This window comes from Ictidomys tridecemlineatus, chromosome 11 (assembly GCF_052094955.1).
Source record: "Ictidomys tridecemlineatus isolate mIctTri1 chromosome 11, mIctTri1.hap1, whole genome shotgun sequence".
Lineage (NCBI taxonomy): Eukaryota > Metazoa > Chordata > Mammalia > Rodentia > Sciuridae > Ictidomys > Ictidomys tridecemlineatus.
Window position 1 is genome coordinate 126784030 of NC_135487.1, and position 566543 is coordinate 127350572.

A 566543-nucleotide genomic window follows, 5' to 3' on the forward strand; every position below is an offset into this window, starting at 1 on the left:
GCTGACCCCCTGTTCTGGGGATTGAACCCAGGGGTGCTCTACCATGCAGCTACATTCTCAGCCATTTTTATTTTTATTTTATTTTATTTTGGTACTGGGGATTGAACTCAGGGGCAGTCAACCACTGAGCCACATCCCCAGCCCTATTTTGCATTTTATTTAGAGACAGGGTCTCACTGAGTTGCTCAGTGCCTTGCTTTTTGCTGAGGCAGGCTTTGAATCGCAGATCCTCCTGCCTCAGCCTCCTGACCTGCTGAGATTATAGGTGTGCACCACTGCACCTAACTTGAATACTTATCATTTTTTGTGGTAAGAATGTTTGAAATTGACTCTTCCCAATTTGAAACATATAATACACTATTATTAATTTTAGTCACTAGGCTATGTCTAAAAAACTCTACATATAATACATCTAACTGAAACACTGTACCCTTTGACCAACATCTTCGTGGTCCCCTATTGGCCCAGCCTCTAGTAATCAACATTCTACTCTCTGATTCTATGAGTTCATTTGTTTTAATTTCAGCATGTGAGATCACACAGTATTTGTTTTATTTAGCATAATATCTTCTAGGTTCATCCATGTTGTTGCAAGTGATGAAAATTCCTTTCATTTTCATTTTATTTGAGATGGGCTTGAAATCTTGGGCTCAATGACCTCCCCTCCTCAGTCTCCTGAGTTGTTGGGACTTCAGGCATTCACCAGCACACGAGGCATTTTCTTTTTAAAGGCTGAATTGTGTTCATTGTCCACTATATTGCATTTTCTTCTTTTTGTAGCTGGGGATTTATCTCAGGGCCTTGCTTATGCTAGGCAGTCACTCTGACAATGAGTTCCATCCCTGGACCCCATTTTATTTTGAGAAGGCCTCATTAAATTGTCACAGCTGGCCTTGAACTTTTAATTCTCCTGCCTCAGGCCAGCTGGGATTATGGGCATGTGCCCTGACACAGACCCACCATGTTTTCCCTTTCTTTTCTTTCCTCCCTTTCCCTTTCCCTTCCTTTCTTTCTTCCTTCCTTTCTCTTCCTTCCCTTCCCTCCCCTCCCCTCCTCCCTCCCTCCCCTCTTTCTTTCAACCAGGGATTAAACCCAGGGGCACTTAACTACTGAGCCACATCCCCATCCCCAGCCCTTTTTATATTTTTATTTCTAGACACAGTCTCACTAAGTTGCTTATAGCCTCATTAAGTTGCCAAGGCTGGCTTTGAACTTGTGATCCTCCTGCCTCAGCCTCCCTAGCTGCTGGGATTAGGAGCCTGTGGCACCATGCCTGGCCCACCCTGTTTTCTTTATCCATCTATCTGTCGATGGGCCACTTACGTTGATTCCATAACTTGGGTATTGTTAATAATGCTGCAATGAACATGGAAATGCAGATATCTTTTTAACATACTTAATACAATTGCTTTGGCTATAAAAATAGAAATAAAACATATGGTATTTTTAGTTTTTTGAGAACTTCCATGCTGTTTTCCAAAATAGCTATACTTATTTACATTCCTTCAACAGCATGCAAGGATTACCTTTTCTAATTACCCTTACCAACACTTGGTATCTTTCATCTTTTTAAAAATTTTTTTTTTGGGCAGGGGATGTGGCTCAAGCGGTAGCGCGCTCGCCTGGCATGCGTGCGGCCCGGGTTCGATCCTCAGCACCACATACCAACAAAGATGTTGTGTCCGCCGAGAACTAAAAAAATAAATATTAAAAATTCTCTCTCTCTCTCTCTCTCTCTCTCTCTCTCTCTCTCTCTCTCTCTCTCTCTCCTCCTCTCTCACTCTCTCTTTAAAAAAAAAAAAAAAAAAAAAAAAAAAAAAAAAAAAAAATTTTTTTAATATTTTTTTTAGTTGTAGTTGGACACAATACCTTTATTTATTTTATGTGGTGCTGAGGATCGAAACCTAGGGCCTCACATGTGCTAGGCGCATGCTCTACTGCTGAGTCACATTCCCAGCCCCCCCCCTTATTTAAATGTATTTATACTTGTTGTTTTTGTTTTTTTTTTTAATATTTATTTTTTAGTTCTCGGCAGACACAACATCTTTGTTGGTATGTGGTGCTGAGGTTCGAACCCGGGCCGCACGCATGCCAGGGAGCACGCTACCACTTGAGCTACATCCCCAGCCCCTATTTATAGTTGTTGATGGACCTTATTTTATTAATTTTTATGTGGTGCTGACAACTGGAACCCAGTGCCTCACACATGCTAGGCAAGTGCTCTACCACTGAGCTACAGCCTTAGGCCTCTTTCATCTTTTTGATAGTAGTTATTCTGACAGGTGTGAGAAGATAATCTCATTTTGGTTTAATTTGAATTTCCCTAATGATAAGTGACATTCAGCTTTTTTGCATATATTTGTTGATTATTTGTATATCATCTTTTGAAAAATATCTATTTAGGCCCATTTTTTTATTTTTTACATCATTTATTTTTTATTATTTTTTGGTACTGAGAATTGAACCCAAGGGTGCTACCACTGAGCTGCACTCCCCAGCCCACTTTAGTTTTCACTTTGAGACAGAGTCTCACTAAGTTGTTAGGCCTTCTCACTAAATTACTGAGGCTGGCCTTGAACCTATAATCCTCCTCTCTCTCCTCCTGAGTCACTGGGATTTCAGGCATGTCCCTCTGCATCCAGCTCTTGCCCATTTTAAAATCAGTTCATTTATTTTCTTGCTATTGAGTTGTTTGAGTTCCTTATGTGTTTTGGATATCAGCCTCTTATCAGCTGTGATTTGTAAATATTTTCTCCCAATCTGTAGGTTGTTTCATCATACTGTCGATTGTTTGCTTTTCTCTTAAGAAGTTTTTTACTTTGATGTAATCCAGTGTGTCTGTTTTTGCTTTCACTGTCTGAGCCTCTGGAATTAAATCCAAATAATCTTTACCCAGACCATAGCTGTATAGTTTTTCCCTAGCAGAATTTTTAATTAAAAGGGAGAAAAGTAGGGCTGGGGCTGTAGCTCAGGGATAGAGTGCTCACCTCACTCGTGAGAGACCCTGGGTTCGATCCTCAGCACCACATAAAAATAAAGGGAGAAAGTAGACAAACCCTCTAGATCAGTACTATGGACCAGTCAAACTTTGAAGGTTATTTCGCATCCCCCAAGGCACACTGACAGGTACCCCATTAACACTGCAAGGGTAGTCAAAGCTGGTGACAAGGTATGTGACAGGACAAGTCAGTTCCCAGTACCAGTTGGGCAACCCACGTTCATTGAATCGATGTGAGTTCCTTGGTCAGAAAATTGGATTATGTCACAAATTTTGCTTACTAGGAAGTTTCTGTTTGCCACTACTCTTCAGATCATCCTTTTTTTTTTTTTTTTAACTTTTTTTTTGAGAGAGAGAGACAGAGAGAGTTTTTTTTTAATATTTATTTTTTTAGTTTTCGGCGGACAAATCTTTGTTTGTATGTGGTGCTGAGGATCAAACCAGGCCGCACGCATGCCAGGCAAGCGTGCTACCGCTTGAGCCACATCCCCAGCCCTTCAGATCATCCTTGAGAGGGTGACTGATGAAAATGTCCTCATATGAATTTAACTGTGGTAATGGTTCTTTTTTGCCATTATCCCTTGTACTTGAGATCATGATTTATTGGAGAGGCAGACATGCCCGTCACAGTGATTTGAGCCGAACCAAGACTCACCTGTTCAAGACTGGTGTTTTTCTGGCAATTCAATTCCCAAGGGGCTTCAGGCGGTTGTTTGTCCTTTTTACCGTTTTTCCCCTTTTCTTCTCTTTCTGTGATACTGGGGATCAAACCCAGGGACTATGTTCTATCACTGCACTATCCCCCAATACCTGTACTTTTTTACTTTAAAGGTTTGTTATTTTATTAATGTATTGCCTTATTTAATGTTTTCTTCCTGTTCTGGGTGCAGTGGCACACATCTATAATTCCAGTGACTCTGAAGGCTGTGGCAGGAGGATTACATGTGTGAGGCCAGCTGGCAACCTAAGGGATTTAGAGAGACCCTGTTTCAAAAGAAAAAATAACAAGGGTTGGGGACGTAGCTCAGTGGTAGCACACCTCCAGGTTCAATTCCCGGCCATACACACAAAAAATTTTAAAACATTTTTCCTTTTTAAATTTTTGGTAAAATTTTAGACTTACAGAGAAAGTACAAGAATAGTGCAAAGGGGGCTGGGGTTGTGGCTCAGTGGTAGAATGCTTGCCTAGCATGTGTGAGGCCCTGGGTTCGATCCTCAGCACTGCACATAAATAAATAAAGGTCTATTGACATCTAAAATATATATATATTAAAAAGGAAAAAAATTGGAAAAAAAAAAGAATAGTGCAAAGATAGCCAGGTGCAGTGATGTATACCTGTAATCCAAGCAACTTGGGAGGCTGAGGCAAGATTGCTACTTCAAAGTCAGCCTCAGTAATTTAGTGAGGCCCTAAGTAACTTAAAAAAATAAAAAGGATTGAGAATATGGCTCATAGTTTAGTGCCCCTGGATTCAATCCTGGTTTTAAAAAAATAATTGATAAAAATAAATTAACATGGAATTAATGAACAAATTGATGAATGTAACTAAAAGCTGGGTTTTATGAATAGACAAGACCTTAGCCAGGCTAAGGAAAATAAAGAGAAAACCAAAAAGAGAGAAAAGAAATAGCCATATAAATGATAAAAAGTGAGGGTCCTATGGTAAACTTCAAGCGAAGCATTTAAAATTCTAGGTAAAATGGATGAGCTTTTTTAAAGAAAATTATATGAGTAAAATTATTTTAAAAAAATAAGAATCTTGAACAGATGAATAACTACATAAGAAGTTGATCACCCATGCCTGGCTCTCCATGACCAGATAACACCCCTCTCTGAAACCTCAGCAGCATCTTATAAATTATGATGTTGGGATCTGAATTTAATCCCTACCTTGAAATATCAAGCCATGTAAATCATTAATCTGTTAACTGCTCTTGTATTGTGTTTGCCAGAACCCTGTTGGCTATAAATTCCTAAGACAACCCCCTTTGTAACTTTTCGTGCTATAAAGACCTTTTCTTCCCTGAGAGCTGGGCTGTTCTCTGTCCTGGGTTTTGGGTGAGATAGCCACTGGCCCACTCTCTTCGTGTACATAATATAAGCTTGATCTAATTTGGTTAAAAAAAAAAAAAAGAAGTTGAAAAGTTTTTAAAGTATCAAGGATCACTGTAAAGCTTCCAGATTCTGATGATTTTTAGAAGCCGGGTCAGTCTAACCTTTGTTGTCCTTGCAGTACTTGGGCTTTGCATAAGATATAGGTCCAGCACTCTACCGCTGAGCTATGTCCCTAGCTCTAGTCCAGCGCCCCCCCCTGCCCCCACAATCCCCATACCAGGGACTGAACCTAGGTACATTAACCACTAAGCCACACCCCACCCCTTTTTATTTTGCAACAACTTCTCCCTAAGTTGTTTAGGGCGTTGTTAAGTTGCTGAGGCTGGCTTTGAATTTGTGATCCTCCTGCCTCAGCCTCCCAAGCTGCTGGGATACAGGCATATGCCACATCGCCCACATCAAATCTAATCTAAATGGGACAATAATCCCTAGATTACTCAAAGAAGAGAAAAAAAAATTAAATGTTTGCCAAGTAATTTTTCAAAGCTAGCATAAATTCATAACTTTATTTTTTTAAGGAGAAGGGGTACTGGGGATTGAACCAAGGGCCTGGCCCATGCTAGGCAAACACTCTTATCACTGAGCTACATCCCTAGTCCCCACAATTACATTAAAAAAAATTATTTTTTTTTAGTTTTAGATGGACACAAAATCTTTATTTTTTGTTTTTATATGGTCCTGAGAATCGAACCCAGTGCCTCACGCATGCTAGGCAAGCGTGCTACCACTTGAGCCATATCCCCAGCCCCAATTACAATTTTTAAAATACCAAAAGCTCACCTGTGAATACTGATGCAAAACTCATAAACAAAATATCAGAAAATCAAATCCGGTCCTGTATTAAAAGAATGATGTCTCAAGATGAATAAGATTATTTGAAAATAGAAGGAGTGTTCAACATTAAGAAAACTACCATTAACATAGGTGATTTTGTGTACCTGTAATTCCAGTAACTGGGAGGCTGAGGCAGGAGGATCACAAGTTCCAGATTGGTCTTGGCAATTCAGTTTTGACTCTGTTTCAAAGAAAAAATACAAAAGAGCTGGGGTTTATAGCTTAGTGGTAGATGGCCCTGAGTTTAATCTGCAGTAAAAAAAAACACACATGCAGGGGGAAAAAAGTCTAGTATTAGAATTTTTGTAATAATACATAAAAAAGAATACATCAAGATTACATCAATCCTACCAAATTGCTAAAATTTAACACCTGTTCCCACAAAAAATTCTTTTTTTTTTTACTTTATATATTTATATGTGGTGCTGAGGTTCGAACCCAGAGCCTTGCACAAGCTAAGTAAGTGCTTTTACTGCTGAGCTACAACCCCAACCCGGCAAAAAATTCTTGTTAAACTAGGTGTAGTGGCATACACTTGAAATCCCTGTGACATGGGAGGTTGAGGCAGGAGGCCAGCCTGGGCATTTTAGCAAGACCCTGTCTCAAAATAAAATAAAATAAAAACAATCCAAATATAATGGCAGTCGTGCGTGCGTGCGTGCGTGCGTGTGTGTGTGTGTGTGTGTATGTATACACCTGCCGGTTCACATGATATAGATGACTTTTGTAAGGAATTCATTTTATTTATTAAATACTGAAAGTAAAACACCATAAATCGATTTTTAAATGAATTTGTATTCTATTAATCATATTTGCAATGTAAACATCTTTGAAAAAGAAAGCATTCTATATTATTTATTATTCCATCTAGATTTTCTGGCATCTCCAAGGTACCCTATATGTTGAAATCCCCTGGCCTTGCCTGGTTTGGTGGCGAAGGCCTGTCATCTTGTGATCCTAGGATTTGGGAGTCTGAGGAGGCTCACAGGTTGGAGGCCAGCCTCAACAATTTAGTGAGGCCCTAAGCAATTTAACGAAACCCTGTCTCAAAATTTAAAAAAAAAAAAAAAAAAATAGGGCTGGGGATGTAGCTCAGTGGGAAGGCTCCCCTGGGTTCAATTCCCTGTACCGAAAAGGAATAAAAAGAAAAACTAGTCTCCCGTATTAACTCAAACGCCTTGGCAGTCACGACTTTTCATTATCTAGCCCCGACAGCCGGCCGGCCAAACCAAACGTCGCAGACCCCAGAAGAGCCCGTTTCATAACTTAGGCCTCTCTGGGCCTCAACCGGCTGTTCAACTTCCTGTTCTCAATAGTTCCGCAACCCGAGCACCTTGTCCTGATGCTTACTATACAACTCTATTCTACGTCGGTGCCCGCGTGCTTTTCGGCCACGTCGACTACAGAACGGCCAGACGGCGGCGTATCTCGACACACGTTGCCGGGCGCACGGAAATGAAAAACAAAACCAGAGAGGCTTTAAATGACCTTTGGAACGAATTATTTCCCTTTCCCTTAACAGGTAACTGAAACGAAATGGGAGCCACAGGAAGGCTTTCGCCCTGGGTAGAGGTTTAGACGCCACGCAAACGCACTAGAATTCGAGGGGGGGGGGGGAAACCTTTTTAATTCCCTGAGTCATGCGTATTGTCTCCTCGTCTACCAATCTGCCCACAACAAAGATGGATTCTCGCAGGCAGCCCGCTCAGCCACCGACTCCCCCCGCCGCCCGAAAGCTATGCATTTAAATTAAGCATAGCAGCCATTTTTCTTGAGGGCAAAGCGCAAGCCGGAAAGTCACACCTTTTCTTGTCTCAGAAACTCCAGACGCCATTAAATCACCAAGTGTCCAATCGGAGTCGACATTTTTACCGGAACCGCTCGGCCTCGCGACCGGAAGAGGGTGTGCGTAAGGGCGTTGGGGGCGGAAGTGACGGGAAAGTGGTAGTGGGGTAGTTGGCGGGTGGTTGAGTAGAGCCGGTCGCCATGTCCGCGGGGAGCGCGACACATCCTGGAGCTGGAGGGTAAAGCTTTGTGGGCGAGGGCATCGTAGCGAGCTTGAGGGCATAGGAGAGGCGGAGGGACCGTGGGAAGCTGCATATGGGTGGAGGGGCACTTAAGCTTAATGGAAGGCCAGATTTTTAGGGGGAAGGGTATTGAGCAGGCCTCGGGCCCCTGAAAAGGGCTGGCAAGGATCGGAGGGGAAGGGAACCAGAAATTAATGGAAGTGCGAGGCAAGGAGAAGGCAAAAAACAAGGGCATGTGGGACCGAGAGAAGTCTTTCGATTGAGGTTACGGGAAGAGTTTAGGAAAGGATCAAAAGAAATGGGGTTTGAAGGAAATGCTGTACTTGTCTAAGGAGAGATGGGAATTTTAGACCTGGTAGGAGGTAGACGAATGTGGAACATGATAAGACGGTAAATGGGGTGCTGAGGCGTAGTAAGGGAAGAATGGTACACAAGAACGCTTTAGGGCTTAATGTTTTCCTTTTTCTACCTGTAGGCGCCGCAGCAAATGGGACCAACCTGCTCCAGCCCCACTTCTCTTCCTCCCACCGGCGGCCCCAGGTGGTGAGGTCTCTAGCAGTGGGGGAAGTCCTGGGGGTGCCACAGCTGCTCCCTCAGGAGCCTTGGATGCTGCTGCTGCTGTGGCTGCCAAGATCAATGCCATGCTCATGGCCAAAGGGAAGCTGAAACCAACACAGAATGCTGCTGAGAAGGTATTCAAAATCGACGTCTGGGCTAATTGCAATTTTAGGAGTTTTATAATGCTGTAATCTCATATTTGTTACTGTTAATGAAGGAGAATAGGGATGCCGTAATTTAAATATTGTTTAGTTTTGGAGCATTACTGATGGTATTTTAGATGGCAGTTTTGATTGGGCTGGTTTCATTTATGGACTGAGTAACTTGTGCTTGTATGCTTCACTCAAGTTCTATTGACTTAATCATTTAAAAGCAATGTAACCTGTTTTTGTTGTTGTTGTAGGAACTTTATTTTGTTTACTTATTTATATGTGGTCATGAGGATTGAACCCAGTGCCTCACTAGGCAAGCACTTGGCAAGCGCTCTACCACTGAGCCATAACCCCAGCCTCTGTAATCTTTTTTATTTTTTAGGTGTAGTTGTATACAATGCCTTTATTTTATCTATTTATTTTTATGTGGTTCTGAGGATCGAACCCAGGGCCTTGCACTAGGTGAGCGCTCTACTGCTGAGCTACAACCCCAGCCCTGAAATCTGTTTGTCAAGTAAATTAACTGAATTTAAGAGTGTTGCTTCTAATTAGAATCTAATAAAACTTGAACTAAAATAGTTATAATTTATATTTGGGTTAGTGTGTTATTTTCATATAGATTATGAGGGTGTTATTTTATAAAATTTCTGGTATAATTAGAATCTCACCCTTAGAAGGGGTCTGATTGAAACTTTTTGTGGGGGGAGTTACTGGGGATTGAACTCAGGGGCACTCAACCACTGAGCCACATCCCCAGCCCCATTTTGTATTTTATTTAGAGATAAGGTCTCACCTTGCTTTTTCGGATGCTGGCTTTGAACTTGAAGTTGTCCTGTCTCAGCCTCCAAAGCCCCTGGGATTACAGTGTGCACCACCGAACCTAGCTGATGAAAACTTTTTTTTTTTAAATATTTATTTATTTATTTTTAGTTGTAGTTGGATCCAATACCTTTATTGTATTTACTTATTTTTATGTAGTGCTGAGGATCGAACCCAGGGCCTCACACATGCAAGGCGAGCGCTCTGCTGCTGAGCCACAGCTCCATCCCTGAAACTTTTACTTAGCCATAGAAAGAAAGAATTTATGTACAGAATAATGATGATAATGGCTAGTGGTATAATTACAAAATATGCTTTGTGAACTTTTTAAACATTTTTTGGGGGGAAGGGGTACTGAGGATTTGACCCAGGTACTGAACTACATCCCCATCCCATTTTATATTTTGAGACAGAATCTCACAAGGTTGCTGAGACTGGCCTCAAACTTGTAATCCTCCTCCCTTGGCCTCCCCAGTTGCTAGGACTATAGGCATGCATCATCACCTGGGTCCTTTGTAAACTTTAAAAAAAAGAAAATCTTTGCGATCATGATTATTACTGGTTAACAAAGGAAGGCTCATGAGAGTAAAGTAACACATACAAGATTTGTTAATGGTGGGCACAGGCACAGGTGACTTCAAGGTCACCTCATACAATTGGTTGTTCATTTTTTTGGTTGAAAGCCTCTAGAATTGTGTTCCATAGTATCTCTTTCCCTTGTAATTCCTGCTTGAAAAAAAAATTGACTTAAATTAGTCTTTACAGTTCCATCCTTCCTGTGAAGATGTAAGTTCTGTGTTTGAATATGCAAATTTTTTTGAGCCTTCCAGTTCTATAGAATGTTTATCAGTAAGGCCAAAACAAATAACCTGTTTGGATGCTGAAATATTAAAGTTCTGAGAGTTGGAGAGAAATTTTAGTGAATTAAAAATTCAGTATGGAGGGCTAGGGATATAGCTCAGTTGGTAGAATGCTTGCCTTGCATGCACAAGGCCCTGGGTTCAATCCCAAGCACACACCACACACACAGACACACATACACACAATCAGTATTTTTATGATTTGCAAAGATTATATACGTCAGTTATCCCTTTCTAAGGTCTTTGAGGAATAAAATGAAAAATTAAAAGCACATTGACAGCTGGGAATGGTGGCACACACCTGTAATTCCAGCAACTCCAGAGCCTGTGGCAGGAGAATGGAAAGGTTGAGGCCATTCTGCGCAATGTAGCAAGGCCCTGTCTCAAAATTTAAACAATAAATAAATAAAAAGGGCTATGGATGTAGTTCAATGGTTAAGAACATCCTGGGTTCAGTCTCAGTACTGCAACAACAAAATTAGCATATTGGCAAAGGAATAGTACTTGAATATTTAGACTCATTTTTTTTTTTCTCTTAAAATTAATCTTTGGGGCTGGGGATGTGGCTCAAGCGGTAGCGCGCTCGCCTGGCATGCGTGCGGCCCGGGTTCGATCCTCAGCACCACATACCAACAAAGATGTTGTGTCCGCCGAGAACTAAAAAAAAAAATAAATGTTAAAAATTCTCTCTCTCTCTCTCTCTCTCTCTCTCTCTCTCTCTCTCTCTCTTTAAAAAAAATTAATCTTTAAAATGATAGTTGAGGCAGGGTGGTACATTCTTATAATCCCAGTGATTCAAGAGTCTGGGGCAGTAGTAACACGAGTTCAAGGCCAGCCTGGGCAACATAGTAGGACTTATCGCAGAATAACATAAAAAGGACCAGGAATGTAGCTTAGTGTTATATCACTTGCCTAGCACCTGCAAGGCCTTGGTTTCAATTCCTGGTTTCAACCCCCTCTACCCCTGGATAATTTCCTGGAAGCAACATGAAATATAAAAGTATACTGGATTTAGACGAAATACTACCTGGCTTTGACATCTTGAACCTCAGTTTTCTTTATTTAATTAGGTGTATATGATAGCAAAATGCGTTTTTGATGCATTGTACACAATTGCAGCACAACTTTTCATTTCTCAGTATATGATGTAGCATTGTACCATATATGCAGTCATACATATATCTAGGGTGATAATGTCCATCACATTCCACCATCTTTACTATCCCCAAATCCCTTCTTGAACCTCAGTTTTCTAATAGGTGATACATACTGGCACTGTCCAGTGTGGTAGTTGCAGTTATGTACAGCTATATAAATTAAATGTAATATAAAATCCTACTTTTTAGTCACATTAGCCACATTTAAAGAGCTATAGAGAAACATGTGGTTAATGGTAACCACATTGGACTGCTCAGATATAGAACACTTGATTATCACAAATTTCTGTCCAACAATATTGATATTTTGATATTTTACCTTTAGAAGTGTGTGTGTGTGTGTGTGTGTGTGTAATTGAACCCCGAGATGCTTTACCATTGAACACTAAACAACACCCCAACCCTTTTTATTTTTTGAGACCGGCTTGCTGAGTTGCTTATGTCCTTGCTAAATTACTGAGCCTGGCTTCAAATTTGGGATCCTCTTGCCTTAGCCTCCCATGTTGATGGGATTGTAGGCATGCACCATGCCCAGCTTGCCTCCACATTTAAAAAATGCATCTAACATCTACATTAAACAAGGTTTTTTTTACTTATTTATTTATTTATTTTTAAATTTTTTCTGCTGGTTCTAGAGATCGAACTTAGGGCCTCACTCATGGTAGGCATGTGCTGTAAAATAGCACTTTATTTTTCTTGAACAGCCCCTCCGCCCCCCGCCCCCCCCCCACCAGGTAACATTCAGACCCAGCTCTAGAGTTGTTCATGGTTTAAATTGAAATCAGATTAGGGGCTGGGTTGTAGTAGAGCAGATGCCTAACACATGTGAGGCCCTGGGTTCACTACCACATTAAAATAAAGGTATTGTGTCCAACTGCAACTAAAAAATAAATATTTAAAAATAAATTGAAATCAGATTAGATTTTTTTTTTCATATTGAAGGGATTTTGAGATTATTGCAAGGAGAGAATTAGTTGAATTTGGTGAGTTGTGATTAGGGGTTACCAGAAGGTAACTTGGCTATTGTATGAATGAGGTGTATGGGTTTGTGCATTCTTTCTATGCTATATATTTTACTATATGTACAGTCCCTGGATTGAACTGTAAATTTGGACCTTTAATTTTTCTTTCTAGAATTTTGCAGCTTCTAGCTCATAGAGTTTCCATGATGATGGGGTCATAAAAGTGCACACAGGGTCAAGGTCACAAATCTTGATGGTGGCCTTCAAATAAATTGTCTGTACTTGGTGTCATTGTTTATTTCCTTTTTATATCTTTTATGAAGACTGAATTTAAAAAGTGTTGATAGGTAAAGAATTAAAGAGGGGCTGGGGATGTGGCTCAAGCGGTAGCGTGCTTGCCTGGCATGTGTGCGGCCCGGGTTCGATCCTCAGCACCACATACAAACAAAGATGTTGTGTCCGCCGAGAACTAAAAAAATAAATATTAAAAATTCTCTCTCTCTCTCTCTCTCTCTCTCCCCCCTCTCTCACTCTCTCTTTAAAAAAAAAAAAAAGAATTAAAGAGATGATGGAAATAGTAAAGGGATAGTTTTAAACTAGACAACTGAATGATTATTTTTTATATAAACACCATAATCTAATTTCTTTGTCTTTGTAGCTTCAGGCCCCTGGCAAAGGCCTAACTAGCAATAAAAGCAAGGATGACCTGGTGGTAGCTGAAGTAGAAATCAATGATGTGCCCCTCACGTGTAGGAACTTGCTGACTCGAGGACAGACACAAGACGAGGTGGGAAAGAACTGGGACTCTTGGGAAAAGTGGCATGTGAATAAAGAAAAAAACATGTCTGAGCTCAAGTAGAAGTCAAATATCTATGAGGGGGATTTGGGTCCATGTTTTCAAAATCAGATCGAGTTTAATTTAACTGCAGAAGCAGTAATGAAACAGATGGGGTGAATCCCGTTTGTTTAAGAAACCATAGAAGAAGAATTTAAGGTATAGAAGTTTTTTCTGCCTTGATTGATAGAATGAATGAATTGTGATGGAAATTTATCTTGCTTCATTGAAATCCATTAAGTACCACATCTTTTTATTAACATAGTTATATATTCATAATTATGTATACATTCATATGTATCGTGACTTTTTGACATGTGTATATAATCTTTTTAATAGAATGTTTTCTTCTTTTAGATCAGCCGACTTAGTGGAGCTGCTGTGTCAACTCGAGGGAGGTTCATGACAACTGAGGAGAAAGCTAAAGTGGGACCAGGGTGTGTGTGTATGCTTGTCCTCTGGTTTGGGGAAGGATTGGGCATTTGACTCTCATTTCATATTTTTCATTTCTAGGTAATATATGTAAAGGATGTTTGGTTTGGAGTGGGGGTGCATGATTTGCAGCATAATGTTGGGCTTCTTAAATAGGTGTGAGAAATATTGGCAGCTAGCTGGGCATGGTGGTGCACGACTGTAATATCAGTTAATTGGGAAACTGCGGCAGGAGAATCATAAATTAACGTTAGCTTGGGCAATTTACACAAGACCCCGTCTCAAAATAAAAAGTAAAAGGACTAAAAAAAAAAAAAAAGAAAAAAAAAAGAAAGAAAAAAAAAGTAAAAGGACTGGGGATGTAGTAAAGTGCCCCTATGTTTAATCCTGGGTACTGAAAGTTTAATTTAAAAAAGATGTTGACAGGTATTTTTCTGTCACTTTTCCTATTTTATTTCACTTTTTTTAATTGTAAGAAACAAATTATAAGAAATCATACAAGAAGGTAATAATGGTCAACATTTTTTTTATTATTATTTTTATGTGGTGCTGAGGATCGAACCCAAGGTCTAGCACATGCCACTGAGGCACAACCCCTCTCCAAATGGTTAACATTTAACATGTATGCTTCTGAACTTTTTTCCTGTGGAATTTGTCCCCCCATAAATGGGTTAGGATTGAACCTGGGCTTCATGTATGCTAAGCACAGGCTTTACCATGACCTTATCTCTGATCCCTCCCTTTAAATAAGGAAAAGTTCAGTCAGGCTTGATGGTGCATGCCTATAATCCCAGTGGCTTGAGAGGCTGAGACAAAAGGATCACAGGTTCAAAGCCAGCCTCAGTAACTTAGTGAGAATGTGTCTTAAAATAAAAATACAAAGGACTGGAGATCTAGCTCAGTGGTAAAGTGCCTTTGGGTTCAATCCCCAGTACCTAAAATAAAATTTCAGCCTGGCGCAGTGGCACATGTCTTAATCCCAGTGATTTGGGATTGATCCAAGTTCAAAGCCAGCCTCAGCAATCTTGCCAGGCCCTAAGTAATTTAGCAAGACCCTGTCTCAAATTTTTAAAGAATTGAAAGGGCTGGCTCAATGGTTAAGTGTCCCTGAGTTTAATCAGCACCCCCCCCACACACACACTAAATGATGATCATTAGCTGTAGATTATCCAATTAATCTCAATTTAGATTTTTCTTTCTTTTTTTTTTTTTTTTTTTAAGAGGGGGAGAGAGAATTTAAATATTTTAGTTCTCGGCGGGCACACATCTTTGTTTATATATGGTGCTGAGGATCGAACCGGGGCTGCACGCATGCCAGGCGAGAGCGCTACCGCTCTCTACCCAGCCCTTTTCTTTCTTTTTTTAAAATTTTTTTATTAGTTGTTCAAACTATTACAAAGCTCTTGACATATCATTTCATACATTTGATTCAAGTGGGTTATGAACTCCCATTTTTACCCCGTATACAGATTGTAGAATCACATGGGTTACACATCCATGTTTTTACATAACTGCCATACTAGTATCTGTTGTATTCTACTGGGATAGGAACGGCAGCAGAATAGATTTTTTTCTTTCATTATTAATATTTTAGCTTTACTTTCAGTTGACAAGTATTCAAGAAATGAGACTCCCACTCCCACCAGTGATACTGGATTGAACCCAGGGTATTCTAACACCAAGCTGCATGCTACATTTTCAGACCTTTTTATTTTTTATTGAGACAAGGTCTTGCTAAGTTGCTGAGGCTGGCTTCCAACTTAGAATCCTCCTGCCTCAATCTCTTGAGTTGTTAAGGTAACAACTATGCACCACCATGCACTGTTTTGGGGGATTTGGGTGTTTGGTTATTGTTTTTTGTGGTTCTGGTGATTGAATCCAGGGCTTGTAAGGCAAGCATTCTACCAATTGAGCTATATCCCCAGCCCTGTGGGTTTTGTGTGTGTGTGTGTGTGTGTGTGTGTGCGCGCGCGCGCGCGCAATTGAACCTATGGCCTTGGTTATTTTTTATTGTGGTACTGGCAGTTGCACCCAGAGGCCCTTGAACATTGAGTTACAACTTATGTACTTATTGTGATCCTCCTGCCTCAGTTTTCCTAGTCCCTGAGATTACAAATAAAATTTTACCCTTTTTAAAATTTTTCCTATCTCTTCTTGCTGTCCTGGGGGGGTGGTTGAAGCTAGGGTCTGGTGAGTAATAAGCATGTGCTCTACCACTAAACTACATCCCCATCCCTTCTATATATATATATATATATAAATTTTTTTTTAGATGTTTTGTTAATTTATTTATATATGATGCTCTGAATTGAATCCAGTGCCTCATAATATGCTAGGCAAGCTACCACTGACACATCCCCAGCTCCTTAATTTTTTTTGGGACAGAGTCTTGGCTAAATTTTCTAGGCTTCTCTCAAATTTATCATCCCTCTTCCCTCAGCCTGCAGAGCAGCTGGGATTACAGGTCTGCGTCACCACGCCCAGCTGTTGTTTTGTTTTAAAACATATTTTCTTCTGCTGGGAATTAACCCTTCGGCCTGAAGCATGCTAAGCTTGTGCTCTCCACTCTGCTACATCACTAACAGGAAATTCAGTGTTTTTAATATTGGCTTTTAACTTTGAATGTGTTAGCTGCTGTTTTGGACTTGGTTATTAATTTTTTTTTTAAAACCTGCCATTTCTTAGCCATATGTAATTGTTGACTGCTTTCTTCATTATATAAATCTAAATTTTTAGACTTTTAGAATCTAAAGTGTCTTCTTAGTCAATGCAGGACCTTTTAAAAGTTTATGTGTTATCATCACTCTTTCCCCATTATTTTGGATACTCAAGCCCATATTTGCATGAATCCATATGAGCAGATTTGACCTCTCTGTGGGCCATTTAACAAGAAAAATTTATAGCCTCAGCTATAAAGCCATGTTCTTAGAAACTACCAGCAAAAGCTCCTGTTTCTTGTTTGTAAAGTTCAAACATTACAAATTAGATTTGGCCATGCCAGGCATGTTGGTGTACACCTGTAATCTTACAATTTGGGAGGCTGAGGCAGGAGAATTACAAGATCAAAGGGCTGGGGATAAAGCTTAGTGGTAAAGCCCCTCTGGGTTCAGTCCCTAATCCCCCCAGTCCTTTTTCCCTCAAAATTTTGGTGAACCATTTGGCTCCTTTGCTTTTGACCAGTTTGGGATCAGCCTTTTGCATTTCTCTTTGTAGGGATCGTCCATTATATCTTCATGTTCAGGGCCAGACACGGGAATTAGTGGACAGTAAGTAGTGTTTTTGGCTCACATTATTTCTGGGGAAGCACAAAGTTTGGGGCTGTGTATCTCAAACCTGCAAACTGTTCCTGATGGCTCTTCTAAAGTCTTTACCAGCTACACACCAGCATGTATGGGGAGCCACATATTTTGGCTAACCTAAAAAGTGGATTAGTGCTTTGAATAATTGAACATTTCTTCTGTCTTTGTCATTGGGCACCAGTCAGTTCATTCAGTTCTTTAGTATACTTACTATCTGTCTTTATTTTCCCCTAGGAGCTGTAAACCGAATCAAGGAAATTATCACCAATGGGGTGGTGAAGGCTGCCACAGGGACAAGTCCAACTTTTAATGGTGCAACAGTCACTGTCTATCACCAACCAGCACCCATTACTCAGCTGTCTCCAGCTGTTAGCCAGAAGCCTCCCTTCCAATCAGGGGTATGTTTTGGCGAGGGATTGTTGTTTCTATAAAAATGATATGTGCTATACAACATAATACGCGTGAAGGAAAACCCCTAAAATTCTGACCTGAGAGTTAATCTGCTACTGGTATCCTATTAGTGTGCTACTAATACATTCTCACTATATTTTTATTCTGATATAATGTAGGAAGGGGATTGAGAAGAGCAAAGGGTATAAACATAGTACAACGTGAAAATAGTTTTAATTTTGTATTTGTAAACTTCATGGCAACTGGAGGACCAAGAAGGCTGAGTCTGATGAAGCAAGACTTTGCTGATACACTCCTCCTAGAAAAAAGGGTTGGAGAGAGCAGCCCTCATTGGAGAAAATTTTGGGGCTGACTGTACGACCCAACATTCTACTCCAGTTTTACAGCCCACTCTGTGCTGTGATTTTTGATTGACTTGAATCAGTGGAAGGGAAGTGAATGTTTATTTGAATTTGGATCCTGGATTTTTGCTTTGCAAATATCTCTAGTTGAATAGAATAAGGTGTTTATTTTGTGGGTAAGGTAGATGCATGAATATGAAGGGGTTTTCTGATTTTGTTGTATGTTTTTTTGTGGTGCTGGGGATCGAACCCAGGGCCCAGAGATGCTAGGCATGTTATACTCGCAGCATCTGGAGTTTTTATTTAAATTAAGCTTTTTGATAGGATTTGTATTAGAAATTGTAGAGTATTCTTGTAGAAGTGATCAAATGTGTTTTGGGGATTAAAATATTTTGTGTAACAGTTTTCTACAGTATTAGGATTTTTGTATGTATTTGTGTGGGGAAGTAGTGGGGTTTGAACCCAAGGCCTCACATGCTAGGCAAACACTCTTAACACTGAGCTATATCCCCACCCCTAGGATTAGGATTTAATTATGTATTTTCTGTTTAATCTGATGTATTTTGTTCTTCCTACAGATGCATTATGTTCAAGATAAATTATTTGTGGGTCTAGAACATGCTGTGCCCACTTTTAATGTGAAGGAGAAAGTAGAAGGTCCAGGCTGCTCCTATTTGCAGCACATTCAGATTGAAACAGGTGCCAAAGTCTTCCTACGGGGCAAAGGTTCAGGCTGCATTGAGCCAGCATCAGGCCGAGAAGCTTTTGAACCTATGTATATTTACATCAGGTACGAATGGATCGGGCAAAATTCTTGTCATTTTGACTGTAACAGGCTACAATGAATCAGAACAAACAAGCAAAAAGGCTTAATAATATTAGGGATTTAGGTAAACACTAGGAGTAATCACTTAATATTTAGTTAATAAAAATAACTGAATTAAGTCTGTGTCTCTTTAATATTCAGGTCCTTAGGTCTTATATAAGTCTGTGATCATAAATGAGCTATGATAAGCTTAAAATAAATTCCAGTTAAAGCTAATATTTTATGACCTTAAGTATTTCTTATGCCAAGAAGTATCATTGCCCAGAGAAAGACAAAATAGCATGAAAAATGAGACAGAGTTATATGTTGTATTTTCTCCTTTGAATTCCTGCTTCATATTTCTTTGCAGTCATCCCAAACCAGAAGGTCTGGCTGCTGCCAAGAAGCTCTGTGAGAATCTCTTGCAAACAGTGAGTTACTGATATATAAATATGTATTATATATATTTATTTCTCTATATACGTATTCATTCTTCTTGGTGCTGGGGATTGAAAATGGGTGCCCACACAAGGCCCCTATCGTGCTTAGGTAAGTGTTCCTTAATATACATTTACCACTTATCCTCAGCCCTAACAGTCAGTTATATTTGTCTAATAATGATTCACAAGACCCGCTGCCATTTTGGAATGGATTGGACTTTTTTTCCCACCTGTATTAGTTTCCTGGGACTGCGTTACCAAAGTATTATGCATAGCCTTGACTAAAAGAACAGAAATTTATTCTGTGAGGGTTTAGCAACCCAGGAGTCTGAAACCCAGGTGCTGGTAGGATTGATTCCTTCTAGAGTTGTTTTTTGGTGGTTGCACTGGCATTCTTTGGCTATGTTAGCATAACAAAGAGCTCTGACACTATGCCTATTGTCCCAGCTGCTCAGGAGCAGTAGTGAAGATTGGTTTAGAGTCTGGGCAACCCCTGTGAGCTGGAAAAAAATAATGAAACAGAACCAAGTAGCAGTGTTTTGGGGATAGTTGCTCGATATTCATTCCACTTGCTTTATCTTTTTCAAATAAATTAGTTAATTAATTGTCATGGAGGGACACAGTATCTTTGTTTATTTTTATGTGGGGCTGAGGATCAAACCCAGTGCCTCACATGTGCAAGGCAAACGCTCTACCTCTGAGCCACAACCCCAGCCCATCCACTTGTTTTATTCTATAAACAAATAACTGAAAGGTAAATCATAGTATTTCTGTAGCACTTAATGGAAAATTGGGTTTCCTGTTGAATATATTGAACCTTGTGTTCTTTGGTATTGAAGGGTACCTTGTTGGGGAACTGTTGTTTGTTTTTGTGCATATAACCTGATTTACCAACACTTGAACTTCCTTGTTCTTTGTTAATACATGAAATTACAGTTCATAGGATGCTTGTAGTAAAGAAGAGATTGAAGGGACTGGGGATGTGGCTCAAGCAGTAGCGCGCTCGCCTGGCATGCTTGCGGCCCCGGTTCAGTCCTCAGCACCACATACCAATAACACAGACATGTTGTGTCTGCTGAGAACTAAAAAATAAATCTTAAAAATTCTCTCCCCCTCTCTCTTCTCTCACTCTCTCTTAAAAAAAAAAAAAAAGAAGAGATTGAAGAAAATTGGGAGCTTGAGGACACGTCAGCCAGTAGATATGATTAATTCTGACTAGTACTAGCAGTTTAGAAATTTCCTCGTTGTTGGGCTGGGGATGTGGCTCAAGCAGTAGCACGCTCGCCTAGCATGTGTGTGCAGCTGGGTTCGATCCTCAGCACCACATACAAACAAAGATGTTGTGTCTGCCGAAAAAAAGAAAACTAAAAAAAAAAAGAATAAATATTAAAAATTCTCTCTCTTAAAAAAAAAGAAATTTCCTCGTTGTTATGATTTTTTGGCTTTCTGGATGATTTTAATGCCACAGAATTAAATCTAGTTTGGGGGGATTTTGGATTATACATGCTTCTAATTCCAATGAGGTGGCTTAGTAGTTTGTAGATCTGCCTTATTCAAATTATTGATTTGTTTTTCCTTCTCTAGGTTCATGCTGAGTACTCTAGATTTGTGAATCAAATTAATACTGCTGTACCTTTACCAGGTGTGTATATCTTGAAGTGTTTAAGAACTATTTTGTTAATGATATTTTTGTGTGTGATACTTGAAGCTAGAGTAACTGTGCCAGGGCACTAATAATGTTCCTTCAACTTAGGGTAATTTGGAAAGCCAATCATGCCTCAGTATTTTTTTTTCCCTAGATGTTAAGTTTATATTCAGCTAAAATGTCTCATTCTGCTGCAGCTGATTAAACACTTTTTTTCTTCCCCCCTCAGGCTATACACAACCCTCTGCTATAAGTAGTGTCCCTCCTCAACCACCATATTATCCATCCAATGGCTATCAGTCTGGTTACCCTGTTGTTCCCCCTCCTCAGCAGCCAGTTCAACCTCCTTATGGAGTACCAAGCATAGTGCCACCAGCTGTTTCATTGGCACCTGGAGTCTTGCCAGCATTACCCACTGGAGTCCCACCTGTGCCAACACAATACCCGATAACACAAGTGCAACCTCCAGCTAGCACTGGACAGGTAGGATGCCAGGGAATGCATTATGCTGTCATTTGATTTAGGAGGGGGAAAAAAAAACTGGGGAAATGGTTGTCTTCTAGAAATAACTCCATGTAATGTGAGATTTTTTTTCCTTTTGTCTTATGTGTTTCTACTATTAACCTACCTGAATACTTTATCACAGTGTGTACATTTTTGTTTCTCATCCTAGAGTTAATTTAATTTCATAAGTCTTGTCACCAAATAGTAGCTTAAAGTGGGAATGGCCGGCCAAATTTTTGTAAAGAGCCTTATGTAAATATTTTAGGCTTTTTGGGTCAGGTAGTCTCTGTCACAGCTGCTCTTTATTCTGTTATTACAGCACCAAAGCAGCTATGGACACTGTCTGAATGAACAGTGGGTATACTTATATTAAAGCTTAATTTACAAAAATGATTGACAAGCCAGAATCATAGTTTGCCTACCCATAACTTTGTGGTAGAACTGAGTTCTTGGAGAAGGAAGCTGGCTACAGCCCTCCTTTGAAGGGTCAGAACTGATTTAGCAGCTCTAATCTTTTTCTGACAAATGTTCCTAGCCTAAAAGATATATGAACTTTCCAGGATTATAAATTTTGCTAGGTCTTTTATGTAAGAAAGTGAAATTTTATTTTTTTTATTTTTTAATTTTTTTTTTTTAGAGAGGAGAGAGAGAGAGAGAGAATTTTTAATATTTATTTTTTAGTTCTCGGCGGACACAACATCTTTGTTGGTATGTGGTGCTGAGGATCGAACCCGGGCCGCACGCATGCCAGGCGAGCACGCTACCGCTTGAGCCACATCCCCAGTCCAGAAAGTGAAATTTTAAGAAAAGAATAGATTTGTCTAGCTCTTCCATGTGGGTGATGTAGAACAGTTGGAGATGGGAGAGACTAATGGGAGCATGGTAATGGATTTATGGCAGGTCCTCCTCTGTGGGCCTCTCATAGTGTACCCATGCCAGAGTAAACTGCAGCCTTGAACCATTGCCCGGCTTCCTTGTCCGTGGGCTGTGAGCACTGAAGAAGGTTGCACAGTTTGTAACAAAAGCATGTAAACTAAATTCTGTTTTCAGGCTGTAGTCAAAAATTGTACTGTTGTTTTTTTCTTTCTGATACTGAGGAATGAACCTAGGAACACTGCCACTGAGCTACATCCCCAGCCTTTTGTTTATATTTTGAGACAAGTTCTCCCATAGTTGCCCAGGCTGGCCTCAAACTTGGATGCTTTAGGTTTACTCTACAGTGCCAGGTTCCTTTTTATATTCAGAAAGATCTGTGGTTCTGGGACTGGGGTAGCTCAGTGGTGGAGTGCTTGCCTAGCATGCGTGAGGCACTGCGTTCGAGTCTCAGCACTGCATTCGAGTCTCAGCACTGCATAAAAATAAATAAAAAATTATGTCCATGTACAACGAAAATAAATAAATATGAGATTTGTCGTCCTTGAGTTTGAGTTGAAACCCTTTTATAATTGTGAAGCAACATGGCACAGTAGTTAAGAGCTGGAGGTTTAGAGTTAGGTTGCCAGGGTACATCATGCTTTCCCCTTTTAAGCTGTTATATCTTGGGATATAACTTGAACTATCAAGAAAATGGTCATAAGGATAAAATCTCTGAGTGGTAATGATTAACTAAGATGATCCAAACAGTCTATAAATGTTAGCTGCTTGTTATTGATTGTGTGAATTTTCCTTTTAGAAATGCTATTTATCTCTAATGTATACTGTGTTTTGATCACTCTTTATTCTTTTTTTGGAATAACTACTTAAAACATTAGTCAAGGGGCTGGGGTTGTGGCTCAGCGGTAGAGCATTCGCCTAGCATGTGCAAGGCCCTGGGTTCGATCCTCAGCACCACGTAAAAATAAATAAATAAAAGTATGGCATCCAACTACAACTAAAAAAATAAATATTAAAAAAAATAGTCAAGGGGCTGGGGATGTGGCTCAAGCGGTAGCGCGCTCGCCTAGCTTGCGTGCAGCCCGGGTTCGATCCTCAGCAGCACCACATACCAACAAAGATGTTGTGTCCGCCGAGAACTAAGAAAAAATAAATAAATGTTAAAATTCTCTCTCTCTGTCCCCCTCTCTCTCTCACTCTCTCTTTAAAAAAAAAAAAAAATAGTCAAACTTGCTCTTTTTTAGTTTTAGGTGGACACAATACCTTTATTTAGTGGGGGTTTTTTTTTTTTTTTTATGCTATGCTGGGAATTGAACACGTGCTACGGTCTACCACAAGAGCCCCAGCCTTCTTTTTTGCTTTTTTTAAAGCAGGGATTGAACACAGGGTCAGTTAACCACTGAGCCACAGCCACAGTCCTTTTTTGTATTTCATTTATAGATGAGTCTCATGGAGTTGCTTAGGGCTTCACTAAATTGCTGAGGCTGGCTTTGAACTCATAATCTTCCTGCCTCAGCCTTCCTGAGCTGCTGGGATTACAGGCATGCATCATCATGCCAGATTTAGTACCAGGGATTGAACCCAGGGTCATTTAACCACTGAGCCACATCCCCAGCCCTTTTTATATTTTGAGACAGGATTTTGCCAAGTTGCTTAGGGCCTTGCTAAGTTATACTGGCTAGCTTTGAACTCCTCAGCTTTCGGAGCAGCTAGGGTTATAGACATGTGCTATTGAACGTAGCTTAAACTTGCTCTTGTTATAGCAACTTAATAATAACCATGGTAGTACTAAATGAAGTTGTCTCTGCCACACGCATTAGCTGCATGTATGGTTCAATCTGAGGAAAGGGCTTTAAATAAGAGAAAGTTCCTGCTTCATGACTTCAGAAGTAAGTGGCTAAAGTTGCTATTGTTTTTTAATGGTTATGTTTATTCCTAATACCTCAGAGATACACAATGAAAATTCAAAGAACTGTATATAGATTGTTATTTTCATGTCCCTAGGATGATGGTGGGAGGCTGGGTGAAACTGTTAAATTATATAGGAAGCAGATAAAACTGCATGTGATACATGAAGTATATTCTAATAAGTATTTACTTATTCATTAGTTGAGCAGTGTTACATTGTTTTTCCTCCTTGGTTTGTTTTGGTCCCAGAGTCCGATGAGTGGTCCTTTTATTCCTGCTGCTCCTGTCAAAACTGCCTTGCCTGCTGGCCCCCAGCCCCAGCCCCAGCCCCAGCCCCCACTCCCAACTCAACCCCAGGCACAGAAGAGACGATTCACAGAGGAGCTACCAGATGAACGGGAATCTGGACTTCTTGGATATCAGGTTAAATAAAATACCTTGTTTTCCTTTCCTCATCTTATTCTCCTACTATATTCTCCCTTTAAAGAAAGAAATAAATTTACATCTATATTGACTGTCCTTCTAGTATCGGGATTTATGCTTTCTGGAATCCATTTAGTTTAGGATTTTATTCTTGAGGAATTAATTTAAGCAAGTGTGATTTCCTTTGGGTGGGTTTTGCCTTTGGGTTCATTGTGATAAGAAAATACACAACTCTTGGGCTGGGGTGGTGGCTCAGTGGTAGTATGCTCGCCTAGCATGCATGAGGCACTGGGTTCGATCCTCAGCACCACATAAGATATTGTGTAAACCTAAAACTAAAATATTTTTAAAAAAGAAAAGAAAATACACAACTCTCCACCTGGAGAGAAGTTTACCATGAATAACTTCTAGAAAGAGTTGTATAGAACTCTGTTTTCTCTTACTCATACAAGACTCTTGAAAGCCTGTGATAGTTCTTACTTTGCAGCATATCTCACCAAAAGCTATCCATATACCAATATGTCTAAACCTTGGCTTTCAATTTGTTTTTTTTTTTTTTTTTACCCCTTTAAATTAAGGGGGGGTGTGTCCCATACTCCCCCTACACACACCTATTGGAAATGGAGTGATTTATACACATAATTACAAACATAATCATTCATAAAGTTAAAGATTAAGGGTTGGGGCTGAAGCTCAGTGGCAAAACATTTGCCTAGCGTGTGTGAGACCCTGGGTTTGATCTGTAGCACCACAGAAAGAAATAATTTTTTTAAAAAGTACATGGTTTTGGTACAGTTTTAACAGAAGCATCTATACATCTTACCAGAATCCTTCAATCATTGTTTTTTAGTTTTTAATTGTAGTTGGACAAATACCTTTATTTTTTATTTATTTTTATGTGGTGCTAAGGATTAAACCCAAGGCTTTGAATGTGCTAGGTAAGTGCTCTACTGCTGAGCCACAAACCCAGCTCGTCATTCTTTATAAGACAGCAAATTTTTTACAGTTTTGTAGAAACCAGTTGAATTATGGGTGGTTGGTTCAAAACGAAGCATGAATTGTAGTATCTTTAAATCCTAGAAATCCCTACTTGGCTACAGTTATCTTCCAAATCCGGAGTATATAGTACAGTTTAATTTATTTCAATTTATCAGAAAGATGAGGCACTTGACAGTTACATTAAGGAGCTAAAGTCATTACAGCAGTTGTAGGTTTGCTAATGCCACTGTATTTTTCTGCTCATAGCATGGACCCATTCATATGACTAATTTAGGTACAGGCTTCTCCAGTCAGAATGAAATTGAAGGCGCAGGATCGAAGCCAGCAAGTTCCTCAGGCAAAGAGCGAGAGAGGGACAGGTAAGTTAGTTTGATCAATTATACAAATACATTTAGTTGTCATTCTTATGCACCATTTTGTGTAAGTAATGGTTATTGCTATGAGCTGCAGTGTACTAAAGCTTGTACTAAAGCTCACATGAATCAAACTCTTCTTTGTTGTAATTGATGCAGTAATGGAAAATATTGCGATATATCTTTTACTGTTTAGAAGCAGATAAGTTAAAAATTGCATTCAAACGGATTTTCATTTTTTTAACAGGCAGTTGATGCCTCCACCAGCCTTTCCAGTGACTGGAATAAAAACTGAGTCTGATGAAAGGAATGGATCTGGGACCTTAACAGGGAGCCATGGTGAGTAAGGTGGAGCTGGGGGAACAGGGGACTAAGTAGGACTGGACTCAAGCTATAAGTTTTCCTAACCTGATATTCATTCAGGTGTTTAATCCACCCTCTATAATCTACTGTCTAATGAGAATACTTTTTTTTTTTTAATAAGGACAGCGTATAGTTACAGCCTTTTATTTTCAACCGACGTGTGTCTAGAAAAGAATCAGTCAACTTATTTTATATGTAGCATCAGTGACATTAAAACCCTAGGAAATACTAATAATTGGTAGGTCATTTCAAAATTCTATTGCTAATGTCGTCTCAATACCTGGAGGTGCTCTCATACAGATTTAATAGATTTTATTTTCCTTTAAAAGATCAGTTTCCTTTGTATTGGGAACTGAAGCACATCTCCCTGGCAGCCTGTGGCTGCCACAACATTCCCAAACTCTAAATCCATAGTGGTGCATGGGGTCATTTTGGTTCTTTGTCTGTAGTCATAATAAAAATGAACAGAAGAAAATACATATTTTTCTTTTCTTAACTTCCTTTCTTTTAACTCTAAAAGGTGAATATCATCCCCCCAAAGACTCATTTGCTAACTTTCCTTTTTTTCTTTTTTCTTTTTTTTTTTTTTTTGTGTGTTTCTTTTTCTTTCTCTGTTTTCTTACATGGTTCTGGTGGATTCACATTTGCTGATGCTGATGCTGTTTTTCGTGTGATCTTCAACGTTTTTGGGTGACCATTGACCTTGTGACCTCAAAATGGTGTCCAACTAACCACTTAAAATTAACGTCTTTTTTTTATTAACGAATTTATGGTATTATCTTTTTTTTTTTTTTTCCCTTGGTGGGGAATGGGGTTGGGGTTGTTTTCTCTATTCTAGATTATCCAGCAAAAAAAATGAAAACTACAGAGAAGGGATTTGGCTTGGTGGCTTATGCTGCAGATTCATCTGATGAAGAGGAGGAACATGGAGGTCATAAAAATGCAAGTAGTTTTCCACAGGGCTGGAGTTTGGGATATCAATACCCTTCATCACAACCACGAGCTAAACAACAGATGCCATTCTGGATGGCCCCATAGGAAACAGTGGAACAGTTTTGACCCTCGATGACTCTTCTTAGCAATAATGCATGCATTTGATTTAACAAGACTCTGGGGCCTGTACTGGGAGCCATCTTGGACCTTTGCAGAATTTAGAGGTGGAGTGCCCCCTTACTTAAAGGGGTTCCTTTTTTTTTTTTTTAAGAAATTCTCATTTCTGCAGTGGCATTAACATCTGTTAAAGTTTACTTAGAATCACAAATTTGTCTCAGAAGCTTTTTAACAGTTGGTGAAATGTGCTTGTCTAATGAAGCATCCCAACAGGGTCATTCCTGTAGATGTTTGGCCTGATCCAGCCTTTTCCAAATGAATAGCCTCTACTCTCAAATGAAGTTTTCTTTGTATTTTACTACTGTTGGGTCAGTTTTGATAACTGGTTACAAACAAAGCCTTACTATTTATTAGTGGGGAAATGATTTTAAGATCATCCTTTTCTTTTCAGTACTTAATTCTAAGAAATCCTCATCCCTGCTTCAGTTTGGATTCTGTTTTTGAAAATGCTATTTTACTAATTTAAAATTGTCAAATGCAGCTGGATCCTGACTAGGAAAATGAAGTTATTTTTTCATTGTGAGTTTTTATTGGGATGATCCAAAGCGGGTACCTTCAGGCACATTTGTCTTACATAGCCATTGCAGTTTTTATTGCCCTTCTAAGCTCCTTGTCTTCAGCTGGGTCAGAGAAAACTACTTGACTAAAATCTGGTGAGAACTCATCACAGAAATGAAACACAGTGGTCTGTCTCTCTGAGAACTGCTTGCAACTAAAATAGAGAGATTTGACTACACCAAATAGGATGGTGGACTTGGTGACTGAGATTGCAACTTGTCCTTTTTTCTTGGCATTACAGGTTTTGCCAAAAGAACTTTTTTGTATCAAATATTGATGTGTGAAAGTGAAGGAGCTAGTCTGCTGAACCAGGAGTAGTTTGAGATACTGAACTGTCATTTTTGCACATTTGAATACTTTGCAGGCTGGCTTTGTATAAACTTATCCTCTGGTTTCCTATATGTTGTAAATAATTAGACCATAATTTCATTATAAATAAATGTATAAATATTCTGCTTGTGGTTTCTTTTTTTTATCTTCTACAATCCATCCTTACATTAAAATTAACATTTTTACTCAGCATATTGCAGTTAAGAACCTCACCAAAAAATACATACACAGACTCCGAGGTTTGCACATAACTCCAGGAATTAATTTTAAAAGTTATTTATTTTTTATGGACATAATACCTTTATTTTATTTATTTTTATGTGGTGCTGAGGAATGAACCCAGTGCCTCCTACATGTGAGGCAAGTGTTCCATCACAGCTCTACAGCCCCAGCCCAACTCCAGGAACTTAAAGTCCAGATGAAAATTTTGAGGGATATTGAGCTCAATGTATTCCTTTTTTATATTTTGGACCTTTACAGTGACTTTAAAAGTTTACGTGAATGAAATATTTTAAGGCAGATTTAATATTTTCTTGGGAAGACAATCTTATAAGAGTGGTGGGCATCAGGAATTTTCCAATATAAAATTTTCTGTACGTGTGTGTGCTGCCTGGAGATGCATGTGCATTTATAAACTCTTTTGAGTTATATCCTTTCCTGCCAGAGAGAAGTAATTTCAAAAAATCAATTTTGAAGGGCAGTACTGAGAATGAAAGCCAGGGGCCAATGCATGCGGTTGCCCTGAAGCAGGTTTTTTAATGTTTTATAGATATATTTAAAATACATAAAGACCTGATTAGGATTACTAGGTGGTTGTGAACATCTGCCCTTTGACTCCTAATTTCAAGGATCTAAGTTGTGCTTGTGAAATGAAAGCTTTTTCTGCAATGGAGGAGAGTCGTCCCTAAATTCCATCTCGGTCCTCTGATTTGGGAGAATATTGAGGGGTGAGGTGGTCCCTTTCCTCATTTGCTCTGTTTTGGCCTTAAACTGGTTTAAGTTCTGTCTGCCCCACGACAACCACCAGCAAACGCCACCTTTGAAAGATCCCCTGCGTATCGCGTGCTGCCGCCTCCTGACTGGTCCGTTCACTTTATGCTGTTGCCTTAATGCCCACGTCTCTACGTGCAGACCTTGAAACTGGTACGTGACCAGTGGGCCTTTCTGGCCCATTGCGGAACTAGGTTTGGGGACCTGGAAGGGGCGATGTCCCGCCCCGCGAGGGCGGGGCACCCGCAGGCGTCACGGGGCGGCCCTGCCCCTCCCGTGGGGACGCAGTGCCGGTGGCGCCATCTTACCCGGCTGCGGGAGGGGTCACAGGTCAGAGCCCGATCCTCCCGCCAGCGAAGGAGCACCGGGTGGGTGCCCAGCCGGACTCAGGGCCTCCCTGCCCGCGGGGCCCAGCGGCCTGAGGTGACGGGGCGCCAGGGCCTGGGGAAGGGTGGGGCCGGGATGGGGAGGGGGCGGAACCCCGCGCCGCGGTGGAGGGAGCCGCTGCAGCCCAGCAGCAGCCTGCCTTTGGTCCCCAGACCCCAGGCTTCCCCCTTGGCTCCCTTTCTTGTCTTGGTGCCCCGTTCTGAAAAGATTGTACATTTCTTTGTCTCTTTTTCTTTGTGGGAGAAGTAAGTGGGGAGACCTGTGATGTGTCATACGACGGTAGCATCTTGGAGAGAGGGTGAGGATGTGGGGCTTCTTGGGGCCCCAGAAAGGTTTCTGAGGTGTTAGGAGCAATAGGCCATAATATGTCTGGGAAAGTAGGGTGCTTCGGACCGCCGGCACGGCGTGTCCACCCTGCATTAGATATCTTTTGCTTTCCTTCTAGGTGGCTTTTCCGTGGGGCCGCCCAGGATTTCCCAAAAGGACAATGGATTCTGGAACTCGCCCTGTTGGTAGCTGCTGTAGCAACCCTGCAGGGCTCTCACGGGAGTACAAATTAGTGATGCTGGGTGCTGGTGGTGTGGGGAAGAGTGGTAGGTGACATTTTCCATTTTTTAAGTAAGGATGAAAAGGAACTTCAAATAAATGACCTCTACCCAAGCCAGTGGGGTTACTGGCTATTTGTTGTGCAATGTTGATACTTTCAATCCTTTCTGTGGGTCACCTTGGTGAGGATTTTAACTTTCATTTCTTGTTTTGAAGCCATGACCATGCAGTTCATCAGCCACAGATTCCCAGAAGATCATGACCCCACCATTGGTAAGTCAGATTCTCTCTCAGGTTTCCAAATACACCTTGTAAAAGTATCTTAGAGCCAGGAGTGGTGGTGCCAACTTGTAAGCCCAACCACTTGGGAGGCTGACATGGGAGGATTGCAAATTCAAGACCAACCTCAGCAACTCTCAAAATAAAAATCAAAAGGTCTGGGTTTGTGGATCATGGTCAAGTGCCCCTGAGTTCAATCCCCAGTACAAAAAAAAGGGGGGGGGTATCTTGTTAAATGTTTGGTAAATGTCAATTTTAAAAAACAAATAATAATAAATACTCAGTTTTTCTTTGAAGAAACAAACCTCTCAAACATGTTTATTTGGTCCAATACCAGAAAGAGCATATTAACCTGAGGAAAAAAAACCCATGAAATATTGTTAAGTTTCTATTTATATTTTGAGCCTTTTTCATCATCTAATTCAGATTTATTTAGAAACAAGGATATAATAGTGATTGGTAAACAATTGAATAGTTCTTTTTCTAGATTTTTAAACATAAGCCTTCTTTAGTCTCTGTATTGAGCTGAGTATTGATGGGACAACTTTCTTTGTCATATTTTTTTTTGGTTGGTGTGCTGTATGGTTAGACTAAAGGCAAAGCTTAAAGGCCACTTACTATCACTTCTCTAAGGGTCTGACTTGAAACTGACTGTAAGTATGAGTCAGCTGGTTTGAACTTCCACAAAAGGAAGCAGAAAAACAAGTAGAGCCAGCCGCCTGAACTCTTACAACCCAGGCATGTACGGCCTGGACTTCTTCCACTTGAAGCCTTTCATTTACTTCCTTATACCTGAAGTTCATTATACAGTGGTATCGTTTTCCCTGTCATTTGTAGTCTTTAACTCTCTTATTGTCAGAATGCTGATAGAGTAAAAAAAGTCATTTTGTTTGTTTTGCCTTTTTAGTTTTAATTGTTCTTTTCTCCTAAGACTAATGTCATCCCTAAACCTTAAGGAAGCAGGTTTAATTCTAAGGGATTATATCTTAGTATAAATAAGTAAAGGTGAGGGAGGACACAGAAAGGCAGCCTTACCACTGTTATTTTCAGTATGTGGCACTTTGCCATGATACTGGGTCTCTAGAAAGACTTTCCATCAGGTCAGGCCCCTGCTGCTGAAAGAGTGTTCAGTGGTAGCCCAGCTTTGGATGTAGTCATTTTATACAATAGATACTTCTGTGGATTTGGGAAAAATAGAAACAGTTTTTGTTTTTCAGATATAATACCAGATTGATCTATCTATCTATCTATCTATTTTGGTGTTGGGGATCACACTCAGCCTTACAGTTGCTAAAATTAAATGGTCTGCCATAGAACTACATCCCTAACCATATGAAGTACTTTTTGATATTAGTGAATATTTTTTCCCATTATCTAATGACACTGTCTGATTCAACCGCAGCTACTTAGGTTTCTTGGGTTGCTGTTATGAGCCAAGAACTGGGGTAGGCCCTGGGGTACAGTGGCAAACAAAAAGATATGGTGTCTGTTCTTACCCAGTTTACATTTTGTTTTAAACTTTGCCTACAAACTATAAGAAGAAAAACTTTACATTGTAACTGATACAAATATAAGTATGAATATATTTTGCTGATGGATACGTATTATACATATGCAGGTATGTTTGTAGCAAATTAAAATATCATGAAATTTTGCTTACCTTTCTAAATATAATGTTCTCTAGGATTTTTGTCTCTTATTTAAGCTTTTGCTTTTCTATTTTATTTTGGTTTTGGTGGTACTGCGGATTGAACCCAAGGGTACTTAACCATTGAGCCACATCCCTAGTCCTTCCCACCCCCCCAGTTGTAGGTGGACACAATACCTTTATTTATTATATGGTGCTGAGAATTGAACCTAGTGCCTTACACGTGCTAGGGAAGCACCCTACCATGAGCCACAATGCCAGCTCCATCCATCCCCACTCCTTGTTATTTTATTTTTCTTTTTTGTGGTGCTGAGGATTGAACCCAGGGCCTTGTGCATGTGAGGCAGACACTCTACCAACTGAGCTATATCCCCAGCCCTCTATCATTACTATTATTATTATTATTTTTAATATTTACTTTTTAATTATGGACTGACACAATGTCTTTATTTTACCTTATGTGGTGCTGAGGATCGAACCCAGTGCCTCACATATGCCAGGCCAGCACTCTGCCTCTGAGTAACAACCCCAGCCCTTCTTTTTATTTTTTGAGACAAGGTCTCAAACTTGTATTCTAAGCCTCCAGCGTTGCTGGGATTGTAGGCACGTGCTACCATACCCATCTATTTTAATGTTGGCTCCCCCCCATTACGTTTATGTCACAACTTACTAATACTAAAGGACCATGACCTGTGGTTTGAGAAACACTGATTTAATAGGCTCTTCATCTCTGAAATAGGGATTCAAGAAAAAATATTAAAAGGTCAGAAATAGGGATTCAAGAAAAAATATTAAAAGGAAATATATTGGGATATAAATAGCAGTTGTTTTGGGGTATGAAAATATTGAGTGGTTTTTTTTTTTTTTTTTATGTTGTTGATAGTTTATTTATTTATTTATATGCGGTATTGAGAATTGATGCTAGTGCCTCACAATCCCAACCCCAATCCTTGAGTGGGTTTTTTATTCTTCTTTTCTATGATTTCCAAGGTTACTAAAATAACATACCTTAAAGAAACCAGGTGCATTAGCCTGCATGAGTAGACCTACTCAGGAGGCTGAGACATGAGGATTATTTGATCCTAGGAGACTGAGGCCATCTCCTTAAAATAATAATAATAATAATAATAGTAATAAGCATAAAATAAAATGTCTTACATAAGGGAAGAATTGTGACAATATGGATTATTTAGAAAGTGTAGTAAAGTAAGTTATGGTTTTTCTTTTATCTATACTGTTAATACAAAGAGCTGGGTACAGTGGCACATGTCTGTAATCACAGTGACTCAGAAGCAGGAGAATCTCAAATTCAAGGCCAGCCTTAGCAACTTAGCAAGACCCTATCTTAAAATAAAAAGGCCTAGAAATATAGCTCAGTGGTAAGCTTAAAAAAAAAAAAAAGTTTAGAGGTTGTGTGGTGACCTGGGAGGCTAAGGCAGAAGGATCACAAATTCAAGGCCAGCTTCAACAAGTTAGCTAGACCCTGTCTCAAAATGAAAAACACTGGGGATGTGCCCTGCTCCTCTGGGTGTAGTCCCTAGTACAGAAAAAGGGAGGGGGGGTGGAATCAACTTCAGTATCTTTATGAATTTTAAAATAGACACTTCATTCTGTGTGTATGGATTTATAGTACACCTTTCTTCCCTCCTGTAGAAGATGCTTATAAAATCCGAATCCGTATTGATGATGAGCCTGCCAATCTGGACATTTTGGATACAGCTGGACAGGTATTAAATCCCAGAAAGCTATGAGTAAAGGCTGTTTTACTCTAGTAAATGGGAGGGGAAGGCTTATGCAGAGATCACTAGTTTATCTCTCTTAATTTTTCATGCACTCTGACTCAGGATAGCAGGTAATCGACTTACCTCTTCTTTAAACTGAAATAAATAGCTAGTGTATATAGATCTAGGTTACATCAATACATTATTAATCTATGTGTTTCTTTAGGCAGAGTTTACAGCCATGCGGGATCAGTATATGAGGGCAGGAGAAGGGTTTATCATTTGTTATTCTATCACTGATCGCCGAAGTTTCCATGAAGTTCGGGAGTTCAAACAGCTCATCTATCGAGTTCGACGTACTGATGACACACCTGTGGTTCTTGTGGGAAACAAGTCTGACCTAAAACAGCTAAGACAGGTGAGGAAAGAGAAGAAAATGTTGTCTAACATCTTGTAGAATAAGTCATTTATGTTTCTTGGTTTACAGATTTCTTTGCCTTAAAATAGAAAATCAAAATTAGCTTCTCCCGGGGCTGGGGATGTGGCTCAAGTGGCAGCGCGCTCGCCTAGCATGCGTGCAGCCCGGGTTCGATCCTCAGCAGCACCACATACCAACAAAGATGTTGTGTCCGCCGAGAACTAAGAAAAAATAAATAAATGTTAAAATTCTCTCTCTCTCTCTCTGTCCCCCTCTCTCACTCTCTCTTTAAAAAAAAAAAAAAATTAGCTTCTCCCTAACCTTGAAAATTTTGCTGTATCTATTTGCTAATATTATGGATAAAGGGCTGGGGATGTGGCTCAAGCAGTAACAAGCTCTCCTGGCATGCGGGGGGCGCTGGGTTCGATCCTTAGCACCACATAAAAATAAAAAATAAAAATGTTGTGTTCACCAAAAACTGAAAAATATTGTTATTAAAATATTATTAAATATTATAAAATATTTATTAAATATTTTATAATATTTAATATTTATTAAATATTATTAAATATTATAAAATATTATTTAAAAAATCTCTCCCACTCTCTCTCTCTCTCTCTCTCTCTCTCTCAAAAAAAATTTAAAAAAAATATTATGGATAAAATCTGGATTAGAGACTCAGTTTACAGGAAGCCACAGGGTTATGATCAGAATAGAATAGAATATCCATCAAGTAAAAGATCGTGGAATGATCATTGACTAAAACTTCAGAAATAAATCTGTTTAAACAGTATAGGTGTGGTGGCACACATCTGTGATCCAGCAACTCAGGAACTGAGGCAGAAGGATCACAAGTTCAAGGCCAGCCTCAGCTACTTAGTGAGGCCTACCTGGTGAGACCCCTTCTCAAAATAAAAACTTAAAAAGGGCTGTGGATGTGGATCAGTGGTTGGCTAAGTGCCCCTGGATTGAATTCCCTATCATTAAAAAAAAAAAAGAAAGAAAAATAAGTGATAACTTTGAAGTTAGTGATAATACTTAAAATTGCTGTTTGTGGTAGAGGTTGAAAGTATAGTAAGACATTCATGACTACTAGTGAAAGCAATGAATGACACAAATCTTTTGAAAGTATTTTGACAGTTGTTAAATTTGTAATTTTATTTATTTTTACTGGTAACTGGAGATTAAACCCAGGTGTGGCTCTACCACTGAGCTCTATCCTCAGCCCTTTTTGTTTATTTTGAGATACATTGCTGAAGCTGACCTCAAACTTGCAATCCTACCTCAGCCTCCATAGTGGCTGGGATTACAGGCACGAACTACTACACCTGGGTCAATTTGTAATGCTTCTCTGTTAAGCCTTGGAAAAATCTGTTCAAGAGATTATATGCAAAGTGTTCATTGCCAGGCTATTTATGGTAGCAGAAAATCAGAAACAGTCTTACTGCCCAAAAGTAGGAGAAATTATGGCCTATCCAGAATTGGATATATTGATTTGGGGTTCCTTGAAATTTTCAGTATTATAGTTTAAGTATATATCTCTTTTTTTTTTTTTTAAATCTTTATTTTTATTTGTATGTGGTGCTGAGAATCGAACCCAGTGCCTCATGCATGGCAGGCAAGCGCCGCTACCACTTGAGCCACATCCCCAGCCCCAAGTATATATCTCTTTTGTTTGTGCTTTTCTTTCTTAAAATGGAAAGTGTGGAGAAAATTAGTCTTGCATATTGATGTCTATATCTATTTAGTAATCTGTTCTAAAAAGTTATCTTGAAAAAAGATCAGAAATAGAACCATATAATTTTAAGGCAGAAAAAGCCATGTAATCTAGTCCCCCCAAATTATAAAAGTGCCTGGATTCTGCCTGCATACCTTCAGAGTTGAGATGTTCTCCTCCTGTTAAGGTTGCCTATTTACTTTTTTTTTCCTAAAGTGTAAATGGATCTTTTTTTATTTTATTTACATATTTATATGTAGTGCTAAAGATCAAACCCAAGGCCTGATTCATGCCAGGCAAGTGCTCTGCCACTGAGCCACAATTCCGGCCCCGCCTATTTACTTTTATACAGTTGTAATGGTTTTTCTGTTAGCCCTCTAAATTTGCTCATGTTTGCACTTTTAAAGGTCACCAAGGAAGAAGGAATGGCTCTGGCCCGGGAGTTCAGCTGCCCTTTTTTTGAGACTTCTGCTGCATACCGCTATTACATTGATGATGTCTTCCATGCACTTGTACGGGAGATACGGAAGAAAGAGAAGGAGGCAGTGCTGGCTATGGAGAAAAAATCCAAACCCAAAAGCAGTGTATGGAAGAGGCTAAAATCCCCATTCCGGAAGAAGAAAGATTCAGTAACTTGAAGGGAAGATGTGAAGTGTTTTTATCTGTGAACTGCAGTGCTTGATCGAAGCAGTCCAGTAACCTGCAGTAGTAAGCATGGTGCTTGCTCTTTCTCCTGTTATGACCATTATTTTAAAAGTAACTGATGAGGGGGACCTGCCTACTAGGAGTTTTCAATAATGTGGTATTTAAAGTATTGTTTCTTAGTTGATTCTGATTTATTAACCCAGTGACGCACTGTCTGCTTTTAAATTGTCACATGAGAATTTGATCTACCATTGTTTTGGGTTATTTTGCTGATGTTAATTAATTAATGTAAATTTTTTATATCCTGGGAGAATATGTATACCATGTGTGTTTGATGATTTCGCAAGAGGAATGTGCTGTACACTCCCCAATCATCCTTTAACTTCAGTTTCTTGGGACTGTCCCAGAGAAGGACCTCAGTCTCATCTATTCATACTGAGCTTCCGTGTCACAGAATAAAAATCATACAGGGAAATCAGTGCTAAAGAGATCAGTGCTAAAGTTCAGCAAATAGCTATGGAGCTGACATCTGTTCAGATTATGGAGTGATGAGATTTGGGTAAATCAGATCAGATGCTTGCAGGAAGTTGGCTAGAAAAAGGTAGGGTCAGAACATCGTTCCCAGTACAAGCCTGGCTTTTCTGAGAAGTGCACCTTTGGTCCAGACACTGGGAGGGGTAAGAATAGACAGAAGCATATGAAAGGTCATGAAAATTTCTCCTAGGAGCTTCTTAAGTTCTTTTCAGGGTTTTGCCTTTCTTTACCTTCAAAGGTAAACACTGGATTGCTAAACTTTTGTTTGTCCTTAGTTGGGACAGCCATTGCCTCGTACAAATTTATTTTTTCTCCACAGTTACACACACTAAGACATTGTTTCCTAGTACTTTCCCTTATCTTTCTTGTACTCTTTGGAAGAGCAAGACCTGGCAAAATGATTTTTAAGCCCTTTGTTAACTGACTTTATTTTCAAAAGTTGGAGTAAAATCATGTGGCCTCCTTGACATCAACAGTCACTAGACTTTGCTCAAAGAAAGTCTGTGGTTTTTCTGCTTAATGGGTCAGTCATAAAGCTTTAATATTTATACATTGGGTTTGTAATCCTAAGATTTCCTTAAGAGGACCTTACTAAGTTCACCTCAGGGTTGTCTGAGCCTTGACAGTTTGGCCTAACCACTTTTCTCCATATATGTAGTTGAGAAACTATAGTCCTAGAAGAAACTGCTTTAAACATTGCTGATAACTTCTCTTTTGAGGATCAGAATCATTTTGCTATCCAAATAGACCTGTGGGGAGTAAATGCAAAAGTGCTAAGAGTAATGAGTCACGTGTTGAATATTCAACGTCACTGAAGCACTATTTGTGTCACTCTCAGAGGATGCTTTTGTGTAGCACCTCTTTGAAAGCTCAACCTACTGTTTTCTGTTGTTAGAAGCAGGACGACAGGGTTGTTATGTTTTTCTTTATAAACTAACTGTTTATGGTCTAGATTTAAAGAAAAGTTCTAACATTTTTTAGCTCTGAGTAGTGGTCCTTTTTGAAACTCCTGAAAACGTTTTTGCTACCAAATAAATCATGTTTTATGGTACTCAGCCATCTAAAAATGAAAGACCCAAAATTTGAGTCTACACAGAACAAAAATCTCACAGGAACCATTACACTTTGGAGAAGCATGGAAGTAGAAATACAGTGCAATTCTATTACAGTATTTTACCACATTTAGAGCCTTTTAAGTTTAATGCCTTAGTTTCTCATTACTAATGAACTAGGGAATTATTAGCATTAAGCAAGAAAATGACAGTTATATAATTGCAATGTAGAATGTTGCTAGGAAATCTGTAAGACTGAAGGAAATTTGTATTGCATATGCAAAAAATAAGATTAGTGTTTTTAAGACTTATTACTGACACATATTTGATTCCTGGATAAACTAGTCGCTTAGTTAGTACTGAGAATTCTGTTCATTCATGGTGCTAGATAGTTTGAGGGGTCTAATATGTGTAAGTCATATCTCTTTTCTTAGTGGTCATATAGTGTAGGTAATTTATGAGCTCTAAATAATCAGCTTTATCCAATTCAAGGGCATTAAGATTAATTATTGCCTGGAACTTTGAAGAGAGAAAAATTCAGGGACACATTGAAAGGCACTGGAACAGTTTATGTCCATATCAGATCAGCAAATTAAAAGATTCAGAAACTCATGTCTAAAATTAGCTGGTTAGAATTCAGAAAGGGACATGTTTTAACTTTATGATATATTAGCAAAATTTCATCTACTGTGATGTTTTGGGGGAAGTTTTCATTTATGCACTTGTATATGAAGACAATTTGTATGACAATACAAAACTCATAAAGAATTTGTTGGGCTTTTCTTTTACTTATATGAGTGGGTAGAAATATTTGGAATCATTTTAGAAAGCTCATTTTAAGGAAAAAATATAGCATGTCTGTGATCCGAGAAATGTGGAAGGCTGAGGTAGGAGGATTGCAAATTGTAGAACAGCCTCAGCAATTTGAGAAAGCTCTGAGCAATTCAGATAGATGCTGTCTCAAAAAAATATATATAGCCAAGTGCAGTAGCACATGCCTGCAATCAGGAGGATCACGAGTTCAAAGCCATCCTCAGCAACTTAGCGAGACCTTATCTCTAAATAAAATATAAAAAGAACTGAGGATGTAGTTCAGTGGTTAAGCACCCTGGGTTCGATCCCTGGTACCAAATAAATAAATAAAATTTAAAATGATTATATTGATTTTGTTAAATACATTACGTATTTCTGCCCTTTTCCCGTCTTCCCTCTTGTTCTCCACTTTGTACTACACTGATCTTCCCATTCAGTTTATGCTATCTGCAATCCCCCCCACACACCAACTTTCCCTCATTCTGCTGTAGCTTCCACATAGGACAGAAAACATTTTACCCTTGATTTTCTGAGTTTGGCTTATTTCACTTAGCATGATGTTCTCCATTTTCATCCACTTACCGGCAAATGTCATTATTTCATTCTTGATCCATTCATGTGTTCGTGGGCATTTGGGTTGATTCCATCATTCACAAATATTTGAGTGCCTACAACATACGGTCAACTGCTAGTGAGTATTGATTCAGAGATTACTTCTTTGTGAGGAGATAGGAAAACACAAATGGAAATCTATAGTACATTTGCCTCCTAATTGAAGATTATGCAGTTGTTTCAAATACATATAAACTAAGATGTGGGAGAATGAGAATAACTTTTTTTTTTGTACTGGAGATTAAACCACTGTGTGCTTTGTCCCTAAAATATATCCCCCATCCTTTATTTATTTATTTAGATAACAGGGATTGAACCCAAGGGCACTTGATAAGCCACATACCCAGCTCTTTTTTTTTTTTTTTTTTTAATCTTTTGTATTGAAACAGTGTCTTTCTAAGTTGCTTTGGAGCTTGCTAAATTGCTGAGGCTGGCCTTTAACTTGGTGATCCTCCTGCCTCAGCCTCCTGAGTCACTGGGATTACAGGTGTATACCACCACACCTGGTTCTTCTTTATTTATTTTGAGACAGGTGTCACCATATTGCTTAAGGCTTTGCTAAATTGCTGAGGCTGGTCTTGAATCTGGTGATCCTCCTGCTTCAGCCTCTCTAGTTGCTGGAGTTACAGGCATGCACTACTGCACTGAGCTTATGTGAAAGTCTTTGCTTTTATCTCCACTACTATAAATAGGTACTAGTGTTGGTAACCAACATGACCTAGTTTGGACATTGAAGACATATATTTGTTTACTCATTTTTTACCATTTTTTGAGTGATGGAATATTTTTTTTTTAAAGATAGAGTGAGAGAGAGGAGAGAGAGAGAGAGAGAGAATTTTTAATATTTATTTTTTAGTTCTCGGTGGACACAACATCTTTGTTGGTATGTGGTGCTGAGGATCGAACCCGGGCCGCACGCATGCCAGGCGAGCGCGCTACCGCTTGAGCCACATCCCCAGCCCCAATGGAATATTTTTGAATGATGGAATCAGCCCAAATGCCCTTGAACTCATGAATGAGTCTACCACTGAAACAAGGGTAATGGAGAAAGGGCCTTCCATTTTTTAATGTAATCTCTGTTAGCATAGGTAATGAAGTTCAGCCCAAGTGCCCCTTCTGTAAACATGAAGCATAGTAGGATTCAAAGGAATATAAAATACCATCTTTACTCTGGAGTTTAGATAAAATTTTTATACACAGGGCAAGCTCAGTGGTAGAGCACTTGCCTAGCATGCATGAGGCCTTGGGTTCAATTATTGCATATACCATCAATCTTCTTCCCTTCCTCCTACCCTACCCTTTCTGTAGTACTGGGGCTCAGGTGAACTGAGGACCTTGAGCATGCTAGGTAACTGACTCTGACTGACTACACCCCAGCCCTAAAACCAATCTTAAGGTGTAGTAGGTTATAGTATAGGAACTTATATGCTCCAAACTGAGAATGTTATGGGAATTCAGAAGAGGAAGGAATTAGTAAGGTCCATGGCAGATAAAAGGACCCCAACTCCTTAGGAGCTAATGGAAGAAGAAGGAAATTGGAGAGATTAATCAGAATTTTTTTTATAAATTTGATAAACACTTTATAAATAATTGTTGGTGTTACAAGTTTTCTAAACCTAATCTTGAGAAAGGCAAGACATAGATTTTGAAATCATTATTATTATTATTATTTTTTTTTTTTTTTGGTGATTCTGGGAATTAAACCCAGGGCTTTGTGGATGCTAGGCAAGCAAAAGAACTGCATCCCAAATGCTTTTTTTTTTTTTTTTTTTTTTTTATATTTATTTTTGGGCTGGGTTTGTGGCTCAGTGGTAAAGCACTTGCCTTGCATGTGTGAGGCACTGGGTTCAATCCTCGGCACCACATAAAAATAAATAAATAAATCTATTTTAAAAATATATATTTTTTAGTTGTAGTTGAACACAATACATTTATTTATTTTTATGTGGTGCCGAGGATCAAACCCAGAGCCTTGCACCTGCTAAGCGAGCACTTACCGGAGCACTCTACCGCTGAGCCACAACCCCAGCCCCCAAACACTTTTTTTAAAAATATTTTTTATAGTTGTTAATAGACCTTTATTTTATTCATACATGGTGCTGAGAATCAAACCCAGTGCCTCACACATACCCCTGAGCCACAGCCACAGCACCCCCAAACGCTTTTTATTTGAGATAGTTTCACCAAATTGCCAAGGTTGACCTCAAACTTGCAATCCTCCTGCCTCAGTTTCCTGAGTAGCTGAGATGACAGACATGTACCACCATGCCCAGCTGAAATCTTACTTTTTAGTTGTCCTTGTTAACTTTGACCTCCTTCTCTCCCTCTCTCCTTCCTCTCTATCTTCATTTCTTTTCTTTTCTTGGTGCTTTTTTTTTTTTTGTATTGGGGAATAAACCCAAAGGGTTTATTCTCTCTACCACTAAGGTATAGCACCAGCATTTTTTCCCCCTAGTATTGGGGATTTTACACAGGGAAACTCTACATTGAACAACATCGTTAGCCCTTTTTATTTTTTATTTGAGACAGGGTCTTGCTAAGTTGCTGAGGTTGGCCTGGAACAACTTTGAATTTTCCTGCCTGAGCCTCCCTGAGTCACTGAGATTACAGGTGTGTGCCACCAAGCCCAGACTTTTTTTTGAGGCAGGGTCTTAATTGCCCAGACTGGTCTCAAATTTGCCACTTTCCTGCCTTAACCTCTGGAGTCACTAGGATTACAGGTGTGCACTACTGTACCCTGTACTTAGTTTCAAATTAAAATTTATTTTCAAATTGTTCTTACCATATCTCATCGATTTAGCTAGAACAGAGATTTAGGTGGCATAAACATAAAAGAAAGTAATTGGAAGTCCTTGTTCTCTGATTCAAGAGATTATTGGCTATTCCTCAAAATATCTGAGAGTATTCAATCTCAGTGCACAAATTATTTTTGTCTTCCTCCTCACCATGAATTGCTGTCAAATAATTAGAAATAGTATGAATTAGAGTAGGAAATTAGAAGCCAGTTACCATGGTGCACACATGTAATCTCAGATATTCATGAGGCTAAGGCAGAAGGATACAAGTTTAAGGCCAGCCTGGGCAATTTCACAAGACCCTGTCTCAAAATATCAAAAGGGCTGGGAATGTAGCTCAGAGGAAAAGCACTCTGAGTTCAATCCCCATTACCACCATTAAAAAAAATAATAATAAGGGCTGGGGATGTGGCTCAGGCGGTAGTGCGCTCGTCTGGCATGTGTGCGGCCCGGGTTCGATCCTCAGCACCACATATAAACAAAGATGTTGTGTCCGCCGAGAACTAAAAAATAAATATTAAAAATTCTCTCTCTCTGCTCTCTCACTCTCTCTTAAAAAAAAAAAAAAGAGCCTTTAAAAAAAATAGTATAAACATAGTTGGTAGGAGCTGGGAGAAGGAATCTAGATATTAGAAGGTAAGGGTAAAGCCAGGGTTGCGGCTCATCGGTAGAGTGCTTGCCTCACGCATGCTCGGCTCTGGGTTTGATCCCCAGCACCACATAAAAATAAACAAATAAAATAAAGGTATTGTTCCATCTACAAGTAAAAAAAAAAAATAGTTTTTCAAAAAGGTAAGGACAACCTGGGCTCAGTGGAACCCACCTGGGATTACAGGTGGGAGGTTGATGTAAAAGGATTGATGTAAAATTCAAAGCCAGCCTTAGCAACAAGAGCAGGTATTAAAAAACAAAAAACAAAAACAAAACAAAACAAAACAAAAAAACGGGCTGGAGATGTAGCTCATTGGAAAATATCCCTGTGTTCAATCCCCAGCACTCCCTCCCCTGCAAAACCCCTTGTTTCCTCACTTGATCTCAATTATAGCATCCTTGTTATTGCTCACTCAACTATTCCCCATCATACACTATACTGGTTAAATTATTAAAATTTTCCACATCAATTAACTACAACCTTAACATGGCTTTACACAATCCTCCAAGGAGTTCCATAGACACTTCAACACCATCCAGCCCGGTGACTCCTAATCTTGTTATGGCTGCATGGCTGCAATCAGATTTATTTGGAGAGGTTTTTGTTTTAATATAGATTCCTGAATCCTATCTGAGTATCAGATTGAAATTTCCAGAGACTGGAAGTGAGAAATATTAGACAACTCTGTAGCTCTTCTGACCCAGAAGAAGCAGGTGTTTGGGAACCATGCACAACATTCCAGACCGGCTTTCAAGGTTTTCCACTCAAGTAGCTCAATCCTTATGATCTTTTGCTGACCTCTGCCCTTGCCTTTTTTTTTTTTTTTTTTGGTACCAGGGATTGAACCCAGAGGAGCTTAACAACTGAGCTACCTCCCAGCTCATCATATGTTTTATTTTGAGACAGGGCCTCACTAACTTACATGGGCTCTCCTTCAGTTGCTCAGGCTGGCTTTGAACTTGCAATCCTCCTGCCTCAGCCTCCCGAGCTGCTGGGATATAGGTGTGCTCTGCCACACCCAGTGAAACAAGGGATTTGACTGACAGGGACGAGTAAAATAAATAAATAAATAAACTCACATCTTGTTATGAAGGAAATCAATCACTGGATAGAACAAAGAACCATTAGGTCTTAATAGTTGGGGTATTCTGAAATTTCTAATCAGCTTTTAAACAGGAATTGGTCATGAGACAAAATTACTGAAATGTTCTAGCTTTGTCTAATAAATTAAAAAAAAAAAAGCCTTGATGAGCTTCTTCTGGTTCAGTACATACATTCCTCAGCACACATGATCATGTCATGAAGTCACCCAGTTTTCTGAACAAAAGCTGCTGGGGTGGGGACATGTCTCATTTCCTGCCCTTCCCAGAGCTGGTTATTGCCATAGAGTTTATTACAATCTGCCTTGAGCCAGAAAAACATCTGTAGCTCCTGAAACATCCCATACCAAATGCTTTCTTTCCCTCATTTCTTTGAAGAGGAGCGCACAGGTGAGGGGCAGAGAAACTTAAGGTTAATATGAAGGTGAGTCTAAATATATGCTCATAAATGGTGTAATCAAACAAAATCTCTGCTGATCAGAAGGTATGTACATCCAGCCAGTCAGTCAAAAGTACTTCTATAGGCTCATCCAGAACATTCTGGCTACATCATAATTATTATTATTTTGTACTTGTAAGGTCTTTATCACTAAGCTATATTGCCAGTTATTATTATTTTTTTTTAATTTTGAGACAGGGCCTCACTAATTTAGTGAGGGTCTTGCTGGGTTTTTGAGGTTGGCTTTGAACTTGACCTCTAACTGCTTCAAACTCCTGAGCAGGTGAGATTATGGGGGGTGGACACCAAATCCAGCTTTCACTCTTACAAATTTAGATTACTCAAGATAATTTGAAGCCTACGGAATGGGAGAAAATCCTTGTCACCTGCTCCTCAGTGCGTTGATATCCGGAACATTCGAAGAATTAAAAAAAGTTAATACAAAATAATGATAATAAGAAGAACCCAGGGTTGGGGTTTTAGCTCAGTGGTAGAGCTCTTGCCTCGTACGCTGTTTAAAAAAGAAAAAAGAAGAAGAAGAAGAACCCAATCAATAAATGGGCAAAAGAACTAAGTAGATACTTTTCAAAAGAGGAAATACAGCCAGGCACTGTGATGCATGCCTGTGATCCTAGAGGTTTAGGAGGCTAAGGCAGGAGGACCGAGAGTTCAAGACCAGCCTCAGCAATTTAGTGAGGCCCTAAGCAACTCGGTGAGACCCTGTCTCTAAATAAAGTACTGTTAAAAAGGGCTGGGGGATATGGCTCAGTGGTTAAGTACCCTTGGGTTTGATACCTAGTACCAAAAAAAAAAAAAAAAAATGAAGAAACAGAACCGGTGCAGGCAGTGGCACACGCCTGTTGTGCCTGTAATCCCCACAACTCAGAAGACTAAGGCAGGAGGATTGTAAATTCAAAACCAACCTCAGCAACTTAGTTAGAACTTGTCTCAAAAAATAAAAAGGGCTGGGGATGTAGGTTAGTAGTCAAGCACCCCTGAGATTGATCCCCCAGTACCCCTACCCCCGCAAAAAAATACAAATAATAACAACAAACATGGGGGCTGGGGATATAGCTCAGTGCTTGCCTCATATACACAAGCCCTGGGTTCAAGCCTTGGGTTCAATCCCCAGCACCACCAAAAAATAACAACAACAACAACAAACATTAGTGAAGATGTTGGGGGGGCAGGGTTACCGCTCATACATTGTTGGTGGGACTGCAAATTAGTGCAAAACCATTCTGCTTTTTTTTTTTTTTTTGTACCAGGGATTGGACCTAGGGGTGCTTAACTATTGAGGCACATCCTCAGCCTAAAAAAAAAAAAAAAAAAAAAACTTTATTTATTTATTTTTATGTGGTTCTGAGGATCAAACCCAGTGCCTCACACATAAGAGGCAAGCACTTTGCCACTGAGCCACAGCCCCAGTCCTCCCCAGCCCTTTAAATAATTTTTATTTAGGAACAGGGTCTCGTTAAGTTGCTCAGGCTGTTTTTGAATTCAAGACCCTCCTGCTCCTGCCTCCCTAGCTGCTGGGATTACAGGCATGAACCACCGCATACAGCTAGTGCAAACACTCTGAAAAGCAGTATAGAGATTCCTCAACATACTAGGAAATGAACCACCATTTGACCCAGCTATCCTCCTCCCCAGTATATATCCAAAAGGTTTAAAATTAACATACTACTGTGATGCAGCTGCATCAATATTTATAGCAGCACAATTCACAATAGCCAAGCTATGGAAGAAAACTAGGAGTCCTTCAACAGAAGAATGGATAAAGAAAATGTGATTGATATATATATACACATATACACACACACAATGGGTTGTTACTCAGACATAAAGAAGAATGACATTAAGGCATTTACCAATAAATGGGTGAAACTGGAGACTATCATGCTAAGTGAAATAAGCCAGTCTCAATAAGTCAATGGTCAAATGTTTTCTCTGACATGCAGAAATTAATCTAAAATAAGGGTGGGGAGATAAAAATTAATAAAATATCGGGCTGGGATTGTGGCTCAGAGATAGAGCGATTGCCTAGCACGTGCAAGGCCCTGGGTTCGATCCTAAGCACCACATAAAAATAAATAAATAGAGGTATTGTGTCCAACTACAATTAAAAATAAATAAAATAAAAAGTCAATAAACTAGATCAGTGGACTTGACAAAGGAGATCAAAGGGGAGGGAGGGAGGGAGGAGGGATGGCCTAAGGAAAGAACAGTGGAATGAGTCTGACCTAAGGCTCTCACAGTGATCTCACCATCTTATATATCCAAAGATACTAATTTAAAAGAAAACGATAAATAAATAGAAGAAAGGTCAGTAGAGTTCAGGGGAGGGAATAGGGAGGGAGAGGAAAGAAGGGAAGGAAAGGGGAAGTGCCGGGGAAAGAACTAGAACAAATTATATTCCATACTTTTATGATTACTTCAAAATGAATTCCAATGTTGTGTATAATTAAAAAGAAACAATAAAAAGAAAATACAAAACTTGATTTAAAAACAAGACTGTGAGCCTGCTTGCAGGTAATACACACCCACCACCACCAAAGACCCCAAATCAAAACTCAACTCTAAACCAGGCCCTGTGGAGCGTGCCGGTAATCCCAGCAATTTAGTGAAAAAGTGTCTCAAAAATAAAAAAAAAAATTAAAAAAAGACTAAGGATGTAGTTCAGTGGTAAAACATGCCTGGGTTTAATCCTCAATACCAAAACACTAGGCTGGGGCTATAGCTCAGGTGGTAGAGTGCCTGCCTCGCATGCACAGGGCCCTGGGTTCAATCCCCAGCACCACTTAAAAAAAAAGAAGAAAAGAAGAAAAGAAAGAAAGAATACAAAAAAAAAAAAAAAACAAACTCAACCCTAAACTAGGCCCAATAGTGCACAATTGTAACCCCAGATACTCAGGAAGGCTGAGACAGAAGGATCACAAATTCAAGACCAGCCTAGGCAACTTAGTGAGACCCTGTCTCAAAATAAAAAATAAAAAGGGCTGGAAATGTGACTCAGTGGTAGAGCGCCCCCTAGGTTCAATCCCTAATACTGCTAAAAAAAATTCAACTCTAGACCAAAACTTCTCTTTTGAAGAGAGGGGTAGTGCTTCTGCTAGGCAATTGCTCTACCACTGAACTGCAGCCCCAGCCCTAGACCAACCTTCTTTTGAAACTCCAACTCATAAGTAAAGAGAAGAGGAAAAATCTTTTCATGTTTTCTTAAATTCCGCTTCCCAGACAAGGCCTTGTTCTCTGCCTTCCTGCCTTTATTGAGCCCCTGCTGCATGCCAGGCATTGTGATGACACTGGAAATTCAAGTGAATAGAAATAAGCACACAGTTCTTGGAGTTCTGTTCTATGGGCACCTCTAATTATAAAGTGCAAAATCTGATGAGAGATCTTACAATGGGAAAGGCAGAGGAATAAGGGACAAGCAGTAACTTCAACTGCTCTGTAAACACTAATCCAATATTAACTTGCAAAAATGTTCAACAAGTGGTCAATTTGATGTGAGTGAACATTAATTATAAAAATGTTCAGCTTCATACTATTGCAGTTGATCCTCTGAAACATTCTTGAGGACATTGGCATCAAATCATGAGCACAATCTAATTTGCATTAGTTCCCATCAGGCTCTGTTTGAGTCTTTGAAATCTCCACCAGTAGCAATGGTGGAAATATACAGAAATTGGAGTCTGACTGCCACAGACTCCACTGTTTATGGACTATGTGAACTTGGAGCAAGTTATTTAACCTCTTGGAATTCATTATTCTCATCTGTTAAATGGGAATAATAATAGTATATTTCCAACAGGATTGTAAGATATAAATGAGTTTTATATGATTAAAATATATCCAAATTGGTAAATATTCAATCCATAGCTGAGGGCAGTGGCACATGCCTGTAATATCTCAGAGATTTGGGAAACTGAGGCAGGAGGATCACAAGTTCCAGGCTGGTCAGGGAAACTTAGTGAGACATATCTTGAAGAAAAAATAAAAAATACTGGGGCTGTAGCTGTAGCTAAGTGGTAGAGCGGCTGCCTTGCAAGTGTGAGGCCCTGGGTTCAATCCTTAATACCACATAAAAGCAAATAAACAAATAAAGATATTGTGTCCATCTACAACTAAACAAATATTTTTAAAAAAAGTACTGGGGATGTAGCTCAGTGATAGAAGACCCCTGGATTCAATTCCCAGTACTGAAAGAAAATTCAATCCTAGCTATTTTTGCTATTGTTATTAAAAAGAAAACAATGAGGGATATATATTGGGAAGATGTTGATTAAAGTATATAAAATCGCAGGAAGAATAAGTTCAAGAGATCTAATGTACAACATGATTATAGTTACATAACCATGTACTGTACACTTGAAAATTGCTGAATTTATGTGGTTCTCATCACCAATAAATGATAACTAGTGCATAAACAATGCAAGGTGTTATATATATGCTATTTGGCTTGATTTAGCCATTCCACAATGTGCACATATTATGAAACACTGTGCTGCACGTCATAAATATGTATAATTTTAAGTGTTAATTATAAAATAAAATATGAACTAGGACTGAGCATGGTGACACACACTTATAATACCAGCAATTTGAGAGACTGAAACAAGAGGATCTCTAAGTTCGGGGACAGACTGGGCAATTTAGCAAGGCCTCAGCAACTTAGTGAGACTCTGTCTAAAAAATAAAAAGAGTGGAGGGGCTGGGGATATAGCTCAGTTGGTAGAGAGCTTGCCTTGCACGCACAAGGCCCTGGGTTCAGTCCCCAGCACCACACACACACACACACAAAAAGTAGAGGTGTAGTTCAATGGTTAAGTGCACTTGGGTTCAGTCCTTAGTGTAAAAATAAAAAATTTTAAAAATTATTTAAAAAAAGAAGGGAAGAAAAAAAGGAAATATGAAATGTGGATGCAGTTGGGTTCAATCCCCAGCACAGGGCACAAGAGACAGAAAAGCACCCACCAGTGGTACATGCCTATAATCTCAGTTATCCTGGAAGCTGAAGCAGGAGGATTCACCATATATTAAGTATTAAACTCAGGGCACTCTACCACTGAATTATATCTCAGCCCTTTTATTTTTTATTTAAAAAATTTTTTTAGTTATACATGGACCCAATATTTTTATTTTGTTTATTTATTTTTATGGGGTGCTGAGGATTGAACCCAGTGCCTCACATGTGCAAAACAAGTGCTCTATCACTAAGCCACAACCCCAGCCCCTCTTTTGTTTTTATTTTTTTGAGATAGGGTCTTGCTAAATTGTCCAGACTGACTTCAGACTTTCAATTCTCCTGACTCAGCCTCCTGAGTCATTGGGATTATAGGCATACACCACCACACCTGGCTCGAATCTGCACTTGTAAACAAATGCCCCAGACGATTCGGAATCGGGTGGTCTTGGGAAAACATGCCCTAGGACATCCTTGGGGGTCTGAGTGTTAACTTCATTCATAGCCAACCAGTTTCCAAGAGAATCATGCTGACATTACTGTGACTATTTAATGTGAATCAGTCTTTATTTTGCACTGGTGTGGTGCATTAACAAATTCAACATACAAGATAGCATTACATATTGTAGGTTAGCGTTACAGCATTATGCAATTTCACACAATTCATGTTAGCTTTTTCATTTGTTTTTTTGTGTTTTTTTTTTGTTTTTTTTAATTTGACACATTTATTTTATTTTTGTTTCATTTTTACAAGAGAAGACACAAGGTAAAGAAAGACGACCACTTTGGAGAGGGATCATGGTGAGGGCAATGTCACTGTCATGGCCATAGTAAAAGCCTTCCAAAAGGGACTTGCATTTTCCCTCTCCTGAGCAAGCCACCCCTGTCCCTCAAACCAGCTCTGTTCTCATACCTAGAGCACGGTCCATCAACATGTACATCTTGGCTGTGCTCCTCTGAGAACTGAAATAAGGAATAACTCATACAGGGACTTCTGTTATTACGAAAAACTCTTGTCTCAAGGGAATCAAGATATACAGACAGAAGGACTGGCTCTTGGAAAATCAGAAGTGACCATTCCCTAACCTATTCCTGACCACGAGTGCTTTGTGCAAAACGTAGGATGTGACTCTCTTGTCTTTCAACTGACTCCACCCTTCCCAGTTAGCTCTGGAAAGAACAAATTCGAAAACCAAAGTTAGCTAAGAAACTTTGGGACAGCAAAATGCAGGGCACGATGGATCAGGCCTGAGGTAGGAGGGGGGAACCCTATACTGTCCACCTCTTCGCCTTTTTCTGGCAAAGACACCGAGGCAGCTCCTAGCCTACAGGACCACTGGTTCCTCCCCTGGCACCTCACCATCCTCTGCTCCGTAGACCCAAAGAATGAAAGGTATAAAGCTACAAGGAGGTGGGGAGAGAGGAGTGGGGTGAGGTTGTCTTCCCAGACTGACGTCAGGAGGAGCTACAGAGGCACACACAGCAGGGCAAAGACCAGACTACCTCCACCTGTTGCTTTGCATTGTTTCTGGGAAGGAAACAAAAGCGGGTTGCTTAGCGATTTCTGATCTTTAGACATTAAGGCGATGAAGAGGAACCATTTAAAAGTTTTCCTAATGGGGCTTCAGAGTGCTCCTGCCAAATTTACATTAAACTATCTTGAAATGCATTTTTAGAAAACAAAAATTATTTTCTTCTACGTATGATACAGTATTTACACTCTATAGATTAAAGGACAGAGACTAGTGGTGCGTGACCCCAAATGATGATGAATGAGATAGTGAGTTGGACTAGGGGGAATGTCAGGAATACAAACAGAGAGTGGGCTTTGTGCCTGCACAGAACTGCTCTACATTGTCAAGAAATATGGGTTCAAAAAAACCAAACAAACAAAAGAACTGGGGTGTGTGGGGGGTACAGATGGGATTTAAATCCACTAGAGCTAAGGGAACAACAAAGGCAATGTTACCATACCACCCTGTCCATGCAGACTCAACTCTTGTATTCCCTTCTCAGAAGCAAGTTGGAAAGGAAGGATCTTGTGGATTGAAGTGGACAATCCAATCTCGGTTACTCTTCCAGGCCCTGGATCAAGCTGTTGTTTATTTGATTGCGTTCCTCTTCAGACTGAAATAAAAATCTGTACTGCCTGTCCAAGCTCACCCGTGGGTAATGAGGCCTCTGCCATGTGAAAAGTCTCAACCGTGGAGACATGGCTGCACTAGGGGTGAGGAGTCCTGAATTCAAATTCCAGCACAACACTGAATCTCTCAACCTGTTCTGCCCAGTGTTTCCCTCATCCCTTTACCATGTCATGAGACTCAGAAGTTCCAAGAATGATGCACTTTGTTTTGAGGGAAAAGAGGTTCTGAAAACATTCAGGTTACTTTTCTTTTTATCTTGTGGTCCTAGGAATGGAACCCAGGGACTCTACCACTGAGCTACATCCTACCCCTTTTTATTTTTATTCATTTATATATATATATATATATATATATATATATATATATTTTGTGGTGCTGGGGATTGAACCCAGGGCCTTATGCCTGTGAGGCAAGCACTCTACCAACTGAGCTATATCCCCAGCCCCTTTATTTTTTATTTTGAGACAGGGTTTTGCTAAGTTGCCCAGGTTGGTCTCTAACTTGCAATCCTCCTGCCTCTGCCTCCTGAGTTGATGGGCACCAACTATGCCCACCTCAAGTTACCATTACTACTCAGCCACACTGTTATTTTTTTAAGAGCTATTATTGAAAATTTCAAGGAGAAATAATCATTTCTGAGGGCCTTTCAAGAAGCAAAACTGACTTCATTGTAACATCTGAGTCACCTGAGAAGATTCTAATTCTTCTCCATGTCAGCCTTCCTGGAAAAACAAAGGCCAATGTAATCCTTCCAACCTCTGAGGACTTCCAGCCCATCAGCTAAGGAACGGCTGTCACTACCGGATATAACTACCAAAGGGGATGGTAGTCCTCTCATTTCTCTCCTCCTTGTCCTCATACCTGCAAATAAAATTTGGAATCATCTGGATGAGTTCACTGGTAGTCTCCTAGAGCTGAATTTGAAGCCTCCAAAGCTCCTTTTAAAGAAATTGTCTAGTTTTGTAAATCCAAATTCTTCCTGGTAAGTCTGATGAGTTTTATGTGCTTTGCTGGGGCTACCAGTGAGTCACAGACTACCAACTACCCCTTCAGAGCAGGAAGACTAACAGCAAAAATACCCCCCTGCTCAATTACTCCTTCTCTTGCAAACCCTGCCTTTTCACTCAACCTTTGTTTCTTGGCTTACTATAGACCTCTGGACCTTGGTCTCAGCCAAAGAGCAGAGACGTGAGAGGTAACAGGGAGAAAAGATGGAGATAGTGAAAACATGAGGCTTTACAAGAGCAAAAATTTGTTTTCTGCCAAGGTGGGGAGAAGGACTAACTCTCCAGAGAAGCCCAGTAAAAAGAGGCCAATTTCAGGTAATCAGCAAATACGATTCGGCACAAAACACAATTTTCATGGATTAAAATCTGCAACTTGATATTGGCAATTAGGCTAATTTCTTCAGTTTGTATTAGACATGCAAGTATAAGGTTACAGTGTTATATATAGACTTGTAGGGGTCTTTCCCTCTCTTTCCCCGCCCCATTTAAAAAAACAAAAGAATTTCTAGTGCCTTGCAAAGGAGAAAAAAAAAAAATCGTCTTTGCTTAAGAACTGATCTGCGGCTGTGGTGATGTGGGATGTTCCTTGTCGGGTTTGTTTTTGTAAGAAATTTTCTTCTACAACTATAATGAGGTTTTGAGTCCGCTTCTCTGACATCTCTCCCCACCACGTCCCTCCCCAGCCTGGCCCCAGGGTTAGAGGCGAGAAGAACAGGATTAGTACTCGCTCAGACTGTGCCACTTGGCTACAGGCTTGCGGGGACTCTCGCAAACCTCTCTCCAGTGCTCGGCACCGCTGCTTGTGACACTGTGTGCCCCCAGGATCAGCCTCCCCACCACCTCGTTCTTGGTGGTGCGATCGAAGTCGATGACGAGGAACTCGATGCTGATGTCAGGCAGGAGGTCGGTTGGGATGTCATAGATGAAAGACTCATTGAAGATGGGGTTCAAAGTGCACTTCTTTACATGGGTTTTCTTCTTGGCAATGCGCTTTCTGCCGTAGTAGACGTTCACCTTGACGTAAGGATCTGGGGCCCCCAAGGAGACAAGAAAAAGAGAGACAAGCCTATGACACGGTCCTCTCATATAACCATCATTTCAGGTTGGGACTCTGCTACTCAGAGCTTTGGTGACCACCCCAACAAAGTCTCCAGGGACGGCTTCTAAATGCACACACACTGCGCGTGAGTCTGTCCGCTTGACAGAGGGCCAAGAAAACCAACAGGAGCAGGACAGAGCAACTTCCTTCATCAGGACGGAAGCAAGCATTTTCTTTCTCTTTTTGGTCACACTAGGGATTTTACCCAGGAGTGGTCTTTCACTGAGCTACATCCCGGGCCAAACTTTTATTTATTTTTATTTTTGGTACTGGGGATGGAAACCCAGGAGCACTTTACCACTGACTACATCTCCAGTCTTTTTATTCTTTATTTTGAAATGGATCTTCTTAAGTTGCTGAGGGCCTCACCAACTTACAGAGGCTGGCCTTAATTTACAATCTTTCTGTCTCATCCCACTTATTTTTATTTATTTATTTTTTATTTTGCTAAATTGCAGAGGCTGGCCTTGAACTTACAATTCTCCTATCTCAGCCTCCAAAGTCACTGGGATTATAAGCATATGCCACCAAGCCCAGTTAACAAAGAAGCAGTTTTATTTTTTTTTTTTTTTTTTTTTTTAAAGAGAGAGTGAGAGAGAGGGGGACAGAGAGAGAGAGAGAGAATTTTAACATTTATTTATTTTTTCTTAGTTCTTGGCGGACACAACATCTTTGTTGGTATGTGGTGCTGCTGAGGATCGAACCCGGGCCGCACGCATGCTAGGCGAGCGCGCTACCGCTTGAGCCACATCCCCAGCCCCCAAAGAAGCAGTTTTTTAAAAATATATTTTTAGTTGTAAATGGACACAATACCTTTATTTAATTATTTTTATGTGGCTCACATGTGCTAGGCAAGTGCTCCAAAACTGAGCTACAAACCCAGCCCTTTTTTTTTTTCTCCCCAAAGTTAAATATTTTGTTTTTAATTTTGTTGCAAAGCTGTTGCTTCAGTGTATAAAGATAACACCACATGAAGGCATTTATAAAGTTGTTCTTCTGACACTGTACAATAAACACTTTCCTCCACTCCCAGTTATTACCAATGGAAAAGTCATTAAGTATGTTGACCTAAATCAATGGGTCAGTAGTTGTAAGGAACTTACAATATTATCAATAGTATATAAGACTTACAACAAGAAGTTTATCCTTAAATTGCATAATTTTTTTTTTTTTTTTTGTACCAGGGATTGAACTCAGGGGCACTTAACCACTGAGCCACATCCCCAGCCCTTTTTCTTTCTTTCTTTTTTTTTTTTTTTTTAATGTTTGATGACTGTCCTTTATTTATTTATTTATTTATTTATTTATTTATATGTGGTGCTAAGACTTGAACCCAGTGCCTCACACATGCCAGGCAAGTGCGCTACCGCTGAGCCATAACCCCAGCCCTGTTGTTTTTGCTTTTGAGACAGGATCTCACTAAGTTGCTTAGGGCCTCACTACGTTGTTGAGGCTGGCTTCAAACTTGCAATTCTCCTGCCTCAGCCTCCCAAGCCACTAGGATTACAGTTATGCACCACCATACCCAGTGAATTACATGATTTTTTTTTTTAAGATTTTTTTTTTTTTTAGTTGTTGACAGACCTTTATTTTTATTTATTTATATGCGGTGCTGAGAATCGAACCCAGTGCTTCACACATGCCAGGCAAGTGCTCTACCACTGAGCCCCAGCCCCAGCCCTTACAGGATTTTTATAAGTATAATTTAATGAATTTACCACAGATAATTTAATGAATTCTGAATACCACAGCCTAAGGTCCACTCCAATAATCATAAGGTATTGTAAAAAAGATACAAATTGTGTTTATGCAATCAGTGGGAAGTTAAGGGGTATTTTCTTCCTGTATCGGGAAGTTTTGAGAAGTCATGGCTTCTGGAGCAATGCTCAGCTCCTGGCGTGCAGACCTTTTAGGATACCTAGTGAAATGTAAATACCTCCTTTGCTCACCCAGAGTACTTCCCCTCCTAGGGAAATCTATTGGACATAAAGTCAGAGGCAAGGGCTCCTGAAATGTGGGGTATGTCTGGGCCACAGGCAAGGAGTGTGGTTCAGATGGTCACACGTAGGTTGAAGTAAATAGCTGCTACCTGAGAGACCGGTGATATCCATCTTCGGCAAGTGTCTGGCTTTGAGGACCACCACTGTCATTCTCTGTGCCACCGGCTGATATGACAGAGACACCTGGAGCTCCCCTCTACTAATGCACTTCTGTAAGAGAGAAAGAGCAGGTGAGAACCCAGAAGGAGGGAGTAGGGCATGGCCCAGAAACTGTACAGAGGAGTGGAAAGAGAGGCAGGGATGAACAGGAAAGATGTACATTCTCTGCGAGGAAGTTATGATCCTGTTTAACACAGGGGAAAGGAAGCAGAATCTCTTCTGAAATTAAGTACGATCTTTGGCATGGAAGAGCGCACAGCCTCACAGTCAGGAGCATGGACTCCGGGGCCAGAGTGGCCTGCTGTTTCAGACTTAGACTGCTCTTTCTTTCTTTTTAAATTTTTTTCACATCAGGGAAGTTGAGGCAAGTGCTATTTCCTATCAATGACCTTGGACAAGTTACTCACCATCTCTGCACTTCAGTTTCCTAATAATACCTACCTCATAGGATTATTAGGATCAAATGGATTCAAATTTGGAAATTACAACACCGCCCAGCACTTAGTATTCTCTCATTTGATTCTAGGGAGAAAATAAAGTTTTGCCAGGTGTAGTGGTGCTGTCACCCTAGCAATCTGGGAGGATGAGGTAAGAGGACTGCAAGTTCAAAGCCAGACTCAGCAACTCAGTGAGACTCTGTCTCAAAATAAAAAACAAAAAAGGCCTCAGTGGTAGAGCACTTGCCTAGCATACACAAGGTCCTGGGTTCAATCCCCACACTAAAAAGGAAAAACAAAACTTTTTTTTTTTTTAATTGGAGCTGGGTGTGTATCTCAGTGGTAGGGTGCAAGCTTAGTGTGCACAAGGCCTGTCTTCAATCCTCAGCACAGAAAGCAAGAGAGAAAGAAAGAAAAAACAAAAAGTTTTGAAGACCTTGGTGAAGAGGTAGGAGATTTGGGTTTGAGTCTTTGCCACTTACCACGAGGCCACGGGCAAGACCTTGAACTTTCTGAAGCTTATTCCTCCATTTTGCAAGGTGAATACCCATACCTGTTCTACCCGCCTCAGTGCGTGCACTTCAGTACCTTTTCCAAGATGCCCTTTTACCTGCCTCTTCATCTTTGTTCTTATGTCTTTTCATTTATTCTAGGCTGTATTCTGAATTCTGGGGAAAACTCTATGCTTTGAAGAACTATTTTTTATTTATTTACCTTTTATTTTTGCAGTACTGGGGGTTGAACCTAGGAGTTCCTGAAGGCTAGGCAAACACTTTCTTACTTATATTCCATCCCAGTCCTCCTTCCCCCATCTCTATTTATCTATCAATCTATGCTAGGAATTGAACACAAGGGTGCTTTACAAATGATCTATATCCCCAGTCCTTTTTATTCCTTATTTTGAGACAGGGTCTTGCTAAGTTTCTTAGAGCCTCACTAAATTCCTGAGGCTGGCCTTGAACATGCAATCCTCTTGCATCAGTCTCCAGAGTGACTGGATTAAAGGCATGCACCATCATGTCCAACTGGCCCTTAACATTTGAACCACATTTGGATACTTACTACAAGTTACATACTAGGAATTCAGAGCTGACAGGACTCAGTTCTTGCTCCCCAGGAGTTTAGCATGCAAGACATAGAGATGCAAATATACGTATACTTGTCAGAATAATAAGAAGTCTGTTCTAAGTGCTCTGGGTACCCAAGAAGAATGAGGCTGACACGGCTTGGAGAAGCACAGTTGACTTTTCTAGCTGATATCTGGGCTAAATTGATAGAGGATAAAAAAAAAATATGAGGTAGCTTGGTGCAGTGGCACAAACCTGTGATTCCAGCGACTTAAGAGGCTGAGGCTGGAGGATCACAAGTTTGAGGCCAGCCTCAGCAATTTAGTGAGACACTGGCTTAAAGTTTTCCAAAGGGCTGAGGGATATAGTTCATACCCTGGGTTCAACTCCCAGTATTAGGGAAAAAAATAAGTCTGAGGCAATGAACAGATGAGCAGAAAGATAATGTATAGCCCCAGCAACAGGGACCTAAAAGTGTATGCAATGTTCAGAGAATGGTGAGAGGTGAGGGTGTGTGAAGTTGGGAAGTTTGTCAGAAACCTGGGAGGGTGAGTGGGCTACGCTAGGGCGATGAACTGTAGGGACAAAAATGACAGTTTGCCACTCACAGGCAAGAGGAGGTCTGTAAGAATACAAGTAGCAATGCTGTTATTTTATTAAAATGACCATGACTTTAGAGACAGTTGGAGAATGAAGTAAAGTAGGGAAAGGTCAAAGTCAGAGGCACCTGTAATGGGCCAAGGAAACAGAAATGAGGCTGAGACAAGAAAAAAAGTAAAAGGGAAGAATTTAGGACAGAAGTTAAATGTGGGACAATATTATCTCCCTGTTATCAAACTGCATTCTTTGTATTCTTTCAGACCCCAAAGAACTGTCACCTACTCCAGGATTGCTTTGATTGAGTAAAACAGACTGGCTGCGTTTGGCGCCACACACCTATAATCACAGCGACCCTGGAGGCTGAGGCAGGAGGATTGCAAGTTAAAGGCCTGTCTGGGCAAGTTGGCCAAACCCTGCCTCAAAATAAGAAAGACTTGGGATGTAGCTCAGAGGTAGAGTGCTCCTGGGCTCAATTTCTAGTACCAAAAAATAAAGAGAGAGAGAGAGAGAGAGAGAGAGGGAGAGAGAGAGAGAGGGAGAGAGAGAGAGAGGGAGAGAGAGAGAGAGAGAAAGAGAGCAGATGCTGTGTCCAGTTTGCCTCAAACAAGCTGGACCATAGTACTAGACCCTTCATTACATCAGGAACCTGGGGAGTAATTAATTAATTCTCCAAAATGATGTGATCTTCCTCCACTGAACTTATTTCTCACTACTGAGAAACTCAAAAAACTAGTTTGGGTGGATATGGTTGTGGTTGTGCACACTGCTAGTCCCAGTGAGTTGGAAGGATGAGGCAGGAGGAGTGCAAGTTCAAACCCAGCCTCAGCAACTTAGTGAGAACCTGTCTCAAAAGAAAAAATAAAAAGGGTTGGGGATGTAGCTCAATGGCTAACCACCCCTGGGATCTATCACCAGTACCAAAACAAAATAAAATAAAAACATAGTTTAGTAATTTTCCCTCAGATCCCTTTTCCCACCCCAAATGTAGGGGTATAAATAGTCTCATGTACCTGTCTTTTTATAAGTATTTTATACATCTTATTTAATGAATTACTTCACCCTTCCAGTCCCAACCCTTTGCCATATAGGCCTCTCCCTCTCCCTTCCTCCTTTCCCTGTTTGCATCAGAAGGAGAATGAGAGCCTTCTCTCTCTCTCTCTTCCCAGGGGGCCAACATTGGCTTGGGTTAGCTGAGGAATACAGGAAGTGTCTCTATCCCACCCCACTAGCTCATGGGTCCTTTCTTTCCTAACTGGGGAAGCAAACTAATGGTGCAGTTACACACTGGGCTTTCTCTAGAATTGGACTGCCTTCATTTTACAGCTTACTCCTTCCTCCTAGGTGACAATGGGTACATTACTCAACCCCTTTCAGCCTCTATTTTATTGTTATTATTGGTGTGTGTGTGTGTGTGTGTGTGTGTGTGTGTGTGTGTATGTGTGTGTGTGTGTATGGTACTGGATGCTGAACCCAGGGATGCTTTACCACTGGGCTACATCCCCAGTCCTTTTATTTATTTAAACTTTGAGATAGTGTCTCATTAATTTGCTGAGACTGACCTAGAACTTGTGACTCTCCTCCCAAGTTGCTGAAATTATCGGAGTGTGCCATTGTGTCTGGATACATTTTTTTTTTTTTTTTTGGTCAGGAATTGAACGCAGGGGCACTTAACCACTGACCAGCACGTCCAGCCCTTTTTGATATTTTATTTAGAGATAGGGTCTCACTGAGTTGCTTAAGGCCTTGCTCAATTGCTGAGGCTGGCTTTGGACTCAACCATCCTCCTGCCTCAGACTCCTGAGCCACTGGGATGACAAGCATGTGCAATCACACCTGGCTGCCTAGCTAAAATTTTATAGAGAGAGTTTTATTCCTTTTTCAGGGTAAACATAAGTGGCTAATAGTGACGACTCTGAAGTCAAACTGAGTCTAAATCCAAATTCCACCAGCTAAACAACCTTGGGCAAGCTGTTTAATTTCTCTAAGCCATAGTTTCTTATAGGAATAAAGTAAAATGGGTGACTTGACATGCTACCTAGCACGTAGTAAGACTTCAGTAAACTGTGACCATTACTATTATATCTATTATTAACCAACTTTGATACCTGGGAGCTATGTGTGGTTTGTAGATGTTCATATTCTGTTTTGACAAAGCAAAGAAAGATAAGGAAGCCTGAATCAGTGGAGAAGGAGGTTTAGAAAGGCCACTGAAAACCAACTGCACATCTTCTAGAAAGAGCTTTGCTATAGATGCTGCACGTCTCTCTTGGTGTCTTTTCCACCTGCAAGCCCACTCCAGACTCTGAGGAGAATCAGGGGGCTCGGAAATGGACAGAAGAATCTCCTAGACCAGCAGGGGTGGGGAGTGCAGTCAGTGTCCAGGAATGCTCGTCCACTGAAGCCTCACACTGCACCAGGGCTGTGGGTGGGGGAGCAGGAACGCACCCTCTGGATGTGTGTTCTTGCCTCTTTGCTATGTAGTAGGCACCTGTCCCACTGCAGTCAACTGGCCATGCCCAGAGAAACTGCTTCTGCCACCTGGCATATTCAGATCCAATCCCCGGGGGCCAGGGAAGTCCAAGAATTTGGAAGAATGTTGGAGGCATTCAGTCAGAGCATAAAGGGGGTGCTGGTTCAATGCCAGGTTACAATGAGACATCCTAGAGCCAAACACTGCGGGATCCTTGCATCCTCTGAGGTTGGAGTCAGAAGAATAGAGATGGAGAAAGTGACTTGTTTCATCCCCTTCTCTGCCTTCTCCTGTCCACCCGTCTCTTTTCCTCGGGCCTCTGTCACCCCTAGTCCCTTTTTGACACCCTTTTCAGCAGCTCTGCTGCTCCACTCCCTGCTTTCATCTATCCTCCTCTCCTTGTAGGAGGATCCTTTCAACAGTGTAGCCACGAACCTGGGAAAGCCACTGACCAGCCCGACTCCTCCGCACAGCTCATGCACTTGGCAGTCCAAGACTGCGAATGGAAGAGGATGGCTTCATGCCAGGCTGCCGCTGGGAAGAGACTGGCAAGGGAAGGGACTGATTTGGGCTGGGAACAAAACAGTCTCAAATCCAGGGCACTGGACAGAGGGACAGACAATGGCAATTGCTAAACTGCCAGGGGCTCTTGGCAACAGCCAAGTTTGTTTCCACTTTATTAATTCCTTTCATGAGGACTAAGCCAGGGCTGGGATCCTGAGCAACATATCTCCTAGGAGAAGCTCCAGACAAGACGTCTGGGCCTGTGCGGCCCCACAGCCGCACTCCTGTGTGTCCCTACCAATGCTTATAGACAGGACTATTTCATCTGACCCATGCTGGTCATGAATTCCCTGGTCATGAATCCTTGTGATTCCTAGGGGTGCAGTTCCAAATGTCTACCCCAGACCCTTCCGACTGTAGCCAAGAGTGAGTCTGCCTTTTCTGGTGAACATCAGCTAGACCTGCTCTGAACTATACACATGCAGGGAAGTCTTCTCCTGGTCTGTGTAGGGCATCCTCCCCATAGCGTGGGACCGAATTCTCTTCCTCCAAAGATACCTGGGTAGGGAATGGTAAGAATAACATTTTTATAGACAACCCCCTACCACAAGCAAAAAATTAATTTCTTGTCCTCATTATTACAACTTTTTTTTTTTTTTCCCCTGTATTGGAGATTGAACACAGGGGCACTCTACCCCCAAGCTAACCCTCAGATTTATTAATTTATTTAGGTACCAGGGATTGAACTCAGTAGCACTCGACCACTGAGCCACGTCCCAGCCCTGTTTTGTATTTTATTTAGAGACAGGGTCTCACTGAGCTGCTTAGTGCCTTGCAGTTGCCGAGGTTGGCTTTGAGCTTCGCCATGCCTCCTGTCTCAGCCTCCAGAGCCGCAGGGCTTACAGGTGTGCACCACCATGCCTGGTCAGTGTGTTCCATTTGAAGAAGCTCAGGACTGGTCATCATTTCCGACTGTCCATTTCACTGCCTGACTCTGAGCAAATAAATATTCTTTCCGGGCCTTAGTCTCCTTCTAGGCTGGATGATGAAAGCCAACGGGATCACTTTAGGAGCACAATTTTCTCTCTCATAAATATGCAGAAAGATATAAGAAGCTTCAGAAATTAACCGGAACTCAGCCACATGGTGTGTAGTCCCCAGCTACTCTGAGATTCTGAGGAGGGAGAATTACTTGAGCAGGAGTTTGAAACTAGCTTGGGCAACATAATGAGACACCTCCCTCTACTTTGCTGTCTAAAAGAGAATTGATTCTTGATGTAAGGAGGTAACAGTATTAGCAATAATGCCCAATATATTTGGGCTAGCTTCGTGGAACTAATTTTTAAAATTTTATTTATTTATTTATTTTTCAATACCTGGTACTCCACTTAGAGCCTCATGCATGCTATACAAGCACTGTACCGTGGAGCTACATCCATAGCCTGAAACTATTTTTTTTTAAAAGTGACAACTTTGTTTTCTTGCATTTTATCCCATAATAAACCCCCCATAAAGAGAAGGGAGGTGGTGCAGGCCAGGGATAAGGAGGGCACAGTGGGAAAGAAATGATTGACAAAGTAGATAATAGAGAGTTGTTAGAGTGCTCTGAATTTCTTCAGGTCATGTTGATGACCTGGGACAATGGTCATGGGAATGAGAGGGCTCTTAAAATCTCAAGATTTACAAAGGACCTTAGAGGCCATCCAGTCTAGCTATTGAGATTGAAAAGAGAGAAAGTAAAAGGAACAGTCAGTTTTCCTGGAACATAAAGAGAGTTGTCACATATGTGTTTTAAGGGGAGGGAAAAGGGGGATGTGGTGGAATTTTAAGGTTTTGTTTCTTTGTTTCTTCATGGTTGTGATTTAGGGCGGAGGTGGCTCTCAGGACTTCAGGCCCCAAGAAAGGTTTATTGAGGGTGCATGGGTTTGCTTGGGCAGACTCTGGCTAGAATATAACTCTGAAAGAGGCCGCTCTGCTAATTATAGGGAAACAGACTTACCCTCACCTAGTCTTTCTTTCGTCTGAATGCATTCCTCTGGTCCCTGCTCCTGGTCCTCTGTCTTACCAAGGAGCCCACCCTCTGAGAGCAGAAACTGTCAGGCATGGTTAAAATCCTTTCTCCCCCTTGTCTTTCTGCTTGCCTGCCCCACCCCCACAAGACCCTCTTTGCCTCACTAGGCCCAGGGGCTGGGAAACAGCCTCTCTCCCAGCCCTCAATGGCTCTTTTCACAGGAAAGAGCCATTGACAGTGCTGCTTGGAATGGGAATTGGGTGGAAAGAGAAAAGGAGGGAGAGAGAACTACATTAAGGTCTGGCCTTCACTGCAGAATGGAAGGGCATTCAGGTGGTGGCTGCAGACTTGGGCATCACAAAGGGGCAGCTGAGTGGGGATGGGCATTCTGCCCAAGTAAAATGGCCCAAAGTGAAAGAGGCAATCAGAAGAAGAAGTTCCTGAGAAGTGATTTTAGGGGAAAAAACAATCAAGAGGATAAATAGAAGTTATCTACTTTTCCAAAGAACAAGGGAAGGGACAGTCATTTTGATTCCGAAGATTTTGCTACAGGAGATGATTTCGAAAAACAGTTTAAACAAATAACCAGGGAACCTAAACTATAATCTTTTTTTTTTTTTTTTTTTGGTACCGGGGATTGAACTCAGGGGCATTCGGCCATTAAGCCAGATTAATTGTTTTATTTAGAGACAGGGTCTCACTGAGTTGCTTAGCATCTCAATGTTGCTGAGGTTGGCTTTGAACTCACAATCCTCCTGCCTCAGCCTTCCTGAGCTGCTGGGATTACAGGCTAAGCTATAATCTTATAATCAATATTATTCTTATAAATAAAACTATTCTTATAAATAAAACATGAGGCTGTGGGTTCAACCCCCTGAATCATTCACACATGCAGAAAAAAAAAAAAAACTTCTTTGTTTTTTAAACCAACTTTCCTTTCCCCCCAATCTATTCTTTTTCTACATGTAAAGTTAAAATTATATTCAAAGACTTTATATGAAGTATTTAGATACTCAGTATTCAAGCATGGCCCTAGAAATAGACATTAAACCTAGTTAACATTTTATTTTCCATGCAAACAGAGAAGAGCAGTAGCCAAATTAATCCAAATTTCTTTCCAGAGATGAGCACATGCTGTAATCCCAGTAACTCAGGAGACTGAGGCAGGAGGATCATAAGTAAACAACTTAGGGAGACCCTGTCTCAAAAAAAAAAGGATTGGGGATGTAGCTCCACAGCAAAGCTCCCCTACGTCGTTCAATCCTCAATACCAAAATTCTTTCTAGATCAGTGCTGTCCAATGTTCTATATTTGGACTGGCCAATATGGTAGTTACTACACACATGTGCCTATCCAGCAATTGAAATATGGCAAGTGTGATAGAGAAACTAAATTTTTTTGTGTGTGAGTGATGGGGATCGAACCCAGGGCCTTGCGCTTGCAAGGCAAGCACTCTACCAACTGAGCTATATCCCCAGCCTGAGAAACTAACATTTTAATGGAATTTAAGTTAAAACTTAAATAAACACGTAGCTAATGGCTACCATATTGGATGGCTGAGGTTTTCTTTTTCTTCTTTTCTTTCTGTTGTGCTAGGGATTGAACCCAGGGCCTTACCCAGGCTAGGCAAGCACTTTACCAGTAAGCCACACCCCTAGCTCAAAACAGCTTGGTTCTGGATATTTTAGCAGACATTTCATTTGCTTTTTCACAAGAGATTGCTTTCCATTTGGTTTTGGCCCATAGTGGGTTTACGTTCTCTGATCACATTCTGACAAGTTGCAAAATGAAACAGCCCAGAAGCATTCTGGTTGGCAAGGGCAACCAGCCTGTGATTTTAAACTGGCCGTGGGGACTTCCCATGGATACAATCAGGAACTGACAATATGTATGTTATGAGTAAGGACAAAATGCAGGGCTTTAATCTAGCAGAGAAAAACCATGAAAATCTTTTTAAAAGTCTACTTCCTCTTGAACTTCAATTTCAAAATCTAAAGGGTGGGACTGCGGGTGTAGTTCAGTGACAGAGTGTTTGCCTGGCATGCTCAAGGCCCTGGGTTAGATTCCCAGTACCATAAAAAACAAAATCAAAGTAAAATAATAAAAAGAGAGAGGACAGAGAGACAGAAAAAACACTGATGGCTAAGTTTACTTAACTCATGCCCTATGAGAGGTATTTCCATATGCTCCTTACATGAAATATTTTTAAAAAATTTTAAAGAGATATTTTAAAAATTCTATTTATTTTTGGTACTAGCAATTGTATCCATGGGTGCTTTACCACTAAGCTATATCCTCAATCTTGTTTATTTTTTGAGACAGGGTCTTATAAGTTGCTGAGGGTGGGTGGCCTTGAATTTGCATTCCTCCTGCCTCAACCTCCCAATTGCTAAAATTTCAGTCATTTTCCACTGCACCTGGCCTCGTTGCTACTTTCTAAGCTAGAAAGTAGAGTGCCACTGTGCTTTACTATTAAAAGTTGCTTCTTGGAGGAATTAAATCTTTTTTTTTTTTTTCCTCTTCACTTTTAAGTATTAGAAATTGAACCCAGAGCTTCATTGAACCCAGAGCTTCATGCTTGCGAGGCAAATGCTTTACCACTGAACTACATCCCCAGCCTCTGGAGGAAGTAATCCGCCACGACCTCTGTTTTATTTTGACCACTGCTTATCCTTGATAACCAAGAACTTGCGTTAACCTCTCTATAGCCCTTTTTGCTATCCTTCCCAATCCCCCTTCCCTATCCCCTTGTTTCCCCCAACCCACCTTCCCTCCCCAACATGCTCTTCCTCCTCACCTGGATGTTCCTCTTGATGATGTCCCTGGTCAGTTGTACCTTGCCTGTGCTGGGATCCACCCCAGCCAATGGCACCATCACCTCCCCAATGACGTCATCCCGAGAGAAGCGATCAAAGCTGAGGACGAGGAAATGTAGCACCAGGTCCTGCAACTGGCTGTAAGGAATTCCGTAGAAGGTGAAGGTCTCATCAAACACGGGGTCCAGGGTCTTCCGCAGCACTCTGGTCTTCACCCGATGCCGCTTGTCAGGAAGGATGGTCATTTTGATGTAGGGGTCAGAGCCCTGGGTCTGGTCATCCATCACTGGCAGCCCATGGGCCTCCTGGATTGTCACCACCAGGGCTTTTTTCGGGAAGTTATAGTCCACTGAGAAGGTGAGGGATCCTAGCATGACATCCTCCTCTGGAGATGATGGAGAGGTGGTTTTGCTCTCCCCAGGGGTCAGGCTTGTAATGGGGCTCCTCAGTTCTTCCCCATAGTCCATTTTGATGGGCAATTGGTCTATACAAGATCCAGAGGTGGGCCCCCTGGGATCCTTGTCTCGGCTCAGCAGGCCAGCCTCTGCTGCATCCACCAACAGGTTCCCGCGTCCACCTTCCCTCCCAGGGCCATCTTTGTCTCTCCGCACTTTGATGATTTTCTTCTTGTTGCTGAGGGTCTCTGGGTATATGCTGATGCCTTTGAGCATGTGAATAAACTTGTATGGTGGAGTCTTGTGCTTCTTCTCTGCCTGCTGATGGCAGCATGTCCAGACAAAGACAGTCACTGAAACACACACCACCAGTACAGAGGCCCCGATGAGGCCAGCCACCACTGGTGACACATCTGAAGGCAGAGACCAGAGATGCGTCAAGGCAGGTGGATTTCAAGCCCTGTCCAGAGCCTCCCGCTCAGTGCCTCTGCTGGAGCCAAGCTAACCTGCTACCTATCCTTTGAAGGAGAAGGTACTCATTTGGTCTTTGGAGCTTTTCCCTTCTCTTAGAGATGCCTTCACCCACCCTCTCCATCCAATTCATGCCTTTTCCTTTCTGCCAAACCTGGATGAGATGTTTAGCTTTCTTTGAAGTGCCCACCTGTCTCTCTGTTCTTTTCTTGATCTTCTCTCAGTAGTTACAGACTTGGTTTGATCATATTGATTTGTGCTTCCCATAAAGCTGCTCTGTCTATATTCTAAGGTCACCTTTCTCCCTGGGGACCTGTTCACCTCAACTCTTATACAAGGGCATAAGCTGCAACTTTGGTTTTAGGAGGACATTCCATAGCACCCAGTACAGGGTTTGCAAACAGTGATCCGGTGTAGACTGCCAGGTTGTGGGGGAAGTTGTAGCGTTAAATTTAGATGGTCTTGGTGGGATGACCAAGGGCAATATAAGACTATGGGTAGTTAAAACAACTCTGGATCTGCATACTTTCAAAATATATTCCAAAATTTCAGCTCCAAGATATTTAAAGTATTTTAAATAGAAAGAAATAGGGACTGGGGAAAATGTCACATCGTAATGTCCCCTTCTTAGCAAGATCTTTCCTGACTACCCTACTGATTTATTTATCATGGTGCTAGTGATGTATCCCAGGGCCTCTTGCATGCTGGGCAGGCACTCTACCACTGAGAGGCACCCCCAGTGTTGATTACCCTATTTAAAAAGTACAACCTTCTTCACCTTCAACACCTGCACTTCCTCATCCTGTTTAATGTTTTCATATGCCTCATCATTATCTCTCACATGCATGCAAGAAAAATACACACATCTGTAAGAAAAATAAATATATACACCACCCATAATTTTACTATTTATTGTTTTATCTTCTCTAGTATGTGAGCCTCAAGAGGGTAGGACTTTCTGTCTGCTCTGTTCATTGCTATATCCCCAGCGTTTAAAATACAGTGGATATATATGTGTTTGATGAACAAATAACTAATGAGAAACAGATCTTTTTAATCTTCACTTTTCCTCATTTTGTCTCTTTCCGCAACTACTGGACCCTGCTTTAGATAATCAGGTTTGGGCTCCTCCCTTTATCTCAAGTTCATTGAAGGGAAATTGGGTTTTGGCTTTTATAGATCTAGAAAGGGCTAGTAGCTTTCACCTTACTTTTTTTTTTTTTAACATTTTTAGTTGTAAATGGACATAGTACCTTTATTTTGTTTGTTTGTTTATTTATTAATTTTATGTGGTGCTAAGGATTGAACCCAGGGCCTCACGCATGCCAGGCTCTACCACTGAGCTGCAGCCCCAGCCCTCACTTTACTTTTTAAGGAAAGACTCGGGAGACAGGGAGAGCTAAGGAAATAAATGTGATTTCAGCATATTCCATATTTTTCCTGGAACATACTTCTCCCAGGTGTCTACATGGCTTATTGCTTATTGCTCTGCTCAAACCCTACCTTATCAGAGAAGCATTTCCTGTCTGCCTCAAGTGAGAAAATATCCCTATTACCCTCCTTAATTTTCGTCATAGTGTTTATTACCCTGACTTATGTTTGTCTAGCTTCCCTCACTAGATAAGTTTAATAACAGTGACATTGCCTGTTTTGTTCACGGCTCAGGTTCTAGAACCATGTCGTATATAGTAATTGCTCAATGAACAACTGAGTTAGTTAATTCAAACTAACCTCCAGAGATCAGAAAACGAGGATGAGGTCAGTATGATTACATATCAGGGATAAATATAAATTTCTACTTGGACTTAAAAACCTACCTATTGGCAATAACCTCACTTGATAAAGTTGGACAAAATGACTTAGTAGTTTCGGTGAGCAGAGGCTTGGATTAAATTTAGGTTAAATCAACTTGTACCATAAGCATGAAATCCAGATATAATTTCATCTGCACTGGTCACAGCACATATAGAACATTCTGTATAGCAATGATAATAATAAAACTGCTATTTTTTTTGATGTGTGTGTATGTATGTGTGTGTGTGTGTGCATTTATCATGTCCCTGCCAGGGATATGTCTGAATCAAAGAACTCATTGAATAGGATCATTAATATCTCTCCTTTTTAATTAAGAAATTTGGGAATTCAGAAATCTGTCTAAGGCTACATACTAAAAAATGGTACTAGATTTAAATTCTAGTCTGCCTGATACCATAGTCCATTCTCTACATCATGAATAATTACTATAGTAAAAAATTAGAAACTATATCAAATGAAAAATTGAAGCAACTGGAGCTGGGATATCTAGGAATAATAATCATCTTTAATTAAAATTACGTTAGATATTTTGATGGAAGGGTGCTGGATTTGATCCATTCAAGTACAGGGCCTGTACCAATGTGCACAGGTTATAGGAAGATATATTTAAAAAAAATTTTTTTTTTGTAGTAGTAGATGAACAGCATGTCTTTATTTTATTTCATTTTTATGTGGTGCTAAGAATCAAACCCAGTGTCTCACACATGCTAGGCAAGCACTCTGCCTCTGAACTACAGCTCCAGCCCCAAAGACAGAGTTTTGACTCAATGAAAAGAGTCAAATTATTATTAGAACTGCCTCACAACCAGGTGTGGTGATGCATGTCTGTAATCTCAGTGACTTGGGAGCCGGAGGCAGGAGGATAACAAGCTCAAGGCTAGCCTCAGCAACTTAGGGAGACCCTGTCTCAAAATAAAAAAAGAGATGGAGATGTAACTTGGTGGTAAAGTATCCCTGTGCCCAATCCCAAGTCCCAAAACCCAAATCAAGACAAAAACAAAGAACTGCCTCACAGTAACCTGGATGGCTTGATGAGAGCTATTCTCCAATAGAAAAATTTCAAACAAAGATGTTAGATCATGAAATTCGGGCATGTTTGAATAGGAATTGGAATAGACGGCTCAGAAATTCTACCTCAACATTCCATGGCTCTACAAAAGTTGGGAACCAATAAAAAAAGAAGGGGTTACATTTTAAAATGATATATCTGAGGAGTAAACAATTATTATTTTTCTTTGAGGTGTCTTACACATACTAAGCAAATGCTCTATCACTGAGCTACACCTCCAACCCCCAAAACCATCATTACCAAAATAAATTAATGTAACTATGTCTGTGTCCATGGATACAGTTCCGTCTCAAATATGAAATGAAATATGCAGATTTTAGGGGGTTTTCAAAAACTGGAGGCATCCTTGGTGGTAGGCTCCTTGAGGGCAAGCAGGAATAACACTTTGTTTGTCTCTGAATCCCTTAGAGTGTCTTACACATCTAATGGGAGATCAGTAAATATTTGAACAACTGATTAGATTCTCATTGTCAATCAGATCAGCCACATTCTGGAGTGGCTTTTCATTCCTCAATCAGGGGCTTTTCTACAAATTGCTTTCTACTGCTTAGTGAAACTCAACACTAATTGCCTGTAAAAAGAGAAAAGCTGACAACTACAAAGAAAGGTATATTTTTGAGAATGATTTGAAAGGGAAGACTAAAGGCCCAGATTGGAAAACATCTGTGCAATTCTTCTGGCACTAGCATAGATTTACTCTGGGATTGTGAAGGAACTAACTGCTGCTTAAATACATCCACTTTTTCAAGAAAATGGAGACAAGGTGGCAAAGAGAGATGAAAGAGTCTCATAATTTAGGACAGAGAAGGAAAGAAGAGAAACAGATGAACCCATCTATAGATTACCCAGGTGCTCTCCCTCATCCTGTTTCCCACCTTTGCCCTACTTTCTCTATTTCAGAATTTGTTAACTCCTGCCTCTGTCCTCAACACCCAAGGCAGTGAACGAGAAAAATCTGATATGTTGAAACTCAAAGCCTTCTGTCTTGCTTTACTCAAAAGCTTGGTGGGAAAGGAAGTTGGAATTAATGACTGAATTGAGTGATTTAAAGTGGCTGTACATTGCAGTGACCTGTGTTGCTTGCTCCTTTTGTCCTTCAAGGTCATGGATAATTTACTGTTGGCTTGGTGTGTTCACCTAATGCTCTGAGTGTTTTAAATGAAGTACTCAATGAGCTGTGAAGAAGCCAGAAGCCAGAAGCAGCAGTTCTCTATGGAGGAGACCCTCTGTAAGTGTCTAGAGAATTGCAAGACACATCTGGGCCAAATCCAACTACTCTAGCTACTTCATCTTTGAGAAGGCCCGATTTTTTTTGGCAGTGGGGGGTGGTTTACTGGGGATTGAAATCAAAGCTGCTTTGTCACTAAAATACATTCTCAAGCTCTTTTTATTTATTTTTTAAATTTTAGGACAGAGTTCTGCTAAGTTGCTTAGGACCCCACTAAATTGATGAGACCATCCTTAAATTTGGACCTGCCTGCTTCAGCTTCCTAGGTTGCTGGGATTACAGGCTTATGCCACACAACCAGCTCACACCAGCTTATTTACACTTCTTTTCCTAAACATAGCCCTTCACTGTCTAGTTGGCCATAATATAGTAAAATGAGAATGAATTTGGGCATCAGACATTGATTCAATTCTAGCACTACCCTCACTAGTTCCTTTGACTTTATCCAAGTTCCTTGAGCTTGTATGCTTATCTGTTATGTAATTATATCCACAACAGAAGGTACTTTTTAGGACGAAATAGAATGTTATATGCAAATGGCTGACATGTATTTTCCCCTTTTCTACTATTATTCCCTATAAAGGAAATAACTGTATTGTATTCTACATCATCTACTTTTCAAGGACTCTGGAACTGCACTTAGAGAAAGGTATCTTTTGGAAAGAGGACATAAGGAGAAAAACAGCAGGAAGAAATCATGGGTTGCTCATGTGATCACAAAAAGGGACTTCAGTTTTAGAAACTTAGGACTCAGGATAGAGATGCAGAAGGTGAAGGGGAAGAAAGAAATACCATCAAGATTCAGCCATGTGGAATAGATGGGAACAAGCAGTTAATGGGTGTGAAGATCTGTTATTTCCCCTAGTCTGATTGTTCTTCCTTATTTCCAGGGGCTAGAGAACATTAAGAGTCTGCTCTTTTCCATATAGTTCTTACTGGGGAGTGAGAAAAGCCATTTTCTATCTGGCTCATGTGCCTACCCTAAATACTGAAATCGGATGCCTCAAACCTTCTGTCTGAGGGATAGAAACCCTAAGGGACAGGAAGGTTCTTAGTCTGGCAGCAACTCTAATTCGCTTTCTCCAATCTAAACTGTAGCAGAAGAGAGGAAGGAGCAGGGCAATTTAATTTATTTATTTGACCAGGAAGCACAGCCTAAGAAGTTTGCTCTCCTAGTACGTTTTGGAGGAATTCACAAAGAGGAAAAAACTTGCTTCTTAACCTTGTCTTTCTCTCACATTTTCTCTATTTTTCACTCACTTTTTTTGCCCCAGGAGTGTAAAACTGATCTTGAAGCTCACAGGGCTGGGTCCGGGACCAGCCGCTCCGAGATGACGTAATGCTTTCTCTGGTACACAAAGCGGCCTCCCCAGGGCTGGGCCTCTCTCGCCCCTCCCCCTCCGGCCTGGAACGCACCCCCGCCAGCACCAGCGCGGGTGAGTCCCCTTTTTGAAAAGCTAGCCCGGGGAAACAGGGAACAAAGGCCCCGGAAGGAGAGCCTAGGCGCTGCCAGGAGGCCCAGAAATAGACATCACGTCATCCTCATCCCCCAGCCCAGCAGCGCCTAGCGCCATTTGGTAGCATCAGTCGGACCCCACCATTACGATGCAGAATGGAGCTTGCAGGGTTCACGCTTCCTCCCAGAACCAGCATCCAGCTGACCGGTTTAAGGAGTGGCTTCCTTTTTGCTCCCACCCCCGCACCCCTCTTCCCCGGAGGCCGCCGCCTCCCCTGGCTGCCAGCCAGACAGCCCACGGTCTCCAAGCTGCCATCTTGATGCCCCATCCCCCTGGCCACTTCCCTCCCCCGCAGTCCTTAGAAGTGGGAGGGGGAGGTAGGGGCACCGCCCTGCGTGCCCCAAGGGGGAGGGCTCGGCCTACCCCACCTCTCCTCCCCCAGAAGGAGGGTTCACGTCCTCCGCACCGTCGCCGGTTCTCACCTCCAGCAGTGCTGACCGTGCACCACACCAGGTTTTAGCACCCTGGACTTCCCCGCCCTCGCTGTCGCTCGGGCCTTGCCAGCCCCTGCAGCCCACAGCTCAAGTTCAGGCGCCGTCCACTCCCCGCTACCCGCCACCAGAGGCCCGATGCCAGCAGGGTTGGCACTTTGAAAGCTCTGTCTGGGCTTCCCTCCCAGCCCATGGCCGGGCCCTGTGGCTTTGCCACGGTTCTGACCACCTCAAGCTTAGTTTTCCCGACTCTACTTACCAAAGCTAGGTCGGATATTGGTGATCTCAGCCATGTCGTCGTAATCAGAGGCTGTGGCTATAAATGCTCTCGTAATGGTCAGACCACTCTGGGAACCCCTGGTCAGTACCGAGGTCGCCGCTGTGGAGCTGTCGGTCACGGGAGGGGGAAGGTATCTGGCGGACGTCCCCTGCGACGGTCCGATCCCTGGTTGCCAGCTGCGCCCTCCTCTTACGATGCTCCAGGGATGCTCTGAGCTAAGGATGCAGGTGCAGTCAGACTGGTCCTGATGAGAGATAGGCTCCGCCTTTTTTCCGAAAGGCCCTCGGTAGGAGACTCCGCCTCTGTCCGAAGGGTTCCGGAGTGCAGGTCCCTCCCCTTTCCGGAAGACCTCCGAAGGGAACCCCTCCCACCACCCAGTTTTCCTGGGCGTGAGGTCCCGCCCACTGGCGGGCTGTGGGTGACTGAGGCGAAAGTCCCTAAATCAGAGAAAGAAGGGTAGGAAGGTCCAGCTGTAATTCCAGCTACTCGGGAGCCTGAGGCAGAAGGGTTTCAAGTTCAAGGCCAGTCTCGGGCACTTAGCAAGACTTTGACTTGATATATTAAAAAAAATAATAATAAATAAAAAAGGGCTGGGATGCCCACTTAGTGGTAAAAAGCTGCGAGGTTCAATTCCCAGTACCCTGGGCTCTGGAGGCGGGGCAGGGAGAAAGTGTTGGTAGATTATTCTATGAGAGTCCATCGATTCTTTAATTCTGCTTCTCAGGGGTGTTTTATAGGAGCAGAATGTTCTGGGTTCAGGTTTTTGGAAAAATCCTATACTGCCTGGATTTCAGTATCTGATTGCCATTATTGTCTCACATTTCTGAGACCACTGAAGGTAATTGTGGAAAACTCTAGAAACTCTGATTAAAGACCAAACCTGGAGAGGAGGTGCAATGGTTCTGAAAATTTACAAAAATCATTGAACTCTTTATGGAAAACTGATGGATTTTTGTGGTTTATAAATTAAGAAAAAAAACAACAACTCACCATTAAAAAAATTATGAAAATGCCTAAGTGTTGAATTAGTGTTAAAGTGCCTAATTAGTGTTGAATATTCTTCTTCTATGAGTGGTAACTGCTTAGGGTTGAATAGGAAAGGAGGAGTAGGAGCAGTAACCCAAAAGATCTGTGTATTTTGTAGGTCAAAAAGACACAAGGCAGAAACGGTGGAAAATACCTGGAATTCCAGCTATCCAAAGGTCGAGGCAGGAGGATTATACATTGGAGGCCAGTCAGGGCAACTTCGGATCCCCAGACCTCTTGTCTTCTCAGACCTCTTGTCTTCCCCTCACTTGAAAAAAAAAAAAAAAAAAAAAAAAAAAAAAAAGGAGGACCCAAGTGAAACTTCTAGACTTTTGGACACTTCCTTGCTAATTTATGAGACAATGTGATTCTCGTCAAACTACTGGCGATTATAGCCATGATTACATTAATTTCACCCTTTATTTTGCTCATCTGTAAAATGAGGGAGCAAAATACTTTTTTTTGAGAGGGAAGGGGTATACCGGGGATTGAACCTAATGGTACTTAACCACTAAGCTACATACCCATCCCTTTTTATTTTGAAACAGGGTCTCCTAAATTGCTGAGGCTTGATTTGAGCTTCTAATTCTCCTGCCTCAGCTTCCCGACCTGCTGGAATTACAGGAGTGTGCCACTAAGCCTGTCACATTTTCCTAGTTTGGACATTCTGTCCTTCCAGAAAAGTGGAAAGAACCAGGAGTGTGGAGGCTGAAGCATGAGAATTGCAAGTTCAAAGCCAGCCTCTGCAATTAAGTGAGGCCCCCAAGGAATTCACCGAACCCAAAAGGGGTAGGGATATGGATATAGCTCAATAGTAAAGCGCCTCTGGGGTTCAAACCCCAGTTCTCACACACACACACACACACACACACACACACACACAAAGACCCTGGTCCTTGATGTCATTCATTCATTCAAAATACATGTATCGAATTATTGAATATTGACTATGCCCCCGGAAACTTTCCTTCATGAGTCACGCATTAGGAGATAAACTTAGGATGCCTGATGCCTGATTGCTCTTGATTTTCCTAGGGTGTACCTAGGCAAAATCACCTATTCAGCTAAGCCAGAACTTTGTCCTTTGCAAACTGGAAAATTTAATAATGTCCGTTGGCTCACAGTTTATTCTGAAGACCAAACTATCTAAGATGATGTAAATGAAAGCATTTTAAAAATGAAGAGTATTATATAGATCTAAATAATTTGCTGTAATTTGAATCCAAATCGACATTTGTTTGTTTTGTCCTGCTGGTCCCAGCCCCCCCACCGCTTACTGGGGATGGAATCCAGGGACGCTCTACCACTGAGCTACATTCCCAGCCTTTTTATTTCTTATTTTGATACAGGGTCTCGCCAAATTGCCATGCTGGCTTCGAACTTGCGACCCTCCTGCCTCAACCTCCCTGTGTTGAGGTGTGTGTTATTGCGCCCCAATTGGCCTTAGTTTTATTTAGGAATCTGGACCCCCTTCCCCCCAGGAATTGTATCCAAGGGGCTCTTTACCACCCTCAGCCCTATTTTATATTTTATTTATTTTACTGAGTTGCTTAGAGCCTCGCTTTTGCAGAGGCTGGCTTTGAACTCGCGATTCTCCTGCTTCACCAGTCGCTGGGATTACAGACTGGCGCGGCGCCGGCAGGAACTAATAATCTAGATCCCTCTTTCTGAAATTTTAGGTCTTGGTTTCTTCCTATGTCCCGGAAGTTTCGTAGGGATGTAGGGATGTTTTGAATCTCAATCCCCAGTTTTGAGCAAGATAGTTTCATCGATAGAAAAAGCGAAGTCATGCCTTTAATTTTTTTTGCCAGTAACCGACGTACTAGCGCTGGCTTCATTCGACCCTGAAGAGGATGGCGCCTAGCATGTTGCGCATGCTCCTTGACTTTCTTAGTCGCCGCCCACCGCGACTCGGGGGCGCGCACGTCAGTCGCTGCCGTTGCCTGACTTCCGCTGGTGCAGGAGCTGAGTTTCCGCGGGATTAGGTCGGTTTGTCAGGGTACTGGGTAGTGCGCGGTGGGGCGGGAAGAGGCAGGTGGGGTCCTTGGCGCCTGTGAATAGGGTGTCCAGAATGAGGGGCGTCGGGTGGGTAGGTGGGCGCCGAGTGCGGGACGGGAGTTAGGGGCAAGACGTTGTCTGGTTGGTATTGTGGACTTGGCCAGCGCTTGGCGCCGAGGCGAATAGCGCATTTTGGACCTCTTTTTGAAAAGCTTTCCCTGGAGGAGGCCGCGCCTCGGCTGCCTCTGGACTGGCATTCATTCATCCTGCGGTCGGACTCAGGCTCCCGAGGGAGTGGACTCTTGAGCTACTGCAGTGTGTGAGGTGCTTGGAGCCGACCCCTGCACGCTCCTGACTGAATAGTAGCAGCGTTTGCTTTTTCTAATTTCTTCCCTTTCTCTTCTGGCCCTCAGTAACTCATCTGTAAATGAAGGAGTCGTGTAGGTTACTCCCACGCCACTCCTTACTTCCTCACCACCCTCCCTCACAGGGACCAGACATCTTCCCATTATTGAAGTTTGTCAAGATAAGAACATTGGCTGATTTGGGCCTTTCCACCGATGTTCTAAAGAAACGGAATTAGGGAGGTTTAATACTAATCTTACAGGTCAAACTCTCAGAGGTAGTCCAGGCTTCCAGGCTTTCCCTATTAGGTGGGCATTCAGACTTGGGTTGAATATTGTCATTGATGGAGAACCCTCTGTTAACTCAAGGCAGCTTATTCTGTCTTGGGCCTACTTATGAGAGTAAAGTATTCCTGGATTGAACAATGCTGTTAGTTTTCACATAATGCTTAATCCAAGTGCTGCGCAGTCGTTCAAGCCCTCTTTCATTCATTCACTTACTCAGGAAACCATATATTGAGTATTTCCAATATCCAAATACTACTGGATACTAGGGATGCTAGGTGAAGGAGTCATTTTTCTCAAGAAGCTCATAGTTTTGGAGGAAGAAGACAGAAAAGTAAAGATATAATTACAAAGGTAGTAAATACTATAAAAGCAGTTTGCAAATAGATGCTCTAAGGATATAAAGGAAGGTGTGCTGCATTTAGGCTAGTTATTGTCCTTACAATATGATAACTAGAATTGAAGCCAAGAGTCCAGAGTAACAATGGAGAGAACAGTAGAAATCTCTTCCTTGTTCCAACAGAAATTTTGTGTTAATATAACTAAGCACACTTTGCTTTTGCTTTTGGATTGTTTCTGTTAAGGATATACTTGTTTATGAATACATAAGAAGCAAACATTTATTAATCTTTCTTAACAGCTAATGATGTGGGTGCACTTTTTATTTTTTTTAATAGCTGGAGAGACTAAACTTTAGGTTAATTTATTGATGCAAGATTACAAAGCTGGAGTGAAATTAACTTGAGAAACAAATCCAGTTAGAGTATATATTTGCTTTCAGCATCATACTGTTCTACCTTCTTGATGATAGTAACAATAATAACACATGTATTAATCACCACCATTTAATTTTTTTAAAAAAATATTATGCTACCATTTAATATTTGTAACAATTCAGGTGAGAATAATTTTTTGAACTTTTTTTTTTTTTTAACAGTTGAGAAAAAAGAAGTTTACAGAGTTTTAATCATTTGGCCAAGGTAACATACTAATCAGTTGTAAAGTTGGAATTTGAACTCAGGCACTCTAATCATTGTTTCTCTTCTTCTACCTAATGGAATACTGTGCATTTTGTGTAAAGAATTGTAATTGTGATTGGATGTGAATAAAATGAAAAGATAATTGATAAAATGTTATTATCATTAATTAATATGAAGTTGATAAGAACTTTTTTATCCTTTTAGGATGGAATAAAAGTGGGACTTTTAAAATGATGCCGTGTAAGAAGAGAAGAACTACAGCAACAGAATCTCCACAGCATAAGGGCAACCCAGAGGAAGACAACTTAGATGTAGAGTCAGCTGTTAAACCAGAATCTAACCAGACTAAAGACTTGGGGTCTGTGTCAATATCCTGGGGTCCAAATCATGGCAGAGCAGTTGGCCTCGAAGTTCAATCTTTGCAGGATGCAGGAAATCAGCTTGGTGTGGAGGATTCATCTTTAAGTTCTAGGACACTCATCCAGGACACAAATTTGCCAATTTTGGAAGCTGTTGATGTGGCTATCTCTCAGGAAATCACCCTACCTTCCTTGGTGTCTTCCCATCCCCTTAATATATCCATTGGTAAAGGAAAACTCCAGGCCAGTGCCTCAAAGAGAGGGAAAAAAACTGTCCTCAGGCCTGGGTCAGTTACCCAAGAAGACAGAAGTGATCATTCTATCATAAAGGAGCCTTTTACAGGACAGCCTAGTGAAGAAGTCAAGGAAGAAGAAGGTAAGATGTGTAAGGTCTCTAGGTTATATTTTCCTTGTTAATATAGGTTGAGTATCCCCAATCCGAAAATTGGAAATGTTCTGAAATTTGAAACTTTTGGAGTGCTGGCATGATGCTAACAAGTGGAAAATTCTAAGCTAACCTCATGTGAGGCATTGTGGTTAAAATGCAGGTGCACTAGAAATATTGTATAAAATTACCTTCAGGCTATACTAAAAAGGTGCATATGAAAACTGAATGAATTTTTTGTTTAGATTGGATCCTGTCATCAAGATAGATAACACATTATGTGCATTATATTCTGAGATCCTCCAAAATAAAAAAAATCCAAAAAGCTTCTGAATTCATGCATTTTGGATAAGGATTACTCAGCCTCTGTATTACTCTGTCATTGCTTTCTCTGTAGTGCCTTTACAGACACTGTTTCTGAAAGGGCTTACTAATTTGCTATGGAATGGGAGCCATGGAGCTTATTGTCAGCAGTGATCTATATGAATAGAGACTTCCTTTTCCCTTTTTATTCTTTTGATCTGTGTCCTTATCTCTTTACTTTCTCTCATGCTTTATTCTGCATGTCTGTAGAGGCAAACTGTGAATAATAGTCTTGTGATTAGATGGATGTCCACAAAGTGAGATTTGTGGGAAAAAGGCAACAGTGTAAGGGACTTAAAAGAGAGACTACTGTTAGAGATGTTGGGAGAAACTCAGTGGAGACAAGAAACTCTTAGGTCTTGAAGGCTGAGCTGCATTTGACAGAATGGTGACAGGGGCACCCAGGCCAAGAATAGTTCGTGCAAAGGTAGAAGAGGATGGGAACATAGTTGCTTGGAAAAAGTGGTAGGAGCTGTCTTCAGAGTGGTAGATTGTGCTTAGGTTGTCAAAGGTGTTGTTTTTTGTACTAAGGTGTTTGAACTTTTCTAGAAAGTAGGAAATAACTGTTTAATGGATAAGCAGAACACATGTATGCTTTAGAAAAGAAATCAACTCTTTTAATTATTTATTTTCAATATGTTTTATGCTTTTTTTTTAATACCTTTATTTTATTTATTTTTGTGTGGTGCTGAGGATCGAACCCAGGGCCTCACATGTTCTAGGCAAGCGCTCTACCACTGAGCCACAACCCCAGCCCCTATGCTGATTTTTTTTTTTTTTTTTTTTTTTTTGTGGTGCTGGGGATTGAACCAGGGCCTTGTACATGGGAGGCAAGCACTCTCCCATTTGAGCTATACTTCTCAGCCCCTTATGCTGTGTTCTTTTTTATTGCATTTTAAGTCGGCCCCCTTGGTCTTATTTTGTCCTTCTGGTGACTTTTTTCATAGTAAACATACTGTGTTAGTACTGATACTGTGTTTGTACAGCAAAATTTTGTGTTTCTGACTCTACTGTGTTTGAAAATTGATCAAGTAGATGAATTATCTGAAGCACATTGTCAAAGATGGAAGATCTTTGGGAAAAGTACCTTCCTATAGAATCAGCCCTTGTCAAGGCTGTGTCCCTCCGCCCCCCCCAGTTTTGATACTGGGAATTGAAGTGGCTCTATTGTTATAACCACATTCAGAGTAATTTGTATTGGCATATTGATTCTGGAGCACTATATTTCATTTGGAAGGAGAGGAGCAGCAGATTGAACACTACCTTGGTTTGAGGAGAAGTTACAGTAAAAATTCTAGGAGGACTGGGAGCAGTGGCGGCACATCTGTAATCACAGCTGTTTAGAAGACTGAGGCAGGAGGATGGCAAATGCAAGGTTACCCTGAGCAATTCAAATTCCCCACCCCCCCATACTGGGATTTAACCTAGGGACACTTTCCCACTGAGCTACATCCCTAGCTCTTTTTAAATCTTGGTTTGAAACAGAATCTCACTAAGTTGTTTAGGGCCTTGCTAAGTTGCTGAGCTGCCTTTGAACTTGTTGTCATCCTGTTTCAGCCTGGTATTACAGGCATATGCTACCTGGCTTTTTTTTTTTTTTTTTTGTACTGGGGCTTTAACCCAGGGGCATGGACCACTAAGCTCCATCCCCTAGGTCTTTAAATTTTTTACCTTGTGACATGGTCTCACTAAATTGCTGAGGTGGGCTTTGAACTTGTAACCGAATTTGCAATCCTCCTGTCTAACTTCCCGAGTTGCTCATTGCTCATGTGTGCCACTGTGCCTGGCTCACCCTCAGCAACTTAGCAAGAAAGAGAGGGGAGGGGAAAAAAAAAACAACAATGTCAAAGGCTGGAGGAAAGTTTAAAATTTAGTGGTAGGAATTGGGAGTGCACTCAGGGGTAGAATACCTGCCTAGAGTAAGGCCCTGGGTTTGATCCCCAGTGTTGCAAAAATAAATAAGTAGCAAAAGAGAGATAAGGACCTTCAAAAATAGATACAGAAGAGTTTTTTGGAAAGAGAATGTCATATTGGGGTTAAAGAGGTAGGGAAGAAAGCACTAATGATACTTTTTGCAATAGGAGAATGGGAATTTGCTAGAGGAAGCAGGAATATTATTGAATTTTCTTCAAGGTAGGTCACTTGAAGACAGGAGGAGCTAGAGGATAATATAAGATTAAAATGCTAGAGAAGGAATTGATAAATAACTAGGGATTCAAAGTTTGGTACCCAGGCATTTAATCACTGAGCCACATCCCCAGCCCTTTTTATTTATTTTTTTGAGACAGATCTTGCTAAATTGCTTAGGGCCTCGCTAAGTTGCTGAGGATGGCTTTGAACTTTCAATCTCCTCCCAGCCTCCTAAGCTGCTGGGGTTACAGGTATGTAAAACTATGCCCAGGGCTGGGGATGTGGCTCAAGCAGCAGGGCGTTCGCCTGGCATGTGCAGAGTACTGGTTTCGATCCTCAGCACCACATAAAAAAATAAAGATGTTGTGTCCACCAAAAACTAAAAAAAATATATAAAAACAAAAACAAAACAAAACTATGCCCAGCTAGAGATTTTTTTTTTAAATGGTTATTTTAGGGCTGGGGATGTGGCTCAAGTGGTAATGCGCTTGCCTGGCATGCTTAGGGCGCTGGGTTAGATCCTCAGCACCACATACAAATAGAAAAAGATGTTGTGTCCACCGAAAACTGAAAAATAAATATTAAAAATCTCTCTCTCTTTAAAAAAAAAAAGGTTATTTTATAGATATCCAAATGTAGATAAATTAAAAAAAAATTTGTTTAGGATTATCTGAAATATTGCTCTACTTCATTAAGTTGGGTAACCAAATTGATCCAGGGCCAGCCTAGGCAACATAGTGAGAACACCCACCCCCCAAATTAAAAAAACTAAAAAGAAAAAAGAAAAGAAAAAAATATATACATGTTGCATTTTGGAAGTATTGAAAATTTTGAAAAAAAGTATCACCCATAATCTTACATTTCTACTGAAGTGTTAGTGCATATTCTTATATTTGTTTTTCTTTTTTGTTTTTGATGATACAGGTGATTGAACCCAGGGGCACTCTACCACTAAGTTATACTCCTAGCCCTTTTTTATTTTTATTATTGTTTTTTATTTTGAGCCAGGTTCTTGCTAAGTTGCTGAGGTTGGCCTTGAATTTGCTATCCCTCTGTTTTAGCCTCTTGAATGTCTGTAATTATAGATGGGCTTGGTTTGCTTTCTTCCAAGTAACATTTTAGTTTTCTGATATGAAAGCAGCTCATCATATTTATTGTAGAAAAAGTGAACAAAATGTAGAAAAGACATCTGCACGATTTTGAAGTATTGTCATTTTGTTACAAGTTGCACATAGTTAAAGCAAGTTTCTAGACTGCAGGTATGAGTGGTGAAAACCACCCCCCCACACACCTTTTTTTTTTTTTTTTTTAAGACAGGAAAATGTTGCCTTGGCTGGCCTTGATTTCCTAGGCTCAAGTGGTCCCCCTGCTTCAGCTTCCACAGTTAGCTGGTACTATAGGCATTGAATCTCCATAGCTGACTAAATCTTGTTATTGTTTAAAAAAATTTTTTTGTGGCACTAATGGTTGAACTCAGGTCCTTACACATGCTGGGCAGGTACTGTATCATTGGGCTACATTCCCAGCCCCTAAATCTCTCTCTCTCTCTTTATTTTTTTCATGATGCTGGGGATTGAACTCAGGGACACTCTACTGCTGAGCTACTTCCCCTTTTTTGTTTTTTATTTTGAGTTTTGCTAAGTTGCCCAGGTTGGTATTGAATGGGATCCTCCAGCTTCAGACTTAAACCTTTTTCTTTCTCTCTTTTTTTAAAAAAATTTTAATTTGGGGGCTGGGGATGTGGCTCAAGCGGTAGCGCACTTGCCTGGCATGCGTGCGGCCCGGGTTCGATCCTCAGCACCACATACAAATGAAGATGTTGTGTCCGCTGAGAACTAAGAAAAAATAAATAAATATTAAAAAAAAAATTCTCTCTCTCTCTCTCTGTCTCCCTCTCTCTCTCACTCTCTCTTTAAAAAAAAAATTTTAATTTGTTATATATGATGCAGAATGCGTTACAATTCATATTATACATATAGAGCACAGTTTTTGATATCTCTGATTGTACACAAAGTAGAGTCACATCCTTCATGTCTTCATATATGTACTGAGGATAATGATGACCATTGCATTCCACCATCTTTACTTCCCCTATGCTTCTCCCCTACCTCTCCCTCCCCTTTTCCCCTTTGCCCTATCTAGAGTTCATTTAATCCTCCCACCCCCACCCCCTTAAACCTTTCTCTTTAATGGGCTTATTATAATAGAATTTTACTTATTCCCTTATGTATTTTTGTTTTTAATTTTTTTAATGCTGGGGATTGAACCCATGGCCTTGCACATGGTAAGCATGTGCTCTACTACTGACTGCACCCCCAGCCTTACTTGTTCTTTTTAAATTTATTTATGTACACTTAATTTATTCCTTCCTTTTTTTTCTTCCTTTTTTTTTTTTTTCTTTTTGTTTTTCTTTCCTTTTTCTCCTTGTGGTACTGGAAATTGAATCCAGGCTTTGCTTATGCTAAGTAAGTGCTCACCACTAAGCTCTATTTCTAATCCCTACTCTATTTTCTTTCATTTCATTTTAATTTGTTCTAATTAGTTATATATGACAGTAGAATTCATTTTGACACATCATACATAGAGTATAACTTCTCATTCTTTAAAATTTTTTTTTTTTTTTTTTTTTTAGTTGGACACGATACCTTTATTCTTTATTTTATTTATTTATTTTTATGTGGTGCTGAGGATTGAGCTCAGTGCTTCGCACATGCTAGGTGAGCGCTCTACCACTGAGCCACAACCCCAGCCCATAACTTCTTATTCTTCTTGTTGTACATGGTGTGGTGTTACATTGGTTGTATAATCATCTGTGCACAAAAGGTAATAATGTCTGATTCATTCTACTACCTTCCTACTCTCTTACCTCCTTACTTCCCTTTACTTCCTTCTGTCTAATCCAAAGTACCTCTATTCTTCCCTAGTCTTCCCTTATTGTGAATTAACACCTGCTTTTTTTAAAATTTGTTTTTAGTTGTAGATGGACACAATAACTTTTATGTGGTGCTGAGGATGGAACCCAGTGCCTTACATGTACTAGGCAAATACCCTACCACTGAGCCATAACCTCAGCCCTGTACTCTATTTTCTACTTATCCCTTTTTTTTCTTTACCTCTTAGAAGTGATTAGTATAGTCAGATTTCACCTTGATTTGTACAGTTCTCAGCTAATGATTTTTGTGTTATCAATTTACAATTATCAGGCTATTATTAAACAATTTATCAATGCTCTGTTTATTATTTTTTCTTCTGTCTCTCTCATACTACTTGGCTTCTCTTTCTGAAATCTTTAAGTACCTAACATTTAAAAAGTCAAGAAAGGGTGGGGATGTTAGAGTTTTTAAGCAAATGAATTAAATCGAAAACCAATGTGATGGAGTCTAAGGGAAAGAGGTTGCAGAGAAAAGGAATACTAATATAGATACATGAAAAATGATCTTGTGGTGCAGCTGACAAAATGTTTTTAGGGACTGTTTAGAGTAGTCCAAATATGTTGTTATTGGGCTGGGGATGTGGCTCAAGTGGTAGTGCGCTCGCCTGGCATGCATGCGGCCCAGGTTCAATCCTCAGCACCGCATACAAACAAAGATGTTGTGTCCGCCGAAAACTAAAAAAAAAAAAAAAAAAAAATTAAAAAATTAAAACAAACAAACAAAAAAACAAATATGTTGTTATTAGCTTTTTGTCAGTGGGACAACATACCTGAAAAAACAACTTTTTTTTTTTTTCCTTAATCAGTGATTTAACTCAGGGGCATTCAACCACTAAATGACATCTCCAGCCTATTTTTTATTTTATTTAGAAACAAGGTCTCACTGAATTGCTTAGCACCTTGCTGTTGCTGAGGCTGACTTTGAACTTATGATGCTCCTGTCTCAGCCTCCCAAGCCACTGGGATGTGGGAGTGGAAGAAGTTCTGTGTACCAAAGTAAACTTCTGTTTTTTTTTTTTCTTTTTTTTTTCAATAGTGCTAGGGATTGAACTCAGGTCTCCTGCATGCTATACCAGTGCTTAAAGTTCTCTATTTTGAAGGGTAATGCTTGCATAATTTGAAGTTTTTGGTATGTTTATTTAAAAAATTGTTTGCCTCAGTTTAGTTTTTAAAATGTAGACATCATTCATTCTAAAAATTATTAAAGATTATTGATTAAGCTATGCCATGATATGGATTGAGATTCCCAGTTTGGCTGAGAAGAACTTTTTATGGATTGATGTACAATCCTTGTTAAAGTGAAAGCCTTGGGGGCTGGGGCTGGGGCTGTACCTCAGTGACAGAGCACTTGCCTAGCATTTGTGAGGCACTGGGTTTGATCTTTAGTACCACATAAAAACAAACAAGTAAATAAAGGCATTCTGTCCATCTACAACTACAAAAAAAAAAAAAAAGGAATTTCTTAGCCTTTTGATCCTGTGAAGTAATTATGGGCTCCAGAAGTTTAAAAAATGACATAGTGACATTGATAGAATTCAGGACTGATTCTTGCTTTTTTTTTTTTGGTACACAAATTCAGGACTGATTCTTGCTTTTTTTTTTTTGGTACTGGGGATTGAACCCAGGCACATTTAAGCACTGAGCCACATCCCCAGCTCTTTTTAAAATATTTTATTTAGAGGCAATATCTCATGGAATTGCTTAGGGCTTTGCAAAGTTGCTGAGTGCTGAGGTTGACTTTGAACTTGTAATCCTCCTGCCTCACCCTCCTGAGCTGCTGGGATTATAGATATGCGCCACCATGCCTGGCTCTTGATTCGCTTTCTATATTGCATGAAGGTTTCTTTCCCTTTTTAAAGCTACCCGTGCCTCCCTTCCATCCCCAAGAAGAGTTAAGGTGAGAAAGTTGTCTAATGAACTGTAGAACTATGTAATTTATGGTGATATTTATAATGTTCTGTAACATTGGTTAATAGTCAAGACATTTTATATGTATATCATTTATAGTTGATAAATTTGGTTGTTTGATTTGGATAGTTAGTGTCCCCCAAAAGCTCATTTGTAAGACAATGCAAGAACATTCAGAGGTAAAATGATTAAGTTGTGAAAGTCATAACCTAGTCAGTGATCCACTGATTTGAATTAACTGCAGTAACGGTAGGCAGGTAAGCTGGAGGAGGCATGTTACTGGGGGCTTGCCTTTGAGTTTCCTATTTTTGTTACTGGTGAGCAGAGATATCTCTCTCCCTCTCTCCCCCCCTCCCTCTCCTTGTTGCCATGTTCTGGGGGGCTTTCCTCTGACATACCTGTTTGCCATGATGTTCTGCCTCACCTTGGGCACAGAGCTATGGAGTTGGCCTTCTGTAGATTGAGATCTCTAAAACCATAAACCCCAAATAAACTTCTGTATGTTGTTTTTTTTTTTTTTTTTGGTACTGGGGCACTCCACCACTGAGCCACATCCCCAGCCCTATTTTTGTACTTTATTGAGAGACAGGATCTCACTGAGTTGCTTAGTGCCCTACTTTTGCTGAGGCTGGCTTTGAACTTTCAATCCTCCTGCCTCAGCCTCCTGAGCTGCTGGGATTACAGGTATGCACCACTGTACCCAGCCAGCCCTTTATGTTGTTTTTGTCAGAACTTTTGGTCATAGTGATGAAAAAGCTGACTAAATCAGTAGTGTTAAGGGTTATCTATAAAAAATTTCCTTTGTTATCAGAACCCCTTTCCCAAATAAGAATCTGATTTTTCTTTTCTTCTTTTATTTTTGGTACTTGGGATTGAACCCAGGGGTGCTTAACTACTGAGCCTCATACCCAGACCTTTTTGTAGTTAATTTAGAGACAGGGTCTCATTTATTTGCTTAGGGCCTTGCTAAGTTGCTGAGGCTGGCTTTGGACTTGAGCTGCTATGATTCCAGGTGTGTGCCACTACACCTAGCTCCTTTTTATATTTTTATTTAGAAACAGATTCTTGCTAAGTTGCTTAGGGCCTTGTTAAGTTGCTCAGGCTGGCTTTGAACTCAAAATCCCCCTGCCTCAACTTCCCAAGCTGTTGGGATTACAGGCATGTGCCAGCATGCAGACTTGAATCTGATTTTTCTATAGGAAATATTATAAAGCTCAAAGCATCTTAGAACTGGAAGGATCTTTGCAATTATCTAGTTCAACTCCCTGGTATTACAGATGGGTCATTTGTGTCTGAACCTCGATTTCAGTGTTTTTCTTAGGTTCTTGCCTCTCAGAGAGGGGGAATACTTGTATGTATAGTAAACTTCATTCATGAAGTTGTTTAACAGAAAAGACTATAACAAGATGCTGATTTTTTACAACAGAGTATGATTGAGAATGGGCAAAGTATGGAGCAATGTTTGTGATTCTTCTAGGGAAACCTCAGATGCATTCTGGAGGGGAGATTCCTTTACCGCCCTCAGGCAGCCAATCTGCAAAACCAGGAGTCCAGCCTAGGAAACCATCCCAGCCAGATGTTTGTGCCTCTTCTCAAGAAAAGTCACTCAGGATTCTGGCTTACCAAGCTGAGGAAGAGATAGAGGATGGTGGACTCTTTATCCCAATGGGTAGGCTTTCTTTTTCTTTTCAACAAACTATTGAAGTATAATATGTAGAAAACTGCACATATTCTAAGATATCCTGAGTTTCTTTCTTGAGTTCAGAAGTCCATTTTATTCTCTTTCAGTTTCACCCCCACCTAATGGATAACTACTGTCCTGACTTCCAGTAGCATATATTGGTTCATCTGTTTTCTTTTGTATGAATAGAATCACATGTACATGCTTTTTGTGATTGCCTCTTTTTTCTTTTCTTTTTTTTTTTTTGTCTCGGGGGACTGGGGATTGAACTCAGGGGCATTCAACCACTGAGCCACATCCCCAGCCCTATTTTGTATTTTATTTAGACACAGGGTCTCATTGAGTTGCTTAGTGCCTCCCCGTTGCTGAGGCTGGTTTGAACTCTCAATCTGCCTGCCTCAGCTTCCTGAGCCACTGGGATTATAAGCATGTACCGAATAGGATTTGATTGCCTTTTTTCCACTCAACATTGGTGCAGAATGCTGTTTTATATTGTTTATTTTCATTGTCATTTAATGTTCTGTTGTTTGAATATTCTTTGTTTTCTTTATCCATCCAACTCTTGATGAGCATTTTGATAGTTTCTGGTTGTATGATGCGCTCAAAGGTGTTGCTGTGAATATGCTACCAGGATTTTTTTTGTGTGTGTGTGAACCTGCTCACTTTTTTTTTTTTTTAAAGAGAGAGTGAAAGAGGAGAGAGAGAGAGAGAATTTTTAATATTTATTTTCTAGTTCTCGGCGGACACAACATCTTTGTTGGTATGTGGTGCTGAGGATCGAACCTGGGCCGCACGCATGCCAGGCGAGCGCGCTACCGCTTGAGCCACATCCCCAGCCCGAATTTTATTATTATTTTAAATTCTATTATAAACTTTCTTTGTAATTCATTTAAATTGTATCTTGCGTTTTTGTTTTACTTTTATTTGGATTGTGCATTTTGGTGGAAATCGTAAAGCAGTGCAACTCAAAAGTGTGGTCTGAGGACTTGTATTAATCTGTATACTCTTACAGGTTTGATACAAAATAGCTAATGACAGCTGGGCAGAGTTGTGTCTACCTCTGATCCTAGGAATTTGGGAGACTGAGGCAGGAGGATCCCAAGTTGAAGGCCAGCCTTAGCAACTTTGCCAGAGCCTCAGCAACTTTAGCGAGACCTTTCTCAAAATATAAAGGGAAAAGGGCTGGGGACATAGCTCAGTGATTAAAGGTCTGTGGGTTTAATTCCCAGTGCTGAAACTGGGTTTTTTGCTGTTATGATTATGGCATGCAGGACCCATTTGTGTTAACAGCTGTCCCAGCTCCAGAGCAGGCCATGCCTGCTTGTGTTATAGTTCAGCAGTGGCTCTTCCTGAGATTCCTTTCTGTGTTCTTGGCTCATGAACTTGAAGAATGAAATTCAGGGGCAATGGAGTGTGAGTGTGAAAAGAGAAGAAACAGAGCTCTTGCCAAGTGAGAGGAGTTCAGAGAGTAGGCGGAAAAGCCAAATATTACAGAGCTGGGGGCTTCCAGGAAACTGAGGCAGCATGAAGGGCTTCTTTCAAATCCTGAAGTGATCAATTCAGAAGGATTTTAGACATGTTCCCCCAGTAACATGAGTTTATTTCAAGGTATGATAAAAGAAAAGGGGGCCACTCTCTAGGGAGAGTGTGGTTCTTCTCAGAGGGAAAGAGGGAGTGTGAGCCCTTCCTGCTCTCTAATTTTATTGGGAATTCCAGGAAAGCTTCCGGAGTTCCGCCCAAGTCCACCTTCTGACTTTTGACTGACAATCTAGGAGCTTGCATGTACCACCTCTGAGAATGGATGGTGTCGTACTCATAGGATAGGAGTTTTTAAAGAAATTGAGTCACCCTGTTTTTGCCTCAGTTTCCTGCTCCCTTAATTGGGGCTTCCTTTTTTTTAATATATATTTTTAGTTGTAAATGGATACAATACCTTTACCTTATTATTTATTTTTTTAATGTGGTGCTGAGGATCGAACCCAGTACCTTACACGTAACATGCTAGGCAAGCGCTTTACCACTGAGCCAAACCCCAGCTCAATTTTAGGGCTCCCTTTGAATAGCCTCATCAAATTTTGTGAAGGTCTTTTTTTTTTTTTTTTTTAAAGAGAAAGAGAGAGAGAATATTTTAATATTTATTTTTTAGTTTTCGGCGGACACAACATCTTTGTATGTGGTACTGAGGATTGAACCCGGGCCCACGCATGCCAGGCAAGCATGCCACTTGAGCCACATCCCCAGCCCCAATATCTTTATTTTATTTTTATGTGTTGTGAAGGTCTTGATGTTTGGTTGTCAGGGTGATTTGGGAGTTGTGACATAGTTTCAGTGATAAGGTAGGATTCTTAAGACTGGGGGAAGTTTTAACGTACCAAGCCCCCAGTATAAGGCTCTGTATGGCTTTCAGTGGTCTTTGCATGCTAATTCATTCGTGGCTGATGGCCTCCCAACAGTACCCATCCCCCCCAAGAAAAAAAGCAACCCCCAAAAACTAAGGGCAACTAAGAATAAAATTTAGAAAAAATGTAAAATATTTTAACAATGGCTACATTTTTATTTTGTAAAAATGTAAGTCTGCACTGAATTCGTACAAAGCAAAACTGGTTCTTTGCAATAAATAGTTTGAATAACAGTGTTTTAAAGGACAGTTTGATTCTTTTTTGGGGGGGAGGGGGGTGTTACTGGTGATTGAATTCAAGGGCACTTGACCACTGAGCCACATCTTCTAGCACAGCACTATTTTGTATTTTATTTAGAGACAGGGTCTCACTAAATTGCTTTGGGCCTTGTTTTTGCTTTTGAGGCTACCTTTGAATTATGATCCTCCTGCCTCATTCTCCCAAGCACTGGAATTACAGGCGTGCGCCACCCCACCTGGCTCATTTTGATTCTTTATCAGTTATTTATACAAAGTTTTATGAATTTTAGCTGCTTCTAAAACGTTCCCTTTTTGGCCTTTATTCCTATGAATTTTGTATATCTAATTTTTATAAAGAAGATTTGATTCCTCTGAGTCATTTTTAGTTAACATCAAATTTTATTGTTTACAGCATCATTTCATAGTTTTAATTTATATATTTTTTCAAAAATTTTTTTTAAATATTCATTTTTTTAGTTGCAATTGGACACAATACTTTTATTTTATTTATTTTTATGTGGAGGTACTAAGGATCAAATCCAGGTCCCTGAATGTGCTAGGTGAGCACTCTACTGCTGAGCCACAACCTCAGCCCCTCAAATTTTTATTTTTTGGATCAGTTTTACTGTTAACCATGTGACTTAACAACAGGATAGGATATGAGTGTAAAGCTGAATCAAAACTTCCTCCCTGGCCAGAAGTCCTTTTCTTACTCTGCAACTACCACGTCATTGTTACATTGCTGGTGAAATGAGGGAAAGGTGGATGGCAGAAACCAAGAACCAGCTAGGTTGGTCTATATGAGAAAAGATGTAAGAGAGAAGTGGGGACAGAGAGGAGATCTGAGTGGTGAAGAGAGAGAAGCTTTGGAATTTATGGAGAAAAGGAGTAATGAGGTGAGAACAGAGACTTTGGCGAAAGTAGTGTAAACCAAGGTTTATAGGAAGTTTTACTACGTGTTATGCCATGCAATTCGCCCTTTGCTGCTTCCTTAAATGATCACTAGTAAAGAGTTTTATTACTTTGGGGGTACTTTTTGAAATTTCCCCCTTAAAATCAATATTAGGATAATTTCCACTCTTTATTTACTTGGTTTTTTTTCTTCCCCATTGCTTAAAAAGATTATTAAAAAGTTATATTGGTTTGATTGGTGTTTTATGTTAATCTATATTATTTATTCCAAGGTGTAGTAGAATTTTAGAGTTCTTCCTTTGGTTATATATGTGGACCTTTCCCTGAAGAATAAAGATACTCAACTCTCTCCTTCCTTTCTTCCATTCTTCTTTCCTTTCTTCTCTTTCATCTTCCTTTCCTCTCTTTCTTTCCTTTTCTTTTTCCTTCCTTCCTGTAGATTTTTTATTGGTTTGTTTCTTGTTTTCCTTTTTTTTAATATATATACTCTTTATTTTATTTTTATGTGGTGCTAAGGATCGAACCGAGCGCCCCGCGCATGCCAGGCGAATGTGCTACGGCTTGAGCCACATCCCCAGCCCTTCTTGTTTTCGGTTTATAGTATAATAGTAATAATAAATTATATTTGTATGATATTTTATTGATTATAAAGTACTTTGATTATTAAATATTATTTGATCTGCATGATCACCCCAAAGGGTACATATCCAGTATTAAAAAAAAAAGTTGAAATCCTATTACCAAGGTAACCCATTTAGGTTGTAGGATTAGGGCACAAACCCGGGGCTTTGATATATTATCTGGATAGTATAGAGTAATAATTTCAGTTGTAGATTCTGTAACCAGCATGCTTGGATTCAACATATGACTTTGACATTTACTATTCTTAGGAAAGGTTCTTAACCTCTCTGCTTCAGTTTCTTCATCTTTATGGTAGCAAAATAATAGTCTCTACCAGATACAGCAAGTGAATTAATACCTCATAGGAGTAAATGAATTAAGATCTATAAAGTATGTACAAGAGTATTTGACAGCTGGGTGAGGTGGTGCATGCCTGTAATCCCAGTGGCTCTGGAGGTTGAGGTAGGAGGATCACGAGTTCAAAGCCACTCAGCAAAAGCAAGGCACTAAGCAACTCAGTGAGACCCTGTCTCTAAATAAAATACAAAATAGGGGGCTAGGGCTGTAGCTCAGCAGCAAAGTGCTTGCCTAACATGTGTGAGAAGGCACTGGGTTCAATCCTTAGCACCACATAAAAATTAACAAATGAAATAAAGGCATTCTGTCCATGTACAACTGCAAAATAAAATACAAAATAGGGCTGGAGACGTGACTCAGTGGTCAAGTGTCCCTGAATTCAATCCCTGGTATCCCATCCCCCAAGATGGTGGGTGGGCTGGGGATGTCTCTCAATGATTAAGCACTCTGGGTTTAATCCCTGGTACCAAAAAAAAAAAAAAAAGTGTCTGACAAAAAATATTCAGTGAATGTTAGTTATTATTGCTACTACAATACCATTAGCTTGATTTTCTTTTACTATTGCCTTTTTGGGCTTAGTTCTGAGAGCAGCTATTTTGGAGATTATGGTGATAATGTTGGTTTATTAACAGAAGAACAAGACAATGAAGAAAGTGAGAAAAGGAGAAAAAAGAAGAAGGGTACCAAGAGGAAACGAGATGGAAAGGGTCAAGAACAAAGGACCTTGGCCTGTGACCTGAAATTGGATGACATGCTTGATCGTACCTTAGAGGATGGTGCCAAGCAGCACAACCTGACAGCAGTCAATGTGCGAAACATTCTTCATGTGAGTAAGACTGGGCCGCTCTGTCATTGCAGTGGAAACTTTCATGGAAAGCAAATAAACAGACTCAGCAAATTCTTGACTCTTGGTAGATTAATTACCAGTTTTGTGGGTTACTGTGACAAAGCATTTTATATCTCAAGATAACTTTCTCTGCACCTAGCACAAATTTGAAATCTGAACACATATTAAAGAAGAACTTAATTGTGAAGATAACTGTCTTTGCTTCCTTCCACTGGTTTGCTAAATGTATTTAGCAGATTTGAAGATAAGAATGTTCATAGTGGATTTACTTATGTGGGGTGATACATCTGAAAAGAAACCCATTTAGCATTTGATTGTACTTAGCACACATATCAACAGTATTTTAGATATGTAGCAAACTCAGTTATTCATAAAGATTTTGCTGTTTCCTATAGCATATGGTTACTTTAGAATCACTTTTTATTGCTGTTCCTAGTAGCAGCTAATATGATTGATTTATTTGCTACTACATTGTTTCACACTCTGTGCTTCTATCTAAAACTTTTCTGTCTTCTTTGTGGTGAGTCAACATGCTTTATCCCAGTCTGAAGCTGGAGACTGGCTTTCATTAATCCTCCATATAGGTTTAACAGAGTTACATACAGATGAGTATTTTCTAGATGACAACATCTTTATGTGAACATAAAGTGAAATTTCATCTTTCTCCAGGAAGTAATCACAAATGAACATGTGGTAGCTATGATGAAAGCAGCCATCAGTGAAACAGAAGACATGCCAATGTTTGTAAGTAGTTGATGATCAGTCTTTTAATGTCATGGAAGAATTACCTGTAAACTGGCCAAGTGTAGGAAGTCACTTGGGAGTTTATAAACCTTTTAATAGCTTGGGGCAAAGTTAGTATCTCAAAACCTGTTTATGGCCAGGGTGGTGGTGCACACCTATAATCCCAATTTCTGGGGAAGTTGAAGCAGGAGGATTCCACATTTGAGGCCATCCTGGGAAACCTATCAAGACCCTGTCTCAAAAATAAAAAGGGCTGGGGATATAGCTCAGTGATAGAGTGCTGCTGGGTTTAGTTTGTACTACTGCAAAACAAAAACACCCAAACACAAAAGCCCTGATTTTTGATCCTGTTTCTCTTTCCTTAGGAGCCTAAAATGACTCGCTCTAAACTGAAGGAAGTGGTGGAGAAAGGAGTGGTAAGTGTTCTGTGTTTTATTTTGTTGTTATTTATTTAGCTTGGTAAATAGGATCTAATTCTAGGTTATTCATAGGGAAGAAATATGGAAAAATTATGGTCTGAGTTTGCTCCTTTAAAGATTTATTTGTAGTCCAGGTGTGGTAGGGCACATTTATAATCCCAGCAACTCAGGAAATTAAGCATAGGGTTGAGGCCAGCCTCATCAACTTAGTGAGACACTCAACAACTCAGTGAAACCTTGTCTCAAAATAAAAAGTAAAAAGAGCTGGTGATTTAGCTTAATGGTAACATGCCTCTGAGTTCAATCCCTAGTACCAAAAAAAAGTATGCCCCAAATGGAATCTACTAAACCAAATGTGGTTTAATAGTCTACATTAGTTAGATATCTCCTCAGCGTTCTAGAGACCATATTTTTCTTAATATAATCCAAGGCTATGTTGACTTTTTTTTGAGCAGGAGGGGCAGATATACCACACTTTTTGTCTAATTAAATAATCCTTGTTGTATAAATTGAAATTTCATCATTCTTCAGAAAATAATCATCAGTGAACATATGGTTGTGATGATGAAACAACCATCAATGAGTCAGAAGTTCTGTGAAATCTACATGACATAGAGTATAATTAACAATGATTTTGTGTTTGATTAGAAAAACAAAAACAGCCAATGAGATCCACATCAGGCTCTGGATTATGTTTTTGACCGTGAATGTAGTGTACAGATTTGAGGCCGTAAGATTAATTTATGTGGGAGAGCAAAGGTGAAGAGTCCAGGTCTTAATGTTTAATAGACTGACTCCAACACACTTTTAAATGCTGCTGGCTTTCTGGATGGGTTTGGCAATAGGTTAAGAAAATGACGTGGGAAGGGAACTGGACCTGAATCATAGTCATACCGCTGACCCTGTACTGGTCCGAGTTATACAGAACTACGTAAGTTGTCAGAATATGGTAGGACTGAGGAAATGTGAAGACCTAAGGTTCTTTAGAGACAGAACCTAGTAGTTGGTTGTCTTTGTTCATAAGATGATTTTGTTTGGGTCACAATTGAATGGCAAGAAATTATATATTCTCAGTGGCATCTTATCTGCACTATATAAGAGTTTTTAAAAAATTCAGTAACAGTCAGTAGTAAATGCCTATAATCCCAGTTACTCAGGAGGCTGAGGCAGGAGTAGTGAAAATGTGAGGCTAGTCTTGGCAACTTAGATCCTGTCTCAAAATTTAAAATATAAAAATAAGGGCTGGGGTTGTGGCACAGTGGTAGAGCACTTGCCTAGCATGTGTGAGGCACTGGGTTCCAGTTCTCAGCACCACATATGAATAAATAAATAAAGGTTCATTGACAATTTAAAAAAAAGAAGAAAAAGAAAATTAAATTAATAAATAAAGAGATTAAATAAATAAATAAGTAAATAAATGGATAGATAGAGCTGGATATGGTGGTGCCTGCCTGTAATCTTGGCAACTTGGGAAGCTGTTGCAGGAGAAAGACAAGTCCCCAAGGCTAGCCTCAGCAATTTATCCAGACCCTTCTCAAAATAAAAAATAAAAAGGACTAGGGATTTGGCTTAGTCGTAGAAAATCCCTGGGTTTAATTCCCAGCACCACAAAATAAAAACCAACCAACCTAAAAGAACAAAAAAGCCTTTCCTCCAACTCTGTGAAGCATGTCAAACAAAAAGTTGAAAGAGTATTACAATTTAGATTCCAAGATTAACATTTTATCATATTTGCTTTATGTTTATAATTATTGTTTTTTCTTATACTGTTTGAAAATAAGAGTGGACTAATATGATACTTCACCCTTAAATCTTTCTGTAAGAGCTATTTATGGTTGGATTTTTAGAGGCATACTGGTGGCAGATTTATGTAATTGATTAAAAGAAATACTGATGTCAAATGGCTGCTGTAACTATAATATCTTAAGTTTTTGTATAGTGTTGTAGTTAAATAGTTTTCCTATCCTTTGCCCCATATGAGCCTGAGCTGCAAGACACACATTTTTTTTTCTTCATTTATAGATAAAAGTGAATCTTACTAGGATTACAGCATAAATGCAAATGACAAAAAGATTCTTCCCTCTTTTTCTCCAGTTAAACTTTCACAGACATTTGAGAAGATACCGAGAATAATCAGCACCTCTAGATCACTATAGCTACTTGTTAGGTAGATGGCTCTTTGTAATGGTAAAGAGAAAGTAAAAAAGTAAGTTAATCTATTTCAATTAATTATTTATATTCTTTTTGGTAGGTAATTCCAACATGGAATATTTCACCAATTAAGAAGGCCAATGAAATTAAGGTAAACTTGGGAGAGGTCTTTGTCATTCTTTCCAGAAAGACTTCAGTTTTGAAGCCTCATTATTTCTCTTCTATTTGTTTTTAAACCTATTTTTTTTTCTTTAAATTTTGACTTTGATTTCCTCCCTTTCCACTGCTGTAGGGTTTGCATCTCATGGAGTCATTTAACCCCTGCTTTGTGTTGTTTGCTGTAGCTGCACATTATATTCTTAGAATTTGTTTTTCCGGCACTGCTTTCTTCACCTTCTTCTTTTTTTTAATATTTATTTTTTAGTTGTAAAGTTGGACACAATACCTTTATTTTATTAATTTATTTTTATGTGGTGCTGAGGATCAAACCCAGGGCCTTGCATGTGCTAGGCGAGAGCTCCACCACCGAGCAACAACCCTAGCCTTCTTCCCCTTCTTTACCAAATACTTATAATTTGTGTTTATTATTATTAGTCCATTTTTTGTGCTGTTTGGGATTGAATCCAGGACCTTGTGCATGTTAAGCACATACTCCACCCTTAAGTCCTACTCCATTTTTCTTTCTTTCTTTTTTTTGGATACCAGGGATTGAAGTCAGGGGCACTTGACCACTGAGCCACATCCCCAGTCCTATTTTGTATTTTATTTAGAGACAGGGTCTCACTGAGTTGCTGAGGCTAGCTTTGAACTCGCGATTGCTGGGATTACAGGCATGTGCCACTGTGCCCAGGCAGCTTGTCCTTCTTTCTTTCTAATATTTTTTACTTATAGATAGACACAATACCTTTATTTTATTTATTTATTTTTATGTGCTATTGAGGATTGAACCCAGTGTCTTACATGTGCTAGGCAAGCACTATACCACTGAGCTACAATTCCAGCCCTCCATTTCTTTCTAATTGTACTAATGTAGCCTCCACAGTTCGTGGATATCCACCTTGAAGAAGATGATTCCTCTGATGAAGAGTACCAGCCAGATGAAGAAGAGGAAGATGAGACTGCTGAAGAGGTTAGTGAGAAAACGTTTTGCTTAATATGACATGGTATGCTTTGCTTTCTTAGTATGGTTACCTCATCTATAAAGAGGATTGAAAAATTGTTATTTTTTTCTAATGAGTTTTTTTCTGTGAGGTATTTTTCTGCTCTTCATACTCCCTTCATTTTTTAGCACATATTATGAAACATAACACATAACACATAAATGAATACAGAATAAAATGTAAAGAAAGTCGAGAATTTTAATAATGCCAGGACTACCCCAGTATGTCCTTCCCAACCACTGTCACCTCCCTCCCCCTAAAAAGAATCATTATTTGGAAATTACTTGTTTGTCTTTCTTTGTAATTATATCACCTAAGTATGTATCTCTCTATAGTTCTATTTTTATTATTTATGAACTTTATGTAACTGGGACCTGTAGTGTATGTGTTCTTTTGTTTCTGGCTTTTGTTGTTTTTGTTCAAAATTATGCTTTTGAAATTCATGTGTGCTGTTGTTTGTAGCATACTTTGTTCATTTTTAAGGCTGTATTAATTTGTTCTTTGACTTGTTTGTAAAAGAATTTTAAACTGCTGCCTTATATTTTAAAAAAAATTTGTTTTGGTAGTTGTAAATAGCATGCCTTTATTTTTTTTAATTTTTATTTTTTTGTGTGTGTGATTATAGATTGGCAGAATGCCTTTATTTTATTTTTATGTCGTGCTGAGGATCAAACCCAGTGCCTCACGCATGCTAGAAAGCGCTCTGCTGCTGAGCTACAGCCCTAGCCCACAATATCTATTTTTATTTGTTTATGTGGTGCTGGGACTGAACCCAGGGCCTCACGCTTGCGAGACAGGTGCTCTACCACTGAGCTACAATACCAACCCTTATTTGTTTATTTTTATGTAGTTCTAAAGATCGAACCCAGTGCCTCACATATGCTAGGCAAGTGTTCTGCCACTGAACTATTGTCCCAACCCCTGCCTTATACTTTTATAGAATTTATAATACAAATGAGGATAGTGATCTGATCCATGACCTCCCCACCACTTTAGGATATTAAGCTATTTAAATTTTATTTTATCAAAAACAATTTTTATTTTCTCCTTCTTTTATTTATTCTGTTGAGATGTCAAACTAGGTAGATTGAGACAGAGGCATATGTATATAAAAGTGGCCTGAATTTGTCTTGTAGAGTTTATTGGAAAGTGATGTTGAAAGCACTGCTTCATCTCCACGTGGGGCAAAGAAATGCAAACTGAGGCAGTCTTCTGAGATGACTGAAACTGATGAGGAGAGTGGCATATTATCAGAGGTAAATCAGCATCAAATAAAGAGACTTAGATGTAACTGTATAAGCAGATTAATTAACCAATTAAGTAGATGATTTATTTTCGGGGATTCTGTGCTGTTACCATTTTTCCACGTCCCTTAGCTCAAGGAATAGTCAAGACTAGAACTTAGTATTAGGGAAAGAGCTTTTCAGAGTTCTCTTAAGGGGCAAAAAAAATGTACTAGCAGAGTGTCTTTTCTCCTGTCTATTTGATATTGTCCTTAAAGCCATTTTATTATATTTCCTATGTTTTGCTAACCTAAGTAGCATTGTGTTGACTTCACTGGAAATAGAATAAAACCTAGTTAGATCTATATGCTTGACAATGCATATTCTCATGTACCTCTGTCTAGATAAGAAGAAAAGGGTCAATAGGGTATGGAAGACCTGCTTCTTTCTCCTGTTTCTTAGTTCCTTCTCTTTTTCTCCTTTCCTTCATTTCTTTGTTCTTTCCTTCCTTCCTTAACGTGATGCCTCTTTTTAATCAGGCTGAGAAAGTCACCACACCAGCCGTCAGGCACATCAGTGCTGAGGTAGTGCCTATGGGGCCCCCGCCCCCTCCCAAACCAAAACAGACCAGGGATAGTACTTTCATGGAGAAGTTGCATGCTGTAGATGAGGAGCTGGCTTCCAGTCCTGTCTGCATGGATTCTTTTCAGGTAAATGTCTTAACTCCAAATCACTGACAAAGTGAAATGTGGTAATTTAGTTGTTGCTCATGTCTAGAGGAGAAGAGAAAGAGATTAAATTCTTATATGTAAGAGTCATGAAATTGTTAATCTTTGATATTCTTTTTGTTTTGTTCTGTCTTGCCTAAGTTGCAGTTTCTTTTTCTTTAAATTTTTTTTTTTTTTAGTTGTAGAAGGACACAATAACTTTATTTTATTTATTTCTATGGGGTGCCTGGGATTGAACCTAGTGTCTCAAGCATGTTAGGCAAGCTCTCTACCACTGAGCCACAACCTCAGCCCCTGAGTTGCAGTTTCTAAGGAAGGAGTAAACTTTGTGACAGCATTACGAAATGTGCATCATAGAAACAACCTTCACCTAGATTCTTGAGAATCACAATTGTTTTATCACAATTGTATTTTCTCTGTCTCTCTCTCTATATATACATTTAAAAAATTGTTTTGGAGCTGTGTTGCCGCCATGATTTTTTAAAAATATATTATCAATGAACCTTTATTTAATTTATTTATTTATATATGGTGCTGACAATTGAACCCAGTGCCTCATACATGCCAGGCAAGTGTTCTACCACTGAGCCACAACCCCAGCCGCCCCCCTCCCATGATGTTTTTTCACCCCTAAAAACTTTTGGTGTGTTTTCTAAAAATTAATTCTCTTATTATATTACCACAGTAGTTACTCAAGTCAGGATCCAGTAATTTAAAAAACATTACAGGGCTGGGGTTGTGGCTCAGTGGTAGAATACTGATACATGGTACAAGGATGAACTTTGAACATGTTATGCCAAGTGAAAGCAGCAAGAGACAGGCCACACATTGTATGAGTCCATTTTTGTGAAATGTCTAGTAGAAGAAAATCCATATAGATAGAAAGAAGATGAATGGTTAATAGGGGCTGGGAGGAAGAGCGAAAAAAAGGGTGACTGTTAATGGGTTTAGGACTTCTTTTTTTTCCTCCACATTTTTTATTGGTTCATTATAGTTAATACATACTGATGGGATTTTTGTTACACATGCACATAATATACAATATAACATTATAATTTGGTCAGTATCCCTCCCTAGCACTTTTGGTATGCAGTTTCTTTGTGGGATGATGAAAACATTTTGGAATTAATGGTGATGATTGTATAATTCTGTGATATATTGAATCCACTCAATTATACCCTTTAAAAGGATGAATTTTATGGTGTATAAATTACATATCTCAATAGATGTTCTTGAAATGTTTGTTTAAAACACATCGTTTTTCTTAATATTTTCAGATAAACAGCAAAAAACAAATTGTTTAGGGAAGAGTTCTTGTGGTTTTAGCTAGGATGAGGAATGGATGAAGTTCAGAGAATTTGGAAACATATTCGCTGAGTGGCTTTTTTTTCTTTCTCCACTGGTTAGCCCATGGATGATAGTCTCATTGCATTCCGAACCCGTTCTAAGATGCCCCTGAAAGATGTTCCCCTGGGGCAACTAGAGGCAGAACTCCGAGCTCCAGATATCACCCCAGATATGTATGATCCCAATACAGCTGATGATGAGGACTGGAAGATGTGGTTGGGGGGACTCATGAATGATGATGTGGGGAATGAAGGTAAGTGATGTTTGCCTTTACTATCTATTTCTGTCCACTGTCTATGTTGTAAAATTTTTGTTAATCATAAGCTTAAAGAATGGGATTGTAGCCAAGCATGGTAACATACAACTATAATCACAGCAGTTTGGGAGGCTGAGGCAGGAGGATGACAAGTTTGAGGTTGCCCTCAACAACTTAGTAAGGCCCTAAGCAATTTAGTGAGTCCCTTTCTCAAAACAGAAAGGGGCTAATAATATAGCTCAGTGGTGGAGCACTCCTAGATTTAATCCCCAATACTGAGAAAAAAAAAAAAAAGAATGGGATTGTGTTGAAAGAAAAAAAATAAGAAGATTTTCCCCCTTATTTTCACACTACAATCACACAGAGGACTTCTGGGACCTCAAAGGTATGGAAGTGTGGGGATTTCTCTTTACCAGTAAGTGAGCAATTCTGTGCAGTGGATACCAGCTGGATGTCCTCTAATCACATTCAGTTCTAATGCTGTCAACCTAGAGATGGTTCAGATTGGCCTCTTTGTAGAGCATTCATTCCTCCATGGAGGGTCTCATGGTTTACTGTCAAACAGGGTAGGTCAGAAAATTTCCTGTGGCCAGCTAAAGGCAGGGGAAGATTAGAGTTTCTGTGCCCTGATACGGAAGTTAATGAGCCAGGAATTGTGGTAAAAAACCCACAAGTGACACATACCTCTATTCTTAGATGACCTTAAAAAGATGCCCCCCAAAAAATTCTTAACAGAGAGAGAGAGAGAGAGAGAGAGAGAGACAGAAAACAGAGAAAGAGAGAAATTACTGATTTAAAGTAAATAACATATAAAAATTAAACGAACTCAAAACACACCTATGATATGTCAATATGTATAAATACTTGGATTTGGTTCTGTTTTGGTACTGAGCCCAGAGGAGGTTTACCACTGATCTACATCCCCAGTCCTCTTTGAGACAGGGTTTTGCTAAATTACCCAGGACAGCCTCAAATTTGCAATGCTCCTGCCTCGGCCTCCCAGGAAGGCTAGGAATGAATTCTTTTCTTTTTGGTAGTTTATTTATTTCTCTTAAATTAATTTCCTTAGTTTCACTAGCCACATTTCAAGTTGTCGGCAATCACATGTGGCTAGTGGCTGTCGTATTGCACAGTATATATGTAGACCATTTCCATGATTGCAGAAAGTCTTCTTAGAAAATACTGATCTAAAGTTGTCTGGGAAAAATATCACCTCAAATTCTGTAATCTAGGTCTGAGGATGTAGCTTGTGGTGGAGTACTTACCTAAGCATGTGCCAGCCCCTGGGTTCAATTTCTAGGAGTGAAAAAATATAATGTAATGACTCTACAGTTTTTATTAAGGAATTGAAAAGAAACTGGGCATAGTGGTGCCCAGCTGTAGTCCTGGCTGTTTGAGAGACTAAGGAAGGAGGATCACTTGAGCATAGGAATTAAGAGTTTGAAGAACATAGTGGGATGCCAGTGTAAAAAAAAATTTTGAAAAGACGTCATAATGTTCTTTTTTTTTTTAAAGAGAGAGAGAGAGAGAGAATTTTAATATTTTATTTTTAAGTTTTCGGCGGACACAACATCTTTGTTTGTATGTGGTGCTGAGGATCGAACCCAGGCCGCACGCATGCCAGGCGAGCGCGCTACCGCTTGAGCCACATCTCCAGCCCCCATAATGTTAACATTAAAGAAAATCATGGGGGCTGGGAATGTAGCTCAGCAATAGAGAGCTTGCCTAGTGTGCACAAAAAAAGAAAAGAAAAAAAAGAAAAACATTAGGCACAGTAGCAGCAGTAATCCTAGTGACTTGGGAGGCTGAAGTAGGAGGATGACAAATTTGATGCCACCCTGAGCAGCTTAGTGAGACCCTGTCTCAAAACTTAAAAATAAATAAATGAATACAGACCTAGAGATGTGGCTAAGTGGTAGACTGCCTCTGACTTTAGTCCCCAGTACTGCAAAAAAAAAACTATCAATGAATTAAAGAAAATTAGAAAAACACCTGTATTTCCAGTATTTCTACTACCCTAGCATAACATTTATTATTTTTGTACATTTTTATTTATTTATGATTCTTATCATTGCAGATATATAACTTTCATACTTATTGTTATTATATATGCAGAAATTATGCTCTACTGTCATGCATGTATTAAGCATTTATAGAATGCTGTATGTTCACATTTTTTATTTTATCACACCAAGATATTATAATTATATAGCCACTCCCTGATTGTTGGGAGTGGCTATGTAATTTATGCCATTCCTTTTTATTATTATTATTATCAATAGTGTAGAAATAGCTTTTACAAAAAGTTTTTTCTTTTTTTGATGGTATTATGGATTGAACACAAAGCCTCACATGTGGCAGGCAAGTATTCTACTACTGAGCTGTATCTCCAGCCCTTTTTAGTAATTTATTTATATTTTAAAATTTTAATTTTGAGACAGAATCTCACTTAGTTGAGGAGGGTAGCCTCAAACCTAGGACCCCCTGCCTCAGCCTCCTGAGATTACAGGCATATGGCACTGCATCCAGCTAAAAAGTACTAATTTTGAAAAACAGAGTGTGATGTCAGGTGGTTTCTTTGGCAGATTCAAAGAATGAGATCCATAGACAAATGTACAAGTGAAGGGTAGAAAAGCAAGATTATTTAAAGCAGAAAAGGCTCCCAGAATACAGGAGTGATTCTGAGGGAAGGTACAGTCTCAGAGGCCTGTCTTCTGTCTAAGGGGTTTTATGGGCTTGATCTGTCTCTGTAGGTGATTGGTGGGATGATATGTAAATATAGGATTCAGAAAGGGACCAATCAGTTCTATTTTGACTTCAGCTAATCTGGAGAGAGCAGTTTCTTTTCTTTCTTTCTTTCTTCTTCTTTTTTCTTTTTCTTCTTTTTATATCAGTTGTTGATGGACATTTATTTATTTATTTATTTATTGATTGATTGATTGATTGATTGGAATCAAACCCAGTGCCTCACAATAAGAGGCAAGTGCTCTACAGCTGAGCTCCAACTCCAGCCCCTGGAGAGAGTAGTTTCTGAGCCTTTATTAGCATAACAGTGGGGGTGAGTGTTCTCTAGGTAGGTCATTGCTAGGGGTAGTTAAGGAAATATCCTGTGGTTAGGACTAGGTGGAGTCTGAAGCTTGATTTTCTAATCATATCTTCCTCCTTCTCTGAGACTCTTTCCCTAACTGCCTGTGGGTGGTCTACCTTTCTGTGTCTCATTTTCATGGGAAGTACTACTCAAAGAGAGATTATCAGCTTTCTGTCTTCTGCTGCATATTGATAGCCTTAAGTTTATTTTGAAAGGAGGGGCAGAACCTGGTTTATTGGAGAAAGTAGGTGAGATGACAGTTGTAGGAAATGATCTGTGCAGAGGCACTGAGGAGAAAACCAGTTCTTTAAAAAGTTAAAAAATGTACATTATTTATTGGAACAGATTCTTAAGGTGTTGAAAATACCAAGATTTTAGATAGGAGAATGAATTGGACATTACTTTCCTGTTTTCATGTATGAATAAATGACCAGTGTGACTCCACATCATGTACAACCGCAAGAATGGGAAGTTATACTCCATGTATGTATAATATGTTAAAATATATTCTACTGTCATGTGAAACTAAAATGAATAAAAAATTTAAAAAGAGAAAATACTAAGATTTTATTGGTAATGAGTTCAGAACTTGGGAATAAATGTATAAAACATTTTTTTCCCCACTAGATGAAGCCGATGATGATGATGATCCAGAATATAATTTTCTAGAAGATCTTGATGAACCAGATACAGAGGATTTCCGTACTGACCGGGCAGTGAGAATTACCAGTGAGTATGTTTATTAAATCCTAGTTTTGTCTGTTCTGCATCTACCTTTGTTTATTTTGTAGATTTTTGTTGGTGAAATTTGCAGCATGTTTAAGTTAAGACATTTAAGTTTCCTCTACTGCTTATTTCTGCAATTCTTTAAATTTAGGTATATGTTCAGAATGCAGTACTTTATTTTTATATCCCATAGTGATGTATTGAGTTCTTATTATTTGGCAAAGATTGTAGTTGGGATACCAAGAAAAATTTGAGCAGTCCCTGCCCTGTGAGAGACTAGTCAAGGGAAAGAATTTTAGTATAACATGATAGGTGCCAAACAGGTTGAGTGTAAAGTACACTTGGTCACCTAAAGAGATTGTCATCTCCTAGAGTATGGTATGGAATAGGGTAGGAGGCTTAGGAAAGGATTCACAAATGTTTTAGCCAAGCTTTCAAGAAGGTATGAGAGATTTTTGATGATTGGGAACAGAGAGGGATAATGCAAACACAAGAGCATCTGCAAACCACAAAATTATCAAGCATCAAAAAAATGTGTTTAGAAAATATCTAATTAGGTGGAGTTGTGTGAGAGGTGGTACTAAACATAAGTAGTGTTCAGATCATGGGGAAGTTTTAAGTAGAAAATCAATAGAAACTGTGTTGGATTTTAGAAAGATTAAACTGGTATTTGATTTAATACTAGTTTAATGTATTTGATGGGTAAAATTAATATATTAAACTAGTCTGAGGACATAGGCCCAGATAAATTCCGTGGCAGATCACTTTTGCCACAACCTGCTGCAAGACTGTAGTATATAAAACAATCTTGATAACTTTGAGTAATTTGTTTAAAAAATTGTATCATTGGCTAGTCTTCCAGTCATGGAGAATTTATATTTCTGAAATCATTTATTTTTACTTGGAAGGCTGAGGTGGAAGATCACTTGAGTTTAGGAGTTGGAGTCAAGTCTGGGCAACATAGTGAGACCCTGTATCGAAAAAAAAAAAAAAAAAAAAGAAACATTGATTTTTATAAAGGGTCTACATGACCCTGTGCTGGAGTAATATGTACAATGTGGACAAAGCAAGGTCTTACCTTTTGACCAAGTTGTACAGAGATTTTTTTTAGGCCTCCAAAAATATTTACTGTGTGTCTAAATAATGCAATATATTTCCTACAGAATACCATCTCCTTTATGAAGGTCTTCTATTTATTTTGATAAATTAGCCAAATTATCTATTGTATCAATTAAGTTTAGAGCAGTAGGACTTAGTGGCACACAACTGTATTCCCAGCAACTCTGGAGCCTGAGGCAAGAGCTTTGCAAGTTTGAGCCTGGCCAATTGAGTGAGACCATGTCTCAAAATAAAAAGGGCTGGGGAGGGTTGTGGTTGTGGCTCAGTGGTGGAGCACTTGCCTAGCACATGTGAGGCCCTGGGTTTGATCCTCACCACCACATAAAAATAATAAAATAATAAAGGTATTGTGTCCATCTACAACTAAAAAAAAAAAAAAAAAGGCTGGGGATGTAACTCAGTGGTAGAATGCTTGCCTAAACATGTGGGGAGTCTCTGGATTCAATCTCTTGTACTGCAAGGGGAAAAAGAGTTAGAGGAAGCATTGGAAAGAAAGCACCAGAAGTTAAAGAGGATGCGTGGAATGAAAAGGCTGGAGGATTGATTTAGGCTTTAAGAAAACATCGAAGGAGGGACTAGGAAACCACAAGAAAATATAGTGTCATAGAAGACAAGGAAAGAATCTTTTTAAAAGGAGGAGCTTGTCTGTAGTGTCATTTGCAGGTAAGGAAATTTTCTGCTTCAAGCAGAAAAGCAGGCTATCTTATTTCTGTTCATCCGTCAGCTGGAATATACTTGTTTTCCCTTTTTGTTTATCTACTGTTATTTCTGGTTACATATAATTTCTCAGCGACACTCTCTTTAATTAGAATTGATCATCTTGCTTTGCACTCTCATACCATTTTTTAATGTTTTTTTTTTTTTTATATATACTCATTGCTCTGATAATTTCTTATTTAGCATCTCTCTTTTTCCCCTGGACTGGGAGCTTCTCCAGGGCTTTGTGTTATTTACTGCTGTAAAATCAACGTTTAGCACAGTGCTGGCAATATTTGCCAATTAAGTAAATAACTTTTTTGAGATGCCTGAATGAAGAGCCATCTTTCTAGTGAGAGTTCTGTGAAAACTAGGGTAAAATATAAATTTTCTTCCTACTCCTTTTCATAAAACAAATGTGACATTGTGATATCATTCAATTATAATCCCTTCTATTTTTTTCCCACTTGAGAATTTGTTTATAATTTCTGTGATATGACCTTTTTGTCTCTGTTTGTGTATCTTCAGTGAGAGGGAGTGCATCATTCTGCAAATACAGTGTGTTCTAGTCTGAACAACTGCTCAATTAACATTTCCATATTCTTCTCGTTTGTTCTTTCTTTGTTGTTTTTTTTTTTTGAGAGAGAGAGAGAGAATTTTAATATTTATTTTTTAGTTCTCGGCGGACACAACATCTTTGTTGGTATGTGGTGCTGAGGATCGAACCCGGGCCGCACGCATGCCAGGCGAGCGCGCTACTGCTTGAGCCACATCCCCAGCCCCGGGAAACCTTTTTTAAAAAATATTTTTAGGTGGGGCTGGGGATGTGGCTCAAGCGGTAGCGCACTCGCCTGGCATGCGTGCGGCCCGGGTTCGATCCTCAGCACCACATACCAACAAAGATGTTGTGTCCGCCGAGAACTAAAAAAAAAAAAAAAATAAATATTAAAAATTCTCTCTCTCTCTCTCTCTCTCTCTCTCTCTCTCTCTCTCTCCTCTCTCACTCTCTCTTAAAAAAAAAAAAAGAATTTAACCTTTAAAAAAATATATATATATTTTTAGGGGTTGGGGATGTGGCTCAAGCGGTAGCGCTCTTGCCTGGCATGCGTGCGGCCTGGGTTCAATCTTCAGAACCACATACAAACAAAGATGTTGTGTCCGCAGAGAACTAAAAAAAATAAATATTAAAAAAAATTCTTTCTCTCCTCCCTCTCTCTCTTTAAAAAAAATATTTTTAGTTGTAGATTAACACAATATCTTTCTTTTATTTTTTATTTATTTATTTTTAAAAATTAACTTATTTTAATTATGTATTTATATATTTATTTTTATGTAATGCTGAGGGTTGAATCCAGTGCCTCACCCATACAAGGCAAGCGCTGAGCTACAACTCCAGCCCTGGGGGAAACTTTGAATATGCATTTGTTTTATCATGCAGCTCTCCATTTCTCTCTGTTCATCTATGAATTCATCTTTTAAAAAATGCATTTAGGGCTGGGGTTGTGGCTCAGTGGCAGAGCACTTGCCTTGCATATGTGAGGCACTGGGTTCGATCCTCAGCACCACATAAAAACGAATAATTGAAATAAAGATATTGCATCCATCTGTAACTAAAAAAAAAAAATGCATTTAAGAGTGAGTTATATTTTGATTTCAAGCACTTCTCCAGCTGAATGTGGTGATGCACCCCTGTAGTCCCAGCAACTCAGGTAGAGGCTTGAGGTTCGCAAGTTCGAGGCTAGCCTCAGCAACTTAATGAGGCCCTAAGCAACTCAAGTGAGACCCTGTCTCAATATAAAAAAAGCAAAAATAAAAAGGACTGGGATATGGCTTGATAGTAAAGCGCCTCTGGGTTCAATCCCCAGTATCAAATAAGAAAAATAAAATAAAGAAAAACTTCTCTTTGCGTATCATGAACTAGAGCTCAATATTTGTTTGTGACTTCTCATTTATATAAATTTATATACAACGTATTACATATTTCTTAAGTATACCATTTAATGAATTTTGACATACTTTTATTTGTGTAACTCATATTCCTATCAGGACATAGAATCATCACTGTAGAAAGTTCCCTCATGCCCCTTCCAAGTCAGTCATTCCCCCCGCCTCCCTCCCTATTTCAGAACTTCATATAAATGAAATCATATGCGCTCTAGGTGTGAGGCTTCTTTTACTTAGTATATTTTTAAGAATCCTTCATAGCATATGTCATTAGTTTGTCCCCTTTTACTGAATTTCATGTATATATACAACAGTTTACAGAATTTTACAGAATTTCATGTATATATACAACAGTTTACAGAATTTTACAGAATTTCATGTATATATACAACAGTTTGTCTACTTTTGTGTTATTGGGCATGTGAATTCTTTTCAGTTTTGGGCTATCATTAATATATTCTGCTCAACTTTCTTGTGTTGGTTTCTGTGCTTATATGTGTAATTTCTCCTGAGTCAACTCTTTAGATGAGGAATCAGTAAATCCTTGATAGTTATATAACTTAGTTTTATAAGAAATTTCCAGATCATTTTCCAAAGCAGTTTTCCATTTTATATTGTTATTAGAGTTCTAATTGTTCCACATCCTCACCAAGGTGGTTTTTTTAAAAATTTTTTTTAGGGCTGGGGATGTGGCTCAAGCGGTAGCGCACTCGCCTGGCATGCGTGCGGCCCGGGTTCGATCCTCAGCACCACATACCAACAAAGATGTTGTGTCCGCCGAGAACTAAAAAATAAATATTAAAAATTCTCTCCTCTCTCTCTCTCCTCTCTCACTCTCTCTTAAAAAAAAAAAAAGAGAAATAAAATTTTTTTTAACTTTTAAAATGAGTTTTAGCTTTTGTTACTTACTAGTAAACATTTTTTTTTAAAATAAACATTTGGATTTTAACCTTTTCTTTTTTTCCAATCCTAGGAATCAAACCCAGGACCTCATACGTGCTAGGGAAGTGCTATACCACAGAACTATATCCCTAGCAGTTTTACACTTTTTTATGCTCTCTGAAGAAGGACTTTTATAGCTCAGAGTCCTCTAGATGTGGTCTAAGGCTCTGCTGTAGTTAGTGATATGCCTGTCTTCTTGCATATGAGCATCATTTTGGTGCAGCTGTATCATACTGACCTTGAAGTAAACTGAAACTTTTAGGTCTTTTTCAGACTAATTGTTTTTAAACCATGTCAACTTTTTATCTACTTAAGAAACTGACTTTTTAAAATCCTAAATGTAGGACTTTAAATTTATCCCCACCCATTCTATTTAGGTGATTTGAGAATACTGATTTTTAAATCTGTGATTAGTTGGATTGGCATTTCCTTCTAGCTTCCTGTTATCTACAGATTTAATAAAAGTGTTTTCTGAATCTTCTAAATCATTGATGTAATTGCTGAATGGTTTAGATTCAAAGATGCATCAATTTTGTGACACACTTTTGGAGACTTATGTCTCTCTCTCTCTTTTTTTTTTTTTTTTTGCATTCCTGGGGATTGAACCCAGGAACACTCTGCCACTGAGCTGTATTCCCAGTCATATTTATTTACCTTGCTATCTATCTATGTATTTAATTTTTTTGTAGTTGTATATGGACAGCATACATTTTTTTGTTTATTTTTATGTGGTGCTAAGGATCGAAACCATTGCCTCACACTTGCTAGACAAGTACTCTGCTACTGAGCTATAGCCCCAGCCCTTATGTATTTTTGATTTTGAGACAGAGTCTCACCAGGTTGCCCAGATTGTCCTTAAACTTGTCATCTTCCTGCCTCAATTTCCCCAGTATCCTGGGATTATAGGTATTCTGGGATTACAGGTATATATACCGGGCCCTGTAAGACTTGCTTCTTGAATCCAGTCAGTGCTGTATAATTAAACAGGCCAACCAACTATGAATGTATCTAATTGTAAAATCATTCAGGTCAGATTTTCTGATGTCTTCTCACTAAAATTTAAGCTTCATGAAAGGAGAACTTTCTCTTTCATTCTCTTCTGTATCCCAAATACCTTGAACGGGTAGTATAGTTGTTGTTCCATAAGTGTTTTTGATTTGAATGAATGAAGGATAGAGATGAGGATTTTGTTAGATGCTTTGTGGGAAACAGCATCCATTGTCTCCATAGATATTCCCTTACTCCAAAATGAAAATAATTTCTGCCAACAACCTACTTTTTGGCTTTTTCACAGAAAAGGAAGTGAATGAACTGATGGAAGAACTGTTTGAAACTGTGAGTAATGATCCTTGAGTGAGAACATGGGATGGCAAAAGTAGATTCTTGGGAATGTAGAATAGGGGGTTGGTTGGCACTGCCCTGTCTTGGAGGCTCAGCCATTGAAGGGGAAGGAATGGCTAATGTGTGTGTGCATGCATGCATGCATGTGTAGATAAGGAGGCGTGGGCAGCTGGAGTCCCAACTCCTTGGCTCCATATGCTAATTCTTTGTCCCCCACACCTATCTGGGGGTAGTGTGTGTTTATATTTATGTGTGTTTTTTTTCATTGATTTCCAAATGTTTTAAAATTTTAGGGTTGGGGGATAGTGGGAGTGGCAGGAATGGGGAAAGGAGGAGAGTAGCAAGGATTAAAGAACAAAGTGTGGAGGAGGTAGTGGAGTTAGGTCTTGATAATTACCTATGTGTCAGTGGGGAAATTGAGGGCCTAGATAACACTTTTAAAGAACTAGATTTTTTGAGTATAGCCAACATGAAATTAAGTTCTCTGGCCGAACTTATCAGCTTATCTAAACTTTGAAAGTTGGAACTTATTGACAATTTAATTTCTGGAGACTTGGAAGTCCTGGCAGAACGATGTCCAAATCTACCTCAGTCTGAATGGAAATAAAATCAAACATCTCAGTATAGTAGAAGCTCTGCAAAACATTAAAAATTTGAGGAGTTTCGACTTGTTTAACCCTGAGATCACAAACCTGGAAAATTATAAAGTATTTTTGAACTGCTGCAATAAGTTACATGCTCAGATAGAGTTGGTCAGGAGGGTGAGAAAGGACCAGACTCAGAAGAGGAAGATGAATAGGATGGAGATGAAGAAGATAAAGCTGGTTCATCTGAAGAGTATGAGAAAGAAGAGGAAGATAAGGAGGAAGATGAAGATGTAGCAGAGCCAGAATTGGGAGAGAGAGAAGAGGAAGTGAACTTATTATATTTAATGAAGGAATTCAGGATGGAGATGATGATGATTATTTTGAAGAAGGAGAAGAAGAGGAAGAAGGTCTTTTAGGGAAGAAGAAGAAATGAGATATTAAAGATAATAGATCAGGAACTGGAGTTGTAGCTCAGTGGTAGAGCGCTTGCCTAACATATGAGGCACTGGGTTTGATCCTCAGCACCACATAAAACTAACTAAATAAAATAAAGGTATGTGTCCATCTACAACTAAAAACAACAACAAAAAAAAAAAAAAGAAAGAAAGAAAGAAAAGGAAAAAAGAGGGCTGGGGATAAGGCTCAAGCGGTAGCGTGCTCGCCTGGCATGTGCGGGGCACTGGGTTCGATCCTCAGCACCACATAAAAAATAAAGATGTTGTGTCCACTGAAAACTAAAAAATAAATATTAAAAAATTCTCTCTTAAAAAAAAAAAAAGGAAAAGAAAAGATGATGGACAGGAAAAGGTAACTAAATCATTCTAAGACCAAATTCCCTAATGTTCCTGGGTGTGCAACATAGTGGTTACATCTTTATTTTTTCATGTACAACAGCTATTCCTATAGAAGATAATGTGTAATTTGTTATAGAAAAAGTGTGATTTTACTAATTTTGCTTATCATTCCAAGATTCACTAGTCTGTATGTAGAGAAAATTTTTCATCCTTTTCTCATTAAGAAATTCTTCGGGGCTGGGATTGTGACTCAGTGGTAGAGCACTCGCCTAGCCCGTGCAAGGCCCTGGGTTCGTTCCTCAGTGCCACATAAAAATAAATAAATAAAGTAAAGGTATTGTGTCCAACTACAACTAAAAAATAAATATTAAAAAAAAATTCTTGAGTTGGGGCTATGGCTCAGTGGTAGAGCATTTTCCTAGCATATGTGAGGCACTGGGTTTGATTCTCAGCACTGCATATAAATAAGTAAAATAAAGGTGCATTGACAACTAAAAAAAAGTATTTAAAAGACTATACAAGAACTCTAGGACCACATTAAGAGACCAAATTTAAGAATGATTGGAATTGAAGATGGTTGTAAGATGTAGGCCAATGGAATGGATAACCTCTTTAGGGAAATAATAGGAAATTTTTTAAACCTTAAGAATGAGATGGACATCCAGATACAGGAGGCATTAACCCCCATATAGACAAGTTTTTAAAAAAGAATCTCTCCATGACATATAACATACAGAAATAAGGACAGATTTTTAAAAGCCTCAAGAGAAAAACATCAGGTATCATTTAGACATAAGCCAATCAAAATTACTTCAGATTTCAGCTCAAAATCTAAAACCCTGAAGAGCTTGGAATGACGTTACAAGTCCTGAGGGGGTTATGGTGGGGGGAAAGGAATAACTGTCAACCAAGTTTCCTATAGCTAGCAAAGCTATCCTTCAAAATTATATAAGATCCAGTCATGGTGGTGCATACTTATAATCCCTTCCACTAGGGTAGCTAAGACAAGAGGACCATGAGTTCAAGATTAGCCTAAGCAACTTAATGAGACCCGGTCTCAAAGGAAAAATACAAGGAAGGGATTGGGGATTTGGCTCTGTTGTTACGCACCCCTGAATACAATCCCCGGTACCAAAATAATAATAATAAATCAAAAATAAATAAAAGACTTCCAAGATAAGCAGAAACTACTAGGCCAGTACCACAGAACTTAAGAAAAACTTAAGGATTGGATGGCTCAGTGATAGAATGCTTGCCTAGCACATGTGAGGTGCTGGGTTCGATCTTTAGTACCACATTAAAAAAAAATTGATAAATAAAATAAAAAAAGGTATTGTGTCCATCTATAACTAAAAAAATGTTAAAAAAAATAGTCAATGCAGAAGAAATAAAAATAAACCTAGAACTCACAAAAGAAGAAATTGCGGGCTGGGGATGTGGCTCAAGCGGTAGCGCGCTCGCCTAGCATGCGTGCGGCCCGGGTTCGATCCTCAGCAGCACCACATACCAACAAAGATGTTGTGTCCGCCGAGAACTAAGAAAAAATAAATAAATGTTAAAATTCTCTCTCTCTCTCTGTCCCCCTCTCTCACTCTCTCTTTAAAAAAAAAAAAAAAAAAAGAAGAAATTGCATTTCAAGAGTAACTAAGCAAATGAGAAACAGGACCAAATTAAACATTATCAATAAATCAAAAAGTCAGGAATTAATAAACTTCTCTTTATAATACTATTGAATGTAAATGGTCTCACTCTCCAATTAAATGACATGGGCTGTCAGAATGGATTAAAAAATAAGATCCCAGCCAGGCACAGTAGTGTATACCTGTAATCCCAGTAACTTGGGAGGCTGAGGCAGAAGGATCATGAGTTCAAAGCCAACCTCAGCAACTTATCGAGGCCCTAAGCAACCCAGCGAGACCTTGTCTCCAAATAAAATATAAAAAAGGGCTAGGGATGTGGCTCAGTGGTTAAGTGCTCCTGGGTTCAATCCTCAGTACCAAAAACAAAAGACCCAACTATATATTGTTTGTAGGAGATTCACCTTATAGGCAAAAACAGCCACAGGCTGAAAGTGAAAGGATGGAAATTGATTTTCCATGTGAATGGAGCCCCAGTATAAGCAGGAATAGCTATTCATATCTGATAAGGCAGACTTCAAACCAAAATTAATCAGAAGAGACAAAGAGGGTCACTTTATACTGGCAAAGGGAATAATAAAATATGATTTAACAATAACAATAAAGGGACAACTAATTGCAAAAAAGAGACACTACTCAAATTGAAGTGTCAGACCCCAGTATAATAATACTGGATGATTTCAATACTGGGTGATACCTTTCTCACCATTAGATAGGTCTTCCGGATATAAACTCAGTAAAGACTCTGGACCTGAAAAATAGTATGAATCAAATGAACTTAACAGATACCTATAGAATGTTTTATCCAACAACAACTGAGTATTCTTTCTTCTTAGCAGCTCATGGAACCTTCTCCAAAATAGACCACAATATTCTGGATCACAAAGCAACTCTTAGCAAATCCAAAAAAATTGATATAATTTCTTGTATGTTATCAGATCATAATAGAATGAAATTGGAAATCAATATAACAAAACATGACAAACTATGTAAATGCATGGAGATTGAACAGTGTATTTTTTAATGATGAATGGGTAGTAGAAGAAATTGGGGGGGGATTAAAAAATTCTTAGACTCAAATGAAAACAGTGATACAATATACAAGAATGTCTGGGACACTATGAAGACAATTCCAAGAGGAAACTTCATAGCTATTAGTGCCTACAGGAGAAAGTAAGAATGATCCTAAGTGCAACATACCTAGTGTTGCATATCAAAGTCCTTGGGGGGGGAGAAAAATCCAAAACCAGTAGAAAAAAGGAAATATTAAAATCAGAGCTGAGGGCTGGGGATGTGGCTCAAGCGGTAACGCGCTCGCCTGGCATGCTTGCGGCCCGGGTTCGATCCTCAGCACCACATACAAAGAAAGATGTTGTGCCTGCCGAAAACTAAAAAATAAATATTGAAAAATTCTCTCTCTCTCTCTCTTCTCTCACTCTATCTTAAAAAAAAAAAAAAAAAAGATCAGAGCTGAAATCACTGAAAATTGAGAGTAAAAAAACAAAGTATTATGAAACAATTGGTTCTTTGAAAAAATAAGCATGATTGATTGATAAGCCTCTTAGCTTTACTGACCAAAATAAGAGAGAAGTTCTGCTGGGTTTAGTGGTGCATGCCAGTAATCCCAGCGATCAGGAGGGTGAGGCAGGAGAATCACAAGGAAGGCCAACCTCAGCAACTTAGTGAGGCCCTACGCAACTTAGTGAGATCTTGTACAAAGAAAATAAGAAGGCCTGGGAACGTGTTCAGTGGTAAAGCACTCCAGGGTTTAATCCTTAGTACTATAGGGAGAGGAAGGGGGGAGGGAAAAGAAGAGGAGGAGGAGGAGGAGGAGGAGCTAAATTAATAAAATTAGAGATGAAAAAGAAGAAATCACCACAGACATCACAGATCATTAGGGAGTATGTTGAAAACAAATCTAGACATATACCATCTGCCAGAATTCAATCTAGAAGATAGAAAACATAGGGAGACTGGTGACTTAATGAGATAGGAGCAGTAATAACAAGACTTCCAACAAAGAAAAGCCCAGGACCAGATGGATTCTTGGTTGAATCTTACCAGACTTTGAAAAGACCTAATGCCAATACTCCTCAAATTATTCCATGAAATAGAAAGGGATGTAACACCTCCACATTCATTATATGAAGCTAGTATCACACTGATATCAAAACCAAACCAAGGATACATCAAAGAAAGAAAATTACAGAATAATATCCATGACAAACTTAGATGTAAAATTTTTTTAATATTAGCAAATTGTGTTCAACAACATATCAAAAAGATTGTGTATCATGACCAAGTAGGCTTTATCCTACACATGCAAGGATGGTTTAACCTATGCAAATCAGTAAATGTAATTCACCACCGAAATAGAGAAAAATCACTTAGGAGAAATGGTCATCTCCATAGATGGAGAGAAGGCCTTTGACAAAATTCAACACCCGTTCATGATTAAACAACAACAAAACACTGAAGAAACTAGGAATATAAGGAACTTACCTCAACATTACAAAGGCCATATATGAAAACCAAAGTCAATCTCATAGTAAAGGGAGAAAAACTGAAAGCATTTCCTTTAAAATCTGTATCAAGACCAGATGTCCACTCTCACCACTCCTATTTAGTATAGTGTTTGAAATTCTAATCATAGCAATTATGCAAGAGAAGGAAATAAAAGGGACAAAAATAATAAATAATAAAGGAAGAAGTCAAATTATCAGTGTTTGCACATGATAAATACTATATTTAGAAGATCCAAAAAACACCAAAAGACTACTACAGCTAATAAACAAATTCTGCAAAGTAGCAGGTTACAAAATCAACATACAAAAATCAATAACTTTCCTATATAACAATGAATCTGCTGAAAAAGAAATCAAAAAAACCGTTCGATTTATAGTAGCCTCAAATTCAAGACAACAACAGCAACAGAAAAGCTTCGAATAAATCTAACCAATGAGGTGAAAGATCTCTACAATGAAAACTATTGAACATTGAAGAAAGGAAGACCTCAGAAGTTGGAAAGACCTCCCATGTTCATGGATAGGCAGAATAAATTGTTAAAAATGGCCATACTGTTAAAAGAAGTATATATTTTCAATGCTGTCCCCATCAAAATACCCATGGTGTTCTTTATAGAACTAGGAAAAACAGTCCTAAAATTTATTTGGAAAAATAAAAGGCCCAGGATCCAGGATAACCAAAGCGACTAGAGCCAAAGAAGCAATGATGGGGGTATCACGATACCTGACTTACCATAATATGAAAAGAGTAGTCTTGTAAAGAAGTAGTTTGTTTTCTTAGAGGTGATCCAGGGATCTTTAGTTTGAAGGCATTGGCTTTTTTTATGGTTAAGTGTATTTGAGTGGTACCCCCCACCCTTCTACACAAATTTAGTTAGAAAATAGAAGTAGAATAATAAAGGTTCTATTCAGCAATAGAGTTTGTGGATTTGGGAGGAGGTTCTAGTCAGTAATATAGTTCATGGATTTTTTTTTGTGTGTGTGTGTGTGGTGCTGTAGATTGAATAGTTCGTGGATTTTGCAATGATTGATAAGATTTTTTTTTAAAGAAAAATTGCTTATATTAAGTGCAGAGACAGGCAGGTGTGCCCTTTCTTCAGGTTGCAAATCATAACATGCCGATGGTTGTTTATTTCGTTTGTTTTGGGTCTGCATTTTTCTCCTCTTAACAATTTTTTTATGATCACCTTCCCTTCTTTTTTTTTTTTTGAATATTTTTTTTAGTTGTAGATGGACACAATACCTTTATTTTATTTCTTTTTATGTGGTGCTAAGGAATGAACCCTGCACCTCCCATGTGCAAGTGCTCTTCCACTGAGGCACAACCCCAGCCCAATCACCTTAAAACCTTCTTGATTCATTCTCCTTTCTCTATACCAAAAGAATGTTAGGAACTTATGGATACACAGACAACCTTTAGTCTTATGCCTCTGCCACTTTTTCAGACCTGTTTGGGTTTTAAATAAAGTGGAAGAAATTGACAATTTTCTGAAATAATGAATATTATTATAGGTACAATTTTACGTAGCAAGCTCTCCTTACTGTAAATCTTTTATTTTTTATTTTTTTTTAATTTTTAAGTTGTAGATGGACACAATATCTTTATTTATTTATCTTTATGTGGTGCTAAGGATTGAACCCAGGGACTCATACATGCTCTACCACTGGGCCACAACCCCGCCCTGTAAATCTTTCTTTCTTTTTTTTTTTTATATTTATTTTTCAGCTTTCGATGGACACAATATCTTTATTTTATGTGGTGCTGAGGATTGAACCCAGTGCCCCGCGCATGCCAGACGAGCGCGTTACCACTTGAGCCACATCCACAGCCCTGTAAATCTTTCTTGACTGACAACATGTAAGACTGAATTAGTAGGAAAAAGAAAAGCAGGGGAGGCTTTGGAAGCACCAGCAGTGTTTCTCAATAGTCAGAATGATTGCCTGTTGATAATTAATGAGATGTTCAAATCATAAATCATATATATATATATATATTTTGTTTGTTTGTTTGTTTGTTTGGTACAAGGGATTGAAATCAGGGGCACTTAACCACTGAGACATATTCTTAGCCTTTTTTTAGATTTTAGACAAGGTCTTGCTAAGTTACTTAGCACCTCACCAAGTTGTTGAGGCTGGCTTTGAATACAGGATCTTCCTGCCTCAGCCTTAGAAGCTGCTGGCATTACAGCCATGCATTACCACATTTGGTTTCAAATCATATTTTTAAGTTGGCTTCACCAATGATATGGATATGAACCCTGCACACTACTTATAATTTCTGAATAGAACCATTAGTTATTATTATTATTGGTTTAAAACATTACCAGGTACAGCATTTAATTGGAATATAATAGATGTTGGGAAACTATTTGGGGCTAAATATTAAAATTCAGATATATTTTTAGCAAATGTCCATTAAAAATAGAAAAAAATATTTGGCCTAAGGGTAAGTGTATGCTTCCTTACATGGCTACTATAAAATATAATAAATAGGGGCTAGGGCTGTAGCTCAGTGGTAGAATGCTTGCCTAGCGTGCGTGAGGTACTAGGTTCGATCCCCAGCACCACATAAAAAATAAAATAAAGGTATTGTGTGCATTTACAACTAAAAAAACATTTAAAAAAAATAAAATATAATGAGTAGATAAGTACTTTTCCCTTCTTGTCATGCCAGCTCCATGTTTAAGATAAGTGCTTACTCTTGACTATCTAAAGTTTTTTCTCTTTAAATATTTGTAAGTTTCTTTAAAATATGTTTTTTAGTTGTAGATGGACACGGTTTATTATATTAATTTATTAGATTTTTTTTAGTTGTAGGTGGACACAATATCTTTTTATTTTATTTATGTGGTGCTGAACATCGAACCCAGGGCCTCACACATGCGAGATGAGTACTCTACCACCGAGCCCCAGCCCCTTATTTATTTATTCATTCATTCATTCATTCATTCATTCATTCATTCATTCATTTATTTATATGTGGTGCTAAGAATTGAACCCAGTGCGTCACACATGCCAGACAAGTGCACTATCACTGAGTCACAACCCCGGCCCAAGTATTTATAAGTTTTTAAAAAGTTAGTGCCAGGCAGGGTGGCACATGCCTGTAGTTCCAGTGACTCGGGAAACTGAAGCAGGAAGATCGCGAGCAACTTAGTGAGGCCCTGAGCAACTTAGTGAGGCCCTGAGCAACTTAGTGAGACCCTGTATCTAACAGCAACAAACTGTGAGTGTAGTTCAGTGGCAAAGAATCCTTGGCTTCCATACCCTGTACCAAAAAAAAAAAAGGCAAATTATTTGAAGTTATAATTCTGTACTGGAACATATTTAAAATATTTAGTATGGTACTGCTGCTGCTTATTTTTTAGTTTAAAATGTAGGGTTTGATATTTTAAAATAAAATTTATTAGATTATTTGTGGAGAAACTAAAACAATTGTACAATGGACTGAAGGAAGACACTTGGGATAAATTTTATGGAAGGATTGAAAACTACAAAAAGCTAACGTTTTGCTCCTAATTTTAACAATTGAAATGCCCTGTTTTTTGTTTTTTTTTTTAATTTTTTGGGGGGTGTAGGTGGACACAATACCTTTATTTTATTTATTTTTATGTGGTGCTGAGGATCAAACCCAGTGCCCTGCATGTGCTAGGAGAGCACTCTACCACTGAGCCACAACCCCAGCCCCCAAGTGCCCTGTTTTAATCTCAAAGATTCTCATTACATGCTGTGCCATATTATAAAATACCTATTTATTTATCTATTTATTTATTTTTGTACCAGGGATTGAACTCAGGGCACTCAGCCATTGAGCCACATCCCAGCCCTGTTTTGTATTTTATTTAGAGATAGGGTCTCACTGAGTTGCCTAGTACCTTACCATCACTGAGGGTGACATTGAACTGGAAATCCTCCTATCTCGCTGGGATTACAAGCATGTGCCAACGCACTGGGTAAAATACTTATTTTAAAATGAAATGCATATATTGATTTTTTAACAAACATCCTATTGTCCAATCAAAATTAAGAGTTTTTTTATTTTAAAACAAATCTTCCACATATACAGCCTATTTAGTTTTGTGGGTGGTGTTTTCTTTTTCTTCCATATTTTTTTATTGGTGCATTGTAGTTGTACATAATGATGGGGATTTGTCATTATGTATTTGCACATGTACACAATTTAACAATAGAGTTTGGCTAGTATCACTCCCCAGCACTTAACTTGCTCCTTGGTTGGTATTTTCATGTAAATGACTAGTGGTCCCATTTTAATGCTCTTGCAGTATGGATGTGGTATGTTAAGCTCCTTAAGAATCTCCCTTTTAGTGCTGGGGTTGTGGCTCACTTGTAGAGTGCTTACCTAGCACACGTGAGGCACTGGGTTTGATCCCAGAACCACATTAAAAACACATACACACACACACACACAAAAAAAAAAAAAAAAAAAAAAACCACAAAACTAAATAAAATAAAGGTATTGTGTCCATCTACAACTAAAAATTTTTAAAAAAGAATCTCCCTTTTAAAACTTCAAAGTTAATGCTTTTGTGCAACTGTGTTTTTTAATAAACCCATGACTGTTAAAAACAAAAAAAGCAGTATTCCTGATCATTCTTTTATTGTTTCTGACTCTGCCTTGTTTTTTTCTGTGACTGCTATAATTTAAAGTCTTTGAAACTGAATTGCTTCAAATAAATTGAAAATTTGTTATAATGGGGAAAAAAGAAAAAGAAAGGAAAGTAGATTCTCTAACAAGCTTTGACCTTTGGTCTATGGAATTCTTTCTCCAAAAGGATGATCTGCCTGAGTAATTCCCCTGTTAGTCCATCCAGAAATAAATACTGTGGTGAGAACATTTTACTAACTAGGAAATTCTTGATTTTTCATGTATAGTTTATTCCTAGTGAGATTTTCCTTACAAATTTTTGATGTCCTCTCCAACTATCATTTTGTGTTCCCTTAAAGATTATAGTTTAAATACTCGAGCAGAAATACTTAATCTTTTCATAAATTTGTCTCATGAAAGATATTTCTGTGTAAAAGATTGATGATTCTGAGTTACATATTTGCTAGTCTTTCTTATGCCCTTGAGGTTTGTAGGACCCCTGTGTGTCAGGGTTGAGACAGACTATTCTCCTGAGGCAGCTGACAACACATCTGTTTTCTTGAGAAAGCTGATTTTACCCCCCTCTGTGACTGTATCCCAATGTCTTTTCCTCCACCTTTGGTCATTCTTATCTTGGTCGATCTTTCTTATTAATTTTCACTTAATCATGTAACTGCTGGAGTGACTTAAATAGGCCCATTTCCCAGGAAAACTTAATTTTTCTTTCCCCATAGTTTCAAGATGAGATGGGATTCTCCAACATGGAAGATGATGGCCCAGAGGAGGAAGAACGAGTGGCTGAGTCTCGTCCTAACTTCAATACCCCTCAAGCCCTACGGTAGGCTAGCCAAGGACCTTGAGGCTTAAGAGTGGAGAAAAAGTCTATTTCTGAAAAAGTTTTTAGAAAATTACAATTAACAGTTTCCCCATCTTCAACTACCACATGTTACTTTTATAAGCATGCAGAGTCCTGTGGGAAATTAGGTGTGAAGTAAAAAGTCTCCTTGTTATGGGGCAGTGCAGCTATAGTGCAAGCTGTATCTGTTTGGGAAGGGAGAGAAAACAGTAGCTGGCATTCAGAGCAACCTTTCCAGGTGAGTGGTACTGGAGAGGTGTGAAGGACTCTGTGTGGCCAGCCACAGAAATTATCCTAAATTATAATATTCAGTGTGTCCCTTTTGTTTTCTTTATTTGCCATTAATATCTAGTAGATGTTATAAAAATTATCAGTCACCTACACATTGATTGAGCAAACCATGAAGCACTTGCAATAATGTCCTAGGAGCCTGAAACACATGTATTGACCTTTTCACATGAAGTTGGTGTTTCTTTTTTCTTTTCGGAACAGAGGTGCTTTTAAACTTTGAAGCAGGGTATCTTTAAGTTGCTTGAGGGTCTTGCTAAGTTGCCGAGCCTGGTCTTGCACTTGCCAGTCGTCTTCCCTCAGCCTCCTGGGTCTCTGGGATTGTAGGCATGTGTTATTGTGCTCAGTGAAGTTGGCATTTCTTAAACCCAGAAAATAATTTTGTAATAGTTTTGAATCTATACTTTAATCTATTGTTATCCATTGTGAGTAGCAGCATACAATTATTAGGTGGATGGCTAAAGGCTAGGATGCAGTGTATACCATGGGTGGAGCACAGCAAAAGCTAGCAGACCTCTCATTTGTCCAGTGTTGGTTTGCTTTTTGGTACCAGGGATTGAACTCAGGGGCACTTGACCACTTAGGCACATCCTCAGCCCTGTTTTGTATTTTATTTAGAGACGGGATCTCACTGAGTTGCTTAGTGCCTTCCCATTGCTGAGGCTGGCTTTGAACTCAGGATCCTCCTTTGTCAGCCTCCCAAGCCCTGGGATTATAGGCATGCACCACTGTGCCAGCTGTCCTGTGGTTTTTTTTTTTTTTTTTTTTTTTAATTTTTTTTTTAAAGAGAGAGTGAGAGAGAGGGGGACAGAGCGAGAGAATTTTAACATTTATTTATTTTTTCTTAGTTCTCGGCGGACACAACATCTTTGTTGGTATGTGGTGCTGCTGAGGATCGAACCCGGGCCGCACGCATGCTAGGCGAGCGCACTACCGCTTGAGCCACATCCCCAGCCCCTTAATTTATTATTTTTTAAAAAAACATTTTGGTTGTTGTAAATGGACAGATCACCTTTATTTTATTTGTATGTGATGCTAAGGATGGAACCCAGAGCCTTACACGTGAGAGGCAAGCGCTCTGCCACTGAGCTATAGACCCAGCCCTTTAATTTATCTTTTAGTTGTAATGGACACAATGTCTTTATTTATTTTTATGTGGTGCTGAGGATTGAACCCATTGCCTCACACGTGTGAAGCAAGTTCGCTACCACTGAGTTATAGCCCCAGCCCCTGTCCTGTGGTTTCACTTAACAATATTACCTTAGTAAAAAGCCTGGGATTCCTCTGAAAGCTATGCCTTCATAAACATTTCAATTTAGTGAAGAGACAAGATACAGTAATCAGTATATAAAATCATATGTTTTAATAATATTCTTTCTACTTTATTTAAGAAGGGCTTTGACTTTTTAAGAAGGGAAGGCTAGGAAGCCTTATGGAGAGGTACATGGGAGAAGCTAGACCTAAGATGGGAGTAGTAGGTAAATTAGAGAACAAATGCTGTTCATTTGGAAGATTCTGTATCACTGTTAGAACAAGTCACAGAGTAATATGAATGTGTCAGTATAATGCAAGAATAATGAGTGACCACAGCCTCTTTGCTGTTTTGTTGTTCCTATTTTTCTTTCCTTGCTTGTTTAATTTCCTCTCCATTTGTATACTACTTAGAGGAGTAATTGTAGAAAAATATGATGGGGACACAATTCATAATCATTTTATTTATTTAGAAAGTTTTATACATGTGGTGCTGGAGATCAAACCCAGAGCTTCAACCATGCTAGGCAAGCTGTCCGTCACTGAGCTGTATTCCCAGCCCCAGAATCATCTTACTGAATCTGTGTAATAGTATTGGGAGTTTGATGTCTAAAGTGAGATTTGAGGATTAGCAGTAAGTAGACAGGTTGTTTTAGCATACTATTAGGAGGAACTGAATGTTTTGATGACCTAGAGAAATATTTAAATAAATCATCTCCCTTTTGGGGATAGTTTTGAGGAACCACTGGCCAACCTGCTAAATGAACAACATCGGACAGTGAAGGAGCTACTTGAACAACTGAAGATGAAGAAATCTTCAGCCAAACAGCAACAGGAGGTGGAGAGGCTTAAGCCTCAGAGTGAGAAAGTTCATCAGACTCTGATTCTAGACTCTGCACAAAGGAAGAGACTCCAACAGCAAATGCAGCAGGTAACACTCTTCTTGGTCATGTGATTTTTGGATTATCTCATGGTCTGACACTGAAGCCCCAAATGAGCAACACTGTAAAAGTCAGAGATGGCCGTCTTACTACCCATTGAAACTGGGGAGCATCTCATCTTCACATCACTTAGGATTTTGGAGAGATCCTCATGTTCATTCCTAGATGGCTCAGGCAAGAATGAACATAAGGATCCTGATAATATTCAGAACTGGAGATTACAAAGAATCTTTAAACCATTCTGAAACTTAATAGCCTTCAATATCAGACATTGTTTTTTCTTCTTTCTGATCTCAGTCCCTCTGGTTTGAGGTTAAATTTTCTCTGGTTCTATCATTTTGCTCAAGGGAATATGTCTGAGAAATTCATGCCAAGATCCTGCATTGTTCTTTATATTTTCTCCAGAAAGCAAAATATGTGTGATAAATTTGCAACATCTTGGTAAGGTCTCCTTGTGTTCCTGAAATGGTAACATCATAACATGTCAATGTTTTATTTTCTTTTCCCTCCCCAGCATGTTCAGCTTTTGACCCAAATCCACCTTCTCGCTATCTCCAACCCCAACCTCAGTTTGGAGGCCAGTACCACCAGGATATTTCTTGTAAGGTTCCAGATATTTCTAACTCTAAAGACTTGAGTGTAAAATTAGCTTGGCAAGTCATTTCTCATGTTATTCACTGATTATAATCTACATTTGTTCTTCTTTTCTGCATGTCTTTGGTTGCTATTCCTACTCTGTCCTGCAGCTTCCTATTTGCTTACAGAACATAAGCCATTGATTCCAGGGAAATGATAGATGTGTATTCAATTTTCTTAATGTGTATTCAATTTCCTTATCTTTGGATCTATCCTGACTTCTTATTTATTTAGATACTGATGTATTTATAGATGTTGAAATAATTGTTCATTTGTTAGGCTCAATATCAGTGCTTTATGTATAGAATTAATTTTGCTTGTGATACTTTGGGGAAATTTTCTGAAATTTTGGATAGATAATGTTCCTTGGATAAACCTCTTTGGGATTTGAGTAGTATATTTGCTAGTGCTCCAAGGTCCCTTGGTGGTCCAGCAGGGTGTATTTCACCTCTGTGTTCAGAGATCATGAGGAGAATTTTTTTTTTTTTTTTTTTTTAGGTGATACTCAGAGAAACCAAAAGATTTAAAAAAATAGATAAAAATAATGACCTTTAATTTTAAGAGTCTTAATTCTACCTTGGTAATTAGACCATACATTGACAAGTCCGCTGAACATATAATCTGAGAATAAAACATGAACAAATCAAGTATTTGTTACACAATCCCTTAATATCTGAGAATTCAGCAGAAGAGAAGTCTTTTGGGACATGCCTGACATCCCAGTGGCTTGGGAGGCTTAGGCTGGAGGATTGTGAGTTCAACGCTATCCTCAGCAATTTAGCAAGGTCCTAATCAACTAAGACTCTGACTCTAAATTAAAAACAAAAAATGGGTGAGATGGCCTGGAGATGTGGCTCAGTGGTTAAATGCTCTTGGTTTCAATCCAAGAAAAAAAAGAATTCTTCATGGAATAATATTAATTATGAAAGAGTTTATAATTTCTACCTGTTTTTATTCTGAAGTAGGAGGGACAGTTTATCATTCAAAGGCCAAGGGCTGCTGGTATTAATTGTCAGGAATTTCTTATGTTCTTCTTTATGTTCTGTTTTCCCAGAAAGAGCTGGGAACCTTTGCTCAAAGCTCCATTGCCCTTCATCATCAGTTCAACCCCAAGTTTCAGACCTTGTTTCAACCCTGTAACTTAATGGGAGCTATGCAGCTCATTGAAGACTTCAACACACATGTCAGCATTGACTGGAGCCCTCGTAAAACTGTCAAGAAGACTGGTAGGGGACAAATATGTGAACTTCAAGTTTTTATTTGCAACAAAAATGGGAGCCTTAAATAATTTCCTAGGGATAATTTCCTAAGAAGGAGGACACAGAATACATATAATTTCTTTCTTTTCTCTTTTATCCTTCCTTTGCAGTCTATCTGTATTGTAGAGTTACATAAGATTTGTGCTTTGATAAGGCATGGAGTCAGTGGACAGAATACGAGTAGAGATGTGGGACTCTGCTAATAAGTGGACTTGAATGATATGTAGGTATTAGTTATCCTGTCTAGAAAATTAGGGTCTGGTAAAGATGTAAGTCAAGTGGTGAAATTTGTCCATGTTAAGATTTTTATTTTCGGGGCTGGGGATGTAGCTCAAGCGGTAGCGCGCTCGCCTGGAATGCGTGCGGCCCGGGTTCGATCCTCAGCACCACATACCAACAAAGATGTTGTGTCTGCCAAGAACTAAAAAATAAATATTAAAAATTCTCTCTCTCTCTGACTCTCTCTCCTCTCTCACTCTCTCTTTAAAAAAAAAAAGAAAAAAAAAAGATTTTTATTTTCTTCCTCATAAGACCATATTATTTTATTTCCCATAATGATTATAGAGAGAAGGTAATATCCTCATTTTGAATGAAATGCTGATAGGGCAGTTAGATCCCAAGTTAGAGATGTTGTACATTTGCCATGTTCAATATTTTGAAGAAATTTTCAGGTTTAGTTTCTATCTTGTGTAGGTTTAAATTTTTTTTTTTTTAATATTTATTTTTTAGTTTTCGGCGGACACAACATCTTTGTATGTGGTGCTGAGGATCAAACCTGGGCCACATGCATGCCAGGCGAGCGCGCTACCGCTTAAGCCACATCCCAAGCCCCGGTTTAAAATTTTTTAAGAAAATATTTTCTTTGTTTCCTAATACCAAATATTTGCTTCTTATTTGTTTTCTGATTTAGCAAATTATTTGTGTGTTGTTGTGGATTTGGGGTTGTGTATGGATTTGATTTTAAATCCCCATCTTGCTGGGTGTTGTGGCACATACCTGTAATCCCAGTGACTTGGAAGGCTGAAGCAGGAGAACTCCAAGTTCAAGGCCTGGTTAAGGAATTTAGTGAGGCACTGTCTCAAAAAAAATGAAAATAAAATAAATATATCCATGAGTTTTATAGTAACTGAATATAGTTAAATTTAAATATGGCACTGATGCCAACCTGCTTTCATAGATGTATTTTGGTAATGAAAACTTGACCAAATACCAGACATAGTAATAATTTTTACACCTAGTGTTCTGTGTTTTTATTGGTGATTTTAAAATAACAGTTTTGGAAGAAGTATTGAAAAGAGATAATCAACCTCTCCTTCTGTAGTTGATGGTGAGACTACCCCTTGGCTGTAGCTGTAGCTGTTTGCTACAAGTGATACCCTCACCATAGTGACTGGTCTCAGCCCACAGGACAGATTCTTGGGTGTTGGCGAGTTGGACCTGTGTTCCAGTTCTCTAGCATCACAGCAAACCCAGGCCACCTGCCAATGACTTTTAGGTTTTTGTCTCATGAATTCAAAGAGTGAAACCCATGGACAGTTGAGGGTGGGAGTGAAAGAGTAGGATTTATTCCAGCAAGAAGAGAAACAGAGGTCTTGCCAGGCGAGAGGGGACCTGATAGCAGGTTTCCATCCAGGTGTGCTAGTCTAGGGGTTAATATAGCTAGCAGGTAGGGTCATTGATTACTGTCTAGTGCTAAATAGGTATTTTTATTTGATAAAAATAAAAGTTATAAACAGTTAGAAGAGTTAGAAGAAGTTAGAAGAGTGCTAATTAAGGCTGTTGATTTGGCCCATGACCTCCTGATTAGTTGTGTTCTCCTAGCCCTTGAGTCTATACCCTTCATTCAGATCTGGCCCATTCTAATTTTCCCACCACTCCAGAATAAAGCAGTCAGCTGGAATGTTTGGAATATTTATACAGGTTAATTTTAGGGAGTGACTTTTACATTTAGAAAAGGCTTTATGGGGCTCATTGCCCTGACTGCCTGTTTTACGGTCTAAGTGCAAATATAATAGTTTCTGTCTCTGGAAAGTCAGAGGTACCTAAAATTAAGAGGCTAAGATAGGAAGACAGAAACGAATGAGACGGAATTGTCTCATTCCTTTTATGGTTTTTTTGTTCCCAACTTCAGGAGGAATCTGGGAGAACTTAATGAAAGTTAAGTAAGAATCAAATAAAAATAAAATTTGGAATACCAGATTTGTGAGGGAGATAAAAGAAGTTGGAATCTTATCCTGGAAGAAAGAAAGCATTGTTGAAGGTCTCTTATCTTTCAAGGATTTAAAGGGGGAAGGAGGTAAAATTTTTTTGAGTATCCACTATGTGCCAGGTATTACTAGATGCTTTGTGTTTATGTTACTTAGTGTGTTAAGTATCCCACATAGGAAAGAAAGAATCAACTTTTTATTGACTTTGGGACTTCCCTTAGGTGTATATTAGGTCGAGAAAAACTGGACACATTTTGGTGAGGGAAGGAGGGTGGGAGGGGACCAAGTCAGATAAGGGCAGCTCTACCTAAATACAAACATGCATTCATAAGCTTTTTTGAAGTTCTCTTTAGTCCTAGAATTCTATTTATCACAGGTGTTTTTTTCTTATAGCATGTGAATTGCCCTGTCTGCCCAAGCAAGTGGCCTGGGTCCTGGCCACAAGTAAGGTTTTCATGTATCCAGAGCTACTTCCAGTATGTTCCTTGAAGGCAAAGAATCCTCAGGATAAGATCATCTTCACCAAGGCTGAGGACAAGTAAGTGTTTACTGTGGGACTTCAGAAGAGCCAACTATTTTAAGAAGGCAGTTCCTCTTCAGGTGGTTAGGGGAAATAAAACTTGTATAATAAGTCAGGGTCACAAAAACAAAAAGAAAAGCAGTGTAGTGGATTGAGTTCTGTAGTGTGTACTTGTTCAAGCAGTGCTAAATACTGCTGATTTGAAATGTTTAAGAATCATTGTTTTATCTTTTACTTACCATAAGACCATCCTTGAAATACTATGCAAGGAAGCTGGGGATGTAGCTCAGATGGTAGAGTGCTTGCCCTGCATGCACAAAGCCCTGGGTTCCATCCCCAGCACCAAAAGAAAAAAAAAAAAATCAGACTTTTCATTTGACACAAATTGGTGTGAATATACTCTGTATATAACCAGAGATATGAAAAATTGTGCTGTATATATGTAATAAGAATTGTAATATGTTCCACTGTTATATAAATAAAAAAATACTATGCAAGGAAAAGCTTTGATGAGAAAGTTTTTATTCTCATACCACCCCAAACAATGGTTTGTATTTCTTGTATAACTACTGTCCATTTAAGTAGTTTTGTGCTTTGCTTTAAAAAAAAAAAAAAAAAAAGACTTGATATTGTTTTCCTGTTCTATGAAACATTGTCTTTTTTGAGTGTCTGTATGGTATTCTTTTAAAACAATATTTAATTGCCCCATTATAATCCTTTCATTGACCACGTTTTCCCTCTTTTTTAAAAATATTTTTTAGTTGTTTAGGGACCTTTATTTTATTTATTTTTATGTGGTGCTTCGGATGGAATCCAGTGCCTCACACATACTAGGCAAGCTGTCTTCCCTGAGCCACAACCCAGCTTTCCCTCCACCTTTTTTATTGTACGTGAGGCTTACTCTAGGATCTTTATGCATACAGCTTTTAAAAGTCTTTTCTCTCGGGGCTGGGGTTGTAGCTCAGTGGTAGAGTGTTCTCCTTGTATGTGGAGGGCACTGGGTTCCATCCTCAGCAACACGTATAAATGAAGGTCTTGTGTCCATCTACAACTAAAAAAATATTTAAAAAAAAAATCTTAATTATGATACACTATGATGATCATTACTATACAAAGTACATGTATAAAGACACGAACTAGTATGAATATACTATGTGTACAACCAGAGATATGAAAAATTGTGCTCTCTCTATATAATAAGAATTGTAATGCATTCTGCTGTCATATACAAATTTTAAAAAATATATTTTTAAAATCTTTTCTCTCAGACTGGGGTTGTGGCTCAATAGGAGAACGCTTGCCTAGCACATGGAAGGCCCTGGATTTGATCCTCCACACCACATAAAAATAATGAAATAATTGGGCTGAGATTGAGACTCAGTGGCAGAGCACTTGCCTTGCACATGTGGGGCACTGGGTTCCTCAGCGCCATATAAAAATAAATAAAGATATTAAAAAATTAAAAAGAATAATAAAATAATAAAGGTAATGTGTCCATCTTCAACTAAAGGAAAAAAAAAACTTTTCTCTCTTTCCCTCAGTGGAGATTGAACCAAGGGTTGCTATACACTGAGCTACACAATGCTATATAGTTGTTTATTTTAAGACAGGGTCTTGCCAGATTCCCCAGAATGGCCACACACTTGCAATCCTCCTGCCTCAGCCTCTCAAGTCACTGGGATTACAGGCATATACCACTATATCTGCCATTAAATTTTTTTAAGTTCTTTCCTGTCGGTAAATTTTCAATAGTGGAATTATTAAATAAAGTCTGTTATCATGGTTCTTGATATATAAACCAAACTGTCACCCCCACGTAATTATAATCTTGTAAGTGATGTTAGGGATCATGTTGTTGTTGATTTAATTGTCAGTTGCACCCATTATTAATTTTATGTTTGTTTTGTTAGAATAATTCTCTTTCCTTTGTATTCTCTTTGAATTTTCTTTGTATGGTTAATATAAAGCTCATCTAAGTCAGTGGTAGAGTGCTTGCCTAGCATGTGTGAAGCCTTAGGCTTGGTCTTACTACTGAATTTTTTTTTAAAAAGTGTAAAACTCATCATGATCTTATATTTATTAATGATTTTTTTCTGTTTTAAAAATGTTTCCCAGAGCTGGGAGTGGTGGCACATGCCTGTAATCCCAGTGGCTTGGAGGCTGAGGCAGGAAGATCATGAGTTCAAAGTCGTCTTAGCAAAGGTCAGGTGATAAGCAATTCAGTGAGACTCAGTCTCTAAATAAAATACAGAATAGAGGTGCAGATGTGGCTCAGTGGTCAAGTGCCCCTGAGTGCAATCCCTGGTAACTTCCTAAAAAAGTTGCCCAGGCTGGACCTAAACTGCTGGGCTCATGTGATCCTCCTTTCTCAACCTTCTGAGTAGCTGGGACAGTAGGCCCACACCACTGTGCCTGGCTTATTAATGCTTTATGCATTATTTCTCCTTTTCATACTTACTTGTGAAAACTCCTGTTTGATTCTTTTGCAAAAGCTCTCCACCCCTACTCCCATCCTGCTCTTTTTTTGTGTTGCTAGAAATTGATCCCAGCACTTAACACATACCATGCAGGCATTCTACCGTTGAGTTTATTGGTTTTTTTTTGGGGGGGGGTACCAGGGGTTGAACTCAGGGGCATTTGGCCACTGAGCTACATCCATAGCTCTATTTTGTATTTTTATTTATAGACAAGGTCTCACTGAGTTGCTTAGCACCTCATTGCTGAGGCTGGCTTTGAACTCTCAATCTTCCTACATCAGCCTTCTGAGCTGCTGGGATCACAGGTGTGTGCCCCCGAGCTCAGCTCAACCATTGAGTTTCATCCCCAGCCCTTTTGTTTGGTCTTACTCTCAGTTTTTAATTATTATTTTTTTTCGGGAGGAAGAGATACTAGGGATTGAAACCAAGGGATCTTTACCACTGAGCTACTTTCCCAGCCCTATTTATTTTTTATTTTGAGACAAGGTCTCACTAAGTTGCTGAGACTGGCCTTGAATTTGTTTCTCCTGAGTTCCTTGGGTTAGAGGCATGTGCCACTGTTCCCAGCTTACTCATAGTTCTTAGAGCTTTCTAAATAGCTGAACTTTTATATAGAGTAGCCATCAACATATATAAGAATTAGATGTAAAGAAGAGGACTGTAAATTGGATACAATGGCACATGGCTATACTTCCGGTGACTTGAGAGGTTAAAGCAAGGAGGTTAAAGCCAGCCTCAGCACCTTATTGAAACCTTGTCTCAAAAAATAAAAAGGGCTAGGAATGTAGTTCAATGGTGTACTTGTAATGCATCCTTGTGTTCAATCCCTAGTACTGGAAAGCAGAAGGAAGAAAACGTAAAAAAGTGGATTGTAAAATGTATGGAGTCGTCTGGGGAGGGTTTTTAGAAGAAAGGACTGCAAGGTGAGATTTAGCCTCATTGTACCTTTCTCAGTTTGTTAGCTTTAGGATTGAAGCATTTTGAAGGGACTGAGTCTCCAAAGCCTCTAATCAGCAAGTACCTAATAACCTGCAAGACTGCCCACCAGCTGACAGTGAGAATCAAGAACCTCAACTTGAACAAAGCTCCCGACAACATCATTAAAGTGAGTGCTTCCAGAAAGCTCCATCCACTACCTCACCTGTGTGTGTCTATCCTTCTCTCTTTTTAAAAGAAGGACCTTCTTATATGTAGGACTAATTCTTCCCATGTATACACTAGATTAATTCCCTTTTTGCCCTTTTGGGGGCATTAATCCATTATTTTCCTGTGGAATACCTTCAATATTCTTATGGATATTTCCCTTAAGTATGAAGATATTCAAGTCTTAAAAGATTTCACAAATCCTTGACTCCTTCTGGCCAGTCTCTGTTTCTTTCTTTCTTTCTTTTTTTTTTTTTAAGAGAGAGAGAGAGAATTTTTATATTTATTTTTTAGTTTTCGGAGAGAGAGAGAATTTTAATATTTATTTTTTAGTTTTCGGCGGACACAACATCTTTCTTTATATGTGGTGCTGAGGATCGAACCTAGGCTGCACGCATGCCAGGAGAGCGCGCTACCACTTGAGCCACATTCCCAGCCTAGTCTCTGTTTCTTTTACTTTAACCTTATAAATGTAGAAAAATATTCCACTTATATTCTTCCCCTTACTCTGCATTTTTATTTAGATATTTATACCAAACTTCTGTGTATATCAAAGGTCAAATATTTAAATGATTTAAGAGTGTTCTATGAAGCTTGTTATGGAGAAAAAAAAAGATTTTTTTTCTGCTAACCAGCATTTTTGGGGGGAGGAACGGTGTTTATCTCCACATATAATCTAGGTAGCAAGCTAATAATTCTCACTTTTTTTTTTTTTTAAGTCTCTGAGACATTTTTATTTCCAATCAAAATTTCTAGATCAGGGTTGGTGGAGCTGTAGTTCTGTGGCCCAGTGCTTGCCTAACATATGTGAAGCACTGGGTTCAATCCTTAGTACCACCTAAAAATAAAGAAACAAAATAAAGGTGTTCTGTCCATTTACAACTACAAAAAAAAAAAAAAAAATTAAAATAAATTTTCAGATCAGAGAAATAGTCTGCTTTAGGCCAATCCAGGACACAGTTATATTGAAGGTCAAAAACTCTTCTAGGGCTGGGGATGTGGCTCAAGCGGTAGCGCGCTTGCCTGGCATGCGTGCAGCCCGGGTTCGATCCTCAGCACCACATACAAACAAAGATGTTGTGTCCGCCAAAAACTAAGAAATAAAAATTAAAAAAAAAAAAAAAAAAAAAAAAACTCTTCTATGGTGTGTATCATTATATTGCTTCAAATACATAAACAATGTTTAGGACAATCGACTATTTAATAGTAATCAAAATTTTTTCTCAACTTCTATGATTTCTCTCTTTTTAAAAAAAATTTATCTGTTCTTTTTAGTAGAGTTTAGAGTATATTTTGACATATTATACATGCATAGAGTATAACTTCCTATTCTTGTGGTTGTACATGATGTAGAGTTACACTGGTCATGTATTCATATATGAACATAGGAAAGTTATGTCTGATTCATTGTACTATCTTTCCTATGCCCATCTCCTCTCCCTTCCCTTCATTCCCCTTGTCTAATCCAATGAACTTCTATTCTTCCCTCCACTCCCAGTTTAATTCTTTGTTTTTGGGTTATTTTTAGTTATACATGAAGGTAGAATATATTTTGAAATATTATACATCCATGGAGTATAACTTCCTATTCTTGTGGTTATGCATGGTTTGGAGCTACACTGGTCGTGAATTCATGTATGATCATAGGAGATTTATGTCTGAATCCATCTATTGTCTTTCCCATTCCTGTCCCCCATTCCCACAGTCTAATCCGGTGAACCTCCCCTGCCCCCCGCCCCCACATTTGTGAGTCAGCATCCGCCTATCAGAGAGAACATTTGGCCTTTGGTTTTTTGGGATTGGCCTACTTCACTTAGCTTGATAGCCTCCAGTTCTATCCATTTATGAGCAAATGGCATTTGCTCATAAATGGATAGAACTGGAGGCTATCTTCTTTATTGCTAATAGTCCATTGTGTATATGTACCACATTTTCTTTATCCATTCTTCTATTAAAGGGCACCTAGGTTGGTTCCATAGCTTAGCTATTTTGAATTGAGCTACTGTGAACATTGATGTCGCTGATCACAGTAGTGTGCTGATTTTAAGTTCTTTGGGTTTATGCCGAGAAGTGGGATAACTGGGTCAGATGGTGGTTCCATTCCAAGTTTTCTGAGGAATCTTCATACTGTTTTCCAGGGTGGTTGCACCAGTTTGCAATCCCACTAGCAATGTATAAGTATACCTATTCCCCCACATCCTTGCCAATATTTATTGTTACTTGTATTATAGATAATAGCCATTCTGACTGAAGTGAGATGAAATCTCGGTGTAGTTTAAATTTGCATTTCTCTAATTGCTAGTGATGTTGAACATTTTTTCCATATATTTGTTGATCATTCATATTTATTCTTCTGTGAAGTGTCTGTTCAGTTCCTTTGCCCTTTTGTTGACTGGGTTATTTGGGTTTTTTTGGTGTTAAGTTGTATCCCTTTTCTTTTTTTTTTTTGGTCCTTGTTTGCGGCATTACAGTCCATAAACCTGGGCCTTATCCTCGATGCTTTCTGCTTGATCACTCACAGGTTGTCTGTCACAATCCTCAGTGATCTTACTCTGTTTTCTGATTTGTTGCATACTGCCTTATTTAGGGCTTTATTATATCTAGATTAATGAAGTAGTTTTCTTATTGGTGTTTCTAATTCTTCTCCATTGATTCTGTCCTTCCTGTGGATGCCATAGACAGCTCTACTTCCAGGGTAATGATCAGCTTGCTTGGCCTGGCACACAGGCCTACTATCCTACCGCCCTCCCTGTGGCATTGTCTCCTGAAATTTCTCCTCCACATTGCTTTATTTCTAGCCAGACCAATTTCTTTTGATTCTTTAAACACATTCATGGTTTTGCCCATTTTGTAAACTTTTTTCTTTTCATGTTTCATGTAGCAAATTCTATTCCATTAAGATTCATTTTTAGGGCTGGGGTTGTGTCTCAGTGGTAGAGCACTTGCCTAGCATGCGCAAGGCCCTGGGTTTGATCCTCAGCACCACGTAAAAATAAACAAACAAAATAAAGGTATTGTGTACAATTAAATAATAATAATAATAATAATAATAATTAAAAGATCCATTTTTAGTTATACCTGTTGCAGAAAAAACTTTTTTTGTTCAATTTTGAATTGTGTAATTTTTTTATGAGCATCTTTGTATTTTCTTTATTATTTAGATTTTTTTTTTTTTAACTTTTGGTACCAGAGATTGAACCCAAGGTTGTTTAACCACTGAGCAACATCCCCAGCCCTATTTTTTAAAAATATTTTTATTAGTTGTTGATGGACCTTTATTTTATTTATTTATATGCAGTGCTGACAGTCAAACCCAGTGCCTCACACATGCTAGGCAAGCACTCTACCACTGAGTCACAACCCCAGCAACCCCAGCCCCATTTTTATATTTATTTAGAGACAAGATCTCACTGAGTTACTTAGGGACTCCTAAATTGCTGAGGCTGGCTTTGAACTCACAATCCTCCTGCCTCAGTCACGCAAGCCACTGGGATTACCTCACCCTGCTAGAATGTTTTTTTTTTCGGTCTACTTGCCTGACTGTCACCACTAGCCTGCAAGTGAGCTCCTTGAGTATGAATTGCTTCTCTTTTTGTATGCTCAGGTTGTGGCACAGGGCTTGGCACATAGAAAGCACTCATTATATGTGGAATTCATGGTGCTTCTTGTCAGAGGTTTAAATTCAGTTTTCCTTTCCATTTACTCTTAAAACAGGACTGCCACAGTCTTTTTTCTTCTTTCCCTTCCCTTCTAATGCCCTTCACACAATCATTTACCTAAAAGGAAGCTTTCATGTGTCCAAGATGACAGTTAAGATTCTGTTATTGCAGCTGCTAAGCAGGAGCAAATCTCATGTAAGATATTCTGACCATGTGTTTCCTTGACCTTAACTTTTTTCCCCCTTCCTGGTATCTGGAATGGAGATTGTCAGGTGGGGAAGATCAAGTAATTATATAATCATTATTAGTTATAGATGAGTTTAATTTGAAATGCAGAAACATTCAGCATATGCTACTGGTGTGTGTGTGCGTGTGTACCCAATACCCACCCCATGCCCCAGCCTGACAGAGGGTGATGTTTCTGGAAGGAATATAACTCATGCTTTATTTATACTCAGTTTTATAAGAAGACCAAACAGCTGCCAGTACTAGTAAAGTGCTGTGAGGAGATCCAGCCCCATCAGTGGAAGCCACCTGTAGAGAGGGAAGAACACCGGCTCCCATTCTGGCTAAAGGTACAGTTCTCTTTCTCAAAGTCTGTAGAGGGCTACTTTAAGGTTCTAATACTTGAGTCATAAAACTAGGACTTAAGAAACCTTCCTCATTCACCCTTCCTTCCTTTCCTCCCTTCCTCCAGCTGATTTTATAGCTTTTTTCAAATAACAGATTTTCTAAAGGAAACTCAGAGAAGAGGTATGTAGAATGTATGATTAGAATGAGGTCATCCTAGAAATTTGATATGCAGAAAAACCCTTCTTCTTCAAGTTATCTTGAAACTGTTTGAAAGGTTCCTAAAATGAAGAAAGCCCTGTTTTTCTCACCAAATTCTTTGATATAAATTGATCAGAGTATTCTTGTTTCCAATAGGCCAGTCTGCTTGATCAGAGTATTCTTGTTTCCAATAGGCCAGTCTGCCATCTATCCAGGATGAACTGCGGCACATGGCTGATCGTGCTAGAGAGCTAGGAAATGTGACTGGAACCACTGAGATCAAAGCAGAACAAGACCTTGAAAAAGCCAGATCAGAGTTGGGAAGTGAAACTCAGTACCCACTGCTGTTGCCCAAGGGTGTAGTACTGAAACTGAAGCCAGTTGCTGACCGTCTTTCCAGGAAGGCTTGGAGACAGAAGCGGTCATCGGTCTTGAAGCCCCTCTTGATCCGACCCAGCCCCTCTCTCCAGCCTAGTTTCAACCCTGGGAAAACACCAGCCAGGTCAACTCAATGCGAAGCCCCTCCAAGCAAAATGGTTGTTCGCTTCCCTCACCTTATCCAGCCAGCCACTGTCTTACAGCCAGTTTCAGGTGTCCCTACACTGGGGGTCACTGGGGACGACAGTTTTGAGTCTCCTGTAGCAATGTCTACGGTTCCCCCTAAGGCTAGGACTGGCTTCCCTCTGTCTGAGCCACAGACCTTGCTCTCCTCTGCCCCTGTGCCCAAAGTAATGCTGCCTGCACTTGCCCCTTCTAAGTTTCGAAAGCCATGTGTGAGACGGAAACCCTCAAGAAGAAAGGGGACCAAGGCCTCTCCCTGTCTGAAAACTGCCCACCTCATCCACCCTGCACCTGTTATCTTTACTGTTCCTGCCACCACTGTGAAGGTGGTAAGCCTTGCCAGTGGCTGTAATGTAATCCAGCCTGTCAATGCAGCTGTGGCCCCAAGTCCCCAGACCATTCCTATCACCACCCTCCTGGTCAACCCTACTTCCTTTTCCTGTCCATTGAACCAGCCTCTTGTGGCCTCCTCCATCTCACCCTTAATTGTTTCTGGCAATTCTGTAAATCTTCCTCCTGTACCATCCACCCCTGAAGATAAGGCCCAAAGGAATGTGGACATTGCTTGTCCTTTGACTGAAAGGAAAAATGCCTTTCAAACCCTGGAACCTAAATTAGAACCCCAGGAACTAGCTCCTTTGTGTGCTGCTGTCTTCCCCAAGGAGGAGCACAGCCCAGGGCCAATGCCAGCAGATGGAGAAAGCCAGGAGGCACTGTTGGAGAACAGTGCCTATCGCTGGACTCTTGTGAAAACAGAGGAGGGGAGGCAGGCTCTGGAGCCAGTGCCTCAAGGCTTCCAGGAATCTCTAAAGTCTCCGTGTGAGGATTTAAAGACAATCATCAAGATGGAACCTGAAGACCCTGGGGAGGAGATCTCCAGTAGGTCCACTGAGCAGGACGTTTGTAATGAAATCAAAGAAGAGCAGCTTTTGGAATTGGACACTGGTTCCCTAAGGGAAGAGTTGAGTGATGCTAGAGAGGTGAAGAAACAGGCGGGCCAGCAGGAAGAGGAGGAGAGGAGACAGTCAGCTCAACCCCCTGCCACTTGGCAAGCGCCTACTGCCCAGGGAAACACCGGGGGAGACATGAACAAAGGGTCTCCAAAGAATGTGCCCTCCTCCATGGACCCTGACATGGTGCTAAGCAGTCCCCCAGGGAAGCCTGAAGACTCATCCAGTGTTGATGGCCACTCAGTGGGGACCCCAGCTGGGCCAGAAACTGGGGGAGAGAAGGATGGGCCAGAGGAAGAGGAAGAAGAAGACTTTGATGACCTCACCCAAGATGAGGAAGACGAGATGTCATCAGCTTCTGAGGAATCTGTGCTTTCTGTCCCTGAACTACAAGTAAGAGCCAGGGAATACTTTTAAAAGATTTGGGGACTCAGTAGTATGTTTAATTTATTGACACGCCATCTGCTTGCATATTCTTATCTACTGATAGTTCCAAATTGGTTTGTATTTGGCTTTTGAATGTAGGACATAGTTTTGGGATTGAGGTTGAGGGAAAGGGTAGAATTTCACTCATTATGTTTGAGCTAAACTCATTAAAACATTAAATTGAATTACTTGAGCACACTTAAATCCCTAGCATTTAAAGCCCTGGGTTTGACCTCCAACAATACAGAAGAGAAGGGAGAAAAAAAATTAAAAACAAGTGTGGATGGTGGCAAAGGAAAACTTATCTTAAGGGAATAGAGAACCCTTTCAAAAGGCACATTCTTCTTCTCTCCTCTTCTCTCAGGCCCATTTCCTAACCCAGGGAGTAGTGGGCCCATTGATTAACCTCAGACTCTCCTGAGACAGCTCAATGCTTCAGCATTTGGGAGCTACCAGGAGCCCTTATAAACACTCTTTTGGTGGATGGCAGGAAACAATGGAGAAGCTGACTTGGCTGGCATCTGAAAGGCGCATGAGTCAGGAGGGTGAGTCTGAGGAAGAGAACTCCCAGGAGGAGAACTCTGAGCAGGAAGAAGAGGAGGAAGAAGAAGCTGAAGGAATGGAAAATCTACAGAAAGAGGATGAGATGACCGATGAAGCAGTTGGAGATGCTGCTGAGAAGCCCCCTTCCACCTTGGCCTCCCCACAGACTGCTCCAGAAGTGGAGACCAGCAGAACCCCACCAGGTGAGAGTGGCAGGCCTGTGCCTAGAGTCAGGTCTCACTGGGCCTCATTGTGAGGGTGTGCAGAGTGGGTTGCTTACAAATCAGCTGGATGATTCTAGAGGAAATCTTCTGAATCTTTCCTGTAGCCTCCCTTCCCCCAAACAGATGTTTAATGTGGTACCTTTGCAGAAAAGAGATGATTAGAAAATTTTGATTCTCATCAGCCGCAGGATTTGTAATAGTTTGTTCAAAGTTTTCAAACTGTTTCTTCCCTTGTTTATCATGGATGAGGCAAAGAGCTGTGTTTCCTCATCAAGTCTCTTGGGAGCCCAGCATAAAGTCACACTTACTTTTATACTTCCTTTCTCAAGATGTGGCTTGCCAGGTGTGGTGGCACATAATTGTAATCCCAGCTGCTGAGGAGACTGAGGCAGGGGGATCAAAGCTTGAGGACATCCTGGGCAACTTAATGAGATCCCATCTCAAAATAAAATGGTCTGGAATATAGCTCAGTGGTAGAGCACCCTTCATTCCCCACTACCACAAAAGCAAAAAACCAAACATATAAAAAAAAAAATACCTTGAAACTCCTCACCTTATTGTCCTAGTTAACCCACTTCTGCTGGAGCCTCTGCATGGAGCCGACTTGATAGAGGCCAATTTGCCTCTCCTACCACTTCCCCGCCACTCTTTTCCCAAGTTGCTCTGTGACATTGACTAGGATTGGAGAGGGGGCACATGTGGTAGATGGGAGGAGTAGAGATTGCAGGGACCAAGAAACAATCCTTTTCATATGTACTCCAAGGAGAAAGCATCAAAGCTGCTGGAAAGGCCCGGAGCAATCATCGATCTCGCAACAAGCGAGGAAGTCGGGCTCGGGCCAGCAAGGACACCTCCAAGCTGCTGTTGCTCTACGATGAGGACATTCTTGAGCGGGATCCACTGAGGGAGCAGAAGGACTTGGCCTTTGCCCAGGCTTATCTGACTAGGGTAGGCAAATGCTGCTTCTGTTATTGTTAGTCCCTATGAATGTGGTTGCTTCTCCTTTAAGGGAGATGCTTTATTTATTTATTTTGTTTGTTTGTTTTTGGTACTGGGGATTTTACCTGGGGTGCTTAACCACTAAGCCACATTCCACCTCTTCTTGTTTTTATTTTTAAATTTAGAGACAGTCTTATAAGTTGCTTAGGTCTTCTCTAAGTTACTGAGGCTGCTTTAAACTTGTGATCTTCCTCCCTCAGCTGCCTGAGCTGCTGGGATTACAGGTGTGTGTCACCTTGCCTGGCAAGGGAGATGTTTTAAAAATGAAGTTTGAGGGGCTGGGGTTGTGGCTCAGTGGAAGAGTACTGGCCTAGCATGTGTGAGGCACTGGGTTTGATCCCTGGCACCACATAAAAAATAATAATAATAAAATCAGGTTATTGTATCTATTTACAACTAAAAAAAAAAAAAACATTAAAAAAAATGAAAAATGAAGTCTGGGGTTGAGGGTATAACTCAGTGGTAGAGCACTCACCTAACACACAAAGCCCTGGGTATTGCAAAGAAGAAAAAAGGTGTTTTTTTGTTTTTGTTTTTTTTTAAAAGACTGTACAGCTGGCATTGTCTGTCTTTTCCTTAGCTTTCGTGGAACTACCAAAAGAGCTCTTGTGAGAGAGCCAAAGGCACAGAGCTTAGTGTGAGTTGATGATTAACACCAAAAATAATCCCCTTTTGCGCAGATTTTGAGAGGGGGGGTGATACCTTATCATCAGTAGAACATTGTGTCTTTACTAGCTATGGAGTAATAAAAACCTTCACTGAGCCCTTTGGCCTGAGAAAACAGACAGCTGGTACACTGGCCAGAGAGCAGATTTCAGGGAAGTACCTTGGTCTTCAGATGGGAGCCCACCTGTGTTTAATTGTGCCTTAGTAGCTGTCTTCTCTTTCAGTAACTAGCTGGTTCCTTTATCCTCCCAGCAAAGGAAGGTAGTAGCAGCATAGTTGAGGCTTTTTCTTATCTCCCAGTGTTCAACTAACATTTCAAATGTATGTATTATGTGCCCTCAGATGACACTATGCTGAAATACGAAACACTCCTTTTCTATATCATTATGGGACCGAAATCAGGAAGGAGAACTTAGAGCCTAGAGAAAAGCATTATCGGTTTTGAAGTCAGGGTTCTGGCCTTTGGAAATGAAGGTTTTCCTGTTGCCCACTATCAGAAAAAGAACTCTACCCTGCTCATTTCTCTGTGTCTTCTATTAACCATCAGATCTGAAAACGTGCTCAGGGCCTTGCTTCTGAAGGATACTTCTTGGAGCTCTTTTATTATGACCTCTCTTTCTCCCTTGTATCCTTACTTCTTGGGTCCCAAGGAAAGGGTGCTCATGATTGGAAGTCTCCCTGTGTAGGTACGAGAAGCCCTACAGCATATCCCTGGCAAGTACGAAGACTTTCTTCAAGTCATCTATGAATTTGAGTCGAGCACCCAGAGGCAGACTGCTGTGGATCTCTACAAAAGCTTGCAAATTCTGCTCCAAGACTGGCCTCAACTGTTGAAGGACTTTGCTGCTTTCCTGTTACCTGAGCAAGCTTTGGCCTGTGGATTAGTAAGTTGATGGGCAGAAACAATACACAGGACTCCAAAGTCAGAGTGACTGGGGTCGGATGAAGTCAAGTAAGACTGTCCCAGTCTCTTGACTGCTTCCAGACAGGCCTATCCCTTGCTCCTTGCCCCTTGCCCCTTTCCCCTTTCTTCGGGAGATGCTCTCTCCAACCCCATTCTTCCATTTTCTTTACTTGGGAAATGAGAGCATTTTACTTTGAGTTGCCAGTGGAGACCTTAGGTAAATCATGTGCTCTCTGCTCCTCACAGTTGTATAACAGGCATTCTTTTAATAAATGTTTATGGAATGTCAGGCAAAGTTTCAGGTGCTATGAATATAGAGTTTTTAAAAAAAAAATCCCTACCCTCATGGAACTTACATTTTCATGGGGAAACTCAGGTGATAATATGTACAATATATAAATTTTGCTACATCTATGTTATGAAAATAAAATGAATATAGACGGGCGCCGTGGCACATGCCTATAATCCCAGTGGCTCCAGAGGCTGAAGCAGGAGGATCACGAGTTCAAAGCCAGCCTCAGCAAAAGCGAGTCTCTAAGCAACTTAGAGAGACCCTGACTCTGAATAAAATACAAAATGGTGCTGAGGGTGTGGCTCAGTGGTTGAATACCCCTGAGTTCAATCCCCGGTACCAAAAAAAAAAAGAAAGAAAGAAAAAAAGCAGTGAATAGAATTTAGAATAAAATGGTTTATAGAAAACTAAAGAAAAGGGGACAAGTGAGTTGTAAGTAAAGGGAATGGGCTATGTTGGTAAGGCCCCTGCAGTAAGATGATATTTGCAATGTTGACAAATAAGCATGAGGGATATTCTCGTAGCCCTGGGCTTTTTTTTCTTAAGGGTGACAATACGAATAAAGGGAATATGAGGGCATTCTGATAGTCTTATGGCAGCTAAATGACATTGGAGTGATCATATAATGTTCATCTTGTCTTCTGGCATTATTGTGAGGATCAGATGAACATATATGCTAAAATTCTTTGTAAATTGTGAAGTACCATGTGAGAGTGTGTGTCTGATTTCACAACCCATAAAATAATAAACAACTTGAGACATGCACATCTCTTGAATCTTTCATTCACATCTTAGTTTTCTTAAGTTGGTAGATGCCAGGGGCCCAAGGTAGTTGGGTGTTAGAATTTATTAAATAGAGTCCTGTCATCCCCTAAGCCTGCAGGTCATTGCTCTTAGTTCTCATCCATGGGGCCCTCAAGTCCTGTTCTAGATGTGTGGGTGACTCCTCTCTTGCCCTCCTTCCACTTTGGTAGTTTGAGGAGCAGCAGGCTTTTGAGAAGAGTCGCAAGTTCCTTCGGCAGCTGGAGATTTGCTTTGCAGAGAACCCTTCCCATCACCAAAAGATCATCAAGGTCCTCCAGGGCTGTGCAGACTGTCTTCCTCAGGAGATCACTGAGGTATTCCTTCCTGTCCTGTTTCCTTACTATCGTCATTTGGACCTCAGGCCCTTCCCTTTTCTTTCTCCTTAACCTGTTCCATATCCTTTTGCCCCTGGAGTACCAGGGACTCCTGGAGGAGATGAAGAAGGTAGGGGTTTCTTAGGTTTACTTGAAGCATAAGGACAGAGAGGCTGGCCACTCAAATCCAGAGCCTGACTGACCCTCAGGGGTTCAGGCATGCTTTCAGTGCCCTGGAAGGGATGTTCCAGGAAGGAATGTTCCAGGAAGGAGGTGATGAGACCTGGAAGGGATTCAGCCTCCTTCCTCCACGTGAGCTCTACCCTAGCTGGGGACCAGTCAGGCAGCAGTAAAGAGTGCTATCATTGGGAATCACATCTGTGACTAAAACTCCTCTCCTGTGGGTGAGCAAGCAGAAGTTTGACAATTCTTACTTATCAAAGAGAGGCCTCCATGTGTCTAGGAAAGCAGAATGTAGGAGTGAAGAGAGTGGTTTGAAGGGTGGTCTGGGGAGGCTCTGGAGACCCATCTTTGCCTCTACAATTTTACTCAGCTCAAGACACAGATGTGGCAGCTCCTCAAGGGCCACGACCACTTACAGGATGAGTTCTCTGTCTTCTTTGACCATCTGCGCCCAGCAGCTAGCCGGATGGGTGACTTTGAAGAGATCAACTGGACTGAGGAGAAAGAGTATGAGGTACAGGCCCTGAGGCTGCCCTAGGGGTGTGAAGGGGAATGAGGGGGTTACTTGGCGCCACCTTCAGGAGGGAAATCAGCCTAGAGTCTGCACTCAGTGGCGCCAAATTCTCCTTAGTTTGATGGCTTTGAAGAGGTGGCATTGCCTGACGTGGAAGAGGAAGAAGAACCTCCCAAGATACCCTCAGCCTCCAAGAACAAGAGAAGAAAAGAGGTTGGGGTTCAAAATCATGATAAGGTACACCAGGCTCTAAGAAATAGTTTTTTAAATCCATGATTTTTTTGTTTTGTTTTTTTTTTTTTTTTTTTTTTTTTTTTTTTTTTTTTTTTTAAAGAGAGAGTGAGAGAGGAGAGAGAGAGAGAGAGAGAGAGAGAGGAAGAATTTTTTTAATATTTATTTTTTAGTTCTCGGCGGACACAACATCTTTGTTGGTATGTGGTGCTGAGGATCGAACCCGGGCCGCAAGCATGCCAGGCGAGCGCGCTACCGCTTGAGCCACATCCCCAGCCCCTTGTTTTGTTTTAATTATTGTATGTCTTTACTTTTTCTTGGGGAGAAACTGATTCTTAGTAGCTGAGTGATGTTGGACGACTTATTTAACCTGTATTTCAGTTTCTTCATCATGAATTGGGATAATAATGATAATTATGTCTTGGAATTATTAAGTAGAGAGTATATAGTTCAGGGAGCCTTCAGTATGTACAAAGCGCTCTCTCAAGGGACTTGGAAGGGGCAGGGAACTCAAGGCACAGGGAGTCAGAAACAAAGATGAGATCATATCTCACAGTGGAGCTCTCCAGGGACTGCCTCAAAATCTGTTTGACTTATATGTGTCTTGAAACATCTGGACAATTGGGATATGTGTCTTTGGGTCACTTAGAGGTTGTTTCAGGGATTCATAATAGGCTTCAATCCAGGTTGGGCATTGATTTTCCCAGGAAATGTAATGAGATGGTGTATTATGAAAGAGAAAGGGGAGGAGGTAGCGGGAAAGGACCTCTTCAGATGACTCACAGCCCAGCTTCCTCTTATAGTACTGAAAATACATGATTGCTAATCAAGCCCAGTTATCTCCTAGGAGACTGAGTGGACAGATGGGGCCAAGGACTGTTCCTGTTCCTGCCATGAAGGAGGCCCTGATTCCAAGCTTAAGAAGAGCAAGAGGAGAAATTGTAGCCACTGTAGCACCAAGGTGAGGAAGGTACCAGGGTGTTAGGACTCAGGGTATGGAGAGACATCAGGGCAACTCTAGGACATGCTTTCTGAGGTATTGCTTGCTACCACAGACTTGAACCTTCTTGAATTCTTAAAACAATAACATCTACAAATAACAAGCAGTATACACATAAGTGTACACACGTAAAATAAATAGAATCTTTTAGAAATACATGATGGATCTTGCTTTTTTTGTTGTTTTTTTTTTTTTTTTGTAGAGGGACACACAATGTCTTTGTTTATTACTTTATTTTTTTATGTGATGCTAAGGATTGAACCAGTGCCTCACACAAGTACTCTACCGCTGAGCTAGAGCCCCAGCTCCTGGATTTTGCATTCTAAAGAGAATTCTGTAAGGCTCGCTTTTGGAATTGGAAAAGAAAAAAGTCACAGTTCGAATATTTCCTTCTTATTTTTTAATGAAATGTAGATTCTTAAGGTCATTCTGGTTCTTTAGAGTTGGTTGGCAGCAAAAAGGCAACCCAAGAGAGGGAGTGACAGGTGGAACCCCACACTATACTCCGAGCCATTTAAATGTCCCTGGAGCCTGTACATATTTGTTGACTTGCTAAGCAGCATGACAGGGTTTCTTTTTGGTGGGTCCTCGAGACATAGGAGGTTTGGATACGCTTGACCAGAGAGCCATCCCTGCAGGTCTGTGACAGCAAATCCTACAAGAGCAAGGAGCTCCACGAGTTGGTGGGCAGCAGCCCCCACCGAGAGGCCAGTCCTATGCCTGGTGCTAAGGAAGCAGGGCAGGGCACGGATGTGGTGGAAGAGGAAGCCCCCGAGGAGCAGGAGAGCACTGAAGTAACCCAGAGCAGGACTAGTAGGACCACCAGGAAGGGAGAGGCGTCCATTCCAGGTGAGTGATCTCACTGCTGGCCCTTCTCCCCTTAGTTCTGTTTCATTCTCATAATTCAAGCAGGAACCTCTGAGCCTGGATGAGGAGCAGAATTTCCAGAAGTGGACATAGCCTCTCTCTCCCTGGTATACCGACGGAACTCTACTCCTACTCTGCCTGCATTTTCTCTTCTAAGGCTTTATTTCTCTTTGAGAATCAAGAGTGCTGTTGAGTCCACATGCTACAGCATTCTCTTTCTGTGTTTAATTCTGAAGCCCTTCCCCTTATATACAAATCCTTTCTACTTACATTCTAATGGCTGGATCCTTATCAGCTTGGTGTCCTTGTGTCAGTGACTTTACCCCTCACCTGCAACCCATTCTTTACAGTGGAAACTTTATCATAGTAGCTCACCACAATGTCTCTCTGGTAGTTTTCAGGCCCTGGGTGCATCCTGATCCTGCCCATAGCCTCAGATATTTTTAATTTTCCTCCAAAGCAGGATTATTAGTGGGAAGCAGTTTTTCATCCCCTCAAGAAGAAGTGACCCTTACACAACAGCTTCTGGACAGCCCACCACCTTGCTCACCAGAGACTCCTCAGCTTCCCCCACAAACTGGAGCTGTACTGCACCCTGGGAGGAAGAACCAGGCTGGGCCTGAGATTCTTTCCTGCCCCAGTGCACATTCTGGACTTCAGAATGAAGGGGAAGGCCAAAAGGTGGTAGGTGACTCAGAGGATTCCATGCTGGTTTGGGATACACCAGAAACTGAAAAATTACCTACTGCTGCTGAGACCCCTGCTTCCTTCCTGAGTCCTGTTTCCTCAAGGACCAGAGATGTAGGGAGAAGACATGTGTCTGGGAAACCAGATACTCAAGAGAGCTGGAAGCCCTCAGGTAGAGCTGAGGTGAAGACAGTAAACCGGATGTCTCCCGTCCCTGAATCTTCATCAGGAATTGACACCTCAAAGGCTTCTCCTGAAGCCCCAGGAGGGGTTTTGGCTAAAGACAGTAGAATACAGGGTAGGGGTCCAGAGTGGGAGCAGCAGCCAAAAGCCACAGAAGCTACAGTTTGTGCCAACAACAGCAAGGTCAGCTCCACTGGGGAGAAGGTTGTCCTATGGACAAGGTAGGTGAGGATACGGGAAGTATTTGAGAAGAGTGTAGAACACATCCATGAGGCTCTACAGGATTAATCCTGTTTGTGTGGGTTACAGGGAAGCTGATCGTGTGATTCTCACCATGTGCCAGGAGCAAGGAGCACAGCCACAGACCTTTAGCATCATCTCTCAGCAGCTGGGAAATAAGACCCCTGCTGAGGTAAGTGTGTGAGAGTGTGTGTGTGTGTGTGAAGGTGGGGATGTCCTGTTTGAGCCTCAAGCCCAGAGGAACCAAGAAGGTATGGCAAGGAGGGGAAGGGGTACCAACTGGAGAGAGAAGGGCTTTGTTAAGGGTGACCTCAGGGCCTGACTTCTTAGGTGGTGGTGGTTCTAGAAAAGAAAGGGCATTGGATTCAGAGGTAGAATCTGGTTTCCATTACTAGTTGTTTTGGGGAAATATTTAGTCCCTGGAGTTTCCTTATGTAGAAGGAGGACATAGTTCTCACAACCTTACTGTGTAAACAAACACAAAAGTTTTAAAAATTGGTACCTGGAGCTTGATAATATCACAGTGTTACCAACTGGGAACAGTGAACGCAGCCCTTCTCCTGTGCCAGGTTGCCCACCGTTTCCGAGAACTCATGCAGCTCTTCCACACAGCCTGTGAGGCCAGCTCTGAGGATGAGGACGATGCGACCAGCACCAGCAACACGGACCAACTATCTGATCATGGGGACTTGTTCTCTGAGGAGGATGCAGATGAGTGAGACTCTGGGGACACGTGGAGTTATCACATAGGACCAGCCCAGCAGGCCCCTGCACTCCAGGAGAGGCTGCTTGTACTTTGCTTGTGCTGTCCTTGAGCTCTGCAGATGGAACTAGAGAGCAGAGCTGAGGACCCGGACACACCAAGGCTGGAGGTGGGCCTTGGAGCTCCACATCCTGGGCCTCATTCAGGATCTTTCATGAAGAACCTATAAATCCACTCTGTAAATAGCATCAAGGGACAGCAGGGCTTACTCGACAGTTTTCTTTTTCTGATGGTACATATTTATTGTTCTGTGATCTACTCACAGTGTTTCCAAGTGTAATAAATGCCTGTGTTGTGTTGCCAGTCCCAAGACACTAAGCTCCTCTGCCTGAGGACACTGGGCTCTTAAATTCAGCAGCTTTTATTGCCAACTAGCTCTGGCCCTCCCCCTGCCCTACTCTAGTCCGTGAGGCCGCTGCCATCCTGGTAGCACTGGGCCAGACTGTGGAGCTCCTGCAGCAACTCCTCCATCTCATCCTGTTCCACCCCAGCATCCAAGAAGCTGGCCCAGCGTCGCAGGTCCAGTTTGGTGAGCTCTGTGGCCAAGCCTCCCAGGGTCTGGTGCAAGGACGAAGAGGAGCACAGAGCCCCAAACACTGGGATGCTGTGCACTGCTGTGGAGGAAGAGAGGAGTGAGACCAAGTGGATCATATTCTTTCCTGGGACTCTCATGTCTATAGGGAAGTCTGGGCACTTGACAGACTTGACTGTAAAGCACACTCGGTGAATTTTGTTTGCTGTCCCCTTAGTATATCAGTACTCCCGAGGAAGAACACTTCTCAGGAGCTCTAGGGCAATAAAGAAATGTTTTAACTGTGAACATTTTAAGCACTCTTAATCCAGGAAGAGAGAGTAAAACTACTCCCACGCTTGATATCTTTAGGTTTCTTCACCTCCTACGTACCTGTGCCCCTGGGGGGACCATCCAGAACCATACCCTGCTGGCCGAGGCTTGAGAAGAGGTAGGGGTAAGGAGGAGCCACCCTGCAGGGAGTCAGCAGCAGATGGGAAGAACTAGGGACAGAGAATGGCAGTTCGGTGAGCAAGAAGTCAGGGGAGGGTGGAGGTCCTTGAGGAGGGCAGAGGAAGCATCACACTGACCTTGTGACTCTAGGCTGCTGCTGATGTAAATATTGAGCCAAGACTTCTTCTCCAGTGGTACACGCATGGAGAGGAGAAGGCAGAGGTGTCCCTGGGGTGAGCTGACTATCAGAACAAAGCCAAAACCACCTTTAGTCTGTGGCTGCTTAATAAGAACTAAGAATTCTTGGATAGAATCAGCTGGATCAAGTTGTTCATTCTTTTTTTTTTTTTTTAAAGTAAGGGGGTGGTGGTGGTGGTGGTGGTGGTGGTGGTGGGAGGAAGCAATGTCATTAGAATGCCCGGATATTAGGGAGAAGAGGACATAAACAAAAACCTGCTGAGGGCTCCTAAGGACCAACAGTGCTCACCTGGTATGGCACGCTCTGTCTATACCTCTCAGCACCACTGACTGAGCAAAGCAGCGTGTTCCCAAGGGGTTCCCACATGCAGACAGTGGGGTCCATGAGGTGGCTCCTCCGAGCTGCACCAAGGCATCAGGGAGGGACTGGCCTGGAACCAAGGGGAAGGGGATGACTGCTCCTGCTGTCACCACCTAAAGAGCAGGAGGAGATAAGATTACAGATCTTTTTCTCAGTGCTGACCCAAGCCCCACACAGAGCTTCATACCTTTTTCCCAGAGAAGGTCAGCATATTAGCCAGGTGGACCATGGAAACTGGAGATGAACGGAGTCGATAAGGAACAGTGACGGTGTCCAGTGCTGTGGCCAGGATGGCACTACAGTGGAAGGGCAGAGTGGCCTACAAAGAGGATACAAGAGGAGCACTTAAGCCTTTGGGGCCTGGAAAAGGATGTGTGGAGGTAGGGCATTAATGACAGAGAGGTCCAGAGAGTGAAGCAAGGGTGTGCTTGGCCCAAGAGTGGACAAGCACAAGACAGAGGCCACATCACAGCTGATTTCAAGCTAAGTTTAAGAAGAGACCTACTAACAGAAGCTTCTTTGGGGAACATGAGGGTCAACTGTAGTCAGAACAAGCATTGAGCCTTACATCGTAATGCAGGTGAGGGAAGTTGACAGGTGGCTGGGGTCGCAGGCCCAGGCTCCCACCCAAGGATAAGGGGCAGACGAAAGAGCTGTAAGCAGTCAGGCGCACCAGTCCGAATGCTGTGTTCAACAGGCGATAGATGTTTTTCTGAGGCTCCTGGTGAAACGAGGGGTGTGCATCAGGCAACTTTCTCAATGGCGACTTTTCTCTTGTTGCTCCTCCCCACTGTGACTTCTTTTTCTCCCATGTTCTACTCACCCCAAGACTGTAGGAACCAGGGATCAGGCCCCAGGTTATTATTCCCCGCCCTGAATACTCGTCTTGTAGCAACTCTGCAGCCTTGGCACCTACCCCAGAGAAACCATCATGCAGGTCACACAGGATCTGGAAGCCCTGGAGAGAAGCAAAGGATCAAAGGCAGTAGAGAACAGGATGAGAAGAATTTATCCTTGCTGTGCACCTTGCCCACAGCTACCTGCAAGTAGTCACATTCCTCTACGTAGAAGTGCAGTCTGTCCTCCAGCTCTTCCAGATACCTGGGTTCCTTCAGGACACTCTCCCCTTGGCCAAAAGCCTCCAGCCGACCTGTTTCCCTGCCACAAACGAATAGGAGGCAAGACTTCCAATCCTCTCCCCACTCCAACTCCCAGATCTCTTGTTTTGGGGAAAGATGGCCTCAAAGAATCTTATCCCCAGCATTGGTGGCGGGTAAGCCTCTTGCCTCACAGCCTCTGAGGTCCCCGTACCCATCATGGTTGTACTTCTGAATCATACAGATGCTCCGGGGATGGAGATGGACTCTGAGGAAGTCTGACCAGACTCTGACACTGCTCTCCAGTGGTTTTGGAATTGCAGCAGTGGTGACTGGTGGGGGACCTGAAGAAAAAGCCGGAGAGATGTACCTTTGCCATGTTCCTTCTCTGCTTAGGTCCCCATCTGTACTGCCAAAATTTAATATCTGCAGAATTCTCACCTTTGCCATTAGGGATGGATTTGACCCTCCAGAAACCATCACTACTCCGCACTCCCTGGCACAGGTGAGAAAAATCTATATTTAGTTCCAGATAGTTTAGAAGCAAAGGCTGAAAATTTATATTCCCTGAGCATGTTGGCCATCCCTGCAGCCTCCTTCTGTTTAGGTTGAAACAATCCTTAGGAAAAGATGTGCTTTTTCTCAAAATGCCATTCTAAAGCATTTAAGGTGATTAAAATCCTCTTTTCTCTACCCCAGTGGAGGCACTCTGTTTGTAGCATGGGGTGAAAAGGTTCAGGATAGAGGCCCTCACCTCCGCACTCAGAAGGTCCTGGAGATGAGGGTTTTGGGGATACACTTCCTCTTTGTGTGTGGTAAGCTTCCCATGCCTTGAAAAGATTTCAAAATTAATCAAAGAAACTCATTGTGATGAGAGCTCTAGCTTTCTGTGCACATGCCTGTTCCCACCCCTTTCCATACATTAGGTACATACCAAGCTACTGCTGCGTCTAGCTGTTTGTCCCAGTAGAGGCCACCTTCCTGTTTTAGGGAGTTCAGACTGCCTGTACAGAGAGAATAGGCAATGCTTGATCAAATCCTAGGGCATCCTCTCTCTTCCCAGGGAAGGGGTAATCTTGATCTCCTGACAACCTGCTATCAACATCCCTCCTGCACTGGCTTTCCAGGCTTTCTTAGATGCCCATTTGCGCGGGTGGGTGGGGAGCTGGTTTAGGAGAATTCATCTTTCTGATCCCAGCTTAATCAGTAGATGTGGTACTTGGAGCAAAAAAAAAAAAAAAAAATTCCAACAGTCATACAGGAGTGTGGCATTTCTTAACACCTGTCTCCAGGCAAGCAGTCTATTCTAGAGATGGCTCTTTGAGCAGAGTAAAGTTTTGCCTTCCTGCGTACCTCTGGTGTTAGAATACTCATTTCTAGTCCTTCAACCTACAATGGTTAGAGGTCATTTTGGGGTTGGGTTGGGGTGGGAGGTGGATCCTTGGGATTGAACCCAGAGGCGCTTTAACACTGAGCTACATCCCTAGTTCTTTTTTGACAGAGGGTCTCACTAAGTTGCTGAGGTGGGTCTCACACTTGCGATCCTCCTGCTTCAGCCTCTCTAGTAGATGGAATTACAGGCGTGAGCCACCACGCCTGACTATAGAGTTGTAATTTAAGAGAGTGGATGCTAGAGACTCCGGAAGCGAAATGGAAACACTTGAGCACTGGCCGACCCCTGACACCGTCTCACCCTTCAGATCCATGAGGATGAGTCGCGGCGTGTACGTTTCCTGGCCATGCAGCGTCTGGCCCGTCCGGTACAGGACGTCAGGGCACAGTTCTCCCAGGGACTCCTGGGCGCTGGTTGCTCGGCCCAGCGCAGCATCCTGGAGGAGGCACGGAGGGAGGACTGCACTTAGAGGAGGCGAGCGGCGCAGGCCGCACGTCAGGACTGTGGATCCCCAAGGATTTCGCCGGGACAGCCACTAGGAGACCTCACCTGCTGGTTCCACCAGTGCGCTCCCACGAAACCCGCAAAATGTCCCAACTGCAGCGTAAGCACCTCTCGGGCCCCGCCCGCCATGCCTCGCCACTCCACTCGGTCGCACCGCCCCTGCCAGTCCGCTCGCTGCTCCTAGCCGATTGGCTCCACAGACCTGTGGGCGTGGCCCCGCTCACCGCATCCTATTGGTCCACAAACACGTCCCTTGCCATTGGGCAAATGACTTGGAGACCCTGCCCATCATTCCCGCCCCTCTTCCTTGACGTGGCCCAGTCTCGCTTTCCCGTGGTTGCCCCGCGGCCCCGCGGCCGCAGGCTGGGCCGGAAGTCGTGCGCCGCGGCGCCACGCTGCGAACTTTTTTTTTTTTTGGTCTTGGGGATTGGACCCAGGATGTTCTACCATGAGCTACATCCCATCCCCGGACCTTTTTATTTTTAAATTTGAGACAGGGTCTCGCTAAACTGCTGAAGCTGGTCTCGAACTTCTGACGCTCTGCCTGAGTCGCCGTGATTACAGGCCTGCGCGTCATCGCACATTCTTCGACGGTTTTCTTTGCGCCTCATCTGGCGCCACCAATGACTAGGGTCACAAAGGTTCTCACCTCTTGTCCCATCACATTTATGCCAGCTAATAAATAACTCCACAGACAACACCAGCCCCTGTCAGAGCCGGCGCGTGGCGCACGCCTGTAATCGCAGCAGCTCGGGAGGCTGAGGCAGGAGGATCAGGAGTTCAAAGCCAGCCTCTGCAGCTTAGCGAGGCCCTACGCAACTCAGCGAGACCCTGTCTCCCTGCCTCTAAATTAAATCTCCAAATGAAATATTTTTAAAAGACTCAGTGGTTGGGTTGCCTCCCCCCCTCCCACGAAAACAAACTCGCGAACAAAACACCTTGCCAGAAAACAAGCTCCTTTAAATCCCCCCCCACACACACACTCCTTCCAAAGTCAGCCTTACTGGATTTTAACCCAGGGGAGTGGTCTAGCTAGGACATTAGGTAACAGAGTATATGTTCTTTCTGTCAATATCGTTTATGAAATTCATCCGTATTCCATCACGTATCTACTTCATTTTCACTGCTGCAGACTAGTCCGTTGCATGAATATATCACAAATGATTTTTTGTATTTATATACATCCCCAGCCCTTTTTATTTTGAGATAGGGACTTGCTAAATTGCTGAGGCTGGCTATGAACATGTGATCTTCCTGCCTCAGCCTCCAGAAATGCTGAAACTACAGGTGTTTGCAATGACGCCCTCTTTATTTTGAGACGGGATCTTCCCTAGGTTCTCCAGCTGGCCAATGAACTTTACCACTGAGCCACATCGCCAGCCCTTTTTTATATTTTATTTCAAGACAGGGTCTCAACGAGTTGCTCAGGGCCTTGCTAAATTTCTTAGGCTGACTTTGAACTTGTGATCCTTCTGCCTGATCTGTCCGCTGATGCCCTGCTTAAAAAGGTACCTTACATCCCTAAATCTACATAATTAGACTAAGAAAGCTTGGGGGAGGAGGATAATAAATATTAGGAGTGATGGGGGGGGCGGGAAGGACAGCTAAAAAATGGTAGATTTAAATTTTTAAATTGCATTTATCAAGTTAAGAATTTATTCAGGTGCTTATCATCAATGCATGTTAAAACCATCAGGTGATAATTTCTTGGGAAACAGGACAGTGAGAGAATATCAAAGTAACACTCCAGATTGTTTAGTTAACAATTGGGGAAGTGGTAAATTTTTGATGGAGAAACTTAATGGATATCATACTTAACCAAGTGATCATCTTATCATCACCAATAATGCAACAAACTAAAATGACGTGGTGTGGCAAGTACAACATATAACCCATGACTTATGCATACCCAAACCGTTCAACTTGTATCTAATCTGAGGGAAACAACTAGACTGTGGGACAGTTTATAATACAACACTAAAGAGTATTTTATCTAAATGTAATGTGAAATCCTTGATTGGTACCTGAACTGGAGAAAGTGAGTCGTGCATCAAGATGAGTTTCTTGGGTATGATGATATAGTCATGTAGAATAACCTACCCCCCCTTTTTGTGGTGCTAAGGATTGAACCCAGGGACTATTTGCATGCTAGGCAAGCACTCTACCAACTGAGCTATATCCCCAGCCTGAGAATACCCTTCTTAAGATGTATGTACTGATGTACTTGCGGGTTATCCTGTGTCTCCAATTTACTTCCAAATGGTGCAACAAAATAAATGTGTATAAAAATAACTCGAATGTTAACAACTGAATGTAGGTGAGGATTACATTGTCTTTATTATTTTTTTGAGTATTCCAACATTCCTGTAGGATTGAAACATTTCAAAATAAAAAAAAATTATTGCAGTACTGGGGTTTGAACACAGGGCTTTACACATGTGAGGCAAGTGCTCCTATTACTGAGCTACAGCCGCAGCAGTATTTGCACAAATATTTTCAAATCATCTTGTCAAGATCAGCAAAATAAAAAACTCCTAGTATTTGGGTCAGGCAGGATAGCATCGTATCTTCATAAATCAATTTGGGGTGAATCAATGCCTCTAATCCATATTCTGCTATTTATTGAGGTTTAATTTTTTAAAATTTCTTTAATTTTGAACGACCAACAATCAAAAATAAATAAATAAATAAATAAATAAATAAAAATAAAATTTCTTTAAACAAATTAAAAATTTTTTACTTAAAATTTTTTGTTTTCTGTACATCATATACCTCCCTGTTCCTACCTCCCTGCAACAGAGAACCATTAATCTACCTTCTGTCTTTACAGATTTTTTTTTCTCAACATGACACATAATCATACCGCATATGGCCTTTTGTTCCAGTATATATATTTTTTAATCTTTGTTTATTTTTATGTGGTGCTGGGGACCGAACCCAGGACCTCATGCATTCAAGGCAAGAGCTCCACCACAGCCCTCCAGCGTGTTTTTAAGGCTCTTAATTTTTTGGAAGCATTATTTTCCTTTTGCTTATGAATTCACAATTTCAAGGATGTTTGGATTATTTCTAATGTTTAGCTATTATGAATAATGTTACCGTGAACAGTCTCATGCTACTTGAACATAACTCTCTGTGGACATATGTTCATTCAGGGTAGAATTGCTGGGTCACATGATAATGCTGTTTAATATTTTGAGGGACTCCCAAACCATATTCCAAAGTGGTTTATTTCAATATCTCCACACCCTAACAATTGTTATTGTTCATACCATTCCTGTGGGTGTAAAACTGTATGTTATCTGCCTTGGACTTGCATTTCCCTAGTAACTAGTGCTGGTGAGTCCCTTTTCATGAGCTTTTCATTCATCCATCTTTTTTTCCAAAAAGGTCCCAATCATTTCATTCATTTTTATATTGTCATTTGTCTTATTAGTGTGTCCTTCATGAGTGAATTATAACTATAACCTTTAAAAGCACATAAGAGCAAAAGTTAATTTGATGAAATCCAATTTATTAGATTTTTAATTTTTTAAAAATAAACGACAGCGGAATGTATACAGCACAATTTTTCATATCTCTGTATGTTGACACCAATTCATGCCTTCATACATGTACTTTGGACAATGATGACCATCACATTCCACCATCATTGTTAACCCTCTTGCCCCCTCCCACCCCTCTGCCCTATTTAGAGTTCCTCTGTTCCTCCCATGCTCCCCCTCCCTATCCCTCTGTGAATCAGCCTCCTTATATCAGAGAAAACATTCAGCATTTGGTTTTGGGGGATTGACTAACTTCACTTAGCATTACCTTCTCTAACTCCATCCATTTACTTGCAAATGTCATGCTTTTATTCTTTTATTGTTGAGTAAGTAAAATTCCATTGTGTGTGTGTGTGTTTCCAAGGAATCTCCATACTGCTTTCCATATTGGCTGCACCAATTTGCAGTCCCACCAGCAACACTTATTAGTAAATCTTTTCTTAAAATCACATCTTATGGATATTTTTGGCATCATATCTAAGAAATATTCACCCAATTCAAGATCAAGAAGATTGTCTATCTACTCGCTATGTTGCCTCGCTGGTCTTGGACTCCTGGACTCAAGCCATCCTCCTGCTTCAGCTCCCTAAGTAGCTGGGAGTACAGTCATATACCACCACATCTGGTATTTCTTTTGTTGAATTTGTTTCTAAATACTTTATTTTACTGCTATTGTGAATAGAATTATTTTAACTTCATTTCTGGATGATTCTTTAATAATATAAATACAATTGATTTTTATGTACTGGTCTTGTATTGTTGTGCCCTTGCTGAATTTGCTTTTAGTTTTAGTAGATATTTTTCGGGGGACAGCTTAAGGTTTTCTAGATGTCCAAGCTAATGCTATCTGAAAATAAAGGAAGTCTTCTTATTTCCTGATGTGGATCATGTCCAGTTGAGTGATGAGAAGGAGCCTCAAGAATCTAGCTGTGTAGTACCTTGGCATGAAGACAATAAAAAATGGGTATGAACATTAGGACTACAGAATAATCTTATGAAAAAAAGACTGCATAGGGTAGATTATGATAAAATATTTGGGAAACAATTAAGAATCTGTATTTAGTGACTAGAAAAGTGGGGTTATTCTTCCATAGGACTTTGTGTATCAGTGATGATATAGACAGACTTAACATGTCTGAGTTTACTCCCAAAGCTGCGTGTTGGATGTGAGAGTGATCTGGCAGCAGATTCACGTGATATCGCGATCTCCTGAAGATTCACCATTGGTAAAAGAGAATGACCTTCCCAATAAGAGGACAGTTCTTTGGTCAAGGCTATAGGAGTAGATGTACTCCAGAACCTCCTGCCAGAACCTATAAACAAGCTCCCAAGGTCCAAAGGTGGCAGTATTTCCCAGACTCATCTGCAGCTAAGAACCAAATTTGTCAACATGATTTGATCCTTCCCAAATCCTGTGTTTCTGGGGACTTGCTGCAACTGTCATTAACGCAGGCTAAGGTGAGACTATTATAGGGTCAGCCCACACTGCCTCCTCTGGTAGGGCTCAGGTGGTGTCTAGCTGCAGAGCCTATGATGTTGCCCTCTTGCCTTCTTTTTAAATAAATTGGTTCAAATGAGCATGTAAATTTACAGAGAATAAAAAGAAATTTATGAGGAAGAGGGTGGGCGCGGTGGCACACACCTGTAATCTCAGAAGCTCAGGAGGCTGAGATGGAGGGTTCCGAGTTCAAAGCCAGCCTCAGCAAAACGCAAGGCCCTAAGCAACTCAGTGAGGACCCTCCCTCCCCCCAGTCTCTAAATAAAATACAAAATAGCGCTGGGGATGTGGCTCAGTGGTTGAGTTGAGTGCCTTTGAGTTCAATCCTGGTACTCCCCAGCCCCGCCCCCAAAATTTACAAGAATGGTGACAGATAAAATTTCCTAGAGTTATGCAAAAAAACCAAAGTGTGGTTTCTTTCCTTTTTCTTTTGTGTGTGTGGTATGTGGTGCTGGGGATTGAACCCAGGGCCTTGTGCATGCAAGGCAAGCACTCTACCAACTGAGGTACATCCCTAGCCCCAGTGGGTTTCTTTTTGTATTTGAAAAATAATTCTAGTGACTTAGGAGGCTGAGGCAAGAGATCACAAGCTGGAGGTCAGCCTGGGCAACCGTAATGGACAACTTGAATCATCAACTTGATTGGATTAAGAGATGGCAAGGAATAAGAGGATTATGGGTGTGTCAATGAGGGTGTATCTAGGAGTGATTGGCATGTGGGATAGCCAACTGAAATGAAGACCCTCCCTAAGTGTGGGCAGCAGCGACCAATAGGATGATGGCTTGGATGGAATAAAAGTTGGAAGAACAAAGCAGCAGATGAAGCTCACTCCTTCTTGAATGGGTTCTTGATTGCTACTGCGATAGGATATCGGATTCTTGCCTCTTCATTCTTCCCAAGTGGACTCTCACAGAGATTCTCCAGAAGGCTTATATCTCAGATCAGGGTAGCACCATGGATCCCTCTGGATCTGGGGCTTCAGCCTCTAGACTGCAGCTACTGGTTCTCCCAGTTCTCCAGCCTGCAGACAGCCATTATGGACTATCCAGCTTCTGGTTGCATAAGACAACCTAATAAGTCCCTTTTGATAATTATACTTTCTGCTGATTCTAGAGAACCCTAATACAGCAACTTAGGAGGAGCCCCTGTCTCAAAATACAAAGGGCTGAGGATGTACATCAGTGCTAAGGCATACCTAGTATAAAAAAGTGTATAATTTTATCTCTAGAATTTGGTAATAGAGGTTGCTTCCAAAGAACTAGGGGAACGAGAAGGTGCCCGATTTTTCTCTTTTGTTTTTAAAATGTTGTTATTAGGTATTGATGGACCTTTATTTATATGTGGTGCTGAGACTTGAACCCAGTGCCTCATGCATGCTAGGCACGTGCTCTACCACTAAACCACAACCCCAGCCCTGGTTCATTAGATATTTTTGTATGGTTTGAAATTTATAAGACATATATGGCAAAATAAATTAGAATGAAGGCACAGAGGAGGCAACTGAACATCACCATCTAGAAGAATTTTAGAAAGTTCGCTCTGGCAACTTGTGAAAGATAAACCAATAGGAGGAAGAGTGATTGAAGGCCGAAAAACAAATTAATAAATGTTTTCAGTAACTCAAAAAAGAAGTGACATAGGCAGTGGTAATGAGGATGAAGAGGAGGAAGTGGTCTGAGATATTATAAATTCACAGGCTTAATGAGCCATATTGGGAGGTGTAGCAATCAGGGCTTCATAGAGAAGAGGACCATTAGGAGACACATACAAAGGGATCTGATACATGAATTCACCCTTCCTCACTGTAGGAGCTGGTTAAACATTCTCAGCACGACTGTTGTCCCTGTTTCTGATGCTAGTAAATGAGCCTAGTTAAACTGCAGCAGAGCAAAGTTACCACCATGGGTGACTGGGGATTGACTTACGGGTGGAAGTTCTGTTTCTGACAAGAATTGCTTCAAATAAAGCACAAAACCCATGTTATAAAGATGGGGCTGTGGCTCAGCACACATGTGAGGCACTGGGTTCAATCCTTCAGCACCACATAAAAATAAACAAAATAAAGGTAGGTATAAAAAAAGAGATAACACATTAAAAATAGCTACTTATATGGTAGGTGCTTTACATATGCTGTTTCTTTTTAAGTATTTTTTAAAGTTGTAATGAACACAATACCTTTATTTCATTTATTTTTATGTGGTGCTGAGGATTGAACCCAGCGTCTCATGTGAGGCAAGCGCTCTGCCTCTGAGCCACAATCCCAGCCCAATATGCTGTTTAATTCTCACAAAGCCTCTGCAAGTTTAGCACTATTGAAAGCAAAATGAAGGAGAAAGAAAAAGAAACAGAGACCTCAAAGGATCAGTGATGCTTTGTTAAGCACCAGAGGGGCAGAGGTTCAAGAGAGAGAATGACAACTGGTTACAATAGGGGTCTGAGTTTTATTGGGTTCAGCGAGACTGCATCCCAGCAGAATGTGTGGGTTGGCAGGCAGGGGAACAGTTGTAGAACAGGAAATGGTCAAAGCCCAGAGCCCACTGATGCTGGGAAATGGAGAAAGTCCACAGCCCATTGTTTTCTCTCTCCCTGGGACCCAATGTCCTCCTTTTCTTCCTGGGGATTGTTTTTCCATATCCTTCAATTGTTATCATCATTAGATGAGAGCAAATAAAGATAAGGTGAAATTAGAGAAGGAAATAGTAAAGCACTAAGAGACCTCCAATTAGCCAGCCAATAAGTAGCAGATCTGGGAATCAAAATTCCGACTCTTGGGCTGAGGATGTGGCTCAAGCGGTAGCGCGCTCGCCTGGCACGCATGCGGCCCGGTTGGATCCTCAGCACCACGTACAAACAAAGATGTTGTGTCTGCCGAGAACTAAAAAATAAATATTAAAAAAAATATTTTCTCTCTCTGTCTCCCATTCTCTCTTTAAAAAAAAAAAAAATTCCGACTCTTCAAACAATACTGATAACCTGAATACGGCAAGAGGATCCAACTCCACTGTAAGTGATCTGAATCACTATTTTCTCTATTCTCCCCTGGCGGTACTCAGATAATCTGACTCTGAGGGCATTAAAATAATTCACTCCACACGATGTATGCTGGTGGGATTTAGTGCTTAATTCTCCCAGAAACACATGGGAAAGAGCTGTACCAGATTAAAGCTGCCAGAGGCTCAGCTGGAGGCTCAGTCACCCCCTTAGAATCAAAGATAAAAGTGTAAGTAGGAAGTGAGCGGTGGGTTGGGAGGAGAAGTTAGGCTGTGAATCTTGAGCTCTTGATTAGTAGTCAGAACTACTGGAAATTTCTATAGAATTGAGTCAGATAAATTCAATTTGGGGGCTGGGGATGTGGCTCAAGCGGTAGCACGCTCGCCTGGCATGCGTGCAGCCCGAGTTTGATCCTCAGCACCACATACAAATAAAGATGTTGTGTCTGCCAAATACTAAAAAATAAATATTAAAAAATTCTCACTCTCTCTCACTCTCTTAAAAAAAAAATTCAATTTGGCTAATCTGAAGGCTCTTAAGTTGAATACAACACTTTAAGAAAAACATTTAATTTTATTTTTTTTAAGAAAAAGAACCATGGTTATCTTAAACATGTAAACCACATTTAAAAAATGATTTTATTTTTAGGAACAAGGGGAAATCTTACCATATGTTCACAGTCATTTTGTAAGGAACCCATTTCAAAGAAGGTCCATAGCCCACGGCAATCCTGGCTAATCCCATGTACAGGGGCCTGGCTGTTCTACCCGAGTGCTAGGGGAGTTCTCGGGACTGGGTGCAGCATTAAGGAAATGTCCATTGTCTTCCATCCACATAATGACCATGGCTCACAGGTAGGCACAGAGACGTTCCAGCTGCCCAGGGTTGGCATTACTTAGAAATAGCAGCTCCTTCTTCCCTTCTTCTGTAGGAGCTAAAATGGAGTCAAACATAGTGAAGTCAAAAATTCCTCCTGCTGTTCTGTATCCCTCCAGAAAACTCCAGTGGTCAGAGCCTACCTTATCTAGATTATTTATGTTCATACATATTCCTTCCCAGATCACACGTCTCTATGCTTCCCACCTACAATGCTGCAGCTACTTTTATTCTTTCCTCTCCAATATCCTAACTCTTTATTATCTAGCGATAGAAAAACCCTTTATTTTTCCTTTATATACCCTCGAATATCCAGAGGTGAGGCAAACCTAAATGAATACGTAAAATGCTTCCAGTCAAAGGGCATCAAATCTGGTAGTAAGAGGGCTGGGGTTGTGGCTCAGTGGTAGAGCGCTCACCTAGCATGTGTGAGGCCTTGGGGTCGATCCTCAGCGCCACAGAAAAATAAATAAATAAAATAAACCTATTGTGTCCATCTACAACTAAAAAATAAATATTAAAAAAAAAACCATCTGAGGGGGGGTTTTGCAAGGGCCTGGGTTCGATCCTCAGTACCACATAAAAATAAAATATACTGAGTAAAAACAACAACAACATAACAACAAACAAACAAAAGAAAACATTTGGTATTAAGAGGCAACAATTTCTTTACATATAATAGATCGCTATGGCAAAGATTTGCTTTGGTGCTGGGGTAGCCTCTTACACAAGGTGAATTATTGTGGGACTGTCACAGCACATGAATTTCTCAACTGAAATTTGTTGAATGAATAAATCAATAATGAGAGTATGGCATAATCCAAACACCTGGAAAACGCCCAGTGGCTGGACGGGTTTTTTTTTTTTTTTTTTAAGAGAGAGAGAGAGAATTTTTTTTTAATATTTATTTTTTAGTTTTCGGCAGACACAACATCTTTTTTGGCATGTGGTGCTGAGGATCGAACCCGGGCCCCAGGCATGCCAGCCGAGCGCGCTACCGCTTGAGCCACATCCCCAGCCCCGGCTGGACGGGGTTTTGCCTCCATTTTTTTTTTTTTTTTTTTGGTACTGCGCATTGAACCCAGGGGCACTCAACAACTGGGCCACATCCCAGCCCTTTTAAAAATATATTTTATTTAGAGACAGGGTCTTGCTGAGTTGCTTAAGGCTTCACTAAGGTGCTGAGTCTGGCTTTGAACTTCCTGAGCAGCTGGGATTACAGGCGAGCAACCCCCATGCCTGGCAGCTTTGCCTCCAGCTTTTTGCATTAACATTTTATTTTGGACCAGATGAGAATTTGGGGAGGGATATAATTTCCTTTGTAAATTATAAACTTAGGCTGAGGCTGGGGTATAGCACAGTTGGTAGAATGCTTGCCTTGCATGCACAAGGCCTTGGGTTCAATCCTCAGCATCACAAAAAGCACAACAAAACAAAAAAACTTAGGCTGTGTAGTGGTGCACAATCCCAGCAGCTTGGGAGGCTGAGACAGGAGGATTGTGAGTTCAAAGCCAGCCTCACCAAAAGCGAGGCGCTAAGCTACTCAGTGAGACCCTGTCTCTAAATAAAATACAAAATAGGGCTTGTGATGTAGCTCAGTGGTCAAGTAAACCCTGAGTTCAATCCCTAGGACTCTTCCCCGAAAAAGAAAATACCCCAACTTAGCTACCCACCAACACCTTTCTTCTCAGTGCTGATGGAACAAGAGGGTGAGGCTCTGAATGAGTGGGATTCTACTATGAACACCAAGCTCTGATAGGAGAATATTAAACAACTGACCTTTTTCATGTTGTAGCCAATTATTCTCTAAATAATACTGAATACAACTTTCAAATTCCTTTGGGTTATAACTGGAAACCAAAATGGGAAGAAAGGGATCCAGGGCATCAAATCCTTCCTGGAGAAGAGAAAGGGTACAATATTAGTTAAGTGACCTATCAGGAAAAAGAGAAATTCTACTTAAGCACTTTGAGGGCAGCGTTTTTGTTTTCTTCTACTCTTCTTTACTCTTTCTCTAGCTACCCCACTTTCTGCAGATCTGCAAAAATATGGGGGACACCGCTTGTCTGAGTAAACTGTATTTTTGAGAGCTCTTACTTCTGGAATCAAGTTAGGCCAAAATATTGTTATATTATATATGAATATGTAACAACCAATCCCATCATTATAACTATAATGAACTCATAAAAATTTTGGATGGGAAAAAAGACCCTAAGTGGAACATAATTAGAAATAGTAGATCAATCAAATTATATTCTGAATTTAACATAGGAGAAGGGGAGGGGAACTAGACCAAGTAATGTCTTTTTTTTTTTAATATTTTTTTTTAGTTGTAGAAGGACACAATCTTTATTTATTTTTATGTGTTGCTGAGGATCAAACCCAGTGCTTCACATGTTCAAGGCAAGTGCTCTACTACTGAGCTACAGCCCCAGCCCAAGCCAAGTAACTTCTGAAAAGAATATCTGACTACACATCTTTGACTCAAGATGAAAACTTGAAAATATTGAACTCTAGTTTGCAGCTTCTATATGAGTTGAGGGTGAGCAAATATGAAACTTTTTGTATATACAAAATATTGTGTAGATGGATACAATTACTTTATTTTGTTTATTTATTTTTTTATGTTATGCTGAGGATTGAACCCAGTGCCTCATACATGTAAGGCAAATGCTCTACCACTAAGCTTCAACTCCAACCCACAAATCTGAAACTTTTTAACCACATTTTAGCATTAAGTTAATAAGTAAATAAGTTGTGGCTAATGAGAAGAGATTTCTTATAGATGAGACAAATATGGAAAAGGGGAAGGGAACAATGAATGCTATTCTAGCATGGAACTGGCAAGTATCAGTATGAATTTATAGTTCACTAGAGAAGCAGTACGCACACTACATGCCTCGTTACTAGCTTTGCTGAGAAGGGCTAGAAGAAATGATAACCCAGTAGCTCTAAGGTCTTGGTTTCTGAAAACCATTTTCTGAAACAAACCAAGGCTAGAAATGACTAATTCTAGGAAGAGGGCATGGGAAGTACAAGGGAATCTGGAAACATTCTTGTGCCAGGAAATAAAGAAGTGCTAAAAGAAATGATGGGTCATAGCAACTAGCCTAAAGGAAGCATCCATGGTAACATTGGAATAATTTGAGCATGTAAATAAGGATGGTAAAGGCTCAGAACCTATTAAAAATGAATTTACAAATCTATACTGTAACAAATAAATATATAAGGGAAACAGAAAATTTCTAATAGAAAGCCAAGTGATATATTTAGAATAATAGGTTTGGAGAAATCTCCACTTGGCCATTACCATAATAATATTTAGCAAAGAATCACTAATCGAATGGATGAGTAGGTGGAAGTAATAGGAAATTTATCTAGCCTGAAAGTATATCTCCTCAAGATACTTATTAATTCTAAAGGGAGAATAATTACCGAGGAGAAGCCAGATGAATATCATCTAAAGTAGGTGTTCAAAATTAACATTATCAGTAATGGGATAAACAGATTTCATGCTCCTTTTTAATATATATATATATATTTTTAGTTGTAGATGGACACAATATCTTTATTTTATTTACATATTTTTATGTGGTGTTGAGGATCGAACCCAGTGCCTCATGAGTCAGAGGCAAGTACTCTACCCACTGAGTCACAACCCCAGCCCTTTCATGTTCCTTTTTATAAGCTGCACAGAGAAGACACATTTTTACTACTACTACTTTTTTTTTGGTATGGAAATTAAACCCAGGCGTACTTAACCACTGAGTCACATCCCCAGCCTTTTTTTAACATTTTATTTAGAGATAGGGTCAGCAAGACCCTAAGTTGTTGAGGCTGGCTTTGAACTCACAATCCTCCTGCCTCAGCCTCCTGAGATGCTGGGATTACAACCATGTGCCTGGCACAATTTTACTTCTATTATCACTTCTACTTGTGAGGAAACATCAGACAAGCTCATAAAACAACCTACAAAGAAAGTAGTGATGTACTTTGTTTTTGTTTTTTTGTAGTTGTAGATGGACGCATGCCTTCATTTTATTTATTTTCATGTGGTGTTAAGGATTGAACCCAGTGCCTCACACCTGCTAGGGAAGTACTCTGCCACTGAGCTACAGCCCCGGGCCCTGGCATGTACTTTTGAAAAATAGAAATCTTAAGATTATAAAAGATACAAGGCTGAGGAACACCACAGATTAAAGGAGACCAAACAGACATGACAAGTGAACATCATCCAGGATCTTCTTTTTCTATAATGGGATACTGGATTAACTGGCAAACTCTGAGTAAGACTTACAGATTAGATCAAAGGTTTATATCAGTTTCCTGACTGGATAAGAATACTATGGTTATGTATTAGAATTCTATCTTTGTTTTTTTAAGAAAGAGATATTGGGGTAGAAGAATATGATTTTCTGAAATAATGTCAAAATAAGTAGACTTAAAAAGAGCTCTCTCTCTACTCAGAATGGCCATCTAAGAGGCAATGAATTCTTTTATAACTTAACCTTTCCCAGCAACTCATGCGGCAGGTATGCTTTCTGGGGCTTAAAGAGAGATCCAGTCTGGCTTAAAGTCAACACAATGGCACCTCCGTGCTGAAATAAAGAAGAATAAGAAAAAGTCAAAGAAGACATAAAAGTAGAATTACAAATAAAATTAGGCCAATATTTAAATACTGTGTTTCACTGTATAATCATTGCAGATTTTATGCTATTTTTTTTTTTTTTTGGTGGGGGGAAAAACGTTGTGACCATTATGTGAAGCTTTTTAAAAAAAATCATGCACCAGTTTAGTAATGATTGGGGCCGGAGTTGTAGCTCAGTGGTAGAGCACTTGCCTAGCATGTGTGAGGCCATGGGTTCGATCCTCAGCACCATATAAATATAAATAAATAAAATAAAGGTATTGTATCCATTTATAGCTACAAAAAATATTAAATTTTCTTTTAGATTTAGGTGAATACAATACTTTTTTTTTTTAAAAGAAAGAGTGAGAGAATTTTAATATTTATTTTTTAGTTTTCGGCGGACACAACATCTTTGTTGGTATGGGGTGCTGAGGATCCAACCCAGGCCGCGCGCATGCCAGGAGAGCGCGCTACCGCTTGAGCCACATCCCCAGCCCCCAATATCTTTATTTTAAATTGTTTTTTTTTTTTTTTTTTTTTTTTTAGTTGTAGTTGGACATAATACCTTTATTTTGTTTATTTTTATGTGGTGCTGAGGATTGAACCCAGGGCCTCGCATGTGCTAGGCGAGCACTCTACCACTGAGCCACAACCCCAGCCCCAAACGAACAGATTTTAATACAGACCTAACTCCTAACTTGGTACAGTTGTAGGAATTACATAAAGTAAAAGAACATTCTGGCCATAAAATTAGTGACCTGAAGGTATTATTGGTTATGAAGTAGTAAAATATGTTTAAAATGAAGACCCAATCCTTCTGCAATGTGCAAATCGTTCATATGCACATACCCAGTCATTTTTCATCATCTTCCTCAGGTTGTGAATAAGTGCTAGTTCGTCTGGAGCAATCTGCATGTTGGTAAAGAGAAATAGATAATTACTTTTTTCCTAGAAGTTCTATTTAAACAACTGAATTGATAATAATAATAAAAAAATTCTCAATTATTATTATGCAGTCAAGGTACCTGAACATATCCCTTTGGGAGAAGCTATGTTAGTTTCTAGCCCAAGATTTGCTATGCTTCTGGAGATTAAAAATATTTACCAAGAGAGAAAAACAACTTCAGCACTACACCCACCCCCTTTTTCCTTGATGTTTCTGATCTTTTCCACTTAGAACCACAGCTTTTCTTTAAAAAGCTAACAGAAAGAAAAAATTAACAAAGAACTGGGTGCAGTGGTGCATGCCTATAATACCAGCAATTTGGGAAGCTGAGGCAGGAGGATCACAAGTTTAACGTCACACTTTGCAATTTAGTGAGATCCTCACCCACATAGTGATACCCAGTCTCAAAATAAAAAGGGCTGGCTGAGGATGAAGCTCCAGTCCTGCAAACAAAAGAAAAGAAAAGAAAAAGAAAGGCTGCTCAGTGGCACATGCCTGTAATCCCAATGATTGGGGATGTGGCTCAGTGGTAGGATCCTCCCGAGTTCAATCCCTGGTAGCAAGGGAAAACAACAAAAAAAGAGAACTCTCCCTCAGTTTTCAATGCATGGTGGTACCTTTCGTGTTCCCTTCTCCTTCTGAGTTATTTCCTCTCTGTATCTTAATTCAAACCCTCACAGCAAGTAAATACGTTGTCTAAGTCTACACGGCTAAGCCACAGCCTGTGTACATGATGCAGTCAGAAATCAGAGAAACCAGGATCAAGTCTTCTCACTGGGGTTTTATCTTCTCTTTTTAATGTGGTCCTTCCCCAAAGGGCATTGATTCCATCCACTGCCACCAGGAGGCGAAACATTCCCAAAGAACTTTGCATCTTTAGCTCCTTCATCACAATCCCAACTGCGTCTGTGGCGTTTCTCACACGGGTCAGACCCTGCAGGGAGACAGAGGCTTAGAGTGCCATGGGAGGCCTTCTTTGGTTATGACATGAACCACAGCTAATGTTTTTATACCTGTTCAATCACTTCTCCCAGAGGACTGCCTTTCTCAGTGATTTCTCTCTTATTCCAGACATATTTCTCTTGAACTTTTATCTAAAAAGAAGCAAAGTAAAAACAACAACAACAACAAAAGATTGTTTTGCCTAAGGTGGAACCCATCCACGGTCTAGAAGATGGGAGGCTAAGGTTAACAGAAATGAGTTTTAATCTATTTCTCAGTTCCTGTAAAAGACTCCATCACATAAGGGAATATTTTCCAAACCATTTCTGCCTGGAGCTTTGGAAAATGAAAGAAGGAAGGGAGGGATGGAGGGAGGGAGAATAGATTGATTCTGACTAAAAAAAAGTCCAAAACTTAACTTTAAGGCCTTAGCATCTGCTTTTTTTTCTTTCTTTTTTTTTTTGGAGACAGGGTCTCCCTATGTAGCCCAGATTGGTCTCAAACACATGAGATCAAATGTCCCTTCTGCCTTAGCTTCCTGAGTGCTGGATCTGCAAGAGTAGACCATCATGCCTAACTTTTTCTTTTGTGGTGTTGAAGAGTGAATCCAGGGCATTACACATGCTGGGCAAGTTCTCTACAATTCCCTAGCCCTTTTTAAAAATTTGAGACAAGGTCTTGCTGTGTTACCCAAACTGGCCTTTGATCTTCCTGCCTCAGACCCCCAAATTATTGGCATTATAGGTGTGTGCCACTATGCTTAGCCTAGGTGAGTCTTTGTACTCTGAGTTAAAGAGCTATAAGCTAGAGATCATATCCAATAAACTGGAATGAAGAACAATTTTCTCTATACATCTCCCCGCCCTGCCCCCATGACAATAAGGACTGAACTCAAGGGTACTTTAGCCACTGAACTACATTCCTAGATCTTTTTATGCTGAGACAGAGTCTCACTAAGTTGCTAAATCTGGCCTTGAACTTGTGATCCTCCTGTCTCAGCCTTCTAAGTTAATGGGATTCTAAGTATGTGCCTCTGTCTGGGCTCCCCAAAGTATCTTTTTTTTTCCTTTTGGGGTACTGGGGATTGAATTCAGACACTCAACCACTGAGCCACTGAGCCCTATTTTGTATTATACTTAGAGACAGGGTCCCACTGAGTTGCTTACTGCCTTGCTACTGCTGAGGGTGGCTTTGCATCAGCGATTCTCCAGTCTCAGCCACCCAAGCCCCTGGGCTTACAGGTGTGCACCACCATGTCTGGCTTCCCAAAGTATCTTATCTAAAGAAAATTATGTAAGTGGAAGTGTGCTTATGAAGAATGTGAGGCTATATCTTGGAAAAGTCAGTGAATCAATTTGGATTTTATTCTGCTCCCCACTATATGAGAACAGTTTACTGTTGTGTCTTTATTTCCCCTGGATAAATAAATTTCAAATTGTGAGCCCACTGTGAGAAAAATAAATGAAAGAAATAATAGTATATCTATTCAAAATCAAATTATCAATTCTTCATAGTCTACCATGTTTTCAGTACACAAAGAAGATAATCTATATAAAGACCATCTAGCTGGTAGGAGACCTTCATTGTTTTGCAAAATTACATATAAGATGGTGTGACGGGGAAGAAAAAAAGAGAGAGAAGTGTGTTACAATAGGCTGGGTAGAAAGAGGTGATGGGAGGGGAGGGGGGTATAGGAAGGGCAGTAGAATACAATAGACACTAGTATGGCCCTATGTATAATCGTGGCTGTATAACCAATGTGATCCTGCAAACTGTACACGTGGAAAAATAAGATTACATACCCCATTTGAATCAAATGTATGATATGTCAAGATCATTGTAATGTTCTGAGCAACTAAAAAAAAAAAAAAAAAAAGACCATCTAGCACCAAACTTGCCCAAGTCTAGTTACCTGGCTCAGGAAGCGTTCGTTTGCAGTTTTGAAATTCTTCAGCCAGGTTGAAGCCTCTAAAGGTTGATCAAAGCGCTGTTTATTGTAGGTAGACTGCAGAAGATCCCGGCAATTTTTCACCCAAAGATGAGCTAAAAAGTGGATGAAACAAACTAGGCAGGAACTGACTATCATTAACTCAAAATACTCTATACATCTTAAGTTATGGGAAATGACTTCAATTTTCTATATCTCTATCTAATCTATATCCCTATTTTTTTTTTTTTCAGCACTAAGAATGGAACCATGGTTTCAGTATGCCAGGCAAGTGCTTTACCACAGAACAACATTCCTTAGACCTCCATATCTATCTCTCTCCCTCTTAGTACTAGGGAGCGAACTCAGGAAAGCTTTACCACTGAGTTATATGCCCCAGTCCTTTCAATTTACTTTTAAAATTTTGAGAAAGGGGCTCAGAAAAGGCTGGCCTTGAACTTGCAATCTTCTGTCTCAGCCTCCTGAGTCACTCAGATTTACTTGGTCCCCAATATACATTTTTTAAAAAAATAGTTTTTTAGTTGTCGATAGACCTTTATTTATTTTAAAGGTGGTGCTGAGAATCAAACCCAGTGCCTCACACGTGCCAGGCAAGTGTGCTACTGCTGAGCCCCAGCCCATGCCCCCATATACATTTTTTAAAGTCGTCTTGCTTCAGAGATTTACTTTTTTTGATCTGGTCCACCTGAGACTAAACATTATCATTATAATCAACACACAAGACGTACCAAGTAGATTAAATGTCACTTCTGCTTACTGACAGTTTTTAAAGGCAAGTCAGAAAATGAGAATGCATACAACATTGAACAAAAAAGGATATTTGAGCCAGGTGTGGTGACTCAAACCTGTAATCCCAACTAGTCAGGAGGCTGAGGCAGGTTTGAGGTCATCCTGGGCAAATCAGGGAGACCCTGTTCTCACTATCAAATTAAAAAAAAAAAAAAGACTAGGGATATAATAGGACTAGAGTGCTTATATTGCATGTGGCGGGGTTTAATTCTAAGGACAAGAAAAAAAAAGTAATGGTCGCTGGGCTTGTTGGCATAGGAGTGTAGTCTGGAGGTGGAGGCAAGAAGATTGCTTGAGCCCAAGAGTTCAAAGGCAGCCCAGGTAACATAGGGAGACCTTGTCTCTTAAACCCTGTGGTGATCTTAAAGGTGGAACTTCATGCTCTTGGGCATTAAATATCAAAGGCTTTAGGAAGATTTTAGCCACATTTCCTCTTGTGACATTGACTATACCTTGTAACCTGCTTGACACTAACATCATGAAGAAATCATGATGAACTAGCAAAGGCTTTTCTTTCAGCAGATGAGCCCTATTGTAGATTAAAGTTGCACTGCTGCCACAGTGAGGGGACTGGCCCTGACATACACAAGACACACAGCAAGTTCTTACCATCTGGAATATGCAGTATCAACCAATCATGCTTGGCACAGAAATGAATAACATGACAAAGACTGAGGGTTTTGCCTGTTCCCTTCTCCCCATCTAATGTACTTCTTGTTAAAGAAAACATCACCAGAGGAGATACATTTACTATCAACAGCACTCTTACATTTCTTCTTTCTGCTCACGAGGGGAGAAAACATTGGTTCAAGATGACCCAGGCATGGGGCTGGGGATGTGGCTCAAGCGGTAGCGCGCTCGCCTGGCATACGTTAGGCCCGTGTTCGATCCTCAGCACCACATACCAACAAAGATGTTGTGTCTGCTGAGAACTAAAAAATAAATATTAAAAATTCTCTCTCTCCCCCCCCACTCTCTCTTAAAAACAAACAAACAAACAAAAAAAAGATGACCCAGGCAGGCAGGAAAGGATACAGAAAAGATACCGCACAGCTGGATGAGCAAAATTGGTGTTTTTCAGATAATGCAGAAGCTCTAGGGCTGGCTTTCGTATCATCAGGCAAGCTTCACCAAATGTTTTCACCTATTGAAAACAGAGAAGCAGGAAGGAGAAGGTGGGCTGTAGAACTTTACAACACTCAGTATATACACTAAGCCTAATATGGCAACTAAGAGCACTAAATTGAATATTTTAAATTTATTCAGTTAACAAAGGTTGGAGTGGTACTGAATTTGAAAATCAACCCATATGATTTAGCAGAACCCCAAAACATGTTATTCCACACCAAATAACATAACAGTCAGCTTTTGTTTATTCTTTGTTAATAATGCCTAAATATTACACTAGTTAAATGGAATCTAGGAATAACTAAGATCTTTTAATACTTAAGTATTAAAAGCATATAAAATGTTTAACAAACTATTTGATACATGTTGAACATTCAATAAATATTCTCCCACAGTTATTTTTAGTTAATTCTTATCATTACAACTAGCTATGCTTTTCTTTAGAACTTTATACATGGCAGCTCAGGAGGTCTGGTTAGCTATCCCTCACCTACCAGGACATATCCCACATCACAAGCATACATCAGTATGCATCAGATTTTTTGTGTTCATTACCTTTATGCCACCAGAATACTTTGGTAGAAAAATTTGGTAAGCACTGATTGATATGTTATGAAAGTATTTATATTAACTAAGAACAAATATTTAACAAATATTATTTGCAAATATATCAGATGAAGTTTAAAATAGTGTTAGAATACTTTTTTTCTGGTGCTGGGGACAGAACCCAGGGCCTCCCACTTGTAAGCACACCATCTACCAACAAGCTACATTTGCAGTACTAGTGCTGTTATTTTTGAAAGAAATCTCCCCTGAAAAAGAATTGGGTTTGTATAGGAATTGACGGCTAAGTCACTATGCCTGGAGAAGAAGGAATAATTTCTGGTGCTAAAAATAATTCAGCTTCTTGGGAGGCTTTAGACAGGAGGATCACTTGAGCCCAGGAGTTTGGCCTGAGCAACATAGGGAGACAATGTCTCAAAAACAAAACAAACAGTAACAAAAACCCAGTAGGTGCTAATAGGAAGAACAATTGTGCCAAAAAGCCAGGGTTGCATTTAATCATGAATTTTCCCAATGGCTTGCGCGCGCGCTCTCTCCCTCTCTCTCTATATGCTAGGAACTGAACCCAGGGCCTCACACATGCTAGGCAAATACTCTACCACTAAGCTATATCATATCCCAAACTCTAACATTACACTCTCTCCTTTGTTTTGTTTTTTTAGGTATTGGGATTGAACTCAGGGGTACTCGACCACTGAGCCACACCTCCAGGTCTATTTTGTATTTTATTTAGAGTCAGGGTCTCACTGAGTTGCTTAGCGCCTCACTTTTTGCTGAGGCTGGCTTTGAATTTGCGGTCCTCCTTTCTCAGCCTTCCAAGTGGCTGGGATAACAAACATGCACCATTGCGCCTGTTGGCTCCTAGGATTACATACTTCTGGATTAAAATTATGGCCACAAAACAATATTTTCTGAAAATATTTGAGAATGAAAACGAACAATGAAGCAGCTAATCAAAATAGCTTCTATTTAGCTCAGGAATATATTTTGCTTTTGTGTAGCACATTAATAATATTCTGCTAAGGCAAATATTAAATTCATTTAAAATAATTATTTGAACATCAGTGGATAATAAGGAAAAAAATGCCTTGTTATTTACATAAGAATATTTACCTAGTTCCACAAAGAACTTAAAGTGGTTGACAAAACATAAGATAAAACATTAGCTTTAAAATAAAGTAACTGTACCATTCACAAAATAGCTAAATTTATCAGTTTTCCTTTTTCTTTCTTTTTTTTTTTTTTAGAGAGAGAGAGAATTTTTTAATATTTATTTTTTAGTTACTGGCGGACACAACATCTTTGTTTGTATGTGGTGCTGAGGATTGAACTCGGGCCGCATGCATGCCAGGAGAGCGCACTACCGCTTGAGCCACATCCCCAGCCCAAATTTATCAGTTTTCAAGTTCAAATTTTATAGTTTTCTACTCATTTAATCCCTCCCCTTTGCTATCACTGGCTTGCGTTCTGGGACCTCACCAGTTCCATTCTGTTTTGCACACCTGCATTACAAATCGAGGAGGCAGGCCATGGGGAAATACAGTCTTCAAATCCTGGAGGGGGATGGTGTAGTGCTGGCCCTCTTGCTGCTCCCCATGCTTGGCCTAGGAAATAAAAATGTAAACAGCTATAATGGGGACACACAAGTGATACTGACTTTACAAAGTGAATAGGGTCTACTAGACCACACTGGGGAAACACTCATTTCTCAGAGCTGGAAAATATCTTTTACTTATCTTAGTCAAAACTGCTGGTTGTTGTCTCTAAGTCCTGTATATACTAGAAGGTTGTAACCTGAATGATAAAGCCAGTTGTTCAGCAAATAAACTCTAGATGTGGAGGTAACAGAGATAATTTTTGCCATCTGGATTCTTTGGTGTTGTGTATAGAGATGCTCCAGTCATGTGACAAAATCATCTGCATGCTGCTGTTTCCATAGAAACCCCAGATGAATTGGCAAAGAAAGGAACTACAATTATAGAAGAAGCTGAAAGATACATCAGTGACTTCATTCATTTATTCTATTTCATTCTGTGCTTGTGAAAAATAGATGAATGCTAGAGATGCATTTAAAATACATTCTATTGAGATGACATTTTGGATAGGGAGTTATTTTTTTTTAAAAGTTTAATTAGTTAATTATTTATTGGTACTGGGGATTGAACTCAGAGGTGCTTTACCACTGAGCTACATCCCCAGATCTTATTTATTTGGAGACAGGGTTTCACTAAGCTATTGAGTGAGACTGGCCTTGAATTTGTGATCCTCCTACCTCAGCCTCCCAAGCCACTGGAATTACAGGAGTGCAACACCATACCTTGTTTATTTTTTTAAAAATTGCACACAGCCATATTAAGATTGGAGGACTCAGAGGGGTAGGTGCAGGGACAAAAAAGGTGTCAGTTCCCTTCACATTAAAGCAGGGACCACACAACTAATTTCACTTATGAGAGGCAGCAACAACTCTGGGAAAGGAGAAAGGAAGTCAACCCATCTACTTTAATCGGACTGGAAAATGCAACTGGATCCTGCTGGAATCTGGATTCTGCTGATGAACTTCATTTCAGATGCCACTCTTCCAATAACAAATCAAGTTAGGTTTCTCTCCAGATACTTGGAAATCCATTTTACAGGTGGAAAATAATACCAGATTGGTTATTAGGAAAACTGGGTTATTTACCTGCCCTGCTGTGCAGTTTTGAGCAAGTAGTTTGATTTCTTTAGGATTTTCCGTATGAGGATTTGGTAAGCTATGGCTGGTTGTTTTTTTCTTTTTTCCTTCCTTCTGGTACTGAGGATTGAGCCCATTAAGCTACATCTCCAAACCTTTTATTTTTTTTTATTTGGAGATGAGATCCCACCAAGTTGCCCAGGTTGGTTTCAACTTGTGATCCTCTTGCCTCAGTCTCTCGAGTGCCTGGGACTATACACATGCACCACTGTGCAAGCTGGTCATCATTTTTTTTTTTCCGGGTCTGTGTGTGGTGGTGCTGGGGGTTCTATTGTTGAGGTACACCATAGCTGGGCCTTGGTCATGTGTTTTGTAAATAAAATTTTATTGGAATACAACCACACCTAATTTGTTCATGGTGGCACTGAGTAACCGTGACAGACATATTCTAGCCCATAAGCTTAAACTATTAAGATTGTCCTTTAAGGAGAATTTTGCCACCCTGCATACAATATCAATAACAATAATAAGTTTAGTACTTACTGAGTACTTTATATTACCTTAATATCAGACAGGGACAGGGAATATCTGGGTTACAGAGATTTGAATATATGTAAAATTGCTTAGTTTCCTTAAATTTCAGGTTTCCTAATATGTAAAAAGAAGACACCAGCACAAAGTATAATTCATGAAATACCTCACATATACATTAGCAACTCACCGGGTCACTTTCATTAGTGCGGGAAATGGCTCTGGGACTCTCAATTGGAACCTGGTTTTCTAGGTGAGCAGCAGCGATTCGGGGTGCCTGGGTCCCAGTGTGCAAGAAACATCTAGGATCCAACTATAAAAGAAAGCATTTTTAGTGTTTTGAAATTATTAGGCTTTTTATACTTGCTATAACATCAAGGACGTAAGCTGTATCTACAATAGGGAAAAATGTCACATATATATATCTATCTATCATACAACAAATACTAAGTACACGTGCCTACTAATAAATATTTCCTTAAAGAAATGTAATGAGGAAGTATATACAGCATCTAGCCAATGAAAACAAACTACCTAACAGGCAATGTAATAAACTGTAGAGGAAACCTCCGAACTATTACTTATAGATTTCAACTTAATAGGGTGTTCCAATTTTGTATGATTGTAAATTAACTCCACAGTAGATGAAGCACATCGAATAGTCCTCTACATTTCTCTGCCTCCACTGTAAATAGTTTGGGGTCAGGTGACTACTTTTGGCTAAAGAGCTGTGAGTGGAAATAACTTGTGTGTTAGTTCTACTCAAAACCAATTAAAAGTGGGTCTAAATTCTCTCCTTTTCCCGCTGAGGTGGCAACCTTAAAAGCTACATGTTACCGTGTGCAATGGCATGCTTGTAATCTAAGATACTTCAAGGGGGAAGCAGGAGGATCATTGAGCACAGGATTTTATCCAGTCTGGACAACACAGCAAGACTGCCTTGGGGGTGGTGGTGGGAAGAGCTACATGTTGAGAAGGTATCCCATGAAGATAAAACTTTGTCCCCAACCCTTATCTTGCCTCAAAACCCTTTGGAAATACAGGAACTGGAAAAAAGATCACTTACAGAGAACACAAAAACACAAACAAGAATTAAGGGCTTATTACCTCAATAAAGTAATGTGTCTAATCCACCTTTGTACTAATACTACTCAAGTTTATGTACTGGAGAGAAAGCATCTTTTAAAAGTGGAAAACCAAAAATATTCAAAGGCCACTTGGTGGTGCTATTTCTACAGTAATCTGATGACTTTTTAGTTACACCTTTTCTAGCAAATTAAAAGATATATGGATTCCTTAATTCTTAGAGTGTTATAATTGGCATCACTCAGCTAATCTTGTTTTTAGGAAAAACAACCAAATATACAATTGCCTCTGCACAGTTCCAGAATGCACATCATGCAATTTCTGCAAGAACAATATCCAATATATAAGATCAACATGAACCAAACTAAAATCACCAACAAAATTCTTGTCTTCAATATCTCATTATAGTATAGTCTCAAGTGTTATCTGGTATTAAGGAAGCAATTTTAGCCTTGTAATATTCAGCTGGGACCAGAGTTCATTCCACTGTTGATCTTTGCTTTTATTTCATTTTATAATAATACACTATTTTATGTATATAGACTTTTTCATAAATAAATCCTGGGGTTGGAGGGAGGGAGAGGAAAAAAATATACTGGAGGAAGTGCTCCTTTTCTAGAGAATTTAATCTGTAATTACATGCTCTTCTGGCTGTTTCTCATCCTCAGGATTTAGTTCTGGGAGGATTTCCTGTGGACTCAACTAATCTAGGATAGGTGCTCCTCCTGGGTGCTGCAACAGTACCATACTACACAAATTATTTATTCATGAATCTACTACTGGACTGTGAGGTTCTGGAGTATGTGGATTGTAAAGTACAATATGGCCCCATAATTAGGTCATAAGCTTTAAAGTCAGACAGATTTGGTATCTAGGCTTTATAACTTTGCAGCCAATTTCTTAGGTAAGTTACCTAGCCATTCTAATCTTTAGTTCCTACATATTTGAAATAGGGATATTATCTACTTCATGGGTTGCTCATGAGGATTAAAATAAGGCACTTAACACAGTATCCAGCACATAATGAAATGCTCTCTAAATAGTAACTATAATAGTGAAATGAGCCATTTTAGAATTCTGAGTACCCGCCATATAAAAGGTACTGAAAAAGCTATTTTGGTAAATAAATGAAAGGAATGAAGTAAAGCCACAAATTGCTCCCCAATATATGATTTCATTCTACCATTAGATTTATACGTCTAAATAGGCAAATTGTTTTTCTTTTAGATACTTCACTAAGGGAGATAATCATTAGTCCAATAAGAAAAAAATTAATAAGGATAAATGCAATTAAACTTAACTTTTTTTTTTTTTTTTTTGGTGCTGGGGATTGAACCCATGGCCTTGTGCATGCAAGGCAAGCACTCTACCAACTGAGCTATATCCTAAGCCCCGTAACCATGTTTTTTGAAAAACATTATTATCCTATCACATGGTAAATTCTCATGCACAACAATTCTACTGAGATCTGTTACCTGAAAACTTAGAGCAACTGGCAGTGAAGTTCATGGGTAGAAAATTGGAATTGTGCCTGTTCTTTTGAGTGCATACTTGTAAATTAAAATACTAGTCAGCTGAAGTTCTCCAGAGTATTTGTTCTGGATGTAATGAAGCTACCTAAAACCAAGAAATCTACCTACAGATAGTTTGCACAAAGTGTTCAGGTCTGTTAGGACTTACCCTCTGGCCCCTGGAGATAAGCTTTGTTATCCCATTCAGCATTGTCCCTGAACTCTTAAAAAAAAAAAAAAAAAAAAAAAAAAAAAAAAAAGTAAAAAGGTAAGCCACAACTGGGAAAGATACCTGAAACATGCAAAAAAGACAATGGATTAATATCTAGAATATGCACAAGAAAGTTTCCAGAAAAGGAAATATCAATGGTTAATAAACACAATAAATTTTCAATCTCATTACATTTCAGGGAGATGATAACTAAAATCCTGAAAACAAGATGACATTACAATGACCATCATGGGAAACTGAAAAAGTCAGACAACAGCAAATGTTACAAGAGCCTGAGAAATACTGGGAATTTTCATACACTGCCACTGGGAGTATAAATACAAATACCTTGAAAAAATATTTGGGGGGGCTGGGGATGTGGCTCAAGCGGTAGCGCGCTCGCCTGTCATGCGTGCGGCCCGGGTTCGATCCTCAGCACCACATACCAACAAAGATGTTGTGTCCACCAAATACTAAAAAATAAATATTAAAAAAATTCTCTCTCTCTCTCTCTCCCTCCCTCTCTCTAAAAAAAAAAAAAGAAAAAATATTTGGGATTATCTTTGCAAAAATGAAAATGTATAACTCTGTGACCCTGATATTTTACTTCTTGGTGTTTATACTAGAAAAACACATACATGTGCAATGAGTGAGAACTATTACATCTAGCATGATATAATTTCATTCATTATTTGGGGGATATAAACATATGCAGTAAAACTGAAGCAAGTGAAATGGAAGAAAAAAGTAAAAAAAAAAAAAAAAAAGGTACTCTTAAGGAAGGAAAGGGAAACAATTGGGGAAGGATGCACAAATGCACACAATCATCAGGTAATGATCTATTAACACTAGATAATGTGGGCTGGGGATGTGGCTCAAGCGGTAGCACGCTCGCCTGGCATGCGTGCAGGCCTGGGTTCGATCCTCAGCACCACATACAAAGATGTTGTGTCCGCCGATAACTAAAAAAAATAAATATTAAAAATTAAAAAAAAACCCTAGATAATGGATAAATGAGTATTTTATTACTTTATGTTATATTTATTTATTTTTGTTATAAATTTTAAATCTAGGGGTTGGGGTTATAGCTCAGCGGTAGAGCACTCGCCTAGCATGTGCAAGGCCCTGGGTTCGATCCTTGGCACCACATAAAAATAAATGAAATAAAGGTATTGTGTCCAACTACAACTAATAAATAATATATATATTATTATAATCGTTCTTTTCAGTTATTAGTTGTTAATCTGTTACTATGAATTGAACTTTATCATAGGGGTGTGTGTGTATTAAAAAAACGTATCTATATGGTATATATATAAATTTTAAATCTAAAAACCTCAATCTCTCAGGAGCTAAATGATGCGTGTGTGTGTGTGTGTGTGTGTATGTTTTTTTTTTTTTTTTTTTTTTTTTTTTTTACTGGGGATTGAACCCAGGGCTTTGCACATGCTGGGCAAGTGTTCTTTCATTGAAGTATACCCCCAATTCTTAAAGTTTAGAGTACAATATGCCCTCTGCCCCTTTTACATAAGGAACCAAGATCTCCAGTGGATGCCTGAAACCAGAAGTACCAAACCATATAGATACGTTTTTTTTTTTATACACACACACACCTATGATAAAGTTCAATTCATAGTAACAGATTAACAACTAATAACTGAAAAGAACAATTATAATAATATAATGTAATGTTATGTGAATGTTGTCTCTCTCCTTCTCAAAATATCTTATTGTGGAACTGGGGGCAAGGCCTGCGGTGGACTACTTGCCTACCATGTATAAGACCATGGATTCAATCTCTAGCACCCCTCAAAAACAAAAGAAAACAAAACCCAGGCTTACTGAATTTTCACTTAAAGAAAGCCCCCGACAGCTTTTCTTTGGTACATCTGAATTGCCAGTAGAATCACTACTCTTACACTTAGGGACTGTCACTAAGTAAAATAAGCATCACTTGAAAAGAAGCACTTCAACAATCAGGACATTCGGTCTCCTAACTGAGATGGCTACTAAGTGACTGATGGGTGGGTAGCGCATGTATTAGTATTATAGTTTGGATATACTAGACAGGGGGATGATTCAGTTGTAGGAAAGCAGAAAATTTCATCAAGCTTCTCAGAATGGTATACAATTTAAAACATGCAAACTGTTTATTTTTGTAATTTTTCATTCAAGATTTTTGAATCATGGTTTAACTTGGGTGACTGAAATTACAGAAAGTAAAACCACTATCTTGCCCTGATAGAATAAATTATTGTAGACGGTTAATTCATTTTGCTTAATCATTTCCACTTTTCTTATGACCAAAATTCTTAAAGCAACAACAGGCTGGGCATGGTGGTGTATGCCTATAATCCTAGTGAGTCAGGAGGCTGAGGCAGGAGGATGGAAAGTTCAAGGACAAGTCTTAGCAAGTCAGCAAGACCCTCAGAAACTTTTAGTGAGATCCAGTCACAAAATAAAAACTAAAAAGGACCAGGGGTGGAGTTCAGTGGTAGAGCATCCCTGGATTCAATCCCCAGTTGGAAATCAAAAACCAAACCAAACCAAACCAAACCAAACCAAACCAAACCAAACCAAACCCAAAAACAACAAAAAACAAACAAACAAAAAAAACCCCAAAACAAAACAAAAAAACCCCAAAGTCAAGTTACTGTGTGCCAAGTACCATGGTGAACACAATGGTAAACAAACTGTTAATAGTCTCTAACCTAATACTATTTCATTTGAGTTTTACCTCCTTTTACTTTTCAAGTTTACTTTTTGATAAAAATGACAAGGATTCCTTAATTTGTTCATTCAAGAAACACATAATGATGTGCTTCTGCATGCTTATATCATACAGAGTACATAGTGGTAAAATATATATATAGTCTCTAGGGACTGCCTCCTTTTTTATCTGTTGATTCCAGGGCTCCTTTGCTGCTTCTAAGAACCTGAGGCCTAGAGGCGCAGTTCCCAATATAAGTTTGGTAAATACTAACTAGTCCTATAAAATGCACCAAAGATCTACGGCTGAATAAAATTTGAGAACTGATACAAAGTAATTTCTTGATTAATTACAATACATATTAGCACATTAAAAGTTTTAGGGAAAACTATAATAGAGTTCATTTTATACTGTTTCCCAAATTTACTTGGCCTTAACATCCTTTATTGAAAAATAGTAGTATTAATACCATTCTTAGATAACAAGAGGGCCCCTGCTAAGGAGTAAGGTGGTGGCTTTGTGTTTCCAAGCCCAAGCATGAACCTCTACTAGGTCCCAGACTGGGTTAGGACCCATCTGCTTTACTTATTACCTGTTGTCCTTAACTTTCTTTGCCTTAAAAATGACTTCACTGGAGATAATTGCCCAATGCCTACACTTGGTTCCTAATACAACTATGCAGACAAGAGTTGACCTAGCAGGTCTGAAATTCCTAGCAGCAAGTTTGGCCCTGAACTTGAATTTCAGGATCACCACCCACCATGCGTACAACTGGCTAAGAATTTATGAAAGCTACGTGTTTTATAGTGAACATCTGCTTTCCTGCTGGGAATCTAGGAAGTCTGGAATTTTATACATGCTAAACAGTTGATGCCTACACAACCAACCCCCAATCAAAAACCTGGCACTGAGTTTCTAATAGGCTTCCCTAGTAGACAGCATTTCACAGGTACTGGCACAACTTTATTACTAGAGAAATTATGTGTATTCTTTATGATTCCATTGAGAAAGGAGTCTTGGAAGCGTCATTCGATGATTTTGCTTTGCTTCCTTTCACTGTAATTAATAACAGCCATAAATATAACTATATGCTGTTTTTTGAGTACTCCTATCAAATCACAGAATCTGAGGGCAATCTTGGTAATTACCAACACAAGCACTCAATGTCCAGTACCACCCAACACTTATCTCTACCTGGTGCCCAATACCATCTTTGACAAACTCAAGTTTCTTCACCCCAATTCTCAATTCTCCCCCATATCAACTACCCTCAACTCCTGTGCCTTTAGCACTATTTCCCTTGCACTCTCATGCCAATTCTGACACTACATGGCAAGTGATTTCCAACCCAAAGCCCTCCCACCCAATCTCATCTCTCCTGATCCCTAAACTACTTGTAGTACCAGTGTCATTCTAAAAATATCTGTCCAATTCTGCTCCCTAGGTCTTCCCAGTGCTCCCTGGAACAAATACTACTATGGAAGAGTTATGGGTTCTGGAGGGAATCTCAGTCCTGGAGACAAGAGTGAGCAACATGGTCTAGAAGTCACTTCTTTGTTTTCATGGTTCTGGGGATCAAACTCAGGTCCCTGTATGTGCAGGGCAAGTGCTGTGTGAATGAGCTATACTACTAGCTTGAGTCTACTTCTTCCCGTAGGTGTGCCAGTGGACTAGTATTCTGGCTATGTTATAGACATTATGGGAAATGTTGGTCAGGAAAATGATCTTGTATATAAATTAAAACAACAGATCTACTAGTCTTAACATTGAACATCTCTAACCCATTTTCTTCATTGAAGTCTTGCTTAAAATCCTTTAATATTTTCTCACTGTTTTTAACAGAAAAGATCTTGTTACTATATAACAGGGAGGGATGAATAACAAAAGTGTGATGCCCAAGCAGATAATCTCCAACCACATTTTTCAATGTCATTTAAAATACCTATAAGCAAAAACAAAATGCCTAAAAGCAGAAAGAATCCTATTGGTAAATCAAATGAATGTGAAAGATATTTGCTCATTCTGTTTTCTAGGGCATAAACAAACCAGAGCTTGGCATGATAAAGGCTGAAAGCCACTAATTCTATGAAAACTTGGGCACTATTTTCTGCTTTTGGGCTTTCATGTCATCTGAAGACTTATTTACAGAGCAAAGGAGTTTTTACTTGTAACTAGAAGATAGATAAGGACAGGCTTCCTATTAAAAATGAATGACAGTAAAAATTAAAGTAAACGATAATTATTTCAAGGATTGCAGGGAGCAAAAATGAAAAAAATTCTCAAAGATATCATTAAATACTTCTATTTTTCAATTGTCAACCACCTATTCCAAAAGTTCTGCCTCCACCCCTACCTCCTGTCATTTTTTATTTAAAATGTGAGTAACGTAGTTCCTTTAATCTTTAAGTTCTTTGAAGCTTTACCAAATGTTCTTGGAAAGGACAGTCACTATTGTATTATTTAGAAAATACACACACACACACACACACACACACACATTTTAATTAAGGAACCCAGAGGTATTTTACCACTGAGCCACATTCCCAGCCCTTTAAAATATTTCTTTCGAGACAGGGTCTCACTAAGTTGCTGAGGCTGGCCTCAAATTCGAACTCATACTTCCGAGTTGCTGGGATTACAGGTGTGCACCACCACACCTAACTAGTCACTACTGTATTTAAACTTCAACTACTATACAGATGAAACATTTAGCTAGATTTAGAACATTTCTTAAAAAAAGAAAAAAAGAAAGAAAAAAAGATAAACTTGTCTATATAGGTCAAATGTAACCTGAGAAGGAAGTCAGAAAAAGCCTGTCCAAATTTAGAAATTTATACCAACGACTGCATGCTAAAACTTCAGTATTCATAAAAATTGTTAAGTTCCATTTTTTTTTAGCTTGTACTGTTTTTTTTTTTTTTTTTTTTTTTAGGTACTAGGAATTGAACCCAAGGTTTCATACATGCTAGGCAAGGACTTTACCACTGAGCCTCGAACTTGTGATCCTTCTGCCTCATACTTCCCAGTAGCTGGGATTAAGGTATGTATCACCACACTAGGTAATAGTTTGTTATCTTTAATTACTGAATATTATTCCATGATATTGTGCCACAGTTTGTTTAAGCATTTAAACAAATTTCCATTGAAGGACATCTGGGTTGTTTCCAGTTCTTAACTATCATGAGAAAAGTAGTTATGAACATTCATGTACATGATTTTGTGCGAAGAGAATCATAGATCCTTTAGGTTAATTTGATCTAGTTTAAGAACTGAATGAATTCAGAACTAAATTATGTCTACATTAATTGAAACTATGATCACTGAATATTTTTCAGAAACAGGCTGTATTAGCCAGGAGGCTGAGGAATGAAGATCGAAAGTTCAAAGTCAGTCTCAGAAACTTAGCGAGATCCTAAGCAAATCAGTGAGACACTGTTTCAAAATAAAAAATAAATAGGGCTGGAGATGTGGCTCAGTGGTTGAGCATCCCTGGTTCTATCCCTGGTAACCCCCGCATCCCATTCTCAAAAAAGAAGCAGGATGTATGGTAAACAATTTGTAGTCATTATCTTACAACAATCCTATGAGGCAGATGTTATTATTATTATCCCCAAGTGAAAATAAGTATGAATAGAATATATAACTTCTCAAAGGTAGTTTTAGAATTGAAAGCTATACTTGAATATAAGACTTTCTTTCCCATTAGCCATGGTATATACTACACCATCAATCATCAATGTTTAATAATTTCTAGTGACGAGAAATAGTCCATGTAGTTTAAAAACTGAATATACTCTCACAATGAATGGTGAAATGTCTCCTTATAGCTTCCTTTTACTGTCAGTTTTTCTCTTGGATTTTACAAGTTATCTTCCACATGACAACTTTTCAAATATTAAAGGTAGTTATGTCCTATTTTTTTCTGTTGCTGGGTAAATGTCTTCAGTTTCTTAACTTAAAGTAATAATCGGGTAATATAAGTCCACTCTATATTATCTCAATACACTTGAGATATGATCTGTCCTTTCCTAATTATTACATTTCAGAGTGACTATTTGTAACTATCATACCACTGTTTCATGAGAACACATTTTACTAAAATCACCTCTTAAAAAACCCTCAAAACAGATCACTTGCATGTAAAATAAAATCTTAAATCACACGTGAAATCTTCATGACCTTAAGTTATGCAATGGCTTCTTAAATATGACACCAAAAGCACAAGTGACAAAAGTAAAAATATACACTTAAATTTCATAAATATTAAAACATGTGCTTTACAATTCACAATAACCAAATTATGGTTCAAATTATCAACTTATATACCCATCAATAATGAATAGACTAAGAAAATGTGATATATATACACAATGAAGTTTTTTCAGCCACAAAGAATAATGAAATTATGGCATTTGCTGGCAAATGAATGGAAATGGAGACCATCATGCTAAGTCAAATAAGCCAGTTTCAGAAAATCAAAGGTTGAATGTCTTCTCTCTATGTGGAGGTTAGAACAAAATAAGAGAAAGGAGGAGGGGAGGAAGTGCTACCATAAAGATATTGGGATAATCCATACAGTAGAAGGAAATCAAGAGGAAGGGAGGAAGGACAGGAAAGGGGAAGAAATGTGGAATGATTTTTTAAAAAATCATGCTATATGCATATATAAACACACCACAGGGAATTACACTTTCCATGTAAGTAGAAAGAACCCATCAAAATAAATAAATAGATGAGTCAAAGGAAGATCAGTAGAAGGGGTTAAGTGAGGAGGGGAAGGAAAGCAGGGATCAGGAACTGAAATGAAATTCCATGCATGTATAATTTTGTTGCAATGAACTTAGTTAACATGTATAAACTATAATGCTTTAAAAACAACAAAAGTAGGGCTGGGATTGTGGCTCAGCGGTGGAACGCCCTCCTAGCACGGGCCGGACCAGGGTTCGATCCTTAGTACCACATAAAAATAAAGGCATTGTGTTGTGTCCATGTACACCTAAAATATAAATATTAAAAAAAAAAGTCTTGTGCTTCAAAACATATCATCAAGAAAATGGAATAGGTGGGTGGGTGTTGTGGCTCAGCAGTAGAGTGCTCACCTAGAACATGTGAGGCCCTGGGCTCCATCCTTAGTACCACATAAAAATAAACAAATAAAATAAATGTACTGTGTCCAACTACAACTAAAAAATAAATATTAAAAAAAGAAAATGGAATAGGAGAAAATATTTGTAAATCACATATCTGACTAAGAACTTATATCTGTAATATAACTTCACACCCACTAGGATGGCTAAAATCAAAAGGTCAGACAGTAACAAGTATTAGAGAGGATCTGGAAAAACATTTCTGACACCAAATGTGTGGGTCTTCCAAACCAAGCAATTCTCCAATTCTGTCCACAGACACCAATTAATTAGATGTTCTACTCATGCTATTTACCCTCAGATCCTACCAGTTAATAGCTTTGTTCTGTAAGACTACCCCTCACTTCAGAAGACAATCACCTTTTACATTGCTGTTGGGATTACAAAACAGTGCTGCCACTTTGGAAAGTTTGGCAGTTTCTCAAAAGGTAAAAATGGATTTAACAGATGACCTTGCAATTCCACTCTTGGTTATATAAGAGAAATGAAAATATTCATACACAAAACTTGTGCACAAATGCTCACAGGAGTGTCATATACATAATGGCCAGAAAGGGAAAACAACTCAAATGTCCATCAACTGATATAGCTGTACAAGGAAATGTTATTTGGCAATAACAAAAAATGGAGTTCTGATACATGTTGTGACATGGAAAAACCCTAAAAACAAAAAAAGAAGACAGTCAATGAAGAAGATATATAGTATGATTCCAATTATATGAAATGTCCAGAATTGGCTTATTAATCATATAATTGAGTAGTGGTTGCTAAAGGATGGGGGGGGGAGAGAAATAAGGAGTGACTGCTGCCACAATTCTTCTGGGGTAATAAAAATGTTATAAGAGATGGGGATGTTGTTCATTGGTAGAGCACTTGCCTAGCATGCACAAGGCCTGGGTTCACACTGCATGTGCACACAAACATGTGGGCGTACAAACAAACAAAATCTAGGTAAAAATGTTCTAAAATTAGGTAGTGGGAATGGTTGAATACTTCTGTGAATATACTTAGAAAAGAGTGTATTTTAAGGTATGTTAATTGTATCTTAATAAAGCTGTGATTTAAAAATGTTGCTAGTTGGGGCTGGGGATGTGGCTCAAGCGGTAGCGCACTCGCCTGGCATGTGTGCGGCCCGGATTTGATCCTCAGCACCACATACAAAGATGTTGTGTCCGCCGAAAACTAAAAAATAAATATTAAAAATCTTAAAAAAAAAATGTTGCAAGTTAGCCACATTAAAATATATAACAGTAGTAGCAGTTAACATACATGGTTAATGTGCCGATGTAATATATATCTTACATATTAAAATTTTTTTTTAGTTGTAGATGAACAATGCCTTTATTTTTATTTATTTATTTGTATGCAGTGCTGAGGATCGAACCCAGTGCCTCACACATGCTAGGCAAGTGCTCAACACTGAGCTACAGCCCCAGCCCTTACATACTTTATTTTGTTACAGCATTCTCTGAAGCACTATTTTAGTGACTGCTGTATAAGGAGCCACACAGAACTCAAAAAGTTAAAAACAATAACTATTTATTACTGTGTACAAGTTTATAGCTATAGGTTATCTGGTTAATTTTTTGGCCCTGGGTTGATTTGGTGATCTCTGTTGGATTGGTTTAAGATGACTGATTTTGCTCCACACCATCTTTCATCCTTTAGCTGTGTGGCCTACACTTGTTCTCACAGCAGAGACAAATTAAAGATCCAAGAGAGCTAAATGACTTATGGCCTCTTGAATTCTAGGCTCCAAATTTGTAGAGTAACACTTCTATTCTTCTATTGAAGCCCCTTTGCTAGGCCAACTCAGAAAAAAGACTGCCTCTTAATGGAAGGAACTACAAAATTACCAATTTTCTGACACAAAAAGCATAGTGCAACATAGAATACATAAACATGATAAAAGAAAAATTGTTTCCTCTACTTCCAACATTTCTGACACCAAATGCATGGGTCTTCCAAACCAAGCAATTCTCCAATTTTCTGTGGACACCAATTAATTAGATGTTCTATGCACACTATTTACCTTCAGATCCCACCAGTTAATAGCTTTGTTCTGTAAGATTGCTCCTCACTTCAGAAGACAATCACAAGTAATGGGTTCCAAGGTTATCTATGCTTCTGATTTGCTACATACTAGGGATTCCCAGGACCATTCTTCAAGTTTGATAATTTGCTAAAATGACTCAGAGAAATCCAGGGGAAAAAATACTTATGTTTACTGGTTTATTACAAAGGATATGATGAAATGTACAAAAGAACAACTAGATTAAATATACAAGGATCCTATTGCAAGAGCTTTTGTACCCCTGGAATGTAGTGTGCATTCCTGGCTTGTGAATACTTTTGCTAACCTGAAAGCTCCTACCCCTATTTGTTCAGATTTGTATAGAGGCTTCATCATTAACTCAGTCTATAGCCCCATCTGGGGAACGGGTTTGAAAATTCTAATCATGGTTTGTTTTTTCTGGTGACCAGCCAACATCTGGAAACTATCCAGGAATTCAACAAAAGTCATCTCATTAAAACAAAAGATATTCCTACCATTCAAGAAATTCTAAGGAATTTAGGAACCAGCTCAAAGACCAGATACCGGAACAAAAATTGCTCCTGGCACCCCTCCCTATTACTTAGGATATTAGAAGGGTTTTAGAAACTGTGTCAGGAGCCAGGAGTAGTGACCAATATATGTATTCTTATTCTGTTTACAAACTGGAAACTGGACTCAAGAGCCCACATTCTGCATCACTGTACTGTATTTCCTCTAGGCAACTTCAATCCTTCATTTGTGCAGCTGTATGTTGAAAGTGATCTTAGTAAAGAAAGAATAACTGAGTTAATAAAATTCATTTAAATAATTACGAATCTAATTTCAGTTTGTTTAAAAATTTTTTAATAGAATTTTTATAAGTTTATGGTTTTGAACATTTATTTCTAAAGTTAATTAGACAACTAAAAGCTGTTCTGAGGGGCTGGCGATACAGCTTAGTGGTAGAGTGCTTGCCTAGCATGCATAAGGCCCCGAGTTCAATTCCTAATACTAAGGGGGAAAAAAGCTGTTTTGATAAAATTTTAAATCAGAAATTATGGAATGGTTGCAGTTTCCTACCTGTTTCAGCATCCAATAGAATTTGGCTTCTTTTTTGACAACACACTATTAAAAATCTTTTTTCTTCTTGGTGAATAATCACAAGGACTTATAGAAGCCCCGACCTATATACCTCCAGCCCCATAGACTTAAAAGTCTTGAGCCACACAGACAGCTGTTAACCATTTGTAATTAGTTAAAAAAAAACTTTTTTTAATTAAAAAAATTTAAACTAAGGCAGATGTGCTGACACAACCTTTAATCCCAGTCACTTGGGAGGCTGAGGCAGGAGGATCACAAATTCGAGGTCAGGCTAGACAATTTAGTGAGACCCTGACTCAAAATTAAAAGTGCTGGGGATGTAGCTAACCAGCAGAACAACCCTGGGTTCAATCCCCAGTAACCACCCCCACCACAGAAATCAACCTTATAGATACAATGACTGTATATTCATCATTTAGCTTCTCCAATGTTAACATCTAACATGATCATATACAATTATCAGAAATAAGAAATTAACATTGGGTAGCCAGGCTTAATGACACATGCCTATAATCCCAGCAGCTTTGGAGGCTGAGGCAGGAGGATCGAGAGTTCAAAGCCACCTCTGGAATGGTGGTAAAACTCTAAGCAACTTAATGACACCCTATCTCTAAAAAAAAAAAATGCAAAATAGGGCTGGGGATGTGGCTCAGTGGTGTACCTGAGTGGTGTACCCCCCAATTAAAAAAAAATAGAGAAATTAATATTGGTACAATACTATTAACTAAACCACAGGCTTTATTTGGAGTTTTCTCAGCTTTTGTGTTACAGACTTTAATCAAAGACCCCATATATGGTGCTCTTTTTGTTTTTCTAAATCTATCACCAACATATTACTTACAAAAAATTTGTGAAAACTATAAATTTGTAAAAACATATTCTTAATAAATTCATACAAGTCATTCATACAACTAATAAACAGAATAGAGTCTGCAGCATAGCCTAGATCAGTAGTTGAAAACTGTGGCCATATATTAGTTAGACCCTGGAATAACTAAAATTTCTGATGCTGAAATTGTATCTCAGAGTAGATCAATCAGTCTCTGGGAGTGTGACCCAGGCATCAGTTTTTAAAGGTCCTTAGCTCATTTAGTGTACAGTCCTTACTGAGAACCTCTGGACAGGTGTCAATGGTTAAGAGAATTTCAACCATTTAACTAATCCATAGTTTTTGGGTATGGTTAATCAATTAAACATTCACTATACGTTTCCCAAAAAACCATAGGGAGAGACAATCAAGTACCTTACTTTCATGAATGAAGACATAATACAAGTAATTAGATTCTTTTTATCTGCCACTCTAGGAATTCTAACAAGAAAAATATATTAGTCTGTCATGACTTTTCTTCTACTGAAACCAGACCAATTTCCTCTGTTAGTAATTTTTGAAATTAGTGGTTCTGAGCTAGGGTGATTTAGGTTTTCTCTCCCTAGAACATTTGGCCATGAATATCAAGGTACACTTCAGGTTATCAAAAGTGGAGGATGGGAGGGGGTGTCCTACTGGCATCTAATGAGTAGAGGTCAGGGATGCTGCTAAACATTCTACAATGTACAAGAGAGTCCCTCACAACCAATAATGACCCAGTCCCAAATGTCAATAGTATTGAGGATTAGAACGACTGTTCTAAATCTTGAGTCCTATAGGAAAAATTTGGTCATAAGACTAATCTCATTGCTTTGATAACTTCAGTTAAAAAAAACCAATTTGTAATATTGAATTTTCTAATCTTCAAATATTTATTTCCCCAGGTTTGGATTCCTAGAGCAACATTAGGACTATAGAAGTAAAGGAGTTCTGAAACATAGTAATGATAAACTTCAACAGTGTAAACTTCAAGTTCTCAACTCTGTACCTCTAGGTGGTTTTGCTAGGAATGACACACATCTAGTTTATAATTTTGATAACAATGCAAATGATGATGTAAGCATACTATCTCTTCTAATATGTAAAGCAAGAAGGAAGGAAATACCTGGGATTGGGATTGCTAAAGAATATTCTGGATATTCCTCAACAAACTGAACCTAGTGTTTAACTCCAGGCTATATTTCAGAGATCCCTAAACACTTTACAAAAAGCATATTAAGCATACACATGCCCAGGGTTAATATCTCAGAATTGTAGGGCTCACTGACATACCTAAACAATAGCAGCTCCATGAGACCTTGCTTCTAAATAAAATATAAAAACAGCTGGGGATGTGGTTCAGTGGTTAAGCGCCTCTGGGTTCAATCTCCAGTACCAAAAACCAAAACCAAAACCAAAACCAAGTAAACAACAACAACAACAAATAAAAACAAACCAGTAAATGCAGGAATAGGGAATATCTCCTTTGACTTCTTTCTTCTAGTTTAAAGCATATGGGAAAAAAAATTCCAAGGAATCCAAAAACATTAAGTAACTATGATAGCAACAGTTAACACTGAACATCTTTTATGTGCCAGTCACTGTTCTATGTGTTTAATATGAGTTAATTAATTTATCTTTACAACAATCCCACAGTGTAGGTGTTGTTATTATCTCCAATTTACAGATGAGGAGATGTGGGGCAATTGTAGCAGAATGATTACTGTTGGGATTTGATACCTGGCTTTCCCATTTAATAGCTGTATAACCTTGACCAAGTGTTTTAAACTTTTGTATATCTGCTTCTCCATTTATAAAATGAAGATAACGTTAGTTTCTAAATATAGGATTCTTTTAAGGGTTTAGTGACTTATAAATTACAGTTTACAATTACCACTAAGTCTTTAAAATTTACATAGCTACCCAGTGAAATGTTAAGCCTTGAATCTAGGCAGTCTGGGGCAATATTTCTGCTTTGTAGGCAGTCATCTAAGTGATGAGTAAAGTCTTGGTATCCAAAAAAAAACTTCAAAGTTCTTCCTTTGTTAAATGTAAAGTTATTTATATACTCTTATGTCTATATAGTATTTACCCACAATTTATCATTATATACTCAACCCTATATAGTCAATTCTACTCTTTTAACATTTGAAATGTTACTTACAAAGTTAATATCAAAGGTTTCCTGGGGATGGCATTGTGGCTCAACAGTAGAGCGCTTGCCTAGCATGTGTGAAGTACTGGGTTTGATCCTTAGTACCACATAAAAATAAGTAAATAAAATAAAGCTCTGTATCTATCTACAACTAAAAAAAAAAGTTTTCCTGTTTATCTATATTGCATTTAGACTCAGCAAGGAAGCATCATGAAATAAATATTTCTATCCTAATGGGCAAGTCTAAGGTGTTAGTTTAGCTAACACCACTGCAGTACAGCAGTATATAAAAGCCCTGTTGTGGATTTGGGGACTTAGCCCAGTGGCCAAGCTTGCTTACTATGTTCAAGGCCAAAGAAAACAAAGCCCAGTTGCCTATTTACAGTTTGAGGACTGATGTCAGTAAGGAAATATTGGAAACCTAGGTAGCTATGCTGTCCATCACTTTGAAGAAATTTCAGTTAAACTTCATTTTAAATAAAAAATCCACAATACAAGGTAGACTATTTTGGAGGTTATCCATGATTTGGCTACCATAACTTATTAGTTTCCCATTGTTCCTATAACAAATTACTACAAAGTTAGTGGTGTAAAACAACAAAATTTACTTTACTATAGTTCTGTTGTTCAGAAATTCAAAATGAAAGTGTATTAGGGTTGCATTCTTCCCCAGAGAGTATAGACAAGAGTCTTTTTGTCTTGCCTTTTCTAGCTTCTGGAGGCTGCTTGGCTCCTGGCTCCCTTTTATTCTCAAAATCTGCAATGGCTGGTTCAGAGTTTCTCTCACATTATATCATTCTGCCATGGGCTCTTCTGTCTCCCTCTTCTAGCTTTTATGGATTTGTAATTACAGCAGACCTAGCTGGGTAATCCAGGATAATCTCCTTAATTTAAGATCATCTGATTAGCAACCTTAATTCCATCTGTATCCTGATTTCTCTCTTGTCATGTAATCTAGTTCTAGGGAACTAGATTTATATCACAGGTTCCAGGGATTAGTATGTGGACACATCTGAGGAAACTATTATCTGTTTCTCTATCTTTATACGTTCAAATAATCCAAAGTTAATTCATTCTGTGAGGTCATTTTATTGTGCATTTAAGATGTATTTTAGTCTCTGAAAGACTCTGAGATCTGTAGTCATACTTAGCTGACAATTCATGAATCAGTATAATAACTGAAAGCTACTGATCCAGAGACCATAGCTTTTTTTTTTAATATACAGGTGATACCATTATTATTATTATTTTTTCTCTGTAGCAAGTGCAATTAGGCTGTTGACAAGAAATTTTGCACGAAGGCAATGAGGTTGGTGAAAAAGTCAGGTTTTTAAGAGACAGGCCTAAAGACCAAATTACTTGATTTCTGTGAGCCTCAGGCTTCTCATCGCTGACGACAGGATTATCTATCTCAAAGGTTGTTTATTATAAGGATTAAACAGGAAATATGTTCTCTTGGCATGACATTCCAACAACATTAGCTCTCATTCTCCTCTGGTATTTTAATTTTTTTAAAAAAATATTTTTTTCTTAGTTATACATGGGCACAATATCTTTATTTTGTTTATTTATTTTTATGTGGTGCTGAGGATCCAACCCAGGGTCTCACATGTGTAAGGCTCTACTACTGAGCCACAGCCCCAGCCCCTGGTATTTTAATTTTTAACTTTCATTTTAATATTTCCATGACTTGTTTTGCAACAGAGTATAAACAGTATGCAAAGAATTGTAAGACACAGTCTTTGCTTTCAACTAAAGTTGTCAGTAGCACAATACATTTGAATACATGAAATAAAGAAAGATGAGTTTAAGCCTAGGTGGGCTCCATGAATCAGCTGGGATGTGTCTAGGAAAAATATATAATTAAGTAATTAAGGCTGCTTTCTCCTTAATTTTAAAAAGAACAAAACAAGCAAACAAAATCTTATCCATATATTGTTAAGGGAGAAAATTTAAGACTATTTGAATTTTAGAGCTTGAATGGGCCTTTGAGATCTAGCAGGGATTTTCAAATTATTCCCTGGATCTCTCCACAAATGTAAAGGGAAGGAAACCCCCTAATTTATTTTGCTTTGAGTAAAACCAAAAAATACTAAACTTTGGAATTACATATAGACTTTTAGACAAATCAGTCTCCTGAATTCAATCATGAAAATGTCAGTGCAATTTTGATAAACAAGTAATCGATAGCCATAGAATCCTACAGGCTTGTTTTACATTATTTTATTAACTATTTGGAAGGATATAACACAAACAACCAATTGCGCTCACAAACCTTACCAACAGCCCTATAAAAGATAACAATAATACTCTGCACTTCCCCTGTGCCTAGGAGCTAATTATATTTTACATATATTAGCTCACTATTTTATAGACCAACCTTGAAGGTACATTTGGAGTTAAGCTATTATGTTCAGTTTTCGATAACAAAAATAACAACTTCCTGGGGGCCACACAAAACATGGAAGCTCATTTCCAGAACTTAATCAGAAACAGCTTCTTCTTTCTTTTTAAAATATTTTTTAGTTATTGATGGACCTTTATTTTATTTGTATGTGGTGTTGATAATTGAATCCAGCGCCTCATTCGTGCTAGGCAAGCGCACTACCACTGAGCCACAACCTCAGCCGCCAGAAACACCTTCTTTATCCTTTAATATCAGGCTATCGAACGTATACTGAAGATGCACAATTTCCGAGGACTATAAGGCACAATAACGTACACGTAGTTACGTGAAATTCGAGAAATTTAAACTGGGTTAAGAACATCAACAGCAAACAGACCCTCGCGCCAGATCTTCTTGGACTCCAGGTAGGCAACACAGAGCTGGAGAGAAAGCCCCTTCCAGGAAGGGCGCCGGCCCTACTGGTCTCACTCCCTACCTCATGGAGGTTTGGAATTTGCCTAAACCCCTTGCGCGGGTGCATTGCCTCACCGTGAATCGAAGATCAGTTCCCCTCACGCGGTGACTGTTACTCACTACCAGCAACCGAAGCGCTCGTCCCGCAACTGCAAAGAAACCTCAGGTCGTATGGCAGGAAGCTACTCAATGCGCAGCCGTCGCGGCCTCCAACCACTGGTCAGCAGAGGGGCGCTAGGCCGCCTCCGACCCGCTCACCGTGGCCAGCAGAAGTAAGTGATCAGCCAGCCTCGGCGCCGCAGCGAGGAGCCCAGGGAAGTGGGTAGTTTCGTAGGTCATTGCCATCCTCTCAGATAATCTTGTCTTAAGAGCAACCTCTACTTGCCTTTCCCTGTCCTTTTCTCCCCCGTCCTTGCAGTTAAGAATGGAACAGTCCCGCGGGGGGGATTGTGGGAGGCGCACGCGCGAGGGGTGGAGGGTGGGGGGGGCCGGAGGCGGCGGCGGCGGCGGCGGCCGTGGCGGCGGTTGGTGGCCGTGGGGGCGGGGAAGGGGGGGAGGAAAGAAGAGGAGGTGGAGGAGGAGGAGGAGGCCTGGGCTCGCGCCGCCGAAGGTACGCGTGAGGGCCTGCGCCACAGCCGGCTTGACAGGGGCCAGGGGTTGTGGGGGACCGCGCGAGAAGGCGCCTCGGAGCGAGCGCGTTAGGGCTGGCAGGCGCGCAGGGCGGCCGAGGTGGTGGTTGGTGGGAGCAGCGAACGACGAGACCAGATACACTCATACGCGTGCCGACGGGCGTGCGCGCTCGGCGGCCGGAGTCAGGTTGGGGGGAGCGGTGGGGAGAGCGCGAGGAAGGAGGAGTGGGAGGCGGGGGGGGGGCACGAGGCGCCCTTCGCCTGCTCCCTCCTGAGGAGCTGCCGCCGCCGCCGCCGCCGCTCTGCCGCTGCCGCCGCTCCCGCCGCCATTTTGGGTTCGCTTTGCGGAGGGGGAGACGATCCCCTTCTCGTTGCGGGACCCGCCTCCCCTCAGTTTTCCTCCTTTCGCCCTACGCCTTTTCCTTCTCCTCTTTCGCATTTCCGCCACTCCGCTTACCCTCTGACCGCCTCCTGACAAGCAGGAGAGATCCGCTGTGGACTAAGGGAAGCGGAGGCGCCTGGCGGCCACCCCCTCTTCCCCACTTCCCTGCACTCTCATCGTTCTCGGCCTCGGCCTCTGACACGGTGAGTAGAACGGTTTGGGCAGGCCTCTGGGCCTAAGCACTCTCTCGGCGGCTCCGTCCTGGGTTTCCTGGGATCTACTGTCATCTCCCGGACCTGGATCTCCAGGAGAGCGGTAGTAGGGATGGGGGAGGGGAGAGGAGGGCAGGGGATCCTGAGCCTCCCGGGAAGTCCCTCCAGGCGGGGTTGAAGGGGTGTCCCTGACAGGCGGGCTCCCGACTTGAGGGAGGGGGCGGGAAAGTAAGCCAGTGGAGGCGGAGCCGCCCATGCCCCTGACAGGTTGTGTGGATGGGCACGGTTGGAGCATCTCCTGAAGTCCCGTTTGTGCTTGTTTAAGGGACATGATCTTCAGAGGCAGTTTACCTGTATGGCAAGGTCTGGGGTGTCCCTGACACGCCGAGCTGTATGTAGGACCGACAGAACGGTCCCACTGTTAGAAGTTTAGTAAATGTCACTGGTTAGTTTGTGCACGGAAAGAGATGTTTTTGGTTCAGAAGACAGATGGTCTGTTGGTGTATAGCGGCTGTGTTTGTGTGTGTACGCGAGGATGGAAAGTGCTCCGGAAGAGTTTGCTTGTGTTTCTGAAAGTGTAATGGAGTTCCCCTTATAAGTTAGCTTATTTTTAAAATAAATATTGGGATGTTCCTTGCAGGTTGATAAGTGTGTTTTAGAGTTGGGGAGCACGTAATTACCTGTTGAGAAAGAATAGTTATGGCATTATTCTAGACAATAAAGCGCTTTAGTGTGGGGTCAGAGGTGGGGAGAAACTTGGTATGGCCAGTTGTGGTCTTAGGAATAGTTTGTGCCTTTTAATGATTGATTGGTAGGTACTAGGTATTGAAGCCAGGGGTGCTCTACCACTGAGCCCCATCCCCAACCCCATTTTATTTCTCATTTTGAGATGGTTTCGCTAAGTTACCTGGACAGGCCTCGAACTTGTGATCCTTCTGCCTCAGCCCCCTGAGTCGCTGGGATTACAGGCCTACAACAATGCGCCCGGTTAGTTTGTGCCTTTGAATGAATTGTGTAAATGTAAACATCTTTAACAGAATTATTAATCTAAGACTATAAGGATGGGTGACCTTTTTTGTTGATGTGGGTTTATAGTAGCACTTTATATTAGTATGAGGAGTTTACATTTAGAATGATTTTTCATTTTATTTGTCATTCTAAATTTCTGTAAAAATGGTGGAATAAATATTTTCTCCCATTTTATAAAAAAGGAAATTGAGGCATAAAGGTAAGTTTTCCTAGGTCACTTGGTAAATTGGTGACAAAGTTGGGACTATAACTCAGATTTTTGACTACTAATCCAATGATATATTCACTATATTATAATTAATCTAGAGATCTTTTTTGGCAAATATGAGTATGTTGGGAAAATAGGGGGATCTGTGACTGGTTGGATAGGCCAATAGTGTCAAAAGACATATATGAAATATATGTTTTCCTTGCCAGCCTTACCTGTATAAAATGGGTATCCATGACTATATCATTTTGTGTTTATGGAGAAAGCAGAGCATTTCTGATACTTCAGAGTGTATGTTTGAGGGAAGGATGGCTTTCACAGCCTAACATGTACCAGAACAGCTTCAGGGGTACTGACAGTTTAACTTTGTTTTTTTGGGTACTGGTGATTAAACCTTGCAGCAAGTGCTCTGCCACTGAGCTTTACCCTCAACCAGACAGTTTATCCTCTTTCATTCATTCAACAAATATTTATTGAGTTTATTCAATAAATGGTTCCTGCCTTTCAGTGAGAATAATGAAGATGCCGTTGTTGAAATAGCTTGTATGCATATGAGGGTAGTTGTCTTGACAGTCATATACACTGAGTTGAATGAGCAGACAAGTCAGTGTGGAATTGAAAGCAGAAAATTTTTAAAAGTCTATTCAGAGCTGTATTGCAAACCTGTAACCCCAGCTACCTCGGAGACTGAGGCAGAAGGATTGCAAATTAAGAGTCCAACCTAGGCAATTTAACAAAACCCTATCTCAAAAAATAAAAAGGACTGGAACGTAGCTCAATATAGAGCATTTACCGAGCATGTCCCAGTACCTCAACAAACAAACAAACAAAAAACTATTTAGTTTGGAGGTAATTTAGGTCTTCTAGACAATTTAATATGGAAGAGTATGGTATGGAGTATTTAAAATCCAGGGCATCCAGTTTGTAGTAGAGTGTGTCTTTGGCATTTTCTTTTGGCATTTATGAGTAAACTGTTTTTGGGAGTTGGAATTGTTGATATATGTACTTCTGGATATTGGAACTTCTTGGCTGGGTTGAAAGAATTCTTCGAAAGACTAATTTCATAGTAAGGATCCCCTCTATGAATAAGAGGGAAGAATGCTTGAACTATGTCAAATGAATTGTGTTCCTTTGAAATGCATTGATATACTAGATTAGTGGTTCTTAATTTTTTGGGGGGAGGTCACATGTACTTCTGAGCATCTGATGAAAAACCTCACAATTGAAAAAGAGCAAAAAAAGTTTTGTTAAGCAGTACAGTGTTGGTATGAGTTTAAGGTGAAAGATTCTGTGGTAATATTTGAGCAGAATGGAGAGAATTTCAGGCTGTTTTTGTAGGAGAAAAGCATAACTGACGTTTGAGAAATTAGGGGAGGGGAAGTGAATCAATCATGTATAATGATTACTAATTGAACATTGTAAGAGCATAAAGATCTTCAAAGAAGATTAGAGGGAATACAAATCTCAAACAAGTAGACATTTTATCTAACTTAATGATAACAAAGGGTAGGATGTTAAAGGGCAATCACTTTTTAAGCCTCGATTTAGAGATTTAAGTTAATTTTATTTGTGTGTATGTATGTGTTTGATTTTAAGGGAAGAAAAGAAAAGAAAATTACACTAACAAGTGTATTGTCCAGAACTAATGAGTTATTAAGAGTCTTTAGTTATGGCAAAATCCAAACAGAAACAAGAAATTCCTTCTACTTGTGTACTTATTTATGTGTTCATTTATTCAGTCAACTTAAAGTTTTTCCAGTGCTTCCTTGATGCCCATTTCTGCTTAGTGGTAGAGAAAAGATGTTTAAAAAATAAAAAAAATATATATATATATTTTTTTTGGTCTCTCAGAGTTCCCAGTCTAGAAAGAGGAACATTTTAACTAACATTACAATACAGTGTAATCATTTGTTCACAGTGGAAAGAAGAGAAGGTTATTAAATCTGAAGGGAGAAAGGAAAGGTTAAAATAGCTTCCTACAAATGGAAAGATTCAGAGTTTAAAGGATAAATGAGTTATTCAGTAAGGCTCAAAGAGGGCAGTCTAAGTAGATGAAGAAATCTGCTAAGGTATAAAAATGAATGTAACATAACAGGTGAGTTTGGATCAGTAGTATATTTTCAGCTCAATTTTATGATTTTCTGTATCTTTGCACTGATAAAGATGAAAGATGTTCAGCATATTTCACTCATACAAAAACAGTATATTGTTACAGCTAAAGATAATTTCTAGCAAAGATTAAAATTAAGAAAATATTTAGTTTTACTCTGGAAATTTTTGCTGGAATATGCCCTACTTCCTCAGAATGTTAGTTAATCCAGCTTTGATAGGTATCTAGTTAAATTGAAAATATATGAAATATGGCATATTTCCCCTTCATTTGTTGAGAATCCAGATAGTGATTAAGATTATGGATTCTGAAATCAGATTGACCAAGCTTAAATCTCAATTTTGCTGATTTATTGACTGTATAATCTTGAGCAAAGTCTTGTGGTCTTTGATTTCCCTGACTATAAAATGATGGTAATGATTATAATACTTATAGCATAGAGTTGTTGAAAGATTATGTGGGCAAATGGTTTAAAGTGCTTTGTATAACGTATGTCATGTACCCTTAGAGCATAATACATATATGCTATTTTAGTTATTTCTCGTTTCCTGAAAAGAGAATTTATCAAAGCTGATTACTTCCTTAGTATTTATTTTCTGTTGGTAGTAAGAATATGTAAATACATTTATGAAAGTATATATAAACAACCTCCTAATGTATATATACTTTTTTTAATTCTCATTTTTTAGTGTACTTTTAAATCTTATTTTCCTTACGTATAAATTCTAATTTTATATTTTTCTCACTTAACTCCAGCCTAGACTTTTGTGTGGCTTCTATTTACTTTTCTTACCTGCTGATCAAATCAAGTATTTGTTTTGAAAGTGTACAGGAGTGTATCTTGCTGTGTAAATTTCATGGAAATTTAAATTTAATTTTAATTAAATTTCATGGAAAACCTGAAGTCTTTGAACTAAATTGGGTTGGTTTTGACAGTTCTCTTTTTAAAGATTATAAGTGCTTTCCTTTATTTATTTATTTTTTAAAGAGTCAATGTATTATTCTTCTAAAGAAGATGTTATTCTTCTTCTAAAGCAGAATCCCTCTTTTTTAAAAATATATATATTTTTAAAAATATATATTTTTAGGTGTTGATAGACCTTTATTTTATTTATTACCTGCAGTGCTGAGAACCGAATCCAGTACCTCACACATGCCAGGCAAGTGTGCTGCTGCTCAGCTCCAGCCCCAGAATGCATCTTTTTCATTAAAAAATCACCTCATTTGATTCAGCAACAAGACCAACATGTATTTATTGATTGCTTATTATGTTCCAGAGTCAATTGCAGGCTGATGAAGCAAATAAGGTTGCTGCTCTATTTTAGGAACTTCATAATTTGTGCATTTTATTTAATTCCCTTTTCCACTGCTGTAATCTAGTGCTTATGATCGTATTATGTGTGATTCAAGCAGTAGATTTGGATTCCTGAAGGAATGTCCTGGGATATGGTTGTTTTTATGCTAGAACAGATCAATTTTGGCATGAACATCTCTTTCTGTTAGAGGAATACTTACTAGGTGCCTATGTTTAGTCTGGTAGTTCATTGGACAGTTATTCTTTTGGGGTATAGTGGTTTATGTCTTTTCAAATAAAAACTAGCATTTTGCCTCCTGTGCCTGTGACAGAAGGAACATTCATTCATTCAGTAAGTATTGATTGTATAATTACATTGTGCCAAGTGCTGTTAATCCTAGGGAATCTAACAGTGAATAAAACATTAAAATCACTGTCCTCATGGTTGTTGCTTTCTAATGAGTAAGAGATGTTAAATAAATGCATATTATATCATAGCAATTTATTGATAAGTATTACGTAAATATAAGAAGATAAAGGTAAGTTAGGTGATTAAGGAAATTATCTGAGCACTTGATGTTTGGGCAGATATAAAGTGATATGAAGGACCCCAAACAACTCTTGTGGCGTAAGTTCTAAGACAGCAGAGAAAGGTCTGGGATTGTGGCTCAGTGATAGAGTGCTTGCCTAGCATGCATGAGGCACTAGGTTCGATTCTTAGCACTGCATATAAATAAATAAAGGCCCATTGACAACTAAAAAGTACAAAAAAAAAAAAAAAACAACAAAACAAAAAAACCCCCCCAAAACCCAAAGAATAGAAAAGGACTGAAATGATAGGAAATAGGTAAAATAGGTAGCCAAAGTCTAGACAATACAGGATTTAAGTACTTGCATAGGTGTTTAGTTTTTTAATTCTAGATTGTTTTGTTCATTTGTTTTTGGAGATGAGTCTCCCTACATTTGTTGCCAGATTGGTCTCAAACTCATGAATTCAACTACTCAAGTGATCCTCTTGAATAGTTGGAACTTAAGGCATTACTTTGCCTGGCTAATAGGATGCTCTTGGGAGATTTTGAGCAGGAAAGTAAGTGACTTGATCTACTATATAAACTTTTAGAAATGAGAGTGTCGCAACCAGGGTGTCTAGTTTGGAGGCTTTTGTGATTGTTGAGGCAAAAGATGAATTGTTGAGGCAAAAGTGAACCTAGAATGTTGTTTAGTGAGATGGATTTAGGAAATGTTTTGAAAGTAGTAGAGATGATAATTTGTTGATGGATGTGGGGTTTGAGTAAGACAGGCCTTACTCAGGGCCTGAGCAGTTGGATTCCATTTAGAGATACTGGTAGAAGCAAGTTGTGGGGAGTGCCGAAATTAAAAATTTGGTTGAATATTCCAAGATTTCTATTAAGCATTTAGGAATGAGCTACTGAGTAGGCAGTTGAGATACTGGGTAGGTAATTGGATGTACAGGTCTTTAAGTCAGGGCAAATATAAATTTGGGTGTTTAGTGTAGTAACGCTATTTAGAGCCCTGAGACTTGATGATTACCTGGAGAGTGAGTATAGATTGGGTTCAAGAGATGAAGTTCTTAAAACTGAGTTGTGGGGTGTTCTTTTTTTTTAAAGGTGGCTAGGGTCTTTTTTTTTTTTTTAACAGAGAGGGAGAGAGAGAGAGAGAATTTTAATATTTATTTTTCTTTAGTCTTCGGTGGACACAACATCCCTCTCTGTATGCGGTGCTGAGGATCGAACCCTGGCCGCACGCATGCCAGGCAAGTGCGCTACCACTTGAGCCACATCCCCAGCCCTTGTGGGGTGTTCTTAACACTTGAAGAATCTTATCAAGCCTACTAAGACTAGAAGAGAATCTTGATAATTTTAGGAGTAATACCTTCCTGGCTAAGAAAACTTAATAAATAATTAGTCAAGATGTAGATATAGAGACAAAAATAAAATGGAGACAGAAGTAAAATATATGTCAAATAGCTTTGCAACTCAGCAATCAAAACACTTTTTTTTTTTTCTTTTAATGTGAAATCAAGAATCTGAGTGGTCGGGTACAGTGGTGCACACCTGTAATCCCAGCAGTTCTGGAGGCTGAGGCAGGAGGATAAAGTTCAAAGCCAGCCTCAGCATAAAGCAAGGCACTAAGCAACTCAGTGAGACCCTGTCCTTCAATAAAATACAAAAAAAAGGACTGGGGTTGTGGCTCAGTGGTCATGTACCCTTTTTTGGTACCCTTTTACCAAAAAGAAAGAAAGAAAGAAAGAACCTGAGTGAATAATCTCTGCTTGATTACTCTGAGAAAGTGGTGAGAGTGGTTGGTTCATATCTTCCTGTAAATCCATTGTGGAGGTCCCCATGACATAAAGGAGATAAGTACAAGTTTATAAAATAGTGAATGAGATATCAAAGCATATGAAACTCTTTATCCATGAACACAAGAACTATTTTTGGTTTTGAAAATGTATAGATCAAGCTGCCTCCTAATTTCTTAGCCCATCATTTAGATTTAAAGAATTCAGTTTTCATATATGGACCTACGTGTTAACACATACAATATCTAGGATACCTTTATAAGATCAAATACTTATAAATGTTAGGGGCTTAGTATAGTTTATAGGTTGACTACATATTTCAGGACACATTTCCTCATTGTGGATAAGTATCTGTTTAAATGTATTTAAGGTATTAGAAATTAAAAGGAATAGAAATAACAATTAAACGTGGTCACAGCAGATAGATCATTTGTTGTTGATAGTTTAAAGAATTTCAATATTTATTTTTTCGTTTTTGGCGGACACAACATCTTTGTATGTGGTGCTGAGGATCGAACCCCGGCCACATGCATGCCAGGCGAGCGCGCTACCACTTGAGCCACATCCCCAGCCCTGTTGTTGATAATTTAAAAACCCATTAGAAGCTGGGCACAGTGCTTGTATTTGTAATCTCATTTATTCTGAAGGCTGGTCCTGGAAGATGACAAGTTCAAGGCTAGCCTGGGCAATTTAGCAAGAAAGACTGTCTCAAATTAAAATAAGGGCTGCATATGTGGCTCATTTGTAGCACACCCTTGGTTTCAATCCCCATACTGCAAAAACAAAAAAAGCCTATCAGAGATCTTCTTAACAGAGGATCTCTTGTTTAGTATACTACCTCATATTTGCCCAGTCCACCTCCACTTTTAGGAAAAGAAAGGGGCCATCTGTTGAATTGGCACTATGTGTGAGAGTCTGGTGGTATTGAACCCTGTCAGTTCAGGAAGAGAAATTAATCTAGAACATTGAGGGGAAACATTTCTGGTAACAATGTATTTTCCAGTGTTTATCTCACTTCTTGTTATTTTATAGAACTCAGGGAATTAGGATCTGTATCACATATGATTTCTTTTTCTCAAGTCAGAGTTAAAACTATCAGTTGGGTACTTTAGAGAACTAGTTCTCTTCCAAGTAAATGAAGAGAAACTTTTGTACCCTTTCCCAGGTATCCTTAAATAACACTACCAAAAAATTTCTGAATAGTTTGGAGGCAGTTGGCTTAAGTAGAACTGAGATTTGGTTAAGGGCTGGGGTTGTGGTTCAGCGGTACAGCGTTCTCCTAGCACTTGTGAGGCCCTGGGTTTGATCCTCAGCGCCTCAGCACCACATAAAAATAAATAAATAAAATAAAGGTATTGCATCCAACTACAAAAACAAATATTTATTTTAAAAAAACGGAGATGGCTAAGACCGTATTTAAGATAATCTCCAGAAATATTTCTAGATGAATCTGTTCCACGAAAGTTCAGAAACTGTTCATTGAGACTTATAACTAGGTGATTTTAAAAGGCCATTTCCTTGTTTTTGTTCTAAGTGTCCCATTTTAAGGCCACTTTAGAAGCTGGCCTTAAAGACAAAAGATATTAACTCTACTTTTGATGTAGTGATGGGTAGTCATGGATCTCATTAGGAATATGATAAAACCTTTGTACCCTTTCCTAGAAGTAAACACTTGCACAAAAATTTTTTTTTTTTTTTTGGTATATAATTTAAGGAGATTCACTGGCATATTTGGTTATAGGCCAACATTCTTTGTTTCACAACTACTTCATGCAAGTTATGGAAAGACAGTTGCATCTGTTCTTCAACAGATAACTGCTCTTAAAAAAGGAATGAATTGGGCTGGGGATGTGGCTCAAGCGGTAGTGTGCTCGCCTGGCATGCGTGTGGCCCGGGTTGGATCCTCAGCACCACATACAAAAAAAACAAAAAAACAGAGAGGTTATGTCCAGGGGTGGGGGGGAGAAGAATGAACTCATGTAAGGAAGGTTAGTAGTTAGAGGAGGCTTAAACAGATCTTTTCTGGATTGTTATCTGACTTTTCCGTTTGCTATTATGGTAAATCAGTAATTTTTGGAGAATTATCCGTTAAAGCAACAACTCAATTCCGTCCCCCATAGAATGGCAGGTAGTTGAGAGTATAAGGGAAGTAATTATTCTCCAGAATTGGTAAAGTGGCAGCAAAGTGATCATCATTCATCTGAATCCTACTCTTACTGGCTTCCTGCCTATAGTTGCCTGTCCTCCTTAGCTTATACTCCATACATTTCTGTAAATGCTTTTTCTAAATCCAAACCTAGATCCCATTATAGGGATCAGACTCCTTAGCAAAGCTCTATGAGATCCTGCCTACTCTTTGGCCTTATGTCTCTGTATTCCAGACAGGATTCATTTATATATGCACAACTTGCATATTGCTCCTAGAGATATCTGTCTGCTAAGGGAACACACTTACCCATCTTCAGAGACAAAATTCAGGATGATGCTGTGAAGTCTCATTTCCCCTCTTTTGATGAACATTATGCACTAATTTCTCTCGAGCATGTACCTATGAGATTGCTGGTCCACAGGGTAAGCTTATTTATTTATTTATTTATATCAAAAAAAGAGTTGGATTTATTAAAGTGAGTAGGAGAAACAAGGGCAAGAGGATACCCAGTAGGAGTTGTCTATTTTTATCTTTAATAGATACTGCCAGTTTTCAAATTGATTGTATGACTTTATAACCAAGAATGTATAGGTATCCTTTTACATTACTTAACAACATTTGATGGTGTAATTTTTTTTCATAATAGACATTCTTGTGGGTGATCACTGTAATGTGATTTACATTTACATTTGATTTACATTTCCCTGAGGACTGGTGATTTGGAGCATCTTTTTTTTTTTTTATTCTGGGGATTGAATTCAGCACTCAACTACTGAGCCACACCCCCAGTCCTATTTTGTATTTTTTATTCAGAGACAGGGACTCACTGAGTTGCTTAGTGTCTTGCTTTTTGCTGGGGCTGGCTTTGAACCCAAGATTCTCCTGTCTGAGCCTCCCAAGCTGCTGAGATTACAGGCATGCGCCACCGCACCCAGCTTGGAGCATCATTTTTGAACTTCAGACATCCTTTTGGGGAGTACCTGCTCTTAATATATATTCTGAAAGCAGTTCCTTCTTCAGGTGTATGCATTGTATGTCATTATCCAGTGTGTGGCTTGCCTTTTCATTCTTGATGATGGAGCCTTTTGATGATGTCTTTTTTTTTTTTAATTCACCTTGTCTTTTTTTTTTTTCTTTTTTGTGATGAAGGGGATGGAAAACAAAGGTGCTGTACATAGCTACAGATACAGCTCTTTTTATTTATTTTTTTTGAGACAAGGTCTAGATAAGTTGATGAGGTGGCTTGAACTTGTGATCCTCCTGCCTTAGCCTCCTGATATGCTGGGATAATAGATGCCACTGTGTCTGACATTGTCTTTTTTTTTCCTAAATAGAATGGTTTTTAAAAGTTTGTCCAGGGCTGGTCTTGTGGCTCAGTGGTAAAGCGCTTGCCTAGCATGTGTGAGGCACTGGGTTCGATTCTCAGCACTGCATGTAAATAAATAAATAAAGGTCCATCGACAACTAATAAAAAATATTTAAGTGTGTCCAGAAGGATTTGGATTATTTTTCCCAATTTCATATAAATATAAGCAAAACAAAATTTTGAAAGGTACATATATGATAGTTTTAATGGATTTTTAATTATAAAACTAATATAAATTTTGTAATATGAAAATTTATATACATTTATCTTTCAAAGGTTTCTCCGTCAAGTAACCAATATTTATATAATCATCCATACTTTTTTCCTTGTGTGAGTGCAATCCATTTGGGTTTTTCCTATTCCATAAATATGAGACCATGCTTTTTTTTTTTTTTTTTTAAGTTGAAAATAGCAGACATAGGGGATGTAGGTATAGCTCAGTGGTAGAAAACTTGCCTAGCATTCTCAAGGCCCCAGATTTGATCCCTAGCATCACAAAAAGAAAAGAGAAAGAGCAGACAAAGGAATTTGTATGTATTTTTGTATATGTATGTATATATATATATTTTTTTTTCTCTGAGATAGTCTCAAAAGTCAAATTACTTTGCAGTCAGCGTATATAAAATTTAAAAATGTAATAGATTAGCTATTACTTTCCAGAATAATGGTGGCTATTATTGCCTGTTTACGCACACCTTGCCAGTGTTAAATTAGTCTGAAATTTCAGCTGAACTCATGAAAAAATCTTGTTTTATTTAATTATTTTGGTACTGGGGATTGAACCCCCCTGAATGCTAGGCAAGCACTTTATCCCTGACACTTTACATTGTCTCCTTCACTGTTAATGAGGTAGGTGGTACATCTTTTTATATTTCCTCCTCATTATTTCTCCTTTTGAAATTGCCTGTATATATCTCATGTAAGTATTTTCTTATTTATTAATTTATAAAAATAACTTTGTATCTTAGAGTTAGTCCTTTTTCATATATACTCATGCTAGGCAAGTGCTCTGCCACTGAGCTACATCCCCAGCCTTGTCTTTGATTTTTGTTTAAAATATCTTGCCATATGGAAATACAATGCTTTTCTATAGTGAAATTTGTCAAGATTTTCTTTTGTAGACCTATTTTAGTTTCCTGATTTGTTTACAAAGGGTGTCTCTGCTATAGGCTATAGAAATGTTAACACATATTCCTCAAATACTTTTGCATGGTTTTAAATCCATGAGAGAATTATTTTTGTTTATGACATAAAAGAATGGGCCTAACTTGTATTTAATGGATAGCCAATTGTATTTGATGTGTTGTAACATATATCAAATAAACTAGCCATATTAAAATCTATTAATTGAAAATGGTTTTCACAGGGCTGCTGCTACTCTATATTTGCTTTTATGCAAATAAAAGTCATTCCTTTTACAAGATGCTTTATTTTGGTCTGCCAGAAATTTTTTGAATGGCTTCGAAATATAATTCATATACTATACAACTTTACAATTCAGTGAGTTTTTAAAAATATATTCATAGTTGTGTAGTCATCACCACTACAAAATTTTAGAACATTTCATCACCATAACTGGGTAACAGTCATCCCCGATCTCAACCCTAGCTGTAAGTAACTACTAGTCTCTTTTTTCTTTCTCTATAGATTTGCCTTTTTTGAACATTTCATATAAATGAATCATACACTGTGTTGTCTTTTGGAACTGAACTTCTTTTATTTTAGTATGTTTTCATAGTTCATCCCTAATCCTAACTTAGTTCAAATTTTGTTGATATCTTCACAAAGGCACTCTACTTTTCTTTATGTGTGTGTGATTTCAGTGACTTATATAATATTAATACTTCAGTTAGTTTAATACAAAGCATTTTTGGGGGAGGGGTGCGTGGTGCTGGGAGTTAAACCTAGGGCCTCCTCATGCTAAGCAAGTGCTCTGCTATACTCCCAGCCCTAATATAAAACATTTAAACTAGTTAAGACACTGCTTACCTTTTTATCTTTGGAGAACTAATTACATGGTTGGAATATATAGTGCTTATTTTTTACATAGTAAAAACAGTACGAGATCCTTATGTGGTGCTGCGCACCTATAATCCCAGCTTACTCAGGAAGCTAAGGCAGGAAAGGATGACAAGTTTTGAGATCAGCCTTGACAACTTATCAAAACCCTGTCTCAAAAAGAAGAGATCTGGGACTGGTGTTGTGCTTTGCCCAACCCCCGTGAGGCACTGGGTTCAATCTTCAGCACCATATAAATAAAGTTATTATGTCTACCTAAAACTAAAAACTAAAAATATATTAAAAAAAAAGAGATTTGGGCTGGATTGTGGCTCAGTGGTAGAGGGTTCATCTAGCATGCATGAGGCAGTGGGTTTGATCCTCAGCACCACATAAAAATAAAATAAAGGTATTGTGTCCACCTACAACTAAAAAAGAAGAGGTCTGGAGATGTAGCTTAGTGGGAGAGTGCTTATCTGGTATGTGCAAGACTCTGCGTTCAGTCCCTGTATGGCCAAAAAAGTTTATGAGATATTTGAATAAAAGTATCCGTCCTATATGTTTTTATTTTCATCTTGCCTATTCTTAGTTTTTACTCTGTTTACATGATTAAAAATATATTAGTATTTGTTTATTTAGTTATCAGATATTTATTGAATGGCTTTGATATTCTAGGTATTTTGCTAAGGGCATAGCAGTATAGGGTGTCTCAAACAGTATTCTTTTCTTAGTTTTTACTCTGTTTACATGATTAAAAATATATTAGTATTTGTTTAGTTATCAGATATTTATTGAATGGCTTTTATATTCTAGGTATTTTGCTAAGGGCATAGCAGTATAGGGTGTCTCAAACAGTATTCTTATTCTTATGGAATGAATGGTCTAGTAGAAAATAATAACTTACTATTACAGTAAATGTTAAGATATTTACAGTATGGGTATGAGTACTTGACAGGGAGAACTATCCTAGTTTAGGAGGTTAGGAAATGTCTCCCTGAGGAAATGGCCTTTAAGTTGAAATGGGTAGTGAGTAGAGTCATTCAGGAATTGGGTGGAGGAGAGTTCCAGATGGAACTATGTTCTAATGGAGGGAAGACATATTTAGAAACTGAAAGGTACTTAAAACACATATATCACACATGTAACAGTGTTTGGTTTTTTTGGTTATTGTTTATCCTTGCTCTGCTCATAGCAGAATAGGAAATGATGAAGCTAGATATAAGTAGGGGCAGTTAACAAGAACAAAAAGTAAGCACCAGTGATATGTGAAGTACTGTTCTAAGTACTTTTCATGTATTAGTTCATTAAACCCTTAACAATTTCTGTTTACACAAAAGAGCATGTTGTCCAAGAACTGAGATCTGAGCCTATGTGTTCTAACTATAGAGTATGTGTCCTTAACGCCACTGTACCGTACTGCAGAACGTAGGTTATAAGTTATGACTGGATTTGGGGACCTTTATTTCTGAAGAGCAGTAAACATCCAAAGGTATTAAGTTGAAAATTAGATTGATTATTTTTAAAAACAACTTTCTGGCTGCAGATTGGTCTAGAAGAAAATAAGGTGGATATAGAAAGAAATTAGAAGTCTGCTGTATTCTGGGCAAGAGTTGTTGGTTTTTTGGACAAGTTAGATAATGGAAGTGGAGAGAACTTGGTGTAATTGAATATTATCTGTGTGGTATTCACAAGTTTTGATATTAGGTTGAAGGTTGGGAAAAATGGACCTAGACTATCAGAATGATTCTAGTTTTTTGACTTGAGCAACTGGTGACACTGAAATTAGAAAGACTGGAGGAGGGGCTGGGGATGTGGCTCAAGCGGTAGCGCGCTCGCCTGGCATGCGAGCGGCCCGGGTTCGATCCTCAGCACCACATACCAACAAAGATGTTGTGTCTGCTGAGAACTAAAAAATAAATATTAAAAATTCTCTCTCTCTCTCTCTCTCTCTCTCTCTCTCTCTCCCCTCTCTCTCACTCTATCTTTAAAAAAAAAAAAAGACTTTAAAAAAAAAAATAAAAAAAAAAAATAAAAGAAAGACTGGAGGAGGAGTAGACCTTGTCAAGATACTGTCAACATCTTAAAAGTCTTACAGTCTAGTATAGTTTATTATATGCAAGTACAATATGTTACCCAGGGATAGAATTTAGAGTAGGAAAAACCAAACCCAAGGAAATTCAGCATTTGAAAGGCTAGTAGACCAAATCAGGCCAGCAAATAAGGCTTAGGAGTGACTGCCAGAAAGACTTTAGGAAAGTATATTATCATGGAAGTCTCTAGTTGTCTGTGGCTTGTCTTCATCTTTTCAGTTTTATCTTTTTTTTAAAGTTTTTTTTATTTTTTAGTTATAGGTGGACACAAAATCTTTATTTTTATGTGGTGCTGAGGATAGAACCCAGTGCCTCACGCATGCTAGGTGAGCGCTCCACCACTGAGCCACATCCCCAGCCCCTATTTTTATTCTTTTTTTTTTTTTAAAGAATTTTAATATTTATTTTTTAGTTTTCGGCGGACACAACATCTTTGTTTGTATGTGGTGCTGAGGATCGAACCCGGGCTGCATGCATGCCAGGCGAGCACATTACCGCCTGAGCCACATCCCCATCCCCTATTTTTATTCTTAATTGACAAAATAATTGTACATATTTATGGCATATAGTGTTATGTTTCAATATATCAGTTGTATGCATTGTATAATGATTAAATCAGGGCATTTAAAAATTAGAAGTCTGCTGTATTCTGGGCAAGAATCTGTCACCTCAAATGTATCATTTTGTCTTAGCCTCAGTACCTTCTGAAGGATGAAAGTTTATAATTTTGATAAAGTACAATTTATCCGGTTTTTCTTTTGTAAATCATGCTTTTGGTATCATTTAAGAAATCTTTGCTTATTTCAACAGCATTAAGATTTTTCTCCTATATTCTTGGAGTTTTACAGTTTTTACTCTTGGATTTGTATCTGTTGTGTATTTGAGTTCATTTTTTGCGTATGATATGAGGTAATTGAGTTACTTTTTTTCTTTTTGCATATAAATATCCAGTAGGAGCCTTGCATTCAGTTCATTTTAGTTTTTGTGCAGGGGGTTGAACCCATGGTAAGCAGATGTTCTATCTCTGAGCTACACCCCCAGCTCCAACTTCTTCCATTTACTAGCTTTACAATCTTGGTGCTAAGTCATTTTTCCAAGCTTGTTTGCTCATCTTTAAAATGTGGTTATTTAAATCTCACCGGGTTATTGTCAGAATTAAATGAGTGATATATAACACTAGGTGATGGCATCTAGAAGACCTAAGGTAAATAAATAATAGTAGAATTTGAAAAACACTTCATGATGCCCAAATACTGTGCTCTTTTATTTCTTTAAATTCATTTCAGTGACTGAATAATGTTTAAGTTTTTGGTTTGCAGAATACTATCATTGTAAAATTTACTCCTGAAATTACCCCTTAAAATCTACCAGCTTTGAGCTTTTTTGAACAGATTATATTATTTCAGGGAGTTTTGACTTCTTTGGGTTTGTTTGATAATGTTTGATAAATATAATAATTGTCATTTGTTGTCAGATTTTAAACTTTTTTTCAATTAAACAAGCTTCTTGAGTATGTAGAAGCATTAAAAGTACTATTTCTTCTTTGACAGCAAAATCATTCAAATGTAATAGCTGTTGAAGCAGTCAGAAATGATGATTGCATGTTTTGAAGGTAAAGCTGACAGCTTTCGCTTACTGACTACATTGTATAGAGTTTGAGAAAAAGAAGATGTTGATTACAAATTATTAGAACAAAAAATTGTTTCTCAGCTCAGTGGCAGGGTGATTTTTTTTTTTTTTTTTTTTTGGTACTGGGGATTGAACCCAGTAGAGCTTTACCAATGAGCCACATTCCCAGTGCTTTTTAGTTTTTATTTTGAGACAGGACAAGATCTTGCTAAATTGCTCAGGCTGATCTCAAACTTGTGATTCTCTTACCTCAGCCTCCTGAGTTGCTGGAATTACCAATGTGCACTACTGTGCCCGGCCAGGGTGATCTTTTTAAGGCCTCAGATCATTTCACTGGTCAAAACCTTTTAGTTTTTCTATCTCAGAGTAAAAAAACCAGAGTTCTTACAAATTTGCAAAGCCCTTTGTAATCTGTCCTGCGTGTCTTTTATTTCTCTTCATCTACCGGTCTTCATCTCCTACTCACTTAGTTGTAGAAAGGGGATGCAACTGTTTCCCTTTTGTTTCTTAAACAGGACAAAAATACTTCCTCAGAGCTTTTGCACTTTCTTCTCCCTGACTGAAATCTCCTTACCCTTTGATACATTCTGAGAAATAGGATGGTCACTTGTAAGAATTTTTTTCCCCCTATTTACTAGAATGAAACCCAGGGACACACTACCATGAGCCACATCCCCAGCCCTTTTAAAAACTTTTTATTTTGAGACGGGATGTTGCTAAATAGCCAAGGCTGGCCTCGTACTTGTAATCCTCCTTCCTCAGCCTCCTGAGCATCTGAGATTACAGGCATGTACCACCACATCCAGTACATCTATAAGAAATTTAAAGAGCATGAAACCCAGGATGAATTAATGTGGTATACATTTTTTTTAAAAAATGTAGTTCATTTATACTTGCTTCTTAATGTTAATAAATAATGATTACAACCATTATCTATGATTAATAAAGACCACAAAGTGAAACAAAAATTTCTCACAGATGAGAAAAATTAGATTTTACTTGTTTTAAGCTAAAAATATGCTACAATGTGGCAATTTTAAATGAAAAAATAATTCCTAGTATTTAAAGAAAATTTTAATTAACAGATAACACTGTATTTTTATTGTATACTACTTAATGCTTTGAAGTATATGTAGGAATTTTAAATAAGTAAATAAATTACCTTTACCAAGCTAAAAAAACCTCCATTAACTTTTTGATTTATACACACATGTGTATATGCACACGTACATATATATGCAAATTTGTTTTTGGTACTGGGGATTGAATCCAGAGGCATTTTACCATTGAATCCCATCCTCAGTCCTTTTTAAAATATTTTTCAGTTGTAGATGAACACGGTAACTTTATATTTTTTATGTGGTGCTAAGGATTGAACCAGTGCCTCACATGTGTGAGGCAGGTACTCTACCACTGAGCCACAACCCCAGCCCCACATCCCCAGTCCTTTTTATTTTTTATTTTGAGACATCTTAATGATAAATTATGTTAGTTATATCTCAGTCTCTTAAATACATCTTTTTTCTCTATTTCCAGTTTTACCATTTCTAGTTTAGTATATTAATCTTAAGATTAACGTTGTAAGAGTGTTGTGTTTCAGAAAAAACTCTTGCTTTCTATCATTTTTTCCTACAGCAACCAGAGACATTTTCTCAAAATATAAATTGTATCTTGCTATTCTGCTGCTGAGAGCCTTTTGAATTTCAGGTCCTCAATAAATCTCAACAAGGCCCTTTGCAAGCTATTCTTATTTGTCTTTTATTTCCATTTGGTGTTCTTACTTCTTCAATTAATCTTCTGTTAATCTTTAATCTTAGGGACTTTTTAGACATATTATTCCCTTTTTCTGTATCATTTTCACTTGACAGTTTGCCTGGCCGTTTTCTACTGAGACTTTGAGTCTCAGCTTAAATGTTAAATGTTTTTCTAAGATCTGTTCCCTGCCCCTCCAGGTTCTCTTGATGATGGCAGTACAGAAAACAAACAAAAATTTCTGCTGTATTAGGGCTGATATTTATAGTAATACATTTTGTTTATAATTATATATTTATACAATTATCTTTAAAACTTAAAGTTCAAAGGGACCACATTTGTATTTTGTACATTTGCTGCATCCAAGAGCACACCACATTTCTCAAAATGGATTTTGAGGCTTTCAGGAAATATTTGTTGAATTAATGAAGGAATAGATAAATCCATAAAGGAAATGATGGATTGGTTAAAGAGGTAGTAGGAAATCTAGTTTAGAGTGTGAAGTAGTAGGTATGCCAGATATAATTAAAGAATAATAACATTAGAACTAAAAATTTTTTCTTGGTGGTAACATAATGTAATAGTTAAGAGGAGCGAGGCTGACCTGGATCACCTTTTATTGACCATCAAGCCTTTTTTTCCATTTGTAAAAAGAGAGTTACGGGCTGAGGCTGTGGTTCTGTGGTAGAGCACTTGCCTAGCATGCGTGAGGCACTGGGTTTGATCCTTAGCAGCACATAAAAATAAATAAATTAAAGGTATTGTGTCCAACTACAACTAAAAAAAAAATGAGTTACTAGTAACTACCTCATGGTTATTGTGAGGTGTAAATGAGATACATAAAACAACAGGCTTAGAGCTTTGCACATATTAAAAACTGAGAAAATATTAGGAATTTTTTTATTACTTTTTAAGCTACTAATGTTAATCTCCAAGGATTCATTAGTAGTACTTGTTAAAAACTTAGTTGATTTTATATTGTCTTGTTAAATAGTGTGTAGTCAAAGTGTTCCTGTACTCTTTCCAATCATGATAGAGGTTCTATATGTTAGACCAGAACATCTTTTTAAATTTTTTTTATTACTTGTTGATGGATGTTTATTTATATGTGGTGATGAGGATCGAACCAGTGCCTCACACATGCTAAATAATAAGCACATGGTCTCCTGCAGAGCTCTGTCCACAGCGGAAGTCCTGTATTTGATTGCTTTCCCAAGTTTAGTGGATTATTGCAGAATGTATAGGGAGTACACTGTGAATCACTATGGAATTTTGATTTTTTAAAATTTTGAGTGTCTACTATATGATTAGATTATCATCCATTGTGTTTATATAATATATGTGTCCTATTATTATGATTAGAATTTCCTAGAGTTTGTACACTGCTGTAATTATATATGGAAAAGAACTTTGTGCTATAAAGATGTTTTCTTTGATTTTGGACTCTAGACCATTCTGGATTATTCCAGAGATTTGAAAACATAAATCTCAAAGTTGTTTGTGAAATAAAGTTTGAACTTACCTCTTTGAGCAAAGAAATTCTAATGGTCTGAGTTCTGTATTTCTCCTTAGAACTACATTTTTAAAAAAATTATTTTTTAGTTGTAGTTGGACACAATACCTTTATTTTATTTATTTTTATGTGGTGCTGAGGATCAAACCCAGGGCCTCACACATGTTAGGCAAGTGCTCTACTACTGAGCCACAACCCCAGCCCTTGGAGCTATATTTTAAATTAAATATATTAGGAACCATAATAAGTTGTGTAACAACATGACACTCTTGACCCTGGATGGAAAACCTAGTTGTATAGGTAAATATCTTTCCATAAGCTACAAGAATATCATTTACAAATAATTGCTTTGAAAGTTCAAAAAAAAAAAAAAAACAAACTGCAATCTGATAGCTGCTGTTGGGACTCACTGAGTAAATTTTAAAGTTTACATTCAGTAGGTGAAAAGTACTCTTTGTTTTAAAGTATGTTCAGAATTTGGGTATATCTTTATTGGAAACACTTAAATTTGGTATGTGGAGTTTGACAGTTGTTATTTCCTAGTTTCACTGCCCATTGCCGAAATGGATTCACAAAATAAGCCCATAGGCATAGTTTCTGTTTTCCTCCTTGATCAGTTAGGAAACATGGAATTTCTATTTTTATATACATTTCTAGAGGGATTATCAATGTTTTAAAATTAATCTCTTTTCTGTATATTGATATCCTGCTGTTTTATTATATGTCACTTGGATTTATTTTTCTGCATTTTTAAAAATGACGAGAATCTTACTTCTCTCCAACCCTTCTCTTTTTTGTTGGTAAGGAATGAGTACGGGTGATTGAACTCATGCACACTCGACCACTGAGCCACATCCCTAGCCCTATTTTGTATTTTATTTAGAGACACGGTCTCACTGAGTTAGTCAACACCTAGCTTTTGCTGAGGATGGCTTTGAACTCTTTGATCCTTATGTCTCAGCCTCCTGAGCTGCTGGGATTTTAAGTGTGCGCCACTGCGCTTTGCTGGACCCTTCTGTTTAATGTTTTGACAGTGAGTCAGTAAGGGTCAAGAATGATTTTCTTTCTTTGGGCAAAATGCTGAAATTCTAATTTCCATTTATAAATAGTAAGGCTCCTAGAATTCTTTCATAACATACAAACAAAAAATTATAGGGAAATTTAAGAAAGTATGTATTTGAGTGAAATGAATATAAAAATACTTGTTTTTGTGTAAAATGTTGTTTGTTTTTATTTCACAAAGAATTTGTTTTAACAACTAACCAAAAAGATACATGGCAGGTACATTAGTTTGCCTTTAGAAATAGGAAACCCAGGTTGGTCATTAGAAATTAGGAAACATGAAAGGGAAAAGTAAAATAGAAAAAGGACAAATTGGAGCCAATAACGTCAAAACTCTCATACGGCATGAAATTAATTTAGCAAATATTTTTGAAACCTACTTATTGTGATAGGTTACTGTTGTAGGTGTTAGGATACAACGATGAACTGAACTAACAAAAGTCCATTTCCTATTGGAATAAGGTACAGACAATAAACAAATGAATGTATTGTGTACCTGATAATGAGAGGAATATTAGAGTACATAAGAACAGCAAAAAGAGTGTGAGAAGAGAGTGATGAGAACGGGGATCTTTCTGTTATATAGGGTTGTCAGGGAATGCCTTTTCTATAAGTTTACATTTAGGCAAAGACATCAAGTGAAAAAGACCATACAATTATCTGAGGTAAGGGTGTCTAGTTAGGCAGTAGTAAATGAAAAGGCCCTGAGTTATACGACTTATTTTTTGTTGTATTTGGGACACTAAAGGAAGATCTTTGTACCCTCTATGGGGAACTAGGTAGGGAGACTGGTAAGACATGGAAGTGAGGTAGAGGGGATTGTAGGGTAGATTAAATACTCTCTATACACCATTATAAGAAATCTGGCTTCTACTCTTGAATGAGATAGGAAGCCATTATGGTTTTGATTAAAGGAGTGACACAGTTAACTCAGGCTTTAATAGGATCATTTTGCTGCTGACTTGAGAACACTGTAAGAGATATGAGAATTGAAGCCAGGAATAAGTTAGAAGGCTGTTGTATTTCAGGTCAGGTATTATGATCACATGTATCTGATGTCTGTCAAAATAGTGAGAAGTATCGATTCTACATATATTTTGAAGGTAAATCTGATAGAGTTTGCTGAACAAATGGGCATGTGGATTACAAGGGACAGAAAGGAATCAAAATCTGATTAGAAATTTTTGACCTCATATTTCTGGTTGGGGTTGTCAGGAAACACATGGGAATAATAGATTTCTGGTGATGAGCAAAGATGAATTGATTTTAAACATGTCAAGCCTGAAGTGCCTATTTATTACACATCCAGCCAGTGTGTCAAGTATGCATTTAGTATAAGAGTCTGAAGTTCCAGGAAGAGGTCTCCACTTGTCTTTTTCTGGAGATGGATACTTATGAGTCATCAATGACTGGATCAGGTCATTTATGAAGGAAGTGTAGATGGAATAAGGAAGAATCCTAGGACTCTCATATTTACCTGTCATGAAGAAGAAAACCAGCAAAGGGGAGAGATTGACCAGTCAGTGCGGGAGAAGAACGAAGACAGGTATTGTGGAAGTCTTGTGAAGACAGGAAGGGACTGTTCTGCTCTAATTTTGTTGAGTGGTCTGGTGAGATGAGAGGTGTAGCCCGGACTGCTGAACCGGGGTCACTTGGGTGAATTTGAAGTGACACAAATTCTTTGTGAAATAAAAACAAATTTGAGGTACACACAAAAGAAACCTTTTTCACAGGCTTTAGGATGGCTTCTCCACCTCCAGCCACAAGCTCTCACAAGGAGGGGCAAGAGAAAAGCTTGGGAGGCTGGCAAGAGAGGGGGAGCATGCCCTGAAACTTGGCTTTTATTGGAGGGAGCTATTCAATGGAACATTCTATCCAAAAACAGGCAAGGGGTAGGATTACAAAGGAACAAGGAGTCAGCCCACTCCCATTGGGTAATGCCAACTCCCAGAGCTCCACCTTTCTGTCTGAGCAGAGGTAAGTCTATATGCATTGCAATGGGTGCAATGCCAGTCTAGTACCTCCTTGCTCAAGACTTAAAGGTGTATGCATCCTCCTGTTCAGGGTGGTCCCCAATAGAGAGGACTGAGAATTGATATTGTACTTAGCAACATAAAGGTGACCTTGACAAGTTTATGTGCAGTGGTGACTGTGAAAGTGTGATTGTATATTCATGAAAAGAAAATATGAGGATTTGAGGATAGGGACTATAGAGAACTCTTTCAAGAAGTTTTATTGTAAGGATGAATAGGAAATTGGGAGACTGGAGGAACATGTGGAGTAAAGAAGTTTTCTTGGATGAGGAGATACTTTAGTGTATTTTCATGATGATTGGCATTATCCAGAGGAAAGGTAAGATGATATGATGGGAAAGGGGGATGTAGTTGCATGAAGAAAACTGATAGGATTTAGTCCTCAAGGAATTGGAAGTAGAAACAACTTATGTATTGTTTAAGAAGGAAGGCAGTCTGTAGAAATAGATGGAGATAAGTGGGGAGATAAACAATAGGTTGTTTTGGCAATTTTCTTCTGATCCTTTTTACTGCCATTGTCAGACAGTAGGCAGTTGATGAAGGGAGTGAAGATGGGATGAAGTAGTTACCTAGAAGGGTGCTGGTGTGCATGGATTAGAGAAATAAGTTGTTTGCAATAAGGGCTCACTTAAAGTTATTGGTCAGGAATATAAAGTGAGATCAGTCAGCATATTTGCTTTTCTTAGACAACCCTTGATGGTACAGGGACAGAAGAGGTATAAAACGTGCTGAGAAATGTCACTGATAAAATTAATATATTTTAGAAAATCATCTAAATGAAATATATGTTAAAAATTATTTATAAATTTCTCATTGTAAAATAGAAAAGGAGAAACATTTGCTATAGGCCAAATATTGTGTTTGAAATTATAGAGACCTTCATTCATTGATTCATCCATTCAAATACTTATTTGTATCCCTAGATGCTGACAATGTGGAGTAAGAAAAACTCAATTGCCCCCATTGTGATCCTATGTGAATAATAAGTATTCAGGGATGGATAAATGTAGGTCTGAGAACATAGGTCCATAGCCCATCCTTCAGAATCTTTGATGCCAAAGATTTGTCTGTTTCCCATCTTTTAAAAAGGTTACCTAGATTGGGTGATGTGGCACCAGAGTGTTTGGAAAAGCACTCTGTAATCAAACACCTTAATACTTTTGCATTGTAACATGTAAATATACATATAAATTATTTTTTTAAAAATTCATTTTTTGTAGTTGGACACAATACATTTATCTATCTATCTATCTATTTGTTTATTTATATGTGGTGCTGAGGATCGAACCCCGGGCCCAACTCATGCTAGGCAAGTACTCTACTGCTGAGCCCCAGCCCCTGCATAGAAATTATGATGATTAAGACTAAAATAGGTGCAGGTCAGGTTTTGTCACTAATGAATTATGATAAAAACCTTGATTTTCAAGAGTATTTTGAATTTTAGAATCCCAAATCCATCATATTAAAGATAGAACTCTGTACTTTTAAGGGAGAGAAAGCATTATGACACAGAAGCAAAAGCAAATATAATTTCTTGGAGACAGTAAAGAAAACTGAGTTGACTAAATCATAGGAGATGTACGTTGGAAATAAGATTAAACAATTTTAAATCGTGAGACTACCCAGTTTATTAAATACCTTGAATACCATTGTAAAGTAGTAGCAGACTTACCAAAGTGAAATCATTGGAAGATTATTCTTTTGGAATGGGACAAACTAAAGAGAATAGTCAGTTGACCATCATTTGCTTAGTAACTGCTTAAAATGCTGCTGCTGCCATTGCTACAACTACTACCAGTATTAAAATATTGAGTGTCTGTTGTTAAATCCTTGCTACATGCCAGTTGTTGGGTTAGGTATTTTTCTGATACTTCTTGTAGGAGCTGTATAACAGCTTTATATCATGGTCTTTGTCCTTTGAAAAGAAAATCATTATGGCACATAGTGAAAATTGTAAAATATTTTATTTCATAAATGGTATTTTCCAAGGGATATGAGATTATCCTTTTTCTAAATACTAGTCCGTGATCTTTTTCTTTTTAGTTGTAGATAGACACAGTATTTTTTTAAATTTAAATTTATTTTTATCTGGTGCTGAGGATCAAACCCAGTGCTTCACACACTCTGGGCAAGTGCTCTACCACTAAGCTATAGCCTCAACTCCTAATCCCGGATCTTGAGTTGGGCATATGCTTGAAACAATATAAGTCTTTCAGTCCTCAAGAATAGTAGATTATTTTGTTTTGTTTTATGTTCACCAGCCGGCCTTTGGATTATATGCTAATCTGGTTTCATGAGGACCTTTATATATGGGGGAAGGTTGTACAGTATAGATTCTTAGATTAGGCATACCACCTATCAAAAAATAAATCAAAATGCTCTTTTTAAAATATATGTAGCCAGCTATAGTGGCACACTCTTATAATCTCAGTGATTCAGGAGGCTGAAGTAGGAGGATCACAGTTTTGAGGCTCACCTCCACAATTTAGCAAAACCCTCAGCAACTTTGTAAGACTGTCTCAAAAATTGCAGAAAACTGGGGGTGTAGCTTAGTAAGCTGCCGTCTGCCAAATATTATGCATTTGGGGAATTGACACATGCCAACTGACTATTTGCTATTAGGAAAACTTACAAAAATTAATTTCTGATTTTCAAAAGTGTTAATAGCAATTGTTCTCAGTCATTTCTCTATTGTCTTTTTTGCTAGATTTTAAGCCTCATAAATTTAGGAACTGAGTGGATTTGTTGAATACATATTATATTTCCAGGATGTAGTATAATGCCTGGCATATAATGGGTGGTCAGAAATATTTTTGGATGGATTGAGTAAATTGTACAGCAAGATTATTCCTGCCTCAAAGTCCTAACATAAAAAGCCTGACAGTTTCTTAAAAATGGTTAGAACACTGAAACCCACTTAAAAACCAGTAAAATGTCCTTTACTTTCAGTAAAACTGATTTTATTTAACTAAAATATAAGGAATATATTCTTTTCAAATTGAAGAGTTCTAAAAAAATTATTTTTATCTTTTGTGTTTGCTTGACCATCAGTTGCAAAAATTTCTTGATTGAGTTGTAATAGTGATTCTTCAATTTTGATTTGTACCATGCCACTTATATTTGTTCATGATATTTGTAGAGTAAAAAATTTCTGAAATTTTAAAACATATTTTTAACTAAATGGTCTTAAATCGATTTCAAACTATAATTTGATCTGTTTTAATTGATTTTTTTGGGGGTGCTTTTTGACTTCTTATCCTTTTCCCTATATGCCCATTTCTCATATTAATCAATAGTTGCCTCTATTCTGATAAATTTTTGTTATGATCTGTTCTGCAGAGAAAGAGATGCTGGTTGCAAGTTTTGGAAATCCCTGTTTTTTATGGAACAAAGTTCTGTAAAATTTTCATAAGATTACTTGGCAATAACATACGCTTGTGATGGACCCTAGAAATACTGCTATGTTAGGATTGGGTTCTGATTCCGAAGGTTTTTCAAGAAAGAGTCCTTCTGCCATCAGTACTGGCACACTGGTCAGCAAGAGAGAAGTAGAGCTAGAGAGTAACACAAAGGAAGAAGAGGACCTTCGAAAGCGGAATCGGGAAAGAAACATTGAAGCAGGGAAAGATGATGGTTTGACTGATGCACAGCAGCAGTTTTCAGTGAAAGAGACAAACTTTTCAGAGGGAAATTTAAAATTGAAAATTGGCCTTCAGGCTAAGAGAACTAAAAAACCTCCAAAGAACTTGGAGAATTATGTATGTCGACCTGCCATAAAAACAACTATCAAGCACCCAAGGAAAACGCTTAAAAGTGGGAAAATGACAGATGAAAAGAGTGAACATTGTCCTCCAAAAAGGGTAAGTGTAATGCCCAGCAATATGTGGTCATTGAAAGTATTCAGATTTTTCTATTGATTTACATACCTATTCTAGGAAATTTGATTTTAATCTTTTTATGTTATTTCCAAATAGTCTGTGAGTCATGTCAAAGATGTAATGGTATACAATGTAATAAAATTTACTTATAAAATTATGACAGATATTTAAAATGGAGCATACTCTGATTATTACTTCTAAGGTTAGTGGGAAAAATATTGGATTTGTAGTCAGGAAACCTAGATTTGAATCTTGCCTTCCTACTTACTAACAGTGTCATCATGGACAAATTAACAGAGGAGAAACTGAGCCCAAAGATATTATTAATTGATTATATTATTACCTGCCTTCCAGGATGGTTGGAAAGTATCAGATTCACTAAGAAATGTTGAAAGCTTTTGTTAAATGAATTATTTTGTAAAATATTTCTGTTGTTGTTCCTCATAAGGCAAGTTAATATATTAAAAATGTCAGCTGGGTGAAGCTCCAACTACTTAAGATTGCTTAAGTTCATGAGTTTGAGACTATTTTGTGCAACGTAGTGAGACCCCATTTCAAAAAAACAAAAAGAAAAGTCATCCCCCTTCTGTCAGATATCCAATTACTCCTCTAACTCTTCTTCATTTCTGTTTACCTTGTCTAATAAAGATCTCACATTTGTGCTTTGTTTTGTTGACCACAAGTTTTAGTCCCTTTATGCATTATTTTATATATTTTATATATATATATATTCCCACAGATTTAAGATAGTATTCATATATGAGTAAAACAGGGAGAAAGAGTTGGCTTAATATTTTGGCTAAAAGAATATTACTCACTGTTTTAAATGATGATTTGGTTTTTTATCATTAATTCTTTTTTCCCCTTTCTTTTTTTCTCCCTCCTTCCCTCCTTCCTTCCTTCCTTCTCTCCTTCCTTCCTTCCTTCCTTCCTTCCTTCCTTCCTTCCTTCCTTCCTTCCTTCCTTCCTTCCTATGCACATTTCTCATGTTAATCAATAATTGCCTCTATTCTGATAAATTTTTGTTATGATCTGTTCTGCAGAGAAAGAGATGCTGGTTGCAAGTTTTGGATATCCTTGTTTTTCATGGAACAAAGTTCTGTAAAATTTTCATAAGATTACTTGGCAATAACATACGCTTGTGATGGACCCTAGAAATACTGCTATGTTAGGATTGGGTTCTTCCTTCCTCCCTCTCTCCCTCCCTCATGTGCGAGTATGACTTGGGATCGAACCCAGGGCTTGTGCACATTAGGCAAGCACTCTACTTCTGAACTGCATCCCCAACCTGCTTTAATTCTTTCCTGTCATTCATGTGCATTTTACTTGTTACCAGAAACTACAATGCTGCAAAGCTCTTTTGTTCTCCAAAATTGCTGTGGCATTCAGAAATTTCTAATAGATTGCCCTTCTGCATTAGAGTATAGAGATTTAAGATATATTTTATGATGACTTCTTCATGAAATCATATGAATAAGTTTGCGGATTACAATGTCAGGAAAAATTGGGTATTGTATTCAGTTCTTGAAAAAAATCAACAAGATAAATCTTAGGTAAATTGAGCCTTGTTTTCCTCATTTCTGAAATGGAAGTATTATCTGTTTTTATTTATTTATTTATTTTTAGAATTTTGTTTTATTTTATTTATTTTTTTAATTTTATTTTTTTTAATTTTCATTTTTTTATTGATTTTCAAAACATTACAGAGCTCATAATATATCATCTTTCATACATTTGATTCAATTGGGTTTTGAACTCCCCAAATACAAATTGCAGACTCACTTCTGTTACATACTCACATTTTACATAATGGCATATTAGTGACTGTTGTATTCTGCTACCTTTCCTATCCCCTACTATCCCCCCTCCCCTCTATTATCTGTTTTTAAATAACATCTTTATCAAGATATAATTCAAATATCATCACAAATGCACCATTTAAATTAAATGATTTTTAGTGTATTATGTTCATTTTTTAGATTGATGCTAAATGTATATGTAATTTGGGATTTATTATTTTAATCATTTTAAAGCCAGGCATGGTGGCAAACGCCTATAATCCCAGTGACCCTGTCTGAAAATAAAAGGGCTGCTGATGTAACTCAATGATTAAGTGCCCCTGGGTTCAATCCCTGTGTACCCCCCAAAATAAAAAATTAATGAATAAATAAAAATTAAACCATTTCTAACTGTACAATTCAATGGCATTAATCACATTCACTGTGTTATACAACCATTACTACTATTCCCAAACTTCTTAAATCCAAATTCTGTAAACATTAAGCAATAACTCCGATTTTCCCTGTACCCAGCAACTGAGAACGTCTTGTGTACTTTTTTTTTTTTTGCCTATTTAAGATACCTGATAAAAGTGTCATCATTCAATACTTGTCCTGTTTTGTTTGGTGTATTTCATAATGTTCTCAAGGTTGTTCCATGTAGTATTTTCCAGAACTTCATTCCTTTTTTTTTGTGGTGCTGGGGTTTAAACTCAGGTCCTTGTGCATGCGAGGCAGGCACTCTACCAATTGAGCTATACCCCCAGCCTTTCATTCCTTTTTATATCGGAGTGATGTTCTGTCATATGAGTACACCACATTTAAAAAAAAAAAATCATTCATCTATTGGTGGAATCTTGGTTTGCTTCCCACCCTTGACTATTGTGAATAATGCTGCAATGAACATTGGTATGAAAAATACCTATATTATATAAAAATCCTCTCTGGGCATGGTGGTGCGTGCCTGTAATTCCGGCAGCTTGGGAGGCTAAAGCAGGAGGATTGCCAGTTGAAAGCCAGCCTCAGCAAAAGTGAGGCACAAAGCAACTCAGTGAGACTCTGTCTCTAAATAAAATACAAAAAGGGCTGGGGATGTGGCTCAGTGGTCGACTGTGCTAAGTTTAATCCCTGGTTACTACCCCCCACCCCAATCTTTGGATTTTCAGGTCCCTTATGTAAAATATCGTAGTGTTTTGAGTATAATCTACATAAAATTTCCCATATACTTTAAATCATCTCTTGATTATTTAAATACTTAATGTAATGTAAATGTTGTGTAAATAGTTGTCATATAATATTGTTTAGTGAATAATAAGAAAAAAGTATATGCATGTTCAGTATAGATAGAATTATTTCCTGAACATTTTTGATCTAAGGTTGCTTCAATCATTGGTTCCCCAACCCGTGGATATTGAGGGCCAACAGTACTTTGTGAATAGAGTTGACGGATCATATAGTAATTCTCTTGTTTAGATTTTGAAGAAGTTCCAAACTTTTCCATAGATGCTACACTATTTCATATTCCCAACAACCATAAGTATTCCAGAATTTCTCCAGATCCTCTCCTTTATTCCTTCCTTTTCTTGACTGTGGTTTTGATTTACATTTTCCTAGGGACTAATGATGATCACATCTTTTCATAGGCTTAGTGGTCATTTATGTATCACTTTTGACAAATGTCTATGCAGATTTTCTGACCATTTTTGAGTTGTGTTGTTTGAGTTCTTTGATTAAAAACAGGGATGAAGTCCAGTTTGTTTTTTCCTGCATATGTTTTTGGAGTATCTTAGTAATAACTGGGCAAATTCAGTGTATTTCTCCTTATGTATTCTTCTAAGAATTTTATGGTTTTGGTTTTTATATGTAAGTTTGACTCAAGTTAAATCTTGTATATGATTTAAGGTAAAGTTCCAACTTGATTCTTTTGAATGCGAATAGTTTTATTAGCACCTTCATTAAAGAGAATTAATTTCCTGGTTCTGGTTCCTTTGTTTTTAAAAAAAATTCCATATATATGTGTATGGAGATTTGTTTCTGGACTCTTCAATTCCATTGTTCAGTCTGTCTTAACAGTACTACCTTGTTTTGATTACTAAAGCTTTGCAATTCATTTTGAAGTGAGATGTGAGTCCTTCAGCTTTGTTCTTTTTCAAGATTGTTTTGGCATGTTGGGATTCCTTGAGATTCTATATGAATTTTGAGAGTGTTCTATTTCTCCAGAGAATGTTGGAATTTTGATACAGATTGCTTGGCATCTACAGATCCCTTTAAACATAAAAAGGAAAAACAAACATTGTTACTATATGACTCATTTTCAACAATCTGAGCAAATTCATTTTGGATTCCCCCCACCTTCAGCAGTTTAATAGCACCATTCTGTGATAAGTGGTAAGCAAAACAACCATTACTCAGCCAAAATGAAGAAAACTTTATATCAAATGTGCCTTCAGGTTTACCTCTACTACATTAAGAATAAATTATTTGGGACCAAAGTTCATGCAAGGAAACTTCCAGAAAGTAAATCCCTCATCAGTGCTTTTGATATGTTTGAGAAATATTTTATGCACATAAAGCAAATACATGTCTAACATATGTATATCCTTCCTGTACTTAAAAATACAAATAGTAGCATGCTGTACACTTTCTTTGCAACTTTTTCTACTTTAATAATTTATTCTGGAGATTTTTGAATACCATGACTAAGAGGGTTTCTTTAGTCATTGGAAATATGGATTGCAAATTTGTTTTCAGTTAGTTATTTGTCTTTAGTCACTTTTTATCTTATTTTGCCATGTAGAATTATTTGTTATTTTTTAAAAACCTATATTTAATCATAAATCTTTTATGATTTCTGGATTTCGGTGTGTAATTAGAAAAGCCTTTTTCACTACAAGTTCTTAAAAGATTTTTGTTTCTTTCTTTTGTAGTACTCTTTGTTTCTTCCTTTTTTTTTTTTTTGGTGAGTGGGTGGTGTTCTGGATTGAACCCAGAGGTGCTTTATCACTGAGCTACATCCTCAGCCCTTTTAAGTTTTTAATTTGACACAGGGTCTCACTTAAGTTGCTGAGGATCTTATGAAGCTGTGTGAATGGCCTCAAACCTTTGATCCTTCTATCTCAGCTTCCCAGTTTGTTGGGGTTACAGGCATATGCCATTGAACCTGGCTTGTGTTTCACTTTTAACATATAAATATTTTTTATTCTTTTGAACTTTATTACAGTATAGTAATAAAGTTATGGTTCAAACTTACATCTCTTTCAAATGCATACATCTGTCTTTCCTAGGTGAGGAGTACATACCTATAATCCCAGCTGCTTTGGAAGTTGAGGTGGAGGATCTCGAAAGTTTGAGACTAGCCTGGGCAAATTAACAAGACCCTGTGTCAAAATAAAAAATGAAAAAGAATTAAGAGTAGCACTCTTCCTTAGCAACTGTGAGACTCTGGGTTCAATCACCAGTAGAACCTCAGTTTTACTGATTTCTTCTGCATATTGCTTTTAATATACACATAGTTATCTATCAGACTGTATGTTGATGCATTTTGTACTTTCCTGTACTGTGTGATATTTTTCATTATTTTAGGATGCTAACAGAGACCTTTAATAAAATATGTAATGAGGTTGAAGGCTAGGGAGAAGGATTTTCTACTGTACACCTCATGTAACAAGAAAAAAAAAGAACTCTTTGATCTCTCTGATTTGAGGCACTACAAATTTCCTTATGTACTTGGGTTTGGTCTGAATTTCTATTATGTTGCTGATGCTTGTGTTTATTTGCCAACATGATATAGGGTTTTTCTTTCTTTTTTTTAAAATTGTTTATTTTTTAAGTTGTTAATGGACCTTTATTTTATTTATTTGTTTATATGGGTGCTAAGAATCAAACCTCACATGTATGAGGCAAGCGCTCTATTACTGAGCTACAACTCCAGCCCATGATATAGTTTTAATTGTTTTATAGATTGGACTAATTTTTCCTCATTACAGTGCAGTTTGCTTTTTTCTTGCCTATTAATTTGTAAGCTTAATGCAGTATTTGCATATGTAGTATTTTTTTTCCTAGAACTTGTCCAGCTGATTATAAAGTTTGTGTTTTGTTCATCTTTATCTTGGAGCCTAATTTGATGTTGGCTTGAGAATTGAGCTTTGAATTTACTTTGCTAGGAGTCAGGTATGTTTATACCTCCTTTTCTGGGGGCTGTACTTTTGCCTCTTAGGCCATAGTTTGGTGCGTTAATCCTCTGGACAGTCATGCCTAATTAGATCTGTTCCTTCTTTTCTTTTCTTTTGGCCTTTGTAGAGATTTTTTTTCTTATTTCCTAGGAGAGAGACACTGCTGTGATACATATCTTATGTTGGATTAAGTTACTTTGTTGTAATAGATAGAATAGAATACTTTTTTTTTTTTTTTTAACTACTGGCAATTGAACTCAGGGGCACTTGGCCACTGAGCCATGTCCACAGCCCTATTTTGTATTTTATTTAGAGAGATAGGGTCTCACTGAGTTGCTTAGCACCTTGCTTTTGCTGAGGCTGCTTTGAACTTGTGATCCTCCATCCTCCTGCCTTGGCCTCCTGAGCCACTGGGATTAAAGGTAGTGTGCCACTGCACCCAGCAATAGAATACTTTTCATACTATTTAGTTTGCCATTTGGCTAGAAATAGAAATCACCTGATTGTTTTATAAGAAATACATTCATTATTAATTTTAGAGTAGGATTTCCTTTATTATTTTTCTTTCTAAAGTGAAAAAAACTCTCTTACACCCTTCCTATAAAATGTTTATATTTGGCTTTCTTTCAATTTCATGTATTTTCTGTGCCATTTCATAAATTATCAGAATGGTACATTTTCCAGTAGTATTTTAGAAAGTGAAAGTGGAAGTAATAATATTTACTTATATTTATTACATACTAATTTAAAAGAAGAAGCAGTATACATTCCTTTCCACCGTTTAAAGAAAATTTCAACTTTGGAGTTTTGCATCATAGTTTACTTAGTCTACTTATGTATTATATACTTAGTATACTATTATGATCATAGTGTACTTAGTATACTTTGGTAGCAAATGAAAAATAGAATATCTGTTTCCTACTGATGGTGATTAAAAATTGAAATTTTGATGAGCAGAACAGGTTGGGGCAATAGATACTTTACTACCAATATGTATTCATTACAAATTAGGTCAAATAGCATTGAAACATGTCGCTAGATTGAGTAACATGTTGTCACTGGTTAGTTTATTTGATGTTACTTTAGTTTAGAAATACACATTTAAAGAACACAATAAATTGTAAATAAAATTCATAGCTACAATTATAATTTTGTTTCCAAAAGATAAATTTCTATTTAGAAAAGAAATATCTAGCTGGGTGTGGTAGTACATACCTGTAATCCCTGATACTAGGAATGCTGAGGCACAGGATTTTGAGTTTACAAGACCAGTGTATGCAACATAGCAAGCCCCTCATCTCAAAAAGAAAAAAACAAAGAGAAAAGAAAGGTCTATGCTATCTTACTAGGTTATTTAAGAAACCCTCATTGAAAAAGTAATTAATATCAATGAAATAATTTTTTTGTTGAAAAATATTAAAACCCATGAGTTCAATTTTTAGATTCAAGACCTATTGAGAATTTAATGACATGTAGATAAATGTCTCTCAAGTAAGAAAATAGTGGGTTAATAATATGCATTAGATCTTGCTCATATTCATAATTTTCCAGGCAAAATTTAAATTGCTTAAACAAATTTTAATTATTTCTTTTTTTGTACCAAGGATTGAACTGAGGGGCACTCAATCACTGAGCCACATCCCCAACCCTATTTTGTAATTTATTTAGAGACAGGGTCTTACTGAGTTGCTTAGTGCCTGGCTTTTGCTGAGTCTAGCTTTGAACTCAAGATCCTCCTATCTCTGCCTCGGCCTCTTGAGCTGCTGGGATTACAGGCATGTGTCACTGTGCCTGCGAATTTTAATTATTTTGAAATGGAGTTGTTGAAAAAGATTGGTTTGATTTTCCCTAGGTTTTTGGGTTTTCTTTCCTGGCATTTCTGCTAATAGTAGTATGGTTGTTTTCTGTTTAGAGTTGTTCCCTTACATTGTACCCTATAGAAAGTTAGCCCAGTTTTAGAATAAAGCATATATATTTGTTGTTCAGATATAATTCAAATATGCAAAATTTACCCTTTAAAAATGTGCAGCCATACTAGGGGTACACAGAGTTGTGCAGTCATTGTCACTAATTTCAAACATTTCTACCATCTTAAGTTTGTAATTTTATTATGTCTTTTAACTTTAGATAACTGTTAAAAATGAATGAACATTTTGCTTTGTACTTTTACAAAAGAGGGAAACTGTTTTTAAATCAATTTTGGACATACTATCTAATGTAGACTCAGCATTCTTTGATTTATTCATTTTTTCATAAAATATTGCCTATTCTGTGCCATGAAAAGATTGAGGAGTAATATGACAACTGACATAACTAGAAATACTTACAGAATGTTTATGGAAATCACAGAATTGTTGGGGAAGGTGGCAAGAAAGATAATATACAATGAGAACTTTATAGAGGAACGCATGTTTAAAATTAGGTAGAATTTGCTAGAAAGAGATGGAACTTCTGGAACAAAGTAATACTAGAGGATAGTATCTGATACTTCCCTTAGTTTTGTAACTGTACTAGAATTTGATAGCCCTTTTAGTTTATATTAGTACCAAGAAAATGTAAATATTAATAGATATTGGAATGAAGCTTCCATTGAATGATTACAAGTGGATTTTTTTTTTTCATTTAAAAAATTTTGTTCTGGGGCTGAGGTTGTAGCTCAGTTGTAGAACACTTGCCTAGCATGTGTGAGGCCTTGGGTTCAGTCTTCAGCACCGCATAAAAAGAGGCACTGTGTTCATCTACAGCTTTAAAAAAAAAAATTTAAAAATCTTGTTCTGTGTTTAGTGTTCCTTTTAGCAATATAAAATTTTAAAGTAAGAATTACATGACTCTGCCAGCCGCAATATGCACACCTGTAATCCCAGCGATTTGGGAGGCTAATGCAGGAGGATTGCAAGTTAAAAGCCAGCCTCAGTGACGACTAGTAGCTAAGCAATTCAGTTAGACCCTGTCTCTGAATAAAATACAAAATAGGGCTGGGGAAATGGTTCAGTGGCTGAATGCCCTGAGTTCAATCCCAGTACCAAAAAAAGAAAAAAAAAAAAAGAAAAAAAAGAAAGAAAGGAAAGAATTACATGACTGAACTCATTTTCTTAGGACTTTTTTTGTTTTTTTTTTAAAGATATAATCATACTTTATTATAATATTCCTCTCAGAGGTAAAATTAAAAGTTAATGTTGCTTTTATTTAAAAAGTTTTCTTTTGAGTAATTTGTGATTATTTATAGTATGAAGGAGCTCAGTCATTTGTAGGTTTAATGTTACATCTTACCAAAAAGTATAGTACCTGAATTTTATTTTATGCAGGAGTGAAATCAAGCCAGGGATAATATTGGATCAGATTTGTAGAACTTTTGAGGTCCTAGAACTGCAACAGCAGGTGGCATTAGAGATCAGGTTTAAGAATGAGTTGTAGGGATTTGAATATAAAGCGGAAAGGGAAATAAGGTGAATTGTGGGTTCAGGACACAACTGGATTCAGTTTTACCCTTTTGGTGGTGTTAATCTGTTTAAAGAGTGTGTGTGTGTGTGTGTGTGTGTGTATTTTAAACTACTTCAAAATCTAACAGTTAAGAATTCTCTTCCAAGCCAAGTGTGGTGATGCATTCCTATAATCCTAGTAACTGGGGAGGCTGAAATAGGATGATCACAGATTACCAGCACAGCCCAGGCAATTTAGCAAGACCCTGTCTCAAAATAAAAAAAGGTTGAGGGTATAGTTCAGTGGTTCTACCACTGGTTCTACCCCTGGGTTCATAAGAACACAAACAAAAAAAGAATCCTCTTCCAGGCTTAGGGCGAAACTCAGTGCTAGATCACCTGCTTAAACATACACAAGGTCCAGAGTTCAATCCCCAGCACCGCAAAACAAAACAAAAAATAATAAGAATTATTTTCTTTCTAGAAGAAAACTTTTGATATCTATTCTTCACTTCTCCTACACTCTACCTTAAGCTAAAAGGTAGTAAAAGGTGAAGGGTGTCTTCCTGGGATTGCTTAATATAACTGTAGCATATATATTACAAATAACCATTGCTTTGTACTAGCAAATGTCTAATGTCAATAGTTAAGAGAGGAATATATTGTAATAGGATGGTAATTTCCATATTAACTATTGTTTCTTTTTTAATATTTATTTTTTAGTTATACACAATATCTTTATTTTACATTTATGTGGTGCTGAGGATCAAACCCAGTGCCTCATGCATGGTAGGCGAGCACTCTACCACTGAGTCACAGTCCCAGCCTGTTAACTATTATTTCTATGGAATGACTTAGTATGAAACCATTTCCTTCAGTCTGGATATATAGTATTTCTAAGATTTTGCTTTCTCTAAAATCTACTTAAACTGTGAAGGATACAGATTATCAAATAAGACAAAATCAACAAATATATGAGAAATGATATTGTTGAGGTGAACCAGTACTTACTCTTTAAGCAAAGTAGGTACTGAACTATTAAATTTGATCTTTTCTTAACCTCTTTTTTTTTCTTTTTTAGCATCCAAGTCTTGAATCTCTTATGTATATTTTACCTTCAATTTTGGAAAACATGTCAAAGTGCTGTGCTCTATGGGCAAGATGCCACCTCTGAACCTATTATTTCTTTTTTGTTTTCCTTGTTATTTTTTTTTTAATTAGGGTAGTAAATGCATACTGTGCATTAGAAAAAAAAAAGAATATTTGAGAAAAAGTTTTCACTTCATAATCATACCACCCAAGATAATACTGCTAACAATTAGTGTGGCTTTTGATTTTATTGTATATGTTTTACATATTGAAGTCAATTGTATGTACACTATTTCATCTTTTAAAATTTAACGTACTTTAAGCATTTTTCAACTTTCATGCTTCATTTTTCTACCACAGAAGTGTATTAATATTCTGATATTTTTAATAGTGTTTCACATGAATTATATTGTAACTAAAATATCCGTAAATGTTTTACATTTTAAATCACATAATGAAAATATTTCAAAGAATATGGCATATATATATTAGTTGCTTTTTATTCCTATGAGAGGTTAAAAAAAACCCAAAACAGCTGTAATTCAACGATTTTTCAGGGATTTTTAGACTAAGATACTTATTCATTCTCTTTAGCAGTCACAAATTTATTTTAAATGTTATTAAAAGGAAACAGATACTGTAATTTAGGTTTATTCTGATGAGTTCTCAGTAGAAAGGCTGAGAAGTCAAGAACTTACAGAAAAGTAATAAGAGTTATTTATTTATGAAGTGACTTTCATTTCAGAGTAATACTTTATTTTGCACATTGTACTAGGGCATTATTAGGCATTCAGCAATTCATTTCTCTGCCTGGTTGGTTTCTCCAAGTAGAATGACATACACATAAAGAAACAGTTATTTCTATTTAGTATCAAGGCATGAGTAGTGTCCAGCTCCTTCCAGAGTTTTGTAGCTGTTTTGTGGATCAGACTTACTACTTCACCTATTTCAGGCTAGTATTCTTTTTCATTAGAGAATCCTTTGCGTGGAGTCTATCTTGTTCTATCATCAGGAAGTTCTCTTCTTTATCAGCACCACATTCAGTACTTTTGTAGTAGTTAGTTTTGGGTCACTGTGACCAGATGACCAAATAAGAACACCTTAGAGGAAGAAAATATTTTAGCTCATGGTTTCAGAGGTTCAATCCATATTGATCAACTCCATTGCTCTGGGCCCAAGACGAGACAGAACATCATGACAGAGGGCATGGTGGAAGAAAGCTGCCAGGAAGCAGGGGTTGTTGGGGATAGTGGTAAGGATAGATATAAATATTATATCTTATTACAATTTATAAAAGATCCAGAATGCAAGTCTACATATACCATTGCTACCTTTCATTCCTGTGTTTATTTTGATAAAAACTATTCAAGAAAAAAGACCTGATGGTATGTAGGTACCTGCTAAGTACTGTTATGTTTTCTTACCTTCTCTTAATTATTTTCTTTGGAAGCTGCTTGAGGCATTTGATTCTAGAGAAGAGTACTGGGCACAATATCCATGTTCTCTGTGGTAGTAGCAATTAAACAGATTATCCTGGATCTTCACATTTCGTTCATGTTTTGGTAAAGTGCCCCACCCCCTTACACACACACACACACACACACACACACACAAGCGCGCGCACAAAGCCCTTGGGCACAAGATAAGATGTCACTTTTCCCCCCAAAATAGAGTTATAAAAGCATATATTCCCTTAAATAGAACAGAGAATCAAATTCCTTCTGTTGCACTGTGGAGCCTTTGCTAGAAATGTACCAGGAAGATTTAAACTACTATAATTAGTTTAGTCAGGTTCATCCTCAATTCTCATTTTCATTTTGAACTTAATCAGCACTGCATTTTGATTGAGAGGTTTACTTTCTCTTAGAATGTAGAATGTAAGGGATATCTGCTTGAGTCTGTATTCTGGGTTAATTTAGTGGTATACATAGTGAAATATGGGGAATGTGCATGTTTCTCATTTTATTGTTGGTCCTACTATGGGAAAAGTCATTATTGAGCCAAATTGTAAGAAGATATAGCTTCCTCTTTCCCAGAGAATTAAGCCTAAATGCCATCACTTTGATTCATTAATTCAGAACCGATTTTTATGATTGTTTATATCTTTTATTTCATTTTAATGCCTGAAAATCACTCCAGAGATACATGTAGACTGCTCAGTAAGTGTACATTTCTGATAAATTCTGAGACAGCTTCCGTGGAAATAAATAGGGAAGATATCAGAATTAAATACAATAACAAAACTTGGTGCTTTTAGGACAGTTGATTAATAGAAGAAGTGTTTGTAAAGATGAACTTGTTTCCTGCCTGACGTGACTTCGTGAGTCAAAATCACAGTATATAGGTCTAAATTGTATCTCTTTCACAATTAGATAGGGATTTATGGGGGAAGTTAACCATCCTAAGAGACTATAGATTAAGTCACTGTTGCAGTGACTTTTTCATTTTTGGAATAAAATAGTGATGAAAAAGAATAACTACTTGCCCTCTGCTTCTGATATCTGGGACAAACATACATGTTTGTTCCTTAAATTATATAGCAAAAAGAGATCTTTGCTGGTAGAAATTCACCTCACACAATTTGTATATTGTTATTGTGTTGTTCCATTGTCATAATGTTTTTATGAAGAAATTAAACTTCCTTGAGTAATTTGTTTTGGCTTACTCTCAATTATAGAGTATAATGAGACTGAGCATAGGGTTTGGGCTTCAGTCTGGAAAATAGAATTCAAGTCTGGAACCTCTGTGGCTTTGTAATTTAAGAAAAGTCTAACCAGGTGAAGTAGAGCACATTTGTAATCCCAATGACTCGGGAGATTGAGGCAGAAGGATTGTGAGTTTGAGACTGACCTCAGCAACTTTGTGAGACCCTAAGCAGCTTAGAAAGACTCTTTCTCAAAAAATGAAAAAGCGCTAGGGTTGTAGTTGAGTGGTAAAGCACCCCAGATTTCAATCCCCAGTACTTCCCTCTTAACAAGAAGAAAGAAAAAAAGAAAGGTCCATATTGGTCTGCTTTTGGATAGAAAGTATTTGGTTATTTTGTATGAAAATGCTTAATTATCGGTAAGTTCGGTTTTCTTTAATATAGTTGGCTAGCATTATTTTTACTTCTGTTCTCAGATATTTTGATTCTCTTGACTAAATGCCACAAACTGAAGCTTTGTACATTTCTTGAAAATTATTCCTAAATATTTTTAGAAACACATTTAAGATTCTTGCCCTTATTTATATTTCTAAGTTCTAACATTTTGCAGGTGACTTATGTTTCATTTAATCACTTGGGGAAAATGAACACATCTTATCTAGAAACATTACAATAGAATTTTGTGTGATTGGCTTAAAAGATGATAAAATTGTAAGCAAATTTTCCATCTGTATCTGTTTAATTGCATTCATGCTATGACACAATAGAATGGCATAATATCTACAACATAATAGAATGACAGGAGGAACTTTGCAATGAATGCCATGTACTCTGAGGAGTGTACATATTTTTAGTAAACTTTTTGTTTGTCTTCCTTTTTTGTGTTGTTATCTACAGAATGAAGTATTAATCTTTTGTTTCAGAACTCTTTTATATTTAATAATGGAAAGCTTTTCCTTTTTCATTAATTTAAGTACATGGCAAGTTAATTTCACTCTCTACTACTGAACTTATGCTTATAGTTATTCTGTAACTGATTTTGTACCTTAATCATTCTGTAAACAACTAGAGGATGTGAACAAAACATTGTATTATGATTCGCAAATCATTCATAGCCTTAATATGTTTGTCCTATTGTATGATTCAGTTAAATGATTTATTTTTCCTTTTTTTTTACTCATTTTTCATTCTGTGATTTCTTTTCACCAGTCAGGTTCATTCTTTTGTTAAAAGGGGAAATGAAGACACTTGTGAACTATCAAAACAGATGTTTAATTTATCATCCTGTATTGTCAAGCATGCATTGTTTTATATATCTAAATGTCTGATATGTAGGACAGAAGTAGGATATTTACTGATTTAACATTTTGTGCATAGCAGAACACAATTTACAAACAACTGTTTTAATATAGTTTTTCAAAGGAACTTTGTACCTTGGATTCATAACTTGGGCAAATTTCAAAAATTTTTCTTATCAAATATTGAAAATGATTAGTACTCTATAGAAATATTTCAGAAATAAGCTTATTCAAATTTTAGACCTTACAAAATTATACTCATTGAAGAATTATCTTAAAGCATTACATTTTTTTCCTTTGGAATGAGAATAGACCTTGTTTTTGGTATTCTGTTTTCTTCTAATATTTTCATTTTGTAAACTATTCCTTACTAGCTCCAGGTCAAAGTAATTTCTTTTTTTAATGGGTGAAGGTGATTCATTTTGGAATTTCTTGTAACATTTCTGATTTGAGGTTTGCTTTTAATTTTTACACAATGTGAAGAATTGTCTAGTAGGAATTTTTCTTGAAAGACTCAAGAATTTAAGAAAGTGAAATATTTCACTTAAAGATTAATATGTTTAATATTCTTTAGGTTTGTACACTAAAATTCTATGAAGATTAGAATTATATAAATGCATTACTTATTCTTATCTATATTTTAGCATTTATTTGCTTAAACATAAGATAATGCTCACACTAATGTACTTTATTACATTTTTGAATTTTTTAAAGCAGTTTTGCTGAGATATAATTCATATAACATACAATTCACCTATTTGAAGAATAGATTGCTTTTTTTTATGTTCAGAGTTTTATAGCCATTACCTTAATGAATTTTAGATTTTCATCATATAAGAAAGCAACTCTATAGCCAGTAATAGTTATACATATTTCCCTACAATAGCCCCAGGCAATTACTTATGTACTTTTTATCTCCATTTGCCTATTCTATTGTAATTATATGTCGAATTCCTCATAACTAAAATACTCAGGGTCACTCCAGGTGAACTGGGCAGCACAAAATTATCACACAAGAGACATAGATTCCTTTTTCTTTGGAGTTATGTAACAGCTCCTCTAACCTTAAGGGTCCACAGAAAGAGAGCACGTGCTGAACACTTATTATTGAGAAGAAGCCATTCAAATGAGGCAGGGGGTCAGGTTTCAGGGAGTTGAGTTAGCTTTAGGATGTCTAGTGTCAGCAGGTTGACTGACATCTAGGAAGGCCATACCCAAAGGTAGAGCAAGAGAAGCGGACACACAAAGGGCATTTCCTTGGAACATTCTATCCCAAACAGGGCAAAGGGGTAGTATTACAAAGGAATAGGTAACAGGGACAGTGCCCAAGTCATTACGAAATGTAGTGATGGGTCAGAGCTTCTCGCTTCAGGATGGAAGGCGTGGGTCATTCAGAGTGGCTCCCCACAATTATATATCCTTTGACATAACTTCTTATTTTCTCCTGTCCCTAACTCTCAAGCTTCTGATGACTACTCTGAGATAACTTTTTTAGATTCCACATATGAATGAGATCATGTAGTATTTCTTTGTTTTGCTTATTTGAGTTAACAGGTTCATCCATGACAAGATTTCATATGGATATATAATATTTTATTGTATATTTTTAATCCATTGGTTAGTCTTGATAAATACTTAGATTATTTTTTTTAGTTTTATTGATTTTATTTTTTAAATACTTGACAGCAGAATGCATTACAATTCTTATTACACATATAGAGTACAGTTTTTCATATCTTTGTATATAGAGTATATTCATGCCAATTCATGCCTTTATACATGTACTTTTTTTTCATGACAATTATTATTACACATATGTACCACAATGTCTCTGTTTATATAAGAAGTATGTAGACATCCAATTCGAGTCTTTATACATGTACTTTGGATAATGATGTCCATCACATTCCACTGCTCTTGCTAATCCCCTGCCCCCCCTTCCCTTTTTTAGTTTCTTGCCCATTGAAATACTGCTGCATTAAACCTGGAAGTATAGGTGTCTCTTCAACATATTATTTTCATTTATTCTGAATATATACTCAGTAGTGGGATTGTTGGATCATATGGAAGTCCAATTTTTAATATTTTATGGAACTTGGAAGTATTTTCCATAATGGGGCTACTATCCCCTGATGGTATATAAAGGCTTCTTTTCTCCATATTCTTGCCAACATTCCTTTTTGTATTTTTGTTAATTTGATGATTATTTAATTCTGGTCATCTCTTAAAGGACCCCACTTCTAAACACTATAGTTGGATTAAGTTTCCATCAATGTAATATCTCACAGCAAGGAATAAATTTCAACTTGTGAACCCTTGGGGGGAACCCTTGGGGGAATCCTCAAACAATAGGAAAACCATAGCATTTGCCTTTGCTTTTGATACCATTTTCTTTCTTTTTTTTTTTTTTTTTTAATATTTATTCTTTAGTTCTCGGCGGACACAACATCTTTGTTGGTATGTGGTGCTGAGGATCGAACCCGGGCCGCACGCATGCCAGGGTAGCGCGCTACCACTTGAGCCACATCCCCAGCCCCTTTTGATACCATTTTCAAAAAGTCATTGTTCGTATCAAAGTCATAGAGCTTTTCAGATGTTTTTCCCTGGGAATTTTATAATTCACTTTGAGTGAATTTTTGTATGCAGTGAAAGAGTAGGTTCTGCATGGTGATGGCCTGTTTACTCAGTATCATTTATTGTAGGCATAGTCCTTACCCTCTTGTTGTTAGCACCTTTGTAAAAAAAAAAACACTTGGCTATAAATGCATGGATTCATTTTTGGACTCTGTTCCATTAAAAATCAGAATGGGAACTAATGAAAAAGAGACTAGAAAAACAACTAAAGAGATCAACAAAACAAGGAGTTGGATTTTTTTGAAAGATAAAATTATTAGACTTGAGGCTAGACTAAAAAAGACGACTTCAATAAAATCACAGGTACAAAAGGAGATAAGTAATACCATAGAAATACAAAGGACAACGTAGGAAAGAATAGTTTACTACCAACTATAATATGATTATAGTTGGTAGTAAACTATAATTGGTCAGTAACAGAAATTTCTAATGGGCATTCTGTGTTGAAAAAAGTTAAGGTATAAACTTGGCACAGTGGCCTGTAATCCCAGCAGTTAGGGAGGCTGAGGCAGGAGGATTGCAAGTTCAAAGCCAGCCTAAGCAAAAGTGAGGTGCTAAGTAACTCAGTGAGAGACCCTGTCTTCAAATAAAATACAAAATATGGTGCTGGGGTTGTGGCTCATTGTTAGAGTGCTCACCTAGCACATGCAAGGCTCTGGGTTCGATAAAATAAACCAAAGAAAAAAAAATAGTGAACATGTTAGCTAATATCTAAATTTCTCTTTATTAAAATGAGAATAATTATTATAATTGCATCTTGGTGGTTGTGAAGATTAAATGACATACACTATGTGAAATAATTAGTAACTGGTCTTCCTGAGTATTTGAATACATAAGCGATGATAACTTCTCCAAGAAAAATACTAAGAGATGAAAGACAACTGGTAAATTGGTAAAAGTATATGTAACATTCAAGAAACTAAGGACTGTTAACTTTAGGTTCTGCATCTGTGCATTCAACCAACTACAGATTGAAAATAATCCCCCCCCTTTTACTCACACATACACATACAAATCAAGCAGGAAAGTCTCAAAAAGTAACGATTGTATTTTCTGTGTACCTGTGCTTCACTGAATTCACACAAATGAAGTGATGTGTTTATGTATAACCTGCGATAGTCTACTACCATTTTACAGATCCTCAACCTCGCTCCAGCACTTATTTGAGAATTGCATTCCATTTGTGTACTGTATAGTTAGGCCTACTATGGTTGCATCTGTACTGAACATGTACAGACTTTTCCCTTTTCATTATTCCCTAAACAATACAGTGTGCTATTTACATAGCATTTATGTTGTTAGGTGTTATACATAATAGATGATTTAAAGGATTTAAGAAGATGAATAGGTTATACGAAAATAACATTTTATGTAACAGACTTCAGCACTTGAGGATTTTGTTATTTGAATTGGATTTTGGAAACTAGTCACCCGTCAAATACCAACAGAAAACTATATTTCTAAATTATTAAGGGCTCTTCTGCGTTCACATTTTAAATTTTCAATTTAGAAAAATAATGTGTATCAAGACCTTGAACATCTATTTTACTGTTGAAGAAATACAAAAAGTCCGAAAAATCATGTAACAAGATGAAATTGAAATAGATGTGCAAAAGAAAGTGTTTCTATCAGTTGTGAAATCTTAAAAACTGATAATGGGAATGAAAAATCTTTATTGCATTTAACTGTCCAGAATATATTACTGATACATGTGCATCCCTTTAGCCTAGCAATTTCACCTTTACAAATTCATCTTAAGCAACTTAGCCAGAACCTGTTTAAAAAAAAAAAATAAAAGGTCTGGGGAAGCTAAGTTTAATCCCCATTATCCACCAATGCCTGCTGAAAAAAAAAAAATTATCTGAAGGAGTTGGACAACTATGCAAAGATATATACAGTTGGATATCATTATATTATTTATTGTAGCAAAAAGAAAAAAGTATTTAAGTTCCACCCAGTAGGAGATTGATTTTCTGAATTAATGACTAATATGAGAACATTGAATTTATAATAGTCTCTTAGTTTATTTGCATATAAGTCTCTTCATTGTATTGATTATAGCAAGTGGGCTATAAACCAGCAAGTAGTTTTGCACCCCCCCTCTTTTTTTTTTCCTTTCAAACTATATTGAAGTCATTATAGATTGAACAAGAAATTGCAAAAGTAACAGAGAGGTTTTGTGTATACTTCATTCAGCTTCCCTTAATGGTAAAATCTAATGTAACTATAGAACAGTATCAAAATTAGAAAATTTACACTGGTACAATCCATAGAACTTATTTTCCTATTGAAAAAAATTATATATCTAATGGGATATTTTAATGCAGAATCTTTCTTGATGCCTAATACATAATATACTCTCTTAAAATGATAGCTCTTATTAACACTTTTCCTTTAAAAGTGTTCAGCAGTAGAGTGCTCCCCTAGCATGCGTGAGGCCCTGGGTTCTATCCTTACAAAAATAAAGGTATTGTGTCCACCTGCAACTAATTTTTTTTTTTTTTTTTTGGTGTTGCTGGGGATTGAACCCAAGACTTTGTGCATGTGAGGTAGACACTCTACAAACTGAGGTATATACCCAGGCCCAAAATAAAATATTAAAAAAAAAAAAGCCAGGCATGATGATGCATGCCTATAATCCCAGCAGGTCAGGAGGCGGAGGCAGGAGGATCAAAAGTTCAAAGCTAGGGGCTGTGGTTGTGGCTCAGCGGTAGAACACTTGCCTAGCATGTGCCAGGCCCTGGGTTCGATCCTCAGCACCACATAAAAGTAAATAAATAAAATAAAGGTATTGTGTCCAACTACAACTAAAAAATAAACATAAAAAAGTTATAAAAAAAAAGTTCAAAGCTAGTCTCAGCAATTAAGTGAGGTGCTAAGCAATTTAGTGAGACCCCATCTCTAATAAACTACAAAATAGGGCTAGGGTTGTGGTGCAGTAGTTGAGTGCCCTGGTACCCTCCCCCCACAAAAAAAGTGTCCTTATAAATGTAAGAAGAAAAAAATCACCAGTACTAAATATAGTTTTCAAAAATCTTTTTTTTTAATATTTATTTTTTAGTTTTTGGTGGACACAACATCTTTGTTTTGTATGTGGTGCTGAGGATCAAACCTGGGCCGCACGCAAGCCAGGCGAGCGCACTACCGCTTGAGCCACATCCCCAGCCCTAGTTTTCAAAAATCTTAATAACATTGTCTTATTTATTCAGTTTATCTAATGTCAGGATTTTTATCAAATGATTTTCAAAACCAACCCCAAATTATTCATCTCTGTATGTCTTTAACCCCTTTAATCATAAGGAGATACTAGCCATTTTAGGCTGCACTTATTTTTTTTTTTTTTTTTTTTTTTTTTTTTTTTTTTAACATTTATTTATTTTTTCTTAATTCTCGGCGGACACAACATCATTGTTGGTATGTGGTGCTGCTGGGGATCGAACCCGGGCCGCACGCATGCTAGGCGAGCGCGCTACCGCTTGAGCCACATCCCCAGCCCTAGGCTGCACTTATGTTTGTGTGTTTTATTTTTTTCCTTTTGAGTGTGTGTGTGTGTGTGTGTGTGCCTGTGTGTGTGGTACTGAGAATTCAACCCAGGGCTTCCAATGTGCTACTCTACCAGGTTTACAATGTACTCAGTTCTGAGTACTCTGTACTCAGTTAATTTATCCAAGATAATTTATTTCTGGCAGAAGCAAACAATCAGATTTGAGCAGATTCTTTAACTGATTAAGGGAAATGGATGTTTCTATTTTCTGACCAGACGAATTTTAAATAATGTTTTATTATTGAAGTATGATATTTACATAGAAAAGTGTGCAAATCCAAAGTGTGACAACTCTGTGACGTTTTATAGTCCCAGTTTCCAGTCAGAATCAGCATTGATTTTTATTTTTTTTTGTACTGAGGATTGAATCCATTGGAGCTTAACAACTGAGCTACATCCCTAGCCATTTTTTATGTATTTTTATTTAGAGACAGAGTCTCAGTAAGTTGATTAGGGCCTTGCTAAGTTGCTGAGGCTGGCTTTGAATTCCTGATCCTCCTGCCTCAGCCTCCAAGCTGCTGGGATTACAGGCGTGTGCCACCATGCCTGTATAACCAGCATTCGATTTAAGAAATAGAACATTACCAGCACCCACCAAAAAAAAAAAATTAAAAAATATTTAAGAAATAGCTATAACCAGCATTCAATTTAAGAAATAGAACATTACCAACATCCACCATGGCCTCCCTGATTTTTGTCTCATTACCATCCATATCAAAGGTAATCCTTTTCTTAACTTTTTTTCTTTATTTCCTCCCCCAACCCTTCTTCTCATTATTGGGGTTCTAGCCCAAGGACCTCCAGTGACTGAGCTACATCCCTCGCAGGTTTTGTTTTTTATTGAATCAAGTCTTGCTAAATTAGCCAGATAGGCAATCCTCCCTTCAACTTACCAAGTAACTGGGTTTTATAGACATCACCACCACACCTGGCTTGACTTTTACTATCATAAATTGTTAGGTGTATTTGTGAACTTCATATTAATGGAGATAAGTCATATGCACGCTAGTGTTCTAGCTTCTTTTAGTTCAATATTGCTTGTGACCTTTATTCATGTAATGCATATACTTATAGTTTGTTTAAAGGGTAACTTAAAATTGAAAGTGCTATAATTTTGGAATATAAAAATACTTTTAAATATTTAAAACAATGAAGTCTTTTAATGTTTATAAAATAAACATGGAAGAAAGGGATTCTTTATATGATAGATTGGGAAGCTATTGGAAGACATTTTTAAGGATCTCTTCCAGTGCTGTGGCTGTAGCTCAGTGGTAGAATGCTTGCTTAGCATGTGAGGCCCTGGGTTCGATCCTCAGCAAATCTCTTCCAGCTACTTGGGAGGCTCAGAATGGAGAGTATTACTTGAGTCCAGGAGATTAAGACCATCCTGGGCATATAGGAAGACCCTGTCTCTCTAAAAAGTGTGTGTGGCGGGGAGGGAGGGGGAATGAATATGAGAAAGAGGGATAGGGAAGGGGAAAGAATATGAATATGAGGTTGGCCCCCCCCTGGAGTTTCTTTTTGGTCAAATGTTAGGGTCCAGTCCAGGAGAAGAGACACTTTTCATTCTGTGTCTGTCAAATATTGAGTATATTGTGCTTCAATATAGGTGCCACATGGAAAGAGGAATATTTACAAATTGAAATGTCCTAATTAGAAATGGACCAGAAAGAAGTATAACTGAAGCAAAAGATTAAATATTCTGACTGAATTTAAATATTTGAAATGCTATTGGGAAGAAAAATTATTAGACTTATTCTGTTATTTGAGAAAGTGAATTTGAAAATTACAGAAGAATAACAAAGTGTATTTCACTTTATGTTTACTCTGAGGACATACTCCCCTGCCCAACCCCAGTGCTGGAGATCAAACTGAGGGTCTTGTTCACTAACTAGGCAAGCAAGCAATCAACCAACCTACATCCTAGCCCCCTAAACTTATGGCAAGCTTGAATTCCAAATGTAATCTCTTTTTTAATATCTTTACTGTTTATTTTAGTATTTATAAGTATGTTTTGCTGAGGAGCAAACTTAGTGCCTTATACCTGCTAGGCAAGACTGATTACCACTGAGCTACAATACAACTCTGACACTCTGGATGTAATCTAAATATCATGCTTTAAAGTAATAAAAATAATTTTCCATATTATTATGTAATTTCTGATACAATTTAATGTGTTTTGGGATCTTTTTCTTTGTAAGTTTTGGACTGGGCATATAGATTAATGGTAGAAGGCTTACTTGACATAAGGCCCTGGGTTTTGATTCCTAGCACAAATAAAAACAAAATATATAGCCAGGCATAGTGGCACACACTTGTAATCCCAACAGCTAGGTCTATAAGCAATTTAGCAAGACCTTGTCTCAAAATAAAAAATAAAAATGGGCATGTGACTTACTAGTTAATCACCTGTCTTCATTCTGGTACCAAATTTGCTTTGGCAAACTTGTTATCTTTATGTCTTCCTAGCCACAAACACCACATATCTTTACATTTCTTCAGGTTTTTCATGATTATTTTATATTTAGAGGGAACTATTTATTATTGGTTGTCCCAAAGTAAAATAGACTATTGTGTGAAGTAGTGAATTTATTTGTAAAGTACATGGTGAGGACTCATGAATTAGATTGCAGTATTCAATAACTTACTTAGGATAAATGGCTTCTAGTCTAAGATTTCATCTCAAAACATATTCTGCCGAAAATAAGAATTTTAAAATTGTTTTTTCTAGTTTTCCCACATTAAGAGAGTTTTTATCTGCTCTCTTCAGGACTATAATTTAGAATGAGTTAAAGGAGTAGAAATAGGTCAGGATTGCCCCATTTTGGTTTGGCGTCATTGAAGTCAACGAAGGAGTTAGTCAGTGAACTATTATTTTGAATGAAGACCTTAGCTATGGCCTGGGATAGTGGCTCAGTGGTTGGATGCTTGCCCAGCACATGTGAGGCACTGGGTTTGACCCTCAGCATCACATAAAAATAAAGGTGTTGTGTTCATCTACAATCAAAAAAAGAAAGAAAGAAAAAGAGGGCCTTAGCTAGAAATATTTGTCTTTTCACAAACAGTACATTCATATGCTTAATGTGTAATCAATCAAAAGTAAAGTGAAAGTAGAAACTATAATTTTCTGTTTAAAACAATGTCAAAGAATATCATAGAGATACTTCTAAAGATTCTGTGATGTATAGATTTATGTGATGTAAGGTCAACAAACACATCTTGATGGTTTCTGATATAGCAACAGATAAATTAATATATTATGACATTTAGTGTAGCACAGGGTTTTTTTAAAGCTCTGTTATCTGTAGTAGCTGATATGTGACATTTATTGGATTATAATGCAAAGCTGAATGGTTAAAGGTTTACTCTCTGAAACCTTTTTCTTGTTCAAATTTTAGGACCCTTCAAAGTTGTACAAGAAAACAGGTGATGTTGCAGCCATTGAATGTCAGTCTGAAGAAAGTATCCATCTTCATTCACAGGGAGAAAGCAATCCTTTGTCTAAGAAGCTTTCTCCAGTACAATCAGAAATGGCAGATTACATTAATGGAACACCATCTTCTCTTGTTGGTAGCCGTGATCCTGAATTAAAGGACAGAGCATTACTTAATGGAGGAACTAGTGTAACAGAAAAGTTGGCCCAGCTCATTGCTACTTGTCCTCCTTCCAAGTCTTCCAAGACAAAACCGAAGAAGTTAGGAACTGGCACAACAGCAGGATTGGTTAGCAAGGATTTGATCAGGAAAGCTGGCATAGGCTCCGTAGCTGGAATAATACATAAGGATTTAATTAAAAAACCAACTATCAGCACAGCAGTTGGATTAGTAACCAAAGATCCTGGGAAAAAGCCAGTGTTTAATGCAGCAGTAGGATTGGTCAATAAGGACTCTGTGAAAAAATTGGGAGCTGGCACTACGGCGGTATTCATTAATAAAGATTTAGGCAAAAAGCCAGGAACTATCACTACAGTAGGACTGCTGAGCAAGGATTCAGGAAAGAAGCTAGGAATTGGTATTGTTCCAGGTTTAGTGAATAAGGAGTCTGGCAAGAAGTTAGGACTTGGCACTGTGGTTGGACTGGTTAATAAAGACTTGGGAAAGAAATTAGGTTCTACTGTTGGCCTAGTCACCAAGGACTGTGCAAAGAAGATTGTAGCAAGTTCTACAATGGGATTGGTTAATAAGGACATTGGTAAAAAACTAGTGAGTTGTCCTATGGCAGGACTGGTCGGCAAAGATGCCATAAACCTTAAAGCCGAAGCACTGCTCCCCACTCAGGAACCCATTAAGGCTTCTTGTAGTACAAACATCAGTAATCATGAAAGTCAAGAACTTTCTGAATCCCTGAAAGACAGTGCCACCAGCAAAACTTTTGAAAAGAATGTTATAAGGCAGAGTAAAGAAAGCATATTGGAAAAGTTCTCAGTCCGAAAAGAAATCATTAATTTGGAGAAAGAAATGTTTAATGAAGGAACATGCATTCAGCAAGACAGTTTCTCATCCAGTGAAAGGGGATCTTTTGAAACCTCAAAGCATGAAAAGCAACCTCCCGTATATTGCACTTCTCCAGACTTTCAATTGGGAGGAGCTTCTGATGCATCTACAGCAAAATCCCCTTTTAGTGCAGTAGGAGAAAGCAATCTCCCTTCCCCATCACCTACTGTATCTATTAATCCTTTAACCAGAAGTCCCCCTGAAAATTCTTCACAATTGGCTCCTAATCCATTACTTCTAAGTCCTACCACAGAACTAATGGAAGAAATTTCTGAATCTGTTGGAAAAAACCAGTTTACTTCTGAAAATACCCACTTGAATGTTGGTCATAGGTCAATGGGTCATAGCATAAGTATTGAGTCTAAAGGGGTTGATAAAGAGCTAAATGATTCAAAAACTACACATATAGATATTCCAAGAATAAGCTCTTCCTTGGGAAAAAAGCCAAGTTTGACTTCTGAATCCAGTATTCATACAATTACTCCTTCAGTTGTTAACTTCACTAGTTTATTTAGTAACAAACCTTTTCTAAAACTAGGTGCAGTATCTGCATCAGACAAACACTGCCAAGTTGCTGAAAGCCTAAGCACTAGTTTGCAGTCCAAACCATTAAAAAAAAGAAAAGGAAGAAAACCTCGGTGGACTAAAGTGGTGGCAAGAAGCACATGCCGGTCTCCAAAAGGGCTAGAATTAGAAAGATCAGAGCTTTTTAAAAATGTTTCATGTAGTTCACTATCAAATAGTAATTCTGAGCCGGCCAAGTTTATGAAAAACATTGGATCATCTTCATTTGTAGATCATGACTTCCTTAAACGCCGATTGCCAAAGTTGAGCAAATCCACAACTTCATCTCTTGCTCTCTTAACTGATAGTGATAAACCATCTCATAAGTCATTTGCTACTCACAAACTATCTTCCAGTATGTGTGTCTCTAGTGACCTTTTGTCTGATATTTATAAGCCCAAAAGAGGAAGGCCTAAATCTAAGGAGATGCCTCAACTAGAAGGTCCGCCTAAAAGGACTTTAAAAATCCCTGCCTCTAAAGTTTTTTCTTTACAATCTAAAGAAGAACAAGAACCCCCAATTTTACAGCCAGAAATTGAAATTCCTTCCTTCAAACAAAGTCTCTCTGTATCACCTTTTCCAAAAAAGAGAGGTAGACCTAAGAGGCAAATGAGGTCACCAGTCAAAATGAAGCCACCTGTACTATCAGTGGCTCCATTTGTTGCTACAGAAAGTCCAAGCAAGCTGGAATCTGAAAGTGAAAACCATAGAAGTAGCAGTGATTTCTTTGAGAGTGAGGATCAACTTCCGGATCCAGATGACTTAGATGACAGTCACAGGCCAAGTGTCTGTAGTATGAGTGACCTTGAGATGGAACCAGATAAAAAAATTACCAAAAGAAACAATGGACAATTAATGAAGACAATTATCCGGAAAATAAATAAAATGAAGACTTTAAAGAGAAAGAAGCTGTTGAATCAGATTCTTTCAAGTTCTGTAGAATCAAGTAATAAAGGGAAAGTGCAATCCAAACTTCATAATACAGTATCAAGTCTTGCTGCCACATTTGGTTCTAAATTGGGCCAACAAATAAATGTCAGCAAGAAAGGAACCATTTACATAGGAAAGAGAAGGGGACGCAAACCAAAAACTGTCTTAAATGGCATTCTTTCTGGTAGCCCTACTAGCCTTGCAGTCCTTGAGCAAACTGCTCAACAGGCAGCTGGTTCAGCATTAGGACAGATCCTTCCCCCTTTACTGCCTTCATCTGCTAGTAGTTCTGAGATTCTTCCATCACCTATTTGCTCTCAGTCTTCTGGTACTAGTGGAGGTCAAAGCCCTGTTAGTAGTGATGCAGGATTTGTTGAACCCAGTTCAGTGCCATATTTGCATTTGCACTCTAGACAGGGTAATATGATTCAGACTCTTGCAATGAAAAAGGCTTCAAAGGGGAGGAGGCGGTTATCTCCTCCTACTTTGTTGCCAAATTCTCCTTCACACTTGAGTGAACTCACATCTCTGAAAGAAGCTACTCCTTCCCCAATTAGTGAGTCTCATAGTGATGAGACCATTCCCAGTGATAGTGGAATTGGAACAGATAATAACAGCACATCCGACAGGGCAGAGAAATTTTGTGGACAAAAAAAGAGAAGGCATTCTTTTGAGCATGTTTCTCTGATTCCCCCTGAAACCTCTACAGTCCTTAGCAGTCTTAAAGAAAAACATAAACACAAATGTAAGCGCAGGAGTCATGATTACCTCAGCTATGACAAGATGAAAAGACAGAAACGAAAACGGAAAAAGAAATATCCCCAACTCCGAAATAGACAGGATCCAGACTTCATTGCAGAGCTGGAGGAACTAATAAGTCGTCTAAGTGAAATTCGGATCACCCATCGAAGTCATCATTTTATCCCCCGAGATCTTTTGCCAACTATTTTTCGAATCAACTTTAATAGTTTCTATACACATCCTTCGTTTCCCTTAGATCCTTTGCACTACATTCGAAAACCTGACTTAAAAAAGAAAAGAGGGAGGCCCCCTAAGATGAGGGAGGCAATGGCTGAAATGCCTTTTATGCACAGCCTTAGTTTTCCTCTTTCTAGTACTGGATTCTATCCCTCTTATGGCATGCCTTATTCTCCTTCACCCCTTTCAGCTGCTCCCATAGGATTAGGTTACTATGGAAGGTATCCTCCCACTCTTTATCCACCTCCTCCATCTCCTTCTTTCACCACTCCACTTCCACCTCCTTCCTATATGCATGCTGGTCATTTACTTCTCAATCCCACGAAATACCATAAGAAAAAGCATAAACTACTTAGACAGGAGGCCTTTCTTACAACCAGCAGGACTCCTCTCCTATCCATGAGTACCTACCCCAGCGTACCTCCTGAGATGGCCTATGGTTGGATGGTTGAGCACAAACACAGGCACCGTCACAAACATAGAGAACACCGTTCTTCTGAACAACCCCAGGTTTCCATGGACACTGGCTCTTCCAGATCTGTCCTGGAATCTTTGAAACGCTATCGATTTGGAAAGGATACTGTTGGAGAGAGATACAAGCATAAGGAAAAGCACCGGTGTCACATGTCCTGTCCTCATCTCTCTCCTTCAAAGAGCTTAATGAACAGAGAAGAACAGTGGGTCCACCGAGAGCCTTCAGAGGCTAGTTCTTTAGCCTTGGGATTGCAGACACCTTTACAAATTGACTGTTCAGAAAGTTCTCCAAGTCTATCCCTTGGAGGATTCACTCCCAACTCTGAGCCAGCCAGCGGTGATGAACATACAAATCTTTTCACAAGTGCAATAGGCAGCTGCAGAGTTTCAAACCCTAACTCCAGTGGCCGGAAGAAATTAACTGACAGTCCTGGACTCTTTTCTGCACAGGACACTTCACTAAATCGACCTCACAGAAAGGAGCCACTGCCTTCCAGTGAAAGGGCTATACAGACCTTGACAGGTAAGAGGGTTATTTCTTGTTTTATTTTTGTTTCAGTATAAATTTTTTCCCCATTGGTTGCCTGATACCATGTAGTTGAACTTTTAATCTTTTTTTAAATTACCTTTTTATAAATGTATTTTGAAATCTTTTCAAAGTTCTCATGTTTCTTAGATGAAAGAAATAAGAAATGTCTTTGCATTAATTTTGAATCTTGAACTGAGGTAACTTTGTCAAAAAAAATTTTTCTACACAACTTTTGGAAACCAGGGAAAAAGAAAATTATTTACCTTCCTCCTGCAAAACGGCTGTACACAAAACCATTTGTTAACAAATAGTTGAGAGGGGCTGGGATTGTGGCTAAGTGGTAGAGTGCTCGCCTAGCTCGGGCGGGATCCTCAGCACCACATAAAAATAAAAACATTGGGTTGTGTCCATCTACACCTAAAAATAAATATTAAAAAAAAAAGAAATAGCTGAGAGATACCTGTTAATAGAGTGTAGGATTTTTAAAGCAATTATAAATGCTTTTATGTTATAGGAAGAATATGTTATTGGGCTGGGGATGTGGCTCAATCAGTAGCACGCTTGCCTGGCATGCGTGCGGCCCGGGTTCGATCCTCAGCACCACATACAAACAAAGATGTTGTGTCTGCCGAAAACTAAAAAATAAATATTAAAAATTCTCTCTCTCTCTCTAAAAAAAATTTTTTTTAAAGAAAGGAAGAATATGTTATTAACCTTGTATAACATGTCTTAAAAAAATGTAAGACTTGAATATTTTCAGCCTTGTAAAATTTAACTCAGTATTTACAGGGATTTTATTTGCAGAATACCTCTTCATAAAAGCAGTTTCCATTAGATATAAAAGAAATGGTATAGATCTAGATAATATAATCATATCCTCTCGAAATGTCTTAAGAATTAAAAAAGAAAACAAGAAAGAACATTATCCATTCAAAAACACATAGCTAAGTTAGAAATTATTTATCACAGATCTCAACTCTGAAGGCTTGTAAATTAATTCTAGAAACTGTAGAAACTGGGGCTGGAGTTATGACTCAGTGGTAGAGCACTTGCCTCGCATGTGCAAGGCCCGGGTTCCATCCTCAGCACCACATATAAATAAACAAACAACAAACAAACAAATAAATAAATAAATATTACTGTGTACGATTACAAAAAATGAGCATCCCTTAAAAAAGAAAAGAAACTGCACAAACCTGGAAAAAAGTTTTATGTTCATGTATATTTTTCTAGAGAAAATCCATAGATTTCATTAGATTCTCTTAAGACTTTCTTAGCCTCAATACCCTCTCCTGTATAATGGGATTAGTAGAGATATTTTAAGAAGTAAATGATATTTTAGTGCTTGTACACTGATTTGTATGTAGCAAGCACACAAGTGTTGCAATTATTTCTCTAAAAGATAATAATCTTGTGGGGCTGGTGTTTTAACCCAGTGATAGAACATTTGCTTTGCACATGTGAGGCACTGGTTTTGATGCTCAGCACTACATAAAATAAATAAATAAAATAAAGATATTGTGTCAGTTAAAAAAAAAATCTTGTGAATTGGGGGAAACAGACAAGGAGCTTTTAAACTGTTTTTCTTTATTTATTAGCTGCTTAGTGGAGAAATTGAGGTTCATTTGACAATTTTTAAAACAAATATGTAATCAGTGACAGTTTTTGAGCATCTGTTATTTACCAGGTATTCTCCTTTTGAGCCCTTGTTACATAATAGGAATTAAAGCACAAAGGTTTGTTGTTTTGTGGGAATTTTAGTGGAGGTAATGGATAACAACCAGAAAAGAATCACATTGTTTCATTAAAATTGTGTTAAAGGATATAAAAAAAGAACAGTGAAATGATAAAATGGGGGGAAGGGCTAAATCAGAGGAGGTTCCCCTTAGTGACCCTTAACTGCATTAATAGCACTTATCTGTGTAAATAGAATTCCACTCATTCATTTATTCATTCATTTGTTCATTCATTTATTCCAAAAAACAACAGCACTGTTTAACTCTGATACATGTAGAGAGTAAAGACCTGATATCTTGGAACTGGAGTTTTAGTTCAATGGTAGGGTGCTTATCTAGCACATATGAGGCCCTGAATTTGATCCTCAGCATCACATAAAAATAAATAAATAAAATAAAGGTATTGACTATAACTAAAAATTTTTTTAAAAAACCTGATATCTGACCTCATTTATTTTTAGCTTAGTGATGGAAGATGAATAGGAAATAAAGCAAATAATGACATAATTGAGAACGTGCTATGAAGTTAATGTAATAGGATGCTTTGAAATTAGTGTAACAAAATGAAGAGATGGAGAATAAAGGACAGGGCAAAAAGAATCTAATTACATAGAGTTATTAGTTATGGCCTGAGGGTTAAAATTGTGGGACTTGACTGAGACAGGAGGAACGTGAGTTCAAAACCAGCCTCGGCAAAGGCAAAGCCTGAGTAACTCAGTGAGACCCTGTCTCTGATAAAATGGGGATGGGGATGTGGCTCAGAGATCTAGTGCTCCTGAAAAAGCTTCACTGTGATAGGGGATATTAGATAAACTGGAAAAAAGCTTCACTGTGGTAGGAAAAGGAATATAAAAGAGTAAATGGTAGAAGATGTAACAGAAAACAGCCAGACTATATAATAAAATTTTGTACTAAGGGCAAAAGATATAGAAGAATTGAGTTTAGATATGCATTATTGAATGATCATACTGACATCAGTATAAACACTAAATTGGAGGGGATGAAAGGAATTGTAATAATTGAATAAGATGATGGTGGTTAGACTAGAGTGGTAGACCACTTTTTATATGAACATTTGGGAGATTGTTGATGCCATGCACTGAGACAGAGAAGGCTAAAGGATGAGCAGATTTAGGGAACAGCTGATGTTTACTTTCTTTCTTTCTTTTTTTAATTTTTTTTTATTTGGTGGTGGTGGGGATTGTGTCCAGGGCCTTGTGCATGCAAGGCAAGCATTCTCCCAATTGAGCCATATCCCCAGTCCCTGATGTTTACTTTCTAATAAATATAGTTATACAGTTTTTTGTTTTGTAGTGCTGAGGATTTAATCCAGGGCCTTGCATAAGCTAGGCAAACACTCTAATATTGAGCTATGCCCTCAACTCTCTAATATATAGTTTGAGATACCTGAAAAATGATAGAGATACTGAGTAGACAATTGGATATGTAATTATGGGGCTCATTATGAAAGTTTGGATAGGAGGTTGAAGCATTTCACTATGAGCTTTTTGTTATATATACATATGTGTGTGTGTGTGTGTGTGTGTATAAATAAATAAATATATAGTAGATGGACACAATACCTTTATTTTATTTGTCTTTTTATGTGGAGCTGAGGATTGAACCCAGGGCCTCACAGTGCCAGACAAGTGCTCACATTGAGCCACAACCCTAGCCCCATTGCTGAGTTTTTGAAAACTTTTTTTAGCAATATCATTCACTAAAAACGAAAGGCCTTCTGGGTAAAATATAGTTGGGAACAGACTTTTAAAACCTGTGCAGAATATCCAGCAAAATAATAATTATAGAAACAGCAATAGTTAAAAAGACACTTTAGTTGCTACAGTGGTGCACACCTGTAATCCTAGCACTGTAGAGGCTGAGGAAGGAGAATCATGACTTTAAAACCAGCATAAGGAGCCTAAGCAACTTAGCAAGACCCTGCCTCTGAATAAAATATTTTATAAGGAGGGCTGGGAATGTGACTCAGTGGTTGAGCACATCCGGGTTCAATCCCTGGTATCAAATACAAAAAAAAAAAAAATTACATGATAATCACTTAATAGAGAAAGACGTAAACATAGGCGTAAACTTTTGAGGAAAAGATGGAAGTAGTTTGATAGAAGGCAACATCAAGAGGGATTAGAGCTGCTCAATTATAGACACAAAAGGATGTCATTGGCTGGTAAATGTAGGGATACTGGAGATAGCTTGTTTTGGTTTATTGACCTTGTTTGTTTCTTTTGCACAAAGATTGGGGTAAGTCACATTATAAATCCTTGCAGGAAAATTTGTAGCATGTGGGATGATTAGGCATTTTGAACAGAACTTCATTTCTCCATGGCTTTATGCATTTAGTTAGTTTAATGTGTTCTTTTTCAGCTGCTAACTTGGTATTGGAAAACATTTGTATATTTTGAAAAATGTATATATAACATTTGTGTATTTTGAAAAATAATGCAGCTTATCATGTATCAATGATACATGAACTATTTTACTGCACATAAATACATATGAATCATATATGTATAGTCAGGGTGATGTTATTTCTCTAGGGAAAAGATAAAGAGTGAGGAAAAAAAGAGCCTTGGATAGTTATAAGAAACTTCTATAAATAAAAGAAATGGTTAATAGCCTCTGGCTTATGTATAAGTCTTTAGGGTGATCTCTACAGATTTAAAAGATAAATAGCTAAAATTTCAGAATTTGGTCATTTCACATAAAAATTTAGAACTTTGCTTGTCAAAAAAATTAGAATCAACAATCAATTCATGTTTCTTGGATGTGGCAGACCCCCTTTAGCTGGTGCCTCCTTTTTTTCCATTTGCCATAGTTATCACAGTTTCCTATTATGTATTACTTCTGGTCCTTTTCAAAGCTATTTAAGCAAGAAATTATTGAATTTGAAGTCCCTAATTTGAGAGCTTTGAGAAGGACCTTACAAAGGATGGAGAAGGTGAAGGTGATATGAGGTGATGGATTACGTGATTTGAATGTTAATATCTACATGGACACTGAAATATCCAAGAGGGCATTTACAGAAGTCAAGATGTAATGATGGATGTGAATCTGGTTCCAGATTCCTGTGGAAATGAGAGAAATAGCAGGGAAGTCAAACATGCACACATATCTATGTAAAGAATAAGAACTTGTCTTTTCTTTTTTAAAAAAATAACATGAAAAAAAAATACTAAGACCTCACTGAAGTTCTATTACTAATTCTCTGTCATCAGCTAGATGTCTTTGATTTCTTGATGTTAACTCTCTGGAATTAGTGAAAAGACTCCACAAGTTAAGAACAAAGTCTATCACAAAGACTGCCTTTGTTTCAGGTGCCAGTCACACATTTCAGTGTCTCTGAACCATACAGATTTTGCCCAGTCTTAAAAAGATTTGGGATTTCCTACAGCCCCTTCAATTTTGATAATTTGCTGTAACAATTTTTGGAATTTACAGAAAGTGCTGTTTAGATTACAGTTTTATTAAAAAGGATACAGATTAGGAGCAACCAGTTGAAGAGCTGCTTCATAAGACAGTATTTGATGGAGGTAGGAGACAAAGACCTTCCACACACCTTCTCCTTATCGAATCTGGGAATGTTACCCTCTTAGCATATTATTGTGTTCACCAGATAGACGTTCCACTGAACCTCAGTTTCTGGAAATTTTATTGGATTTTCATGAGAGGCATTTTTTTTAAATAATCCACTATGTGACTGAGCTCTGTTTCTAGCCCCCTAGAAGTTAGGTTGTTCCAAAGTTTCAAACTTATAATCATGTGGCTGACTACCAGCTCCGTGCAGTTATCCTAGGGCTTACTGTAAATCATCTCAAAGGCATAACAAAAGACATTCCTGTCATTCAGAATTCTAAAGCTTTTGAAGCTGTGCCAGAAACGAGAGACAAAGACCAGCTATATTCTTATCAGAACTCTAAATTCTTCTACTAATTGCTATTTTTTGAAATCTCTCCATCTTCACAATTACTGCTAAGAGAATGTAGATGTGACTTGATTTTTCTTCAAGTGTTGCAATTATTTATATAACCAAAAAATCAAATAGACTCAGAGCAGAGATGGAGAGGGAGGATCAGCAAAACTAAAGGTGGGCAGTCCAAGAGGCTAGAGGGAGCTGGTAGTTGGGATAGAAGAAGAGGTTGTTGGTAGAAGAACAGGTTGTTATTGTTGTTTGTTTTGTTTTGTTTTTTGGTACTGGGTATTAAACTCTGGGGGACTGAACCACTGAACCACACCCCTGGCCCTATTTTGCATTTTATTTAGAGACAGAGTCTCACTGAGTTGTTAAGTGCCTCGCTATTGCTGAGGCTGGCTTTGAATTCTTGATCCTCCTGTTTCAGCCTCCCTAGCTGCTGGGAATACAGGCAGGCAGGCCATTGTGCCTGACTAGAAGAAGAGTTTTAATCTCTATTTTCGTGCCCACCCTCCCTCTTTTTTCTGAGAAGTAAGGTGGAGCTGTCTCTTAGGTTATAACCTTGGGTGTTTTTTCTTGGGAGGGGCAGACCTGAGCCCTCATACCCTGATTGACCCAGCTCAGAAAAGAGACTCCTAGATATTTCTGAGATCACTGATTAGGATCTTCTTAACTTGCCTCAGGCTCCCCCATACTTGAGGAGGGTATTAAATGACTATCCTAACTTGCCTATCCCCAGAGTACTTCCACTGTGTCCAGTTCCCAGGGAAGATGAGAGCAATGAATATTGTAATTTCTCTGCACTTTCCAGTCTCTGATATCCCTGTCAAACAGTTTTGAGGACATGTAGTAAGTTGCCCAACCTTGAGCCCCAAGAGTTAGAAAGGAGTTGGTTGGGGGTTCAAGTCTTAGCAATTGTGTGTACAGGAATCTTCACTACTCCATTTAACCCCACCATCACCACTGTTCTGAACTCCTAGCCTCAATTCCAGGAGCTCATGTTCCCCTGGGGGTGCAGCAAAGATGACCTTTTTATCCCTTGGCACTGGTCATTGTGGATGATTTTTTTTAATTTTTATTGTTGGTTGTTCAAAACATTACATAGTTCTTGATATATCATATTTCACACTTTGATTCAAGTGGGTTATGAACTCCCATTTTTACCCCGTATACAGATTGCAGAATCACATCGGTTACACATCCATTGATTTACATATTGCCATACTAGTGTCATGTTGTATTCTGCTGCCTTTCCTATCCTCTACTATCCCCCCTTCCCTCCCCTCCCCTCCCCTCTTCTCTCTCTACCCCCTCATTGTGGATGATTTTGTAGAGCTGTTCTTTCTCTTCTGGATGTGGGGGTGGAGTGGAAGCCAGGCTTGAAGAGTTTTGGAGACTGTGGAAGGAGGCCCTCTGTTCCCGTAGGAAACAGATTGATCCTCAGCCACCAGATCCAGAGGGAGATCAGGTCTGCAGGGAAGAAGAATGAGACCCCAGGGCTTGAAGAAGATTCTTGGAGGCTGGAGAGATGGTGTGTGGAGAAGCAAGGCTAATATTCAGATGGAGCCAGACCTGCTCATTCTGAAGGAATCCCTGCTTTCCATCCTCTTCTTCCTGGAGACTCTTGGCCTCTGTTCCCTGGCAAGGAGAAATCAACAGGGAAGGGGGATAGCTAGGATTTGGAAGGGATGCTATAACTTTGGGTTCCTGTGGGGAATGTGTATTACGGGGACTAGATGTCTGAGTACCAAGCAGGAAGCTGGGTTCTTGGTCAGTTTCCACCAGGCTGTCCCTGTTCCTATCATCAGTTTTCTCTCCATCCTTTTATCCCATCCCCCCCAAAAAACTTATTTGGCTTCTCACCCCACAGGAGCAAGGAGACTGGGAGGACTCCTCCAGCTACGTGAGTAGAGGGACCTTCTCAATCTCCAGAGTCTTCAAAGCCCTTCAACCCCTGAGTCTGCTCCCTTTACACCCCTTTCCCCTTCAGCTCTGTCAACACACAAACTAATTCCTCATTTCTAATAAGAACTTAATGTGCCTTTTTAACTTAACACGAGAACACATTTAATTATCCTTTTAACAAAAACCAGTTGAGCTACTGGGAGGCTGAGGAAGTAGGATCCTAAGCCTCTGCAACTTGGTGTCTTGCTGTCTCAAAATTAAAGGGCTGGGGACACACTTCAGTGATTGAGCATGCTTCAGTAGTTGAGTGCCTCTATGTTCCGTCCCCAGTGCTGTGTGCTTGCACACACACACACTGAGGAAAATTTTTTACTTAAATAAAATTTAGCAAAATTTCAACCTCAGATATCTTCAAATTTGATCCTTTTAAGGACAGAACTTAATTTACGTAAGGTATACATTAAGTATATGACTTTTGTTCTTAAATATTCCCTTAAGAGTAACTATCCTGGGCTGGGGTTGTGGCTCGGTAGTAGAGCACTTACTTACAGGTGTGAGGCACTGGGTTTGATCTCAGCACCACATATAAATAAGTGAATAAAATAAAGGTCCATCAAGAACTAAAGATATATATAAAAATATTTTTTTTAAAAAAGAGTAACTAACCTTTCAGTAAACCATTATTTTGTGCGTGTTGTGTGCTAGGTATAAGGAAAATAGCCCTCAATAACTTTAAATTCTACCCTCAACAAATAGTGGGATGTTTCAAGGTATTTTTAGGAACAGAGAAACAAGGGACTCACTTTTTTTAAGAGTTGAGAAAGGGTTTTGAATTTAGCATACAAAGAACCAGGAGTAAAAACTATTTCTGACCGAGAAATGAGTTTTGTCAGGGGCTTGGAGATAACTGTACTTCTTTAAGTATTAATAGCCTGATGTGGAACCTAAGAGATGAGGCTGGAAAAATGGACAAGGAAAGATCATAAAGCTTTTTGTTTATAAGACACCAAAAGGTTTTAAGTTTACCGTGTAAACAAAAGGAAATTGAAGATTTTAAGCAGAAGATTGATTTGATGAGACTACATTGATGACAATGTGAAAGAAAGGTGGATTAGAGAAAAGAGATCAGTTTAGAAACCGTTTCAGCAAAATAGTGTGGTGGCCTGAAGTCACGGATAGAAAAGACATTCAGAAGGAACAAATAAGAAGAAAATGTGAAGGATATTAGAATGGCTCGCAGGTACTCCTTTTGGGCAATTAGTTGAATAGTAATGAGATTAAGTGAAATGAGGCGGTATGCAAAAAGAAAAGATTGGTAACCTGGCACTGGGGCCCACACCTGTAATCCTATCGATTTGGGAGGCTGAGGCAGGAAGATTGCAAGTTCAAAGCCAGCCTTAGCAATTTAGCAAGGCCCTGAGCAATTTAGTGAGATTCTATCTCAAAAAATAAAAAGGGCTCTGTATGTGGCTCAATGGTTAAGCAGACCTGGGTTAAATCTCTGATACCAAAACAAAAGGGGGTGGGGAACAAGAGTGAATACAGAAAGCAGATTTGGCTTTCATGCTATTTTGTGACATATGGATCTACAGCACAAGAAATCAAACCTGAAATTTTAGTGACTTATTGTGGAAGCCACAAAAAAGAAAAGATAATATTTAGGGTACACAGACTATGATTTTTTTGTGGGGGTGGACGGGCGGCAGGTGGTGGGTACCAGGGATGGAGCCCAACGGCTGAGTTACTTAGGGCCTCAGTAAGTTGCTGAGGCTGGCTTTGAACTTCCAATCCTCCTACCTCAGCCTCCGGAACCTCTGGGATCACAGGCATGTGCCAGTGTGACTGGCTTTACCCTTTATTTTTTATTTTGAGGCAGGGTCTTGATGAGTTGCCAACTCTAGCCTTGAACTTGTGATCTTCCTGACTCAGCCTCCCAGTCTCTGGAATCCTTGGCAAGCACCACCACACCCAACTCACATGAGTTTCCTAAGGGAGTTTATAGTCAAGAATGACAAGGTTTTAGATCAGTTAGGCAGTTGGGATGTGTTTTGTGAATGGAAAGAGGGGATATGTTGATAATTAAGATATTTTCACCTTTCACTTTTGCTGTTGTCTTTCTATTTTCTAGCAATTTCAATGAATTTTACTCATGCTTAAATCTTATATGTAAAAAATCACTTTAAAAAGAATAACTAGGGGCTGGGGTTGTGGATCAGCAGTAGAGCACTTGCCTAGCATGTGCAAGGCACTGGGTTCAATCCTCAGCACCACATAAAACTAAATAAACAATAAACAAACAAACAAATAAAATGAAGGTGTTGTGTCCAATTAAAACTAAAAAACATTTTTTAAAAAAGCATAACTATATGTTCTTTTAAATTGATCTCCTGAATTTTCCATTGTTTTTTCTTCCCATATACCACATACATAAGATATATTCATTTTACGTTAATTTGATATTATGTTAAAATGCCCAAAAAACATTCATATTTTGTACAAAGTTGTTGATTACCTTTAGAACATTATTATCCTAAAACAGTTCCCATTAACCCAAACTGGTACAATTTAAGCAACATAATAAATAATGAATAAAACAATAAATATTATTAGATATGGAAAATGACAAACCCCAAAATAGGCCTGAGAAAAGGGGAGTGAGAAAGCCAACCGTACATTGGGAGCATTAATCCTTTCCTAGTACATTCTTTTCTGGTGATAAAACAAACCCTGGGGAGGAGGCGTCCATCAAACCTAGAAAGGCAGTCTCTGGGAAGAGGCCAAAGCATTAATCCTTCCCTGAACAAATCCTTTAGGATACCAACCACTGACCCAGGCCCTCCATCTGGTCCAGTAAGATAAATCCCAGAGACTAACCACCAACCTCAGACTCCCTCCCATTTTGCCCAATAAAACAGACCCCAAATTCCTGAGTGCCCAAACTGAGACACTTAACCTATGTAAGCCCAGTCTCCTCTTTTTATTTAGTGGCTCATTTTCCACCAGGAGAGTGGGTCCATCAGATCCATGATACCATTCCTAAATAAAGGCTTTTGGCTGATCCGTAAAGTTTGTGTCCAGCCTGGTCTTCTTGTGCTTACAACTATTAGGTTATTACCTTTAAAAATATCTATTAATTCATGCTGATAAAAATAAATTATTGGCTATATAAATACATGGAAGAAAAGGGGCAAAAATTCTTTACAGAAGAATTCCAAATAATATATAGGTCATCCACTTTTAAAGAGGTGGAGATTAATTACCCTCTACTTGAATACAGGCTGGATAATAGTGACTCATTTCCAAGGAATAAAGAATAGAAAGTTAAAAATAGTAACTTTAACATGAAGAGGCCTGCCAGCAGCCCCTTAACCTCATATAATATAAACTTCACCTATGTTAAGATGTGATGATATTATGTATTCTCTGATATAATGTGATAAGAGAACTTCATCCTTGTGTATTTTTTCTGAAACTCCATAATCCCAGTCTAATGGGGGGAAGAAGGGACATTTTAGTATTAAGGACCTGAGAAAACTAGGAAAGATTGAAAAACTTTTAAAGATCAGAGGAGACTAAAGGAGAATGGAGGGAGATATTCTAGATTTGATCCTAAAACAGGAAAAGGAGATTGGTGAAATTTGGACAAATTCTATAATTTCATTAATAGTATTATGACAATGTTAAGGTTTTTTTCTTTTTGGGGGAATACTGGGGACTGAACTCAGGGGCAGTCTACCACTGAGCCACATCTTCAGCCCTATTTTATATTTTATTTAGAGACAGGGTCTCACTGAGTTGCTTAGTGCCTTGCTTTTGCTGAGGCTGGCTTTGAACTTGTGATCCTCCTGTTTTAGCCTCCTAAACTGCTGGGATTACAGGAGTAGGCCACTGTGTCCGGTCCCATCTTTTTAATTTTATTTTGAGATAGAGTGTTACTAAGCTGTGCTACCATGCCTGGCCTAGTCTCTTCTTTCGATAGACTTTCTTTTAAATATGTGGTTCAGTGGTCGAGTGCCTCTGAGTTCAACCCCAAGTACCAAATAAAAAGAAAAATTCAGAATAACAAATTAATGAATTTTTATAAGTTATGTGGTGTTTGGCTTATTTTTCTAATTTACATTTTATTCTATATTAATATTTAAAGACTACCAATCTGAAATCAGCCTTTCACAAATTAAATAGTAATTTCACATTACATACTTAAATTATATCAAGTTTCCTGATCTCACCCAATCCTTAGAAAGGATTCTATTTTTTAATTGATCTATGTTGGATAGATATGAAATACTTCTAGTTAAAAAGAGTATCTGATCCAGAATGTCAGAGATTCCTTCCTGTTTTTCAGCATTGTTTTTTAAAGCTCATGGTAGAACTTGTAACCTGATTTTCAAAATGGACAAAGCAGTAGCATGTGATATTTTATATTTAGTATTTATCGCTTACAAGTGATCAAACATGCAGACCCTGAGACGTTAGTGTTGGTGATTTACTGCTTTGTAAGTAGTATGCATTATCTATGTGAAACACTCTATATTGGCTATTTATGTCCCTAAAGTAAATGAAGCCTATATGTTTTTGTTTGGGGGGGAAAATGTATCCACTGTGAAAGCATACTGGTTGAAGCAGCATACTGAGTTCTTTTTTTCTTTTGTGCCACTGAGACTTGAACCCTTATGTGCCCTCCCATTGAGCTATAACCCTGGCTTTTTAAAAAATTTTGTGACAGGGTATAGTTAAATTGCTCAAGCTGGACTTGAACTATGGAATCTTCCTGCTTCAGCCTCCCTAGTAGCTGGGTTTACAGATTTAAGACACCACCCAGCACTTGTTTTCTTTTTAACTGAAGGGTTATAAGCATCAGTCAGAATATTCTAATTTCAGACAATTTCTCTAGAGTTGTATCTAAGATACACACAAAAATAACATGTACATGTGGAGATAAAAGCATAAAATTGATTGTGGTGGTTAATACAATTCTGGGAATTTCCAGAGGGATTCCATTTCAGTAAATAATCTGATTTGGGCATTATGAGAAATAGTCCAATTAGAGGGAGAAAAACAGACTTTTTAGCTTAGAAATTGTCAGCATAGGCTCTGAATCATTCTCTCTTGTTGTACATTTAATTGGCAAGTCAAATAAAATGTATTACTTTCTATAAAAGCATTTCCCACAATTGGAAACAGCTGTTTTTATTGTAAATCTAGCTTTTATCTCGGCATTTATTCAGCTCATCGACAAGAAGCTTCCCTGGCTGATGGGAGCTGTGAATCAAAGGATTCACAACTTGAATCTGGGAACTAAAAATCTTTATCAAAAATGTATTAATAGTTTGCTATTTAAGTTCATATTCTGTTACTGTGTAACCATTTTTATGACAACCAGTTTTGGTTTAGTTGTTAACACACTTCCCAAATAATTATGAATTATGAATAACAAAAGTAAATTTTTGTGTGTGTGTGTGGTGCTTGGGATTGAATCCAGGGCCTTGTGCATGCAAGGCATGCACTCTACCAACTGAGATATATCCCCAGCCCCTCCCAAAAAATATTTTTAAGTAAAATTTTATAACATTCTTCAATTTTGGTGGAAATGAACACTTTAAATATCTAAAATTTTTAAAATACATGAAAATTTATATCATCTTTGAACTGACTACTACTTTTATCATTCCAAATCTAGCACACTTGACCTTTTTTTTTTTTAAGTAGTTTACCCAAAGATACTTATAGCATTGTATATATCACACGTTCTAATTATTTAAATAATTGCCTAGTTATTTGGGAATATATAGTATTTAACTCCAGTAGGTGTCTAAAACTCAGTTATAGAAGTTTTAATATTGAATTTAGACTAAAGAAATATGTTTTAATATTGAATTTAGACTAAAGAAATATATGTTCTATTAAACCAAACTATTAATTTCATACACTGTGTTTTCTTAACTAATTTATATTTTGGCATTAAGGAAATTCCTCATTTTTTAGCCGGGGATGCTCTGGCTTCAATGAAATGGGTTGAATTTTTATTGTCATGTTTTCTTTGTGATGTCTCTATCCCTCTTCACATGGATACTACAGTGGAATTGCCTCAGTTATTCTGATATCTTTGCCTATTTGAATTTTCCTCACAGGCATCTTTTATCTCAGGTTTATTTCACTTCTTCCTATGTAGAATTCATTAAAATCTCTTGAAACAAATTGACTTCAAAGTAGCTTCTTGGCATCTGCTCATTTTTGTGTAGAATGTAGGATTTCCGGAATCTTATCCTTAAATCATTTGTGTTCTTTTTTCCTTTTTTACCTTTCCAACATTCTTATCCATAATTTCATCTTATTGTTTTTGCTAGAAAAGTAGTCTTTTCTCATCTAAATTGACACAGGTGATTTCTCAAAACCTGTCTTCATCTTTAAAGTTCATCAAATAATAGCCAAATAAAATCCAGACTCTGTCATAACTAGTTTCAAGGCTCTTTCTCATGTCCACATTCCAGGTTCATTTTAAATTCTTTGTATCCTATGTCTATTATCTCAATTTATGATTCTCTTTTATTTTCCCTTTTTAGTAGTAGCCTGCTTTCTGGTTTACATGAAGGGCTTTATTTCCAATAAAGAATATATTGGTGATCAATATATACTGCCAATTTTACTTAGATAGGCCTTTTTTTGTGATTTATCTGTAATTTTCACTTCCTTCACTTATGTGTATAGAATTTTTAAACATATTTCTAAAACTTTCATCTGAGTAATGATACACCCAGTTGTTTTTTTTATCCCCCAAATTTTGTAAATTGTGAAATTATCACTTATATTCCCTGTTTGCTTGTGAAATACTTACATATTCTTAACAATAAATTGAAATGAAAAATGATGGGAACTCTAATGTCAAAATTTTTTTGTGTTCTCTGTGTAGTTTGAAAAAGTGTGAAATTTTCTTGAACTTCAGGACACACATGCCTCTTGTACTTTGAGGAGTAAAGAGTTTTTACACATTCTTCCAAGCAGATGTAAAATGTCCACTGTTAGAGACCTGAACAAACATTCTTTATATGATAAATATACCAAGAAAAACAGTAAATTTCCTAAGTCACCTATGAATTAGAAGAATTGTATAAGGGAAACAGAAAACTACTTTGTCCTGGTAAAGAACTGAACAGAAAGACAATTTCTGGTTCATATTCATCCCTTGATCACATGGTTTTATTGCCATAATCCAGAACATATCCCAACTCTACATAAACTATGGTGAAGGATTGGTGAATTAGAAGATTCACTTCAGAGAAGCTTTTTTTTTTTTTTTTTAATTCTGCAAGTACCTCAAGCCCCAAAGGTAGCTATTTTAAGAGTATTTCTTGATTAGATTTGCTTTACATTTAAGATAAATAAATAATAGTTTATTTCTAGCTCCCTAATTTAGCTTAAATGTCTGTACTTTTAAAATTTTTAATTTAGTATTTAATGTTATTCTGTCAGTGACATAAATAAATATTTAAACTGTAAAAATTCCATGTTACGGCTAGTGTGTAGCTGCATGGTGGAACAAGTTCTTAGCATGCGTAGTTCAATCCCTAGCAGCAAAAGCAAATAGATAAATATATAGATAGATGTTTCATGATAAACATAGGGAGCCAATTTATATGTAACAGTCACTAAAAATTGTAAAATCCTTTGAATATTGTAAAGTGATTTTGTATTACATTATCTCATTTCAGGTCTCAAAACAATCATGTGATTTAGAGTGCTTTAATAAACCAAAATTCAGGCACATTTACTTGCCTCGCTCCTGTAATTTAATTTATTGCTGATCTAGGAATCAACCCCACGATGCCTTTCTCTATAGTCCATATACTTAACACCATTCCACATCAATTCTGCATTCCACTGTTCCAGCTTTGAAAACAGGTATATTGGTCTCTGTTGAAATAGATTCACTAGTTCTCTCTGGACAGTATCTTGTTCTTCCTTAGACACTGTACTGCATAATGGGACTTACCTAAGAGTATGTTTCTGGCAGTAATGGAGATAGTTTTTGCAGATTTCATATGATTTCTGCTGGTAGCCTAATTTTAGCAAACTTTTGTGCATCTTTAACAGGTTGTTGCTTCTTGCACATAAGTTATGGCATCATTTTTCAATCTTAAACTTACTTGCTTTACATCATTGTGTAATGTTTTTTTCAGGTGTTCTCATCTTCTTACTATTCCTATAACACTGTTATTGAATGAAATAAGATTCTAGAGCTGATGATTATCAAGCCTAGAAATCTCTATCTCAGGAATACAACTTTATTCTCTTTAAATGTGGAATAATTTTACGAGGAACTCTGCTCTATATGAACAGGGAATTCAAACAGACTTTTAAAATTAAAACCTTCCTGAATGAAGTTTTATTCCAGTCTCTTATTAAATCCTAAGAATAGGCTGCTGGCCTCCATTACTTTCAGGAAATGAAAAATGGCTCAAAAGCTAAGTGAGCTAAGCCATCTCTTTCTCAATTGTTTCAATTTCTCAGGAATTGCTGTACAATGCTGCCAATAACGATCTCCGGGGATCTGACCCCCATTCCACCTCCCACTGCCTCCTCTGCAGCTCCAGATGCCACCAAAGAAGGAGCTTTGAAGAAAGTGCCTGTACCCTCTTTTACCCTGAGGTGGGTGAGGCCAGGCAGGGTGATTCTCAGGATATCCTTATGATCAAAGGTATAGTTGAAGCCTTCATCAAGACTTTCTTGAAGATGACCAAGAAATTTGGGAAAAGTTACCAAATAGCTTAGCAACTGAAGACAGAGCTCAAGAATGAATGGCACAGTTGCCACCTGAATTACATGATGACGTGCACAACCCTAAGTAAGCTCCTTGAGGGCTTATTTCTATCAGTACTGAGCATGTAAAATACACTCAATATATGGTAGTTAGTAACTTTAGCGAAGACTTTATAAAAAGTGCTCTCTGATCCCCTTTTTTCCCCTGGCACTTAATCTATGATTGTTTGGCCATTTATCAGGAATGCTAATAGAGTTCAATGATGTCTCAAGCTTCTTGGCCACTATTGTCTTCTGTCTTGACTGTGTCTCGGTAGGAAATATATATCTGTCCCATATATGAAGTTTTCAGTATTACTACTTTAAAGTCTTCGTTGTTTTCTGGGCTTTTACTTCTTAGATGTTTTATTATGATACTTAGCTCTTTTGGTTTTTCTTTTTTTAATGACATTTAGCTCTTTAGTGGAAATCTTATCCTATCTGAATCATACTCTAGGGGGATTATTAACACTGTTAGTTTTTAAAATCCCTTTTATCTGTTTTAAAAATTCAACAATAAACAATCTTGCTTCTTGAATAGATCTTATATCATTCATCACTGTGTTTTAGAAGTAGGTTCTACTATCACATTAGTTTCTCTAGAAATCTAACTTTTTACTCTTCAATGGCAAGTCTTATCTCTCACCTGAGTAATGCTGCCAGTAGCCTGCTGAAAGAGTATTTACAGTGATGTGATTTACAAAACTACTTAATTAAAACAAAGCTTGGTGGTCTACTATTCCTCTTAGAGAAAGGAAAATATTTGAAACTTAGCTCCATTCATTTCTTCTGTCCCTGCCTTGTCCTTTAGTGATTTAGTCACTTCTTCATTAAAGATGTAACTCTTAGAGGCAGATCTTAAAAATCTCATCTTCAAGTTTTTGATTTCCTTTACCTTTTGTGTCTCCAATGATATGTTACAGCTTTTTATTTGTAATTTGTTTTCAAGGTAAAAACGAACATTTCAGAGTACTCCTAGAGGTTTTTGGTTTTTTTTAAACAAACATGAAATGGGCATGCATTGTGTTTTTTCAACAGCTGACTTTTTAGAAAACAAGCAAACTGCTATCAGAACCAACTTTTACTCAGGAAAATAAACTTTCCTGAACAATAATATACTTTTCAGAAAGAGATATGTTAAATTATGCTACATCGATTTGGAGTTTTCCTAAAATTATGAGACTATTTGAATGGAAATTAAATTTGTTTTCATGGCTTTAATGTATAAACCAAGATTCCTTCACTATAAAACTTTAAAGGAGATTATTCTCCTCTGTGGATGAATTAATTTCCAGTTCTTTCAAAATTTTCTATAGAAATAGTACATAGAGTGTAAATAATTTTTCTGAGAATTAGATAGGATGTGTGAATTTAAGGTCCAGCCCTTTACTATCTATCCTTGATTTTATTAAATAAAATACATAGGTTAGATTTGTTTGTCAGTTATGTTATGAATTTTAATCAGAAACCAGGAGTGGATTTGTATTCAAAATGGTAAAACCAAAAGTATATTTTTTGTTCATTCTTTTACTAAGACTAGTTTTCCCTCTGCTAATGTAACCAGAGAAATTATGAAATCTGCGAAATTCTGCCGCAACATCTAGTGTGATTTGTCCTTTGTTTATTTTCCTCTTATTGCCAGCTTACAAGTCATGTTATTACAGTGAATGGCAATGACAGCAACTGAAATACACAGTTATAATACAGAGTGAGTGATTTGACATTATTGTTAGACCTGAAGTTTCCTATGATTTCTATCTCTTCCTATCTTTCTAGGTTCCCAGTCAAACTCAGATAAACCTTCCCAGCGACCATCAGAGAGCACAAATTGTAGCCCTACCCGGAAAAGATCTTCATCTGAGAGTACTTCTTCCACAGGCTAGTACTATTTATTTTAACAGATTTTCAGGGTTTCTCACCTGTTCACCTGTTGTGAATGACTTACAATATAATTTTATTATGAAAACTAATGTGGCCAGGCACCGTGGTGCACCCTTATAATGCTAGCTACTTCGGAGCCTGAGGCAGAAGGATTGCAAATTTGAGACCAGCCTGAGAAACTTAGCTAAATTCTGTCTCAAAAAATAAGAATAAAAAAGGGCTGGAGACTTAGTTCAAAGGTAGAATGCTCCTGGGTTCAATCCCAAGTACTCAAAGAAAGAAAAGTGATCTTGGTACATGAGAATTAGTAATAATGTACATTGAAACAATGTAAGTCTTACTCTTTAAAAAGCCAAATTGAAGTTAGAACATGTTGCCTAACAGGGGAGTATGGATTGGAGGCATTTAATAAGTTCTTATATACATGTAAAGTTCTATGGTAAAGTAATAACTTCCAAAGAGCATTCACAGATCTCTGAGGACATGCAAAATAATTATTAGGCATGAGAAGAACCTCTATTAAATAATTTGTTTTTTATCCTCAACTTTAAATTTCTTTTTTTTTTTTTACAGTTAATTTTTTTCTTTGAGAGAGAGAGAATTTTCACATTTATTTTTTAGTTTTCGGTGGACACAACATCTTTGTTTGTATGTGGTGCTGAGGATCGAACCCAGGCCGCACGCATGCCAGGCAAGCACACTACCGCCTGAGCCACATCCCCAGCCCCTTAAATTTCTAATATATGTTTATTTTGAGTTATACAAAACTGAGCCAGATGTATTAGTGCATGACTGTAATCTCAGTGACTTGGAAGACTGAGGCAGGAGGATTGCAAGATCAAGACTAGCCTCAGCAACTTAATGAAGCTTTAAGCAACTTACTGAGACCCTGTCTCAAAATAAAAAGGTCTGGGAATCTGGCTCAGTGGTTAAGTGCCTTTAGGTTCAATCCCAGGCACCAAAAATAAGTAAGTAAATTAAACCCAACTAATTAATACAATATAACATATTTTTATATTTTATACACAGATTTAGGACTGAGGGATGTAGTTTAATGGTGGAGGAACCATGTGCTTAGCATGTACAAGATCCTGGGTTCAATCCCTACCATATACACACAAAAAAATTTATGGATATGCCCCTAATTTTCTTTAAAAAACATATATCTGAATTTACTGAGGATTAAGAAATAATTTTAAACTTATTAATATTATCAGGAGAGATTGGGAATAGCATGTTCATTCCAGGCACTGAGAATAATATATATAAAACAGAGAATAGGGTGTTCAAGAAAATAAATAAAAGAACCATTATAGTTAGAATAAAGACAGTTTTTCAATGTAAAGCTGGAAGGGTAAGTAGGGACCAGTAGTAAGAAACTTAAACACAGTGAAAGGTAGAAAGTTCTTAAGCAAGGAAATGACATATCTTTTACTTTTCTATCTCTGTCTTTGATTAGTAGATCTCTTATGCCTTTTAGCCATAGCATTTAGTTTTTTCATCAGTATAAGTCTTCCTGTCAAATTGTATCAGCATAGTATTTGTTGAGTTTACTTAATGATTATCTACAACATTCTAGAAGCTCTTTATTAGTAGTACTGTGCCTAAGGTAAAATGAAATCTTATATTTTGTTTGGATTTTTTCTTTTTCTTTTCTAATACGAGAGATTCAACAGTACCTCTGGAGTTAGCCCAGCCCCTTTTTTTTTGTTTTGTTTTGTTTTTTAATTGATTGCTCAAAACATTACAAAGCTCTTTCATATCGTATATCATACCTTTGATTCAAATGGGGTATGAATTCTTATTTTTCCTACGTGTACAGATTGCAGGATCACAGCCATGTTTAAGGGTTTCACTCATCTGATACTCAGTAAGGCCTTGATCTTGCAGTCCTCCTTTCTCAGTCACCCAGATTCCTGGGATTACAAGGATGCTCTACTGTGCCCAGCTATACAGTGGAATTTAAACATCAGCGATAGTTGTGTTTCTTATGCTGTTTTGTTTTTATATTACGTTAGATTTTCAAACTGTTTAACAAGGAATGACTAATTTTTATGTGGTCTATCTAGACTAGGGTAAAGTTTCTCAGCTTAATTTAGTAAACAGAAAAGAGAATATCGAAATCCATAAAGTTTCTCTTACCATGAGACCAATAAATCAAATGTGTTTTAAGGGTTATTGTTGGTAATGTACATTAGGATTCAAACATCAATAAGATAAAGTTACTACTATCAAGAATTCAGGCATATTCATCAATAAACAGTATGTTAAATTCTTTTCACAGAGCAGTATACAAAATATGGTGACATGGGGCTGGAACTGGGCTCAGTGACAGAGCACTTGCCTAGCACGTGTGAAGTCCTGGGTTTGATCCTCAGCACCATATGAAAATAAACAAATAAAAGTAACAGATGCGATGACACACTGATCCCTTCCAATGATTAATGTTGTTGCCCCTGAAAAAGTAGTACATACACTGTTGTATATTAAATTTAAGTATAAATAAGTGGGACAATATAAAGTTTACAAATGTGTTTAACAAAGTAACATTAGTACATCCTCAGAAAGGCACAAAATCATGAAATAGAATAGGGGAAGAACATATTATTGGGTATGACTGTGTCCAAGGAGTAGTTATGATGGTAGTGGTTGAAAGTGAGGTGTAAAAGTAATAATGGACTCTATCACATGCAGTTTGCTTTTCATTCATAGGAGCTGAAACTTATTGTGGATGCAATTAGGAACTATGGAATGATTTTGAATAAGGAGGATAAGTTTTTGGCATATTAGGCAGAATCAACAAAGATGCACAATTCTAAAAAATTATCTCTCAGTCCTAGGGCTTAAAATAACAACAACTTTTTTTCACGTTATGTGACCATCAAATATCTGTTCCCAAAAAAATATTATTGAAGTCTCCTGCATGTTATCTTCTCTAGTACCTTAGCTCACAAAATAGCGTCTCACGATTGTTGCTTATCTTATGAGACAGAGGAAAGGGTCATAGTAAAGAGCAAGTTCAGTCTTATATCAGTGTGGACTGGAAAGTGTAATTCTTCTAAGGTAGGACAGGAAATATTTATGAATACACATATATGTGTTTTAGAAAATTTTTACTTTGTAGTGAGAAAAATGGAGTGTAACAGAAATATATGAATATATTTAATTTAAACTGTTTTCAGGCTGTTGAGATAGAGATGTTTAACAGACAGCTGGAAGTAGTGGTTTATATTTTCAGTGACCTCTCTGTAGAAATACAGACCTATCAATACATGTGTAAACTTGAATTTGGTAATGAGTGAGATTGCCCAGGAAAAAATTATAACATGAAGAGATGAATGGGATAGAGACCTAAGAAACATTAGCATTTGGAAGGGAAGAAAAGAGGAAGAATAAATGTTAGTGAATGTGACTTAAATAGGAAAAATCAAACAGCACTGTTATAGATGCCTAAAAAAGGAGAAGGTAAAGAGTAGAAAAAAGTAGTTAACATCAGTGTCACAAAGAAGTCAAAGATTTAAACAAAATGTTGAATGATTGGGAGAGTAAGAACCAAAGTCTAGGGGTATGCAATTAGAACAGTTTGTGAGCTTGAAAGGGGTAATTTAGAACTGTTAAAATTCTGGTGGCCAGATGAGGATGTAGCTCAGTAGTCAAATGATAACCTAACATGTGTGAAGATCTGGGTTTCATCCCCAGCACTGCAAAAGAATTTTGGTGGTATTACTACAGATTAGAGTTATTTATTACCCTTTTGATGGATTAGATGTACAGAGCTAACAAATTTGTTATTACCTTAAACCTAAAACTACTAGATAAAATATGGCAACATTCTTGGAACATTACCAAACCTTGAAATAATAGGAAACCAGAGATTTTTTAATAAGTTTGATTCATAAATAAGCACTAGAGCTGTCCAGCATCTGCTTGCTTGATACCTGGAGATTGAGAGTCTATTAGTTGTAACATATCCAGGTGCTAGTAGATGAAGGACAAAGCCTAGGACTCCAGCAGGATAGAAGACCACATCAGATTTTCATACATACAACTGGAATTGCCAAAAACTGACACTTACCGAAGTGAAAGCAAATAGAAATAAACCTATCACAGAAGAGAATAAAGGGAAGGAAACCTCTAGATTCATGAAGCTTTTCATTCCCATGCAGGATAAACACCCACAGTGCATTGTTTTGGTTTTGGCATTGAAAAGAGCAGGTAAAAGATTTCCTGACTATAAGGTTGTATTAATGCTCTGTCCAACAAATTTGTATTCTCTGTGAGACACCCCCCAAAACGTATTAAATTAGATTTTGTCTTAGGTTGCTTTATGTTCTTAATCTTTGACCTAATATTCTCACATGTTCATCAACAAAGGAAACAACAGTCTTTATTTTGCAATTTAAAGGCAAATAACCAGAACCATGTTCTATTCTAGGTATAGTCAGTGGATACAATAGCTCTATCATCTGTGAAGTAAAGTATATAAACAATGTGTAAATAAAAAGTAGTATGCATTTTTTTATAAGACATCACTTGCCGGATCTTTGAAGTAATTTTCCTGTTTTGAAATAAATCCAAAGGGATCATATACTAACAGAGTATATGACTCAACTAACAGCTGTAGTCACTGTCATTATTATGCAAGCCAGGAGTGTAGTGTAGCAAAAGTATAATTGGTGAAAAAGATCTAAGTCTTCCTAGAGTGTGTTAAATATCATATTAGGTCTTTAAGACTTAATAGGAAGGTGAATATTTTTGAGTGCTCTTTGCCAGTGTTTACTTCTGTGATAGTCCTTCCCCGCCTTATATTTGCAACTTTTAAGGTAATTCTGTTTATTTTCTTATTTCCTCAGATATTTGATATAACCCTGAAGATTTTAGTTAGGACAGAATTCACAGTAACTTAACCCTTCCTGAAAAACAAAGTTCTGCAGTAGTGTTTTATAGAATCATTTCATTTTTCCTTAGTTGATTTGCAAATATTGTTATACTGATGAGAAGTAGTTCTTTTGTAATTATAATATTGAGCAACTGCTATATTCAGGGACCCATATTAAGGTTAATCATAAAAGGCTTCCATAAACTTGGGATTGAGACTTTAAAGACATTATGTATTTGCTGTGGCTAAAAGTATTCTAAGTGGGGAAAGAAGAGAAAATATTATGACATGGCAAGAAAACTATGCACTTTTGAAGTTGGATGTGACTGATTTACCTTTAGTAATAATGTGTAATATTGTGCAAATTGTATAAACTATTCAGACCGCAGTTTTCTCATCTATAATTTAAGGCTACTTTTGTTTATCATGCAAATTAATGAGGATTAGAATAAATCTCCAAAAATAATGAAGAGAATGGAAAACATTTGAAGAAATAGTGTTCAATACATTTCCATAATTAATAAAAGCAATAATCTTTAGATCCATGAAGCTTTGCAGTCCCATGCAGGATAAACACATACCCACAGTGTGTACATGCACTGGGACATCATTATCAATCTTCTGGAAACTAGATGTAAAGAGAAAATCTTAAAATTTCCAGGCGAAGCAAAATGAAGAAACACCCAACATACAGAGGAGTATAACAACGGCTTACAGCAGATACATTTATTGTCAGAAAATTTTATAAGCCAAACCAGGCACAGTGGTGCACATTTGTAATCCTCAGAAGGCAGAAGCAGGAATATCACAAGCTCAAGGATAGCCTCAAAATAAAAATTACAAAATAAAAAGAATTGGGGGGCTGGGGTTGTGGCTCAGTGGTAGAACGCTCACTTAGCATGTGAGAGGCCCTGGGTTCGATCCTCAGCAACACATAAAAATAAATAAATAAAGGCATTGTGTCCACCTGTAACTAAAAAATAAAGTATTTTATAAAAGTTTAAAAAAAAAAAACCTGTAAAGATCTGGGGTAAAGTGTCCCTTGGGTTAATCCCCAGTACTTAAAAAAATAAAATTTCATAAGTCAAAACACAATGGAGAGGGTTGGGGTTGTAGCTCAATGGTAGAGTGCTTGCCTAACACATTTGAGGCCCTCTGTTCGATCCTCAGCATTATATAAAGATACATAAGCAAAATAAAGGCATTGTATCGTCTACAAGTACAATAATATATATATTTAAAACACACACACAGTGGGGGTCAACACATTAGGTATTTTTGGAGAGAAGCTGAGGTGGTCAAGCTGGAGCCCAAGACTATAGTGGTATATTGGTGAATTTGTCAGCCTCATTAGTTCAGGCCACTGTCCATGCTTTCAGCAAGAGAAAGCTGCAACCCACCTGAGCTGCATTCACCCTGACACCTTCAGCAATAAACAAGATAAAACAGCTTCTTAAAGATAAGCCTGAACACATATGTGTGAAAGTCAGTGTTCAAACCAGGGGCTGTAATGTTTTGACCTTTCATACCAAAAGGAGATTCTGAGGAAGTTGTTTAAGATGGAATCTGTGTTCTTCAAAAAGAAAGCACAGTTGATACTTTTAGGAACAGAAATGGACTATGTTGAAGACAAATTATCCAGTAAGTTTGCCTTAAATAACCCAAACATCAAAGGAACGAATGGCTGTGGAGAAACCATTAATAATTTAAATGTGAGGACTCATCTGGCTGTAAACTCCAGAAAAGCTTGTGGAAGCCTTGGTACTTACTAAAGGAATCATGTGACTGTCACATGCTTAAGGTTTATAAGGTGTGGCCATCTTGTGGGGAAAATAAAGTGATGCATTTTGAAAATGAAGCCTGTATGTTAAATTTCAAAAGTGATATGACAGAAAATGAGAAGCAATTGTTCTCTTCTGATTATTGTTCTGTAAAGGAAAAACTCCTACCCTTCACTTGACTCCCTTTCATCCTTTCTGTTAGTACCAGTTTCATTAATGTTGCCTTCTTGGGAGCAGTTCAGGAAATGTGGTAATAGCTGTGATAATTGCTAGATTTCTATCAAATGGCTTTAATATGCATTTTTATCTGCATTTCCCCAACCAGATGGTTGGTTCCCAAAATTCAGAGAAGTCCTGACTACTGATAGTAACATAGCAATGCATTATATTTCTACCCAAACTTGACATGGCCCCTTTTTAATATTTTCACCAAAATTTAATTGTCAAATGCCTTATTTGTGTATCCTTCAACAGGACTGGTTAAAGATTTCCTTGAACAATAGTGCAGAATAGTTCCAAGTGATAGTATCAAAAAATAAGGAATATTTCCTCTACCCCCCCCCCCAAGACTGCTCAGATATGGGATCTCAAGCCTAGATCCTTTTAGATGGAAGTTCTCTTACAAGCCATCTAGCTGGGCTGGGGTTGTGTGGCTCAGTGGTAGAGTGCTCGCCTCGAATGTGCGAGACCCTGGGTTTGTTCCTCAGCACCACATAAAAATAAATAAGTGAAATAAAGGTATTGTGTTCAACTACAACTAAAAAATAAATATTTAAAAAAGCCATCTAGCCCACCCTCCTCAGTTCTGTATGAGGAGACACAATTCCAGGGAAGCCATCGAAACCTAAGGGAGAGCTGGGACCATACCCCCAATACCTTTTCCTCATAGGGGATACTTGTACTCTGCACTTAAGTAGTATGATGGTCGTATGATTTCTTTATCTGGTCAGTATTTGGATGGTTTCTTTTTAAGTTGATGGAAATCTTGTTTCATTTTATTATTTTTTTAAAATATTTTTTAGCTGTAGTCAGACACAATAGATTTATTTATTTATTTATTTTTATGTGGTGCTGAGGGTCAAACCCAGGGCCCTGCACATGCTAGGAAGCACTCTACCTCTGAGCCCCAGCCCCTCATATTTTATTTTGAGTGGCAAAATGTTATTTTAAAACTCTTATGTTAGTCTCCATATTGTTTCTTTTGAACTTAGAAACAATGGTCTACATTAGCAGAAAAAAAAATATTGTATCAGCTCAACCCACTTCATTCTTTTGGAGTAAAATAGTGATTGTGAAGCAGGACTTGGGAGTCTTTTTTTTAAATTTCAAGTATGTATACACTTTCTGGTTCCTAAGTCCAATTGCTAAAATTTTTATACAATTTTGGGGGGATAGAACTAGGGATTGAACTTGGGGGCACACAACCACGGAGCCACACCCCCAGCCCTAGTTTGTATTTTATTTAGAGACAGGGTCTCAACTGAATTGCTTAGTTCCTGCCTTTTTCTGAGGCTGACTGAACTCACAATCCTCCTGCCTCAGCCTCCCAAGCTGCTGGGATTACAGGTGTGCTCGATTGCTCCTGGCTTTATACAATATTTTAATCTAGTATTTTGGTCACCAACTTTTCTTGTAGTTTTCTTGTAATTTAATCTATTGATTTATCTCGGTTTGACTTAGTAAATATTTTGTAAGATGACATATATACTTTTTTTGAAAGCTGAATCATGGATTAAAGTTGCTGAGTTTAAATGTTCATAAGTTTATGTTAGTAATATAATTGTTGATCTACTTATAATTTATGTAGTTATATATATAGAGATTGTTATTGATTTTTAAAATGTGACTACTTTGTGCTCTTAAAAAACAATAATTATGTCTTTCAAGTTTTGAAAAAATTTTTGTCAATTTACAATACTTTAATCAGTGAAAATATTCTTCAGAAATGAAGGTAACATTAACATGAACAGAAAACCAAAAACTTTAAAGGCTCTTTTGCCAGAAGACCTACAGTAGCAGAAATGCTAAAGGAAGTTCTTCAGACAGAAAGGAAATCGTGGAGGCAAGCATAGACTCACCACAGGAATAAAAAGTGCCAGAAGTTATCAACAAATATGAATATATTACACACATTTTCCCCATGTCTTTTTGATGTGTGCTTGCAATTTTCCTAAAATACCATTATATTTGGGGTCATAAAATCTCTTAAAAATTTTTAAAGTTTTATCTCATGCACATAATATTTTCAGACAATAGAATTGCATTAAAATTCAATAAGATACCTTGAAGTTCCCTATGTGGAAATTAACACACTTCTAAATAACCCATAAGTCAAACAGGAATTCCCAAAAACTAAGTTATAAAATATTTTAAATAAAAGTATATAAAAACTTGGGAAATTACACCTAAGGCAGTGTTTTAAAAAAACAAAGATCTGAGCCTGGTGTGGTAGTGCATGCCTATAATCCCAGCAGCTTGGGAAGTTGAGGGAAGAGGATCTAGAGTTCAAAGCCAGACTTAGGAACTCAGGAGCCACATTCCCCAGCCCTATTTTGTATTTTATTTAGAAAAAACAGGGTCTCAACTGAATTGCTTAGCACCTTTTTCTGAGGAAAAAGCAAGTCACTAAGCAACTCAGTGAGACCTTGTTTATAAATAAATACAAAATATTTATTGGCAATGTGGCTCAGCGGTTGAGTGTCCCCGAGTTCAATCCCCAGTACCCATAAAAAAGGCCTGAATAAGTGACCCACTTTACTTTTACCTTTAGGAAGCTAGAAAAAGAAAACAAACCCACATTAGAAAGAAGAAAATTATAAATATAAAAGCTGAAATAAATACAAAATTGAAAATTTCGCTGGTTCTTTGGGAAATACTTGTGTATGTGCTTAAAAAAAAAAAAAAAAAACAAAGAGTTCTGACCAAAAGAAGTAAGAAAGCAAAAAGACAACAGTATCAGGAATGAATGAAGGGGCTTCAAACAAATCATCCTTCCTTTGAAAGGGTAACAGTAATAGCACAAATATTTTGATGCAAATACACAACCAGAGATGTGAAAAATTTCACTCCAATTGTGTGCAATGAATGCAAGATGTTTTTTCTGTCGTGTATAACTGATTAGAACTAATAAATAATTTTTTTAAATAAAGAAAATAAGTTAATCGTGCAAGATCAAAGCTGGAAAAGTGGGAAAAACATTCACATATTCCTAACCAAAGTGTTGAAACATTGTGAAAGTTTTTGGAGAGATTTTGGCTAGGACTCTGAAGTGGTATAAAGATGTGTTTGTACTATTTGATTTTTATCAAGTGTGTGCATTACTTATTTTGCCTTTTAATATTTGTTGTTTTTATGATCATGTAAGTTTTAAAAATAATTATGAATTCATAGGAAAAAATCTTCATGCAAATAAATTAAGAAGGTAGATATAAGGAATATACTCTTAGAAATAATCAAAACAATCACTCACGAATAAATAACTGGACTGGGTTGTGGCTCAGTGGCAGAGCTCTTGCTTCACACGTGAGTGACTGAGTTCGTTCCTCAGCAGCACATAAAAATAAGTAAACAAAGATTAAAAAAAAATCTAAAATATTTCTGATTTCATTAAAAATCTTTAGGCAATGAGAACTCAAAACCCAGTAGTTTTAATAAAAAATTCTGTCAACCACTTAAGGAAAAAATAATAATTACATACAAATTTTTCAGCCCTTTTTTAAAGTCAGGGTCTTGCTGAGTTGCTTACGGGCTTGGTAAGTTGCTAAGGCTTGCTTTGAACTTGCAATCCTCCTGCCTCAGCCTCCAGAGCCACTAGGATTACAGGTATGTGCCACCACTCCCAGCTCCAAAGTTTGGTTAACATTGAGAAATCAAGTAACATTTTTTTTTTCTGAATTTAACAGGAAATAAGAAAAATCGCATAATTTTTACGTAGATTTATAAGATGCATTTGACAGTATTTAAAACTTAAGAAGAAAAATAATAATAGACTAGAATTTTCTCAGCCTGATAAAGTATAGCTACAGAAGAAGCTACAGTTTACCTAATTTACTTAATGGTGAAGACTGTTTTCCCCTTGTGATTGGGAACAAGGTAAAGATTGCCACTACTCTCATCACTTATAGTCAACATTTTAACAAAGTCCTAACCATTGCAATAAGGTAATAAAAAGAAATTCTTAAGTTTTTTACAGATAAGAAAGAAAGAAGGAAAGGAGTTAAATAATCTACAGAAAAATTCCTAAAGCATCTGTTTAAAAAAATTACTGGACTTAATAAATGAGTTTAACAGGATTTCTGAGTTTAAGCTGAATATATACAAATTATTTTATTGCTATACCTGATCAGTGAACAGTTATAGAATCAAATATAAACAAAATAACAATTACAATTCTATTAAAAGCCATAAAAAAACTTTAGGATCAATCTGGCAAAATATGTACATTATCTGTATAATAAAAAGTACAAGCAGTTTTGATAAAGAATAAGTAATGGAGAGAGATGTTGGATCACTGCTTGGAAGATTCAGTGCTGTTAAGATGTGAGTTTTCTCCCAATCTGTAAGTTCAGTGAGTTCTGAATAAAATCAGGATTTTTATATAAATTGACAGGTTGATTTGTATAGAAATGTATGGGTCCTATAAAAACCAAACACTTTCACATTTTTGAGAAACAAAATTGGAGATTTCCACTAACTGATATCAAAACTTATTTATAAAGCTATACTAATCAAGACAGTGTGATAGTGGTTTAAGTATACACATGTCATTCAGTGGAACAATATAGTCCCAAAACAGATACTCCTATGTATATTTTGACTTTCACTTGATTTTTGACAAATATGACTATTTCAATTGGGCAAGGATAGTCTTTTCAAAAAATAGTGCTGTAAACTAGTTATCTTCATGGGAAAAAGGGATTATTGGCTGCTTATCTCATACCATGTATAAAATTTAATTTTATGTTGTTCTTACAATCTCTCTGAAGTTTCTGAAAATGTAAAATGTTTAGAAGAAAACATAGGAGAAAATCCTCATGGCTTTATAATATTCAGAGATTTCTTAAATAGTACAAAATATAAGGACCTTACAAGAAATTTTATTTTATAAAATTTTAAAACTTTGTCATTCAAAAAACATTTAAAAAATAATGTAAAAGCGAACTAGAGAGTGAAAGAAACCACTAAAAATAATCAGCAAAATTTTTGGATAGAATCTTCTCATAAAGAATGCTGATGAGGCCATGGAATGTAGATCATGGTAGTACTTTTGCCTAGAATGCTTAAGGTGTCCTGGGTTTGATCCCCATTAAGGGTGAGAGTGGGGAGGGACAATTTTGCAAATAAATGAAGTCATGAAAACATGTTCAACATCAGGGGAGTGCAAATTAAATCTGTTAGAAGTTATTACTTCTACCCCGTAACAATGATAAAAAGTTTTGAAAAGCAAGAAAAACTGATAATATAACTCAAAATTATATTATTATACAAAGTAATATGTGACTAGAAACAGTGAAAAGAGAATATAGAAATGAAGGAATCTCAAAATGGTGCTATGTGAATAAAGCCAGACAATAGAGTACATACTCGTGTCTTGCTATTTATATGACATCCTAAAGAAACAAATTACATCCATAGTAAGAGAAAGCACATCTAGTAGTTTTTACCCCCTTCTTTGATTACAATTGTGAGATGGAATGATTATCTATAGAAAGGGGACAGAGAACTTTTTAGGGAAATGTATTCATTGTAGTGGAGACGACATGCTTATCAAAACTACTTAAATTTATATATAAAAGGGATATGTTTAATCTCACCACATTGAAATTAATTAAAAATAAAACATATGCTACCCAGCCTTGTTTCCTAGACATCAAGAAAATTGGCAAGCCTGAATTTGAGAATATGTGAAAAATTTAAAATATGAAGTGCTGCTTGGAATGGTGGTGCCCACTTGTAATCCTAGCAGCTCCAGAGCCTGAGGTAGAGGATCATGGCATCAAAGCAACTTAGTGAGGCTCTACACATCTCGGGGACACCCTGTCTCTAATTAAAATATAGAAAAGGGCTGGGTGTGTGGCTCAGTGGTAAAGCACCCCTGGATTCAATCCCTAGTACCAAGGAGAAAAAAATATACATATGAAGTGCTCGAGTAAGTTCCTCAGGAAGAGGCTTTAAAACTACTTATTTTAGGATTCTGTTTTAAATCACTATTTATGAATTTAATTCATTAGGTAATGTTGAACAGCTCATGTAAGAAAAAAGGAGGTATAAATGTCTAAGATTTTGAACCTAGGATTCATTCTTCAATTATGTAATAATGAACTATGTCCTGGACATTGGAAATATAAAATGAATTTAATGAATTTGACTACTCATTGCCTTACCTATGGTCCAAACATTGTTTGAAAGTTATATGCATTAAACCACTAATTAGAATTATGATTAGTGCTATAACAGAAGAAAGTATCATGGCAGTTCTTAATAAGGGACCTAATTTAAGGTTGAGATCTGTTTGAGGGGGGGAAGTCATCCTTAATGAAGTCATATTCTCACTGTAAATTTTATAATTAATAGTAATTAAGCAGATGAATTTGTGGGAAAAGATTATTCCAGGCAGAGAGAACAACATGTTTAATGGCCTGAAGTCAAGAAAGAATTGAAGTTCTTTTGAGGAATTGAAGTTATTTATTTCAAAATTGATGGTTCTAAATAGAGTACTATTATAATAGAATTGAAGGAAATCAAGGTAATAATTTGGAAATTGTTTTTATTGATTAAAACACTCTTCTCTACCCGAATCAGTATTGGGGATTGAACCCAAGGGCACTCAACTACCACTGAGCTACATCCTCAACACTTTATAAGTTTTGAGATAAGGTCTTGTTTAGTTGCTGAGGATGGCCTCAATCTTGGTGATCCTCCTACCTCAACCTCCTGAATCACTGGGATTACAAGTGTGCATCACCATAGCCAACTGGTAGGGTTTTTTAAGCATTTTTAAAGAGAAGTTGAAACTATAAAGGTTCTGGTTTTTTTTTTTTTGTTTTTTTTTAAGATCGCTCAATCTACCACATGAAGAATGATTTGTAGGGTGATGAGAGTACAAGTATAAAGAACAGGGTTCCACTTTCTATTTTTGATTGACAAATCACCCTAAATTTATATCAAACACTTATTATCTCAGAATTTCTTGTGATCTCTCCTATAATTGTAACCAGATTGTAGCAAACTAAAGTTATTTCGAAGACCTCCTCATTCACATATCTGGTGGTTGATGTTTGCAATTGGTTATGAGTAGAGCTGTATCAATATTCAAGTGAAAGGGAAGTAGACTCTACTACTTGATAAGAGAAGCTTCAAAAGATTTGTGTATACATTTTCATAGCACCACAAGCAGTTAGGCTATTTCTTAAGGGGAGGAAGATATCATTAGCTTGATCCATGGTCATTGTAGAATAAAGTGTATTGTGTGCATATACAAATATGTAATAACAAATCCCATCAGTATGTAGAACTATAATGCATCAATAAAAAAAAAAAGTGGAGGGACTGGGGTTGTAGCTCAGTGGTAGAGTGCTCACCTAGCACGTGTGAGGCACTGGGTTCAATTCTTAGCACTGTATACAACTAAAAGATAAATGTATTGTGTCCACAATCTACAACTTTAAAAAAAAAATATTTTAAAGAACGGTTGTTTTGAAAAAAGTGGGACAAAAAGAAGAGTGGATAGATTCAGTGGGTCAACTAGCATGAGATTAAAATCTTATGATTTGTGGAACAAAAAAGAATGGATAAAGTGGCCTAAATTTCTATATCCAAATTCCTGCCACATGATTTGTGGTCAGTATTTACCATTTGAATGGTTGGATTTATGGTATCTTCCACTGGTTTAGGGACTCTGGAGGAGAGAAGTAAGATGTAAATATGAGTTTAAGAATTCTGTGGACATGAAAAAAATACAAAATTAGAAGAAAGGTGTATTAGAGATCAGGAGACATCTGAACAGAGGATAGATAGTTAAATGCATTTCCAAAGAGATTATAGCATGATAATATAGAGCCTTTAGAAACTATAACATTTAAGATTGGGAAGAAAGAAGAGGTCCTTTTTTCATTCTAGTAATTTTTAGATAAAACTGAAAATTGGTATGAATATTATAGCTGAAAGTTTGAAAACTGTTATTTGAACGATGTTATTGATAATTTGAAGAAAATTTCATTGTTGTCTTCATGAGATAGGCATCTAGAATGACTAGAATTATTAAAAGGAGTATCTAGAATAGTAACACATTGAACAAAAAATTTTCAGTTTTTGATGGACCTTATTGTATTCACTTATTTATATACAGTACTGTTTGAAGTCATTGATAAATTCATTGATTAGAGAAATATGACCTATGATCATTAGTGGTATGGCAACATACAGAGTGGCTTCTTCAGAGGAGTTGGGCACAGTGGCACACGCCTGTTAATGCCAGCCACACGGGAGGCTGAAATAGGAGGAATATGAGTTCAAGGCCAGCCTGAGTAATTTAGTGAGATCCTGCCTCAAAAAATAAATTTTTAAAAGGACAGAGGATTTGGCTCAATGGTAGAGTGGCTTGCCTAGTGCCCAATAAGCCCTAGATATAATCACCAGTTCCATTTATTTAAAAAAAAAAGGGGGGGGGTACTGAGTGATCTCAGAACAAAGATTACAAAATCTTTGGGCTCCTAATAATTTATTTAGTACCACTTATTTTTTTCAATGTTTCCTTTAACATGTATTCATTTTAAATAGATAATGCAAATGTTTTATCTATTCCAATTTTAAAACTTTTCCCAAAAAGTTGATGTCCCTCCCAGTCCTTTGCACTTAAATCCAGCACTATTCTAGAAATATAATCTATAATTAAAGTTTAGATCTTCATCCCATATTTAACTGTTAGTTCCTTGACAAGCCTTCATTTTTAAAAAATTATAATGTATTTCTGACCCTCATCTCATAGAATTCTTATTGCCATTGTTTGTGGTACTGGGGATTGAACCCAAAGGCACTTTCCTACTGAGCCACGCCTTTTTAAATTTTTAAATTTTGAAACAGGATCTCACTAAGTTGCTTAGGGCTTTGCTAATTTGGCTGAGGCTTACCTTCAACTTTTGATTCTCCTGCTTCAGCATTCCAATTGGTTGGGATTACAGGTGTGTACTACCATGTCTTCATTTTTAAATTTTAAGAATTGTTAAAATCCACATATTATTGAGGATACCTGGGTCAATTTTATTTTATTTTATTTTGGGTACTGGGTATTGAACCTAGAGACACTTTTATTGCTGAACTACATTCCTGGCCATTTTATTTTTTTATTTTGAGACTGTGTCTCACTGAGTTGCTTAGGGCTTTGGTAAGTTGCTGAGGTTGTCCTTGAACATTTGATCCTAATGCGTCAGCCTACTGAGTCAATAGAATTGCAGGCATGCATCGCCACACCGGGCTATAATTTTTATTTTAATATGCTTATTTGAATCAAGAAAATAAACTTAGCTGTGAAATATAAATTTATGTGGTATTACCATGTTTATTTTTGGAAGATGAAAGCACTGTTACTTGTCTAATATCAGTGTAATAAGTTTAGACTTTTGTCTATGTGTGATTTGTTGTGTTTTTTTAGTAAATGGAATTCCATCCCGAAGTCCAAGATTGGTTGCTCCAGTGGATGACTCTGTGGATAGTCTGCTACAGCGAATGGTACAACATGAGGACCAAGAGCCCATGGAAAAAAATATTGATGCTGTAATTGCAACTGCTTCTGTACCACCTTCCTCCAGTCCAGGCCATATCCATAGCAAGGAACGAACCGTGGGGAAATCAGATAGTCTTCTAGTGCCTGCAGTCCCAAGTGACTCTTGCAGTAACAGCATCTCACTCCTTTCTGAGAAGTTGACAACAAGCACCTGTTCCCCGCATCATATCAAGAGAAGTGTAGTAGAAGCTATGCAGCGCCAAGCTCGGAAAATGTGCAATTATGACAAAATCTTGGCCACCAAGAAAAACTTGGACCACGTCAATAAAATTTTAAAAGCCAAAAAACTTCAAAGGCAGGCCAGGACAGGGAATAACTTTGTGAAACGCAGACCAGGCCGACCTCGGAAGTGTCCCCTCCAGGCTGTGGTATCAATGCAAGCATTCCAGGCTGCCCAGTTTGTCAGCCCAGAATTGAATGAAGGTGAAGAAGGATTAGCACTGCATCTCAGTCCTGATACAGTCACCGATGTTATTGAGGCTGTTGTTCAGAGTGTAAATCTGAATGCAGAACATAAGAAGGGATTAAAGAGGAAAAACTGGCTGTTGGAAGAACCAACCCGGAAAAAGCAGAAGCCATTACCAGAGGAAGAAGAGCAAGATAATAATAAAAGGTAACTTTATTTAAAGTATTATAAGTAGAGCAAACTTGCATTGTAAAAATCTAATGTGACATGAGTGTGTTAACACATGAGTGTGTTATTCTGGTAATTTTGAAATATTTCTTTTTACTGTGTAAGACCTGCTCTTGTATCAGACTGTTATATTATGCTATCTTCTATGTGCTCTCAACTTTTTGTCCAATAATCTATTTTTAAATCTTCCAGCATGTTAATTTTACTTTCTTCATAGTATCCTTTTTATGTACTTTACTTTTTTCCAAAAGATATAGAGCAGAAAGCAGAAATCACCAAACATAATCCTTTTGGTGTATATCCCAACAGATCCTGAATTATTTTCCTGAACGTACATTTGATGTTTCGGTTGTTTTTGTTTTGGATTGGTTTTATATGCTGAGGATTGAACCTAGTGACTCATGTATTGTCTGATAAAGTTTGCATTTTGGTAGTGTTAAATACATTCATAGTGTTATGTAATCTTTACCACTATCCATCTCTATAACTCTTTTCATTCATTCATGCAAAAGTCAATCTGTACCCATTAAATAAAAACTTCATCTTCTCCCCTTTGGCCAGCACCATGGGTTGACTAACCCAAGTATATATAATGTAATACTACTGTGAAAATGTTTGATGAACAAAAGATCTATTTGAGACCCTGCATACAGTCCTTTATGATAATTGTATTTTCAGTTTTTTGAAGAACTGCCATACTATTTTCCATAGCATCATACTATTGTACATTCCTCCCAACAGTGTATTTCAGTTACCTCACATCTTTACAGATATTTATTTTCTAGCTTTTTGATAGTGGCTGTCCTAATGGGTATATGATAGTATCTCAATGAATTTTATGTTTGCATTTCTCTATTAATAATGTTGAACATTTTGTGCTTATTCTTTTGTGCAAATTTTTAAATTAGGTTGTTTTTTATTATTGAGTTTTAAATTTCTCAATATTCTGGATATTTTTTTCTTATTAGATATATGTTTTGTAATATTTCCACATTCTGTCTTGGTTGCCATTTTATATCTTTTTACTATAATGATACTGGTTTTCAGTGTACAAAATTTTCTGATATTTCCGAATTCAACCTATCTGTATTTGCTACAAAGATATGGTAATCAATTGTGGTGCTAGAATATAATATAGACATAGTGTAGACCAATGAAATAGACAAGAGCACAGAAATAAGTTTTTGCATATATGGTCAAATGATTGTTGACAGAGATGTCAAAACTGCTCAGTGGGGAAAAGAAAGGTTTTTCAGTAAATGATGCAAGAAAAACTGGAAATCCAAATGTAAAATAATGAAATTAGATATTTAGCACCATATGTGAAGTTTAACTCAAGATAGATCAAAGACCTAAATTTAAGACCTAAAAAAAACACAACAATAAAATCTTAGAAGAAAATAGTTTGTAAAAACTTCAAAACATTGGTTTTGGCATTGATTATTTCACATTTTTAAATGAATCGATACAACATTCACCATTTTTAAGTGGCTTTTTAATGTAATGTAACATAAATACGTGTATTTGTGTGGTAATAGCATGGTATGTGAGTTGCTATAAACGAAATCCTGGACTTTACAGATGCCAGGTAAATGCCCTACTATTTTACTACTTCTACATCCCCAGTGTTTAATTCTTATTTATATTCTCTGTCTTCTGCATTAATGAATCATGTTTAGAGAGTTTTTTTGTTTTGTTTTGTTTTGGCCATTCTCTATGCATACATCTTGACAAAATATTTTACTTTCTCCCTATGTTGCCCATGCTTATCTCTCAAGGGCTCAAGTGATCCTCTCTCCCTCCCTCAGCTTGGACTACAGGTGTGCACCATCGCAATCATCATCTTTTTTTTTTTTTCCCTCCTAGAGAATGTGTGTGTGATTTTTTTTTCCCCCCCAAGAGTATAACACATGCTGGTAATTCAGTGAAAACTAATAGTTTACTCATTCAAAAGTAAAGTGTCAGCCAGGTACAGTGGTGCATGTTTTATAATCCCAGTGACTTGGGAGGATGAGGTATAAAGAATACACATTCAAAGCCAGCCTTCGAAACTTGGCAAGGCCCTTGGCAACTTAGCAAAACCCTGTCTCAAAATAAATAAATAAATAAATAAAAGGGTGGGAATGTGACTCAGTGGCTAAATGCCCCTGGGATCAATCCCTAGCACCAACAAGTTTTTTTCAAAAAAAATAATAAAGTCTCATTTAATACATGTATATCCTTCTCTACCTTTTACTGTGCATTTACAGAATATGTACACCTGCAAAACTGTTATTTAATGTAAATGGTAATAAACTAAACATTCATTTTTTTTTTTTATAACTTTAACTTTTTTCCCCAACTTACTGGGATTGAACTCGGAGCCTCATGGATGCTAGGCAAGCACTCTACTACTGAGTTAAGCTTATTATATCTTAAGAGATCTTTTATAATAAGTACATTTAGAATGACCTTTGTCCATGGTAAGATCATTTCATAATTTACTTAATTATTTTCTTTGAATGGGTTATGTCTTCTCTTTTTAATATTTAGCTTTTGAACCTCAGGTGAGATTTACTTTGTGTTAGATATGACTTAGAGATTTAATTTTCTTCTCAGATATTTAAGTGGTATTCCTACCAGCATTTATTGATGAATTTATCCTTTCCTTACTTATTTGCTATAACTTTGTCATACAATTTTTTTCTATATTTGAATCTTTTTTTTCTTCTTTCTTTTATTATTTGTTCTCTTTAGTTGCACATGACAGTAGAGTATATTTTGACATTTATACAAACAAGGAGTATATCTTATTCTAATTACGATCCCAGTCTCACAGTTGTACATGATGTGGAAATTCACTGTAGTGTATTTATGTATGTACATAGGAAAGTTAAGTGAGAGGAGTCTTAGAAAAATTTTGTTCTGAGTCTTTTCTGATATCACTATAATAATACTATCTTAATTACTGAAACTTTAAAACACCTATGAGTAGAATGATTTCTGCCTTCAAAGTAGTTAGAGACATTGTGACCTTTCATTTTAGGAAGATTCACCTTAAAAAATGTGATTCAAAGAATCCATTTTAGTTCAGATTAACTTTTTGTTGCAGGAAATTCTGGTATCATAATCCGTGACATTAAACACATACACATATTTCCACAAATTGTGTTCTGGTACTCAAGATGATTATGAAGGGAAAGATATAATTTCTGCCCTTGATTATATAGGAAAGAATATCACATAGTGAATTCCTAGAAACAGCAAGCTTTTTTTTTTTTTTTACTTTTCATTGAAGCCTGTATGTTCTTGTCAAATCATAGGTGTTTGTTCATTTATTAATTCTGTAATTTTTTTATTTAAAGATTATTGTATGTGCTTGGGGTTGGATACAGTGATGAACAAGTATAAATACTTTGCCTATGTTTATGGATTTTGTAGTTCACAGCCTTTTATATGAAGGATTACTTGGAATTATGAATGTAAATGATACACTCAATTGGCCTAGTTTCCCTGAGAAAATGGTGACATGAGCTAAAAATCTGAATATCTATTATTTAAATTAATAAGTCCAGGGCTAACATTTTAGGGTGAATATTTAAGGGAAGTGAATTCAAGTAGTTTTCTTGTTGTTTGGTTTGGATTTTTTTGTTTTGTTGGAGGTTTTTGTTGTTGTTATTGTTTCGGCCAAAACAGAGTAAAACAAAAAGAATGGTCTAAAATGAGTCTAGTTAGTGGCCAGATTATGCCAAAAGCCTCATGTGCTACGATAAAGATTTTGGTAAGTATTGTTAATGCTAACAAACCACAATACAGAGGAATAATTTAATAGTTATGAACCTTGCTCTGTGCTCAGAAAAAAAATTATAATCAAATAATGTTTCTGAAAAGAAATAGGTGAATTTTAAAACACCACCCTTCCCTCGGGCTTTTACAATTTTATTTTTGGTACTAAGGATTTAACCCGGAGACATTTTACCATGTGAGCAACATCCCCTATTTTCTATTTTAAGAGAGGGTCTCACAAGTTGCTTTAGGGACCTGCTAGTTGCTGAAGCTGATCTTGAGCTTGCTGTCTTTCTTTCTCAGCCTCCAAAGTCAGTCGCTGAGATTACAGGCATGTGCTACCATGTCCAGCTTCTGTACGAACTCTTGAACTCAGATGAGTACTCCAGATTTTTTCTGGTGTTTACCTTTATTTAAATTTTTGGTTATCTTGCTTCTTTGAGCCCCTAAGAAAGTTAGCAGGAACCTCTCTCAAAATGAAAAGTTGAGCACAGTGGCGCAACCCCAGCAGCTCCAGAGGCTAAGCCAACCTCAGCAAAGGTGAGGACTAAGCAACTCAGTGAAACCCTGCCTCTAAATAAAATATAAAATAGGGCGGGGTGGGGGGTGAGGGATATGGCTTAGTTGGTAGAGTGCTTGCCTTCCATTCACAAGGTCCTGGGTTCAATTCCCAGCACCACAGCAGGAGGAAAAATAGGACTGGGGACCTGGCTCAGTGGAAGATTGATCCCCCTGAGTTCAATCCCTGGCAACGCCACCCCTTCCCCCTATACCCCAAAAAAGAAACCAAGCATGATGGCACACATCTGTAATCCCAACAGCTCTGGAGGCTGAGGCCAGAGGATGAAGAATTCAAAGCCAGCCTCAGCAATTTTAAGGAGTCCCTAAGCCACTTGGCAAAACCTATCTCAAAATAAATATAAAAGACCTGGGGGGCTGGGGCTATAGCTCAGTTGGTAGAGTGCTTGCCTCATATGTACAAGGCCCTGGGTTCAATCCCTACCACAAAAAAAAAAAAAAAAAAAAGGGATTAAGTGCCCCTGGGTACCAGGAAAAAACAAACAAATAAACAAAAACTTAAAAAGGACTGGAGATTCAATCCCCAGTAAAAAGGAAGGAAATTGAATTTGATACTACATTTTGTAACTGCTGAACTAATTAATTTTGTGGATTCCTTGGGTTTTTCTGTACAGACAGTGTGAGATGTGAGAAGAGTTAGTTTGTGACTTTATCCATTCCAATCTTTTTTTTCTTTTTGTCTTTTATGTAAGAGTCAGAAAAAAAATCTAGAAAACTTCCTGCTGTGTCATTGCTTAGGTCCCCATGTTATATTAGTCTTTTTGCTTCTGTGTATTTTGTATGTGATTTCTACAGAATGATAAGTGGTAGTATATATATTTATTTTTCTCTCAACCAGAATTTCCTTTCATTTTTCTTAAGATGTTTTTGCTCAATTTGGAATTCTTTTTATCAGGCTCCCCCCCACGACCACCTTCTAGCTTCATTGTTTCAGACATAAGATCGTTCATTCTTTTTATATCTCTTTTTATAATAGTGTCGTCCACCAACTTTTTCATTTATCACTAGTTTTCAGTAAGTTTACTTATGAAACTTTATATGCCTTATTTTTTCATTTGTTTTCTATCTTGCTTGTTTTTAACTTTGTTTATATATTTTTTATCAAATTGGGAAATTTTTTTAGCCAGACTCATTATTTTTCATTGTGTACTTGTTTACTTTGAATGTTTCAACCTTGTGTGTTCAGATTTTATTGTTTTTTCCTTAATTATTTCTTTGTATGTTTTTATTTCAGTAGTTAGATTTCTAGTTCTAGTTTTCTCTAGGATTGATTCCACGATTCCAGTTGCTTTATGTTGTCCCCTAGATTGTTGATTCTATTTTTTTTTTGCACCCTTTTAATTTATCTCTGTATCAGTGTGGGTTTTTTCTGTTGTTTCCTCATGTTCATGTTATTTTCTTCTATAATGTTTACTTTGCTGTTAATCACTCTAGACTCAGTTTTTTTCATTTTAGTCTGAATTTTCCAATTCTCAGTGTTCAATTTTTTAATGTATTCCATCTCTCTCCTCTTTAATGTATTTCATATCCCCCACCCATTATGATGCTCGTGATCAAATTTTCCTCTAAATTCTTAATCATACTTGTAATTGAATTTAAAGGTTTTTTTTCCTCTGATTTCTGATGGATTATTTTCCCCCTCACGTTTCATTTTCCTACATTTTAGCATGTGTTAGAAATTTTTGTTTCTATTATGAATATCATATTATTTAATATGTCTGGGTTTTGTTGGTTTTCCTTTATTTTGAGAGCCATGTGCTGCAGATATAGCTCACTGGGTTCTTGAGAGGCAGCTAGATTGGTTGTGGACTAACTTTCATTTTGAAATTCGTTTTTAAACTTTGTTAGGACTGACCTCTATTCCAGGAATAATGAATTTCTACTATAGTTGTTAACATTGCCTATTAGAATCTCTATTGAAAGCCTTGAGTATTAGACTATGTCTTTCCATTCTGCCTTTAGAATTTAAGTATCTGTCAACATATGTGAGCTCTAACTATTATTCAGCTTACAGTTCTCTGAATCCTTTGTTCAGCCACATGGAATTTTGTCCTTTGCATGGACACTTTAGTATATAGCAATATAATAAAAGATTTCTGGAGTTATTTTCTATAGCTTCAAAATTCCAGCTACCTCATTCTCTCCATACTAGTATTTGTCTCTGTTCAACTCATCTATTTGACCATTCTGTGCTTGGCCTATTCCTGCATAGTCATCTTAGAAAAAGCAAGATGATTATATTACTCACTTTTCCCCGCCCCCATTTTCTCAGGGATCATAGGGTAACACTGTTGTCTAGTGTTTAATAACTTTCATAATTTTTCCTCTATATTTCTGGTAGTTTACCTTATTTCTGTTAGCTTTTGTCAGAAAGTTAAATGTGGTATCATTCATTCAAATCTGGCCAGATGAGGAAGTCCCCATCTCCTTTTTAAAAATTGTTACGATTGTTTTTTTATATAGTCCTTTGCAGAAGATTTTTTTTCACAATAAAGTCATCTTTAAACTTCTCTTTCTAGCTTTACAGAAGCACCAGTAGAGATTCCCAGTCCTCCTGAAACCCTAATCAAACCTCCTGAACCTGAAAGTACCTTGCAGCCTGTGCTCTCTCTCATCCCAAGGGAAAAGAAGGCCCCACGTCCCCCAAAGAAGAAGTATCAGAAAGCAGGGCTGTATTCTGACGTTTACAAAACTACAGAGTAAGTAGTAGTAACTGTCAGCTAGCATCCTTTAAAATACCTGTTATTCTCTCGTGTTTGAAAAAGACCCTTTGTCAATCAAAAAATAATATTAATGTATTGCAAATATCAGTCTTATCTTAAATACCTTAATGTTCACTGTACTCATTATGCTGTACTACGTTGTACAGGGTTTATTTTCCCTGATCTTTATATTCTCTCTACCTTTTTAGATTATGTTCATGTACTTTGAATCTAATGATGAATTTTTTTTTTTTTAATTTTTGATTTGTTCTATTTTCTGGTACTGGGGTTTGAACTCAAAAAGCATTCTTAGTCCTGAATGAAATCCCAAACCTTTTAATTTTTTTGAAATTTGGTCCCAGTAAGTTGCCTGGGCTAGCTTCATACTTACAATCTTCCTGCCTTTGTTCTCAAATGGTAGGGATAATGGGTATGTGCCAACACACCCAGCTTTAATGGTGCCTTTTTTGTTAATTAACAATAAAGAAAATGGCACTAAAATGCCATTTAAACTAAAATGATATTAAGAGTGAACTACTTTATTTTCAACCAGTTTTGCCAGAATAAAAAATGCTCTCCTTAGTTTGAACAATTTCATATGCCCTTGACAAAGCACCAAAGAGATTTCCATTGTATAATTTAGTAAGAAGTTGTCCATACAGCCAGGCACATTGGCAAACACCTATAATCCCAGCAACTTGGTAGGCTAAAGTGGGAGAATATCAGATTCAAAGCCAGCCTTGGCAAGACCCTAAGTGACTTATCGAGACCCAACTCAAAATAAAAGGGTGGAGATGTGGTTCAGTGGTTAAGGACCTCAGGATTCAGTCACCAGCACAAAATTAAGAAGAGGTTCATATAATTGTTAGATTTGGGGTGTTTGATAGCAGTTTGACAGGCACAAAAGGCTATTACAATCAGAACAGCATGTTAAAAGGTACATAATGGAATGCAAAGATTTTGCATATATTGGAACACCTCAGAACTCAGGGTTTCTGTAATGTATTAGCTTTATAGCCAGGCACAGTGGCACAGGCCTATAATACCAGCAGTTTAGGAGGTTGAAGCCAGAGAATCACAAGTTCAAGACCAGCATCAACAATTTAGCAAGGCTCTAAGCAACTTAGCAAGACCATATCTCAAAATGAAAAAGAAAAAGGATTGGGAATGTAGCTCAGTAGTAAAGCAACCCTGGATTAAATCCCCAGTACTATAAAAAGGAAAATTGGGCATGGTGCCATACGCCTCTAATCCCAGTGTCTCGTGAGACTGAGGCAAAATTTGAGGCCAGCCTCAGCAGTTTAAAAAGGCCCTAAGCATCTTAGCAAGACTCTGCCTTGAAATAAAAAATAAAATGGGCTGGGGATATGGCTCCGTGGTTAAATACCCCTAATGTTCACTCCCTGGTACCAAAAAAAGAAAGAAATCAGGATTCTCTCAGTACTAATGAGAAAATAGAAATACACTTTGCAATACATCTAATAAGTCATAATTTTAAAGCAAATTATTCTAGATATAGAAAAGCTAAAATATGTTTAACAAGCTTTCTACTAAAGTTCAAGTTTTATTTCTGTTCTTTTTCTTAATTCTTTTAAAATGACAAGTAAGATACTAATAAATATCTTACTATAGGGCCAGATATGGTGGTGCACACCTATAATCCCAGCCACTTGGGAGGCTGAAGCAGGAGAATTCCAAGGTCATAGCCAGCCTCAGCAAAAGTGAAGTGCTAAGCAACTCAGTGAGACCCTATCTCTAAATAAAATACAAAATAGGTCTGGGGATATGGCTCAGTGGTCGAGTGCCCCTAAACTTAATCCCTGGTACCCACTCCCCAAAAAAATCATACTGTATGGATAGGGACGTATTTCTATACTAGAATGCTTATGGGTGAAGTTCTTGAATTTGACATCCAGCACCACAAAATCAATAAGAAACAAAAAAATTAAAAATGGTAATGATAGAAAATAATGGGGTTGAGGATATAGCTCAGTGGTAGAATATTTGTTTTACATGTGTAATGCCTGGGTTTAATCCCCAGGGAATCATACTGTGCATCAAAAGATTAGGATCATCCACCACATTAATGTTTATAAATGTCTCTAATCAAACAAAGATTGCATTATCAAAGTGAAATATTACTGTATTTTTGTGAAAAGTAGGTCTTTGTCTTGCAGAAATAATTAGGGGGAAAAATGGCTTATTCTGGAGTATTTTATATTCTTTTTCTTGTATCAGGGATTAAACCCAGGAGCACTCAACCACTGAGCCACATCCTTTGCTCTTTTTTTAATTTATTTTGAGACAGGGTTTCACTAATTGTGTACTTGAAATCCTTCTACCTCAACTTTTCAAATTGCTGGGATTATAGGCATGTGCCACCACACCATCCCCCCTGTGGTGTTGGGGATGGAACCCAGGGTCTTGTGCATGCAAGACAAGCACTCTACCAACTGAGCTGTATTCCCAGCCCTTTAGTTTTAATTTTTGACTCAGGGTCTCACTAAGTTTACAAACCTGGCCTTGAACTTGTCTTGCCTCAGCCTGCTGAATAGCTGGAATTACAAGTGCACACCACCATGCCCAGCTTTCTGTATGCATTGTTAAAAACTGTGGAGCCTGTACTTTTGTTGTTGTTTGTTTGTGTATTTTTGTGAGCTGCTGTTTCCTATTGGTACCAATATGTTTAATAAACTTAATTTTTAGAGCAATTGTAGATTAATAGAAAAATTAAGTAGAAAGAACAGTTTCCTTATGTTCTCTCTCCCTACACATGTATAACATCCCTGAGTATTATAACACAACATTTTTATTACAGTCAATGCACTTAGCTGGGTGTTGTCACATACCTTTGATTCCAGGGACTCAGGAGATTGAGATCCACAGAAGCATCGCAAGTTCAAAGCCAGCCGCAGCAATTTAGTGACTCCCTAAGCCATTAACAAAACCTTGTCTCAATATACATACATAAGGAATGGGGATGTGCTCAGTGGTAAAGTACCCTGGGTTAAATCCCTGTTACCAAAAAGTCAATCAATCAGTCTACCTACACTAATACATCATTATCATCTAAAGTCCATAGTTTACATTAGGGTTCACACTTGGTATTATACATGCAATATGTCTTGACACTTGTATTATGATATTTATCAAATATTTAAATAAAATACAGAATGGTTTTTACTGCAAGAAAAGTCAAAAAGTCCTCTGTGCTCTGGCAGGCTATCAAGGGAGAATATGATTCAATCAAAAATTAATCAAGATAAAAACCACATTGTCAGTTTAAAAGATTAATTAGATGAGGAGATAATAGAAATTAGAGACCCATTTAGGAAGCAGCATGCCTTTTTTGGTATTATAGAATAAAAGAAATGTTATGAACTAAGATATGACACCCACAGAAGAATGTTGGAAATTGTAAGATCATGAAAATTCTTTATATTAAAATGAAAAGTAACTAAAGGGAGATCATAGGGAGTGAAAGTCAGGTCCTGGACTCATTGATGCTTTTTTTGTTGTTGTTTTGTTTTGTTTTGTTTTTGGCAGTTCTGGTGATTGATCATACCTCCTACATGCTAGGCAAATACTCTTTAACACTGAGCCTCATCCTGTGATGCTGTGATTTTAAAGCTTACAGAATACTGTTTATATTCATGGCAATCATATGTACATATGGAAACATGTAATCCTTATAAGAATAATATGTCATTATATAATATGTAATCATTGAATAATGTTTATGCAGTTGTCATATCCTAAGGATTATATGTATTTTGATAATAAAATCATGGTATCATCTTACATTTGATACATCATTTTAAATTTTCTAAGTGCTTTAATATTCTTTTAGTCTATAAGGATGGTTAAACAGGTAAAAACAAAAAAGTTACAGGATTCACTGAAACTGCCAAAATTGTTGATATAATCATTGCGATAACCATCAGCACTTAGACATCATACCACTGTTGTTTTACTACTAAATTGTGATGTCTCAGAGACTTAGGGTTATTTCATGAGAATTCCTTTCTTACACATAATTTAGAACCAGAACATAGTTCGCTTTTCTCTGAAATACTTCAGACATATCTCAGACTACAAATCCAGTTTAAATGCAGTGGTGTAGACTGGGATGAATACTGAGTCTCACACCATTTTCTGTATGCAATATATATTTGTGTTTAATTAATGGATGATTTTTTAGTGTAATTTTAGATTCCAAGAAAAGCTGAATGGGAGTTTCTTTATACCTGCTTTTCTGACACATGAACAGTCTCCTCATAGACATCCCTCACCATGTTACAATATTAACATTTGTTAAAATTCATAAACCTATATCATAATCACCCAAACTCCATTGTTTCAACTAGGATTTACTCTTGGAGTTGTATATTCTGGGGGGTTGACAAATGTATTAATGACATATTTCCACTACTGTAGTATCATACAAAAGAGTTTTACTGCCCTTATATATCTTCTGCCTTGTCATCTCTACCCTGGCGCCACTGATCCTTAACATTGCCTGTCTCCATAATGTTGCCTATTCTAGAATGTCATATGGTTGGGATCATAGTATGTAGCCTTTTCAGAATGGCTTCTTTTACTTAACAATATGTATTTAAGTTTCCTCCATGTTTTCTTATAAGGCTTGATAGCTCTTATTTTTTTTTAAGTTGCTGAATATTTCATCATCTAGATATGCCACAGTTTATCCTTCACCTACTGAAGGACATCTTGGTTGCAAGTTGGGAATGAAACCTGCTGTAAATATACATGCATGGCTTTTGTGTGGATGGTAGGTTTTCATTTCACTTTGGTAAAGATCAAGAAGTACGTGGCAGGATCAGATAGTAGTAGTATGTTTAGTTTTGTTTAAAAAAAAACAAAATCCACTAAACTGTTTTCCAAAGAGACTCTACCATTTTGCACTCCCAACAGCAATTGGTGAAAATTTCTATTGCTATACAAACCTCACTAGCATTTCTTGTGTTGTCAGTGTTTTGGTTTTGGCCCCACTAGTAGCTGTGTAGTGTGTCTCATGATTCTGATTCATTGTATCCTTGTTGCTATCTGTGTCATCATCTTTTTTTGTTGTTGGTTTCTGTTGTAATTTTTCGCTTCGTTTTCTTCTTTGTGGTACTAGGGATTGAACACAGGGACACTTTACCACTGAGCTATATCCCCAACCCGTTTTACTTTTTGAGACATGATCTCCTAAATTGTTAAGGCTTGCTTCAATGTTTTGATCCTCCAGTGAAATTACAAGCCTTTATGATGCCCTGTTCTGTCTTTGTTGAGCTATCTGTTCAGTTCCTTTGCCCATTTTTATGAGATTTGTTAGCTTTTCTGGATATTTGTGTCTCTCTATAAATATAATTTTTTAATATTTATTTTTTAGTTATAGTTGAACACAATATCTTTATTTTGTTTATTTATGTGGTGCTGAGGATCAAACCCAGGGCCTTGCACATGCGGGGTGAGTGCTCTACCACTGAGCCACAAGCCCAGCCCCTCTTTGCCAGCATCTCCAAATGACTTCCTGAGATTTTGACTGGGATTGCATTGACTACATAAAGGGGAGAAACTGCTATTGAAAAATGAACATTTTTATGATACTGATTATCTCTATCCATGAACAAGGGGTTTGTCTTCTAAGGATGTCACTAAACAAACTTACTTTCTCTTTTTTTTTTTTTTTTAAAGAGAGAGAGAGAGAGAATATTTTAATATTTATTTTTTCGTTTTTGGAGGACACAACATCTTTGTTTGTACATGGTGCTGAGGATCGAACCCGGGTCTCACACATGCCAGGCGAGCACGCTACCACTTGAGCCACATCCCCAGCCCCTTACTTTCTCTTACTATTTTTTTTTTCTGTTTTTTTTCCTTTTTTAGTTATAGGTGGACACAATATCTTTATTTTATATTTATGTGGTACTGAGGATCAAACCCAGTGCCTCACGTATGCTAGACAAGCACTCTACCTTTGAGCCACAATCCCAGCCCTCTTACTATATTTTCACAGTGCAGACTATCTTTGTGACATCTGTCAACTAAATGCATGGGGATTTCTCCCTACCCAAAAATCTCACTGGTTACCTGCTGGGTACCCTCAAATTTAATTCATTTCTGACACTGTCTACCCGGAAATAGAGTCCAGTTCCACCGAGTGAGAATTTCAGCCAACCCCAACCCCTATCCCTCACTCTTACACACACACACACACACACACACAATTTGAGCTACTAATTACAAGCTCCAGATATAAGTGTAGACTTCTGACAAACTGACTATTAATCAGGTTTCTCACAGTTCCCTCCTTGGGTCCTAATTTAATTGGCTAGCATGACTCAGAAAACTCGGGAAACCACTCATATTTACCATGTTATAAGAGATATGCAAGGGCCCTAGGTGAAATGAGACATGTATTTGGAAAAAGGCACAGAATCTTCATGCCATTTTAGAATGTGTCATGTTCCCATAACCTCTGTGTAGAAGCTCTCCAGATTTAGTTGTTTTGTGTTTTTTGAAGACTTCATTACATTGGCATAATTAATTAAATCATGGGCCATTGATGATCAATTTAACTTGACCTGTCCCAACCCTGAAGATGGAGTGGGTGGACTAAAAGTCGCAACACACTAAGAATATCTTGGTCTTTTCTGTGACCTCATCCTAAAGCTACCTAGGGGCTGCCAGCTATCAGTCATCTCAGTTCCATGTATAAGAAACACTCATCCCTTTGGTATGATTCTCTGGGTTTTAGGAGTTGTACATATGCCAGGAAGCTGGAACAAATGAACAAAGATCAAATACATCACATCTTCCCACTTCTGTAGTTTTTTGTTGTTGTTGTTGTTTTTTTTTTTTTTTTTTTTTTTTTAGTGAGAGAGAGAGAGAGAATTTTAACATTTATTTATTTTTTCTTAGTTCTCGGCGGACACAACATCTTTGTTGGTATGTGGTACTGCTGAGGATCGAACCCGGGCCGCACGCATGCCAGGCGAGCGCGCTACCGCTTGAGCCACATCCCCAGCCCCTGTTTGTTTTTTAACAAATCAAATGATGCTGGGGATGGGGGGAACTCAGTGCCTCACACATGCTAGGCAACCAATCTGCCACTGAGCTATATTCCCAACTCCCAATTCTTTGATATATTTTATCAGAGTTCTGTAGTTTTTGTCATATGATCTTGAACACCCTTAGATTTGTACGAACTTCACTTTTGTGATCGATAATTTGTGTACTAGAATTTTCAAAATTGTGTCATAAATGCTCTTGTGATAAGGCTTGGTTACCAGCCTTTGGGAGATGAGGAAATCATTACTGAAACCCTAGACCCTTGTTCTCCACTTTCTGACTACCATGATTTAAACCAGGTCTTCACCACATGTTCCTACCATTATATACTGTGCCATCACAGGCCAAAAACAACAGGGCCAAAAGTGACCTTGGACTAAAACCTCTGAAACTGGACCAAAGTAAATCTTTCCTCTTTATAAATTACTTATTGTAGGTATTTTTTTCACATGAGAAAGCTGACTAACATAATTTCCTATGCTTGTCTTGAAGGAAAATCACAATATGAGAATTTTAGAACTGGAAATGGCCTCAATTCTTCTACACCTAATCCTTCATTTTTGATAGATGGGAAAACTGAAGCCAATAAGATGGTAACTGATTTGTTGAAAACATACAGGTTATTTTTGGCAAAACCAGAATTAGGCCATGGTGGTACATGTCTGTAATCCCACTTGTTTGGGAGATTAAGGCAGGAAGATTGCCAAGTTTAAGGCCAGACTGAGAAACTTGAGGAGACTTAATATAAAAATTTAAAATAAGGCCTAATATGTGCAAGTCCAGCACCAAAAGCAATAAAATAAAAATACATTACATTGTTGTACAACCATGCATGGCCTTAATAGCAGCATGCATTATTGTACATTGTACATTTTCTTTTGTGAACCTCATAGGATGTATATACATAATCTTGGATGTTATATACAAGTAGACTATAAGGTATAGTCTTTTGCCCATAGGATCAAGGAAAACATAACATCATGAGATCAAGTCAAGCGTAAAAGAAAATGATGGAACCAAGATACAGCAGTTCAAAATGAGATGTATGTGGGAGCTGCCAGCATAACATGGCATGTTGTTTCATTATAAGCTTTTTTCTTTTAATAAGTACAAGTATACTCTAAAAAGATTTAGCCAGGCATGGTGGTGCATGCCTGTAATCCCAGTGGTTTAGAAGCCTGAGGCAGGAGGATCACAAGTTCAAAGCCAGGCACAGCAATTTAATGAGGCCCTAAGCACCTCAGTGAGACCCTGTCTCTAAAAAAGTATGGTTAAGTGCTCTTGTTTCAATCGCTGGTACCAAAAAAAAAAAAAAGATTTAAAGTACAGTATGGTAAAAACATGAAATTTTTCTTTTTGTTGGTATTAAGAATTGAATACAGTACCAACTTTACTAATAAGTTCCAATTCTAGCTCCTTATTGTTGTTTTGCAACAGACTCTTGATAGGTTGCTGAGAGTCATCACTGAGTTAATGAAGCTGGCCTCAAACTTGTCATCCTCCTGCCTCAACCTCATGATTTCTTATTTACTAAGGTTCTTGGAACCAATACTTCAGTGATAGTAAAGGATATAGTGTAGCCTATTTTTCTAGTCTTAGCTCCATTAATGGGCCTTAAGCTATAATATCTGATCACTTCTCCACTTCCCTTTTCTCTTGGTTTTCATCCTAGGTGATTGTTCTACATAGTATACCTTCCGTCTTTCCTCTTGCCACATTCTTTCAAACCTTATTCAAATCTGAAATTCTTCACATTAAAGTAGTCTTAGTTTCTTTTAGTTGCAATTATTTTTACATTCCTTTTGGTTTTTGTAGAATTTAGTGGTTCGATGTAGAAAGTAGTATTAAGAGTTTTATCATACACGTAGACCAGTGGTACAGAATAGTAGAAACAGAGACAAACCCCACAAAAACAGTTATCTCCTACTAGACAAACATGCCAGAAGCATTCACTGGAGAAAAGAGCCTATAAGTGTTTTGGTGAGGATGTGGGGGAAAAGGTACACTCATACATTGTTGTTGGGACTGCAAATTGGTTCAACCACTTTCAAAAGCAGTAGGTAGACTCCTCAGAAAACTTGAAATGGAACCGCCATTTGACCAAGCTATCCTACTCCTTGGTTTATACCCAAAGGACTTAAAATCATACTACAGTGACACAGCCATGTCAGTGTTTATAGCAGCTCAAGTCACAATAGCTAAACTATGGAACCAACCTAGGGTACCCTTCAAAAGATGAATGGAAAAAGAAAACATGGTGTGTGGGGGGGGGTATATTTTTTTCCCCCAATGGATTATTACTCAGCTTTAAAGAAGAATGAAATTATGGCACCTTCAGGTAAATGGATAGAATTAGAGAATATCATGCTAACAAAATCCCAGAAAACCAAAGGCCAAATGTTTTCTCTGACATACGGATGCTAATTCACAATGAGAGTCAGGGGCCCATGCTAGAAAAGAATAGTCAGTTTAGGTAAAGGAAAGTGAAGGGAGATAAGAAGGCTAATAGAATAAAATAGACATTATTACCTTATGTACATATATGACTGTATGATGTGATTCTGCATGTGTACAATCAGAAATTATACCCCATTTATGTATGATTTATCAAAGTGCATAAATGCATTCTACTATCACATATAACTAATTAGAACAAATTAAAAAATTATAAAGGAAAAAAAAGTTTTGTCAAAAGAGACTGAGGCAGAGTGATCACGAATTCAAAACCAGCCTCATCACAAGTGAGGCATTGAGTAACTCAGTGAGACCCTGTCTCTAAATATAATGCAAAATAGGACTGAGGATGTGGCTCAGTGGTCGAGTGCCCCTGAGTTCAATCCCCGGTATTAAAAGTTTTATCATTTTGTGGTGTGTTATCTAGGCGTTTGCACTGATGTTTGTTATTCTATCAAACTCTAAGCTTCTTTTGTACAGGATCTCACTTTGTGCAACTTGTATGCTCTCTAGACTCTAGCAACATCTTTTAAATATTTAGAGAATCAAGTGCCGAATTCCTAAAACATAATATATGATTTTAAATCTTAGGAAAAAAATTAAATGCTAAGAATAGCATCTGCCCTTTCACTCTATAATAAATATAAGGAAATAAATATTTCAGTTCATCATGTTTATATTCATCAAGATAGAATAAATGCCAAATTTTTTCTTGGAATGCTTATACTTTATGTGTATATGCACACAATCTTCATGTACTTGTATGCATGTGTCCCAAACAGAATTACTGTTTGGGACACATGCATACAATTATGCATTATAATTGCATTATCAGTTATGTTTGTACTTTTCATTTGCCAGTAACAAAAAACTTTTATCTGTATGTTCTCATTTGAATCCATTACACTGTATTTAAGTGTATCTGTTTCATAATCTTGCACCTCATTTGGATTAAAATCATAACAGTCTATAAATTTTTTATACCTTTATTTTATACATTCATTTTTATGTGGTGCTGACAGTCAAACCCCCTGCCTCACATGTGCCTCGCAAGTGCTCTACCACTGAGCCCCAACCCCAGCCCTACAAATTTTTATTTTGTTTTATTTTATTTTATTTTGGTACCAGGGATTGAACTCAGGGGCACTGGACCACTGAGCCACATCCCTAGCCCTGTTTTGTGTTTTAGACAGGGTCTCATTGAGTTGTTAGCATCTTGCCATTGCTGAGGCTCGCTTTGAATTCACGATCCTCCTATCTCAGCCTCCCAACCTGCTGGGATCACAGGTATGGGCCACTGTGCCTGGCAATTTTTTTTTTTTTTTTTTTTTTGCTATGGTTATTTTGTATTATTTTTGTTTTGTTTTGTATTATTTTGTTTTTGTAGTTACTGGGAATTATAACCCAGGGCATTTACCACTGAGCTCTTTTTTAATATTTTATTTTCAGACAGGGTCTTATAAAGTTGCTAAGAAACTCACTAATTGCTAGGCTGACCTCAATCATGTAAGCCTTCTGTCTCAGCCTATCAAGTCACTGACATTATAGGCATGTGCCACAATACTTGGATATTTTTTGTTTTCCCCTCAAGCAGTGTTTGAAGTCTTAAGATAATTTTTCCTTGCCTTTAAGTATGATTTTGGTGCTCTTTCCTATAGTTATTAGGTACAAAAGAAAATTGTATTTATTTAAACATCAGTCTAAATAATTGTTATCAAAGTAAATTAATTGTTTTTAAAAACCATTTACTGTTTTACTAAAACATAACATGTTGATAAGGGTGTTCAGTGGAAGAGCACTTACATAGTATGTTGAGTCCCCTTGGTTCAGTCTTAAGTACCAAAAATATTTAAAAATAAACATATTATCTTTTTAAATATGATTCTTACGAATCATCATCCATGATATGGATTTTAAATTATAAAAATTATAAAAATAATTTTTAAATTATCATCCATGATAAATTTAAAATTGCAAGATTGCACAGAAACTTTTGGCTGAACAGAGTAGCACTTACATGTAGTAGTTACTCAGGATCTGAGACAATCACTTGGGCCCTTTCTAAAAAAGAAAAAGAAAAGAAAATGTGTACCTTCCAACCAAATTTATCAATTGCTGATTTTCATTCTCTTCTTTTTCACCTGTGTGTGCATTCACATGCACATGCACACACACAGGACATTTTTTCTGTCATTTGATTAAAAAATTAAAGACTAGCCTATTTATTACTCATAAATATTTCAGTGTGGTTTTCCTTAGAACAATGGCATTTCTCATAGAAACATAATAAATATGTTAAATTCAGGATGTTAAACATACTACCATAGTATTATCTAATACACAGTTCCATAATCAAATTTTATTGTCTCAGAAATATCTATGACATGACCTAATTCATGATTATGCATTATATTTGACTGTCATGTCCCTTTACTCGCCTTTAATTTGTGTGCTATTATTTTAGGATTTTTTGGTTTGGTTTAGTACAGTACCAGGTATTAAACCCAAGGGCACTTAACCACTGAGGAACACTCCCAGCCTTTTTTTGTATTTTATTTTGAGGCAGAGTCTCCACTAAGTTGCTGAGGCTGACCTCAAACTTGAAGTCCTCCTGCCTTATTTATTTATTTATATGTATTTCTGAGAATCCAACCCATTGCTTCACACATGCTAGGCATGCACTCTACCATTGAGCCACTACCCAGCCCCTATATATTGACATTTTTTAAAGAGTACATACAGTGCAATTGTTTTATGGGGGTTCCTTAAATTTATTGTTTGTATGATATCTTCATGAATAAGTGCTGCATTTTGGGTAGGAATGTCACCAAAATATTTTCTTCCCTTTTTTGTTTGTTTGTGTTGCTTTCTACTGAGTCCCTATATCAGAATGAAAAATCAGGCACAATAGTGCTTGCCTCTAATCCCAGCAGCTCGGGAGGCTGAAGCAAGAGGATCGAAAGTTTAAGGCCAGCCTCTGCAATTTAACTATGTCATCAGCTATTTAGACATCCTACCTCAAAATTAAAAACTAAATTAAAAAGGATGGGGGGCTGGGGATGTGGCTCAAGTGGTAGCGCGCTCGCTTGGTGTGCGTGCGGCCCGGGTTCGATCCTCAGCACCACATACAAACGAAGATGTTGTGTCCGCTGAGAACTAAGAAAAAATAAGTAAATGTTAAAATTCTCTCTCACTCTCTCTTTAAAAAAAAAAAAAAAAAGGATGGGGTTGTAGCTGAGTGGTAAAGTGCCCCTGGGTTTAATCCCTAGTACAGAAATTAAAAGGGCCCCGGATGGAACTCAGTTGTATAGGGCCTCTTGGCTTGATCCCCAGTACCCACCCACACACACAGACTCAAAAGGACTTTTCATATGAAAAATATAATAGGTATTTCAATGAACACAAGAATACTAAATTTATGTTTGTCTATTCTCTGTGGCAATAAATGTAATTTTCACACAAAATTTTTGTATTCACAAAGATCATATTTCTTTAGACATCAGCATTGCAAAAATTAGGAATAATATTCTTAGAGAATCAATACTTTTCCAGTGTGGCTATCATATAAAGTATCACTTTCACTTTTATAGCCCACCTTCGTGTTTGTTTATGTCTTGGAGATTTTACCACATTATTTTCTTTAATCTTCTTTGATTCACAATCACTAATTTAGTATTTAATTAGCCATTTATGTGTATTATGTTTAATATTGATATACAAAGATCTGTTGCTAAAACTAGAGAAATGTGCTTCTAAGGTTTTAGAATCAACTTTAGTTTGGTTAACTTTATAAAAGGCTAAAATGTACTTTTTTGTGTTAAAAATATTGTATTACCCTTATGAGCTTACCTATTATAATTAAGAACCATGCCAGGTATGGTGGTACATGCCTATAATTCCAGTGACTCGTGAGGCTGAGGCAGTAGCATAACTAGTTCAAGATCAGTCTCAGCAACTTAGCAAGGCCCTAAGAAACTTAGTAAGACCCTGTTTCAAAATTGTAAAAGAAAAAGAAAAGTTTAGAGAAAAATTGAAAGCATTCCCTCTAAAAACTGGAACAAGGCAAGGATTTCCTGTTTCACCACTTCTATTCAACTTCATCCTTGCAACTCTAGCCAGAGCAATTAGAAGAAAGAAATTAAAGAAATTCAAAAGGTAAAGAAGAACTCAAACTATCACTATTTGCTGATTACATGATTCTATATCTAGAAGATCCAAAAAATTCCACCAGAAAACTTCTAGAACTAATAAATGAATTCAGCAAAGTAGCAGGATATAAAATCAACACCCATAAATCAAACACATTCCTATATATCAGTGATGATTCCACTGAAAGAGAAATTAGAAAAACGACTCCATTCACAATAGCCTCAAATGAAATAAAATACCTGGAAATCAATCTTACAAAAGAGGTGAAAGACCTCTACAATAAAAATTACAGAACGCTAAAGAAAGAAATTGAAGAAAACCTCAGAAGATGGAAAGATCTCCCATGCACCTGGATAGGCAGAAGTAATATTATCAAAATGGCCATACTACCAAAAGCATTATACAGATTTAATGCAAATCCTATTAAAAATTCCAATGACATTCTTCATAGAGATAGACAAAGTACTTCTGAAATTTATTTGGAAAACTGAGAGACCCAGAATAGCCAAAGCAATCTTTAACAAGAAAAGTGAAGCAGGAAGCATTGCAATACCAGACCTTAAACTATGCTACAGAGCTACAGTAACAAAAATGGCATTATATTAGCACCAAAATAGACTTGTGTAGAGGACACAGAGACAAGCCCACAGGAATACGGTTATGTCATACTAGACAAAGGTGCCAGAAACATTCACTGGAGAATAGATAGCCTATTCAACAAATGGTGCTGGCAAAACTGGAAATTCATATGTAGCAAAATCAAATTAAACCTCTATCTCTACCCTGCACAAAAATCAACTCAAAGTAGATCAAGGACTTAGGCACTAGACCAGAGACCCTGCACCTAATAAAAGAAAAAGTAGGCCCAAATCCTTCCCCATGTCAGCCTAGGATTTGACTTCCTTAACAAGTCTCCTAAAGCACAAGAAGCAAAATCAAGGATCAATAAATGGGATGGATTCAAATTAAAAAGCTTCTCTGCAAAGGAAACAATAATATAAGAAGAGAGGCTATATATATTGGGAGAAAATCTTATCACATGCACCTTTGATAAAGCCTTAATTTCTAGGATATATAAAGAACTAAAAAAACACCAAAAAAACAAATAACCCAATCAATAAACAGGCTAAGGAACTGAACAGACCCTTCATAGAAGAAGAAATATAATCGATCAACAAATATATGAAAAAATGTTACACATCTCTGGCAATTGGAGAAATGCAAATCAAAACTACACTAATATTTCATCTCCAGTCAAAATGACAATCATCAAGAATACAGGCAACAATAAATGTTGGCAGGGATGTGGGGGAAAAGGTACACTCATACATTATTGGTGGGACTGCAAATTGGTACAACCAATCTGGAAAGAAGTGTGATGATTCCTCAGAAAACTGGGAATGGAACCACCATTTGTCCCAGCTATCCCTCTCCTTGGCTTGCACTCAAAGGACTTAAAATCGGCATGTTATAGTAATGTCAGTAGATGAATGGATAAAGAAAATGTGATATATATTTTTTTTCAATGGAATATTACTCAGCTTTAAAGGAAAATTAAATTATGGCATTTGCCAGTAAATGGATGGAGTTGGAGAAAATCATGCTAAGCAAAATAAGCCAATCCCCCCAAAACGACCAAAGGCCAAATGTTTTCTCTGATATGCGGATATTAATTCACAATAAGGGGTGCAGGCACTGGAGCATAATAGAGTTAACTTAGATTAGGTAGAGGGAAGTGAAGCCAGTGGCGGGTAGATGTGGGTATAGGAAGGATAGTAGAAAGAAACAGACATTATTACTTTATGTATACAATGTGACTACATGACCAATGTAATTCCACAACATGTATATTCAGAAAATTGATAAATTATATCGCATCTATTTGTGATATGTCAAAATACACTAATGCCTTCTACTGTCATGTATAACTAATTAAACAAATTTTTAAAAAACATTCAAAAAGGGCTGAGCATGTGGTTCAATAGTTAAGTGCCCCTGAGTTCAGTCCCTGGTAGGGAAAAAAAAAAAACTAAAAACTTCCCAACTTAACCTCTGTCAAGTTTTACAGGGAGGTCATAGGTAAATCCTTTCTCAAAGATTCCTTAAGCAGGCATGGTGGCATATGCCTGTAATCCCAGTGGCTTCAGAGGCTGAGGCAGGAGGATCACCAGTACAAAGCCTCCCCCAGCAGTATAAAAAAGGGCTGAGGCTATAGCCCAGTGGTTAAGTGCCCCTGGGTTCAACTTTCACCTCCAAAAAATATTTTCCTGTTCCTGATTTTTCAAGAAATATCATTATTTGCTCCTACTAAATTGTGGACTCTAATAAACTATAGACAGCTAGTAGGGTAGTTGTTGTGAAAGATTTTATGGATATTATTTCCCCTTATACAACATGAAAAATGAAGGCATTAATAAGTTTTTATAGTTTCCATGCCAGTCCAGTTGAAGAACACTTGTATGCTTTTCTCCATCTTTAAAAAATTAAAATGTGGGGCTGGGATCATGGCTCAGTGGTAGAGCACTTGCCTAGCATGTGTGAGGCCCTGGGTTCAATCCTCAGTACCACATAAAAATAAATAAATAAAATACAGATATTAAAAAAAAGAAGAAATTTTTTAAAAAGTTAAAACGTATTCATATTAAACAATTTATATTTAATTTTATATAATATGATTTATAAATATTTATTATATTTTATTTAATATATATATTTAACCTATAGAACTTGAATGTAACTCCTTTTTTTTGGTGGGGGAAGGATACTAGAAATTGAACCCATGGGTTTTACCACTGAGCCACATCCCCCAGTTCTTTTTATTTTTTATTTTGAGACAAGGTCTCTCTAAGTTTCTAGGGCTGGCCTGGAACTCAGGATCTTTCTGTCTCAGCCTCACAAGTCACTGTATTTGGCTCGAACTTACTTTTGATTTGCAACCTCTGATATTGTAAGTTTGCTAAACAGGACAGCTCATAGAATGGTGATATGTTCATTTTAAAATCTAGTGTGTTCAAAAGAAACCCCTTCTTTTATAAGGATTGGGAGTAGGGCTTAGTGTTCTTCAGCAGCTATCTGGAAAATTCCAAAGTTCAAATATAGAATATATCTTAATTGGGGCCTTTTATTAGAGATATTGAGATTCGAACATAAGGGATAATTACCTAAAGCCAAGAAATGGTAATAGACAGTACTTATATAAAAGTACTGTCTATTATATTGTAACAACAGTTATTAGACACCCTGCCTTTTCTTTTCCTTGGAGTACCAGGCTTGAACTCATGGACACTGGACCACTGAGCCACATCTCCAGTCCTATTTTGAATTTTTTTTTTTTTTTTAAAGACAGGGTCTCGCCAGGCTGAGGATGTGGCTCAAGCGGTAGCACGCTCACCTGGCATGCGCAGGGTGCTGGGTTCAATCCTCAAAACCACATAAAAATAAAAAAATAAAAGACATTGTGTCCACCTAAAACTAAAAAATAAACATTAAAAAAAAAAAGACAGGGTCTCACCAAGTTTCTTAGCACTTCGCTGTTACTGATACTGGCTTTGAACTCCTGCCTCAGCCTACCGAGCCATTGGGATTACAGGCGTGTACCAACCTGCCAAGCTCATTTTTTTTTTTTCTTCAGTATGCATGTGCCTTTCCCCTCTTTTGGTAGGTTAGCCCTTTTAGATTAGACATCCTGATATTACATCTAAAGGGTAAGTTATTAAGACAATGGCTGTGGATATGGCTCATTGGTTAAGCACTTGCCTATAAACACTTTCCTAGCATTCATGAGACCCTGGGTTCTAACCAGCATGGCACAAAAAAAAAAGAGAGAGAGAGAGAGGGGCTTAACTCAAAATTTCTCCCAAAGAAAAAGAAAGTTGGACATAAATACTGAATGGGTTACATTACCCAAAAAATATCAAAAAAACTAATTTTTTTCTTCTTCTTATTTATTTATTTATTTATTTATTTTGAGACTGGGTCTCACTCTTTTGGCTGAGGCTGGTGTGGAATCTACAGTCCTCCTGCCTCAGCCTCCTGAGTCTGTGGCATGCACTACCAGACCCAGGAAATTCTCTCCTTTTGATAAGAAAAGCAAAAGGTTTTTTAAATTTATCCATATGTGCATAGAGCAAGTAGTCTCATTTTTTACAACTCCAGCCACAAGTCAGAAGGAAACATCATTACAGAAACTTCTGGCTTACTATCATTTATAGCGTGTCTAAAATGGCTACTCATTCCAACTGTTTTCTCCTAATTTGAATTAGTAGTGGTACACAAAATTCTACCCAGAAATTGCATAGAGTGTTCAGTGCAGTGTCTCCAGTATAAACCAACAAATTTAAAAAGGCAGCTATGTTTTTTATCTTAATCTGTCATCCACAGAAACCACACATTCTAAACTATTTTTTTAAATGAAGCTAGATAGGGTGGCACACACCTGTAATCCCAGCTATTTGGGAGGCAGAGGCAGGAGGATCACAAGTTTGAGACCATCAACAATTTAGTGGGACTCTCAGCATCCTAGCAAGACTCTGGCTCAGAATAATACAAAAAAGAAATACTGGTGATGTAGCTCAGTGGTAATGTGCCTCTTGATTCAACCCCCAGTACCAAAAAGAGGGGAAAAAATATTTTGCCACTGTCTCTCATCACTCAGAACAGGACTTGAGTGAGTGAGTGCTAAGTAATTGTTGAAATAATAGAACTAGGATTAAAAATTTAAAACTTCAGGGTATACAAATAACTAACCCTTTGGAGCTTAGTTTTCTCATCTGCAAAATATATATTAGTATACATATTTATTACAAGATAAAAATGGTCTAGACTTGTTTATCAAAAGGCAGTATGGTATCACTAGGGATGTAGCTCAGTGGCAGACAGCTTCTCCAGCATGTGAGAAGCTATGGGCTTAATTCCTAGTGCTACCAAGAGAAAGCTTATAAAGGCAGTATATAATTTAGCAAAAGAAAAATAACATGTTTGCTTTGACTGAAGCCATTGTAGAATTACACTAGTAACAGATGTGGTCGTGACCATCTGTCATCCTAGTTACTTGGGACAGAAGGATCAAAAGTTCAAAGCCACCCTGGGCAATTTAGCAAGAAATTTCTCTCAAAACAAAGTTTTAAAGGGGCTGGGAATGTGACTGTGGAAGAGCACTTTCACCAGTGCCTGAGCTCAATTCCTTGTATCACCAAAATTAAAGCCTTAATAGATTAAGTCATATATGAGTTCTCTTTCTTCCTCTTATTTTATTTTTTTGTCAGTGCTAAAGACTGACCCCAGGTTCTTGTGCATGCTAGGCAAGTGTACTACTGCTGAATTCTATCCCCAAATAATACTCCCTTTTTATTTTTCTCATTTTCTTCTTTCTCTCTTGCTTTTGTATATTTATGGAATATCTTTTGAGATTTGGTTTTATACTAAATATTCAGAAACAAATTAGTAGGATGAGTAGAAGAAAGAAGCCAGAGTTGAGCAAGAAACTGCAATTTTAATCTCAGATTTCCTTACCAGGTGCTAAAAGTAGAGGCAGATTACTTAAACTCATAGAGCACCTATTTCTAATGCTCTTAAAGTAGCACCAACATTACCTTTTTTGGTCGGGGGTGGGGGGTGGGGGAGGATGCCAGAGATTGAACTCAAACACTGAGCCACATCCCCAGTCCTATTTTGTATCTTATTTAGAGACAGGGTCTCTCTGAGTTGCTTAGCACCTTGCTTTTTGCTAAGGCTGGCTTTGAACTCGTGATCCTCCTGACTCAGCCTCCTGAGCTGCCTTCTGATTGTTTCATAGTATTGAAATAAATGATAATACATATAAGACTATAAATTACCAAATATAGTAATTCATATAATTAGATCTGAAGTTTGGGTTCCTTCTGAAACACTGTTGGAGAACACTAAATAGCCTCTTTCTTAACAGTATTTCTAGAAATAAAGCTTTGTAAAAGTGTATGAAAGTGCTGTTCATGGTGGCGCATGCCTGTAATCCCAGAGACTTACATAAGGATCACAAGTTCCAGGCCAGCCTCAGCAGCTTAGCAAGGCCCTAAGCAACTTTAGCCAGACCCTGTCTCAAAATAAAAACTAAAAAGGGATGGTGATGTAAGGGGCTCATTGTGAAGCACCCCTTGTTTAAACCCCACACACACACAAAATATACGAAAGTACTTAGTACCCTTTCCCCAAACAGTACATTTAAGATCCAAGCCATTGTTAGAACAAATACCCTTGGTAAGTGATATATTGTTTATATTTGACTATAGGAATAAATTTCATTGCCTCTTTCTGTTTTATGTTCTTTTCTGATCACAGCCCAAAGAGCCGACTGATCCAGTTAAAGAAAGAGAAGCTGGAGTATACTCCAGGAGAACATGAATATGGATTATTCCCAGCCCCCATTCATGTTGGTGAGTAGTAAAGTCCACATAATATGTTGCTGAGACAAAAAGGTATTTCTTGGATTTGAGAGAAGTGTCTTTGTCTTCTTTGTTTTTATTTCTTTATCTCTGATGGATTCAGACTTTTTACCATTTCATCTATTCTTACTATAAAGAATTCTGCACATTAATTGATAGTCAGGAGTCAAAATGGCATAAATTTTATATAGTCATGTTTGTACACACCTGTAATCCTAGCAACTCAGGAGCAAGTTCAAAACCAGCCTAAGCAATTTAGTGAAACTATATCGAAAAAAAAAAAATTAAAGATAAAAAGGGCTGGGTTATGGCTCAGTAATTGGGCACACCTGGATTCAATCCCTAGTACCAAAAAGGGGCTATTGCTTTTTCTCATAATCAGTCAGCTTGAAAATGAAGCAGGATTTATCTTTTTGTTTTTTGAAAAAGCTTCAAGCTAGGCATAATGATACACACCTCTAATCCCAATAACTCAGGAGGCTGAGGCAAGAAGATTACAATTTTGAGGCCATAAACAACTTAGTGAGTGAGACCCTGTCTCAAAATTATAAAAAGGGGGCAATGTGACTCAGTGATAAAGCATCTCTAGGTTCACTTCCTGGTACCAAAAAAGGGAAAACATCAAGATTTTGCTTAGTAAGTTAAAATTATCTATAATTCATGCTTAATTTCTCTCATTCTTCAACCCCCTCATCCAGTCTGACTCAAAATTCTGTTATTGCCTTCCTTGAAATATCTCCTATTTCTGCACGAAGTCCATTGCCATCCCTCAACTTTGCCATTTTTATCTTTTTTTTTTTTTTTTTTGGTTTGCTAACATAGCCTTCTATCTTAGTCCATTTTATTGTAACAGAATACCTGAACCTGAGGGAGTTAAAAGTTTTATTAGTTCACAGTACTAGAGGACCAAAAGCATAATGCTGTCATCTACTTAGCTCCTATTAAGGACCTCCCAACACTTGATATCACAGCAGAAGAATGTACAAAAGCAATTAAAACACTAGGTGTAGCCTTGCTTTTGAACAATCTGATGTTGTGGTAACTAATTCAGTCCCATGAGACTAATCTCTCTCCCTTGAAACCTCATTCAATCTCTCAAAAAAAGACATTAATCTATCCATGAGAATACAGCCCCAATTTTGTTTTAAAGGTCTTATCACTTCATAACAACAGCATTTCATTTTGGGTTTTGATGGGGACAAACCTTAGCACCTTCCAACGAACTGTCAACTTCTATTTCTACTTCTCTTCAATCCACTCCCCACTTAGTAAAAAGAGAAATGATTTTCTAACTTAACCAAGAACCTGCTTAAAGTCTTTAAGTGGCTTACCTTCAGGGAAAATACAGACTCCTTTACAATGGCTTTTAAGAGTGACTTTTCCCCCGACTCCCATCTTTCTCCATCTAACTATTCCCATCTCTGCCTTACTTACTATATTATGTCACTCTGGTCTTCTTTCAGTACTTAGAACATATTAGAGGATCATTATGCTTTCTATTCCCATTGCCTGGTGGATGAATTAGCACACACCTATAATCCCAAGTATCTTGGGAAGCTGAGGCAGGAGAATTGTAAGTTCAAAGCCAGCCTCAGCAGTTTAGTGAGGTCCTCAGGAATTTAGCAAGATACTGTCTTGAAATAAAAAAAAACAAAAAGGCCTGATGACATGGTTCAGTGGTTAAGCACCCCTGATTTCAATCCCTAGTAAAAAAAAAAAAAAAAAGACTATTCCTATTGCCTGAAAAGCTCTTCAAACTCCTTCCATGGTTGAGTTCTTCTCATCTTTTAAAAATGAGATTAATGCCATTATCAGCTTAAGTATAATTTACCTTAAAGTGATTTTTTTGATTGTCTCCCCAATAGAATGTCCCTCCCTTTATTCTAGATCAGAGCACTCAATTCATTTCTTTCTGTAGTCTATAATATTTGTTGACACTCTTGTTATCTTCATGTGATTATAAACTCCAGGAGTTCAGGATCATTGTCTTTCTTATTTCTACTTTGATTTCCCAATGCCTGGTACATAATAGAATTTTACCAAATATTTATTGTACTAATAAAAGAAAAGGAAGAAAAATTAGGATATTTTATTGAATATAGATGAAAGTTTTTTCCTCATTTTTTTCCTTTTTGGCAAAGAAAATTGCTTTTAAAGGGGTTTATTAAATACAAAATTGGAGCCAGAAGCAACTTACTTGCATAGTAGATGTTGATTTTATGCCATGTAGTATTCTCTTCAACTAATACTTTCTTGACCTTATTGACCATGGGGCTCTTCTCTGTGTTATAATTAACTCATCTTCTTTTTCTCTCCAAAGAGTCCCACACCAGCATTGTATTAAATCAGCAGATATAAACAAGTCTCACAATAAAAATTAGTTTAATTATTCTACATTGGGTGACTTGCAGACAACTTTAACTGCAAATAAAATTGCAGGTTTAATTCTCAGCTCCATAGTATGTGCTTCCTTGACAGAGATGAGAATAAATTCCATATTCTCTGGGTTTAGTCAAAATTCTTTGAAAGAGCTTTTTCTTTTTTTTACTTGTAAGATAATAGCTGTAGAAGCAAACTCTAAGCAGATTTAGCTCTTTCCTGGAACCTGCTGAGTATAATTAGCCCAGAGGGAAAAAAGAACTGTTTTAAAGTCCCATTTAAAGAAAAATGTGATCATTTTGGTTTTACTAGTTTTGTCCTGGGTGGAAAATTTGCTAGTCTAGATCTTGGAATGATATTCTAACTATCTTAGGAGATGAAGGGTTCAGTTAATTCCAGGAGAGATAGGAAAATAACAGATAGGCGATTATTTCTATCTTATCTGTGGAATAAATAGTGTTGTATCCCAGCCAGGTACAGTGGTGCACACTTGTTTTCCCAGCATCTCTGGAGGCTGAGGCAGAAGGATCGAGAGTTCAAATCCAAACTCAACAATTTAATGAGTCACTAAGCAAATCAGTGAGACCCTGTCTCTAAAATACAAAAAGGGCTGGGGGTATGGCTCAGTAGTTGAACAATCTATCCTGTGTGGGATAGATTTCTTTTTAACTGTGATCAAACAGTGCTCAAAATCAGGCTGTTGCAGGATAGGAGTTTTTTCTGGACAGTCCTATTTTTTTGCTCAAAGAAAAAAAAATTAACTTATTTTTTAGTTGTAAGAGGACATAATACCTTTATTTCATTCATTTATATGTGGTGCTGAGGATCGAACCCAGTGCCTCACACATACTAGGTGAACACTCTACTGCCAAGCCACAACCTCAGCCCTCAAAGAAAATTTTATGTGAGGACAATGTCGACAATAAGGTCAGTTGCTTTGAGAGCACACTTAGAGTATCATGTAAACAAAGAGCATAACTTAAGGAGCCAGAAATACCTACTTTATCTCTATGTTTGCCATATGTTAATGTGAGTTAAATAGTTATATAAATAAAATAATGATGCATGTTACCATTAAAGGACTCACATTCAATAAATGTAAAGTAGTATTTATTTTTAAGTATTTATATAGGCTAAGAATATATTGCTCAATGGTAGAGCATTTACCTAGCATGCACAAGGCCATAGTTTCTTTCCCTTGCATCACAAACAGAAAGAAAATTTACTGTTTCTTTTTCCCCATGAAAAAATGCATTTCAGAATTCTACATTTTAAGATATATGCTTATCAAAATGTTTGTTGTACCCTTAAATTTATGATCAGTTAGTTTTTGACCTGAGTACTAAAGCAATTAATTGAGGAAAGAATAATCTTTTCAGCAAATTGTTTTTTATTAACTAGTGTATACATACATACAAAAGAATGAAGTTGGACCCCGTACTTCATACCATATACAAAAATTAACTCAGAGTGGTTCATCAGTGCCTGGACAGCTTGAGTATTCATCATGTTACTCAGAATGGTGCCCAGTTTAAAATCTCTGAAATGTTTATTTCTGGAATTTTCCACGTAATATATTTTTGTTCTGGGTTTGACTGCAGATAACTAAAACGTGGGAAAGCAAAATCACAATAAAGAGAACTAGTGTTTCAAGTAAGGGATTTATAAATTATATATCCATATATATAAATAACTCAGTTTTTTCCCTTTTTATTTTTTATATTAGGTATTGAACCCAGGACCATGTAACTACTGAGCCATATTCCTAGCCATTTTTACTTTTTATTTTGATACAAGGTCTCATTAAGTTGCTTAGGGCCCTGCTGACTTGCTGAGGCTGGCTTTCAATATTTGATCCTCCTACCTTAGCCTCCCAAGTCTCTGATATTAAGGCATGCACCACGGTGTCCAATTATCTCAGTATTTCTTTTCTTTTCTTTCTTTTTTTTTTTTTTAAGAGAGAGAGAGAGAGAATATCTTTTTTGTAGATGGACACAACACAATGCCTTTATTTTTATGTGGTGCTGAGAATCGAACCAGGGTCCTGCCCGCGCTAGGCGAGCGCTCTACCACTGAGCCACAATCCCAGCCCCTCAGTATTTCTTAAAAACAATTTTTAAATGGGTAAATTTGACATTTCTCAGAAACCAATACAAATTGCCAATAAGCAAATGAAAAAATATTCAGTTATTATGGAAATACAAATCAAACCATAATGAGATACTACTTCACATCCATTATAATGGTTTTAATTAAAAGATGGGCAAGAAATAGAATTGACAAGGTTATGTAGAAATTAGAACCCTCATACATTACTGGTAAGAACATAAAGTTGTTTGGTAAACATTTTGGCAGGTCTTCAAAAAGTTAAACATAAGCTCAGCTTGGTGGCACATGCCTGTAGTCAGGTTCACGACAAGCCTATGCAACATAGCAAGACCTGCTTGAAAAGAAAAGAAAAAGTTAAACAGGGCTGGGGATTTGGCTCAAGCGGTAGCGCGCTCGCCTGTCATGCGTGCGGCCCGGGTTCGATCCTCAGCACCACATACCAACAAAGATGTTGTGTCCGCCGAGAACTAAAAAATAAATATTAAAAAAAATTCTCTCTCTCTCTCTCTCTCTCTCTCTCTCTCTCTCTCTCTCTCTCTCTCTCTCTCTCTCTCTCCTCTCTCCTCTCTCACTCTCTCTTTAAAAAAAAAAAAAGTTAAACAGAGAATTGCAATATGACTCAATAATTCTACTACTAGGTATATAACCAAGAAAATTACATATGGCCACATAAAACTTAAACACAAATAGTTTTGCAGCAGTATTCTCAATAGGGCAAAAGGTGGAAGAACCCCATGTGTCCAGTGGTGGATGAATGAATGAATAAACCAACTGTTGTACATCCACACAATGAAATATTAATTGACATTAACAAGGAGTGAAGCACTGAAATATACCACAAAATGGATGAACCTTCAAAACATGTGTGTGAGACGACTTGGTGTAATCTCAGTGATAGAGCACTTGCTTTAAGCAGTCCTGAACTCAGTCTCTAATACCCCCCAAAAATTAAAAATGATACTGTTTTAAAGAAGACAGTCATAAAAACTTTAAATTCTTATGATAGCATGTATATGAAACGACCGGAACAGAAAATACATAAAAATGAAAAGTAGAATAATAATAGTAAGTGACTGAGAGAGGGGAGAACAAAACATGACAGCCTAATGGATGCAGGGTCTGTCTTGGGGATGATGAAGACGTTTTGAAATTATATTGATGGTTGTGTTAATCAGGTTTCTGCAAGTAAAAAGAATATAATGTAGAGAGAGAACAGAGACTTATATTAAGGAGTTGGCTCATGTGATTGTGGTGGCTGCAAACCCAAAATCTGTAGAGTAGACTGACACAGAAGATGATGTTGCATCTTAAGCCCTATGTCAGCCTGCCAGCAAAATTCCCTCTTGGGGAAGTCGCCCTTTTTTCTACTAAGATCTTCAAGTGATTGGAAAAATTCAACACATTATGTAGTGTCATCTGCTTTACTCAAAAATCTATGATTTCAATGTTAATAGCATCTAAAAAATACATTCATAGAAATAAAATAATATTTGAACAAATACACCAGGTACCATGATCTAGACAGGTTGTCATATAAAATTATCCATTCCAGTGGTGATAGTTATACATAACAACTGTGTATTCGAAAATCCATTGAATAATGTAGTTTATAAGAGTGAGTGGAAAAAATAACAAAGAAGGAAAGAAACACTTGAATGTCTCAATAAAGCTGTTATCTTAAGAATGTGTATTTGTGTTATTTTTATCATGAATATATTCATCAAAATTGAAGTCATATCTCAATATAAAAAGAAAAATTTAATAGCTGGCACAGTGGTACACATCTGTAATCCCAGCAACTCCATGAAGCTGAGGCAGGAGGATTGCAAATTCAAAACCCAGCCTCAGAACTTAGTGAGGTCCTGTCTCAAAATAAACAATCAAAAAGGATTAGGGATGTGGCTCAGTTGAGCCCTTTTGGATTTAGTTAAGCCCTTCTGGATTCAATCCTTGATACCCTGCCCCACCCTCCCCCCAAAAAAAGGAAAGAAAGAAAAGAAAAATTTTAATGCTTTGCTTCTTGTGGTTGGTCACAGGTAATTTTAAATGTTAAATGCTTTTTTTATGGAGTGGGAGAATAGGTTATTCAATACAAGAATTTCAAGCCCAAAAATATTAACATTAGGGTAAAATTCTGTGGAATAAATGAAATTAATCTTCAAGAATAAAAATTACTTAAATTTCTAAATGTTAAGGTTTTTTGTTGTTTTCGTTTTTAGTATTACATCTTTGATATTCATTAAAATGATATATCCAGAAGTTAAATTATCTGTACTTCTTTAAACTATATTATATGTACAAATACATAAGAGAAATGGTTTTTCAAATTTTAAGGGAGGAATATGGGAGCAAAAAAATTCAAAGAAATGGTCATTTGGCCCCTGGAATCAATGAAGTGTTGATTCAAATACCACTTCTATTAATTGCCAATAAGATCCAAAGACTTCAAATTCTTTATAAAAGAAAAAGTAGCTTGAATATTTTTTAAAATGTATTTTTAGTTGTCGAAGGACCTTTACTTTATGTATTTATATGCCGTACTGAGAATTGAACCCAGTGCCTCACATGCTAACTGGATGATATTGAACAAGTTATCAACTCTAGAACTCACTATTTTGATGTATCCATTAAAAATATTTCCAGCCTGAATTGTGAAGATGACATGAACTTTTGTACTTAAGCACAATGCCTACTACTGCCTCTTGATTTTTTATAACCAAATACCTTATATAAGTAAGAAAAGCCACTTGATCTCATTTCTTAAAAACTGAAATGTAGATTCACCATCCCTCATTAACCATCCCGCAAATATAAAAATACAGACCTATTAAAAAATTAAAAGTTGTTTTCTTAACTGACATGATGGCAAAAATGACCTGACCTTTTATCCATTGTAGGAATTCAGAAATAAAAAGTGCTTTTGTTTTCTTTATTTAGTATAATATGAATAGTTAAGTGTTTTGCTCTAGACCTATTGCCATATTTGATTATGGTATCCTGCTCCAATCCTCTGTGGACAAGTTAAATTGTATATGCGCTAAATTATTTTTATAAACTCTGAAAAAACTTCTAAATTCAAAATACTTTTAGCGTCAACATACATTTATCTGTCTATCTGTCTGTCTGTCTATCGTGGTACTGGGGATTGAACCCAGGGGTGCAGTACCACCAAGCAACATCCCCAACCCCATTTGTGGGTTTTTTGTTTTTTTTTTTTTTTTTTTTTTTTTGAGGAAGGTCTGCTAAGTGGCTGACGCTGGCCTCCTACCAACCTGTGATCCTTTTACCTTGGCCTCCTGAATCGATGGGATTACAGGCATGTGCCACTATGCCAGCTGGCGTCAGTGATTTTGGTTTTGGGGTTTTTTGTTTTGTTTTGTTTTGTTTTTTGTACTAGGGATTGAATTCAGGGGCATTCAACTGCTGAGCGACATCCCCAGGCCTGTTTAGAGACCAGGTCTCATTGAGTTGCTTAGCGCCTCACTGTTGCTGAGGCTGACTTTAAAACCGTGGTTTTCCTGCCTCAGCCTCCCTAGTCACTGGGATTACAGCAAGCACACCCTGCTTGCTTCAGTAATTTTCCATAAGGAATTTTATGAACCTATAATTTAGTTAAATTCTGCAAACAAAATCAAAACTTTGTATAGTACTTAAGATGCCAGCTGGTTGTGTTGGTGCACACCTATAATCCCAGTAACTTGGGAGGTTGAGGCAGGAGTATTGAAGTTCAAGGCCAACCTCAGCAACAGTAAGGCCCTCAGTAACCCAGTGAAAAATCTTGTCTCAAAATTTAAAAGGGCTGGGGATGAAGCTCAGTGATTAAGGGCCTGTGGTTTTAATCCCCAGTACTAAAATATATATATATACACACACACACACACACACACACACGTATATATGATGCCATCAGTTGTAAGGTGCATTATCATTTGCTTTACTGTTAAGAATGAGAGGAGGCTGGAGATGTAGCTCAGTTGTAGGGTGCTTTCACAACATGTGCAAGGCCCTGAGTTTGATTTCCAGTACCACAAATATTTTAATTGCCAGGCACAGTGGCACATGCTTTAATTTTATTCTGGAAGCTGAGACTGGAGGATAACAAGTTTGAGGCTATCCTGACAACTTGAAAAACCCTGACTCAAAATGTGAAAGGACTGATGGATGGTTGGGGATATAACTAAGTGGTAAACCGCTTGCCTAGTGTGTAAGGCCCAGAGTTCAATCTCCAGCATCACACGAAAGAAAAAAAAATGCAAAAAGGGCTGCTCAGTTCTTAAGAGCACTTGTATAGCATACACAAAACCTTTGGTTCAATCCCTAGTTCCCCAAAAAGAAAAATAAAATTCTGCCATTATTGTAAACATTGTAACTGACTATCAATTAAAGATATATCCTGTTTTCAAAAATGAAAATGTTCTTTATGGTATCAGAAAACATAAAAGGATTAGGACATGATGATAAACTTTTGAGGGCACAATTAGAAAGGAGCAAAATCCTTCCAAATCAATAGGGAAGAGTAATCAGTGTAGAAATATATCAATCCTTCTTTAAAATGTTTTTTTGGGTACCTGAAGTGCTTAATTAAGCTTGATAACAGGATATCACCCTCTTATTCCACCTTCTTATTATAAATGGGAAACAAAACCAAAGCTCTGTGAAAACGTATAACTAATTGACTTACATTAGTGATTAGTATCAGAACTTATGTAGGCTTTTTAGGTTGGGAGTTGGGACTGCACAATAAACACTTTAGGTCCGAGTAAGGCAGAGCTGAAACTGAGCTTTGTATTTAAAGTCTGAATTCTAGAAGTGCCATTCCTTACCATGTAAAGCTTCAAAAACCAAGAAAAGGATTTTTATAAACCACTTAACTGTTTTGTTCACTGAGAGTACTTGGCAGCTATGATACACCAATAGCACACCTAGCAAATTCCTTTAAAATACAGAAGTCAAACCTTGACTTCTAAATACCATCAACTATTAAAACAAAGGGTAGGAATTGTGGTGCATGCCTGTGATCTGAGCTACTCGGGATGCTAAGGCACAAGTATCACAAGTTTGAGGCCAGCCTTTGTAACCTAATGTAAGACCCCTTCTCAAAATTTTAATTTTTTTTAAGAGAAAAAAAATTTTAATATCTATTTTTCAGTTTTCGGTGGACACAACATCTTCATTTTTTAATTTTTATGTGGTGCTGAGGATCGAATCCAGTGCCCCACGCATACCAGGCGAGCACGTTACCATGGAGCCACATCCCCAGCCCCCACTTCTAAAATTTTTAAAAAATACAAGGGCTAGGGATGTAACTCAGTGATAATGCTCCCCTGCATTCAACCCCCAATACCACAAAAAATAAATAAATAAATAAAAACAAGCTCCTGGAGGCTATGGAAGTAAAGCATGAGCCTGGACTGTCTCTTTTTGCAGAGGAGATAGATACTAGGGATTGAACTCAGAGGCACTCAACAAATGAGCCACACACGCCTGTAATCCCAGCATCTCAGGAGGCTGAGGCAGGAGGATTCCAAGGTCAAGGCTAGCCTGCACAACTTAGTGAGACCCTGTCTGAAAATAAAAAATAAAGAGCTGGGGATATGGCACAGTGGTAAAGCACCTCTGGGTTCAAGCCCTAGTGTTTAAAAAAATAAAAAATAAAATTTTCCTCAGTAAAGAAACAAGTTTAAAAAGATCAAGAAAGCTAATAACCCCTGGCTTCATTGAAAAGAAAATGATAACACAAATGGTCAGTGAGTTGTGAAATAAATGAGATAATATCACAGGAGGTCCTACAGCTATTAAGAGGTTAAAAAGGTATTGTTAGGGATAATTTTATGCCAATGTACAATACAATTTAGATAAAGTAGGCAAATTCCTTTAAAATACAGAAAATTGATATGCTGAAGTAGAACATCAGCCTGTATCTTAAAGTGAATTCCTTACCAAAATTGTTCACATTTTTAAAATTCCATATCTACATAGTTTCCATGGTGAAATCTGTTGTATGTTTTACAAAGACATAACACCAGTCTTACTTTCAGAAAATAGGGAGGAACTTACTTCTTAGCTTGTTTTATGAGGCTTCTACACAGCTGACATGAATCCAGATAAAGACATCAGGGCACAAAAACATGTATAGAATAAAATCTATCATAGGGCTGGGGATGTGGCTCAAGCGGTAGCGCGCTCGCCTGGCATGCGTGCGGCCCGGGTTCGATCCTCAGCACCACATACCAACAAAGATGTTGTGTCCGCCGAGAACTAAAAAATAAATATTAAAAATTCTCTCTCTCTCTCTCTCCTCTCTCACTCTCTCTGAAAAAAAAAAAAAAACAAAAAACAGGAAGCCCTGTTTTAAAAAAAAAAAAAAAAAAAAAAAATCTATCATAATGGCATTTAGGACTGGGGTTGTGGCTTAGTAGCAGAGCACTTGGCTAGCATGTATGAGGCACTGGGTTTGATTCTCAGCACCATAAAGGTCCATGGACAATTAAAAAATATTTTTTAAAAACTTTAAAAAAAAACAAAGACAATACAAAAAAAAACGAAAATTAGTACACAGTTTTCTGTTTTTAAGAAGTAGTTGGACACAATACCTTTATTATTTATTTTCATGTGGTTCTGAGGATCGAACCCAGGGCCTTGCATATGCTAGATGAGTGCTCTACCACTGAGCCACACCCAGCCCCCACAATTTATTTATTTATTTATTTAATTTTCTTTTAAATAATTCATTGTAATTAGGTATATATGATAGCAGAATGCGTCTTGATTCATTGTACACAATTGCAGCACAACTTTACATTTCTGTGCTTCTACATGATGTAGCATCACACCATATGTGCAGTCCTGCATGCACCTAGGGTACATTCCACTATCTTTCCTACCCCCATGCACCCTCCCTACCCTTTGCTCAAAGTTTTTCCATTTTTCCCATGCCTCCCTGCTCCCCATTATGGATCAGCATCCACTTATCAGAGAGAATATTCAGCATTTGGTTTTTTGGGATTGGCTTACTTCACTAAGCATGATATTCTCCAACTTCATCCATTTACCTGCAAATGGTATAATTTAGTTTCTTTATCCATAATCTGTTGAAGGGCCTCTAGGTTGCTTCCACAGTTTAGGTGTTGTGAATTGAGCTGCTATGAACATTGATGTGGCTGCATTATTATAGTATGCTGATTTTAAGTCCTTTGGCTATAGTCCAAGGAATGGGATAGCTGGGTCAAATGGTAGAACACAATTTTCTTAATCTTCTAAAAGGCATCTATACTTAACATACTTCATGGTGAAATATTGATGCTTCCTCCTAAGATTGAAAAGAAGGTAAAGAAGTCTGCTCTTACTACATGTACTAAGCATTGTCTGATGATGATCTGGATAATACCAATGTATTAAGTAAAAAAGGTGAGTTCAAGTTATAATTATGTGGACGGAAGAAGTGAAACTATTTCCATTCACAAATGACATGATTACTTGTATAGAGAATCAAAAGAGAGCTGCAGAAAAAATACTGTTTGTTGTAACACGAGTAGTAAGAACATGGGAAACATTCAGTATTTTAAAATGATTGTATTCTTACAAAACTGATTTTCTCCTAATATTTGATGCAACAGTCTTGTTACTAAGTGAAAGAAGCCAAGCTGAAAAGTCTGTGTACTGTTTGATTTCAGCTATTGTTTGTAATAAAGGTATGATTCTGGTGAGGGATGTTTATAATGAGGAAGGCTATGTATGTAGGGGCAGAGGGCATATGAGAAATCTGTATATCTTATACTCAATTTTGTTGTGAACCTAAAATATAAAGTCCATTTTTTAGAAAATCAGTTGTATTCCTACATACTAAAAGCAAATGGTTGGAAAATGATTTTTTTCTTTTTTGAACACTGGGGATTGAACCCAGGGGTCTTCAACCACTGAGCTGTGTTTCCAGTTCTTTTTATTATTTAGTGTTAAACAGACTCTCATTAAATTACCCACATGGCCTCCAATTTGAGATCCTCCTGCTGCCTTAGCCTTCTGAGGAGCTGGAATTGCAGATTGCAGGTATGTACCACCATGCCTGGCAGGTTTTTTTGTTTGTTTGTTTTTGTTTTAAACTGGGAATTGAACCCAGAGGCATTTTACCATTGAGTCACTGCCCCAGAACCTTTTTGGTTTTATTTTATTTTGAGGCAGAGTCTTATTAAGATGCTTAAGGCCTCACTGAATTATTGAGGCTAGCCTCCAATTTGTAGTCCAACTACCTCACCCTCCCTTGGTTTAGCATTCATTTTTAAAAATTACATTTACTTTTAACTGTTATTAAGAGTTGATGAGTACATGTTCATTTGGTTTAAAACTCAATAAAAGAACGTGAGTCAAAAAAATGAAGCTCAGTGGTAGAGCACTTGCCTTGCACATGTGAGGCACTGGATTCAATCCTCAGCACCACATAAAAATAAATAAAGGTATTGTGTCTTCTACAACTAAAAAGTTTATTTTAAAAAAAGAAAAGATGGAAGCTTGCTGGATGCGGTGGCGCAAGCCTGTAATCCCAGCAACTTAAAGAGGCTGAAACAGGAGGATCAAAAGTTCAAAGTAAGCCTAAACTACTTAGTGAGGCCCTAAGTAACATAGCAAGATCCTGTCTCAAAAATAAAAACAATAATGGCTGGGGATGTGGGTCAATGGTTAAGCACCCCTGGGTTCAATTCCTGGTACAAAAAAAAGATAAAACTAAAAAGTAAAATAAAAGATGAATTTTGCCAGATGCAATGTCACGTGCCATGATCCCAGCAACTCAGGAGGCTAAGGCAGGATGATCACGTGTTCAAAGCTAGCCTCAGCAACTTAGTAAAAATCTGTCTCAAAATAAGAAATAAAAAGGGCTGGGCTGGGGTTGTGGCTCAGTGGTAGTGTGCTCGCCTAGCATGCATGAGGCACTGGGTTCAATTCTTGGCAACACATAAAAATAAAGACAATAAAAGTCCATCAACAACTAAAAAAATAATTTAAGAAAAAAAAGAGCTAGGGGTATTGCTCAGTGGTTAAGTGTCCTTGGGTTCAATTCTTGGTACCAGAAAAAACAAAAAAAAAAGGAGACGCCTCCTTCCCAAAGATAAAGTTTCACATATACCCTTTCAAACTTTTTCCTGTGCACATATAGCTGTTTTTTTTTCAACCACTTCCTATGAAAGTTTACATTGTTCAGAAAAACGAAGAATTTTTTTACAGTGAATACATTATATCCTATCACCTAAATTCTATCACCAATATTTTATGTTATTTGGTTTGTTCTATGTGTATCTGTATATCATCTCTGTACATATGTTAGTTTATCTTACTTTTAGATGTACTCTAAATTGCATGCTGACTCTCTGAAAATAGCCTGCATTCTCCCTGGAATGTGTATTCCTTGCTTTAGCCCAAAATTCTCTCTGTCTTGAGACTGCCCCATTCTCCTTTGAATTTGTATCTACTTTAGATAAACCTGTCTGTGCCCATGAAAATACATAAATAAAGTAAATATATTCCCTAGGGCTGAGACTTAGTGGTAGAACACCTGCCTAGCATGTGTGAGGCCTTGGTTTCATTCCCAGCATAGAGTTGAAGAGTGTGGGGGGGTGATATACATATACTCCTGCACACAGACCCTACGTGTTTAACAATCCAGAACCGAATCTCAGTATTGCTTTATAGGTTCATGTTTTGAGGTGAATTTGCCATAAACAAAATACACAAATCTCAATGTGCGTTTTCTGCTTTTATAAATGCACTCACCTGTTTAAACCACACCCTTCCCTTTTGTATGTATATATGTACGTATGTGTGTATTACATCCCTTTTTAATTTTTCAGTTTGAGACAGAGTCAGTCTCACTAAGTTGCTTGGGACCTTGCCAAATTGCTGGGGCTGACCTCAAATTTGGAATCCTCATTCCTCAGCCAGGTGGGATTACAGGTGTGCACCATCACGCCTGGCTCCAAACCCTTCTCAATAATACTACCATCACCCCATAAATTTCCTTCATTCCCCTTCCCAATCAGTCCAACCATATCTAGCTATTTAATGTTTTTAGTATTTACAGAAATGAACTTGTGCTATAATGTTCAAAAACTTGGAGACATGTTATATTATCACATGAATACATAATATACCCCCTTTCATTTTAGTTAACTACATAATGTTACATTATTTTTATGTGCCAAAATTTTATTTTGGGCTGGGGATATACCTCCTTGGTAGAGTGCTTGCCTTGCATACACAAAGCCCTGTGTTCAATTCCCAGCACCACAAAAGAAACAATTTTATTTCATCCAGATATAGTAGCACACACCTATCTGTAATACCAGCAGCTTTGGAGGCTGAGGCAGGAGGATCATGAGTTTAAAATCGGCCTCCGCAATTTATCAAGACCCTAAGCAACTCATTGAGAACCCTGTCTTTAAATAAAATATGAAAAAGGACTGGGATATGGCTCAGAAATAAAGTGCCCCTGCGCTACATCCTTAGTATTAAAAAAAAGAAGAGATAAGTTAATTTTACATTTTTTGCAAATGTTTCTAATGCCTGGCTTAATAGGAGACAGCTAAGTTTTTGAGAGAGTTTTTAATAGGAGACAGCTAAGTTTCTTCATAAATTTTTAAATTTATGAAGAAACCTGATCTCACACACATATTGGAAAACAAGAGGACTATTTCAACACCAAGTTCAGATAATTGGATTTTTTTTATACCATACCAAAAGTATAAATGTGATGATTTCTTTAAGGTCAGTTTCAATGTAGAATCTGAAATCACTGAGCTATTTGCAGTCAGTTACATTAAAATCCATTGGTCTCTTGTAGTTTGGATGGAAGTTTTACCATTCCATGAATTTATCACATTTCATGTTTTTCAATGAGAAAAAAAAATAACTATGACCTGTCATCTCACCTACTGAGGGAGCTGAGACAGGAGGCTCACAATTTCCAGGCCAGTGTGGGCTAAATTAAAAGACCGTGTCTCAAACTTCAGGACAGGTGTAGCTCAGTGGTACAGCACCCCTGGATTCAATCCCTACTGGCACACAAAGAAAAAGGGGAGGGGAATCATTGAATTATATATATTTCTTTCACTATATAATATACTTGTTTCATCAAATTTTATCTTTGGCAACAAATGTTGTCAGTTTTCCTTTTTTGGTTGTTTGGGGTTTGAGGGGGTTGTTTGTTGGTTTTGGTTTTGTTTTTATTTGGTTTGGGATCTTGCTGAATTGCAGGAGCTGAACTTGAATTTGTGATCCTTCTACCTCAGCCTTCCAAGTATCTGGGATTATAAGGATTTGCTTCCACCACCCAGCTGTCAGTTTTGCTTCTATTCATTCATTTATTTTAGTTATAGATGGACATAATACCCTTTTGGTGGGGGGGGTACCGAAATTTGAACTCAGGAGCACTCAGCCTATGAGCTACATCCAAGCCCTCTTTTGTATCTTATTTAGAGATGGCGTCTCACTTGCTTAGTGCTTTGCTTTTGCTGAGGCTGGCTTTGAACTCATGATCCTCCTCCTCAGCATCCTGAGGAATTACAGGTGTGGGCCACTGTACCCTGCTTATTATTCATTTATTTTTTTAATTTTTTTTTATTTTTTTAGTTGTAATTGGACACAATAAATTTTATTTATGTATTTTATTTTTTAATATTTATTTTTTAGTTATAGTTGGACAATATTTTTATTAATTTATTTTTATGTGTTGTTGGGGTTCAAACCCAGGGCCTCACACATGCTAGGTGAACACCCTACTGCTGAGCCACAGCCCCAGCCCCTCATTTATTTATTTTTATGCGGTGTTGAGGATCAAACCCAGTGCCTCACATGTTCTAGGCAAGTGCTGTACCACTGAGCCACATTCCCAGCCCCTGTTAGTTGTGCTTCTTGAAGTAACAAGATCACTTTGCTTGATTTCAGTGCACATATTTTAGTGACCATAGTTTGTTCTTACAAATAAAAATAGTGTCACTTGAAAACAGCAACCAGTTTTCTAGTTATAATGGTGCAAACCTGTAATCTCCCGAGATTCAGGTCAGCCTCAGCAACATAGTGAGACCATGTCTCAAAATAAGGACTATAGTTATAGCTCAGTGGGAAAGCACCCCTGGATTCAATCTTCAGTACCAAAAAATAAATAAATAATAGGAAAAAGCAATTTGTTTCAAATATTTTTATAAATGCTTCTTCCCTGAAACAGCCATCCTACTTCAGTATGCAATAGGGATACCTTATGCATACTTCCATTGTGCTATGCAGAATGTTGAAAGTATTGTGGGTCACGATTTAGTATAGTTTTTTCTTTGTCAAGAACATTCTTATATAACTTCACATGTGTATAATATGTCAAAATATAATCTACTTTCATGTAGAACTAATGAGAACAAATAAAAAATTATAAAATTAATAAATAACATTCTTAAATGAAGCTGACCTTTTTTTCCCCTCCCATGTATGTATGGAGAATAATACAGTGACTCCTATTATTTTGTGCCATTGCGTTGATTTACTACAATGCCAGAAGTTTTACCAATTGTTGCTTTTATGCCATCAGTGCAAATTTCAGCACAATGAGAAAGGTATATAATAATAGTATCATTAAAATAGTTTTGACCTCTCGAATCCTCTTGAGTCATCAGAGCACACTAAGTCTTTCAACGAGAGAGTTAGTTTTCTGGGGTTTAGAGAAGACGAAAGGTCATTCACAGTAAAGAAGCTAGAGCTGGAAAAAACTTTTTAAGGTAGAAAGAGAGCTTTGAAATTTGGCCTATAAGTGGTGGTACATGCTTATAATGCCAGCTGCTTGAGAGGCTGAGGCAGGAGGATCACAGGTTCTAGAGTCTAGCCTTGGCAATTTATATAAGTCAGTAGTAGAATACCCCCACATTGAGATTCAGGTACCCCAAAAAACTAACAGTATTTCAGTAGGTTGGAAGAAATGTTAACAGGTCATAAGATTACATGGACTCTTCAGTTATTTAAATAGATTTCCCCTTCTTGTAGTTAAATTTGCACTAAATGTAATAATGAAAAGGAGAGCAGATGCCAGATCTGTATGGTTAATAGTTTTAATTGTCAAATAATTCTTAGTATTAACTTCATAGTGACCTGTGTATTTTTAGTAGTAATTTTACTGTCATTTATTTTATAGAAACTACTATAAAATTAAAATATATCTTTAGTATATGTCACATGGAGTATAGTTGAAAAAAGCTGAAATTAAAAATTGATGGTAGAGGCCAGGAGTGGTGGTTCACACCTGTGATCCCAGCAGCTAGGAGGCTGAGACAGGATGATTATGAGTTCAAAGCCTCAGCAACTTACCAAGGCCCTACACAACTTAGCAAGACCCATCTTTAAATAAAAATAAAAAGGGCTGGGGATGTGGGTCAGTAGTTAAGTGCCCCTGGTTTCAGTCCCTGGCACTCAAAAATAAATAAATAAATAAACAAAATTTTAAAAATTGATGGTAGAAAAGTCCATAAAATTTTTTTTTAATTCTTATTTCTATCATCAATGCATATTGATATTGTGGTTGCTTGATCCTTTGTATGAGTACATATCAGAATAGGTGTTGAAATTGATAGTTTTTGTTTGTTTGTTTGTTTCAGGAAAGTATCTAAGACAAAAAAGAATTGACTTCCAGCTTCCTTATGACATCCTATGGCAGTGGAAACACAATCAGGTACAAAGAGCCTATTTTAACAGATTTCATTCTTAAGCAGTTAGGGGTGGAAGGCATGGAATGCAAGTCTCTTCCTCTGCCCCTTGTTATGTTTTCCTCTTAGGAAATATCAAGAAGTGTCCCTGTGAATATTAGAGACTAAGAAAAGTAAATTTGCATTCATATTTAATGTGACCTATTTGCCTATATTCATACTGCAAAATAGCAGTAAGTTCCTGCCTCACTAAGCAACCTTCTGTTATTCTTGGCTTTTATTCTGATAGCAAAGATTTTTGTTCTGTAAGAATTCTGTTTGATGCAGGTCTCAGGAGAATACAGATGTATTGCCAGCAGCACTAGGAAATTTCAGGCTTTATTTTGGTTGGCTCCTTCCCATTGATTTGGAATTTGTTTTTCTCATACAAAAGAGATTCTTCTACCAAAGGAAGCAAGGAAATGTTTAACACTCTTATACTGCCAGAAGTCCTTTAAGTATATTGGTAACTAAAAATAGAAAGGTCCAGTTTTTCTCTACTGCATATCTAATTGAAAAGTTTTCCTTGGTGATTTTTGTATTAAGTTATAACTTCCAGGCTCTATATTGAGAAAAAACACTGGAAATAGAAATACACTTAAAATTAAGTGAACACACTTTTGAGTTTTGCCAAAATACTACCAAAGGTTAACTTCAGAAAGCCAAAAGCAGTTTGACATTCTCCTCTGCCTTTTCTTCTTGATGTTTGTCTCAACTTTTAACAATGAAAATAGTTCTTTGAACATATGGACAGAAAAATTATGGTGAGATTATTAGAATAGATGAATAAACAGTCCAGTTTACTCCAGGTTGCTATTTGTTTTGTTCTGTCTTCTATAGCAAAGTGCATGCAGGCTTTCTGACTGTCTTCTAGTCATCTTTTCTCCCTGCTCCCATCTTTCTTGATTAAAACGTGGGGCTTCATTTTAACTGCCTGCTTTTTCCCATTTAATTTTTAAATTAATTGCCTTCACTAAGATTTTCCTACAATTTCCACTCAAAATAATGGGTAAAAAAACAAAGTACCCATCTTTTTATTTTAGTATACCTACCCAAACCATCCAAACAATCCCTATGCACTTTTTTTGGTCTTGTTTATTTATTTCTGTTTTTGGTGCTGGGGATTAAATTCAGGAAATTATACATGCTGTGCATGCACTTTATGCTATACTCCTAACCCTTTTCCTTTGTTTTGATGGAGGCAAATAGAATTTTCTATTTTTTATGTCTTTCTTAATTTGTTCTAATTAATTATACATGACAGCAGAATGCATTTCAATTCATTGTATACAAATGGAGCACAACTTCTCATTTCTCTCTGACTGTCCACGATACAGTCACACTGTTTGTGTAATTGTACTTGTACATAGGGTAGTAATATCTGTCTCATTCCACCATTCTTCCCATGCCCAGCAAATAGAATATTAATTTTTCCGAATAACTGTGGTCTTTAGTGGGATTTTCATGTAATCCTATCCAAAAACATACTGAAGAAACATAATTGAAAATACATTTCTGTAAACTATTTTATGCTTCTGTTTAATCTGGTTCTTACCTTTTATTTTGGGGTTAAAAAGTGATCACAGGGAGTTTCTCTCAATTGTATCCAACCCAGAAAGTCTTATAAATATTTTTACATAAGCAGAGTACAGGGATAGTTTCCTATATTTTTAAGGATTGTTTGGCATTTGAAGTAAAATACTATATCAAAATTTTTCTTTTTTTCTTCTAGCTGTACAAAAAGCCAGATGTTCCACTGTATAAAAAAATCCGTTCAAGTGAGTAACTTGAGCTATTTTTCTGCTTCCATACCATCAGTGTTCTTAGCCTGGCACTTGAAAAATTATCTAGTATGTTCACAAACTATTCTTTGCTGTCTTCTCAAGATGTCTACGTTGATGTCAAACCCCTTTCTGGTTATGAGGCTACCACCTGTAACTGTAAGAAGCCAGATGATGACACCAGGAAGGGCTGTGTGGATGACTGCCTCAATAGGTACTGTAACTGATTCCTCTAAACCATAAAGGCTTCAAAGCAGAGAAATGACACTTTCTTTGGAGGTTAAAGTTAAATAGGCTCTTGGATTTCCTCTCAAGAAGTTGTACACAGATTATAAAACTTAATTGATCGGTTGATTATAGTAACAAAAAAAGAATGAGATTTACAGTCTTGTGCCTGGATTTAAATCTTCTTTAATATTTTGAGACATGGAGAATGTTATTTAAACCCTCTGATAAAAAAATGCCTTCATGTGGTGGATTTTATAAGACTACAGTAAGATAACATTCATAGGTTTATGTGTGACAGTGTTTATAAAGTATTAATAAACGAGGTCTTACCCACTTTCCTAGCTATCAATATATGGTAACAATAAGTTAACATTTATAGGATCCTATGAGACAATGTTTATAAAGTATTAATAAACACAGTCTTGGGCACCTTCCTAGCTATCGATATGTGGTAACAATAATGAGGGAGTAGAATAGGACAGTGGTACTAAGAGTAAAGAAGAAAGCCATGATATATTTTGGAAGAAAAATGTGCTGATGTACCATTATAAAGGGTATGTACATAATAACTGAGTCATACTGCTAAAGAGATGATAATACTATCCTCAGAGATGGAAAGTGTGGGCTTGACTGATTTGGAGATACGAATTATTTTGTTTGGGACCATTTAGTTTAACATGACATTGAAATTTCAGAATGGAAATAGAGACAAATGAGCTGAGATAGAATTTATTCGTTTTGAAATATGCTAGTTTATAATACAAAAAAGAACAGGTGAATTTCACATCGGTACTTCCTATTCTGGTTAGTTTTCCTAACCAAAATAACTGCTTTCCAGTCTCTAATCACTAGTCCAGTGAGATAAAGGAATGTGCTTCAGTACCTTCTGCTTTGGTGTAACAGTTGGGAAATTCTACCTTACTTACATCACTATAGAATAGAAAAGTGTTTTGTGCACTGATTATTTTTCACTCAGAAATTTTAAATGTATACTTTTACATATCACTGTGGTCCTTGAGCTCATCACATTTAAAACTCTATTATTATCCATACACTGAAATGCCATAGTTTTCATATGCTATGCTATTGTTGGTCATTTAAGTTATTTCTAATGTTTTACTATTTAAAATGTAACTACTATGAAACTCTTTTGTATAGATTCCCTTTTTTGTAAATCCTTAGAGTATATTCTCCAAAAATTTATGGTATAAAAAATGACTATATGTGTAAGAATTTTATGTATATATATTTTATATACTGTCAAAATATCAAGTTAATTTATGATATCACTGACAATATCATAAATATATGCCAAATATATTTGTTTTCTCATAGTCCTACTTGCTTTATGTATTTATGTCTTAATTTATTTTTGGAGATTTAGTGTTTTGAGGGATTAATATTTAGGAGTATTATATCCTTAGAGTTATTTAAATATATGTTTCTTTATATGCTAACATTACTGTATTTTTTCACATATTATTTTATTGTCTGTGAAATTACCATGATATTGATGCAGACTTATTGGTTAGTGTCTTTTTTCCTGACAGTAGTCCTATGAGGTAGGTAATAGTTTTACATTTTCCAGATGAAGTATCTTAGAATTTGGACAGTAATTTACTCCATATTACACAACACTTGAAAGATGGAGAAAGAATTTAAATTCATATCAGTTTGACCAAGACTCTTACTGGGCGCAATGGCACATGCCATTGATCCCAACTGCTCTGAAGGCTGAGGCACTTGGATCACTAGTTTGAAGCCAGCCCCAGCAACTTAGCAAGACTCTCAGCAACTTATTGAGACCCTGTCTCAAAATAAAAATGGGCTGGGAATGTAGCTCAGTAGTAAAATGTCTCTCAATTCAATCTCAGACCTACAAAAATGAAAAATATAAGTCATTGGGCTAGGTCTGTAGCTCAGTGGCAAAGCGCTTGCCTAGCATGCGTGAGACACTGGGTTTGATCCTCAGCACCGCATAAAAATTGACAAATAAAATAAAAGCATTCTGTCCATCTACAACTACAAAAAAAATAAATATATATGTATGTGTGTGTGTGTGTGTGTGTGTCTGTGTGTCTGTGTGTCTGTGTCTGTGTCTGTGTCTCATGTTTTTTCCTCTATACTATACTGCTAATTGCACTGAGGGTTGGTTGGTTTGTTTTTATTTTGTTTCTACCTGTGCTGGGGATTAATCCCAGGGCCTCTCACATACTAGGCAAGTGTTCTACAAATGAACTGACCTGTATCCCAGTCTGTTTTTTTGGTTTATTGTTTGGATGGTTTGTATGTACTGAGGGTAGAACCCAGGGGTGCCTTACCACTGAGCTACATCCCCAGACCTTTTTATTTTTTTATTTTGAGATAGTCTTGCTGAATTGCTGAGGCTGGCCAAGATTACAGGCATGTACCACTGTACCCAACCCCATCCCTTTTTTTGTTTAATTCACTTTAGAATTAAAAATTAGGGCTGGGGATGTGGCTCAAGCGGTAGCACGCTCGCCTGGCATGCGTGCGGCCCGAGTTCGATCCTCAGCACCACATACAAACAAAGATGATGTGTCCGCCAAAAACTAAAAAGTAAATATTAAAAAAAAAAAGAATTAAAAATTAAATATTTGGATATTTACCTTACATATTACAATGGTTATTTTATGTCTTTTTTTTTTTTTTTGTAGTTGTAGATGGACAACATACCTTTATTTTATTTATTTTTATGTGGTGCTAAGGATCGAACCCAATGCCTCACACATGCTAGGCAAGCGCTCTGCCACTGAGTTATACAGCCCCAGCCTTTATGTCATTTTTCTAAGGACAGATATTTATCCTTCACATTGTTGCTTTTCTTCAAAAAGAAAAGAAAACAAAAAACTTCCCTAAGTGAAAAGAGAAAGCAAACCCTTAAATATAATGCTATCAGCTGATTTCCATAGAAATGTGATCACTACATTAGCATATGATAACAAGATAATGTGATAAATGCATAAATATATAACAAAAAGTAAAATATATTACTTTTAACATTTCTTCTTCATAGATATTAAAGTAACCCTCATAAAGATGCAGCTAAATTACACCAGCTAATATGTAGGATGACTTTCCTGTTTTCATATTCAAGGTTCTATAAATATTGGAGAGGGAGTATTAAAGGATCTGTAGGATCGGCCTTTGTATTTCTCAGCTGACTCATTTGCAGGTGGTCCAAGAAACACTTTATTCAGGGCTAATTTTTTAAATAATTAGCTAGGCACTTGGCACATGCCTTTAATACCAGCTCCTTGGGAGGCTAGGGCTGGAGGATCAAAAGTTTAAAGCTAGCCTTGGCATCTTTGCAAGACCCTGTTCTCGAAACAAAAAAATAAAGGACTGGGATGTAGCTCATTGCTAAAATGCCCCTGGGTCCCACGCTTGGTACTGCAAAAAATAAAAATAAAATAACTTTTTAATAATTATTTGAAATAAGTACTTAAAAAAACTTTTTTAAGTTTTAAAAGTTAGACTTTTTAACATCATGCCTTGGGATTTGTTGATCCTTTCCACATAAACACCAGATTTAAAACCATGAACCAAGTTTCTATGACTAGTGTACATTTGTAAATTAGCTGCGAGTCTACAAACTGCCCTCCTATAATTCCAGCAACTGAGGTGGCTGAGGCAGGAGGATCACAAGTTCAAGGCTAGCCTCAGCATGACCCTGTCTTAAAATAAAAATTAGCCAGGCAGGGGCTGGGGTTGTGGCTTAGTTGTAGAATGCTTGCCTAGCACATGTAAGGCACTGGGTTCAATTCTCAGCACCACATAAAAATTAAAAAATAAATAAATAAAGTTCCATCAAAACTTTAAAAATATTAAAAACAAAAAAATTACCCAGGCAGGGTGGCACATGTTTGTAATCCCAGCAACTCGGGAGGCTGAGGCAGGAAGATGACAAGTTCAGAGCCAGCCTCAGTAACTTACTGAGGCCCTAAGCAACTTATCGAGACCCTGTCTCAAAAAAGGATTTGGAATGTGACTTAGCAGTTAAGTACCCAGAGTTCAATCCTCAGTGCCAAAGAATGAATAAATAATTTTTTATAAAAGCTGAATGCTTCTGGGAATATAAAAGTATATTGCTACCAGGCACAGTGCCATACACCTCTAATCCTAGCAATTTGGGAGGTTGAAACAGGAGGTTTGCAAGTTTGAGGCCAGCCTCAACAATTTAGCAAGGCCCTAAGCAACTTAGGGAGACCCTGTCTCAAAATAAAAATAAAAGGGCTGGGCTATGGATATAGCTCAGTTGGTAGAGTGCCTTCCTCACATGCACAAGGCCCTGGGTTCAATCCTCAGCACCAAAAATAAATAAATAAATAATGGGCTGGGAATGTGGCTTGGTGGTTAAGCTTGCCTGGGTTCAATCCCCACTACCAAAAAAAAAAAAAAAATACATACACAGACACACATATATCCATCCTAGAAAAAAATGCCTCTGGCAGTGGTTACCCTCAGAATTCACAGATTTTTTTTTTTTTTTTAAAGAGAGAGTGAGAGAGGAGAGAGAGAGAGAATTTTTTAATATTTATTTTTTAGTTCTCGGCAGACACAACATCTTTGTTGGTATGTGGTGCTGAGGATCGAACCCGGGCCACACGCATGCCAGGCGAGCGCGCTACCACTTGAGCCACATCCCCAGCCCTCACAGGTTTTTTTTAATATTTATTTTTTAGGTGTAGATGGACACAACACAATGCCTTTATTTTTATGTGGTGCGGAGGATCGAACCCGGGTCCCGCCCATGCTAGGTGAGCACTCTACCACTGAGCCACAATCCCAGCCCTCACAGATCACTTTTTTTTTTTTCAGTGCTGGGGATTAAAACAAGGGTGCTTCATCATCATGGAGTTGCACCCTCAGAACTTTTTTTTCTTTAAAGCCATTTTTATATATTTTGTTAATTGTAGATGGACACTATACCTTTATTTTGTTTATTTAGTTTTTTAATACGGTGCTAGGGATCAAACCCTGTGCCTCATGTGTGCTAAGCAAGCGTTACACCACTGAGCCACAACCCCAGCCCATCCCAGACCTTATTTTTCATTGCAAGACAGAATCTTACTAAGCTCTAAATTGCTAAGGCTAGCCCTAAACTTGCCATCCTCATCATGTCTCAACCTTTAGTGTTGCTGGGATTATAGGCGTGCACCACAGTGCCTAGCCTCAGACCTTTTTAAATTTCATTTTGACACAGGATCTTGTTAAATTGTCCAGGTTAGCCTCAAATTTGCAATCTTCTGCCTAGGTCCCCAAATAGCTGAGATTACAGGTGTGCACCTGACTCAAAGGACTTTTTGCTCCCTTTTAGTTCCTCTCTAAACTTCAGTATGAAATGAGTACAGCTTGCTTCCATTTACCCATCTTTGAGAACCTTTGAGAATCCTTCATTGTTTGTACCACAGATCAAATTCCTTGTCCCAAAAAATAAGAAAGATCATATTCACTCCCTCTCCCATACCTCCCCTACCTCCAAGGCTTATTCAAATCCTGATTAAGAGTGGGAATATTCATTTATTTAAAATGAAAACCCACTTCTAGTCACAGAGAATAATCAGAATCTTCATAGCTAGTTAAATTGATCACACTAATACATTTCCCAGTGCTATTGAGTTATCTTCGTAAGAAGTAGAACTTTTGGCCTAGACTATATGTTGAGGGGAAAAATATTTTCTGGTTTCTCAAAGGCATCACTACCTATGATAATGGCAGTTTATATCGCTAAATCAGAAACTTCACATCTTAGTTCACAGCATCTACTTTCAGATTTTGGAAAACTTATGGTTTGATTTTCCAGACACAGTGAATAGAAACAACCTATTTTACTTTTAAATTTTAAGAATTTTTTCAGACAAATTGAGTATATTTCAGTACCTACAACTGTAGACAACACAATTTTTCAGTAATGAGGATTGAACTCAATGCTCTACCACTGATCTAAATCCCCAGCTCTTTTTAAATTTTATTTTGAGATAGGATACCACTAAGTTGACCACATTGGTCTCCACTTGAATCCTTCTGTCTCACCTTCCTAAGTTGTTGGAATTACAGATTTGTGCCACTACACCTACTCCTTCCTTATTTTATTTTGGTTTTTTGTTTGTTTGTTTATATATATACACCCACATATATATATGTATATATCAGATGTAGATGGACACAATGCCTTTATTTTTATATGGTGCTGAGGATCAAATCTGGGTCCCACCTATGCTAGGTGAGCGCTCTACCGCTGAGCCACGATCCCAGCCCCTTATTTTGTTTTTTAAATTTATTTCTGTATTTTTCTATACACACACACACACACACACACACACACACACACACACAGGAATTGAACTCAGGGACATTCATCTTTTTCTTTCTTTTTTTTATGTGATGCTGAGGATCGAACCCAGGGCCTCATACCTGCGAGGCAAGTGCTGTGCTGCTGAGCTACAGCCCCAACCTCTGCCCTCAACCCTTTTTATTTTTTATTTTGAGACAGAATCTTGCTAAATTGCTCAGGGCCTCGCTAAATGTCTACGGCTGGCTTTGAACTCCAGATCTTCCTGCTTTGGGCTTCCTGGCCACTGGGATTACAGGCATGAGCTGCTACTCTGGCTCATTTTAATCATGCTTATCAGCCTAAGTAGGATTTCAAAGCATGTACCAAAATTTAATGCTCCCACAAAAGAACAAGGAATTTTTAAAAAGAAAGCAGTGAGAAAACATTAGTAACAACTTTCATCTACTATGTTCAGAAAGTTTTACTTAGTAATTCACTAGCAGTTATGAGTTCATATATACTAGAAATGTTATTTCCAATGTAGAAATATTTCCAGTAATAAGATACGAAATCTCATTAAAAATAAGAATAGTTTATGATATATGTACATTCCATGTATGTATTATATGTCAAAATACATTCTGCTGTCATGTAAGACTAAAAAAAAGAAAAATAAATAAAAAAGAAAAAAAACAGAAAAACAAAATAAGAATAGTACTTAATATCACTGAACTTATACCTAAAATTTTTTCAATAAATTCTACATCATTTATCATAATTTTTTTACAAAGTCAAAATGATCATGAGATGCAACGAAGCGTTCAGTATAAACATTGAATGAATAACTATGGGTGGCAGTTAATTTTTTTATTTTTATGTTTCATTTTGAGGCAGGGTCTCACTAAATTGCTTAGGGCCTCAGCCTCCCAGTTCACTGGGACTATAGGCAGGGACGGCAGTAAATTCTTTCTTTTATTTATATATATATATATATATTAGGTGTAGATGGACACAACCCAATGCCTTTATTTTTATGTGGTACTGAGGATCGAACCCAAGTCCTCCCTATGCGAGGCAAGCGCTCTACTGCTGAGCCACAATCCCAGCCCCAGTAAATGCATTCTTGATGTTGATAAATACTAATGGCGCTTATCCCAGATATTGAGTGAACAATTTGCATAATAATTTAGAAGAAGCATTGGGTATTTAAAGACTGATTTAGAAATTTTTGTGTGGTTAATTTTTAATTAAATATAATGATCTTAGTGAAATAAATTTTATTTAGCCAGTCTCATTGGCACATATATAATAATCCCAGTATCTGGGAAGGCTGAGGCAGGACAATCGTGAGTTCAAAACCAGCTTCAGCAATTCAGCGAGAAGCTAAGCAACTCAGTGAAGACCCTATCTCTAAATCAGATACAAAAAAGGACTGGGAATGTGGCTCAATGGTTAAGAGTCCCTGATTTTGATCCCTGATACAAAAAAAAAAAAACAAAACATTTATTTTATTTTATAATCATTTAAAAATGTGTTCTAGGGCTGGGGTTGTGGCTCAGTAGTAGAGCACTTGCCTAGTATGTGTGAGGTACTGGGTTCGATCCTCAGCACCACATAAAAATAAATACATAGAAAAAATAAAGATATCTCCAGCCTACAACTAAAAAAAAATAAAATAAAATTTAATGTATTCTACAAACCAGGCATGGTGGCACATGCTATAATACCAACAACTTGGGAGCCTGAGGCAGAAGAATCCCACGTTCCAGGTCATCTTGGACAATTTAGCAAGACCCTTCCTCAAAAAATAAGAATTCGAGCTGGGGATGTGTCTCAATCAGTAGCACGCTCGCCTAGCATGCACGGGACTCTGGGTTTGATCCTCAACACCACCTAAAACTAAAAAATAAATATTAAAAAAAAGAAGAAGAAGAAGAAGAAGGGGCTGCGCAGTGGCACGTGCCTAAAGAAGGGCCTGTAGATGTACTTCAGTGGTAGATCATTCCTGTGTTCTGTGTTTAATACTACAAAAAATAAATGTTTGTTATACTATGAAAAAAGGATAAAATAACCCAATGTATCACGTAAATTGATATACAGTTACTTCTTTTCTTTCTAGGATGATCTTTGCTGAGTGTTCCCCCAACACTTGCCCCTGTGGTGAGCAGTGCTGCAACCAGAGGATACAAAGGCATGAGTGGGTGCAGTGTCTGGAACGATTTCGAGCTGAGGAAAAGGGTTGGGGAATCAGAACCAAAGAGCCCCTTAAAGCTGGACAGTTCATCATTGAATATCTAGGGGAGGTTGTGAGCGAACAGGAGTTCAGGTAAGATAGTAAGTTTGGTGTTCCAATACAATGGCAAAGGTACGAGCTTAGAATGGAAAATGAAAAGTTTGAAATTACCTTTCAACCTTTTCATTAATTGGCTTTAAATAATTTCTTGGGGTTGGCTTCAAATAATTTTTGGGGTTGTGGCTCAGTGGTAGAGTGCTCGCCTAGCATGCATGAGGCGCTAGGTTTGGTCCTCAGCACCACATAAATGTGTCCACCTAAAACAGAATAAATATTTTTAAAAATAATAATTTCTTTTCTCTTCAGAAATAGGATGATTGAGCAGTATCATAATCACAGTGACCACTACTGTCTGAACCTGGACAGTGGGATGGTGATTGACAGTTACCGTATGGGAAATGAGGCCCGATTCATCAACCACAGCTGTGATCCAAATTGTGAAATGCAGAAATGGTAAGGAAGCAGGAAAATGTGAAGGGAAGAAACCAGCAGAGCAGAAGACATTAAGGGCAACCAGACATTAAATTTTCCACAATTTCAGTCAGTTATGCAAAGCATCTTAGACAATTGCCCATTATACCAGATCTTTCAGGCAGGGTAAGCTCCTGCTATTTCTTTTGTTCATCCAAACTACTCCCAGGAAAATACAGTAATTATGATAACTAGTTCCTCATATTTATGGAATGCTTACTATGTGCTAGATACTATTTTATATGGACCATCTCATTTTAGTTCATTTATTAGTCTATATTGCAAACTTTTTTATCAGTGGATTTGTCACAGTACGAAATAAAAATAAGTGAAATATGAGGTCTCTTTTCTCAAATGACTAGACTCTAGTTGAGAAGGAAAGAAATTATATCTAATAAGCAACCAAAAAATATAATAGACATGTAATGTAGCTCAGTGGTAAATCATTATTTCATATGCATGAGGCTTTTAGTTTGGTCCTTAGTACCATACGCAAAATAATTATATAACTATTGTAGTAGGAACAACTTTATTTTATGTAAGTTTTATTTAAATTGAAATATAATATACAAAGAAATATACCTCTTAATTGTACATTTTCATCAGTATTCATTTATGTTATCCACACCCCTATGTAAGTATAGAATGTTTTCATCATTTCAGAAAGTTTCCTTCTATGTCAATCAGTGCTCCTATCTCAAGGCGAACCTTGTTCTGATTTCTATTGTAATAGGGATTTAGTTGTTGTTTTGTTTGCCTATTCTAGAACTTTTTATGTATTTGCACTCTTTTGTGTCCGGCTTCTTACAGTTAGCATGGTATTTTTGCAGTTCGTCCATCTTGTTGAGTATTTTATGGTGGAGTAGTAGTCTATTTTTTTTTTTTTTAATTCACTGGTTTGTTTTATCCATTTTCCTGGTCATCTTTATATTTGAAAAGTTAGACAAGCAGAACAATTTCTTTTAAAAATACAGCTTACCAAAAATGTCACAAGAAATCAAAAGCCTGAATATCTACCAAACCACCAAAAAAAAAAAAAAAGAAAGAAAGAAACCACCTTGAAACTGTAATTAATTTAACAAAAGAAATTGTTAATTTAACAAAGAAACTTGAGAGCTGGGGATATATCTCATTGTTAAACCACTTGCCTAGTGTACAGAAAGCTTTGGGCTCAACACCCAGCACTGAAAAAATAAAAAAGAAACTTGAGACCCAGATACCTCCACTGATGATTCTTCATATACTTAAGAAATATTACTATGACTGCCAGTCTAATATAAATTGTACCCTTTTTATACCTAGCATAACTTCCATCCAAAACTTAACCAGGATGTTAAAAAAAATAGCTTCCATGAACTTTGGCACAAAAACCCTAAATAAAAATATCACTAAATAAAATCTAGAAGCATATTAAAAGGTTAATTCATGATGGCCATGTGGGATTTATTCCAGGAATGAAAAGTTACTTCAACATTAAAAAATAAATGTAGCTGGGCATGGTGGCTACATGACAGTAATTCCAGTGACTGGGGAGGCTGAGGCAGGAGAATTGAATATTTAAGAACATCCTCAGCAATTTATCAAGGCACTCAGCAACTTCATGAGACCCTGTCTCAAACAGCAAAAAGGTGTGGGGGTGTGGCTCAGTGGTAAAGCACCACTAGGTTCAATCCCCAGTACCCCAAAGGGAAAAAAAATTCTAGATGCCAGGTACACTGGCACATGCCTATAATCCCAGCAGTTTGAGAGGCTGAGGCAAGAGGATTGCCCACAAGTTCAAAGCCAGCTTCAGCAATTTAGCAAGACCCTAAGCAACTTAGGAAGACTCTTCCTCAAAAAAAAAAAAAAAAATGCAAAGGTCTCTGGACGAGGTTTGGTGGTTTAGTGGCCCGGGGTTCAATTCCTAGTACAAAAAAAAAAAAAATCTATAGCTAGCCAGGCATGGTGGCAAACAAGTATAATCCCAGTACTTCAAAGGCTGAGGCAAGAGAATCACAAGTTTGAGGCCAGCCCAGGCAATTTATCAGGACCCTATCTTAAAAACAAAAAAGGGTGGTAGTATTGCTCAGTGAGAGAGCCATTGCCTAGCATGTGCAAGGCCCTAGGTTCAATCCTCAGTACCCCTTTATAAAAATAAAAAAGATAAATGTATTGCAGTATATTAGTCACAACCAATTAGTGAATTTTAAATGATAATATTATTTATAATAACTTAACAAAAGGTTGTAGAATACTAGGCTAAAATCTAATGAAAGTTTCAAAGATATCTGTATTACAACCAATAAATATTAATGTGAGAAATTTAAAGTGATAGTAAATTAAAATACTAGTCTTCAATTAATGGAGGACTACAACATGTTCAAGGATTGGAAATCTCAATATTTTAGGATGTCACATCTTACCAAGTTTACCTATAAATTCAAGTCTATACAAAATCCAATCCTTATGATATTGATAAGCTGATTCCTAATATATATTATTAAATTGTGAATATAAATGAGGAACTGCGAAGGACCTAGCAAAGCCAAGATGATCTGAGCAACAAAATCTGCAGACTTATACCACCAAATTTTAATACTTACTATAAAGGTACAATAGAAGAGTATTTGCTTAAGATATATAATACATGAATACAGAAAATATAGGCAAAGATCCATATATTGTCACCTAATTTATGACAAAGCCTCCACTATATTTATATATAGTGGAGGTTGTTTTTCTTTTTTTTTTCTTTTTTTTTTTTTAAGTAAGTGCTCGATCCATTGTTTCTTAGCCCACACAGAAGAATTAAAGTGTATCATAGACCTAAATATCAATAGTTGAAACAATCAAATTTTCTAGATAGAAAAATGGGATAATTTTATTTCTTTGATTTGGGATAGGTGAAGATAAATAGGGCATAAATAGCATTGGCCATATAATGTAAAATTTTATAAAATTAAGAATTTCTATTTATCTTAATAAATACTAAGCTGGCATGTGTAAGACACAAGCAAAGTTTAACATTTAAGCTGGTGTTCAACATTAAGAAATCTAACATCAAGCCAGGCAAAGTGACCCAAGCCTGTAATCCCAGTTACTCAGAAGGGTAAGGCAGAAGAATCACAGGTTTAAGGACAGCATGAGTTCATTAGTGAGACCCTATCTCAAAATAAAAAAATAAAAGGACTGAGATTATATCTCAGTTATAAAGTGCCTGCCCCCAGTACCACCCAAAAAAAAAAAAAAAAAAAGTACTATTTATCTGGGCACAATGGCACATACCTCCAGAGTCATAACAACTCTGGATGCTGAAGCAAGAAGATTGTACATTCGAGGCACACTTCAGCAACATAGCAAAGCCTTAAGCAATTTAGTGAAATTCACCCTGTCTTCAAAAAGGACTAGGGATGTAGCTGAGTATTAGAGCACCCCTGAGTTCTATCCCCAGTACCAAAAAAATATATATATATACCTTTCCAACAATGTAAGACAAGCCATACACTGGGAAGATGATGTTTGCAATTTGTTTATTTAAAAAGGCCATCGTGGTGTTTTTTTGTTTTTTGCAGAATCTGCAAAAAAATCAGAGATAATTTAGTTTTTTTAAATAGGTAAAAAACTAGGTATTTCAAAAAAGGGAATATGAAAAAAAACAGTCAATAAATATACAAAAAAGTGCTTAACATCATTAGATATTATGACAATATTAAACCAAATTTAAAAATCACTACATACCACTACATCCAAAATGTCTAGAATTAAGGACTGAGGATAAAAAATGATATTGAAGGTGTAAAGAAACATGAATGCTCTTAAAATGCTGGTGAAATGTAAGTTATTATCTCTTTGAAAAAATAATTGGGGCTCACTGTGTTGCTCAGTGGTGCTTGCCTAGTATACAGTCCCCAGCACTGGGAAAAAAATGGTAAAGTTTTGGAAGTACCTCCTATATACTTACACATATTCAGTAACCCAGCAACCCTACTCCTTTGTATATCCCCACCAGAAATGAGTGTTTATGTTCAAAATACATATACAAGAATATCAATATTTTGTAAATAATAACCAGTAACCCAAATATTACTGCAATTAACCCAAATGTTCATCAGCAGTCGAACAGGTACATAAAGTGTGATTTATTTTTGTAAGGGAGTACTACACAGCAACATAAAGGTACAAACTGATGCATGCTGTGGAGTCAAATAACCTGAGTTTTAATCCTCTGGGTTCAAATGCTACTGTAGGTGCTATATGACCATGAATAAACTACTAAGCTACAAATACTTCTTGTATAAAATAGGAATGATAGTATCTATCTCAAAGGGTTATTTTAAAAATTAATGCCAAGACGTATTAACAGTATGGCATAGTAGTTAATATTTTGAAGCTGGACTACCTTGATCTGAAACTTGATTCTCCAAGTTACTAGCTATATGACTTTGGGCAAGTTGCTTATCCTATATATGCCTTAGATTTCACATTTGTAATATAGGGGTTATAATACTAACTAATAATGGTGTCTGGTTTTTAAAGTTGTCAAGGCATTAAATCAGTTAATATAACAAAATGTTATAATTAATACATCAAGCATTCAATAAATGTTAGCCATTATAAACTTATTTCTTATGTAAAACATCTAGAACACTACATAATAGATTGTTAGTAACTTGCATGTGGTAGAACAAGAGAGACACTTAGTAATAAAGGAGATCAGTAAGAACTGTAAGGTTTTTAGGTAGGACATGGGAAACAATTTTAATTCAATTAATAAACTAAAGCCTTTTTTTGTTTGTTTTTTTGTTTTTGTTTATGCCTTAGTGGGGATTGAACTCGGGGGATACTCTCCACAGAGCTACATCTCCAGCCTTTTTTTTTTTTTTTTTGAGACAGTCTCAAAGTTTCTGAGGTGGGTCCTCCTGCCTCAGCCTCCAGAGTCTCTATAATTACAGTCATATGCCACCATGCCAGGCTATAATACATCTTAACTTTTCTTGCTTAGTATTCAGAGTCTCTCTAAAATATTGCTTTAACAGGCCCAGTTGGCCTATGCCTGTAATTCCATCAACTCAGGAGAATGAGACACGTGGACTGCAATTAAGTATCTGTGTGTGTGCGCACATGCACTGTTCATCAGGTAGTATGATATAGTCTGGGTAGAACAGAGAGAGATTAAAAATGGAAGAATTCACCAGGCACGGTCATTCAAATCACTGAGTGTAATCCCAGTGATTTGGGAGGCTGAGGCACAGGATCACAAGTTAATGGCCAGTCTCAGGAGCTTAATGAGACTCTGACTCAAAATAAAAAATAAAAAGAACTGTGGATGTAGCTCAGTGATAGAGCACCTCAAGTTCAATCCCCGGAACCACAGAAAAAAAACCCAAGGAAGTCAAATTAGTTTTGTACCAATTTTTCTGGTTTTCAGGCATGATATTAAGAATCCCATTCTTTAAATATGTTCTTTACATTTTTTATAGGTCTGTTAATGGAGTATATCGGATTGGATTGTACGCACTTAAAGATATGCCAGCTGGGACTGAACTCACTTATGATTACAACTTTCATTCCTTCAATGTTGAGAAACAAGTAAGAATAATAAATCCTAGAGAAAAAGTTGAATTTTGTCACTTACAGCACTGTAATATGGGTCTAAAGTATACATATTGTCTTGAACCAACTGAGAAATTCTTGAGAAGACAGTTTTTTGCTTTTTACTCCATCTATCTAGGAAACATAGGTCTCAGTTATTATTTAAGAATTTTGAAGAATCAAAAATTGCCGTATCATTTTAGGTCTCCAATCTGTTCTTTTGGTGAAAATAATTTTCCTTTAGTTTTTCCTTTTCTTCTGTGGAAACCCATTTCTATTTATTATAATCTCAATCATTTTTTTCCCCTTTATTTTCAAATTCCTTAACGAGTACTAATCTTTGGTTGACTAAATGCTTAGGCATCCTTTTTGAATTTGTAAATGAGACTACAGGCTTAAAAAAGTATTCTCTTTCCCTTAAAAGCAACTTTGTAAGTGTGGCTTTGAGAAATGTCGAGGAATCATCGGAGGCAAGAGTCAACGCATGAATGGACTCACCAGCAGCAAAAGCAGCCAGCCTATGACCACACATAAAAAGTCTGGACGGTCCAAAGAAAAGAGAAAGTCTAAGCACAAACTGAAGAAAAGGGTGAATAATGAATTCATGGCTTTCCCCAAGAGCTGCTCGTGGGCTGCTTGAAGGAAATTACTAAAATAAGGGGATTAGTAAAGGGTGGCACCACAAGAGTACTCTTAATATTCCTGGAGATGATTTCTGATTGAACTTTTTTTTCCCACTGTAATCTTACCCATTTGTTTTTTTCAGAGAGGCCATCTCTCTGAGGAGCCCAATGAAAACATCAACGCCCCAACAAGGTTGACACCCCAATTACAGATGAAGCCAATGTCCAATCGAGAGAGGTAAAAAGGAGATGGTTTTATCTGAGTTCTTTTTTAAATTAGGTGATTTGCTTGTCAGTTTAAAACATTGTTAAGCTTCTTTCAGTTGATCCATTTTGTTCTACTAAAGGAAGAAATAATTATTTCTTTTTATTCCCTGATTTCTGATAGTTGTCATTTTCTTCAAATATGATTATAAGCAAAGTGTGTGTGTGTGTGTATGTGTGTGTGTTTTGAAAGGAAGAATTAGCAGTGCCCATTCACAGATATTTTCATATGACATTACAGATATTTGAAAGACCTCAAAATGGCATTTATGTTCATGTTTACCTCAAAATTCCTATAGTTCTTAGACCATTACTCTTATCTCATCACACATTAAGAATTAATTTAAGCCGGAGTCAGATATGGAAGCACATGCCTGTAATCCCAGCTTCTCGGGAGGCTGAAGAAGAAAGATTACAAGTTCAGTGCCAGCCTTGGAAACTTAGGGAGACTCTGTTTTAAAATACAAAATTTTTAAAAGGACTGGGGTGTAGCTCAGTGGGAGAGTACTCCTGGGTTAAATCCCCTATACTACCGTATATATATATATATATATATATATATATATATATATATATATATATGCTAGACATAGTGGCACATACCTATAATTCCACCTACACAGGAATCAGAGGCATTGGGATTGCAAGTTTGAGGCCAGCCTGGGCAACTTATCAAGGCCCTATCTCAAAAGAGAGTGCTGCATTGGCTAAGTGGCCTAGCATGCCCAAGGTCCTGCATTCCATCCCCAGTAGCATATACAAAAAGTGTAATTCTCTTTGTCACAAATTTAGTATTTGAGGTTTTTTTTGTTGTCATCATTTTATAAATATATTTGAGTATATTTGGTTTCCTTTTAATCCTATGTATTAAAAATTATTTCCACCTATGTGGTGGAGGCTGAGGAAGGATGTTTAAAAATTTGAGGCCATTCTGTCATCTCAAAATTTAAAAGGGCAGGAGTGTAGCTTAGTGGTAGAACACTTATGTATCATGTACAAGGCCCTCGGTTTGATCCCCAATGCCTCAAAACAAAAGAAAAATAAATTAACTTAGAAGTTTAAATTAATTCAAAAATAATTTTAAAATAATTGTTCAAAAAAGATTCCATAGGCTTCACCGAACTGCCAAAAGAAAAAAGGATTTTTAGTGGTCATTTCTGCTGTTCCCTATATTCAGATAAGAACTATCCCTGTCAGAAATAAATAAAATGATTATGTCCCCTATTTTTCAAATTGTCTTGGGACATATTCCACAACCCCCGCTAATAGATATTCTGATACTTTAGGAAGTATAGCTTTATAATGTTCTTTTATTTTAATTTTAGCCCCTTTCACTTAATCCATTGGTTCCCTACTTTGACTACACTGGGAGCTTTCAAAAACTCCAAGGGCTTGGGGATATATCACAGTTGTAGAGTTTATATAATGTCCTGGGTTTAATTACAAGCAACACACACACACACACACACACACACACACACACCTTCTACCTCTCAATGGTCAGAACACACCCTAGAAAACATAAACCAGAATTTTCAGAGGTGGAAATCAGGCATCAGTTTACAGTCTTCCACAGGTGATTCCAAACAAAGTCAGTAACTATAAAATTAATCTAATCTGTTTACTAAGGCTGATAGTTTAAGACTTATCCAAGGTCACTTTTATTTATATGTATGTTACTGTGGAAATATAATATAATGAAAATCATCAATATTTTATAGGCTCAGATACATAAATTCATTTAAGTTTAGAGTTTCATATGGAGACACTGTACCTATTAATTCCATAATTTACTGAGCCCCTAACCTTCTAACATGTCCTTGCCTTTATCTGCTAGTCCAGTTCTTATTATAGGCAATCCCAAGCCCATTATTTTATCTTTGCAGTTTCCCTTAGGATTTAAATGAATACTCCAAAAATTTCTGACATATGGTCTCTCCCTTGCCAAATTTTTTGTAGGCTTTCTTTTTTAGTTATAGAGACACAATACCTTTATTTTATTTTTATGTGGAGCTGAGGATCAAACCCAGTGCCTCAGGCTAGCGTTCTACCACTGAGCCACAGCCACAGCCCCATTTTGTAGCCTTTTAACAGTGTGTGCCAGTCATTTCCAAATAATATACTAAAATGTTCTTTTATTCGAAAAAAATCAAGATGGAAAGGTAAATGATATCTTAACCATGCGCAGTGGCACACTCCTGTAATCCCAGTGGCTTGGGAGGCTGAGACAGAAGGATCAAGAGTTCAAAACCAACCTCAGCAGCGGTGAGGCACTAGGCAACTCAGTGAGCCCTGTCTTTAAATAAAATACAAAACAGGGCTAGAGATGTGGCTCAGTGGTCAAGTGCCCCTGAATTCAAGCCCTAGTACTATCTCCCCACTCCACCCCCCCAAAAAAAATGATATCTTGCCCATATAATTATCTTTACCACAGCTCTATTCACATTTAAATATTCACTTGTATCACCTAACAGTGGCTTCTATGTAGACATGTGATAAATGCTTATCGAATTAATGAATAAAGAAAGTCCTTTCTTCTTTATGTTCAGGAACTTTGTATTAAAGCATCATGTGTTTTTGGTTCGAAACTGGGAGAAGATTCGACAGAAACAGGAGGAAGTGAAACACACCAGTGACAATATTCACTCAGCATCATTATATACCCGTTGGAATGGCATTTGCCGAGACGATGGGAATATCAAGTCTGGTAAGGCATGGGAAATATACTTATTAATTCCATAAAATTGTTTCCAAACTGATGATATGGTTATTTTCAGTCTATTCCTTTTTAGGAAATAAAAGGACTAAAAGATTAGGGCTAAAAGATTCCTTTTAGTCTGTACCAAAAAAGTTATGATTCAAGCCGGGTGTGGTGGAGCACGCCTGTAAATCAGTGGCTCAGGGGGCTGAGGCAGGAGGATCTTGAGTTTAAAGTCAACCTCAGCAAAAGCAAGGTACTAAGCAACTCAGTGAGACCCTGTCTCTAAATAAAATAAAAATAGGGCAGGGGATGTGGCTCAGTGGTCAAGCTCCTGAGTTCAATCTTCGATACCCTAAATAGATAGATAGATAGATAGATAGATAGATAGATAGATAGATAGATAGATAGATAGATAGATAGATAAATAGATAAATAAATAAATAAATAAATAAATAAATAAATGAAATTTAAAATATATATATATATAAAATCCATACTGTTAGCTTTAATAATTAGTACTGATGTTAATAATCAATATCCATCCCAGCTTTTCAACTGCTCTATTGGTACCATAAGGAATAGAAAGAAATTCCTTTTTGCCAACCTCACAAATGTCACCTACAGTCTAAAGTGATCATGGGTTTTGAGATTGTTAGGGTCCCATCTATGATCGGTCATTCTTATCTGGAAAATAATTTGCACACAGAATAAACTATAGATGTCAAATGCACTGTGGGGAGAAAAATATTTTAAATTTGAAGATTCTTTTACACACGTTCAGATCAGCATTCTACATGCAAACCATCAAATTTCATTTCTCTCCCCACCCACCCTGGTCTTTTTTATTTTTTGAGATAGGGTCTTCCTAAATTGCTAAGGCTGACCTTGAATTTGCAGTCCTTCTGCTTCAGCCTCCCAACTTGCTGATATTACAGGTGCGTACCACTACACCCAACTTTTTTTTCTAACCTTTTTGAATGAATAATATAGCAGCACTCCTGAGTTCAGCTACTATTCAAAACAGACTGAAGGAAGAGACACTAGTATGTCCTCTAACTGAAAATAAAACGTTCAAAAGATATTGCTCTTCCTCTGTTCTTCCCTTTTTCTCCTCAAAATGCCCACTAATTCTTAGTCAACTTCAAGAAAAGTAGAATAAATTTGCCTAGAATGTACAAGTTCTGGGTTTAATCCCCTGTACCATTAAAAAGAAAAGAAAAATAGAGCAAATGGCAGAAGTCCATTGAGGAAGAGAAAGCCACACAGAATTAATCATTTCCTGAAATTAATTTTTACCTTATCCTTCCAGATGTCTTCATGACCCAGTTCTCTGCCCTGCAGACAGCTCGATCTGTTCGAACAAGACGTTTGGCAGCTGCAGAGGAAAACATTGAAGTAGCTCGGGCCGCACGCCTAGCCCAAATCTTCAAAGAGATCTGTGATGGCATCATCTCTTACAAAGGTGACCCTATCTACCCTAAATTTGTTCTTAGCCTTTTTTAAGCCTATCACTTACCTTCTCCTGACATATCCAAGACCAAGTACATTTAGAATTTTAAGAGATTTATTTGTTCTACCTTTTGTCAGAGCATGGGACTACAGGATACATCTTAATCTTTTTTTTTTCTTTTTTTCTTTTTTTTTTTTTTCCTTGGTACCAGGGATTCAACCCAGGAGTGCTTTACCATTGAGCTACATCCCGAGAACTTTTTATTTTTTTTAATTTCCAGATAGTGTCTTACTAAGTTGCTTAGGATCTTGCTAAGTTGCTAAAGCTGGCCTCAAACTTGCAATATTCCTGCCTTAGCCTCCCAAGTTGCTGGGATTACAGGCATACACTATTGGCTTATTATAATTTTACTATAGTTAAATAGTGTATTAGAAATCACATTTTTAGCTTGAGGGTAGTGAACCTCTGCATCTGTGAGGTGCAGTTCTCTCCCTTGGATAAAATTTTCCTTAATAAGATACTGAATTAGCAACTTAAGAATGAAGTAGTATAGGCTAGGGTTGTAGCTCAGTGTAGAGCATGTATGAGACCCTGGATTTGATCCTCAGCACCACATAAAAAAATAAGTAAATAAAGTCATTATGTCCATCTACAATTAAAAATATTAAAAGAAAAAAAAAAAGAATGAAGTAGTATAAACTATGTGTGGAAGTTCATGCCTGTGATCCCAATGGCATGGGAGACTGAATCACAAGGAGGATCTCAAGTTCAAGGCCAGCCTCAGCAACTTAGCAAGACTGTAAGTAACTTACTGAGACCCGGCCTCAAAAGGAAAAATAACACCAGGACTAGGGTTATAACTCAGTGGTTAAGTAACCCTAGATTCAATCACTAGTACAAAAAAAAAGAAAAAAGAATATTATGTGGTGCATGCCTGTAATCCAAGGGACCTGGGAGGCTAAAGCAGGAGGATCACAAGTTCAAGGCCAGCCTGGACAACTTAGTGAGACCCTGTCTCAAAAAATAAAAAGGCTTGAAATGTCACTTAGTAGTGGAGTGCCCCTGGGTTCAATCCCCAGTACCATAAAAATAAAACGAATAAAAACAATGAAGTATTACAAATATTAATTATATTAATGGTTATTAGCCTTTTTTAATTGACAGGTAATCTTGGAAATCTAATAAAACCTATGGATTCTTCCCCCAGGGATTGAGGTTATGCATATCATATGTATTTGTACATACATGTAGTTTTTCATTTTGAACAGATCATAGGCTTTAACCTCTACCTAAGAACAACAACATATAACACGTGAAGCCCTGAGTTCCTGACCCAACACCACAGAAAAGAAAGAAAGAAAAAATATAAATTTGGAAAAAGTTACCCTTTAAACTTTAAAAGAGTTTCCATGTAAAACACCTTACTTGACACTATTTCCTTCCAAGACACATCTATAACAATAGTAGAGGGGTGGAAAGTGTTTTTAATTTGGGGTAGGTAGTTTGGTAGTATAAGTAACTTTCTAACCAAGAAACTTGGGGATGTTTAAAATCAGAGATTTTGGTTGATAATTGTGACTTTTGGCCATCCGCTTTGGTTTGTCTTTTTTCCTTAAATTCTAAGGACTTTGTTATTTTTCTTTTCCTGGTCTGTCTGCTGTTCACCTTTGCACTTATGATTCAGTTTAGTTAACTGAAGGTCATAGAAAGGAAGGATCAAACTGCCCCAGGATGTAAAGGTTTTTGGCACCTATTGGATTTACATTTCCTAAAGATCACATTTTTTTACATTCTCAGGTTGCCCCATCTGATCTAACATGAAACTGCTGCAGATTCATGTACTGTGTCAGTGCATTTGAACACAACAGGCTTTATGTCTCTAGTGAAATGACCAAAAAGCAAGGTAGAAAATGAAATATAATATGCCATACAGAATAACTTAAAGGAAAATTAGTTCCAGAAAATGTTCACAGTACTAAATTATTCATTATCTGTAATTTAATCAAATTTAAACCAACGGTAATATTAATTATGGAAAACCGAAGAGAACTGGAAAACATTTTTTTGATGAGATGACTTTTTTTACTATAATAAGATCTATTGAGCAGGAATTTGCTATAAGCAGCCACCTATGTCAGTAAATTCTCAAGTCTCATTCTTCATAGGAAGTTCTTCTCATTACCCAACCAAAATTATGCTACATTTCAAGCATACATACTTCATCTTCCATATCCTAGGCAATCTTGAAAGTTTAATTTGACCCCTGCCATTATACTTATGTATGGCAAAAGTGCATTTTTTACAGGCTGCAAAAAAAATATATAAGATTTTTTTTCTAGCTTTTAATTTGCGGAGGATCCTACTTTTTTATTTAGTAGATGATGTTTTGGGGCTGGGAGTTTAGGTCAGTGGTAGAGCACTTGACTGGTACAAACAAAAAAAAGATGGTCATGGTGCTACATACCTGTCTTCTCAACTATTCTGGAGGCTGAATCAGGTGGATCACTTGAGCCCATGAGTTTAGGACCAATTTGAACAACATAATGAGTCACATATTCATCCCCACCTCCCTGTCTCAAAACAAAAATGAAAAAGAGAGATGCTAGCCAGGCTCAGTGGCACACACCTGTAATCCCAGCAGCTTGGGAGGCTGAGACAGGAGGATTTCAATTTCAAAGGCAGGCTCAGCAACTTAGTGAGGACCTAAGCAACTCTTTGAGACCCTGTCTTTAAATAAAATACAAAAAAGGGTGGACAATGTGATTCAGTGGTTTTAGGCACCCCTGAGTCCAATCCCTGTACTGAGAGAGAGAGAGATAGATGCTTGCCTTTCTTGTATATTAGTCTTTCTACCAAATTTGCATTCTTTTTCAGATTCTTCTCGACAAGCACTGGCAGCTCCACTTTTGAACCTCCCCTCAAAGAAAAAGTAGGTTCATATTTGAGGTAATAATCTGAGTTTTCTAAAAGTACTATGTGTACCTTATTAACACCATGACTTTATGTTCCAGGAATGCTGATTATTATGAGAAGATCTCTGATCCCCTTGATCTTGTCACCATAGAAAAGCAGATCCTCATTGGTTATTATAAGACAGTAGAAGCTTTTGATGCTGACATGCTTAAAGTCTTTCGGAATGCTGAGGTATTTCTTCACTCGCTTCAAACACAGATTAAGAGAACCATTGAGTTTAAGATTTTTACCCTCTTCTATCAGCTTTCATTTTTTATTAAGTACAACTTGATTATCTATTTACAATATGCTAAATACTATAGAATCCCATATAAAAAGGCATTCTAGAAGCCAGGTGTGGTGGCACATGCCTTTAATCCCAGTGAATCAGAAGGCTGAGGCAAGACAATCACAAGTTTGAGGCTAGCTTTAGCAACTTAGTGAGACCTTATCTTAAAATTATCACCAAAAAAAAGGTTGGATTTATAGCTCAGTGGTAGAGTGCCCTGGGTTCTAACCCCAGTATCATTAAAAAAAAATTAAATAAAATCTAGAATGGAAGCCTAAATCATTCCTCCAAAAATTTAATTTTTATAAAAACCTAATTTAGCCTTAAATTTATATATATACTCAGTAAACAGACATTTTACTACATTTAAGGCATATCTATAGTGTCTTTCCTCAAAAAGATACATAAATGTGAAATACACAGAAATACATGTGAATAAATAGTTAAATACATCTTGAGGAGAGAATTGAAGGGCATTATGCTGCTAAATTGAACATTAATCGAATCTCATTGTAGAAAAGGTAGCCTTGAACGGATGGAATACTGCAGAGTACATAGAGAATATTATTCAGTTATTTTGAAATACCCAGAAGAGGTGTTTCAAGGAGAAAATTATTTAGTTATTTTGAAATACTCTTTAGAGGCTATTAGATAACAGATAAATAGAGAATGAAACACCAAATAAGAGCAACCAACAAATAACTAGGAAGAGAATTAAAACAATGTTGAATTATAATTTAAAGAAAACCTTTAGGGGCTGGGGATGTGGCTCAAACCGTAGCGCGCTCACCTAGCATGCGTGCGGCCCAGGTTCGATCCTCAGCACCACATACAAAGATGTTGTGTCCGCCAAAAACTAAAAATAAATAAATATTTAAAAATTCTCTCTCTCTCTCTCTCTCTGTCTTAAGAAAAAAAAAGAAAGAAAGAAAACCTTAAAGAACTAATGTCAATACTTCTGATTCCATGAAACAGAAAGGGATATAACAGTTCTAAATTCATTCTGTGAAACCAGTATCACACTCATACCAAAATCAGATAAGAATACCTCAAAACTATAAACCAAATCCCTAATGAACTTAGGTGCAAAAATACTTATAAAAAATTAGCAAAAAAAAAGAAGACTGTACACCCAACCAAGTTGGTTTTATTACAGAGATGCAAAGATGGTTTATCATACATAAATGTAATTTACCACATAAATAGAATGAAGGACAAAAATTCCTTAGTTCTCTCAATAGATGCAGAGAAGGCCTTTGACAACATTCAATACCCATTCGTATAGGGATAGAAGGGTCATACCTCAACATCATAAAGGGTATATATAAAAAACCTAAAACCAATCTCATAGTAAATGGTGGGAAACTAAAAGCATTCCCTGTAAATTCTGGGACAAGGGTGTTCATTCCTATCACTCCTATTTAATATATTCCTAGAAATTCTAGTCAGAGCAATTAGGCAAGAGAAGGAAATAAAAGAGGGGGAAAAAAGGAGAAGAACAGGAAAAGAAGTGGTCAAATTTATCAGTAATTGCAGAAGATATGCTCTTGTACCTCAAAGATCCAAAAAACTTCACCAAAAGACAGCTAGAGCTAATGAGTAAATTATTTGGCAAGGTAGCAGATTACAAAGTTAACATACAAAAATCAATAACTTTTCTATATGCCAACAGTTAGTCTGCTGAGAAAGAAATCAGGAAAACAGTTCTGTTCACAATTGCCTCAAAAAAATAAATAAATAAACACCTAAAAATAAATCTAACCAAGGAAGTGTAAGACCACTATAATGAAAACTATAGAACAATGAACAAAAATTAAAGAAGACTTTGAAAGCTGGAAAGACCTCCAATGTTCAAGGATAGGCAAAAGTAATGTTAAAATGGCCATACTACCAAAATTCTTCACTAGTTCTGTGAAGAATACCAGTGGCATTCTTCACAGAACTAGAAAAATAGTCCTAAAATTCATTGAAAGAATAAAAGACTCTGAATAGTCAACACAGTCTCTAAACCAAAAAAAGCAATGCTGGAGTAATCACAATAACTGACTTCAAATTATACTATAGAGCTATTAATAACAAAAACTACATGGTACTGGCAGATACATAGACCATTGGTACAGAATAGAAGAGATACAGACAAGTTCACACATCTGCAGTCATCTGATCCTCAAGGTTCCAAAACATACATTGGAAAAAAGACAGCCTTTTTAACAAACAATCTTAGGAAAATTTATTATCAATATGTAGAAGAATGAAACTAGACCCTTATCTCTTTCCCAGCACAAAAATCAGGTCAAGGAGTTAGACCAGAAACTATGCAACTCTTAGAAAGGAAAAATGTAGGGTCAGCATCCCAGCATGTAGGGACAGGCAACAGCTTTCTCAATAGAACCCTAAAGCTCAGGAAATAATAATAGTATGGTATCACATTTAAAAGGTTCTATACACACATAGTGCACGTGAGGCCGTGAGTTCAATCCTCAGTACCACATATAAATAAATAAAAAGATATTGTGTCCAACTACAACTAAAACATAAACATTTAAAAAAAGAAAACAATTAGGAATATGAAGAGAAAACCTATAGAATGGGAGAGAAATCTTTACTAGGTACTCTTCTGACAGAAGATTAATATCTAGGATTCATAAAGAATACCAAAAGAACAAATAACCCAATTAAATAAAAATAAATAAAATAAAAGTATTATGTCCATCGACAACTAAAAATTATTTTTAAATTTTTTAAAAAATTTAAACTGTACTGAGATTTCATCTCACATCAGTCAAAATGGAAGTCATCAAGAATACAAATAATAATAATGCTGGAGACAATAGGGAGAAAAAAGAACACTGTTATACCATTGGTGGGATTGTAAATTGGTCCAACTACTATAGAAATCAGTACAGAGGCTCCTCAAGATGAGGCATGGAACCATCATATACCATTCTCCGTATTTATCCTAAAGAATTAAAGTCATCATATTACAGTGATACATGCATACCCATGTTTATAGTAGCACAGTTAACAATAGCCAAACTAGGGAAACAGCCCAGGTTTCAATGGATGAATAGATTTTTTTTTTTAATGTGGTATATATACACAATGGAGTTTATTCAGTTTCAAGGAAAAATGCTGTTGTGTCATTTGCAGAAATACAGACAGAACTAGAGACCATTATATTAAGCAAAATAAGTCAGACTCAGAAGGCTAGGGAACCTGTGATTTCTTTCATATGCAGAAGCTAGAAAGGAAAAGGGAAAGAAAGGTAGGACAGATCTCTTGGAAAATCAAAAGGAAATCAGTAGAGAAACAGGGAGGAAGGAAGTGCTGGGGAGTTATATTGGCCAGATTATATTGTTATATTGTGTACTTGTACAGATATGTAACAACAAGTTCCAATATTATATTCAACTACAATTCACCAATTAAATGTGGAATAGGGCTAGGCTGTGGCTCAGTGGCAGAGTGCTTGCCTCGCGTGTGTGAGGCACTGGGTTTGATTCTCAGCACCTTATATAAATAAATTAATAAAAATAAAGGTCCATCAACAACTAAAAATATATATTTAAAAGTTTTTTTATAAAGTGGAATAAAAGGGTTGGGGTTGTGGCTCAGTGATAGAGCGCTTGCCTCACATGCGTGAGGCCCTGGGTTTGGTCCCCAGCACCACATAAAAATAAACAAAAATAAAGTCTTTTTTTTAAGTGGAATAAAAAAATTATAAAACATTTTCAAGAAACACTGAAAGTAGGGCTGGGGATGTGACTCAAGCGGTAGCGTGCTCGCCTAGCATGCGTGCGGCCCGGGTTCAATCCTCAGCACCACATACAAAACAAAGATGTTGTGTCCGCCGAAAACTAAAAAATAAATATTAAAATTCTCTCTCTCTTAAAAAAAAAAAAAAAGAAACACTGAAAGTAAATAAATAAGAACTGGGATTATAATGGTCAATGAAAGACCACTTGCCTAGCATGTGTGAGGCCCTGTAGTCAATCCCCAGTGCTCCAAAAAAGGTTGGGGGGTAGGAGGAGTCATTGGAGAACTTCTCCAATGCATCTAAGTAATTATGCTTGCAACATTAATTTATATTCTGTGATCACTGTATTTTGTCCTGTGGATAGTAAGGCCCTTGATAGGAATTAAATGACACAGCAGTAGAGCAAATGGAAAATTATCATAGAGGTTCTCATTTTAATTCATTATAGTTCAGTTTTAGTTGTTATTAACTGCCTGTCATTACATTTGATGCTGTACAAAATCTGTTAATCAAAATGGAAAAGAAAGAAAATCATACTACCTCTTAAGGCATATTTTTAGGCCAAATTGAGAAAACCAAACATGATTTGTTTTCCTCCTCTTCTTTCTTCAGAAGTACTATGGGCGTAAATCCCCAATTGGGAGAGATGTTTGTCGCCTGCGAAAGGCCTATTACAATGCCCGACATGAGGCATCTGCCCAAATTGATGAGATTGTGGGAGAAACAGCAAGTGAGGCAGACAGCAGTGAGACCTCAGTCTCTGAGAAGGAAAATGGCCATGAAAAGGACGATGATGTTATTCGCTGTATCTGTGGCCTCTACAAGGACGAAGGCCTCATGATCCAGTGTGACAAGTGCATGGTAAGAGCCAGGAGGTAAAGCACAAGCCTGTTCCTGATGACCATGGTGACAGTATTCAGAGATGCAGCCCACACCTCATATGGCATGGTGGCCTTTTTTATGTACTCTCACTAAATGTCGGTTCCTGTTATCTCTCACTGTTGACCACATGGTCTTTCATTTACCGCCTCCCTTTTTCTACCTCCTGTTCTCTCTGTCTATTTTCACTGCACATTTATCACATGATCTAGATAGTATTTAGACTAGTGCTTTACCCAGAAGTACATTAGAGATAGCACACTAAGTAATGCATGCTAACAGGGACTGCAGTATACAAATCCCATAGGTCTCCTGAAGCAAGAGTCAAGGCCCAGATGTGATCCCTCTTGTCTTCCCTCAGTACATATGAACTCATTACCTTATATGCAAGGTGGGTCTGTAAGTAACACAAAGGATTGTTGAGAGGATAAAGTTAAACAAGACTAAGTGAAAACATTTTGTGACTGTGAAGACTTTCTCAGTAGCCACATCATAAATGTATATTACTTAGTAATGGTCTCATACTATATTCATCTTCTTATTCTCTCTCCCTCTCATTTGGACAGATCTATATATTATGAATTAATTTGTATTCTTCTGTTCAGACCGATTTTACTATTTATCTTTAATTTTTATTCACCCACTTATCCTATTTTACCCTGTCATTGCTATTTTTTTATTCTTACCCCCAACACTTCTTGATACATCTAAATTCCTTTATCATCCCCTAACTATACATTTTTCTTTAGGTGTGGCAACATTGTGACTGTATGGGAGTGAACTCAGATGTGGAACACTACCTTTGTGAGCAGTGTGACCCAAGGCCTGTGGACAGGGTAAGCTGTCTTCTGATACAACTATAAATTTTATCTATAAATAAAAGATGTAGCGCATGGTATGCACCCTGCTCTGATTACACAGAATATCCTCTGATATTTTTTCAACCTGTCTAGTCCTCAGTTTCTACCCTTGATTTTCTTTTTCTTTCTTTCTTTCTTTCTTTCTTTTTTATTTATATTTATTTTTTACTTGTAGTTGAACACAATATCTTTATTTCATTTTTATGTGGTGCTGAGGATGAACCCAGTGCCTCATATGTGCTAAGCAAGCACTCTACCACTGAGCCACAACCCCAGCCCCTGCCCTTGATTTTCTAAGGAATTTGATTAAATGAAAAATAAAATACTTAAAAATCTATGGAAGGAATGGCACTATATGTAACTAAGGTTTTGCATGGTAGCACATGCCTTTAATCCCAATGACTCAGAAGGCGGAGTCAGGAGGATCGTAAATTTGAGGCCAGTGTCAGCAACTAAAAATAAAATATAAAAGATCTGGGGATGTAGCTTAGTGGTAAAGCACACCTATGTATTCACTTTTGTTATATCTCTGGTGTATTGAAATGACTTAAGAGTTATTCTTGGTTGGGAATTTTAGATTTTAGTTGTTTTCCTCTCTTAAAGGTTGAAGGATGAATGTAGTAATTCTAGGCCTTATCCATTAACTTTCTGCTCTTATCAGGAGGTACCCATGATTCCTCGGCCCCATTATGCCCAACCTGGCTGTGTCTACTTCATCTGTTTGCTTCGTGATGACTTACTGCTTCGTCAAGGTGTGTACAAACCACTTAATCCTCCTTGTTAGAGCAGACCTGTTAGAATAGTAGGAACTATCTGCTATCTGAATAATAATCATTGTTCCAAATGGCATTTAATGGATCTTTATACCTTATGTTTATACATATCACCCCTTCACCATATAATACTGATTTATGAGAGAGAGGTTTGTAAAGCTAATTTGAAAACTAGGAAAGACACATTGGAAGTCCAAGAGATGGAAGAACTCCCTCAGGTCATTCTCATAGTCTAGAATTGATTGTCATTACAGTTAGACTTTTAGATGTCTGTATTTATCCTGGTTTAGCTTATGAGTTCTTTCTATGTAGACCCTGGGTCAGATAATGAATGCCTCACAGAATTCATTCAAGAATCATTTTAACTTTCTCCTTTGTTGTATACCTCCCTAGGTGACTGTGTATATCTGATGAGGGATAGTCGGCGTACCCCTGATGGCCACCCAGTGCGTCAATCCTATAGACTTTTATCTCACATTAACAGAGATAAACTTGACATTTTCCGAATTGAGAAACTTTGGAAGAATGAAAAGTATGTCCTGACTTCCTATCTTTCTTCCAGCTATAACCTACCAGCAGAGATGAATATTCACTAGAATTTTGCTAATCAACTAAACTTTCCCTTATCCATTTTCCTTTTTTTAGAGAAGAACGTTTTGCCTTTGGTCACCATTATTTCCGTCCCCATGAAACTCACCATTCTCCATCCCGGCGGTTCTACCACAATGAACTATTTCGGGTGCCACTCTATGAGATCATTCCCTTGGAAGCTGTAGTGGGGACCTGCTGTGTGTTGGACCTTTATACATATTGTAAAGGTAAATGATCTGGTCTAGTTAGAAATGACCTTATATCCCGTTTATTGATCTTTAATTGCCCACCCCATTCTAGTTGTCTCAATGTAAAGATTCTCCAGTGCTAGCTGTTTGATCCTCAATAATGTTTGTTCCCACTTTTTAAATTTAGTTGACATTTTAAAATACTGTTTAATAGTTTCACTTTTGTGGCCCTTGGCAAGATACTTAAATGTATCAATTTTCTTGCTAAAAACAGGATTTGTATTTATTTTAAAGACTTTTGATTAAATTATCCACAAAAGGACTTAGTTTATGGCTTACAGTAAAAGTCTAATATATGTTAGTTGTCATTATTAGCAGAATCAATTTACTTAGTTTGTTCTCTCAGCATCATAGCAGAGTAGTTCAAAATAATATATATTCCATTCCAGTACTGGCACACATTTTGCAGCTCTGTGACACTGATGACCCTTCCCATTTAAAAAGTGTTCACTTCCAAATGTTCTTCCCTTTTAATTATACTCGCTTTTTTTGTCTTAACTCCTCCATATAATATGTTCTATTTATCCCTCAAAATTCCTTACAGCTCTTAATATGTCTTGTTTCTTTCTCTCATGTTATTTTATTCTCTTTGTATTCCTTGTCTACTTTTTGGTCACTGGTATCTGGGAACTGATTTTTTTTTCTGCAACCACCAGTGCTTATTAAAGTTCAGCCTTTCTAGATAAATACATTTTCCATTTATGGGTTTAGCTGCTGTCACAAGCTGTGTGGTGGCTTTTAGGTAGCCCATGAAAGGGAAAGGGAAATTGGATCCTTTAAAACAGTGTTTGGACTCACAGGGAGACCCAAAGGAGTAAAGGAGCAAGATGTGTACATCTGTGATTATCGTCTGGACAAGTCAGCACACCTGTTTTACAAGATTCACCGGAATCGCTATCCTGTCTGCACCAAACCTTATGCCTTTGATCACTTTCCGAAGAAGCTTACTCCCAAAAGAGATTTCTCAGTAAGTTGCTTTCCTTTCTTAATGCTACATGTCAGGATAGCATGAAAGTGGGAATTTCTCTGTGTCTTTTTGTTTCTTCATCCTGATTCCATCTCAAACTGGGAAAATCTCCAGCTCTGTTGGGGACTTTATTTTTGTTTTTTAATTATAGGTGGATTCACTGTTTTTATTTTCCTGTATGTGGTGCTGAAGATCAAACCCAGTGCCTCGTGCATGCTAGGTGAACACTCTACCACAGTTCCATCCATTTATATATATTTTATTATTATTTAGTTGTAGGTAGACACAATACCTTTATTTCGTTCTTATTTATTTATTTTTAGCTGTAGTTGGACACAATACCTTTATTTATTTTTATGTGGTGCTGAGGATCGAACCCAGGGCCTCACAGTTGCTAGGCAAGTGTTCTACCACTAAAACACAACTCCAGCCCTTATTTTGTTCTTTTATGTGGAGCTGAGGATTGAACCCAGTGCCTTACTCATGCTAGGCGAGCGCTCTACCTCTGAGCCATAACCCCAGCCCTGTTGGGGACATTTTTGAACATCATAAATACATTTCTTCTTAGGGAAATACATCTCCTCACATATATCTCAGGAAGTTGTTGATTATAGATTATACCTTGTTGGATTTTCCTTTTATCTCTCACCTCAATTTAATCTTTGCTGTTGAGCCCCACATCTATAGTTTTGTTTTTTCACTTATAATTTTAAGAAGGAAGTAGAAAGTTGTCAAGGACCTCAAAAAAACCTTTGATGAAAATAATTCTATACTTATGCCTGGATTAAAAGATGTAAGACATTATTATTATATAAAATTTGAAAAGCAAAAAAAAATTAGAAAGGAAAAAATTACATATTGTCTCCACTACCTAGAAAATACCCATGGTCAACATTTTCAGCCTCTTTTCTGTGTATTTTTTCTTCCAAATTGTTGAAAACATATGCCAGTAATTTTCATTCATAAAGATTTTAGTCTTCCATTCATCTGTTTGCTATAATGAAATCCTAGCTGTCAGGCTCCTCATCATTGAATCTTTCTTTAGTATGTATATTAGTCAACTTTACATCATTGTGGCAAAACAATAACATGAGAAAATCAACTTTTAAGGAGAAAATTTAGTTTGTCTCATGGTTCAGAAGTTTCAGACCATGATTACTTGGCTTTATCACTTTGAGTCTATGGCCGCACAGTACCTCGTGAAGGGGAGTGTGTGATGGAGGAGACAGCTCACCTTGCCACATCCAGGAAGCAGAAAAATAGGAAGAGAACAGTATCCTAATAACCCCTTCAAGGACACACCCCTTACTTCTTCCTACTAGGCCCCACTCCAGAGGTTCCACCACCTCCCAATAGTACCATAGGCTGGGCACCAAGCCTTAACACATGGGCCTTTGAGAGACATTTCTAAACTATAGCAATGGGCCTGTCAAAATTTGTAACTATCAAAATTTGTAACTATATGACATTCTTATAAATAATTAACCAGAAAGTAAACCTATATATCCCTATTATTTTTAGATCTCTCCAGTCTTTTGTCTTCTAGTCCACCACCATGTTCTTTCCTCTTATTCATTTGATTTTGTGTTTGCTTATTCAGCAGCTTTACATGAGTTACTTGGTTAGATTAGCTGTGAAACCCTAATATTAATCATTTCAAAGGTAGAACAGGTCAGAGAAAATTGTATTATTATCTCTTCCACTGACATTCTTTTTTGGGGGAGTACAGAGGTGGGTGGGTACCAGGGATTGAACTCAGGGGCACTCGACCACTGAGCCACATCCCCAGCCCTATTTTGTATTTTATTTAGCAATAGGGTCTCACTGAGTTGCTGAGGTTGCCTTTGAACTTGTGATCCTCCTGCTTCAGCCTCCCAAGCCGCTGGGATTACAGACATTCACCACCACATCCAGCTCTTCCACTGTCATTCTAGGATTACCAAAAAAAAAAAAGACATTATGGCCTACAGATTGATAGAAATCTTAAACCTCAGTTTTGATAACAGTCATCAATTTACCTCCCTTACCGTGAGCTAACTCCAGATCAGATTTAACATTGCTAGCTTTTGTAGTATACTTAACCACTTCCTTTTCTTCTCTGCAGCCTCATTATGTTCCAGACAACTACAAGAGGAACGGTGGGCGGTAAGTCCCAGGGAATAGGCAAGGGATCCTAAGGGGTTAAACAAAAGCTCAAATTGAGCAAAAGAACAAGCAGCTAACCCTTTCAGCTCCACTGCTAGAATTAGGTATTCTCTGCAGAGCAGTCCAGTGTAGTACCACTATGGAAGAATTGGACTTCTTCTATCTCATTATGCAGCCTTAGTTGGGACAGAGGTAATATTTGTGGGAAATTAAATAAGAAAAGGAAAAAAAAAAGATTTGAAACCCAGATAGACTCAGAAAAGTCTCTTTAGATATCTGCAAGCTTTCCCCATTACCTCAAGGTATATCAACTCTTGGTACCTCTGTTAAGGAACAAATATCAGGCATGCCCAGTTTAAGCTCATAATTTTTATTTTTATTTTGCACAAAATAGGGAAATTCCTTAAGAAAGAGCACAAAAGGCTTTTCTTTCTTTGTTGTCGTTGGTAGTGGTGGTGGTGGTGATGGTGCTGGTGCTGGTTTGGTTTTGTTTTTGGTACGAGGAATTGAACTTAAGGTGCCTTAACCACTATGCCACATCCCCATTCCTGTCTTTGGGCGGGGAAGGTAGGGTACCAAGGATTGAACTCAAGAGCACTCAACCACTGAGCCACATCCCCAGCCCAATTTTGTATTTTATTAGAGACAGGGTCTCACTGAGTTGCTTAGCACCTTGCCATTCCTGAGGCTGGCTTTGAACTCACGATTCTCCTGCCTGAGCCTCCCGAGCTGCTGGGATTACAGGCGTGCACCACTGCACCATGCTCCCATTCCTTTTACGGTTTGAGATGGGTTCTTATTAAATTGCTTAGGGCCTCACTAAATTGCTGGCTGGCTTTGAACTTGCAATCCTTCTGCCTTGGCCTCCCAAGCTTCTTGGATTATAGATGTGCACCACCATGCTGGACTAGAAGACAGTTTTTCTTCAATTCCATTATCTGTTGAGTGGGAGAACAACAACTGCTTTTCCCATATTAGCCAACCACAAAGGAGAAAATATTAAATTATAGGTTTGGAGAAGTGATTCAGGAAAAGTAAAAACTCCACTTCTATACTCAGGAAACAGAGATCACTAAGCAGTACTGGTTATATGTGTATATGGTCTTTATTTATTTTAATTTAAATGTATTTAAATAAATATAAGCCCAGGGCCACTCTGCCACTAAGCTGCATCCCCTTCCCTTTATATTTTGAAAGAGGACATCTCTAAATTGCTAAGGCTGGCCTCATACTTGCAATCCTTCTGCCTCAGTCTCCCATGTCACTGGAATTACATGCATGTGCCACTATACCTGCACGCACTGTTATATTTTTATGGATTTCTATCTCATCTTTGCCTCAGATCCTGGAGAAAAAGAAGAAAGGTTAAATTTTACAAAGAGACATTAAATTTCAAAGCCAGGCACTGTGGCACATGCCTTTAATCCCAGAGACTCAGGAGGCTAAGATAGGAGAATCACAAGTTCAAAGCCAGCCCCAACAACGTAGGCCCTGAGCAACATAGCGAGACCCTATCTCAAAATAAAAAAAAAGAGTTGGTTATGTATTTCAGTGGTAAAGTGCTCTTGGGTTCAATTTACAGTACAAAAACAAAAATAAAAATAAATCTCAGAGAAAGGTAGTCATTTTATAATAAATTGAAGACCAGAATCAAATTTTTTATATCAAGCCAAGACTCTAATAACTAGACTTCAATATCTCAACCATCCTGAGGCTTTTACCCTTTATTCACCTTCCCTCCTCCAGTCTTTATTTAACTTTACCCTAAATTTGCATATAATTTTGGCAGATCATCCTGGAAGTCTGAGCGGTCAAAGGCCCCCCTGAAAGACCTGGGACAGGAGGATGATGCCCTGCCCTTGATTGAAGAGGTACTAGCCAGTCAGGAGCAAGCAGCCAATGAGATCCCTGGCCTGGAGGAACCTGAACAGGAGAGAACCACTGCTGAAGTCAGTGAGGCTGAAAAAAAAACAGAAGAAAGTGGTCAAGAACCCCAGTCAGTCTGTACCCCTGAGGAACGACGGCATAGTCAACGGGAACGACTCAACCAGATCTTGCTCAATCTCCTTGAAAAAATCCCTGGAAAAAACGGTAAGAAACACCAGGCTTATATCTATAGATAAAGATAAGTAAGAAGTGGAGAACGGGTGAAAAAGAACAACTTTTTGTGTGTGTGTGGTGCTGGGGATCAAACCCAGGGCCTAACGTGCTAGGCTAGTGCTCTACTGCTGAGCTTCATCTCCAGGTTCCAGAACAACTTCTGATTTCTGGCCCAGCAAGGAAATTGTTTTAAGAAAATGGTATAGTTCTTTCATAGGCCTGTCTTTAGTTCTATTTTAGGAATAAAACTGTGGGAGGTGAGATGATCTCCTTCCCTAGAGAACCACCTTTTTCATCTAAGACTGGAGGAGGGCCTAATTTGCTTATAGGTCAGAAAAGAAATCATTGAATTCTTTTGTTCTCCTTAGAGCTCAAATCTGGAATAAGGAGTGGGAGAGTGGTATTTGATGAGCCTCCTTGGTTCTGTTTTCAGCCATTGATGTGACCTACTTGCTGGAGGAAGGATCAGGCAGGAGACTGCGAAGGCGTACTTTGTTTATCCCAGAAAACAGTTTTCGGAAATGACCCTCAGAGAATGAGAACTTCAAGCATCTGGGATCCAGTGGAGCTAATCAGTTCCGCTTCCTGCTCTCTGGGTATAGACAGGGACAGGAAGGGTCCGTCCAGGCAAGGGGAATGGGGTCATGTTGTTGATATTAGGTACTAAATAAACCTTGGAGCTAGTGGAGAGGAAGAGAATGGAATCTGTCTGAGACGGTTCAGTTTAATTAATTTTCCTCTCCGTTGCTTCACCCTAAGGGTTAATAATGTAGAGGAGGGAGGATCACAATGGTGATGACTAGAACCTATTGGTACTTTACAGCACTTGCCTCTCCTCACAGCTTGGGTTTTTTGGGTCATCCCCTGATCCCATAGGCACTGCTAAGAAGCTGCTTCCCATGCCCAGGTAAACTCAAAATCCAAAGGGAAAGGACCAGGATCCCCAGCCTTACCCTGTCTGTTCTCTATTGGCTCCAAGAGCTACCCCAGAGACCTAAAAGAGATACAGTAGCTGGGGCCTCTTCCCAGATCCTTGACTAGGAAAGTTTGTCTCTCCTTTCTTGTCCAACCAGGTCAAAGTAAAACGTGAGTTTGACAGCTCAAAGCACTTGTAACTGCTGCCCCTCTCCCTACCTCTACTCCCCAGAATGGAATCATGGGCTAGGGAAGGCCCCCATGGGGTCAGGAGGGTAGTACTTCATGTAATTATTTTTGTTTTACCTTCATAACCTGCCGAAGCATATTTTTTTCTAATGAGAAAGCCAGGCCCCGCCAGCACACATGCTGTTTTTGATGTGCTGTGGTTCTTGTGTGTCTGCTGTGCTGTGCAAATGAAGATCCATTTCAAAATAAAATAATTTTTAAAACTACATAAAAAAAACTCTAAACTCCCCCCCCCAATAAAAGTCACTACATGAACTGTTCAGCAGTATTCACCTATCAGAGTATTTGTAAATTATCGATTTAAAACACTACTTTTGTTTTCTGAATTGTATAGTTTTCGATGTCCATCTCTTCAAGAGACAGTGTGTTTTCTTCATCCCTTGTCCCATCTTCCCTCCACCCTTCTGAATGACTTCATCATCAGGAGGTATATCCAGGGTGTCTCCTTCCTTCCCATACTCTTGACCAGAAGTTACCAAGACTATACTGTCTCTTTAAAAATAAAATTTAAAAAGCTTTGCTTTTTGTCTTCTCAGACATACATATGCATATACGTTTTAGATGTTCTTATAAAAGATGGTTTTTAAATGTGCCAAGTTGTGTGTGTATATATGTGTGTGTGTGTGTGTGTGTGTGTGTATATATATGCGCATGTGTATATATATATATGTATGTGTATATATATATACATATATATATACATATATATGTATATATATATATCTGCTGCGTGATTGGTAAGCAATACAATAGTAAACATGTCCCCATTACTTTTTCTAATACTGGACCAATGCTGTCCTAACTGTACATTTCCCTTTATGATGACGACACTCTGACTCGTTTAGGTAGAAACATTGACCACCTTCCATTCCATTGACTTTTTTTCTTTTTCTCCTTTCTGTGTCATTCTTGAAGAAAAAAAAAAAAAAAACAAAAGAAACGGGGGATGCCATAGATCCCCTTGAGCAGAGAAAAAAAGCAAAATAAATATTTTATTAAAGAAAAAAAGAGAATTAAGAAAATAGTTTGGAGTATTTTCTTACTGTAGAGAAGCACTGTACATTACTAAGAGACCTGGGTATAAGATACTCACGTGTGGAGCTGGGAAAATCGCATGTTCAAGCCCGTTTGAGTGGTTTCTTTTGTTTTTCATTGCAGGGAATAGGTGGGAGGGAGGTGGGTCTAGGGGCACTTTGGGGGTCTCCTTTTAGTCAAAAGCAAGAAAATGACAAGAAAGAGATTAAAATTCAATGATTCTTTTAATAGTGTTAAACACTAAAATTTTAAAAAAAGACGAAAAAGAAAAAACTTTGTAAAATGCGAGAACAGAAGCAAAAGACACTACGCTCTGTCATTTTATCTTTCTTTTGTTGAAAGACTAAAAACCGAAATGTTTTTTAGACAATCAAATGTTAGGTAAGTGCAAAAACTTGTTTTTTCTTACTGGTGTAGAAATTAATGCCTTTTTTTATTTTTCAGTTATTTTATAATAATGAAATAAAAAGAACCCCCAGCTGCCAGGTGGGTTTTGGTGTTTGAAATGCGGGGCAAAGCACTACATCACTGCAAATAGATACAGAGTTAGTCTGCATGTCTGTAGGCTGTGTGATTGCGGAAAATATAAATGCTGCTAATATATTTCCTTTTTACAAAAGCATATCTAAATAGATGATTGTTTTGATGTTAATCTTTGTAAATTATGTATTACCAATTTTAACATTGGATGTAATTGCATAAAAAGCTTGCATCTCAATCCTTGAAAGTCTAGTATTAAATGGAAAAAAAACTTTTCCTAACTGTGGAGTGCTGAGCTTCCTATTTTTTTCCCCCTCTTTCCTACCTCCTTTGATCTTCCAGCCTCCTTTCCATCATATTTCTCAGGGAATCTCTCCAAAACCATGTTATCACCATCCTGGGCCCCTTGAGCACACTCACCATTTGTGGACTGCTGGGTAAAGCCACTTCTTCAATTCTAGGATCTTTTAGATCCAGCCTAACCAATCAGCAGCACAGCAATCACCACACCAAGAATCATCTGTTTCTCATACATGCCATGCTATTCTGTACATTCATCCTTTGGACACACATTCATTATGGCATTTAATACTCATGAACCTCTGAGGCTAGCAACAACTTGAGGCCACTTTTGGGGGGCTAGATGCCAAACCATTTATATCATAAGAACCTTTTCCATGTATAAATTAATCCTCACAACAGTCCTTTCAGTATTGATGAGGAAATGGGAATGACAGGTCAAATAACTTGCCCAAGATCACATAGCTACTTCATTAATATCCATAATAGCCCTCTGAAGTTATTATTCTCATTTTCATAGAAGTGAAAACTGGGAAAGTTAAGTAACTTGCCAAAATTACTAGTGTTGGAGCCAGATACCCAGTGGTTTGTGTGCTCAAATAGAAATTTCAGAATATACTAATCAAGGAAGATAAAACCCACTACAGTAAGTAACTGAAAGGACAAAAATTTCTTCCAGGCACAGATCAGACATGTAGGCTAGAAGCTCAGGTAAAATATAGTTGCTCAGAAGCAGTAAGACAATTGACTTATGACAATTGACATAAAGAGTTCAAATGTCCACTGGGCGTGGTGGTACAAACCTATAAACCCAGACACTCAGGCTGAGGCAGGAGGATCACAAGTTCAAAGCCAGCCTCAGCAAATTAGCCAGACCCTGTCTCAAAGTAAAAAGTAAATAAAAATGAAAAGATGTGCTTTAGTAGTAAAGTGCCCCCAAAAATGAAAGTTCAAATCTCCTATAACAGCTTGGAATTCAACACCAGATACAAAGCTAGACATACATATGTCTCTAATCCCAGTTACTCCGGAGACTGAGGCAGGGAGATCAAAGGTTTAAGTCGAAGTGACCCTGTCTCAAAAAAAGGGTTGAAGTAGCTCAGGGGTAGAGCACCCCTGGGTTCAATTTCCAGCACCCAAAAAAAAAAAATCAGAATGGTGCCAATGTTAAATGACAGTCTCTTCATGACTGGAAAAAATAAAAGATACATTAGTATTAAATTTTGTTTACCTTTCTTTTTTTTAACCTTTGATGTCTATCATAGCCATACTATTTAAGATTACATAGTTACAAAACTATATTTTATATCATTGATTGACCTACTTTATGTTCAGTAAGGAGGTCTCACTGCTGAGTTACCACCTGCACAGGCCTGAGAACCATTAGACTGTGATTGTAAAAGTCACATCAAGCCAGATCTCATTAATGTCCCAACAGTGCTTTGGGGCTCTTCATAATTATTAAAATCAAGCACATGGGAATAGGAGAGGGCAGGTTGCATCATGGAAAATGAAAGCTATAATAGAATTGTTTGTAAAACCTTAGAAATCATGGGCTCCCCACAATTACTCTGCAGATCTTTTGAGAAATATTGGTTCCCATAGGAATAGCTTTCTTCCATATTCACTATCACATACCTTAAGATAGGGCCTCCCTACATTGCGAAACCAATCTCAAATTTGGAGCCCCCCTGCATTAACTTTCTCAGCAGCTGCAACTGCAGACATGTACCACTCCACCTGGCAAAAATACAACTTCTTATGTGGTAGTAGTTTGCAATTTGAAGGAACTTCATAACCTCAAGAACTCAGACTCCTAAGAGATTCCCAGAGACCCTTAGGATCCAGTTTGAGAAACATCTCCCTAAAAAACACCTGAAATGCAAACCAATCTAAACTGAAAAAGCAGCTAAACACAAAATAACAAAGCCAGGAAATGGATAACATGAATTGAGCAGAAGGGGAGAACGTGTCAATCTTAGGAAATGACAAAAGTATGAGTCATTTGAGTCTAACCTGACCTACTTCTGACTACTTCCATAGCTTTGAATCTAAGATTTTTATCTCCCCAAAGCCCCCCTTAACCAGTGTCTTTAGCCAGGTTTCCAAAGAAAAAAGAAAATTTCCAAATTTCTTTGACCTGTCTCACATCATAACTGTCACCTTCTCAAAAGCTCCTGTTGCATGGTCATAACTGTAGCTTTTTATTCTTTTAGCCTTTGAATTTCTCCTTTATCTAGACAACCCCTTATAATGATTCCCAACCCCATCCTCACACCTCTGAAATATCTTAGCTCTTCTCACTTATTTCAAAAGATTTAAAAAACAAAAAAACCTCACCAAATCCTAACAAAGGAACAGATGTAAAATTATTTTGTTTTTACTTAAAATTATGTCCCATCCAGTAGCAATATTAAAGAGGAAGCCGGGCATTATGATTCATGCCTATAATCCCAGTGGCTCGGGAGGCTGAGACAGGAGGATCAGAAGTTCAAAGCCAGCCTCAGCAACTTACAGAGGCTCTAAACAACTTAAGATCCTGTCTCAAAATAAAGAATAAAAAAGAGCTAGGGATGTTTTTCAGTGTTATGTGTGTGTGTGTGTGTGTGTATGTGTATACACACACACAGATACACATATACATATATATATACACACATATATTAGATAGGAAGAAATATATATATACATATATATATATTAAATATGAAAAAAAATATGTTGGATTAGGGGTGTGGCTCAGTGGTAGAGCACTTGGGTTTGATCTCCAGCACTGCAAAAAAAAGTCACTGGGCACAGTGGTGCATGCCCGTAATCTAGCAATATAGGAGGCTAAAGCAGAAGAATCTTACGTTTGAGGCCATTCTTGGCAACTTAGTGAGATCCTGCCTCAAAATACAAACTAAAAAGAGCTAGGGATGTAGCTTAGTAGAGCAACCCTGGGTTCAATCCCTAGTACCACCAAAAAAAGGTCACTTCTTAAAAGCCTTTAATTCTTTCCTTCATCTCAGATATGAATCTAATAAGTAATATTTCAAGGGCTAAGTCTTCCCTTTAACCCTTTATTTACTTCAGTTCCTATGAACTGAAGTGTGTAATTCCAAGCACCAAACAGGGGCCACTTACCCATTCCTCAGAGAACATTAAGATCTGCAGTTGAACTAGGAAAGAAGTATCTGCCTTCAGCCTCTGGTAAGAGCACCTCTCTCCCTCCCCCACACCCTATGTCCTGAAACCCACAGTGACACACACACATTCAACTCCCACTCTTTATTGGGACAAAGGAGGAAAGAGTCAGACCAATACCACAGGCCCACCCACCAGGGGTGTCCAGGCTTCGATTCAGCACCTAGCACAGCATGAGTACATCATAAATACAGGCAGCATGGGACGGAAAGAATACACAGGTAGGAGACCAGAGGCCCTTCTAGGCTTGAGGACCACAGCATATCCTGTACTGGCACAGTCCACTTGGGATGGAGAAGGGGGCTAGGTTCCATTTTACAGATAGTAAGGAGATGTTCCCTTATACAGGTGGGAAAGAGGAGAAGGTCTGCGTGGAAGGGGATTCCTCTTTAATGTTTAGAAGAGCAGATTTCACCTTATAGATGGGTGTGGAGGGAAGAAGGAAAGTTTATTTTAAATATTAGCAGAAATGATGTGGGAAGAAATATCATTTTGCAGACAGGAAAAAGGCTTTTGGTATGGTCATTTTACATAGTGTTCATGAGCTGTTCCCTTCCCAGGTGACAAAATGGTGACATACACAGGAAAGGAAAGCCAGGGCTAGAGAACAAGGGAGGTATATCCCACCGGCACCAACCCTTCCGTGCCATCCCGCCCACAGCGGAGCCAGTCCTCATCCACTGTGGCGATGACACGCAGCACTTCTCCACGCCGAAAGCTTAGCTGGTCAGGTCCTGCAGCAGTGTGGTCACAGAGAGCCCGAACTGCCCTACAGGAGCCAGAAGAAAACAATGGGAGAGAGGTGTGGGTACCTGGTTCTCCACCCTCATTCCCTGTGGTGTTGGGGATTGTTTTTTGTTTTTTTAGTTTTGTTTTTTGTTTATGTTGTTTGGTGGTAGTTTTGTTTTTTGTTTATGTTGTTTGGTGGTAGTTTTGGTTTGGGAGTGTGGGTTTTGGTTTATTTTTGTTTGTTTTGGTACCAGGAATTGAACCCAGGGGTGCTTAACCACTGAACCACATCCCAGCCCTTTTTTGTATTTTATTTAGAGACAAGGTCTTGCTGAGTTGCTGAGGCTGGCTCTGAACTCACAATCTGCCTGCTTCAGCCTCATTACAGGTGTGCGCCACTGTGCCTGGCTCTTACTCTCTACTGTATGGAGTGCCCCTGCTGGTTCAGCTCTGAAAACCCTGAAGACACTTGGGGACTACACATCAATATGTTGATTCTCCCTGTGACCCTAGCCTCTCTTGAGCACCAAACCCACTCTTACTTGACATGATTTGCACTTCTTTCTGGTGCTTCATATTCAACATAGGCCAACATAGTGGCACAACTTCCATTTGCTCCTGGCAAAAATGTGATCATTTCACTCCTTGAATCCAGTCCATCACCAAAACTTGTTTGGTGTTTATCTCCTACTATGCCAGCTATTCTTTCTCTTCAATCCTACCGCCACCATCCTAGTTTAGGCCTTCATGGTCTCTCTGTACCACTACATATCACCAGCCAGTCTCTCTCTCGTGAGTCTCTCTTGACCTCCCCACCAGCCCCAATCTCCACACAGCAGTAAGAGACCTTTCTAAAACCTGAGCAAGCACATCATTTCCAGGCTTCAGATCCTTCAAGGGCTCCCAGGATGTCTTAATAAAACCCAGCCTCCTTAGCTGGCCCAATGACCCCCTCCATTATGCACCCACTATTCCTTACCACAAATGGGCCTCTCCACTTTCGTCTCCTGTTTTTCCTGCCAAATGCATATCCTCACACCATCACTGAGCTTCCCTAGTGTTCCCAAGTCTGGGGACATGGCTGCAAACAGCTTGTTCTTCCTTTCTTAGTCTTTACCATACTAAACTGCAATTGCTCATCTGTTCATTGGTATCTCCACTGGACTGCATGCCCTTTGAGAGCAGGGACTACAGTAGTCCCACTTTTGTATTCCCTTGCTTAGCATGACTGACATATAGGTGTACCCAAGTTGGGTGCAGTGGTGCACACCTGTAATCCCAGTTACTTAGGAGGCTGCAGCAGGAGGACTGCAAATTTGAGGCCAGTCTCAACAACTTAGGGAGACCCCATCTCAAAATAAAAAGGACTGAGGATATAGCTCAGTGGTAGAGCATCCCTGGATTTGGTCTCCAGAACCCCAAAAATTGTACCCTCCAAAATATTGCTGAATAAAAAATTAAGGTTAATTAAATGGACTGAGAGAACTCAAAAGACCTCAAAGTAGTAGTAGTCTCTGATGCCAAATTAGAACACCCCAGTTAATAGACAAACAATCCCTTAGTGTACACACACCTACTATGTGCCAGATGTTTTATAAAATTATATTTAATCTTCATAACAACCATAGCAAAGGTTACAAGTTATCCTCCTTTTACAAAGAAAGAAACTAAGACTCAGAAATTAGAGCCACACTGGTAATAAATAGCAAAGATGCAATGCAAAATAAGCACTGTGATCTCAAAATCCAAAGTCTTTTTCATGCCTACCTTCCACTCTATGACCACAGAAACACACCTATATTAACAGTACACACAGGTGTATTTCCCTAGTTCTTACCTGTGGGCCTGTGCCATGCTGGGCACTGAGGCCACAAGCTCCTCTGGAGAAGGAGTCTCTACAGGTGCCCCCCGCTTCACAAGAGCCAACACACTCACTGTTGGGGGCAGCCAACTGGATGGTCTCCTGGAGGGAAGGACATAGGATCACAGAAGTCAGTCCACTTCCAGAAAAAGAATGCAAGAACCCAGAGGTTTGGAAGAAGAAAGAGGCTGAGGCCCCAAATAGGTCAGGAGCTGGTCATTGCTGAAAGAAGTGGCAGCTGTGGGACACAAGTACCTTTGAAGTGATTAGGGAGATGACAACAAAGGTATGCAACACCAAAATTCACAAGGACCTATGAAACCAGCAGGGTCTATACCAGTTCAAGAGAGATCCAGATATTTCATGGACAGTACTTGAAGCCACAAAAGATCCACCAATGGTCAAGCCCCAAAACAGGAATCAGCAAATATTTTTCCTTTTCTAAAGGGCCAGATAGTAAATATTTTAGGCTGAGGGCCATGAGGACCAAGAGGTAAAATCAAGATCACTATTTAGGCACTCACAACCATTAAAATATAACTATTTAAGAATATAACTATTTTTAGTTCCAAGGGCATTAAAAAAGCCAGTCTCATCTAAAGCATCTGGAGTCATAGATTTTGGGAAGTTTTTGTTGTTTTATGGTTCTGGGTTTGAACCCAGGGCTCTCTAAGATGGAGCTACATCCCTAGCCATTTTTATTTTGAGACAGAGTCTCAGCAGTGCGAGGCTGCAGTCTTCCTGCCTCAGCCTTCCAAGATGCTAGGATTATGGGCATGCACCTCCATGCCCAGCACTAGGGAGTTTCAAATGAGACACTTGAGGGGATCATAAGGTCACAGAGCAGACAAGGTACCCCAATACCTGGATTTTAAGGCTCCATTCTCAGTTTCTGTGGGGACCCCAGGCACGCCAAACAGTCTCCCAAGCCACACACTTCTGCCTGGTGCCACTTCCTCTGCAGGCAGAGGTCTTTCCTGTGTACCCTCAGCTGCAGGTCCTTGCCGCCTGGGTCCCCACCGAGGAAGAGGGAAGCCCTCAGTACCCCCAGAGGCATAGACCCGGGAGGCCTGGGTCAGCTGCTCCCACCAGCTGACTGGTGTGGGAGGACTTGGAGGGGGTGAAGGGTTGGGAGCTCCCTCCCCAGAAGTGCCCCGGAGACTCTGGGCCAGCCGGCCCCCCCAGTGCAGCATGGCTTGTACAGTCTGCTGCAGGGCTGGAGGCGGGCCTGGAGGGGCAGGGGCCTGAGGCTGGCCCAGGGGCAGGTGGTGGTGGTGCTCAAAGAGCAGGTCCAGGTGGAAGGTGAGCACCGACAATGGCTGTAGCAGGAGCAGCAACTCTGTGGACAGGGATGGGCAGCCACCCCGCGCCAGGGAGAAAAATCCCGTGGGCAGATACAGAAGGGACAACAGGCCTGAGAAAGAGAAAGCCAACATCAGCCCCCGCCCTGTACCCAAACATCCTCCCAGGCCTCACTCTGAGTCAGAGAGGGGAACAGCTGGAGGTTTCCCTACCCATGTGGAACCATGGCCTCCAGAGGGAGAAGCATGTAGATCAAGTGGAGGTAACAAATTAAGTCTAGAGACTAGAAAGGTGAAGCACAGGAGAGCTTTTGGAGCATCCACAAAACAAGGAGCAGAGGTGGAACCTCACTGAGGAAGGACCCACAGGATGAATGAGAGTTAAGAGGAAACTGAAGGGGCAGAGGCAGGTTTCTAGAGGGAGGGATGGCATCAAAGTAGGGCCCTGGGGCAAGAAGGACCACCCAGGAAGACTGATGATTAGAAAGCCCTGCTTCCCTGCTTTGAATCTTTCCTCACATGGGCAATAAGATCCCCTGGAAGAGTTTTAAGCAAAAGGCTAATAATAATATCAGAGATCTGGATTAATATTCTGGTAACAGTGGAAACCAACTGGAGAAACACTTCCCTCCCTCCCTTCTAGGCCCGAAACCCTATCCACTCCCATCTGAGCCTCTGACCTGCATCTTCCTGGAGACTGGAAAACCACAGCTCCAACTGCTTGGTGCTGGGGGGAGAAGAAAAAAGGAATGCAAATTCAGGGAGATGGAGGACTCTGGTCCTCTTGGGGCAGAGGATGGGAACGAAATTGAGGGAGGGGAGGCCTTCTCCAAGGACAGGGGACACTACTGTATCCGACACATGATGCCCAGTGGTCCCAGGGCCAGGAGAGGCAGTGGGAAGAAGGCTACTACTCACTTGAGGAGGCCCAAGATGAAGGCATGAAAGCGGCTGCGGCTGCTGCTCAGCGGGGCCAAACGGCTGACTTGGCTGTACAGGGACCCCAGGGAACTGCTGGAGCCTGGGGGCAGGGTGCGTGGTCAGCCAGGTCCTGGCCCTGCTCTGCTGCGTCCCCTGCCCTCCCCTCTCACCTGGCTTCACAGATGCCTCCACTACACTCCAGGGACTGCTTCTGCGCTGCCCGGTGATAAGGTCTTTCCGGAAAGGCTTTAGCCCGTCTGCCACCAGGGCGTGCAGGGCTGGGCAGAGGGTGGTCAGCACCAGGTGCCCCACATCCGGGCTCAACCTGCTATCCCCCAACTGGGCCTGGAGGTGGCACAACTCGAGTCAGTCCAGATAGGGATCCAGTCACCACCGCCACCCTCTGTCTTGTTGTGCCCCGAGAGCTACATTAATCTCCACATCCCCAACATCCTCCTCCAGCCACCTTCACCTTCTGAACCAGGTTCCGGGCAGCCCCGAAGTGCGAGATGATTTTATCCACTGAGGCACTGACAGCTATCAGGAGACCTGGGAGGGGATAAGGAACGGAAGCTCTATCAAAGCCTTGCCCTCTATCCTGGGCATAGCCAGAGGGCACGGAGAAGCTGGTTTATGCAATTTGACTCTTAAAGCCTGAGGAATGCAAAGTGAAGAGCGATTCCTTCAGAAGCCAGGGGTCCGGACTCAGGGCAGCCTACCTTTTTTCTGCTCCTGCAGCTGCCCAGTCCCACTCTGGGCTTCTGCCATCCACAGCCGCTGGGCCCCAGGAACACCCGCGAACGACCAGGAACTACGAACTGGGTAAAGGAAGAAGGACGAAATGACGCTTACTAAGCGTTACCCCCAAGGACGCCGGGCTTCTGCCAAGGTCATCTCCTGCGGCTCTGCAGAGACCCTGCCCATGAAAGGTCTTGGGGAGAGAAGCCACAAGGAGCGGCTCTACCCGACCCCCCAGAGCGAAATCCTGCACAGAAGCCGGCTCTCCTGTCCCCCACCTCGGCTCCTATTTCCTGCCCTCAGGCCCCAGCTCCCACCTCCTCTGTCCAGGAAGTCCCCGAGTGGGACGCCGCGCTAAAGCCCCGCCCAGCCGTCTGGGTCCTGTAGGGCGAGAGGTGACTAGGCGAGGGACAGGAGCGGCTGCCCTGCGTCCCGCCTCAGGCCGCGGCCCGGGGAACACGTGGGGAGCCCGAGCCAATGAAAAGACAGACGGGAAAGGGAGGAGAAACGGGGAGGTGAGACCCCAGACCGGGATGCTGGAGGGCGAAGGCGCCGGGAAAGGGAAACCCGGGTCCCAAGCCAGCTTGGCGGACCGCGCTCCCCGCATCCCAGGGACGGGACTGGGAAAGGAGTGACCAGAACCTCCGGGGCCAGTGGGCTCCAGGGAGTTTCGCCCTCCACCCTCCCGGATCTAGGCAGGGAGGTGTCAGACTCCGTGGGCCGCAGAATTCCACACAGGTGTGACCCCAGATCCCTGACAGGGACTTGCTGGGACCCCGACCGAGCAGACAGGCCGGGGAAGCCCGCCCGCGCAGGGTCCTGTGAAGCCGGGGCAGCAGCAACCCGCCTCGCCACCCCACAGCGCGAGCAGCGAGACCAGCACTGGCGGACTCGCTCGGAACCGGCCCCAGTGGAAGGATGGCACCGCTGAATCCCCGGGGAAAGCCACACTACGGGCTGGGCGGGTGGAAGGCCTCGAGTGGGCAGGCAGCCCGCCGAGGCGTGGCCCGCGGGGCTCGCCCGGGTCCGTCTTACGTAGCCTGGGCGGAGGCGGTGGGCTTCTGGTCCAGCGAGAGGCCTTCGGCGGACGAGGTGGTGGTGGCAGCGAAGGGGCGGGTACCTGGCGGGGCGGGGGAGCCGCGGCGGGAAAGGTGCTACTTCTGGGAAAGAGCGGGGACAGCAGCAGTGCCAGCTCGGGGCTGGCCAGGCAGGGCAGGGCCCCCCGAGTCGGAGGCGAATAGGCTCCCACTGGGGACAGGCGGACAGGCAGCAGCTGCTCCGCTGGGGGACTTGGCGCCCCCAGCAGCCGCAGCCCGGTGCCGGGCCACTCGGCCAGGGGCGCCAGGAGCAGGGACCCAGCTGCGCCGGCACCCCCACCCTCCAACAGGGGGCGCCCGTCGGCCGAGAACCGAAAAACCAGGGGCCGAGGGAGCACCAGGGGACCGGCTGCAGGCGGGATTGGCGGGGCAGGCGCAGAGGGGAAGAAGGGGAGCGGGATGGACAGCCAGGCAAGGAGCGGGAGAAAGAGGGAGCAAAGAGTTAGTCCCGTAACCCAGTGACCCATCCAGTTTCCCTTTCCCGGAGCGCTCGCTGATAAAGGGGCGGGGAGGGTGGGTGACACAGAATGGAGGGGCGACGGGGGCGGGGTCGGAAGCTTCGGAGGCGTGGGCGAGGCTAAAGCCCAGCCCTCCTCCCGCTTCCTCGGCGGCCTCTTACCCTCGAGGCCCGCTGGGGCTCCGGGCTGCTCCGGCTCCTTCGGGGTGGGGGCCTCCTCACCAGCCGCCGGGCTGACCGCCCTGCCTTCCTCGAGCTGCCCCTCCGCTATGGGCTGCAGCCCGGGTCGGTTCTTCTTCCGCCGGGGAGGCACGGGTGGGGGCGGCGGGCGGGGCGGGACCAAGGCCCAGCCAGCCGGGGGGTCTCGAGGCGGGACCGGCGGGGGCGGGGCGCGGCTTCTGGAGCGGAGTTCCTTGAAGGTGGTGACTTCTCGGGGAGGTGCCGAGGAGCCACCCAGCGACCCGGTCGGTGGGAGTTCGGTGTCCGGCGAGAAGACTATGAGCCAGTCGCTGCGGTCTTTCTTAGCCTGCGGTGTGAGGGGCAGCCCCGGGCCCCGCTTGCGCTTCTGGGCGAGCTCGTGGAAGGACGTGATTGTCCGGTGGGGCACTGGCTCCTCGCTGACGTCACTTCTCCATCCCCCATCAGTTTTCCCTGCATCTGCTTTGGAGCCAGAATCAGCTATTCCTGTGCTGGTGTGCCAACAGGGGTCGAGTTTTCCGGGTTCAGCTTTCCAGTTAGAGTTAGGGCTTCCGCTGGTTTTCCAGTCGGAGTTATTGTTATCAGTGATTTTCCATCCGACTTCCGTTTTCTCTGTGTCGATTTTCCAAATGGGGTTGATTTTCCAACTGGGCTCCGTTTTCCCAGCGTCGATTTTCCCATCCTCCGCCTCCGAGAGCTCAGAGGTGGGGAGGTCCTGCTCCCCACTCTCTTCCTCCTCCTCCAGGCTGGAGGAAGGGAGGTCCTGGCAGGTGGTCAGGGCGTTGCAGTTGGAGTCCAGGCCAGGGCCGGGCGGGGAGGAGGCTCCGGAACAGGAATCAGGAGAGCAGCAGAAGCTGTCCGGGGAGCAGGCTCCAGGGCCTGCTGAAGCCAGTGGGGACCCCTGCTCCAAGGGGACGATACTGGGCTGAGGGTGGGCATCCTCATCACCAGGCAGGTCCCGCGAGTAGACGGAAACGGGGGACTCATCGGGGCTCAGATCTGAGCAGGAGCTGAGAGAGGAGGAGCAGCCCGGGTCTGAGGGAGAGGCAGCCCCTTCCTCCTCCTGAGATGGGTCCAGCCGGTTTTCTAGGTTTGGTCCATGCTCCTGGCAGCATCGGCAGGGCACCGCTGGGCTGTTGGAGTTGGCATCCACGAGGGTCCCTCCGCAGGGGCCCCTGCTCTCCTTGCCCCCGGTGTCTCCTGGGGGAGGGGGCGTGCTTAAAGGCCCCTCCCGTAGCTCCGGACGGCGAGACAAGTGCAGGCCCAGGGAGACGTGCTGGAGGTGGATGTGGTTGAGATTGCAGAGTAAAGCCCTCTGAGGGGACAGCATGATGCCAGCGGCGATGAGATGGCCTCCAGAGAACCAGAATAGGGCCTCTCACATCCACCTACCTGGCAACGCAGATGCAGACCTAGAAGATGTGGATGGTGAAAGACAGCCAGTGAGGGCGATGAGAAGGACACGGAGGTGACTGACGGCGGGAGCAGGCCTGGGGAGGCTCTGGCTGCTTTGGAAAATATTTAAATGAGATGCAAATCGGCATCGACTGGCCAGGAGTTTCCACTGCAGTGTTTGCAGGTGGAGTCGAATGTAACCCCCCGGGAATAGAGGAGGGAGGGTCAGATAATGCGGCTGCGCTCTGCATCTCCGTGGGGGAGCTTGGAAGAGGATGGGGCCCAGGACGACCCGGGATCCTTTCTGCAGCAATTTGGCCCTGCCCTCCAGCCTACCCTTCACTCTCAGAGGAAAGAGCCCAAGGAGACCCCGCCCAGGTATTCGGAAATGAAGTGGATGGAGAGAAGCAGGCGCGGGGTTTGGCTTCTTAATACAGTAAAGCGAAGAGGTTGGAGCGGGAGGAGGGAGCCGCCGTCAGCTGTCAATTCTGCATCTGCAGGCTGCCCCTCAAGGTAATGCAGCCTGCAGCTTTGGTGCCCTTATCCGCTCACAACAGTGTCACACAATTCTCTTCTCCATCATCCAGCCACCACCCACCGAACCCCACCCCTTCTCTATTCATTTTCCCTGCTTCCCTCTCCTGCCCCACCCACAGTGTCCCGATTGATCCATCCACACCCAGCGGCCAAGCCCTCCTCACCAGGGTCCTCCTGGAACCGCTCCTGCCCTGGGCTGGTCAGCGGTTCCCGCGGTCCCCGCCCGGCGGGGTAGACAGCAGAGGGGAGGGGCACTAGGACAACCCACTCCGCTGCGCAGCCGCACCCATACACGCATGGGCGTGGCGTAGCTTAGACCCACCCCTCAGTCCTTGACGTCGTGCCTGTGTCATCCACTTAGACCTTGCTCATGGTTTTCAGTCCCAAAGGGTTCTTGAGCCATGACCCACAATATCTGTCACCAGTTGAGCTACCTTGCCGCCCCCATCCCCACCGGCCCACGCCCATTCCCATTCCGGACACACGATGCTCAGCTGGAGCAAGAAGAGAACCACCAGAAGATTACACAATAATTTATTGAGAGCCCGCCCTCCCTCCCTGCCCTGGCAGTCTCTAGGTCACTTTTTCCGCTTGTAGATCTTGTTGGCCAGCCCCAGGAAGATGGTGGGGGGCAGAGGCGCAGCACACTGCTCAATGAGACTCATAAGGTGGATGTAACTGTCTTCTTCATACTTGGAGAAAACAGCTGGTAGATTCATCTCCTCGTACAGTGCCCTCACCTGGGCCACCTTCTTGGCGTCCTTCTGCCCATAATTGTCCTGGAAGAGGTTGGAAGCAGGAAAATGGGCTTTGTCTTCCCCAGAGCCTCAAGGCCTCTCCACTCACTCATTCACATTCTACCCCTGCCTCCCATTTTCAAGCTTCTTGTCCCCATCCCAAATGTTGGGGTTTGGTCTCAGGCCTCAGTCTCCTCTGTTCTGGGGATTTGATTTTGGTACAACTGAAATCTGCGGCCAGGTGATTTCATTTGGGGAGCTGTTCTGTGCAGTGTCTGATGAGGGTCAGCAGCATCACTGGCCTCCACCCTGCAGACACCTAGAGCACAGGCACACTCACCAAGTTAACAATAGTAAGAGAATCTGCTAGCACTGTCAGATGGCGGGAGGCGCACACGCACACACACACAAGTGCCTCAAGAACCACTGTCCTATCCCCTTTCTTATCAGTTCAGGGAACCCCTGGTCCTCTCTGGCACCTGCAAGATCTGGCGCTGTTCTGGAGTGGCCCGTTGCAGACACTGAACCACCAGCCAGCTGCACTTGTTGTCCTGGATGTCAGTGCCAACTTTTCCCGTCACACTGGGGTCGCCAAAGAGGTCAAGGTAATCATCCTGGGCAGGAGGCAGAAGAGGAGGAATGAAGAGGCTGGTGTGGCAGTGGGACACCTGCCTGGTCCCCACTCTGCCCTTGCCTCAGGCCCACCTGAATCTGGAAGAACTCTCCCATCTGCATCAGGATCTTCTTGGCATTAGCATGTTCCTTCTCCCCATCAATGCCTGCCTACAAGGGAAGAGGACCAATCAGCCGAACCCTCACTGCCTTCACCTCCTGGGATACTTCCTCCACTGGGGTCCTGCTACTGGCTCTCCAAGTTGTCTCTCCTTTCAGACATTCTAGAAAGTCCTGACCAATGAACCAACCTCCATCCCACTAATTTTTGACTAGGCCTTCCTGGGAGTCACAACAGGGAAGAATTTGGAGGCCCACAAATTCTCTTTCACGGTCTCAGTCATCTGATTCCCCTTCCTAACCTTTCTGCCACCTCCAGCTTCTTTCAGGATGAAAAGAAAACTTGGAGAACCAAGATCAGGGTAGACTGTGAATCCTGCCTGCCTTTGAATCCAGCCTTCTCCCTCCCTCCTGACCTGAATTATCTCCTCCCCAGTCCTGTCCAAACTCCTATTTGGGATTCACAGTTCCCCGATTAGAAGCCAAGCACTTTCAAATGCCTCAGTTAACCTTTACAGTCCTGTGAGGCAGGAACTTATCCCCATCTTGCAGCTGAGAGTAACTGGATTGCTCAAGGCCTTGCAGTCATTCAGCGGGGCTACCAACTGTCCAAGTGCCTTGTCTATGGCTTGCTGCCTCAATACCCACGAGTGCGGGGAAGAGCGGGTGAGGCTGACTCACCATGTACATGGCAGCAGCGATAGGCAGGTAGAAGGAGTAGAAAGCTGTCTTGTACTTGACAATGGATTTGTACCTGAAGGAGAAGATAGAGGCCTCAGGACAACCCCTCCCCCGCCCTCCCTCATTCTCCAGACACGGTGCCCTCTGGCCCTCACCTCTTTTCAGTGTATCTGCCAAGATCCACATTGCCCTGGGGGGCTGTGATGAGGTCCAGGGTCTGCCCAATCTCCGTCTGATAGGAACTCTAAGAGGAAGATGGCCCATGAGCCAGATTTTCTCCACATATGGGGACCCTGATGTGCTGAACCCTACACCCCATGCCCAGAACCCGCATTCTGGCAGAGTCCCAAGGGCAGCAGTAAAGAGAGAAACTCCAGGCCCCCACATGGCCCCCACTCATGCACACAGTCCTTTCCTTCCTCCCTAATCCTCTTCCTTCCTGTCCCCTTCCAGGCAACCCTAAGCATCTCCTGTGCCTGAAACCAGCAGATGGGAACATCCCTACAGGGGCCAAGGCTACTATGGGAAGCCTCTGAGCTCTGGGTCCCAGGCTGCAGCACACCTGCAGGAATAGCTCAATCAAGTTCAAATAGTAGGGCTGATCCCGGCAGTAGAACTTCAGCAGTCGGTAGATACATGCTTCCAGAAGCAGACAGTCATTGATGGCATCCAAACCTATGCCTGGCTGTGAGGAGCAAAGAGGAAAAATGAGCAATGAATCTCTGGCCTTGATTCATACCAAGAATGGTTACCTCAATCAGGCTGGATAACCACCTCCCTGTGGCCTGTCCCAAGCCCACTTCCACCTTCCCCCCACATCACCTTCTGATACCAGCAGAGCTGTCCCCGGCGGGTAAGGGATGCATCCATGATGTCATCTGACACCAGGAAGAAAGCTTGAAGCTAGGGGAAGGAAGGAAGGACAGAGTTAAGACCCCTTTACACGCCTTCTACCAGAGACACAGCTCCTGCTTCTGACGGTTACTGTGAGCTGGGAAGGGATACCAAGGTCGGGAGGCTGAGGACTTCAGTTACAGACGACCTTGAAGTTACATGACCTCTTTGGCTCAGACTCCCCACCTAAAAACACAGAACTAAAACTCTCGTTTCCAGGGTTAAGAGTCCAGAAAACATCTCTGACAACTTCAATCAGCCTTTCCGACTGTCACTGGTATTGGAGATAATGACACCTTCATGCTTCCTCTTCCTCCTCGTGCCAAAAATCTCAATGAATGCTTAAAGGAAGATCTTTCTCTCTCCCTTTTTTTTTTTTAATACATATTTTTTTAGTTGTAGGTGGACACAGTATCTTTATTTATTTATTTTTATGTGATGCTGAGGATGATCAAACCCAGTGCATCACAGGTGCGAGGCTACAGCCCAGCCCAAGGAAGATCTCTTCCTCAATGAAAAACATTAACAAACTTTAAAGAAAAAAGTAAAAAAAAAAAAAAAAAAAAAAAAGATTTCTTCATGCAACTTGCCTTTACCTGACTTTACCCCTCCCCACTACTGGTGACTGAACCCAAGGGTGCTCCACCACTGAGCTACATCCCAGCCCTTGTTATTTTCTATTTTGAGACAGGGTCTCCCTAAGTCACCAAAGCGCACCTTGAACTTTTGATCCTCTTGCCTGGGTACTGGGTACTGAACCCAAGGGCACTTAACCACTGAGCCACACACCCAGCCATTGTTTAATTTTTTATTTTGAGACAGGCCTCTAAGTTGCATAGGGCACCACTAAATTGCTAAGACTGACCTCGAACTTGTGATCCTCCTGCCTCAGCCTCCCAAGTTACTGGGATTACACATTTGTGCCACTGCACACAGCTACCTCCATGACTCTTAAAAGAAGGCTGAACACTATTACATCAGCCAACATTCCATTCAAACATCCTAGTGACGAGGGACACAGCCTTACTATGTAGTTTATACAGGGGAACAGGTGTAACTGAATGGAACTGAAATCTGCCTAATAATCTGTACCCATTAAACACCTTGAAACACTCCTAAACACCAGCAAAAGGCTTGCCCTTTCAAGTGCCAGCCCCCTGAAGGTACCTTGTTGGTTTTCTTTCTCCTTCCTCTCTTTCTCGTTAATATAGGGATCTAACCCAGGGGAGCTTCAGTCCTTTTTTAGTTTTATTTTTTGGTACAGCGGATTGAACTCAGGGGCACTCAACCACTGAGCCATACCCCCAGCCCTATTTTGTGTTCTATTTAGAGACAGGGTCTCACTGAGTTGCTTAGGACCTCGAAATTGCTGAGGCTGGCTTGAAACTCGAAATCCTCCTGCCTCAGCCTCCCGAGCTGCTAGGATGATGTGCACCACAGCGCCCGGCCTTTTTTATTTTTATTTTGAGACAAGGGTCTGAGTCGCTGTGCTTGCCTCAAACTTGACATCTCCCTGCTTCAGTCACGATGGTTACAAGCACATACTGATGTGCCCAGCTGACTTGGTTTTCTAACTAGACCACAAACTCCTTGGACTTGGGGCATGTTTTTCCTCTTGGCATTTCCACAGCCTAGCACAGCACTAGCCTCAGAATGGGTGCTTCCTAGTCTACTAAGCAAATGAAAGAAACTCTCCGTGTTTCTTCTTGCAATCAGGCCACTCATTTCTTAAGCAGTTTTTCAAGACATGGTTTTTGCCATGACACAGTGGTGCACACCTGTACTGCCAGCAACTCAAGAGGCTGAGGCAGAGGATCACAACCTTGAGGCCAGCCTTGACAACTCAGCAAGACCCTGTCTCAAAATGAAAAATAAGGAGCTCAAGGTGTAGCTCTGTAGTAGAGCATCCCTGGTTTCAATTCCCAGTACTGCAAAAATAATTAAATAATAAGATACGGCTTTTAAACTTCTACCCCCATCCAGATCCTATGTGCTCTGACGGGTCACACTGTTGGGGAAACAGGAAGCAATGCCCCTCAGCTGAGGTGTGGGCCCCTACAGTCACTGCTGTTGTTCCTGGAAAGACCCACATGGAAGAGGCATCAATCTGAACTTTTAATGCTGATCTTGCCCTAAGGGAGCAGAATGGAGACACACACTGGGGACAGAAGCCTTATTTACACTGCATTTATTTGGAGTGACATGGTTCTCTGGAGCCATGCATCCACTGCCTCTTCCCAAGGACAATTTTTGTTTCAGCCACCACCATTCAACCAAGGTCTCCAAGGGAATTCATTCTGTGGCCCCTCTCAATCTACTCCTCCATCAATGATTCTAACCCCATCTGCAGAACTTTACAAATATCATAGTGGTGGATCCCATCCAGATCACTTAAATGAGCATCTATAGGGGTAGGACCTCCGCACTGGGGGTTAGCTCCCTAGGGAAAATTCATACATAAGGAAAGGATCACACAGACACCAATTAGATTAGGCACCACTCTACCAAACAGTCAGCCTGGACTTCAGGGGAAAAGTCAACTGTGGTAAAGGAACTATTCTACTCTAAAGAAGGGGCTGGGGTTGTGGCTCAGTGGTATGGGGCTCGCCTAGCATACATGAGGCACTGGGTTCGATCCTCAGCACCACATAAATGTAAAATAAAGACACTGTGTCCACCTAAAACTAAAAAGTAAATATTTTTAAAAAGTATATTAAAAAAGTAAAGACTGAAAGAAAAAAAATTGCCAAACGCAATACGTTAGTTTGGGTTTTGTTTCTTTTATTTTTGGTTTTTGTAATGCATTAGCTTTGACTGGGCCTGGATATTTTTTTTTTTTTAATAACCATAAAGGACATCTAGGAGACAGTTAGGAATACCTGAATATGGAATACACCTTGGATGGTGTTATTGGAATCCAGTCCCCCTGCCACCAATTAAGCCTCTAGGCCAGGCTAGCAACCACACACCTTCAAGGGTCAGGATATCTGGGTACAGAAGGCAAGGAGAGGCCAGGAACGAAGGAGACCAGAGCCACACACATGAGAGCATGTACCATGTCTTGGGGAAGCAGCCATGATGCGCCTTCAGCAGGTGCTGCTATACGTGAACACGGACCTGGATCTTATGATCTTCCAACTAATGCAAGAAATCTGGGATTTTTCTTAAAATACTTTTTTAGTTGTCAATGGACCTTTATTTTATTTCTATGTGGTGCTGAGGATTGAACCCAGTGCCTCACACACGCTAGGCAAGCGCTCAGGCACGGAGCCACAACCCCGGCTCAAAATCTGGGTTTTTAAGCAAAGTATCTGCTTTGTTAAATGTAAGGGATTTAAGTTGCAAACATTTTCAAAAACTATTAGTCAGCCCCTGATTTTCAATTTATACTTCACAATAATCTTTTGGAAGGACTATATCATTTTTATGGCTATCTTTTGCTCAGAGGAAAAAGCCAACACCTCTCTGCTAAATTCTATGTACCTAATGGCAAGAGGTCGCCCTTACTGGTTAACCAGCTAACTCTTGAAGTAATTCACTCTGCCTAAATTTGGCTACACCACACTAGGAACAGGAAATATAAACAAAAACCAGAAACAAGTTTTGGGTTCATCCCTCCCCTCCCCCCAGCTCTAGGAACCCTCTTCTTCTCCTGCCCTTCCCCCACCCCTCTCACCAGTTCCACACACCAGCCCACTGTCAGGGCCCTCTGGAGACTATCAGCATCCTGTTTTCTTGGATCCACCAGCTCCCGGAATGCTACCACCACCGTCAAACCCCGGTTGTACTTGCCTCCAATGGCATTATATTCCAGGACCTGGGACAAGGGAGAGGGACAGGGCATTAGGGTCCACACAAGAGCAACTTCCATTTCTAACCACCTACTGAACTTCACCCTCTCCAATCCCAATTCCCATTCCAGGAAGTCCCGGATTCCGACTTCTTGGCCCCTGTCCCAAAGTCCCAGAGCACAGTGAGAAGAGCTCCCCAGTGGGTTTCTTTCTTTCTTTTGTACTCTGCATTGTCTTCCCCAGTAAGATTAAAGGTATGGTGCGAGCTCAGTTCTGTCCCCAAGCCCAGCACTCAGGGAAAACAGTGCCCACTGTGGGAATGGCTGAACTAGGCAGATCCCGCCCCATCCCACCTCCCTCGACTTCCCTTTCACAACCCATAGTTGCTTTCCCAACCACCCCCTCCTGCCCAGAATTCAATGCATCTTCAAATGAAAATCCTGTATTTAAGACCAGGCCCCTCCAAGTTAGCGAGAACTCAGAAGGGACCCAAGTTGTGGGATCCATCTAATCCTCCAAACGTGTCTCTTCCTGTCAGGGCCTTCTGTTGCCCCGTTCTCTACTAGTGTTAATAAAGGAGAGCCTTCTCTTTTAGACCCCATCCCAACATCGACAAAGCCTCCCCTTTCCCTTGGTTCCCCTCAGACAGATGAGACAGACAGCAATTTATAAAACCAATTTACTGGATACTTCAAGAGAATAAAAGAGGGCTGGGGATGTGGCTCAAGTGGTAGCGCGCTCGCCTGGCACGCATGCAGCCGGGTTTCGATCCTCAGCACCACATACCAACAAAGATGTTGTGTTTGCCGAAAACTAAAAAATAAATATTAAAATTCTCTCTCTCTTTAAAAAAAAAAAAAAGAGAGAGAGACTAAAAGAAAGGGGGGAAAAAAGCAACTTAAGTATTACAGCAATAGTTCACAGCTGGAACAGAGGTTTCTGATGACACCCGAACTTCCATCAGGGCTCTGGGAATATAGACCACCTCAAACTGCCTCCTCCCATTCGTCTGCCAAAACAGCATCTTATGATTTCAGGACACTAAAATCAAAGATTTACCAGGTTAAAGGCCTCCACTCCTATGTGAAGCAGTTTGGATGGCCCACTTTCTACAGAGCCAAAAATCAGGTTGAGTAAATATATGTGCCCAGGCCTCACCCACTCCTGAGTCACAAACCAGGTGAAAGTCTCCTCCTACATCCGTCAGAAGTGTCCCCAAGGGGGGAACAGGGATCGAAATCAAATTCCTTGTAGGTATAAAATTTTGTCAAAATGAACCCAAATGCTAGTGCCCCAGAAAGCCCCAGCTAAATTCCACATATATGCAGTGACAAATGGTCTTGTTTCCTCAGGTCATTAATCCCTCACCTCCTTGAGTCGAGCAATAGCATCTCCTGTCTCTGGGTGCCCCATCTCATCTTCAGTCAGCACCTTGACTATCTGGGAGAAGTGCTGGATGAAATCCTGCTTTTCCTGAGCATAACCATCTGATTTCTGGTCTCCGTTCATTCTGAGAGAGGAGCAAAGTGCTCTGAGAAGAGGAAGGACAAATGAGGATCCTGTTCAGGTGCTCCCCTCCCGAGGCCCTTCACCCCAACCACACTCACCGAGGCTCCTCTGTCCACACTTGGCACCAGCAGCGGGCACTGTGCCAGGCCCCCAGGACTGGGCACCCGTGCACCAGGGAGGGCCGCCGTAGGTAACCCAGAAACCTCTCCCTAGGCGCCCAGCAGGGGGCTGGCAGCAGGAAGACCCCCACAGATCTCAGCCAGCGGGACAGGGGCATGGTGGAGGTGGCATAGGGAGGGGTACTGTGCACTCCCTGCAGGGGCAAGTACCGAAGGCAGATGCATGGTGGCCGTGCCCCCTATCATCCCCAAATCAACTTTTTAGCTACTGGCCCAGAATGCCCCGTCCTCTTGTGGACTAAACTTGGGGGAAATTATACAAAGAAGGCTATGAAAGAAAGAAAAAGTATGTTTGGGTGACTGAGCCCCAGAAGATCGTTACTTCAAATTAAGACAGCTAAAATTGAGTGTCTTCAAGGCTATAAGGACAAGACTGGAGGAGGAGGCGGTACAGAACACAGTACCCCAGGACTGGGGGCTAGGAGGGCCCTTAAACCACCCTGTAATTCTAGAAGCCAAATTGAGGGTCTAGGAGATAGGGGAAATAGCTCAGTAGAAGCACAGCCAAACGCAGCCAAGGTCTCCCTTTGCCGGCAGTGGCAGGGCCCGACTTTGAACTTAAACTCCAAGGAAGGGAGAACTGGGGCTGGAACCATGGATGCTGCGGACATGTGGTCTGGAGCACGGAAACTGGAAGTTCCGAGTCTCGAAGAAGCGCTGAGACTGCGCAGAGCGCCTGGGAGCAACCCTGGCCAGGAGGGCAGGACTGGCAGCAGAAATTAACCCGGACCCCGGCATACTGGGTGCTTCGGGCGAAAGTTTTGGAAGTTTCCGCAAGCACAGAAGGCCAGCCAGTCGGGCCCACCGACCCCAAAAATGTCAAGCTCCGACACGACAGGCTGGGCTTGCAGTGACCCACAGCATCGCTAGAGGTGAGGCTGGTAGCGGACCTCCACCTCCAGCACCTCCAGCACCTCCTCGCGACCGCGCTCACCTGCTCGGGGACGCCGGGTCTCGTTTGATGTGGATGGTTGGCGGGGTATCCCTAAAATCCGGCCGCGCCCGGCGCTAGGCTCTCTGGGTCAAGTAGTTCGTGGTGTCCCGTCACTGTGGGCAGAAACCCAACATGGACTACAACTCCCGGCGTGCCCGCGGAAGGCACGGAGACACGCCATCTAGCGCGGCGGGCTGGGAGGGGACGAGGCGCGCTGATTGGCTGCTGGCCCTCGTATGAGCATGGGGCCCTGTGACGGTCGGCCAATGGGAGGGCTGCGAATGAGGCAGTCACGCGAACGGGGCGTGGGTGGAGCGGGGCGGGTGGCCTCTGTGCCGGGAGAGAAGTAGGCTGGGAGGTCCCGCTGCTCTAACTCCTGGATGTCGCCCAGTTTTTTTTTTAAAGTTTTCACTATTTTCGATATGTCTAAGTGGCCTGTTGGCAAAACCCCACGAGGACCAGCTTTGACATTCGTGGGTTCTAACGTGGACGAGTCGTTTTAACGTCTGATCGACTTGACTTCCTTGAATGATGAAGATACAGGAGACAAAAGGATTTTAAGGGCTCAAGGAGGATGGGACTCAGCACGGAGACTAGGACCGTCTTTCCTGCACGCACAGCTTACCAGGCCACCATAGGTTGACACCACGGACTCCTTCTCCGTAGCCCCCGTAACTTAGAACCTCTAGAATAGTCCCTGAAATTCCAAGCCAGTTAGGACATGAAGGAACTTTGTCGTTATGACGCAGAAGTCCTGTAGGAGGATATTTGCTCCCACCGCTGTTATTCAACATGGTACTGGCAGGTCGAGCGAAAGCAGTTCTACAAAATGAAAGAAAGAAAAAACGGAAGTTAGAAGTTGGGGCGAGGGGCGGGGGATCCCGAGGGGCAAACCCGTAGCCTGTAGAATCAGCAACTTTGGAGGCTGAGGCAGGAGGATCCAAACTCCCAGGCCAACCTCAGCAATTTAGACTCTCAAGCAATTTAGGAAGAGCCTGTTTGCAAAAGAAAATAATTAATTAAAAAGGACTTGGGATATAGCTCAGTGATACAGTGCCCCTCAGACGTGAGAGGGGAGAGTACAAAGTTAAGGGAACAATTGTATAAAATGGGCCCACTGTGCCCGCCACCACATGCTTTGTTTTCCAAGAAGTCCTCCCTGGTCAGGCTGTGTCACATTCCTCAGAAAACTCCTGTTATCTGTAGGAGAAATGCAGGCCCAGAATAATGTCAAGAGGAACCCAACTTACCCTGAGGGGAGACTTTTATGACCCTTTTCACAGACCACATCCCAAAACTGAGGGAGATACGGCTAAATCTTCATAACCATAAAATCTGTAGGAGCCAGGACCCTGGCACATGCCAATAATCCAAGTGCCTGGGGAGGCTGAGGCAGGAGGATGGTGAGTTCAAAACCAACCTCAGCAAAGGTGTTGTGTCCATCTACAACTAGAATAGTATTTTTTTTTTAAATGGATCATATAGACCAATGGAACAGAACTGAAAGTCAAAATAAGCCCATATGTCAAGTGTGTGTGTGTGTGTGTGTGTGGTGTGGTATTGAACCTGGGGCAGTCTACCACTCAATGGCATCCCCAACACATTTTATTTTTTATTTTTAAACAGGAGCTCACTAAATTGCTAAGGCTGGCTTTGCAGCTTTCGATCCTCCTACCTCAGCCTCCCCAGTCCTTGTGATTATGAGTAGCACCACAGCCCCGATTGATTATTTTTTTCTTCCTTTTTTTTAAAATTTTTTTTAATTGTAGATGGACACAACACCTTTATTTTATTTATTTATTTTTATGGGATGCTGAGGATCCAAGCCTCACACATGCGAGGCAAGCACTCTACCACTGAGCCCCAACCCCAAGCCCCCCAGGTGATCCTTGATAAGGGTACCTGTCCACTCAAGGGGAAAAGAAAGTTTCTTCAACAAATATTACTGTGCTATCTGGATTTCCAAATGCAAAAGAACAAAGTTAAATTACCATCTCACACCACATAAAAATTACACTCAAAATTAATTAGAACCTAAAATTTCTAATTTTTTGTTTTCTGGATTAAAACTAAAAATATATTAAACTCTTAGAAGAAAACAGGAATAAATCTCCATTACTTTAAATTTCACAATGGATTCTTAGATGTGACACCAAAAACATAAACAACAAAAGAAAAACGTTGTTCAATTGTATACTACATCAAAATTTAAATCTTCTGTCAGGCATGTACCTATAATGCCAGGTTCTCAGGAGGCTGGAGGATCATAAGTTCAAGACCATCCTGGACTACTTAGTGAGACCTTGTCTCAAAATAAATGAATAAAATAAATAAAAAATAAAAAGGTTTGGGAATGCAGCTCAATGGAAGAGGGACCCTGGGTTCAATCCTCAGTACCAAAATAAATAAATAAATATTAAAATCCTTTGTGCATCAAAGAACGCTATCAAGAGAGTGAAAAGCAGGGCTTGGGTTATACCTCAGAGTACAGCCCTTGCCTAACGGGGTCAGTTCCTGGGTTTGATCTCCCGTACAGGAAAAAGAAAACACACACACACACACACACACACACACACACACACACAATAGGATAATACCCTATTCTTAGCAAATGGCTATATTAAAATAAAAACAAGCCAAGCACAATAGCGCATGCCTATAATCCCAGTGGCTCCAGAGGATGAGGAAGGAGGATCACAAGTTCAAAGCAACCTCAGCAATTTACTGAGGCCCTGAGCAACTTAGGAGATCCTGTCTCAAAATAAAAAATAGAAACAGGCTAGGGATGTGGTTTAGTGTTTAAGCACCTTTGGGTTCAATCCCTGGAATCAATCAGTCAATTAACACATTGAACATACTAAGAAAAAAAAAAAAGCATACTGTTGGTGATAATATGGAGAAACTGGAACTCTTACATACTGGTGGGAAAGTAAAATGGTGAAGCCACTGTGGAAAACAACTGGGCAATTCCTCAAAATGTTAAACACATAGGGAAAAACTTAAATCAAGAATAAGACAAAGTTGTCCATTCTCACCACTCTTACTCCATATAGTACTTTAAATTTTAGCCAGAGAAATTAGTCAGTGAAAAATAAATAAAAGGGATATAACTAGGAAAGAAAGAAGTCGAATTATCCCTATTTGCAGATAATACGTTTCTATATTTAGAACATCCTAAAAGTTCTACCAGAAGACTTCTAAGATCTGACAAACAAATTCAGGAATCAAAATCAACATACAAAAATCAATAGATAGATTTTCTCCACCCAAACAATGAACCCATTGAGAACAAATCTGGAAAACAAGTCTATTTACAGTAGCTTAAAAAAAAAAAAAAAGTAAGTACCTAGGAATAAATCTAACCAAAGATGTGAAAGACCTCTACTATAAGGAAAATAACGGAACACTGAAAACAACAGAAGATACTAGAATATGGAAAGCCCTCCCATGTTTACAGATAGGTAAATCAATGCTGTTAAAATGGCCGCACTACCAAAAGCATTCTACAGATTCAATACAATCCCCACCAAATACCAATAATATTCTTCACAGAACTAGGGAAAAACTGACCTAAAGTTTATGTAGAACAAAAGACCCAAAATAGTCAAAGCAATTCTGAGCAAAAAAAAAAAAAAAGCAATGCTGGAGGAATCACAATACCCAATTTCAAATTATACTACAGAGCTATACTAACTAAAACAGCACGATTTCAAGAAAGAAAAGAGGGAGCACTTCCAAACTCATTCTACGAGGCCAATATCACCCTGATTCCAAAACCAGGCAAAGATACATTAAAAAAAAAAAGAAAGAAAGAAAGAAAACTTCAGACCAGTATCTCTAATGAACATAGATGTAAAAATTCTCAATAAAATTCTGGCAAATAGAATACAAAAACATATCAAAAAGATCACGCACCACAATCAAGAGGGATTCATCGAAGGGATGATGCAAGGTTGGTTCAACATATGGAAATCAATAAATGTAATTTATCACATCAATAGAAAAAAAGAGACAGCTAGGGCTGGGGAGGTGGCTCAAGCGGTAGCGCGCTCGCCTGGCATGCGTGCGGCCCGGGTTCGATCCTCAGCACCACATACCAACAAAGATGTTGTGTCCGCTGAGAACTAAAAAATAAATATTAAAAAATTAAAAAAAAAAAAAGAGAGACAGCTAAACTGGGCTGGAGATATAGTTCAGTTGGTAGAGTACTTGCCTCGCATGCCTCAAAGTCCTCGGTTCAATCCCCAGCACCACCAAAAAAAAAGAGAGAGAGAGAGAAACAGGTAAATCAATGAAATAGAATAGGAAACACGTAGACAAGCCCAATCAGATACAGTCATCTAATCTTGGACAATGGTGCCAAAAACACAAAGTAGAGAAAAGACAGATCTTTTTTGGTGGGGGGCGGGGGGGCACCAGAGATTGAACCCAAGGTGCTTAACCACTGAGCTACATCCTCAGCCCTTTTAATTTTTATTTTGAGTGAGCGTCTCATTAAGTCACCAAAGCTGGCCTTGAACTTGTTTTCTTCTTACCTCAGTACAGGGGATTGACCCAGGGGCACTTAACCACTGAGCACACCCCCAGCCCATTTTCTGTTTTGACACAGGGTCTCCCTAAGTTTCTCAGGGCCTTGCTAGGTTGCTGAGGCTGGCTTTGAACTTGTGATCCTCTTGCCTCAGGCTCTTGAGCTGCTGGGATTACAGGTAAGCATCACCATGCCTGGCGTTAAAGGTCTTTTTAATAAATGGTGCTGAGAAAATGGGATATCCTTATGGATCCCTATCTCTCACCCTGGACAAAGGACAACTGCACATTAATAAAACTCTTAGGATCTAGGATAAGAAACTTTGCAACTGAAACAAGAAAACACAGGGAGACATTCCAACATAGAGTGGTAGGCAAGGACTTTTCTCAATAGAACTCCTATAGCTCAGAACACATTATCAATGAAGCAGGGGAAAAAATAAGTGGGATGGCATCAACTTTGAAAACACATGGGAGTGGTCAATGATTTGGGAAGCTGAGGCTTAGGGAAGCCCTAAGCAAATCAGTGAGAACTGTCTTAAAATAAAAAGTAAAAATGGTTAGGGATGTAACTCAGTGGTAAAGTGCTCCTGGGTTTAATCCCCACTACCTCCTCAAAAAAAAAAAAAAAAAAAAAAAGTCTATTTATAGACTCAGTTGCGTCTATAAATAAAAAATAAAAACCGGCCTGGGATTGTGGCTTATGGTAGAGCACTCGCCTAGCACGGGAGGGACCTGGGTTCAATCCTTAGCACCACATAAAAATAAAGGCATTGTGGTGTGTCCATCTACACCTAAAAAATTAAAAAAAAAAAAAAAATAGTGAACAACATAGTGAAAAACCCATTTAAAAACAAATGGTGTGGGGCTGGGGTTGTGGCTCAGCGGTAAAGGGCTTGCCTAGCACATGCAAGGCCCTGGGTTCGATCCTCAGCACCACATAAAAATAAATAAATAAAGATATTGTGTCCAACTAAAAAATAAATATTAAAAAAAAATGGTGTGGTGGCTCGCACTTATAATTCCATCAGCTAAGGAGGCTGAGACACGAGGATCACAAGTTTAAGGCCAGCCTCAACAATTTAGTGAAACCCTAAGCAACTTCACGTAACTCTGTTTCAAAATAAAAAATAAAAAGGGCTGGGGATGTGGCTCAAGCAGTAGCGTGCTCGCTTGGCATGCGTGCGGCCCGGGTTCGATCCTCAGCACCACATACAAAGATGTTGTTGTGTCCGCCGAGAACTAAAAAATAACTATTAAAATTCTCTCTCTTCTCCCTCTCTCGCTCTCTCTTTAAAAAAAAAAAAAAAAAAGGGCTGGGGATGTGGCTCAGTGGTAAAAGTCCTCTAGGTTCAATCCCTGGTATCAAAAACAAACACAGGCGGAAGCTCAAAGAAAATTAGAGATTGTGTCATAGAGCTGGGGTACTGAGAAATACCTAGAAATGAGCACAAATTCAAACTGAAAAACAAAGCAATTCCGACTCCAGTTTCCTCATTTTATGTCACGAGGTTTCCCACTCTCCACTCATCCCTGCCGGCCTTCCCCACCCAGGCCCATGCAGTTGGCCAGTTACATGTGCATCATTGGTGTCACTGAGCAAGCTGAAGCCATTTGCAAAATCCACAGAGCTGCAATTTTTAGCAGATAGAAACAGAAGGGACTCCAGGTAGAGTCCAGAGCTCAGGACAGGACAGTTCCAGGTAAGCAGCCTGATTATTTAAATAGTCAAATACTGGGAATGGAGGGGCTGGGGCTGTAGCTCAGTGGTTGAGCACTTGCCTTGCATGCGTGAGGCACTGGGGTCGATCCTCAGCACCACATGAATAAATAATAAATACATAGATAGACAGATAGATAGATAGTATTGTGTCCATCTACAACTAAAAAAAATAAAACCTGAGAATTGAACCCAGGGCCTTCTTCCACTGAGCTGCATCCGTTGCCCTTCTGTTTTTTTTACAATGAGACAGAGCCTCACTTATTTGCTGAGGCTGTCCTTGAACTTGTGATCCTCCTGCCTCGGCCTCCTGAGTAGCTAGAGCTAACAGGCACATTTTATTGAGCTGGCTCAATTCAGTGCTGACATTTATCTAGCCTGAAGTTAGTGGAGACCCCACAGGAAACTCAGTCCCATGAGACCTCTCCCTTCCCACTTTAGATGCCAAAGGCAAGTTCAGGTTGTCACTTGTTCATCTAATAGACCAGTTTTATATGGCAAGTTCCCATGACCCCCTCCTCTGGTTCCATTATATTCTCTAACCACTCACAGAACCCAGGGAAATATTTATGTTTATCAATTTTTTATATAATAAAGGATGTATAAAGAATATGAATGGTGGGCTGGGGCTGTGGCTCAGTGGTAGAGCATTTGCCTATCGGGTGGAGGCCCTGGGTTCAATCCTCAGCACCACATAAAAATAAATAAATAAAATGAAGGTACTGTGTCCAACTACAGCTAAAAAAATATATATATATATATATATATATATATATATATATATATATTAAAAAAAAAAAAAAAAAAAAAGAAGGAAGAGCCAGATAAAGAGATGCTAGAACAAGGTCCACAGGGTCCTAGGACCAGGCCTTGTGGCAAGCAACTCTAATCCCATCAACTCAGGAGCCTGAGGCAAGGAAGACTGCAAATTCAAGACCAGTCTGGGCAACACAGTAAGAGTCTCTCTCGAAATAAAAACTAATAATAAAAATTAATAAAAATTAGACCCTCTCTCGAAATAAAAGTTAAAAAAAAAAAAAAAAGATGTAGCTCATTGTAGTGTGCCCTTGGGTTCCTTCCCCGGTAGGAGGGGCAAAAGAGTCCTGGACACAGGAACTTCTGTCCCTGTGAAGTGGGAGTGGACCTCGTGTTGATGTGTTCACCAACTCAGAAGCTCTCCAAACCACATAGTTTAGGGTTTGTTTGTTTGTTTTTCCTGTTTATTTTGTTTTTGGTACCAGGGTTCGAACCCAGGGACTCTTAACCCCTGAGCCACATCACCAGATTGATTTTTTTTTTTTTTAGTTGATTTTTTTATTTATTTATATGTGGTGCTGAGGATCGAACCCAGGGCCTCACACATGCTAGGCAAGTGCTTTGCCACTGAGCCACAACCCTAGCTCCCCTGTCCTTTTTTATAATTATTATTTTGAGACAGGGTCTCACTAAGTTGCTTAGGGCCTTGCTAAATTGATGGGGCTGGTTTTGAACTTGCTGTCCTCCTGCCTCAGCCTCCAGAGCCCCTGGAATTCCAGGCATGCGCCACCATGCCCAGCTAGTTTAAGGATTTTTATGGAAGCTCCATCACCTAGACATGAACAATTATTAAGTCAATCTCAAGCTCCTGCCCCTTCCCCGAAGGATAAGGGGTACAAGCTGAAAGTTCCAAGGTTCTAATCATGGCTTGGTCTTTCCAGTGACAAGCCCCCATTCAGGAGCCCGCCAAGAGTTGCCTCATTAGAACAAAAGATGCTCCTGTCACCCAGGAAATTCCAAGAGGTTCAGGATCTCTGTGTGAGATACCAGGGCTAAACACAAAATTATATCACAAAAGATGGCTCCTAGCTCACGATCACTTAGTAATTTACAAGAGATTTAGGAGCTCTGTGTCAGGAACCCAGAAGAGCAGAGACCAATATTTATCTTGCTTATTATTTCACAGGGTGGAAAGAAAAAGAGAGTCAGGCATGGTGACACATCCCAGGTACTCAGGAGGCTGACGCAGGATGATCCAAAGCTCTCGACCAGCCTTGGCAACTTGGCAAGACCTCGTCTCAAAATAAAAATCTTAAAAATAGGGGAACTGAAGGTGTGCTTCATTTGTACAGCAGTTGCCTAGCATGCGCAAGGCCTGAGGTTCAATCCCCAGTACTGAAGGGGAAAAAAAAATCAGAAATGTTAAAGTAAGGGAAAGGTCTTTATAAATATTTAAATCCATTTGAATCCAAAGAATTATCAATCTGCCCTCACTGTCAACTCCACGTTGAAGTTATAAGGAGTGAGACCTGGGGTGGAGGGAGGGGGACTTGCCCTAGGGGATGCATGTGTCACCCAGAACAAGAGCCCTCTCACTTTTTCAGTGTCCCTCTGAGGCCTACAAGAAGGGACTTTCCCAACAGAACTCAGGGGATGACTTGAACTGTCTGGGACAGTCTGGGCCCAGCCTAGCTAGGACACACCACTCGACCTGCCGTGCCCAGTTTAACTTGCCCTGGGAAGCACGTGGCAGGGCTGTGTATTTAGTTTAGGAGACCCTGACCTACAGCCCTTGGGAAAGAACACAGCTTTGCAATCAACCAGATCTGAGTTCAACTCCTTGTTTTTTATTTTTTTGATATTTATTTTTTAGTTCTCGGCAGACACAACATCTTTGTTGGTATGTGGTGCTGAGGATCGAACCCGGGCCGCACGCATGCCAGGCGAGTACGCTACCGCTTGAGCCACATCCCCAGCCCTCAACTCCTTGTTAATAGGTTTTATCTGGGGTTAATTACCTAACTGCTTTTAGCATCATTTTTTCTAATCCCTAAAATGGAGATAAAATGTCTTTCACAGGTTGATGGGGGCCTGCCATAGGAGGAGGAACACGGTTGTCAGCACTGCCCCAGCCACGACACACTACTGCCCACTTTCCACTGCATCCCACTGCAACAGCGTCTGCTTTCAGCAATTGTTTTTATTTTATTATTTATTATTTCTATTTTGTTTGTTTATTTATTTATTTGAGGGTACCAGAGATTGCACTCAGGGGCACTAAACCACATCCAAAATGGGGCTGGGGATGTGGCTCATCCACAACCCTATTTTGGATTTTATTTAGAGACAGGGTCTCACTGATGTGTTTAGTGCCTCGCCATTGCTGAGGCCGGCTTTGAATTCAAGATCGGCCTCTCTCAGCCTCCGGAGCCATTGGGATTACAGGCATGTGCCACCACGCCTGGCTTCTATTTTGTTTCTTTTGCAGTGTTGTGGGTGAACTCACGGCCTCACTCATGCTAGGCAAACACTCTACCACTGAGCGACGCCCCAAACCCTCTTGTGTCTTGTGGTCTCTTAGTAAAGGGGCCACACTGTCATCCTGAGAACTCCCTTACTGAATTAGGTGTCCTCTGGGTCTCCATGTGGCCCCTGAACTCACCCTCCCTCTCGCCCTGTGAACCCTAATCACCAGATTTGGGCATTGCTTGAATTCTCTCAAATCCTCACCTGTCTTCCCCATCACTTGAAACTCCTGGGGTTTTTGGTTTTATTATTATTTTTTTTGCAGGGGTAGCCATACTAGGGATTTAACCCAGGGAATCTCTACCACTGAGTGGCACCCCCAGCTCCTTTTATTTATTTTTTGAGACAGGGTGTAGATAAATTGCCCAAGCTGATCTCAAATTTGCAATCCTCCTGCCTCAGCCTCAGAAGCTGCTGGGATTAAAGGTGAGCATCACTGCACCCAGTCCCAGATTTTTTTTTTCTTCTTTTCTTCTCTTCTCAGCCTCCTGAGTTGTTGGGACGACAGGCATGGCCCACCTAGCCCCAGCCTGGAACTTCCTGAAAGCCAGCACACATCTTCTTTGTTGTCCCTCAGAGCACATCACAACCTCTGAGCAAGTGATAATTTTGTATGGAATTTACTCTGACCTGTTTTTACAATCTACCCAAGGTATAAAAATATTCTAATGAATCCCCATATCCACATTACCCAACTCTCACAATTGTCAACATTTTTCCATCTGATTTTATCAATTCACCCCCCTGCTATTCCCACCAAATCTACCATTCTAATCTTTCTTCTCTGGAATATTTAAAATCAAATCCCCAATATCAATATCAGTGCAGCCATAAACACTTCTGGATATATCTCTAATAGTAAGGATTTTTAAAACTACAGAGGAGGGGGCTGGGGCTGTAGTTCAGTGGCACAGCGCTTGCCTAGCACGTGTGAGGCCCTGGGTTTAATCTTCAGCACCGCATAAAATAATTAAATAAAATAAAGATATTGTGTCCATCTATAACTAAAAATATTTTAAAAATACAATGGACAAGGGGCTGGGGCTATAGCTCGGTGGCAGAGCACTTGCCTTGAAAGTTCGATCCTCAGCACCACATAAAAAATAAATTAAGGTATTGTGTCCATCTACAACTAAAAAATATTTTTTAAAAAATACAATGTGAGGGGAATGGGAAAATAAACAAGGAGAGAAATGAATGACAGTAGATGGGGTAGAGAGAGAAGATGTGAGGGAAGGGGAGGGGGGATAGTAGGGGATAGGAAAGGTAGCAGAATACAACAATTACTAATTGGGCATTATATAAAATTGTGGATGTGTAACCGACGTGATTCTGCAATCTGCATTTGGGGTAAAATTGGGAGTTCATAACCCACTTCAATCTAATGTATGAAATATGATATGTCAAGAGCTTTGTAAAGTTGTGAACAACCAATAAAAAAAATAAAAAATAAAGAGAGAGAGAAAAGAAAAATAAATAAAATAAAAATGTATGAAATTAAAAAAAAAAAAAAAAGACAAACTGGCTGAGTATGAGTTCCTTGGCTCAGTTCTCAGAACTTTATGGACTTGGTCCCAATGTCTTCTGGTGCTGACTGCTGCTGTGGCAATGTCTCAGATGGACAGGAGAAGACACAGGTGCCGGAGACAGGGCTGTCGGTGAAAAACTACAGCACTGCCCCTGGCCAGAGGCTGAAGCAGAAGGCAGGCTGTGGGAGGGGGCTGGGGAAGCACCGGGAAGCCCCCTGCGCTCGGGTCATTCAGAATCTCAGAGCATTGCTACAACATGGCATCAGACAATGACCATACGCAGTTGGATCTCAGCCTTCAGAATCTGAAAAATTTAGGTGCCAATCCAGTGTCTACGCCTTACTGCTATGAGATCATTGCTTTGCCTCTCGGAGTCTCTGTTTCTTCATCCACGAAGAGGAAGTCACAATTACCTTAGAAGGATCTAAAAGGACCAGAGGCAAGACACATGAAGCTCTTGGGTTACTCTGAGCACCAGTCAAGTGGTAAATGCTAAATAATGAAAGCAATTGTTTCTATTGTTACAACTTTGGCTATGCCACAAAGATGTTGAGGACAAAAATAATAAATGGAAATATAATAAGGGGATACGCACAGACATGTAAAAAAAAAAAATACAATGGACAAGGGGCTGGGGATGTGGCTCAAGCGGTAGCGCGTTCGCCTGGCATGTGTGCGGCCCGGGTTCGATCCTCAGCACCACATACAAACGAAGATGTTGTGTCCGCCGAGAACTAAGAAAAAATAAATAAATGTTAAAATTCTCTCTCTCTGTCCCCCCCTCTCTCTCACTCTCTCTTTAAAAAAAAAAATACAATGGACAAAATTAATAGTAATTACTTAATATTATCTAATACCCAATCCATGTCCAAATTTCTTTGATGGTCTCAAACATGTATTTTGTAGTGAGATTATTCAAATCAGAAGTTAAATAAGGGGCTGGGGTTGTGGCTCAGGGGTAGAGTGATCCCCTGGCCCATGTGAAGCACTGGGTTCCATCCTCAGCACCACGTAAAAATAAATAAGTAAAATAAAGGTGCTGTGTCCGCCTACAACTAAAAAATATTTTTTGAAAAAGAAGTTAAATAAGCGTCGACTGCCTTGGCTCATGCAGCTCCGGAAGCTGAGGCAGGGAAGATAGCCCAGTGATAGAGCCACTGAACTCCATCCCCAGGACTGCCAGGGGAAGAGGCAGCAGCAGCAGTAGTTGTGGTCAAATAAGTCCATCTATTGCATTTGTTGGTATGTGTCTTAGGTCATTTTTAAGTAAACAGTACCCTCTTCCCGTGTTCTCATTTTGCTAGTTAATTTTTTTTTAATTTTTTTTTTTTTTAAAGAGAGAGTGAGAGAGAGGGGGACAGAGAGAGAGAGAGAGAATTTTAACATTTATTTATTTTTTCTTAGTTCTTGGCGGACACAACATCTTTGTTGGTATGTGGTGCTGCTGAGGATCGAACCCGGGCCGCACGCATGCTAGGCGAGCGCGCTACCGCTTGAGCCACATCCCCAGCCCCTTTTTTTAATTTTTTAATATTTATTTTTCAGTTCTCGTCGGACACAACATCTTTGTTGGTATGTGGTGCTGAGGATCGAACCCAGGCTGCACGCATGTCAGGCGAGCGCGCTACGGCTTGAGCCACATCCCCAGCCCTTTGCTAGTTAATTGTTGACAGACTAGGTTCTTTTCTTTTAGAACTGTCCACATTCTGGATATGGCCAGATAGGGCCATAGGTGCTGAGGATCGAACCCAGGACCTCACACGTGCTAGATGAGCGCTCTACCAGTGAGCCACAACCCCCAGCCCCTGGTTGTCCCACTTTTAGTGGTGCCAAGCCTACAGGTTGTAGTCACTTTGATATGGGCTCTACTCATTTATTTATTTGTTTGTTTGGTACTGGAGAGCAATCTCAGGGGCACCCAACACTGAGCCCCAGCCCCAGCCCTATTTTGTATTTTGTTTAGAGACAGGGTCTCACTGAGTTGCTTAGCACCTTGCCATTGCTGAGGCTGGCTTTGAACTCAGGATCCTCCTTCCTCGGCCTCCTAAAATGGGGGTGGGGTGGGGGGAATTACAGGTGTGTGCCACAGCGCCGCCTGGCAATATGTGGTCTAAATTTAACTAAACAAAATAAGGAGACAAGAAAGCCTACCTAATGGTGTTATAGACAAAGTGAAACCACTGTGTGTTGGGCAGCAATGTATCCTCCGTTTTCTCTCCCTCTGCTTCTTCCCAGACCCCTCCCTCAGCATGTGCTCACCTCCCAGTCCTCAGTACTGGGGATGGAACTGATGAGGGGAACGTCTCCAGTCCTTTTGACTTTTCGTTTTGAGATGGGGTCTTTCTGGCCTCCAGTGTATTATCCTCCTGTCCAGCCTCGGTCTCCTTAGTCATAGGGATTACAGGCAGGTACCAAGGAGCCACGTTCTTACACACATATTACCACAATCAAAAAAGAGTTAGCAGACCTATAATCCCAGAGACTCCATAGGCTGAGGCAAGAGGATCTACATAAGTTCAAGGCAGTCTCGGCAACGTAGCAATACCTAAATAATAAGGTGGGGATGTGGAGGCCCCTGGGTGGCATCCCCAGTGTAGTGGGAGGAGAGGGAGGAGAGGGAGGGAGAGGGGAGGGGAAGGCAGGGACGAGCAAGGGCTCTTCCGGGTCCCTGTCGCAGCGCCTCTCTGGCGGTCCACTCTCTTGTGCGGAGGGAGGGGTTCGGTGTACAGATTTTGCCCCAGAAAAATTCTGTGAGCAGAACTGAGGCCTCTTCAGATGCACGGAGTCCAAGATTAAAGGCTAAATGGGGGATGAGGGGAATACGGAATGGTAGACCCCCGCCACTGTTTGCACCAAAAGGGAAAGACTGCGCGTATTTGCATCTGCGTGGCCTATTTGGGGGGAGATAATAGAAAATTCAGAAACCTGTTCAGGCGCGGGCGAGGCGGTGGAGCGGGGGGCTGCGGGGGGCTGCGGGGGGCTGCGGGGGGCTGCGGGGGGCTGCGGGGGGCTGCGGGGGGCTGCGGGGGGCTGCGGGGGTGGAAATACAGAAGCCCTTCGTCCGTATCCCACCCGCTTACATTTTGTACACGCAGCGAATATCTGATCAAATAGCAAATTCGGTGCGTGCGGGGCCCCCCGTCCTCTGCCGCAGGCGGAAGCGCTCTCGTGGGCACGTGCAGAACGGCAGGCGCCGGGTGCTCTAGGAACGGCGCGCACCGGCTACCAGCGACACTATCGCACTAGGCCCTCGCGAAGGTTCTTATCTCGGTTTGCAGATGACGAAACTGACGTTGGGCGTGTCTCTCGGCCCAGCCTGGCCTCCTTGCTTGGCACGGAGGCGGCTGCTGGCCGCGGGCTGGGCAGCGGCTGCACCCCGCGGCCCGACCCGTGCTCTCGAGCGCCCCCCGCAGGCGGCAGCGGCCCTCTGCCCAGGAGGCGCGGCGGGTATCCTGCGCTTTGCAGAACAAGGCCGCCGCCTCGGGCAGGGGACCCAGCCTGGCCTGTGTGCGCACCGAGAGCGCGTTTGAGTGTGTTCCTGTGGCCAAGGGTGGGAGTCCGTGGGTGTGTGTGTGGGGGGGGGTGGACGTTGGTGAGTTATGGGGTGTGTGTGCGCGCGCATGTGTGTGGACCTTGTGTGCACTTGGCTTTGGGTGGTGTCAGCTTTGTCCCACCTCCTCCCTCACCAACAAAGCTCAGTCTCTCCTGATGGTGATCCTCTGTGTCTGGACAGTCCTGTCACCTGCCTGACCCACTTTATTCCACGCGGAGCGCTCCTGTCTCTGTCCCCACTCTGAGCAGAGACCTCACCTCACAGCCTCACATCTTCAGAGGCCCACTTGGTGAGGGCTCAATCTGTGTTTGTGCAATGAATGACTGTGGGACACCACGAGACTCAGGTGTGTTTACTGTGTTTGCGGGTTTGTGGGGGCCAGGTGGGGAGGGTTCTTGCCTGACAAAGCTGATACCCTGTTCTGCTCGGATCCTGGGGCCTGTTGTCCCTTTCCCAAATTTCTCACCCCTCAGCTCTCCTACTCAAAGATTCCCCTGACAAAGCACAAAGCATCACTCACCTGGTCCCGCACTGATCCAGAGTCAGCCAGACCGCTTTTCATTTTGGGCCTGATATCTGGTCAGAACTTCTGTCCCTTGGCTGGACAAGACAAGGGTTGTTGGGGGCACATCTCTGTACCTCCTTCTGGGATCTCCAAAATTCCTGTCCTCCCAAATGGTCCTAGACTCAATTCACAATTTCCAAGCCAATCTTGAAGTTCCATGTTCCTTCCCAGTTCTCTAAGAATACGGCCTGCTTCCCATTCTTTCTGACAACTACTGTCTATCTTTATTTACCCTGTATTTCATACACTAACACCATAGGTCCCACTCTCCTTTCCCCTTGGAAAGTCCTCCCTATTCTTTCTCCCTCTCCCTCCCTCCACCTCGCCCCCAATTCCAAAGTCTGAGACTTCTTCCTTTCTCCCTCCACGCAGACAGTCCCAAAGGAGGGAAGAAATGGAGTTTAGAGGTGATGATCAGGCTCTGGAACCACACACTTTGAGCCTGAATCCCAACTCCATCATTTTTAGCCTCTGACAAGTGTATCAGGCAAAGTTCTGACAGGAAATGGAGGACTCTCTCAAACTGGATAATTTAAGGAGTTTTTCTTTCTTTTTTTTTTTAATTAACATTTTTTAGTTGTAGGTGGACAAAGTAACTTTATTTTTTTAATATTTATTTTTTAGGTGTAGATGGATGGACACAACACAATGCCTTTATTTTTATGTGGTGCTGAGGATCGAACCCAGTGCCTGGCATGGGCTAAGCAGGCACTGTCCCACTGAGCCACAACCCCAGCCCCATGAAGAATGCTTCTTTGTCGGAGACCAGCTCCAACAGGGGGTCTCAGGAGACAAACGGATGGTGAGGAGTCGGCGAAAGAGGGGGTGGAGAAACAACACAGACACCAAAGTGAAGGTGTTGATCCCGATCTTTACTTGTGAAGTTGATCATATATACTTTTCATTTTGGCAGGCTTACAGTACTTTGTGGTTACAAAACAGGAATCATTATTCAAACAAAACAAAATATTGTGTAGCTACAATTAGAATAGAAGAATGTATCTTGGCTTATGCATAAGCAAGCATTTGTACTTTCAGTTCGCGTTTTGCTTTGAGCAGTTTCTGCTTAGTTAACTTTTAATAATAGTTAGAAATGTCCCAAACTATTGGCCTATACCTTGACTATTCTTTCTTGACTTACTGACTGGAACCGGTGCCATGGTTACGGCAAGGGGTTGACTTGTTATTACTTTTAATCAAACAGAAGTAAGAGCACAAACCATTGTGCACAGGAACAAGAACAAGTTGCCCAGTACTAAGCACTAATCTATCTTCTTAACATTAATTTTTCTTCTCTAGATTTTAATTTAATTTCTCAAAAACTTCCTTGACAGGAATACAGGGAGTTTTTCTTTAGACATTAACAATTTACACTCCACAGCTGAATCATTGCATTTAGAGCAAACAGATCTATGCTTTAGAAGTAGTTACATTAATTGGGAAAGTCATGATTTTTCCTTTATACTTAATGGTCATATGAGAAATCAAAACTATACTTATTAAAGGAATACAAAAACAAATCAGCCCGTTCCCAGAAACATACTGCGCTCCTCCAGAGGATGGACGCCTTGCGCCATCCACCTCAGTAGGGCCTTGCCATTGCCTGAGTCAGGGGAGGGGCGCAGCACTTCTTAAAAGAATTAGATGCAAAGGAGTGGGTGGCAGGCAGGGTCATGGTGAACCACAGGGATGGTGCATTATCCTGGCTCTTGTTACGGAGGACTCACTTCAGCCTTATGGGTCCTAGGGATGGGATGAGAATTGTTCCTAGAATCTGCACAGAGAGGCCCCCTGGCAGGAGCTGTGACTACAGCCACTTCACAGAAGGGACATGGAGAGATATATGCCCAACCTCTTTGTTCTTGTCTCTTCCCCAGTGGGTGCTGCTCTCTGCTGGCCAAACCTGCAGAAGCCATGGGGCAAGGCCTTCAGCCCCTGGCCAGGGAGCAGAGTGAAGGGTAGAGAAGGAATCTGGAGTGGCCACAGAAGATGTGTGGCACACCCTGCTCACTTGCCTCATCTGTGCAACAGCCTATGGAGACTCCCTTCCTTCTAGGCCACCGTTACAATATAATCATGGCATACATAAAGCCCTGCATGCTGAGCCCACACAGGAAGTGATCAATGAACAGAGTCAATGGTCTGTAGGTTAAAAAATAAAAACAGGGGGCGGGGAGGGGGTTACCAGGGATTGAACCCAGGGGTACTTAGCTGCTGAGCCACATCCCCAGCCCTTTTTATTGTGGAGCTGGGGATTGAACGCAGGGCCCTGTGCATGCAAGACAAGCACTCAACCAACTGAGCTAAATCTCCAGCCCATCCCCAGGCCTTTTTAAAAAATATTTTATTTTAGAGACAGGCTCTTATTAAGTTGCTGAGGCTGGCTTTGAACTCACAATTCTCCTGCCTCAGCCACTGGAATTACAGGCGTGTACCACCACATCCAGCTCTGCAATTATAACGATTAATTCACATCTCAACATCAGCCCATCCAGTCAATCACTGTGGTGTGCACCTGAAATCCCAGTGACTTGAGAGGCTGAGGCAGGAGGATCACACGTTTGAAGCTTGTCTGGGCAACTTAGTGAGTACTTCCCTCAAAATAAAAAGGGTCACAGGTATAACTCAGTGGTACTTGGATTTCTCCCCCTGGTACTTGGATTCAATTCCCAGTACCAGGGGGAGAAAAAAAGCATGATCACATCAAAGAGGTCCTCCTGACTACTTCACGGAAAATACATTCCCCTAGTCTCTCCTCACTGTCGTCCCAGCCACATAATGGATTTCCTAATAATGCTGACAAAGTTTGGAGCTGTGCATTTTTGATACTTGGTTACATCTGTCTTCCCACTATATTGTAAATTCCATAGATGAGAAAGGGCCTCTCTGTTTTGCTCTCCACCATATCCATAGGGCCTGACACAGAGTAGGTGCTTAGTGAACATTGGGCAGTATCAAATATGCAAATGTTAGCTAATGTTATGATAAGGATGATGTCATCAAAGCCCTTCCAGAGAACCCCACTATTTTGTCAAAAGGCTGAACCCATAGGTAGGGTTGTCCAAAAGTGGAATCAGGAAAATTCCACAGGGACTTCCCTACACCATCCCAAGATGAGGTCATTTTGGATTCCAAAGAAAGAAGCATTACGCGCAGGGGTGATCAGTACAGAGCATTTCTTAGGGGGACTTGCATACAGGGCAGTGTGAGGGCTGCAGCGTATTTTTATGGGGAACCAAAAGAACAGGAATATTCTAACCAAAGACAATGGCTGGGATGGGATTGGGGTTACGAAGTTTATGTGAGGTTGGAAGGAATTTGGCTTCTATATATTTAGCAACCTGGTTAATCAGCAACAAGTTTATTAGTGCCTGGGAATGTTCAAGGTCTCAGCTTGGGGTCAATCCTGCAGGAGATAACATGCGCCTGGCCAGGTCACAGCAAGCTCTCTGTGTTTCTTGGTCAGGACATAGAAACCAAGGGGAAAACTGAGGGTCCCCCAACACTGTCAAAGGGCTTCCCTTCCTCTTTCTTCAGGCTCCAGTCCCTACTCTAAAACCCCTCTTCCTAGATCCATCTGGGGCTCACTACAGTAAGTACAAAGAAGGAGGAATTATATCACTTGGGAAAAAAAATCTCTATTCAGGTTCATGACCAGACCATATGAATGAATTGAAAATTGACCAAGAACTTGGTGGCAATAGTGCATTCCTGAAATCCCAGTAACTCTTGAATCTGAGGCAGGAGGATCACAAGTTTGAGGCCAGTCTCAGCAATTAGCAAGACCCTCAGCAACTTAGTGAGACCCTGGCTCAAAATAAAAAAAATAAAAGGACTGGGGATCTAGCTCAGTGGTAATGTGTCCCTGGGTCCATTCCCCAGAACCAATAAAGAAAGAAAAAAAGGAAGGAAGGGTGCACGCCTGTAATCCTAGCCACTCAGGAAGCTGAGGTGGGAGGATCATGAGTTCAAAGCCAGCCTCAGCAAAAGCAAGTTGCTAAGCAACTCAGTGAGACCCTGTCTCTAAATAAAATACAAAATAGGGCTGGGGACGTGGCCCAGTGGTTGAGTGCCCCTGAGTTTAATCCCCAGTACCAAAAAAAGGAAATACATTGAGTGAGACAGGGGAATGGCAGGGGCAGAGAGCTGGCAGGGGAGGGGAGGGGTTCCGTGTGGGGATGGGGTTGCCTACTGGGTGTGCCCCTTTTCTATTTTCTGGCTCACTTAGATAAGAACAGCAATTTTGTCATTCTCTCCTCCCAGTCCACGGTTCTGGCAGCCCTGGGCCCACGCTTTGGAAGCATGTCTGTCCAGGAGAACATTCCACCCCAGCAGCTTAGGTCATGGATCTCGCAGTCCCAAAAAGAGTTAGCAATGTCTATCCTCATCGGGGCTCCAGGAGGTAAGAAGGGGAATGGAAATCATTGAACAGAGGGGGAAAAGGGTGGAAATCTGGAACAGGAGTTGGAGGAATTTGGAGCCTCTCCATGTTTATCAGAGTGTCCTCTGTATTAAATTACCGGCTGGCTCGGGCCTGGTGTGCAGGTCCTGAAGGCAGGCCAAGAGGGAGCCTGCAACATGGGAAGCATGGGGCACTCCCGTGGCTCCTGGACTCTGGTCCCTGGAGTACAGGGCTTCCATTGGCAGGAAAGACTCTGGTGACACTTTAACCAGCTGGGCCTCAGGCCACTGATATGCTACAACGTGGAGCAAGCCACAGAGGCAGATCAGGTGCGGGAGCATGGAAGGTGCGTCTGCACATGGGGCTCCTCTGGGCTGGGCAGGATGGAGCTACAGGGCCCCCAACCTGGGCCTACAGCAGCACTGAGTGGACTGAAGATATTCCGGAGGGGTTAGGGAAGCCAGCCAATTGCCAGGGGTTTGAAGGAAGTAAACAGAGGCCTTAGGAGAGGGGACTAGGTGATTCCAGGATTGGCTAATGAGGTGCCACTATGAACCAGACAGAAGGGAGGCTGAGGCTGAGGCTGAGGCTGAGGCAAGTCAGTAGCTGAAGGGCAAGCCATTTGGGAGATCAGTACAGCTGGGTGGTCAAGAACTTGAGCCTAGCTGGGTACGGTGGCCATGCCTGTCATCCCAGCCATTCAGGAGGCTGAGGCAAGAGGATGGCCAGGTTTGAGGCCAGCCTAGGCAACTTAGTGAGAACCATCTCCAAAAAAGAACTTGAGTTTAAAGTTAGTCACAGAGTTAGACGGCTTTGAACCCTATCTCTGTTACTTACAAGTTATCGGATCTTGGGCAATTTATTTCTTCTTTCTCAGGCCTTGTTTCCTCATCAGTAAAACCGGGATAATTCTAGAGTATGTAATGTTACCTGTCTGTGGAACGACTGGGAGTAAATAAGATAATGTAGGCACCAAGAGCTCCACACACAACTGGGGGCCCCAGGGGAGGGGGACAGGTGTAGTGAAGTGCCGGGAGGAAGGCAGGTGCCTGTGCCTACTGAGCCCCCTTGGACTGCAGGGCCGGCGGGATATCTGCGACGCGCCAGCGTGGCCCAGCTGACCCAGGAGCTGGGCACAGCCTTCTTCCAGAAGCAGCAGCTGTCTGCCGCCATGGCAGACACCTTCCTGGAACATCTCTGCCTGCTGGATATTGACTCCGAGCCTGTGGCTGCTCGAAGCACCAGCATCATTGCCACCATCGGTAAGACCACCTATTCCCTGGCAGCCCCGCACAATGGTGTGTATCCAGGCGCTTCTCCAACTTTCTCTTCCTTTGAGACTTCTACATGGTTTTTTTTTCATATTTTTTTTTTTAGTTATACATGGGCACAATATGTTTATTTTATTTTATTTTGTTTATTTTTGTGTGGTGCTGAGGATCGAACCCAGGGTCTCACATGTGTGAGGCGGGCGTTCTACTGCTGAGCCATAACCCCAGCCCCAAACTTCTACATGTTTGACATAGTCATTCATTCAACAAGTATTTGATGCCGGGTGCAATAGTGCAGGTCGGTAATCCCAGCAACTCCAGAGGCTGAGGCAGGAGGATCACAAGTTTGAGGCCAGCCTCAGCAACTTAGCTAGACCCCATCTCAAAAAGATAAAAAGCGTTGGGGGTGTGGCTCAGTAGAAAAGTATCCTTGGGTTCAATCTTTATTCGGGGCTGGGGACCTAGCTCAGTTGGTAGAGTGCTTGCCTTGCATGCACAAGGCCCTGGGTTCAATCCCCAGCCCCCCCCCACACACACACTCAGTAAGTAAATGGGCCAGGGATGTAGCGCAGTAGAAGGGCACTTGCCTAGTATGCATGAGGCCCTGGTTTCCATCCCCTGTACCACCAAGAAATAAAATGAAAACCTAAAATAAGTAAATAGGGCTGGGGTTGTGGCTCAGCGGTAGAGCGCTTGCCTGGCAGGTGTGAGGCCCTGGGTTTAGTTCTCAGCACCACATATAAATAAATAAAATAAAGGCCCATTGACAACTAAAGATATATATGTATGCATATATGTTATTTTTTTAAAAATATAGGTAAATAATTTAGTGTGTTAGGAAATGATAAGTACTGTATAAAAAGGGAGTGCAGTAAGGGGCAACAGGCGTGGGAGAGCGGGAGGCAGGTCACAGTCCTGATCAGGGAGGCCAGGGCAGCCTTTACTGGAAAAAAAGGAGACAAACAAAAACTAGCCCTCTGATAGCTGGGGAGAGAGTTCCAGGCCAAGGGAATAATCGGTGCCCAAGTCCTAAGAAAGCTGGAAACCAGGAAGGGGCCAGGGCACAGATATGAAGAGACGAGGGGAGGGATGGGTCAGTGGCCCTTCAGAGGCCATTCTCAGAGTTTGAGTCGAGTCTTCCTCCAAATAAAATGGAAGCCTTGCAGTGTCTTGAGCAATCCGGGGGTGACAAGTTCTTACTTATATTTAGCAGAACCGTCCAAACTGCCAGATTGAAAATCGACCCGGGTGGGGGGGTGGGGGGTGGGGGGGTGGGGGGGGTGGGGGGGTGGGGGGGTGGGGGGGTGGGGTGGGGGCAAGGACAGAGCTGTTCCAGCAGTACTTCCGGCTCAGCCCAGGTGGTGGCAGTGGAGGTGGCCAGAGCAGGCCGATTCTCAATGTATTTTAAAGGTACAAGATTTCCTAATGGATCAACTGGATTGATGCAGTGGGGGTGGGGGAGGATTTACTAATTGATTAATTTTGTTGGTTTTCTGGTACTGAGAATTGAACCCAAGGGCACTCAACCACTGAGCTACATCCCCAGCCCTTTTTATTTTATTTTTTTAAATATTTTTTTTTTCAGTTGTAGATGGACACAATATCTTTATTTTTATGTGGTGCTGGGGACTGAACCCAGGGCCTTATGCGAGGCAAGCGCTCTACCATGGAGCCACAATCCCAGCCCTTTAATTTATTTTTTTGAGACAGGGTCTCGCTAAGTTGCTGAAGCTGGCCTCAAACTTGTGATCCTCCTGTGGCAGGACCCCTGCCGTAGCTGGCATCCCAGGCAGGCACACCCACACCCAGCCGACTGCAAGGTTTGGGCCTGAGGAACTGGAAGTCGGCATTATCAAGTGGGCAGGAAAGACTGAGGTGGGAAAGTTAGGGATGTGATGAGTTTGAGGTGCATATTAAACATCCAAGGGGCCTGGTGCAGTGGCACATGCCTGTAATCCCAGGTCGGGAGGCTGAGGCAGGAGAATTGCAAGTTCAACATCAGCTTCAAATTTAGTGAGGCTCTAGGCAATTTGGCAAGACCCTGTCTCAAAATAAAAGATAACTAAATTTTAAAAAGAAAAAGAGGGCTGGGGATATAGCTCAGTTAGTAGTGTGCTTGCCTTACATGCACATGGCCCCAGCACCACACACACACACACACACAAAAAAAAAAAAAAAAAAAAAAAAAAAAGGTCTGGGAATGTAGCTCAGAAGTAAAGTGCACCTGGATTCAATTTAATTCCCAGTACAATAAAATAAAGTAAAATAAAATATCCAAGGATGACGTAGAGTAGGCAGTCAGTCCAATATACAACTCTGGGTTTACAAGCAAGGTCTGAAATATAAATTTGGGAGGGCTGGAGTTGTGGCTCAGTGGTAGAGCACTTGCCTAGCATGTGTGAGGTCCTGGGTTCGATTCTCAGCACCACATATAAATAAATGAATAAAATAAAGGTCCATCAACATCTAAAAAATATTTTAAAATAAATAAATTTGGGGAATGTCTGCATATAGATGGGACTGAGATTGCCAAAGAATGAAGGTAAAATGATAGAGACCATGGCTGGGAATGTAGCTTAATGGTCAGTGCATGCTTAGCATGTGCAAGGACCAGCAATCAATCAATCAATCAATCAAACGACAGAGCTGAAGCCAGACAAGGTGGCACACACACACCTGTACTCCCTGCTATGTGGAAGCTGAGGCAAGAGGATCATAAATTCAGCTCAAGCCCTGCGTGGGCAACTTAGCTAGAACTCAGCTCTCAGTCAATGAGGACCCTACCCATCTCATGCCCTGTGATAACCCCCACACTACAGAACTTAGGTCACTTGCCAACATGTTTACCTAGGGTCTAGCTGAGGTTACCTTCCTCCAAGAACCCTGCAGCACTGCCTCCCCAAAGGGGCGAATGTTGGCTGCAGAAAGAAAAAAAGAGTTTGGAACCTGTGTGCAGGGGTTACATTAAGGAATAAAGGTCAGATAACCGGACTCCAGTGGTGTGGGGTGCCTTTGAGGGTGGTGGCAGGCTGGTTGTCTGCCAGGGTGGGGGAAAAGCAGTCTGAGCAGGATCTTTGGTTCCAGGGCCCGCATCTCGCTCAGTGGAGCGCCTCAAGGAGATGATCAAGGCCGGGATGAACATTGCAAGACTCAACTTCTCCCATGGCTCCCACGAGGTGGCAGCGAATGGAGGGGGCAGAGGGCGGGGCTGGAGGATGCCCCAAGCCCTAGTCACCTTCCCTGGAAATCTCGCTTCCTCTTCCTCCCCAGTACCACGCCGAGTCCATCGCCAACATCCGGGAGGCAGTGGAGAGCTTTGCAACTTCCCCGCTCAGCTACCGGCCAGTGGCCATCGCTCTGGACACCAAGGGACCGGAGATACGCACTGGAATCCTGCAGGGGGTGAGCCGCGGGGCTGGGGCCGGTGGTGTCTGGGGTGGAGAAGGGGACCCCAGAGCGCCCAGGGAATTGGGCGGGGCCAGAGGCGGAGCTGGGGGACCGGTCAGGGACGTGCGCGCAGGACTTAGGTCTGCTCTGGCTCTCCACTAGGGTCCGCAGTGCGAAGTGGAGATAGTGAAGGGCTCCCAAGTGCTGGTGACTGTGGACCCGGCATTCCGGACGCGGGGGGACGCGAACACCGTGTGGGTGGACTACCCCAATATCCTCCGGGTCGTGCCGGTGGGGGGCCGCATCTTCATCGACGACGGACTCATCTCCCTAGTGGTCCGGAACATCGGTGCGGACTCACCTCCCGCCCTGACCACGCACGAACGCTGGGCACATTCCTTTCCCTTTGGTTCCCCCATTCGCCCTTAGACGGACACCTTCCCCTGGCCACGTGTCCTTCCCACTCTTCTCAGGAGTCCCCAGCATCCAGACTTCTGCTTTCACCTGGGTTGGAACTGGACTTGCGGGTTGGTTATGTCTGGCACAGGAGCCCAGAACCAGGGTGGGGAAATGAGTGGGACAAGGTTCCTGATCTCTTGAGGGTCCAAGGCTGGTGTCCCTTCACAGTCCTCACCGAAGTTGGTTCTCTGCAGGCCCAGAGGGACTAGTAACCGAAGTGGAGAATGGTGGCGTTCTGGGCAGCAGAAAGGGCGTAAACTTGCCAGGTGTCGAGGTTGACCTGCCTGGGCTGTCTGAGCAAGACGCCTTGGACCTGCGCTTCGGGGTGGAGCATGGTGTGGACATCGTCTTTGCCTCCTTTGTGCGGAAAGCTAGCGATGTGACCGCAGTTCGGGCTGCCCTGGGGCCGGAGGGACAGAGCATCAAAATCATCAGCAAAATCGAGAACCACGAAGGCGTGAAGAAGTGAGGCTAGGTCATTGTCCCCATTAGGCACTATGGGGGACAGACCACTCCCCCTACTTCTCTTCTTTTGCTCGCTTCTCCATGGCATCTCCCGGTTCTGCTCCAGCCCTGATTCCTCCAACCACCCAGGTTTGATGAAATCCTGGAGGTGAGCGATGGTATCATGGTAGCACGGGGAGACCTGGGCATCGAAATCCCAGCTGAGAAGGTTTTCCTGGCTCAGAAGATGATGATTGGGCGGTGCAACTTGGCAGGCAAGCCCGTCGTCTGCGCCACTCAGGTCTGGAGTGATCCTTGGGGCTGGGACACTTTGTGGTCTTGGGATCACTTCGGGTGAATATCCACATCTTAGGTCTTTGGACACTGCCATCCAGTGTTTGATCCTCAAATAGTGAAGTGAAGTAGAGATCTTGTAACCCTCCTTTTCAGTTGAGGAAACTGAACTGCCAGGGTCAAACAGCTTGTGGCTGTGATCCTGATTTTCAAGGCACTCTGGGAGTTTAGGTGTCAGAGAAAGTAGCTTGTCAAGGACTCCAGTGAGAGTGTGCTTCCTACAGCTCTGACATCCATGGTGTCCCCAGATGCTGGAGAGCATGATTACTAAGCCCCGGCCAACACGGGCCGAGACCAGCGATGTGGCCAATGCTGTACTGGATGGGGCAGACTGCATCATGCTGTCAGGGGAGACTGCCAAAGGCCACTTCCCCGTGGAGGCCGTAAAGATGCAGCACGCGGTAGGAACTCATAAGGAAAGGCCAATGGCCTGGGGACCCAAACCCTTTTTGGGCCCCATTGTCCCTCGCCAGCCTGACCTTCTGGTACCTGCAGATTGCACGGGAGGCCGAGGCCGCGGTGTACCACCGGCAGTTGTTTGAGGAGCTGCGCAGGGCAGCACCACTGAGCCGGGACCCCACTGAGGTGACTGCCATCGGGGCTGTGGAGGCCGCTTTCAAGTGCTGTGCTGCTGCCATCATCGTTCTGACCACTACTGGCCGGTGAGGGGGACACTGGGAAGCCCAGACAGGGCGTTGGGTTAAGGGTAGGCTGGACTGGGCCGTGGACCCGAGTGTTGTCTGGCCATCAGGGATAAAGACCAGTGCCGCAGGGCAAGGAGAGAGACAGCTGTGAGGCCTGGCGGGGGGGGGGGGGGGCAGATCTTGGAGTGTACCAGGACTCAGGTCATCTAGTTCCAGAGGACTGGCAGGATGGCATCCCTGAGCATGTTGGCTTCAGGGCATTTGGGTTCCTAGGTCTCTGAGGCGAGTCCATTTAGCCTGTAGAGCCTTACAGTTCTGGAGTGTTGCAGATGGGCAGTGGGTCTGAGTTCAAGTCTTTGTTCTGAATCTTAGCAACGAGACCATGGGAAACCCACCTGGACTGTATACCCCTGCTCCGTACCCTCAGGTCTATGTCAGCCACTGTTTCTCATGGAGTTTTGAGGATTAGCAAGAGACATTAAGTACTATATAAATGCATACTCTCTGAATGGCTTTATGGTTTTTAAAGAGGTTTCTCCTTATCATATCTTTTTGTAGATTTTTTTTTTTTTTTTTTAGAGAATTTTTAATTTTTACTTCTTAGTTCTCGGCGGACACAACATCTTTGTTGGTATGTGGTGCTGAGGATCGAACCCGGGCCGCACGCATGCCAGGCGAGCGCGCTACCGCTGAGCCACATCCCCAGCCCTTTTTGTAGATTCTTATTCTGTGGTAGGACCTTGGCACCTGGCAGGACCTTGGCCAGGGAGTGCCCTTGTCAAAGGGCTTTGAGTCACTTTTTACAGAGGAGAGAATCAAGGCCCAGAGAAGTGTGATGACTTCCTCAGGGTCACACAGCTTCCTGGTGACACCTAGAACCACAATTCAAACTTGTCTCCTATTTCAACCCTCTCTTGCTCTTTTTTTTTTTTAATATTTATTTTTAAGTTATAGTCGGACACAACACCTTTTATTTATTTATTTTTATGGGGTGCTGAGGATGGAACCCAGCATCTCACACGTGCTAGGCGAGTGCTCTACTGCTGAGCCCCAGCCCCAGCCCCTCTTGCTCTTCTTCAGCTCGGCCCAGCTTCTGTCTCGGTACCGACCTCGAGCCCCAGTCATTGCTGTCACCCGCTCCGCCCAGGCTGCCCGCCAGGTCAACCTATGCCGGGGAGTCTTCCCCTTGCTCTACAGAGAACCTCCAGAGGCCATCTGGGCAGACGATGTGGATCGCCGGGTCCAATTTGGCATTCAGAGTGGTGAGCTGCCAGACCTCCCTCCCTCCCTCCCCTGGCATTTGTACCAGGAGTCCCTCAACCTGGCCTCACACACCACTCAAAAAAGCCCTACCCCTCTCCTTCGATTCCAGATTGTCCTTATAAGAGTCACAAAGACTGAGAAGTAGCTGGAATGCTGGGGGTGGGGGTCAAGCTGAGAGAGAGGGCAGAGCCATCCTTAAGTCATCCAGCTGCTGTCTGTGCCGGGTGGCTGGAGCCTGGTATGACATAGGAGCAAGAGGAGAGAGGAGAAAGCTCGACAGCTGGAATGAAAATCGAATTGACAATTGTCATATGATCCGACTTGACCTCTTTGGGCAGCCTTGCTACTTAGCAACCATGCACCACCTCCCCCCATTGACACTGCACTGCTTTAAAACACCACAGTGGTTACACTCCCTGCGGTGCCAACAGTTTGCTTCAAGTGCCTCAATTCCTACAGGGTACCCTTGAAGGGGGTTGGGGATGGTTGCTGATCCTTATTACCAGGCTGGTCTAGGCCTCTCAACGAATATCATCTTCTTTCCCTTCCCCAGGAAAGCTCCGTGGTTTTCTCCGTACTGGGGACCTGGTGATTGTGGTGACAGGCTGGCGACCTGGCTCTGGCTATACCAACATCATGCGAGTGCTGAGCATATCCTGAGACGCTCCTTCCCGCTCCGATCCAGTCCAACCCTTCCTCCCGACACTGCTCCCTCCAACCCACAACCCATCCACGGCCTCATTTCCCAGTCTCTCTACGCCCATATCCCTATCCAAGATCACATCTGCCATCTAGCCCGATTGCGGGGTGCCCCCGCCTGCATTTCAGACAGGCCCTGAAAATCTGTGTCCAATTATGCACTGGCCACCCAGCAGCACCAATTGTATATTCCCCACATCCAATCTGCTCAGCCAGGCTCTAAGATGCCCTGAGCCTTTAAACCCAGCTTGGCTGCTTAATTCTATTCTTTCACGTTTCTCATCCCTGGGGTTGGGGAGCAGAGACAGGGTGATCCTGTCTAGTCTCCCCTGAACTATTTTAAAACACTGCATCCGTGCAGTCTGATGTTTTTCTATGTGGCCCTCACAATCAGCAAGGCATCTCCTGAGGAGAGTGACACCTCCCACGGATAGGGGCAAGCTACCCCTTCATGGTGGCAGACAGTAACATCAGGGGGCCACACTTGGAGGAAGCTGGATGATCTCATCACTGACTTCACAGCCTTGAGGCTGAGCTTGCAGACTGTCTCCCCCTGGCTGCTCTCATGGCCACCTCATTGCTTTGCTGGGCTACATGACCCCTCCTGCACCCAGAAATTCCCTCATACCCACTTTAGTCCCACACACAAACCAAGAGCCAAAATAAGTCTCTATTTTCTTTTAAACCCAGCTATTTAGCAGCAATTATAAAACTTCTCCCACACACCAAGAACCCCAGAACTCCCCACCCAGGAGGAAAGGAGATTTAGGGTCCTGGCCCCACATTCTTTGATACTGCAGAGTAGAAGGGACAGAGTGGGTGGGTAAGGGGTTACTCTTGTCCCTGAGAAGGTAGAGGGGCTGGCTGGCTGCTCTTCCCCAGGCTTGGATACTGTGGGGCCCTCCTTACTCCTGCACCAACAGCAGACCCAGAAGAGAAAATAACAAAGATAAAAATAGTCCCCTCCCCCTCTTGGGTGGCCCCACCTGCCTTTACCTAGGTAGGGAGAGGGTTTGATATTGCTGATGGCACTGCACAAGGACCACAAGAGTTTGGGTGTAGAATGGTCCTGCCTCCTCCTGCTCCTCCCATCTCCCTCCCAGGAGAGGGGGGAAGGACAGATAAAGGATAAAATGAATGGATAAGTCAAATTAGCAAATGAATAAATAAAATTAATAAATAACTGAATAAATAAGACAAATAAAAAAGGAAAGAAGAGATCATATAAGGATTCGGATACTTGCCCCCTACCAAGGTGGATCTAGGCTAGCACAGTAAGGAGGTGACAATTATCCCTTAGTTTAAGGGGGGGGTACGCCACTGGGGCAGGAGGCACAGGGAAGAGGCAGCTCCCAGTTTACAAAAATAACTCTACCACATGGACAGAGATCGCAGGGAACTGGGTAGATGTGTGTTCCCACTTAGAGGACATTATCTGGGTGGGTCCACAGGTGGCAGTAAGAGGGCAAAGGTAGATGCCCACACTAAGGATTCAAGAGATTTGTTGGCAGCAGTGAGGGCACAGGTAATTGATAGTGCCCAGCTATGCTAAGGGGACAGGAAGATAACCACATGGGGCAGAACCTGCAGGGTCATTGGCAGGGAAACAGAGATATCTAATTACTTGGCAGTGATGGTGATGGCAAGCACTTGTGCTTAATAAAGGTGGGGTCATGGATCCAGGCCTGCACCTGGCAGGACCTTGGCCAGGGAGTGCCCTTGTCAAAGGGCTTTGAGTCACTTCTACTTGGCAGTGGAGACATACAGCGCCTGGCACAGTGCCTTGAGCATGGTAGGCACTCGGTACATAGAACAAATGGATGAATGCGTTAGGATGTTAGACAGGCTGTGGATGCTCGAGCTGAGGACGCAGACTATCTTCATAGTGATAAGGACAGACATTCCCGTAGGCAGTGTTTTGGGTCCTCTCAGCCTTCCCCAGGAGTCATCTGCCATTGGGCACACACTATTGCACCCCAATAGCTAAGGCCTGTGTAACCAAAGGTTTCACATGTTGGCAGAGAGCTGGGGGCCCCGGGGCGTGGCTGGCTCAGGCACTGGTGGCCTGGGGGACGGGGCTGTCCCTGGAGGCTTGGCTAGGAGGCCTGAGGGGGGCAGCCGCTCACTTCCAGAGCCCTTCCGCCCAGGAGAGCCATCGCCTGTTGCCCGCTGAGGCAAAGAGGGTTGGGAGGCTGAGAGTGGGCGGCCCCGAGGTCCTAACCGCCGGCTACCTCCTCCTGGTGGAGGGCCCAGCAGGGACACCTGGGAGCGCCCTGCCCTGGATAGGCTGGCATGGAGGGTTCGAACTGGTGGGGCAGGCAAGCGGGAGGTGGATGCCCACGGCCCCCGAGCCAGCAGAGGGCCGCCTCGGACAGGCACCAGCGGGGAAGCTGGGGAGCCTGCTGAGAGTCGAGCAGAGCGAGCAAGGAGGGTGGCTGGAGAATCTGGGGAGAGAGGCAGGGGGCCCCGCTGGTGAGTCAGAGCAATGGCCACGTTGGAGGTCACAGCAGCTGCCTGTAGAGGGGCATGCACAAGCGGCTCCCACAGCACTGGCTTCCCACTGAGCCGAGCTCCGGTGCCTGGAGCCAGACCCCGGACTCCCCGAGCCATGTCCCTGTCGTGTTGCACCAAATGCTGCTCCATGATACCGCCGCTGCTGCCTGGGCTTGGCTCGGAGCGCTTCCGTTGCAGTATGGAATTCTTCTTGCCTAAAAGTTGTCCCAGGAAGGTGGAGTTAATAATAGGGAAAGAATCCAAGATAGAGGTTGGATGCCAGAGAATGTGAAGGTAACCGCGGTCAGGGATGGGGGTGGGGTTGAGGGTATGGAGATAGTGCTGGGGGATGGAGATCGGAAGATGGGGTTGGAAGAAGAGGTTGTGAATCAGAATTGGTGAGGTTCAGGGACTGGTGCTCAGTTGGAGGGCTCAGGGCATGGAGACTCAGGGAGATGCTTCCAGGGGTAGGACACACTGAGGGATAAGGACAGTGATCCACAGCATTGAAAGGCCTGTTGGGGGCATTTGCTGGGATTGGGTGAGCTGGGTGTGGCCCTGAAGCACTAGAGACTGTTTCTTGCTATAGAGATGGGGTTAGGCACAGCTGGGATCCAGGGGAGACAGATCTCACCTATGCGGCGCAGCCGATCCATTGCCACAGTCTCAAAAGCCCTGCGCATCATAGGAAACTCCTCAAGCACTGCGTTGAAATGGTCCACACTAAGTGAGTAGAGTCGGCAGTAGGTGTCGGCCCGCACACTGGCTGTGCGCCGGCCCCGGGTCAGCAGGCAGATCTCTGCAGAAGTAGGAAGAAGGCTCAGAACCCATTTCCAGAGCTCCCTCTCACTGGGACTGCACCAGCTGACCCAGAAGTCTCAGGATTCTCCCTAGACTTGGGAGAAACTAAAGCTTTTCCCCTACCCCTCGGTCCCTAAATGCTCCAAGCATGTCTCTCTCCAGTCCTCTAAACAAATTTCTGGATGCCTGCTTCCTGTCTTTCTCACTCTGCTTTTTTCCTTTCCTTTTTCTTCTCCCCAGCACTAGGGATGAGACCAGAGGTACTCCCTACCACTGAGTTAGAGCCCCAGCCCAGACCCCTGCACTTTTTTTTTTTTTTCAGACAGGGTCTTGCTAAGTTGCCCAGGCTGGTTTTGAACTTGCAATCCTCTCACCCTAGCCTCCTGAGCAGCTGACATTACAGGCATACACTACCATGCGCGGTCACTCTCTCAAAGCTGACAAACAGGCAGATCTGGCTGGCCTCCAGACTCCTACTTTAATGCCCAGCCCAGCCTCACTGCTCTACCCCAGGAGGAGACCTGGGGCAGCTCACTCCTCCAACCTCTTGAATAAACAATAAAGGTTACCTTGGAGGATAAAAATAATGCCACAGGAGTCGAGTGTAACAGATGTGGGTGCTAGGGGATGGTGGGTGTTTTGGGGGCTGAGAGGTTATATGAGTCTCAAGTCCCTTTGGGAAGCTGGTAGAACTGCCCCTACTGCCACAGGCTGGGTCCCTGAATCCTAATACCAGGGCATCTCCACAAAGTTCAAATGCCTAGGGAAGCTCTGCTTCATTCCTATTTTCCCCTCAACTCATAGGATTCTTGGATTCACTGGCTAAGAGTCTTAAAAAGCCCTCTGTCTCAATAATTTGTGACCTGACTATGCACTGGAAACTCCTGAGAAGCTTTTTAAAAAATACAGCTCCCCCCACCCCCAGGCCCCAAGCCTAGAGATTCTAAGCATGCTGGGAAGGGACTGGAACCCTGGTTGTACAGTACAGCCAGAGGGGATCCTGATCCCAGGGAGCATTTTCCCAGTCTCCGGTGTTTGTGATCCACCCTCCTCCCTCCTTGAGATCTGCTAACCCCCAAAGTAGGATCCATCAGTGAGGCGGGTGTCCCGGGCACCACGTGCCAGCACACTGAGCAGCCCGTGCTGGATGAAGTACATCTTCCTGCCCACGGAGCCCTCACGCACCACAAGGTCCCCCGGCTGGAAGACCTCAAAGCGTAGCTTGGTGAGCACCGCGGTGACGAAGCTGGGGTCGGCATGGGCGAACAGTGGCATATGGGCCACCAGGCCTCGGCAGGTGAAGTTAATGATCTCCTGGGCAGGGGAGGGGCCTGTCAGGTAGGCTGTGCTGCCTGCCCTAAGATTCCTCCAATGAGCTGTCTCCAGAAACCCCACCCTGGGGTCAAGATCTGCCATAGGATGGGGATGCTACAGTGGGCCTGGGACCATTCCTAAGCTCCTGTCTTCAAAGCCCTCCCACGGGCCTGGGTGGAACCTTCTCCCCAAAACAGAAATCCCTATAGCCCCACCCATGCATACGTCACCCATAAGGCCTTCAGGAAAGTCTCTTAACTCCATAAGGCCCCCCACATACCTGACCTCCCAGGCGCCCTCTACAGGCCTTACTCCCTATAAGAGTACCTACTGATCAGTTCCTCCTGCCCTGAGAAACAGCACCCCCAGAAACCCAGATCCTTGAAGAGCCCCGTCAAGGGCCCAGCCTGGCCCCACCTCCCGCAGTGGCTCGCTCAGCTCGCCCAGGATGCTCTCCTCGTCGAACATCTTGCCCTGGTAGCGGTGCTCATAGTACTCATGGATGCGCTGCCGGGTGTCAGCCGGGAGCTTGTGGAAGGACATGTACTGCTCCACCTGCTTGTACTGGAGGGCGACCCATGGCCAGCAGGAGGAGGATACAGAGAGACATGGGTGGGGGTGGGAGGTTACAGACATAGATCAGAGTTAGAGGTGAAACATGGAGCCCGAAGTGGATACACAGGACCACAAGATATATGGATAAGGGTGGATATGGAGAGGACACATAGCACAGTGACAGGAAAAACCAGAAATGGGTAGAGGGGCAGGGCCCAAGGGCAGAAGTAGAGGACAAATGGACATGGGTCAGGGAAGGACACAAGAGACCCAACATGGCATACACCAGAATGGGCCTCAGGTCGAGCTACCCAGTCTCCAGCACCTCTCCACACCAACCCCTTCCCTCTCCGATCCATGCTGACCTTCTCCTGATACTGACGCCGCGAAGAATCCAGGGACTGGATGAGGGCAGTGGCGTGACCGATGAACATGGCGTAGCACGTGGCGCCCACGATCATGCTGAGCATGGTGAGCCAGACGTCGGGCATGCCCACGGGAGCCTGCTGCCCATAGCCAATGCACAGCATGTGGCTCATGGCCTTGAACAGGGCATGGGAGTACTGGCGGCCCCACGAGTGGTTCTGGGGGGCAGAGTACATTGCAGAGCTAGGCATGGCCCCTCAGAGCCTCATTCTCCACCTTCCCCTTTTTCTCTCTTTGAGTCCTCTGCCTGCCCCTTCTACTTCAGACCATCCTCCCAGGAGACACTTGTTTCACTCTGGGGTCCCTGAAGCAAAAAAGCCCTCTTTACAGCTTGGGGGCCTTTTTCTGCTTAGGTTCCATTCCTTGCCTACCCCCTCCAACACACAGACAGTTCCTCTGGGTCTCTGTCCCCCCTCCTCCCTCCTCCCCACCTCTTCCAGTCTTCTTTCTTGATTATCCCCCACCTCCTGCTCCCTGAGGCCATCCCTGCTGCTCAGGCAGAAGAGCCCTCAGAAGGCCCAGGGGCAGCAGAGCCGGGGGACTTCTCACCACCATGCGGTTCATAGAAACCCAGCAGTCAGGAGGGAAGTCCTGCAGCATGGGGACCAGGAACTGCAGACAGCCATCCCAGTGACAGAGCAGGAGCATCATCCCAATGAGGTTGAAGATACGAACCACAGCGCTGGCCAGGTCATAGGTCATGTGAAAGATCTGAGGAGTCCGAGGAGGGGCTGCTGTGGACAGGAACCCCTCCCTGCTGGTCCTTCTCCAGTCCTAGCCTTGCAAATTATCTTTGAACTTCTCCCTTGCCCCCGCCTCCCTGAATTTAAAAAAACGTGGATCGTGTTTGTGTGGAGTTTCTAGCACACATATATAGCTCATATAAATTAGATCATGCTTCCCTACTCTCATAGGTAGGAAGATTAAGGCCAATCATATGTCCTGAATCACACTGTAAGTGTCCCAGTAGAGACTCAAACAGGTCTACTGCACAAGCTGCCCAGGTGTGGCCTGAAAAAGAGGGCAGGGGGCATTTCACAATGTAATGTCCCTAGGCATGGATGGAAGGATTAATGCCAGCAGCCCTTTTCCCCTCCAACAACAGAAATAAGTTAATTTACTTGGAACTTACTAGGCACCAGATGCCTAAGTGCTTTACATGTATTAACTCCTTTAATCTTTCCAACCACACCTTAGGTACATATATTAAATAATAAAACTAGGATCTGACCACAGGACACGAAGTTGCAGAGACCACACTCTGAACCACTAATCTGCTGTCCTGAAGCCGCAGCTCCTGACTCCTCCCACCCCCTCTTCACCCTGGGATCAACTAACCCTGAAGTGTTTGTCCAGCTGCTGAGCTCCACTCTCCTGCCCAAACACTCTGCCCCAGGCCTCATCCCCTGAATCCTTTTTCTGTAGTGTTTCACCCCCATCAACTTTTGAATGAACTCAACCACGCTTCACTTATAAAGTCACCAGGAGCCCCCACCCACAGAGCCTTCCCTAAGGGCTCTGCGAGCCCCCCTGCCCACCTCCCCACCCCACCTCCTCCCACTGGTGAATGTAGCGGATGAGGCGGGAGAGGCGGAGCAGCCGCAGCAGGCTGAGGATCTTGGTGAACCGAACGATGCGCAGGGCGCGCGCCGTCTTGTAGACCTCAGCGTCCAGCCGTGGCTCCAGTTCCACCACCAAGAAAATGTAATCCACGGGGATGGAAGATATGAGGTCAACCAGGAACCAGGTGCGGAGGTAGCGCGTGCGGATGGCCCGCGGTGCCAGAAGGATCTCTGCGCCTTCCTCTACCACGATGCCGGTGCGGAAGTTGAGTACCAGATCCAGCAGGAAGAAAGTATCAGAAAGGACATTGAAGACAATCCAGGGAGGGGAGTTCTCCTCCTTGAAGAAGGTGATGCCCACGGGAAGTACGATGAGGTTCCCCACCATCAGCAGCAGCATGATCAAGTCCCAGTAAAACCTAAGGAGGGAGCCGAATAGGGAGTAAGACCACGATATTTTACCAGCCAGTAGAATGACAGAAGATACTGTGACTCCCCACCAACATGGGCAAGAACGCAGAATAACGGAATGAGGATAATAACATAAGGATAATATGGGATGAGTCCACTTACACATTAATAGCCGCTGGGAATGAGAACTGGAACCGCTATTTAGGAAACTGTGCCGCATTATCTAGTAAAGTTGAATAGTTGCATTCCCAGAAACCCAGCAATTCCATTCCTAGATATGTACACACCAGAGGGAAACAAGCACTCCAGCAATATATATAGGAATATTTATAACAGAATTAAATTTGGGAACAACCCAAATATTCATAAGTAGAAAGTATAGATAAAAAAGACATGAAGATAAATACTCTGTGATACATGACATATTCATAGTCTGGAATACTACATGGCTGTGAAATTACCCAATTACAGCTACATCTGAGTAAGGATGAAGCTCACAAATTTCATAATGGGAAAAAAAAACAATAGGATAATATGGGATGAGTGCACTTACACAGAGTTTAAAAACAGGCAAAACTAAATTACATTCATTATTTCAGGATTCAGAAAAGTGGTAAAACTATTTTTAAAAGTAAGAAAATGAGTACCACAAAACTTAGAATATGGGGTTGGGGATAGCTCCGCAGTAGAGTGTGTGCTTAGTATGCTTGAGGCCCTGGGCTCAATCCCCACCATCAATCAATCAATAAATACATAGATGATAAGAATAGTGAGTTTGGGAAATGAATATGAGAACACTTAGCTGAACATTTAGTGGGTACTCTCATATTTATGGGTTTGGGAAAGAGATATGAGAGAACTTCTGTGGCACTGGCAATATGCAACCTCTTAACCTAGACAGCTATTACATGATGTGTGTGTGTGTGTGTGTGTGTGTGTGTGTATCATCCCTACTATATAAGACCTATGTCACCACTTTTAACTATTCTAAAGGTTAAAAAAGAAAGATAAAGTACTCCAATCCCACAGGGTTGTTGAAAAAATTTCCACTGAAACAATGGATGTGACAGTGCTATACAAGCACTAGCTGGTGTTATGACTCACCCACCCTTTATCCCCAGCTTTCTGAAAAGGTTGTTGCTTCTCCCATCTCCAGCTTTCTGCCCATTCCTAGTCTAGGACCCCACACTCTCCTCAGCCGTCCTCACCCCGTTCCTCCTCCCCAACACAGTTGGACCTGTGAATCCTGTTTGTCTACGGGGATCTGCTCATCTGTGTTCCAGGGGAGTCTGGTCTGTCCTGCCCCCATTGACCTGAGCAATCCAGAGATGCCCCTCCCTAGTGCCTCCACTGCATCTCATAGGTCTGCTCACACAGAGGAACTTCATGGGCAATCCGAGGCAGCAAGGCTTGAGCTCTGCACTCCCTACTCTCTCTAACCTTCCTGTGCCCAGGCAAGGATATGAGCTAGGGAGAGCCACACTGCTGTGGCAGACGCTTTAGAAATAAGAGGTTGGGAGGGAGCTGAGAGAAGCCTTCACTCAGATAAAATCACTGGATAATCTGAGGCACTCAATTACCAATGGTGGTTTTAATTCTAGGACACATCTAATCCCAGTATAAACCCAGGGCACAGTGCCTTCCGACTCTGACTGAAAAACCAATCCTCCCAGCCCCTGAAAGGTGCTTGGGGGTTCCCAGTACCAGCCTTCAGGAAACCCCTCAGATTGTGTGCTTTTGTTCAACAACAAATCCTTGATCCCTCTTTCCCTCTCTCCTGGGCTGCTGAGGAGAAATCCTGTACTGTGAGATTCTGGGAGAGGGGAGGGAAAAAGGGTTTGCCTAGCCATAAGAGCATCTTCACAGCCTGACTCACAGGCGGTCACAAGCCCAGCGGGTGATGTAGAAGAAAGGATGGAGAGAAGCACAATCATAAGGGGGATACAGCTCCTGGGGATACATATGAGGGTGAACTGGAGAGAGAAAGGGTGACCATGGGGAACTAGAAAAGGTGCACCTGAGGGATGAGAGTGAGGCAGTAAAGAGAGAAGTGGAAAGGACAATGGGAGGAAGAGGAACATTTAAGGAGTGTGTATATCTGTGGATTCAAGATAACATCTGGGTTCCCAATTGTGTTTCAAGGCTCTAGATTCACACTTCAGCCATTCTGCTTCGTTCGTTCCTCGGGTTAGAAGCTTTGCACACATCCCTGCCTCATCCAAAAGCTGTCCTTCATTTTCCCCAAGGACAGGGCTGCTCTCCTCCCCTAGCGACCTTGATGTAGAGGTACAGCCTGATGGGGACTGTGAAATGGCCCCACCCCCACCTCCTTTCCTCTTTTCTGGGAGTCACCTGGGGAGTGATTGTGCCCTGGCTTTGCTACCTCAATTGCTCTGAGTATTCGCCTTGCCACACCCTGCGTTCAGCACCACGGACAGCGACCAGACCGGCTGTCAGGACCCCTGCCCTCTCCAGCTTGTCCTGCTGAACTAGGCAGGTGCTGGAGGTAGGGGTACAGGAGGGGAGAGAGCGGAGCTCGGCTGCTGCCTCAGGCTAACCCTTGGACTATGACATAATTTCCCAGATCCCCACCAAACAGGACGGAAAGAAGCAAGGGTTCCAAACTCGGGTAGTCCCTGTAGTCCAGGTGGGGTCCCAGGTCCCTGAAATGGGAAAGCCAGGTCTCTGGAGATCCTCTGATGTGTGCTCGCCCCTTTGGCGCCCCAGCCTAACAAATCACCGAGGATCTCCGGCCGGGGATACCCTACACAGGTATTCCCAGGCTAGGCTGAGGGAGGCGACTCTCCTGCCCCACCCAGAGACCCCTGGGCCGGAAATGAAGTGACCTCGGAGGGTGGGGCGGGCCTAGACCCCGCGTGGCTGCCCGCGGGGGTGGGATCCGCGTCTCCCGCCCTCCCGGCCGGGCCCCCAATACCGGAAGTCGCTGTAGGGGTGGATGATCCAGGCCCCCGCTGACTTCACCCTCTCCTGCTCGATTTCCACTGCTTTGTGGCTGCCGAATACCCGAAGAGAGAACTTGTTGACCGTGGGCTGCAGTAGCGTCCCGAGCTGCCTCCTCTTAGGCTCGGGAGCTGACCCGGGGATCGGACCCGAGGCCGCGGTCGCGGGAGTGGGAGCAGTGGGAGGCGCCGCCTCCAGCCCAGGGGTCGTCCCTTCGCCGGCCCCCGCCGCCGGCCGCTGCTCCGCCTCCATGACGACCGCCCGCTTACACCCTTGGCCTCCCACACCCCGCTGCGGCCATGGGGGCGCCCCCCGACCCCTCAGGAGTAGGAGCCGGCGTGGCCCCGCGGGCTGGCAGCGGAGGCGTTTCAGGCTCAGAACCGCTGGCGCGCGGGGCGGAGGGGGTGTGTGCGACAGACTGGCAGGCGGGCGGGGTGGCGCTGCGCCCCCTGGCGAGGGCTGCGCGAAGACCCGGCCGAGCGGGCGGGGGTGGGACCAAAGATGCCCGCGTCCTGGGGGGACTCGGAGGTGGGTGTGGCTTAGCAATCCGAAAGCGGCCCTCCAAGGGTCGGAGCCGAAGGCGGCCAAGCACGGCCCGAGCCCAGGAGAGGGCGTGGCCTAGAGTTGACGGGCTTTTAGCCACTGAGAGTCCGGGAGGTGGAGCCGCCTGCAAGTGGCGGGAAAACCGGTCCTGGGTTTTGCGGGAAGGCGAAGGGTTGGGGGCCAATGGAAGAAGTGGGGAATGGCTTTTCAGGTTCTTCTTGCCCATCCTCGCCCGTGGGTCTCCAATCCCGATTCGTCTTCTCTCATTTTTCTCCTTACGCTTATTCCTGCTTTCTGAGCTCCTCCAAGCTGCTACCCCTAGAATATTTCCTGATTCTGCCAACCTTCACCAAATGCAACTCTTTAGGGACTCTTATACAAAGTCTTAGCCATACTATAAAGCCATGCTTATCTGGGCTCAAGGACAGATCAATGAACAGTTAAATTTCAGTGCTGTGATGTTAAGGGGTATTAATTCCTAAATATCTCAAATTCTTCCTTTCATCTCTCTCTCTCTCTGGTGCTGGGGACTGAACCCAGGCATACTAGGCTCTGCCATTGAACTACATCCCCAACCCTGCCAGTCATTCTTCTAAAATCCAAATGTAGCTGTAAAGTTCTTCAAACTTCCCCATTTTAGGACTGCATTGAAGCTAAAGCCTAATTTACCAGGAACTGCAAAATTTGGACCTAGTTTCAACTCTCTTCTGATAGTCCCTATCTTGAAAGCCAGGACTGCAATAATGCTGAAATGCATTGTTCTGCCTTGTCTCCAGGTCCTTGCAAGCATTTTCTCTGCCTGATATTCTCCTCCAATTTACTTTCCAACAGTTGAGATCTCATCTCTTTTAGGAAACCTAGAAACAGATTTCCAACTCCCTTCCCTAGAGTCTAGTCTAGAGATTTCTTACAGGAGTCAGGGCATCACTTTTTATAACAGCTCTTGTTACAAGGTTGACAATATAAGTTTATAAGACAGTCATCTCCATTATATGTTGAGATTCTGAAGTACAGGAGACTTGTGCCTGGTAAAAAGCTGGACATAGAGTGGACACCCATTAAGTGTTTGTTGAATGAATGAATGATCTAGGAAAGTGTGCAAGAGTGAAACCTTCACTCCTTTCCAATTCTTTCACTCCCCTTCTTTTCTATGTCACGGAATTTCTCCTATTTTTTTAACCGTTTTAATCTCCATCATCTCTGACGATCTTTCACCTAGCTTCACTCTGATATTCCCTTACTTGATTTCTCAAGTTATTTTGTTTCCCATCCAATTTTCCTTTCTGACCATTTCTCAATTCCTCTGCAGTGTCTCTAACTGTCCACTTTGCCTTAAAGTCTTTCTCCTGCCTGTTATTTTTAAAGATTCAGTAAATTCATACTTCTTACATATTATGTAAAGCATATAAGAGTTTTCAAGTGATCTCCCCCGCTAACACGCCTCCCGCTTTTTTGGCACTGGGTTCTCCCCTTTTCTCCCCAGCCATGTACCTGCCCCACAAGTGCTTAACTAAATTCGTTCAGGACAAAAGGTGGGAACCTCTCTGTGCTGGGGTTGGGTAGTGAAACTGCTATAAGAAATGGATGTTTTTTTGGCTCTCACCACCAAGTCTCACCAGAGTCAGGTCTGCCGAACAGCGACACCCTATAAATACAATCCTTTCAACCTCCCAAGCTAAATAAGTAAGCCACAGATGTGACGGGAAAGGACAGGAGTGCGGAGGAATAGGAGAGGACAGGAGGCGGGGCAGAGCGAACCAGGTACACGCCCAGCGCGCCCCGAGTCCCTCCCGGCTTCCAGGAACTTCCGCCTCCTGCACCTCCCGGGCTCTGACAGACCGACGCCCGCGAGCCGCCGAGCACGTGGTGGCGCGCGCGGCCCTGGGGGCGGAGCTGAGGGGGGTCGCTGGGAAGCGACGCAGGACGTGCGTGCGTGCGTGCGTGCGTGCTCGCTCACGGTGGCGGCGGCGGAGCGGAGAGGCCAGGGCCGGAGACCGAGCTGGGATCGGGCCCTGGGCGGGGGCGGTGCGAGCGGCGCCGAGAGGATCTTGGGGGCGGGGACGAACCGGGGCGGGCGGGACTGGAGCGGAGCCCGGGAACGGGGCGGGAGGTCCCAGGGTCCCGGGTTGGGGGGGTGGAGCCGCACTTCGTCGCCGCGGGGGTGCCGGGACTCCGGCCGCAGTGCCGCCGCCATCACGGACTTCCTGTGGGACAAGCGCACGGGCCTCGCCGCCAGAACGGTGAGCGCGCGGGTTGGCGGACCTCGGGGCCGCGCGGGAAGATGGCGACTGCGGGGCGGACTGGGGTAGGATTGGATTGGGGGCAAGGAACGGGGGCGAGATGAAGAGAAGAGGAGGGTTGCGATCTGCGAAGCGGTGCAGTAGGGAAATGGGAAAGGAGGTCGGCCGGTATCCGGAAAAACCTATGGGAAAGTTGGAAGGAGGCAAAGTAGGAGGAGTGATGGGGTAAGGATTGGAGTGGTTCCAGAGATGCAATAGAGCTTAATATCAAAGTTGGACCAGCGGGTCCAATCGAAGCCAGAGAAGTATCACTTGAAGCATGCAGGAAGAGTTTCACTCTAGGAGTTAGTTATGGGTTTTATGAGTGAAAAGGTTTAGAAGCTTTGCGGGGGAAGGCCTGTGAGGGATTTTAATGGCAGTATTATGGGGTGAGATGGCATTTATGTAGCTATGCTAATCAAGGTTGGATTACCTGGGAGAAGCTTGTGCTTCCATCTTCTTGGTTTCCTGCCAGTCGCTTTAGGCCAAGAATGCATCAAATATCAACCTCCTCATTTTGAGGAGGTTGGCAAGAAGTGGCCCAGAATGGGAGCCAGATGTTGGAGTCCTTAAACCCTTTGCACACCTGATCCTCCCGGCCCCCACCCGACTTCTGTCCTTGGGCTGTTTTCATTCTGTTCTGCTATTGCCTTCCTGAATTTTGACAGTGATTCTCTCTTGATTTTTTTTTTCCTTGAGAAAGAAAGGATTTTTGAATCATACCATTCCAATTTCATTAACTGGAAAGCGGCCATTCTCATCCAAGTAGTGCTGATATTAATTAAAAACAAGTTTTTGCCTACTTCTAAGCATAAGATGGGAGGGGCCAGATAGAAAACTGAATGTAATTTGGGCCTACTTTATTAAAACCTCTCACAAGGGATTTCACCAGAGATGTGAGAGGTGATTAAGATAGTTCAAGGGACCACATTCTTAGAACTTGGCAGTGTTTAGTGTTTAGGCTGTGTATAGAGTTCTGGAAAATTGCATTCCTGCCCTTGGAACACTGATAGTCTAGTTGGTGAGATAAGATATACTTTTTTTTTTTTTAAGATTTATTTTTAATGTCTGTAAAATATAACTGTAAACTAAAGTTTTATTCTTTTAACTTGTGAGGATCACAGGATCACACACTTGTGTATTTTAGTCACAGCAGGAGTGGACTGTGGCAGTCTCCATCAGCTACACATTTACCTATAATAAGTTGTGGCTCAGACTTGAAGGTCTTTGTGGAGCCGTGAAGTAAACCAGGGTAGAGCATTTGAACTGAGGGGGCTTTCTAGAGTATTTTACCAAAATTAATAAGTGAATGTATCTTCCAAGAAGGACAAATTGTTAGGAAGATTAAGGAAGTTGTGAGTGGTAAATAAAAGAAGAGAGAGTTAGGGGCTGGGCTTGTGGCTCAGCGGTAGAGCACTTCCCTAGCATGGGTGGGACCTGGGTTCGATCCTCAGCACCACATAAAAATAAAGGCATTGTGTTGTGTCCATCTACACCTAAAAAAATAAATATATATATATATAAAGAAGAAAATAGAAATAACAAAAAACAGCATAACATTTTTGGAACAACCAATCCTTGGAGGAGACTTCTAAAAACCCAGAGCATTCCCTGTTATTTCCATTTTTCGATCCCTTTCAGATGCCTCATCCCCGAAGGTACCATTCCTCAGAGCGAGGTAGCAGGGGGAGTTACCATGAGCACTATCGGAGCCGAAAACATAAGCGACGAAGAAGTCGTTCCTGGTCAAGTAGTAGTGACCGGACACGTCGACGCCGGCGGGAGGACAGCTACCATGTTCGTTCACGGAGGTGAAGCCTCAGGAGGAGAAACTGATTCCAGTTTACTTGCTTATTTGTTTGTTCAACAAATGTTTATTGATTACTTGCTAAGGGCATTGTGCTATAAGCAGCTGGCTGAAGGCGATGTTCAAGGTGGAGAAGAAGGGATAGAGGGCGTTTTGGCCCAGTGGTAGAGCTCTTACCTACCATAAGTGAGGCCATAAGTTTAATCCCCTGCACCGAACAACAGCAACATCAAAAAAAGGTGGATAACAAAATGAGCCATTTGTACCACAATGTTAAGAGTATTATCCTGGCTGGGCACATGCCTGTAATCCCAGCAACTCGGGAGTCTGAGCAGGGGGATCACATGTTTGAAACTGGCTTTGGTCACTTAGCAAGACCCCATCTCAAAATTTAAAAATAGAAAGGATTGGGGATATAGCTCAGTGGTTGATTGCTTGTCTAGTGTATGTAAGGGCCTGGGGTTCAATCCTCAGTACCACACACAGATCAAAAAGTGTTATTGTAGAGAAAGTACTAACTTGGCTGGGTACAGTTCAGCATACCTGTAATCGCAGTGGCTCCAGAGGTGGAGGCAGGAGGATCATGGGTTCAAAGCCAGCCTCAGTAACCTTAGCAAAGTGCTAAGCAACTCAGATTCTGTCTCTAAATAAAATACAGAAAAGGGCTGGGGATGTGGCTCAGTGATTAAGTGCTCCTGAGTTCAATTTCTGGTACCAAAAGAGAGAGAGAGAAAGTACTAACTTGCTGGGCTCAGGATGTACCTGGTAGGTTTGTTTGAACTGAGGCGGCAGGCTGTGTAGTCCAGGGGAAACTTTCCAAGAAAGTGACATCTAAGCTTGTGTATAGTGCAAGTAGGAGTCAAACGGGAGAAATGTGTTCAGGTAGAGGGAAGTATCTGTAAAGGATTATGAGCTGGAGGTAGCTAATGAGAAAGTTCGGAGACAGTTAGGCCTGCATGCTGTTAATAATTTAGTGTTTAAACAGAAATGGTTTAGAGCAAAGCTGGATTTTAGACAGAAATGTGCAAGAAAGAACTGGTTCTTTGTTCACTTGTGTCACTGGAGAGGAGGAGAGGGAGTGGTACTGCAGATTCCTTTTCAGAGGTCATGGTAACATGCAGTTGTTAATCTTCTGTTTCCTCATCTTACTTCTCTGGTCTTTGATCCTCTCAGAGTGACTCTTAAAGTGCCTTAGAGCAATTTTTCTGGCATTACTCTTTGTCCTCCTTGAGGCATGTCCTTGTCTATGGCATGGCAGGGCTTGAACAGATGCACCTAATGGGGATATGCTGTCCAACAGCAGCTATGATGACCATTCATCCGACCGGAGGGTATACGACCGGCGATACTGTGGCAGCTACAGGCGCAATGACTACAGCCGGGATCGTGGAGAGGCCTACTATGACACAGACTATCGGCATTCCTACGAGTATCATCGAGAGAATAGCAGCTACCGCAGCCAGCGCAGCAGCCGAAGGAAACACAGGCGGCGGAGGAGACGCAGCCGAACTTTCAGCCGTTCATCTTCGGTGAGTGTCAGCCCAGGCCCTTCCTCTCCCTACTCTTCTTCAGGCCCTCTGGGACCCTGGTAAGTTAGTAGTGTCCTTGATCTCAGCTGAGCATTGGGGCATGAACACTAATGTGGGCATTGAGTCTGCCTACCCTCTTGGAAGCTCTCCGACTCTTGAAGGGCCCCAGAATCTACTTTGCAAATGGATGGGCATTGAGCCTTTGTAAACTCCAGTGCCCTCCCTGGCATGTGGGGCTTATTGTGTTGGAGCAACTCTTCTGCCCCAGAGGCTTCCATTCTTTGATAGGGACCTTCCTTGTGAACTACCTTTTTCCCCCAAGCCCTGGGCTCTTAGGCCCCCTCAGGAGACAAGCTTGGGTGGGGGCAAGGGGTTAGAGACCTGTGCCCACCCAGAAGGGTATTGTGTAGAGCATGGGGTTGTGGGTGACATTGGCAACGACATCACTTCTCTGCTCTGCCCATGCCTCTCCCTGTTCCCGTTTTGGGTTTGGGGACTTGGGATTGTACGCCGCTCTCTCTTCTCACACCAATCCGCCTTACTGCATCTGACGTGTTCCCTTCCACTGTCCCCCATCATCGTCTGTCCCCCATGGCTGGGCGCCTGTGACCGGTGACCCCTCCACCACCCACCCCGTCTCCCTCCGGCCCCCGCTCCGACACCTGGCTTGCTCCGACCCCCCCCGCCCCCCGACAGCAGCACAGCAGCCGGAGAGCCAAGAGTGTAGAGGACGACGCTGAGGGCCACCTCATCTACCACGTCGGGGACTGGCTACAAGAGCGATGTACAAGCCAAATCGTAACAATCCTATAGCCTGTATTGGTCCCATAGCCATCCTAACGTCCCAAGCCAACCCAAGTCACAGCCTCTTTGCCTTTTCTCCGTGGTGTTGTTCATCTGGGTGGTTTGAGTTGCTGTTGAGAATTGACCTCTGCTGTCCACTCCCAGCTCTCATGGCCCCTGGGTTAAAGGTGGTGGGAGTCATGCAGGGGTTTCATCCCCTGTGATCATCTGTATCTGTTCCCCTTCCTTCATCTCACCCCAGGTTGCTGTACCCTTTTTCCTTCCAATTCAACTCATTCGCCCCCACCTTCTCTCCCTCCCTCTCCCCGACCCTGCTGTCTTTTATTTCAGATGAAATTGTAAGCACCTTAGGAGAGGGGACCTTTGGCCGAGTTGTTCAGTGTGTTGACCATCGCAGGTAACTGGCAGCCCCTTCCTACACCACAGTTCCTAGGCATAAAGAAATGGTGGGGGTTACCTGGGACTTTTTTGCTAATTAGCAAAAGTCAGGAATTCTTAGTCCCTACACAGCCCCATTGCATCTGAGGTGTTCTCAAGGACCTAGCAAAAGTCTCCCCTGCCAACCTACAGGGGTGGGGCTCGAGTTGCCCTGAAGATCATTAAGAATGTGGAAAAGTATAAGGAAGCAGCTCGACTTGAAATCAATGTCCTGGAGAAAATCAATGAGAAGGACCCTGACAACAAGAAGTAAGCAAACAGAGGAGTGTAGAGGGAGGCTGGGAGGCTCCCCCTGCATAGGGAAGACTCCCAGGCTGGGGTTAGGCAGGCAGGGGTAGATCCTTCCATCCATTCATCTTGTGTTCATCATCTTAGAGTAGTACAACATCAGGGTAGGCAGGGCTTGGGACATTCTCTAATCCATTCCTCTTGTTTTCAGGACAGTTAAGAGTGCTTTGCAGTTTGGCCTCATCCCAGGATGACTTTTGTAGAGATACACGCTGAAAATGACCCTGGAACTGAGCATCGATATCTATCAAAAATGAATTAGTGCTTTGAGCTGGGGGTGTAATTCAGTGGTAGAGTACTTGTCTACCTAGTTGGTAGGCACTAGGTTTGATTCCCAGCTATCAAAAAAAAAAAAAAGAAAAAGACCAAAAGTATGCTTTTATGCCTAAACTATGTTAATGAGGCCACACTTATACAGTAATATTTTCACATACACTTATAGGCATTAAGAATAAGAACATTAAAGCTGTTAGAAGACAATAGGTATAAACATGGGCAAGAGTGGCTGATATTGAGTGGATTTTATAGATGGGGCTGGGGTTTAGAAGGGACCATTTGATAATTCAAGGTTCACACTGTTTAGAGCTTGGCACTCAAGAATTCTTCAAAAAATAGAATAGTTTTTGAACTGTTTAAAATATTGTAGGAAGTTGGGCAGGGTGATGCACACCTATAATGTCAGCTATTGGGGAGGCTAAGGCAGGAAGATTTTAGGTTTGAAGTTGATCTGGTCGATTTAGCATGATCTGTTTCAGAATTTTTAAGGCAGGAGTTCTGGGGAGTTGGGTACGTCATACCTATAATCCCAGTGACTTGGGAGGCTGAGGCAGGAAGGATTGCAAGTTTGGGGCCCTTCTGGGTAACTTAGCAAGACCCTGTCTGAAAATAAAAAGGGGTAGCTCAGTGGCAGAAGCACCCATGGGTTCAATCCCTTGTATCAAAAAATAAATAAAATGTAGGAAAACGTTTGGAAGATTGGCAGGTAGTGCCTCTTGGGTCTACCAGAAAGACCATTTGCTAGCTGAACTGAATTTTATGCTAATATTAGCTGGCATGTTTTTACACAATTATATGGAATCAGCAACTGTATAGGCCCTCCTTTTGGAGGGGTGATGGGCAGACGGGAGCTCATCAGACATTCCCCTTCCCCCATCTCTCTTCCCAGCCTCTGTGTCCAGATGTTTGACTGGTTTGACTACCATGGCCACATGTGTATCTCCTTTGAGCTTCTGGGCCTTAGCACCTTCGATTTCCTCAAAGACAACAACTACCTGCCCTATCCCATCCACCAAGTGCGCCACATGGCCTTCCAGCTGTGCCAGGCCGTCAAGTGTGAGTGGGGTGGGCTGAGGTGGTCTCTGGGGCAGCCCCTCCCTCCAGTGGACCACTTCTGTCTCATTTGTGGACTGGTCAAACCCCTAAACAGTCAAAGCACAATTACCCACAGTTTTATTGTTCACTGTCATCTTGGCCTGTCTTCTGACATCACTTCTAGATTTATGTCTTCACCATCACTTTCTCCACACCCAGCCTAGTAGGAGCTGGGAGACAGCCTTTGAAGTTGAAGTGTTCGAGGATGTCCTTCCCCCGCCCCCATTAGGAAATTGTTAGCAAACACAAAGAGACAAATGTACTCTATGCTAGAGGTTTACATTCATCTAAATTGAGATGTTCTTTGTTATAGCAAAGCAAATGGGAATGTGGACTAATTCAGCTAAGGGGCCAGGTAGGGAATCCAGACAAATACATATTTCCACTGAGTTTACAGCCATACAATTTCACAGAATTGAGTTCACAAAATGTCAAGATATTATACATGTCAGATTCAGTACAAAACTACCACCTGTAAAAAGCTTTTTTTCTTTATCCCATCAGTTGAGATACATTAGAAAGAATAGGTCTTTTTAGACCAGGCATTTCATTTAGTTGTAGAGCAGAAAACAGCCCTAGTGATTCTGGTCCTTCCTCCTCACCAACGTTGCTCTGGGTGCTCAGCTTGGGGTCAGGTGGTGCCACTTAGCTCTGGCCACCTGAACTAAGCCTGACCTGCCCTTCTCCTCTGCAGTCCTTCATGATAACAAGCTGACACATACGGACCTCAAACCTGAAAATATTCTGTTTGTGAATTCCGACTATGAGCTCACCTACAACCTAGAGAAGGTAAGATGAACAGGGTCTGTCCTTGGCCCTTGGAGGCAGATGGCTGGCCCACTTGTCCTTTGCTTAGCCCATTCTGTCCTCCCTTATTTTTTTCCTCTCTGACTCCAACTGGGTAAAACTAGAGTACTAGAATAGGGAGGGAAAGATTTAAGAAGACCTGAATTAGAAGAGAGCTTGGATAAAGGGCTTTCCAATAGAGTGAAAATGCCCTCTTTTTTTTGTTGTTTTTTAAGATATTTTTCTGTGAGGAAGGAAGGCTCAGCTCCCTGGACTAACTGGAGATGATAGACCTCTCAGAGCTTAAGCAGCTCTCCATAGCTGGGCATGGTGGCCCAGGCCTATAATCTCAGCCATGTGGGAAGCTAAGGTAGAAGGATCAAAAGTTAAAGGCCTCAGCAATTTAGCAAGACCCTGTCTCAAAAACAAAAACCTGGGGATAAAGAACCCAAGGGTTAAATCTCTAGTAAAAAACAAAGGAAAAAGCAGCTCTCCATCTCTTTTTTTTTTTTTAATTGTTGATGGACCTTTATTTATATGTGGTGTGAGAATCAAACCCAGTGCCTCACACATGCTAGGCAAGCGCTCTACCACTTAGCCTCAGCCCCTCCATCTCTTGACTCTTTTGCTACATGTTACATATTTTCAGTAAAACAATGTGTCGATCATGTGGATATAGTCTTCTGATACAGACTTGCAGCCACTCCATAATCAATCTTTCTTTCTCTCCCTCCTCATACTGGGGTTTGAACCTTATGGTACTCTACTGCTGGGCTATTCCCAGCCTTCTTTATTTCGAGACAGAGTCTTGCTGAATTGCCCAGGCTGGCATTAAACTTGTATTCTGCCTAAGCCTCCCATATAGCTGGAATTGTAGGCCAGCACTACTGTGTCTGGCTCACCCCTCCTGCTAATAGGGATTGATGCCAGGGGTACTGAGGCTGGCCCCAAACTTTTTTTTTTAGTTGTAGTTGGACACAATACCTTTATTCATTTATTTTCATGTGATGCTGAGGATCGAACCCAGTGCCCCACATTTGTGGGGCAAGTGCTCTACCACTGAGCTACAACCCCAGCCCCTGGCCCCAGACTTTTGATCCTCCTGCCTCAACTTCCCGAGCTGCCAGAATTATAGGTGTACCCCACCATGGCCAACTTCCTTACTCTTAAAAGTTCTTCAGTAAACCAGGAGATCTTCTGTGGTGTGTGGTAGCATGCCATAGTTGGCTAGGTTTTTGTTTTGTGGTACTGGGTTTTAATCCTAGGGACAGGGCACTCTACCACTCAGCCATATCCCCAGACCATTTATTTATTTATTTATTTATTTATTTATTTTTTATTTTTTATTTTTTTTAGAGAGTGAGTGAGAGAGGGACAGAGAATTTTTAATATTTATTTTTTAGCTCTCGGCGGACACAACATCTTTGTTGGTATGTGGTGCTGAGGATCGAACCCGGGCTGCACGCATGCCAGGCGAGCGCGCTACCGCTTGAGCCACATCCCCAGCCCGACCATTTATTTATTTACATTTTCAGTACTGTGGGGTTGCTTTATTTCTTAGCTACATGCTATTTTAAAATTAATTTCTAAAAATAATTTTTGTAGTTGTTGATAGACCTTTATTTTATTTATTTATATGTGGTACTGAGAAACCCAGTGCCTCACACATGCCAGACAAGTATGCTACCTCAGAGCCACAGCCGCAGCCCCTCATCTATCTATCTGCCTATTTATTTATTTTTGAGAAAGGGTTTTGATAAGTTGCTGAGCCTATCCTCTAACACGGGATCCTTCTGTTTCGGCCTCCACACTCACTGAGATTGCAAATGTGTGCCGCTGCACCTAGCTTTATAATTTGTACAACTTATATAATACATAACACAAATATATATTTGTATAGTATAAAAGGGCCTCCCTAAGCTTCCCAGGCTGGCCTTGAATTTGTGATCCTCCTGTCTCAGTTTTTTTCTTTCTAATTTTTTAAGTTATAGATGGACACAATATCATTTAGTTTTCTGTAGCCCTAGTACATGCTAGGCAAGTGCTCCACCGCTGAGCTACAACTGCAGCCCCTGACTCAGCTTTTTGATTTGCTAGAATTGACTTTTTAAGGCACCTTAGAGAATAGAGGTAGAATACTGGTTTGCAGTTTACTTGTTCATTCACTCTCTGCCTTGCTCCTAGAAGCGAGATGAGCGCAGTGTGAAAAGCACTGCTGTGCGGGTGGTAGACTTTGGCAGTGCCACGTTTGACCATGAGCACCATAGTACCATTGTCTCCACTCGGCATTATCGGGCACCAGAAGTCATCCTTGGTAAGAGCAAGGGCGATCCAGGTGTGTGAGGTGATGTGGTGGGGCCAGGGCCCTCTATGTCTCATAATATCTTTTCCTTCCCACTCTCACTCAGAGTTGGGCTGGTCACAGCCTTGTGATGTGTGGAGCATAGGCTGCATCATTTTCGAGTACTATGTTGGCTTCACCCTCTTTCAGGTAAGTGGTAAGGGGTCTTACTCTACTACCTGGCATTCTTCTGCTTGTTTTTGTTGTCTGCTGAATATTTGCCTGTTCACTCCTTCGCATTGCCTGTCTGGCAGCCCAGCTTCCCCTTGTCAGTCCCTTACTTAGCTCTGCCTTTGTTTCCTAGACTCATGACAACAGAGAGCATCTAGCCATGATGGAAAGGATACTGGGTCCCATCCCTTCTCGGATGATCCGAAAGACAAGGTGAACTTTGAATGAGAGGGGCTTAACCCTTTTCATTTTCTCTTTTCAGTATAGGTCTATTTTATATCAATTTTTTTTCTTTTTTTTTTTGATACACCTCCCCTTTTCCCACTTTTTTTATTAATTTTTTAATTTATATATGGGCAGCAGACTGTATTACAATTCTTATTACACATATAGAGCACAATTTTTCATCTCTCTGGTTGTATACAAAGCACATTCACACCCAATTCGTGTCTTCATACATGTACTTTGGATAATAATGACCATCACTTCTAACCCCATGCCCCCTCGCTTCCCTCCCCAGTTACTCTTAAATGAGGAAATAAGTTAAGAATCCTATAATAAGGAAAACCTTCTGAGTTCCTCAACCTCCCCTTTCCCTTTAGAAAGCAGAAATATTTTTACCGGGGTCGCCTGGATTGGGATGAGAATACTTCAGCTGGACGCTATGTTCGTGAGAACTGCAAACCACTGCGGGTGAGCCAGGCAGGGGATAAATAGAGCCCATCACCCAGAGGTCAGTTCTTAGGTAGTTTGTCCCTGGAATGCATTTCTGCAAGCATAGGGCTAGGAAAGGAAGGGAAGAAAGCTGAAAGAAGACACCATTGGTCAACAAAGGTGAGATAAGAGGAGTGGCTTTGTGGAGGGAAGGAGATTATAACCTTGACATCTAGATGTCAAAACAGTGTCTTGGATTCTTTAGGTCAGACAGAAAAGAATAAATTACCATTTGAAGAGCTTACATTGTAATGAGCTAAAAAAGGATCTACAAATAGAACTCTGAAAGAGAGTATGAAGGAGGCCTGGGATTTAGCAAAGCATCTGCCTTGCATTCACAAAGCTCAGGATTCAACCCCCAGTTCCAAAAGAAAGAAAAAGAGTATGAAGGAGTAATTGTGCTGGTGGAATGGTGGGTGGAGCTGTAATATCAGAAATGCTGGTCTTAGTTTGGTCAATGTAAGAGAGCATTCCAGGCTGGGTGCACCATGCCTGTAATCCCAGCAGCTCCGGAGGTGGAGGCAGAAGGATTGTGAGTTCAAAGCCAGCCTCAGCAACTTATTGAGGCCTCAAGCAATTCAGTGAGACCCTGTCTCTAATAAAATACACAATAGGGCTAGGGATGTGGTTCACTGGTCAAGTGTCCCCAAATTCAATCCCCAGTACCACCATCCCACTGAAAACAAGAAAAAAAGCATTCCAATCAGTTCCAAGGAGGGCCTTAGATGTTTCTCTAAGATTAAAAAGTAGGGCCTTGAAGAAGAGGCAGGATTTCTCCTGTGTCACCTTTTTCCTGCCCTCCTCCACCAGCGGTATCTTACCTCAGAGGCAGAGGACCACCACCAGCTCTTCGATCTGATTGAAAGCATGCTAGAGTATGAACCTGCTAAGCGATTGACCTTGGGTGAAGCCCTTCAGCATCCTTTCTTCACCCGCCTTCGGGCTGAGCCACCCAACACCAAGTTGTGGGACTCCAGTCGGGATATCAGTCGGTGACGATCAGAACCTGGGCACCACTGCATCTCTTATAGCAGTGGGTGTCCAGTCTCGGACACTGGTGCTTTTTTATACAAGATTACAGAGCCTGAACTCATTCCCTCCTGGCTCCCTGTACACCTGTGAATATGTGAAATAGTGTAAATATGACAGAACTTGTACTTATCACTTCAACCCTTGCCTTGTACATAATGCTGTTCATCCACACTCTTCCTACCTTCACCTGCCCCCTTCCATGGATTTGGAAGGGGGCAGAGTGAGGTAACCAGGTGGCACCTATCCCATGTTTTATAAGGAATTTTGTACAGTCTTTGTGAAATAAAATGACGTGCTTCATCTGACCCCCATCCCTGGAATTTGAGGTTTGGGGATGCTGGGGTGGAGGGATGAGACAATTGGCAGCTTTTCTGAATTTGGATATGAAGGGAGTCCATCTTGCCCTCTAAAATAAAGCCTAGCCACCAGTTTGTCCACCTAGTGTCAGGATGGTAGTAAAGAGTGGGACAGCATTTCTTGCAGATCTAAATGGAGAGAGGTTATAGGGTGGCACTTTTCTGATATGGAGTCATGAGGTTGGGAAAGAGGGCTCACTGGATCATTAAGCTGCACTCGGGACAGAGCCCGAAACTGAAAACTTGGGCTCCCGTCGCCGGCTGGCTCGTCCCAACGTGAGGCCATCTGGGAAATGTAGTTCGTTGGCAAGAGGAAGTCACGTGGGGGAAGGGGGGGTGCTTGGCTACCCAGATTGTGTTGGAAGTGTCACGTGAGGTATTTCCGTCTTTTATTTTGGCTAAGGCGCAGGCGCAGCCGGTCGCTGCTGCGGGGATCCTGGCGATCCTTCCGGTCGGTTCAGCCAATCGGTGCACGGAGAAGCTAGGCGGACCGAGAGGAGCGGAGGGAGCTCCAAGGGCCTCCGCCGCCGCTACCTCCGCGGTAGGGGCGTGGAGGGCAGGGGCGGTCGAGCCCGCGGTTGCAAAAATGGCTCAGAGCAGAGACGGCGGAAACCCGTTCGCCGAGTCTGGCGAGCTTGACAACCCCTTTCAGGTGATTTGCGCTAGTCCCGTTTGGCCGGTCGGGTTGATTCTTTCTGATTATTTCGGGTCTAGCTAACTTGTGTTCCCACTCGTGACATTTGATTCGGGGGAGTGCCGCCACGTGGGGGTGATGGTGACTCCAGAGCGGTGAGCCCTTGTGGTTGCGGGGGGCGGACCCTGCCCCTCTAAGAGGCTGGTATTGGCAGTCTTGGGTGATGAACTTAAAGGTAGTTAGTATTGGGCCAGCCGTGCCTCCGACGGAGCCGTACTGGGAGACACGGGTAGTTTAGGAGAGGTCCCGAAGAGTTCCCTCGAAGGCACTGAGTGCCAGCTAAGCCCAGGTCTTTACCCTCAGGACCCAGCTGTGATCCAGCACCGACCCAGCCCTCAGTATGCCACGCTTGACGTCTACAACCCTTTTGAGACCCGGGAGGTGAGCAATTGGAGAGCACAGGAGGGCAAGAAAGGGAAGAGTAATGATAAGCACTGTCGTGTAAGTGCAGGGAACATTCGTGCATTCAGAGGAAGGAAGAAGCACAGCTCCTGGGAAGACACCAGTCAGCCGTGGGATGTCTAATCTTGGGGACTCCAGGGGCAAGGAGTAATCTGGTTTGAGTTCTAAAAGTCAGTCCTGGGGAGACTTCCTTGAAGTAAATCAAGATTAGGAATGTCAGAGTTGAGAAAAACCGCAATTAGAAGACAACGAATGAGGAAGATCATCCTGTTTGTCCTACTAGAATAGAAAATGGTGGGTTCAAAAAGTTAAGGGAGAGCTGGGCCCAGGGGAGCATGCCTGTAATCCCAGCAACTCTGGAGGCTGCCACAGGGTTACAAATTCGAGGCCAGACTGGGCAATTTAAACCCTGGCTCAAAATAAAAAGGGTTAGGGTGTAGCTCAATGGTAGAGCGCCCCTGGTTTCAATTCCCAGGACTGCAAAAAATAAATTAAAAAATACCCGACAAAAAAGTCGTTCAGGGGGTGGATGTGTAAAAAAAAAAATGATTTCAGTCATTGTTAAGGAATTGGATGTGAGGGGTGACCAGGACTACTGCAGGTAATAAAAGAGTTCTTTAACATAAATTCAACACAAGAACTAGCTTCCTAACAACTGAGAGAAGGGTTGCTATCTTAGGTAATAATTCCTGCTTCTAAGGTTTTCAAGTTGATTCTAGGTTCCTGTGTTATGAGACACTGGGTGATCTATTAAATCTTTTCCTCAACAGCCATCACCAGCCTATGAGCCTCCTGCCCCTGCACCATTGCCTCCACCCTCAGCTCCCTCTGTACAGCCCTCAAGAAAGCTCAGCCCCACCGAACCCAAAAACTATGGTTCCTACAGCACTCAGGTAAAGAGGGCGAATGCAAGTGGGGGCCAGGGAGAAGCGCCTGTCCTGGGTTCCAGGACTCACACCTCCCTTGCTCATGCTGGGCAGGCCTCGGCTGCAGCGGCCACAGCTGAGCTGCTAAAGAAACAGGAGGAGCTCAATCGGAAGGCAGAGGAGTTGGACCGCAGAGAGCGAGAGCTGCAGCATGTTGCCCTGGGGGGCACAGCCAGTAAGTGGGTCCCTGGTAAAGTGAGGAAGAACTTCTGACAGTTTGGAAGGAGCAAAAAAAAAAGACTAAGAGCATGAGCTCTATAGTCATACTGCTGAGGGTGAGGTGTAGGGTCATTAGCCATGACCTGTTAGCCAAATTACTTCCCCCCCCCCCATATTGGGGCTTAAACCCAATGCCATGCACTTGCTAGGTCAGCATTCCCATCACAGAGCTGCACCCCTAACCCCTTGGGTGGGTACTTAATCTTGAGTGTTTCAATTTATTTATTTGTAAATTGAGAGTAACATTTGTATCTCTTTGACAGAATTGTTGTGGGGGTTAAACAAAGTTGTTGGCAAAGTGCTTAGCACCATGCTCAGATGTTGCAAATAATAATAAACATTGCTATTACTATTGTTTTTTCTCACTCTCCCTTTGTTTCCTTGGACCCAGAAATGAGAGGACTTGGGAAGGGAAGAAAGGGGGACTGATTCCCTCATTGGTCTCTGCTTCATTACTGGGGTCTTCTTGCTCTCTTTGTGCCTTACAGCTCGACAGAACAATTGGCCCCCGCTACCCTCTTTTTGCCCAGTTCAGCCCTGCTTTTTCCAGGACATCTCCATGGAGATCCCCCAAGAATTTCAGAAGACAGTATCTACCATGTACTACCTCTGGATGTGTGAGTAGTAATATGCCTTTTTGGAGGAAGTTATGGGTAGATTTTTTTCAAAGCCCTTGAGTCCATTCATGAACCAGAAGTTTCATTTTGCCTCAATATTTGAAAATAAAGTAATTTATCCAGGGATCTTCTTGGGTTACTTTTTAAAAAATTGTATTTAAAACTCAGGCCTACTCACCAGCTTGCTAGCAAGTGTATTTTCTCATCTCCACCATTTCTTTTTTTTCCCCATGCATAAATAGGCACTCACTGATGTACCGTGCATGGAATTGAACTCTGAATTCTCTTGCCTCAGCCTCTCTTGTTGATGAGATTTTGTGTGTGCACTACTATGATCGACTGCATTCTGAATTCTTTTTTCCCCCCATTATAATTATACATAATAGTGGGATTTACCATGCCATTTTTGTACTCACTCACAACCTAATCTGATCAGTATCATTTCACAATATGTTCTGAATTCTTTGCAAAGAATTTATTCATCGTGGTGCACATCTGTAATACCAGCTACTTGGGAGGCTGAGGCAGGAGGATAGCAAGTTCAAGGACAGCCTGGATAACTCAGTGAGACTTTGTCTCAAAATTAATTTAGTCATTTATTTATTTAATTTTTTTTTTGGAGGGATCAAACTCAGTACCTCATACTGAACCCTCAGCTCCTCAAAATAAAATTTGAAAAAGGCCTGTGGACATAGCTCAGTGGTAATATGCCCCTGGGTTCAATCCCCAGTTCCACCACCAGGAAAAAAAAAAAAAAATTCTTTGCCAGGGGATCCCTTATGATTGAGGTTTGCTTATTCCATTCCTGTGAAGCCGATTCCACGAAAGCTGGAGCTGCCTTTCTTCCCTTACACTGTCAGACCTGGGGAGGGTTGTGGGGAGGGCGTGTAAGGAGCTTTCATTGCAGTTCAGGAGGACCTGTCCTTTACCTTGTCCCCCTGCTCCTTAGGCAGCACTCTGGCTCTTCTCCTGAACTTCCTCGCCTGCCTGGCCAGCTTCTGTGTAGAGACCAGCAATGGCTCCGGCTTTGGGCTTTCTCTGCTCTGGGTCCTCCTTTTCACTCCCTGCTCCTTCGTCTGCTGGTACCGCCCCATGTACAAGGCTTTCCGGTAAGTGGGTGACTGGGGACCTGGGATGGGCCCCCCATCAGCTTCTCCAGCCCTAATTTTTCTCCCAATCTCCCCATCTTCCCCACCCCCCGCCCTTTGCAGGAGTGACAGTTCATTCAATTTCTTCGTTTTCTTCTTCATTTTCTTCGCCCAGAATGTGCTCTTTGTCCTCCAGGCCATTGGCATCCCAGGTTGGGGGTTCAGGTCTGTAAGGCTGCCAGCCACTCTTATCCTCCCTTCTAATTCTCTAGACCAAGCCAGCACTGGATACTGGGATACAAGTTGTTCGGAAAAAAATTCCCCCTTGGGAGGTTCTAGTTTAATGAGAAAGACAGGACATAATTAACGTAGAACCCAGACAACTCTAGACAGGCAGAGACCAAGGAGAAGAGGTCTGTGTGTGGTCAATCTGAGAAGGCTCCCTAGAAGAAAAATATGTAACAGTGAAGAGAGGAGAGAGCATCCTCAACAGAGTAGGGTCTGTTTGGAGGGAGGATGCTCAGAAGAACTTGCAGAACTAGAGCTAATGGTTCACAAATTGGAATTAAAATGTGAAGAGTGCATGGAGTGGGGATTGTGGTTCAGGGCATGCTGCCAGACTGGCAGGGGAGTGACTGCTGATGGGAGGGTGGGGGTGGGACAAGTCAGGACTTACTGAGTGGAGAAGCTGGGAGGACTTAGACCCAGATGTGAGCAGCCCTTGTTACAGGCACATGCCTCCCCTACAGTGGCTGGATCACGGCTCTGGTGGTGCTGAAGATCAACACAGCTGTAGCTGTGCTTATGCTGCTGGTTGCCCTGCTCTTCACTGGCATCGCTGTGCTGGGAATTGTGATGCTAAAACGGGTGAGGGGCTGTGTGGAAGGTGGGGCCAGGAGGGTGAGATCATGGGTCTCTAGGGGCCTTATTGGAACCGGAGGAATGGGAGCAGGCCAGATTGAGGGGCGGGTTCTCCACTAATGGACTCCTTATGTATGTGGGGGAGTGTCTGTACAAGTTTGTGTGTGGGGGGAGAGGGTCAGAGTCCAGAGGGAAAAGAAAGAACAGCAGGGGCTGGGGTTGTGGCTCAGTGTTAGAGCTCTTGCCTGGCATGTGTGAGGAACTGGGTTTGGTTCTCAGCACCGCATATAAATAAATAAAGGTCCATTAACAACTAAAAAAAATTTAAATAAAATGATTATATTTAAAAAAAAAACAACAGAACAGGCTGGTGAGAGGTGGTGGTGTCAGGTGGGTCAAGGCAGCAGTGACTGGACTGTGCTGAAATGTCTCTGCCCTCTTCTTGCAGATCCACTCCTTGTACCGTCGCACAGGTGCCAGTTTTCAGAAGGCCCAGCAAGAATTTGCTGCTGGTGTCTTCTCCAACCCTGCGGTGCGAACCGCAGCTGCCAATGCAGCCGCAGGGGCTGCCGAAAATGCCTTCCGGGCCCCGTGACTCCCGACCGGGATGCCCGGGCCCTGCCACTGGAGGGAGCTGACATAGCCCCATCCCTGAGGTTTCTGGGACTTGGGGAGACATCACTACTTGATGGCTTCTCCATAGTGCCCCCAATTCCACGGCCATGACTGCTGATCCTGACTTGGGGGTGCTGGGAGCCCACTGTGACCTATCACTGCTCGCCCTTCCCCCCATCAGGCCACACTGCTGCCCCCTCTCACACACCCCAACCCAGCTTCCCTCTGCTGTGCCAAGGCTGTCGCTTCGGTTATTTAAATAAAAATAAAGTGGAACTGGAACTCACCTGTTTTCTGAAATTTTAATGGGAATTAAGTCTTATAAAGAGTGGAGGGTACTGGGGGGAAACCGAAGCCTTCGCGCTCGGGAACGTCAAGGCTTGCGTGTCCCCTGGGAGCTGTCGGCCGGCCGGACAGGGCGGGGGCGTGGAGTCGCGCAAACACGGGGAGCCTGCTCCCCGCTCTCCACGAACCACGGGGGAAGAGGCCGCCGTCAGCCGCGGACACCGCAGCCCGCAGCCGGGACACGGGGTGGGGCACCACGTTAGCGACTCGGCCTGGGGCTGGGCCCGCCTCCGCCGGCCTCCCCACCCTCCCCGGGTCCCTAGTCCTGACTACAGTTCCCAGGGTGCACCGCGCGCCACGCCCCTCCACCGGCACCGGCCCCAGCCCCATCCCCCGCCCCTAGTGTCCGACCTGCTGCAGCCGAGCTGGGGGAGCGGAGCCTGGGGGGATGGGAGCGGGACCAGCGACCCGGGAGACAGCGGCACCGCGGCCTCTCCCCACCAGGCGGCCCCGGATCCTACTGGACATCCTGAGGGCGTACCGACTGCGCCTCTAGAGTCACCCCGCGACCACCCGTCCCCTCTTTAGACTTCTACCCGCCTCGCCTTTACCCTTCCCACCCATTCCTGGGCTCCGGACCGCCGCCCTCTCCTCTCTCTGGAACCGGCCCTTCTCGGCGCCCCTCTTCCCTAGGGAGATGCGATGAGCCGGTGCCCCCGCGCCCTCATTGCCGCCCCGGGCACAGTGCCCATCCTGTGCCCGTGGTGGGGAGGGAGCACCCCGAAGTCCCTCCGTGACGCCCCTCCCGTGGGCGCCCCCGCAGCTGGCGTCCCTGGGCGATGTCCCAGGGGACCCAGCCAGGGGGCGGGCTCGAGAGCGAGGGGGGTGGAGAGGAGAAAGAACCCGGCCTTGGGTGCCTCTGAGATGCTCCCAAGCGCCAGGGGGGGCCGAGCGAGGTGCAAGCAACCGGGCGGCAGGCATGATGCCCTCGCCTAGTGACTCCAGCCGCTCGCTAACCAGCCGGCCCAGCACTCGGGGCCTCACCCACCTCCGCCTCCATCGACCCTGGCTGCAGGCCCTTCTCACGCTGGGGCTGGCCCAGGTTCTCCTGGGTATCCTGGTGGTAACCTTCAGCATGGTGGCCTCCTCCGTCACCACCACTGAGAGCATCAAGAGGTCCTGCCCGTCTTGGGCTGGGTTCTCGGTGAGTTGGGTGCACAGTGGTTGGGTGGGGGAGGCTCCTTGGGCCCCACCCCTCCTCACCAGCTGCAAGCCCACATCCTCGCCTCTCCTCCCTCTCCTGGTCCTTTCCCTCCTTGCAGGGCTGGGTGCATCCTGTGGCGAGGGGCTCACCCAGGTGCCTCCCCTGCCAGGCTGAGCCTGTGCCCACTCTGTCCCCAGCTGGCGTTCTCCGGGGTGGTTGGCATTGTGTCCTGGAAGCGGCCATTCACTCTAGTGGTAGGTGCCAGGGTCCAATGCCCACCGGGAGGCAGGTGCCCAGCACCAGAGGGGATGCCCACTTACGCCCTCAGGAAGGGAATTGGCTCTCCAGTTGGTGCCAGGCAGGGATGAAGTGTCTGTGAAGGAGTGGCTCCATCCATGGTAGAGGGGTACTCATGAAGGTTCTAGACCTGAGTTGGCACTCTTTTTTCCCCAGATCTCCTTCTTCTCCTTGCTTTCGGTGCTCTGTGTCATGCTGAGCATGGCTGGCTCTGTTCTCTCCTGTAAAAATGCTCAGCTGGCCCGGGACTTCCGAGACTGCTCCATGGTGAGATTTGAGGAGGCAGAGCTGGAGAGAACTGATTGGGGGAGGTGTGCAGGATACCTGAGTTTGTCCTGACTCAGGCTGCCTCACCCTCCCCACTCCTACTCAGGAAGGAAAGGTCTGTGTGTGCTGTCCCTCTGATCCCCTACCTCGGCCCTGTCCAGAGTCAGGGCAGGAACTGAAAGTTGCCCCTAACTCCACTTGTGAAGAAGCCCGAGGTGCCCTCAAGGTGAGCATGCACACCACCCCACTCCTCCAGCCCTCGCAGTTCCTTCTTCTGCCGTGTTTCTGGGTGTCATTCTTGCCTCCCCTCCTGAGGTTCTCACAGGGCCAGAATAGTTGGGATGTCTAATTTTTCAGTGCCGGGGATCAAACCCAGGGCGTTGAATATGCTAGGCAAACACTCTTCTCCTGAGCTACCTCCCCAGCCCTGAGAATTTGTGGGATTTACCACGCCCCAAGCCCTCACTCCCCTTCCCCTTTCTCTTCCCTTTCCAGAACCTACTCTTCAGTGTTTGTGGGCTCACCATTTGTGCCGCCATAATCTGTACTCTCTCTGCTATTGTCTGCTGCATCCAAATCTTCTCTCTGGACCTCGTGCATACGGTGAATGGGGAGCTAGGGCCAGGGCCAGGCAGGCATGGTGGGATCAGGGGCTTGTGAGACCAGGCTTGATGGGACAGTGGCCACAGGTCTAGCTTCTGAGTATTAGGAGCTACGGGTCACTGGCCATGATGATGATTGGAGGTATATTTAGGATGCCAAAGGGAGGGTGAAGGGGACAGATGGGAATGAGTTAAGTACCTGATGCCTATCTGACCAGAAGAGGGGGCTTTAGAGTGCAAGCCTGGGAGGGGTGGAGTCAACAAGGTCCTAGATGGAAATGGGGAAAAATAAAAGACAGTTCTGTAGCAGTGGAGAACAGATGGTGATTCTAGAAATGAGGCCATAAAGAGGAGGAATTTTCGTCAGGCATTCCTGTGGTCCCAGCTAGCTGGGAGGCTGAGGCAGGAAGATTGCAAGTTCAAGGCCAGCCTGTGCAACACAGCAAGACCTTATCTCAAAATAAAATAAAAAGGGTTGGAGATCTAGCTTAGCGGTAGAGCACTTGCCTGGTACATGCCAGGCTCTGGGTTCCATAACTATACCATGAAAAAAAAAATTCTAGGTGGGCAGGGCCAGAGGTGGAGGTTCAGGGTGGGAGCAGGGTTAAGGAGGAGCTTCTCTTGGGTAAGGGAGGAGCCTGAAGTGGAGTTTCTTGGAGGGGGCAGGACCATAAAAACAAGGTGGAGAGGAATTCTGGCCAAAGAGGTTATTCCCCAAAACTAGGCTCACTGACCTACTTGGCTTGCTCCACAGCAGCTGGCCCCTGAGCGCTCTGTCTCAGGCCCCCTGGGGCCTCTGGCCTGTGCATCCTCGCCTCCAGCCCCTCTCCTACACACCATGCTGGACTTGGAGGAATTTGTACCACCTGTGCCCCCACCACCCTACTATCCTCCAGAGTATACCTGCAGCTCAGAAACAGATGCACAGAGGTGAGGTCCTGCTGGGAAAATTGAGGAAGGGTTCTGGGGTTGGGCCTGGATTGGTGGGGGAGGGATCTTCATGGAGTAGGAGTTACTTTCCAGGCATTGATCCTCTTCCTTATCCTACCAGCATCACGTACAATGGCTCCATGGACAGTCCAGTACCTTTGTACCCTACTGATTGTCCCCCTTCATATGAGGCCGTCATGGGACTACGAGGAGACAGCCAGGTGAGAGCAGGATTTGGTGCAGTCTGGGAAGCCAAGAACAGAGCCTGGTAAGCTGAGCAAGTTGTAGGTGATGGTTAAGGATAATAATAGTTCTCAAGATCATTAAGCACTACCACATCTACTGTCATCTTTGATCTTCCCCAGGGCCTGGTGAGATGGGTAGGTTAGGAACTTGTATTTCTATAGTACAGATGTAGAAAGTGAGGCCCACTTCAATTAAGTGACTTGTACAAAGTGACAAAGCTAGTCCAGAATCTACTTCTCCCAGAGCTCTGTCCAGGCATGGAAGAGGCCATGCCAGCATGAGGGGCTGACCCTTGGCCCTTGTGTCTTCTACAGGCTACTCTGTTTGATCCTCAGCTTCATGATGGCTCCTGTATCTGTGAGCGTGTGGCCTCCATTGTAGACGGTGAGCAGAGTCAAGAGGGGTGGGTAGGGGTAGGGCGGCCAAGGACAGCATGGCTGGGTGGGAGCAAAAGGAGGGGACTCTGGCTGAGCTGATGACTTAGGGATAAATGAGGGCTGTGGCTTCTTGGAACCCTGGACCTGTCTGTCTCCTCTGAGATACTGCTGGAGGCACAGTGGCCCTTGGAAGGCTGGGCTTGGGAGAAGAGGACTGTCTGCCTGGGCCCGGACACCTGGTGCTATCAGTGCCTCCTGCTGCCCACAGTGTCCATGGACAGTGGGTCTCTGGTGCTGTCAGCCATCGGTGACCTCCCGGGCGGCTCTAGCCCTTCAGAGGACTCGTGCCTGCTGGAGCTGCAGGGCTCCGTGCGCTCCGTCGACTACGTGCTCTTCCGCTCCATCCAGCGCAGCCGCGCGGGCTACTGCCTCAGCCTGGACTGCGGCCTGCGAGGCCCCTTCGAGGACAGCCCCCTGCCTCGGCGGCCCCCACGGGCTGCCCGCTCCTATTCCTGCTCTGCCCCGGAGGCCCCACCCGCCCTGGGTGCCCCAACGACAGCCCGCAGCTGCCACCGGCTGGAGGGCTGGCCACCCTGGGTGGGACCCTGCTTCCCCGAGCTGAGACGACGGGTCCCCCGGGGAGGCAGCCGCCCAGCAGCGGCCCCTCCCACGCGAGCCCCCACTCGCCGCTTCAGCGATAGCTCAGGTTCCCTCACCCCACCGGGGCACCGGCCTCCTCATCCGGCTCCCCCGCCACCGCTGCTGCTGCCACGGTCCCACAGCGACCCGGGCATCACCACCTCCAGCGACACTGGTGAGCCTTCCCTTCCAACTCTGCCACTGAGGGGAGGATAGGCACTGGGATTCGAAGGCCAATTATGCCCACCAGGACTTGGGACCTTTTGAGGTCCCTGCGGAAAAAGAAAGGATGCTCTTGCAATACTCCCCCCACCCCCTGTGTCGCGGGTTGAGCCCAGGCATGCTTTACCACTGAGCTGCACCCCCGGCCCTTTTGTCTAATTTTGAGACAGAGTCTCACTAAATTGCCTAAGCTGGCCTTGAATCTGTGACCCTCCTGCCTCAACCTCCCAAGTAGTGGGATCACAGTGGGTAGGCCAGCTGCAGTACGCTCCTCTGGTACTCCCTCCCCAGGGACAAAGCTTCCACAGATTCTTGGCTAAAGTGGAGGCCCTTATTTTTTCCCCTCTCAGTAGTGGGGATCCAGCCCAGGGCCTCACACTCACCAGCAAGCACACTACCACACAGCTACACCCCAGCATCTGACTTTTTTTTTTTTTTTTTTTCCCATACTGGGGATTGATCCCAGGAGCATTTTGTTTCTGAGCTGCATTCCCAGCCCCTTTTAAATTTTATTTGGAAATTGGGTCTTGCTTAATCACCAAGGCTAGTCTGGGGCTTTTGATCCTCCTGCCTCAGCTTTCCCAGTAGCTGATATTACAGGGAACATTATGCCACCACACCCAGCTGGTACTTGTTTTTGTTGTTGTTTTTAAATCTCCCTGAAGGGGGTGCACCATTCCTAGAGGGACTGCAATACCGGGTCGATGTGCAGAGTGGAGAGAGCAAGCTCCTCTTCCATCTCCGACTCCCCAAATCCATTTACTATATCATCCTCAAGTAGAAGACCTATCAGGTAGTAAGGTGACAGGAACCATACTACACTTGGTCTTAGCCAAAAAGCAGAGAATCAATGACTAGTTCCATGGTTCCCAAGTTTGGGCTGCTTACCTAATCTCTACAAACCTCAGTTTCTCACCTGTAAAACAGGCGTGATCACAGTATCTCAACCAGAAGTGCTATGGAGTGGCTGAGAAAGGAGACAGAGGAAGTGGCCTTTGGCCACGCCACACTGATCTGGGAAGCTCAGCAGGACTAGGCCTAGTTAGTACTCAGAAGGCAGATGATGCAGGTGAACAGCACTAGTTCAGGAATGACTCTGCTATGAGGTGCTGCAGCCTCGAATGACAACACTGTCATCCGGTCTTTGTGCACCGTCCCATCTAGTTTCTGGCAGAAGTGGGCAGAGATGATGATCTCTTGATTGGAGATGGAGATAGGAGCCATTCGAGCTCTCTGAGTTCTCACAGGAGTGGAGAAGTGGTGGGTGTATCCACAGAGCGCCCTCATTTACTCCTTGTTCCTCCCCCAGCTGACTTCAGGGACCTTTATACCAAAGTGCTTGAGGAAGAAGCTGCCTCTGTTTCCTCTGCAGATACAGGTCAGGCGTGCGGTTGGCAACTGGGAGGTGGGGATGAGGGGCTGACTGTCGGGCCCTCTCTGTTCCCTGCATAGCCCAGTCTCTTCTCCTCTCTGCAGGGCTCTGCTCTGAAGCCTGCCTCTTCCGCCTCGCCCGCTGCCCTTCCCCCAAGCTGCTGCGTGCCCGCTCAGCTGAGAAACGGCGCCCTGTGCCCACCTTCCAGAAGGTCCCCCTCCCCTCAGGCCCTGCACCTGCTCACTCTCTGGGAGACCTAAAAGGAAGCTGGCCAGGCCGGGGCCTGGTCACTCGTTTCCTCCAGATGTCCAGGAAATCCCCAGACCCCACGGGCACTGGAGCTCATGGACATAAGCAGGTACGTGAGGGGAGCCAGGAAAGATCCCTGAAAAGCCTGAAGCACCAGGTTGAGCCATACTGATGCCCTGCCCTGTGTCCCTCTCCAGGTGCCCCGGAGCCCATGGGGCCGGCCAGGCCGAGAAAGCCTCCACCTCCGCAGCTGTGGTGACCTGAGCTCTGGCTCCTCTCTGCGGCGCCTCCTGTCTGGCCGGAGGCTGGAGCGTGGGACGCGCCCCCACAGCCTCAGCCTCAACGGGGGCAGCAGGGAGACTGGGCTCTGACCTGGGTTTCCTGTTACACTGAACAGATCCAGATGAATACTGGGGCCACAGGTACCAGCTGGTCAGGACCAGCAGCCCCCAGCACCCTCTTGCATTGGCTGGCACACACACACACACACAATAAAAAAACAAAAACCCGCTATATATATCCCCAGAAGTGTCTCTTTCCCTCTACCTTTGGGGCTCTGCTGCTTGCCTCTGCCCCTTTGGACTGGGAGAGCTTCTGTCCTGTGCTGCATGGGTATTCGGGCTGTCAGGGGGATGCCCCTGCTTACAGCATCGGAGGAGGAAAATTAATACACTCACTCCAGCTCCAGAGTGACTGATTCTCAGGGGCACTCTGTCAGGGAAAAAATGTGTCCTGGGTGTTTAGGTGGAGGGGAATCTGTGCCTGTGTGATGGGGTGATGAGGTGGGCAACGAAGAGCCAGAAATCTAGGTGACCTCTCAGCTCTGCCACCTCTAGCTGCATGACCTTGGGCAAGTTACTTAACCTCAATTGCCTGATCCATAAGACATTGTGAAGATGAATGTTTGTAAAGCTCTTAACACACAAAGTAAGCCTTCAATAAATTTCAATTTCCCCCTTCTCTCTTGGACCTTTTTTTCTTTTTTTTAAGATAGGATGGGATCTTGCTAAGTTGCTGAGGCTGGCAACCAACTTGTAACTCTCCTGCCCACTCTCTGGAGTAGCAGGCATTCTAGCCACTTGCCGTGCCCCTGTGCCCATCTTTTCCTAGACTTCTCTAATCATCAGTGAAACTTAGCCTTGAATTTTCTTAAATATGAGATATTAGGACATTTCCAGAAACCTTATTGTATCTCTGCTCATTTTGATAGCAAAAGGGTTTTGTTTTTTTTTTTTTTTCCTTTTTATGTACTAGGGATTGAAACCAGGGAGCTTAACCACTGAGCTACATCCCCAGCCCTTTTAATTTTTTAAAAGTTTGAGACAGGCCAGGTGTGTTGGACCATGCCTGTAATCCCAGTGGCTGGAGACAAGAGAATCGTGAGTTCAAAGGCAGTCTCAGCAACAGTGAGGCGCTTAGCAACTCAGTGAGACCCTGTCTCTAAATAAAATACAAAATAGAGCTGGGGATGTGGCTCAGAAATTGAGGGCCCTGAGATAGGGGCTTGCTAAGTTGCTGAGGCTGACCTCAGACTTGGAATCTTCCTGCCTCAGGCTCCCGAGTTGATGGGATTACAGGCTAGTGCTTCATGCCCAGCACTAAAAGTGTTTCTATCTTACTTGTTCCCATTCAAACACCCATTCTCCCTATCTACTTCCAGAAGGCTGCTTTCCCTACCTCTCTCCAGCTACTGTTCCCTGCTTACCCCACACCTTACGGGGCATGGACTAGGAGGGCTTTATCACTGAGCTCCAGCCCCAGCCTTTTTTATTTTTTATGTCTTTTTTGTTACTGGGGATTGAACTCACAGATACTTTGCCATCCCTAGTTCTTTCTATTTATTAATTTACTTTGAGATGATCTTGCTAAGTTGCTGAGGCTGTTCTTGAACTTGGGGATCCTCCTGCTTCAGCTTCTTGAGCAGCTGGGATTACAGGTAGGTACCACTGGACCAATCTTAGCCACTGCTCTTGACAAAGTTTTCATCAATCATTTCTCTGCCTCTTTAAGCAGCAATTAACCCAAATAATCAGCATTTTTTCTTCTAGAAGTTTTCCCTTTTTTGACTTTGAAAACATCACATTCTCCTATTTTCCCTCCTACTTTACCAGCTTTTATACCTCTGCTGGACTGATTCTACCTCCCTCTTTCTGTAAATTCCCCTATTAAGGTCCATGTCATGTTAAAGTGTAACTCTAGCTTTGACCTCTCTGTGAGCTCCTACCTCCAACTTGACATCTCTTGCTTGAGCACAACAGAATTTGGGGTACCCACCCCACCACTTGCTCTTCTACTATTTCCATCTCAATAAACTGCACCACTATTGCCCAAATGCACATTCCTAAGGAATCATCCTGACTTCCCTCACTCAACACACCAATCCTATCCCAAATTCATCAAAGTCTCACTATCTCTCCAGCTACCTAGTTCGGGCCACAACCACCTCTGAATCAATCTATTTCCACTCTTTATCAAAGTGACAGTAAATCACATCACATCAAAGCTCTTCCTGTATCTACTGGCTTCCCATTGTATTTATAGTAATCTCCAAATTCTTTACTGAGACTGTGGTCAAGCACAACTGGTCCCACTCTCTGCTTCAGTCAAAATGCCTCCAAGGACCAGGAACCTTTTCTTTCCCCAGCATGAAATGCTCAACGCTGTGTCTGCAGCCTCACCTAATTCAAGTCCTATCTCACTCAACGCTGTGTCTGCAGCCTCACCTAATTCAAGTCCTATCTCCATTCACACCATCCCAATCTAGTTGGTAATCATTTTGCTATTGCTTTTTTGTGCTGGGGATTGAACCCAGGGCCTCAGCCATGGGAGTCAAAACTCTACCAGAGTTATACCCTCAGCCCTGCCATCTTGTTTTGAGCATGAGATTTATCATTAAAATTATCTTGTAAAAATACTAATCTCTATGTTATGGAATGAAGTGTTGCTGGATTCTAGAAATGAAAATAAAGCCAATATGTCTTTAAAATGAAATAAAACTATCTTTTTTGTTAATGTTTGTGTCCTCCCATAGAATATTAACTCCCAGCCAAGCTTGGTGATCTGCACCTATAAGGATAACAACTTTAGGGAGGCAGAGGCAGGAGTACCACAGATTCAATGATAGCCTCAGTAAGTTGGTGAGATGGTGTCTCAAAATTAGAAGTATAGGGGCTGGGGATGTGGCTCAGGCGGTAGCGCGCCCGTCTGGCATGCGTGCGGCCCAGGTTCGATCCTCAGCACCACATACCAACAAAGATGTTGTGTCCGCAGAGAACTAGAAAATAAATATTAAAAATTCTCTCTCTCTCTCCTCTCTCTCTCTTTAAAAAAAAAAAAAATTAGAAGTATAGGACTGGGGACATAGCTCAGCTGGTAGAGTGCTTGCCCCGCATGCACAAGGCCCTGGGTTCAATCCCCAGCACCACAAAACAAATAAAAAATAAAGAAAGAAAGAAAGTAAAAAGGACTGGGGATGTAGCTTAGCTGTAGAGCAACCCTGAGTTCCATCACCAGTACCAAAAATAAATAAATAAATAAGATTATAAATGCTCAAGAGCAGAGCTTGCTCATGGCATGGGGTCCAACACATAGTAGGTCTGCAACAAACACTCCTTAAATTTCTAAAGTGGCGCAATCGGAGGCCCTGTAGACAGCTTCAGCACACTGATGGTGGGGACCACACTGTGCCCTCTAGGAAGGGGAAGGAGGATGGAGCGGCACTACCCAGAGATGGCGTCAGACTGCAAGGCTTCTTGAATAATTCACCGTCACAACAATGCAGCCTCCGTAAGGGTTGAAGCACGGCCATCACAAAATGAGGCAGGAGGAGGTGGACACTGGGGTTCTCGCAGCTTCAGGGTACTGAATGTTCTCCACCCTCGGGCTCCCTAAGGAGTAAACTCGGGAAACCTTGCTCAGCTCGGGCGAAGGGGAGTCGGTGCGAATTCAACCCGCCCCACCCTTGACCCGCCGGTCGGCGGGTGGACGTCGCGCGCCTGCGTGGTGCTCCCTTCCGCGCACTCATTCCTACGGTGTAAATCATGAATACCCTTGCGCTGTATCCGGACCACGGTTGACCAGTGCAAACTGTCCATCCCAAGGACAGACCAATGAAAAGTGGGGACGGGCTCTGGGCCCGCCTCCGGGGTGGAACAGGCCCCGCCCCGCCCGCCTGGTAGTCTGGCGACTGCGCGTCCCGTTGGCGTCTGCAGGCTGCAGCGAGCTTTCCCTCGGCCTCCGGGTGGGGCTGCTGTTTCGCCTTGCGAACAGCAGATGTTGCATCCTTAGAGTTTTAACTGCCCTTCTTGCGTTTGAACTTAACCTTTTCATCATCACTGTTATTATTTTTTGGGGACCTTTATTTTATTCATTTACTTTTATGTGGTGCAGAGCATCTAACCCAGGGAGGGCCTCGCACATGCCAGGCGAGCGCTCTACCACTGAGCCCCAGCCTCAGCCCATCACTGTTATTACTAATTGTAGAGATAGTTGTTTTTTATAAATAAAGAAGAGACGAGGGGGCTGGGGCAGTGGTAGAGCGCTCGCCTAGCACGTGTGAGGCCCTGGGTTCAATCCTCAGCACCACATAAAAATAAATGAATAAATGAATAAACAAAATAGAGGTATTGTGTCCATCTACAACTGAAAGAGAGAGAGAGAGAGAGATCCTTCCTTAAAAAGGGAGATAATATTTCTTCTTTTTATTTTTATTTTTTTAAAATATTTGTTTTTCAGTTTTCGACGGACACAACATCTTTATTTTTATGTGGTGCTGAGGATCCAACCCAGCACCCCGCACATGCCAGGCTAGCGCGTTACCGCTTGAGCCACATCCCCAGCCCTATTTCTTCTTTTTTAAAGACGCTAAAACAAATCCTTCTCGCGCTTTTTGAGGGGTAGAGTCGGAAGAAGGCTATATGTTTTGCATTCTTCAATCATTCCACAAACGTTCGCTGAGTGTAGGACCCAGGAACTGTGCTAAGCATTGGAGAGCAGGAAACCAGCACAGATTGATCCCTACCTCACCGGGCTCATACACCGATAGGCCAGTGGACAGACGAATGAGTATGTCTTTCTTTTATGAGCTGGCGCTTTGCCTGATATTAAATTGTTTGTACAGTTGATTACAACTGTGGTAAGACAAAGGAGATGGGAAGGCTCGGAGCAGCTGTTACAGGAGAGATGGGAAGATGAGGCAGAATTTCTTGGAGGAAGTAACATCGGAGGTGCATTAAGGAGGCTAAGTGAAGTGGAAGCCGGTGCATGATGAAGGAAGAGCCTTTGCTATGATTCAGAGAGAAAGGATGGAGAGCCAGGGACAAGTGGGTGGCAAGTTGTTATTGGATGCTGGTCTTCCTCTGCACTTGCTCCCTCCAGTCCAGTTTCTATACAGCAGCCAAAGTAATCTTTTAAAAATATAAATCTCATCTTGTCAGTTCCCTGCACCAAACGCTTCAATGAATTTCCATCTTAGAACAGAATTGAACCAGCCAGGTGGTGCACACCTGTAATCCCAAGGACTCCAGAGGCAGAGGCGGAGGCCAGCCTGGGCAACTTAGCAAGGCCCTCAGCACCTCTAAATAAAGAAGTAAAATGAACTGGGGATGCAGCTCAGTGGTAAGCACTCCTGGGTTCAATCCTCAACAAAAACAAAACAAACAAACAAAAAACAGAATTGAAACTCTGCTGTGGCCACCAAGTCCCTTCAGAATCTGACTCTTCTGCTTCTACAATCTCAACTTTTTACCACTACCCCTCCCACTTCCACAACTCCAACCTCTTCTTCAATTTATTTTTCTTCCTGTCAGTACCCAAATTGTGTGTGTGTGTGTGTGTGTGTGTGTGTGTGTGTGTGTGTGTGTGTTACTGCCGCCACTAGAATATAAGCCCCATAAGGCTGGGAAGGTTGTCATTTTATTCATTGCCATATCCTCAGAATCTAGAACCATGCTTGGCACATAAGTAGATTCCCAGTTAATATTTGTTCAGTGTTTGAATTGGAGCGCGCATAGCAAGGGTGCCTAACTCAGGCAGAGGAGTGAGGAAATGGGACTGATCATGCTAGTGAGGCTGAGGACTTAATGATGAATAGTCATTCACCTTTTTTCCAAAAGGGAGGAAGGGCCAGATGCGGTGAGACAAGGCTGTTCTCCCACCACCTCAAAAGCCTGAGGTAGGAGGATTGCAAGTTCAAGACCAATCTCAGCCATTTAGCGAGGCCCTAAAAACTTAGTAGGACCCTGTCCCACAATTTAAAGAAGAAAGAGGAGGAGGAGGAGAAGGAGGAGGAGGAGGAGGAGGAGAGGAGGAGGAGGAAAAAGGGCTGGGAATGTGGCTCAATAGTTATATATCCCTGGGTTCAATCCCTAATACCAGAAAAAAAAAAAAAAAGGAGGAAGAATAAAATGTTCAGGTCAGAGGCAACAGCAGACAAGATAGAATGTGTCCTCTTGATGGTAGACAAGGGGACTGGAGCATACGGTGTAAGTGAAGAAGTGAGAAACAAGGGGGGGCAAAGACGCCAGCCCCCAGAGGACCTTTTTTTTTTTTTTAATACAGGGGATTGAACCCAATACCAACTTGACGATTGAGGATTGAACCCAGGGGCACTTTACCACTGAACCGCATTTCCAGCCCTTTTCATTTTTATTTTGAGATAGGGTCTCTCAAAGTTGCTTAGGGCCTCACCAAGTTGCTGAGACTGGCCTCAAATTTATGACTGCCCTGCCTCAGCCTCCCGAATTGTTGGGATTACAGGTGTGTACCACCATACCTGGCTTCCCATAAATGCACCCCCCTTTTTAGCGGGTACCTGGGATGGAACCCAGGGGCTCTTAAACACTGAACCACATCCCCAAGCCTTTTTTATATTTTATTTAGAGACAGGGTCTCACTGAGTTGCTTAGGATCTTGCTAAATTGCTGAGGCTGGCTGTGAACTCAAGATCCTCCTGCCCCAGACTTCCAAGCCACTGGGATTACAGGAGGGCACCATCACGCCTGGCCTCCCATAACCCTCTTACAGGGTTTGAGGGGGTGTGGAGCAAAAGGTTTTAGAAGGGAAAATTGTAGCCTCGGGATTTGGGTATTAGTTCCTTCCTTCCTTCTTCTTCCTTCCTCCGTCTCTTTCCTCCGTCTCGGCCTTTGTGCCCTCCCCTCCTTCCCTACTTCCTTGATTTCTCTTTCTTCCCTCTTTCCTTCTTTCCTCTCTGTTCTCTTGTTTTCTCTCTGTTTTCCTCACCCTCTACCCCTGAGCTCCATCCTCAGCCCATCCATTTCTTCTGGAGAATAGTTTGGAGGGGAAAAGTAGAAATCAAAGGCAAGAAGGAGGCTTCAGAATTCTTTTTAAAAAAAATAATAATAATGCTGGGATGAGGATAAAGGGAGGAGGGGCAAAGTCAAGAATGAGCGCCACTCTCTGAAGGAAGGGCTCGGGTGGAGGGAGAGAACAGAGAGAGAGAGAACGGGTTTGGCTGGTGGAGATGCTCTCATGATGAGGGGTCTAAGAGATGCCCAAAAGAGAAGTCTAGCAGGCCAACTCAATGCAGAGAAGAGAGGACCCAGGGCAAAACCCCATGTAGCATGCACAGACAGAAGGAGGAGAAGCTTGCAAAGGAGAAGTGGGAGGAATCCAAACCCACAGAGTAGGGCTTCAAGAAGGGAGAAGTCAAGGGTCAACCGGGTTAAAAGTTTAGGTCACAAAGGGCAGAAGATTAGCAAGGAAGAGATCCTTGGTGACCTTGGCAAGATCCATTCTGGAGTGCAAGGGGTCCAGATGCTCTGCTCGTAGAGTGTGGAAAGTGTGAGAGAGGACACACCCAGTGTAGCCACACGCCGGATCACTTGGCTATACACAGTATTACACGCATCGTTTCCTGCAACCCTCATGAAAACCCTTGAGGACTAGGAAACCACGTCTAATAAGGAACAAGCAAGGATTTAAATGCTACATATCGTCATTCCAGTGTCCAAACTAAAACACCCTTCCACATTGCTTCTTCTTAAGGGGACAAGTGAGAAATGATGTTGGCCAGAGGGAACAAGGTTGGAGGTAGAGCTCTTGGATAGATGACTCCTTGGTACCAGGACTAGACTGGTTAAAGTGGGACCAGAACTCCATTATCAGGTCAGTCAAATTATTAAATTGTTGTTGTTGTTTGGGTTTGGTAAAGGGAACTTTACCACTTTACCACTGAGCTGCAGCCATCAGCCACAACATTTTTTTTTTTTTTTTTTTTTCTGAGACAGGGTCTTGCTAAGTTGCTGAGACTGGCCTTGAAAATGTGATCCTCCTACCTCAGCTTCCTGAATTGCTGGGATTACAGGCTTGTGCCCACCATCTTCTTGTTGCTTTATTTTTTGGCACTGGAGATTGAACCCAGAGTGCTATATTCCCAGTGCTTTTTTATATTTTATTTTGAAACAGGGTCTCACTAAGATGCCAAGGCTGGCCTCAAACCTTTGTTCTTCCTGCCTCAGCTTCCTGAGTGGCTGGGATTACAGGCATGTGCCATGGCCTGGCCAAATTATTTTTGTACTAATGCTTTTCACTTATATTTATTTCTCAGTTGTCCTCCCTTAGTCTTTAATTAAAATTTTTTCTGTGTTTTAAACCCAGGACATTACTCTACCACATAAACCCAGGACAATACTCTAGTTGTCTTTTGTTTTGTTTTTGGGGGGGTGCTGGGGACTGAACCTCATGCATGCTAGGCACATGTTTACCACACTAAGTTACACTCTGAAACCCCTCGCTGTCTTTTTAAAGCGCTGTACAAAGAAAAAAGAAGAAGATGGCCACCTGGTAAGCCCCTAGTTGCCCACAGTGAGGCCTAGGTGTTTGAGGTGAGGTGCCTCTGGCAGTGGTTCTCAGTCGCCCCCTAGGGGACATTTTGGAAATATATGTGTGCTTTCTTAGCTGAGGCTCTGGAGAATTTAGTGGATGGAGGTCAGGAAAGGCATTCTAAAATGTGCAGAACATTCCTGCACAGGGAAGGATTGTCCTTCATTCACTTGGTCTTGAAGTGTTCATCTTTTTTTTTTTAAATACATTTTTGGTTGCAGTTGAACACAAAATCTTTGGTGTTGAGGATCGAACCCAGGACCCCGCACATGCTAAACAAACACTCTCCCACTGAGCCACAACCCCAGCCCTTGAAGTATTCATGTTTACAATATATACAAACATAAAATCAAATATAAGTCCAGAGGATGATATTATATAACATTGTAGAAAAGTTGTTTTATTTTTGTGTGTGTGTGGTTTCTTTTTGCAGATCTGGGGATCAAACTCAGGCTTCATGCATGTAGAAAAGTTTTATTCTTATTCTTTAGGAAAACTCCAATCATTTAGAGGATCATTAAGGAGAAGGAATCTTAAATAAAACACACAATGCTCCTAAAAAGACAAAATTACAGGGGCTGGGGATGTGGCTCAAGCGGTAGCGCGCTCGCCTAGCATGCGTGCGGCCCAGGTTCGATCCTCAGCAGCACCACATACCAATAAAGATGTTGTGTCCACCGAGAACTAAGAAAAAATAAATAAATGTTAAAATTCTCTCTCTCTCTGTCCCCCTCTCTCACTCTCTCTTTAAAAAAAAAAAAAAAGCCTAAGGCTTAAGACTTTAAAAAAAAAAAAAAAGACAAAATTACAAATTTGTCCTTGAGGCATGGGCATGGAGGCCCACACCTCTAATCCCAGCTACCTAGGAAGCTGAGGCAGGAGAATACAAGTTTGAAGCCAACCTTTGCAATTTGGTAGGACCCAGTTTCAAAATAAAAAAAAATGAAAGAGGGCTGAGTACCAGGCATGGTAGGGTATGCCTGTAATCCCAGTGGCTTGGGAGGTAGAGGCAGGAGGATTGCAGGTTCAAAGCCAGCCTCAGCAACTTAGCAAGATCATCCTAAGCAACTTAGCAAGACCCTTTCTCCAAATAAAATGCCAAAAAGGGCTGGGGATGTGGCTTACTGATAAAGCACCCCTGGCTTGCATTCCCAGGACTGGAAAAAAAATGTAAAATTATGACAAATTTACTTGTGATCCAATTGGCTTTTGTGTGTGATTTATAATGAGAGCAGCCCTCCAATCTACAAAACAGAATGGGAGGCTTCACTAGGCAACAGCATAACAGAGGGATTTGTAAGGGGAAGACAAGAAAACAACCAAACAACTCTGAACAGAGACAGAGTAGTTAACGTCAGGTTACTTTTTGGTAAGGGTTAAAGCAGAGGGCTTCCTTATTTTGTGACTCTACACTGAAATCTCCCGTTTTCAGGAAAAGCTGGCGTGTTATGGGATCTATCACTCTTGAAGTTTCATTTTGATTATGTGTCATTTCGTATGAATAAATCCATTTTGGCTTGGTCTAATCTGTTGGGAACTACTCCAGGGCCTCAGGGTCTCAGTCCAAAACAATGTCCTCCCATAATTTTGTTTAACAGTCCATATTATAACTATCTCTCTTTACTTAGAAAATAAAATAGAACTGTAATCCCAGCTACTTGGGTGGCTGAGGCAGGAGGATTGTAAATTCAAAATCAGCCTGAAGCCGGGCCCGGTAGTGGTACATGCCTGTAATCCTAGTGGCTAGAGAGGCCGAGGCAGGAGGATCACAAGTTTAAAGTTAGCCTCAGCAATTTAGTGAAGCTGTGAGCAACTATCTCAAAACTTTTTCAAAAGGGCTGGGGATGTGGCTCAGTAGCTCCGTGCCCCTGGGTGGTTCAATCCCTGGCACCAAAAAAAAGAGTCAAATAAAATAAAAATGATCCTATCTCAAAACTTTTCAAAAGAGCTGGGGCTATTGCTCAATAATAGAGTACCCTGGCTTCAATTCTCAGTACCAGAAAAAATAACATAAGAATACCTCAAGGACAAATCACATTATTAGAGAAATTTGAAAGAAGTGGTGGAATCACCCTGGGAAAAGTTTACAATTTGTAAGGATGATAAGAAGAAACAATTCCGGGCACAGGGCTCCTGTGACAGAATGGCCCCAGGTTCAATTCCCTGGGTTAAGGAAGGAAGGAAGGGAGGGAGGGAGGGAGGAAGGAGAAACAGAAGATTCAAACTTGGCCTGTAGAGAGGGGAGGAGACTCCAAACCCAACTGGACAGACAAGGGGAGATGGAGAATGAACTTGATAAATATGCCAGCAGTGGGGCTGGGGATTATAGCTCATGGGTAGCAGCATGCTTACTGCTCATGTGAAAAGTTAGCCAATTTTTTTTTTTCCTTTTTCTTTTGTGGAATGAATGAAATGGAAGGAAGGAAGTTACCTGCCCTCCTGAGAACAAGTCCTGAGCAATACTTCCTGGAAAAGCAGGAAGTCTGAAAGAGGTGGATACTGCCCTAGTCACGCAGGTAGTTCAGTTCAATTCAGGGACTTGGCAACCATCCCTGTGCCAGGCAGTCTACAAGGATATGAAGCCACCTAGAATGAGTAAGGCATTTCCTTCAAGGAATTCGAGTTCCTTCCATAAACACAGGCCTACCTTGTTACAACATTTCGTGCCAAGCAGTGTACTAGATATATATTATCACATTCAACCTCACAATAATCCTATCAGGCAGCAGTTATCACTCCCCTTTTATAGACAAGAAACAGGTTTAAGGTGACTAAGTAGTTTACTGCCAGCATTAATGGCAGAGCCAGGATTCAAACCCTGCTCATCTCACAGAACTATACTTACAGATACAGAAGCTAGGAGAGGAAATGATGAGCCTTGGAAAGGCTTCAGTGAGATAATTAAAAAAAAAACAAAAAACCACTCATATAACAAATAAGTAGTTCCCAGTACCTACTAAGCCCCAGGCACTGGGCTTATCTCACTGACTCTGTGAATGAGACAGTGGTATTGCCTCCATTTACAGGTGAGGAAACTCAGAGAGCTGGGGTTAGCCAGGTGGTATTACATGTGTCACTGCCACTAAGACGATTTGATGTGGTTCAGGAGGCAACACAACATCTTTGTTTGTATGTGGTGCTGGAGGATCGAACCCGGGCCGTACTCATGCCAGGCGAGCGCGCTACCGCTTGAGCCACATCCCCAGCCCCAGCTGAGGCTGGTCTTGAATTTGAGATTCTCCTGCCTCAGCCTCCAAAGTCGCTGAGATTAGAGGTGTGTGCCACCGTGCCTGGCAGAGGGTACAGCTTTGTACAGCGCATTCCAGTTTCTGAACTCCTTCACCAACCTCCCAGTCCTATAGAAAGGAAGAGCGGTTATTATAATCTGCATCTGATGATAGAAGAAGGGAAGCCATGAGAGGTACAGTGCCAACCACTTCCTGTCTGTCATGCCACCCAAGTGCTAGGTCCCACGCCTGCACTTCACTGGTTAATGACTCCCCTTAGATTCTCCATGAAGACTTTCTGGATAAATCCCTATTCAGGAAGAGTCCCTCTTCATCCCGGGGAACTCTCCAAGCAAACTTGTTACCATTTCTGCCTTTCAAAATATCTGTGTCTGCTTTGGTGTCTCATGGGTCCTTCTGGGGCAAAGCCTGTATTAAACATGTATGGAGCCTCAGTATTTTGCACAGTGAGCCTCTTCTTGTTCTATTTTTAAAAAAATTTGTGGTACTGGGGATTGAACCCAGGGGTGCTCTACCACCACTGAGCTACATCCCAGCCTTTTTCATATTTTATTTATTTTAATTTATTTTTCTGGGCTGACATGGGGAATTGAACCCGGGGGTGCTTTACCATTGAGCGGTGTCCCCTTTTTTATTTTGAGACAGAGTGTCGCTAAATTGTTGAGGCTGGCCTAGAACTTGTGATCTCCTGCCTCTGCCTTCTGAGTTGCTGAGATTACAGGGATGAGCCTCTTTTTATTAGAGTCATTTTATTAGCAGTGTGTGTGTGTGTGTGTGTGTGTGTGTGTGTGTGTGTGTGTGTGGTATGTGGAGGGACAGATATCCCTCCACTGGGAACTGAACCCAGGGTCTTCCACATGCCAAGCAACCACTCTCTTAGGGAGCTACATACCCAACCCTTATCAGTATCATTTAAATCTTTCTCAAGGTGTGCCTGTTGTAATCTCCCTTCTTTGGGATTTGGGATCCATTACCCAGTTTTTTACTGAAAACTTTGTTCCAGGCTGTTCTCAGAGTTGTCATACACTCATACCTTCCAGAGTTCTATAAAGTGTATAATTTCAACAGCCCAGAAGTCCACTGCCCATTACAAATATGGCCGCGATTGCCTCATTTCCTGTGTCATGTGACGCTCCCTTAGTCATCACATGACCCATCCACTTCACATTGCCGGAATTAACCCGCAGGGCTAGCCCAGTTCCTATAGCTGCAGTAGATAATCTGAATCCTTGTTTTTATTTAGTGGATCCTCTATCCCTCTGAGAGTGTGGAACTCCTGAGGTCTTCTTATCCAGTGACTGTGAGGTGATGGAGTTTTCAAGTCATTTTAAAGAGGTGAGTGAGCCATAGGTCTCCATTGGTCTTGTCATGCTGCTTCTGAAATCCTGGCCATCAGGCTGTGGAATTCGATGAATGGCAGGCTCTCTTTGAACCCAGGTCATCAGGGTTCTTTGAGAAAAACACATATGGAGGGAGGGGTTAAGGTAGAAATGGGCAGGAAGAGAGTGAAGACAGTCCTTGTTTTTGGAGGGCAAAGAGCTGTCACCAGCATCGGATTGCAGGGAGGGCTGCACCCAGGTGTCTGTGGGCCTTGTCCCCTCCTTATTTTTTTTTCTTTTTGGTACTGGGGATTGAACTCAGGGTCACTCGGCCACTGAACCACATCCCAGCCCTCAGGGTCTCACTGAGTTGCTTAGTGCCTCGCTTTTGCTGAGGCTGGTTTTGAACTTGTGATCCTCCCACCTCAGCCTCCTGAGCCGCTGGGATTACAGCGGTGTTCACCGCACCTGGCTTGTCCCCTCCTTAATAAAGGTGGGAGACTAGGCTGGGGGCACCCAGAGGCAGTCAAACTCTGGGGAGTAGCTGACAGGAAGAGAGGGGCTTGCCTCCTAGCCGTTTCTCATTCCGTTCTCAGGTGGGCCCAAAGCACCCGGGCAGGGTAGTCATGGCTGCCAGCCTCACAGGATTGCTTCTGCTTCAGGCAGTGTCCTGGGCATCAGGTAAGTGAATCCAAGAGGGGAGGAGGGCACTGAGGCGCTCCCAGCCTCCTGGTCCTTTGGTAGTCTTCTGGTATGTAGGTGGGAGGCTTTCGGAAGGTGCAAGATAAACTCCTGAACGACCGAGACCAGCCTTGAGGTGGGGGCACAGTGAGGGGATTTTTGAAACTGACGTTAATTTCTTAGCCTGCATGTCCATTCTCCTCATCCGCCTCCTTTGGCCCTTGCCTCTGCTTGTGCCCCTCCGTTCCAGGTGCCCGCCCCTGCATCCCTAAAAGCTTCGGCTATAGCTCAGTGGTCTGTGTCTGCAATGCCACCTACTGTGACTCCCTTGACCCCCTGACCTTCCCTGCCCTTGGTACCTTCAGCCGCTATGAGAGTACGCGTAGCGGACGTCGGATGGAGTTGAGTACAGGGACCTTCCAGACCAATCACACAGGCACAGGTAATCACATGCCCTCATCCCCAAGCCAGGCTGGGTCTACCTGGAGCCAAGTTGTAACAGTGGTCACTACCGTTTCTCCCCTGTGACTGACAACCCTCCTTCCCTATGTGTGTCCTTAGGGCTGCTACTGACCCTGAAGCCAGAAGAGAAGTTCCAGAAAGTGAAAGGGTTTGGAGGGGCCATGACAGATGCTGCTGCTCTGAACATACTTGCCCTGTCACCCTCTGCCCAGAGTTTGCTGCTCAAATCTTACTTCTCAACAGAAGGTGAAGGGTGGAGAGGGCAAGTGACATTATGCAATAGACACATTTGAGTTTTCCTTGTACTTTTTCACCCTTCCCTGACAGTTGGCTCCTCTCTTCATGCCAATATAAATAAGATTGCCATGTCAAACTCTAAGTGCCTGGGGACTCCCAGGCTGAGAAGGACATGTTTCACCCAGGTGCTGACCTCCAAGGTTCCTAATTAGGGGCGCAAGTTCCCTTTGGCCCCGTTGATGATCTCAACTTCCATATCTTACTCATCCTTTTCTGCAGGAATTGAGTATAATATCATCCGGGTACCCATGGCCAGCTGTGACTTTTCCATTAGCACATACACCTATGCCGACACCCCCGATGACTTCCAGTTGCACAACTTCAGCCTTGCAGAAGAAGATATCAAACTCAAGGTGGGCATTCTCACTGTCTCAGGCCCTAAAGATGCATCAATGTCTGGGGGTTGAGAAGGTCCAGTGAGGGCTATCTGCAGACATGGAACCTTCCCCTGCGGTCTGTTTTGTCCTGGGGTTGGGAGGGTGGGAGCTGATGGCTGGACCTGAAGCACTGGTTGGGCTAGTCTGTGTCCCAGCTCTGGGTATCTCTCTCCTCACTACCTTTGTCTTTAGATACCCCTGATTCACCAAGCCCTGAAGTTGGCCCATCGCCCTGTCTCACTCTTCGCCAGTCCCTGGACATCACCCACTTGGCTCAAGACCAATGGGGCAGTGAATGGGAAGGGGTCACTCAAGGGTCACCCAGGGGATATCTACCACCAGACCTGGGCCAAGTACTTTGTCAAGTAAGGGATCATCAAGGCCATGGAGCCTCAACCAACCCACCCTTTGGACACTTTGGTCTATGTTCCAATTCTACCTGCTTCCACTTCCAGATCTGACTCTGCTCAGCTTATATTCCTACCTTCTGGATCTTGCAGACTCAGGCCTGTTGGTCAGGGTTCTCATTCCCCAGGGTCTTGGTCTAATTTCTTGGCCATGATTGCTCATGCCCTTTTTCTCCCAGGTTTCTAGATGCCTATGCTGCGTACGGGTTAAAGTTCTGGGCGGTGACGGCTGAGAATGAGCCTTCTGCAGGGCTGATCAGTGGGTACCCCTTCCAATGCCTGGGCTTCACTGCTGAACACCAGCGAGATTTCATTGCCCGTGACTTGGGTCCAGCCCTTGCCAACAGTACTCACCGTGATGTCCAGCTGTTCATGCTAGATGATCAACGCCTTTTGCTGCCCCGCTGGGCACAGGTGGTAAGGCCCAATACCTCCATGGGTGTCCCAGTGACCCCCAAATATGCCATCCAAATGATTGGCTCCAAACTTAAGACTGCCTTCCCTGCCCCAACTCTTGACTTCTGTAGTACTCTGGACTGGGTCCAGGTGTCGAGGCCACCAGCCCCATCAGACATCCAGGACCCCGTGGTTGATTCTTAATCCCATTTTTCAGGACTTCTAGTTCCTCTTCCAGAACCCTCTCTGCAGGCTCAGTGTCAGTGGCTCCTCTTCCCCAGTCGTCTTCCCCTTTCCCTGTGCAGGTACTGGCAGACCCAGAGGCAGCCAAGTACATCCATGGGATTGCTGTACACTGGTATCTGGACTTCCTGGCTCCAGCAAAATCCACCCTGGGGGCGACACACCGGCTGTTCCCGAACATGACGCTCTTTGCCTCAGAGGCCTGTGTGGGCTCCAAGTTCTGGGAGCAGAGTGTGCGCCTAGGCTCCTGGGATCGAGGAATGCAGTACAGTCACAGCATCATCACGGTGAGCCCCTGTCTCCCATCCTGCAAAGCAGACATCTCTAACCCCTTACCAAAGATCGAGAGCCCTCCTTGCCATCTTGGCCTCTGGGGCAATTTTGGGATATTGAGTCTATTCTGTTTTTCCTTCACATCTCATCACCCTTTAGCATATACTCAGGGCCCTGCCTCCAGTTTCTCAGCTTCCCTTGAAATGCCTCCATCTTCGTAAACCCCTCTAGTGAGAGAGCCGAGCCTGATGGTGCACACCTGTCATACCAGCTACAGGGGAAGCTGAGGCAGGAGGAGGGAAAGTTCAAGGCCACTCTGGAAACTTAGTGAGATAAAATTAGAAGAGTTAGGATGTAGCTTGACGGTAGGCTACCCTGGGTTCAATCTCCAGTACCGGGCTGGGGATGAGGCTCAAGCGGTAGCGCACTCGCCTGGCATGCGTGTGGCCCAGGTTCGATCCTTAGCACCACAAACCAACAAAGATGTTGTGTCCGACGTAATTAAAAAAATAAATATTAAAAATTTTCTCTCTCTCTCTCCTCTCTCTTTTTAAAAAAAAAAAATCTCTAGTACTACCCCCCTCAAAACAATTAAGGAGACAGGATTCCCCCTCATAGGGCTGAGCCACTCAAGGTCCCCAGCTCCCTCTGTGTTGAGCCTTTTTTCCTTTGCTCTTGTCCTTACTCCAGAATCTCCTTTATCACGTGACTGGCTGGACCGACTGGAACTTTGCCCTGAATCCTGAAGGGGGGCCCAACTGGGTCCGCAACTTTGTGGACAGCCCCATCATTGTAGACATTGCCAAAGATGTGTTTTACAAACAGCCCATGTTCTACCACCTGGGCCACTTCAGGCGAGTACAGGGTGGGTGCCCCCATTCCACACAAGGCCTATCATCACCCGTGCTGGGCTTACATCACTCCATACCAGGAGGGAGCAGGAAGGCGTTTAGGGTGGCAACACTGGGAGACACGCCCATCCTCTCTTGCACCACGTAGGCAGGAAGCAACTAGGTGGCATCAGAGACACACACAACCCCTGGGTGCCTGATGCTGGGGCGGGGATGCAGGAGGTCAGGGTCAGGGCCCAGCAGTACAGCTCTAGGCCTATAGAGTTAGGGCAGAGTTTGGGCAGGACTTATGGGTGGGGTGGGGACTGGGTGGCTGAGTTCTTAGGCGAGGTTTGGCTGAGGTCCCTGATGATGCCTGTTCTCATATTTAGCAAGTTCATTCCTGAAGGCTCCCAAAGAGTTGGACTAGAGGCCAGTGAGAAGACCGAGTTGGAAACAGTGGCACTGATGCATCCTGATGGCTCTGCAGTTGTGGTTGTGCTAAACCGGTAAGGGTGAGAGCAGGTCTAGGATTGGCTGGGACGGGTGGTGGGCCTCAGTCGACTCACACTCAGCTTCTCCTCTCCTCCCCAGGTCCTCGAAGGATGTGCCTTTTACCATCAAGGATCCTGCCGTGGGCTCCCTGGAGACCATCTCACCTGGCTATTCCATTCATACCTACCTGTGGCGTCGCCAGTGATGGAGCAGATACCCAAGCAAGGACCTGGGTTCAGCATGAGCATTAAAGGGACAGAGTCAGCTCACATGCTGTCTATGGCTAAAGAGGGCACAGCAGGGCTGGGGTGACCTTATAGTGATGTAAGCCCTTGGGCAGTGGTTTGGGTGACTCACTCTCCTCTCCAGTGGGTGCCAGGGGCTTGAGGCTCCTAGAGAAAGTTCAGGAAACCCTAGTGTCCCCCCACCCGGCACGCTTGTGTTAGCTGTGTGCTGGCTCCTGTGGAAACTGGGCCTAGACCCAGGGTGAGCTCACTGTGTGTGTATTAAAACAGATGGAGTGGGAGTTAGGGAAAGGAGAGACTAGGAAAGCTAGACCCAAGCTAGGTACTATTTGTCTTTCCTGGAGATGCAAGAGTGAGCTGGTGAAGAAGCACTGTCAGCCTTAGGGCAGGAGCCAAGAGCCGTGGGTAGGCTCAAGCACTCAGATGTTCCCATGGCACATGTTAGGAAAATGGGCTTCCCTTAAAGGAGAGAATGATTGCAGTCAGTGTGAGCAGCTTTATTCTTGGGGCAGTACCCCATTTCTGGCTATACCAATAGTGGGGAGGCTAAGGGGCCTCTGGAATGCATGATAGTAGAAAAATCAGTCCTAGGAGCATGAGGACAAATCACTCCTCTTCATCCTCCTCAGCCATGCCCAGGGCCCGGCTGCCTGGGGTGCGGGCAGGCGTTGCCCTCTGGATGGAAACAATGCCACTGAGCAAAGCATAGCCCACCATGGCTGCCAGGCCTGCCAGCACAGACAGTATCTGGTTCCGACGCCGATATGGCTCCTCCTCAGTCTCTGGGCCTCCTGGTGTCTGGCGTGGGGGTGGCACCTCAGCTGAAGGGCAGAGGAGGAAGGTGGGCAGGGGATCCTGGATCCTGGCCCCCTCTTCCAGGGTTGTTCCTCCCATCTGCCCCTTACCTCCGTCCCAGGGAAAGTAGAGGCTGAGGATGTGGGTACAATAGGCACAGAGGTTATGCAGCCCCCGCAGGTGGGCCTGCAGCTTCCCACTGGGCAGCTTGGCTTGCAGCAGCAGGGCCAAGTGGCTAAAGACAAAGGCATCCAGGGAGGCGGGGCTGGAGAGAGGAAGAAGGTGAGATGGAGGGGGACCACTGGACAAAGGGGTCAAAGTGGAGCTAGAGGAAGAGTCAGCCTTGAAAAGTGGGCTCTGGGAAGCAGGGAGGCCACCACAGGAGGCCAGGACACAAAGTTCTAGACCTGGGAATGGGGAGGGTTCCCCAGGTGGCGCCAGCCTGGCCCTGAATGGGGCTCTATCCCTGGGCTGCATAAAGGGCACATTGAGTGCCCTACAGCCCTGCCGGCCCCTCCTGTGCCTGGCTGTCCTCCCACCCCACCCTCCTATACCACGGAGGAGGCTTCAGCCCCACACACAGCCCTACTATCACCAGAGCCAGTGTCTGTCCTGAGGATCTCTTGGCCAGAGCCTGAGCCCACTCTAGCCCTAGCCCCAGCCTCTACATCTTCTTCTAAGCCACCCATTACACCACTGGAATCAGACTCACGCGTCTCCAAAGAAGAACTTCTGAGAGCCCAGGCGCTGAGAGAGAAGGGTCAGGCACTCCCGAGCTTCTTGGTACAGCTGTAGGGAGAACGCAGGTAGGCTGCAGCTGTGGAAACAGTACCACCTCCCCTCCTGGGCACTCCCTTCCTGGCCATCGTCCTTGGGGTTCATGTCATACAACAGCCCCTTGTCCCAGAGCTACCTCCTTCTCCAGTTCTTCCTCGTTCTCAGGTCTGTGCTCCCCACATAGCAGCTGTAGCCGCTCCATGTACTGCCGCTGCATGCGGCCAGGCAGGAAGAAGTTGAGGGGAAAGGGCATTGCCTCTGCATACCACTTCCGGGTCACTTCCACATAGTTCTTGGTGTCTATCCAAAAAGTATGTATCTGGATTGGGTAAGCAAGAAGGAAAAGGAAGGCTAAACCAACGCACCGTCCTGACTCAGCCTATGCTGCTCTGTGTCTCCCTGTGGGTGTGGCATGACCACCTCCCCCATAAGGCCACTAGTGCTAGGAGAGAGATCTGGGCGCACTCACCAGCACTGGGAGCAGCTTTTCCTCTAGGAGAGACATGAAGGCCAGGGTGTCTGCCCCTTGCCGGGCTGACAGATCGTAATCGGCATTGTACTTCTGTTGAAGAAATACCCATGAGGCAGACACTGGGGGGTTGCATGGGTACTTCCCAAACAGGGAAGGGATAGTACCCTCCCTCACTGGCCTCTGAGTGTAGCGAGGTACAACGAGGAGCTTTTCCCACTGAGGCCCCCTTGCCTGGGCCCAGCCGGTAGCCTGTTGCTGTTGGCAGAAAGCCTGGGCCTTGGAGCCTGCTGGCCGTCAAGGTCCTGCGCCCATTGGGGGGAGGAAGGAAGGCCCAGCCACAAACTAGGAGCAGCTCCCAGAATTTCCACGGAAAGCTGGCAGCACGCCTGCTGACGACAACTTTCTAACAGCAACCTCACCGATCCAGACACCACAAAGCTAGCTGAGTGGAGATCAGATGCAGGTTGGCCTTAGCCCATGCCTCAGGAATAGGGGATGCCATTCCACACTCCCTGGTCCCAGCGAGCTCATCATGCTCAGCACCCCCTGGCTTGTTCCCTCACAGCCCAGCTTTGACTACTTCTTCCACTTCACTCCATGGCCTTGGAACCACCACCACCACACACGCATTCCACCCGCTCCCCCAGGTCTAACCTGCTCTGCCTTCCCAAGCTTCAGCCTCTAATCACCCCCCTCCATATCCTGAGTAAACTTTGTCCCTGCATACCCTCTTGTGCATGATCCTTAAATCTCTCTGACCTCAGTATCTCCCCTGTGGAATCAGGATAGTAATCTCTTTCTCTCATTATGGCTATTAGGAAATAATTCAGGAGAAACTCTTGGAATCTGGAAAAGCTCAGTTCATACATAAGGAATCAGGGCAGTGGCCCAGGCCCTGACAGGAAATTTGGCTTTTATCTAGATCTTATTTCTCCAAGCCTCTCAAGCTTCCACTCATTCCCCAACAATTTACCTGAGAAAGTACAAATGAGAAAAAGGGTCCCATTCTGACAAAGTGTTCTGTTTAGAACCAGGCTAGAACTCTTTTAAGAGCATGCTTATTAAATCCTCTAGGTGTTTTGTGGGGTTTTTTTTTTTTTTGGTGCTGGGGATTGAACCCAGGGCATTGTGCATGCAAGGCAAGCACTCTACCAATTGAGCTACATCCCCAGCCCAAATCCTCTAGTTTTATAAATAAGCAGCTTTCAGATCAAGAGTCAATGACAGAGTAAGAGTAAAGAACACTGCCTAGAACTCCCACTCTTTTTTTCCCATTCAGTACTGGGAATTTCAACCCAGGGGCAATCTACCACTGAGTTAGACCCCTGGCCCTTTTATTTACTTATCTATTTATTGCAGCGCTGAGGATTGAACCCAGGATCTTATGCATGTTAGGTAAAGCACTCTTCCACTGAGCAAAATCCCCAGCTTATTTTTATTTTGAGTCAGGGTCTTGCTGAATTGTCCAGGTTGACCCTGCACCTATGAAACTCCTGCCTTGACCTCTTGAGTTGCTAAGATAACAGGCCTGTCACTGCACCCAGTTTCTTATTCTTCTTGCAATATTCTAATTCCCTGTCCTGACTCCAAGCCTTGTTCATCCTAAGCCCCATATCTAGCCCAAACTAGTGCTTAAAAACAGAGATGTAACCCTTAGAAGTACTTTTGAGTCCCACTTTTGAGGACCTCATCAGAGCCAAATGCTACTCTCTTTTCTCTTCCATGTGTTATCAATCTATGCCTCTCTCCTTCCCTGCCCAGTTTGCAGAAGGAACTATGCCCCTGGATGGTCCCATGGTGCTCTGGGCTTAATCTCTGTTTTTACTACATCACAGTGACAATGTATGTCTTCCTCATCAGAATGTGTGCTCCTTGATGCTCTGGGTCATCTGTGTTGAGGTTGGCATATGTCTGGTGCTCAATAAATTAATATTGCACTGAACTGACTGAACTTCTCTCATTTGCAGACCCCCATTCAAGCCACCTACCTCTTTTCGAAGGTGGGTGATGATCTTGTGTGGTACTGAGATGACTTCTCCATGAGTGGTCCGAAGGGCAGGCAGAGTTCCTGACATTGAGAAAGAAGTATGCCCACCAGATCCTTAACTGCTTATTCATATGTATTTGTACTACATTACTGCCTGTTTCCTGCTCCTCCCCTTGCACACTCCCTTCCTTATCCCCTAGGGACTGGATACCTGAAGGGCTTCGCCAAGGGTTGGCGATCTTGTGTACCTTGAGTGGAGCACCAGTAAATCTGGCATAAGTCTGCAGGGAAGGAATCAGAAAGCACCGAGTTCAGGCCCATGGCCTCACGGGGGAACCAAGAACAGAGCTGTTCACAGAATACCATATGGGCCATGCCCTATGCTTAGCACCTTTGTACAAAAAAAGAGGTAGTCATTACTATTTTACAATTAGGTAAAACAGAGCTCAGAGATTATGGACATGTGGATGATTACAAGTCAGCTAGGAAAATCCTTGCCTCTATCTCCCTTCTTGCATCAATCTGATAGACACTTATCCTTGGAAGATTCTAAATAGTATCCCTCTTCTTGGAAGCATCCACCACATCCTTCTTTGGTGGTCTCTTTCTACCCACATATCTTACGTTTTACAACAGAATATTTTATTAAACTTATTTCCTTTCTGCCAATAACTTGAAGGGAGTGGCCAAGTCTTATTTCTTTGCATGGCAATGTTATGCGTTTGGAAGAAGTCTAATACAAGCTTTTAAAATCACAAAGTAAATGAGTGTAGTGAACCAAGTCTGTCTGATTCCAAAACTCTACAGTCTGGCTGTGGGCTGTCTGGACCCACAAGCAATAATTGCTGTTTATGAGAAAGAGGGAGAAAGGGGGACTGAAAAGACAGGAATGGAAAGCTGAAGATCCCCGAGATCGTTCGGAAGGGATTGCCCCAAGGTCACACAGCCAGAGGATGGATAAACAAGGACTGGACCCCATCTCCTGAACCCTCAATCAGGCCTCTTTCCATTGCAACACGACTCCTAGGCGACTGTGGCGTGGGGCGCTTGAGCCCACATCGGCCAAGTATGCTCTTTGACTCAGTTTCCCCCACGGCGCCCCATACTGGCGAGCCCTGGCCAGGTTCAGACGCTGGGCTAGTTCGGGCCCCCTCCCCACTCTTCAAGGGCGCAGCAGAGGGCGCCGGCGCCACTCCTCACCAGCACGGCCAGGCTATCCAGGTCCACTGACGGCAGCCCCCAGCCCCCTGACCAGCAGAACAGCTCCATGGGCGCCGCCATCTTGCACGCCCTCTGTCCCGGAAGCACCTCCCCGGGAGCTTCTGCCCTCCCCTGCCCGGACCCGCCCCCCGCCGCCCCTCCGGAGGATCGGGGCGGGGGGCCGGGGGAGGGAGGCCCCTGGGGAGGCGCGGCTTCCCCGGGTCGGAGAGGCGGCCCGCTGGCGGGAGGCGGAGCCGCGAGCTTCGGCGGAGGGCTGCCGCCCGCCCATCCAAAGGCGGCCCAGGCAGCGGGGCAGGGCTGCCGGCCAGGCGCGCCTCGGAGAGTCCCGGCGCCTCAGCCGCGCGGAGCCCCGCGTTCCCGGAGGCGCGGCGGGCCTAGGAGAGGGAGATCTTGTGCGCCCGGCCGGGTCCTGGGGGCTCCTGCCAGACTGCACGTGGCCTGGCCTGCTCCCGAGCCCCGCGAGGCTCGGCCCCGAACTGGGGCTGCGGGGGGGTCCCCCGGGCCGCATGTTTTCCACAGCGCGTTATGTTTGGAGCGGGCCCTGCGCCGCCCGTCGCCTTGGAAACAAAACACGGGCGGTGGCGCGGCCGGAGCCGAGGCCGGCTGGGGCCTGGTGGGGGGAGGGGACGTGGGGCTGGCGGGCTGTTGCCTTAGTGACGAGAGCCCAGGCGCCCCTCGGCTTCATCCGGGTCACGGCCCGTCTGCTAGCACCCACAGGACTCTTCAGTCTGGTCCTCGGGTGCTGCTGGCCTTTCCCCTGACTTTCTTTCTTGGCGGTGCTGGGGATTGAACCCAGGACCCTCAGCATGCTGGGCGAGATCTCTACTACTGAGCTACACCCCTGTCCTTGTCCCCGGGTTTTCTACCTCCATTCTGTGGTGCCTTTCTTCTGATTTCTTGTCTTCGACCTCACTGACCACTGTTTTAGACCTCGTTCAGTTATCATTAGGAGCTCCCAAACTCCCAAGTTTCCTAGGAATGAGGGAAATGGAGGGATGGGCACACATCATGAAACCCCCCTACTCACACACTCTAATAATTAAAGAGCACTTGCTCCGCCAGAGCAGCAAGCTTCAAGCCATGTGGGCATCCACTGGGCACTATAACAAGCTAGTTTCGGCCACTCCCTTTGGCGTCCTCTTCTGCCCACTGGCATTGCCCATGCCAGGGGTTCCTGCCTTCCCCAACTGTGGCTTCCAGAAAACAGTAGCATTCGGTAGGGCTGTTTGTTGAGGCCCCCAATAACGGGATATAGAGGACAGGGAGGCACCTGGGGGCGAGGACCATTAGGGAGTACCAAGAGGCAGGGAGGCCTCCAGGACTCTCCCAGTGCCCCTGGTTCCCGGAGCTGGTGATGCCTCCAGGGTGATTGGCAGCTCTTTGTTTCAGCCCCCCCTCACCCGCCTGCTGGCCCCCCCTACAACTCCCCCCTCCGTCCCTCCGCCCCCCGCTCCTGCTCTCTCCGCCTAGCCTTTCCCCTCCCAGCCGCCTGCCTGCCAGGGGTAGTGAACCGGCTGAGCGGCATGGAGACGCAGAAACTTCGGGGGGCCCTGGCTCTTCTCCTCCTTTGCTCTTTCGCATCCGCTAGTCAGGATCTGCAGGGTAAGCCTGTCTCCATCCTCCTAGACTCCTCTCTCCTGTCTCCTCTCTATTTGCCCGCAGCACAGGTAGCGGGAGGTTGTGGGCAAGGGGAGAGTCCTGAAATTGAGCCCCGGGAGAGTTCCACTGCCTAGAGTTGGTGAAATTATGGCCTGGTGGAAAGGAGTGGGTACCAGAGATTGTGCGAGTGGGAACTGGCCAGGATTAGGCATGAGGCCAGAGCCAAGGACTCAGGAGCGGGTTGTTAGGACTGCTTGGCTGGGTTGTTAGAGCATCCACAGGCACCCCAAGGGTCAGGGAGAGCAGCCTGAAGGTTGGTGCACTGTGAGGATCCTTTCCCTTCTCCCTGGGCTCCTGGCTGCTGAAAGTCAGGGTGGGGGTGGGGACTGAGAGGTCTAGGCTCTCCCGGAGGTCTGGTGGTGGGATGGGCCTGATGGGTGTGGGAGAGGTAGCTGGAGCAGATGACACAGGCAAAGATTCTTTACTGGCTGGAGGGGAAACCACAGATTGGCCAGGACACAGGAGGCAGAAGAGCTGGGTCTTACATTCCCTGGGGGGTGGGGGAGCCCTCAGTGGGCAGCTGTTCTTATCCAGATGAGTGTGCCGAGTCCCCAGGATGGGAGGAGGTGGACCAGGGTGTGGAATGAGCCAGACCCAGCAGTGGAAAGAGAAGCTGCCTCCCATTTCTGCGCTGTGGGCACCAGGTGCCACTCCTGCCTCATACCAGCACAGCGTCTCCCTTGCGCCACCTGGTGGGGGCATCTCAAGTTTGTGGGATGGTTTATTTCCAAGTGAGTCTCAGCTCTGCAGGTTCCCAGAGGGAGGTAACAGGCAATAATGAAGGAAGGAAAGATTCACTGCCTTGGCTGTCCTCTAATAACAAAAGGGTGGAGTTACACTGCTTGGTGGTGTGGTGGTGGGTAACTAGGGATGCCCCACCCCTGAGGGCTCAGGGGAGAAGGCAGATCTTAGCACTTGACTCTTCTTCTGACCTTGATAACCCCTGCCTGGCCAGTAATTGACCTGCTGACTCTGGGTGAGTCCCGGCAAATGGTAGCTGTGGCAGAGAAGATCCGGACAGCTCTACTCACTGCTGGGGACATCTACCTCTTGTCCACCTTCCGCCTGCCCCCTAAGCAGGGTGGTGTCCTCTTTGGCCTCTACTCTCGCCAAGACAACACGCGATGGCTGGAGGCCTCTGTTGTGGGCAAGATCAACAAAGGTGACTGGTGGGCATCTTCTTTTCTGCAGCAGTGATTCCCTTGAGCGCTCTCCCTCATCCCCACATCAGGTGCCTCTTAATTCTTCTTGACCTCCTCTGGGAACCATGGTTCCATCAGGCTGTGGCCAGGCACCAAGGGGCACAGTAGGGGTTATGGAATGCATAGTAAATCAGGAGGTCAGGTGCCCAAATAGCAAGGTGAGGTCTGGTATTTATAAGTATGGGAGGCTGTACTTAAGGATTCCCAGAGAGAGGATGAGACATCTCTGTGCTCCAGCAGTGACAGAAATCCCTCAGATCCCTGGACAGGTCAGTGGGTATAGAACTAGCTGCCATCCTGGTGGAGGATAGGTTGATATGATGCACTGAAGACTAAGAAAGTCCTTGTCTCTGAACCAATTTGAAAACATTTGTTTGTATACCTATTATGCGCAAAGTGTTGAGATATATATAGCTGATTTAGGGATGGTAACCCCAGAGATGTGGTGTCCAGAAGAGTTGATCCACGGCTCAGTGGGACCCAGGGGATGGGGGATAGTGCCCGTACTGACCTCCCCTCCCGGGCAGTACTGGTGCGGTACCAGCGGGAAGATGGCAAAGTCCACGCAGTGAACCTACAGCAAGCAGGCCTGGCTGATGGCCGCACACACACAGCTCTCCTGCGACTCCGAGGTCCCTCCCGACCCAGCCCTGGCTTGCAGCTCTACGTGGACTGCAAACTGGGTGACCAACATGCCGGCCTCCCAGCACTGGCCCCCATTCCTCCAGCAGAGGTCAGTGGGCTGGAGATTAGGACCGGACAGAAGGCTTATTTGAGGATGCAGGTGAGCAGGAAAGACCCTCCAAGTTGTGTGGAGACAGTCTGCACCAGTGGGGGGAGGAATTAGTAGAACTACTTTACCTGCTGTCCTCTCCCCCCCCCCAGGGCTTTGTGGAATCAATGAAAATCATTCTGGGGGGGTCCATGGCCCGTGTAGGAGCCCTGAGTGAATGTCCATTCCAAGGGGACGAATCCATCCACAGTGCAGGTAACAGAGACTCCTATTATGAGGCCATGGGTTCTGAGGTTTCCAGTGACTCTGTCCTTCTGATTTCCTTTCCCCTAACACCCATTCCTTTGGTTCATCTATTCCTGGGACTTCTGACCCAATCTTTTACCCTCAACTCCATGATCTCCTATATGGGAAGTTTGAGTAAAAAAAAAAAAAAACAGGTGTCCCTGTTCAGGTCACCCAGCCTAGGCCAGAAAAGTACCATGACCCAAGAGAGGTCCAATTCTGAGGATCCCTGGAAGACAACGGGGAGGAAGGCACTTTCTTGGTCTTGGCCAAGATCCTTGCTTCAGGTTTTTGTAGGTCCTCGTGGTCACTGCCATCTACCAGCAGTGTCTCTGAGCATTGCCCATCTGCCTGGTCTCTCTGACAGATACTCGAAGGCTCTTATACAGGAAGAGCTCTTGGAGGAAGCTTGGGAAGGCAGAAATGGAATGTACTGGGGCCCTTGTCCTGGTTTGGGTGGCCTCTCACTGGGACCCATTCTGCTACTTCCATGCCTGAGAACCAGGGGAATTTTTTTGTGTGCGCCAGAGATTGAACCTGGGGATGCTTAACCACTGAGCCACATCCCCAGCCTTTTTTGTTTATATTTTATTTAGAGACAGGGTCTCATTGAGTTGCTAAGTGCCTTGCTAATTTGCTGAGGCTGGCTTTGAACTTCCAATCCTCCTGCCTCAGCCTCCCAAGTTGCTGGGATTACAGGTGTACACTACAGTGCCCAACAAGAATTTGGATTTTGACTACCTATAAGGCAACTCCCCTTAGAGGGTCAGAACTGGTGCTAGCTGGGGATGTGGCTAACCTGTGAGGCCCTAGGTTCCATCCCCAGCACCCCAAAAGCAAGACAAAAAAATTGGTGCTGCTTTCTAACCAACTCTGCCCTTGTGCTATGTAGTATCTCATCTTTATTCTAAGGCTCCAGCCCTGTTCCCTTCTTCCTTTCTCCTTCCCACCAGCCTTTCTCCTTCCCCCTGACCATGTCTTCTCTTCTCTCTAGTGGCCAGTGCACTGCAATCCATTCTAGGTGAGTAGGCCATGAGGTGGGGAAGGGGTGAGGGTGGGGAGGAGGCCCCAGGCTTGAGCAGCTGCCTGGAACCAAGTCCTCTTCAGTCAGGTGTGGGTGGGTCTTCAAAGGTAGGGGATGGGCAGCAGTGGCTTGTTGCCCTTGGAGGGTTCAAGGCTGATGACCCAGTTCTGAGCCTCTCCACACATGGGCCCTGACAGGAGAGCAGACTAAGGCGCTGGTCACCCAACTCACCCTCTTCAACCAGATCCTGGTGGAGCTGCGGGATGATATCCGAGACCAGGTTTGGGTGGGCCAGCCGAGGGTGCTACCAGTCCAGGGGTGGGGTGGCAGATGCTGAGAGCTGACTCCTTCCCATTTTTTAGGTGAAGGAAATGTCTTTGATCCGAAACACCATCATGGAGTGTCAGGTGTGCGGTGAGTGGGAGAGCAGGGGAGGGCTCCAGATGGCACCGCTCTGCTGCCCACCTGTGGCTTTGGCTTCCCCTTCTAACCATTTGACTGGTGATCTCTGGGTAGCTCTGACTGTCCCTGCCTCCCAGGCTTCCATGAACAGCGTTCCCACTGCAGCCCCAACCCCTGCTTCCGAGGTGTGGACTGCATGGAAGTGTACGAGTATCCTGGCTACCGCTGTGGGCCTTGTCCCCCAGGCCTGCAGGGCAACGGCACCCACTGCGATGACATCAATGAGGTGGGGGAGGCAGAGCCCACATGGGTGCAGATAATTGGGGTGAGGGTATCAGGAAGGGCCCAAGAGGCTGGGGAAATGTTGATTGGAAGCAGAGGAATCTGGGGGTTAGAAGTCAAGAGACCAGCAAAAATGTGAGATGGGAGGTAGGCAGAAGACTGGAGGGCCACATGGAAGGAGCTGGGGAGTGGAAGGGCCGTTTGAGCAAGGGGTACAATTACAGATTGCAAATCAGAGGGAGGCTTGTGGAGCAGAGAGAACAGGAACACTGGTTCCAGGATCATAGGCCGAGGTTCTCTGGAGAGAAGCCTCATATCTGCTTTCTTGCCCTCAGTGTGCTCACGCTGACCCCTGTTTCCCGGGCTCCAGCTGCGTCAACACTATGCCCGGCTTCCACTGTGAGGCCTGTCCTCGAGGCTACAAGGGCACCCGGGTGTCTGGTGTGGGAATTGACTATGCCCGGGCCAGCAAACAGGTCAGGATGGACAGTCTGTCTAGAGAAGGGGATTCTGGGTGGGACATGGGACACTGGTGATAAATGGGGTGAGGCTGGCTTTATATTGGCTTGGGGTCTGGACTTATTAATGCTCATGATAAGGCCACACCAATGCCTTCTCCTGTATTTGCGGAGAACTACCCTTGGTCTGGTTCCACCCAAAGTCTGTCCCTTCAGGTCTGCAATGACATTGATGAATGCAACGACGGTAACAATGGTGGCTGTGACCCAAACTCCATCTGCACCAACACCATGGTGAGCTGAACACCTGTCTCCAGGGGTGGTGTTAGAAATGTATGACCCATCGTCAAATCTCCTGCTCTCTTCCTCCTTCCCTGGGGTTCTACAGAGTCCGTATTCACAGGGACCCTACTGCCTCTAACAGCAGGGACTTTTAGCAAGTTATTTAACCTTCTCAAGCTTCCTTATTTGAAAAATGGGGCTATTATCTACTTTGAAAGATTGTCCTGAGAGCCTAAAGGAGAAACTAATATGCCCTGTTGGCTGTGAGGGCAGGTGCTATACCCTCAGGGAGGGCAGTGCCAGTCCAGGGCACCTGGTGGCCCCAGCCTCTTTCCCGACTCTACTTTCTCTCTCAGGGATCTTTCAGATGTGGTCCCTGCCGCCAGGGTTTCCTGGGCAACCAGACCCAGGGCTGCCTCCCAGCAAGGACCTGTTTCAGTCCAGCCCACAGCCCCTGCCACGTTCATGCTCACTGCCTCTTTGAACGAAATGGTGCAGTGTCCTGCCAGGTGGGCTGGGAAGGACAAGGGAAGGAAATGTAGGGAAAGGGCGAAGACTAGTGAACATATTTAAGGTTGGAGGACTTCGTGGAAAAGGGCGGTGGGTCTGGGCCCAGGAACTGGCTAGTGGGAAAAGTAGGGCCTAGAGAGGGAGTGGTGGGGCATGGGAAACCATCCCAAGTTGCTAATTCCTGCTGTTTGTGTCACCCACCCCAGTGTAATGTGGGCTGGGCCGGGAACGGGAACGTGTGTGGGCCTGACACAGACATTGACGGCTACCCGGATCAGGCGCTGCCCTGCATGGATAACAACAAACACTGCAAGCAGGTGCAGGGGCCGGTGGACCAGTGTGGTGGGGAGCCCCAGGCTGGGTCAGGCCAGAACTCATCCGTTCTCTCCCTCCCCCTGAACTTCAGGACAACTGCCTTTTGACACCTAACTCTGGGCAAGAAGATGCTGACAATGATGGCGTGGGGGACCAGTGTGATGAAGACGCTGACGGGGATGGGATCAAGAATGTTGAGGTGGTCCCCAGACCGTCCTGCCCTCTGCTCTCTTCCTCCTGTTCGGTTCTCTCTGGCCTCTCCCATAATCCTGCCCCTTGACAGTGCTCTAATAAGGTTCCAGAACTCCAGATTAGGGAGCTCTAAACCTGTGGCCCCGGACAGGTGGATCTTTCCCTCTCATTTCTTGACCAGGACAACTGCCGACTGTTCCCCAACAAGGACCAGCAGAACTCAGATACAGATTCATTTGGTGATGCCTGTGACAACTGCCCCAACGTTCCCAACAATGACCAGAAGGACACAGATGGCAATGGAGAAGGAGACGCCTGTGACAACGATGTGGATGGGGATGGTGCAGGCCTGGGGCTCAGGGGCAGGCTGGGAATTTGGATAGAGGAGATGAGTCAGGGAAGCTAGGAGGTCTGTGAGAATTGGGAGGCATGCTGTGGGAGCTGGCCTGGGTCAGAGGAGATGACCAACATAACGGAGACCAAGCTCAGGAAGTTCACCAAGTTAGAAGAGTGAGACGTGTTCTAGCGACAACTCTGTGCTTTCCCCCATGTCTTCTAGGCATCCCCAATGGATTGGACAATTGCCCTAAAGTACCTAACCCGCTACAGACAGACAGGGATGCGGATGGGGTGGGAGATGCTTGTGACAGCTGCCCTGAAATGAGCAATCCTACCCAGGTACAGGGGAGGGGAAGGGTCATCAGTGGAAAGCCCCAGCCCTTTGGATGGGAAGTGGGTCACCATCTTCAGAGTTATCAAGAGGAGATGGTGAGATCAGGCCCCTCTCTCAGACAGATGCAGACAGTGACCTGGTGGGAGATGTCTGTGACACCAATGAAGACAGGTGGGGTCTTGGCCAAGAGACAGTCTTCCAGGGGATATTTTTCTTTCTTCTAGTCCATTCTCACTTCTCTCTATGGCTCAGTCTTCATCCTCTATTCCCATAATCTCCCTTCCATTCCTATTGCTGGACCTTCACATCTGGCTGGCTGCAAGGGGTCTGGATGGAGGGCAGGCTCAAGACTCCCCTAAGCAGAAGACAGGGAAAGAAAGGATGGATGGGGGGACTTTGGACAGCAATTATTTGGTGACTGTTTTTCTGAGCAGCGATGGGGATGGTCATCAGGATACCAAGGACAACTGCCCACAGCTGCCAAATAGCTCCCAGCTGGACTCAGACAACGATGGACTTGGAGATGAGTGTGATGGGGATGATGACAATGACGGTGTCCCAGATTATGTGCCTCCCGGTCCTGATAACTGTCGTCTAGTACCCAATCCCAATCAGAAAGACTCAGATGGTAAGGCTTGCTCCAAAGAGGGTTGGACTGCTTTGGACTTTGCTCAGGGGGAGGTAGTAAGCCCTGCAGGGCAGTAAGGAAGGGCAGGTAGGGAGAAGTCAGGAATGCAAGATTCAGGAGGTGACAGTGTTGGCCATTGGCAGTGGCCAGGCCTTCCTGAGCTCCTAGCCTTATCTACCCAGGCAATGGTGTTGGTGATGTGTGTGAGGATGACTTTGACAATGATGCTGTAGTCGACCCCCTGGATGTGTGTCCTGAAAGTGCAGAGGTAACCCTCACGGATTTCCGAGCCTATCAGACCGTCGTCCTGGATCCTGAGGGTGATGCTCAGATTGACCCAAACTGGGTCGTTCTCAATCAGGTACTTAGACTCAGGGCAGTTGGCTGGGCAGGTACTGTCAGGCCAGACCACCAGGTAGGGCCTAGGTGGCGTAGTACACCTGGATCAGGGCTTTTTTCTTTCCTGAACAACCCCAGGGCATGGAAATCGTTCAGACCATGAACAGTGACCCTGGCCTGGCAGTTGGTATGTAAGGGATCATCCAGTTCAATAATTTCCAAATGGAAGAATTCTTCAGGGACAGAGCATGGGGGAGGAAAGGGAGGGGAAAGATGGGCAAAGGCAACAGAGAAGGCAGTGGACAAGCTGGCCACACATACTGCAGGCACCCCTTCCCAGTCCTCCTGCGGTGGGCCATTTGCTGCCCCTGACCTTTACCCCACCCCTACCCCCACCCCAGGATACACAGCCTTCAATGGTGTGGACTTTGAAGGCACCTTCCATGTGAACACAGTGACTGACGATGACTACGCAGGTTTTCTCTTCAGTTACCAGGACAGTGGCCGCTTCTATGTGGTCATGTGGAAGCAGACAGAGCAGACCTACTGGCAGGCCACACCTTTCCGTGCTGTTGCCCAGCCGGGGCTGCAGCTCAAGGTAACCCAGCTGCCCAGTTTCTCCAACCTAGGCCTGTTCCCAAAGCTCTCCCTGCCAACCCCAGGGCCTCTTCTCCTGCCTGATCGGGAATCCTCAGGACTCTGGCCTGCAGGTCGGCTCTGTGGGCCTCCTTGACTCCCTTCCCATCTGTACGTACCAGCCTTGTGTTTCCCTTCTCTCTGGTCCTATGGTTGACCTAGTGTCTTTGCCAATGACCCTCAGGCAGTGACATCAGTGTCTGGCCCAGGTGAGCACCTCCGGAATGCCCTGTGGCATACTGGCCATACCCCTGACCAGGTACGGCTGTTATGGACTGACCCACGAAATGTGGGCTGGCGTGACAAGACCTCCTATCGCTGGCAGCTGCTGCACCGGCCTCAAGTTGGTTATATTCGGTGAGGAGAGGGGCCGAGTCCATCCGGAGGACCCCAGGCTGGGGCCTTTCCTTCCCTTTTAGCTGGGACTCACCAGTGACCTCTCCTCTGCTCAGTTCCTCAGTGCCATGGGTAGGGACCATGGCCACTTCTCTCCGTCTCCCTTCTCACCACAGACAGGACCTGTAGCCAGTGTTGGGCACATCATTCCTTCTCTGTGCCCCATTTTTCTTCTGTAAAATAAGATCATTGAGCTAGATGCCCTCAGACCCCAGGCCAGTCTGTACGGGGCCCATCACTTCCAACCCCCTAAGTGGCATAGCCCAGAGCCTACTTCATCAGCAGCTGACCTGGAAGGGATTTTACAGAGGCCCAGACCTCCCAGGCCTCTCAGTTCAGCACTTTGTCCACAACTTGGCCGTTCCCTCCCACAAGTGTCCCTAGTTGATGGGGACAACTTGAGAAGGGAGGGGAAATGGGTGTGCTTGGAGGCTGGACTTTTTTCATAGTCAAGAACTCAGAGTCCAGGGGCCTGGGGTTGGTGCCCCTTTAAGGTGCCTAGTGCTGTGGGGCGCCAGAGCTGGGGATAAAGGGGGGTTGACTAGAGCCTGGGAAGCGGGTGACTTCACCCCCCTGCCCATTGTGCTCATTGCCATGGCAACCCAATCCTCGCTTGGAATGCGGCTGGTGCTTTGAGATGCAAAAGGGGCTGGACAAAGAGCTAGGGGCCCCGGCCTGAGAAAAGCACCCCCTTCCCTCCCCTTTCCTCCTCTCCCTTCTCTCTCCAGCCTGGTGAGCTCAAGGGGGGCTGGGATGAGCAGGGCCTGGGACATGGAGGCACTGTACCCACTGGCACCTTAGCACCAATGGACACCCCTATCCTGGACAGGGTGAAGCTCTATGAGGGTCCCCAGCTAGTGGCGGATTCTGGGGTGATCATTGACACATCCATGCGAGGGGGGCGTCTTGGTGTATTCTGCTTCTCCCAGGAAAACATCATTTGGTCCAATCTCCAGTATCGATGCAACGGTGAGGCTCTAGACAGATCAACCTGACCCCTCACATGTCCTGGGAGAGTCGCCTTCTCTGACCTTACTTATTTCCCCTTCTTCAGACACAGTGCCCGAGGACTTTGAGCCATTCCGGAGGCAGCTGCTGCAGGGAAGGGTGTGAGGAGGTGGCCACCGGATTCCTGATTTTAGACTCTCTGGCCTTGGGGTCCATCCTGGAGACTCTGAGGTCTAAACTACAGCCCCTCAGCCAAACATAGACCCTCCTCTGGCACCCTCAGTTCAGCCCCAGTGGGGCAGCACCCCCACTGCTCAGGGGTTGGGACATTTTCAAGGGGTATTACTCAGGTACTAACCCCAGGAAAGAAAATAGCAGATTGCCATAAAGTTCCAGTTGTTTTCTAAGCCAGTGCAATTGCTTGTTTAGGGGTTTTCTGGGATAGGGTGGGAATCAAGAAGGAACCTGAGGGCGTCAGAGGAAAGCTGGTAGGCTAGAAGTTAGAGAACTAAGGAAAGTTTGGCTGATTTGGGTCGCGGGTGGAGAAGGTGCCAGAAGGGGTTAAGTGAAGGATGAGGTGCTGTTCGGAGGATGGCTAAAGTCCTCCCAGCCCCACTTACTCACGGTGGCAGCGGCGACACTCCAGTCTATCTCAGATCGGCCGGTATCGAAAGCCAGGAGGGCGGGGGCTGCCCCGCTTGAGGAGAGGGGGAGGCCGGGGGGCCGAGGGGGCCGGAGGCCGGGACGAGTGCAATATTGGCGGGGGAAGTAACAACACTGCACCGCGTCCCGTCCCTCCCGCCCGCCCGGGGCCCGGGATCCCACTCCCTACAGCCTGAAGCCAGACGGGCTCAAGGACTGGGGTGCACTCTGGGGAGTTGGGTTCACCTTAGAAGCAGGCCAAAGACTTGGCGCCTCTAAGGGTGAAGGGGATGGTAAAGGGGAGGGGTAAAGGGAGAAGGGGAGACTGCGGTGCCCAGGAACGCCGCTTTCCGACGGCCGGGCGTTGCGCGCGCTTGCTCTTTAAATACTCAGACTGAGCGGCGCGGAGCCGTCACCATGGTGACGCGTGTCCCAGCAACCGAACTGAATGGCTGTTGCCAGGCAACTCCAGAGTTGAGGTTTGGGGCCGCCCACCTAGATATTCCTACTTTCTCAAACGGGCTGGTGGGGGGCCTTCCCCGCCTCCAGCCCGCTTGCGAGCGCGCGGACGTTCCGCGCCCAGCGCCGCCCACGGGCTACGGCGCGGCACAAAGCGGTGCCGTGGAGGCCGAGCAGCGGGCGCGGGAGCGGTGGTCCCCCGCTCCTGCCTGGGCTTCCCTCCAGTCTCGCGCCTTGCAGGAATGTTCTTAAAGTACTGGTTTCCAGTCTGTGTTGTCGGGGCTAAGAGTTGTTTTCCCCATCCCCTCGACACTGCCTCTGTTGGCCTAGGCCACCAGCGGGAACCCCGGACCCAGCCGACACCCTGAGACCACGTGCCGCACTGGCCCCAAATACCTCCCTTCCCCGCAAACATTTCCGGCCTTCAAAGTACCTTTCGACTCTCCCAAATGACGCACCCTCACGTACGGTTTTGCTCTCCCAACGCTCGCGCACCTGCACCACTCTCTCCCCGGAGGACAGTTGTATTCCTAAATTCCATTCTGTCGCTCCACCTACTCGGTCTCCTAAATCCGCGACTACCCTCACGGAACCTGTCCTACTCCCCCCTCCCACATTCCGATGTCCTCTCCCAGAGACCTCGACGCCCCTTCTATAAGCCTCAGGACCCCACCCACTTAGAATCATTTCCTCCAGACACCACCCCCAAGCGTCTGAGTCCCCACCCACTGCCCCCGACCCCACGGTTGTGTGTGGCGCCCCCCCCCCCCCCGCTTTCCTTCCAAGGCATTGATACTTCCCGCCAGGGCCCAGCTTCCCCAGGATCTCACTGCCCCCATTCAGTCAATGTCGCCCAACCTCCTCTCCCCTGGATCGGGGCCCCTCCGGACGCCAGGGTCGGCCACTAGAGGGCAGGAGCTCCCAGCAGCAACTGGAGGTGGAGGCTGGAAAGGAAGAACCCTAGGGTTCGGAAGAGCCCAGGTTTCGACCTTCTTTAAGTGGAAATTTCCCCCCGCCCCCTTCTCGGGAGAAAGCCGAGGAGGGAACCAGGCTGCTGGAAAGCCCGGCCGGCCGGGGCGGGGACTGTGGGTTTCAGGGTAGAACCGTGTGTGGAACGGGACAGGGAGCGGTTAGAAGGGTGGGGCTATTCCGGGAAGTGGAGGGGGGCAGGGAGGGAGTCCAAAACTAGCACCTAGTTCACTCGTTATTAAGCACTCTTATTTCTTCTCAGCACGCAGAGTGGGGCTTCAAAGGACCCGTAGGGGAGGGAAGTAGAGTGGCGGACCTCGGGGTAGGCCTCCTGGCCTTGCTGTCAGGGCCTTCACTAGGCCCCCCTTCTCTGCTCCCTTTCCTCACCTTAGCTGTTGTGCTGGGGCTAAAAGTAGAACGGAGGGGGGAGGGGGGTCACGCTCCCTAACCCCCTCCCCCACACCCACCTCCTGGAGTCAGGGAGTGGTTGGTAAAAGGGGGAGGCCAGTGAAGAACAAACAGGTTGTCAGAAGTTGAGTGATTGGAGCCCATGTACCCTACTCAGGAATGGTTGGGGAGGAGGAGGAAAAGGCAGGAGGTAAGGAAGGGGGAAGGGGGGCGGAGTTTTGTCACCTGTCACCTGCTCCGGCTGTGCCTAGGGCGGAAGGGGGGGACTGGTATAAAGCAGCAGGCGCCAGTGCCGCTCCAACTCACTGCAGTGCGGCTGGAGTCTGCTCTGCCCCCTCCCCACCAGTTCAACACCACCATGACACCTGGCATCCAGTCCCCCTTCTTCCTGCTGCTGCTTCTTCCAGTGCTTCCAGGTGAGGGGCCTGAGGTTTGGAGGGGGCTGCCCTGCTCATGTGGTATTCCTGGACTTTCTGTGGGTTTTATTTCCTGGCAGATGGCACCATGAGAGTCAGAAATTGCAGACAGGTGTGAACAGGTTGGTACCAGAATGAAGGAGAGAGACTCAGGACAGGCTGAAAAGAGGCAGCCCCCAGGAGAGGGGGTGCAGGGGAAGAGAATGTCCTGAAGAGAAGTCTAGGAGGGAAGGGAGTCGGGAAGAGTAAGTCTTAGGAGTGAAGAAATGGACCAGCCAGGAGCAGAGGTGTATGGGAAGAGTGCGAGAGGCTGCCAGCAGGGTAGGAGGAGGGGGGCAGACCCAGGGGCTGCCCGATGCTGACCAATCCCCAGTCCTCCTGATATTATTTCTCCTGTTAGCAAAGGTTATATTTTCTCCTTGCTCTGATTTGCCCTCCAACCCAGTAGTTCTTACAATTTCTGGCTCCAATTAGGTCAGAAAGTAACCCAGTGTCCAACTGTGTTGAGAGAAGTACTGTGAGAATGACCAAAAGTTTACTCCCCACCTCAGCTCTGGTTCATGCTCTGCTGCCATTCCAGGACAGAATAGCGTTACCTTATCTCAAGTCTCCACCACTGCCCTACACTCGACCAATTCTGTGATCACTGCAACTCCAAGCAGCAGGTCTCCATCAAGCTCTGCCACTACCCCAGCCCACCATGGCACCTCATCTGGAACCACTGGGGCTCTAGGTAGCTCAGCCTCCACCCCAGCCCACCATAGCCACTCATCTGGAACCACTGGGGCTCCAAGCAGCAGCTCAGCCTCCACCCCAGCCCACCATAGCCACTCATCTGGAACCACTGGGACTCCAAGCAGCTCAGCCTCCACCCCAGCCCACCATGGCACCTCATCTGGGACCACTGGAGCTCCAAGCAGCTCAGCCTCCACCCCAGCCCACCATAGCCACTCATCTGGAACCACTGGGACTCCAAGCAGCTCAGCCTCCACCCCAGCCCACCATGGTACCTCATCTGGGACCACTGGGTCTCCAAGCAGCTCAGCCTCCACCCCAGCCCACCATAGCCACTCATCTGGGACCACTGGGGCTCCAAGCAGCAGCTCAGCCTCCACCCCAGCCCACCATGGCACCTCATCTGGAACCAGTGGGGCTCCAAGCAGCTCAGCCTCCACCCCAGCCCACCATAGCCACTCATCTGGGACCACTGGGGCTCCAAGCAGCTCAGCCTCCACCCCAGCCCACCATGGTACCTCATCTGGAACCACTGGGGCTCCAAGCAGCTCAGCCTCCACCCCAGCCCATCATGGCACCTCATCTGGAACCACTGGGGCTCCAAGCAGCTCAGCCTCCACCCCAGCCCACCATAGCCACTCATCTGGGACCACTGGGGCTCCAAGCAGCAGCTCAGCCTCCACCCCAGCCCACCATAGCCACTCATCTGGGACCACTAGGGCTCCAAGCAGCAGCTCAGCCTCCACCCCAGCCCACCATAGCCACTCATCTGGAACCACTAGGGCTCCAAGCAGCTCAGCCTCCACCCCAGCCCACCATAGCCACTCATCTGGGACCACTGGGACTCCAAGCAGCTCAGCCTCCACCCCAGCCCACCATAGCCACTCATCTGGGACCACTGGGGCTCCAAGCAGCTCAGCCTCCACCCCAGCCCACCATGGCACCTCATCTGGGACCACTGGGGCTCCAAGCAGCAGCTCAGCCTCCACCCCAGCCCACCATAGCCACTCATCTGGAACCACTGGGACTCCAAGCAGCTCAGCCTCCACCCCAGCCCACCATAGCCACTCATCTGGAACCACTGGGACTCCAAGCAGCTCAGCCTCCACCCCAGCCCACCATAGCCACTCATCTGGGACCACTGGGGCTCCGAGCAGCTCAGCCTCCACCCCAGCCCACCATGGCACCTCATCTGGGACCACTGGGGCTCCAAGCAGCTCAGCCTCCACCCCAGCCCACCATAGCCACTCATCTGGAACCACTGGGACTCCAAGCAGCTCAGCCTCCACCCCAGCCCACCATAGCCACTCATCTGGGACCACTGGGGCTCCGAGCAGCTCAGCCTCCACCCCAGCCCACCATGGCACCTCATCTGGGACCACTGGGGCTCCAAGCAGCTCAGCCTCCACCCCAGCCCACAATAACACTTCAGCCCCAACTGCAGGGACTTCATCAGCCTCAGCTGCCACTTCAGTACACAGTGGCACTTCTACTATGGCTACTACAACCCTACTTGACAAGGGTACTAAATCCTCAGTTTCCAGCCAGCCGTCTGACATTTCCACCACCGCTGCCAACATGAGCAACAGTACTGTTGCCAGTAGCAATAGCCATAGCACAGTGCCTCCCTTCACCTCCTCCAATCTTAGTTCTCCTTCCCAGGTATATGTTAGGGTCTCTTTCTTCTCCCTGTCTTTTTACATTTCAAACCTCAAGTTTAATTCTTCCCTGGAAAACCCTAGAACCAACTACTATCAAGAACTGCAGAGGAACATTTCTGAATTGGTGGGTATCTGCCTTTCTTTTGCCATACTCCCGTAGGGCAGCTTTCAGAATTATTTCAATCTTTTGCATTAAGCCTGAGTCCTTTTCCTCTCACCCAGGTTTTCCAGGTTTATAAACAAGATGATTTTCTGGGCCTCTTTAATATCATGTTCAGGTACAGTTCTGGGTCAGACTGTGTGTGTGTGTTTTGGGGCTTGTGGTCATAAATGTTGTGCGGGACCTTGTGTTTAAGGTTGGGGGGAAATAATGAGCCAAAAGCTGGAACCTTTGGCTGAATTGATTATTTCCTATGACCAGACCAGGATCTGTGGTGACAGAACTGACTCTCGTCTTCCGGGAGGGTACCACCAATGCCAAGGAAGTAATGTCACAGTTTTATCAGCTTAAAGAGGAAGGATCCAATTATAACCTGAACATCTCAAGAATCAAGGGTGAGGCTATATCCCCAACTAGAGCCGAGCCCCATGAAGGGTCTCCTCTCCCTACAGTTGTGCTCTTTCCTTTGGTGCTAGCAGAAGGAGGGCTACCTCCTTTTGGAGACTTCCTTGACCACTGCTTTTCCTTTTAGCGAATGAGGTGCTGTTTCCTTCCTCTGCCCAGTCTGGGTCTGGGGTACCAGGCTGGGGCATTGCCCTGCTGGTGCTGGTCTGTGTTCTACTTGCGTTGGCCATCTTATATCTCATTGCCTTGGTAAGTACTCAGTCTCTGGCCTTCACTGGAATCCCCTGGTAGACGGAACCCTGTGGTCCAGCATACATTCCTGTCTCCCCAGGCGGTGTGTCAGTGTCGCCAGAAGAACTATGGGCATCTGGATATCTTTCCATCCCGGGAAACCTACCATCCTATGAGTGAATACCCCACTTATCACACCCATGGGCGCTATATGCCCCCTGGAAGTACCAACCGTAGCCCCTATGAGGAGGTGAGGCTGGGCCCCCCCAAGCAGGGAATGGAGGCAGAGGCTCTGGCTGGGGAGGTGTCCCAGGGGGATATTTGGAAACTCAAAGAGTTTGTAAGAGGTGAGCCTTAAAGAGCCTGGCAAGATTGGTGGGGGTGCTTGGAGGTGCTCTGGGGCACAGGTCTGGGAAAGAGATCAAGGAAGCAAGGGGACCTCAGGTTGGAATAACCTCATTACCAACATTCCCCAAAGAGCATTCATTACCTGTCCGCATTCACCACTGGCTGAATGGGCACCAGGGCAGTGCTCAGTAGGATGCCCAGAGGCAAAATGGGTGGGGCAGTGTGTCCAGGGGAGCTCTTCCTGCAGAGTCACAGGAGTACACTGGGCCCCATTCACCTCCTCCTTCGAGTGGGGAGTAGATTGAGAAAGGCTGGGGGGGTCTCCAGGGGAGAGGAAGAAATCTCACCAAATCAGGTGAGCAGAGTGGAGGGGTTCCTGGGAGCCTCAGGGAAGCAAGGATACCCCCCCCCCCCACACACACACACACACACTGCCTTTCTGTGCAGGACCTAGTAAATAATTACAGCAGTCACCCTGGACTGGAAAGCCACTCCAGTGGGGGAGGAGATGAGTTTCCTTTTCCTGCCTCCCTTTCTCTCCTTCTGGGGATCGCCTGCTCCCGGTTTTATATGCTCCATGCACACAACCCCCCACTTGGGCTGGAGGAGCAGAAAATGGAGAGAGAAGCGGGCAAGGTGCAGGCTGGGCAGGCAAGGGGGCTGAGCAGTGCTGGGGAGGGAGTGGAAGGGAGCAGTGAGAGGAGCGGGCTGTTTACAGTCACCTGGCTGCTGGTGGGGCTGCAGGTGCTGTCTCCAAGTTAACCCCTTGAAGGCTGATCCAGTCCCTGGGCTGACTACCCCAGACTGGGGAGCCATCCAGCGGTCCCAAGAGACAGCTTTTACCCCTCACCCTGGATCTCTTTTCCCTCCACCCAGGTGTCTGCAGGCAACGGCGGAGGCAGCCTCTCTTACACGAACCCAGCAGTGGCAGCCACTTCTGCCAACTTGTAGGGACAGGTCACCTGCTCAGCCTCAGCTACCAGAAGTGCCTCAGGTTCTCCACTGCCAGAGCCCCCCTCCCCCAATCTGGGCTGATGAGCTGGGAATCCGGGTGGGCTGCTCACAGCCTCCCTCAGAGGCTCTACCAAGCCCCCTAACCCATCTTAGCCTGGTGAAGCCCAGCTGTGCCCTGGGGGATATGCCTGGGACAGTGGGGCCGTGGTAGCTCTCAGGAGGATTGGCCTAGAAATTCTGGCCACGGAGGTGAGGACCCCAACATGACTGAATAAAATGTGGCCTCGTCACAATAAAATGTTGCCAACTTGTGATCTTTCAGTCTGCAACTGGTGGATAGGAGGGTCCATTAGAATGTGTCCCTGAGGAACCCTGGAAGGGACTTTGGGAGGTTGGAGGTGGAAAGGAGGTAAGGAGCAGGGTTTGAGAAGCAGATGTGGGGAAAGAGGTGATACTGGGGCACAGGGTGACCTGCTGGAGAACTCAAGAGTCACCTCTCTTCCATTCCTGGTGGCACAGGAGGAAGAAGGAAATGAAACCTCCTAGGCCTGCTCCGGTGGGCCGGGATGACTCGGCTCTGTCAGCACACGGCTCAGCCAGTGGATGGCTGTCCCTTCTCCTCCAGCCTGGGTTTCACTGGGCTGGCCACCCTCCTCTCCTGCTGGCACTGTGCCCCCAGGCAGCTCTATTCTTAGTAGCCTGGGTGTGAAGCAAATCCTTGGGCAGTGATAACAGCAGCAGAGTCAACACCACTGTGATAAGTGGGGGCTGGGTCAGATCCGGCAGCTGGCGCCAGACCCTGCCCCCACCCTGGCCCCTCAACGCCACACCCACTGCTAACCCTAGGGTGGGATCCCAGGCACCCTGGGAATGGGGAAGTGGATTCTGGTTCCGTGACCCTTTTAGGCCCAGGCACGATGCCCGGGCCCTGAACCACATTCCCGCAGGGCCCAGTGTGGCTGTCCAGGTGCCTGGTCTAGGACCTGACGCAGCAGCCAGGGTGCTGTGCCTCCTGGCAGCTCTGGTAAGCTGGGGCCTGGGCCTAGTACAGGTGTGGCAGGAGGCTGGGAGTACCTGGCTTGGGTACCTCCTTCCCTCAAGCACCCTACCCTGACCAATAGCAAAGCACCTTGGAACCCTTCCACCCCCATTCACTGCACAGAAACCAAGAGGAATGGTCACGCTCAGGGAAGGCAGAAATGTGCCTGGCGTCACAGTTTATTGTTATAAACCATGAAAGTTACAGCTGTTGCTTGGCACAGGTCTAGCAGTGCCCACTGCAGGGAGGCAGCAGCAAGCACCAGACGCCTTGCCTGGCCCAACCCAGCAGGAACATCCAGCCTCAGCTGGGTCCCCAAGGGAGACTTGGCACGTTGGCATGGGTACAGGACAGGTAAAGCATGCAAGCGGGAAAAGAGGGAGGGAAGGGGCATGCGGCTGGGGGGTAGGGGAGATCCAAATAAAGCAGGATGATAGGGTCCCATCCCCACTCGGGAGACCAAAAGCCTGTCTGCCCCAAGGCTGTATGTAGTTCAGCATCAACGGGGCAAGGAGGTGGTCAAGGCGAAGGGCAGAGCTGGGGATCATGCCCAGTATTCCAGGCGCCCTCCCTCCCAGTCAGCCTTGGCACAAGACAGGGGTGAGGAAGGGGCTCTCTCCATGATTTGGGTAAGATGCCGAGGGCAAGGCCAGGGGCGGAGGCTTGGTGGGCATGGGGGCCGGGGCTAACCAACAGGCAATGGAGAGAATGGGGGCATCCAGAGAGGTGAGCTGAGGAGAGCTCCTTGGTCAAGAGAAAGCCCTGGGAAGACACAGACAGAAGGGGAGGGGCAGGACCACATGTCAGGAAGAGTTGGGGGAGATGTTGCTGGGGAAACAACCCAGTGTGGGAGGCTCGGGGAAGCCAGGGCCCAGTGAGACTCCAGGTGGACAGAGCCGTCGGAAAGGATCAGTCTAGCTTGGCGAAGCCTCCAATGGTGACTTTCCTCTCCGGCTTGGTGCCCACAGGCTCCTGCAGCTGTACCGCGCCACCCCCTATGAAGCAGAAGGCAGGGCACACAGGCCCTGAGCAGTCCAGGGGGCACTCGAGGAGCCCCCGGAAGGACACAGCATCCAGGAAAGAGACTCGACCCCGCTCATAGTCCAAACAGATACCCAGGCGGGGTGGCAGGGGCACTGTGCAGCTGGCAGCTGGGCCATCCCTCCCTGTCAGCCCTGCATTTGAACTTGCTCCAGACCCCAGCAGGATCTTGCCCATGCCGATGGTTAGGAAAGCAAAGGGTGGTAACGCCTCCACGGTGGCATCCTCTGCACCGCTGTCATGCCCGCTGTCCGGGTCATACCTGCGGAAGGGGGAGTTGGGTAGGAGGATGTTGGGGGTGGAATAAGGGAGCCAGGCACAGGAGACCAGGAGGATGAGATGTTGGGAGGATGGAATGCTGGGAGCGGGAGGTGGAACAAATTGACTTTGGATCGAAGAGACAGGGTTCAGAGTAGAGGGTTGGGGGCTTGGTTTGGTGGGAAAGGGTTATCGAAAGGAAAGCACATTGATGAGAGATATTGGAGAAAAGGGAAGGTAAGTATTTGCACAGCACACTAAAGAAATATGGTAGCTGGATATAGTCGCACATGCCTGTAATCCCAGTGACTCTAGAGGCTGAGGATTACAAATTTGAGGCCAGCCTCAGCACCTTAACAAGACTCCCTATTTCAAATTTTTAAAAAGTGAAAAAGAGCTGGGTGCAATGGTGCATGCCTGTAATCCCAGGGGCTCAGGAGGCTGAAGCAGGAGAATCGCAAGTTCGAAACCAACCGCAGTAACTTAGCAAGGCCCTCAGCAACTAGAGATACCCTGTCTCAAAATTAAAAATAAAAAGGGCTGGAGATGTGGTAAAGCATCCCTGGGTTCAATCCCCTGATATCGAATAAAGAAAATAAGAAATAAAAAGGGGGCTGGGTGTACAGCTCAGAGACAGAGTACCTCTGAGTTAAATTCCTAGTACTCCCCACACCAAATGTGGTGCTTATCAAGATAGAAAGATGTTGAGAAAAATGGTGTTCAGGAAATCATGCTGATACTTGGGATTAACCCAGGGTGCTTTTAACACTAAGCTATATCTCCAGTCCTTTCTTATTTTTCATTTTGAGACAGGGTCTTGCTAAATTGCTTAAGGTCTTGCTAAATTGCTGAGGTTGGCCATGAATTTGTGATTCTCCTCTTTTAGCCTCTTCTCATGGGAAGAGGGTTTTGAGAGTTAGAAAGGATGAGGGGTTAGTGATTAAGATGGGGGAAGGTATGGCTGGGTGCAGTGGTGCATGCCTGTAATCCCAGTGGCGTGGGAGACTGAGACAAGAAGATCATGAGTTCAAATCCAACCTCAGCAAGGTAGCAAGGCCCTAAGCAGCTTAATGAGAACCTTGTCTCAAAATAAAACATTAAAAGGGCTAGGAATGTGGCTCAGTGGTTAAGCGCCCCTGAGTTCAATCCCTGGTTTTAAAAAAAAAAAAAAAGATGGGGGAGGGAAAGGGCTTGTAGAAATGAGATGTTTAAGGAAAGAATTGAGAAAAGATGGTGGTGAAGGAAGTTCTGGAGGGAAAAAGTTTCATGGAGAAAATAGGGCGCTAGAAAGGACATGAGGATGTGGAGATGTGGGGTACTGGTCTTGAATGACAGACAGAAGCAAGTGATAATGGCTTCCCCTTCCCTCGTCCCCTTCCCCAGCCACACACCCTGAAAACCAATCCTCAAAGACCCTTGTGCTGAACCCACAGCCTCCCAGCCTGGCTCCTCTGTTCCCGCTGCTTCCTTCCCAGCCCCATCACGGCAATTCTGGGTACTGCGCTTGCTACCTCTGCCCTGTGCCTGGCTCCCACCCAGGGTCCCCGTTCCCTCCAGAGGGGCCAGACCTGGGGCTGATCACATCCGGGGCACCCTGGAAGCTTTCCTGAAGCTTGCTCTCCAGCCCGACGCCCACCTTGACCAGGTAGGAGGCAGGGTCTACGGCACAGGCCCAGTAGCTGCGGCCCTGGGTCACAGCCACATCGCCCAGGACCACATCCACACTCAGGTGACAGCCAGTCAGCAGCCGCTCAGCAGCCAGCAGCAGGGGCAGCCCAGGGACGCTCCGCACTGCTCGCTGGTCCTTGCTGATAGCCAGCCGCTCGCGGCTCGCACCCCAGCGGCCATCGAGGAAGAAGTGCAGAACTGGAACAGGGAGGAGGGTTGAGACAGAAGGAAGAATTCAGGAACAAACGCTGGCACTGGGGACAGTGAGGTGTGAGCACAAGACACTGGGAGATTTCAGAACAGGGAACAACCTCTCAGGGTGTGCAGTTACCAAGAAAAGGTAGGGAAACTCAGGAGAACGGACCTGGGGAACTGAAATGAGGCTCATACGAGAAAACGAAAGGGACATTCCAAGTGGAACCGGGCTCCAGGAAGTTTCACTGGTGACTAGTGAACAAGAACCAGAGCCCCAGACCTGACCGACTCACAAGGCCTCCTCCAACCTCCGCCCCGTGGTAGGCCCTGGGGACAGTCGGGGCTCACACCTGCCTCTGTACCCAACCCTCCCTCTCTGCCTTTGCTTTGGAGGTAAGTGTCCCCTATCATGCCCAGGTCCCAGCAGGCAAACTGTTTTCTGGAGTCACTTTCCTGACATTTATTGAACTATGAGCCAGAAACTGTGCTGTCTTCACCAGTGTCGCCTCAGAACAGTCAAATTCTCCCACAACTCCATGAAGCGTCATTATTGTTGTTATTATTCTGTGGGGGACTGGGATTGAACCCAGGAGACCACTGAACTATAGCCTCAGCTCTTGTAATTCCTTTTTTTTTCTTTTCTCCATTTTGAGACAGGATTTTGTTAAGTTGATCAGGCTGACCTCAAATTTATGATCCTCCTCCCTCAGCCTCTCAAATTGCTGCAATTATAGACACGCACTATCATGCATGGCAGTATTGTTGTCCCCTGTAGAACAGGACTCTGAAGTTCAGAGAGGGTGAATAACTTGTTGAAAGGCACACAGCAAGAGTTAGATCTGGGATTAGAATACAAGAGGTCTAGCTCCAGAGTATGAATGCACACGACCAACAGTAATAAACCATCCCTCTAATCTCAGTTTATGAGGCAGGAGGATCACAAGTTTGAGGCCAGCCTGGACAACTTTGCAAGACTCTGTCTCAATTTTTTTTTTTATAATTTATTTCTTAGTTTTCAGTGGACACAACATCTATATATATATATATTTTAGTTGTAGCTGGGCCCAATATCTGTATTTTAATTTTTTTTTATATGGTGCTGAGGATTGAACCCAGCGTCTCATGCATGCTAGGCGAGTGCTTTATGGCTGAGCCACAATCCCAGCCCCTCAAATTAAAAAAAAAAAAAAAAATTTATAAGGACTGGGAGCTGGGGTATAGCTCAGTTGGTAGAGGGCCTGCCTGGCATGCACAAGGCCCTGGGTTCAGTCCCCAGCACCACAATAAATAAATAAATAAATAAATAATAAATAAATAAAAAAAGGCCTGGGAATGTTGCTCAGTGGTAAAATGTCCCTGGGTTCCATTCCCAGTACCCCAACCCCCATAAAAAAAAATGACACTGTCTCTACAGTGTCCACCTGGAACCAGTGGAGGACCCAAGCCTGGCGTCCCCAGGCCCCCTGCACAGATGTCTGTGTCTGCCACTCCTGCTGCCCGCCTGTCACTTACCAGGTGCTGGGGGCGTGTGCAGGTGCACGTCTTCGCTGTACTCGCCGTACCCGGCTTTGTTGCAGCCCCGGACACGCAGCACGTACACAGAGCCGGTGTCAGGGTTCTCCAGGAGAGCACTGGTGCCCCTCACCTCCTCCCGCCGCTGCCAGCGGGCGGGGCCCGGCTGGGCAGGCACATCAGTGCGACGGAACTCGACCGTGTAGTGCCAGGCAGGTGGTGAGTGGGGGGGCAGCCGCCAGCACAGGAAGATCTGATCATAGGCAAAGGTGCGCTGGGTGTCAATGACGGGTGCCTCGGGCACTGTGGGAAGAGACAGCGGGGGGGTCAGTCGGGGCCTGATCACTGGCCTGGCATGAAGGGCAGGGCAGGCAGGAAAAGGGAGAGCAGCGGGAGCCGGGGGGGTGAGTGTGGGTGAGGGAACGGAGGACAGAGCCCATCTGGGCACTGGGCACAGGTGGACAGGTCAGGGCCCAAGGAAGAAGAGGTGGGAGAGCACTGGGCAGGAGTCAGGAGGCCTGGACTACAGGTGAGTCAATTTCCCTTCCTGAGCCTCAGCTTCCTCCTGGGACACTTAAGGGTGTCAGACCAGAGAAGCTCTGGGGGCTCCTTTGGGCTTAGACAGTCTCCCAATTAAGAGGAGCCCCAGGGGGGCAGACAAAGGCCACGGGAACCCAGGCAAAAGGGCCCTGAGCGGCAGAGAGGGGAAGCAGGACTGGGGCGGAGGTGCCACCATCGGCAAGACAGAAACAGGAGGTGACAGAGGGAAAGCAAGCCAGCCAGCAGGGCAGGGTGTGGGGGTAAGGGGAAGAGAATAGGGGTCCCAGGACAAAAGATGAGAAGGGCCAGGGCCTAAAGAAGGCTCAAAAGAGACCGCACTGGCCAAGTGGGAGGACCAGGAGGTCGGGTAGAGCAGAAAGAAGAAAGCACTGAGTGGGGGGCTGAGCTGCTTGGAGCACAGGAGGGGCCGGTTTGGGGGCCCGGCGGGGGGCAGGGCCCCCGGGGCAGGGCCGCTGACTTGCCTGGGGTGCTCCGGAGCAGAGTCCGCGGTGGCCACAGCCTACAAACAAAGAGAGGGAGAAGCAGCGCTGAGCGCGGTGGGACGGTGTGGCAGGTGGGCTGGGTGGGAGGCCGGGGAGCTCCCCGGTGGGCACTGCCCCCCGGGCCCGCTGCTGGGGAGGAGGGGAGGAAGGCTCTGGTTGGGCAAGGGCCTGGCCACCTCCTTACCTCGCAGAAAGCTGAGCTCTGTCAGCAGCTTCATCTCGCGCCCCACATCCAGCTGGCAATGGCGGAAGGAGGAGCTGGCAGCTGGTCTGAACGTCTGCAGGGCCTCAGTGGCTCTGGCAATTCTGGGATGGGGGCAGGAAGGGGTCAGGCACTGCCGTCTGGGCAGCTGCCCTTCCCCTTGATTTTGCCTTGCCTGCCCCTGAGAACCTTGGCCTCACCCCTTGGAATACGCGGGCCTCAGTTTGGCCTAATGAAAACCCTCCATGTGCCAGCTCTCCGCCTGGCGAGGACTCTAGACACTGTCTGAGAGGTCGCTACCCCCAAAGGCCCCTGCCTCCCAGAAGCCTGGGCCCTGTGCCGTGCCCCTCGGTACCTGTTGTGCAGCTGTTTGGCTGCTTGTACAAAGCAAGGCTGGTCTGTCTCCTTAAGCACTTCCTGGGCATAGCCCACCAGGCCTGAGCCGTCCAGCAGGCTCCGGTGCTCCTGGAGCTGGGCACTGAGACGGGTCAGCCGCTCCTGCTGACATTCTTCAATGGCCTGAAGCAGCGATGCCCGCTTCTCCTCCAGCACAGCCCCCAGCCCCCGTACCAGCTGTGACACCTCCTCCTTCGCCTGCTGACCACTCACCTGCCCAGGGAGCAACACCCAAAGGACGCATGACTTACTATCTTCCTGTGCCAGCCTCCCGGGACCACAGCACCACAAGGATCACAGGGGATCTGGGGGAATCCTACCCACACAACTTAATAGGGCCAGACTCATTGCTAAGGCCTGTACCCTCAAATGGGCTCAACTTTTTTTTTTTTTTTTTTTGGTACAGGGGATTGAACTCAGAGGCTCTCAATTGCTGAGTCATATCCCAAACCCTATTTAGAGACAGGATCTCACTGAATTGCTTAGTGCCTTCTTTTGCCAAGGCTGACTTTGAACCTGTGATCCACCTGCCTCAGCCTCCCCAGCAGCTGGGATTCCAGGCATGCACCACAGCACCCGGCATTGGGTTCAACTTTTGAAGGTTTGTGCTAACCTTCCTGGATGACCACATCATAACTATAGGGTAGAGAGAGATCTACTTCCTCTTTTTTTGTTGAACTCAATTGATACAGGAAAAAGGTTATATTTTGTTTTGTTTTATTTTTGGTACTGGGCACTTTACCACTGAGCTACAAATCCAGCCCTTTTTATTTTTTATCTTGAGACAGAGCCTTGCTAAGTTGCTGAGGTTGGCTTTGAAATTGTGCTCCTCCTGCCTCAGCCTCCTGAGTTGCTGGGATTACAGGTGTGAGCCACCATACTTGGCTAAAGCAAAAAAGTTTTTTTTTTTTTCCTTTAATCTGGGATTGAACCCCAGGGCACTTAACCATTGATCCACATCCCCAGCCCCCCCCTTTTTTAGTTATTACTATTTTATTTAGAGACAAGGTCTCATTGAGTTGCTTGGGGCCTCGCTTTTGCTGAGGCTGCCTTTGAATGAGAGATCCTTCTGCTTTAGCCTCCCGAGTTGCTGGGATTACAGGTGTGCACCACCATGCCAAGCCAGCATAAAAGTTTTATTAATTTAAATTTATTTTTGTGGTGCTGGGGGTTGAACCCAGAGGTACTCTACCACTGAGGTATGGTCCTTTTTATTTTGAGATAGGGTTTGATAAATTGCCAAAACTGGACTGGAACTTCCTCCTGCCTCAGCCTCCTTTGTAGCTGGGATTACAGGCAAGTGCCACTGCACTGTGCCTGGAGAGTTTTATTAATTTTACATGTACTTGGGGATCTTTACAAAACAGTGAACTCCAAAGAAATCACCTAAGCCTGATGCTCTTAAACTTTTATTTAAAAAAGAACATTTTCTTTTTTATTTTGGGTACTGGGGATTGAACCTGGCGCCTTGCATATGCTATGCACGTATTCTACCACTGAGATTTATCCCCAGTCACAGACCAGTATATTTGTAAAGAATGACAGAACAAATAAATATCTGGATTGAGGTAGTAAATCCTACGGCTGTTGCTAAGAGATAAGTGGAGAGGAAGATAAGGGTTACTTCAAATAGTTTGTTTATTTAGGTTCGTTATAGCCCCAATTACTAGTCTGTGGCGATTGAGGCTATTTTCAGGTCTTGGCATGTGAAGCACATTCCTTCCAAAAGAATATTTATGGCTGGTAATGTGTAGGGAAATACAGGCCAAATGGACCTTTCTTTTTTTTGGTGGTGGTGGTACTGGGGATTGAACCCAGGAGCACACTACCATTGAGTTACACCCCCAGTCCCCCCCATTTTTTTAAATTTGAGAAAGTGCTTCACTAAATCGCTGAGATTGGGCTTGAACTTGGAACCCTCCTGCCTCAGCCTCCTGAGTTGCTGGGATTACAGGTATCAGCTACCACACCTGGCCCAAATGGCCCTTTCTGCAATTCAGTTCCTCAAACAATTTCAACTTGAAATAATCAATATACCAGTTTGAGATATTTTTCCTTAATTCCGCCATAATCCCAATCCCTTAAGGATTCATTCAAATAAGAGAGACCATGACCACACTAATGTCCACTTGGACCACACTAATTAATGTCCACTGGCAGCTATGCCAACTTCATTGCCTATCCCCCCCATGTCAGCTGATCCAGTCTGGCACAAGATCAGAGCCATAACCTCACTGAGCTCCAGGCAAGTGTGCCATCCTCCGTAGGAGAGTGAGGCCGAGGACATCTGGACTCTCATCCTCAGCAACAGCTTACCAACCTCACTAGAGTCAGTCCCAGGGACAGCCTTCCCTGGGACACTAGTTCCTGCCAACCAAGTTTAACCAGAACCATGTCATGCCCAGGTACCCCTCACAGACTCCTGAGCTGGCAGAAAGGTGATGGGGGCATGCCCACCCACATTCCCCTCTCCTTCCCACTCCCGGGTAGGGCCCAAGACCCACCCCCGTGCCCTCCCTCACCTCGGTGTGCCTGACGGTCTCCTCCAGCTCACAGATCTGGGTCTGTACTGTGTCCTGGTTTCCCAGGATGTATGTCAGGCTCTTTGTCAGCTTGTCCTGAGGGGGAAGAAGGAGGTGGGCATCATGTCTGGCTCAGCAGAAGCCAGCAGTTAGGAGGAGGTATGTGGGTGTGAGTTGGCACTGGGGTTGGGTAAGGAGGGGTCCTCACCTTGAGGGCCTGGTAAGCGCTGAGCACTGGTGTGATCTTGTGCCCGCTGTGGGTGCGACGCACCCGGCAGAGTTGGCATACCAGCCGTTGACATGTCTTGCAGTAGTGGGTCACCTCTTCCTTGTGGTCTGGGCACATCAGGCCCTAGAAATACAAAGGGCAATGAGCTAGTCAGCCAAGGGTGCGCGTAAAGGTTCTGACCCATCACTAGAGCAGCTGGGCGCCCCCCTCCGCTGGTCAGATGAGAGGGGAAGGATCAGTGGGTGGTGCTCCACAGTGCCATCTGGTGGTGCACACTGACATCACAGACCTTTCCTGCAGTCCAGGCAATGCCTTTTCACCAGCATTGCTCCTTTCACCTATGGTTTGGGATGTGTGGTAATAACGATAATAATGGTGATAATTAATCTAAGGCTTGTGGTTCGTAATTAACTTTGTCCATCTTGTTCACTGCTGTACCCCAATGCCTAGAATAGCATCATGCTCCTAGGTGCTCAACAAATATTTGTTCAGGGAGTGAACAAAATGTTAAACAGCACTTTGTACTGAACAACGATTATCTCCTGTGATCCTACCAACAACCCTGCCAGTGTGGATATTGTAAGGCACATATTCTCATCTCCATGCAGCAGAGTGCTTTCTCACATGACTTTATTACAGAGAAAGGAACTTGGCAGTGGTAAGCCCCTGCCCACCTCATTTTGGAAGCCCACAATGTCAGGCACCCCATCCATTCAGCTCCACCCTGTCCCTCCCTCCCCAGGCCCTGCAAGGGTTGGCTCACCTTGGGGCGGAAGGAGAGGGTGGGCAGAGTGGGCTCATGCTGGGCCTTCTGGGTGCCCCAGGGGTGGAAGAGCTTGAAGCACTCATTGCAGAAGGTGGCACGACACTCTGTGCAGCCCTTGGTGGCCTCTAGTGGTGGGGGCTTGCACAACTGGCACAGGATGGCGCCTCCTACGCTCACACTCTGGCGGTACCGCTCCACCACACGCTCTAGGGTCAGGTTCCGGAAAAGCCCCGCCAGGCCCCGCTCCCCCAGCTCCACGTCACCCTGGCAGGTCGGGCATGGGAACATGATCACCTGGGGGTGCAAAGCACCTCTCTTCCGCCCGGGGTATGTCCCAAAGCCTGTAGATGGACCCGGAGGTAGAGGAGGTAAGTTACAGCTGACCGGGGGTGGGTGAAGTCTGTTCAATTTTTAAAAATTAGATTTTTATTGCGCCAGAGCTCTGTTCTCACTAGAGCTCAAATAAGCAACATCTACACCCCTGTAAATACAGACAGGCAGCCCTGACCAGTGATGAACCCCCTTCCATCTTCCTGATGGATGGCTCTACATTCCCACCCCCATCCCACAGGCCCCAGCCCCACCTGATTTAAGCAGCCGGTCCAAGCGATCTGGCTTGGGGAGAGTTCTGCGGGAGAGGCGGGGGCTGCGGGTAGAAGGGGTGGAGGCAGGAGACGTGGGCTCCGAGATCGGGTCCCCACCATGGCCTATGTAGCCCTGCTGGCCCAACACCTCCCGAGCACAGGCCTGGCACACGTTGTGGGTACAGGGCAGCACCAGTGGCTGCTTGTACATCTCTTGACACACTGGGCACAGCAGTTCTTTCTCCATGTTCTTCATGCTTGTCTGTGGAGGGACCAGGAGGCTGGATCAGAGCTCGGATAGTTGGGCATATCTGAGCAGGCCCTCAGCTGCCTTTAGAGATTCCCAGCAGTCTCAGGAAGAGGCAAGACAAGCTACCTATGGCTTTTGCCCAGGACCTGCCTTGGCCTGGTTCACACTGCTTCCCAGCCCTCTGTGTCTTGCCTGTTTCCCTCCCGTATAGCTAAGACTCCACGGAGAAGGGATAGTTGGAACTCCTGCCTCCCCAGCTTCAACCCCCACAACCATCACTCGGGCTGCAGAGGCCCAGGGAGGCAGCCCAGCTCACCTGTCTCCATCCCTCCATCTCTGGGCCACCTGCCCCCACCCCCGGCATATATATCAAGGGCACCGCCCATTCTGCAGCTCGATGCGGACCCCTGCCCCCTTCTCTAGCACCCCCTCCACACGCGTGACTCCTCCCCGCCAGCCAGGCACTGCCTGCTCTCCTGCAGCGGCTCGGGCCTGTGGCCACCCCAGCTTCCATCCTTCATCCTTCACTTCTCCATCTATCTTCTCTAGTCTCCCAAGACCAACCCCTTCCTCTTGGCCCCCTACCCTTTGGACTTTCAGCGCTTCCTGCAGCGCAACCAGGTCGGCCCTCAACCCCTTCCCCAAGCTGAGGATGGGGGGGTCAAGCGCCCCGCCTACTCGCCCCCTCCCCACCGGAAGTATCCCTCCCCCTTTTGGTGGCGGGGGTCCTCAAGCTATGCCCCACCCCCCACGCCTCACCTTGGTCCCTCTCTTCGCAGCCATCCCGGTCAGGGGCGCAGCTGACACAAAGGAGGGAGGGACAGGGAGGGAGGGGGAAGGAAGTGGTGGGGGGGAGCAGGGTTGGCACCGCCCCTGGGAGAGCCGGGCACGGGTTGCCATGACAACCGCAGGCTCGGCGCAGCCCTGAGTGGGGAGCGATGGGGTGGGGTCTCAGGGAGGGGTTCAAATTGGGAGATGCACCCTGGAGCAGCTCCTTCCTCATTCCCTACGTGTCCTCAGTTTTCTTGGAAAATATCCAAGCTCACACATGCCCCCTTCCCATAGGTTAGTCCTTTCCCCCTGAAGCCCCAGTCCTGGTGCACTGCTGGCGGCTACCCCAGCCCACCCGCTGCGTCCGGGCAGCTCCTCGTTGCTTACATCCCAGAAAACCGGCGCCTCCACGGCACTCACCTCCTGGCTGCCGGGATTACCCTCATACCTACATCCCGACCCTCCCAGTCTTTTCTGCCATCCCTTAGCCCCCTGCCAACACCCCAGCATCTCCCTGGATTCCCACCTGTTCCAGGTTCTGGCTTATCCCGGACCCCTCTATGCCCCCCTCCCTTCACCTCGACCCCACCTTAACTCACACTGATGCGAACCAGTGCATCCATGATGGAAGTGAAGGTCTGCATATCCTCACCCTCAGCCATGGCCCTACCGTGCCCGCCCGCCCCCGGGTGCCTGATCCCGGCTGCGGCTGCGAACCCCGGGCTTAATGCAGGAGCCCGGTGGGGGTGTGGGGAGGGGTGGGGGTGAGGTGTCACTGCGCATGCTCCAGGGACCAGCCTTGAACGGCGCCCGTCGGGCTGGGGGGGTGGGTGGGAAATAGTTCTCCCCACGTGGTTTTGGAAAGGCGTTCAGGGGGGCTGGGTAACATGGAATGGTATTTGCATGTCTTATGTTAGAATTCTTCATTAGCTCTTATTTTTCCTCATAGTAAAGCAAGAGGCTAGTTTTAGAGAAAGATGAGCTCCAGGTTGGGAGCGCTTCAGTTTGGGTTGGGCAAGAGCCCACAGGAGATGTTGAGGCAGTAAGCGTGGCAGGTAGGTTTAGGAACATGCACGAGAGGTGACATAAATGAACGGCAGAGAAGACACTGATGGGCTACAGGATAGAGGCCATGTGCCCAATGACTTGAAGACCTAAGTGCAGCTTGTACTGAGAGGCGGCGGACCTACTGGGTACAGGGGAAGGCTGTGGACCAGGGCGGTGGCTGAGGATGCTCCTAGACGCATTGTTTCCTCCTTGTCAAAAGAGGGCGCTGCGTGCTAGCGCCGAGAGGGAGAAAGAGGAAGAGGTGGGGTGAAGCCAGTCCGCATGGGGCGCTGACGCATGCGCACAACTAACCGCGCCCAGTTCGGCTCTGCTCTTTCTTGGCCGGAGGCTCGGATCCGACCCACTGCAGGGGCATGATGGGTAACAGGACCGACGGGATCCCCCGGCCTGGCTAGTGGGGGTCGGAGTTTGGGCGGGCCGGCTTTCCGAGTCCTTTCGGGTCAAAGCTGACGTGCTCCGGGTTCTAGGGAGCGGGCATTTCCACGGGACCGGAGGGGTCGGCCGTCCTGGGTTGAGGAGTTCCTGGGGCTCGCTGCGGGATGAGGGGGGCTGGGAGTGCGGCTGCAGCCCTGGGTGCTGGGAAGTAGTCGGCCTACGGAGCTCCGGACCGACCCAAGGTGCCCGTGACTCCTGGAGGGGGGCGGAGCCTGACTCGGTCCCTTCCCTCATCCCTTCCAGTGGTGGGTACCGGCACCTCGCTGGCTCTGTCCTCTCTCCTGTCCCTGCTGCTCTTCGCAGGGATGCAGATGTACAGCCGCCAGCTGGCCTCCACCGAGTGGCTCACCATCCAGGGGGGCCTGCTGGGCTCCGGCCTTTTCGTCTTCTCTCTCACAGTATCCTGCCTGCGCTGGAAGGGGAGGAGCGTTTAGGGGCTGGAAGGGTGGAGGGCCACGTAGACTTGTGCCCTTCCCTGGTCACCACCCAGTTCTGCCCCTGTTGTATTCCCTTCTCCTTAACTCAACGCAGGCCTTCAATAATCTGGAGAATCTGGTCTTTGGCAAAGGATTCCAAGCAAAGATCTTCCCTGAGAGTAAGTGTCTGAGTCCTCTCCTCTCTGACCCTCCCCAGACATGACACCTAAGTGCTTAGAAGGTAAAGGTGGTTAAGAAGAAAGAAGTTCACTCAACTCTCTGAAGATACTTTTGGATTCAGCATCTAACTTAGCTCATGACATTGAATTCAGCTGGAAGAGAAGGACTCTGGAAGCCAGGACCCCTTCCAGGGAAGGTTTCAGGCGCACAGACAAGTGTGGGCTGATGTTTGGCATTCATCCAGAAGAGGAAGCAGGACCAAGTTCAGAGGGGTTCTGATGTGAAAATGACCCCAAATTAGTGAGTTCTACTGAGGGAATTTGTGAGGAGCCTGAGTATTACATACACCAAATTTTTATGACAGAAGGGATAACTCTGAGATTATTTTCTGTTTGGAATAATCCTTACTTGTTCCTGTAATTTAGAATTGATGATTTGATTACTTATGGGGAATTTAGTTCATAAAGCAAATTAGGCATTAAGGCCAGATCACCTAAGGAATGCCACATGTTCAGAAATTCACAGCAGATGCAACCTCATGTGAAGTCTCCATCTGAAAAGACAGATCTGTCATTGTTGCCCTCATTTCTTGGCCCCCCTCTAGTTCTTGCTCTCTCTACCTACCCCTGTTGCAGGCTTCCAGAGCTCCTTCCAAGTCCCAGGACTTCTCTCTGTTACATTTTGATCCCATGTGTACCATTTTCATTTATTTCTGAAAGGAACCATTGTTGGGGGGCAAGATTCTTGTTCCTCTTTGGCTTCCCTGCCCTCCCTGGCTGGGCACATGGGCCTGTTTGCCATTGCTTTCTGCCCTCCCACCTTCTCTCTTGTCCTATTCCATATGTCTTAAGGTCCTTTCCTGCCCCAATAAACGACTGTATCCAGACAATCAGTCTTCCAACTTGTGTCCAGGGAGCAAGTCCCTCAACTTCCATCACTAGTCAGCCAGCTTAACGAATTGATTCTCATTAGCTGGCACCTGTTGGAAAGGCCTTAACCCCCTTCCTAAATGGGACCAAGTCTTGCTCTACAGGCTGAGGCTAGCTAGGAAGTTAAGTGGGCTTGGGGCAGAGCTAGTGTTCTAAGCATTGTGAAGACCGTTAGAAGTCCTCCTACTGTCATCATGCCACGCCCTGCCAAGCAGGTTTCCCAAGACTCAGGGGGCCTCTGATTTCTAGGTTTTGTGGACAAATGCCTGGAATTTCCGTTGTGACTACCACCTGACTCTTTTTGTCCCTTCTTGTCTCCTTAGTCCTCCTCTGCCTCCTTTTGGCTCTCTTTGCATCTGGCCTCATCCACCGAGTCTGTGTTACCACCTGGTATGTGCCTGACAGCTGGGTAAGGGGTATATCACCCTGGCTTCCCCCGCCCCATGTAGCTCTCCCTCTGTGTTTCCTCCTTTAGTTTTCCCAGTTTCCCAGTCCTGAACTTGGATTCTTTCCCTGAAGCTAGACTCTGCCCTGGCAGTAGGCTGGTAGCATGCCCAGTGATGCTGTGGTCTTTCTGTCTCTACCCTGCTGTAGCTTCATCTTCTCCATGGTTGGTCTGTACTACATCAACAAGATCTCCTCTACTCTGTACCAGGCCACAGCTCCAGTCCTCACACCAGCCAAAGTCACCGGCAAGGGCAAGAAGAGAAACTAACCACAAATGTCTAATAAAGTTGATTCTTTGTAGCTCTGTGAGCTGTGCTATGTTGTGGGCCTCCTCTAACAATGCCTGCTGGGTATGTAAATGTTAAAAGACAGATGGGCGCCTACTCTTGAGACCTTGTGGATGGGGAAACTTTCCCCCCTTTTCTTTTTTGCTGTACTGAAATCGAACACAGAGTCTCATGCATGCAAGACAAGCACTCTACCACTGAGCTTCAGCCCAGGCCCTTTTAAAATTTTATTTTGAGACAAGATATCACTAAGTAGTCCAGGCCAGCTTCAAGTTTGCGTTCTTTCTGCCTCAGCTGCCCAAGTAGCTGGGATTACAGGTGTATGCCACTGCACTCAGCTTTAGCCTTCATTTTTGCCAAATATTTATTGAGTGCTGTCAGGTTGGGCGCTTTGGTAGATACTGGAGTGGCTTTTACTTGTGAGAGTCTCATTATGGAAAAGTGTATGAATGATCCACAATCGTGACCTTTGGTAAGAGGCTGCAGTGAAGGAAGCCCTGTCTGTCAGAAATGGAATAGATCTTGGAACAGAAGAGTTAGAGAAAAGCCCTTCAAGCCAGTGCTGTAGTGGGGTTCCCTGTGGGGCTTTGTTTATCCAGCTCTCCACCCCAAGCAACCTCTGATGGAATGAGGCCAGGGACTGCTCAGGTCCTGCCCTGCCTGCTCTGTCATGAGGAGTGAATCTGTCCAGAGTGCCTAACCTTTAGGGTACTTGGGTGTCTCTACTGGATGGTGTGGGCTTTCAGTGCACACCTGTCTTGATCAGCTTTGTATTTGCCACATGCCTGAAACTGGGCAGAAGATTGGTGAGTTGGTTAAATAAAAGAACTTACCCTTCCACCCTTCCAGAACAGTATTCTGCACATGGGAGGTACCTAAGTTGGAAAGAAATCCCAGTGAAGATGAAGAAGGAAGTAAAGAATTCTGGTCAAAGATTTAGGCCACCTTACCCTGCCCCACTCCCATTTGTGTGCTGGGCCCCAGAACCTTCTTGCCTTTATGCCCTGCCCAGGAGGGAATGCTATGCAGTTTCCCCAAGATGCCGACAGAGGGCACTGTGGGTTTATCTTCTGGAGACCAGCAACACCCTCCCCAGCAAGTTATCCCTGAGGAACCGGGGATGAGAGTGCTGAGGTCTTGCTATGGAAGGAAACTTCTTTTTTTTTTAGGTGTGTGTAGGGGGTGGTTACCAGGGATTGAATCCAGGGGTGCTTTACCACTGACCAACATCCCCAGCCCTTTTTTATATTTTATTTAGAAACAGGGTCTCACTGAGTTTCTTCTGTCCTTGCTAAGTTGCCGAGGTTGGCATGATCCTCCTGCCTCAGCCTCCTGAGCCTCTGGGATTACAGGTGTTTGCCATTGTGCCTGGCTGGAAGGCAACCATGAAGTCTTGTTCTATCCCTCCGCTGGGAGTAGAGGTAGAGTTCAGTGGAGAGGGCTGGGGATAACTCGGTTGGTAGAGTGCTTGCCTCACATGCACAAGGCCCTGGGTTCAATCCCCAGTACCACACACACACACACACAGCTCAGTGGAGAGCAGCCTCCCTGAGAGGATGGCAGTTCTAGGCTCCGTCTCCCCCACTGATGTGAGGAGTGGGAAGGGTTGTGATCTATAGGAGCCTCTGAGGGAGGAGGGGTATTCCCCAGAATGGGCCCTGGGCCCATGAGGAGGTTGGATCCGTTCTAGGTCTTACTGTCAAACTGAATTTCTCCTCACCTGGAGTGGGAGCAGCGGACAGAGGGCCAGGTCCCAGTCCGGGTAGACATAACTCTGGGATGGATTGGGTGGGGCCTGACAGCCAATATCCTCTGTGGATAGGAGAGGATAAGAAGGACCCAAAGTGCTGGGCGCGGTGGCACAGCCTGTAATCCCAGTGGCTTGGAGGCTGAGATAGGAGGATCAGGAGTTCAGAGCCAGCCTCAACAACAACGAGGTGTAAAGCAACTCAGTGAGACCCTGTCTCTAAGTTAAATACAAAATTGGGCTGGGATGTGGCTCAGTGGTCGAGTTCCCAGAGTTCAATCCCCAGTAACCCCCCGCCACAAAAAAAAAGAGGACCCAGAGAGCAGGAGGCAGTGCCAAGGAATCTGTAGGACCAGGGTAGCATGTGGCCCAGGAATAATGACCCCCTTCCTTGGGGAATGGGTGCATTTACAAGGCAGGTCGGCGCCAACGCAGCTCTCCACCCAGCCTATCTCTGTGGTGCCTAGTTGCAGGCTGCTTACACCTGACCTGCCAATTAACCCTGGCAGGGGCATCATAACCGCCTAATCACTATCATTAAGTAAGGGGGCCTGAGGACACCAGGACTTCCGGAGAGCCAGGTGAGAGAGTAAAGGTCTAACCTCTTGGCCCTTGGTCCCCTGGGGTTCTGCTCCACCCCGAGGCAGTAGACCTGAGGGAGAGTGTGGCATTCCTGCCCCTGGAGGACAGAGGGAAACCAGATGTTTCCTCCTCCTCCCTCGCACGTGGCCACAACACCCGTCAGCACCCGCTACTAGCTCGGGAAACGGGAGTAAATAATGCGGGCGGGAGGGGGGTGTCCATGCTGGAGAATGGAAGCCTGTCTGAGTGTCCCAGGAGTCGGTCCTTGGGTCAGAAGGTGATGCCACCCTCCAGGAGGGCAATGGGAAGGTGAGAACCAGGGCAAGCAGGCTCTCCGACCCTGGTAGGGCTGAATTTCCCAGGACTGGCACTAGTATGCAGGGTGCCTGACATTTAGGTCATGCCAGTGGCTCTGGGCGGGGACTGGGGCGCCCAGGGCAGGCAGGGAGGGGGAGTCTGCACCAGACCTTGGCTCCAGCCCTTTCCGGCCCTTATTGTCCTTGGTGAGAACAGGACGCTGTCCCGTTCCCACTGCCCGGCCCCCCAACTCTGCTCCCCAGGGGCTCAGGAAGGATGTTGGGAAACAACAGAGAACCAGAGACCAGTAGAGACAGAGAGGCTGAGAGACACAGAGAGATACAAAGGGAAAAGTTTCAGTTGAAATTTGCACTAAAGCTCATTGTGAGACTGGGGGTGGGGGAGCCTGGGCGCTGTGGGAATCCTGAAAGAATGGCAGGCCAGAGGCCCTGCCCCAGGGGAACCTCCGGGCTGGCCTGCCCCAGGCACAGTCCTCCTGGACTTAGGGTCACTAACAGGACTGCCTCCTAAATAAACAATGGTCGGAACCCTGGAGCAGGCACTTCGAGGGTGCTTAATTGCTCCCTTCAAATACTTTTCTTGGCCTCCCAGCCAACTAAAGGTTCCTGGGTTGGGGCCTGGGGAGGCAGGGCCAAGATTATGCTCCCAATCCATCCCTCCCAGGGAGCCAACTGCACTGTAAATGCTGTATAGTTGAATTCCTGCAGAGGCAGAGAGAAAAGCCCCCCAGGTGGCCTGGAATCAGCCACCCCCATCACCTGGAGCTAAGGGTCTAGAGCAAACCAGTGTAAGAATGGCTACTGCCTGGAGCTTTCCCTGGGCTCCCAGAGGCAGCCCTGTCCACCCCAACCTCTGCAGCACAGCAGGGTGCGAAACTCCTGGGCCCAAGGGTCTCAAAGTCTTAGCAACTGCTTCCTGGGAGGCAGGTCCTTTGCAAGCTGGAGAAGTCCAGGTCCTACTACTTTTGGAGGTTCCAGATACACTTAAAAAGGAAAACAAGCACGTTTGCATTTGAGAAATTAACACACTGTGTGTGTGTGATGCTAGGGATTGAACCCAGGCCCTGGTTCATACTGGCCAAGTTCTCTACACTGAGAAACATCCTCAGCCCAAATTAACACTTTTTTTTTTTCAGATGGAAACAATATCTTTAATATTTTTATTTTTATATGGTTCTGAGGATGGAACCCAGGGCCTCACAAGTGTGAGGCAAGCACTCTTCTACTGAAGCCACAACCCTAGCCCCACATTAACACTTTTTAACACAATGTTACAATATAATCGTGCTATCCACAAGATTATTACAGGATTTATAGGAAGTTTCCCATCACAGAAACTGCACATTCCATTTTATTGTTTAAAGGCCTATGAAAATAGTCATCTCAGATTCACTGTACTGTTCTTTCTATTTTTGAGTATATTTAAAAATTATACAATGAAGATTAAGTCAAGCCCAGTGTCATGTCACATGCCTATAATCCCGGTGAATCAGGAGGATAAAGCAGGAGGATCACAAGTTTCAGGCCAACCTGGGCAACTTAGTGAGCAGAGCGCTTGCCTAGCATGCTGTAAGCTAGGTTCCATCTCAAAATATAAATAAAATAAAAGAGGAATTAAATGAAAAGGGCTGGGGATGTAGCCTAACAGTATAGTGACCCTACTGGGTTCAATACCTAGTGCCACCAAAAAAAAAAAAAAAGGTCAGTTTTACAGCAAGCCCCTTTCTCTCTGTTCTCTAGAGTAACAGTGTGATTGTAACTGCACTTGGCGATAACACCAGAAGTATAAAATTGAGGCCCTGTGTGACAAGTCTTGAGCCAAATGGTACTCCTGTAATGTGAGGAGCTGGACTCTGAAACCTCTCATCTCAGATAACTGGAGGAGAAGGGCAGGGGACAGTCCCTTTTCCATTTGAGGCAGAGGCTACAGTGTCTGGGAGACTAAAGGGCAGAATTCCTGCCCACACCAGATCCTATAGGAAAAAACCCTCTAGATTCTCCCTTTTCTGGGTCAAGACTTTCCCTGAAGGCTGACCACAGGCCATCTCAAGGGTTTTAAAGGGGTGGGGCCCCTGGGGGTGTCATTACACAACCCTAGAAATTCCTTGAAACAGCTGGATGCCCTCAACCTCCTGAATTATAGGAAAGCTTCCTACCACTCAGCTCTATCCGGTCCAAGACTTTTGTTTTTTGTCTTATTAGGGATTGAATCCAGGGCTTTGTGCATGCTGGGCAAGCACTCTGCACTGAACTCCATCTCCCACCCATTTGTGATTCAGCCAGTTTCAGGTATCTAGACAGCACGTGGCACAGTGGGAAGAGCACTAAGACAGCGCTCCAGGTTACACTTGGAGCTCTTTGCTGAAACTCAGCTTTTACCTTTCCTCAGCTCCAACTTGCAGAATTCTCAGAAGGAGCCAGATGCTCCTCTAGATTGCTCAAGCCTGTTTCCTGGGTCCCTCTTCCCCTAGGCTGTCATCTTTTCCTTCCTCTGTCTGCTCTGGGTTACCTTATCTAGGAACCCTGACTCACCAGCCCCTTCTCCAATCAGTGCACAGTCTCTCATCTCCCATTTTCCCTTAGAGCCATCTGTAATTTTGTAAGTATGTGTTTTTGTTGATTATACGTGTGTTTGTCCTGTTGTTGCTATGAAACTATGGGTGTCCTAAGGGCAGAGGTGGACTCAGCGTAACCTGACCACCTGAAACCCTCCCCAAGGTCCTAGTAATCACCTTGGCAACTGTGGTCACCAAGTCCTACTGCCTGACATGATGTACAGGCACATATGGGGACCATGGGGTGGGACCACTGACCTGAGGTAGCAACCCTTTACCCCCAATACAAGTACATTTAAGGGGTCTTTAATCACCTGGCCCTGGCCAGCTTTCCCAGTTTTATCTCCTGCCACCTCTCCCCCAACCTCGTGAAGTATTCTTTGTCCCAGAGATGGTCACAAAGGATTACTCACCACAGACTTTTATGCCTCTGTGCCTTTATTCAGACTGTTTCCTTGGCCTCCCGTGCTTCCTCTTCAACTGGAAATGGTTACTCATCTTTCTAGAATCAGCTCAAGTTTCTGAGCCCCTTTAAAACCTCTCCCCAGACAGTCAAGCTCCCCTCCTCTGGGACCTATTTGCATATTTTTTCATCTTTTATGGGGGCTCTTGGGTTTGGAATTTGTCTCTCTCTCTAACCAAAGGTAGTCATAGCAGAAAATGTCCAGTGATTCAGGAGGCTGAGGCAGGAAGATTGCAAGTTTGAGGCCAGCCTCAGCAATGTAGCAAGGCCTTAAGAAACTTAGCAAGACCCTGTCTCAAAATAAAAAAAATAAAAATGGCTGGGGGTGGAGCTCAGTAATAAAGCATCCCTAGGTTTAATCCCCAGTATCCCCACCCTAAAAAAGAGCAGAAAATGTCAACAATTACTAGCGTGGCCAGCTGCAGAAGTAACTTAGCTCACTCAGTTTGTGAATGATGGTAGGAGGGGGAGCCAGGGCAGGGCTAAAGTGCATCCTCAGCCCTGAGACTGTAACTGATGGCAAGTGTACATAACAACAAGTGTAGCTAATACACACTCATGCCTCCCAAATATCACACATTGTTTTAGGCACCCTACCTATATCACATTGTGTTGTCTTTTGTTTGCTTTTGGTTTTGGTACTAGATTGAACTTTACCATTAAACAATACCCCCAGTCCTTTTTTTTTTTTTTTTTTAATGTTTTATTGTTTAGTTCTCGGCAGACACAACATCTTTGTTGGTATGTGGTGCTGAGAATCGAACCCGGGCCGCACGCATGTCAGGCGAGCGCGCTACCGCTTGAGCCACATCCCCAGCCCCAACCCCCAGTCCTTTTTATTTATTTTGAGATAGGGTCTTGCTAAGTTGCTGAGGCTGACCTTGAACTTGTGTTCCTCCTGCCTCAGCCTCTTGAGTTGCTGGGATTATAGGCATGTATTGCCACACCCAGAGAGGATCAATTATTGGTTGTATTGTACAGCTGTGAAAAGTGAGGTCCAAAAAGCTAAAATTCCTTGCCCCAGGTCACTCAGATAAATAAAGGAAGAAACCAAGATCCATCCCCAGGACCACTGGGCTCCAAAAGCCCAATTTTTTACCCCAAGCTACCCTGTTTCTCATACCCTGTGGTCATCACATGTTCTTTGTCCTGCTGTGGCAGAAGGGTGATGATCTGCAAAAGGTTTGAGGAGAAAGGAGTTGGACCTTAAGAATTTTCTGACTTTTGCCCAGTGCTTTCTATGGCCAAAGACCCTGAGTGTGGTAGACTGGAACCTTTGGAGTAGGGGACCAGGGACCAAGGGACCAGGGAAGCTGGGTCAGTTTCTCTGGGAAACATCAAATGCTAACCTGTCCTTCTCTGCATTTATAGAAACCCTACTGAGTTTCCCACCCTGTGCTTGGTTCTAGAGACAGGATGGTCCTGGGCAGGGAAACAAATCTCTTGTAGTTCAACATGGTTACTGCCATCTATAGAAGAGACTCAGTGGGAGCACAGAGGACGGAGTGGTAACCAACCCCCAAGACTGGACCAAGGCCCAAGGAGGCTGCTTAGCAGACATGATGCTTGAGCTGATTGTTAGGGAAATATGCACACATTTTCTTGTAGCATATGTAGAGGGCTGCACTGTGTGTGTGTGTGTGTGTGTCTGGAGATTGAACCCAGGGCCTTACATATGCTGGGCAAGTTGCCTACCACTGAGTTACACCCCTAGCTCTGTGTGTATGTGTGTTGGCATCTTGGCAGTATGTTAGCTTTTTGTTACTGTGATAAGATAAATATCTGAGAAAGATAATTTAGAGGAGGAAAAATTTGGCCAAGTGCCAATATACCTGTAATCCTAGTGACTCAGGAAGCTGAGGTAGGAGGACTGTAAGTCAAAGCCAATTGAGAAATTAGTGAAACCCCGACTCAAAATTAAAAAAAAAGGAGAAAAGATTTATTTTGGGTCACAGTTTCAGAGGTTTCAATCCATGGTTGGCTGGTTCCATTGATTTGGGCTTGAAATGAGGCAGAACTTCAGGACAGAAATGCATAGAGGAGGAAAGCTTCTCACCTCATGGCAGCATGAAGCAGAGGGAGGGAGAATAAAGGGGCCAGGGACAAGATATAGTTCCTAAGGACACACCAGCAAGGACCCACTCCCTTCAGTTAGGTCCCACCTCCCAGTAGTCCATTCAGCTTAGACTCATCAATGCACTAGTCTATTGATGAGGTCAGTGTCTTCATGATCCAATCATTCTCCATAGTCCCCACCTCTGAACATTGCTGCACTGGGGACCAAGCTTTCAACATATAATCCTTTGGGGGGTCATTTCAGATCCAAACTAGATGAGATGGGAGCATGATATTAATATGTTTTTAATGCACTGAGTATTTTAATATAAGATATGAGGTTTCAAAATCTGTCTTTCCTCACTCAAGATGCCACCTCTATCCTGCTAAGTTGCTTATCAATTTCTTCTCTCTTTATTCTGTTTCATAGACCTGGAGAGGGAGATGTTATATTGTAGTGGTAAAGTAAGCAGGTTTTGAAGTCGGATTGTCTGGGCTGCACCTCAGTTTCCTCATTTGTTAAACAGAAATAATAATAGAACCTATTTCATATGGTTGCTGTGAAGATTGGATGAGATATGCACTTACAGCACTCACCACAGTGTCTGGCACCTAGAAATCAATTGGTGAATGCTCGCTGTTACCATGATCCCTGTCTGACCACTTCTGTACCAGCAACACAGCAGAGTGCTTTTGCCCAGAATATACCTCTGAGTTGGATGGCTTCTTACTATCTGTTTGACCTTGGGCAATTTACTTGCATTTTATCTTTTCTGTGTCTCCTTGCTCATACATGGGGATGTGAAAATACCGACTGCAGCATGTTGTGAAAATTAAACATGACACTGTTGCACAGGGCATGACACATAATAGCTGCTCAGATGTTTATTTACTACTTCTGATTATTATTATAATCATTTAACTTATTATCTTTTACCCCCCTAGGATTAAACCCAGGGCCTTACACATGCTAAGCAATTGTTCCATCACTGAGCTGCATCACTTATTTTATTTTGTTACCAGGGATTGAACCCAGGGGCACTTAACCACTGAGCCACATCCCCAGCCCTTTTATTTTATCATATTATTTTTGGTACTGGGGATGAATCCAGGGTTGCTTAACCACAAGGCACATTCCCAGCCTTTTTTTTTTTTTTAGAAACAGGATCTCACTGAGTTGGTTAGGGCCTTGCAAAGTTGCCGAGAATGGTGTTTAACTTATGATCCTCCTGCCTCAGCCCCCAGAGATGCTGAGAATATAGGAATGCACCACCATGCCTACCCCCCCACCCCCGCCCTTTTGGCACTGGGGAACTCAACCACTGAAGTCACACCCCAGCCCTATTTTGCATTTTATTTAGAGACAGGGTCTCACTATGTTACTTAGTGCCTTGCTTTTCCTAAGGCTGGCTTTGAACTCCTGATCCTCCTGCCTCAGCCTCAGGGATTACAGGCTGTGAGCCCACACTTTTTTTTTTTTTAATACCTTAAACGATCAAAGATATCAGATAATTCCCCTGTAATTTTTCTTTCTATTTTTTAGATATTTTTTAGTTGTACACAATATCTTTATTTTGTTTATTTATTTTTATGTGGTGTTGAGGGTGGAACCCAGTGTCTCATGTGTGCTAGGTGAGCTTTCTACCACTGAGCCACAACCCCAGCCCCTGTGCGTTTCTTTTAAAAACCATACCCACCAAGCTATAATATATAATACTTACCTAATATATTATAATATATTATACTTACCTAAAGTATTATAATATATATAATACTTACCTCAAGACATCATGGCTAGTTATCAATTCAGGGCTTTCCTGACTCCTTCCCCTCTTCCCTCTCCCCACCTCCTCAAGCCTCTTGGCACTTTGTGTGTGTGCGTGTTTGTGTCTGTGTGTGTGTGTTTTGGTTCTGAGAACAGAACCCAGAGCTTTGTGCACGCTAGGCAAGAACTCTGTCACCTCCTGGTGCTATGGGGCACTCTGGTAATCTCAGCGATCGGGGAGGCTGAGGCAGGAGGATCACAAGTTCAAACCCAGCCCTAAACCTGCAATTTAGGCACTAAGCAACTTGGTGAGAAATTGTCTCAAAATAAAAAATAAAAGGTGGGGATGCGCTCAGTGTTAGCATGCCTGGTTCAATCCCTGGTAACAAAACAAAATAACAATAAAAACTCCAGCATTGGGCTGGGAATGTGGCTCAGGCGGTAGCGTGCTCGTCTGGTATGCGTGCGGCCCGGGTTCGATCCTCAGCACCACATACCAAAAAAAAAAAAAAAAACCTCTACCATTATAGAGTACCAGCTCCATCTTCTTGGCTTTTTTTCTTTTTTTTTTTTTTCTAATCTCCAGTCTACCATGGCGCTCAAGAAATGCTTCAGTGAATGAATGAATGCCCTGGGGATCATATTATATTCCCACCTTGTTGCAACGTTTAGGGGTGAGCTCAGTCTTTCTACAAGCCCCACGCCAGCTGGAGCTAAATCCCGGAATAGGGAAGCAGTTCCAGGGACCCAGCCTATAGTCTGCGGAGCAGAAACTGCTAGGAAACCTCGTCTAGCTCCGAGCGCTGCCTGGAACCCACCGGGCGCTGCCCTGAGAACTACAGCTCCCAGCAGGCCGCGCGGTGACGGGGCGGAGCTGCGGAGGACTCCCGGAAGCTGATGGCGGCCAGGACCGCACGGACAGCTGGACGAAGGCGAGAGGTGAGGTTGTACTTTCAGGGCTTAGTGGGGAAGGCGAAGACCGTGGGACCAAGGGGGAATGAGTCTTGAATGTAGGGCATTTTGCGGGTCGGAAGAGACCCCCAACTTTGCTTTCTTTTTCCGCAGTGACCATGACGAAACTAGCTCAGTGGCTTTGGGCATTGGCGCTCCTGGGCTCTGCTTGGGCCGCCCTGACCATGGGAGCTCTGGGCCTGGATCTGCCCTCGCCCTGCCGGGAAGTCCTGTGGCCATTGCCCGCCTACTTGCTGGTGTCTGCAGGCTGCTATGCTCTGGGCACTGTGGGGTATCGCGTGGCCACTTTTCATGACTGCGAGGATGCCGCCCGTGAGCTGCAGAGCCAGATTCAGGAGGCCCGAGCTGATTTAGCCCGCAGGGGGCTACGCTTCTGACACTCTAACCCCATTCCCGCCTGGACAACCCTCCCTCACATTCCCCATTAAAGAGCAAATTTATTTTTTAACTCTTGTTTAGTTTGAGTGTGCAGAATGGGAATTTCGGATGCTGTATACCAGTGGTCGTGAGAAGATGCCTTTCCTGAGGCCATCTCAGCCTTTACCTTTGCATCTGGTTGGTGTTCCGCAGTTTTGCTCAAAAAGAGGCAAAACCCAGAGCTGGGTTGTAGCTCAGTGGTAGAGCGCTTGCTATCCTCAGCTCCATGTAAAAATAAATAAATAAAGGCATTGTGTCCATCTACAAATTAAAAAAAAAAAAAAAAAGGCAAAACCCCTTCTCAAGAACTCTCCAAATATAAATGTTATTTTCCTGGTCTCTTTAACAGGAAACACATCTTAAGCCTAACTTCCATTCTTTATAACTTCCAAGCTTTGGTTTTTAAGGCCTTCCTGGGTTTTTCCAACCTCTTGGTTCTTCCAGATACTTTTTCTGAGGCAAACTTACCAGCCTGAGATAACTGGGTTGTCTACCCTCCACCAAACTAGACAGGTTTAGAATCATGAATAAAGAATAAGCCATGATGGGCAGGGGTGGGGAACAGTTTATTTTAAGGCACATTCTAAAGATAAAACCCCAACCTTCATAATTACAAAAGATAATCTCTTAAAAAAAGAAGTGATTTCATCTCTTAGGTCCCACCTGATCTAAGTAAAGCTCTTTCTTTGATCCCTCTAATCTCAAAGTCCTCTTTCCCACAATGTATTGCACCCATGAACTGGGCTCCAGGACCAGCCAAAACAAGGAGCGCGCTTTGGTATCAAGTTGGCACTAAGGTGCCCAGTGGTCAGGTGAACTGCCTCAGGTTTGCAGGAGTTGATAGTTTCTGTCTTGCTTCTGGGGGTACTTCCAGAAAAGCCAGAGGCGGATAAAGCTGGTAAGGATTCCTGGAAGGTTGGGCACCTGAAATCAAAGGGCTGCTATGAGGCGGGAGCCAGTTTTTCACTGTACAAACTTGTCACCCCCTCCGTATTCTGCTTACCATGATGTAAGGATCTTTGAGCCGAAACCCATAGAGGGACCAGGAGGAGGAGGTAAGGAGGGTGGCAATGGTGAGTGAGAAGGAGAGACACTGGGTTGATTTAGTGCGAATAACTTTGGCCTGTGGGAAAGGGTGAAAGACACTCCTGGTCTAGGTATATAGTCAAGCTCCCATCTTGTCCAAGAATTTCCTCAGGAAAAAGGTCAAACACCTTTCCTGATGTCACCAGTCCTCTCCTGCCTCTCCCACTCCCCCTTCTACTGCCTTGACTCTTTCCAGGGTTGTATCTTCCTTTCCTCTGGAGTATAGCCACAGTCTCTGGCTATGGGAGCTTGGTCCTTCTTATCTATCCTACCTCCTGGACACCCCCACTCACCAAATCAGCCAGTGGTGAGAGGTACATGCTGATGGTGAAGACACTGCAGAAGAGGCCCAGCTGTTGCAGCTGGGCCTCCTGGTTAGGCACCAGGAGCCAAAAGTAGCCATAACCCATGAGAAGGACCCCCAGCAGGGTTGCAGTCTGTAGGAGCACAGCACGCTGCAGGTGAAAAAGAGGAGTCTTATTTCCAAATGTGTGGGAGCACTCTGACTTCCTGTTGGAATGACTTTATCCTGCCCTCTCCCATACTCCAGTGGGGAAAGTAATCTTTGTTGCAACCTCTAGTATTACGCTTGTCACAGCCTGTCTCCCATCAGTGACTTGAAGGAGATGTCTTATCCACACAACACTCCTTCTAGGGAAGGGAAGGTATCTTTTTCTGCGAGCTTGGCACACACAGTAGGAGCTTAATAAATGCTTGTGTGATTGGGGAAGATGAGCTCACCATCTCATCCTCAGGCACTGGCCCTGAAGGAGCTCTCAAGAAACAGAAGCCCTTTCTCAGTCTGTTGGGTGGAAGCTCAGGGCACCACTACCAGCCTTGCCAGAATGGGGGGCAATGTGTGAGTCCAGGAAGACTACCTTCATGGAAGAACTGCAAGGCTGGAAGGAGGACCTTCTAGGAAAAGGTGGCAGTGCCAACCTGTTATAGTCTTCTAGGAAGTAGTGTTTGCACTGCCAGCAAGGCAGGGCGTGCACTAGGAAGGTGGGACCCAGGGAGGGCTTTGTACCTTCTGAGGGCTGAAGTGAAGATACACCAAGATATACAGGGTCTGAAGCACAGCACCTATGGCGTTGACCACGATGAGGGTCCCGTCTCCCTTCAAGACCCCGTAACTCAGCCAGCTCAGGTTGCTGCAGGGCGGAGGGGAGGGATACGGCCCGCGGGGTTGAGTGTAGAAGGGTGTCCCCTGGGGCTTTTCCGCGTCCTCCAGCCCTTCCCCCGTCTGCCTCAAGACAGCCTTTCCCAACGCAGCCGTCGCCCCTCTCACTTGATATCCGTGGTGAGAAAGGGCAGGAACTGGACGCTGTCCACGCTCCGGGTCATCTGCATATGTTTGAGGTCCGAGCTGTAAGGGGGTCCCGAAGGGAGGGATGAAGGGTGGGTGGGAGATGCCCAGTACTCACGACCCTCCCCAAGGCCCGCAGGCCGCCCCTCCCTCAGGCTTGCGAACAGCCTCGCCCTTGCACCCCGGTCCCCTCAACCGGATTCCACATTGACCCCGAGTTCCGGACGCAGCCCCGGCTACGGCCACGTCCCTGCCCACTCTCTCCTTTCCTGACTTCCTGGTCCTGCCCCAGTCCGGCCCGGCCGCGCTCTCACAGGCCGGTGGAGAACATGCCGAGGGTGAAGAGCACGCAAGCTCCGGAAAGGAGCGTGTCGGCCGCGCCGCCCGGCCCCATGCAGCCGGAGTCGGATCCCGCGCCCGGCGCCCGGCGCCAGCAGGCTCCGCGGGTAGCGGGCGACGCCGGAGCCCCGCCCCGCACGCTCGGCCCCGCCCCCGCGCGCCGCCGTCCCCCGGAAACCGGCCGAGCCCCCCGCACGGCGCGCGCGCCGCGCCGGAACTCGCACCCCGCCCTCGCGCGCCGCCCGCCTGGGCTGCGCCGCCCGGAGGCCGGGTGCGGAGGTCTCCCTCGCGGTCCCGGCGGATCCCCTCCGAGGATTCGCGAGTTTGTCCCCCACACGGCCGCCCACGTCGGAGCGCCTGGACCCCAGCCTCACTCACGTGCTCGAGGTGTGGTGGAACTCCCGAGCCCCGGCAGCGGGCTTCCGCCTGCCTCCCACCCAGAGCTCCAATCAGGGTCGCGGGTGGCCCGGAGTGTGGGTCTCCCGGTTACCGGAGCCCCTCGTCGCCCCCCCCCCCGACGTGCAGGGATTGCCAGGAAAGACCGCCTTCCTTCGTCAGACGTCCCCCTCCCTCTTCAGCCACAAGGTCGATTAACTGCCCACGCATGCCCCTGTCACTGACCCCTGGCCCAACCTGCTTATTGCTGAGAAGTGTCCTTCCCAGCCTTCCCACTGCTGTAGGAGCTGTGAGGCGGGGCCCATGCCTCAGCTGGCATCAGCTTCCCTGACTCATCCAGACAGCTTGAGTACCTGAATGGTATGCCAAGCCCTGTGCGAGGGAGTGGGAGTGGGGTAGAGGTTGGACCGGAAGAACTTCCAGAATGGGGTGCCCAGTGGAACCCGAGAGACTGCTCAGGGGAGCACTCTGGTCTCCGCACCCTTCTGGCCTGATAAGGGGTGTGTACCTTTGAGAGAATTTCAAATCTGATTGCTTCTGATGTATGTTGAACAGAGCATGGTGCTGCAGGGACGCTGTGGTTACAAGTCAACGTGGAGGGGCAGAAAAGAACGTCCAAAAAAACCAACAAAATGCTTTATTTTGAAACAAAGAATATTGTATAAAAAAAATCCAGTTGTAGAAATCAGCAGACACACAAAAAGTTTACATACAGATACTGTACACGTGGGCCCTGCCCTTTAAGTTACACTAAGAACAGGTTGGCACAGCCTCCCTGCTGGCACAGCTCCAGGTAGTGTGACCCAATACTGGGGGAGGGCGCAGTGCCTGGCTACAAACCTCTCTGTGGCAGCCCCACAGACAGAAGTCTTCTGGGAGATGCTGGTCAGCCCAAGCATGTTGCCTCTCCTGTACCTGGCTCCCTGCAGGAAACTGTCTCGTTTTTCCTTCAGTCAGTTCATCTAGGCATCCTGGCTGTCTCTGGGAGGGGCATCTTTGCCAAGCTCATTGTCCATTACATGGCCTCAGGCCCCTTCCAGCTTTGTTCCTGTTGGACCCTCATCAGGGGCCATCTCTGCAAAGTTTGTTTCTTTGGCTTAAAGGCAGGAATGGCAGGGAAAGGACAGTCCCCACTTCTTTCTCCATCCCTCTGAAGTGGGGGGATGGCGCTGCAGGCTAGTTGACTTCTTTTGGGCTGAAACCCTTAATACTGACCCGTTTTGAGGCTGCTGGGTGGCAGCCTATGCTTGTGGTGGGAGTGGTTCCCAGGGCTGGAGCTGTGAGACAGGCCCCAGGACAGATGAGGTGTGCCTGTCCCTGGCTCCTTGGCCCAATTCCAATCCTTAAGCCAGGTGTGGCACACATCTTCACTGGGTTTGCAGAAGTAGAAGTGGCAGGAGCAGCACAGTCCAGGCAAGAGGGAAGAGGCGGGGGGCAGCACTATGACCAATGCTGTGTAGAACGCGCACTTCTGGATCATCTGCAAGGTGAGATGGAAAATGCCCTCAAGATAAGTGGCCCCTATTTGTACTGGTCCTCAGCCCAATAGGGTCTCCCCAGCCCTTGACTGGCAAAGAAGCCACATCCTATGCCCCAGAACCAGTTGGAGCCACCTACCTGCTGGAAGTCTCTTCTCCTGTGGATTGGCATGAGCCTGAGGACTATGAGCTGGAAGGCAAGAGTGGAAGTAGATCAGGATTGTACTAGGCAAGTGGAGGGGTGTGAGTGCAGGGTGGCCCGGGCAGTGGGACCTCCCTACTATCCCAGATCACTAGACCCAGCCCAGCATAGAGATGGAGGGAGGGGGCCCATGGGCCAGGCACTCACTGATTTTGCTGTTGACTGTCACCTTCAACTTCAGGCAGTGGTTTTCTACGGGGTTGATGGGTACAGCTGCAAGATAAACCCATAGGGAATTAAGGAAAGAATGTTTGAAGAAGAAGTTAACCCAGAGTGTCTGGTCCTGCTTCCTTAGCTCCCTGCTCACTCTAATTCCTCTTTGCCCTCTACTTTTGATTTTATCCTCCTTACCTTTTGCCCACTTCCCTCCCAGTGGTTAGTATAATCTCCCAGCTTTGGCAGTGGTGATGAGAAGACACAGACAAGGACATGGTCCCCTCCATATATTCCATCCTTCACTCCTCTAAGCCTGAAGTTGGATGAGGCCTTCATAATACATTTCTCTTTACCTGGGCTATTTTCTACCACCCCTGCTAAGGGCCCACCTACACAGTGATCCCTGAATCTGTTCTGCACAAAGCTGTCCTTGTGATTCTTATCAACAACAAGCGGCTCTCCTTGCCTTCACGATAAACTCCTCCACACTGCTTATATTCCCACAATCTGTCCTGTCCACGCTCCACACTCATCTTTCTCCACTTCCCTTGTGCCTCCTACTCCATGAGGTTCCTGAAGAGGTCATGCTTGCTTTGCACATGTGTCTGTGCCTAGCAAAATCTTCTGCTTGTCCTAAGCTCTGGAGTCATTTCCCTCATCATCCTTTTCTGTTCCCCCTAGCCTGACAGGTGCACAGGCCATTTTCCCAATGTTCCTGCGCTCATGCCTACCATATCACCCTGTTCTTATGGTCTGTTGACTATGGGTGTTCCTTCCCAACTTCTTTGAAAGCAGAGATTCTGAAATGTTTTCTTTATCTCTGTGCCTATAGTGCCAAAGAGAGTGCCTGCTACACAGAAGCTCACTCCACATTTGTGATATGAATGAGTAAATGAAAACAGAATTCAGGCTTAGAAGGGGTCCTACGTTATTTGACTCTCCACTAAGCATGTCCCTAAGCATATGCTTTGTTTTTAAAATATTTTTTTAAGTTGTTGATGGACCTTAATTTAATTTATTTATTTATATGTGGTGCTGAGAAACAAACCCAGTGCCTCACACATGTGGACAAGAGCTCTACCACAGAGCCTCAACCCCAGCTCCACCAAGCATATGCTTTATGCCACTGTGCCCCCAATAGGTGCACCCATGTGCCTGACTCCCATGCACTCACAGAAGTAGTAATAGTTGTGTCCCTCCTTGAATTCCTGGCTCAAGGGCAAAGATGTGAAGGGCTGAATCTTTTCAGACAGCTTCTCAGGGCCATGTTTGGCCTTGGGCTGGTTGCACCGCCAACGGATCCTGTCCTTGGGTTGGGGCTGGCATATCCCATATTCCTGATGCTCCACCAGGTACAGGGTGTACCGCTCCATGGCAGCCTCTGCCACAGAGTCATCCTCATAATGGGGACAGATAATGTCCACGTAGTCATTCAGCTGCACGTGTATTGTGTAGTCCTCATCCTGGAACCTGAGCATGTGCAGAGTGGGAGGAAGCAAATGGTTATTCAGAAGCCAGGCCCAAGCCTTGAGCCTTAGACTGTTTTCATGACCCCTAACATTTCACTCCAGACCCAAAGATTTTTCTAAAATATCAACTCACAATATTTATGGATCTTTTTTTTTTTTTTTTTTTTGTGGTGCTAGGGATTGAACCCAGGGCCTTGTGCATGCCAGGCAGGCACTCTGCCAACCGAGCTATATCCCTAGCCCATATTTACAGATCTTGATCTCATTTCTCTACTGTCTCGAAATGTGCCCCCAACACCATCATCTCCTAATAGTCTTCCACTTAGTGTGTTTCAGATACAAAAGCATTCAGTAACCCAAGTATTTGCCCAATGATGGGCTTCTAAATATTTCTGTAGCTCTTTCATTATTCTTTTCTCTACCCATAAATATACCCCCAAATTTATTCTACCAGTTGCTTCCCCACCCCCCAGTACTGGGGGTTGAATGTAATTTGCCATTGAACTACATCACCAATGCTTTTATTTATTTTTTTATATTTATTTTTTAGTTTTAGGTGGACACGATATCTTTATTTTATTTTTATGTGGTGCTGAGAATCGAACCCAGTGCCTCATGCACGCTAGGCAAGGGCGCCACCACTTGAGCCACATCCCCAGCCCCTTACCAATCCTTTTAATTTTGAGACAGGGTCTTGCTAACTTCCTGAGGCTGGCCTGGAGCTAGCAATCCTCCTGCCTCAGCCTCCCCAGTTGCTAGGATCACATGTGTGTCAGCACATCCTGCTCCAGTTGCCCCTTTAAATGCTAGTAGATCTCAATCTGTGAAACCTACTGGGGCCATTCTGTAATCAGGACCCAAATAATCCCTTCTCTTCACCATGCTCATGCTGAGCCCCTCATGCTTCTCTCATCCCTCCACCCCACCCCAGGCCCAACTCACTGAGTCTGCCAAGTTTGCTCCTTCCCTCAACCCCTAGACCAGACCCAGACCCATAGATAATGCCCCTAATCCTTTAAATTAAATCATTTTCACCAAGTCATCCAATCTCCCTTTCTTGCTACTCAAATTTATGCCCAGGTCCTCCTCTCTGAGAGCACCCCCAAACTCCCTGTCTGTTTACCTCCAAAAGCTGCCTAGTACCTCACTCTGATGAAATGCTGTTCTCAGACCTGATGCTGCCTGTTTTCTCTGCTCCTCCCCAAGTGGAGCTGTTCCCTTCCCCCAAAGACCCACAGGCTCCAGTCATACTGCCTCCTCACACCCCCCAGCTCCAGACACCTGGCTCCATCCTGGGTGGGGTCCTAGCAGGAGATCTCCCCACACACAAACTGGTCAGTTTCTCTGAATTCCCCTAAGTACAGCCAGACAGACAGCAGAGCTGGCTGCCATCTGGACTCAAACTCAAGCCCTGGGTAAGAGTAGCAAGAGGGCAGGAGGGCAGGGGAGGAGTTAGGTCAAGAGGCCTCAGAGGTGGGCCTCCATTGCCCAGTCTGCATGACCCCAAAGGGCCTGGTTCTGCAGCTTGCCTTTGCTGGAACTAGCTTACTAGGGCCCCTCCCCCACCCCAGGAAGAGAGAGAGAGAGAGAGAGGAGCAGAGGGAGGCTTTTAAAATTCCTCTCTGGAGAGATAAACATAGAAGCCATTTCGGAACAGGTATTTCAGCTCTGGGCCTGGCGTCTTTCCCCCATTCCCGTGACGGGCACTGACTCACTCCTCATCCACCCGCCCCAGCACTCAGGGGAACCTGTGAAAATTTACCTTGTTGAGTATGGAGAGCCCCCAGCCCTCCATACCCCAGGCTTGCCCTGAGCACTGGCCTCCAGGTAAAGGGGACTGACTGGCTGGTCTGAACAGGCAGGACACCTGCCCCTTTGGCACCACTGGGGCCAGGGCCCAGCTCACAGTGACACCACCCTTCTCCCCAAGCTGATCTTGCCTGGGGCCTGGAGATCCCAGGGCCAGTGCCCAGTGCCCTGAGTCACCATGCCAGCCTCACACCCGCCCAGCACATTGCCACCTCATCTCTGCCCCCCAGCTGGGTCCAGCTTGGTTGCCAATGGACTCCACTATAGACTGGCTCCTCTCTAGTCCTGGGTATGGCTGTGTGTGTGGGGTCAGAGGGGCAGGGCAGAAACTGTGCTTGATGGGGCACCATCTCCTCTACTTAGCCCTCACTTGACTCTTGCTCTCCATCTGGGAAAGGGGGCCACGTCGGCGAAGGGAGGGCAGGCGGGGAGGGGGCAAGGAAGAGGCTCCTTCCTGAAAGAGAGGAAACCTGGGAGCTTGGGAACGGAAAAGGCCAGAGTCTCCCCCTCCCTACTCATGGCTTCCTGTCCCCTCCTCCTCCTTCAGCCAACACCTGGCATGGGCATAAACAGGGACTTTGCTCTCTTACTACTAGGAGAAGATTGGGTCAAGGAGGCAAAGGACAAACAACCAGGAGTGCGGAGCAGGAGGGACTGGATGGGCTGCAGTGGCGCAGTGGGCTGCAGTGGTTGGGGTACTGCCCCCAACCCAATGCCACAGGTCCAGAGGAACCTGGCACAGTATCTTTTCTTTAAGGGGACAGGGAGGCAGGCCTGCTAGGGCTCGGGGTGGCTGAGCTGAGTGGTGTTTTCACCACCCCCAGCTGCCAGGCCCTCTGCTCCCTGCTCTGCCCTACCCTCCTCTCCTGTTTTCCTTCAAATGTTGTTCCCGTAACTTCAGACAACTCAAGGGCAAGAACAAAGGGTCAGACAGAGTGTCTTCCTCCCAGTACCATTTGCCTCACAGCACTAAACCTGCCCAGGAGAAATTAACTCCTTCCTGGCCAAAGCCCTTTGTAACCCTTTAAACCCTTCCAGTCCTTCTGACTCTTTCCCATGACCTCTCTCTTCAGTAGGATTATCTGAACCCTCAAAACTGGGTGACTCCCTCAATGTACCCATGCACAGCATGTGCCTCCGGTATGCCATCCCAAAAGACCCCTGAATGGGAGGCTTCTCAGAGTCATCTTAAATACAGAATGAATGCCTAATACCTGAGGCTGGGGTCCCTTCTCAGGGGTCCTTTCAGGGTTAGTCTCATTGAGCACTGTGCTCCCTTTTGATGTCACATCAGGTACCTGTCAGTATGGACAGATGCCCAAGTGGCACACAAGGAGGACACAGATTCCATGCTTGGGGGGCTTAGAATAAGATCCCCGGAGGCCAGGGGGGTCAGTCTATACTCAGGAAGCTCAATATGGGTCCCTCACTTCAGAGTGACAAGGGTGCCAGAGGGCAGGAAGGGAAGGGCAGAACTAGCACCGTACAAGCAGACACCGGCAGGTTCCTGCCCGGGGTGGGGTGCTCCCAGCTAGAGGGAAAGTGAAGGGGAAGAAAAGCTATAGAATTCCTCCCGCCCGGGGTTGCCTCCCCTAGGCTCAGGTCAGCGGCTGGCCAGGACAGTTACCCTGGGGAGGGGCAGTGCCGGCGTCCAGGCTGCCAGCGGGAGACTCGGGGCTTACTTGGGATTTGAACTGTTCCAGAAGACGGTGTAGCGGTCAGCAGCGGCCAGACTGCAGCACAGACCCAAGACAGGGGCCCAGAGGAACTCCATAGCGCGGGGCCTGGCCAGGCCGGGCGAGGACGAGGGGCTCCTTGGGGTCTGGGTTCACGCTGGTTTTCTCCGCGGCGAACTGAGCACAGCGCTCACAGCTCTGGCCCCTTCGCCTGGCGACTCCGCCTTTTGGGCCGGCGCCGCCCGACACCCCGCCCCGCCCCCGCCCCGCCCGGCGCGCGGCTGCCCCGAGGCTTGGGGGCTGGGGAGGTGGTGGAGGAGGGGAGGGCAGCTTGGGGAGGAGGGCAGCTTGGGGAGGAGGGCAGCTTGGGGAGGAGGGCAGCTTGGGGAGGAGGGCAGCTTGGGGAGGAGGGCAGCTTGGGGAGGAGGGCAGCTTGGGGAGGAGGCCCCGGGTGGCGGAGGGAGGGGAGAGCGCTCTTCTGCTCCCAGAGATCACCCCAGAGCTGCGAGTTTGCTCACTTGGGGGTCTGCCTGAAGCTTTGTGGGCTTTGTGGGACTGGGCGCCGTCTCCTGCTGCGGAAAGGAACAAACTCTCACGTGCGGCTTTGCGAAGGCTCGTGTGCAGGACCCGGCTTCGGCGCTCGGTGCAGATCCTGCAGGGCGAGAGGTTGTGGATCTGCCCACACCTTTCCGAGGCTCACAAACCCAGTCTTCGGCGCCCGAGTTCCCACACTCTCCTCCTGCCCCCTCCCCCCCACCATTCCCGGACTCTGCGCTTGGCTGCCCCTCCCCACACACACGCGGCTGTTTGTTTTTGTTGGGTTTGTCAATGTTGTCTTTGTTCAAGAGATTGTGTCATCGCCTGGATGCCGGGAATAAAGTGCGACGCTGTGTGTGATCAAGTGTGTAACGTGTGCGGCCAGAGCTAAGGGATCCTCTGTCCACTAGTGCCGGTGCGCCGTAAGGACACGCGGGACCCAGGACCCGGGAGGGTGTCCGTTGTTGTTTTTAGATGAGAGAAAGGCCACCGTGTGTGTGACATCACATGTGTGTATCGTGCGAATGGGCTCTTGAATATGGACTGTGAAAATCTGGGCTTGAAGGGTGACAAAGTAACCAACACATGTACATCTGGCGTGTGTAAATACGTGTGATGGCGCGCAAGTGTGAAAGCATTTGTGACTAATATCACAGCCGCGTGTGTGGAAGCATGTGAAACTCTTTGACATACGCATGCTAATGTTTGTGAACAGTGTGTGAAGACCAGGGGAAACGTGTTTGGGCGTGCAGAGGGGGTGGGGCGAGGTGGGGGCAGGGATGTGTTTGCGCAGCGTCCCGGGGCTGTGTAGCTGCATTTGGCTCCATCTGAGCTGGTCTCGCAGTCAGTCGGGCCCCAGAACCCAGCTCAAGTACCCGGCTCTGGCTCCCTCCCCCGTGCCATGTAAACAAACCCACTGGAATTCGCCTCTCGGGGCTGTACTCCCAGGCGGGATCTCCAGCCGTCTGGAGAGGGGTTGGCAGGCGGGTGTCGCCTCCTGGGGTGGAGAGGGTGGGCAGGTGTTTGATTAGGCTCGAGTGTGTGCCTGGAGCTGGAGAGCTGAGTGCTGTGTCTGCAGGCTTGGTGGTTTATGTGTGTAGTTGTGTACCTGTGTGCGCCACCGGGGTGGTGGCGTGTGTCTGCGTCCCTAACCGGCTCTTTCTTGGGGCTGCGTAGCAGGGGAAGCCCCTGACCCCGGGCCCCTGGCCGTTCGGGCCCAGCTTCCTTGGTTCCCAGGCTGTTTCATCCTAGTCTTTTACGGCCAGGCCTGGCGACAGCCCCTGTAATTACGCGGGGCCTGGACGCCGCGGCAAGTCCCGCGCTGACCCCGCGGGGGAGGAGTCTGGAGCCGAGAAGGGCTCCCGCCGGCCTCCTCTCCGCCGCCCCGGGGTGAAGCCGCAGGAGGTCCGACTCGCTGCACTTACGATAAATATCTACCGTGCGGAGGTCAAGTAACCCCGCGATGGGTCAGGGTCATCGCCCTCACCCTCACCTCACCCTCACCCCCACGCACACCTGCCGCAGGCTACGTGCCCAAGCCTCACGTCGATCGGAGGCGCGGCCGACCCCACCCTCCCGGGCCGAAGTCTGTCCTCCAACAGGCCCCAGGGCGGCACCTCACGCGCTTTTTGCTCACCTGGGTGTCGGCCTCCCGCGTGTCCCCAGTGAGAGTACCGCATCCTAACCAGCCCACGTGTCCCATAAGAGCAGGGATTTTGTTTTGTTCACTGTATTAGTAGCGCCTAGCACAGCACCCAGCATATGCAGTAGGTGGGCAACAAACGTTTGTGGAATGAGTGAGGTCACTCACTGTTGAGTAAAGGTGTTAAATGTTGCTCTGAAGAGAAACCAGTACAGGGGTTATAGGGCAGTGGACAGTGATACTCTTTAGAGAGGGTGGCCCAAGACTGTCCCCTAGAGGAGATGGCTTTGGGTCGAATTCCCTTTTTTGTGACGCACCGAGCGAGTACGTGTGGGGTCCTGCGCTCCTCGGCTTGGGTACAGCAGGTTCGAACTCGCTGGGCCCAGTCTGGCGGGACCACGTCCGCTCCGCCCCGCCTGCGTCTCGGTGGAGAGGAGGTGGTGGGGAAATCAGGTCACAAGCAAGTCGCGGAGACCTCCTTCCCTGATTTGGCGCTTTCCCAGCATTCTCACTTTAGTCCTTGATCTGTCACTCCTCTGTCCATGTGTTTGTGTTGTTCATCAGAAATAAATGGAACACTCCGAGACACAGGCATTGCGGTGGGCACCCAAAGTGCAAGGGTGAATCTAAGATAAAAATGCCACTCCAGGGGAGTCCGCGATCAGTTTTGGCATATGCTTTCCTGAATTCGGGAAGTAGAGGAAATCGACAAGCTCCCGCCAAGACAAACTGGCTAAATGCCGTGCTCCGACCCCAACCACACACTTTCTCTCGGCCCCGATCCCTCTTGGAACCGCGGCGACGCCTGGTGGACGGAGAGGAGGGTTGCAGGCACTGTGCAATTCAGAGGCAACCTAAGGGTCTTGGAACGCAGGGACCAACTCTGGGCCCCTCTTCACTCCAGCCCCTGGCTTGACTAGGCGGGTCTGGTCTTGATTTTTGCTTTGGGCTACTTCTCCCTGAAAAGTTGTGTACCTGCGTTGGCTCTCAGCACCGCCAACCCCAGGCAAACATCTGTGCTCAGTGTCTAGAACTTTAGTCTGTCTGTGTGTCTATCTGGGAAATTCCCTCCGTGAGTCCTTCCTGGGAATTCCTGAGGGGCTGGGTTAAGCCTCTGAAGCCCTGGGGGAGGGCTTGCCCCCACCTCCAGGGAGGGGCTGCCCACCTGTGGGTTCAATGCCCGCCTGCAGGCAGCGTTTCCAGTCTGGAACAGGCACCACGGCTTGATTGCTAGTGCTTTGCTCTGTGCCCTGTGGTTTGGCATGGGGAAGGCCAGAGCCTCAGGGCCTTGGGGCGCGTCTTCCCTGGCTCAGCCCCAGAGGGCATCTCTGGGTAATGGGGTGAGGCAGCAGCGGGAGGGGCGGGCCCTAGACTGGATCTGCCTCTGTCCAATCCCTCGGGTCATTTTGAAAAATAAAGTGCATGTTTTCCAGGCAGTGGAGGTGGCGCACACCTATAATCTCTGTGTACTCCAAAGGCCGAAGCAGGAGGCTCACTAGTGGAGGCCAGGCTGGGCAACTTAGTGAGACCCCATTTCAATATTAAAACAAACAAACAAACATAAGGGGCTGGGGATGTAGCTCAGTGGTAGAGCACTCCGGGTTCAACCTCCAGTGCCTGAATAAATAAATAAATAAGTGCACATTCTCACTTTATTAGTAATGTGTCCCTGACTCCAATGTGGCTGCCGCAGCCAGCCTGAGAACCATCTGTAAGCTACAGGGGCCCCAGAAAGAAGGGGTGGGAGCAAAAGTTCTAAAGCTCTCCTCCTCCTCCTCTTCTTTTTCTTCTTTTCAAGGTTCTCTCTTATCGGGTAGGAAAATTTTGGCTGGGGGTGTTGCTAAGTGGTGGAATTCACGCTTAGCCTGTGCAAGGCCCTGGGCTTTATCCCCAGCACCCAAAATAAGTGGAAAGTAAATCTTCCCAGCTTCAAGGAACAGAACTGGCTCAAGTGTCCGGGTGCCTCTGATTGGGGCTGCCGCAAAGGCCTCCGTTTGCAATCACAAACCTGCTGGGTTCCCTGTAGACACCGGGTTTCTGTTAGCAGGGGTGCATGACTTTTGGGGAGCAGGGAAGACTGTGTGCCACAAACACGATGCATTTGAGGGGCCAGTGGAGCTTCTTGAGGAAGGTGCCCAGAGGGCATCCATCTGGAGATGAGGGTCCGGAGCTGAGGAGGACAAGAAGCTCAGAAGAGCTGTTGCGTTGGGATGTCAGGGCCAACCTTGAGGCTCATGAGAAAGGCTTCTCCTACAATGTCTGAGGCCCAGAAGATGAACTAAAAAGGAGCAGCAGGCTGGAATCCCTTCCTGTTATTAGTGGGAGAAATCCCTCCAGCCATCTCCCCAGCTTTGGAGCTCCATCATGGAATCACTGGGTGAGGGGTAGACAGGAGGACCTTCACCCCTAGTGCACTGCTAAACCTCCTTCCTTCTTCCTTCTCTTCTTCTCTTTCCTCCTCCTCCTGGTCTTCCTTCTTTTTTTCTGTACTGGGGATTGAAACCAGGGACACTTTACCACTGAACAACATCCCCAACCCTTTTTTTTTGGGGGGGTGGGTACTGGGGGTTGAACTCAGGGGCTCTCGACCACTGAGCCTTATTTTGTATTTTATTTAGAGACAGGGTCTTACAGAGTTGCTTAGTGCCTCCCTATGGCTGAGGCTGGCTTTGAATTCTTGATCCTCCTGCCTCAGCCTCCTGAGTCTCTGGGATAATAGGCATGAGCCATGGCGCCTGGCCCCAATCCTTTTTTAAATTTTATTTTGAGACAGGGTCATGCTAAGTTGCTCAGGCTGACCTCCAACTTGGGATCCTCCTGTCACAGACTCCTGAGTCACAAGGATTACAGGCATGCACCATTATGTCTGGCTCTGTCTGTAATCTTTTATGATAACACAGTACAAGAGCACAAGAGTTAGAGATTTATTTCAGAAGCATTACTTTATTTATTTACTTTTCTTTTTTCAGGGCTGGGGATTGAACCCAGGACCTCATGGATATAAGGCAAATGCTCTACCACTGAGTTAGGTTCCCAGCCAGGGGTTACATTTATGTATAGTAATTACAGAATTGCATGATCCGTGCGGAACACCAGGAAAACACAAAGGAAGAAAATCCCTCATAGAAGCTCAGTCTCGGGAGCAAGCACACTTCTCGATTCTTTTCTCAGGGTTCTGTGATTTTTTATGGTAAATATCTTGGAGAGGTTATAGTTTAACACCCGTGTTACAGCCAGCTTGGAATCCCTTACATTTGTGTAACGTTTTACGATGGCCCAGTATTTTCAGTTGTACATTTTATCACATACTATTTCATCTTTATAGACTCCTACACACTGTGAGGTGGGCAAAGGCAGGAGCTGCGTCCCCTCTGAGCAGGAGGGGGGACTCAGGCCCAGACAGGACAGAGAATGATTTCTAGCACTCTCATAGATGCCCTTAGTGTGTATGTTAGTCAGTTTTTTTCATCTCTCACAATACAACTTCAATGAGGGGAAGCTTGTTTGGGATTGTGGTTTCAGAGGTCTCCGTCCATAGACAGCTGACTCCATTGCTCTGAGCCCCAGGTGAGGAGCACGCGGTGGGGAAGGCCCTGGGTAGGAAAGCAGCTCTGCTCAAGGCAGAGTCAGAAGGCAGAGGCTGGGGGCAGGGCCACAGGGACCATGCACCTGTCTAGGGCACCCCCCTCTGCAGTAAACCACCTCCTCTGCCGCACCCCACCTGCCTTCAGTTACCGTCCAGCCGGTCCATTCAAACTGGGGTGGACTGATGAGGTGACCGCTCCCATAATCCCATCATTTCCCTCTGACTATCCTGCGTCCACGGGAGAACACCTCAGACCCAAACCCTAGCGTGGGGCTTGGATTCGCCCTGCCCTGTTTCTTCCATCCCCTGCCGCCTGGCTGTTCTGGGGATAAAGGGAAGGCTGTGGCTGAACGTGCTGACTCAGCTGTGAGCAATTGGAGATTGTTCATAGACAAGAGGCCGGCTCCCTCCAGACCCAGAGCTCCAGGTGTGGGCAGTAGGGGAGAGGGCAGAGGGTGGGGGGTCCTAGAGGAAAAGTGAGGGGGTTCGTGAGGTTCTTTGGACAGGTTCTGAGCTGCAGTCCCTGGGGGCTTAGGTCTGACCTGGCCCATCCCTGCAGGCGGTAGATATCCAGATAGAGGCTTCTTGCTGGCTGGCGCACAGGAAGCCAGATAAGGTAAAGTGTAAATGGAGGCTATGCAGAGGTCTGGGTTTGGGTCCAGGTGGGGAAACTTATTTAAACTTTTTTTTTTTTTTTTTGGTACCGGGGATTAAACTCAGGGGCACTCGACCACTGAGCCACGACCCCAGCCCTTCCTTGGTATTTTATTTAGAGACAGGATCTCACAGAGTTGCTTAGCGCCTCTTCATTGCTGAGGCTGGCTTTGGACTCATGATCCTCCTGCCTCAGCCTCCCGAGTTGTTGGGATTACAGGCCTGTGCCACTGCGCCCGGTAACTTATTTAAACTTTTTGAGCCTCTGTTTTTGTTTTGTTGTTGTTTGTGAAATGGAGCAATGTGGAATTATTAGAGCAGTTGAATGCACTAACATACAAGGGGATCCGGTGCGAAGCCGGGAGGGTACGTGTCTCTAGGCACTGCATGGTCTGAGCCTTCACGGGTTCATCCGGTTGATGCTGGGAGTCCTTAGAATATCAGGAAAGCAGGGAAAAGGGGTTCCAGGAAGATAAACCTTTACCATACCAGGTAATATGTGACAAATGCACAGGGACATGGCAGCCAAGAGTTCTGAGGTGCAGAGGGTGCAGAGCCATGGGTGGTGGAAAGGCTTTTGAGGGTTCCCTTGGTTAGAATGGTGGGTAGGGTCACCCCATGCCCAGAAAACTCCAGGCCACAGTGCCCGGCTCTGGCAGGGGTGGGGGGGGCAATGACCTTGGAGCCTGTTCTGGTCCCCTCCCCAGTCCTTCTTCCGGTCCTGCACCAGCTGGCTGCCCTGACCCTTCCTGTCCTCTTGTTCATGGCCTGGGCATCATCAAGTTTACCAGCCAAGCGTCAAGATGGCCGGGTCCTGGGGATCCTGACCTGGGTCTTGAACAAGAGTGGGAGTGGACTAAGAGTTGTTGGGGGAGAGTAGAAAGGCCTAGAAGGGAGACGCAGCTTGGGTGGGGGAGCAGGAAGGGCACAGGAGCCGCCTGGGGAAGAGGAGCAGAGGAATGTGGTGAACAGCCTTCGGGGGAGCCTGTGGGACTCAGAAAAAGGGCAGTATCCCAGGAATCCCACACCCCCAGTCAGGAAGATGCTCGGGCAGATATGGGGGAAATGGCCTGGAGGCAAGGCCGGGGGCTTTCTAGATGGGACTGGAAAAGGGCGCTGAACCGAGCCGAGGGGTTGAATTTGACTGGGGACCCCCTGGCCCAGGGTCTTAAGGCGGAAAGATAGGAAAGGGTTCGATATTGGATAATGGGTCTAGGTGCCCTGGGAATAATAACAGCATCAGCGCACACTTACAGAGCACACTCTCATCCCAGGCTCCTTGGAAGCACTTTGCGTACATTAGCTCACTTCATCTTCACACTCATTACAGGAGTAGACAGTCTTATTACCCTGAGCTTACCGAAGAGCAAACCGAGGCAGCGGAGATGACGATGTCCTGGAGATCCACAGCCAGTAAGTGGCAGAGCCAGGTTTGTGACAAGGTAATCCAGCTGGGAGTCCTGTTTGACCACTGTCCCATGCTATCCAGCTTTGCTAGAGAGGGACGGTGAGTGCTAGTGGAGGCCCCTGGGGCACGGAAAGCAATGATCTCTCCAGAATGCTGCAGACATTTGCAGGGGGGTGCCAGGTGGAGAGACAGGGTTTTCCTTTGAGAACCAGGAGCCCAGGTAGGAAGCAGGATCGTGAAAGCTGAAAAGTTAAATACTTCATCACCAGCTTCTTTTTTTTCTGAGAAAGCCTCGCCAATCAAACACTTCTGTTCTGGGACCTAAAACAAAGGATGGACTTAGGCACACGTGAAACTTGGATTTCATTTGTCACAAAACTCTTCTGTGACCCTGGCACAGTGCTGGCTGTGTCCCATATGGCTCATCCCCCAAGGCAAATCTCACCTCCCATGGTTGATATACTCAATTCTTTCCAGCAAATTCTTTTCTTTTTTGTCCTGGGGATTGAACCCAAGGGTGCCTTGCCACTGAGCCACATCCCCAGCCCTATTTTATATTTTATTTAGAGACAGGGTCTCACTGAGTTGCTTAGCGCCTCACTTTTGCCCAGGCTGGTCTTGAACTTGTGATCCTCCTGCCTCAGCCTCTCTAGTTGCTGGGATTAAAGGTGTGTGTCACCATGCCAGCTAACAACCAGGTGTTGACTAGGGGGAGTCTGGGGGTGGTGGCGCATGCCTCTAATCCTAGTGGCTCCAGAGGCTGAGGCAGGAGAATCCATCACAAGTTCAAAGCCAGCCTCAGCAAATTCAGCAAGACTCTAAGCAACTTAGCAAGACCCTGTCTCAAAAACAAAAAAGGCACGGGGGTGGCTGGGGAAGCGGGGATGTTGATCAGTGGTTAAGAGCCCTTGGGTTCAATCCCTGGTACCAAAAAATAAATAAATAACGCCCACCCATAGGCTCATGAGGAGGATTAAATGGGATAATGTATGTAGTTAGAAGGGCTAGTGGGTCTGGCATAGGCAAGGACCTTGGGATTAGTTCTTATTATAGTAATTATGATTTTCATTTTGTAGGACTCCGAGATAACCGCACATTTCGGCTAGCCCCTGCCCCTGACTACTGACACAGGGCCTCCAGTGCTGGGCACACCTCCACTCAGATGTTGCTGATGGCTCCCAAGGGCGCTTCATGTGGGCTCATAAACTTGCTCTGTGCTTAGAGCACAGCAGGTGCAATGTGTCCTGCTGGAGGAGGAGGGGCAGCAGGAGTCTCTGCCCTCCTGTGTCACCTCAGCTGATTCCATCCCTGAAGCCCCTGGGTTTCCCTGAGGCTGGACTGAGGACGGCTTTGGGTGCTTGCCACCCTGCTGTGCTGCAGTGGGGTTCTTATCTTTCTGGGAGCATCCTGGGCCTCTCTGGCTCGCACACCCCTGTGAGGCGCTCTCCTGACAGTCTGAGGATTCTGAACCCAGTGTTCTTACAAGCCACCAGGCTCTGATGAATGTCTTGTCGTGGCCCCTCCGGGACAGCAACCTTCTGCAGACGGATTCCTCTGCAGAAAGCTCGAGCAAGGTCAGGGACGAGTCCTGCTCTGGGCAAGGGCAGCCAAGGAAGACAGGACAGGGGCTGGGGACCCCGCCGCCAGCCTGCCTTCAGCAGGTGGGTCTGTTCATGTAGGGTGGGGTGGGCCCTCCCTCCAACTCTGGGCTGCGTTTAGTCACAAAAAAAGCTTCCGTCAGGCTGTGAGGCTCCAAGGCCCTCATCAAACCCAGTCATCTGGCGAGGCGCGGTGGCCACACCTGAAGTCCCCGTGGCTTGAAAGCATCATGGGTTCAAAATCAGCCTCAGCGGTTTATCAAGGCCCTAAGCATCTCAGTGAGACCCTGACTCTAAATAAAATGTAAAAAAGGCTGGGGATGTGGCTCAGTGGTTAGTTACCCCTGGGTTCAATCACCAGGATCCAAAAAAAAAAAAAAAAAAGCCAGTCACCTGGCTCAAACCTTTACCAGGTCAGGGACATATCCAAGACTCTTCCTCCCTGTGTCTCTCACTGTCTCCTACAGAATCCTGCGTGAGAAGGGGGCTCGGGGACTTTCCTTGGGAGATGGAAAAGTTCTTTATCCTGTTTGGGTGGTGGTTCCAGGAGCGTAGACATCTGTCAAGCTATAATTGACCTATATTCAGGCAGCCCTGGGTAGCTGTGAGGGATTGGTGCCAGGATTCCCCAGGGATGCTCAAGTGCCTTCCATAAGACAGTGTAGCCTTTGCGTATAACCTATGCACATCCTCCTGGATGGTTTGAATCATCTCTGGGTGACTTACAATACCTGATACAATGTAAATGCTGTGTAAATAGTTGTTATAGGGTATTGTTTAGGGAATAATGATGAGGAAATAGTCTATCCCTGTTGAGTACAGACACAGGTATTTTCTGGATATTTTCCATCTGCAGGTGGTTGAATGTATAGATGAGGAAACCAAAGGTACGAAGGGCCAATGGCACTTAAAACATGTGACTCTTCCTGCCTGAAAATCACATTTCAGTCACAGTGGACAACAAACAGCAGTGGACACAGGGGACTGAGGCTTAGCTCCTCTCTCAAGAGGGCTCTGTCCTAACCCTGCTGCAGGGACAGGGACTTTTCCCCTGTCCCCAGCTGCCCTGATTCTAGGAACTGTCTGATTCACGGCCAGGAAACCCTTCCTTTGAGATGTTTCCTCCTAGGTCCACCCAGAACCTGCCAAATGGTGTTGTCCCTGGCCAGGTGACTGGTGGGCTGAGGAACAAGGAAAGAGCCTCCTGTCCTCTGGCTACAAGGAGTGTCTACAATAAACATAATAATTAAAAAAAAAAAAAAAAGCCAGTGAACCCCAGCAACTCGGGAGAACGAGGCAGGAGGATGGCAAACTTGAGGCCAGCATCATCCTCTTAGCAAGAAGCTGTCTCAAAATAGAAAATACAAAGGGCTGGGGTGTAGCTCAGTGGTAGAGCACCCCCCTGCCCAGAGCCAGTGACCACAGGACACACAGCTGACAGGGAACCTCAGGATGCAGAGCAATAATGGGGGAAAAAATCAAGACAAACAATCCCCCCAATCCCTCCTCCCAACTTGGCATAGAAAACCCAGCTGCCCTGTCTGGGTGGGATGTAGAGCAGGCCTGTTTGGGGTGATATTTATATAAGGGGCTGGGTTCCTCCCTCAGGCAAGTAGAGCAAGCTGTAAATTTTGAAGGCACATTTTAAAATTGTTTAAAACCCTCCCGATGCGTTTCCTGTCTGGCGGGTGAGCAGGCGCTGTTGCGGGGAGCCTGTGTGGCCTGGGGTGGTGTTAACGAGGGAGCGGGGTGGGAGAAGGGGTCTGTTGTTGGTCAGGGTGTGTGTTCCTGGGGTTGGAATGCAGTAAAGGGGGCTCGGTCCCCAGGAGGGTGCTTTGGTTCGTCTGAGAAATTAGCATCTTTTAGAAACCCACCTATTATAAATCATGGGTTAAAGGCCTCCAGGGCGAATGATGCAGGCCTGGGATTCCGACTTCTGAAGCCAGGAGGTGCGACAATATTGACAGGCTTCCCAGCTCCGCGAGGGGGCCGGAGGAGGGCCGTGCGTGGCCTCCACCTTTGCCTAAGCTGTTCCCTCTTCCTGCGAGGACGCCATCGCCAGCTGTCAGGATCCTACTCATCCTTCCCGCCTGGCTCCGCACCACCTCCCCACAGTGCGGATTAATCACTCCCTCTTCTGGGCCCTGTGACATTTTGTCTCCTCCAATGTTTACTTTGATCCTTCTCTTCTGGAAATCTAGCCCAATGTGTGTCTGTCCCCATCGCACGTTGTTTGAGGACCAGAACAGTGTCCTTCCCTGCAGCTCGGCGTGCCCAGGGTGGGAGCCGGGTCCATGTTTGTGAGTTAAGGGTGGTTGTTGTCTTGTTCTTTCAAAAGAGAATCCCTTTTTTATTTTATTTTATTTTATTTGTACTGGGAATTGAATCCAGAGGGGCTTTATCATTGCATCCTATCCCTAATCTTTCTCATTTGTATTTTGAGACAGGGCCTTTCAGTGGCTTAGGGCCTAGGGCCTCACTAAGTTGCTGAGGCTGCCTCAAACTTGCCATCCTCCTGCCTCAGCCTCCTGAGTGGCTGGGATTATAGGTGGCACACACTTCCCGCGGCAAGAAGTATTTTGTAGACGAGGAAGAGTATGCCGGTGGATGCCGTGTAAGCCTGTAATCCCAGCTGCTCAGGAGGCTGAAGCAGGAGGATCAAGAGTTCAAAGCCAGCCTCAGCAATTTAGTGAGGCCCTAAGCAACTCAGGGAGACCCTGTCTCTAAATAAAGTACGAAAAAGGGCTGGGGATATGGCTCAGAGGTGGAGTGCCCCTGAGTTCAATTCCTGGTACAAAAAATAAATAAATAAATAAACATAGAAGGAAGGCGACTGACATGAACTTCAACTTCATAAAAAACCATCAGACTTTAGGATACTATAAATATTTCCTACTCTGAACTTTGCGGTGCTTAGAGTATGGATATAATTGTACTGAACTTACAATTGGTAGAATTCAAAATCTAATGGGGAGAAAGCATGGTTTTATTGTCATCATGCTGCACAACATCTATCATGTTAGAAAATCCTCTGTTTAGGGGCATAACATTTGTGGGAGACAGGATCCGTGGCAAACTTGTCTTTATCATGAAATTTCCTGGCCCTTGATTGATGAAGGATGGTGGCGCTTCAGTAACTGGGCACTATTCCCTGCGGTGACTCCTGGGGACAGGAATTGTGGAACACAAAGCCGAATGCGGATGGAATACTTGATTTGGATGAATAATTCAAAGGCGACCAAACTGCTGCCTCGTTAAATGGAAATGCTAAAGGGAGTGGCAATCTATAAGTCTAGCTATTGTGTTTGGCTTTCAAAAACAAATTACAGAAAGAAAGGAGGAAAAGGCAGAGCCTTGCTACTACCCAGGCAGCCTGTGTTGCAGGCGCTGGGCCAGGGCCAGGGGCCTGCCGGCCTCAAGTGAAGGTGGCTATTCATGCCCTTTCCTGAACTTCTCTGCCACCCCCAGGATGTGGGGCAGGCAAGAAACAGGTGCCAGGGGACTAGGCAGAGCCAGAGTTTTAATACTAAGGAGCAGTGATCCTGAGCCTCAGTTCCCTCATCTGTAAAGTGTAAGGAATAATAAATCCCTCACAGTGGTTGGGGATGCCCTTGTAAACTGCCCAGCAGAGCACCTGCAGCTGTATGTACAGGGCGAGAGGTGCCCCACTTTGCTTAGAGTCCCTCTAACCTCTCAGTCCACCTATGCTGCTGCTGTGTGTGTGTGTGTGGGGGGTACCAGGGAACTGAACCCACTGGTGCTCAACCACTGAGCCTCATCCCAGCCCTTGTAAATATTTTCTTTAGAGGCAGGGTCTGGCCAAGTTGCTCAGGGCCTCCCTGAGATGCTGACGCTGGCTTTGAACTCCCATCCTCTGGAGTTGCTGGGGTTTACAGGTGTGAGTCACCGCGGCCGGCCCTAGGCTGCTCTTCAAGTTTAAGCTGCTCTAGCAAATAAAAATACAGCATGGTTTGGATATGAGGTGTCTCTCCAGAGCTCTTCTGTTAATGCAGGAGTGTTCAGAGGTGAGATGATTGGATGGTGAGGCTGTAATCAGTGCATTTCAGGTTGAATGGACGGACTGGGTGGCAACTGTGGGGAGATGGGCGCGGCTGGAGGACGAGGGTCACTGGGGGTGAGCCCTGGGTGAGTCCTCTTCCCGCGGCCCCTTACCCTCTCTCTTTCTCTGAATAGAACGGTGCTCCTCTTCCAGGCTCCTCCTGCATGATGGCCTAGACCTTGGGCTAGAACAATGGAGTTGGCAGACAGTGGACCGAAACTCTGGACTGTGAGCCCCAAATAAACTATTCCTCCTCTACATTGTTCATGTCGGGTATTTTGGTCACAGCAAAGCAAAGCTGATGTAAATGCTCAGTTAAATCTGAGTTTTGAATAAACAATGGATAATTTTTTTAGTATGTGTGGTATAATATCTGGGACATACTTATTTATTTAGATGTTGACAAATCTTTATTTATTTTTATTTTTTTTAATAGAAGGTGGACAAAATACCTTTATTTCATTTTTATGCGGGGCTGAGGATCGAACCCAGTGCCTCGAACAGGCCAGGCGAGCGCTGGGCCACTGAGCCATGGCCACAGCCCACAGTTATGTTTTTTAAAAACTCATTGTTTACTCAGAATTCAGATTCAGCTGGGAGTTCCGTGTTTTATCTGGCAACACTACGTTAAGTCCCACATCCTCGGTGACAGCTCCGCCTCTACCTCTGAACTCCCGTGGCCCTTCGTGACTCCCTTCGTGACTCCACGCTGGCTGGATATCCAGGAAGCAGCGCCACTTTTACTTATTAGTAATGATCACTGTGACAGCTTGTTGGCCATCTGCGATGGTCCAGACACCCAGGAGTTCATACACTCTATCATATGAACCCTCACAGTGACCCTCGGGGCTGGATTAGGTGTCCTCATGGCGTCCCCCGAGGATCGGTGCCCTGCACCTGGTCCGTGGTACCACTGTGTTTCCGGGTCAAGCCTACAGGACCGATGGCAAGGCCACACTGCTGCTCCCGATGGGCAGCGCCTAGGCCTGCCCTCTGGGATCTCTGCCAATGCCCTTCCCTGGCCGAATCTGCCAAGATCTGCAGTCACAGGGAGTGACTCGGGGCAGTGACATTCCAGGAGCAACACTAGTGTCAGAATGGATCTGGGGACCATGGGATTGTGATCTGTTTCCTGAATCCTAAACCACGTGTGGCAAAGATATGGGCTTTCAGTCAAGAACAAGGAAGTTGATAGACTTCTAGAAGTGTCTTGGATTCTTGTTTGCTTTAGTGCGACCTCTGGCATTGCTTGAGTTATTGTGAAACTGGCTCCCGAGCAAAGTTCTCCTGGACACAGCTTGTGACATGTGTGGTGTGATGTGTGACACGTAGTGTGTGTGGCTCTTGGCAGAGGGTAGGGGCTGGCCGGGACGGAGGCTGTCTCCATCCCTGCGGGAATTTTTAATTTGTGTGTTTTGGTTTAAATTTGGGTCACATGAAGGAGACTATGGTCCTTTTCAGAGAGGATATTAGGAATGATGAAGGAGCCCTCTCTTTTCTTTTTCTTTTGGGGCTTAAACCTAGGGGCACTTTATTACTGAGCTACATTCCCAGCTGTTTGTATTTTTTATTTTGTGACTGAGTCTCACTAAATTGCTGAGGCTGGTCTCAAGCTTGCGATCCTTCTGCCGCAGCGCCCGGGTTGCAGGTGTGTGCTGTTGTGCCCAGCTTCTTAAGTAGACCTTCTGATGCCTGATCTTTGTTCTGGGGGGTTCTTTTTATTTATTTATTTATTTGCTTGTTTATTTATCTATTTATTTATTTCGATACTGGGGATTGAACTCTGGATGCTCTTCCACTGAGCTATATCCCTAGCCTTTTTATTTATTTATTTTTTCAATTTTTGAGACAGGCTCTTGCTAAATTGTCAAGGCTGGCCTCAAACTTGTGGTCCTCCTGCCTCAGCCTCCTGAGTGTCTGGGATTACAAGTATGTCCCACTATATATGGTCCTGTGGGTATTCTTCACTCAGACACAGAGAATCTAGCTGTGAGCTCTTATTCACTCCTAGGGAGGGGAGCAGGATACATTTATGGTCACCAAATGGAAATACGGCCTCTTCTGTTCCTTCTGTTGTTTGGACTTCAATTGTCATAGAATGTTACTTCTTGGTTTGTATTTCTTCTTCTTTTTTTTTTTTTTCTTTTTCATACCAGGGATTGAACTCAGAGGGACTTAATCACGGAGCCACATACCCAGCCCTTTTTTATTTTTTGTTTTGAGATAGGGCCTCACTAAATTTCTGAGGCTGGCCTTGAACTTGTTATCCTCCTGCCTCAGCCTCCTAAATCAGGGTGATTGTAGGCATGCACCACTATGCCTGGCTCTGTCTTGCATTTCAAGTTAGACAATTGCTGTATTCTCGAGCACATTTCACTCCCAGTGCAGAAAGTGATCGTGATGAACAGGAAAGGGCATAATTGCAGATCTACCTGAGTTAGGATGGGCTTTCATCCGGGGTAAGCTAGCTGCCTCTTCTCATCTCTCTTTTGTCTATTTTTATTCCTGTGCCAACTTACACATTTCTGGGGAATTGGCTTTATAAGGGGGGTTGGGGAGACTCAGGAGACGAGTCTGTCCTCAGGAGACCCAAGAAGTGGGTGCCATTTCCATCCTGAAGTGACAATTGAGGGGGCTCAAAGCCTTTTCGAGCAGCAATTCTTATAAATGGTGGAGCTGGGATGCAACCTTGGGTCTGTGTGGCTCTGAGTCTTCAGCTCTTTCTGTGGTGACCTTTAGGTTCCCTTCTCCAAAGACTCAGGGGTTAATGCCCAAGTGTCTTCTCAAACCACACTTCTCAAATCCCTGGGAATCGTCATGTAACGATTGTCCAGCTCCCCGGGGAGAGGAGAAGAGACCACAGCACAGGTGGGTCGAACGCGTTCTGGAAGATGGACGGCAGGTGTGGGCAGGGAATGGGTTTTGAGGGGGGAAGTGGCTCTGAGCCGGGTGCCTGCAGAGTGAAACGCAGCCCCGGGTGACCCGGGTGACTCTGTTGGTTCCTGTGGAACTCAGGGAGGGGGAGTGGGGCCTCGCAGCAGGATGTCATCCAGGCCTGGACACAGGGACTTGACCTCTCTAGGGAGTTCCGGTCCCCAGGTCTCTCTTGCACCCACAGAAGCTAAAGCAGCTGCACCCTGCCAACCCTGCCCTGGGGTCATTGACTCCCTGAGAGATCTCCTTAGGTTCCCCCTGTGAACTCCGTCTGTGAGCGGGGACCCCCAAGTGGACACCCAAGCCAGGCCTCCCCCACTCTTACCATTTGTGTGCTCACTCCCTACTCAGCGTTTCCCTTGGCTGTACCCCGCACCCCGCACCCCATGCTGCCTAAGTACCTTCTAGATTTCCACCCCAAGCCCATCCTCTCCCTGAGTCTCCTACAGCACCACCAAGACGGTGCGCACATCAGTTGCAGAGCCCTTGCCCGTGTTTTGTTTTTTTTGTACCAGGGATTGAACTCAGGGGCACTCGACCCCTGAGCCCCATCCCCAGCCCTATTTTGTGTTTTATTTAGAGACAGGGTCTCACGGAGTTGCTTAGCGCCTCGCCATTGATGAGGCTGGCTTTGAACTTCAGCCTCCCGGGCTGCTGGGATTACAGGCCTGTGCCACCACACCCGGCACCCCCAGCCATTTTTATTTTTTATTTGGAGATAGAGTCTTGCTAAGTTGCTGAGGATGGGCCCCAATTTGCCATGCTGGCCTAGCCCCCCAAGTCACTGGGATTATAGGCCTGTGCCCCTGCACCCAGCAGAGATCTTCCCTAAAGGCTCTAGCATGCACTGAGGCATGCAGAGGTCACAGATCTGCAGAGGCACAGTTGCTCTTCTTCCTTGTATGTTGCTGTCTTTTTCCTCACAGCACTTGTCACTGCCTGATACACACACACAGGGTCGAGCCTGGCCATCCACAGAGATGGATTCCAGGACCTTCTTTGGATACCCAAATCCACGGGTGTTCAAGTCTTTTCTATAAGATGGTGCAGTATTCACATATAACCCACACATCTTCCTGGACGGTTTGAATCATCTCTGGATTACTTGACTACCTGATTCAATGTAAGTGCTAGGTAAATAGATGTCATGCTGCCTGTTGAGGGAAGAACAATAAGAGAAGAGTCTGTTCACGTTCAGACTCTTTTTTCAGATGTTTTTGGTTTGTGTCTGGTGGAATCTGAGGATGTGGGACCTGTGGATGGGGGGCCCACCGTATGTATATCAGTTCTTTTCTGCCTATTTTATATTGATCCTCAATAGATCATAAACCTCATGGGGCAGGAACTTTGTTTCCTACAGTAGAGAACAGTGCTGCTGCGAAGGTGCCCGGCATGGAGTAGGGTGTTAAGCCACAGGAAGGGCCTGACTTCAGGCTCAGGAGCACCAGGCAAAATGGCTGTGAGTAGCATGTGGATAAAAATAACTACCTGGAGCAGGGAGCTAGGCCACGGCTAAAATTCCAGCCACCAGGAGGGGAGGCAGGAGGACTGCAAATTCAAGGTCAGCCTGGGCAGTTCCTTGAGACCCTGTCTCAAAATAAATAATAAAAGTGGTTGGGGCTGTAGCTCAGTGGGAGAGGCCCTGGGTTCAAAGGTCAGCACCTCCCCCCAGAAGAAACAGAACATGAAACCCCTCTGCATGCTGGATAATGGACCACTGCCCCTCTCCCCTACCTATTTTCTGGGAGCTAGAGTTATGCTCCCAGGAGTAAGATTAGATAATTCTTATCTAGGGGAAAAGAAAGTCCACGGAATGTTCTTAGATAAAAGATCAAAATTTAGAGTAGATGAGAAAGCAACTCGATGTCTTTTATTCTTATCTTCCGGTCTGCAAATATTTACTGAATACCTACTATGCTCCAGATAATATTCTAAGTTCTAGGACTCCATCTGTAAGCAAAACGGGCAGAGATCCTTCCTCCTCTCACACACACCCCTAAATTAAGTCAACCAGGCCTTTAAGAAGCTTAAATTAAAATTTTAATCTATTTGTATTGTTCAAAACCCAAAATGATTTAAAAAGTGAAATACCTGCCTGCATGTACACAGTCTTCTCCTAAAGCAGACAACATTTTAAAAAATAATAGTTTCTTCTAGTAGGTTGTTATTTTTTCCGTTAAAACAACGTATATCAAGCCAGGCATGGTGGCGCACGCCTATAATTCCAGCAGCTCTGGAGGCTGAGGCAGGAGGATTGAGAGTTTGAGGTCAGCCTCAGCAATTTAGTGAGGCCCAAAGCAACTCAGTGAGAACATGTCTCAAAATAAAAACATAAAAAAGGGTTGGGGGTGTGGCTCAGAGGTTAAGCACCCCTGGGTTCAATCCCCAGTTCCAAAAAATAAAAAGAACATATATCATAAACTTTACCATCATCATCATCATCATTTAAAAGCGTGCGGTTTAGCAGTGTTAACTGTGTTCGAGTTGTTGTAGTCTAGTTTTTTTTTTTAAAGATGTAAATAAATAGGAATAAACTATCTTGTTTTTCTTGTGTGCAACACACTTTGTTCTAGACTTTGTTGTTTTCCCTTCACAATATCCCCGGAGCCCTTGGCAGGGAGAGCTTCCTCATTCTTTAGTCTGCAGGCTTAGAGCGGCATTGTGTGGATGTGCAGTAGTTTATTTAACCAGTCCTCTGTCGTCGAAGGACACGTGGGTTGTTTCCAACACTTTCTTATTATTAATGAAGGCCACAATGAATAACTAGATACCTACGTCATCACAGACCTGCACGGACATAGCTGCAGGCCAGAATCCCAGAAGCGGGATTGGTAGGTTAAAGAGTAAATGCATCCGTAATTTGGTTGCTGTCTCCAGATCTCCCTGGATGTGACTTACTCGGGCCCCCTCACCACTGACACCGTGTGGAAAAAGGCCATTCCCTAAAGCCACATCCACAGACTGTGTTGTAAACGTTTGGATTTTTGCCAAGCTGATAAATGAGAAATGCTGTCTCAGTGTAGTTTTAATTTTCATTTATCTTCTGTGTGAGATTGAGCATCTTTTTAAAAATTTAAAAGCCATTTGCACTTCCTTTCTGTGAAGGGTTCATGTTCTTTGGCCATTTTTCTATTGGGTTGTTGGTCTTTCCAGTTAATTATTAACTCCAAGGAAAATGAAACATTTTAAAAGAAATAGAACAAACCATCCTGTAGGGTAGGGTTCAATGGTGAATAAATGTTACAGTCTCAGAGCCCTCTAAATGCTAAATATGGATGGAACCAGAAATGTGCACCGAGTTCTATAGAGAGATGGGGGTGAAGTGAACATGGGAGGGTGTCTGTGATTGAAGCAGGGGACACAGAGAACCAAATCCTCACCTTCTCTGGGGGGAAGTTAATGAAGCCTAACTTTGGAAAGATAAAAAAGAAAAAAAATATAAACAAAACCTCCAGCAGTACAGTTGGGCTGGTGTCGCTCACTTGTGATCTCAGCGACTCCGGAGGCTGAGGCAGGAGGATCAGAAGCTCAAAGTCAGCCTCAGCAATTAAACGAGGCCCTAAGCAACTTAGCAAGACCCTGTCTCAAAATAAAACACTAACAGGGCTGGGGATGTGGTTCAGGTTCAGAGGTTAAGCACCCCTGAATTCAATATCTCTGGTACCAAAACCGAAACAGCAGTACAAGCATTTTATTTAGAAATATGAAGGTGACAATCAGAGGAAACAGCGAGAAGGGTTGAGGGTGGTCACCTTCCTGCAGTGAGGCTGGGAGCCAAGAGAGGGGTGTGGCAGGGGCTGTGATTTTTCATCAATGTTGTTTAGTCCCATTTGACTTCTAAAAACTGTAGAGTAGGCCAACATGATAATATAAACATTAGTTGTATACAATAAAAAGGGAGGGTGTGTGCATTACGACTGAAGCCTTCCCCTGCCAGATGTGGAGGTGCACACCTGTAATCTCAGAGCCCCAGATGATAAGGCAGGAGGATCGTCAATGGAAGACCAGCCTGAGCAACTTAGGGAGACCCTCAGCATCTTTTTGAGACCCTGTCGCAAAATAACGAATAGAAAGGACTGGGGATGCATCTCAGTGGTAGAGCACCTCTGTGTCCAGTGAATGAATACATACAAGTTCCTCCCTTTTCCCCCAGAAATGTCATCTAGATAAGTTGTCCAGTCTGACCTCCAACTTTTATTTATTTATTTTTATTTATTTATTTTTAAAAGGGTCTTTACAGATGTAATTAAACAGAGAGAGAGAATTTTTTCATATTTATTTATTTTTTTTTTAGTTCTCGGCGGACACAACATCTTTATTGGTATGTGGTGCTGAGGATCGAACCCGGGCCCATGCCAGGCGAGCGCGCTACCGCTTGAGCCACATCCCCAGCCCCTGACCTCCAACGTTTAGACTCAACTGATCTTCTTTACTTAGCTCTTGAGTAGCTGGGACTATAAATTTGTGCCATGGAACCCAGCAAGAACTCTCCTTTTTATTTTTATTTATTTACTTATTTTGGGTACTGGGGATTTGGAACGAGGGGTGCTCTACCACCGAGCCACATCCCACAGGCTGACTTTTGATTCTGGCCTAACTACCAGGAGGATCCTCTTCCCTCTTGCCCTAAACGACTCAGAAACCTAACAGACCACAGGAAACGCAGATATTCAGACATGGGACACAAGGCAGAACGGAACAGGGAGGACGGACACGTAGCCCTGGCTTATAATCCCAGGGACTCTGGGAAGCTGAGGCAGGAGGATCCCAGGTTTAAGAATGGCTTGGGCATCTCAGCAAGACCCTGTCTCTAAAAAAGAAAGAAAGAAGAGAAGAAAAAATTAAGAGCGCTGGGGATGTAGTTCAATGATGCAGCACCTCTGGATTCCATCCCCAGGACAAAACAAACAAAAACAGTAATCCCGGAGAGAGGGGAAACAAAGGAGCCCTAAGGTTACCCAATGCTTCTGCATCAGAAGCAGAGCTTGGTGGAGTGAAGGGAGGGAGCTGGGAGCTGGGGATGGGGGGAGGCCCAGGTGGCCACAGTTGACATGACAGAGTACTGGGGAGGGGGCTGCTTAGAGAGAGAGTTCTGGGGCTCTGCAGAGGCCCCCTGGAATCTTGTGCTTCCCACTGAGCTGTGCATGCAAGTGAGGGAATAACAAGTGTAGGGGGAAATCATGGGAAAGCAGCAGCCGATCCTTGAAACTCCTCTGGGGCCAGGAACGCTTTGCGTTTCCACGAGCCGGAGTGGAAGAATCCTGACCGTGGCCACTTTGTGCCAATTATCAACTCAGTCGCCTCTCAGGGCTAAATTGATTCTTCTTCGTTGCCTGCTCGGAGAAAATGCAGCTGAGCCGGTGCAAGTTTTCCTTGGCCCACTGGAATATGTCAGTAGGGGGCGCTCGAGAAACGTTTTGCAGAGGAAGGCTTTGTCCCTGCTGATGCTGGGGTGTTTTCTCCAAAGGTTTCAGCAGCAGCTGCAGCTCCTCAGATGCAACTGAGGGAGGGCCGTTCCTCGGATGCTGTGTGTCAACCCCAAGAACAGTCACTGCTCCTTGCATCTAGTATTCCTATATTATTCTTTAAAAATGTCCGCCTCTTGGGGCAAGGTGGCACACATCTGTAATCCCAGCAGCTCAGGAGGCGGAGGCAGGAGGGTGGAGAGTTTAAAGCCAGTCTCTGCGATTTATGGAGGCCTAAGTAATTCAGTGACATCCTGTGACTCAATAAAATGCAAAAATAAAAGGGCTGGGGATGTGGCTCAGTGGTTAAGTGCCCCTGGAGTCAATCCCCAGTGCAAAAAAAAAAATCCCCCTGGGCACCGTGGCACACAGCTGTATCCCCAGAGAGACTTGCTGAAGCAGGGGGATCACAAGTTTGAGGCCAGCCTTAGCATTTAGCAAGAACTTCAGCAACTTAGTGAGATCCTGTCTCAAAACAAGGTCGGGGGCTGAGGATGTGGGGATGTAGCTCAGGGGTGAAGCATCCCAGATTCAATTCCCAGTGCATGCCACACCCCCCATTTATTTTTAATTTTTTTTTCAAGGAGACAGTTTCTTACTATGTTGCCCAGGCTGAACCCAAACTCCTGGGCTCAAGCGACTGAGTCAGCCTCTGAGCAGCTGGAACTACAGGTGCCCAGCACTTCCTAAATTCTTTTACAATTGTGTTGTTTTCTTACTGGCCAGTCCCTCCTGGCTGCAATTCCCTCGTTACGGTTAATAATTCTTTACAGCAAACTTTTCCTGTTCAAAGTACCATGTGGTTTCTGTCTCCTGATTGGATACGGGGCTGATGCATGGTGTGGCAGAGAGAGCTCTCACGATGGCATTGCCTTAGTGGTGAGACCAAGTGAGCCCTGGGCCAAAGGCTGTTTGTATCTTGCCAAATGGCACTTAAAAGCGAACGTTAGAAGAATCAATCTGTTTCCAAGTAAATCAGCTACATTCAAAGGAATACAAGAAATCCACCCCCAAACAATATAAAATACACAATGTTTGGCATCCAACTGATAGTTACTACCCACAGTTACTACCAATAGTTCCTAGCCAATAGTTACTACCAATAGTCACTACAATAGTTACTGGAATTCAGTTGGAGATACAAAGAAGCAGGAAATATGATCAAAAATAAGGAAAATAATCAATAAAAGCAGAGCTAGAAATATCAAAGAATTAGTTAACAGAGGCTTTTTTTTATTGTATTGTATTACATTTTTTTTTATGTTGAAGATTTAACCCAAGGGCACTTTACCACTGAGCTAAATCCCCAGTCCTTTCTATTCTTTATTTTGAGACAGAATCTCTAGCTAATTTGCCCAGGTTGGCCTCAGATTTGAGATTTCCCTGCCTCAGTCTCCTGAGTAGCTGGAATTATAGGCGTGGGTCACTCTGTCTGGCTATAAGAGCTGTTATTAAATATATTCAAGAAGATATAACTTGAATATGATATAAAGAGATGTGAAAAATATAAAACTCCCCATTGAACTTTTAGAGCTATACGGTACAATGTTTGAGATGAAAAATGCCCTGGGTGGAATTAAAAGCAGATTAGATGCTGCAGAAAAGTAAGTTTTGTGAACTTGAAGACAGCAATAGAACTATCCAAAATGAACCAAGGAGTAGAAAGCAGATTTGAAAAACAAACAAACAAACAAAAAACATCTGGGCACAGTGGTGTGAGCCTATAGCCCAGCTACTTTGAAAGCTGAGGCAGGAGGATCTCTGGAGCCCAGGAATTTGAGACCAGACCTGGCAACCTATCAAGGTCCCATCCCAAGAAAACAAAAACAGAACAGAAAGATCTCTAAAACCACAAAAGTCAGAAAATCAGTGAGCTGTGGACTAACATTAGGTAGCCACTATACCTTTTTGGAGACTCAGAACGGAGTAAGGAAGAGTGACAGAAAAATATTTGAAGAAATAATGGCCTCCACATGTCCTGATTTTTATTTAATTTTGTTTGGGACTGGGGATTGAACCCAGGGGTGCTTTACCACCGATCTACACTCTTAGTCCTTTTTTATTTATTTATATATTTTTATTTTGAGATGGGTCTCCTTAAGTTGCTGAGGCTGGCCTTGAATTTGTGGTCCTCCTGCCTCAGCCTCCTGAGTCGCTCAGATTATAGGCATGTGCACCATTCTGTCTGAAAATGTCCTAATTTGATGAAAACTATAAACCCACATATCCAAGAAGCTCATAAAACCCTAAGTACAAGAAATATGAAGAAATCTACATGAAGGACTGAGCGTGGTGGGACACACCTGTAATCCCAGCAGCTGGGGAAACTGAGGCAGGAGGATCGTGAGTTCAAAGCCAGCTTCAGCAATTTATCGAGAACTTAAGCAACCCAGCAAGACCCTGTCTCTAAATAAAATATAAAAAAGGGCTAGCCCAGTGATTCAGCACCCCTGGGTTCAATACCTGGTACCAAAAAGAAATCTATATGAAGGTGCATCCGAATCTGTCTTCATCACTGTCAAAGTGAAACTCTTAAGAGCAGTCAAAGAAGATTACAAAAAGAAGGAAAACAGAAGCAGGCAACTCTGAGGATCGTGAAGCAATGTCTTTAAGGTACAAAAAGATAAAAACAGGCAACGTGGGATTCAGTTGGAGATATCTTTCAAATATGAAGATGGAATAAGGCACTTTCAGACATTCCAAAGTGAGAGCATTCATCACCAGCAAACCTGCACCGGAAGAAATGTTTTTAAAAGTCCTTCAAACAAAAGGAAATCTGTCTACATAGAGGAGTGAAAAACCCCAGAAATGGTAAATCTGTGAGTTTTTTTCTTATTTAAAAATTCTTCTTTGCCAGGTACAGTGGCCCTGTAATTCCAACGTCTTGGGAGGCTGAGGCAGGAGGATTGTGAGTTCAAAGCCAGCCTCAGCAAAAGCGAGATGCTAAGCAACTCTGAGACCCTGTCTCTAGATAAAACACGAAATAGGGGTGGGGATGTGGCTCAGTGACCAAGTGCTCCTGAGTTCAATCCATAGTACCCCCCCCCAAAAAAATTATTAATTTATTGAGACAGGGTTTCGCTAAGTTTGCTCAGAATGGAATTTGTGATCCTTTTACCTCAGAACAGGCATGTGCCATGGTGTCTGGCTACTAAAATTCCCTTTATTATATTCTAAAAATTTGTTCTTTATAGTTATACATGACAGTAGAATGTATTTTGACATATCATACGTACATGGAGTATAACTTCCCGTTCTTGTGGTTGCACATGATGTGGAGTTGCACGGGTCATGTATTCATATATGTGCATAGAAAAGTGATGTCCCATTCATCCTACTGTCTGTCCTGTTCCCATCCCCCTCCCTTCCCTTCATCGTTTAATCCAAGATACTTCTATTCGCCCCACCCCCACTGTTTGTTAGCAAACAAACGGATCAGACAAAACATTGGCCTTTGATTTGGGGGGATTGGCTTATAAAACTCTCTTTAAAAGATAGTTGAAAACAGGGCTGGGGCTGTGGCTCAAGCGGTGGCGCGCTCACCTGGCATGCGTGTGGCCCAGGTTCGATCCTCAGCACCACATACAAACAAAGATGTTGTGTCCGCTGAGAACTAAGAAATAAATATTAAAAATTCTCTCTCTCTAAAAATAAATATATAGTTGAAAACAAATCTAAAAATATGTTGTGGGGCTTATAGGATTTTGTAGAAATAAAATGCATGGTAAGGATAGCACAGAGGCGGTTGGTGGTCTGATATTGCTTTACCTGTAAGTTAAAAATTCATTCAGGAATCCTAAAGGAACCACACACAAAAGTTTAGTTTGATAAACAAATAAAGGAGGTAAAACAGAATGATGGTCACAGGAGCCCCCTGGGCTGAATGTGGCTCCGCAACCCAGCAGGGTCCCCCAGAGCCTCTGTGGGTGCTGGGATAGAGCAAGTCCTCTTGCAAAACAGCTTCCTCTTGTGCCACCTTCTGGCCTATTTTTAACTCAGGCTTCTTAAGTGCTTCTGGTTCACGGAGAATCAGCTGCTCTGAGACTGTCTGGGGCTACCTGTCTCCCTGGCCTCTCTGCTCTCTCCAGCCCTGAAAAGCTCGGGGCTCCTCAGCTACTGGTCTCAATGGAGGCGGCTCCTTCCTCCCGCAGGGTGCAGGGGGGTGAGAATATCCCTAGGGGGCGCCACTTGCATGGTTTGGGCGCCCTAGACAGGGGTGCCAGAGCAGCCAGCCTGAACCAGGCACCATGGGGCACACCTGTGATCCCAGAGGCTGAGGCAGGAGGATGGAGAGTTCAAAGCCAGCCTCAGAAATTTAGCAAGACCGTGTCGTGTCTCGAAGTAAAAAATAAAAAGGGGTGTCCTGGGCTGGGGGTGTGGCTCCGCGGGGGAGCGCTCCTCCAGCATGTGCAAGGTGCTGGGTTGGATCCCTAGCACCATATAAAAAATAAGTAAATAAAATAAAGGTTTTGTGTCCAACTACCACCAAAACATAAATATTAAAATAAATAAAAGGGATTGTAGCTCAGTGGTAGAGCGCTCGCTTAGCATGTGTGAGGCCCTGGTTCCATCCTCAGCACCGCATAAAAGTCAACAAAATAAACCTGTTGCGTCCATCTACAGCTAAAAAAAGATTATTAAAAAAGGGGGGCGGGGCTGTGGCTGTGGCTCCGTGGTTGAGTACCCCTGGAACCAAAAAAGAAAAGCCAGTCCGGCAAGCAAGGGACCCCAGACTCCTCCAGGAGAGTACGTGTGCATGGCGCACAGAGACACCCTGGTGAAAAGGTGACCTCGCCAGTGTGTGGGAATGTTTTTGTGACTTGATTCCGTGGAATATCAGCACGGCGGCCTCTGCCCTTTTGATCCTGTGTCCCCCCTGCCTGGCCTAGTCCTCCCCACAAACACCTGCCCCTAACTGGCAGGCCGCCCATCAGCACTCAACCTCCCGATCTCCCAAGGCCTTCCCAGACAACCCTGCCCACAGGCCCAGTCAGGTGGCCAACTTATTCTGGGTGGCACGCCCACCCGCCCGCCCGGCGTTATGCGCCTGCCTGTGGGTGGTTTACCCTCAAGGCCTGTTGTGGGGGTCTTTCTAGGAGAGACTCCCCCTTTCCCCATGTCAGATCAGGTCCTGCCAGGCCTCGAGAGGCAGCCAAGGGACAGGTACACAGCTTAATGGTACAGAGGCCAGGCCTCGGGGGAGGCTGTGACCCGTGTGGGCAGTTCTGGTGCCCAGGTGGGCAGACATGGGCATGATCCTACTCCGGGGGATGGGGCAGCCTCTGTTGGTCTCCTTGGGTGCCTCCCCTAAGGCCCAGGTCTGCTGTATGGGCAGGTCTGGTGTGGGAAGAGGGGCCTCTGACCACACGGGGCTCTGACTCTCCCCAGCCAGCACCCCTACCCTGCACTGTCTCTCCTTCCTCGGGGGCAGGCTGGGCGGTACCCTAGAAGGAGCTGTGGTGGGCATCTGAGAGCAACATAGGTGTGCACCCGGCCTCTGCGCACACAGGGGTGTGAGTAGGAAGCCCCGGCTCTCCCTGGGTGTGTGAGTGTGTCCTCAGACATCCTGGGGTCCTTGGGTTGTTTTTGTGACTCTGTGGCTGTAGATGGGACCACAGACTCCCCCCGGGTGCGAACGTGGCACTGCCCTCCCCCCTCTGCCCCTCCTCCCTGTACTTTCCCGGACTCTCGACTTTGCCCAGTTGGTTTGGCTGCTGCCCCTGGCATGAAATGCTGTTTGTTTAGTTGGGACTGTCAGCCAGGCCACGTTAGAGAACTGTGTCATTTGTTGGATGCCAGCCCTCAGGGGTGTGACCCTGTGTGACCCTGGATCCAAGTGTGGCTCTGGGTGCCCGTGGGTCCTTCCCTTGTATGTGAGCTGGCGTTTGCATGAGCGCGTTTGGCATTGTGACATTGGCACCTGTGCCTGGTGCAGGGACGAGGACTTGGAATCGGCTTGAACACACACACCTGGGTGGGTGTGGAGGTGGTGGATGAGTGTGTGCCCGTGAGTGTCGGCTCCGTCTGCACAGTCGGGCGGAGGTGGCCTGTGTGCCTGAGCCCTTCTGGACTGGTCCCCCTGGCCCTGTGTGAGGCCCCTTCCCCCTCAGCTGTGTAAACAAAGCCCCGCTCCCTCTGGGGGGGGCGGGCCTTCAGGCCTGTGCCCCCTGCCCCTCCCTCCTGGAGCAGTGAGTTTGATTGACTGTGTGGGGTCGCAGGTTTGGAGACTGTATGAGTGGGCATGAACTGAAGTGTGTGCAGTCGTGTGTGTGCATGTGTGTGCGTGTGTGTGTGTGTGTGTGTGTGTGTGTGTGTGTGTGTGTGTGTGATCTGAGCGTCCTTTGCAGGCCGGGGGACTCCTGACCCGTTGGGCCCAGCTCTCCCAGGTTCCTGGGCCAGTCCGTCCACCCTTTTATA

At 42.3% G+C, this 566543-nt stretch overlaps 23 protein-coding genes, 5 long non-coding RNA genes, 3 other non-coding genes and 2 pseudogenes across 100 annotated transcripts; 19 read left to right on the plus strand and 14 right to left on the minus strand.

The window, feature by feature from the left end:
* Positions 1 to 1787: 1787 nt before the first annotated feature.
* LOC144368476 (uncharacterized) lies at positions 1788 to 7437 on the minus strand. Of its 3 annotated transcripts, none has more exons than XR_013428235.1 (3): positions 7299 to 7437; positions 6053 to 6129; positions 1788 to 5949 (listed from the first exon to the last, which is right to left on the minus strand). It is a non-coding gene; the product is annotated as an uncharacterized LOC144368476 (long non-coding RNA). The 3 variants fall into 3 exon arrangements; XR_013428236.1 differs by having other exon boundaries at positions 1788 to 3982; positions 5895 to 6129; XR_013428234.1 differs by having other exon boundaries at positions 1788 to 6129.
* Khdc4 (KH domain containing 4, pre-mRNA splicing factor) lies at positions 7334 to 28235 on the plus strand. Of its 5 annotated transcripts, XM_040287694.2 has the most exons (15): positions 7334 to 7470; positions 7767 to 7853; positions 8451 to 8667; positions 13142 to 13270; positions 13676 to 13755; positions 16964 to 17016; positions 17284 to 17447; positions 18380 to 18591; positions 18977 to 19037; positions 20631 to 20688; positions 20921 to 21174; positions 24226 to 24399; positions 25645 to 25757; positions 25999 to 26090; positions 26953 to 28235. In XM_040287694.2, the coding sequence occupies exons 3-15, from the start codon at positions 8617 to 8619 to the stop codon at positions 27150 to 27152; spliced, it is 1641 nt and encodes a 546-aa protein (XP_040143628.2). In that variant the 5' UTR covers positions 7334 to 7470; positions 7767 to 7853; positions 8451 to 8616; the 3' UTR covers positions 27153 to 28235. The 5 variants fall into 5 exon arrangements, with proteins under 5 accessions (XP_040143628.2, XP_005331424.2, XP_077883537.1 ...); XM_005331367.4 differs by lacking the exons at positions 7334 to 7470; positions 7767 to 7853 and adding an exon at positions 7864 to 7972; XM_040287691.2 differs by lacking the exons at positions 7334 to 7470; positions 7767 to 7853 and adding an exon at positions 8089 to 8365.
* On the plus strand, positions 17702 to 17830 carry LOC120891083 (small Cajal body-specific RNA 4). Its single transcript, XR_005735513.1, has one exon.
* LOC120891074 (small nucleolar RNA SNORA42/SNORA80 family) lies at positions 22073 to 22209 on the plus strand. Its single transcript, XR_005735506.1, has one exon. It is a non-coding gene; the product is annotated as a small nucleolar RNA SNORA42/SNORA80 family (small nucleolar RNA).
* A 673-nt stretch (positions 28236 to 28908) lies between the features above and the next one.
* Positions 28909 to 39204, plus strand: Rit1 (Ras like without CAAX 1). 6 transcript variants are annotated; one of them, XM_078027414.1, is made up of 7 exons: positions 29396 to 29525; positions 29736 to 29787; positions 29935 to 30082; positions 30252 to 30308; positions 33616 to 33689; positions 33910 to 34101; positions 36226 to 39204. In XM_078027414.1, exons 3-7 carry the CDS (start codon positions 29977 to 29979, stop codon positions 36454 to 36456), a joined length of 660 nt encoding a protein of 219 aa, XP_077883540.1. In that variant the 5' UTR covers positions 29396 to 29525; positions 29736 to 29787; positions 29935 to 29976; the 3' UTR covers positions 36457 to 39204. The 6 variants fall into 6 exon arrangements, with proteins under 6 accessions (XP_005331423.2, XP_077883541.1, XP_077883542.1 ...); XM_005331366.4 differs by lacking the exon at positions 29736 to 29787 and having other exon boundaries at positions 28909 to 29525; XM_078027415.1 differs by lacking the exon at positions 29736 to 29787 and having other exon boundaries at positions 29372 to 29470.
* Positions 39205 to 49968: 10764 nt separating this feature from the next.
* Syt11 (synaptotagmin 11) lies at positions 49969 to 73229 on the minus strand. Of its 2 annotated transcripts, none has more exons than XM_078027421.1 (4): positions 72926 to 73229; positions 65722 to 66548; positions 55766 to 55886; positions 49969 to 53605 (listed from the first exon to the last, which is right to left on the minus strand). In XM_078027421.1, exons 1-4 carry the CDS (start codon positions 72957 to 72959, stop codon positions 53295 to 53297), a joined length of 1293 nt encoding a protein of 430 aa, XP_077883547.1. In that variant the 5' UTR covers positions 72960 to 73229; the 3' UTR covers positions 49969 to 53294. The 2 variants fall into 2 exon arrangements, with proteins under 2 accessions (XP_077883547.1, XP_013216554.2); XM_013361100.4 differs by having other exon boundaries at positions 55763 to 55886; positions 72926 to 73226.
* On the plus strand, positions 72082 to 148924 carry Gon4l (gon-4 like). 10 transcript variants are annotated; one of them, XM_040287685.2, is made up of 33 exons: positions 75784 to 75957; positions 77537 to 77579; positions 77784 to 78314; positions 87134 to 87325; positions 92498 to 92691; positions 93382 to 93456; positions 93822 to 93872; positions 96127 to 96177; positions 97060 to 97155; positions 98323 to 98442; positions 98949 to 99119; positions 100545 to 100737; positions 104456 to 104557; positions 110550 to 110590; positions 121480 to 121583; positions 123873 to 124071; positions 124596 to 124682; positions 125772 to 125943; positions 128577 to 128721; positions 132135 to 132285; positions 136441 to 136557; positions 136948 to 138657; positions 139181 to 139436; positions 140221 to 140405; positions 141809 to 142006; positions 143293 to 143436; positions 143990 to 144133; positions 144251 to 144370; positions 145212 to 145325; positions 146003 to 146213; positions 146692 to 147322; positions 147411 to 147513; positions 147911 to 148924. In XM_040287685.2, the coding sequence occupies exons 3-33, from the start codon at positions 77810 to 77812 to the stop codon at positions 148058 to 148060; spliced, it is 6732 nt and encodes a 2243-aa protein (XP_040143619.1). In that variant the 5' UTR covers positions 75784 to 75957; positions 77537 to 77579; positions 77784 to 77809; the 3' UTR covers positions 148061 to 148924. The 10 variants fall into 10 exon arrangements, with proteins under 10 accessions (XP_077883545.1, XP_040143616.1, XP_013216618.3 ...); XM_078027418.1 differs by lacking the exon at positions 75784 to 75957 and adding an exon at positions 76277 to 76294; XM_040287682.2 differs by lacking the exons at positions 75784 to 75957; positions 77537 to 77579 and adding an exon at positions 72086 to 72154 and having other exon boundaries at positions 147954 to 148924.
* LOC110598745 (acidic leucine-rich nuclear phosphoprotein 32 family member E pseudogene) lies at positions 110799 to 116778 on the plus strand (annotated as a pseudogene).
* Msto1 (misato mitochondrial distribution and morphology regulator 1) lies at positions 148321 to 152821 on the minus strand. 6 transcript variants are annotated; one of them, XM_021730534.3, is made up of 14 exons: positions 152667 to 152821; positions 152418 to 152553; positions 151659 to 151728; positions 151479 to 151554; positions 151166 to 151220; positions 150939 to 151068; positions 150668 to 150785; positions 150451 to 150585; positions 150196 to 150348; positions 149815 to 149946; positions 149556 to 149740; positions 149206 to 149310; positions 149042 to 149118; positions 148321 to 148715 (listed from the first exon to the last, which is right to left on the minus strand). In XM_021730534.3, the coding sequence occupies exons 1-14, from the start codon at positions 152748 to 152750 to the stop codon at positions 148504 to 148506; spliced, it is 1668 nt and encodes a 555-aa protein (XP_021586209.2). In that variant the 5' UTR covers positions 152751 to 152821; the 3' UTR covers positions 148321 to 148503. The 6 variants fall into 6 exon arrangements, with proteins under 6 accessions (XP_021586209.2, XP_013216621.2, XP_005331419.2 ...); XM_013361167.4 differs by having other exon boundaries at positions 148321 to 148718; XM_005331362.5 differs by having other exon boundaries at positions 149009 to 149118.
* An 8454-nt stretch (positions 152822 to 161275) lies between these two features.
* Dap3 (death associated protein 3) lies at positions 161276 to 196736 on the minus strand. 3 transcript variants are annotated; one of them, XM_021730525.3, is made up of 13 exons: positions 196430 to 196736; positions 178447 to 178500; positions 175871 to 175993; positions 173981 to 174082; positions 171822 to 171930; positions 171396 to 171488; positions 169962 to 170092; positions 168121 to 168201; positions 167883 to 168041; positions 167011 to 167070; positions 166040 to 166129; positions 163311 to 163428; positions 161276 to 161589 (listed from the first exon to the last, which is right to left on the minus strand). In XM_021730525.3, the coding sequence occupies exons 2-13, from the start codon at positions 178486 to 178488 to the stop codon at positions 161504 to 161506; spliced, it is 1194 nt and encodes a 397-aa protein (XP_021586200.1). In that variant the 5' UTR covers positions 178489 to 178500; positions 196430 to 196736; the 3' UTR covers positions 161276 to 161503. The 3 variants fall into 3 exon arrangements, with proteins under 3 accessions (XP_021586200.1, XP_005331415.1, XP_077883553.1); XM_005331358.5 differs by lacking the exon at positions 196430 to 196736 and adding an exon at positions 195419 to 195589; XM_078027427.1 differs by lacking the exons at positions 163311 to 163428; positions 196430 to 196736 and adding an exon at positions 195419 to 195601.
* Positions 195753 to 372407, plus strand: Ash1l (ASH1 like histone lysine methyltransferase). 6 transcript variants are annotated; one of them, XM_078027422.1, is made up of 28 exons: positions 195867 to 195953; positions 222459 to 222979; positions 246974 to 251537; positions 269685 to 269786; positions 286099 to 286843; positions 293728 to 293907; positions 313906 to 314000; positions 332120 to 332193; positions 333939 to 333984; positions 334093 to 334201; positions 342633 to 342839; positions 343113 to 343259; positions 348737 to 348845; positions 349273 to 349437; positions 349615 to 349709; positions 352285 to 352442; positions 353746 to 353898; positions 356761 to 356815; positions 356898 to 357030; positions 361497 to 361745; positions 362513 to 362599; positions 363285 to 363375; positions 363790 to 363928; positions 364042 to 364214; positions 365036 to 365202; positions 367307 to 367347; positions 369137 to 369438; positions 369881 to 372407. In XM_078027422.1, exons 2-28 carry the CDS (start codon positions 222560 to 222562, stop codon positions 369970 to 369972), a joined length of 8898 nt encoding a protein of 2965 aa, XP_077883548.1. In that variant the 5' UTR covers positions 195867 to 195953; positions 222459 to 222559; the 3' UTR covers positions 369973 to 372407. The 6 variants fall into 6 exon arrangements, with proteins under 6 accessions (XP_077883549.1, XP_077883548.1, XP_040143612.1 ...); XM_040287678.2 differs by lacking the exon at positions 195867 to 195953 and adding an exon at positions 196235 to 196557 and having other exon boundaries at positions 369816 to 372407; XM_005331359.4 differs by lacking the exon at positions 195867 to 195953 and adding an exon at positions 196235 to 196557.
* LOC101963826 (iron-sulfur cluster assembly 1 homolog, mitochondrial pseudogene) lies at positions 273932 to 278167 on the plus strand (annotated as a pseudogene).
* Positions 372408 to 375681: 3274 nt separating the features above from the next.
* Positions 375682 to 385143, minus strand: Rusc1 (RUN and SH3 domain containing 1). Of its 5 annotated transcripts, none has more exons than XM_021730521.3 (11): positions 385011 to 385143; positions 382879 to 384326; positions 382198 to 382608; positions 381144 to 381242; positions 380897 to 380973; positions 380595 to 380769; positions 380422 to 380524; positions 380184 to 380230; positions 379067 to 379616; positions 378179 to 378304; positions 375682 to 376381 (listed from the first exon to the last, which is right to left on the minus strand). In XM_021730521.3, the coding sequence occupies exons 2-11, from the start codon at positions 384242 to 384244 to the stop codon at positions 376213 to 376215; spliced, it is 3123 nt and encodes a 1040-aa protein (XP_021586196.1). In that variant the 5' UTR covers positions 384245 to 384326; positions 385011 to 385143; the 3' UTR covers positions 375682 to 376212. The 5 variants fall into 5 exon arrangements, with proteins under 5 accessions (XP_021586196.1, XP_021586197.1, XP_013216658.1 ...); XM_021730522.3 differs by having other exon boundaries at positions 382879 to 384419; positions 385011 to 385101; XM_013361204.4 differs by having other exon boundaries at positions 382879 to 384422; positions 385011 to 385101.
* LOC144368480 (uncharacterized) lies at positions 381784 to 402627 on the plus strand. Its single transcript, XR_013428241.1, has 3 exons — positions 381784 to 381900; positions 386034 to 400533; positions 402493 to 402627. It is a non-coding gene; the product is annotated as an uncharacterized LOC144368480 (long non-coding RNA).
* Fdps (farnesyl diphosphate synthase) lies at positions 385364 to 394429 on the minus strand. Of its 2 annotated transcripts, none has more exons than XM_005331353.5 (10): positions 394304 to 394429; positions 393050 to 393191; positions 391567 to 391707; positions 387819 to 387899; positions 387559 to 387681; positions 387152 to 387240; positions 386997 to 387069; positions 386289 to 386366; positions 386063 to 386197; positions 385364 to 385625 (listed from the first exon to the last, which is right to left on the minus strand). In XM_005331353.5, exons 2-10 carry the CDS (start codon positions 393188 to 393190, stop codon positions 385425 to 385427), a joined length of 1062 nt encoding a protein of 353 aa, XP_005331410.2. In that variant the 5' UTR covers position 393191; positions 394304 to 394429; the 3' UTR covers positions 385364 to 385424. The 2 variants fall into 2 exon arrangements, with proteins under 2 accessions (XP_005331410.2, XP_005331408.2); XM_005331351.4 differs by lacking the exon at positions 394304 to 394429 and adding an exon at positions 393289 to 393467 and having other exon boundaries at positions 393050 to 393212.
* A 3231-nt stretch (positions 402628 to 405858) lies between the features above and the next one.
* LOC144368479 (uncharacterized) lies at positions 405859 to 408742 on the minus strand. 2 transcript variants are annotated; one of them, XR_013428240.1, is made up of 3 exons: positions 408442 to 408742; positions 407621 to 408160; positions 405859 to 406095 (listed from the first exon to the last, which is right to left on the minus strand). It is a non-coding gene; the product is annotated as an uncharacterized LOC144368479 (long non-coding RNA). The 2 variants fall into 2 exon arrangements; XR_013428239.1 differs by lacking the exon at positions 408442 to 408742 and having other exon boundaries at positions 407621 to 408326.
* Positions 408743 to 413742: 5000 nt separating this feature from the next.
* Positions 413743 to 423574, plus strand: Pklr (pyruvate kinase L/R). 2 transcript variants are annotated; one of them, XM_013361231.4, is made up of 11 exons: positions 413743 to 413881; positions 414961 to 415143; positions 418237 to 418328; positions 418423 to 418554; positions 418702 to 418888; positions 419193 to 419463; positions 419593 to 419743; positions 420045 to 420197; positions 420292 to 420458; positions 421521 to 421702; positions 422257 to 423574. In XM_013361231.4, exons 1-11 carry the CDS (start codon positions 413782 to 413784, stop codon positions 422361 to 422363), a joined length of 1725 nt encoding a protein of 574 aa, XP_013216685.4. In that variant the 5' UTR covers positions 413743 to 413781; the 3' UTR covers positions 422364 to 423574. The 2 variants fall into 2 exon arrangements, with proteins under 2 accessions (XP_013216685.4, XP_040143609.2); XM_040287675.2 differs by lacking the exon at positions 413743 to 413881 and adding an exon at positions 414096 to 414227.
* Hcn3 (hyperpolarization activated cyclic nucleotide gated potassium channel 3) lies at positions 423066 to 433495 on the minus strand. 4 transcript variants are annotated; one of them, XM_005331349.5, is made up of 8 exons: positions 432900 to 433465; positions 429543 to 429972; positions 428541 to 428702; positions 427931 to 428149; positions 427428 to 427574; positions 426770 to 427010; positions 425530 to 425694; positions 423066 to 425110 (listed from the first exon to the last, which is right to left on the minus strand). In XM_005331349.5, exons 1-8 carry the CDS (start codon positions 433175 to 433177, stop codon positions 424410 to 424412), a joined length of 2343 nt encoding a protein of 780 aa, XP_005331406.1. In that variant the 5' UTR covers positions 433178 to 433465; the 3' UTR covers positions 423066 to 424409. The 4 variants fall into 4 exon arrangements, with proteins under 4 accessions (XP_005331406.1, XP_077883550.1, XP_077883551.1 ...); XM_078027424.1 differs by lacking the exon at positions 432900 to 433465 and adding an exon at positions 430127 to 432882; XM_078027425.1 differs by lacking the exon at positions 423066 to 425110 and having other exon boundaries at positions 425547 to 425694; positions 426882 to 427010; positions 432900 to 433479.
* A 2053-nt stretch (positions 433496 to 435548) lies between these two features.
* Positions 435549 to 447333, plus strand: Clk2 (CDC like kinase 2). Of its 5 annotated transcripts, none has more exons than XM_005331346.4 (13): positions 435549 to 435708; positions 437389 to 437558; positions 438855 to 439083; positions 439780 to 439867; positions 440218 to 440284; positions 440458 to 440574; positions 441779 to 441945; positions 442679 to 442773; positions 444955 to 445084; positions 445179 to 445261; positions 445416 to 445495; positions 445885 to 445975; positions 446807 to 447333. In XM_005331346.4, the coding sequence occupies exons 2-13, from the start codon at positions 437389 to 437391 to the stop codon at positions 446990 to 446992; spliced, it is 1503 nt and encodes a 500-aa protein (XP_005331403.1). In that variant the 5' UTR covers positions 435549 to 435708; the 3' UTR covers positions 446993 to 447333. The 5 variants fall into 5 exon arrangements, with proteins under 5 accessions (XP_005331403.1, XP_005331404.1, XP_013216626.1 ...); XM_005331347.4 differs by having other exon boundaries at positions 439783 to 439867; XM_013361172.4 differs by having other exon boundaries at positions 438858 to 439083.
* Positions 447334 to 447822: 489 nt separating this feature from the next.
* On the plus strand, positions 447823 to 453092 carry Scamp3 (secretory carrier membrane protein 3). The gene is made up of 9 exons (XM_005331344.4): positions 447823 to 448036; positions 448382 to 448459; positions 449251 to 449373; positions 449461 to 449581; positions 450114 to 450242; positions 451192 to 451351; positions 451454 to 451555; positions 452080 to 452197; positions 452640 to 453092. Exons 1-9 carry the CDS (start codon positions 447971 to 447973, stop codon positions 452784 to 452786), a joined length of 1044 nt encoding a protein of 347 aa, XP_005331401.1. The 5' UTR covers positions 447823 to 447970; the 3' UTR covers positions 452787 to 453092.
* Positions 453093 to 453449: 357 nt separating this feature from the next.
* On the plus strand, positions 453450 to 460456 carry Entrep3 (endosomal transmembrane epsin interactor 3). Of its 4 annotated transcripts, none has more exons than XM_005331341.3 (12): positions 453450 to 454295; positions 454493 to 454549; positions 454749 to 454859; positions 454966 to 455085; positions 455355 to 455462; positions 456219 to 456391; positions 456513 to 456612; positions 456952 to 457021; positions 457283 to 457828; positions 459185 to 459253; positions 459352 to 459605; positions 459694 to 460456. In XM_005331341.3, the coding sequence occupies exons 1-12, from the start codon at positions 454071 to 454073 to the stop codon at positions 459865 to 459867; spliced, it is 2007 nt and encodes a 668-aa protein (XP_005331398.1). In that variant the 5' UTR covers positions 453450 to 454070; the 3' UTR covers positions 459868 to 460456. The 4 variants fall into 4 exon arrangements, with proteins under 4 accessions (XP_005331398.1, XP_077883554.1, XP_005331397.1 ...); XM_005331340.5 differs by having other exon boundaries at positions 453451 to 454295; positions 456216 to 456391; XM_078027428.1 differs by lacking the exon at positions 454493 to 454549.
* On the minus strand, positions 458539 to 458727 carry LOC120891110 (U2 spliceosomal RNA). Its single transcript, XR_005735531.1, has one exon. It is a non-coding gene; the product is annotated as a U2 spliceosomal RNA (small nuclear RNA).
* Positions 460457 to 472738: 12282 nt separating the features above from the next.
* Positions 472739 to 477634, plus strand: Gba1 (glucosylceramidase beta 1). Its single transcript, XM_005331335.4, has 11 exons — positions 472739 to 472920; positions 473501 to 473585; positions 473836 to 474027; positions 474147 to 474293; positions 474564 to 474697; positions 474914 to 475086; positions 475308 to 475545; positions 475830 to 476054; positions 476731 to 476894; positions 477263 to 477379; positions 477465 to 477634. Exons 1-11 carry the CDS (start codon positions 472894 to 472896, stop codon positions 477568 to 477570), a joined length of 1608 nt encoding a protein of 535 aa, XP_005331392.2. The 5' UTR covers positions 472739 to 472893; the 3' UTR covers positions 477571 to 477634.
* A 452-nt stretch (positions 477635 to 478086) lies between these two features.
* Mtx1 (metaxin 1) lies at positions 478087 to 483385 on the minus strand. Its single transcript, XM_005331338.4, is given in 9 exon segments — positions 478087 to 478431; positions 478516 to 478670; positions 479118 to 479194; positions 479319 to 479501; positions 479652 to 479744; positions 481643 to 481722; positions 481853 to 481922; positions 482842 to 483018; positions 483020 to 483385. Coding segments are annotated over 9 exon segments (1401 nt in total). The 5' UTR covers positions 483371 to 483385; the 3' UTR covers positions 478087 to 478216.
* Positions 483386 to 483493: 108 nt separating this feature from the next.
* Thbs3 (thrombospondin 3) lies at positions 483494 to 494233 on the plus strand. 7 transcript variants are annotated; one of them, XM_005331332.3, is made up of 23 exons: positions 483496 to 484464; positions 485477 to 485683; positions 486251 to 486507; positions 486609 to 486711; positions 487736 to 487762; positions 487963 to 488045; positions 488128 to 488179; positions 488305 to 488453; positions 488785 to 488925; positions 489124 to 489201; positions 489546 to 489698; positions 489906 to 490016; positions 490106 to 490213; positions 490388 to 490547; positions 490766 to 490884; positions 490998 to 491050; positions 491314 to 491507; positions 491690 to 491868; positions 491985 to 492033; positions 492248 to 492444; positions 492667 to 492839; positions 493708 to 493847; positions 493933 to 494233. In XM_005331332.3, the coding sequence occupies exons 1-23, from the start codon at positions 484386 to 484388 to the stop codon at positions 493989 to 493991; spliced, it is 2871 nt and encodes a 956-aa protein (XP_005331389.1). In that variant the 5' UTR covers positions 483496 to 484385; the 3' UTR covers positions 493992 to 494233. The 7 variants fall into 7 exon arrangements, with proteins under 7 accessions (XP_040143605.1, XP_077883557.1, XP_040143604.1 ...); XM_078027431.1 differs by lacking the exon at positions 487963 to 488045 and having other exon boundaries at positions 483495 to 484464; positions 488282 to 488453; XM_040287670.2 differs by lacking the exon at positions 487963 to 488045 and having other exon boundaries at positions 483495 to 484464; positions 488128 to 488172.
* On the minus strand, positions 490427 to 494843 carry LOC110598743 (uncharacterized). The gene is made up of 3 exons (XR_013428242.1): positions 494447 to 494843; positions 492913 to 493051; positions 490427 to 491234 (listed from the first exon to the last, which is right to left on the minus strand). It is a non-coding gene; the product is annotated as an uncharacterized LOC110598743 (long non-coding RNA).
* Positions 494844 to 496553: 1710 nt separating this feature from the next.
* Muc1 (mucin 1, cell surface associated) lies at positions 496554 to 501512 on the plus strand. 2 transcript variants are annotated; one of them, XM_078027437.1, is made up of 8 exons: positions 496554 to 496720; positions 497301 to 497463; positions 497527 to 499240; positions 499339 to 499394; positions 499538 to 499671; positions 499809 to 499930; positions 500013 to 500162; positions 501137 to 501512. In XM_078027437.1, exons 1-8 carry the CDS (start codon positions 496663 to 496665, stop codon positions 501209 to 501211), a joined length of 2472 nt encoding a protein of 823 aa, XP_077883563.1. In that variant the 5' UTR covers positions 496554 to 496662; the 3' UTR covers positions 501212 to 501512. The 2 variants fall into 2 exon arrangements, with proteins under 2 accessions (XP_077883563.1, XP_077883562.1); XM_078027436.1 differs by having other exon boundaries at positions 497301 to 499240.
* Positions 501513 to 502403: 891 nt separating this feature from the next.
* On the minus strand, positions 502404 to 514464 carry Trim46 (tripartite motif containing 46). 5 transcript variants are annotated; one of them, XM_005331329.4, is made up of 10 exons: positions 514290 to 514463; positions 512670 to 512931; positions 512083 to 512426; positions 511299 to 511442; positions 511091 to 511186; positions 508528 to 508781; positions 508155 to 508276; positions 506928 to 507230; positions 505121 to 505418; positions 502404 to 503556 (listed from the first exon to the last, which is right to left on the minus strand). In XM_005331329.4, the coding sequence occupies exons 1-10, from the start codon at positions 514350 to 514352 to the stop codon at positions 503163 to 503165; spliced, it is 2280 nt and encodes a 759-aa protein (XP_005331386.1). In that variant the 5' UTR covers positions 514353 to 514463; the 3' UTR covers positions 502404 to 503162. The 5 variants fall into 5 exon arrangements, with proteins under 5 accessions (XP_005331386.1, XP_040143603.1, XP_021586193.2 ...); XM_040287669.2 differs by lacking the exon at positions 514290 to 514463 and adding an exon at positions 513679 to 514231 and having other exon boundaries at positions 512083 to 512349; XM_021730518.3 differs by lacking the exon at positions 514290 to 514463 and adding an exon at positions 513679 to 514231.
* A 555-nt stretch (positions 514465 to 515019) lies between these two features.
* On the plus strand, positions 515020 to 517465 carry Krtcap2 (keratinocyte associated protein 2). Its single transcript, XM_005331328.5, is given in 6 exon segments — positions 515020 to 515067; positions 515070 to 515118; positions 515437 to 515591; positions 515725 to 515788; positions 517042 to 517108; positions 517313 to 517465. Coding segments are annotated over 6 exon segments (489 nt in total). The 5' UTR covers positions 515020 to 515034; the 3' UTR covers positions 517434 to 517465.
* A 10299-nt stretch (positions 517466 to 527764) lies between these two features.
* On the plus strand, positions 527765 to 528356 carry Dpm3 (dolichyl-phosphate mannosyltransferase subunit 3, regulatory). Its single transcript, XM_005331327.5, has 2 exons — positions 527765 to 527875; positions 528002 to 528356. Exon 2 carries the CDS (start codon positions 528007 to 528009, stop codon positions 528283 to 528285), a length of 279 nt encoding a protein of 92 aa, XP_005331384.1. The 5' UTR covers positions 527765 to 527875; positions 528002 to 528006; the 3' UTR covers positions 528286 to 528356.
* Positions 528357 to 528872: 516 nt separating this feature from the next.
* Slc50a1 (solute carrier family 50 member 1) lies at positions 528873 to 531738 on the minus strand. Of its 8 annotated transcripts, none has more exons than XM_040287661.2 (6): positions 531690 to 531738; positions 530700 to 530777; positions 530439 to 530562; positions 529705 to 529866; positions 529329 to 529342; positions 528873 to 529249 (listed from the first exon to the last, which is right to left on the minus strand). In XM_040287661.2, exons 2-6 carry the CDS (start codon positions 530759 to 530761, stop codon positions 529027 to 529029), a joined length of 585 nt encoding a protein of 194 aa, XP_040143595.2. In that variant the 5' UTR covers positions 530762 to 530777; positions 531690 to 531738; the 3' UTR covers positions 528873 to 529026. The 8 variants fall into 8 exon arrangements, with proteins under 8 accessions (XP_040143595.2, XP_040143598.1, XP_013216574.1 ...); XM_040287664.2 differs by lacking the exon at positions 531690 to 531738 and adding an exon at positions 531435 to 531586; XM_013361120.2 differs by lacking the exon at positions 531690 to 531738 and adding an exon at positions 531032 to 531200.
* Positions 531263 to 548228, plus strand: LOC120890578 (uncharacterized). 2 transcript variants are annotated; one of them, XR_013428244.1, is made up of 4 exons: positions 531263 to 531812; positions 532008 to 539194; positions 545992 to 546103; positions 547146 to 548228. It is a non-coding gene; the product is annotated as an uncharacterized LOC120890578 (long non-coding RNA). The 2 variants fall into 2 exon arrangements; XR_013428243.1 differs by having other exon boundaries at positions 532008 to 536855.
* Positions 532074 to 538381, minus strand: Efna1 (ephrin A1). The gene is made up of 5 exons (XM_005331323.5): positions 538249 to 538381; positions 534463 to 534758; positions 533280 to 533345; positions 533070 to 533120; positions 532074 to 532932 (listed from the first exon to the last, which is right to left on the minus strand). The coding sequence occupies exons 1-5, from the start codon at positions 538338 to 538340 to the stop codon at positions 532820 to 532822; spliced, it is 618 nt and encodes a 205-aa protein (XP_005331380.1). The 5' UTR covers positions 538341 to 538381; the 3' UTR covers positions 532074 to 532819.
* Positions 548229 to 566543: the final 18315 nt, after the last annotated feature.

What these genes read in the sequence shown, in the direction of transcription:
- Msto1 (XM_005331361.4), bottom strand. Translation starts at nt 152,750, where the DNA reads ATGGCGGGCGGGGCCCGAGAGGTGCTTACGCTGCAGTTGGGACATTTT. An exon ending in CATCCTCATGGATCTGAAGG is followed by an intron (nt 151,729 to 152,417) that starts GTGAGACGGTGT and finishes CTCTCTGTACAG; the next exon opens with GCAGTCTGAACTCCCTAAAA. An exon ending in CAGCAGCCTAGAGTCACAAG is followed by an intron (nt 149,119 to 149,205) that starts GTCAGTGTGATG and finishes CTCTGTCCCTAG; the next exon opens with TTCTTCCCATCTGCTGCTGA.
- Pklr (XM_013361231.4), top strand. Translation starts at nt 413,782, where the DNA reads ATGTCTGTCCAGGAGAACATTCCACCCCAGCAGCTTAGGTCATGGATC. An exon ending in GCACTGGAATCCTGCAGGGG is followed by an intron (nt 418,555 to 418,701) that starts GTGAGCCGCGGG and finishes GCTCTCCACTAG; the next exon opens with GGTCCGCAGTGCGAAGTGGA. An exon ending in CCGTAAAGATGCAGCACGCG is followed by an intron (nt 420,198 to 420,291) that starts GTAGGAACTCAT and finishes TGGTACCTGCAG; the next exon opens with ATTGCACGGGAGGCCGAGGC.
- Scamp3 (XM_005331344.4), top strand. Translation starts at nt 447,971, where the DNA reads ATGGCTCAGAGCAGAGACGGCGGAAACCCGTTCGCCGAGTCTGGCGAG. An exon ending in AGCTTGACAACCCCTTTCAG is followed by an intron (nt 448,037 to 448,381) that starts GTGATTTGCGCT and finishes CTTTACCCTCAG; the next exon opens with GACCCAGCTGTGATCCAGCA. An exon ending in TGCCCTGGGGGGCACAGCCA is followed by an intron (nt 449,582 to 450,113) that starts GTAAGTGGGTCC and finishes TGTGCCTTACAG; the next exon opens with CTCGACAGAACAATTGGCCC.
- Rusc1 (XM_021730521.3), bottom strand. Translation starts at nt 384,244, where the DNA reads ATGCTGTCCCCTCAGAGGGCTTTACTCTGCAATCTCAACCACATCCAC. An exon ending in CAGTCTCCAGGAAGATGCAG is followed by an intron (nt 379,617 to 380,183) that starts GTCAGAGGCTCA and finishes TCTCTTTCTCAG; the next exon opens with GCCTGTTGTCCCTTCTGTAT. An exon ending in AATGGAGCCTTAAAATCCAG is followed by an intron (nt 378,305 to 379,066) that starts GTATTGGGGTAC and finishes CCTTCCCTCCAG; the next exon opens with GAGACCATCCAGTTGGCTGC.
- Thbs3 (XM_005331332.3), top strand. Translation starts at nt 484,386, where the DNA reads ATGGAGACGCAGAAACTTCGGGGGGCCCTGGCTCTTCTCCTCCTTTGC. An exon ending in CGCTAGTCAGGATCTGCAGG is followed by an intron (nt 484,465 to 485,476) that starts GTAAGCCTGTCT and finishes CTGCCTGGCCAG; the next exon opens with TAATTGACCTGCTGACTCTG. An exon ending in ACTGGGTCGTTCTCAATCAG is followed by an intron (nt 491,869 to 491,984) that starts GTACTTAGACTC and finishes GAACAACCCCAG; the next exon opens with GGCATGGAAATCGTTCAGAC.
- Syt11 (XM_013361100.4), bottom strand. Translation starts at nt 72,959, where the DNA reads ATGGCTGAGATCACCAATATCCGACCTAGCTTTG. An exon ending in CAATATCCGACCTAGCTTTG is followed by an intron (nt 66,549 to 72,925) that starts GTAAGTAGAGTC and finishes CTCTGCCTTCAG; the next exon opens with ATGTGTCACCAGTGGTGGCT. An exon ending in TATCACCGGTCTCTCAGGTA is followed by an intron (nt 53,606 to 55,762) that starts GCAGCTATTTAC and finishes TGGGGGCCCCAG; the next exon opens with ATCCTTACGTCAAGGTGAAC.
- Dap3 (XM_021730525.3), bottom strand. Translation starts at nt 178,488, where the DNA reads ATGCTGAATGGGATAACAAAGCTTATCTCCAGGGGCCAGAGG. An exon ending in CTCCTCGATTTGTAATGCAG is followed by an intron (nt 171,931 to 173,980) that starts GTGTGCAAAACA and finishes TGTTTTCAATAG; the next exon opens with GTGAAAACATTTGGTGAAGC. An exon ending in TTGGCTACAACATGAAAAAG is followed by an intron (nt 161,590 to 163,310) that starts GTCAGTTGTTTA and finishes ACTCCATTTTAG; the next exon opens with CTCCTACAGAAGAAGGGAAG.
- Slc50a1 (XM_013361120.2), bottom strand. Translation starts at nt 531,111, where the DNA reads ATGGGGCCGGGCGGCGCGGCCGACACGCTCCTTTCCGGAGCTTGCGTG. An exon ending in GGCATGTTCTCCACCGGCCT is followed by an intron (nt 530,778 to 531,031) that starts GTGAGAGCGCGG and finishes ACCCCCTTACAG; the next exon opens with CTCGGACCTCAAACATATGC. An exon ending in TTTCTCACCACGGATATCAA is followed by an intron (nt 530,563 to 530,699) that starts GTGAGAGGGGCG and finishes TCCGCCCTGCAG; the next exon opens with CAACCTGAGCTGGCTGAGTT.
- Gon4l (XM_013361164.4), top strand. Translation starts at nt 77,810, where the DNA reads ATGATGCCGTGTAAGAAGAGAAGAACTACAGCAACAGAATCTCCACAG. An exon ending in ATGTGCGAAACATTCTTCAT is followed by an intron (nt 92,692 to 93,381) that starts GTGAGTAAGACT and finishes ATCTTTCTCCAG; the next exon opens with GAAGTAATCACAAATGAACA. An exon ending in CTCCCGACAACATCATTAAA is followed by an intron (nt 132,286 to 136,440) that starts GTGAGTGCTTCC and finishes ATTTATACTCAG; the next exon opens with TTTTATAAGAAGACCAAACA.
- Hcn3 (XM_005331349.5), bottom strand. Translation starts at nt 433,177, where the DNA reads ATGGAGGCGGAGCAGCGGCCGGCGGCGGGGGCCGGCGAAGGGACGACC. An exon ending in CACCCCTACAGCGACTTCCG is followed by an intron (nt 429,973 to 432,899) that starts GTATTGGGGGCC and finishes CTCCCTCCTTAG; the next exon opens with GTTTTACTGGGACTTGATCA. An exon ending in TGATGGATCCTACTTTGGGG is followed by an intron (nt 425,695 to 426,769) that starts GTTAGCAGATCT and finishes CTACTTCTGCAG; the next exon opens with AGATCTGCCTGCTGACCCGG.
- Muc1 (XM_078027436.1), top strand. Translation starts at nt 496,663, where the DNA reads ATGACACCTGGCATCCAGTCCCCCTTCTTCCTGCTGCTGCTTCTTCCA. An exon ending in GCTTCTTCCAGTGCTTCCAG is followed by an intron (nt 496,721 to 497,300) that starts GTGAGGGGCCTG and finishes CTGCCATTCCAG; the next exon opens with GACAGAATAGCGTTACCTTA. An exon ending in AGAGGAACATTTCTGAATTG is followed by an intron (nt 499,241 to 499,338) that starts GTGGGTATCTGC and finishes CCTCTCACCCAG; the next exon opens with GTTTTCCAGGTTTATAAACA.
- Gba1 (XM_005331335.4), top strand. Translation starts at nt 472,894, where the DNA reads ATGGAGTTTTCAAGTCATTTTAAAGAG. An exon ending in AAGAAGATATCAAACTCAAG is followed by an intron (nt 474,698 to 474,913) that starts GTGGGCATTCTC and finishes CTTTGTCTTTAG; the next exon opens with ATACCCCTGATTCACCAAGC. An exon ending in ACAGTCACAGCATCATCACG is followed by an intron (nt 476,055 to 476,730) that starts GTGAGCCCCTGT and finishes TCCTTACTCCAG; the next exon opens with AATCTCCTTTATCACGTGAC.
- Fdps (XM_005331351.4), bottom strand. Translation starts at nt 393,467, where the DNA reads ATGCCCCTGTCCCGCTGGCTGAGATCTGTGGGGGTCTTCCTGCTGCCA. An exon ending in TGATTGAGCTATTCCTGCAG is followed by an intron (nt 387,241 to 387,558) that starts GTGTGCTGCAGC and finishes TCTTCCTCTTAG; the next exon opens with AGTTCCTATCAGACGGAGAT. An exon ending in GGCAGATACACTGAAAAGAG is followed by an intron (nt 387,070 to 387,151) that starts GTGAGGGCCAGA and finishes CTTCTCCTTCAG; the next exon opens with GTACAAATCCATTGTCAAGT.
- Entrep3 (XM_005331340.5), top strand. Translation starts at nt 454,071, where the DNA reads ATGATGCCCTCGCCTAGTGACTCCAGCCGCTCGCTAACCAGCCGGCCC. An exon ending in AGCGGCCATTCACTCTAGTG is followed by an intron (nt 454,550 to 454,748) that starts GTAGGTGCCAGG and finishes TTTTTTCCCCAG; the next exon opens with ATCTCCTTCTTCTCCTTGCT. An exon ending in TGTTTCCTCTGCAGATACAG is followed by an intron (nt 459,254 to 459,351) that starts GTCAGGCGTGCG and finishes TCCTCTCTGCAG; the next exon opens with GGCTCTGCTCTGAAGCCTGC.
- Efna1 (XM_005331323.5), bottom strand. Translation starts at nt 538,340, where the DNA reads ATGGAGTTCCTCTGGGCCCCTGTCTTGGGTCTGTGCTGCAGTCTGGCC. An exon ending in GACAGTCAACAGCAAAATCA is followed by an intron (nt 533,121 to 533,279) that starts GTGAGTGCCTGG and finishes CTTGCCTTCCAG; the next exon opens with CTCATAGTCCTCAGGCTCAT. An exon ending in GGAGAAGAGACTTCCAGCAG is followed by an intron (nt 532,933 to 533,069) that starts GTAGGTGGCTCC and finishes CTCACCTTGCAG; the next exon opens with ATGATCCAGAAGTGCGCGTT.
- Ash1l (XM_078027422.1), top strand. Translation starts at nt 222,560, where the DNA reads ATGGACCCTAGAAATACTGCTATGTTAGGATTGGGTTCTGATTCCGAA. An exon ending in AACATTGTCCTCCAAAAAGG is followed by an intron (nt 222,980 to 246,973) that starts GTAAGTGTAATG and finishes TTCAAATTTTAG; the next exon opens with GACCCTTCAAAGTTGTACAA. An exon ending in ACCCAAGGCCTGTGGACAGG is followed by an intron (nt 362,600 to 363,284) that starts GTAAGCTGTCTT and finishes TGCTCTTATCAG; the next exon opens with GAGGTACCCATGATTCCTCG.
- Dpm3 (XM_005331327.5), top strand. Translation starts at nt 528,007, where the DNA reads ATGACGAAACTAGCTCAGTGGCTTTGGGCATTGGCGCTCCTGGGCTCT.
- Rit1 (XM_005331366.4), top strand. Translation starts at nt 29,319, where the DNA reads ATGTCCCGCCCCGCGAGGGCGGGGCACCCGCAGGCGTCACGGGGCGGC. An exon ending in TTTTGGATACAGCTGGACAG is followed by an intron (nt 33,690 to 33,909) that starts GTATTAAATCCC and finishes GTGTTTCTTTAG; the next exon opens with GCAGAGTTTACAGCCATGCG. An exon ending in ACCTAAAACAGCTAAGACAG is followed by an intron (nt 34,102 to 36,225) that starts GTGAGGAAAGAG and finishes GCACTTTTAAAG; the next exon opens with GTCACCAAGGAAGAAGGAAT.
- Clk2 (XM_005331346.4), top strand. Translation starts at nt 437,389, where the DNA reads ATGCCTCATCCCCGAAGGTACCATTCCTCAGAGCGAGGTAGCAGGGGG. An exon ending in GCTGTGCCAGGCCGTCAAGT is followed by an intron (nt 441,946 to 442,678) that starts GTGAGTGGGGTG and finishes TCTCCTCTGCAG; the next exon opens with TCCTTCATGATAACAAGCTG. An exon ending in TTGGCTTCACCCTCTTTCAG is followed by an intron (nt 445,262 to 445,415) that starts GTAAGTGGTAAG and finishes TTTGTTTCCTAG; the next exon opens with ACTCATGACAACAGAGAGCA.
- Trim46 (XM_021730518.3), bottom strand. Translation starts at nt 513,819, where the DNA reads ATGGCAACCCGTGCCCGGCTCTCCCAGGGGCGGTGCCAACCCTGCTCC. An exon ending in CCCTCTCCTTCCGCCCCAAG is followed by an intron (nt 511,443 to 512,082) that starts GTGAGCCAACCC and finishes TTGTATTTCTAG; the next exon opens with GGCCTGATGTGCCCAGACCA. An exon ending in AGACCGTCAGGCACACCGAG is followed by an intron (nt 508,782 to 511,090) that starts GTGAGGGAGGGC and finishes CTCCCTGGGCAG; the next exon opens with GTGAGTGGTCAGCAGGCGAA.
- Khdc4 (XM_040287691.2), top strand. Translation starts at nt 8,313, where the DNA reads ATGGGAATTTTAGACCTGGTAGGAGGTAGACGAATGTGGAACATGATA. An exon ending in ATGTGGAACATGATAAGACG is followed by an intron (nt 8,366 to 8,450) that starts GTAAATGGGGTG and finishes TTCTACCTGTAG; the next exon opens with GCGCCGCAGCAAATGGGACC. An exon ending in GACACGGGAATTAGTGGACA is followed by an intron (nt 17,017 to 17,283) that starts GTAAGTAGTGTT and finishes ATTTTCCCCTAG; the next exon opens with GAGCTGTAAACCGAATCAAG.